Source organism: Ochotona princeps, chromosome 17 (genome assembly GCF_030435755.1).
Source record: "Ochotona princeps isolate mOchPri1 chromosome 17, mOchPri1.hap1, whole genome shotgun sequence".
Lineage (NCBI taxonomy): Eukaryota > Metazoa > Chordata > Mammalia > Lagomorpha > Ochotonidae > Ochotona > Ochotona princeps.
This window is the reverse complement of record NC_080848.1, coordinates 12,310,594-12,887,309: the sequence shown is the minus strand read 5'-3', so window position 1 is coordinate 12,887,309 and position 576,716 is coordinate 12,310,594. Positions and strand designations below refer to the sequence as shown.

At 44.1% G+C, this 576,716-nt stretch overlaps 8 protein-coding genes and 1 pseudogene across 20 annotated transcripts in view; 8 read left to right on the top strand and 1 right to left on the bottom strand.

Moving 5' to 3' along the window:
- LOC101520724 (myosin light chain 4) overlaps window positions 1–4,215 on the top strand; it is an 8,099-nt gene extending 3,884 nt beyond the window's left edge. For both annotated transcript variants that reach the window (XM_058675896.1, XM_058675897.1), the window contains exons 3-7: window positions 947–1,096; window positions 2,548–2,721; window positions 3,052–3,129; window positions 3,684–3,727; window positions 4,062–4,215. In XM_058675896.1, coding sequence (XP_058531879.1) covers window positions 947–1,096; window positions 2,548–2,721; window positions 3,052–3,129; window positions 3,684–3,712 — 431 coding nt within the window. In that variant the 3' untranslated portion in view covers window positions 3,713–3,727; window positions 4,062–4,215. The remainder of the gene's footprint in view (window positions 1–946; window positions 1,097–2,547; window positions 2,722–3,051; window positions 3,130–3,683; window positions 3,728–4,061) is intronic.
- Window positions 4,216–19,102: 14,887 nt separating this feature from the next.
- EFCAB13 (EF-hand calcium binding domain 13) lies at window positions 19,103–145,768 on the top strand. Its single transcript, XM_058675798.1, has 56 exons — window positions 19,103–19,208; window positions 21,365–21,415; window positions 22,067–22,197; window positions 22,893–22,975; window positions 25,774–25,917; window positions 31,680–31,751; window positions 36,058–36,201; window positions 37,336–37,407; window positions 38,724–39,185; window positions 39,825–39,962; window positions 46,120–46,263; window positions 49,463–49,537; window positions 53,853–53,996; window positions 61,129–61,272; window positions 64,753–64,824; window positions 66,164–66,307; window positions 69,004–69,075; window positions 71,758–71,901; window positions 72,806–72,877; window positions 76,371–76,475; window positions 77,336–77,431; window positions 78,353–78,406; window positions 79,002–79,106; window positions 80,371–80,475; window positions 82,892–82,945; window positions 83,530–83,634; window positions 84,172–84,225; window positions 85,340–85,444; window positions 87,786–87,839; window positions 89,076–89,180; window positions 93,521–93,670; window positions 94,119–94,172; window positions 96,211–96,315; window positions 101,400–101,453; window positions 102,330–102,434; window positions 104,666–104,704; window positions 105,311–105,415; window positions 106,833–106,925; window positions 112,320–112,424; window positions 116,496–116,600; window positions 117,401–117,454; window positions 119,781–119,885; window positions 121,459–121,512; window positions 122,387–122,491; window positions 126,680–126,733; window positions 127,393–127,497; window positions 131,464–131,517; window positions 132,488–132,592; window positions 133,056–133,109; window positions 135,469–135,573; window positions 136,126–136,179; window positions 136,777–136,881; window positions 137,357–137,410; window positions 144,223–144,327; window positions 145,164–145,217; window positions 145,743–145,768. The coding sequence occupies exons 3-56, from the start codon at window positions 22,103–22,105 to the stop codon at window positions 145,766–145,768; spliced, it is 5,271 nt and encodes a 1,756-aa protein (XP_058531781.1). The 5' UTR covers window positions 19,103–19,208; window positions 21,365–21,415; window positions 22,067–22,102.
- LOC131482335 (prostaglandin reductase 2-like) lies at window positions 133,571–134,629 on the top strand (annotated as a pseudogene).
- A 212-nt stretch (window positions 145,769–145,980) lies between the features above and the next one.
- LOC131482350 (uncharacterized) lies at window positions 145,981–231,583 on the top strand. The gene is made up of 54 exons (XM_058675797.1): window positions 145,981–146,172; window positions 146,690–146,743; window positions 147,482–147,586; window positions 150,677–150,730; window positions 151,346–151,441; window positions 153,866–153,919; window positions 154,819–154,923; window positions 157,569–157,670; window positions 158,060–158,113; window positions 158,742–158,846; window positions 159,830–159,883; window positions 160,679–160,780; window positions 162,147–162,200; window positions 165,545–165,649; window positions 166,487–166,537; window positions 167,738–167,842; window positions 169,471–169,524; window positions 170,412–170,516; window positions 170,992–171,045; window positions 173,814–173,918; window positions 177,327–177,380; window positions 179,712–179,816; window positions 180,646–180,699; window positions 181,078–181,182; window positions 184,102–184,155; window positions 185,288–185,397; window positions 187,138–187,186; window positions 188,882–188,986; window positions 189,756–189,809; window positions 195,764–195,817; window positions 196,487–196,591; window positions 197,093–197,146; window positions 197,687–197,791; window positions 198,233–198,286; window positions 198,907–199,011; window positions 199,597–199,650; window positions 200,778–200,882; window positions 201,560–201,613; window positions 202,483–202,587; window positions 203,351–203,404; window positions 204,099–204,203; window positions 206,473–206,526; window positions 208,130–208,234; window positions 212,583–212,636; window positions 213,677–213,781; window positions 215,622–215,675; window positions 217,073–217,177; window positions 218,480–218,533; window positions 220,524–220,628; window positions 222,296–222,349; window positions 224,414–224,518; window positions 226,026–226,079; window positions 227,643–227,747; window positions 231,522–231,583. Exons 1-54 carry the CDS (start codon window positions 146,112–146,114, stop codon window positions 231,581–231,583), a joined length of 4,239 nt encoding a protein of 1,412 aa, XP_058531780.1. The 5' UTR covers window positions 145,981–146,111.
- A 1,820-nt stretch (window positions 231,584–233,403) lies between these two features.
- On the top strand, window positions 233,404–277,335 carry EFCAB3 (EF-hand calcium binding domain 3). Of its 2 annotated transcripts, XM_058676405.1 has the most exons (19): window positions 233,404–233,504; window positions 235,182–235,235; window positions 235,696–235,800; window positions 236,509–236,562; window positions 237,096–237,200; window positions 237,276–237,329; window positions 238,003–238,107; window positions 240,051–240,104; window positions 242,723–242,827; window positions 245,802–245,855; window positions 254,394–254,484; window positions 260,048–260,121; window positions 262,579–262,722; window positions 265,372–265,443; window positions 266,875–266,995; window positions 270,038–270,231; window positions 270,566–270,750; window positions 273,290–273,412; window positions 276,868–277,335. In XM_058676405.1, exons 1-19 carry the CDS (start codon window positions 233,405–233,407, stop codon window positions 277,192–277,194), a joined length of 2,121 nt encoding a protein of 706 aa, XP_058532388.1. In that variant the 5' UTR covers window position 233,404; the 3' UTR covers window positions 277,195–277,335. The 2 variants fall into 2 exon arrangements, with proteins under 2 accessions (XP_058532388.1, XP_012785850.1); XM_012930396.2 differs by lacking the exons at window positions 233,404–233,504; window positions 235,182–235,235; window positions 235,696–235,800; ... (5 more) ...; window positions 242,723–242,827; window positions 245,802–245,855 and adding an exon at window positions 252,311–252,550.
- Window positions 277,336–282,233: 4,898 nt separating this feature from the next.
- METTL2A (methyltransferase 2A, tRNA N3-cytidine) lies at window positions 282,234–293,953 on the top strand. Of its 2 annotated transcripts, XM_004597363.2 has the most exons (9): window positions 282,234–282,365; window positions 282,489–282,580; window positions 283,478–283,809; window positions 285,717–285,766; window positions 288,091–288,151; window positions 289,605–289,744; window positions 291,051–291,157; window positions 292,807–292,872; window positions 293,636–293,950. In XM_004597363.2, the coding sequence occupies exons 1-9, from the start codon at window positions 282,256–282,258 to the stop codon at window positions 293,788–293,790; spliced, it is 1,113 nt and encodes a 370-aa protein (XP_004597420.2). In that variant the 5' UTR covers window positions 282,234–282,255; the 3' UTR covers window positions 293,791–293,950. The 2 variants fall into 2 exon arrangements, with proteins under 2 accessions (XP_004597420.2, XP_058532146.1); XM_058676163.1 differs by lacking the exon at window positions 292,807–292,872 and having other exon boundaries at window positions 293,636–293,953.
- A 24,206-nt stretch (window positions 293,954–318,159) lies between these two features.
- Window positions 318,160–434,406, top strand: TLK2 (tousled like kinase 2). Of its 5 annotated transcripts, none has more exons than XM_058676622.1 (22): window positions 318,160–318,673; window positions 321,177–321,259; window positions 359,925–359,996; window positions 360,688–360,757; window positions 361,728–361,771; window positions 362,457–362,552; window positions 369,521–369,688; window positions 384,693–384,788; window positions 386,065–386,157; window positions 390,846–390,956; window positions 392,791–392,927; window positions 402,354–402,506; window positions 404,549–404,615; window positions 405,519–405,616; window positions 407,413–407,494; window positions 414,625–414,716; window positions 418,552–418,641; window positions 421,387–421,556; window positions 422,586–422,724; window positions 427,496–427,607; window positions 429,158–429,265; window positions 433,310–434,406. In XM_058676622.1, exons 2-22 carry the CDS (start codon window positions 321,179–321,181, stop codon window positions 433,481–433,483), a joined length of 2,253 nt encoding a protein of 750 aa, XP_058532605.1. In that variant the 5' UTR covers window positions 318,160–318,673; window positions 321,177–321,178; the 3' UTR covers window positions 433,484–434,406. The 5 variants fall into 5 exon arrangements, with proteins under 5 accessions (XP_058532605.1, XP_058532608.1, XP_058532606.1 ...); XM_058676623.1 differs by lacking the exon at window positions 318,160–318,673 and adding an exon at window positions 318,842–318,992; XM_058676625.1 differs by lacking the exon at window positions 362,457–362,552 and having other exon boundaries at window positions 318,215–318,673.
- Window positions 434,407–442,757: 8,351 nt separating this feature from the next.
- On the top strand, window positions 442,758–486,824 carry MRC2 (mannose receptor C type 2). The gene is given in 32 exon segments (XM_058676202.1): window positions 442,758–442,953; window positions 467,563–467,802; window positions 467,805–467,878; window positions 467,880–467,964; window positions 468,374–468,547; window positions 468,677–468,841; window positions 468,976–469,089; window positions 469,532–469,675; window positions 472,242–472,430; window positions 472,529–472,683; window positions 474,035–474,142; window positions 475,203–475,318; window positions 475,671–475,819; window positions 476,155–476,372; window positions 477,850–477,992; window positions 478,944–479,046; window positions 479,129–479,267; window positions 479,374–479,409; window positions 479,572–479,732; window positions 479,822–479,889; window positions 480,326–480,426; window positions 480,712–480,854; window positions 483,492–483,606; window positions 483,701–483,864; window positions 483,975–484,083; window positions 484,556–484,794; window positions 484,905–485,073; window positions 485,162–485,311; window positions 485,452–485,565; window positions 485,748–485,927; window positions 486,369–486,395; window positions 486,534–486,824. Coding segments are annotated over 32 exon segments (4,428 nt in total). The 5' UTR covers window positions 442,758–442,841; the 3' UTR covers window positions 486,758–486,824.
- Window positions 486,825–490,855: 4,031 nt separating this feature from the next.
- Window positions 490,856–575,481, bottom strand: MARCHF10 (membrane associated ring-CH-type finger 10). 6 transcript variants are annotated; one of them, XM_058676251.1, is made up of 12 exons: window positions 575,154–575,481; window positions 569,980–570,085; window positions 560,025–560,144; window positions 552,733–552,870; window positions 532,828–532,999; window positions 520,476–520,628; window positions 513,808–515,188; window positions 509,424–509,590; window positions 506,905–507,014; window positions 499,606–499,719; window positions 494,061–494,103; window positions 490,856–491,243 (listed from the first exon to the last, which is right to left on the bottom strand). In XM_058676251.1, exons 2-12 carry the CDS (start codon window positions 570,067–570,069, stop codon window positions 491,188–491,190), a joined length of 2,544 nt encoding a protein of 847 aa, XP_058532234.1. In that variant the 5' UTR covers window positions 570,070–570,085; window positions 575,154–575,481; the 3' UTR covers window positions 490,856–491,187. The 6 variants fall into 6 exon arrangements, with proteins under 6 accessions (XP_058532234.1, XP_058532236.1, XP_058532235.1 ...); XM_058676253.1 differs by having other exon boundaries at window positions 520,476–520,625; window positions 575,154–575,480; XM_058676252.1 differs by lacking the exon at window positions 575,154–575,481 and adding an exon at window positions 573,301–573,456.
- Window positions 575,482–576,716: the final 1,235 nt, after the last annotated feature.

Here is a 576,716-nt window from a genome sequence, read left to right as displayed (position 1 = left end):
AGTAGTTCACACATTCTTCTTTGGCTTATGAGTTTAATCTGCTTAGCCAACCACTTTTTTGTGGGCAGCAGAAGGTAATTCCAATGCCGGTTCTGGTCCAGTGCTTCCTACTGGTGGGTTGGCTGCAAAACTCAGAGTGGTGTCTTCATTTGCCTTGCCCCTTGGATGCCCAGCCTGGTCTCCGTGGGGTCTGCCTTGCAGCTCTGAGCTGGCTGCGGATCCAGCAGGCATCTTACCAACTGCTGTTCATCAGTTTAATTGCCATGTGCTGGGTTCTGTGTTTGGCATGTCTGGTGATCCAGCCAGAGCCTGTCCTGGGGTTCATGTCCCCACCCAGAGCTGTTAACTCAAGGCAGAGCCAGGGTTCTATAGCTTGCCACAATGTCACCTTGTCTGGCTTGGGATTCTTCGGCAGCCTGTAACAGACAGCAGTGATAATGGTCTTGTCCCTGTCCCAAATGCCTCACATAACTGCCACCTCCTTTGAGGAACGAGGAGGAAGTAAAGTGGAGTTGTTACTTCCTTGGTGTGACAAGGAAACAGGCCTAGTCACCCCAGCCTCCTCTAGGCATTGGAGCCACGATGAGGGGCCAGGACTCCTCCCTCCCTTGCAGGTGCTGTGTTAGCCCCTCTGCCATTATCCACAGTCAGGAACCTCACCTACAGCAGGAAAGCAGGTGTGGGCAGGGAGGGTGGAGGCAGGGGAAATGGTTGAGTTATATGACAGCCAGCTTATGGGCGAGATTCCAGTGCAGTGCTGCGGTGGGCCGTGCAGGCACGAGGCTGCCTGTTCCATTGTCAGGTGATGGAGTGGAGAGCCCGGGAGAGTGGCTGCAATGCTTTGTACAAGCACAGTGACCTGCTGCTGAGCTGGGGTGGAGGATGATGGGCCCCAGCTCCTTCTCCACTCGGGGCCAGGAGCTGTAGCTGGGTCTTCTCTCTGCAGAGTTCAAAGAGGCCTTCTCTTTGTTTGACCGGACCCCAACTGGCGAGATGAAGATCACGTACGGACAGTGTGGGGACGTGCTGCGGGCCCTGGGCCAAAACCCCACCAACACAGAGGTGTTGCGTGTGCTGGGCAAGCCCAAGCCTGAAGGTCAGTGCAGGTGGCCTCAGCCCCGTGCTCCCCCGGCGTCCTTGTGTTTCATCCCCATCAGGCTTGCTGCTTCTCCCCTCATCCCTCCAGGACCAGGCTCCCCTCCCCAGGCATCTCAGTTCCATTGTGAGAGTTTTCCAGAAGCTCCAGCACTTAGTTGGCCCTTGAAGAGGGTGGTGTGGTCTGGGCTGTGCCATTTCTCTTGTGTGGCTGGGGGTGCCTGGGAGGGGGTGGGGGCAGGAGTGACCTTCTCTTGCTCCCTGTCTTCCTCTAGTCTCAACCAGGGTGCTGGGCACACCGGCACGGACTGGGGGACTGCCTGGGAAGCTGATAGCCAATGCCCATTCCCACTCCCAGTCCAGCAGCCCTGTGACCCTTGTGAGCTGTGTCACAAATCACTTGTTGCTGATGATGGACTGGGCCTCTATGTTGCGAAGTTATTCAGGGGTGTTACAGTAGATCCAAGGCTGGCTCTCTGGTGATGTCTGTACCACTCGTCTGAATTGAAACCCATGGGCTTTGTGGGAAATGCTTAGAAAGTGGTGCCCAGGTGTGTCCCATGGGTGATATATCTGTCTCATGTGGCAGTGAAGTTAATAGCTGCCCTAGGACACACAGCCCCTTGTTCTCAGGGTGTAAGCCCCAGGGGGGCCACCAAGCATACCTGCACTGGAAGCCTCCCAGCAGGGGCCAATTTGAGAGGTTTTTCATTGGTCTCTCTCCTGCCTTAGTTCTGGCCCCTTCTTTTCCTCCACTTGCTGCAGGAACCAGTAGAGGGGGACCAGTATAGGTAGGGGAGGGGACCAGTGCAGGTAGGGGAGGGGACCAGTGTAGGTAGGGGAGGGGACCAGTGCAGGTAGGGGAGGGCCTGGCAGCCAGGAGCATCCCGTCTTGCCCAAGTTGTCCGCACTTCTTGGAAGTCAGGAGATGACCTCGGCCACTTGCATGCTGGAGGGTTCCTGGGTGTCTGTGACAGGAAGAAATGCTGAGATTTGTAGTATCCGTGGGTGGCCTACCTGATGACATTATGGCTTTTGACAGACTATAGTGTGGGAGAAGGCCACTAGTCAGAAGAAATTGCAAACTGATAAAAATGGTTGTCTCAGAGTAACTCCAGGCAGCAGGGTGCAGAAATGGAACCTATGCTGACTTTTTAAAAATAATGTTGGGATTTGTAGTTTTCAAATTAGTTTAGCAAGCAGAGTATTTTCTGTATGCACAGGAAATTCAGCCAATTTCATTCACACACATTTCCCAGAAGCTGTTAATAAAGAAACACTAATATCTTAGAACAATACGTTTTGATACTACAGCAGCAGCTGAATTAAATACACCTGCTGCTGAATTAAATACACCTGTTGCTCCTATGACTGTGTCTGTCACATATATCAAGTCCCTCTGCTGCCTAGCGCCTGCTCACACTGCTGTCTCTGTCCCATGCTTGCCTCAAGACATGAATGCCAAGATGCTGGACTTCGAAACGTTCCTGCCCATCCTGCAGCACGTCTCACGTAACAAGGAGCAGGGCACCTTCGAGGACTTTGTGGAAGGGCTGCGGGTCTTTGACAAGGAGAGCAACGGCACGGTGATGGGCGCTGAGCTTCGCCATGTCCTGGCCACCCTGGGTAGGGCAGGGGAAGGGGGGAGGCTGCTGGAGCAGGGGTTACTGCTGAGAGGTGGGATTCAGGGCTCTGTCCTGTCTTTGCTTCAGTCACTGGAGTCCTGGTGGCCCTTGGGTAGAGGAAGTGGCTTCAGGGACCAGGCAGGGCCTCAAGATGCCTGACATAGCCCTCCAAAGCATTTGTGTGTGTGTGTGTGGGGGGGAAGTGTACTCAGTACACATCACTGTGTGGGTCCAGAGAGTCCTAGCCCTTCAGACTCGGGCTTTTGGGTGTTGCCTGACCCTCCTTTGTCAATTGTAATGAAGAGCCATTGCCTCCCAATCTCCATCCCAGGGGAGAAAATGACTGAGGCTGAAGTGGAGCAGGTGTTAGCTGGCCACGAGGATGCAAATGGCTGCATCAACTACGAAGGTATCGGACCCCACGGCTGGGCGGGCAGTCACAGATGGAGCTAAGTGGGTCCAGGAGCTGTGGACCCCACGGCTGGGCGGGCAGTCACAGTTGGAGCTAAGTGGGTCCAGGAGCTGTGGACCCCAAGGTTGGACGGACAGTAAAAGCTAGAGTTAAGTGTGTCCACGAGCTGCAGGATGCAGACCTGGGGGGCTTGCCAGATGCATTCTTACCAGCCTGAGAGGAAACATCCTAGCGTAACGGGGTAGTGTGGGAGAGCTCCTGAGATGCTGGCAGTGTGACGATTGCTCCCGCACCTTGGAGCCACTGGTTTCTCATCTGATTGGGGAATGGGTTTGGGGGTAAGAGGGTGGTGCTGCCAACTTCCTCCAGGATATAGGTGTGGGTGGGGAGACTGCAGGTCATTACCCCCAGGTCAAGGGTCAGCACAGAGAGAGGGCACAGCAGAGTTCAAGGCTCTTATGTCCAGACGGGGGTGGGCACTGCTTGTGGGTGGAAAGGGGGTAGCGAGCAGAGTAGCTGAGCCCTCCACTGCTGTCTTTTCCTCTTTCCAGCCTTTGTGAAGCACATCATGTCTGGCTGAAACAGCTTCCTCTGAGTGAGTTTAGCCTCTCCCTCCTGCCCCCTTCCAGGGCCTCCCAGAGGCCTAGGGGAAAGGAAAACATTGTCTGCCCTGGAGGGCTCCGGCCCAGCCCCACACCCCCAGCCTCTCCCCTCCTGTGTCCCACCCCCTTCCTGGCTCTTATCCCAGGGGCTCCTGTCCAAGCCTGTGTGGGTGAGGGAGCCTGAGGCCAGAGGGAACCTGGCCTGTACTCTGGGCCCCCACTCCTCACCCACCCCATCCTCACCCCATCCTCACCCCTTCTCTGGCCCCAGGCTTGGGCGGTCCACAAGGATATACGGAGTTGTGGTAAGGGAGCCCTGCCTTTCAGGTGCCCGGCCGGCCCCCTCAGCCACACCAGGGTGAGTTGGCGAGAGGCCCTGAGCGACTCTGCTGAGCCACAGGCCCCGACTCAGCCATGTCCGGCCCGAAGGACCTCACAGGCCCGCTGCCCTCTCTGTGAATAAACATCCCCACCAAGACTGGCCTGTTCTCTGAGTCTGACCAGGCTTGGAGTTGTCGTTCGTCCTGAAACTAATCAATGAATTGTGGTGTTCTCTGAGGTTGAGCGTGTGTGTGTGTGTGTGTGTGTGTGTGTGTGAGAGAGAGAGTGAGCGAGTGCAGGCATGTGTGTGAGAGGGCGCAAGTGGGTGAGTGCGCCCGAGTGAGTGGATCCATGTGGCTGAGTGGATGTATGTGTGTGAGGGGCACATGTAGGTGGATCAGCACACATATGTGAGTGGCCACCCTCATACAGTGGCTTAGGGGCAGGCACCGTGCTATGAGGAGTGAGGAAATTCTGGTCCTGCCTGCCTGGCTGCCTGCCTGTGAAACGGAGCAAGGAATCCTAAGTTCGGAGTTGCTCTTCTCAGAATTTAGTCTGTAAACTTTTGAGGAGAACTTCCAGTTTTTGGGAGTTTGCTGGTTCTCTCAGAAAAGCAGAGACCTGGGGCTGACATTGTAGTAGAGCAGGTTAAGCCACCCGCTATGATGCAGGCCTCTGTTATGTATGGGGCTCCATTCCCGGCTTACACCATCCTACTAATGCAGCATGGGATGGGATGGGGGGATGGTCCTTGCAGCCACATGGGAGACCCGGAAGAAGCTCCTGGCTGTGGTCTGGCTCAATGCTGGTCATCTTGGGCTGGGATGAACCAGTAAACGGAAGATCTCCCCCTCCCCCCACCTCTGGCTTTCGAAGAAATAGAGAAAAAAGAAAAGCAGAGAACTTTCCACAGCTGGGAGAGGAGGCATTGAGAAATTCCACAGCCATCTCAGCCTCCGCCCGCCTCGCACACAGAGTTTCCTGGGAGGTCAGTGCCTGCAGCTGAAGAGAACAGCCTGGCTCCGGCCGAGGAGTTGCCGGGCTGGGTTCCAGCTGCCCCAAGCCTGCAGTGGGCCTCCTTGGGGCCCCGTCAGAGGATTGCTGATGTGGCTAGATCTTCCAGTTGCAAGAGTAAGGAAACAGATCCTTGGTGGTGCAGTGACTCACCCAAAGGTCCCAGCTCATGGAGGCAGAACCCAGGTGCCCCGAAATGTGTCCCTTCTCAGAGGGGTGCCTGTGGAAATGACAGGCCTGAGTTATCTAGCAGGACAGGGAGACCAGAGAAGGGACTGGCACTGGACTGGCACCAGTCCTAGTGTGGGGCAGGCAGATGTGATAAGAACAGTGGGCATGGTGAATGTTCATTACGGTGAGAGCTCAGTCCCCTGTGGCTCAGAAAAGGACCTCCTGCCTGAAGGGTTCTAGGCCTGAGGATTCTCCTGAAGCCACTGATCTGAAACATTTGAGACGCTGATGAAATATAAGGACAGTTGACTTGGAAGGTTGTCCATCACACAAGTGCTGCACATCAGAGGGTTCCCAAATCCCTTGGGATTCATCCACAGACTCGAGGGGAAGAAACACTGGCCCTGGGTTCAGAGTGATGCATGTGCTGCAACTTGAACTAGACACGTGGGGTTGGGTGAAACCAACCCCAGCAGCACTAATGAAACTCAAAATCAGTCACCAGATCCACCCATTGGATGGCACAGGGCAGGAAACCTGACCCGGAAGCTGGGCTCATTGTGACCAGCAAGGACACTGCTCATAGTATACAGCATCCTCTGGCTTCCATTCAGCCAATGTCAGCCCGGGAGATGGTGATGTAGCCATGAGCACCCTGACTCGTGGCAGGATTTGGATATAAACTGTGACTACGGCATAGAGGGCACAGAACTCACATGTATTGGTTATGTATTGACTATAAGCAAGTTTCTGTGCTCAGTGGTTTACATCACATATTTTCACTTACTAATTTTCCAGATGAGGACTTTGAGGTTTTAGGCAGTTAAGTAACTTGTCAGGGCTGCTCAGCTAGTAAACAACAGAGCCAAGAGTCGTATCCTAGCCGCTTGACCATTGTAACATCAAACCTTACACTAGCTTGCAAATGAAGAGTGATTGAGAGGTCAAAAATTCATATTTGGAGCCCAGTTGCAAGTGGGGAGCAGAGGGCCACAGTGGGCAACCAGGAAGGTAGAGAGCTGCCAAACTGGAATTGAGGGCCAGAACCAAGCAGTAGTTTATTGACAGTACGAGGCATCTCCCTGGCTTGGAGGTTGGTGGGGACAGGATCTGGGTTGGTTTGAGCTAGGGCCTGGGCAGTCATGTGATGCCCTCTGTAGACATGTAGACATGCAGCAATTCTTACACGAAATCTAAGGGGACCTGCCTTTTCCGGGGCCTGGGGCCAGGAGCTCCTTGTGGCCTCACTCTGTCTGCTGGAGCCGTTACCTAACCCAGGGCTGCATTGAGGAGGCACACAGGTGGCTGTAAGTGAAATGAGCAAAGAGGCAGAGATATAACCAGGCTGTGTGACTTGGTTTTGCGCCAGGAAAATTGACCACAGTGTTGAAATGGCTTCTGGGCCACAGAGTCCCCTGCTATCCTCTGCAGGGCAGGTTCTTCGGCCGGTCCCTTGGGAGTTGCCAGAGGCGATGCTGCGCGCCTTGTGTGCCTCTGAATGTGTATCCCTGTGCTTGAGAAGCCTGAGAAAGAAGTGTCACCCATGCAGGGGGCAGGGCTGGAGGCTAGTTGGAAGGCAGGATGGGACAGAATGGAACGGAAGAAATGATGGCTAGCATGTGTGGAAAAATAAGTGGAATTGTCTCAATGGAAAAAGGAAGGGAGATTAGTCAAGCAAAATGGCAGGAAACATTTGAGAGTGACAAGTGGGTGGGAAACAGGATGGGAGAACTGTCTCTCAGTCCATGTCTGTCTTTCTCACTCCATGTCTGTCTCTCTGGTTTTTAAGTAAATAAAATAGATATACGACTTAAAAAGTGGCAGGAACACAAAATAAAGATTCATAGAAGGCAATGATTCTTGTGTTTATTCTTCCCATCTGTGCTGTTTACTAGGTTTTGGAGGCAAGTGCTGTTATTGCCTCTTCACTTAGTGCAATGCAGCTCCCAGACTCAGCCTGGTGGAGTCCCTTCCCTCACGCCTGTGTTGTGTGTTGGTGAGGAGCCGTTATCTTTCAACCCATTCCTCTGTGATGGCATGGCATATCTCAGCCACCCTGACTTAGCTAGGATTCCAGGAGGCCATGGAGGGGAAGAGAGATAGGTCCATACAGTCAGATTCACTCATGAAAGTTCAGGTGTTCCAGCTGGGCAGGGGAGGGTGATTAGAATGCAGTGGAGACTATGAGTGCTTTGAGGATTTGGGCCTCTGTCCTGGGGTGCTGGAGACTAGGTCCTCTGGGAGGTGTCTGTTTTTGCCCTTCCAAAAAGGAACCACCAAGACCCCATCACACTCTTCAAACCTGTGCCAGGGCAAAGAGGAGGCATGACAGATGGTTCCGGGGGACTCTGTGAACTGGGGCAGGAGGCAACAGTGTGAGCAGGGTGAGCTGGATCTGACTGTAGAACTTCCAAATAGGGAGAGCTCCTCCACAGTGCCCACCGCACTCAGGTTCCCCTCCCAGCCTCAAGCAGCCTCCTGCCCTTGCTGGCAGGAATAGCTGGGACCATGCCCACAGGAACCACAACCCAGGAATCAGAAGACAGACAGTGAACTTCCCAGATGACGGGGCAGCTTTGGGACTAGACCACTTGGCTTACCACCCTCAAAGCTCGCCCCCACCCCCTGCCATCACCCCTAGCCTTGCCTCCTGGTTCCCAGCCCTGGCCCTTCTGCCGCAGAAAGACGGCTGTGTCTGCGGGAGCTGGGGCCACTCGAGCAGGGGAGTGGGGATAAGATTGAGAGCAAGAGAGTGAGGTCAGTGAGGGAAGCTGCCCGTTACTCCCTTGTAAATTGCTGACCTTTATTGAAATGTGAGACTCTGCTGGGATTGGCAGGATGGCTCAACTGGCTAATCCTCTACCTGCAAGTGCAGCGTCCCATATGGGTGTCAGTTTGTGTCCAGGCTGCTCCACTTCCCATCCAGCTCCCTGCTTTTGGCCTGGGAAAGTGGTGGAGAACGGCCCAAAACCTAGCAGCCCTACACCCATGTGGGAGACCAGGAAGAAGCTCCTGGCTACTGGCTTTGGATCAGCCCAGCTTGGGTTCATGTGGAGAGTTAGCGTGCGCTGACCCAATTTCTCCAAACGCCCGAGAAAATTCAGACTCCTAGAACACAGCGTTTTGCTCAGCTGCATCTGATAAACAGGACTGGACCTGCCACCAAGTGTCTCTCAAGCCTGTGCTCTACACAGTAATAAACGGAGAACTCAGGATGGAATAACACTAGTGTGAACACAAGGATAGGTTGTCAAGAAAAGACACAGGACTTTCAAAACACTCTCCACTTGCCAAAGTATCTACACATTGACAAGCATCTTTTCTTGAGGAAGGATGAAACGTTTCCAGTGGGTGGGAGGAAGAGAAAGTTGAAGCGGGCGCAGGAGTGAAGCCAGCACTTGCAATGGTGGAGAAGTCCATGCCTAGGGCACCCCATGCCGCCCAAGTGAGGTCACAGACCCTCCTGAGGCGGGGCAGCCGGGCGCGGCCGCAGCGCCGTCCAGTGGCCACGGAGGCCGCAGCGCCTGTGGGCGGAGCGTCGGGCCAGGTCAGGTGACCGTGGGGGCGGGGCCACGCAGCACGGAGCTCCAGAAGGCGGCCTAGCGAGCCCTTCAGGCCTGAGGCGGGCAGGCCCCCGGGCACTGGTGAGCACTGAGGACCCACAGACCGCTCGAGGGATTCAGGAGACAAAAAGTGGGACCTTTAGGGGACAGCGGTGGGGAGGCGAGACCTGCTGAAGGGATGGCAAGGAAGAGTCTCTGGGCCAAGGGCGGAAAATGGAACGTGGTGTGAGAGAGTCCGTGAAGGAAGGTTCCAGAAAGGAACAAAGAGGTGACTTGGGGGGGACAGTAGAAGGGGCAGAGACTTGACTGGCACTGACCAGTGGCCTCTTAGAAACTGTGGTGATCGGACGCTTCGCAGCTCCCTCAACTAAAGCGTCTGTCACTCCGCGTATTTCCCTCTTGCGGGGTAGTTGCCTGGCTGTTTCCCTGTCCACCTACTTTGTTCCTTACGAAGTTGTTGGCTTCATCAAGGGGGACCTTGGGACTTCTCGCTTCGAGTTCCTTCTTAGAGAGGACGTTCTCTCTGTATTTTCTTTCTTTTTTTTTTAAAGGTTTATTTGTTTTTATTACAAAGTCAGATATACACAGAGGAGGAGAGACAGAGAGGAAGATCTTCCGTCCGATGGTTCACTCCCCAAGTGAGCCGCAACGGGCCGATGAGCGCCGATCCGAGGCCGGGAACCAGGAACCTCTTCCGGGTCTCCCACGTGGGTTCAGGGTCCCAAGGCTTTGGGCCGTCCTCGACTGCTTTCCCAGGCCACAAGCAGGGAGCTGGATGGGAAGCGTAACAGCTGGTATATGAACCAGCACTCATTTGGGACCCCTGTGCGTTCAAAATGAGGACCTTAACCATTATGCTATCGCGCAGGGCCCAGATCATTAAATTATGAAGATATGTTTTCCTGTCAAGATTTCTCCTGAGTCATGCCTAGTCTGCTTAATTATCTTGATGAGTTCAGAACTTTAGATAAGTAGTTTATCGTCTTCTCTCCCCCCTACAAACATTTCCTTTCTCTTTTCCTTTTTCCCTTCCATCATATGTGTATACCATTTTTACTTGATACTTTGGAAACAATTGTCAGAATGGTAAGTTATCAGTCTCAGAAATTTAGGCTATAGTTTATATAAGAGTGATACATGTAAAATTAAAATACAAGGGAAATGATTAATGTCGGTTGAAACACAATTTTAACGCAGGTGAAGACAATAGTGTGATGTCGCGAAGTTTAGCTGAAAGACTGACCTGGTTAGAGAAGGTTTAGAAAGGTTACAGAGTGGGTCGTGTGAGAGGCATATATAGATTTCCAAGGTCTCCTGAGACTTTGCTTTAATGTGATTTCTTTTTATTTTTAAGATGTTTTGAAATGCAGGAGTGCTGGGACTATATTCAAAGTGCTCATATTTCAGAACTAAGAACAAATAATTTTCAAGTATAACTACTTAATAAGCATATTACTATTGACAGTTGTACTTCACAGTATGAAAGATTGATAATTATGACATTGATCACTAGCCATGCAGTGTGGCATATATAACTAGTGATGCGATAAAATGTAAATGATTTTTAGGAATTTCTGAGAGTGATGGTTATCGTGTTTGCAGAATGTGAAAGTTTGGTTTAAATTAAGGTACAACATCTTTTGTTTGCAATTCTGTTTTTCTGAGAGGCAGTGTTGTAGGTAAATGTAAAGGTGGTGGGCTTTTAGAATTTGAATACCTGAATTCAAGGTCTGCCTGCTATTTGCTGTCTGTACCGATCTTGGAAGACTTGTTCTCTTTAAGTCTTTATTTTGCTCATCTAACAGAGACAGTGATGATTCCTTAAAGGCTTGTTACAAAGAATAAAAATAGCTCATGTCAGAGTATTGTGACGTTCAGCATGCAGTGAGCATTCAGTCACATGAGAATGACTTGTTCCAGCAGCTCTGCTTTTAGTGTTTATTTGAATAAATGTTTAATTTTTCCTTTTATATGATTTGAAATTGCATTTTTTCTGCTTCTTATACCACAAAAAGTAAAGTTAAGGGTCTGGATGATTTCCTGTGATTTATGATCTACTGTTTGTTTTTGCTTTAACCCAGTAGTTGTGTTGCTAAAGTTTATTAAAGTGTTACATTACAGAGAGAATGTCAGGTAAGTAAGTAAAATTACTTAACTCTTCTAAACATGGCCTGATTTTCCCTTTTTTTTTTTTTTGTGTGGTAGGAAATCGTGTCATCCTGTTGCTTATTCATGCTATTCATCAAGGTCTTTGATTCCTCAAAGGCCAAATTTGCCTCTAAACAGAAAGATGGAAGATAAACTGCACTTATTCTACCAGGTATTTATTAAAAAATAGGCTTTAAATACTCACTTTTTTTTATTATTTTGGATTATATCATACCTGTGAGAAGGGAGTCAGTTTGTAGAGTAATGCAGTCATAAGGAACCTGCCTAATAAGTGAGATGACTTCTGAACTCTTTTAGTGGCCAGGCGGTAGGCTGTTAGTCTAGAAACCCCTGAAATACTGCATAAAGAATTTTTTGTGATATATAATGAGAGTATTTTAGTGGGGAGTAGGTCCCTGGGTAAGTTTAGGAGACTAAAAGTTCAAATTTTATGAGAGGTACATTATGTTTTTCACAAACTCTTGAAGTACCATGATATAAATCTATATAGATTCAAAGATTGCTCTTTTTACCACTAGTATTTTTTCAGGTTTTTACTTAAACCAATTTTAAAGATGAATTACTATTTTTGATAAGGGCTTTTTTATTTAATTTGAAGAGCAGTTACACACACACACACACAGTCCACAGATGGCTGAAGCAGTTGCAGCAGGCCCTGGCTGAAGCTAGTAGCTAGGAACTTCATCAGTCTGTCATGCGGGTGTTTCCAAATCCTTGGACCATTTTGCAATGTTTTCCCAGATGTATTAGCAAGGAACTGGATTGGAAGTTGAGCAGCTGGGGCTTGCACTGGCACTCATATGGGATGCCTGTGTTGGAGGTGGCAGCTTAATCCACTATACCAAAACACTGGCAGCTGAAGATGAATTCTTAAAAACATTCATGTTAAAATTTCATACTAGTTAATTTTCCTTAGGTTACATGGTTTCTCTCTCACAGGTTTATTCCTCACCTTTAATCACAATGTCAGATATTTTCTTCTTTCTTTTCTTGGTTGTCTTCTTTGAATTATTTGGCTATCTCTGTTCACAATGCTTTTGATGACAGGTTTTTGTTTTAGTATTTGTTCAGTAGACATAAGTATAGAAATAGGCAGGTAGAACTCCCACCTGCTGAGTCACTCCCCAGATGTCTACAAGAATTGGGACTGAGATGGGCTGAGGTGAAGTCAGAGACAGGAACTCAATCCAGGTATCGCACATGGGTGGCAGAGACCCAATGACTTGAGCTATCCAAGGGCCTATGTTAGTAGGAAATGGGGGTAGAGAGCCACAGCCTGAAATTGAACCCAGGCACTCCAATATGAGATTGCAAGTGTTTTAGCAACTATCTCAACTGCTAAGCCAAATGCATGCCCTGGTACCAGATTTTTGTGCTCCTCTGTATTTTAAACCTCCCACTTGCCCTTTTTTTCTATTCCTAGTTTCTATTTGGTTATTTTCCCTGGCTCTTCATGTATCCTGTCTTCAGTTGTAATACACATCTCATCAAATCAGCAAATCAGGTTTTCTCCTCCTCCTCCTTTCTCTTTCTCTTTTTCCTGTGTTTCTTCCTCTTCTCCCCTTCCTCCTTCTTCTTTTTCTTCTTTGTCCTTCTGTCTGCAGGTTCACCCCCTGAAAGGGTACAGTGGCTGAAGCTGAGCCAATCTAATGCCAGGAGCTTCTTCAGGGTCTCCCAAGCAGATGCAGGGTTCCAAGAACTTGGACCATCCTCCACTGGTTTCTTAGGCACAGGCAGGGAGCTGAATGGGAAATGGAGCAGCCAGGACATGAACATGGCACCCATATGGGATGCTGGTGCTGTGAGGTGGAGGCTTAGCCCACTGCGCTGGGTCCCAGGTTATCTTTTTGAAACAGGTTGTTAAATGTGTGCCGAAGTTTTAAAAGAAATGTATGTGGATTCTGAAAGTCGCTGAAACACTCATAATTTTCATCTTTGGTGAAAATATTATTTCTAAAGTTTCTTGATAATCTACTTTATAAATTACCTATGTAATAGGGGGAATTGTTGAGTTCAAGGGCTCAAGGGTTAAAAATTAATATATTTTTGATCTAAATACTGTTCAATGGTGCTACACAATTAACTTCATAGCTCTTTTTCTAAACATTGTTACAATGCTGTAGCTCATTTTTGGGTATGTTGTGTGTATTTAGAAGCAGTACACTTCTTTTAGAAAAGATTTTCTAAATAGAAGCATTAATTCCCTAGCAATATTTAGTAGAATGTACAAAAGTTCCCATGAACTCCTTGCTCCCATGCGTGCACAGCCTCCCTCCCATCATTAGTATCCTGAACTAGTGTGAACATACGTTGTCACATTATTATGAATCAAAATGTGTTGTCTACATGAGAGTTCTCTTTTGGTGTTGTGCATTCTTTGAGTTTGTGTAAATGTATGGTATATATCTTACAGGATAGTTTTATTGCCCTAAAAACCCTTTCTTCTGTATTTTTCTCTTGTTTCCAGCAATCCCTGGAAATCACTGATCTTTTAGTTGTCTCTGTGGTTTTTTCTTTTCCAGAATGTTGTGTAGTTGGAATTATTCTTGCATTATATGTATAGCCTTTCAGGTTGACATTTTAATGTAGTGATAGGCCTTTTAAAGTCCTCTGCATTTATGGCTTAATAACTCACTCATTTTAACATGAATATTATTTCACTATCTAGACATACCACCGCTTATTTATTCACTTACCCACTGAAGACATCTTGGTGGCTTCCAAGCTTTTATTAAAGTAAAGGTTTTACACACATTTATGTGCAAAGTTTTGTGTGGACATAAGGTTGCTGAATTGTGTGATGAGAGTATGTTTAGCATTATCAGAAATGGCCTGACTCTCTTCCAGAGCGGCTACACCATCTTTCATTCCTGACAGCATGCTTTGTTCTCCATATGCTTGTCATCATTTGGGGTTGGTGCATTGGATTTTTGTTGTTTGTTTTTGTTGCAATCCATGAATAAAGGATATCTTTTCCATTTATTTGTCTTACTGATTTTTCATGACTGTTTTAGTGATATGTTTTAATTTGAGATTTCCTAATGCCTGATTTTGCTATCTGTGCTTCTTGGTAAGGTACCTGCTCAGATTTTTTTTTGTTTGTTTCAATGGGTCATTGCTTTTCTTATTGTTGTAAAAGCCCTCTGTATATTTTGGATAGCATTTTTTCAGATATGTAGTTTTGTTGTAGTGTGTAGTTTTTTCCTTTTATTATCTTGATGGCATTTTTCATAGGGCAGTTTCAAATTTTCATGGAGTCTAGCTTGTTAATTCATTCTTTCATGAATCATGCCTTTGGTTTGTATTTAAAATAGTTAATTTTTGAAAAACTAACATGTGATTTTATAAAAGAGTGTTACTTTTAAATGTGTATGGTAAACTTTTCAACATGATGTTTTGTGAACTAGATTCAGTAAGTGTTAGCTGTATTTATGAGTTCTGTATGCTTTATAATTGCGTAATAGACTATGGAAAACCAGAGATACAATATGTACTAATTTATCTGGTGTGGCACTATTCTAACTAGTAAAGTCCTTTCCAGTGAAATTCCCTTGATGTTTCAGAAAGAATATTGTTCTAAAAGGAATTATTTGACTCAGAATAAAATATGTTTAAAATGTATTTGTGAACAGAACATGACTGATTGTATCTCTTGATTTTTCTCCAGACAGAAGAAAATGTTGAATTATCTGATAATAATTCTCATTCTCCTGCAACCAACTTGCCATCAACAAGTATTGACAGAAAAAAATACATAACATTTTCTGAAACGGCAGAGAAGATTTTACCTGAAACTAGAGGTTGGAGCCCAGAACATGAAAAGCAGTAAGTTAAAAACTCTGAATCTTTTTTATTGCGTTATATTTCTGTAAGTTTAAGAGGCCAAAATGTAACCTATGTGTCTCATAATGTAATAAGATGTGTATAGGTATATGAGATCATGCCTGTTTATTGCCATTCTTTCAGAAGAATGGCTTTAACGCCTAAATAACCTTTCTTATTGTTTTCTCACTTTTCTTTTAGCCACATGGAAGCCTATGAGCTATATAGAATACTAGTTAGAGCAGAGTAATTGTCCATATTTTTGTCAGTTTGTTCAAGAGAGGTTTCAGAAAGGACACAAAAAGGTTCCCTTTGGACTTGGTCTTATACTTTCCGTTGCATTGAACTCTTTGTATCCTTGGTAGTTTGTGTGCCACCTTGAGCATTCCCTTTCGTTCGTTAAAGAAGCAGCACTAGCATTTCATACATACCTAGGAGAAATGCTTCATACTGTCAATATTGGTGTGTGTTTTTGGACCAGTTGTAAGTCGCTGGTTGAGATGCTTGCATCCCGTGTTAGAGTGCTGGAGTTTCTGTTCTATCCATGTTTCCAGATCCAGCTTCCTGCTAATGTGCAGCTTGGGAGGCAACAGGTGATGCTTCCAACAGGTGAATCCCTGTTACCTACATGGGAGAGCTGATTGGAGTCCCTGGCTCCTGGCTTCTGGCCTGGCCCTGCCCTGTGCATTGCTGGCATCTGAGGAGTGAATCAGTGTTCGGGTACTCTCTGTCTTTCTGTGACTATCTCTTTACTTCTCAAAGAAGTGAAAATTTAAAACCATATCTAGGGGCTGATGTTGTAGTATAGCAGGTAAAGGCATTGCTTGTGATATGAGTGTTGGTTCATGTGCCAGCTGCTGTGTTTTTATTTCAGCTTCTTGTTAATTACTTGGGGAAAACAGCAGAAGATGGCCTAAGTGCATGTGTCCCTGTCACCTACATGGGAGACCAGAAGACGCTCCTGGATCCTAGCTCTGGGCCTGCCTGGCCGTTGTGGCTGTCTGGAGATCTTTCACTTTGTCTCTCTGTCTTTCTCTGTAACTCTGACTTTCAAAAAAGAGAATAAATTAACTGACAGAGAAAGAAAAATATTTATCAGAAAGAAAGCCTTAGGACTCATCTCACTTTACTTTTTTTTTCCCCAGCTAAATGCTGGTTTTGTGAAATGGTGAGTGTGGGAATTACCTGCACACTGTGATTGGAGAGGCACTTAAACCAAAATCTCTACATGACATAAGTTTTTGTTTCTATTTTATTTAAACTAATGATCTCACCCCTATTCCTCTTTGCTAGATGACAAAAAGGCAGTTATTCCTAGAAAGACCACAATCAGCTTGTTACCTAGAAAGATGAAAACTGAAAACTAGAAAATCAGATAGTAGAAGGAAATCATGATTGTATCAGACAGAGAAAGATTAAGTTTAGTAGAGACTTACGGAGAGATAAAGTAGGGTCTTGATTCTTGCCTATTAATGACTCTTATAGTCAACGCAGGAGGTCACTGCTATTAAAGACTTTAGAGTGCTTTTCATATAACTTATATTTTTGCTTCTCTCACTGTGTTTTTATACTGACTTTTTTTTTTTTAAAAAAGGATTTATTTTGTTGGAAAGTCAGATTTACAGAGAGAAGGAGAGACAGAGACAAAGATGTTCTGTCTGCTGGTTCACTGCCCTCGTGGTCACATGGTCAGAGTGAGCCGATCTAAAGCCAGGATCCAGGTGCTTCTTCCAGGTCTCCCACATGGCTGCAGCATTTCAATGCTTTGGATCACCCTCTGCTGCTTTCTCAGGCCACAAGCAGGGAGCTGGATGGGAAATGGAACAGCTGGGACATGAACTGTGCCCATATAGGATCTCAGTGCTTGAAGGGGGAGGATTTACCAGTTGAGCCATGGTGCTGGGCCCTATACTGACTCTTACTAGAAAGCATTTTTTAGACCATGGATTGTAGTCGGAATAGTTGAGTCATTTTCTTTGTGCCTGGAAGACTGCAGAGGGCACTAATCATAAAATAACCTGGAAGGGACTATGAAAGAGGTAAGGAAGTCCCAGAGTAGGCTTTTGAGGCATTGAGTTTAAAGGGATGGGGTATCAAAAGGGTGAGGTATGTGTTATATAAATTTCCCTCACTCAATAGCTTTGCTTACATCTTAGTTTACCTAAAAGTGTTATAGGTGCTTATAATTGAGTTATTGTTCTGTGTATCACCCAAGCAGTCCTTAAATACCAGATTGCTTTAAAAGGGAGCACCTCTGCTACGGAAATTTAAGTTTTAGATACAAATTAGAAATTGCAAACACCGAATTATATCCCAGTTTGTATGAATTCAAGCCTATGGCATTTCCATAGTGATTCAGTTTTTCTGCACATTAAAATTATCTGAATATCTTCGTCTTCTGTTTGTTAGATGGCCATACCCACAATTAAATGTCAGTGTTTGGAGTGGGGAAAAGTATCAGTATGTTTTAGATTATCCTGATGATATCAATCTAAATGCAGGTTTAGAATCTAGCTCATCTCAGAATCATTCCTAGTCTCCAGGGTTCTAGGAGCACAAAAATCGTTTTAAGGTTTTTTCTTGAAGTTTAGGCCTATTTTAGATGATTTTAGGAAATGTGTGCAATTTACAATTCTTCAAATTCATTTCAGGCTATCTGGTGATCTCACAATTGTATAATCTATGGGATGTTTATATTATGGAATTCTTAGCTGCAATAAGAAAAAGGGAAAAAGACAGAGAAAACTAAACAGTAGGAATGCAGGATAATAATTAAGAACAGTTCAGTTTTTAGTGCCTTTTCAGAAATTTAAAGTTGAAGTGTACTTTAATCTTAAGAATATCATGTGCTGTTAAAAGTGTCTTTGTAGAAATTATGAATTTCAGATCTGGAAGAGGAATTGTGCAAGTGAGGTGGAACACCTTAGCTTTCAGGTACAGAGACTAATAAGACTGCCCCTGGGACTGCACATAAGTCCTCAGGGCCTCCTTGAAAGGCTCTCAGCCTCCTGTGAGAGATGAAGTGATTAGAGCACCGTTGAGAATATTAACTGCAGGGCATTAAACTGCAGCAAATATATGTAAATCTGTGTTTTCAAAATGATATCAAAATTGCCTTGTTACTGTTATGAGAAGTGATATATAAAGGAGCAAGCAGAATGGTTGCCTTGCTTTTCTTTAATACCACTAGGTAATCAAATCATGGATGAATAGAAGTTTCTCTTGCTTTAGAAATTTCTAGCACATTGCAGAAGAAGAAAAAAATAGACTTACAAGCTGTTTTTAGTCCCTATTGATTTATTGGATCTAATTGCTATATAAGGAGATACTAATCCAAGACTTGTACAAGTCAGGTATAATATGCTTTCTGATGGAAGTGTATCACCACCTATATATTGATTTTAGTTCTCACCTCCCCAGAAAAACAGGACATTAGTACCAACCAATCTTTAGAATCTATTTATGATAATATGGTTAGCAAAACCTAGACAAACATCTACAGGCCAGATGGCCTGGTATTAGCACTAGTGTTAAAAAGAAAAGACACAGAAGGACAACTTATTGATTACAATCTTTTTTTAAAGATTTATTTTTTATTTGAAAGATTTACAGAGATTAGGAAAGACAGAGAAAGATCTTTCATCTGCTGATTCACTCCCCAAGTGGCTAGAGTGGCAGGAGCTGAGGTGGTCTGAAAGCCAGGAGCCAGGAGCCTCTTGCAGGCCTTCCACATGGATGTAGCCTTGACTTGTCCAGGCCATAATCAGGGAGCTGGATTGGAAGTGGGACAGCCAGACACAAGCCAGCACCCATATGGGATGCTGGTACTTGCAGGTAGAAGATAAGCTTATTAAGTCACCACACTCACCCCATGAAAAGAGATTTAAAGGACATAACCAACTGTGATGTGAGGACCTGGTTGAGTCCTGATGATGTTAAAGATTTTACGGGCTTGATGAGACAAATGCAAAACAGCATTGTCCATTTGGTGATATTGATAAATATTTAGTTGTTAGTGGTATTTCTGAGTTAAAAAAAGAGACACTTCTCTGAGATTTGTATTTAAACCTTTTTGTATTAAAATGTGTAGGAATTTACTTCAAAACAGTAAAGGATGGATGTAGGGATATAGATACAGGTTGAATAGGACCCATTGCTATTGAAGCTGAGGAGTGAGACCATGTGAATATTGTTCTATCTACTTTTGTATGTGTCTGAAAGTTTCCATAATTAGAAGTTGAAAAGAAGAAAAATCAAGAAAAACAGTTCAAGAGTTATTTGAATTTCTGTACAATTTAGGAATGAAACATCAGTATACCTACATGAGGAAGAAAAATTCTCTGATTTTCTGGGAGAAAATAAAATCAGGAGAAAGAAAAGTTTACAAGTACAACTGCATAAAAAAAGAACTGAGGTAAATAAAACCTTGGGATCTTACCCTTCAGCTTTGCAAGTTGTCCTTAGCTTTCAGGCATTCCTATCTATTTTAGTTCAAATACTGGAAGATTACAATCTTAAATACTACTAATCATTCTTTTCCCCTCATTATCCTTCTCATCTTTTTTTTTTGTTAAAAAAAAGAGAACAAATAATATTCTCAGATTTTGAAAATTTATCCTTTTTTCATTAAATCAACACATGTACATTTTCCTTTCTGTTGTATTCTGTTGACATTTGTTTTTACTGTTTAATGGTGTCTGTGCTTCTGGGTTGTGGCAGTGTGACTCCAACTTTCGCCTCTGTTTTCCCATGGCTTCTGTGTCTTTATCTAAAATCTCCTTTTTCCTTTTTCTTATAAATAACCTATTATTGCTTAACTCAGCTAGGAATCTTTACCTTGATTACAGATTAGCTAAGCCATTATTAGGAAGTGGTCAATAAAGGAAGAAACAGAGCAGTTGTCCTGCCTGTCTTTATGAGCTGTCCTATGAGGTGATCAGATTGAACATGAGAAGGGGTTCCTCCAGCTAGTGAGAAAAGAGGTGGACCATTCTTATGTATTGTTTCCTAAGAGAGGGTATATTCATGGATTCCAGAGATCAGGATATGATCATACACTTTTGTGGAGCCAACCATTCAGGCTAGTACAGTCACTACAACACATTGACATGTATATTTCCTTTTGTTTCTGTGTATATATTTAAATGTTAACATATATAATGACATTGTACATATTGTTGTGGTACCATGTGGTGTTTTGTTACAGTGTGATATCTAATCAGAGTGTAAATATTTAAATTCTTTGAAGCATTTAATATTTTTATAGTGAAAATATGCAAAATTCAGTCTTCTAGTTTTTTAAAATAATTTCTAAAAATTTATTTTTTTATTGGAAAGTCAGAAATACAGAGAAAAGAGACAGAGAGGAAGATCCTCGATCCATTCACTCACTCCCCCATTGGCCGCAATAACCAGAGCTGTGCCGGTTCAAAGCCAGGAGCCCAGAGCCTCATTGGGGTCTCCCACGCGAGTGCAGAGTCCCCAGGCTTTGGGCCATCCTTGACTGCTTTCCCAGGCCACAAGCAGGGAGCTGGATGGGAAGTGGGACTGCCAGAATTAGAACCGGCACCCATATGGATTCCTAGTACCTGCAAAGCACGGACTTTAGCCACTAGGCTACCACGCCCCAAACCAAATTTTTTTTAAGTGAAATATGCAGTATATTATGTATAGTCAGCCTATTGCACAATAGAGCCCAGAATTTTTGTTTTTATAATTTAGTACACATCAGTGAAGTTTCTGCTCATCTTGCCTCCATAGTTCCTTTTGCAATTTCTGGTAACTGCTTGTATACTTTACATTTCTATAAGATCATCTAATTTTTAGGCTTAACAAATGAGTACGATCATGTGTTAATTATCTTTCCATGCTTGGCTTATTTCACTTAATCTGCAGCTTAGCCTGTGCATTGAGTTTTCAAAAATGTTTTAATTTTTATTGGAAAGTTAGATTTACAGAGGAAAGGAGAGATGGAAAGATCTTCCGTCCACTGGTTCACTTCCCAAGTGGCTTCAATAGCCGGACCTGAGCTGATCCAAAGCCAGAGGCCGAGGCCTCCACTGAGGTTTTAATTTTAGGGGTTATAGTTTTTACTTCTAGAAGATTTATTTGACACTTCTTAAAGACCACCGTATGGTATTTTATTTACTCATGTTCCATGGTTGTTTTAAGATTGATGTCTTATAAACCCTGTGTATGAAGTCTGTGGCAGTCAGCATGTGCTATTTGTTGTTCTGATTCTTATTCGTGTTTATTTGTTGTTTGGATATTTTATGTTTTGCTTACACTTTCTTTTATAATTGGTTGAAATTGAATGGACTCTCCTAGTTTGTGTATCATCTTTTGGAAGAATTTTCTGTTTAGGAGAATTTGCATTTGCTTTTGCTATGTTCCTGAAAAGCACTACAAATGTAAGAACACTTTAAAGGGTTTTGTTTTGTTTCTGTTTTTTTCTGAACCACATATTTATCACAGGTTTTAACTAAAAAATCTGATGCATTTGCATAGAGTTATAGTTATAACTAATCAAGAGAAGTAGTCTTTATTTTCTGCCACTCGCTCGCTCTTCAGCCTGGAACCAAGACACCAGAAGACTTTACTCTGCATGCTTCTTGTCTAGCGGTAAGTTGTACCTCCTTGCCCAGGTCACTTTGCTGAGAACACTGACTTTTGGAGATTTTCACTTTATGTGGACTCTCTGTACCAGTTTTCTCTTCATTTTCTGTTCATACTTAAAAACTTAAGATTACAAGTTTAGTGTAAAATGGAATAATTTGTAATTAGTGTCCTCATGTCTCAAGTGGTTCTTGACCCATTTGCCTCTCTTGCATAATGCGAATACATGCAGTGTTAAGTGAATAATTTATTCAGTCATAAGGATGATTCAAAGCAAAATTACCTATATAATTTAAATAATTGTTTTGTGCATATAATCAACATCTGCTTAAGTAGTGTAGAGCCTGGTGGTCCAGTCATCTTGTTTTCACCGTACCACAGGTTTTCCCTACTCTGTAAAATCTATTACCTTATATTGACAAAATAATAAGTAATTAATTATATACTTAGGAAAAGCAAGGCAATGCAAAAAATTATAGAATTTATTAAAATTTTGGTATATACAGTTACGTTAGTTATAAGAAATGATTTTACATCAGAACCATGGCTACCTAAGGAGCTGAACTACAATTAATTATACTTTAAGCAGTTCAATAGCTAAGAAACCTGGATTACCAATATGATCTCAGGCATCAACATTGTTGCATTTGGCCCTAGACTTCCTCTCCTTCTCTGAAGCTGTCAACAGAAAAGATGACTAGAAAAAAAACCTCTTTGTACAAATCGCCAGATCGACCCAGCGTTTGCAGGACGTCATTACCCAGTCATAGATCTTCCTCAATTTGGGGGTATTTAAATGATCATATTCTATTGCTTGAAGCTCATGCTTGGTTTTTTTTTTTCTTTTTGGAATCATACACCTCTCACATAAAAAATGCCAACTAGGTTGTGAAGACTAAGAATTGGTAAGGCTAGGGTAGTGGCAGGAGCACTCTCTGTGGACCTGGAGAACAGACGAGTCCTGATTGAGCTCCATGCTGGCTTAGGCACTTGCAAACTTCACTGTACATTTCTAAGCTTTGCTTTGCACGTCTTTATAAAAATCGTGTACTACATGGACTATTCAGATTTTTTCCAGCACTAATATTAAGTTATTTCAGTTGTCTGTGTGCTACAATATTAGATGAATCATCTTTTCCAAACAATTTTACCTAAAGGTGGTGGAATTTGGGATTCTGTGGCTGTTTAAATACAAACATGCTCTTGTGACATGGAAGAAGAGCAGGAAAAATTGGACCACAGCCACAGCATAATGGGTCAGAGGCATTATTTATGCCCTAGGTTAGACTGTATCAGAGAGAGATTGCTGGGCAGAACAAGGTGGGAAGGGCATGATGAGAATGGAAATACCTCTTGATTGTTTGGATACTTTTTCAAGAAAGTTGTATGTAAATATTGGGCTATTGGTAGATTTGTTAAAATTTTAAGTGGAGTTTTCTATACTTTGTTTGCTGCTTTTTTAATGTGGTTGTTTCTTTGACAGGGAGAAGGAAATTGTTTCTAATCTCTACCTGACATTGTATGATAATATGTCCCAAGTATACTTACACTCACAAGAAATAAATGGTAATAAGAGACTTTGTAATGTTTTAAATAACTTCCTGGTTATATGCTTTTTCAGAAACTGTTTCAGCAATTAGTACTACCTTTTATACTCCCTGTGGCTTATGGTGTTAGCCACTATTATGTAATATGACAAATGTTGCAGCCTATGAGGCAGTGAAAGTAGGAAGTTTAATTTATATTTATTTACTATATATTATATAAATTTATACTATATAATTTTATTATATGCAACACATTTATTATATCTTAATAATAATATATTATATAAAGCATAATATAAATATACATTTATATGCAGTACACAATATATTCAATATATTTTTTAGATATAATATCTTATTAGATAATTATAAATTACACAATAAATATATTATATACTTTTATATGATTTTATATAATATAAAATATATATTATTTAAATATGTGTCATATAATGCATTACAAATTTATATATGTTATATATATATTCTGCTTAATCAGTAAGATCAGGAATGTATATATGTATTCTTTTAGTTAAATGTAGTTTTTGAAAAAAATGACTAGGTGTTATATTCAGTGGACAAAGTCTTAATTATTGGTTTCACTAGAATTTCTCTTTTGTACCTAAATATGAAGGCTTTACTCATTGTGATTCCTAAATCTTAGATGTCTATTTATATTAATGGAGTAATTTGGCATATATTCCCGTTCTATGTTAGCTGCAGTAATCACATTACCTATCTTGTTGTTCAAGTGAATGATTAATATACTACTCTAACTTCACGCTTTTTAAAATCAGTTATTTTACTTTTGTTTTTCTAACCAACATTCATGGCCACCTATTGAACAATGCTATCATGTTGAAATCTCAAGCTTTGATATCTTGTTTTCTACTCACAGTCTTTTATATTCTCATTTCCTTTCGCTTCAATTGTTATTCCTTTGATCTCCCCCTTTGTTGCCACTGTCATCTTAAACCTCAGCTGCCCTTGGTTGGCATCCCACTAGGTTTGCACAGGTCTCTTTCATGTTTTCTTCAGTGCCCATTCCATTACTCTTCTTAAACCCTCAATCCTATCACGTATTCTTTTAAAATTTTTATTTAATAACTATTAGCTTTTCTGAAACAGATGAAAGTGAACATTTTCTCCTTCATTCAATAAGTTTCATTGTGGTAAGAATACTTAACATGTGATCATTCCTCTTGAAGCATTTTTAAGCATCTACTGTGGTATTATTATCTATAAGCACAATATTGCATAGCAGATTTTTAGAGCTCATTCATCTTGTGTAACTGAACATTTACGCCCATAGATCAGCAATCCCCTGCTCACTTTTCCTTGAAGCTCTTTCAGGCCACAATTCTATTCTTTTTTTGTAAGTTCTGACTGTTTCAAATACCTCAGGTAATTGGAATAATAGAGTGTCCTGTGATTGACTTATTCTACTTATTATAATGTCTTCCAGATTTATCCATGTTGCCTCATAATACAGGATTCTCTTCCATTTTAACAAATTATTTATTTGAAAGGTAGAAAAACAGAGGCAGAAGGAGATCTTGCATCTACACTTGCAGATGCTGCAAGAGCCAAGATGGGGCAGGCTAACGCCAGGAGCTAGGGACTCTTAGCTGAGCAGCAGGGGCCAAAATGCTCCTCTTACTCATTATCTGTTGCCTTCCCAGACACATTAGCCCGAGTCTGGATCAACAGTGGAGTAGCTGGGGTTTGAACTGGTACTCTGTGTGAGATGCAGCTGTCCCCAAAATGGCTTAATCTGCATTCACCCCAGCACTCACCCCAGAGTTATCTTATTTTAGAGGCTGAACAGTAATTCGACATTTGCATAAAGCATGCTTTAATAAGATCTTTGCATCTATTGTTGGACAGTCAGGTTGTATCCACAGTTTGAGTATTCTGAATTGTGCAGCAGTGAACATGGAAGTGCTAAGATCTTTTCAAAATCTTGCTTTATTGAGAATTAATAAAACTGTTGATCGGAATATTCCTGAACCGTGTGCTCTTCCTACCTACACACTTGACAGTGGATTCTTTTTTTTTTTTTGGTAAATCTACACATTCCCCTTTATCACATTGGAAAAGTTTTCTTTCCATGGGTAAATTCCTTCACTCTTTATTTGTTTTTGATTTTCTTTGGATATCATGGGATCTGAGGTTTGTTAGTTTTATACTATTTTTCAGGGAAGCTTCTTGAAAACGTTGTTTCCATTAATCTCCACTTTTTTTTTTCCTCTTTGCTTGTTGTTTTCATTGAAATCCAGATTCAACTTCTAAAATACTAGTACTGTTTTGTGGGGTTAATTGTGTATTTAGCAATGTCATCTATTGTCTGTTTTCTGAAAATATGGTATCCGTTACAGCACATTAAATTGAGCCCAACATTGTTTTGAGAATGTATTCTGAATAAGGCACTGGAAACTGAAGAATGAAAAATCTTGCCCCTTGGAGCAAACAGTTTAGTGAGGTACATTAGTGTGCAAGCACAATGGCAAGAACCTTGAGCTGCGGACTAAGTGCTTTCCCTGGGAAGATGGGCAAAGGCCTGTGTCTGTGATGCTTGCATGGCTTTCTGATAGTTTCTTGAGATCTCTTTAGGTAACTGATAGACTCAGAGGTCACTAGCTCCAGACAAACCTGAACAAGTTGTTGAAATTTAAAACAGAGAACCTCAAAAACAGCAACAAGAAAGCTTTTTTCCTTTGAAACGTATCACTCTGTAATGCTTTTTGTTTCTTTGAGTAAAAAAGGATAGGTCATACAACAGTTGCTTGTTTAATTAATCTTTTGTTTTATGTGCAGCACTTCATAAAGCCTGCAAAATTTTTAGTAAAATTCGAAGTGGCAAAATTTATGTGAATGATCTGCCAATAATCCTTGCCATCTTAAAGATTTCTATAAATGATTCAGAAATGCGACAGGCACTAAAAGCAACTGATATCGATGGTAAGTTTTGTGTTTTAAGTATAGAGTTGAAGGGTCTGAAAATATGAATATAAGTTATGCCTTCCAGACTAATCATAAGGCATTAGAAAACTAAGATTTGGGATATTATTAAAATATCATTTTATCATACTATGTATCCAAAACATTTTCTAAAGATTTATGTTATTTGAAAGTCATAATTGCTAAGACTCACACACATATGACAGAGAGAGAGGATCTTTCATCATTGGTTCACTCCCCACATGGCCGTGGTGGCTACAGCTGGGCTAATCTGAAACCAGGAGCCAGGACTCGCTTTTTATTAGGAAAGAAAATCTCTCCCAGAAGCTGCCTTGGAAGCGACCCTGCTAATCCCATTGGCCAGGGCTGCCACGTGGCTTTTCCGAAGCTTCAGATGACTCTCAAAGCAAGTATTGGGTAGAGATCTTAGAAGAAGCAGTGCCATTATCCTGACTGGTGCAAACTCACCAAGATTCGTTCTCCATTGCTGACCACATGCACATCCATCAACATCAGGGTGGTTTTAGCAAGGAGGAAGTAAATGCCGTTGAGCAGGCAGTCGGCAAGATCATCCTGGACAAGTCAATGTTCTCTGTGAACCTCTGCCTACTGTTCTGTAAAATGACAAGTCATACTTAAAGTAACAATGGCAGTTAAGGAGCCCCCACCTTCCACGGGTTGCCATGGCATAGTCATACAGGTTGGGGTTTGACTTTCTCTCCTGTCTGTAGTCACTACCTCATTTTCAGACCTTCTCTTTGGACCGAGTTTCTCAAGTGGACGTTGCACTCCTGTTACTTCCTGCTGACGCTTCTTATACGCTCACTGTTTTCCCTAGTGTTGAACAAAAACTGTATCTAGGTGGGTGTCAAAGATAAGATTAAATGACAATTTGACATCAGTTATACGTGATTAGATTGATTAGTTGCTAGATTGGGTCATGATATATTCTCCTCATTAGTGTAAAAATGGCCTGGTTTTACATAGTTACGTAATAGTATTTTAATAATTTAATAAATACTTGGCCTAACCACTCAAAATCAAAACTAGAACTTTGATGACAACTTAAATATAACCATAAACTTTGCTGAATAACTGAATTTTCTCTTCCTCTAACCATAGGAGAGCATTATTCTGAATACTGTATCATTCATTGATTTTGTTTTTAGATAATTTAATTGTTAAAAGTGTAATTTAAGATAGTTTTAGAAATTTTAGTTGTTTTAAAAACTAGTAAAGAGTTTGTTAGGATGCACATGCTCTTTTGAGACTTGTTCAGTAGATATTATATGGCTAAGATTTAGTTACATTATTGCAATGCTGCTTTTAGTTTGCTTACATCTTTGTGAAATAATATCTTTTGTGAAATAATATCTTTGTGAAATAATATCACTAAGAGTGAATGGATAAGCACTTGGATTCTTACCAGATTTCAGCCACTGTGAACATCGTTTACTGTGACATGTTTCGTGATGTGTGAGAGTCCTAGAGTTCCTCTTGGATATATAATTATAAATGAAGTTGCTATACTGTAGATATGAAAGCTTTGTAAAACATTCATGGAAAATATGTTGTGAAGAAACTATGCTTGTATTTAAATAATTTTGTATCAACATAAACTTATCTTTTAGTTCCATTTCCATGAACTTTTGGAAGAACCCCTGTACAAATTCATTTATTACGGTTTTCTTCTGTTTTCCAAGGAAGTGACAGGATGTTACATGTCAACCAGTAATATAATGTGTCTTACAGATTTTTCATTTCAAATATTTTTGTTTTATTTTTTCCTACATACCCGAGTATGGAATATGTCAGATAGGAAAATATTTTTAAATCAAGCAAGAAAGGTTGAATATAAAGGGAGAGGTTGATGTATTGAGCTATGTCTAAATTTAGAACTTTATCAGAAAACATCTTAGAGTGAAAAAATAAGTTAAAATGTTGAAAACATTTGAGGTTTACATAATTACTAGGGTATTAGTTTTAAGACTGACCAACTTACATGAACCAATAAATAATGGGGCTGCTGTGGTGCAGAGGGTTAAGCTGCTGCTTGCAATGCTGACATTCTGTATCAGAGTACAGGTTTGAGCTCTGGGTGATCTGTTTTGATCCAGCTCCCTGCCAGATCACCTGGGAAAGCAGCAGATGATGGCCAAGTTCTTGGGCTTCTGCACCCCCCAGCAGAATCAAAGGGAGTGCCTGGGTTTTGGCTTTGGCCTGGTTCTGCCTTAGCTGTTGGAAGCATTTGGGGATTGAATCAGCATATGCAAGCCATCTTTCTATCTCTCCCTTGCTCTCTGTCACTGTTCCTTTCAAATAAATTAAAAAAAAAAATAACTAAAACAAAACAAAGCCGACTCCTGGAATAGAAAAGTGGTTAAGATGCATGGACAGATAATTCTCAGAGCAAACCACCTCTATATCCAATTATCGTCTAAAAAGATATTCAGGGTGGAGCAAGTTGGTAGCTGAACAACATCCTCTAGTAATTATTTCCCCATAGAAACATTAATTTGAACAACTATTCATGCACACTTCTATATTCACATGGGCCTAGGACACCAGATAAGAGACCCAAGTAGCTAATTTTAGCATAATACTAATAAAGTTGTATTGAAGGTGGCATGAAGGAAAGAGATACCCATGTCACTCTTCCCCTAACTCCTAACAGCACTTCATGAAGAGATGTGCCTCCTTCATGTGGGAGTGTTCTGGAGTTAGAACTCAGTATTGGGCCCATGTGGTGAAATCTAGTACCAGGCTGAGTTCCATGTCTGCTATTTCTAGGTCAGAAAGAGCTCTTGGCCTGTTTATCCAATAGCCAAGGGACTGCCTCCATCACCCCTCTCTCCACCTTAGGTAGCTGGGCCTGAAAAAGACTCCATCTGCTGGGCATGTGGATAGGAAATAGGTAAAAGACTGTCTCAGACTCAGTGTTAGGTTAATGAAAGTCAACACTTCATCACTGCTTCTCTCAAATCTGTGCCCAAGGATGGATCCCCTGGACTCAATTAGGTGTTGTGCAAGGATGTGTGTCCCAATTCTGAATAACATCACCTGATTCTTTGCCTTCACTCTGACTGTGTGCTGAACCCATTGTCTGTGAGCTGAGGTTGTGGTCCAGTGTGGTAATGGCCATGACACTGCCCACCACCCCATCCTTTTATCAATCCCAGGCAGCACAACACAAAGTGATAAACTTTCAAGCTGTTGCAGAAGAGCCTAGGACTAGGCAACTCCATTGTGAGTTCTAGTGCCACACAGAATCCTATGGTGCCCACCATAGGCTGGTAACTATTAGGAGTCCAGACCTGCCTTAGGTCCACAGGGAGACTTGTGGGGGTGGACTTCCTTTCTAGGACACTTTAGGAAAAGTAATAAAGGCCAGTGCAAAATCAATAGAAGCTAAAACATATAAAAATAATAAAAATAGGAGTGAGTTTTTTCAGAAAGATAAGTGAGATCAACAAGTACCTGACTAAGTGGAAAAAGGTCAGATTCCAATAAAATAAATAAAAAATAAATAGCCAATAAGAAATGTTCAATGTTTGAGTATGTCCCCTTACTGGATATTATGCAATGTATACATAAACAGAAACATCACATGGTATCCCATTAATAGGAATAATTTTTTGAAGACTTACTTGAAAGGCAGTTAAACATGCACAGACATAAAGAGAAAGAGACAGAGAGAGGCAGTGAGAGAGAGACAAAGAGAGAGAGATCTTCTATCTACTCTATCTACTATTTTATTCCCCAAATGGCTGTAATTGCTGGGTAGATCTGGGCCACTGCAAAGCCAGGAGCCAAGAACTTCCTCCTGGTATCCCACATGGGTGCAGAGGCCCAAACACTTGGGCCATCTTCTGCTGCTTTCCTGGTCCATGAACAGGGAGCTGGATTGGAAGTAGAGGAAAGCAGACTCGAACCAGCACCTATATGGGATGCTAGCACTGCAGGTGACAGCTTTATCCACTATGCTACAGCACTGGGCCCAAGAATAATTATCATGAGACATTTTATGAGACATTAAGTTGACATCATAGAAATACAAAGGATCATTAGAGACCATTTTGAATACTATACACAAACTAATTTGTAAGTAGACAAAATGGACAAATTCCTAGATACATACTCCTCTTCAAGATTGAATCATGAAGAAATAGAAAAACTGAGTAGATCAGTAAGAAGTGTCGTGGTCAATACAGTAATAAGCCTCCTACTGGAGGAAAGCCCAGGCTCAGATGGCTGAATTCTACCAAATATTTAATGAGATAAAAGAAATTCTCCAACTGACATGTCCAGATGTAGAGACATGGTGTGGTATGCATGTCTGCATCCAGACCAAAGATGGACTCCTTCTGGTGAAACCGTTGACTATAGACTGACAACAGGCAACTGCACTCTTACAGTGTCCATGCCTACAATGTCAGGAAGCACTTCAGCAGCGGAAGATACTAGAGGGTAAGTCAGTAGGGGACAGAGGGGAGTAGGGGAAGGGAAGGCGAACCCCAGAGCGTATGCAACTGTATCATAAAATAATAATTATAGAAAAAAGAATTTCTTCTCAAATATTTTTGTAAAATAGAATAGAATACTTCCAAACCCATTCTGTTCTGTGTTCCATCACTTTATACTGATATCAGAACCAGACAAAGACACAGCCAAAATTTTTAGGGCAGTTCAAGTGATGAGCATAGATGCAAAAATCCTCAATAAAATGCTAACAAATGGAATCCAGCAGGATATAAGAGAGAATATTCCCCATGATCGAGTGAGATTGACCCCATCCCAGGGAGGCAAGAAACCACAGCTATGGTATACTTAATCAACAGACTGAAGGTCAAAAACCATATGACCATCACAATAAATGCAGAAAAAACATTTTGCAAATGTTAATATCCTTTCATTAGAAAATCTTTGAATAGATTAGGTAGAGAAAGAATGTGCCTCAATATAGCAAAGGCCGTAAATATAAAGGCTGTAGCTAACATACTGAAGGGTGAATTGTTGGAGGCTCTGTAAGATTTGTGACACAACAAGGATATTCGCTTTTAGCACTTCTGTTTGGCATAGTGTCTAAAGTCCTGGCCATAGCAATTAGGCAAGGAAATGAAACAAAAGGCATTACAATTAGAAAAGAGACTAATTGCCACTAATTACAGATGACGTGATCTTAAGTATTGAAAACCCAAACAATTCAACAAAAACTATTAGAACTAACAAAATAATCCAGCAAATGTGTTAGACACAAAGTCAACATACCAAAATCAGTGTAATTTCTGTGCACTGATTGCGAATATTTGAACAAAGGAAATTGAAGTAATCTCATTTATAACAGCTGCCCAAAATACCTTGGACTAAATTTAACAAAAGTTGTAAAAGATTTTTATAATGAAAACTGTGAAACAGTTGGACGAATCAATATTATTTAAATATCCATACTACACGAAGTAGTAGATGTATAGATTTTGTACAGTCTATCAAAATACAATGCAATTCTTCACAGAACTAGGAAAAGTCTAAAATTTGCATGGGATCCCCCAAATGCCTCAAGTAGTCAGAGAATCTGAAGCACAAAAAGAAGCAGGAAGTATTACATTACTGAACTTCAGAATAAAATACAGAGCTGTGGTAAACAAAACCTAGTATGGGCACCAGAGTATTGTAATATCATATCTTAATTCTATTTATATCTCTAGCTTCTATTTTTGTTTGCTGATGAGATTTTTCCTTCTGTTTCTGAACCATTTTAATAGTTAATGGAATGCTGGATTTTACAAATTTTCTTATGGCTGTGAATGAAGCTGCTTTGGTCTCTCAGGATCCAGGTAAAAGACGTATTCTTCAACAGTATAAAGAGAGGATATTGTTAGTAGATATCAGTGGAGCAGTTATATACATTTTTATTTGTTAAGAATCTCAAATTTACTTTTTTCTCTCTCAGGAATATAGATTTAAAAAAAGAAAAAAGTAGACATGAATTTTTTCCTTTCTTTTTTTTCATAAAAGCCATGAAGCAATCTAGATCATCGCTCACAATATTCTCTTCCTATCTTCAATTCCTGGTTTTCCATGCATGTAAAAGCAAATGTAGTTATGTTAAAATGATATTTTTATTTTTATTTTTAAAGATTTATTTTTATTTTCATTACAAAGTCAGATATACAGAGAGGAAGATCTTAAATCCGATGATTCACTCCCCAAGTGGCCACAGCGGCCGGTGCTGTGCCGATCTGAAGCCGGGAGCCAGGAGCTCCTGCAGGTCTCCCACACGGGTGCAGTGTCCCAATGCACTGGGCCTTCCTTGGCTGCTTTCCCAGGCCACAAGCAGGGAGCTGGATGGGAAGTGGAGCTGCCGGAACCAGAACCGGCACCCATATGGGATCCTGGCGCGTTCAAGGCAAGGACTTTAGCCGCTAGGCCACATTGCCGGGCCCTAAAATGATATTTTTATAATGTCATTCTGTTGCTCAAGAATGTAGATGTTCTTCCTATTATGAAATAAATCTAGTCCAAACGTCTATGTTCAGTTTCCTCACGTCTTCATGATTTTGCTTATTGCCCCTCCTCGTTCCCTCCACAGAATATTTAGCAGGGGGGAATCCTTTAGTCTAGTTAGTTAAAAAAAAAATTCTGCCAGTTTTATTCTTCCATTCCTTTATTCCTGTAGTGTTTCTTATTGAAATTACATCTTTTTCTTCTTTGACAGTAGAATCTTAACTTTGTTGGAAATCCACTTGCATTTTTCTATAAAAATGACGTATACATTTGTGTTTTTTCTAAAGGTGTTGTTTACATTATATCTAAATTGTAAGCAAAGATAATTGAAGGCAGTATTCATATTAATGATAGGAAGATGGGCCGGCATTGTGGCATAATGAGTCAAGTTGCTGCCTGCCATGATGGCCTCCCAGATGGGCACTGGATTTAGTTCTGTTTACTCCATTTCCAATCCAGCTCCCTGCTAATGTGCTTGGAAAAGCATCAAAAGATGGGCAGGTGCTTGGGCCCTGGTGCCTAAGTGGAAGCCCTGATAAAGTTCCTGGGTTTAGCCAGGGCCAGCCCTGGCTGTTGAAGCCACTTGGGGAAGAGCCAGCATATGCAGGATCTGTCTCTCCCTGTCTCTCTGTAAGTCTGTCTTTTAGATGAATTAACATATCTTTTAAAAAATAATGGAAGCAGTACTTCCAAATATTTGAGTTCTCTAGTATTCAGGCTCTCATTTAAAGCATTCCTCATTTCTCCATTAGCAAGATCAAGTTACTGGAATTATGTAGTTTTATAGTTAACCAAAGTATATTGATTTTCTTAGAATCAAGGATATGTGATTATACCACCTTCATTTTCCTAGATGAGCAAGCAGTAGGGCAGAAAAACCCTTTAATGTTTATTCATTTGTTTAATAAATGTTATTAATACCACATGCAACAAAGGTCAGTCTAAATATACTGCTTTGCATGCTTTCCTATTCATTTTCTACTTGGCATTTTAATTAGCTTCCATGGAATTAAGTTTTTCCTGGTTCCTTTTTGCCTACTTGGTTTATTTTTACATCTTTATTTATTCTTATTATACATGTCTTTTTATATATGCTTATATTCCTAAGTATTGCCTGCTTGTTTAATGACAAGTGAGAATCGCTTGTTTTCTTCCATAAGCTCATTTGTTTTTCAAGCCTAGTTTTTGCATTGAGCCTATTTTATGTTTATGGCCAAAGTGCTTTGAGGACAACCAAGAATAAGAAGTTTGCTTTTCTCCTCTAAACAATCCATATAATTATTAACTGTATTTTTTCATTTAAAATATCTAAGCAGTGTGTAAGTATATAGAAGCTATGGCTCTGTTTAACCATTCATAAGTAGAGATCCAAGTTTTAGAGATCCAAGATGGCTGAATAGCGGATCGCTACACTAACTTAGGATGCTGCTTTTGTATATGAAAAGAATGAAGGAAGAACTGCAGTTGTATAAGTCTAACTGACAAAAAGTTTTAGTGAAGAAACGAAAGAAAACAGTGGAGGGCCTGTGGGAGAAAAGGACAGATCTCAGGAATGCTGCTTACAGTCAACCGTGTAGCATAGCCAGTGTTCAGTGATAAGCTGACTCTCAAGTAAGAGACATCACACTGGGGATTGAGGAAGACAGCTGAGACTGAGTTGGGAGCAGATCACTGCAGCCAGAATCAATGGTGACGTTATCTGGCACAGCATCTCCTGGAGCACATGGACTTTGGGTTTGGACGGGAACCAGAATGTGGGGAATAATTCTGGCAGCTTTTCATCGGGGAAGAATACACTTTCTCTCATTCACTCACAAGGTGTCTGGATCAGTGGGAAGAAGCTGTTTCTAAGGTGGCCCAGGCCTGCTGGGGGTTACATTGCTGTGGTGGCTTCAATGCATGCCCGGCTCTGTATAGGCACATGTGATTAAGTGGCTGAGTCTATTGAAAGTATGAATCTATGTTCCCTCTGACTTTGAGTCAGGCCCAGAGGCCTGGCAGTTGGCAGTACAATTATCTGGGATTGTGAAACATGCAGACATTCCTGGCCTGCTACAAGCCCTGAAGGGACGCATGGCAACACAACCTGCTGAGGTGGAAATCTCAGAGGTGGTTAGTTCTGCCTCTGTTGTTTATGGGCAGGGTAGACTTGCAGGGATGAGGGGAGCTTCCACACCCTGTGCTAGTGGGAGTCTGGTTCACAAACTGGTTATTCTGTGACTGGCTGACAGTGTGTGGTGTGTAGCTGTGTTTCCAGGCACGTAAAACTGCCCTGATCATTTCTGTGGACATGGGTGGGGATTATAGCTACCATGGCATATCCTTGGGTTTTATCACCTTGAAAGAGAGGTGAGGCTGTGATTCCACTAACAGTCATGGTCATTGCCTCTCCTGTGCTGTCAGAAAAGGAGATTTGCCACGCCCAATTTGGATGTCACCCCAGACTCACCCACACTTGAGCACTGAGCAGAGTAAGCTGCCCACACCCAGCACATAGTCACTGTACAAGCAGTCACTCCACCAAACCACTGAGGTATAACTTAAAGATAAAAATCATCAGAGGAGAAAACCAACAAATACTTCCAGAATTGCCTAAAAGTAAATGGAGACATATAAGAAACAAGAACATATGACTCGTCAACAACAATACAATAAAATAAATTATTCGAAAAAAAAGAACATATGACTCCCCAAAAGGAACATTATAGTTCCTTGATATTAGAAAGTGAAGATGAAATTGATTAAATGCCTGAAAGTGAATGGAAAGAAATGATCACTGGATTATTTAAAACCACATAGAAACACACTGAGATAAAGAAATTAGTACGTAAGTTTTGACACGGTAGCCTAGTGGCTAAGGTCCTTGCCTTACATGCGCCTGGATCCTATATGGGCTCTGGTTTGTGTCCAAGAGGCTACACTTCCGTTCCAACTCCCTCCTTGTGGCCTGGAAAAGCAGTCGAGGACAGCTCAAAGCCTTGGGACCCTGCACCTGTGTGGGAGACCCAGAGGAAGCTTCTTGCTCCTGGCTTCAGATCAGCTCAGCACCTGCTGCACCTGGGGAGTCAAACAGTGGACGGAAGATCTTTCTCTCTGTCTCTCCTCTCTGAGTTTCCAATAAAAATAAATAAATCTTGGGCCCGGCAGCGTGGCCTAGCGGCTAAAGTCCTCGCCTTGAAAGCCCCGGGATCCCATATGGGCGCCGGTTCTAATCCCGGCAGCTCCACTTCCCATCCAGCTCCCTGCTTGTGGCCTGGGAAGGCAGTTGAGGATGGCCCAATGCATTGGGACACTGCACCTGCGTAGGAGACCTGGAAGAGGTTCCAGGTTCCTGGCATCGGATCGGCACAGCACTGGCCTGTTGCGGCTCACTTGGGGAGTGAATCATCGGACGGAAGATCTTCCTCTCTGTCTCTCCTCTGTGTATATCTGGCTGTAATAAAATGAATAAATCTTAAAAAAAAAATAAATCTTTTCTAAAAAATCAGTACATAGTATGGATGAAGAGTTTTGTGAAGACATTGAAGCTTTTAGAGAAATCAAATGGAAAAGTAAGTGAAAAATTCAAATGCCAAATAGAAAATGGAAAACCTTCTGTGATTTTCATGGTATAATAATTTGTTTATTTTTTGGTAGCATTTCAGAAAGCCTTGAATACGTTTAGTAGGATCAGAGATGGTCGAGTTGGCACTAATGAAGTGATGGATGTTTTGGATGGGATGGATATTTCTATAAACCTTGAAACTTTTCATGAAGTGTTAAAATATTCCTATGTTGACAGTAAGTGATTTGTCTTTATTATATGTTATAACATTACATATATGTATCTGTATCACATTAATATCAATATGGGGTGATTCATGGTTTGTTTCTTTTTCACTCTTAATGATTATTATTTGCAAATGACCTTGAATACTGACATCTATAGGAAGAGAGTGTGTGTAAAAAATAATGAGAAGTTAAAAAATCATTATATCCTGGTGTGTTTGGTAAAAATCTAAGAATAAAATTGGGTGTTAGAGACTTTTATCTGGAGAAGTAATTTCTTGCATCAATGATATTGGCTTCACAATGGAAGAAACCGAAATTTCTTTAATTCTCAATTTTATTAAGTAGCTTTCATTCAAAAATATTAATATTATGTTCAGTTACTGTCAGCACAATATAGATTGCCTTAAACATTAACAGTGTATGTAACAGGCATTTTTGTATTATATATTTATATTTGATCAGGAAATATCCTCTAACAGTAGATTGATCAATGAGTAATCAATGAGTGGTGCATTGATTGAATGAGTCAAATTGTCATTTAATATTTGCTGTTTCTAGAACCAAGCTAGGTTAATACAAGATGAATAAAACACCTTTATTGTTCCGAGAGAGTTCATATTCTTATGAGGAGAGAATCAAGTCAACTGAAAATTAAAATGCTATGAGGCAAATACTGTAACACATTGGACATAGGCTGGTAATACTTGCTCATACTGAAAGTATCAGGCATGAATTATCAGAGATAAAATGCCACCAAATTTTGAAGTATCAGAAAGATTAATTAGTTGAAGGTGGTGGTAAAAGCTGAGAAATGTAGTTAGGTTGTGGGAAAAGGAGCGGGAGAGGGAGACGATGAAGGGAAAGGAAATGAGAGATAAGAAAGGAAGAGAGAACGGGAGAGCAGGGAAGGGAAATGGAGATATGAGAGAATATTTCTATCTACTGGCTCACTGCACAAATGATTCCACAAAAACTGTAATCTTGGTCTTATGTTTCAATGTTTACTATTAATTCATGATTTTGAATGTTATTAAAAATCCATGCTATCTGGCCTTTTGTGATTTTTTTATATTAGAAAAGCATGGCAGTCATAAACATGTTCAAAAATTAATACAGTATTTCAACCTATTCTTTACCTTGTAGATAACCACATGGTGGATATTGGAGATGTTGTATTTACTTTGAACGAACTGCTGCAGCAGTATGAGGATGTTTGTAAGTGAGATTCTCTTGCTATAACAAGATTTGTTGATAAAAAATTGTTTTCAAATTAAATCTTAATTTGTCGTTTTAAAAGGTTTCTATCTGCTCTTTGCTGTAATTTCTAAATCAGGGAGAGAGAGATTTAATGCAATGCTCTAAATACTTTATAAATATCTATTAATTATGTGACTATCTCATACTGTTTATTTTTCCCTTAAACATTGCAGCATAAACTTTAAGCAAAAAAGTGATTATTTAAAAATATTGAAGAAGGTGATATTTAAATGATAATTTGTGCAATTCTCTGACATTCTGATATTTAAAAATTAGAATAAATTGAAGTTTATTTATTATTCAGTTTTTCTTCGTTAAGCACATTACTTTTGCCTTCTTGCTGTCACACACCATTCTACTCCTTGCACTTCCCTTCATTTGTCCAAATATCATTTGCCCAAGAACATAAACCAATGTAATGTAAAAAATTATAGTTTCTTGAAATATGTTACAAAAATTTTTTTACTTGATCATCCTTCAAGTTTTTCCATAGTTAAGCTTTTTAACTGATATTTATAACATGTTTATGTTGCTGCTTTTTTATTTCTAAAAATAAAATTTAATTTATTAGAAAAAAACGACAGAAAATGAGAGAGACAGTCAGATATAATGTAAAAGAAAACAAAGAATCCTCCCATTCACCGGTTCACTTCCCAAATGCCTGCAACAGGTGAGGCTGGACTAAGCTAGAACCTCCGTCTGGACCTCCTACATCTGTGGCAGGGTACCAAGTACTTGAGCCATCACCAGTTCCCTCCTAGGAAGCTAAGGTTGGGAATGGACCTGGAATTCAAGTTCAGGTATTCTGACATGTGATGTGGGCATCCCTAGAAATGTTTTAACTATTATGTCAAACACCTGCCCTGCTACTTAATTTTTAAAATTTTACTTCGACATAGTAAACTTCCTATTGTGAGAAATAAGGATTTAGTTCTGCTTCTTTTTGTGTGTTCCCAACATATATACCACTTTCTATACTTGTCCATGGTCTCAATATAGCTATATAATATTTTGGTAATTTCCTATGCCATGCTTATGTTAATTAAGCACTATTCCAGCTGAGGCATATAGTATTTTGTGGTTATATCTAGCCTGGTTAGTGGTTCAATCTTTTGATAATCAATTCTGTTTATTCAACTTGCTAAACTTTGCTTTATATGTTTAAGCAATTGGAAATTTCTTGAGTGGCTTTAGTAAAATCATTACCTGGGCTTTTTGAAATATATTACAAATGATAAAAATAAAATGAACTGATTGAATATGTTTCTATTTAGCAATTACAGATGCGTCAGCTTTGCATGAAACCACTTCAAAACAAAAGTTATTCGATATAACAGAACACAATCTACCGTACCATAGGAAGAGAAGTTTGCCTTCCAAGCCATCTGACTCTTCAGTACGCAGAAAGTATCATAGTAAAATAATGGAGGAAAAAGATGGCTCTGAATTTAAAAGACCAAAAAATGTTTGGCAAGAAAGAAAACTGCTGAGTGGAACTGATACCAGTAATGCAAGAATTCAGGAACCATATTCATTGGATGGTGGAAACTCAGAAAAGCCTTCAGAGCAGGCTGGAATTCTTGACTCAAAGTCTGAAAATATTGCAAGCCTCAGTAAGTCTCCGGATGAAAGTGGCATTTCTGGTATCCCCGAACTTCAGCAGTCAGCTTTCAGAAAGCATTCCAACCTCCTAAAACAAGTTTCACCTAAGGAAGAAGCTTCAGTTAATACTTGGGGTCAGTATCTTACATACGGGTCAGATTTTATTAGTTATTCAATGTGGGCATTTGACTTGTCAGTGCTCAGGGTAAATACCACTTCTGACACATAGCTATGTATGTGATACCAATGGCAGTTCCTTTCCGGATTTCCTTCCTTAAGAGCACCCACCTTTATCTGAGGAACTTCTTAGTGATTACTCATTCTAGTTTCCTAGAAAGTAGCAGACCTATTTTTTCAGAAAATGCTTATTCCATAATTTAAACAGGTAGGCAGGAATTCTGTCACCGTTCTAATTAACAGTTACATAATTTAAACACATTATTTATAGTACGTCAAGTATTATCTCAAGAGGAAATGATCAATTCCATGAATCTCAGCTCCGCAAGGCTTGTCAATGGTTTCCCAACCAATATTCTGCCTTTTTTGTGTTCCTTCCATAACAGACATGTAATGTTTGGAATCTACTTAAACATCCCTTCCTATTTTCTATGCTGAAGCTACTCAGCTATGTTGATTTTCTCATAAGAAGCTTATTTTCCCTTTAAAAGATGGGATTTACTGTTTAATGTAGTTTAAGTGAATACTTACTGAAAACTTTTGGGAAAAGTGTGAATTGTGTTGCTTAGTGACTCCTCTCCGCTTTGTGTATTTAGAAAATGTCTGTGAACCTAGGAGTGACTTCCAGGAGGGTTACGCTGCTGCCAGAGAACTTCAGCCTGTTTTGCCTTCAAAAGGAGTTCGTTTATTAGATGAAGAGTCCCAGGAGAACGCAGTAGATGCAACTAGAGATGGTGAGAGACTGATCATGTTGGCCTTTTGGATCAATTTAGATAGTTTTGCATCTTACTATCAATTTTAAGTAATTTTTCTCAATTTGGAACGTTCAGAAAATGGCCATTCTAGAGAATATTCTAGAGTATTGGCTTGGAAGGAGTACACCCTTCACAGTTAGGATTGGTACAGTTGGGCTCTTTATCATTACTTGTAGCTGTGTGTTTAGGGTGGGATGGATGGTTATAGGCGAAGTAGCAAATAGGTTCAGGTAATAACACCCTAATATCCAACAGAAGAGGTATTTGGTAAGCAGATATCCTCAGAATCCAAGAAAAAAAAATACTTGGTTCAAAATGTAGAGGAATTCGAGCTAGTGTAATCAAAGCAATCTGTTGGCATCAAGATGTTATAGCATTTTCTAGTCACCAGCCTAAATTCAAGGTAGAGTTTAAGTTGCTAGGAGCAGTTTTTGTATTGAAGATTTGTTTTATCAGTAACTAACATCTCTATAGAATTTCATCTGAAGTGAGGAAAGAAGTAACCTTTTGGGAAGCTAATGTCTTAGGAGTAACATTAGAAATGAACCCCCAAAATCTGGGAATAATTTTTAACTAAAAATAAATAAGAAAGGACATGTATTTGAATCAAAATACAAGACAACTTCAAAGTATGCATGGAAAACTGTAATTAAAAGATGAACTGATTTTGGTGCAAAAAATTTACAGTTCATGCATAGTTTTTTTCATAATGAGTGCATTATGTAAGCTTGTTGAAGAATAATTTGGAGGTATTATGGAAAAATTATGTATATATTTCACATTTTGAAATCTCTATATAAGTATCTCTTAGCTTGGTTTTATCACAAGCATTTTGAAATGCCCTTGTGTATTCATGGAGCAAGTGCTAACAAAGTTATTGAGCCCTTACAATGCCTGTCAGAATTAGCATGGTCACGTAAGGTTTAAAATGATGTTGAAAAGATTGCCTAACTTTCTCATGGTTCTTCTGTATGGACACCTTTACTTTTCCCTGTGTCAATTACGAACTTATTACCTAGTTCAGTTCTTTGCTGTAATAGATACAGAAAAATCAGAGACTGTGCTGCACTTAGTTTTGTATTTTTAATGCTTTGCATAATTCTTTCCACTCAAATATCCTCATTAATTGTTGAAATGAATGGATCTAAATTAAGAAGATTCAAAACACAGGATATAAAGGATAAATAATAGGATGAGTTACTGAAGGGTCAAATAATTTTATTCATAGTTGTGTTAAAATGTGAACTTAACCTTTTATGTAAGAATTACAGCAGGTATGTAGTCTGAACTTTATAGAAAAGGGATGGTGAGGTAGATGACTTTATGAGTACTGCCTCCAAGGAACAAGTATGCTTTAATATAATTGTAGGCAAGAAATTCAACTTAAGATGATTTGGAGGAAAGAACTGTTGCTTGGAGAAGAACTAGGCTCAGCAGAACTAGGCTTGCTTTTGAACTGATATTTAGAATCTCTGACTCTCAGGCAAGTCAATGGCCAGCTTTAAATTTTTGCTTTTTTGAGATAAGAATAGGTAACTTAATTGTCTCATAGAGTTGTCATCTTGTTTTTACAAACTGGAAAAAATGTTACCTGTACAGCAGCTTCACTATGGACAATAATACTAATGAAAATGAGGGGATCAAAAAGTAATGAACACTGTGATAGAATTTATGGGTGATTTGGAATTGTAATTTTTATAAGGGACTTGCTTGAATGAGGTGCCAGTTTGTCTTTGTTGTGTTAGAATATTTTTTAAACCATTGGGTACCTTGATGTTTTGGTGATACATGCTACACCTGCTTGAGACTGGTGGTAATATGTGCCACACTGGGTCCATTATGCCTGATGTTGGGCAAATCTAGAGGCTTAGTCTGTGATCACTGGCCTCGAGTGATGTAGGTAGAGCACTTGGGCTTCATCAGATGCTGGGTCTGAAGAAGGTGGACCCAAGTCAAGATCCTAATTCTGTGCTACTATGCAGTAGCTGCATTCTTGCTCTGTTATCTCCTGGCAGCTGTACGGGTGGTAAGGACCACCTGGTTGTGATATTCACAAACCTTCGATTTGTAGGTACCGGTCTCTGGCAGGAACTGGGGATTCAGTCTGACAATACCTTTGGAAAAAATACTCTTATATAAAGCATTCAATTTCAGAATAGTTTTAAATTTCCAAAGCAAAAGCAATAAAATGGAGTACAAAGAGTTCTCATAATATCCCACAGTCTATCCTATCCAATTTGTTGTTGATGTTGTTGTTGTTGTTATTGTGATCGATGTGGCTGTTATGAAATGATGTCAATCTGAAAAACAGTAATATTATCTCAACCCCAAACAGCCTGTATCTCATGCAATAAGATATTGTGAGGTAACCAATGATATGAGGCAGATTGCTTATGATCTACATCAAAGAATTGTAAAACCTAATGTACTTATAAGACCCTATGATACTTGGAAATGGGGAGGGAGAGCAGAGAAATCTTACATCACCCTAGAAGGTGTGAGGAAGACAGGAAATATAACCTATCAGGATCATAACTGGTAACTCATAGACAACAGACTTGAATTAGCATTAGACAATAGCAAAACTACAAAGGCAAATGGGGGAATCAGGAGTAACCTAACAACCTCTTAACAGGACGTCATGCGCATAGAGCAGGGAGGGGTCCCCAGAGTGGAGCAGGCGGACAGGAGGAGGCTTTTATCCCAAACCTGAAGACTCCTAGATCCTCGCCAAGGACTATCAGTATGAGTACCGAGGACTACATCTCTACTGCTAAGGAGACCACGGGGAAATGGAGTGCCTTCGGAGACCAAGAACTCTGAGGTCACCCACCCCCATATGGATCTACCACATGGGATGGAAGAAGCCCAAATCCTGCCTTGCAGGAGCCAAGGTCATTGGAACAACAGCCAGGATCCCTGAGCGGTCTGCAGAAACAGAAGAACAGTAAACTTCCTTCAGGACTAGGGAGTGGAGCTTTCTCTGGTCCTTGTCTGCTTCCAATTTTGGGTCCCCACCCCCTCTCGTAATAACCATCAGGAGCGCTCCAGAAACCCCTCAAAACAAACAAACAAACAAACAAACAAAACTAGAATAGATAGACAGAGAACAACAAGGAAAGCTTAGAAACAGACAGGAAACGGTCAGCGGGGATACACTTATAACTCACTGGGTGGGACACAAAGATTAGTTACTCCTCACTGGGGTATGGAAGATTTCTCTGCACACCCCTCCTAAACATGCTCACCTAAACTGTTGACATATATCCTGTTAGAATTATAGAGTTAGACCACCTGAAAAACAGCCAGGTTCAGCGAAAACGTGCTTCAATGCTATAAACTGCTAAGACTAAAATTAAAATAGGCATGAGACAGCTGAATAGCAATCTAAGCCATTTTAAGGTGTACAGAACACGGTTCAATACAAACCAAAATTGAAATGTCTATGAAGAAGTCACAGGTTGTGGTTGAGAACCTGCATTTTCCTATTAACATATTGGTTAATTAATACCATGTCAATTAATGCCACAATGTTGTAAATGGTTGGAAATATTATGTTGGGGCTTTTAATTGATTGGAATGATACTCTGCCGGCTCTACCTTCAGACCAGAGATGGTCTCACCAAGAAACCATTGAACTTACCAGGACATTAAAATGCTGGACTTTATGCTTGGTAAATACCTCCAATGAAGGAATGTCAACTGAATTTGAACTATGGAAAGGCAACAAGGTGGAGCAATCCGCCATGGGGGGAGGGTGTGGGGAGGGGCGGGGGGAATCCCAGTGCATAAATAATATATCACATAATGCAATGTAATTAATTTAAAAAAATGAAATGCAATAAAAATATGTTTTAAGAAAATCACATATTAGTTCATTTGTCACAGTTAACGAGCCACACTCAGCTTCTCCTATATTTTCCCCAAATAGTTTTAATCCTCCTACCACTCCCAGTCTCCAATTATCAGCATCCTGTGTTTAGAGTTTAAATAAATTTCTAGCATATGAGGGAGAATATGTGGTTGTCTTTCTGGTCTAGCTTATTCCACTCAACCTGATGTCTTCCAGTTCAGTCTATTTTGCTGCAAATGACATTTTATTATTATTTTTACAGCCAAATAGTATTTTACTATGTATGTATATTACATTTTCTTAATCCATATATCTTATAGAAGTCACCTTAGGTTACTTGAACAGTGCTGTGGTGCAAAAGAAGGAGCAGGTATCTGTTTGATACAGTGATTCTATATTTTTTGATTTTTTGATTACTGGGTAGTAGTGGGATTGGTGGATCACATGTGGCAGTTCTGTTTCTAGTTTTTTTCCCCCCAAAAATTTACAGATTTATTTGAAAGTCAAAGTTACAGAGAGAAAAAAGATACAGAAAGAGATATTTTCCACCTGCTAGTGCACTCCCCAAATGACCACAATGAATGAGGCTGTGTCGGGGTGAAGCAAGCTAACAAAGTCCCTTTCTTGCTTGTACTAGTGATAAAAGTAATGATCTTGACCAGACTGCACTGATGCTTAGAGAAGTTAGAGTACATCGTTCTCTCAATTTCATGCTTAGTCAAGAGAGCTTTCAGGGGTATTGTTCTTTAGGTGCACCTGGATCAAGTAAGAATTTTTTTTTTTGACCAGAATAAACTACCTTTTGATTCCATTTTCCATACACTATTTCAAGAGTGTATGTGAGTTTTCTCATTTCTTACTTACCTTCAAATTATTTTTTATTGTCATAATTTTAAAAATTTGATTACCACTTTGTAATTGTGCTTATTTATGGGGTCAGTGTGACATTTCAATACCTGTTTATAATGTGTAATGACAAGATTAGGGTAATTGGCATTCCTATCACTTTAGATATTTATTATTTTTTTTATTATTTTAGGAAGAGTCAAAATTCTACTAGCTGTTTTTACATTCTTTCAAATGATATAGTACCTCTGGTTTGAAAATTTGGAATTAAACTGGATGAATTCAAATTAATTTATCACCATCCCCTTTAATAATTTTGTATATTTATATATTTTTAACTGTACGTTTATTTGAAAGGCAGAGTTACACTGAGAGGGAAAGAGAGAGTGTCATTCACTCCCAAAATGACCCTAACAACTGGGACTAGGCCAGGCAGAAGCTGGGAATCTGGAATCTAGGTTCTCCCCTGTAGGTGCAGGAGCTCAAGGAGTTGGGCCATCTTCTGTTGCTTTCTGAGGGCCTTCACTGGAAGTAGAACAGCAAGGACTCCAAGCAGCACTCAAATAGGATGCTGGCATTGCGGGCAATGGATTAATTCACCGTGCCACAATACCACCACCTATAATTTCCTTTTAGTGTTTTCACTGTGGTAGAAATTTGTTTATACTTAAAGGAGAAAATACCGCCCACATTTGTAAAGTACAAATTTTAAAAAGTGTTACAAAAAGAAATTTAGTCATTTCTTTAAAAATGCTTGTTTATATAAAAGGAACAAATTTTATGTATTTTAAAATGTTTATATTTATGAAAAGGGAGTAATTTTTCCTGTGTTTCAGATATACACTTCTAAGAATATATTTACTACACTCTCCCACCTACTTCCCTTTCTTATTTTTTTAAAATTTAACAATTATATACTTTAAATTTACTTTATAATAGTAAACTTAAACTTCCACTAAAAAAAAGAATTCGACAAGTAAGTAAGTTGAAAAACCACTGCAGGAAAGTGATTTCTAAATAATACTATTTATATTCAGGGAAGATAAGATAAATTTACCAAGGACCAAACCACATATTGCCACAAAACTTTATCTCATAATTTGAGATTGAGATTTTTCTGCGTCTGTTTCTGCCACTGAGAAACAAATTACTAGAGAATTTTACCTTGTATTAAGTGGGGAAAAGGTTATAGTGTTTTGCTTTATATATTTTAAATTGTGATATTGTCTGCAGTTTATTTAGCGTTTTCTTAGATACAGAAATTTCTATAGAGTAAAATAGAACTATATATTTTGACTCTGATATTGAGCTTATTTCACTGATCATACTTTAGTCTAACATTTCTGATGTGATTTTTATTTTTAGCAACTTAATATTATAACTGAAATTCAATTTGTCACTTGTATTTATTTTAACTTATTAAATTACTGTTTTTAGTGTTGACTGATGTCATTAAAGCTGTTGATAAAATTAAAGATGGAACTGTTGATTATGCAGATCTAAATAATTGTCTTCAAAATTTTGGAGTTTACCTTTCTAAGCCAGAATTTGAGAAGATCCAGGAGTTGACTGAAGTTGATGGTAAGTGGCACATTTTTAGACAAAATGGAAGTTTGTAAATTTTTCTCAGCATGAATCTAAGTTTTTTGATTATAAAAAGTCTGTTAAGGCTAAGCCGATACAGGGGAAGAAAAAATGTAACAAAAAGTACATGAAAATGCTCAGAATTTCATTATCTAGAACCGTGTGCTTGACTATTGCTACTCTCTAGCTTTAACGCATGGCTGAACCAACGGCACCTGTTCAGTCAGCCTGTGAGCCTGCAAAACTCTGGGTGAAAAGAAACCTCCTTCCTTCGATAGGAGCTTTTCTTAAATATTTGGCATAACGATAAAGAGTTGGAAAACATATTTGAGAGATCACAGGTCACTGAAGAAACAAGAACCGCTTAATCAATGCTAGTGCAATAATCATTCAAACAGGAAAAAATGGAGTTGTATTCCTATTTTCTATTTTAATAATTTCTAGATGTTAATCTAAATCTGTAGATATAGAGGGGAAAATTGACTTACGGTTAAAAATGTCTTCTGAGACTGATGGAAAGTTCTTCCAGCTGTGAGCCTGTAAAATCCAAGTTACATACTTCCAAGACACGATGGTGGGATGATCAGCCTCAAGTATGTCCCATGCCCAGCAGGGCAGACATGAAATCCTAAAGCACCGTGTCCAGCATGCTGTTGGTCATGCTGCTCTCCTAGAGTCTCCACCTTGGCCTCACTCACAGTTTCATTACAGCTGATTTGACCACCAGGAATGTATGAAGAAGTATGAAGCAGATTAACAAATCAAGAAGTGTTTTTTTAAAGCAAGAATTTTATTGAAAATAGCAGAGAGATTGAAAGAGCAGATGGGAAACTTCTGGGAAAGCAGCCAGGAGGGTTTTCTTAAAAGGAAAAAAAAGTCATCAAAGAAAGTGATCTGGTGGTTTTATGCCCATTGGAAAGTTTGCACAGAGTCCTTAGTTAAAAGCATTTCTTGGGGCTGGTGTAAGTTGGCTCAGTAGGCTAACCTTCCATCTTCAACATGGTATCCTGTATGGGCTCTAGTTCATGCTCCAGCTATTCCACTTCCTACTTAGCTCCAAATGCTTATGGGCTGGGAAGGCAGTGCAGGATGACCCAAAGCCTTGGCACCCTGCAATATAGGAGACTCAGAGGATGCTGCTGGCTTCTGGCTTTGGCTCAGCTCAGCTCCAGCTGTTGCTGCATTTGGGGAGTGAACCAGTGGATGGAAGATATTTATGTATGCTCTCTCTGTAGATCTATCTTTCCAATAAAAGAAAAGTCGTAAAAAAAAAAAAAAAAGGCATTTCTTGTGTGGTGAGTACATCCTGCCCTCTTATCTCCCTTTTCTCCAACTTGGTTGTGACTATTACAGGACAGAGAATACATTCTAACTTGGAGCCTATTGGGGTAGCTGTTTGTCTTTACCATACTCCCACGACTGGGCACAGGCAGTTTTAGCTACCAGGCAGGCTTTCTGGGCAACCCTCGCAACAGATTTTTGCTTTTCTCTCGATTAATCTATGAAATTTTTTATCTCTTTCATTACACTTGCCTTTCTAAGCTCATGCTGATTTCCCAGAGAGACTAAGAAAACGTTCCACATTATAGGAAGAACCCTTTTGTTCCTGCTACATTGTACCAGTCCTGCTCTGACTTCCTTCGGTTTCACTATATGTCACTCCTTTAAGAGATCCATGCAGGGATTCCAACCATATAGCACATTGGTTGCTCTCCCAGGCCTTCCTCTGGAACTTTGGCGGAAGCCACCGTTGCCCCGGAAAAACCTATTAAAACCAGGATGGAAGGATCTGAGATCTGATGCAAGTAAAACCTGCATCTAGGCGTGCTTGGCGCATCAATGCACTCAGAGTGTGCTGTCCGTTCCCTCGCTGAACAGAGAATGAATCCTCAGGATAATCCCACAGTAAACGTGTGAAGGTGTGAAGCCCTCCAGGCCCCTGACCTGGGGTGGGAGAGGCAGTCTGGAAGATCTCTGACATGCTTGTAGGGTTTTTCTGTCAGTGTTTTCCTGGCTGAGCACAGGAATCCTGCTTACTCTTGTATTAATTAATCTCTTTGGCTAGCAGTTTTCCCAGTGCACTCTCCCTGCCCAATCACCCTTTTTCTCCTCTGGCTATGCAATGAATTTTCCAAATCTTTCTGCTGAGCTTCCCTGTTAATTATATATTCTTTCAATCATAGCATTTCTACCCAACCTTATGATGTGCAGTTAAAAGCAGTCAAAAAGAAACTTCAAAGCTCTGTTTAGATAAGTCATCTGTCAGAGATCCCAAATCCTGCCTCATGTGCCTTTTCATTTGTAGTCCCATTCTTGGTGTATGGCGTTAGAAAGTTTAGAATTTAAAACATTCTAATATTTGGACTATTACGAGAAATTATATATAATCAAGGAATGACATTTTCTAAAATACTTAATTATTTCTGTACTATACTGGAATAACAATGTTTTTGTGAATGATAGGCTGATGTGGAAGAGAGCAGGAACCAAGAGAACTTGCTTATAATCCTTGGTTTTCTATTTTTTCTGTGGCCTTAGGAAAAATCATATTTATTGTGTATTATCTTTATTTGAAAATTAAGACACCAATACTTCACTAACTCTTGTTGATTTGATGGAAAGCCAAGACAAGATAATCATATCAAAATTACAGTATTGCACACTTTTAGGGACTAGAAGGATTTTAATAAACTTTCTTAGTATTCATCAATTTTAAAAAAAGAGTTATTTATTCAAAAATAGTAGAGAGCAAGAGAAAGATCTTGCTTCCACCCTCTGGTCCACCCCCTAAATGCTGCAATAACTGGTTGTGTGCCATGCCAAAGCCAATAGACAGCATCTCCATTCCAGTCCTCCATGTAGTGGCAAGGACCCAAGTACTTGGACATCTTCTGTTGCCTTTTCAGGTGTGTTAATGGGAATTTGAATCAAAGTACAGCAGCCAGAATTTGAACTGACGTTTCAGTTGGATATATCTTACAAGAGGGCTACAGTGTGCCATGTCGACACTATGCCTTAATTTTTGCTTGTAAATTGAATTGTATTTTCCCATTATACCAATGTATAGTGGTAGTGATTAATATTACTGGATTGATTATAATTATAGTTCCCTGAATATATGACTGATTTTGTATAATTCAATATCATTAATAATTTATGCTTAAAGATACTGAGAAAATGTTTCTTTTCTTTTTAGATGCAAAAAGAGTGAATTTTAAAAAATTTGTTGATACTATGTTGAGCAACACAGAACGCTTCTCTGAAAAATTATGTAAGAATATTATGTATTTTTTTATGGATGAAACAGTTTGTTAAATTTTAGGAGACAATACAATATGGAAAGAATTAGTCATTGGACCAATTTTCAACCAAATGAATACCTAGCTTCCTGCTTCTATGTTTGTCTATAATCTTCTCTGTTGTTGATGTTACAGGACAGCTTCTACATGCAAGCAAATTGAAAAGCTGTCACAGTCTTTCTTGTCCTTGTGATGCAAAGCTAGAACTATGTTTGAGTCTGTAACATTCATTTTGGGAAAAAGATTTAAAATGTCTTCTCACTTTGGGAAAATGATGACATCTAGTGGTTGAGAACTAATCTGGAGAATTTCTCATTTCCACTATTTTTTCAGTATTTGTTTCCATCTTCCAAATTATTCAGTAGCATTTATGAGCCATTAATATGTACAGGCTTTGTGTTGAGTGGCAGAACACCAATGTGAAAAACAGTCTTTTCCATTAAGAAACTTATCCTAAGAAGAATATGATCCATGTATATTTTTAATAGAATAAAGTTAGCACTTTAAATTGGGACTAAAAGCAGCATTGTGTTATTTTTTCCTTGAATACTTTGTAATAATAGATTCTAAGCAATAGTTGCTTTTACATTATAATGTAAATCAGTCTAATTTGCCTCATATAAGAGCACACAATAAATAAGGATGAAGAAATTGTATTTTCAGTCATTTCATTTCTTCTAGGAATTTCAATTTCAGAAGATTAAATTTTTACATTATCTTATTCATATCTTAGCTATATAATTTTATCATTTTAAAATTGCATATTTATATTTACACTTTTTCTCTTTTCTTTGTCAGATTGGCTCAGTACATATTTCCGTTACTGGTTCTATGTATCTCATTGATACCTTCCACCATTTACTGCTTTTCCCTTATCTATCAGTCTCCTCTTATTTTTGCTTTTGGTCTTTATCCAATTCTTGATCTTATATACATACTATGGTAAATTCTTGCCTCTTGGTAATGTTGTTGCACCCATCTGGCTAAATCCTGTGTTATCCTGGAGAAAATCAAATGGCTGCATGGATTGTGCAGTGTCCCACTAGAACATTTTGGTTATCATTGCTTTCTGCTTGCTGGCCTTTAGTGCTATGTAGAAATTATACTTCCTATTTAAAAAACTTTTGATGCCCTTCTCATATTTAGCAAATAACTTTGAGTTATATACCAAGTAGAAGTCTATCTCATTTTTGGAGGACATTAAGATATTTCCCAGTATTTTCTTCTATCAACTTTAAAGAATTTTGTATTTGAGTCTTTATTTTTATCTGGAATTATAATTATGTACCAGAAAAAATTGGAATCCAACTCAATTTTTCCCTATAATAATAATTAACTGAGTCACTTTTATGTTTAGAATTTAGACACTTTAGAATTTAGACAAAGAGGGCCCAGCAGCGTGGCCTAGTGGCTAAAGTCCTCGCCTTGAATGCCCTGGGATCCCATATGGGCACTGGTTCTAAAACCCGGCAGCTCCACTTCCCATCCAGCTCCCTGCTTGTGGCCTGGGAAAGCAGTTGAGGACGGCCCAATGCATTGGGACACTGCACCCGCGTGGAAGACCTGGAAGAGGTTCCAGGTTCCTGGCTTCGGATCGGCGCGCAGCACCGGCCCGTTGCGGCTCACTTGGGGAGTGAATCATCAGATGGAAGATCTTCCTGTCTCTCCTCCTCTTTGTATATCTGACTGTAATAAAATAAATAAATCTTTAAAAAAAATTAGACAAAGAAAAATAGAGTGGGTGGGGGAGGAAGGGAGGGAGAGAGAGGAGAAATTGAGATCTACCATCTGCTGGTTCAGTTCCCATGGCTGCAGTGGCTGGAGCTAGGCCCCTCCATGCCATGTTTCAGCTCCAAACTGATTTGAAACCTGACATTCACACATGATGCTCTGAGATTTAGATTATAATGGGAGACTTGTTTTTCCCCGTCCAGACTTTAGGAATAGAGAACAAACTTTCTTCTTGAATTCCTAGAAAGGAAGCCAAAGTATTTTAGGCACAACTTTTGAGATGGGAAGACTTTCCAAGTCATATGTTATGTAGATACCTCAATTGTAATTTTAGGCTCATATGTATCACATAATAATAATAATTTTATTATTTGTTAATTTTATGTATCAGTGCTAATGTCACCAGTACTTTTTATGTAACTCAATGATTTCTCATATCAACTCCACTAATGTATATTTTATAGACAAAAAAACTGAGGTACAGAGATGAAAAAAAAAATCCCTCCCTAATGTCATACAGCTAGTAGGAGGCAGAATTAAAATTAGAGTTCAGATATATCTTGTCCTCTTAATTCCACGTTATACCATCTGACCACTGTGGTACCAGCTCAGGTACATACATGTTTAACATTTCTTCCTCATTTCTGGAGCTTGGTGATTGCCCTTTATTTTGAAATTAGCATCCATTAACATCCAGCTGTTTAGGCCCATAGTTAATAGTCATTTTAATCCTTCTGTTTCCCTTGTTGTGGTCCTAGTTCCATTGTGTCTACTCTCCCATTCAACCCATTCTTTTTCATCCATGAACAAACACTATTTTTAAAATCTGGTGTATTGGAATAATCTGGCTATTCTCAGTCTTCTATACTGCCAATTCTATTTTATTGAAACATGCACTTCACACTAATACTAGCTTTTTAAAGAGTCTCATTTTGCTAAATCCAATGATTAATTTTATGTCTTCATCTTTTCACCTCTGGCAGCTTTGGTTGTTTTATAATTTTATTTTTTAAAAATTATTTGACAGAAACACACAAACTCATACACACACACACACACACACACACACACACAGCCCCCATCTGCTAGGTCACACCCAGAGTGCTCACAATGGTCCAGGCTGGACCAGGCAGTCACCAGGAACCAGGAACTTAGTCAGTACTCCCATGTGAGTGGTGAAGACTCACTACTTGATCTGTCACTGTTGCTTCCCAGGGTGCTTATCAACAGGCAGTTAGGGTCAGATGTACAGCCAGGACAAAGCGCACACACACGCATACACACACACACACACACACACACACACACACACTGCATGGCATAGGGTGGCCCAAGCCCATCTTATTTAACTGAAAACTCAGACTCTTGCCCATCTATCAGGTCTTAATGAGTTTCATTTTGAAATTTTTTCTCCCCCGGTTTCTTACGATACAGTAATCTCCCAATTTCTTTCCCACTTTATTACTCATTCCATTTTGATCTTGTTTGCTGTTTCTTTTGCTTGGTTTGTAAATATTAGCATAAATCCACATTTTATTCTGAGTCCCATTTTCTAGCTAAGGCTCTTCCAGAATGATCTTACTACCTTAAATAACATGAAAGGCCCTCAGAAAGTTCACGTAACATGATTATTGTGATAAAAACATGCATGGATTAATTTTTTTTACACTCAAACATTTTAATTTCAGTTTCCACAGATGTTTTGAAAGCCTCCTGAAATATGTGCTTTTGATCAACTTTCTCACTATTTTCTTTTTGCTGGTCCTTGGCATCAATTTCTGCCTAGCTGCTCTGGTCTCCAACTTAGTTTTCGTGATCTCAATCTCTTCAGCCTCCTGTTCAATTCATCAGTGAAAACTTGCCTTCTTTCTCAAAATATATCCTCCATCACTGTCACTCTGTGTCTAAGCCACTGACAAAATTTTTTCCCTTCTGAACTTGTAGTTTCCTAATTGTCTAAACTTGAAGAGGGTTCTTTCTCTATCTAGTATCAAATGATATTTTACAAATTATTAACATGTAAATTCACTCTGCTGTGTGAAACCCTCCAAAGAATGAAGTTTATTTCCATTGTGTGATGTGATAAGTTGAAGAGGGAGCAGGAACCAGGGAAGAAGTTGGTGGGACAGGCGTTGGGGAGGGAAGGAGGAGCAGATACAGAACAGAAGTTATTTGATTCACTGCTTTATCAGATGGAAATATTTGTGAGTTCAGACTTTCGTAAATTTTAAGTTGAATGTGAAAAGTAAAAGTATTTTCATATTCAATACTTTAGAAAATTATTATAATTTTAAAAGTGAAGTGTTATTTTCATATTTAATAATTATTCAAGGGTATGAATATTATAAAATCTGGAAATATAATCCCCTGAGATATATTAAATTAGATAATAGTTACTATGTTATGATATTTGAAAATTGGCAATATTTTTTTTGACATAGTTGCCATTAAGAATAAAGATGTAAATTCCTGACTGTATTCCAAATGAATGCTTGCTGTAATAATTCCTTGGAGAGAAGAATGTTATAAAGTTTGTATTTTTCCTCAACCTTTCAGTGTTGCCCAATGCTGTTGAAAGCCTCCACAGTCTCAGCAAGGAGAAGATGAGTGTTTCTGGTCTGTGGAATACTCTGTCTAGTTTGAATAGCAGTTTAAATAAAGATGAGTTCCTGGCTGCACTCAATTTAGTAAAAGTTGATGGTGGGTATTCAGAATACTATGAAAGAATGCACAAAGATACGGCGTTACGTTTTGACAACTTTTGATCTAACAATTATGAGGTGCTATTTCATTGTGGCTTCAAGTTGCCTTTCATTCATGATAAGTGATGTTGAGCATTTTTTTTTTCTCTAGAAATCTGTTGGTTATTTTTCTTTTGAGAAAAGTATATTTGAAGTCCTTTTCCCATTTAAAAAATAGGGCATATTTATTTGTTGTTATTGAGTGGTTTGAATTTTACGTATGGTTTGGGTGCTAGTCCCTTATCTGGCATATGATTTGCAAATATTTCTCCCAGTATGTAAGCTATCTTTTCACTTTTATTATTTTTTTTCCTATCATTTTGCAGAGCCTTTTAGCTTCATGACACTTCGTGTCTACTTTTACTTTCATTAATTTTGTTTTGGGAGTCATATCTCAGATTCTGTCTTTAGATTAATGTCAGGGAACTTTTCTACGAACTTTTTTCTATTGGCTATATAGTATCAGATCTTAGAGGGTTCCAGTGTGCTTAATTGTCAATGTACTTGGAATATGAAGGAATTTCAGATTGTCCTATATTGATATCTAATTTTTTATTATCCAAATTGAACAAACATGCGTTCAGTATATTCAAGCAAAGTCATGTATATATGTATCTCTGTGTGTGTGTGTGTGTGTGTGTGTGTGTGTTTATTTAGTTAGCTAATACATTACCGGAAAGCAGCATATACAGGAGAACACAGAGAGAATGACTGGGAAGTGTTGAGCACTCTATTCAAGTTTTATTATTAATGCTACTTGAGATAAATGATAGATTCAAGTGTAGAGCCTTTGTAATAAGGGAAATGTAGGGCTGCCAAAATACAGAAGCAGGAAAAGTACTGCAATATAAATATCTGATTTCTCTGTAGAGTACAATTCCAAAAACTCAAGTGTTGGTTTAAAAGCCATGCTAGATAGAAGATAAGATGTCAATAACTAACTATATTAAAAATGAACAAATAAAAACCTCTATAAACAGGTTTTTATCTTGGATATTGGCTATAACCTTGCTGGTTATGCTTTATTCTAGTCTTTGATCTTATGCTACAATAATTCTGAATCCTTGAACTACCTTCCAATATCCTAATAAAATAGGAAATGAAAAGTAAAGCTGCTTTTTCTCCTGTATCTCTACTTTGAATGTGTAATTCAGCACTTGGGTATTCTTGTGTAAGAAATAGATATAAACTGTTGTTAGAAATTACAGTCACAGAAACATCAGGCACTAAAAGAAGTCCTTCAGTTTCTCTAGTAAAAAATTTTTGTTTTCAAATAATTGAAATACTAAGCTAAGACTGAGATCTAACTCTTAGGCTTGTCTAAGAATATATATTAGTCTCTTTTTTTTAGTTTTTCATTTTAATTATATGGATTATACAGTCTCTCTTTAATAATAGAAGTTGAGAACTCAGCTTGACTTTTGTAGTCTTAAAATTCACTAGTTCCACACAGTATTCAAAATACTTAAGGAAAATGTAATTCTTATGAACAATGAAGTTATTCACATTTTATTAAAATTTTTCATTGCTGCCTGAAGCTGATCTGTTAAAATGTTTTTCTTATAGAAGATGACCAAGTACAATTTGAAGAATTTGCAGAAGTAGTAAAGAGTATGAATGATGCCTCCAGGTTAGAAGGCAAGTGCTAAAATATTTGTTAAATTTACCTTTTAGTGTTACATTAATTTCTGGTTAGCATGTTGGCCTTGATCTGCTTGTAGGCAAGCAAGACTTTATTTTCTTCAGAAAAGGGTAGCTTCTATAATATAGGAAAAAACTTTTCCCCTAGAAAAGGGTTTATTGGAAGTTCTCCCTAATCATTTTTTTGTTTGTTTCTTGGGACTCACGGATTGTAATCTATTGGCTTCAAAATTTTTCCAGATATGACTATTTCCATATAATTCTTCAAAAATTTTCTGGGTGTTACTTTTAACATATAATTTTAAGCCTTAGACTTATTGTTCTAAATTATAGAATTTCTCATATTTTTGGTCACTTTCTCAAGTAGGTATTTCTCATGTCTTTAGTTTTTCTTAAATAGTGTAGTTAGGGTAGCATAAGTCTTCTGTTACTTGATTTTTATTTTTACTTAAAAATTAAAAACAGGACAAAAATCAGTAACGGCAATTTACATGGTTTTTGTCTGCTTTTTTATTTGGAGAATATGTTTGAAACAATATCACTGGTAATTTGAATAACTATTCAAACAGCTATCTGCTCAGTAAAAAACATCAAATCTAAACAGCAAAAATGTTTAGGGAGACAAATATAATCATTGCTGTATATAAGAAGTAGACAAGCACTTTCAGATTTTCAGTGCTTTACATGTGAAATTCCTTTTATTAGAATTTCCCCTTTATGTTAACAAAAATGTTTAATAATTGATTTCCAGTTAAAATGCGAAAAGATTATCTGGTCAGGCAACTGCCTTCAACATAAAATACTAGATTGCCTATTGTAGGAAGCTATGTGTAGAAGTAAAAATGAGCATGGGCTTTGGGGTAGACAGATGTGAATTTATGGTTCTGCCAATTAACATGAGCAATTTCTCTAGGCCATTTGGGTTTCCTCATCTTTAAAATGAAGAAGCTAATGTCATCCTGTTTCTGAGCTGTCAGGATCAAATGTGGCGACATTACTTAGAAAATGCTAGGTTTTTCGTTTGGTGCCCCCTCTGAGGTTGTAGTTATTATTATTTTGAATTAATTTTGAAATAAGAAGGTGGGGCTTAGAAAGGTTGTTCAGGGTGGGTATCTTTTTTTTTTTTTTTTAAGATTTATTTACTTGGAAAACAGAGGTATAAAGGGTGAGAAGAGAGAGAAAGAAAGACAAAAAAAATGAGAAAGAAAGATCATCAAAGAGAAATCTCCCAACTCTGGTTCATTGACCTGGTTGGTCTAGGCTGGGCCAGGTGGAGTAAGGAGCCTGGAGCACTGTATCTGGGTCTTCCACATGCAAGGCAGGGACCCAGGGATTTGGACCATAACTCACTGTTTTCCCAGGAGTATTACCAGGAAGTGGAATGGCAGGATTGCACATTGAGCTACTGGTCATAGAGTTATCTGAGGGATGAATTACTCTGAAATGTTGTTATTTCTCAATTCAGATATAATATTAAACCATAGGATGCCACTAACAGAAGTACACAGTGATTGTTTCTGTTGTTTTTAAATTAGAAATTGCTTGAATTACCAAATAACTTCTTTTTTCTACTTCCAGAGTCACAGGGGACTGTATCAGCTCTTGATTCAATTGGAGGTGACAGGATAGCTGAGAACTTGGAAGACCTTCTAAGAAGTGCTGAGATTAAATCCTCTCCAGAGGAGGTAGAGAGAAGTCTTCCATCAGGTTTGGTTTCTGGCAAGTATTTTAAGTGTTGCCTTTGGATTTTTTCTTTAATTTTCTTTTCTGAAGTTTCAAGAACACTTTTAAACAAGCAAGTCTAAATCTTGTGAGGAGTGGTCTTGTTGAAATTCTGTCTCCTCACATTCACTGTAATTCAGTGTGTTAAGAACAGGTTAAGTATTCTAGTTATGTGAGTAGAAATCTTAGTTTTTCCACCTTTGCCTGAGTGATGTTACTGGACATTTGTTGGTACTTTAATTCCATTATAGGTAGATCAGAAATAGTATGTCAATAACCTTGTCAGGGTATGGCAAGAAGATAATGAATGGGAATGAATTCAGAAGTACCTTGTGGGTAAAAGATTCAAGAAATATATAAAAGCTGAGTATTGCTTTAGATAGAAGACTTTTAAGATTACTGTATCTGGAATTTCTAATCTGTCACTTCTCTCTTTTCCTTCCAAAAGACAATATGGTGAATGTGAAAGATTGTGTATAGACCTCAAACACAAAGCTTTTACAATTTTACTGGTAAAAAGCTTTATAGTAAAAAGTGTTAAAAGACAGAACTCATTCAAAGGCCATATACTCAAACATTATACTTGGTACTTGAATTTTCTTTATAGAACTAATATTTGTTACAGTTTGAATATGGTTTGTCCTCTCTGAAACTTACATTGTGATTGAATCTTCATCGTGAGTTTCAATAGTGTAAACTTAATCTGACCCTAGTGGTTTTAGAGACAGATCCTTTGGGAAATGATAAGGACTAAATAAAGTCATTGGAGCGGAACCTACATGATTGAATGTCAATGACTTTATAAGAAACCAGAGGACATGCATACACTGGCTTCCTGTCTTCACCATGAGGTGCCTTGTGCCACCTTGGGACTCTGCCAGGCAAATCAGCAACAGGTATGGTTTCTTGGACTCAGAGCCATGAGCCAAAATAGACCTATTTTCTTGGTAATTTACCCAGACTGTGGTGTTGTAATATTAACATTAACAAAATTATCTGTGCTAAATGTTTATTTCATCTGTATTCACACTTCTGTTTATGGGGAATGTGCCACTACATCTTATTTTTAAGTTTAAGAATCATGCTTTTGTGATGGAAAAGTTTTGAAAAATCACTAGGTTATCATATTTTCCGATAGTTACAGTAAGACATCTTTATTATAGAGTAATAATATTTTAATGCAAAAACCCACTGAAATGTAACATCAGAAATGTAAGAAATACAAAAGGTAAGTCTCAATATTACCCTCCGGAAATATCCCGTTAATGTTTAATAAATATTCATTCAAATTTTTGTCTTTACACCTATTAATAGTTGTATATTCTTAAAGTTTAATTTAAAATTTGTATTATTTTGTTCGTAATATTTCATAATTTCAATTTTTATGTAGCAGTATACCTTGAATATTGTTTCATGTTCCATTATATTATACACACCTACACCCTTGCCTGTGCCAGTAGGTACTGTTGTCTGGCCCACTCAGCCTCCTCCCTGCCAGGGTTCCTGTGTCAGGTGGGTTCCTGTCTGGTGGGTTCTATTGTTCAGCCTGACTTGGCCAGTTTACCACCTCCAGCTCTCTAAACTGGAGGATGCTGTAGTCCTACAGAGGTGAATCAACTATCCCCTGTAGAATCTGCTCACATATATGGTTCTCTTGTGTTCTTGTGGGTACTGATGCCCAAGCTGATGTAGCTCATCCTCTACTCTGACACTTGAAGGTGGGTATTGCAGCCTTGAACAGCCAGGCATGTTGCCCAGTCCAGCTTTGCATGCATAGGTGGGCAGAAGGCAGTACTATTTAGCCAAGCAACAAGTCCCTGGGCTCGACCTAGACATGTCCTCTGGTTTCCCCCATATAAATCAGCCATCTCAATTCCCTTGCCTACCTGTGAGTGCAGTGGCACAATTCGTGAAAGACCCCAGAAGTCATTACTCCCCTGTTAAACATGACCTCAGACACTCCCACTCCAACATGTCCCCGGACCCTGCTCTTTGGGCCATCTGCAGTCCCCCTATCTGGGGAGCAGGGTGGTGTGTACTGATCCAGTATTCCCTGCCTCCCCACGTATGTTAAAAAGAAAATAAGCAACTATGCTGGCATACTGGTATAGTTAAAACAAATTTCGCATTAACCAGGCCCAGAATGCCCGCTGTACTGCTTTCCTCCCAGAAGTGTAATACTAGGTTGCAAGGTAACCTAGGCAGTTACCTACAGCTGTGGATTCCTCCCTTTAATTCTGCTTTTGGTTTTATTTATCCTAAAATTTCTTAGCTTGCTCAGTGTAATCTCATTTATGTATTTTTGGTTTAACTGTTTGGGCATCCAGGTTATTTTGTAAGAAATCGCTGCTTATGCTAATGTCTTACGAAGTTTTCCTAATATTTTTCTCTAGTAGTTTGACAATATTAGGTCTTTGATTTAGATCCTTTGATCCATTTTGAGTTAATATTTGTGTAAAATGTACAGCAGAGATGTTGTCTGCAGTTTCCCCAGCACCATTTGTTGAAGAGACTGTCTTCTTTCTAGGGACTTACTTTAGATTGCTTGTCAAAGATTGGTTGGTTGCATATGCATGGGTTGATTTCTGGGGTTTCTGTCCAGTTCCATTGGTCTGTGTTCATTTTTGTACCAGTACCAGGTGTTCTGATTATTGCCGTCCTATAGTATGTCCTAAAATTTGGTATTGTGGTTTGTGATGCCTCTGGGTTTTTTCTTTTTAATATTGTTTCCATGTGAATTTTAGCATAGTTTTCTCACGGTTTGAGAAGAATATTGTACTTTCCTCTTAACACTGCCTTGGTTGTATCCCATGTTTCAATATGTTGATGCTCTTCACTGATTTCAAGAAATTTTTAAATTTCCTTTTTGATTTCTTCTATAGCCCATTGTTCATTTAGCAGCATATGCTTCAGTCATTTTAGCCATGGATTGTTCATTGTTTTAGTCTTCGTTAGTCATTTTATTGAGACATTCTCCACATTTACCTTTGTTTTTGGTAGGTGCTATTCCTTTTCCCTGTCAATAGGACATCATTAAGTATCATTTATGTGGCAGGTATAGCAGAGGTGAAGTCTTTCAGCTTTTGCTTGCTGTGAAAGTATTTTTTTTTAATTTTCAAAGACAAAGGAAAGTTTTGCTGCATACTATTCTGGGATGGCATTTTTTTCCTCTTAGGATCTAAAATATATCACTCCATTCTCTTCTGGCCTGTGGAGATTCTTCTGAGGGGCCAGCTGTGAGTCTGATTGGAGTTTTTCTGTAAGTTAATTTTTCTCATGTGCATATTTAAGTATCTTTTCTTTATGTTCAACTGAAGAGAGCTTGATAATGGTGTATCGTGATGGTCTTTCAGACCATTAGCAGGGATTACTCCCCAAATGGCCGCAACAGCTGGAGTTGAGCCAATCTGAAGCCATGAGCCATGAGCTATTAGCCATGTGCCAAAAGCTTCTTCCAGGTCTCCCACATGGATGCAGATTTGTATTTTTCTTTTTTCTTTTTTTCAGATGCTTGGCTTCTGTGTATTTCTGATACCTGACTTTGTTCTAATGGTTATCACCTTATTGTTCACCTAAAAAGCTTTGTAGTTTAAAAAATTTAGGCATATTATAGAAAACCCTTGAGTGTAAATAGTTAATATATCTGTCTCGTTAAAGCTGGATGTTTAGTTTTAAAAAGGTCTTATCCAGTTCCATTATCTGTTTTGTATTCTCCCTTGTATTCACAGATTTACTTAAAGAGGTTACAGTTCTTAATAGTCTCAGAAATGACAAGATGCTTGTAAATGAACTGGGCTCCAAACTCTCGAGTGCTGGAATTGCATTGAGCAATGAGACATTCCAAGAGATCTTGAAACAAGCGTCTGTTGATGGTGAATCCTTTATGAAAGTAATCTATGTTAAAGTTGCTTAAGTACTAGCTTTACCATTTACTTGGGACATTTGTTTTACACATTTGTATTTTGTTTTTTAATTAGTGAGATGTTTATTTATTTACTTGAAAGTGTTGCAGAGAGAGAAAGAGAGAGACACACACACACAGAGCCTTTGATTCACTGGTACATTCCGTGAGTGACCATACTGTCTGCGGCTGGGTGGGCCAGTCTGAAGCCAGGAGCTACTTCCAGGTCTCCCATGTGTGGGCAGGGGCCCAAGTACTTGGGGCATCTTCCTCTGCTTTCCCAGGTGCCTTAGCAGGGAGTTGGATCAGAAGTGGAATCTCTGGGACTTGAACTAGCACTGTTAAGGGAAGCTGATTCATAGGAGGCTTAACTTTCCCAATATTGACCCTTTATTTTTTTTTAAATTGACCAGCAAAAAGTTGTATGTGTTTATTATTTTTAATGCTATGTTTTGATAGATACTTACACTGTAGAATATTAGATTTGCTACTTAATATATCCATAACCTTATGTTCTTGTATTTTTTGTGGTAACTTGAACTTTACTCCCTCAGTGATTTTCAAATGCTACTAATTATAGTCATCTTGCTACATAATCAATGTCCATAAATTCTTTGTTTTTCAGTTTATTTTATTATTTTTATTTTGTTTTTAACATTGTTTCTGTAATTGAGAGGGATGCATGTCCATGTGGATCTGTGATTAGGTTGGGGATGGAGGTAGATCAAGGGGTATGGAGGAAGGTGAGTAGAACAAATGCTTAATTTTTTTTCTCCTGAGTCCCCAGGGAAGGAAGGGGTGGTGGGACAATTCTTTGCGGTCACACTACATCATCTCCCAGGGATGGGGGTCAGTCATTTGATGGTGCCTTAGAGACCTTGATGTGGGAAAGAGTGTTCCCAGGGTGCTGCTTGAGTGCTTTTGATAGCTCTGAAACATTATTGGTTACAATGCACAAGGGTTGAGATAATCTTTCCAAGCTATATTGGTTAAGCAAGTTCTGCTTAGTGCATCCACAGGCTCAGATACTTGCTGCAAAGTTTGGCCAGGACAGCAGTCCAGTTTGTTCTGCTTTCCATCTTCTGACAAGGCACTCAACATCCTCTGCTGAACTGGATGAGCTGGCTGTGATATCCGCTATGTGAATCTGGGCAGGCTGACCTCTGTACAGGCATCCGTAACTGAGGAAGCCTAGTCCAGACATATGCATTCCACATATGTTGTGATTGTGGAACACATATCTTCTTGGTTTCTTTGTGGCCAGAGCTTGAGTTTAGCTTTTATTTGGCAACTCTCACAAGAAACCTTGCCTGGAGTGAGTTCAGAATTGACTATTCTATGCACCAGCCAGTACAGAGTCAGGTTCAGTCCATCACCTGTGCCAGTCAATGCATATACCAGTGGATGCAGCTACCTAGCCAGTTCTGCCCCCAACCCCAATCTCTGATGTGAACTGGTGGATGATGTGACCTATCCCAGCCCAGCCTTGCCACAGGTCCAGTCTTCATATACACCAACTGGTACTATGGCCTAGTCTGGGTATCCTCCAATAACTGCCACCAGGCCCACACCCAGCCCAGTTTTTGCATGTGTCAGCATGTACTGCAGCCTAGCCTCTGATCTGTCTCACATCCCATCTGGCTCGAGTGCTCACCTATTGGTCCTACAGCTTAACACAGCCTGACGCCACACAAATGCTGACGGGTGCTGCTCCCTCATCCAGTCCAGTCTATCACCATCCTTCATTCCTGTGCTAAATAGTAAGAGCTGCAGCTGGCAGAGGAGTGCCCACACCCCAGTTTCCCTACCAGGCTTACTCCTAGCACAGAATCTTATGCTTACTAGTGGGTACTGTGGTCTAGCCTGACATAATTTGCATCCAGTCCTGGCACTTGCCAATGGTGCTGGGGTCCAGCCCAGCCAACCCACACCTATTCTGGCTCTAGTGCAGGCCAGCGAGTGTGGCAGCCTAGCCCCCATTTCCAGCTCTCACACTCAGCAGTGGAAGCAGCTGCTCAGCAAGGGTGTCCTCAAGGTTCTCCTACCAGCCCTGACTCTTGCACATGCCAGTGGATGCTGTGGCCCAGTCTGAGATGGCCTGCCCCCATTTGGTTCATCATTGGTGGTAGACCCTTATGTTGATTCATTTTCTTGGCTGTTGCAAATAATGCTGACTACAGATATCTCTTTAATACACTGATTTCATTTTCAGTTTTCAATTCCACGGGAGTGAAATTGCTGAATCACATTTGTAGTGCTGTTTTAAATTGTTTTTGAGGAATTCCATGTTTTTCATAATGGCTGTACTAATTTATGCCCTCACCATCAGTGTGCAACCATTCTCTTTTCACTGCATTCTTGAAAATAATTGTTTTGTCTTTTTGATAATAAGTCATTCTTACAGGGGACAGATAAACTGGGTTTTAGAAACAAAATGAGAACAAAGATGTTGAAAGCTAATTAAATGCCTTATTCTATATCCTGGAAGTATTTTTAAGAGTCATTAAATTTATTATGCCTATTTGTAAACTGGTATTAAATCCAGCACATATATTTGTAAATATGAGGCAACCGTAAGATTCAGCATGATGACTTAATTGGCTAGCCCTCCCCTTGCAAATGCCTACACATCCCATATGGGTGACGATTTCTGTCCTGGCTGCTCCACTTCCCATCCAGCTCCTTGCTTGTCATCTAGGAAAGCAGTTGAGGATGGCCCCAAGCATTTGAACCCTGCACCAGCATGGGGGATCCAGAGAGGGCTTCTGGCTCCTGACTCCTGCCTTTGGATTGTCTTAGCTCCAGCCACTGTAGCCATTTGGGGAGCTAACCAGCAGATGGAAGATCTTTCCCTCTATTTCTCCTTCTCTCTGTAAATCTACTCTTCCAATAAAAATAAATGTTTAAAGAAATAACTATAGATTATATCCATCATATATTTATTTTGTATCTGCACCAATATTTAATAAATATATAGAAGTTTTAATTTATATACATATTTTTTTTATATATTTATTATTTAACTTCAGTAATTACATTGTATTATGTGACACAATTACATAGATACTTGGGTTCTCCCCACCCCTCCCCAAACCCTCCCACCATGGTGGATTCCTCCACCTTGTTGCATAACCACAGCTCAAGTTCAGTTGAGATTCCCCCATTGCAATTTTGAATGAATTTAATAATGAAGAGTATGAGTCTTAAAATATTTATGCCTACATGGGTTTATGTGTATGTGTAAATATGCATGCAATTATTTAAGCCAAATAAGTTAATATAGTTACAGTTTCTTTTGAAAGGACAGATTGTTAAAACTGATTGATTTCTATTCTGCTAATTTGAAGAAATTACACATTTTGCTTATATCCACCCTCTGTCATGATTATTTAATGATTCTTTGCATTTACTTTTTTTATTTCATGTCAAATTCTTTTGTTTTACTTTTTAGAAAATAATAAAGTAAGTCTCAAAGAAATTTTGGAGAACTTGAGTGCAAATAAGCCATCACCTGTATTTGAAGGTAGGTTGATCAATATTTCATTTTAGGTGTTTGACATAGCTTTAATTGCTTTTTCTTATGATTATTTTAAAGAACATTCTGAGGTGTGATACTTACTGTTTTATAAGTGTTGATATATGCACAACCCATGAAGCCATTATCACAACCAAGATAATCAGCCTATTCCTTACCTCCAAAATTTCCACATATCCCTTTGTAGTCTCATATTTTCCCCACCCTTCTTCCTCACATCCTTAAGCAACCACTTAGCTGCTTTCCATCACTATAGAGATGTGTACGCATTTTCCAGAATTTCAGATAAACATGAATTTTGTTTAGGTGACTTCTTTTACTCAGCAGTTATTTTGAGATGAATCCATGTGTATCATTCATCAGTAGCTCACTCTTTTTTATTGCTGAGTAGTATTTCATTTTATAGATATGCCAATTTACTTATTTGATGACATACATTAGAATGTTTACAGTTTTTGGTTTTTATAGCAAAGCAGTTGTGGACACTCATGTGATTGTATAGAACTATACCTACCAAGGAGGTATTAGCTGACACATGTTGTGGGGTAGTAGGTTTAACTGTTAAAGAAATTGCAAGACTGTTTCCCAAAGTTATTATAACATTTTACGTTCCCACCAGCAAGAGCGGTGTGTTTAAGTATACATAGTGCTTCAGCTTGAGACAGTGTCAGACATTTCAGTTTTCTCCACAGACATCTTAATGCTATTTCACGTAAGCTTCAGACACTTCAGTTTAAACTCCATGTATAAATTTCGTGGCAGTTGATTCTTGTGTTTAGGTGTCTTTTAGGTTAAAAAGTAAAGGCTAGGGTTTAACTTTTTAAGTTAAAAATTTATGCATAATACGTTCATAAAGACAACCCAGTTGTTGAGGAACTTTCAGAGAATGAAAGTCTGAGGAATGAGCATAAAATCAATGTTCAGCAAAACGTATGAGCAAAGGACAAGTTAGAACGGATATTTCCCTTACTTGAACTTGGAGCAATTTCCTGTGGACAGAGATCATCCTTGAATTATTTCCCACTGATAGTAAATTAGATATTTCCTCAGGTGATACAGTAGCAGCTCTATTTTCATTTCTTTAATAAAATGGTCATCATATTCAGTTAAATTTCTGAAAACCAATTTACATTGTTGATAATGAGATGTAAACAACTGATCTTAGGGAAAAAAATTTTGGCTAATTTTGTGAATCTAACAATCATAGAGATAAGTTACATGTATGTTTGTACTTCATTCTAAAATTTTGGATATATTGCTATTCAAAAACTTAGAAAGTAGAAAATTATTTCCAAACAGTACTGTTTTAAACTCCATTTGCTTTCAGATATAAACACTGCCCTCAAAAATGTCAATTTGATGAACTCTGATAGAATTCCAGTTAATGACCTGAGAGATGCTTTTAAAGACCTAGATGTCTCTTTAAAGCCTGAAGAACACCAGATGTTAGAGAAAACACTTGATGTTGATGGTATGTACAACTGCTGTATAAGCAAATTTTCCTAATAAAATGCCAATAATTTTTTTCCATTTGCCTTCCCTATTTTTCATTATCTTCCATTCATAAACCCCAGAAAATTTTCTCATTATTAATGTTAATGTAAAAAATAGTAGAGCTGTTCTCCTGAGATAGTTTATATTGACAAATAAATATTTTAGTAAGATTGTTAAGTTTTTGAACCAAATATCCTGTGCTGATTTTATCAGTATGTATTTGCTTCAGTCACCTACTATGTAAACCAACAAAGCTAAAGTAATTTTCTGAGACATTTGTTCTGAAGTGAACTAGTGTTAAATAAGAAAAGACTAAGGAAGGAATTTCTTTTCACTGCCTGTAATACTTATGACATTGTTGACTAAGTGTGACTTCTCAGAGCTTCCAAAGAAAACAATTTATAATTTTCAAATTTTGGTGGCTATTATGTGTGCTTTTTGACTGATTCCAAATAAAATTACTTTTTATAACTTTTTATGTTGCTACTTGGGTTTGGTATTCATCATTAGTCATACTAATTGGAATCACTGACGTGGCACAGCTAAAGGCATATGATGTCATCATCTTTGTGAACGAGCGGTGTTGCTGTTGCTGTCAGACTTTACCTGGTCTGCATGTCTGTAGAAGCCTTTATCTTGAGAAACAGGAAACAATAAGTCGAGTGTTATATAATATCTAATGAATTTAGAGAAACACATTGCATTTAGCAAATGAATTCAATATTATGTGGTAACTCTTGAATGATTGCTTGAGAAATAGTAAGGGAGCTATTTCATTTATTCAACAAAAATGTATTGAATACCTTTTGTTCTGTTAGCCTACATGTATAAAGACAAAACACTGCTTCTTAAGAGCTTATTTTTTTGAGGTAACAAACAATGAAGGAAATGACATTGAAATTCAGCTTTGAAATATGGGAAAAAGTTATCCAAGAGTGAGATATACAGGGCTGTGACTTGGAAGGACTTAGGAGTGAGTGCTAAGTATATGTAAAAAGGGTATAAGGAGGAAGCTATTGCAAAAGTCAAAGAAATACATGTAGTTCAGAATATGACCAAGGTGTGTTTGTGTTTCAGTACGTTTTACAGTTCATTTTTTTGGTTTAAAGATTTATTTATTTGAAAGGCAGATTTACACACACACATACACACACACATTGGGAGATAGATATATATTTTTACACATGCAGATTGACACACACAGAGATTGGTAGATACATATATATTTTACATCTGCAAGCTCACTCCTCAGATGACCAAAGGTCAGGGTTGGGCTGGTCTGGAGATAAAAACTTTTTTCAGGTCTCCCATATGAGTATATGGCAATCTCCATTGCTTTCCCAGGTCATTATCAGGGAGCTATACTGGAATAAGAGCAGTCAGACTCAAACTGGCATCCATATGGGATGCTGGCATTACCAGTTTAACTCATATGTTACCTTCTTGGCCCCATACAGCTCATTTTCATGTTTGATTAATACATGGCGTGGTAGGAGAGAAAGAAAAATGATGTAATGTAGTGAAAGAATTTTTGTTTCTGGATAAAGAATTTGAACTTCATTTTGAAGACTCTAAAGAATTACCGAGTAAATTATTTAAAGTATTTGGAATTGAAGAAGGACATGATTAATTTTGTACTTTGTAGTAGATATTATGCTAAAAAGTAAAGGAGAATAAATTTGGAAACAGGGAGACATTTTGGAAAACACATAGTAACCATGACTAAAAATTCTGTGTTGAACTGAGACTTTTGGCACTTGGCAAGAAAGTAACAGATATTGGATCGCAGAAGTCAGACTGCATCTTTGTTTGATTAAGTCAGCAAAGGAGAAGCTGAGGCTGAGTAAGAGGTTCTGATCTGAAGACTTCCTGTATGGTGTGATGCCTTTTAATAAGTTATTGAACCTAGGAAGTGAACCAGGTTTATGTCTTAGGAAGTTTGTTTTTCATATGGCTGTGGCAGTGGTTAAAATGTGTGGCAGACAGTGGTACAGGCTAGAAATAGAAGCTTGCAAGTCATGAGCACACAGTTTGGTTCAAGAAAATCCTGGAAGAATGTAAAGATTTTAATGAAAAGAGAACCAAGGTCAAAACCCCGAGACTTACTAATATTTAAGTGTTGATGTAAATGAGAGAGGTAAAAATAACTAAGATGAGGGCTGGTACCATGGCTTAGAAGTTAAACTTCTGTTTAAAGAGGCCACAGCATTTATGGTCACTAGTTTGTGTCCTGGCTGCTCTGTTTCTGATCCAGCTTCCTGCTAATGTGCCTTCATAAGTGGTGAAAGATAGCCCAATTGCTTGGGCCCATGCACAATGTCTGAGACCTGGAAAAAGCTCCAGTCTCCTGGCATCAGCGTGGACCAGCTGTAGTCCTTTTAGCCATTTAGGGAGTGAACCAGTGGAGGAATGATCTCTCTCTCTCTCTCTCTCTCTCTCTCTCTCTAACTCTACCTTTCAAATGAAAATGAATAAATTAAAAAAATATCCAGGATAACCAGAAAGAAATCAAGGGAAAGATGTGTCAATAAAATAAAAGGCAGAATTGGAAGAGAAAAATGTTAAATAAGACAAAAATTAAAAATAATTTAAATAATCATTAACTTGTGAATCTACTAAGTCAGTGCAGTTGATAACGTATTAATTTATCTTTGTACTATTTTTTCTTTATAGAAAATGGAGATATTTCCCTAAAAGCTGCGCTTTTAACATTGAAAAACAATAAGCGTTTAGAAGATTTCAAAGGTAAGGATAAAATTGAGAAGTTTCATACTTATTTATAGTATAGAATATGTTTGCTGTGCTGTTTTAAAGCAATGGGCCACTTGGGTGAAAATTTGCTCTTAATATGCCAAAATATGTTACTACTGTGCTATAATGCTGATTGAGTAGAACACAAATGGATTTTTTAAAAGCCCCGATGACAAACTGCTGCTTACAAGAAGTTTGCATCTAAGAACACCCACATACTAAAAGTAAATGGAGTAATAGACTATTCCATGCAAACAAAACCCTGATGAAAGCAAGAGTAGTCATACTTATATTATAGAAAATAGATTTTAGGTCAAAATCAGTAAAAAGAGACAAGAGATTATGATGAAATAAGAGAAAATTATATTGCAAATACATATGTGAAGTCAATATTGGAGCACCTGGATACACAAAGCAAAAATAAATAAACTCAAAGGAAGAAAGAAATTAAGCCACAGAATGGAACCTCACATACAGAAATGAACAGATCATTTGGACAGAAATCAACAAAAAGCATAGTTAAAGTAAACCCAGATCAACTGAACCTAATGGCATCCACAGAACATCCCATCCAACAGCTACAGAACACACGTTCTTAACAGCACAGAGAACCTTCTCTAGGATAAATCAAATCCTGTGTCATAAAATAAGCCTAAATAATTTTTAAAAGGATGTATTTATTTTTATTGGAAAGGCATATATACAGAGTGGAGAGGAAGAGAGGAAGATCTTCTATCCAATGGTTCACTCCCCAAGCGGCCACAATAGCTGGAGCTGAGCCTAACCGAAGCCAGGAGTCAGGAGCTTCTTCAGGGTCTCCCATGTGGATGCAGGGTCCTACGGCTTTAGGCCGTTCTTATCTGTTTTCCAAGGTCACAGGCAGAAAGCTGGATGGGAAGTGAGGCTGCTGGGATTAGAACCGGTGCCCATATGGGATCCTGGCGCATTCAAGGCGAGGACTTTAGCGGCTAAACCACAGCTTGTTTTCTAATTTTACTATAGCTCCTTATTTTTCTTTCTACTTGCAATCTTTCTTTGTGGCTGTAATTTTTCTGGAGTAGTGTGTTTTAGTTCCTTATTATTTGTTTGGTAAGTCTTACAGCTATAGCTTTTTGGTTAGTATTAGACTTAGCAAAACATTTCTGAGTATATAGAAACTGACCATTTATTATGAAGATAGGAGAAGCAAAGAGATAATATTAATAAAAACCTCCACACAATCATTGTAATCTTTACCATAGTTTGAATTTTTGATGTCCCATTTAACAATGGGTGATACTACCTATATCTTTATTTACTACCATGGTTATTATTTCCATTATTTTGTTTTTTTAAGTCTTCATATAAAAGAAATTAATGGTTTACACACTGGAGCACTCTGAATTTGTCTATACATTTGCCATTGGTATTTTCTTTTTACTTGTTAGCATCTTCTTCCAGCTTGAGGAACTTTTGGCATTTCTTGTAGGACAGATCTTACATTAGTAAATTCTATTTTTATGTAGATGGGTTTATTTCTCCCCATATCTAAAGGATAACTTTGGTGGGTACAGCACTATTAGCTGGCAGATCTTTTCCTCAGCACTGTGAAAACCTCATCCTGCTCTCTTGGCCTTTAATGTTTCTGCTGAGTATATAGTCAGGTGAACAGGGACCACTTTTTGCTCTGTTTTTTTTTTTTTTCCTGTTCTTGCTTTGTCAAATGACCATAGAAACTGTATAGCCTATCTTTGAGCTCATTGATTCTTTTGTTTATTTTGCTGTTAAAATCTTCTGTGACATTTTAAATTTTGCTCAGTGTACTTTAAGTTGAAGAGTTTCTGTTGATTTTAAAAATATATTTTCATGTTCCTGTCATATCTATATGACAGTGATTTCAGATATGGTAATTTGTGTCTTTTGAAGTTATTGAATTATTTTTAAAACTCTATTGTAATCTTCATCAAAATACTTGCAATGTCAGTTTCTATCTGGTTGATTTTTGACATCTTTCTTGGTTCCCTGAAAGCTCTTGATACTTATTGACATGTCATATCATGTGTGCATTGGAGGATTTGTTATTTGTATCCAGTTTTCACAATCTGGCCTCATTTGTTGCTGTCCTTCCAGAAATTCTAAGTAGTTGGCATATTTTCTGAATCCATGGACACTTCTGTTATTTTAACATTGAAGAATGCCCCTAAGTTGGCATTTACTATACTTCCAGTTGAACAAAATGCTTTAACCATTGCCTGCTGCCTCCCCCAGAGCACATTCACGGGAAGCTGAAACAGGGAGCAGAGCTTGAACTTGTGCCTTGGCCCCCTGACACGGGGTACGGGTGTTTTGGGCAGTGTCTTTATCACTACGCCAAATGTCTGTCTCTAATTGGATTATTTTGTTCCATATATACATATGTATGTGTGTGTGCATATTATATATTACAGTATATATGTACGCATTACATGTACATAATATGTGCATATTACAATTTGTATTATACAATATACATAATATGTGTATATTACATATGTATATTACAAGAGACTAGTCAGACATAAGTGTATCATTCCAGAGGACATAGAGAAAAAATGTACTGGGCATCAGTAATCAACTTACAGATATTTCCTTATTACAGTTTAACTATATTCTCTAGAATTTCATTATATCTAAAGTGAAAATATTTTTTCTTTATAGAGGTTAATGAACTTGCAAAGGCTTTAGGTAACTTCAACAACAAAAGAATTGATGTTGATGAAATAAAATCTACACTGAAAGGCCTAGGGATTTATTTTCCGGAGGAAGAATTACACGTGGTGCTCTCCTCCCTTTCTGTTGATAGTAAGTATTTCCTTTCCTGGGTTACTTATTACACTAAAGGTTTAAACTTTGAATCATAAGGCCACAGGGATTAAGTGTGAGTATTTTTAGTGTGCTGAAAGTGTCTGGAGACACAGATCATTATATAGATACAGGGATTAGGAATCAAATGTAAGCTCAACATCGGGTAAGCTTTTGAGTGAGAATTTATCTTAAATTATTCTCGTATTAAATATATTAGGGAAGTATAGTCTTAATGTCTTTACTCTCTGGGGTTTGAGTCACAGATTCGTATGGGTCAGAAGCTGTAACACGCGTCATCCCATAAATCAGAGATGCCATCTTTAGCGTGGTAATGCAGTTAACCAGTTTGACTTTCCCAGAATCCTCAGAGTGCTTTTGGATACAGCCAATGGAATGTTTAGTTTAACCATGGAGCCTGTGGTGTTGTTTTTCTTAAGTCCCAAGTATCTGATTGATAGATGGCAAAAGATTGCACGCTTTCTTTATTAATATATATTTACCCAGAAATTTAATCTTATTTAGATATTATAGTTGACCTTGGTTTTTGATACTTACCTTCATGTGAATAAATTGATAGTTTCTTTCATGAAAATATTGGCAGCTATAATAGGACTTTTAATGCTAAAAAATTAAGAGAATATAATATCAGAGAGGAAACATACCAAAATGAAGATTTTAATTGGCTAAGGTATATACAAAATCTCTAAAATCCTTATTGCCACTGCAACAGCAACACAAAACCAAAAGTCATCATAATTATGTCTTTTCGGAATTATTCTGGGTTATATATAGCAGAATCAAACTTAGAAAAATGAAAAACTTGAGGTTTGAAGGTTAAGTAGGCATGCATGTTTTGTATCTTTGATCTAAGGTTGTTCATTCTTTTATGTTTCATTTTCAGAAGAAGGGAAAGTGGACTTAAAAGATTTTCTGAATGGGTTGGTGCAAACACCATATTTTACCAAAGAGTCAAGTGAGTGACAATTTTTTAACAATAAAAATATTGACTATAGTTGTTTATTATACCTACTTGCATGTTTTCTACTGCTATAAGGCAAGCCAAACATGCAACAGATATATTTTGGGAGAAGAATAAATGTGGAATGTTAGTCTTGATTTTTTCCTTTTTTAAGATTTATTTTATTTGAGGGGCTAGCACCGTGTCTCAATAGACTAGTCCCCCCTCCTTTCGAGTGCCAGCATCCCTTTTCTTAGTGAAAAAGCCTCCGATCTTTCCCCATTCCACATGGGAGAACCAAAAGACCCAGTCAAGACACTAGTGGAACTCATAAGAGACTTTGGCAGGGTAGCAGGATACAAAATTTATGAACACAAATTGATGGCACTAGCATGTACAAATAATTCCATGGCTGAGAAAAAAAATTTTAAGTACAATCCCCTTTAAAATAGCAGAGAGGAATCTTAAATACATAGGAATTAAGCTAACTAAATATGGGGGAGACCTCTATGATGAAAAGTATAAAGAGGAAGACATTGAAAAATGGAGAAACTTACCATGTTCCTGGATTAATTAATAGTGTCCCTTAATTCTTGATTGCTTTTCTAGCTTGACTCTGTTCCTCTTCCAACTTTGTAATTTTCCCCCCATTGTTGAAGAAAATATCTTCTGTTTCTGAGGTTATTTCTTCTGCCTTTGTCATTCTGTTCTTGAGGTTTTCCACTGAATTTTTAAAATTTGCTCCATTGTCCTTCATTTCTAATAATGTGGCTTGATTGTTTCCATGTTACTATTTCCTATGTGACATATTTCTTAAATTCCGTGAAGTTCTGTATGTTCTTGTTGTCAAGTAGCTTTATAACAAGTTTTTAAAATTCTTTTTTCCTCATTTCTTCGATGTCTTCCACAGTTAACTCTGATATTGTCAAAGGCTTTTGTTCCTTTGTGGGGGAGGCTTCAGTAATATTCATTGTGCACCTGTCTTTTCTTTTGCTCTTGGTCATTGCTATTCTGGTTAGCAGATTTCTTTCCTTAGGGCCACTTTCTAAGTTATGTTGCCCACTGGTCTACAGGTTGATTTTACTGACTGTGTTTACTGTGCTGGGACCTGCTGACTATTAGGTCTGATAGCCACCTGGACCTGTTTTGGGTGGAACCCGTAGGATGCCAAGCTGGTACTATTTTGCCTGGGAGGCCGGTGCAATGTGTTGAGCTAGAAGTGAGTTCTCTTTTGACTCAGTGCCTGTGTAGCTCACTGTTTTTCTTTCAGCCCCTCAGCCTTTTCCTCAGTACATAAAATGGTGCCCAGTGTAGCAGTGGTGGAGGTCTGGGCCTGCTGTCCATCAGATCTGGATACCACCTGGACCTGTTTTGAGTGGAACCTGTAGGATGCCAAGTCAGTATTATTTCCCCCTGTGGAACCAGTGCAATATGTTAAACCAAACATGGGTTATCCCCCAGCCTACCACAGGTGGAACTCACTGTTTGTCCTCCAGCCTCCCCTCCCCCACAGCCCTTAGTACATAGAATGGCACTCAACGTGGCATTGGTGGTCTGAGCCATAAAATCCACCCTACTGCTACATCTGCCTGCTTGGGCTTTGGCACTCTGCTTTTGTTCTTGGTCAAATCAAGCAGAACAGGCAGTTCTATGCCTGGGTGCACCTCCCAAGTTCCTGGTGAACTCCCTTTTTGCCTGGCCACTATGGAGCTCTGATCACTCACCACAGCTTGGGTATCTGGTCACAACAACAACGCTCCGCCGTCTCTGCTGCTTCCACGTATCCACAGGTCTCTAGGTATTCTTCTGCCATTGGCCTGTCTTCTGCTGTACCTCAGGATCACAGCCTCTCTGCTTCACCCTGGCCAGTGATTCTATCTGTTTAAGTGTGTCCTTACCCTATTCTACCATCATATTTCTAGTGAGTCTTCAAATTTACAAAAATTAGTGTTATACCAAACAAGTGACTCTGAATCAATGCTATTACCCAATTTGTGGAATTTACCCATTTCCAGAATGTAGATTTGCTCATCATGGCTGTACAAAACTTAGAAACAAGTCCATAAAATTTGTGAAATTCTTGCATATTTACTAATTAGAGCCAATTCAAATTGATGACACATCACACAAAATGACTTATACTTCCTAAGTCAATTTAGTTTTCCTCCTTGGTTAAGTTTATTATTTGTTTGTTTATTATTAATTTCCGTATTTGAAAGGCAGAGTTAGAGGGAAAGGGAGAGCAAGATGGAGAGAGAAAGAAGGAAAAAGATTTTCCATTTACTGTTTCTCTCTCTAAATGACTGCAACAGCCAGAATTGAGCCAGGCTTAATCCAGGATCCAGGATCTCCATCCAGCCTCCTATGTAGGTGGGAGTGTCCCTAGAACTCAGATCATCTTAACTGCTTTCCTAGGTATATCGGCAAGCAGCTGGATTGCAATTAGAGCAGCTGGAACTTAAACTGGGGTTCAAATCAGATGCTGGCATTGCAGCCAGTGGCTTAATGTGCTGCATCACAGCACTGGCCTCTTGTTTGACTTTTTCCTTGACATTTTTGTTTTTCTTTTTAATGCAATTATGAATGAAAAAAATATATATCCCATATGTGTATTAGAGATAGACATTTCTGATTGCTTCTGGTGTGTACAAATGCAGTTGTGTTTGCTGGAAGAGGTTTTCTATTTTAAAGGCTTTTGACAATTGCCTTGTAATATACTTTTTCAAACTTTGATTTTCTTGAATTTGGCTTCCCAGTATTCTGACTTCATAAAGTTAATAGGATTTTCTTCTTCTCTATTCTCTGTTAGTGTTTTCATCCAGTTATAGCATTCAGAGGTAAAACACTGGGATTATAAATTTGTTTGTGGGGTACTTTAAGTTATAAATTCTGTTAACTTTATAGATATACAGGTATCAAGATTTTTTAGCTCAGCTTACATCACTCCTAGTTGTGTTTTTCTAGACTGTATTCCTTTCTTCTAAACATTTAAATCAATGGCATAATTTCTATATCATTCTCTTATTATTGCTTTAATGTCTGAAGTTATGGTTATATCTTGTTTGTCATTAGAGATTTTCATTGTGTTTTTCCTCTTTTGCCTTTTTTTTAAACACACCAGCAGATATTTGTAGGTATGCAACTTTTCATTTTTACTTACAATTTTAGCTTATTTCTAGTATCATAAGCTTTAATACATTTTATTAACATGTAACAATTGTATGTATTTACAGGGTAAATATTTAGATTTGCTTTTTGCTGCTATTTGTTTTTGGCATGCCAAAGAGGGCTGGGCCTCTTTCCCAGCCTTTTTTAGCACGCCAATACGGTAGGTATACTACTTTTAATATTGAATATGAAGGAATACCGTTTTAGTTCATTGATGGTACCATTATCATTTGATGCCTCTGGTTCTTTTTGTGTTGAAATTCACAACTTTGATACACAGGAATCAATATTTATTGTATTTGACTTTTGTTCAATTTCCTTGTGACTTTCTCTTTTCTAGGATTGCAAATTGGTGTTCATGACCTTGACAATATACTTGGAAATGTGGCACTCAGAGTTGCAACTGAAGAACTTAATGATCCAACACCAAATACATCAGTTACTGGTGGGTGTTTTAATACTCTTGTGCAGTCAGTAGAATTTTGATTTGAGTATCATGTTTTTGATATCATTCATTTGGATTAGATGATAATGTATTAGTCTCTTGACATATTTCTCTGGAGTTGGTATGTTTTTCATCATTCATTCATTCTACAAATTTTTATTAAGCTGTCTATATTGGGTGCTATGCTAACAATAGTGAGCAAATAGAGACATAATGCTCAGTCTCATGGTACTTAATGAACTAGTAGTAGCTGACAATGTTCCAGGATGTCAGTCAAGCCAGTTTTTACAGGAAGAATTGTAGGGGTTTCAGCCAAGAAGTATAGCATTTTCCATATGTATATGTAGGCATGGATTCTCATATTTTTAATGAATATAGGCCAATTAAAGACTTGTGGCAAGATTTCGCAAATGCATGTATGGAGGAGTGACAACAGCAAGATGATAACGCAGGAGTCTTGGCTTTAGTCCTCTGTACTGAAATACCAATTTTTCAACTATCTATACATAAGAATGCTTTTATAAAGATCCCAGAACTTGGATGGTAAAGCCAAAGTACTCCTTCAAACGTAGAAACTAAGATGAGTCACATTAGAGGGGTAAATCTACCTTACCTGTCTTATATGTTGGTACAGTGTCACATCAAGAGGACTGCCTCTAGACCTTTGATTTCCCCCAAATGAAAAGAGAACCCAAGGTGAACATTTAGCTTCCTCAGTATTCTGAGGTAATTTCAAGAAGATGGGTGCTACTAGAGAATTGGCTGGGCGTGTGTGTGTGTGTGTGTGTGTGCGCTTATCCTCTCCTAGTTCAGTTTCAGAACCCTTAACTATGTGCATCTTTGCCTGGTGCCTTTTCAAGGAGGAGAGATTGATGTGAAGAATGTTCTGGAAAACAGGAGAATAGAGCCAACACCTAAAGAAAGCCTGGAGTCTTTAAACGTTTTGCCAGTTGGTGGTAAGGTTTTCCAATACCAATGTAATATGGAAGGGAAGATAGTTTCTTACATTTTTGTGAGAATGATCCTGATTGCTTCATACCTAACTTTTGCTTGATAGTAAACTTAAAAAAGGAAAAGCTTTCCAAAAATATTTAAAATGAATTTTAATAGCGCCAATTTAAGGTGAAAATCTCACCATGTTTTGTAATAGTTTTGGAATAATCTTCATCAGTCACTAATCCCAATGTCAGGAAAATGAATCGCCTGTTCTTGCTTTGAAAACTAGTAGTAAGGCATCTATAAGATTAAACTGAGAAGTAGGAGAAGATGATCTCAATGTATGTAATAAGGGGGAAACAGAGAAATTAGTGATAGGCCTGATAAAATTAGTGTGTAGCCAAAAAGGAGATATAAAGACTCCATAAATAACTTTTGCCAGTCTATAATTTCATTGTTTAAGATGAAACTATAAATTCTTCAGGGCAAATAATGATGAGTGTCATTCTGAAATTGTAACTTTTGAAATAAGTTTATGAATCTCTACATCTGTTCTTCTGACCTGATTTGTATCTTTTTTTTTTTTTTTTTTTTTTTTAAAGATTTTATTATTATTGGAAAGCCGGATATACACAGAGGAGGAGAGACAGAGAGGAAGATCTTCCATCCGATGTTTCACTCCCCAAGTGAGCCGCAACGGGCCGGTACGCGCCAATCCGAAGCCGGGACCAGGAACCTCTTCCGGGTCTCCCACGCGGGTGCAGGGTCCCAAAGCCTTGGGCCGTCCTCTCCTGCTTTCCCAGGCCACAAGCAGGGAGCTGGATGGGAAGTGGAGCTGCCGGGATTAGAACCGGCGCCCATATGGGATCCCGGGGCTTTCAAGGCGAGGACTTTAGCCGCTAGGCCATGCCGCCGGGCCCGATTTGTATCTTTTTAAACAGCAAATGCAAAGCTCTATCAAAAGAAGTTAAAGGATGGTGTGAAATCCCTTAAAGGTGTGTGAAATGATAGGAAAAAGTAGATGAATATGAGAGCATCATGTTTTGAATTTATCCACTTTCTAATTACTAAATTGCAATTTCTGCTATCATTGCCTGTATTCTGATGTCATGTATATGCTCTTATATTTGAATGAGTTTTAGGAGTTGATCTTGTACATTTGATTGCAGATGATGGTCTTATTGGGATGATTTTTCTTTTTACTCTTAGCAGGGAAGGTAATAATCAAATACTGTATCGTTAAGAATAAATTGTAGAAATAAAAAGCTGATCAAAAAGTTTAGTAAGACTTGATATATGTTTTAGAGTTGGGAAAATGAAAGCAAATTCAATTTGTTAGAGATCTTAGATTTGTTTTCCTCTTGCTATAAACTGTTAGATAATTGTTCAACCTGCTGGCTAATAAATCCAGACCAGAGGAAGATGTTCTGGTTCTAGCTCTGCATGAATATTTTTGGTGCACTTGAATAGATTTCATTAACCTTAGTCCTTGCACATTGCAGTGATCGTAGTGCTCTGGTAGTAACAACCTTCAGCAATATTTGGAAGTAAGATTTTGATAATATATTCCACATCTTTCTTTTTCCAAAGGAGGGATTGTTGATGTTAGTAACCTGGACACTGTTTGGCAAAACGTGAAGAGGAAACTCAGAGAAGATAAAGTCAATGATTTTAAGAAGAGCATGCCAGTTGGTGGTAAGGAATGAAGATTGATTTAAATTGTTCTGAACCTCTGAGAATTGGGGCTGCTCTATAGGAATCTTTAAAGTACTTCCAGTACAACATTATTCAGTGGATGGTTTGTAGTAGGTAGGCCTTCCACAAATTTGACTTGTGGATTATATTTGCATTAAGGTTGCCTTATATCGGAGAACATGATATTTTTCCTTTTGGGGTTGGTGTATGTCACTGAGCATAATGGTTGCTAGATTGGGACAATTTTTTTTTTTTTTGCAAATGGTAGAATTTCATTCTTTTTACTGGCAAGGTAAACATGCATATACATATATTTAGAGGAACTGTATAACGGAGACAAGTATACCACAAAGTGAAGGTAGACTGCATGTACACCTCTACTTCTGAATAAAAGATGGACTCCCAATGAAACTGTTAAATATATCTCAACACTGAATGCTGGACCTTCTACCATTTTCCATACCTACAGTGTCAGAATACAATTAAATACACGATGATGGACTTGTGACTGTTGTTTAGGACTAAACTATTGTAAAATAAAGGGGAAATCAGTGGAGGGGGAGAGGAGATGGGGAGAATGGAAGGGGAAATTTCTGAGACTAAGGAATTTCTCTTTACTTGAAAATAAAAATTAGGGTCCAGTGGTGTGGCCTAGTGGCTAAAGTCTTCGCCTTGAATGCCCTGGGGTCCCATATGGGCGCCGGTTCTAATCCTGGCAGCTCCACTTCTCATCCAGCTCCCTGCTTGTGGCCTGGAAAAGCAGTAGAGGATGACCCAAAACCTTGGGACCCTGCACCTTAGGCTCGGTGCAGCACCGGTCGTTGCTTTTCCTTTTTTAAGTTTACTATCAAGTAAAAAAGAAAATAAAAATGACAGCACATTGTAGTCCAATGATAAACGGTAGCTGAAGTAAGTGAGGAAGAACTCCATGTTTCTTTTTTTTTTAAGATTTATTTATTTTATTACAAAGTCAGATATACAGAGAGGAGGAGAGACAGAGAGGAAGATCTTCCATCCGATGACTGACTCCCCAAGTGAGCCGCAATGGGCCGGTGCTGCACCAATCTGATGCCGGGAACCAGGAACCTCTTCCAGGTCTCCCACACGAGTGCAGAGTCCCAAGACTTTGGGCCGTCCTCAACTGCTTTCCCACACTTCACTGGACTTTAGTCTTCAAGTGAAACTTATCTGTAATGCACAGTAATTCATAGCTTGATGTCTTATCTTTATTCACTTTCATTTTTATTCCTCTCCTTTTCCTAAGGTGGAATCCTTGATGTCACTAAACAGGACACTGTTTCGCAAGACATGGGAATGCAACTTTCAGAAATGGAAAGTAAAGATTTAATGGAGAAACTGCCTGTTGATGGTGAGCATGTAAATCCATGAGCTACTCAAGATAACCTGAGAAAACGGGCATCTGTATAATCACCCCTGGAAAAGCATGATTGTCATTAAAGAATCATTCATAAAAACTGAAAGAACAAACTCAGAAAGGAAAAGAGGTGATAGCTTTCCTTGTCATTTTAATGAAGTATGTCAGTAACTGCCTTAATTTTAAAACCAAAAGAATGCTGACAGATAGGACTATTGTTAGGATCACTTAAAAGTGTGTGAAAATACACAAATTGGAGGAGAGATCTTTCTGGAAGGACGTGAACATGGTAAAATAAGAATGATAACAACAGGTTGAAGATGGGAGAGTTTTAGCATGAGAGATACATTTCATAGCAATATGTGATATTGCTCCTCATTTCTCAGAATTAAAGGTTGTGAAAATTCATGCCATATTGTGTGGAATCCTTCCTGATTAATAATATCCTACTTCCTGAATCAGATCCCTTGATCCAAGGGCTGTATTATCAGGTCTTGATCTGGCAATGATCTAGAAACAAATACTACACTACAGATAAAACTAACTTTATTGCTGAGCTGTAGTGGATTAAAAAAAACATTGTTCTAAATGAAAGAAGTCATTCACAAAATACCACATAATGCATGATTTCGTTTATGTGAAATGATCCAAAAACACAAGTATATTTTGCATACTAATGTTTTCATTTGAATTTTAGGAATTATATCTTCCTATGGTGAATTGACATTTCACAATTTCTGGCATTTTCCCTGACACAGGGAAATGGGCTAATGTGGGAGTTAGGGATTGAAGACTACTTGTGTTAGGTTTCTTTCTGGGGTAGTGAAAATAATCTGAAATTCGATTGTGGAAATGGTTACACTTACCAAAAACATTTGCCTGTGGGTGAAGTGTATCTCAATAAATTTGTAAAAAAAAAATTATGGAAACAAAAATTAGAAATTAGAAATTAGAAAATTAGAAACAAAATTTTCCCTTTTCACTCTTTGTTCTCTATAGATGCCTATTAAAAACCAGAAAATTATTAGTAAATTATTTTTCAGTAATCCGTATTCACCAAGATCATTATGTTTTTGAAAACTTTAGTTTTTGAAAGCCAGAGTATAAGGTGGGGCAGGGGTAGAAAGAGAGGGAGGAATAGATGGAGGAGAGAGAAAGGGGGGGAAGAGAGAGAGAGAGAGAGAGAGAGAGAGAGGAAAAGAGAGATTTTCAGCCTGCTAATTCAGTATCCAGATGGTTGTTATGGCCAGGGCCAGGCCAGGCCAGACTGAAGCCAGGAGGCAAGAACTTCACCTGAGTCTCCCGTGTAGGTGGCAGGGGTCCAAACACTGGGGCCATCTTCCACTGTCTTCTCAGACCATTGGCAGGAAGCTGGATGAGAAGTAGAGCAGCAAGGACATGAACTGGCACCCATGTGTCTTACAATAATCCTTTGATATCAGATATCTGTTTAAATATTTGTCATGAGAAATCAGGAACAGTCAAGAATATTTTCTGTACTTGAAATGTTGTAGCATTTTTCAAATAATAAAGTAAAAGAAAGTAAATATGGAATCCCAATTTTCTGAGTTGTTTATGTTCGTGTTCTTTAAAAGTTGAGTATATGTATATAATCTATACACAATCTTTTTCATTTTCTCAAGTTTGATCAGATTGATTTTTATCTCCTGATATAAAAGAAGAAAGAAATTTTGTCTCAATCTCAAAATGATGGCTCAATGGCTAAATCCTCAACATACAGATACCAGGATCCCATATAGGCCCTGGTTTGTGTATGGCTGCTCCACTTCCTATCCGGCTCCCTCCTGTTGGCTGGCCCAAAGCCTTGGATCCTTGCATCCATGTGGGAGACCTGGAAGAAGTTCCTGGCTCCTGGCTTTGGATCAGCTCAGCTCTGGCTATTGTGGCCATCTGGGGAGTGAACCAGCGGATGGAAATCTTTCTATCTCTCTTTCAGCCCATTGATTTGATCTGCCTTTCCAATAAAAATAAACTTTAAAAAGAAGACAATTTTTGATTCAGGGAAAACTCGGGAATTATTACTTAAAACTAATTACATCAGAAGGCAGTATCTAAAGCCATGTACAAATGTTAATATGCAGTACATATGAATTGCAAATACAACTTTGTGCTTAATATAATAAATAGTTTAGAGTTTTCAAAGGCATAAGATAATGAAATAGAACCCAAGGACAACATTGATTTAATTTTATATCTGAGTCTTGACTGTTGGAAGTTCATCTTAGTATAGTTTAATAAATCAAAATTTTGGAAGTCAATTTAAATTCTTTGGTTCAAGGTAGGGAGAGGTAAGTATGAGATACGTATGAACATTGCTTGATTTTTAAAATTCATCTTTTTAATGGATGCAGATATCATATCTGCATTTGATTTATATTTTCCTTAATAGTTAATGGGAAATATAAAATGACAAAGTTGATGAATGAAGTTAAAAATTTCACTGGTGAGTAGAAAGTTACTATATAATTGTTTTAATTTAAAAATACTTTCTCAACATTTTTCCATCCTAAATTTGCTTCTAAAATCCTGTGATATATTTACTTGAACATTTTAAATTTAATACATATAATTCAAGTCTGTATTTTGGTAAGAAATCTGACAGAATATTTAATAAATCAATAATATGATTTTACTTCACCAATATTCAAATATGCCTTGCCAGATATTTGCATATGCCTTGTCATCACAGGCATATGTGAAGGGAAAGTTGCTAATCACAATATTTCATATACAACTAAGTTACCAGTTAAGTTTCTGTTATTCTAATTTGTTTACACTAATTAAGTTTCCATTATTCTTGATGGCAAATTACTTGCTCACAAATTCACAACCAAAAGATTGTTCCTTTTATAAAGTCAAGGGATGAGATTTTGTGATTCCCTCATAATTCTGTGTAGTCATGTGTGTTTCTGCTTGTTCATTACTTCAAGGTGAAAGTAACACAGTACAGATGATACATTTTTCATTCTTTAGAATCATTAGAGATCCTCAAAGTGGTCAAGCACTAATGTTCCTATGTTTTGAAAGGCAAAGAAGTTGATGCCAATGATCTGCTACACGTTCTGGGAGACATGGGAATAGAGCTCACTGAGAGCGAATGTGCGAAGCTACAGCAAAACGTACCCACGAATGGTGAGCCAAACACATGCTGGTGGCCTTCCCAGGGAGCTCAACGCCATTGTGAGCATGTTTATAATGTGTCTTCAGCTACTTCTTCTAGGAGTGATGGAGTGACAAGGAAAGGGTCAGCTCGCTCTCATGCAGGGTTAATGTGGGAGTCACCAAACTCTAGCTGTGTCTCAGAGCTGATGCAGATGTAACCATGTTAGCCATCAGGTTACTGAGTCCTAACTGAGATGAAGGGAAGAGCAAGAGACCATTACAAGAAAGGGGAAGAAGGAAAAGAGACAGGCAGGAGTGGAGATAATTTGTGAATAAAGTCTTCCCCAGCACCTCCCTCGGATGTCAAACACGGTGTACATTTTTCTGCCTAGTCAAGGCAGCTTTTCTTTTAAAAGCTAATTGTTATCTGACGACTTTAATATAGGATTCCCAAAGAGTGGAATTTTACAAAACGTCTTACTGGAATTGCCCAGTTGTATCACAGCTGTGTGACCATCCACATTCCTTGTTTTTGTTTTCTCATATAAACCATGTCTTTTCTTACAGCTTCTGGGAAGGTGTATCAGAAGAGATTGTTGGAGGGTGTGAAGGCTATGAAAGGTATGCAAAAAGCATGATTGATAGAAAAACCTTCTGAATTAATACATGCGTTTTTCCACTATGTTTTAGTTGTATTTCCATTCCTGTACTATCATTTCTTATTTTGTTGCATTTGTTATATAATGCTTTCACAAAAGTTCTTGTTTTTTTGCCATTTCAAGGTGTTCTTTCATTACTGAATATTCTACATAGCAAAGTCAAAGAATCGTTTAAACTGTAATTATATAAAAAATATAATGCAGAGAACAGTAGTTATTTGTTCTCAAAATTTGCCTATTACACCAAGAATTTTAGAAGTAATCTTTAATATAATTGCATTTCAATAATCTAGAATCTTCTATTTTCTATAATATAATTTTTCCCAAAGTTAGTTAACAATCAAAAGTGTAGTAATTGAAAAGGATTGTGGTCAAACTTTGTCCTAGCCATATCACTCCTGATAATCAGAGAAGATAAGGACACAGAAAAGCAGAGAGGAATGGTTACAGGTTCCACTTCTTAGTTCATGGTGATGAAGTCTTTTGCAGGTAAGAATGGGACTTATTCCCCACCTTTGGAAGAATTAGAGTCAGCAATAATCCTTGAAGAAGTTTGTGGTGAATTGGCTGTCTTCTACTTTCTATTATTTCGATCAACACTTTTAGCGTTCTTTTTATATGTAGCGGTTAGGTAGAACATTAATCGTCAGAACTCCAGCCATGACTCTTTCCTTTGTACCTGAGTATTCATAGTATCTGGCTCCAGCACCATGCTGTAGTAGGTCAGCTTAGAGTCTCCCTGTGAATACTGTGGGGAAAATCCTACCATTGGTATGAAGATTTTTAAAATTTCACTTTTGACATATATTTATTAGTTAATGCTGTGAATACATTTATTAGTTAATGCTAAGAGAATACCACATCATTCTTGAACTTCAGAACATTTTTGTGTTGTTCTTACTATGAGGTAATATGCTGAGCTAGCCATATATGCCTACTCAATAATATAAATAGCTTGTATATGTATGTATATTTGTTTTTAATATTGTGAAATACATGTAAAAACTATTACTGAATATATCGATATTTTGATATTATTAATTCTGCTTCATGAGACTTTTTGTTTCTTTCCTAAGGTGGAATGGTTAAAATCAATAACCTAGACACTGTTCTGGAAAACCTGGGAATTCAACTCACAGAGAAGGAATGTGAAAATCTGATCGAAAATCTGCCAATTAGTGGTAAGAATTGTAGATAAGACTAAGTCTTAAGTGCAACTTGCAGTTATGGACTTCTGTAAGGAAATAAATCTTAATGAGTTAGTGATGCTTCATATGCTAAACAATGGCATCTTTCAAAGATAAAAGAAAAGCAAATCCTACAGAGCCTTTGTTAGTTTGGGTGCTAAAAGAAAAAACTATATAAAGCAGTTCAAACGGTTTGTTTGAAAATTAATGGATTCACAAATTCAGAATCACTCAGAACCAGAAAAGCAGAGATCATGAGTATCATACTTGTGTAGGCTGAATGCAGAAATAATTACTTTATTGGTTACAGACAGTAACTTAAGTTCAATTTCTTTCCTTGACTCTTAGCTCTAATTTCCTGCCAGTACAGATCTTGGTAGGCACTGGTGATGACTCCAATGGCTGGGTGCCTGCCACAGCTGTGGGAGAACTGAATGGTATTCTTGCATCATCCAGGAGCCAGGGCTGGCAGAGGAGTGGTGGAGGCAGTGCAAGCTTACTCTGCTAGTCCTAGCCTTGGAGACAGTGCCAGAGGCCTTGTCCAGAACTGGGTTTTCCCATGGTGGGTGTGGTACTGTTTCAGGCATAAGGTCTGGATTTATCTTCCTCTAATTCCCCCAGGTGAAGCATCTCTCTTTCCATGATGAGCTCTTTGGTGCTGAAGAGAGTTGACTCAGTCAACTGTTTCTTTCATGCCTTCTTCATTGTATATTTTGTTATTATACTAAAACCAGGCACTGAAATCTTATTCCTAGCTACTTCACTTCTGTGACGATGATTTTGTGTGTAAGTGGCTATTCCAGTTGGTGTCTCCTTGGGGAGACAGTTTCTGGAATATCTTAGCTACCATCCTGCTCAGTTCTGTGAGAATTTTGATTCTTGAAATCTTAATGAGCTACAAGTTAAACAAGTCTTAAATTTTCCAATGAGCAAACAGGCTCATATAGAAATAAAGATTTAGTCCTAAGCATATTTCCTCTTGTGTCTTTCAACTTCCCTGTCACCTCTATTCCAGACACATATCTTTCACATTCCAGTCATATATGTGTCTTAGATAATTATTCACTATGCTAGTGTAAGTTAGTATTATCTGTATTTTTAAAAGCTCATCTAGAAATACACTGAGCCCTGTGGAATAGACACTTTGGTTTATGAAATAATTCCTCGAGTCTTTAAAAAAAGATTTATTTATTTTAAGGGTGAAATGAAAGAAAGGGATAGAGAAAAAAAGAGAGAGAGAAGGAAGAGGAGGAAGTATGGTGAGAGACTGCTTTTCCATCGTCTGATTCACTCCGCAGGAACTCTGTGTGGGTCTTCCACGTGGGTAGCAGGAACCTCGGTGCTAGGGTCATCATCTATTGTCTTCCAGGCACATTATCAAAAGGCTGGACAAGAATTGTGAATGACTATCCTTTGATTATAACATAGGGGGAAATAGTAGGGGGAGGAGGAGAGTGGAAAGGAAAATGACTGAGTCTAAGGAACTATGTCACACACAAAAAAAAATGTAAAAAAGAAGCTGAGGAGCCAGAACTCCAATCTGCACTCTGATACAGGATGCAGGCATCTCACATGGTGATTTAACTCACGAAGCCACAATGCTGATCCCCTCTTAAGTCTCTTAATTAATGGATTCTCTGTTTAGCTTTTTGTTTAGCTTATGGATTTGACCTTATGGTTTATGACAAACTTCTTATGTGCAACTAAGTGAAGTTGAACAAAATCAGAAGAAAACTGATCTTAGGGGCTTAATGCTCTCTATTTGACATCGTGAAATTATTCACAAGTTTTTCTTTGAATTTGTGTTTCCTAAGTGAAGTGTGACAGAGCAATAGAAATAAATAAATATTAAGACTTAGGAAAGTAATTTTCTGGGCCAGTGTGGTGGTATAGTAGGTCACAACCTGCGACACTGGAATTCCTTATGGGTACTGGTTTGAATCACAGCTACTCTCTTCTAATTCAGCTCCTTGTTAGTGACCTGGGAGAGCAGTGATCGACGGCCCAAGTACTCCGTCTGCACCATTCATGTGGGCGAGCCGGATGAAGCTGCTGGCTCTTCATCCTTGCCCAGCACTGGGCCTTGTGGCCATCAAGTGGCTGAAAGAATTCCTCTTTTGTCTCTCTCCTCCTCCCCCCCTTCTCTCTCTCTTTTTCCCTATAACCTTTTCAAAAATTTTTTTTTCTTAGACAGGTTCCCACCTACCACAGAATGGATTCTTGTTATCATTGTATGAGTTTTTTGGTTAATTATATTAAATTGTGAGGGGATTCTATTTAATAGCTTGTCTATATTTTTACAATATTCTTTTCCTAATTATAATTTTTGTTACAGCTAGTGAAAAGGTTGATCTGAGTAAATTGCTGGAAGCAGTGGAGATTGTCACAGGTTAGTTAAAAGTTACAATACATTGAATATCTTCATTTTTATACTAAATTTTATTTTATATAGCACCAGTGTTTTCATTGCTTTTTATTCTTTACTTTAGAATATCTGTATGTTAATACTATTTCAGTGCTGTGTTCTGATGGAAAGTTTCTTTTGGGGACATTTGCCAATAATAGTAACAATTCTTGACTTTGATTACCAAAAGTTAAGGTAGCACAGTAAGTGATATGACCAACTCTCATAAGAGTAAATTTCTTGAGGTTTCTTTCTTTTAAAATTTAACTTTACAAAACAAAAGTTGTGAAGTGGTAACTATAGTAAGTTCATTTATACACCGCATCTAATTTCCCTTATTAGCATCTCATATTAGTGTATTTGTCACAGTTAATGACACACTGAGCTCCCAATATTGTTTTTATCCGAACTCCCTGCATCCCTGCTCGCCCTTGATATCAGCGTTCTGTGCTCAGATGTGGTTACTTATTGCTCTGCAGTATTTGTCTTACTGCGCTGGCTTCTTTCACTCAACATGATGTCCTCCAGTTGCATTCACTTTCCTGCAAATAATTGGAATTGATTGTCTGTTATAGCTGAATTTATTCCCTTTGAATGTGTTTTCTGAATTGTCTGTGTATGTCTGACCATTGACCGGAAACACTGCCCATTCTTCCCGGGGCCAGTTGTGGCCCTGGTCGGGGAAGGGCTCAACGCCGGAAGACCAGTCTGCAGATTTTAAGTTGGGCTCCTTTCTGCAGCCAGGGTGGCAGGAATGTCCTTCATGGCAGCGACCGAATGAAAGCGCTGAAAAAGAAATCAGCTTGTGTTTTAAACTCTAAGTCCTGCGCTCAGGACTGGGTGTATTTGTGAGCCGTGGACCGGGCAGCGGTCCTTGCAACGCTGCTGGATGAGTCCTGGGCACAGTTCTTCATTCCACAGCCGTGGAAGTCATTGGATTCACATTCTTTCCTAAAACCTATTAACAAATAAAGCCTTTGGGGCCCAGAAAAAAAGAGTAAATAAAAACAAGCGCATTTATTAGAAGATGAAACTATTTCTCCCACTTCTACCAGCCTCCTTTAATATTTATAGGTTTTAAATCTGTAAATATTAAAAAAGTTTTCTAATTAAACTTTAGCTGCTTGTGCCAAAGAGTTTAGAAACGACTACTAAAACTGGGAATCTTAACAAATAGAAACAAAACATCCAGTTTACTCATAATTCTCTTATTTTTCCAAGGAGAATCTATTAATGTTAATAACCTTGATTCAGTTGTGGAAAACATGGGATGGAAGCTTACAGAAGAAGAAATTAAGGATTTGAAATGCAGTCTGCCCACTAATCGTGAGTATCTAAAATATTTTTGTCTAAAAAGTACACAATTTCTATACAAACATCAATTCTAAGTGCTTTTTAGGCAGGCATTTTTTTAAGGCTTAGAATAATTCAGAGTACAACAAATAATTTTGTCATGATACAATTTATATAAGTTCATGATGTAATTGATGTCACTTTTAATTCTAAGCAAAGATTGGAGTTCACTCAAGTCTACTAATAAATTGGGAAAAGTTGAGGAAAAGAAGATGTAAGACAGAAGAGAGTGAAATATAATGAAATAAAATTGGAGAAAAAATATATAGAGGAGATCCAAAATGGCTGACTAGGGTATAGCCATACTAACCAGCTGCTCCAGGCTATGAAAGAACAAAGAGCTACTTTTTTAGAAGTCAATCTGGCAATAACCTTCCAGCCAAGAAGTGATAGAAAATAATGACGGCCCCATGGGGCAAGGAGCGTATGGTCCGAGATGTTACTTGTAGTCAGCCACATGGTACAGATGGCTGGTTGCCATCCCACCACCTCCTCGGTGTCAAAGTGCTGCCACACCCAGCTGCTCGCATGGTTAGCTGAGAGGGAATTCCATCTCTACTTACCCCGGAAGGCTGACAGGGTATGGAACAGGGAAGCTGCATTGCTCTCCTTGCCTCCTCCTTCCCTGTCCACAAAGATCCCCATATTCACCATCAGAAAGTCTTGCAGCATGCCTCTGTTCTGCTCCCACCACCAGGGCCAGGAGTGCAGCAAAGGGCAGATCCCCTGCATTCTGCAATTGTGAGAGTTTGGCAGCTTTAGCTGTGGAGCTACACTCATGCACTCCATGTGAGCAAGATAATTTACCTTATCTTCTGGAGACCTGGGAGGTGACCTCACTACACCATGTGGTGCCAGGACTATAACAATGTGTTCTGAATTTTTTTGTTCCTCTAGAATCTTCCCTTTGGCCATGGGGGGGTGCGGAGAACCCATGTGTAGTCCACTTCTCTAGGCTCATGTCCTACACAGTAAACTCTCTGGTGTACCTTATAGTCACACTGCAGGATTGAAATAGGGTTCATTTCCTATCCTCTAGTGCCAGAAGTTGAATTGTTGGCCTTATAGGCCACAGTACTAGTTGGACTCTAAAAGCGTGACCCGAGGAGGGGAGCATTCATATCGCATAGGCTCCAATATCACTCAGGCTTACCAGTGGTACAGGGGACAGTCATTCATGTTTCTTCAGCACAAACAACATTCAGCATGGAGGCTGACACGAAACTCTGTAGGCTGGGGATACACACCCAGTCTGGTCCTTGACCATCTCCGAGCCTCAGTTCTATCCCTAGGAACTGTGGCAGACTGGACCACTCTGCCACTTATGGACATAGATGACATTAAGACAAAAGAAACCATTTAGAGTTTATACTCCTGAGCTAATCTAGAATCAAAGCCAAAGCAATAAGCCAAGTGAGGCGCTTCATTCCAACTAAACCATTAACTCTTTTTTTTTAAAGATTTATTCATTTTATTACAGCCAGATATACACAGAGGAGGAGAGACAGAGAGGAAGATCTTCCGTCCGATGATTCACTCCCCAAGTGAGCTGCAACGGCCGGTGCGCGCCGATCTGATGCCGGGAACCAGGAACCTCTTCCGGGTCTCCCATGCAGGTGCAGTGTCCCAATGCATTGGGCCGTCCTCAACTGCCTTCCCAGGCCACAAGCAGGGAGCTGGATGGGAAGTGGAGCTGCCGGGATTAGAACCAGCGCCCATATGGGATCCCGGGGCATTCAAGGCAAGGACTTTAGCTGCTAGGCCATGCCGCCGGGCCTGCCATAAACTCTTTAAAATAAAAACTACCCCATAAAGAATAGGGGATGAGTGCACCAGATGGGCTGATGTCAATGTAGGGACACAGAACACATGAACAAGTAAGGTAGCATTATGTCTCCAATCAATCAATCAATCAATCAATCATAACCTTAGAGAATTACATCCTGAACTGAATGATTCAAAATAATGGTCATAAAAAAACTCCATAGATGCAAGGGAATATAGATGGACAGATTAAAGAAGCAAGAAAACTAATGAATGACATGAATGAAAATATTACTTGAAAGCACTACTTTATTTAGGGCTCTGCAGAATCAGTTTATCTTCATTTGTGCCTATTTGTATAGCTTTATGTTGATGTTGCATTAACTATGTAAATTTATTAAATTGTTAAAGTTCTACGCTTTTAAGAGCATTAAAACTATAACATCTAAAATATATTTAAAAAAAAAGAAAATATTACTAAGACAGAACTCAGTAAAAGGAGCCAAATAGAGGGGTCAGTGTGATGACCCAAATGAACTGGCTAATCTACCGCCCCAAGAGCCAGCATCCCATATGGCCACCAGTTCATTTCCTGGCTGCTCCGCTTCCTATCCAGCTCCCTGCTTGTGGCCTGGGAAAGCAGTGGGGGGTGGTCCAAAGCCTTCGGACGCTGCACCTGTGTAGGAAGTCTGGAAGAAGTTCCTTGTTCTTGGCAGTGGACCAGCTCAGCTCTGGGTGTAGCATCCATTTGTAGAATGAACCAGCAGATGGAAGATCTTTTTGTCTTTCCTTCTGTTTGTAAATTTGCCTTTCCAATAAAAATAAATAAATCTTTTAAAAATGAAAATAAAAACGGACAAAACCTTTTTCTGCACTGGCTGGTGCACATAAGCATCAGGTCCTCCCCAGGTGAGGTTTCTGGGCAGACTCCCCAACTAGATTGCTGGTCTCAGACCCTGGCCATGCAGAAAAATCACAGGATGTGTGTTCTGAGCTTGGAATGCCTGTTTTGGGATTTGGCCTTCTCGTTTGTTGATGCCTGTGCAGTGGACAGCATGCCCTGATGCACACAGGGTATGTGGCATCCAGCTCTTCTAGGCCAGCATAGGATGTGGAGTGCCATGTCAGAGTACGGAAAGCAGAACAGGTTGGGTAATTCTCCTGGCTAAGCCTTGCAGCATGTTCCTGGGTCTATGGATGCAGTAAGGTGGACTTTGTCAACCAACAGACCTTGGACAGATTTTCTCAACCTTGGAGCAATGAAACCAACCACTTCTCAGAACTGTCAAAACCATGAAGTAACACCCTCAGAAACACTCTCCCCCACATCGGCGTCTTTAGGGTGTCATCAAAGGACTGCCCCCATCCCTGGGTGCTGATGTAGTTTGACAGCAAGGAGCTGTCTCCTCCCCTGCAGAAGCAAGGAAAAAAAATGTCCCACCTACTTTCCTCCATACCTGACCCTCCACACTCTAATCAGTGGCCCACATGGGCATGCATGTAAAAAATACTATGCGTGTAAACTCAACTATGTAAACAATAGTAAAAAGAAATTTTTAAAAACTTTAAAAAAGAAACATTATTGAATAGTATATATCAAAATTAAATCATATTGTTGTAATTTGGTCCAAAATTTTTGAGAATCTTAGTGCTAAAAGTAGATCTTTGGATATATCTTTTGAATTTTATTCCTTGACTAGTTATGGTTGATTTTCTATGGAAGACTCAAATAACAATTTACATTGATGAAATTATTAAAATTTTTATATTGTATTTCTTTAATTCATTCCCAGGAAGAGGGTATAAGTAGAGAAAGTTATTGAAATAAATGTTTATAAAATCTTCTCCACATTAAACGTCCAAGTGTCACAATTTGTTTTCATGATTTACATTTTTTTCTTACAGTAGATGGGAAAGTTGAAATGAGAGAATTGTTTGATGCATTGAAACTTTTTACGGGTTAGGAGAAGATACTGTATTAACATAATGTTCAATTTCTATGTCATAGCATAATTTTAATTATTTAGCTTTTAACATTTTCTAGTAGAACACATTTTCTAGTAGAACACATCCTATAATTTTCTTCTACATGTAGCACTTAAATGTCTATAAGCTTCTAGCAACGCGAACTTTCTAGAGTTTTTATATAAGCATGTCATTCTCTGTAACATTATTAATACGTTCTCAAATCAGAATAGATCAAGTAACAATACTTTTTATTGTCAGTATGATAAAAAATAATATAATACATAAAAATAAAACTGTTTAATGTTCTCCAGTTTATTATTTATTCATGAATTGAATCTGATTTTTAACCAGTTAGTCACATAGAATTTATTCTCTTTGACTCATTTTCATATTAGGAAGTCATATTTTGCAACATTTTAAATGAACAAGTAAATTTGCTATGTCACTTCTGTTGCTTCTGTATAGATATCTATGTTTTATCTAAAACTACCTCAAGATAAGAAGAAATGTATTATTACATGATTGTTTGAAATAAGTAATATATAAATTTACTGAATAATAACATTTCATATTTTTCAAAGGAGAAAAGATTGATGTGCGAGATCTACCTGATGTTCTGAGCAATGTGGGCATTGAGCTAACAGACAAAGAACAAATGAAGCTGCTGAAGAATCTGCCAGTTGATGGTGAGCCTTCTGGAAACTTCTGTTTTATGGAGCTACAGGAAGAGGGTATTTTTGTGCTTTCTGCTCAGAGTCTTTAGAAATGTAAAACAATTAGAAAAAATAAATTTTTCTTTGTATAGATACTCTTTAATTTCTTTAACCCCACGCCATTGGTGACTAAGGCCAAGGTTTCAATGTCATATCCTCCAACCAATGGTAAAATTATACTAAAAAAGGAAATGAAGGGAAAATGATGAAGTCATTTTTAGAATTAGGTGGAAAGAATAAAAAAAACAAGCAAAGTAGCATCAGCATAACAGAATCTACTAGTAGTTGTCTTCGTTGTTCAAAACTGTGTACCTCCTCACTTGATGGTTCTCTTACTCATTTCTCAAATTAGAGGATAAGATGATACTAATAAATAATAAAATTGTTCCTTAAGTTATGAAATGTATATATCTTTTATGAGCATATGTAACATGTTCTGTTTGACATAGTATGTTTTGCATTTCAGCTTCTGGGGAGATCTACAGGAATAGATTGTTGAGTGGTGTGAAGTCTTTCAAGGGTGAGTAACAATTTAAGATTTAAAGCTTTAAGTAATATTATTAAATAATATACTCTCTATGAATTGATTTTACAATTTAGGTCTTTCGTTTTATGTTTACTTTCCTATGTGCTGTCCTAAAATCCTTATAAAAGGCCTCATAATCTGTTAAACTTTACAAAACTTATCCCTCAAAGTGTAACTTGAATTCTAAGTAATTAGAAAAAAACCTGAAGACATTGTTAGGTAGCTATTTTAGGAGTGAAAAAAGAGGCAAAGACAACTAAAAATACTTCCTGCCTGTTTTCAGAAAGGGTAGATATTGTTTTCTAATAGAATTAAATCCATTAAATAAGATTCATTGTTATTATTCCTTTTTTTTAAAGATTTATTTATTTTTATTACAAAGTCAGATATACAGAGAGGAGGAGAGACAGAGAGGAAGATCTTCTGTCCGATGATTCACTCCCCAAGTGAGTGCAACGGGCCGGTGCTGCGCCAATCCGAAGCCAGGAACCTGGAACCTCCTCTAGGTCTCCCACATGGGTGCAGTGTCCCAAAGGTTTGGTCCGTCCTTGATTGCTTTCCCAGGCCACAAGCAGGGAGCTGGATGGGAAGTGGAGCTGCCAGGATTAGAACCGGTACCCATATGGGATCCCGGGGCGTTCAAGGTGAGGATTTTAGCCGCTAGGCCACGCTGCCGGGCCCCATTATTATTATTCTTAAACAGAACATATTTTAGGTGAAGTCACCTTAAAATTTGCAATCCAAGGTATCCTTGTAGCTAAGGCATTTTCTTTCTTTCTTTTTTTCTTTATTCTGTCCCTTTTCCTAGTACTTGAGGGAGGAAAGAGGATAGAGGAGAGAGAGGACAGATGGGAGAGAGAGAAGAAAAGAAGGAAGAGGACAGGGGAGGGAAAAGAGGGGAAGAGAAGACAGGAAGGGGAGGGGAAGGGAGAGGGGAGGGCAGGAAAGAAGACAGGAAATAGGAGATGACAGAGATAGAGAAGAAAGAAGAGGACAGGGTGGGGAGGAAGGAGGGGGAAGGGAGGGGCGGGAAGGGGAGAGGAGGGGAGAGGAGAAGAGAGGAAGGGGGAAGGGGAAGGAGGGGGTAAAGTGAGGGGAAGAGAGGAGAGGGAAGTGAAGGGAAGGGGGGAGGAAAGGAGAGGAGAGGAAAAAGGGGAGGGAAGAGAAAGGGAGGGGGGACACCAGGAGAATGGAGTCAGGGTAATGAAGAAAAAGTTGACACGTGTCGAAAGAAGTTTTCTGCCACACAGGAAATGTCTCCTAGCGTTCACAGGCCTCTAAGACAGCAAAATTATTTTGTGGAGAAACTCATGTGGAAGTTGTGTTGAAGCTGCTCATGTTATTTCCCATTTTGTAATCGACTCTGTATTTTTGTCAACTAAATTAAATGTCATTTTTAAAAAATGGGGCTCTGATTGCAAGAAATGTGATTTTTCACTCCTCCTGTAGTTCCTTCCATCTATCCCAGGAGACACACCTACGGTCTTCAGTTCTGACTCCTGTTTTGTACCTTTTAAAGTGTATCTCTCTCTCCATGTACTCACAACTCAACTCTTACTTCATCTTCTCAGTGTTTATAGTTAAGTCATCTTTGATATCATAACAGCTAGTTAATAAACATATATTCATTGCCATTAAACACATAGTTTGCTAATGAAAAAATAATCTATACTTATAAACTTGTTTCACTCCATGGAAAAACCACATAGAGTAATTTCAGAATGTCAGTGGAAACAAATGTTAGTTTTCTAGCAATGAGAAATTTCTCAAAATCCTCTCTACTGAACATTTCATTAGTTTACAATTCTTTTTATGAACTATTTCTTGGGTATTGTTTCAGCAAGATAACTTCCTTAAAGTTTAAGGAAGCCGTTCATCCAAAGTTATTGTTATGATTAAAGGTAGGGATTACTAACACTGAAAGATTATATTTTTCTCTTAATCTTTTCCTAATTGTAAAACATATTAATACATTTCTAAAGCTTAACATATTTCTTACATCTTAATCATTTTCTCACTTTCTTTTTCTAAGGAGGGAAAGTTCAAAACAGTAAAAGGGGTAGTGTTCTAGAAAACTTGGGAATTAAACTCACAGAACAGGAGCTTGAAGATCTAGCAGAAAAGATACCAGTCAGTGGTGAGTACTATGGTTATTACGGTGCTTTTCAGTAGAATGTTTGCTTACAAACTTAAGTGTGAATGTTTTTGAAATCGGTATTACCAATGGTAAAAGGAGATTTCTGTTATTACCTCTGAATCAGTTTTCTGTCCTTTGGCATTCTCAAGTTTCTGATTAACCCCACTAACTCCGATATTTGCTTTTAATACTGTCCCCAAAATTTCTATAAACTTTCTTCATATTCTTTCCTTTTCTTCTCTGGTTATGTATTTTCAAATATTCTAGCTTTGAGTTAACTAGTTGCTTCCTCCTTTTAATCTGTTTTGTTTATTATGCCCAAGGATTTCTGTTTTTTTTTCTTTAATTGTCCTTTATTTCTGTTAAAGTTTGATTTATTTTTGTTGAAACTCACTGACTTTCCTTGAAACAGCCATTTTGAATTATTTGCCAGGGTTTGCAGATAATTTGCCAGAAGATCAATTTCTGTTACTTGATTTTGTCTGTTACGTGAAATCATGGTTCCTAAAGGTTTGATACTTGCTGGCATTCAGGATCTCCTGCACATTGAGATGCTAGGAGTCCTTCCAGTCTGCATAATCTGAATTTGGGTTTGCCGAGCCTTCCAGAAACTCTAAATATCATGCTTATTTTCTTTGAGCCTGTGGACACTTCTGCTAGTTCGGCACTAGATGACACCCTCCATCAAGATTCATCATAAATCTACTGTTGTTGTATTCTGCCTTTTTCAGTCATAGATAATAACCTAAGCCCATTTTTGTCTCAAATCTATAGTGATGTCTTAAGAATAAAACGAGGTTTAAAAATAAATGTAATCCCATCTTTTTCAACAAAATGGATGCAACTATATTTCATAAATAAGTCAGTCCCCCAAAAAACAAATATGTCTTTTATGTAGTAGTTAATATTAAGTAGTTTAAAAATCTATAAGAAAAAATGGACATCTTGTGGTCTGATTGCTGTTTTTAGCCTTTGTTTATACTCATGTGTAATTATGATCCATATACTTTTTATTTGTTGGTTAATGTTACATTAGGCTTGTGATTATAGAATTGACTGAAATTATGTTCTTATAAAAATTAAAAAACAAAAGGAAGGAAGGCGGGCGGGGGTTTTAAGAAAAGAGAGAGGAGGAGGAAAGTACCTGTTTAATATGTGAAATCTGGTTTTTGTTTTTTTTGCATTAGTACAATTTAAAAAAAATGAACCGAGGGGGTTTCTAAAATGGGGTACTGCATCCTGAAAAGCTTCTTCCTTTGAGTGGGCCCATATGACTGAGGAAGGCCCTTATACCTGGTTCCGTCGTCACCAGTGTCACAGATATAGGTCACATTTAGAGCCTGCAGTCTTCTGAGAACAAAGCCTACACTGCTATGGACTTTCCGTTGCTGGAGTAGATTCACAGGTGATGGTACTGGGATCTACAGCGGCTACAAGACTCCAGGTGCCATCAGGGCAAGTCCAGAGGCTGCATAAACAGCACTGGCCTGAAGAGGGGCACTGTTAGGATCTTCCAGATGGGTCTTGCCTGCCTGGCATGGAGTCCCAAGATACAGCCCCGTGGTTCCTTGCTGTTTGCCCAAGGTTGTGAAAGGAGTGATAAATTTAGTTCAGTCCTTGGACTCCTAGGCTGACACTAAGCCTGATCACTCCGGACTGTCACTGTTACCAGGCCCTAACCTATCTTGGGAGTACTTGCTGGGCTGATAGAAGGATGTGGTGACATCCACGGAAATGAGTCTGTGTGTGTCTGGTGCACAGCTCTCTCTCATGCCAGCAAAGTCGAGAGATTCTGTCTGTGAACAGACGGAAGGAGGCCTCAGGCCCTGTCAGGTGGTGTTGTCTCACAGCTAAAGTACTGGGTTTGAACTTTGTGGCACTCCTAAATTCACTTTCCTGCCCTGCCCCCTGTGGCAGGAATCTTGTTCTGCTGTCTCTTGGTTACCTGGCTAAAAAGTTTCCATAGACTCAGTCTTCCAGAATGGGAATGGGAGCAAGGATTGTAGAGCCCTGTCCATCTCTCTATTTTATAAATTTTTACTTAAATGAGAGGCAGGAAGGAGAGATGGAGGAACAGATGGAGGGAAGGAGAAAAGAGAAAGAGAGAAAATTGTTCTCCAAAAGCTTACGATAGCCAAGACTGAGATGATCTGAAGCTTGGAGTCAGATCGTCAATCTAGGTCTCCCACATAAATGCCAGGAATCTTCATTGCTACTTCCCAGGATCCACAATAGCAGAAAGTTGGAGTGGGAGCCAGAGGCAGAAATCAACCCCAGACACAAAGGGGGGAGAGAGAGATACAGAAAGACAAGCTGAGATGTTCTGTTCACTGATTCACTTCCCAGAAGCCCATAGCTACCAGGTCTCCATCAGGCCAAAGTCATGAGTCAAGGGCTCAATCCAAGTTTCTAATGTGGATGGCAGGGACCCAAGTACTTGGGCCATTATTTCTCACACTGCACATGATCAGGAAGCTGGATCCAAAGCGGAGTAGCTAGGGCTCAAGTCAGGCATTCTCAGTATGTGAAGCAAGTGTTCAAAGTGGTGACTTTAACCTCTGCCATTGCTGCCTGCACTTATTTTTTAAAATAGGTTTTTAATTGTTCAATATGACATGGAAAACCACACAAAAATTATTATAAAATGAACACTTTCAAAGCCAGCCCCTAAATTAAGAAATAGAACTATCCCAGCCATATCAGAAGCTCCTCCATATACCCTGCTATAATATACCCTCCCTTCTCCAGCAGTGCTTATTCTCCTCATTCTACTTTTAAAAACATTTCTTTCTTTATTTATTTCACTGACAGAGTTACAGAGAGAAGAGGAGAGAAACAGAGACACATGTGGGGTTGGGGGGAGGGAGAGGGAGAACGGAAGATGATCTTCCTGCACTGCAGTAACCCGGGCTCTGGGCCAGGCCAAAGCAGGAGGTCCAAGTTTCTTGTGGGTCTCTTACATGGCTGCAGAGGCTCAAGCACTTGGGCTGTCCTCCGCTGCCAGCTTCACGTTCCTGTTTCATACTGTGTGTGTGTGTGTGTTAAGATTGATTTACATTTATTGGGAAGTCAGATATACAGAGATGAGGAGAGACAGAGGAAGATCTTTTGTCCATTGATTCACTCCCCAAGCGGCTGCAGTGGCTGAGCTGAGCCCATCCGAAGCCAGGAGCCAGAAGCCCCTTCCAAGTCTCCCACGCAGGTGCAAGGTCCCAAGGTTTGGGCCGTCCGTGACTGCTTTCCCAGGCCACAAGCAGGGAGCTGGATGGGAAGTGGGGTTGCTGGGATTAGAACTGGTGGCCCAAATGGGACCCCAGCACGTGCAAAGCAAGGACCTTAGCCATTAGGCCACCAGCTGGGCACATGTTTGTTATTTAAAGTAAAGGGATATTTTGTCTTTAAAAGGAAGAAAGAGAGGAAGGGATGAGGGGAGGGAGGATGGGAGGAACGAAGGAAAGAAAGAAGGAAGGAAGGTAAGAAGGAAGAAAGGAAGGGGCAAAGGACAGTTCTTAAAACAAAAGCAAAAACTTCTCAAAAGATGAAATACAAATGGCCGACAAATATATGAAAAACTGCTCAACATTGCTACCTATGAAGAAAATGCAAACCACAGCAATGTATCACCTTACCTCTGGCAACGGCTGCGGTCCAAGACAGAATGCTGACCAGCGTGTGGAAAAATGTGAATGTAAAGAGTGTGGAAATGTAAATTAGTGCAGCCACTGTGAAAAACAGGGTGGAGATTTCGTAAATCTAGAAATAGACTTGTCATATGATCTCACAATTCTGCTACTGGGTGTCCCTGAAAGACATGAACTCATTGTGTCAGAGAGGTACCTGCACCAACGTGCTTACAGCATGGCTGTTTACAGTAGCCTAAATACAGAAAAAAACCAAGGTATCCATAATTAGATGAATGGATAAAGAAAATGTGATACACACACACAGAGGAAAAGTATTCAGGTATAAATAGAATGAAATTCTACCATCACCCTAAAAATTTGAGGCTATCAAATTTGAGGAATTTGAGGATGTCATGTTTAGTGAAGTAAACCAAACACAGACACATACTGCATGTTCTCTTATATGTGCAAGCGAAAATTGAAAGATAAAAAAAGCAGCAAAAGAAATAAATTCCCATATTATTAGTGAATAGTTTTGTCAAATCTTGGTTTATGTCTTAGTCAAACCAGTGACTAAGAATCCTATACTAGTATAGTTGTAATGATCTCTGATTATTTTAAAATTTATTATATATGAGTGAAATGGACATCTTTTCATATGATTGTTGTTTATAGCCCTTGCCTATATCCCTGTTGAGCTATCATATTTTTAATTTTAACTTGTTGCAATATCTATTTAATAATAAGTTTTTTGCTGTAATGTAAATTTAAAATACTATCCCAAAAGTTAATAAGGAAAGAGAGGGAGTGAGAGAAGGAGTGTTATCTATGAACTTCATGGAATCATTTTTGCATTATCATATTAACAATAATTTTGTGAGATATCTTGCATTTGCTGTAATTTTGAGAAGCTAAGGTATTAATAGGTATTAATTCCTTAAAGCAAAAATATAAAACTTTAAAATATATATCTTTAATGGATGTATAGGTGAAGAATGGATGAATGAAGAGATAAAGTATAAAAAATAATCCCAGGATAGTCATAAATTTAAATCCTCAGGAGACAATTTTCAAGAGTTAAATATGCTCAGAAGAGAATATTGGGAAGGGAGACAGGAAATTTAGTTACTTCTCAGTCCTTTAAATATCACTATCTGAACTTGATAGTGACAGAAGTTTGTATCAATAAACAATACTAGAGTTACTGTCTAACTATACTTAAAATATAGAGTATCATCTAAAGACTAGAAATCACTCCTTTCCTTAAACTACCCTCTTGTTTCAGGGGACAGATGGGCTTTCACTAAAATATTGTTTGTTCATCTCTCAAGTCTAGTAATTAAAGGATGACATAAAAATAGTGGGGAAAATTTACTTAGACAATGGTCTGTACATTTTATTTTGATTTTTGACCTGTGTCTTTGACATTTTCTGTTCCTTAATCATCATTGTTTCTTATAGATTCTGGGAATATTAATTTCAGTGAGCTGATGGATGAAGTGAAAATGTTGACAGGTGAGAAATGAATTGTTATAAATCCAAGACTCAAATTGTTAACAGACCCAGTTATTGACAGTTAATAATTATCTTGTTCTTGTCTTTATTTTCATTTGTATCTAATTGTCCAAATTTGCACATTGCTCTATTTTAACTTCCCTTTGTTAAAAGTAGGATTTTATTCTTGGTATTTTTGGAAAGTGTACTGTCAATACTCTAAGAAAGTCAAATTATAAATTAATACAGTAAAGTTTTGGTAGATACAGGTAATTTCATAATTTAGAGAATATTTAGGATATCTCATAATTACGTACTTATTTAGATATATTATCTAAATTTTCAAAATTAAATTAAATTCTGTTTATATTTTATTGGGTGCTGTATCGCCTTGTTATAAATAACAGTTTACTAGGATCAAGTGCAAAGGTTCTCTTTTTAAAATCCCATTAGGAGTAGCTAATTGACTAGACCATCTTATGCCTTTGTTTATCTAGCAGTAGAGATAATATTGAGTGTCAACAGATAATTTTTTGAAGATTTATTTTTATTTGAAAGGCAGAGTTACAGAATTAAGGCGAGAGAGAGCTCTTCCATCTGCTGATTCAACCCTCAAATGGGCACAAAGCACAAAGACCTAGAGCTGAACTGATCCAAAGCTGGGAGCCAAGAGTTTCCTGGTTGTTTCCTGCATGGGTGCAGGGATCCAAGGACTTGAGCCATACTCTGCTGCTCTCCTAGGCCATTAGTAGGGAGCTGGACCATAAATGGAGTACTAGTACTCGAACCAGTGCCCGTATGGGGTACCAAGTATTTGTACGTAATTAAAAATTTTTTTTCTAGTCATTAAGTAATACATAAATTCCACATTTGTTCTTATTTCTACCTGCATTGAAGGAGGTGAAGCAAATATCAGAGAAGTCAAGAGCATTCATGAAGCTATGGGCGTGGATCTCACAGAGAAGGAAGATTCAGAGTCCGTGAAAACATCACCTGCTGATGGTAGGCATGTCACACAGCAGCCTTCAGAGCTCTTAATTGTGAGGAAAACTCTCATTTTGATAGCTAAGGGAACATCAAGAATGAAGAGAATGTAGAGTTCCCTTCAAACATTCCTGCTCATTTAAATATTACAGGTGTTGTTATGCTGTAATAATTGACTAGTAATGACTAAAACCTTATGAGCTACAAGGCCTAAAATACTTACTTTTTGATACCTAACAGAGTTTACCTGTCGTTCTCTGAGGTTTACACTCAGATTCCTTGAAAGTGTATCGCCAGGCACTTAAAAAACAAAGATAAAGAACAACAACAACAATTGCATAAAACAACAACAGCGTAGTTTTTCCTCAAAATGTCTTTTGGGCTAATGGGTGCTGGGTCCTGTTTTTCACTACTTTAGTTTAAATTCCCAAGAGGAACGTCACTGAGAAATAAAAGTTTGTTGAAACCCACAGTTGGAGGTTATAGGATGAGGCAGCCCCATAGGCCGGAATATGATGGAAGCTGGTCATACTAATGCAGAGGCATGATCACATGGTGGGGCAGAAAACAGAACAGCTGGGAGAACTGGAACTCAAATAAGCAGACTTCTTGGGAGAAATACCCTCCAGTGGCATGCCCCAATGTCCCAAAGATCTGTTGGACCCACCTCTCAAACACCATTGCTAGATCAAGTCCACATCCTCAATCAGTCACTAACACTAAGACATTAGAATTTAAATATTTGCGTTAGTTTTGAGGAAACAATTTTATTGTTGTACCCATAACACAAAGTAGTAACATTTGGTTTTTCAAATGTTTGCTAATGGAGTATGGAATGTACTATTTTCAAATTTCATAAGCTTATAAAAAATTGTGTTTCCTATTTTTGTGTATTCTGTCTCTTGTCCAACTTCCTATTGGTTTGCTTCTATTTTTGTTAGCAATTTTAAGAATTTTTTATATTCTAGATAAAGATACAGACAAACCTTTTTGGGGAAAAAATGGGAAATGTTTTATGCTTACTGCCTCTTTGCAGCTACTCAACTCTATACATTTTGTAGTAGGTTGAAGTACCCCTAGTTAATATGTAAGTGGATAGACATAGCTATCTTGAGTAAAACTATAAGATGGAGGGTCAGTGGCTTCCTGCCCGTACTTTACTGATCTCTGTTGTGGGTTTTTTGGTTGTTGTTATTTAGCAACATGTGTTTTAAAATTTTCATTTGGCTTTACACTTTCATCATGGTGTACCATACTTTTTTTTTAAGATTTACTAATTTTTATTTGACAGTCCGGTATACAGAAAGGAGGTGAGACAGAGAGGAAGATCTTCTGTCCACTGATTCTCTCCCCAAGTGACCACAAAGGCTGGAGTTGTGCCAATCCGAAGCCAGGAGCCAGGATCCTCTGGGTCTCCCATAGGGGTACAGGGTCCCAAGGTCTTGGGCCATCCTCCACTGTCTTTCCAGGCCACAAGTATGGAGCTGGACAGGAAGCAGGCCGCCAGGATTAGAACTGGCAACCACATGGGATCCTGGTGCATGCAATGGGAGGACTTTGGCCACTAGGCTATTGTGCCGGGCCCATACTTCTTAAACTATATCCAAATTTCCTTACAGTTTGTACTATTGTGTGTTTCTTCTATATGGTCTTAAAGGTATCCTATATTTTCCTCTAAAATTTTTAAGGTATGTCTTTAGTCAACAGGAATATCAAATTTTTAATTTTTATTTTAATTTTTAATTAGTACTTAACAGATACAATGTGATTTATAGAAACAATTCTAAGAACACAATGACATTTTCCTCCCTTTCTTCTGCTCCCTCCTAACCTCCCTCTTTCTCCTTTTCTCTCTTTCTCTCTCTTTGAATTTGGAGGTAGCATACATTAGATTTACATCTGCCTCTTTGATCAAAAGTGGTGTTCTCAAAACGTAAAAACCCAATTTTACTCTTCAATTTTACTGAGAGATTTAATTCTGGAAAATAAAATTTTGAAAATTTTAAGAAGTGTCCTAAAGGAATTAAAGAGGCACACAAGGGAAATGCAAGTAGAAAAGAAGTATTGTTTAGCATATAAGTTGTTTAGCTAATAAGTTCATTGTCTTGAATAGCAAAGACTACATGTTTTATTCTTATTTTATAATAAATCAGAAATAATAAAATTCATCTCTCTGAAATTATTACTTCCGTGCAACTTTACTATGAATTTTTATATCTCTTTGACTTGAACTATTGCTTTTCTTACAGCTGATGATAGGATGATGAATGGTGTGAAAGCTCTTGAAGGTAAGTGAAAATCATTGGAACAGTGGATATTGACATGTTTTCTACCTATAATATTTTCTTGTAATTGGATTGTCAATTCTTCACATATATTTATATTTTCAAAATGTATATGATTTCGTACTTATGCCTCATCTATAGATTTTCTACTACATAGCAATAATTTAACATATTTCCACTGGATTAAAGTCTTGTTTTCTTCTACAATTTTTAGGTATAGCACAAAATAAAGTGTGAACAATTAATAGCAAAGCAGATAGCACTGTTGGTTGTCCGAAAATCTACTTAGGAGCTAAACAAATTAATCTGAAAGATTAGTTCAGCATAAAAATGACTTCTCTATGCTACTGTGTAAAGGGTCATTACATTAAGGACTTTACTGATGAATTCACTGAGGTTTATGCAAATCTTTAAAAAGTTTTTGTACTGCTGGATCCTCAAAATAGGTTAAACATAACTGCTTTTACTTTCACTTTATTAGTGACCATTTTTATACATTTAATTTACTGCAATGAGTTGTGATTCTTACATTGAAACTTCTATAATATCTGGAAAATAATCATATTTGTCACGTTCCATTGTTTTGTTAATGAACTTTTGTCCGCTAAGGAGGAAAGCTTGATCTCAACAAACTGGACACAGTATTAGGAAACATGGGGATGAAAATTTCAGAAAAGGAATTCAAAGATATTGCAAAGAACCTACCAGTGAATGGTAAGTACTTAAGACATAATAGAACCTCCTGTCCCCTACCTCCAGGACAGCTAGACTTAAATTTTTTGAAGAACTTAAAAAAAAATTTGTTTGGAAACAAGGAAACATTTAGAAAAACTTAAGCCTAAAATAAACTAACATAAAAGATACAATAATTTCACATAAACAGTATTTCTCACTTGGTATGCTAAAAATGGCTGAGTCTTACGTGAAACATCATACCAAAGATTAAAAGAACTGGAGTAGCCAAAATAGTGTATTCGAATTTCTCTTATTAACTGCATAGTTTTCAACATTCTTTTTTAAAGATTTTTTTTTATTGGAAAGGCAGATTCACAGAGAGAAGGAGAGACACAAAAAAAGATCTTCCATCTGCTGGTTCACTCTCCAAGTGGCCACAATGGCCAGAGCTGAGCTGATCCAAAGCCAGTAGCCTGGAGCTTCTTCAGGGTCTCTCACATGGGCACAGGATTCCAAGGCTTTGGGCTGTCCTCCACTGCTTTCCCAGGCTACAGGCAGGGAGCTGGAAGGGAAGTGGAGCAGCCAGGACACACACCAATGCCAATATAGGATCCCAGTGGTTTTTAAGGCAAGGATTTACCCAGTAGGCTATTGTGCCAGGCCCACTTTCAGTTTTCTTTATGCCATGACTATGCTCTTGACTCTAGTTAATAACTAGGTATGAACTCAGATCTTGAAATTAAGAGAATCATGAATAAATATCATCCATAATTGTCATTATTGGATGATATTTTAGAATAGATTATTGGATGAACTGAAGTCTCTCAAAGGTTGTTACAAAAACTCTTAACAAGACTTTCTTAAACGCTCAGTTTGTAATATTTGTCTTGTGGTTGTAAATTCTGTCTTTCTTTTAAATAATGTGTAATTTCTACTTTTTTAAAAGCATATTTATAATTTACCAGCTCATGTTTAATATATGCCTTTGCATTAGGCCAAATTTTTTGGAATTTCCCAAATTTTATTCCAAAAGAATTATTTTGGAGTTTGATATTGCAAAAGAAAAAAAGAAGCATTAAAATTTAAAGTATGACCAGAAGAAGCAGTAATAATTAATCTGAAAATTTAGGAAATGCAAATAGAACTTTCTTATTTTTGTTCAAAAGTATAAGCTTCAAAGTTGTTCATCTCTTAAGTATTTTTAAGTGTGAACTTGACCCAACAATAAAATTTAAGTTCACAGAGTCTGGTTTAATTCTCCTGTTGACATTATCTGTTCTCTCGGGAAAATTATGAATAGAAATAACACAAACATATTAACCATATTGAATTTTTATTTATCATTTTAATATTAGCACATAAGTACTGAATATTATAGTAGCATATAGTCATTAAAATAACATTTATGGTTTTGGAAGCATTCATATTTCTTTACTCCTGACTTGTGTCTCAAAAGGAGGGAAGGCTAATGTTAACGGCATAGACATCGCTCGGCAACACAAAGGGATCAAACCTTCAGAAGCAGAACCGGGAGATTTGGCAGTTGACGGTAAACATTACATGTTTTATTGTGTCTTTCCTAAGATTTCTAAATTGGTGTACACAGTTTCTGAAACTGTCAGCTTTAAAATCATTTTTATCAGATAGCCTTTTATAGAAAGCATTAAAAAAATCCTGAGTTCATTTTTAAAATCTGAAGACATCAACTTCTCAAAAAGATGAGACATGTCTCATAGCAAAACTAAGATCATTACTTGATCAAGACAGTGCTTAAGGTACTGAATAAAAGTTGAGGGAACAAGGGCTCGGTGGCGTGGCCTAGTGGCTAAGGTCCTCGCCTTGATCCCATATGGCTGCTGGTTCTAATCCCGGCAGCTCCACTTCCTCTCTGTCTCTCCTCCTCTCAGTATATCTGACTTTGTAATGAAAATGGAATAAATCTTCAAAAAAAAAAGTCGAGGGAACAAAAAGGGAGTGAAAAGAAATTGTGACCTCAGTAAATGATATTTCTCATCCAGTCCCTTTGACACTCATAGACTTCCACATCTCTATCTCTACTTTCGTTTCTATTTGTGGCTTCAACTTTATATATTTACATGTCAATTTGAACTAAGAACAGGAATGAACCTTTGATAATTAAGACCCAAGAATTCTGAATCTAAATGCATTTGCTTTCTTTCCAAACTTACTCTTGCTCCTACAATTTCTTCTCAATTGATGACCTTTACCACCTGCTTATTCAAGCCAAAGACTATTATATCATCCTTCTCAGTATCTTCTCCCTTTTTTGTCAACATTCTATTAAAGGGCTTTGGTGTATTTCTTTAATTTATTGCTAATTTATGTGCCTCTGCAACCACTGGCTATGTTTCAAGTCCCTGTATATCTCTCTCTTGTATCAATGTAACTAGTAGTCTATTTTCTCTTTCAATACAATGTCAGTAGAAAGATTGAGTAGTTTACCTAACATTCAACTGGTTTAAATTAACCATCACATTATTTTTAGTATCTTTTTCATCAGAGAAAGTGCATGTGTTTTTAAATGCCATTTTTGCCTGTCCAGGATCTAATTTACCTGGGTCATTTTTTGGCATATTTGTTGCCAAAAAAAGTCACATCCCTCAACACTCTTTATAGTTCTGTACATTTACAGCCACAATTCAGAATTCTCTTATTTTTGTTTTAATTAACACATAATAATTGTACAGATATTGGGGTATAATGTAATGAATGCATATATTATATAAAGAAGATAATTAGCATATGTATCACCTCCCAAATTTATCATTTCTTTGTTATTAGAGAATTCTAAAACCTCTCTTGTAGCTACTTTGGATTATAGGTACATTATGCTTCTTTATTGTTTTATGGTACAGTTTAATAGACACTGGGATTTCCCTTCCCCTCCCAAGTTTCATCCCCTCCCCTCTGTTTTTCCCTGCAGTCTTACAATGGGTGCCTTTTGAATTTTCAGAAGTCCATCGTGCTACCTCTGAGGTGTCTCACAACAATGTAGGAGATCATCAGCCTTTCATTTTGAGTCCATCCTTGTGGTGCATGCATGAGGATTTACTTCTCTCTGTTTCCACCTATGAACATATTAATTTCTGCCACATTTCCATAATGCATTCCCACCATAGGGAGAAATAAATAGTGAAACTTAATCCACATGAAGTTAACGAACATATAACAAAGGTATCACTGTGACAAACAGGTGGTGATAAAGATTGTCCAGCTTTTTCACGTAGGAATAAATGCCAGTGTGTGTCCCAAGGCACAAATGAAGACACGAGGAGGACGAGATCCTCGTTATTTATGGGCAATAGCAGTAACAGTGATAAAAGGGGCATTAACAATCTCAGATGATTACAAATAATCATTCTCTTATGGATGATTGATTAATGCGTGTTGGGAGCACTGCACGAGTGCCCTGCCCTAAGATGGCCCGAGGCCGTTCCTCCTCTTGGCAGTAAACAGGTTTCAGGAAGTTGCAGAGGATTGGTTCAAGGTCTCGTGAAGTCTGCGTGGTGCGCGCATGATCAGAGTTGTGGTTGGTGTGCTTACTGCATGCCTTGGTGACCTTTAAGTGGACTGGCTGGAAAAGAGTATATTCTGTGAGGATTTGGGGGAGGGAGGCTGCTTTCTGCCTTTAGCTTTCGCTTTGCTTAGCCTTGCTTTGCTGCTCAAGGACATTGTGCTATGGCTACTCCCTTTTTGCTTTGCACTTGGATTTTCTGTTCTTTTACTTTATCTATGCTGCTTAATTAATAAAGCTTTGTGAAGAGATCATGTCGTATCGGGGTCTTGCTCGTGGGACAAGGGACCCCGATAAATGTGTTACAACGCAAGGTCTTATTTTCAAGGGTACAAATAACTAGGAGGTGCAATAAGGTAGAATTCACAGGTAAAATCCTTAGATTTTACATCATATGATATCTGACCTTTTGGGATTGACTCATTTCTCTTAGCATAATGGTCTCTAGTTTGGCACATTTGGTCACAAAGTAATGAAATTACAAATGTTTAGGCCATTTCTGTTCAAGTTTGATCAACTCCTTTCTAATTTCTCTCTTTTTATTTGTTTTTCTTGCATAATGGCTTTGGCTAAAATTTCCAAAGCTATATTGAATAGTAATAATGATAGTAGGAATCCACATCTGGGTCCACATTTTAATGGAAAACACTTCTAGCTATTCAATACAATACTGACTGTGGATCTGTAATATTTTGCCATGATTGTATGGAAGAATGTTCTTTCTATAACCGATTTGCTTAAGGTTTTATTATGAAAGGGTGCTGCATTTCATCAAATGCTTTCTGTGTCTATTGTCATAATCATGTGGGCTGTTTCCTTCAGTTTGTTGATACGATGTATCACATTTATTGACTTGCGTATGTTGAGCCACTCCTACCTAACAGGAATAAATCCAGCTTGGTCTGAGTGAATGATCTTTTTCTTGTGTTGTTCACTTCAGTTAGAAGGTATTTGTTGAGGATTTTTTTACATCTATGTTCTCTTTCTTGTATTTTACTCGTCTTGAAATTAAGATGATGCTGACTTCATAGGCATTAGAGAGGATCTTGTCACTTTCATTTGTTTTGACTAGTTTGAGAAGAGTTGGAATAAGTTCTTCCTTTACAGTGTGGTGAAGGTCACCACTGAAGCCCTCTGGTACTGGGCCTTTCTTGTTAGGAAGATCTTTATTATTGATTCTGTCACTGTTTTTATTATTGGCCACTAGGTTTTCTGTATCTTGATCACTCAATTTTGATAGATTATATGTGTTCAGAAACATATATCTATATCTATATCTATATCTATATCTATATCTATATCTATATCTATCTTCCAGATAGCTATTTTTAGCAATTCCTGATGATTCTTTTTATTTCTGTGGTATCCATTGTGACATCTCCTTTTACATATTTGATGTTATGGAGTCTTCACCCTATTGGAGTGGGGGGTTAGTTGAGCCAATGGTTTATCAACTTTGCTTGTTTTTTTTTTTTTTTGTCAAGAAATCAACTCTAATTTCTAATTATTTTAAAAAATAATTTTTGTTTCAATTTTGCTTATTCTCTAATTTTTGTTATTCCTGTCCTCTTACTAATTTGGGATTTGATTTATTCTTGTTTTTCTAAATCCTTAGGTACTTTATTAGATCCATTATTCGATACCTTTTCAGTATCTTGATGTGGCCACTAAATGGTAGAAAATTCCCTCTCAATGCTGCTACTGCCGTTTCTATACATTTTGATATGTTGTGTTGTCATTTTTGTTCATTTCTAGTAATTTCTTGCATTTCTGAGAACGCAGTCACATTTCCCTCATCCCCTCCTTCCTTCAGCTCACCTAACTTGCTCCTTTTCTTTTTCACTCTCATTTTTGTAACTTTTGAAACAGCATATTTTATTTGTGCATCAGTAAAATGCTTAATATTTCACTGAATAATAACTTTAACAAGCAAAAAACAAAAAAGATCTTAGTTTAGTTGGAGTATAGATAATGGCTATAAACAATAATTGGGCAGAAAAATGACCAGTTATCATATATTTATATATTTCATATATTTCATGTTTTAAGAACATAAGCGTTAATAGTTAAGAACTTAGTTTTCTCATTCTTACCCAAGTCCCATAGGGTCTGTGGCAGCTATGGACCTTGAGCTGTAGGGCAGAGATGGCACTTTCCCAAGGCCCCCTGGACTAAGCATGCATGACTGAGGATACGTATTGTAACACTAACAGCCACAGTCTCATTGCATTAGGTTGCTGTAGAGATCTCACCCTGGGATGAGTGCAGCTAACACTGGGGTTTATAACCACTCCAGCTGCAGTCTTAAAGCTGCAGGAGGCAGAAGGAACTGTTTCAGTCCCACTGGGTGAGCACAGGCGGCACTAGGGCTTATAGCCTCAACAGCCACTGCCTTGAAGTTGTGGAGCTCATATGAGACTTGTGAAGGTGGATGAGACTGGCAGTGAGCCTGGAGCTGTGGAAGGCAGATGGGCCCTTCCCCAAGTTCCCTGGTGAGCACGGTTGATGCCAGGTCTTGTGCCTGGTCAGCCTTAGGCCCTGAGCCAAGGGAAATGGAAAGGACTTTCCCCACTTCCTGCAGGGTAAGCATGGAAACTCAAGTATTGGCTATGAAGAGCTCTTAGCTGAGTCACAAAGGAGGTGTTCTTGTCACTTAAGCTTCCAAATGACTTGGACAAATTTCCAGAACAATTCTTTGACCAGTATAGATGAATCTCAAATGATTTTTCACCTGGTCAGGAGTTTCATATTTAAACTATCACCTTTGAGAGATTTTAAACTATCCCAGATCCTACTCTGAACCACTTGACCAGCATCTAATAGAAAGGTAAATTCACATCAGAATGAAAATTGCAAGGACACGGACACACACACAAAAGACTTTCTTATTTTGTAATTCTAGAAACATTTTTCCTTAGACTCTAAAATGTCATTCTATGGAAAAATAAAAGTGAAAGTTGGAGTGGCAGATTTTTCAACTGACAAGTGTCTATGAAAGTTTATACCAATAAAGAATCAATCATAACTTGAGAATACAATGGGAAAATGAATACCTTTACAATCAATGGAGAAATTACATGAAGAAATTATGACTGTAAGTGAAAAGGAAGATCTGTTTAAAGACATATCGAATTGGTTACATAAATTGGCTGATAATTAGAACCATGCACATGCAAGGGCACGTGTGTGTTGGGTCCAGTTACTATGTGCCTTTATTATCGAATTATAGCTTGAACAAGTTCTCTTCATAACTTTGCTATAGACTTTCTCAATCATGACTATCATTTTTATCATTGTTATCAATGTCTTATAGAATAAAAATTATTGTATAAAATAAACAATGGGAGTAAGTTTTAATGTTTTAATGCCATTTAATTTGACTAATTTTGTTTTGTTCTCTTTTGTAAGAAGGGATGATTAATGTTAGTGACTTCAACAAAGTTCTTGAAAATATGGAAATTAAACGCACAGAAAAAGAATTTGAAGATCTGACAAAAAAACTTCCAGTCAATGGTGAGCGCAATATATAAAATTATGTGAAAGAATCCCTGGGCTTCAAAAAGTTACATTCATATATCTGCCAGGTATCTCTAGTTACATGTCTCCAGGGATTATAAAGTTCAATATAACCAGAAAGGAATTCATTGTATTTTTATTTCTACCTCATGTTCTGTGTGTCTCTGATAAATTTAAAGCCTCCTATTTACCCTCAATTCAATTCAGTTTAACATCCTAAAAATGTCTTCAATTCATCCCTAACTCTTGACAGTGGTCCTTGTCATCCATGGCTTTTGATCAATTCCAAAAGCTGTTAAAGTAGTATGTGTACTCCAAACTTCCTATTTCCTCAATATTTGGTGCTATCAGATATTTAAATATTTTTAACTTAGTTAATATTAAATGGCAACTTATGTTTTTACACTGTGTTTTTTCATAGTCAATGAAGTTATCATTTCATGTGTTTACTGATCTTTTAGCGTGCTGTATATTGCCTTTTCATATTTATTTTTCCATTTTCTATTAAACTTTTTAAACATTTGGTTTTTTTTTATTTTAAGGGCAGATCTACAGAGAGAAGGAGAGAGACAGAAAAAGATCTTCCATCCACTGGTTCACTCCCCAAAGCCAGGAACTAGAAGCTTCTTCAGGGTCTCCCATGTGGGTGCATGGTCCCAAAACCTTGAACTATCCTCCACTGCTTTCCTATGCCACAAGCAGGGAGGTGAATGGGACGTGGAGCAGCCAGGACACAAACGGGTGTTTTCTTGATTCTGTTTTTACATTTCATTTGTTGTAATTACTTACAAATAACGTTTACTGTTTCCTTCCTTCTACTACCTTTTGGTTAGCTGGACATTGTTAATGTTCTGGGTATTATAAAGCGCTCATTCTGACCTCAGGTATATAGCCTAGCCACATGAGAGAAGATTACCAAATTAGAATTATCTTGAGGCCAATGCTGTGGCATAGCAGACAAACCTGTGATTCCATATGGGCACAGCTTAGAGTCCCAGCTGCTCCATTTGTAGTTTTGCTCCCTGCTGGGATACCTGTCAGAGCAGTGGAGGATGATCCAGGTGCTTGGATCTCTGTACCCATGTGGGAGACCAGAAGAAGCTCCTGGCTCCTGGCTCCTGGTTTGTTACTGGCCTAACTCTAGCTGTTGTAGTCATTTGGAGAGTGAATTAGCACATAGAACATCTCTCTCTGTCTCTCCTTCAATTTCTGTATTTCTGCATTTCAAATAAACAATTATTCATTAATAAGAGTTATTAAAAATAGTTGTTTTGTCATACAAGAACAATGAGTAAACACAAGACAAACATAAATATTTGCCAATTACCACCAAATCCCATAACATAGACTAATTCATATTAACAACAAATTGCATATTTGCTAAATTAATAGACAAAAAATGTTATGGGATGTTTAAAGTCTTAATAATTACCTCAAATATATAAAGATCAAATATTTCCAGCAAGACATGATAACTGAAAATATAAAAAAAGAGCATTTTGACAAAAGATTGAATAAGCAAAGTGTAAACTATTTTCCATTTTAGATGACCTTATTGTAGCACTAGTCAAATATTGTACTGCTTGTAAAGCACTGTATCTCATGAATTAGGGAGATTATGTCATCCTGGAAATAGCTTGTTCTTAATTTTGATGGATGAATTACCCCCAAATCTATTAATTTTAAATTTAATACAGCTTTAGAAAATATCAGGATGGTAAATTTTGGTTTGGAACTATAAACAAGTATTTTATAATTTATTTCTGAACAGTAACGTATGCTATTTCTTTTCTACTAGCTAATGGAAAGATTGTTCTCAACAACCTAATAGGTGAAGTGAAAGATGCTACAGGCAAGTGAGAAAATACTCTGAACTTAAAAGCATAATTAATTACACTGAATTATTTTAATGATTTTTCATCATAATGATTATTATCTCACTAGGCACATTTCATTTTCATTACTGAATGGTGTATATCTAATTTTCCAGAGTGATCTCTAGTTTGGTAACTGTATATAAGTGTAAAATCTTGATAGTGAATCTATAGTTCTATGAACTATCTTTAATAAGATTTCATAACCTCTTAGTTTAAATGACCAAAGTATAGGTTAACACTACAAATAAAATAACTTTGGAGGAGGCAAGATGTGGCATAGAGTGCAGGCATGTTTGGGATGATGGAAAGTCATTAGGGTGAAGTACAGGGAGCAGATTACAGGAAAAGATAGAGGTCAGGCAGTTGGCAGCGGGGTACCTGGAGACTCCCTGGACACAGGGAAGCAGTAGCAATAGCTGAACAGGGTTGCAGTGAACAGAAAATGTCGGCAATGCCCACGTCACCGCATACCCCGAGCCCAGCGGAGGGACTAGAGTTACAAAAAAGACAACACAAGACAACACACAGTGGACCATGCTTGTAAGGAGAATGCCGAATGCGAATGATCTTTATTGAAACTCCAGGCTGCCTTTTATACTCTGCCTAGCTCCTCCCAGTGTTTATCCAATCCTCAAGTGGCCACCCTAAATCCCTCGAGCTCCTCCCAGTGTTTATCCAGTCCTCAAGTGGCCACCCTAAATCCCTTTGATTATTCAGTAGCGTGTTTTTTTAGACTCCATGGTGCTGTATTTTTTTTTCTTCTTCTTGTTTTAACTTCATACCTGTTGTTGACCTTTTTAGTGATGGAGTAACAGAGACTACTATACCCAGATGTGAAGATGCAATGTAATATGCATCTCTACTTCCAAATCAAACATGAAATCCCAATGAAGCTGTTGGACATATCTAGACAATGGGATGCTCGACTGTTTGACATTGTATGTAACAGCAATGTCAGGGCACACTTAAATAAGAGACTGATAGAATTGTGACTCCATGTGAAGGACTATACTATTGTAACAATATGGGGAAAATCAGTTGGGAGTGGTCATTTGGGGGGGTGAATTGCTAGATTCTATGGAATTGCACCGTATAAATCAAAATTCAAAAAATAAATAAATAAAATTAAAAATATTTTAGAAAGAATAAATGTAATTCCAATTAAAACCCTTGTAGGCTGTTTTAATAGAAATGGGAAAATAGAAAGGACCTAAAATGGTCCAAATCTTTGGGGAGAAGAAGAAAATTAGAGAGATCTGACATTGCCTGATTTCAATACACACATAGCTCTGGTAATCTAATGAATTAAGACTGTGTGGTTCTGATGTCAAAGAAGGCAAATATGTGTGGCTCAGTGGAACAAAAGAGCAGTCAAGAAATATTCCTATGCATAAGTGGACACTCATTTCTGACAAAGTTGCAAAGGCAATTAAAAAGAAGAGGATTGTTTTTTGCTTTACTTTTACAAAAGATGGTGGAAAACATGAATATCTTTATGCAAAAAGTTTAAATCTGTGTCTTGACTCATAACCAAAAATGAACTCAGGGAGCCAGTGGCATGTTGCAGCAAGTAAAGCCAACACCTGCAGCACCAGCATCCCATGGGGGCCTCCGTTAAAGGCCTGGCTGCTCCACTTCCAACCCAGCTCCTTGCTAATGTGTGTGGGAAGTCAACGAAAGATGGTTAAAGTGCTTGTTTCCTGTACCTGCATGGTAGACCCTGATAAATCTCCTGGCTCTCAACTTTGGCAAGACCCAGCCATAGCCCTTGTGGCCATTTGGGGAATGAAACAACAGATGCAAAATCTCTCCCTCTTTCTCTATTTTTCCATCTCTCTGTAATTCTGACTTTCAACATAAATAAATGTAAAAATTAGTTAATTAGTTTACAGTTAAATCAAACTTCAACAAAGATACAGATATTTGCATAGAGACTAACATGAATTCATCCACACATCCAATGACTAAATTGTAAACCAAACCATTTAAAACATTCCAATTTATAGTGATATTTTGCATATATCCATGTATGTCATTGTGTACTATATTTTTCTGCCCACATGAGATAATTTCTGCATAAAGCTTTGCTATTGATCCAGAAACTCTTGATAAATGCTATATAGGAAAATATTATTTATTTTTATATTTTAAATCTTTGAATTTTTTGAAATCTATTTTGTCATTATTGAAGGAGAAGACGTTGATATTGATGCCATAAAAGATGTTGTACAAAATTTGGGAATAGAACTTACAGATAAGGAATGCATGGAACTGGTGGAAAAATTATCAGCTTGTGGTAAGCATTTAATATGTTCAGGTCATGATTCTTTAGCTGGAGGCAGTGCTGCTGAGTAGAGATTTGTCAGTATCAGGGAACGTATTTCTGGTTGGAGAGCAGTAGGTACCATGGCATACAGTAGACAGAATTCATGTCCTAGTGACCATCCCAGAAGGAACACACAGATCCTCATAACCTCATAACCTCCCAACAAGGAATTCTTTTCAGATGTCAGAGTGCTGGTGTTGAAAAAGTCAGCAATATGGCCTCTAAGGACCTTGGGCATTTCTGCTGCTGTGGAACAATGTGTCACATTCCACTCTCAAGTGAAAAGTTTGTTATAGGAATGATAAATTTTTAACTGTAATTTTCTTCTTTATTTGGAAATCAAGAAAAAATATAAATCTGGGCTGAGAAATAAATGTCTGTCACCATTCTTAGTTCTACTAAGAATACTTAAGTATGAATATTTAAGTTTAGAAAGGAAACTTAAGGAAAAAGACCTTTGGCCATATATTAAAAATCAAAATAAGGAAAATAAAGAATAAAAAAACTGTGTTTTAACACAAAATTAAAATGTGATAGTGGCCTTATATGCCAAAGAGAAAAAAATAGCCAAAATATTAATGTTGTGTTTCATGTTTTAATGGAGATTCTTATTTCTGAAGTTATACAATATTATATATAATTATATAACAATGCTATGTACTAAAATATAATCAGTTACAAAATTGTAAGAAAGTAGACCCTTCGTTGTGAAATTATAACCATTTCCATAACTAAGTTCTCTTTAATTTGGATTGTGTATTTTCTTACAGCTGACAGAAAAATCCTGCAGAACAAATTGCTGGAAGGTATAAAGACTCTTAGAGGTAAGACAGAATCATAGTGAAAAACTAGATGAGTTTGAAATTCTGTTGATTTGCACTTATTTCCTAGAGATTTAAATTTGAATCTGTATATTTCTGTCTTTTTTTTTTTTTACAATTGGTTTTGCAGTTGGTCTACATTTATTCTGCAAAACATGTACAGTCCCTTTTAGGTAACAAAATCTAGTCATCATAAAGTAAAACATCGCACTAAAATCAGCCTTATAAATCATCAAAGCAATTTAAGAAGTCGTTCTGACTTTTGACAGAAAGCTAGTATATATTGTTTTGTGATAATATACTGAAAGTAACAATTCACTATGCAGCAGCCTCATAAAATCAGTAAAATCAAATGAAAAAACAAGGCACAACAAAAGCAAAAACTGATGAGAGTAACACAAAAGCCACACGAATAAATGTCTGTTAAATATGTCGGATGCGGTGGAAAAGCCTTGGCTGCCCGTGTCGGTCTCTGCAGCCTTCCCAGAGGGCCTGCTCGGCGTCCTTTGCTTCACCTGCTGTCACCTGCACAGGGAATTTGCACTTCGTTTGTGAAGCCTTTCTTATTGTTCATCTCTTCAGTATCTTCTTTCTCAAAGAGACTGTAAAGCCACTGGAGACAAATTCTGTGCCTTCCTTCTCGGTGATCTCAGATGTTTTTCATAATTTTATTTATACACAAGAAGGCACTAACCCATTTTTGTGCTACGTGAGAGAATGTAGATTGTGTTGTAGACGGTCCCATTGATTTGACTGCGGTGGTTAGTAAATGGTTAAGGCATGTATTTATATTCTAGTTTGTCTAGCTCCAGTTATTTTGGGAGTCAGACAAACCCAAATGTAAATCCTGTGTCGACTATCTGATCAGATGGTTTAACACAGAAAAACATATAAAATCATTAAGTACATTTTAACAGCCAAACACAATGAACACCTTATTGTCTCTCCTAGTTTTTCACCAAGATTAAAAGGAAAATTATTATTTATTATTATTCCCATGTTGCAGGAGTGTACTAAGACACAAGCTAAATTAACTCTCAAAAGTCATATAGTAATTAGCCAAGACACAACTCTAAGGGGTTCATCTGCTAACCTCATCTGTATACCTGATGTTGTCTTCATAATAATGATCAGTATTCATTAAACATGTGCTAGGCCAGATACCCATGTGTACTTCTGAAATTGTGTACAAAGCTTTACTCTATGTACATGTGTATTTTTCCCTGAGGTATACTTTTACTATATTCTTTTTTTTTTTTTAGATTTATTCATTTTTATTACAGCCAGATATACACAGAGGAGGAGAGACAGAGAGGAAGATCTTCCGTCCGATGATTCACTCCCCAAGTGAGCCGCAACGGGCCGATGTGCGCCGATCCAAAGCCGGGAACCTGGAACCTCTTCCGGGTCTCCCATGCGGGTGCAGGGTCCCAATGCATTGGGCCGTCCTCGACTGCTTTCCCAGGCCACAAGCAGGGAGCTGCCGGGATTAGAACCAGCGCCCATATGGGATCCCAGGGCTTTCAAGGCGAGGACTTTAGCTGCTAGGCCACGCCACCGGGCCCTCTTTGACTATATTCTTAAAGTCATTTGTAATATTCCTCAAGTCTAGAAGTACATGTATTACCATGGGTTGGGGAAGGTGAATAGGATAAAAAGTATTTTCTCTGAGATCTCTTGATTCACTTGAGAAGCCAAAATGGTCAAAGTAGTGATCCTAAGGTACAAGGCTTATTCACTTCTAAATAAATGGTTTAAAGAGGGATTCTAGCTGAAGCAATAAGGAAACACATCACAGTTCTATAGATTGCTGTGTAGTTCATCTTTTAAAATTAGATAAAAGATATATAATATGAAATTTACATTTAGCCAATGTTTAGGGTGCAATTCAGTAACATTCAGCATGTTCACATGTCTTGCAAACGTTCTGTTTGCAGAGCCAATCATTACACAAGCAGAAATGGTTGTGATTAAGGAGTAACTTCCTATTTCCTCCTCCCTCTCTAAGCCTGGTAACCTCTATTCTACTTCTTGTGAATGTACTTCTTCTAGGGACGTAAGTGGATACTATTGAACTTTATATGTTGAGTTTTAGGACAATGTCTCATAATTCTTTGGAATTGCCCAAATTTTGATAGAACTTGAAATAATCAAGATTGAAATATGTGCCATAAAAAAGAATAACGGCAAAAACTTCCACTTATCAATACCAAAATCAACCAGACTAAAACAAATGCCATGTTACTAATTGCTTCAAAAAATTAGACTGTTCTTTTTTTGAACATTTTGAAATTCTTGTATTTTTCTCTTTACCTTTTCTTTTGTTAAGGGGGGAAAATTGATGTCAATAAACTAGATACGCTTCTTGGAAACATGGGGGTGAGTCTCACAGGCACAGAACTTGAAGATCTGACACAGGGCCTACCAGTGAATGGTAAGCATCCAGGCTCCCATGAACCCAGAACAGTATAATATTTAAAAGCAGTAATTCTAAAGCCAGGTTACCTGGATTTCTGCTATGGGCCATATGCTTAACAGAGGAGTCACCTCAATGTTTCTGTACCTTGTTTTCCTCACCTCTGAAAAAGGTACCTAGAATTTATGATGATTAAATTATACCCAGAGCTGGCACATAGTAGTAAGTGTTCTATTAAGGCTCTTATTAACATTGTTATCATTGTTATAATCCTTGCTACTGTTACTAAGATCCCATGAATGTTAAGGCTAATAGGATTATATGTTTGTACCTCTACCTCGAAATCAAGCCATCTGGAAAACCCTCGAAAGAAATGCAATATTAAAGTAAGAAATCCTTTCTGTTAGCGTGTGCATTAGTGTTGGTAACTTCTTACACTGTGAGTGAACACACATTTCTGAGAATATTACCTAGGCTATTGAAATGCCAAAAAGCTAAAGAAAAAGAAAATGAGTGGGAGAATGACACAGAAAGCAGAGCTCCTACAGTAGTGGAAGCCCAGAGAGTTAGAAATAAAGTCAAAGTAAATGAAGGAGACACAGATTTATACCTCAGACATAATAGTTAAAATCTACCCACCAAGTGCTGAAGATGTGCAAGAATCATGTTTTCTAGGCTCAGTGTAAAATACATAGAGAGAAAGGCAAAAAGAGTCAGGGTTTCCTCTTACTGGTAAGATGTAAGTAATTCAGAAAATATAAGGCAACTGAATTCTTTTCTACAAGACCTGGAAGAAAAATTATATGGATATATGATGTTAGCATATAAACTCATTGTGGAAAAGATAAAGATCTGGTACTAGACTTCAGTTCGCTGGAAAAAAAGCTTTGACCTTTAAGAGATGGAGAATGTAGCATTGGAGAATGACAATTCACAAACAAGTACAAGATTTAGAAAATATTAACCTGAGAAGATTCCACTCAGATCAAGGAATGTTTCACCTGCAACATTTGCTGCTCATCCACTCCCAGTGGACAAGTGCGTCCCCCCGCCCTTTATCACACTCAAATAACATTTAGCAGAGCTTTGGCCATGTATTACTTTCTGTTTGTCAGAAACAAACTTTCATGAAAGACATTTTGTTAATTTGCTTTTATAATTTGCACATGTAACTCAAGGAATCGATGAAGTATTTTAATTTAATTGCAATAGTGAATAATCATTTGTGCCAACTTTACTTGAATGAAAATCTTTGAAACTTTAAACACTGAAATATGGTGTCTTCTTTTTAAATATTGTGTCAGCAATCTAGCTAGAATATAGAGAATCTTCTAAGATCAAAATGCTTAAAAGTAACTAAGATAAAGGTACCACCTTTATATATCGTTTTTATGGCTGCAAGACCTAATGTTTTAAAACAAAAGTCATTGTTCTTTTGTTAGTGTAATGGAACTATGAAATTGAAAGCTAAATCACACCAATAAAGGTAGAAAGTGGGACTAAATTCTGGAGCGAATACTTTACTAAATTATTTTTGCTTCGGTTTCTATTAAGTGTTTTAAATTGATGTATTTTACATGCTTTCTTACAGTTGATGGGAAAGTTGACTTGAAAAAAGTGATGAGTAGAGTTAAAGATTTCACAGGTTAGTGATAAATCACTAAATAAACAGACTGCAAAAACTTTACAGTAATTTATATTATTCTATTATGTTTTCTCAATATACTACCACTTGACCAATGAAAAGTTTAATCTTGATTTACAATTTTGCAACATGAAGAAAAGCAATACAAAAATACCTAAAGAACTAAATCTTAGAATGTCCAAATTCTGTTTCTTTTTTTAAAGATTTATTTATTTTTATTACAAAGTCAGATATACAGTGAGGAGGAGAGACAGAGAGGAAGATCTTCCGTCGAATGATTTACTCCCCAAGTGGCCACAGCAGCCGGTGCTACGCCGATCCGAAGCTGGGAACCAGGAACCTGTTCCAGGTCTCCCACACGGGTGCAGGGTCCCAATGCATTGGGCTGTCCTCAACTGCTTTCCCAGGCCACAAGCAGGGAGCTGGATGGGAAGTGGAGCTGCCGGGATTAGAACCGGCGCCCATATGGGATCCTGGTGCATTCAAGGAGAGGACTTAAGCCACTAGGCCACGGCGCCGGGCCCAATTTTTCATTCTATTAGTTCCCTCCATGAAATTCTTGTCAGGCCCAATAAATGGCATTATGAATTTTTGAAGAATTAACATTGTTATAAACCAATTCCAAAAGCACAAATATCATATGCTTTCTCTGATATAAGGCAGCTTTCATGCAAAATACAAGATAGATCATTATATAGGTAAACATGTATGTACATACATTCACCTAAAGAAAATATATAGTGGAGAATAGCATACTGCCACCTATATGTCATAGAACGTTTCCCCCTATAATATAAAGCCAGATTTTGAAGTACTAAAATCCCATTTTCTCCAAGATATTAATATGTATACATGTCACCATCCCTTTTTATAGGTGAAAAGATTAATGTCAATAACCTGGAAACAGTACTGGAAAACATGGGGGTCAAACTTTCTGAAGGGGAATACACAAAGCTGATGAAAACACTGCCAGTTAATGGTAAGCTTTAAAAATGCTGCTCAAACCTTCTGTAGAATTAGGTATAGTAAGCCAGGAAAGAAAATTCCAAAGCTTAGGAATTTAACTGTAAGTTTTTTTTAAATTTTCAATTCCGGATTATTTTTTAAAAGCCTCTTCACGTACTGAAGAATAGTCTACAAAATAAATGGCTTGTACTCTTGAAAAATGTAAGACTCAGGGACAGGCATTTGACACAATGATTAACATCCTGCTTAAGACACTTCCTATACTGGGATACCTGGCCATTACAGCTAGAATTGAGTCAACTGAACCCAGGAGCCAGGAGCCTCCTTCAAATCTTCCACATGGATGCAGAGACCCAAAGACTTGGGTCATTCTCCACTGCTCTCCCAGGCTATAAACAGAGTTTTGGACGGGAAGTGGAGAAGCTAGAACTTGAACTGGTGCCCATGTGGAATGCCAACTTTTGTAGGAAGAGGATTAGTTAGTTGAGCCATCAAGCCAGCCCCAAAAGAAGTCTTAAAAAAAGAAAAAGAAAAAAAAGAAGATTGTATACCTACAAAACTGTATCACTTGACAATTTACTTATTTGAAAGACAAAATTATAAAGGGATTGAGAGAGACAAAGAGAGAGAGAGAGAGAGAGAGAGAGAGAGAGAGATCTCCTTGTGGCTTCAATGGCCAGAACCTGAGCTAAACAGAAGCCAAGAGCCAGCAGTAGGTGCCCAAGTACTTGGGACATCTTCCACTGTTTTTCTCAAGCTGTTAAGAATTTGGATCAGAAGTGGAGCAGCAGAAACATAAACCAGTAGTAAATGGAATGCTGGTGTCACAAGTGGTGACTTTACCCACTAAATCACAATGCTGTTCTCTAAACATGTCTTTTTAAAATAAATGCCCAGCAACAAGAAAGTGGACATTGGAAATAAGGTATCAACATGCATGTGTAAACAATCATGAAGTGCCTGAAGTAACTGCCCCTTTTAAAAAATATATTGAAGCGTATTTCAGCATAAAAGGATCTACTCAACTTCTCTTTGACAGCACAATGAAATTCTGTATGTTTAAAGATTTCAGCATCCCTTAACTTTTTCTTACTTAAAAGCAAACTAGAATAAATCTTAGAGGATAGCTTATTTGTTTTTTTTTAATATAAGAAATAGAGTAGAGCTGAATCAGGTACCATTTTGTGTAGAGAGGCAAAGGCCATGGGACAGGACTGCACATGCACTAAGCTGTGAGCAAACTCATTTATAGCTCAATGAACTGCAGTAACGTGTCATCCTACAGGTTCTACCCAAAATAACTGTAGGTAGTACCCAGACCTAATGGCCAGCAGATCAAGAACTCCACCAGTGGCACATCAGGTACCATTTTGTACATTGTGGCAAAAGCTTTGAGACTGCAGGGGAAATAGTGAGCTGAACATGTACTGAGCTGGCAGTAAACTCACTGAGCTCAGTGCATTGCACTGATCCCACATTGAAAATAATACCAACTTTGGCATCATACGGGTCAAAATAGGTCCCTGAGACCCTCAGACCTAATGGTAGGTAGGTTCCGGCAAGATCGGCACAACCAACAAGCTAGCTAGCTAGGATACCTTGTGTCTCCCTAAAACTGGGAACTGCTCAAACCGGAAGCAGGAGAAAGGTTGTACAGACAATAGTACGTGCTCAGCACCGTATCACAGGAGGTGGAGAGTGATGAGACAGGAGCTGGGGCTACAAGGACCTTGGTGGAAGTCTAACATAAGAGCCCAGATCTAGAGGGAGTGGCAGAAGTGACTGCAAAAAAAGAGCCATGTGCCAACCACAATAAGTAAAATTGAGGTGTAGACCTGTGGATAACACAGCTTAGAAGTCTGCTCTAAAAAGAATCTGCTAACCAGGAGTACAATGACCAAGAACAAGAGACAGAAACACAATTAATATTATTGAAGACTCCCCTGCACAGAAGCAAAAGCTCTTGCCAACCTCAGAATTAACTGAGGAATACATCAAAACAGTGAGGGATGTAGAATTCAAAACACTTGTTATAAAGCTTCATATCAAAATGAGAAGCATGTAATACAAGAGTTCAAGGAATTTAAGGAATATGTCACACAGGAAATAGCAACACTGAAACAAAATCAGGCCAAGTTATTGGAAATGGTGGATGTAATAGAACAAATTAAAATTTCAGTAGAAAGTCTCAATAATAGAATGAATAAGGAAGAAGAAAGAATCTCAGAATTGATAGATATTTCTTATCACAATAGGAAAACAATCAAATAACTGGAAGTGGAACTGGGTCAAGCTAAAAAATGTATTCAAAAATTAAGAAACTCTATTAAAAGGCCAAATATAAGAGTTATGGAAGTTCCAGAGGTGCAAAAGAGAAGCTGATTTTATAAATGTATTTAATGAAATAATAAAGGAAAATTTCCCTCATCTGGAGAAAGAATTGGGAAAAACATCCAGGAGGGGCAAAGAACTTCCAACATGCTTGACCAAAAGTGATCTTCACCATGACACATGATAATCAAGCTCTCTTCAATTAAACATAAGGAAAAGATTCTTAAGTGTGCACGTGAAAAAAAGATCAGTTGACACATAGAGCAATGGCAATTAAATGTACAGCTGACTTCTTACAGGAAACTCTACAGGCCAAAAGAGAATGGAGCGACATATTCCAGTTTCTAAAAGCAGGACATTGTCAGCCCAGAATAACATACCCAGCAAAGCTTTCCTTTGTCTTTGAAAATAAAATAAAATTCTTCCACAGTAAAGAAAAGTTAAAAGAATATGCCTCTTTCAAACCTGCCCTACAAATGATACTTTAAGGTGTCTTCTTGATAGAGAAAAGGAATAGTGCCCACCAAAACCAAAGGCAAATGTGAAGAACAACCCAGTAAAAATAACAGAAGACTAAATCAGTGAACAACTCATTGCTAAATGACAAGATGAAATTACCACCTATTTGTATTAAACCTGAATGTAAATGGATTGAAGTCATCAATCAAACATCATAGATTAGTAAACTAGATTGAAAACACAAAAGCCATCTATTTGTTGCCTACAGGAGATACATCTCACCAACAAAGAGCAGCAGAAATTGCATGTCATGGATTTTGATGTGTTTGTTTTTAGTTTCGTTTCTTTTTTTTTTTTTCAAAGATTTTATTAATATTGGAAAGCCGGATATACAGAGAGGAGGAGAGACAGAGAGGAAGATCTTCCATCCGATGTTTCACTCCCCAAGTGAGCTGCAACGGGCTGGTGTGCACCGATCCGATGCCAGGAACCAGGAACCTCTTCCAGGTTTCCCACACGGGTGCAGGGTCCCAAGGCTTTGGGCTGTCCTCAACTGCTTTCGCAGGCCACAAGCAGGGAGCTGGATGGGAAGTGGAGCTGCCGGGATTAGAACCGGCGCCCATATGGGATCCCGGGGCTTTCAAAGCGAGGACTTTAGCCTCTAGGCCACGCCGCCGGGCCCAGTTTCGTTTCTTCAAAACACTTTTCTTCTCATTAAATTCTTCACTGATTCATAGATCATACAGAAAAATCATTTTCTTCATGAAGGTTCTTGATTTTCATTTTCATTTATTCAGCAACATATTAGTCATTCAATATCATGCTATTTAACTTCATGGGTTTGTAAATTTTTTCCTCCTGTTGCTGATTTTATTTTTTGGCTTTTCATTTAAGGGGATGTATAATAACTGTGTAATGAAGACTGTCATATCCACTGGCATGTTGTTTAACTTTGTGACATTGTAAATTTCTGTCTTTGTTCCTGTTGATTTTATTTTGTGGGGGGATATATAGTGACTGTGTAGTGGAGACTGACGTGTCCAGGTGTGAGGATATGGTGCAGTGTGCATCTCTACTTCCGGATCGAGGGTGGACTGCTAGTGAAACTGTTGGATGTGTCTTGACAATGGGATACTGGACTCTGCCATTGTTCATGCCTGCAGTGATGGACTTATGACTGTTTATGAGGAACTATGCTGTTGTAATGATATGGGGGAACTCAATGTAAGGGGTAGGTTGAGGAGGGGCTAGGGAAACCCCAGGGCCTATGGAACTGTGTCGTAAAATGATAATAACAATTAAAAATTTTAAAATTTAAAATTTTAAAATAAAAGAAATATCATCTGTCTTTATGAAATTCCTCACTGTTTCATGGTGTCATGAACTAACTATCACTCATTTTCACTAACAGATGATGGAACAGTGTACCAAAATAGATTACTGAAAGGCGTAAAATCTTTGAAAAGTGAGTAACGACTGTACTATACTGTGCTTCTGTCTGAAATACTGAGTTTGTGTAAGATTTTTAGTGTCATCTTTTATCTTGTGTAGTACACTTTATACAGATGTTATTTTTATTCTTTTAGCTTCATAATGTCATTCTTGGAATTTTCCAATTTCTTTCACAAGTAGTAACAGTAACCTAAATACAAGTATATATATATACATAAAAATATAGGACAATAAAATTGAAATGGAGGATTAGAGTCACTTCAGAATTTGTAGGATAGATGTTCAGCAACACACATAACCAATCCACAAGTATGGCTGATAAAATAAACTCTTTAAATAAGAAGTATTGAAGCTAATATGTGAGTGAACTCCAGTCCAATTACTCTTAAGCAATGCCACCATCAATCATTTACTTGCTGTGTAGGCTTGTCACCAGCATAGATTTTAAGGACATCCATTTCACTTCTGTTATTACTATTGACTTTCTCTTTATTTCTAGAAAAGTCAAATGGAAATTATGCCCTTATAATAAATATTAACAACATAAGGATATACATTTTTGTTGTTGCCTTTTTGTGGTAAAAGTTATATGTATTCATCATTCCAAATGCAAACATGTTTGTGTTTCAGATCATTCAATCACTCTCACATTTCTTTTCTGTTTTTCTTAAGGAGGAAAGGTTGACATAAACAACCTGAATCCTATCCTGGAAAATATGGATATCAAACTCACGGAACAAGAGCTTACACAACTGAGAGACAGCCTGCCTGTGCATGGTATGCTTAGTAAATACCTCTGGCCCTCCTCAGAGTAATTTTTTCTGTTCTTATCCTAAGAATCTCTAAAAACTTGACTGAACTGATATAAGTGTTTAAAATCTTAAAGAACTCTAACATGAAGATTAAGACATAGATACCAACTATAGCTTCTGTCACTGAACATTGCCTTTAAATTTCTGCATATGTCAATGTAATATTAGGAAAGAGGTACTGCTACCTGTAATTTCAGATTATATGAATCTATGCCTAGAAAACCCAGGGAAAAGTAAAAGAACAATAATAAAATTATTAGTAAAATTATTGAAGGGCGGTATTGTAGCTCCGTGGGTCAAGAGGTTGCTTCGGATTCTTATTTCCCATGTAAGAGAGCTGGCTTCAGTGCAGGTTACTTCACTTCCTATCCAGCTTCCCGCTAATTGCTAAATTGCTGAGTCCTTCCACCCATGTGGGAGATTGGGATGTGTTGCCTGGCTCCTGGCTTTAGCCTGACCCAGCCTGAGTGATTACAGGCATTTGGAGAGGGAATCAGTGAATAAAACATTTCTCTCTGTGTGTATCTCCCTTTTCTCTCCATCCCTCTACCTTCCAAATCAATCAATCAATAAAAACATTAAATCTTAGGCCACTTTGATTCAGGTTTCAATACATGATAAATATGCAAAACTCAATTACTTTTCCTAAGGTAGAAATGCCTAAGTAGAAATAGAAACAACAATATTTGATTTGCAATGTCCATGACGACTATCAAATATCTAGAAATAAATTCATCAAGAAGCAAGAACTATATAAGGAAAACTTTAAATCTAAAGGAGCATGAGTAATATTCTTGGATGGTAAATTAACACACAGAAAGAGATAAGAGAGGAAATAATGAAAAAGAAAGGATAAAAATATTTTATATATTAATAATGACTTTCCTGAAAAAAAATTTTTAAAACGTATTGTTGATAGGTACTGAAATTAAATACTTCACAATACATTTAACCAAAGAAATGAAAGATCTATATAATAAAATTATGAAACTAGCAAAAGAAATCACAAAATATTAGAAAGATAATCCTTGTTCATGCATTGAAAACGATCATATTACCTAAAACAGTCTACAGATTCAACACATAACCTATCAAAACACCAATGACATTCCTTGCAAAATTTAAAAAAAACTCTAAAATTTGGAATCACAAAAGATTCTATTTAACCCTGAGTTAACCCTATTTAACCTGAGTTAAATAAACAGGAGGTGTTGTGATACCTGATATCAAAGCTAATTACAAAGCTATAGAATTTGCGACTGCCATAGCCCCAGATGGCACCAAGTAAAAGAGCAAACCATACATTTGAAAGAGCTGGAAAAATAATAGCAAAGCAATCACTAGATTATCAGGAAACAAAGAAATAACCAAAATAAGGGAGGAAATAAACCAAATGGATATCAAAAGAGCAATACTTAAGATCAATGAATCAGAGCTTGTTGAAGAAAATTAGTAAAATAGGTTTCCCATTAGCTCAACTAATCAGAAAAAGAAGGGAGAAGATATGAATCAGTAGCATAGAGACAAGAAAAGGAAATATAACAATGGATATCTCAGACATAACATAGAATAACCAGGAACAATTGCAAGCAACAATATGTCAACAAATCAGAAGACTTTCAAAAAGTGGATAGATTTTTGAACACATATGATATTCCAAAATTGAATCATGAGGCAATTAATAATCAGTGGAGAGAGGGAGCTTGCCAAGGGGAAGGGGAAATCTCAGAGCCTTTGGAACTGTATCATAAAATAATCATTTAAAAATAAATGATAAAAATTAAAATATGATATATTAGATAATGGATATGTTAATTATTCTGGTTGGGTCATCCAACAATGGTTACATATATTGAAACACATCATTAAGGCTCATAAATATGTATACTTAATATTATCAAGAACAAGATTTTTAGAAAGAAAAGAAATATATCAAGATACTGAAATTTCCAGTTGTAGAGAAAAAGGGGAGAAAGTTTCTCCTCTCTGTAAATCTGACTTTATAATAAAAATAAATAAATCTTTTTTAAAAAGCTGAGAATATTTCTGAAAAAGTAAAGGACATAGATGTGCATAGAGGACCTACTTAGTGATTAGCATAAATGAGTAAACAGTGGTCCAAAGCGAAACTATTATAGTTTCAGAATTCGAATAATAAATAATAATGAATTATAGTTAAAATCAACCAAAAATGAAGCCGATATTATGGCGCAGGCGCTAAACTACTGCCTGCAAGGCTAGTATTCCAAATGAGCATGGAATTCAATCTCTTCTGCTCCACTTGCCGTTCAGTTCCCTGCTGGTGCACTTAGTAAAGTAGCATTAGATGGCCTGAATGCTTGGAACCCTGCCAGGCACATAGAAAACTTGGAGTTCAAAGCTCTTGGCTTTGGTCTGGCTCAGCCCTGGCTGTTGTGGCCATTCAAGATGGAACCAACAGATGGAAGATCTCTAATATTTCTCTCGCTAACTCTTTCATATTAAATAAATTTTTAAATAAATAAACCTAAAAGTTAAAGGTCCAAGTATGTTTTAAAGTTGTAAAAGTACTACATAGGAGTCCAGTGAATGATTCAATTGGCTGAACCAAACGCTGGGATCCCATACGGGTGCCAGTTCATGTCCCAACAGCTTAACTTTCCATTCAGCTCCCTGCTTGCGGCCTGAGAGAACATCAGAAGATGAGCCCAAGCCTTGGGATGCTGCACCCATATGGAAATCCCAGAAGAGGATCCTGGCTCCTGGCTAGGGATCAGCTAAGTTTCAGCCATTTTTGGATACTTGGGAAATGAACCAGTTGATAGAAGATCTTTCTCTATGTCTCTTTTTTTCTCTATAAATCTGCCTTACCAATAAAAATGAATAAATATTTTAAAATAAAGCACTATGTTAAAAAAAATCTCTCAAAACAGAAAAATGAACTGAAGGATAAAAGTGTTGGAAATTAGATCAATTTTAGCCTCTTATAACAAACAACAAATTAGACATATGTTCTTATTGATTATTCAATAAATACATAAATATGCATTTGATTTAGAGTTGTAAAATAAACAACCCAAATAGCTATAAGTAAATATAGCAAAAATATATAGTTTTTGTTGAGAAATAGCACCCAGAGTAAGAAATTGGAGGTGGAGTGGAAGGAAGAACTTTTGTCTGTAGTTTGTATTGATTTTTATCTTTCAATGTAAATGGAATTTTATAGTAATAAAATTATTTATAAAATTTTTAAAAGAAAATAATATTTATAAAAAATTTTATAAAAAGAAAAAATACTTGTAAAAAGAAAATAATCCATATAATTTGTTAATTTGTAAGCCCTCAGTGACTCCACATAATCTAATGATAAAAACTAAGCTCCTCTAAATATCATTGATGTCCCTCCTTCAGTGATGGACCCTGCTAGCTCGTTAGTATGAACTGTACTCTCCGTGATATGTACTTCATTCTTCTGCCATGTTGAGCTGTCTGTAGTTCTCCATACATTGCATATGTGTGCATTACATATATGTCACTTGGGTTTGTTTTCCTATTTATCAGTCTGTCTTCCATGTAGAAGACTGTATCCTCTCTTCCTCTCCTGTAGTTAAAATATTTTCACACCCTCAGGAGTCCGTGCTTCAGGTGACATTCACTTAACTCATGGTTTGCATCAGTGGATCCTGAGCTTGTTGGTTATACCTGAAGGTAAGGGTCGTCAGACAATTGACCAGTGCTAATAGCTCAAAAAGAACCAGAAAGAAGATATCTGCCAAGACATCTTGTTGCATGTATACTATGCTTAAAGTCTTGAAATCTGGAGATTTGTATGTATGCATGAAATTATATGAGTAGAATGTATATGGATTTTCTCACAATATACATCGTTCATGTATGTTTTTCTGAGCTCATGACGTTGATTATGTGACTCAGTTGGCCCTTTCCTTCATAGCTAATGGAAGAGTTGATCTGAATAAGGTGATGGATGGATTGAAAGCAGTCACAGGTGAGAAGTTAATGTAAACACACAATCCCAGTTTTTCTTTATATTGCTGTATTAATTCTATCATTGTGTTTGTTTAATTTTGATATGTAATAGTCCCAAATTGGAGTGTTGTCTGGTGTGGCTTTTTGGGGAGAGTAGGCAATATACTTGATTTTTTTTTTTTCATTTTAAGACAGTCAAAATCTACATTGAAAGCTTTAATGAATCTTCAAAAATTATCCTAGCAATCACTTAAAGGAGAGATTTTAGACTCTACATGTTAGTAGAGTTATTAAAATAAACCATTTGCAATCTATTAACTGAAGAGAGAGATTCATTAATACTGATTTTTAGTTTTTATGAGTGTGTTAACATAGCTCTTTGAAAAACAGATAAGACGGGTTCAACTGGGCAAGGACATTATTGGATGAAATTATGTGTGTAACAAAAATGGATATCTGTCAGGCTATTCTAATCCCAGATACAGAAGAAGAAAGAGTAGGAGGATAATGAGCAGGAGAAAAGAGATAGAGATAGAGATAGAGATAGAGATAGAGAGAGAGAGAGAGAGAGAGAGAGAGAGAGAGAGAGAGAGAGACTGACTGGATGTGAGCACCCTAGATAGTCATACAGTCTAAGGAAGGTCTGGAAAGGCTCTCCGCTCCAGGAATCCTAAGAACAGGTTCCTCTCCTAATGTCAATCAGGGGTCAATAGAAGTATATCAGTGTGACCTTACTGCAAATACAGGAATTGCAAAGCAATTATTGAAGTCCCTAATCAGCTAATGTTTTCTGTAGTTGGAGGTCCTACAAGCACACAGGCTACCATCAAGAGGGGCCTCTCTTATCTGTCTTTTGAAACCAAATTATTTTTGTATGAATGACATTATAGCTATGTTATTACCTCATCTTATTCTCATAAGTGTATTTACTTATACTACCACACTGTACTTAAATGGCATATTTGACATTATTTTAATATTTTATTAAGGAGGAGAGGTTGATGTCAATGATGTGAGAACTGTTCTGGAAAATATGGGGATAGAACTCAATGATGAGGAATTCTTGGAACTTATGAAAAACCTGCCATTTGATGGTAAGTATTTCAAATAACAACATAATAAAAAGCGAGGTTTAGTTTTCTTTGTCTAAAAACCTATCTCCACTTCCTAAACTTCAGAATAGAAGAAGTTTATTTAAAAAAAAAAAAGGAAAAAGGTCCAATTAACATTTATACCTGATGTGAATAACTATATATTTACACTTTTCTATTGGGAAACAATATCCCCCATTACAAGGAACCATTACATAAGTGTTTTAAAAAAAAGTTAATCTGGGATTTGTTGAAAGTGGAACAGGATTGATAGTTGATATTATGCAAATAAAAGCTGAACTTGGGCAGAATAAACACAGAACAGTGACTGATTTGCTAATTTACTCAGCTTTCTCAAGTTTTATTAAAAATTTCTCATAAAAATGTTTGGAAAGCCATTTTCTTGAGAGTATTGTAATGATGATCCATGTTTCTTTGTGATTTGAATCATGTTATTTTCTTACAGATGATGAAAAGATCTTCCAAAACAGATTGCTAGAAAGTGTGAAATCTCTTAAAGGTGAGTGAAAAGCAGATCATGCTGATGGATTCTGTTGCCAACGTGTTAAAACAGAAAATACTACCAGCGTTCCTACCTACTGAATACAAACTAAATATCACACTGAAGATCAGAACAATTGATCTTGTGCTCTCTTTGGTAGCACATATAGTGAAATTGGAACAAAACAATTGATCTTCTATTTTTATTATAAAAATAAAACTCTCCACTCCCTCAATAATTCCCAAATTTTTCAAAAAAGAAATGGAATTTTAAGTTTATATAATAAAAGTAATGGAAGATTGGTAGTAATTTAAGGAATTTGATCAGAAGATGATAAAAACCAAATTGAGAGCTTTGCCATCAAAATTCAAACCATGGCTACAAGACATGCGTGGCAGTCTGCTCGTGCAGAAGCACTGGAAGCCAGGAGTTATTTCATACAGAAACAATGTGAGGCCAAAGAATAAACAGGACTGATTGTAAGAGAGGTGTTGAATTCTCAAACTGGAAAAATGGTAATCCAGTGGCAGGGTATTTCCAACTGGAAGAAGTCAGTTTACCAGATAACATCAATGAAGGACAAGTAAAGGTTAGAATTCTTTATCTTTCTGTGGATCCTAACATGCACTGTAGAATGAATGAAGACATCAATACTGATTATCTTACACCTTGGCAGTTGTCTCAAGTGGTTGATGGTTGAGGTATCGAAATTATAAAAGAAAACAAGCACACACACACACACACTTTTATTCAAGGTGAATTTGTGACTTCTTTCTATGGACCCTGGCAAAAAGGACTATTCTGGATGGAAATAGTCGTAAGAAGGTGGTCCCACAACTTGTACATGGACACCTTTCCTATATTCTTAGAGCCATAGGAATGCCTGGCTTAACCCCCTTGGTTGGAATACAGGGAAAAGGTTATGTTACTCCTGGAGCTACCAGACTGTGGCTGTCATTACAGCTGTGGGGGCCTGTGGATCCCTCCCTGTTCCAGAGTGGTGGGAATTTGTGGAATAGAAGAGAAATGTCCCTTATAACCTCAGAACGGAGTTTTGATGCTGCAGCTAATTACAAAAAAAAAAAGGCAGTGTGTCAGAACAGCTCCATGAGCAGTGCCCCGCTGGAGTGCACATGTACTCTGACAGTGTTGGTGGGGACATCACTGACACAGGGATAAGTCAGATGAACCAGAACAGCCATGCCATTCTTTTCTTGTTATTTTTATTTTATGATACAGGTCCAAAGGCTCTGGGATTTCCCTTTCAATCTCCCCAAGTTCCCTCCCCACAATGATTTCCTCTATATTGCTGCAATAGTAGAGTCCTTCAAAAATACTCGTAAGTCCATCATTCTGCTATTTAAAAGTATCCTGACATTGTAGGTATGGACAATGGCAGAGAGTCCAGCATCCTATTGTCAAGATATATTTAACAGTTTCATTGAGAAACCATCTTTGATTTGGAAGTAGAGATGCATACTGCATTTTATCTTCACATCTCATTATGATCATCTCTATTACACAGGTCCTCTGTATGACTTTGTGTACATACATGTTTAGGTATTTACCGATTAATCTTTTATTTTGCATGAAGTTTGCCTTATATCAGAGAGTACATATGGTGTTTGTCCTTTTGGGATTGCTTGTTTCACTGAGCATAATGGTCTCTAGTTGGGACCATCTTGTTGCAAATGGTAGAATTTCATTCTTTTTAATGACTGAGTATATTCCATAGAATAGCTATATTACACGTTCTTTATCCATTCCTGTTTTGACAGGCATCTGGAATTTTCCATGATTTTGCTATTGTAAATTGTACCTACTGTAAATATAGGAGTACAGGTGACTATCTCATATACAGATTTCATTCCCTTTGTATATATTCCCAGAAGCTGAATAGCTGGATCATATGGCAGGTCAATTTTCTGTTCTCCTTGCACTCTCCATACTTGGTAGAATCTCAATTTTTAAAAGTTTGCAACAGCTTGTTTTATAGCCTATAATATGATCAATGCTTGAGACAGATCCACATACTGATAAAAAAAAAGCATATTCTCTGTCGGTAGAATGAAAGGTTCTGTAGATATTAGTTAAGTCCATAACTATTTACCATAGTCACCATATTGCACAGTAGCTCTCGAACTGTTTTTCTACTGTCTGAGATTTTATAACCTTTGACCAGTACTTCCCCAACCACCCTCTTTCTCTCTCTCGCTCTGCTCTCTCAGTCTTCCTCATTCTTTCTCCTTATCTTTCTATCTCTCTCTCTCACTCCCTCTAACTCATTCAAGAAAGTAAATAAATCATTTAAGTAGAAATTTACTGTAAAGATTTGTTTCCTGAGCTTTTGTAATTTTTTAATGGATTGTCTCCTTAGGTGGGAAGGTCAGTATCAACAATTTGAAGAATGTACTGGATAACATGGGCATCAAGCTAAAGAATAATGAACTTAAAGATCTGACTCACAATCTCCCTGTTGGTAGTAAGCAAATTTTAATATGTTATGGTTGTACCTGTGAGAACTTAGATATAAGAACCAATGGCAATAAAAAATCTTAGGAATGGTGGTCTAATTTGCCAAAATCAAGAAGCTATAAATGAGATCAAAGCATTAAGCAGCCATTAACAAAATGAACATTAAAACATTTCCTTTGTATGTATTTTTTATATTCCCTATCAATATTATGTTCAGTACTAAATAGTAAAAAAAATAGCTCTTAAGATAATAGTACTTCCAAATTTTTTTTCTGTCAGTAATATATTTTGGTTTCAGATATTATAGAACTCCAAGATGAGTTTACTTAATTGAAATGTTATTTTTATATATGCAAGTTTTTTCTCAGTCCCATTAAAATTTAGTAACAAAATTTAGTAATAGCATAGAAAATGTTTTTCAGCAAATATTTCTTAAGTAAGTATATAGAAGAATCTTAAGATAGTATGTGGTAGATTACGATCTATATTCCTATGCTCTACTTCACAATATTTTGTGAGTCTTTTTTTATCTCAGTGTGATTCTGACCTTCTCTTTCAGTTGATAAGAAGATTTCTCTACCAACATTGGTGGATAAATTGAAAATGTTTACAGGTGAGTGAAAATTGCTATAAAACTGGTATTTCAATCTTTGTTATTTCTTCCCCCTGCCCCACTCAGTGGTATGAAAGCTTATGTTTTATAGTGAATTATTTGCATCTAAGCACCCTCAAATTGATACAAAATTTTGAAATTTTTTACAATAAAACATAAGAAGATGTGTCAGAAAACCCCATGGCTCTGTTTTTTATGCCAATGATAGACTTTGTTTGACTGATGTTTGAATAAATGTTATCTAGGTGCAAATAGAGTATGCCATAATGTAGCTTAGAAATAATCAAGATATGTATTCACTGAAATCATCAAATATCTCTCACCAAAAAATTAAACATTTTTGAAGAATAATTTATACAGTAGTGAGAATTATCTTGATGTACTAGTCAGATTTTATTTTGGAAGTTGTTTTCCAAATCTATCAAAAACTCTCATTAGTTTACATTGACCCAATAAATATCACAGAACATAGCCAATACTTGTACAGTTTACTCTGCATTTTGAAAATTATGCTGTAATTAGCCTGCATAGAACCTCTTATAACTTGAGATATTACCATAGAATCTACAATTCATGTTATCTCTCCTGCTTTCAAAGGTGAGAAGATTGATTCTAATGACCTGAGCAGCGTCCTGGGGGACCTGGAGATTGAACTCACGAAGAGGGAGCAGGAGAGGCTGCTGGATACACTGCCAACCGACGGTAAGCCATCCCTTAGCTTAACTAGGATTCTATGGAAAAAGCTCCAACTTGTTAAAACGTGAAATTACATGGTAGGCTTGCCATCGTCACTTAGAGTTTGTGTTGTAAAATCATTTTTTTAGACAAAAAATTGACATTTAACAGAGAAATATGCTGTTATACCTAGGCCTTTAATTTACTTATGTTATAAAAATGGGAAAAAAGAAAAGTATGAAATTGGTGGTAAAAAAAAAAAAAAGTAAATATAGGAACCAAAAATAAAAGAACAAGAAGGAGCTATACTTGTGTTAGAACAAGTAGATTTAGGCACTAATAGCAATATTTGTAACAATCATAAAAGGGTCCATTGCTTAACTGTATCAAGTGAAAGATTAAAAAATAGAGACAGTTCTTCTAAAGATGTTCCTTCTGAAATTATTTATTTCATTTGTGTGATAAAATTTTACCATTAAATGAATTATGGTTTTTCTTACAGATGCTGGAAAAATATATCGCAATAGATTACTGAAGGCAATTAAGTCTCTCAAGGGTAAGTAAGTAACTCAATTAAATGACATATTGTTTGACTTCCACAGCTTTCACACCATTAAATTATGGGTCTGCACTTCAATATAATTTCTTATTTCTATCCTCAATCTGTCACACTTTAACTTGTAACATACATTTTATGTTACAAAAAGTCCTGTATACGTAAGCACCTTTTCAGCTTAATCCTGCACCCCATCTTGTCAGTATTATATATTTAATTCAACTTATTAATTGGCTTTGTATACTTGGAAGGTCTATTAAAAAGAGCAGCTACATAAAGATGTAAAATTTCCTTTGTTTTAGCTTGATAGAGTTTATAACTAATGCATAAGTGGTGCCTTTGTCATGAGAATTAGACTGTGCAATGTGAAAGCTAGTGAAGAAATCTCTTAAGGCTGAGGTCTGCTTCTAGTGATGGTCCTGCTGTTCTGAAATCATTGTTGTAGCATGCCCAGAAGACAAGAGAAATCTGAATAAACATGAAAGAATTGGAAAGAACAGCAACAAAACATAACTCATGGGGAAAATGAGAATTCATGTCTGTCATAGTCCCCCTACCCATCAGAGTACGAGTGAGCTGCGAAAGAAGCTGGTTCCCCTCTTCCTGCTGTTGTACTCCCACATGGCCCAGGACTAGCGATCCTACAGGAGCAGATGCCACCAGACCAGGAGGGCTTTTAGGCCTGTCTTCTTCCAAGTGAGCCAGTGTCATGAGCTGTAATGACACTTGCACCATCCGCGCTGACCTTGACCTTCAGAGAACAATAGTAGCTGCTTCATTTATGCCTTTCAACATCTGGTGAAAAAAAAAGTCCCTGAAGCCAGCCAGAACTGTACAGGAAGGCAATTTGTAGAGACAAATTCCAGTTTAGTTGATTTGATGCCATAAAATATCTACCATAATCACCCGCCATAGCAATTTAACACATTTACATCCTTTTTGAGCCTTTCTTATCTTTCAAGTGAGAACAAGAACAATTGTCTCATATAATCAAACTACACTAACCTTTTCCTTAGGAGATATTACAAAGTCTCAGTACCCCTTATCTATCTCTAACTTATGTTTAAATTCCTTCTATAATAGACACAATTAGATATAATACCAGCTACTCTTAGCAATGCAACAGTAGAAGGGGGTTAATTCATTGAAATATTTTTTAAAAGCTGTTGAGCTTGAAGTGATCCGTTTATCTACTTTCGCCTTTATTGGCTGTGCTTCGGGAGTGTTATCCAAGAAGCACCAGTGTCGTCAGATGTTTTCTCTGTTTTCCTCCAGTGATTTGAAGGATTCAGTTCTTCAGTTTAGCTCCCCAATCCAGTCTGAATTGATTTTTTATAGAATGTAAGGTAAGGGTTTGTTTTATACTTATGCACACAAAATCCATTTCTTAAAAATTTTGTGAGATAGTTCCATAGGCCTGTGGGATGCCCGCTCCCCCAGCTCTCTCTCCCCACTAACTTCCCTTCTGTTATTACAGTTCATAGTCCTTCGTGAGCGGTCATAACTCCATCATTTCACCATTTAATTGTATCCTCATATTGTAGTATGGGCAATGGCAGAATCCAGCATCCCATCGTCAAGATAGAATCCATCTTTGATCTGGAAGTAGAGATGCATATTGCACTGTACCCTCATATCTGATATGATAGTCTACTACAATTACTATACATCCTTTTAACTACAAAGCCATAAAACAAGGTCGACAACATGATGGAAGAAAATTTGCAACAGGAAGTTAAATAACATGCTACAGAATAATTAATGTGTTGCTGAAGAACTGAGTAAAAAAAAAAACTTCGTGACAAATTAATGCTATTGTATGACCTGTTTGTCACTGAAGAAATTAATAAGGTGAAAGTGGAGAAATCACATTTTTGAAGACATGATAATAAAAGCAAAAATATCAATGCCCATGAGATATATCAAAAACCGTATTGAGAGCCCGGCAGCGTGGCCTAGAGGCTAAAGTCCTCGCCTTGAAAGCCCCGGGATCCCATATGGGCGCCGGTTCTAATCCTGGCAGCTCCACTTCCCATCCAGCTCCCTGCTTGTGGCCTGGGAAAGCAGTCGAGGACGGCCCAAAGCTTTGGGACCCTGCACCCGTGTGGGAGACCCGGAAGAGGTTCCTGGTTCCCGGCATCGGATCGGCGCGCACCGGCCGTTGCGGCTCACTTGGGGAGTGAAACATCGCATGGAAGATCTTCCTCTCTGTCTCTCCTCCTCTCTGTATATCCGGCTTTCCAATAATAATAAAATCTTTAAGAAAAAAAACAGTATTGAAAGGGACATTTATAACATCAGGTGCTTACAAGCAATCAAAATGTCTCATACAAATTATCTGTTAATGCATCTCAAGGACTTACTAAAAAGTAAAAAATGAACAGGAAGCATGAAAAGTAAAATTCACAGCAAAAATAAATGGATTTGAAGCTGAAAGACTACATATTCAAACAAAAAAGAACCATTTTAAGATGATGAACAACAACAAAAAAGACCTTTTAGCCTTATTAGCAAAAAGTGGCACAAGGGAACAATCAGTTAAAATTAGAGATGAAAAGGAAATGACTTTTTCTGCTCTTTGTGTGCAGCATGACATTGTTGGTATAGGCAATGGTAGAAAGTCAAATTAAATGGATTAATTAAATTTTTTTCAGCTCTGTGAAAAATGTTCTTGGTATTGAATCTTGATCTTGGAATCACATTGAATCTGTATATTACTTTTAGTAATATGAACATTTTGATGATATTGACTCTGCCCATCCAGAAGCTTTTTAAAGTCTTCTGTTTCTTTTTTCATTGTTATGTACTTTTCCTCATAGAGATTTTCCACATCTTTAGTTAGGATTATTCCAAGGTATTTCAGTATTTTCTCTGTTATTTTGAAAGGTACCGTACTTTTTCAGCCTTAGAGTTCTTTGTATGTGCTAGGGCCATTGATTTTGCATTCATTTATTTTGTACCCTGTCAACTTACCAAACTTTCTGATAGTTCTACCAGTCTCTTTATTGAGTTTTTTGGTTCTACGTATAGTATCATGTCATCTGCAAACAGAAATAGTGTGACTTCCCCTTTTCCAATCTTAGTTCCTTAATTTTTTTTCTTTCCTAATAGCTCCTCACAAGGACTTCCAGCACTACGTTAAATAGCAGTGGCAATAGTAAACTTCCTTGTCTAGTTCCAGATCTTAGTGGGAAAGCTTCCAGTCATTCAGTATGATGCTGGCATTGGTTTCTCATAAATTTATTATGTTTTATAATGTTACTTTTTCTCTATCTTGCCTAGAGTTTTTAGCATGAAGTGGTGTTGGATTTTATCAAATTCCTTCTCTGCATCTATTGAAGTGATCAAAAAATTTTTGTTCTTCAATTTCTTAATGTGATATATTGTATTTATAGATTTGTAAACCATCCCTGCCTGGGAGGGATAAATCCCACCTGGTCCAGGTTAATGATCTATCAAGTTGGATTCTATTGACTAGTATTTTGCCGAAAATTTTAGCCTCTGTGTTCATCAGAGATATTAGTCTATAGTTTTCTTGCTCTTTTGTGTCTTTGTTTAGTTTTGGTATTAAGGTGCTGTTGGCCTCAAAGAATTTGGAAGGTTTGCCTCCAGTTCTATTGTTTGAAACAGTTTATGAAGTATTTGGGTCAGTTTTACTTGTAATGTTTTGTAGCATTCAACAGTGAAGCCATCTGGACCCAGGCTTTTCTTTGTTGGGAAGGCTTTAATTACTGAGTACACCTGTACCTCAGTTATAGTTGTATTAAAATTTTCTGTTGCCTCATGACTCAGTTTTGGTAGAAAGTATGAGTCCAGAAACCTATCCGTTTCTTGAAAGTCTTCTGGTTTTTTGGAGTATAGTTGCTTATGATAATTTCTGATTATTTTCTGTATGACTGTGGTATCTGTTGTTCGGTTTCCTTTTTCAACTTTGATACTATTAATTATTGGGTCTTTTCAAGTGCGTTTCCAGGCAGTTCCTGCCAGAGATGTGCGCAGTGATCAGGAGTGATGTCTTCTCTCTCCTCCGGTGCTTTGCTAGTGTTTTCTGTGGCATCTGGGATCAGGGAGGTTACTGTGCAGACAGCATTGCAGGGACACATGCTGTGCACCTGCTTGGGCAGAGTTCCTCTCTGGCTCACCCTGTCCCCAGCCCAGGAAGCTGTGAAGTGGAGTGGACCTGCACACTTGCTGAAGGCTTCTCAATTACAAGAGTTGTTGAGGTGTGCCTCCAGGTAGCCCCTGCTGTGGACATGCATGCCTCTGTAGGCCTTTACTCTCCTGTGTTTTCTTTCTCTAGTTATTCCAACTTTTTGGCTGGGTGATGCTGCAGCTCACACTGGGATTCATGCAGCTACTCCTAATTCAAACTCTGCTGCCCAGGCATCCAGCATATCCCTGTTGGGTGGTTCTGATACCTTTCAGGGGTCTAGGGCACAAATCCTATGGGTGTGGGCTAACTATGTACTGGATCTGACCTGTGAAGCCCTCCCTTAACTGGTTCGGTACCCAGTGGCTCCCTCCCCATTGACTCGCTCTCAAATGGCGAGATCAGGGTGAGTGATTGATTGGGGGCCCATGGGCTTTTGCAGTAGTGCCTCCCTTCACTAGTGTTTTGTCCTATGGCTTTTAAAATTTTTTTTTTTTTTGTCTCCCACTGTTTCTTTGGGAAGGCTCCCACCTTGAGTCTTCCTGCTCCCATTCCCTTTGTGCTGGCTCCAAATTTGCTAGGATTTTGTGTGTTGGCTGGGATGCCTTCTCATAGTTCCCCTGAGCTCACCTGCCTCTTGGGCTGCTGGCTGCACTTCAGGCATTTGCAGTAGTTTTCCTGTCTGAATGGCTCCAGATTCTCTCTGGTGGCCTCCAGGGAGATTCACTCATCCCACCTGGTGATTTTTCTCCTCCAGCTCTTTGTTCCACCTAGCTCTCTCTGTGCTCTCACACCTGCCTACCCTGATTGACCAGCTGGTCTTCTCCCCGAAATCCAAATTTTTTAAAGATTGGATAGTCATATTTGCAGATAGAAGGAAAAGAAGAGAGAAAGATCTTCCACCTGCTGGTTCACTCCCCAAGTGGCCACAAGGGCCAGAGCTGAGTCTATTTGAAGCCAGGAGCTTCTTCTGGGTCTCCCACATGGGTGCAGGGTCCCAAGGCTTTGGGCTTCCCTCTGCTGCTTTCCCAGGCCACAAGCAAAGAGCTAGAAGCAGCCAATATGGGAACCAGTGCCCATGTGGGATCCTGGCACATGCAGGACAAGCAGTTCAGCCACTAGGCTATTGCATTGGACCCTAAAATCTAATTTTTTAACAGCATTTGTTGAAGAGACTGTACTTTCTCCATGGAGTGATTCTAGTTCCATTGTCAAGATTAGTTGGTTGTAGACACATGGATTGATTTCTGAGGACTGCGTTTATTATGACCTGTGCAGCATGAACATGAAATGTTGGAGAGGTAGGCAGAGAATAATTAAGAAAACAAGAAATGAGACACACATGACAAAAATTGTAGAAGCGGTCAACCAGAAGAAAGCCCCCCTTCTCTAAGAATGGAAGGTCAACCCAGAAGACTCCCCACTGCAGCCTTTATTTGACTACCTGGAGAGCCTACTTCAGGAATTGATATGGCACACATTTTAATAACCATGCCCATATTCATGTTAACCAGCTAATGCTTGATGATCGGGAAACAGCAGCATGACTCATGTACAGAGTCAGTATCTGACTGTCTTCCAGCATATTCTTAAAGCGCATCATTCTAAGGCCTTTTATCATCACCTGTCTGCAGACCTCAGCCCACAGGCCTCAACTTTGGTCTCGGACTTTTGCCCTCCAGTATACCATTGCCAGAAAGTTTTGACCTTGGTCTCCAGTGTCAACAGTCTGTAAATCTGAGATTACAGACACAGTTCAACTTTTCTTTATCAAGTCATGTTGGTTTTTTTGAAAACTGCCTGCAAACACTGTTTCATTTGTCAACATGACTATTTTTATGCCAATCTCAAGCTGTTTTCATGTAACAGTCCTGTATTATGTGTTCAGAACTAAGTATGGCAATGTCTAGAGCTTTATTTTTATTTTTTAAGCTGCCTTTAGCTATTTGTGTCTGTTGTGATTTCATTTGAATTGTAGGGTCATTTTTTTTTTCAGGAAATAAATGTTTCTTTTAGGCTGATCATAAAAGGTTTCTATTAAGATCTATTATTCAGACCTTGACCTGGGAATTCAGACAATGGTAGAAAACTATTAAAAGTTGCTGCCGCTATAGGTGATGATGGGCCTGATGTCATTGGAGATCAGCAAGACCAGCAGCTGGGAGGAAAAACTTGGATCCGAAATGGATGAGAATAATGAAAAAATTTAATTCCCCAATGACAATCTGGAATACCTCTCTGTATCTCCTCATTTTCAACCCCTATGGCAGAGGTGACCCACAAAAGCAAATTACGTCTTTGTCATGAAGCTGTATGTGTGACCCAGGACTCAGAGAATACAAAGGAGGAGATCTGATAGAGCTGCTGTAAGTTTGTCTGCCCCCAAGCCAACTGAGATGAACCAGTAAACAGGAAATGACATCACGAGGCAGCTGTGAGGTACCTGGTATCCTGCACCAACTTTCAAGTGCAGCAATTGCTGTTTCACTTCTACTTTCAAAGCCTCATGACAAATTCTTCCACAAAACATTGCAGGAAAGGGGTTTTGCATTAACTGAGTTGATGCAGCTGAAATCACCATAGCAATGAATACTACTACTGCTAATATCACTTATATAACATTTTGCATGATGCAATATTTTCTATTCTTACTTTTTCTAAGGAGGGAAAATTCACGTACACAACCTAGACAGTACTCTAGAAAAATTGGGAATTGAGCTCACAGAAGAGGAACTTGCACAGCTGTCAGAAGGCCTCCAAGTTGATGGTAAGCTCTGTAACTATCTTCAGGCCATCTTTTTATTATCAGATAATGTTTCAAAGGCAGATTTAATTGGAGAAAGATATAAATGGTTGAAACAAATGGAGGAGAGTCCATAAATAAATCTAGGCTATTCATTATGATTAAACTACACTCAGCATCAAATTACTGAGTGTACTATCAGGACTGCAAAAAATATATATTGCTAAGAAAGTAAATTATTGGGTTATGAAAAACTATATAGAAACCAGCAGCCCCATTCTTCTGTACACACCTCTATCTATTGAAATCTTAACTCTGAAATAAATTCAATTTCTTATAATAGGGCATAAGACCCTCAGGTCCATCTGCCTCTTTAAAATAATGTATTTTTCTCCTTTTCTGCACTTTTACTCCTCACATCGTGTTTTTCTACTTGAAGTCCCACACATATAGCATTATGCTCTTAGACTTTTTCACCCTGTCCTCCTGTGAAATTTCTTTCATCCCTCTACATATCAGCTCCTACCAATCCACAACAAGAAGGCAACAAGAAGCCTTAACACACACCAGGCCAGGGCAATGGTCCTGGCCTCAGCTATGAGTAGTATCCCTGATCAACTCCAGTGATGTCTTCAACTATGGTTAATAATGATTTCAAAACCCTGTGGAGAATACATTTTTCCCAACTCAGATTCTAGTATCTGAGACCTCAGTATTAAAGAAGATAGCACTAATTTCTTAAGATCATGGAATTTAATAAATGCAGATAAGATTAAATTATAAGCATGTAACTTTTCCAAAAATATGTCTTAACTTTCTCTAATATTATGACATTATATTCACTGAGCTTTTTCTTATAGTTAATGGAAAGACAGATCTAAAAGAAGTAATGGATAGAGTTAAAGCTATTACAGGTAAGCCAGAAACTATAAATATAAGATGTTTAATATTTATATTTATCATTATATTCATTCTATATAGGATTTGCACCAATTAGTAGCATTTTACCTAATTTGTAGTGTGTTTTTCATTTATGCATTTTGTTCTTTTCTTTTTAAAACAGCCAAAATTACTAAAAATAATAGGTGAAGCTTTGGTAAAAACAAAAACAAAAACAAAAAGCAGTAACTTAAAAGGAGAAAATAAGATTAGAGGTTTGGCAGATCGGTTGCTTGGGATTTGAGTCCTGGCTGTTTCTGGCTCCAGCATCCTGCTAACCCTAGGAAGCAGCAAGTGATAACAAGAGGGTGTCCTTTCCACACACGGGGGAGACCCAGGTTGAGGCTTTGGCCTTGCTCAGCCCTTGCTGTTGCAGGCATTTGGGAAGTAAGATAACAGACGGGATCTTTTGCACTCCCTCTTCTTCCCTTCCCTTCCTCTGCCTCCTCCCTCCTCTGCTTCACTTGGCTTCTGTTTCTCTTTCTGCTTTTTCGAAACAGAGATGAGATTAACAGATCTACATTAAGTGATACAACTATTTAAATAAATTATTCACAGTGTTATAATTCAATAGAGACATGTCTGGATTTCATTGAATGCAGAATTGCCTTGCCGCTGTCATCATGAGTGTGTCTTCTTTTATTAGCACTTAGAGACCAAAATATTTTTCTTTAGCCGTCATAGTCATTACACTTGTAGAAATTTCATTTTCCTCTATTCTTCATGCATCACTTACGCGTACTACACAGCCCTAGATTGTTTTTCCAAATTTAGAAGCATTAGAAGCCTTACATTCATATGTGTAGTTATATAAATATTTTACGGGAGGGGAGATTGATGCCAAAAATGTGAAAACTATTCTGGAAAACATGGGAATAGAGTTTACTGATGAAGAACAATTGAAACTGGCAAAAAGTCTGCCCTTCAATGGTAAGCATTTCAAATGCTGATGTTCTTAATCTTCTAAACTATTTTTGAAAACTTCTAAAACTATCTTTAATTCTCTAATTCCACCTCTAAATATTTTCCATGTTTACTCCTGAAGGAATTTCCATAAATGCAGTTTAACATTTAATTTTGGAATAAGCATCTCCACCAGGTTGAATTATGTCATCAGAAGGAAAATATCTATAGGGTTAGTCAAATTGTGTGTGTGTGTGTGAGAGAGAGAGATTTGGAAAAGAGAAAGTGATGATATTAAAATAGAAAGACATTAAAAGTAAAAAGTATAATTAGACACAAATGTCTTGTGCATGTTGTGGGATGCTTTCTGTGCTAAATATTTTTAGTAGCTTCACTGGATTATAATATTTTCTTAGCTTTCACTCAGACTTTATCTTAATGGGAGAAAATGCCACAGAAAATAAAGAAAATATTTGTTTTTCTCAAACAATTTTAATATCCATGCCATTTATCTATAATCTGAATTTTACCTTTGTTTTCATAGATGATAACAAAGTCTTTAAGAACAGGTTTCTAGAGGTTGTCAAGTCTCTTAAACGTAAGTGAGAAACATGAAAATACAAATAGTGTTGAAACTTTCATATTATATTTGAATTTGTATTAACATTGAATTTATAGGTGGTTATATCTCATAAAGTATAAATTTATAATTATACATATATAACAAACTTACAGTTTTTGAAGAGCCTAATCTATACTTTATCTATATTCCTATGTTTTATATTAGAATAAAAGCCTCATACTCATGATTTTCTAAACTTTACAGAAAGAGGAACAAGAAACTTCAAGTTTTCATAGCAAAAAGTTAAAGAAATAATTAGCAGTGATTCAGAGAATTGAATCAGCAGTAGATAAAAATTGAGCATCAAGTTCAGTGATCAAGTTCAAACCTACATATTGTTCAGAAATAAACAGTGTTTGCCTCCAAAATTAGTTTCCTGAATGTATGTTGAATATCATTTAAAACTTTGTTTTGTGTGCAAGCCAATCCTTAAGACAGGTCTCAAGGAAAATGGGTTTAAGTCCAACTTCATAGCTGACTTTTTCTGGACTTAAAATATATATTTTTTATACTGTTGACAGTTAATTGGTCTTTTCACTCTAAAATATTCTGAACCTGAGGTTTGTAGAATTTGATAAATCCTTGAATAGGCATTGGCAGGTAATAACCTTCCTGAAATAGCATACAAATTATGTTTTTGCTTGACGAATTCATAATGGGTGCAGATATTAAAAACTTTTATAGTCATTTAGTATTATTTGTTATTTTCTGTAGGTGGGAAGATAAACGCCAAAAATGTTAACTCCATCCTGAACAATCTAGGAATTAAGCTGTCGGATAAGGAGATTAAAGATCTGACTCAAAGCATACAAGTTGGGGGTGAGCATTTTTCAGATCCATGCCTCCTCGTCCCCTTTGTGCTACTTTAAGAATTTCATAGGCTGAGTAATTTAGAAAGAATAGAATCCTGTACCAAAAAGACAAATACCATATGTTTGGCCTGATTTGTGATGGCGAATATATAGAATGCCAAAAAGGTAGTGTTTCTGAGCAAAACTGCCATTTGGAGATTTATTGTTTTAACCCTTGCCTATGCCCTTAGGAACAGCAGCTTTACTGCTTACTACCTGTCGACGTCTTTATTTGGTGGAGAGTTACGTTTGCATTTATAAACTTTATAACATTGTAAAAATTCAGAAAAAGTATGGAAGCCAGGAGGAGGATGGTTGGGAGTGAGGGAGGAAGGGAAGATAGGATGAAAAGTATCAATATGCTCTTTTTTTTTTAACATTTCACATTTTTAATAGAAAAACAGCCTTCATGACAGTTAAATATATAAGATGAATTTAATTCTTAACAAGAGATAGTAGGAATACCTGAATTCTAGTGATAAGTGCATTGAAATAATCTTATGACATACAGCAATTTTAGGGAAAATATTAATGCCAGACTGTTAAAGTGCATAAAAGCAAATCTATTTTTTAGAGTTTGTACCAGAAGAATATTTAAAATATAGTTACTACTTTGATACATCAAGGCAGAAAACAGCCTTAATTTTAATATAGTCTGCCTCTAAGTATGTATCTCATAGCTTGTCTCAAAAGTTTAAAGTTATAAGCAATTTTCTCTATTGATAGCTTTATGTGTAGTTTCAAACTGGCTAATTTTCTCAATATGCTCTTAAAATTGCATTATGAGATGCATCAGATTTGTTCCTCTATATACATAAAATATTTAAATGAATAAAGTGATTCAAATCTTGCAAGAGAAACAGATGTTTTCTCAAAATCATTTCTTCTTACTAGCATGAATAAGTTTGAGGTCTAATAGGCCAGAAATTTCATCATTGCCAATGTTTTCCTTTTTTCAAGATTTGTTTTTAATTGAGCAACAAATCAAATGTATTTATCATGCATAATATGTTATTTTGAAATGTGTGTGTGTGTGTGTGTGTGTGTGTGTTGTAGAATGAGTAAATACTCCCAGTAAACATCTTATGAATTCAGATGTTTTTAATGTTGAGAACAGTTAACATCTACTTTCTTGGCAAATTTTTGAGAATACGTTGTTATTTAGTCATGATATACAACAGATCTCTTCAACTATTTCCTGTCTAACTGAAATGTTATAGCCTATATCTTACTGCTTCTCAACCCTGCCTCCAACCTCTAGTAACTCATGTGTTGGGGGTCCCTCTAGTGGGGACCGGGATTCAAGGTGTGACCGTGCCGAGAAGAAATCTGGAACACAGGGGAGGCAAAGGCGAGATGAACCAGTGCACACTTTATTGAATTTTTCTGGGGCAACTTATACTAATTTTTTGCAAGGCAAACAGGTTGGCAAAAGTTACGAGTTAATCAAATAATAACATACAAGCTGCTTCTAATGATACATTACAAGAGATTAGGTGAACAATCACCTGGCTCAGAGTGGCCTTATGAGCAAATGTGAGTTAAAAGGAATCAACGCCACTAGACAAACAAATCTAACTAGAAAAGGAATCTAACAGAACTTTGCTTATACTCAGATAAGTTCAGGCCACAATCACTAAAGGAAGAAGTGGTAGTGAAGATGCCTCCCACCTCCCCAGACACACTTTGCCAGCAAGGTGACCCACAATCTCAGCAGGAAGTTTGCTTCCTGCAAAATTCTCAGTCTGCCAGGAAGACTTAAGATTCGGGTTCTTGGACATTTGGTGGTCTGGATTTTTAGGGGGCAGTCCTTCAAACACCCATTGTCCTCTCCACTTGTGTAAGTTAAACTTTTTTAACAGCGATTCATAAACTGCAGCATCAGCATTTCTGCACCAGGTTTATATCACAGCATAATACCCTCCAGCTTCACCCGCGTGTTGCAAATGATTCCCTTCCTTTGTGAGGTCAAATGATATGCAACTGTGTGCATGCATAACATCCTCTTTATTCATCTGTTGATGGAAACTTAGGTTGATTCCATGCCTTGACTATTGTGAATAATGCTGCAATAAGCATAGAAATGTATAGATCACTTCAACATGTTTCATTTCATTTCATTTGGAAATGCACAGTAGGGATAGCCAGGTAACACTGGATTCTTCTTTTGAATTTTTGAAGCACCTTCACACTGGTAGCCTTAATAGTTGTGAAATGAACCAGTACCCAAAAGACAAATACTAAGTTTCTGTTTCAGAGCTGATTCTAACAGAGCAGGTGAGGTGGCAAAGGCAGGGGTTCTCCCCGCATTCCTCCACAGCCAGCCTGCGATTCTGTGTCCACAGTGTTCCAACCATTCCCCTGCTATGCACCAACTCTCTCCCTGAGTGTACTTGTGTAATCATTGTTTTGGTGCTATGGGAGTAGAATGAGTGACAAGTCGCAGGCATGTGTAGTCAGTCATCTTACTGCTGTTACTCTAGAATTTTCTTCTTTTTCATACACCTTAAAATAGGAGAGACTGAGTAAAGTTAATAACCTGTTCTATGAATCAGCTCTTTTCTTCACCGTAAAACTGCTCAAAAGCTACTTAAATAGGGAGGGGTTTTTATTCAGCTCACAATTTGGAGGTTCACAGTTCATATCAAGTGGCTTCATTCATCCGGAATGTGATGAGGGTGTTTGATGGCAGAAACAGCAGGAAACAGAGGAGCATGCTCATTTTCAAACCACCTTAACTTCAGTATAGGAGGCTCCAATTTTAACAACCTAATCACTTCCTCAGACTCTACTTCAGACATCGAAATTGTATTAATTTCCATCCTTAATCCTCTAACAAGAATTAGAGGATAAAGTCTTTAATATGTGGATCCTTAGAGAGCACCTAAAATATCTGCAACTTAACGCCTAGAAAGTGTGTCCAACAAATGTCTGTCAAGTACATAATTATGATGATGCCTAGCATGTGGAATATATAGCTTTTAGCCATTCCTGTGATTTTCTAAAAAGTTTGAGAGTCTTTCTTACACTTCAATATGATCCTAATCTTCTCCTTTAGTTGATAAGAAAATTCCTCTAGAAACACTGATGGAAAAAATCAAAGATTTTACAGGTAAGTAAAAATTATAAAATTAGGATTCTAACTACCTACATTAACTTTTATTTTTCCTTTATATTTCCTTGAATTTATGTTCAGGTTATTTTTCCGTATTAACGAGTCAACTGTTCACCTCTAATATTCCATATATAATAAAATAAAATGATGTACATTTTGGAATGAAATTACAAGACTATTTCTTGCTTTCAAATCCTACAATATTGGTTTTATGCCAATAATGTAATTAACACTGATAGTATTTTAAAACTATAATATATAAAAACAGAAAATCAGGGTGAAAGTTAAAATGACTAAGGTAATATATTTATTGCAGTCTCATATCATTTTTATTTCAAAATTAAAAATGCTTTTTGAAGAAAAATTATGTAGATGCCTAATTTTTAATTGGCTCATCAGATTTTTACTCTGGAAATTATTTTTCAATAGGATTAGGAAAAACGTTTATATTATCAAATCATTTTGACCTAACATATTCATTGACTCTATTGCTGAAAACATTTTTATTTTTACTTCAATATGAAAACTGAGATGTGTCATTTATCATAATTTTTTAGACATAATTACTTTTATATGAAACAATGATGTGTGCCCAATCTCTTATTTTCTAAGGTGATTCTGGTGACATAAAAAGTTTTCTGGGAAACCTCAATATTGAGCTCACAGATAAAGAGCTAGAGAAACTTCAGGGAACATTGCCAGTTGATGGTGAGCCATACTAGTGTCTGGGGGTGTTACTGGAGAGTCTGAATGTCTGTGGATCAATGTGAAAATCTTAGTTTCTTCTAAACCATAGTAAATAATTTTTAAATGAAACATATGCTATAAATAAAAAAATCACCAATGTAATGTAGAGTTTATTTTACCAAAGTAACCTTTCAGGTTTAAGTTAACCATCTAGGTTGATATTTTACCATTACCGCTTAGAATATTAGTTGGCTAATATTATCCAAAAGAAGAAAAGAGAGACAGAAAAGAAATAATAGAAGAAATTGAAAATAATAGACATCAGAATTTTTTTAACAAAGAAACTGTTCTTCAGTATAGTAAGCTTAAAGGAAAGGATACATTTATCATGTTGCTTATGCTTTGTCTTAATGTGAAGGATTGTAAGTTTAGATATTTTAATACCTTTATTAGAATATGATTCATATTTCATAAAATTAACTCAATTGAAGTTTATAATTCAGTGGGTTTTGTTATATTGACAGAATTGTACATCCATCAAAACATTAATTTTAGAATACCTCTGCCAATCCAGGAAGAAACACAATCTGTGCTTACTTTGGCAGCACATATACTAAAAGAAACACGGTATCTTTTGGCAGTCAGCCCTCAATCCCTCCTTCTCATTCAGCCCTGATCAGCCAATTGATACTTTCTGTCTCCATCTATTTGCCTAGTTTTAATTGTTCCTATAAATAAAATCATATTTTGTTCTTTTTTAGTATCTCTTTGACATACCACAGTGTTTTAAATATTTATCTATGCCATATTTTGTATCAGAACTTCATTCTTGTATTGTTTGATAATCTTTTACTGTTTGTTTTGCTGTTGATAACTTTCTGAAGTTCTCTGTTATTCCTAGATATTAGTTCCCATCACCTATGTAGTGTGCAAAAGTATTCTCCATTCTCTCTGTTGCTCCTTCACTCTGTTTCTCATTTCCTTTGCTGTGTAGAAGCTCCTTAGTTTGGTGGAGTCCCATTTGTTCATTTTGGCTTTGCTACTGTGCTTCTGGTTACTCTTCTAAAGGTCTTCTCCATTGACCAGTGCCTATCTCTTATAGCATGCTTCCTATGTTTTCCTCTAATAGTTTGATGGATTCTGAGGGTAGATTTAGATCCTTGATCCATGTAGAGCTGATTTTTGTATCAGGTGGCAAGTGTGAGTCTTGCTTCTTACTTCTGTAGGCTGCTATCCAATTGTCCTCACAGCACTTATTGAAGAGACCGGGCTCTTTCCCTGGATTATTTTCTGTTCCCTTGTCCAAGATTAGATGGTTGTATATGTGTGGGCTCCTGTCTGGGGTTCTGATCCATTCCACTGATCTTCTGTTTCTGTCCTAACACCAGGCTGTTTTGATTACTACTATACTATACTATGTCTTCAGGTCTAGAATTGTGATTTCTCCTAAACTTTATTTTTATTCTTCATGATAGTTTTGGCTACTTGTGGTCTCTTGAGTTGCCAGATAAATTTTCCTGTCATCTTCTAGTTCTGAGAAGAATGCTGTTAGGTTTTTTATTTGGATCACATTGAATCTGTATATGATTTTCAGTAATATGGATATTTTGATGATGTTGATTCTGCTGATCCATGAATGTGGTAAATTTTTCCATCTTTTAATGACTTCTATTCCTTTATTTAATAGTTTGTAATTTTCATCACAGAGGTGTCCTACCTCTTTGTTAGATTTATTCCAAAGTGTTCAAGATTCTTCTCTGCCATTTTAAAGTGGACTATATTTACAAGGTCTTTCTCAGCCATGCAGTTATTTGTATATGCTAGGATCACAGATTTATATTAATTAATTTTAAATCATGCTACCCTGCAAAACTCTCCTATGAGTTCAAATAATCTCTTGGTTGAGTCCTTTGGTTCTCCTATGTATAGAATAATGTCATCTGCAAACAGTGATAATTCTAATTCCTCATTTCCAATGTGAATTCCTTTCATTTCTTTCCCCTGCCTATTAGCTCTAGTGAGGATTTCCAATGTATTTTAGCACTATTCAGTGAAAATACTAAATGATGTTAACACCCTTGTCAAAAAATGTGAGTCTCTGAGTTGATTTCTGGACTCTGATCCATGAACATAGAATGTGTCCTCATTTATTTAGGTCTTTTTAATTTCTCACTATAGTATTTTGCAATTTTTAATTTTTTAGTGTAAGTTTTTCATTTTTTGTTAAGCTTATTTTAAGCACTTTTTTCTTTTAGATGCTATTTTAAATGAAGTTGTTTTCTTAGTTGCAGTTCTATTTGTTAATTGCTTCTATATAACAGTAAGTTTATTTTTATCATTGGGAAGAATACTCTAAATGTTCTGAGTTTTTAATTACCAGTTCAAACTATTTTTTTGAGTTTCATAGTAATTTTATCATTATATGAATTTTGATTTTTCTTATAGATGCTGGACAGTTATATCTTAATAGGTTGCTGCAGAGTGTGAAGTCTCTGAATGGTAAGTAAGGAACAAATTATAAAGCGTATTGTCCAACTTGTCCAAATTATATATCACTCAATATTGCAGGTTGGCCTTTTATGATTCATTTAACATAAGTGTATTTTATCTGCTATTACAATATACTCTTTAAATTTTTAATTATTTATTTATATTTAAAAAGCAGAGAGACACCAAGGGGAAAGTGGACAGGGAGCAAAAAGAAAGGAATTCACTTCTCCTGATTCATTCTTGAAATGCCTGTGATGTCTGGATTCTGTCAGGTTGAAATCAGGAGCCATGAGCTCACTCTAGGTCTTCCACTTTGAATGGCAGAAATCCAACAGTTTGATTCTTCAGCTCTGTCCCCAAGAGTGTGTGTTAACAAGAAGCCAGAATTTGGAGAAAAAAAAAATCTGTATTTAAATCCATGCATTCCCAAATGGATGCATGTCTTATAACCACTATGCTAAATACCCACCCCACACTTTGCATGAAGAATAAAAAATCATGATCAAGAACAAAAAAAAAATGTGACTGTTATTAGTGAGCACTGATCAACTTTGCGGATAATGTATCAAGTTAGGAATTTTTGTTCAAAGGAATTAAGTTGGTATCTACAGTTCTACTTGTTCAAGCACCTTTAATATTTACTCATGTAGACTCATTAGTAGGACTTGTTTAAGAGAAACACATTCTAAATCTAACTCATATTGACTTTCTGTTTGAGCATTCAAATGGAAAACTATAATTGGAGTTTCAGTCTTATTGAAATTTGATTACATAAGGGTATATTTCATCTCTCATCAATTTTATTTTTAAAATGAATAGTATTTAAAGTTAATAGTAAATATATTATTTTCTTATGTTGCAATTATATGTCTACTTGTACAGTATTACTTTACTGTCTATTTCTTCAGAAGGGAAAATTAAGAAAAATAACCACCGTTCTAGTTTGGAAAACTTGGGAATCAAGCTCACAGAAGAGGAATTTATAGAACTGTCAGAAAATCTACATGCTGATGGTAAGCAGTTAAGATATGTTTAAACCCTTTTATCCTTATTTTCTGTATGAGATTGTTTTTAAAATCTCTGTCTTAAATCTGCATTTGAAAGCCTGGAAGACAGCCCAATATGAAAATTAGATAATTAATCTAAAATCAACATCATATTTTCCTATGAATCTAAGAATTATTAGAGGCTACCAGAATCACAAGTAATTAATACTAAATTAATAAGTAAGCAAAACAGGAAAAAATGTGCTTACATATTATTTTTTTCCCCTGTCCATTTCAAACGAGCTAGCACCAAGCTCGTTAAATGTTAGGGTTAGAGAAGAGAGAGAGAGAGAGAGGTTTAATTCAGGGAAAGGGTTTCATAAGTCAGGAAGAGAATCTAACAGATGGCCCAGGACCACTTCCACATGGTGGGATGACCACATGAGGGAAATGGTCACGCAGGGTGTACAGCACTGGTCTTTTTCACATCTTAGGCACGGGGGATGGGAGAAGGAAGCCGCTCCTCAGTTTGCACAGTAAGACAAGGTTAGGGGGATTTGGCATTCCAGACATTCCTGGTGGGAGTGTCAACTTGACTTTGGTGGAGTGGTAGAGTCAAGTCTGCTCTGACCAACCTAACATTAAATAATGATCTAATTGTCTGGACCACATCCAGGTCTACCAAATGGGTGGCAGGTACCTGAACACTTGGGCATCTTCTGCTGCTTTGCCAGGCATATTAGCAGAGAAATGAATCAGAAGTAGAACAGTCAGGATTCTATCCAGTGTTTATTAGGGATGTTGCTATTGCAGGGGAGTTTAACGCCGCAATGCCTGTCCCAATCCCCAGAATTACCAACACAATAGATATGAATAATAGAATTTGTACTTCTAAATAAGTTTTCAAGTGGTGTCAAAGTACTATAACTTGGGCCTGGCGGCATGGCCTAGCGGCTAGTCCTCGCCTTGAATGCCCCGGGATCCCACATGGGCACCAGTTCTAATCCCGGCTGCTCCGCTTCCCATCCAGCTCCCTGCTTGTGACCTGAGAAAGCAGTCAAGGATGGCCCAAAGCCTTGGGTTCCTGCACCCGCGTGGGAGACCTGGAAGAAGTTCCTGGCTCCTGGCTTTGGATCAGCACAACTCCGGCCGTTACGGTCACTTGGAAAAAGAATCATTGGACAGAAGATCTTCCTCTCTGTCTCTCCTCCTTTCTATATATCTGACTTTGCGATAAAAATAAATCTTAAAAAAAAGTGTCATCAGCTTGCACATAGACTTGCTGTAATTAACTTCTCTAACATAAGCTAAACGTTTTTTTGAGAGAAAATTGTCACAATTTTAGGAGGTATCATTATAATTCTGTCCTTTTCTACTATCTTTATGGAGTATCACAACATTTTCTTTGACCTGCACTGAAGCCTTTCTTAAAGCTGCCAGAAAGTTGACAAAAGATTTGGTGTTTTGTTGGCTATTTGCCCTGATGTGCTTAATCTCCAGGCTATTTGAGGGGACTTCAAACATTTGTGCAAAGCATGTGTGTTATGAAAAAATTACCCATATATTTCGAGAATGTTTTGTGCCAAAATGAACTTATCTTCTAATTCTATTTCAGTGATTTTTTTTTTTTGGCTTTTTGAAAAAAAAGACCTATTTATTTTATTTGAAAGCCAGAGTTAGAGAGAGAGAGAGAGAGAGAGAGAGAGAGAGAGAGAGATTTGATCTTATGATTCAATCCCAGATGACCCTAACAGGCAGTTCTGAGCCAGGCCAAAGCCAAGAACGCAGAGCTCCACCCAGATCCCCCAAGTGAGCACAGGGCCCCAAGCGCCTAGCTTGTCCTCCATTGCTTTCTGAGGCACATTAATAGGGAACTGGGTCAGAACTGAAACATCAGGCGCTCAAATAGTATGAGATGTCAGCATTGCAGGCAGTCCCTTAATACACTGTGCCACAACACTAACCCTCCATGAACTTTTATAAGAACCCTCGTATTAACTGACAAAAACAAAATGTAACCCCAGCTGTAGGAAACTGCCTAAGTTGCATTGTACCTAGGCAAGTGTTACATTGCTAGGGGAAAAAGCAGCTAATAGTTGGTACGGGAAAAAAAAAAAGTTGGTGGGGTATCCTGTGTCTGGTTAAATTTGTGTTAGCTATGCCAGTGTATCAGCATAGTTGTCTATTTTTTGTTCAAAGATATGTTGGGGGTGGATGCTGGCATGCCAGTAGACAGGTTTTGGAGACCCTCAAGCCAGTGTGCGTCAGGCCTGGGTAGGCACTGCCCCAGGCCGGCACAAAACACTGCCATAGGACCAGGCTTAGGGATCTGCATGCCCACAGGCATGGGGGGACTGTGGATTGCTCAGGGCTATGTGGGAGGAAAAATCACTGAGGAAGAATGGGACAGGTGAGCAGTGCCTTTTGGGGTTGGGACAGGCCAGACCAGGCCAAAACATCTGATGGCAGAGACCAAGAGCCGGGAGGGGTCAGAGCAACCACCAGCATGCACAGGATCCATGGCTGGGAGCGGGCATGTTCAGGGAGCGAAGGAGATGCCCCAGCATAGATTGTCCCAGATTCTCAAAAGTTGTGTGTGTTTCTAAAATACATATATAGTTACTTTTTTTAGCCACTAAATTTCCCTCACAGGCCTCTGTCTTTCTGATTAGGTAACGTTCACATCAAAAACCTGGAAACAGTTCTAGACAACATGGGGATGAAGCTCACTGAACAGGAAGTTGAAGATCTGACAAAACACCTGCCAGTCAGGGGTAAGTGTGCAAGCTACCATTGTATTTTATGTTGAGGGAACTTTTTATGAAGATGGCAAGGTGGATGAAGCAGTGACATTGGCAAAGAAGATGAGAATGGAATAATCCAGACACAGGGGGAATTGACAGTAGAAGAACCTTCCAATTGTGGGAATAAGAAGGCTGGCTGTAAGGACATAGCCACTTTTTAATTCCTTCTCATTATCAAGTACAAGAATTGCCGTGTTATGGGATAGAAAGTCAAATTCAGATTTTTGAAATAACTTTATTTTCAAAACTTGCCATTTCTTTTCCTCTGCTTCAGATTAGCATATTCTGAGTTAATATTCATGTAATGACTATTTTAAATGTTCTCAGCAAATAAGCTTCACATCCTGTTTTTGTTACAGGTGATAATAAAGTGGCTCTAAAAACTTTGCAGAATGAAGTGAAAGCTTTTACTGGTAAGAATTTGTTACAAATGATTTACAACAAATCATGGTTTACACTAAAATTTAGAATTGTATTTTTCTAAACTACTACTAATAAATTTTTTAAATTGACTTTGATTAAATATTTACATGTACTGAACATCAGATTAATCTAACATTTTCTAGATTTTACCTGTAAAACAAAAGGACTATTTCTTGATAACTAATCTTAAATTCTTTAATACCTTTTTTCAAAAAAATATTTCACTATTATTTATAGACTGAAAAACTAAATGAAAATGGTAAAAACTATGTTGAGTAATTAAAATAAAATAATAAATCTATATATAGATAATTTTATAATTTCACTAAATACAGGAAAATATATAATATTTTAAGTGTATTTTGTTGTACTAAGTATTCTTGTCTCTGATCAGATTTTCTTCTGTTCTGGTGTTAGTATTAGGAATTTATTTTATTTATAAATATTAAGGTATAAATTTATTTTCAAGTTATTATTTGATGATTTTATTGATAAACTTCATGTCATCTTTCTTCGACATTCTTGTATTAGAGAAAAGACTATAGCCACACAAGCATATTTTAGATAATTTGAAGTAAATAATTACTTAATATTTTACTCATTATTCTCTTTTTAAAGGAGAAAAGATAGATTCTGGTGACATACAAAATTTTCTAAAAAATATGGGGATCAAGCTTACAGATAAGGAGCAAAAGCAACTGCTGACATCTCTGCCCACGGATGGTAAGCCTCACACGCCTTCCAGGGAATTCGACATCATGAGTGTGCATGAGCAGTTCTCAGTCTTTTAGTTTCATCTTAACAATGTCATAAGTTAGTAAACATTTCTAGGTTTAAAATGAATTCCTTCATTACCTCTTGAAATACAGTTTGTTGGGTATCACTATGCTGCCATGTAGTTGTGCAGGTAATTAATAATACTCAGAATGTGCAAAGAAAGTGCAAAGAAAGAATTTAGAAAGAAAACCGAGTGACAATATGACAAAAACAAGACAGAAACTTCTAACTTATTTTGTAGTTTTGCAACATGGTAGCCTGTGAGGCAGCCACCTGTGACATCCGCATCCTGTACTGAAGCACTGCTCTACTTGTGAAGTGGGTGCCTGGGGAAGGGTGAGAGATGGCTCAAGCTCCGGGGACCCTGCCACCCACAGAGAAGACCTGAATACAGTTCCAGGCTCTTGGCTTTGGCCTGGCCCTAAACTGACCATTTCAGTCATTTGAGGAGTGAGCCAGCAAAGAAAATCTTTCTCTCTCTCTCTGGCACTCTACCTTTCAAATAAATAAAATAATTCTTTTTGAAAAAATACAAAAGAATTGATAGGTTCATCCCTATACAAAATGGGCTCCATTTTTAAATATCAACATTGTGAGGCTATAAAACAAGAGTAAATCATCACAATAAGATGCTGGACTCTATGTTTGGTATATGCTTGCAATGGGGGAATCTCAACTGAACTTGAACTGTGGTTATGCAACAAGGTGGAGGAATCCACCATGGTGGGAGGGTTTGGGGAGGGGTGGGGAGAACCCAAGTATCTATGTAACTGTGTCACATAATACAATGTAATTAATGAATTTAAAATAAAATTAAAAAAAAAAAGAGTAAATCATCAATATGTGCCTTTTTGTGATAATGTACTTTTTTATGTTATGGTGAATTTGTATCAGTTTCCCAGAGATCTGAGTTCTGACTTTGCTTACAGCTAATGGAAAGATATTTCGAAACAGGTTGCTGAAAGAAGTGAAGAATAACAAAAGTGAGTAAGAGACACAGTAAAAGACCAATGAGATGTTCTCAGGTGTCAAATACAATATCTTACTCCTTGTAGCACATCTGTGTTTTTCCTAGAAATACTGTTTATCTTCTAAGGATGTTCTCCACTGGTTTGTATTTTTCAAAGTTCATCTGAAAAAATTATATGAACAGAAATAAAAGACATAAAGACAAATAGAAAACATGAAAAGATACAGAGGAGGAAGGGAGGGAAAATATTTGGCATTTATTACAGAATTTGAGCAGGAAAACAATCTGAGAATACAGTTTAGGGCACAAATAAACAATCTCCACCTTCTTTGCAGAGGTAATTAGTTATCCCCAGCAAGTTACTTAACTTTACCCCTCCCCAGCCTTTCATGGGGAGATAGGTTTAAAATACAAAGAAACAAATGCTAATGCTACTTTCAACCTTCTAGAGAGTTGGAAAATAAATTAATTTTGCTTTTTTCCTCAAAAACATTAGTAATTAATACTAGATTTTGAAGTCATTCTCTTTTCTCAGTATATATTTGTTTCATAGTTAATTCCAGTCAGTTGGAGATAATATACGACTGAATGTATTTTTAATATTTTAAAGAGGGAACCTCAACTGAACTTGAACTGTGGTGATGCAACAAGGTGGAGGAACCCACCATGGGGGGAGGGTGTGGGGAGGGGTGGGGAGAATCCCAGTTCCTATGAAATTAGAACACAATGTAATTAATGAATAAATTTAATAATAAAAAAGATAAAAATATTTTATAATAATTCAGTCATTTTTTTGTATGTTCACAAGGAGGAAAGGTTTATGTAAATAATCTGGAGACTATTTTAGAACTCATGGATGTAAACCTTACAGAAGAAGAACTTGAAGAGATAAAGGATCTTCTAAGCGATGGTGAGCATTACAGAAAATATTATTAGGTATTGAACTTACAGGATTAAGAATGACTGATTTAAAATTTTAACTCATTCATTGCCAAAAAGACATTTGAGCAGCTTTTGGCATAAAACAAAGTAGGCTCTTCATTTTTGTTTCTTTAAAACCTATACTTGTTCTCTATATCTCTTGAAATAGGGGGCAACTGCTAGGGAGAAAAATATTGCCTGGTTTTACAAAAGATAGGACAAGTGACCTTTCTTTCTCACTGATATATTATCACTGACATTAACCCAGGGGGAATAACTTCATTTGTTCAGCTGTTCCTCATTCCTCTACTCATGGCTATAAAGATGCTTGCTTTACTCTTTTATGTCACTTTATGTAAAGGACAAATTACAGAACAATGCAGTGTTATTATTTTTTAAATAATATAGTATGCTTTTATAAACATAAGGTAAGTCTGGAAGGATAGATAAAAATTGCTAATAACGCTCGGGCCTGGGAATGAGAGGAGTAGAAGTAAAAGGGTTACTATTTGTGTGCATCTGAAAACTTGAATCTTTATTCTCTTTTAGGTAAGGTAGACACAAATAATGTGGTAAAATAATTGGACTTTGAGTTCTTACTCACTGTTTGATTCAGATAATTATTGAACTAACCACTGAAATAATCAGTTTCTACAAAACATTTTTCCCTGTTTAACACGGCATCAATATATGTCAGTGTAAGATGATGATATCTACAAGTAATAAAGCTTTTAAAAGTGAATGAAAGTAATATTGAAGGATTCTTTAAATCATACACAAAGCCACTAAAAATAGACTTCCAGATTTAGGGTACTTAATAATTGAAGCACAAAAATTCTACATGTGTAATGACTTGATATATCATTCAAATAGAGTGTGATTTAGACTTTAAAATGACTTCGATGAACCCTTAGTAAAAACTAACTTCTATATCATTTGTTTTAAAGTTCAAAAGAATTGCTGGTTCAATATCTGTATGCCTGAATTACTAGGGGAATGGACTGGGGATATGGCCATGATGCACTTGATTGGCATGTTTAACAACTGGGAGTTACTTACTTTTGTGCTTACTACATAATGTGATTTTGACTTTTCTCGCTTGTCAGAACTTCCATTTATTGTACAACTTTAGCCACAAGTTAAACACTGAAGTGGAAAGACTTGGTGCCTGGGCGGAGAGCAGGCTGCAACATGAAGGAGGGTCTGGTGGCCCGTCTAACAGTCTCACATGTATAACTGCCTGACTCGTTTATTTTCCTTGATATCTAGTTAACAATAAACATTGACAAGGAATTTCTGTACTCTCTTCTGAGACTGTTATGGTTTTCTCCAGTTGATCAAATATTGTCTTACAGCTGATGAAACAGTTGATCTGAAAAACCTGATGGATAAAGTGGAATCTGTTACAGGTGAGAAAGAAGTTACCACGTATGTATCTGGGCCATGTCAAAGGCAGGAACAAGGACTCAATTCAGATCATCCACATTTATTTGAGCAGTAAATGCTACCTCCAGGGGTCTGCATAATTATTAAGCTAGAGTAATCCCCTGTGGAAGATACTGAACCCAGGTACTCCAATATGGGCCCATGGTGACTCAAACAGCATCTTTACCATTAGCCCAAATGCCCACTCTGTGTTATTTCTTATATTTGATTTTACAGTTTTGTAAGTATAAGGCTTACCCCCTTTCCCTTCCTTTCCTTCCTCCCTCTACTCCTCCCCCATTATCCCCTGTATTTTATATCTGTCCAGGAATCTATCCATTTCTTTAAGGTATTCTGATTTGTTGGCATATAGTTGCTTATAGAAGTTCATGATTATTATACGTATGCCCAAGATATCCATTGTTATGTTTCCTTTTCCATCTCTGATTCTATTCATTTGTGTCCTCTTCCTCTTTTTTTTTTTTTGTATTAGTTTGGCTGGAGGGGTATCTAATTCAGTTTATTCACTCAAAGAACCAACTCTTTAATATTGTTCTTTTAGTGTCAATTTATTTTATTTCCTCCATTATTTTAATATTTCTTCTTTTCTGTTAATCTTGAGATCATTTTGCTGTTATTGTAACTCTTTCAGGTGTATGATTAGCTCGTTCACCTGGTGCCTCTCTTTTTTCAGACATAGACACTGCTTACAATATATTTGCCTCTCAGCACCGCCTTGGCAGTGTCCTACATGTTTTGATATGTTGTGTTGAAGCTTTAATTCATTTCAAGGAATTTGTTTATTTCTTCTTTGATTTTTTCTCTTATCCATTGTTCATTCAATTGCTTGTTGCTTAGCTTCCAAGAATTTCATTTTTAAAATATTTTTTAAAGATTTATTTTTATTGGAAAGGCAGGTATACAGAGAAAAGGAGATACAGAGAGAAAGATCTTCCATTTGTTGACTCACTCCCTAAGTGGCTGCAACGGCTGGAACCAAGCTGATCCAAAGCCAGGAGCCAAGAGCCTCCTGCAGGTTGCCCACATGAGTGCAGGGTCCTAAAGCCTCAGGCTGTCTTCTATTGCTTTCCCAAGCCAAAGGCAAGGAGCTGGATGGGAAACTGAGCAGCCAGGACACAAACTGGCACTCGCGTGGGATCCCAGCACATGCAAGATGAGGACTTTACCCACTAGGCTGCCTCACCATGCTTGAGAATTTTCATTTTTTTCTGGAGTACTATTTCAGTATCTGTATAACGTAAGGTTCTGTAGATATTAATTAGGCCCATTTGTTCTGTTGTCTGGGTGGGTGAACTCTGTTGTTACCTTGCTCAGTTTCTGTCTCATTGATCTGTCTATTGAGGTTAGTGGGTTTTGAGGTCCCACACTACTATAGTATTGGGCCTATGTCTCCCCTTTCAGTCTTTCAACTTTTGTTTCACATACTTAGATGATCTGAAATTTGGTGTGTATACATTTGGTTTGTATACCCAATAGATGGGTTCTGGTGTTTTATTCAGGCCTGTAATCTATGTCTTTTGGTTAATGGGTTTAAGCCATTTATATTCAGATTTAATATTGACAGGTAGCATTTTGATCCTGGCTTTTTGCATTAGGTTTGTCATTTTTTTTATTTCAGTTTTTTGTAATTTTATTCAGTAGCTCTTCAAGTTGGCTTAGCTCAAGCCATTGCAGCTGCTCTCAAGTGAATCAGCGGATGGAGAATCTGTGACTCTTTCTCTCTATGTATCTTCCTTTCTAATAAAAATAACTCAGTCTTTGAAAAAAAGATAGCAAAGGAATGTGCCCCTTTTATTTTGGGGGTGTAGGGAAATAGAGGGATTTCTTAGACGAAAAATCAGATGTCCCTTTGCTAGTTGCTACCTGGTGGCAGAGCCTCTTTCCGTGTGTCTGGGCACATTGTAGAGCTGCTGCGTTTGGTGCTGCAGATGTTGGGATAGGATTGAGGCTGTCACCAGAATGGTTGTGGAGTCACAAAGTTGCACACCTGATTATTTGTGCTATGCTCTGTTTTGCCCCACTCGTGTTCTGTGGCTCCTCAAAGCAATATGGAGGCCAGTGGCTTTGCTCATTCCCACCACTCCCACAGCTGTGCCAATCCTTTCATCAACCTGCCCACACTAGCTGGTCTCTGACCCCTTCCCATGGTGCCTGGATTGCTTACATACATGTCCAGGCTGCTCCCACCACTTGCACATGTGCTGCTTGCTTGCACTGCCAGTCTATCTACGGAGCCTTCACTGCCCCTTCGCGCCTTGTTTGTGCTCTGAGTCTGCCTACGACTGTATTTGGCCTTTAGCTTTGGTTTACTGCCAGGATCTGTGTAGCTGATCCTAATTCAGTCTCTGTCTCCCTAGGTTCCCAGTCTCTCCCTCTCAGATGGACTTGTTATCTCTCAGGGAGGTTAGGGTGTGGAAACGGGGTGTGGCATGGACTCTGCGTTTGTTTCCTGAGTTCCTCCCTCAGCTTGTTCACTCCCCAGTGGCATGGATGTGCTGATCTGGGGGCAATCGGCAGCCCATGGAATTCTCAGTTTTGGCTCCCTTCACAGGCATTGGGGGGTCAGTGATTTGACAGGCTTTTTGTCACATGCTCCCTCTATAGGGTACTGACATAGAGTCTGGCTATTCCAACTCCTTTTGTATTGGTTCCAAATCCAGAAGGCTGTTGTCCACAAGTTGGGGTTCTTTCCTAGGCTATGGGCTGAAACCTCAGGTGTTTTCAACACTTTGTCCTCATCCACAGCTCCACCCTCTTTCCACAGGCCTCCTGTGAGCTCTGCCCACCTGCTCAGCAGTTCTCCTTGTCCAGCTCTCCACAGCACCTGCTTGTCTCCCATCGCTCTCTCTCCACTCAGGGCCATCCTGAGTGGATTCTATCCTGACTGGCCATCTTTTTCTTTCCCTGTGTTGTTTCTTCAAAAAAATTGTGTTCCAGTTTCCTAGACCGTAACTTTGGCTTGACAGTATTTTAGCAACAAACATCACATTAGTTAACAAATCCAAAATTCTAATTTTTCCTTTAATCAGAAACATTTATTTAAAATATTGCTATTCATAATCTCTCACAATAAAAAATTTCAAAAATCTGTTACCATATACTGTTATGTTGTCTCCATTACTAAAACACCCATTTTTCTGCTATAGTAACAGTCAAGCAAGATGCTTGATGATTTGAGTAGTTATTTCATTGAACAATTACTTCATTGAGTATTGAAGCCAATAATTAAGCAGTAAAAGATTTAATTACTACCTAGAATAATTAAATAATTATTTGACATCTTGTAAGTTAACCTGTCTGTTTGTAGGAAAAGAAATTGATGTCAGTGATGTGGAAGCAGTGCTCACAAGCATGGGGATAGAGCTCCCTGAAACGCAGCTCTCTGTTCTGGTGAATAACCTTCCCGTGGATAGTGAGTATTTCAAAGAAAAATGTACTCTTTCAGAAATTCATGTTGTTAAACTATGTAAGCTTCTAAAATTATCTCTATCTGCTTACCAAAAATAATCTATGACTCATGTTACATAATTGTAAATGAACCCATTATATGTTGAATATCTATCACCTGAAAATCTGAAATACTCCAAAATCCGAAGTATTTCTAAGCATCAACATGACCATACAAGTGGAAAATTTCAAACCTGACCTCATATGATGAGTTACAGGTGCACTAAAAATGTTGCATGAAATTGCTTTTGGGGTGTTTCTGCGAGGTCTAAATGAAGCATAAGTGAATTTTGTGTTCAAACCTGGATCTTATGCCCTGAGACATACCATTATGCATATACAGATATTCTAAATCTGAAAAGTATGAAATCTGAAATAGTTCTGGTTCCCAGTACTTCAGATAATGGATATTGAATCTATGATCTTAAATATTTGTGCCACTTAATCTTAGTTTGAAAATCAGCAACTGTCATCATCATGGTTACCGTCACCTGAGTTCGGTTTTGTCCTTTATTAGTTTTGATTAAACTGAAAAATACAAGCCTTAAATAAAAGTAAATATGAAAAAGAAAGGAGAGTAGTCAAAGAGAGAACAAAGGAATATTGCAAAAGAAAAGGAAGCTATGTTTCAGCATAATAGTGTCAGTTTTAGTTATCTATGTCACTGCAGTTATAACTTCATACTCTACATAATTTCATCGTTTGTCAGTGAACTAGAAAAAGTATAAGGCAATTCACATGATTATTTTTTCTCAGTGTCTACATTGCCCTTGTATGGTCTGAATAATGCTTTTTCTTGTAGATGGGAAGGTCTATCAGAAAAGACTGCTGGATGGCGTAAAGCTTCTTAAAGGTGAGTGAGAAGCTTAGTTAAGTGCAGACGGATCTGAGATCATATTTGGCTTTTGTACTACTTCCTTGGGGTGAAATTATATATCTTATTATCTAACACATATTAAATATTTTTGTTTCATTTGTACATTAGCCTGTACTTGAGGAAATTACTTCTAATGGGGTAGCATGAAAAGAATCTCAGTGTTCCCTTGGGATTTTAAATTTTGATCTTGGAAGAAATTATCACAGCCGTGGTTGCACAGCAGTAAAAGGAAAAACAGCACATCTCCAGTTACTCTACTCAGCAGCAAAGAATTCTGCTCTGACGTTCAGTCCAAATAATAAACAAACAAACAAATAAAAAGGCTAAAAAGGTTCCAGGGAAGTAGAGGCACATTAACCCATGCGAAAGACTGGAGTAGGCGGGAAAAGAGTCATGTCCTTTCTGGACTCCCATTCTTCCATCATTAAATTCCACCATCACTTAACTTCAAAATCATACACTGCTGGTACTACTGTTAGCATTTGTATTAAGTTGCTGGCAGAAGCTCGTGTTGTGGCATAATAAATAAAGCTACACCTGATGATTCCTGCATCCCATAGTGGACTGGTTTGTTTCCTGGCTGCTCCACTTCCCATCCAGCTCCCTACTGATGTGGCTGGGAATGATGACTCAAGGCTTGGGTCTCTGCTACCCATGTGGGAGACTTGGAAGAAGCTCCTGGCTTCTGGCTCTGACCAGTCCTAGCACTGGCTGTTGCAGCCTTCTGGGTAGTGGTCCAGCAAGTGGAAGATCCCCCTCACTGCCTCTTCCTCTCCATGTATTCCCGACTTTCATTTAAATAAATAAATCTCTAAAATTGATTTATCCTTTAAGTTATATAAAGTACTTTTATGGAAAATGTTAACAGAAAACCAGCTTTCCCTTCCCATAACTATAAGCTAATTATAAAATAAATTCAGTGAAAGGAGACAAAATTAGCTGGAATTCTGTGAGAAGGTGCTCTTCACTTTTCAATTTTCAGGATGGGTACACCTACCATGAAGACTAACACACAATCTAACCATGACTCTGCTACTGAGTCTTTTTGTACTCTTGGAAAGCTCTCATTAAGCTTTGGTCTGTAAATGAAAAAATGGTCTGCAAATCTCAGGAAATAATTATACAGTTCCTCCCATATTTTACTTTAACTTTTTCTTATATATATATTTTTATAAGGAGGGAAGATTGATTCCAATAAAGTGAATACAGTTTTGGAAAACATGGGCATAAGTCTTGGTGAAATGGAGCTTAAAGACCTAACACAAAATCTGGAAATTGATGGTAAGAATTTTACTATTACTGGACGCTACAGAGACTAGCTTAATTATTCTCTCTCTCTCTCTCTCTCTCTCTCCCCTTCCCTCCTCGCTTTGTGTACTTTTCTACTCAACGTTTCCTTTTAAAAACATTTCATTTGTTTACTTGAAAGACAGAGAGAGAGAGGGGGAAATATCTTCCAAATGATTATACTTCAAGCTGAAACCAGGAGCCAGGAACTTCACCCTGGTCTCCCATGTGGGTACTGGGGGTCCAAGGACCTGGGCCATCTTCTGCTATTCTCCCAAGTGTATAGGTAGAGAGCTGGATCAATGATGGAGCACCTGGGTCTAGAACTCACACCCAGTGTTGCCAGAGACAGTTGAACCCACTACATCCCAATGACAGCCTCATCTTTTTCTTTCATTCCTTTTGAACCTATCTATGCCTATATATTTAAACAGAATACTCTGGTTATCTTTTAATTGAGTTTTTAATATATTTAATTACTGATATTAATCTATAACGAATGGCTGAGTTTTAACATATGCATGTATGTGTTAAGCATCTACCAACCATATACCAAGATATTGAACTTTACTGCTGGGCCCAATGTGATGGCTCAGTGGCTAAATCCTCGCTTTGCATGCCACGGAATCTAATATGAGTGCTGATTCATGTCCTGGCTACTCTGTGTCCCATCCAGCTCCCTACTTGTGGTCTGGGAAGGCAGTCAAGGGTGGCCCAAAGCCTTGGAACTCTGCAGACACGTGAGAGTCCTGGAAGAAGCTTCTGATTCCTGGCCTCAAATCTGCTCAGCTCTGGCCATTGCGGCCACTTAGGGAGTGCATCAGTGGATGGAAAATCTTGCTCTCTGTATCTCCTTCTCTCTGCAAATCTGCCTTTCTAGTAAAAATAATTCAAATAAAAATAGATTTCTCTTAAAAATTACATTAAAATAAAAAATAAATTACTGGAAGGATAAAAATAAAACTTATATAATCATAAAAACCAATTCACCTGAATCTTTACTATAGCAACCCATATACAAAGCCAAATCAAAAAATAGTAATCTCTTTCAAAGATCTGATCTTTTTTCATGATGGTTTTGGTTACCGTATAATAGTCCAAGAACCAGCATGCATGTTCTACTCTGACTTTACCTTGGTAATTGCCATTTGGTATTGTCAAATTGGTATTGTCATAAAATTTTTCAGTAGCCAAAAATGCTGTAACAGATGAGAATTGAGCATAAAAATTCTTCTCATCACAGAATTAGCAACATTATTGAAAACTGACATACTTCGCTGGCCATTCTCCTGGTAACTCTGTGACTACTCAACAAGAAAAGCTTGCTGAATTCATAAAATAAAGACATTGCTGTTCTCTTGTGATTCCTAGATTATAGCGAGATTTTCCTCATCAACAAATAGAAAGAAATGAAATGAAAGAAATTAGTTACTTTTCTTTGCTAAGAATATTTAATCAGGGTTTGATTATATTTTTATCACTTGAGCCTTCATCTTTCTACCTTTTCACAAAGGGTGTAGCAAAATGTTAAATTTTCTAGAGTAAATCAGTAATAAATTCTTCTACTTTGGCCATTTAGTCTCACTGTCATATTCGTATTTAATGTGCTCCTGATTTTACAGTTGATGGTAAAGTAGATCTGGGAAAGATGGTGAATGACATGAGATCTTTCACAGGTAAGTAAGACAATAACAAAATATTCAAAATATTCTGGATGGCATTTCCCCAGAAGTACAAAGTAAATTTAGAAGAGTTAATATTGTATACATCTTAATGAAATATTTGCATCCAGTTTTTCTTTGACTTTTGACTATGAATTCATTACAATTCAGTCATTAAAGTAAATGGTGATATTTGAATAATAAATTCTATTTTGTGGAAACTCAGACAGTCGAATGCTTATCTTAACTAACATTTTAGTTAAAGGTCACAGATTGACCACCTTTGAGGTGAATCTAAATTTTTGTCAAGTTTTTAAGGTCTGACAACATTATATCTACATTCTCAAACAATAATAGCTGGTATTTTTTCTCTCTGAACAAGACATGTGCTGTCCACTCAGCCTATTTAGCACATATCTTCTACTTCTAGGCTCTTAAGTGTTTCTAATTTAAACATTCAAAAATGTAGCTGCCTCAGTAGGCCCAGCAGATAGAAGGATAACTATTTTTAAAGGACTACTGTTTGTTAGGATTGCTTTGTATAATAATCACATGCTACTTTTTGTAAATAATACGTGATATTTTTCTCCAGAGGAAAATTAGCAAGATGACTCTCTTTTTCACTTCTATTTTATTTTTAATTTTATGGTACAATTCCATAGGCTAGATGACTCCTAAGTACTGGCTATTGATATAATCTTACTTTTGTTAGTGCTAGGATATCTTGACAAGAAGCTTAAAAGACAATTCTTTTTTTATACAAAAAAAAATTCTCTCACTTGTCTTTAAACACTATTAAAGTATACGGGGATGACATTATGAGACTTAGCTTTTTATTTATTCATATAATTATAATTTTATATAGTTTACGTGTGTCAGTAGCACTTTTTTTTCTTTCAAAGGAGACAAAGTTGATACAAATAAACTTAAAACTGTTTTAGAAAACTTGGGAATTGAGCTCACACCAGATGAACATCTGGATTTGCTAAAAACATTGCCAGTTGATGGTAAGTCTAATGGATGCTATCTGGGATTTCAGGTGAAAACTTTAAGACAATATTAAAAATGGATAAAAACTGTTAGAAGTTAATGTTAATATAAAGGAAACTTTGAGCATTTGTTTTTATTTTTAAATCATCAAACCTTTCAGTATTTACTTGCTATTATATTTAAAATTGATTACTCACACTGTCAGGTTACTAACCAGATAGATGTATAAAAAAGACTTAAAAACCAAACGAAGAAATAAGAAAGTAGAAAGTAAAGGAGGCAAAGAGCAGGAATTGCAAAAAAAAAAAAGAAGAATATAGCAATGTATTATGATTTGCATTTTACTCAAGTGCTACTGAGAGTAAACATTGTGCTCTATTAATTACCAGTTTGCATTTGAGGCATTCTTTAGCCAAAAATCTTAAAATTATTTCTCACAAATAAAAAAACGTATACTTAACCCTATGTTCAAAATATCCTATTTTTTAATAGCTGATGGGAAAGTGTATCAGAAAAGGCTTATGAAGGGAATAAAGTCTCTCAAACGTGAGTAGGAATAGTGGAGAAAAAAGGCTTGTTCATTTTTATTTTAATTATTGTAATTTAATTTTTAAATTTTAAGTTGTACATTTTTACTTTTATTGCTAATATATATATATTTCCTATGTAACTGAATCTCTATGTTTTTGCCATCAGTAGATCTATAGTTTACTAAGTAGATTCCTGTATTGTAATTTAGTAGAAAATATTAGACTTGCTGGATTCTCCTGTATTCCCAGAGAAACAAACAAGCAAATTTTAAAAACAAAAAATGAACAGTGAAAGCTGCATAGAATTTCAATCAAAAAAAACAAATGATTTTCCAGTACAGAGGACAGACCAGCTCTGGATCTGTAGAATATTGTCATTCAGTTTTAACTCTAGCTTTTCTTTCTTATATATATTTTAATTTGATGTATATATAGTGAACAAACTTAATGTATTTCACAGTGCAGATTTAGTGGCATGGTGATTCTGGGTACCCACAAGTTTCAGGTCACTTCACAATCACAGGCTTCACACTCAGTTAGGTAAAGAATACAACAGTTAGCAAGCAGAAAAACACCCTCTATTTCTCAAGGGTGTAGGCAAAGGTTGTAACCAATAATCGAGTATCAAAAATGTCAGTCTCCCTCATATAGATTACATGTTTGTACAATGTATGTTTGTTATCAGAGATTAGAGAAAACATATGATATTTATTTTTTGAAACTGTCTTATTTGCCTGTGCATAATTATCTTCAGTTGCATTCATTTTGTTGCAGAAACCCAGAATTGCACTTTTTATGGCTAAATAGTATTCCATAGTGTATATATATGCCAAAATTTCTTTATCCAGTCATCTGTTAATGGGCACCTGGATTGATTACATATCTTAGCTATTGTGAATTGAGGTATTATAAGCACAGGAGTATACAGAACCCTTTCATATGCTGATTCCATTACTTAAGTAAATTCCCCAGGGTGGGATAGCTAGGAGATATGATAGCTCTTTTTTCAGATCTCTGAGGAATCTCCCTGCTGTTGACATTCCCAGCAGTGGATTACAGTACCTTCCCCCCACACACAACCTCAAAAGCATTTATTGTTTCCTGATTTTCAGATGACGGGCATTCTAATTGGGCTGGGTTAAAAATTCACTGTTCTTCATGGGCATTTCCCTGATACTTAGTAATCCTGAGCATTTATTCATGTGTTTATGAACATTTGGATTTCATCTTTGAAAAAATGCCTGTTCATGTCCATTGGTTAACTGGAGTGGTTCTTGTTGAATTTCACGGGTTTTTCATGGATCCTGGATATTAATCATTTTTTCAGCTGCAAAGCTTGCAAATATTTTCTTCCATTCTGTTCATGACTTCTTCACTTTGTTGATGGTTTCCTTTGCAGTGCAGAAAATCTTAGCTTGACATTATCCCATTTGCTTTTTTTCCCCTTTAATTGGTTGTGTTTCTGTCATCTTTGCTTGCACTTATGTCTTGCAACGTTTCCCCATTGTTTTCATCTGATACTTTGATGGTATCAGGTCAGACGTCTAGATTCTTTACCCATTTTGAATCCATTTCTGATCAAGGTGTAAGACAGGGATCTTGTTTCATACTTTCACACACATACATTCAACTTTCCCAGTACCATTTGTGGAAGAGAACCTTTCTCCATGGATTGATTCAGGTTCATGTGTCAAATATTAGTTGGCTGTAGATGTGTGAGTTAATTTCTGGGATTTCTATTCTGCTCCACTGAACTACGTGTCTATTTTTGTGTCAGTCTCAGTCTCTTTTGATTACAACTGCAATGTAGTACATCTTAAAGCTTCGTATTGTTATGCCTCCTGACAGTGGTGCCAGTTGCACAGATATTTTTTTCTTTTCTTGCCAAAACCTGCTGGCATTTAGGTCTGGGGCCAACCAGGACCTATTTTGGATGGAATTCATGGGATTCCAAGTCAGTATTGTTCTCCTGGTGGGGTCAGTGCAATGTGTTGAGCTTTGTGCATGTGCACCTTGCTGGTGTCCCTCTCTATGCCCCCAAGTCTTAGAGACTTTGCCACAGTAGTCAAAATGGTGGACAATGTGGCACTACGGGGTGGGGGGTCTGGGCCATGAAATTCACCCTGTTCCCACACTCAACTACTTGAGCTCTGCTGCTCTGCTTCTGCTCATGTTCACATTAAGAAAAAATCAACAGAACACAAGGTTTTATGGCTGGGTTCACCTCCTGAGTTCCTGGTGAAACACCTTCCCACCTGATCACCTGTGGAGTTCTTCTTGCTGGTACCTGCTGGCAATTAAGTCTAGTTAGATGCAAATGGAACCTATTTGGATGGAACCCATGTGATGCCAAGTCAGTATGGTTTTTCTTGTGGGACTAGTAAAATGCATTGAGCCAGAAGTGAGTTCTTTCCTGACTTAGGACATGCGTAGCTCGCTGTTGTCCCACCCACAGCTTTTCATCCTCTGTTAAGAGTAGTTTCCCACTATATTTCGCAAACATATGTAATTGTTTTGTATTGATTAAAACAAAGGATATTTCGCTCTGTAGGCATGTTCCCAATGCAAGCTTTAAGAGAGTTGATTCGTTTTTGTTTTCCTGTTAACTTGACAAAACTGAAAGTTACGTGTTTGCCTTGAACTCTTAATAACATTAAAAATGATTTCAATGGTAATAAAATACATATTTAGTAAACAAGAAAAAATAGTAACAGCAATGTTGGTGCATCATCCATTTTTAGAATCACTCTGTTTCACCAGATTTTTTTTCTGTTCCTCCCTTAGAAGGCAATGTTGATGTTGATAAATTAGGCACTTTTTTAGAAAACATGGGGATCAAGACCACAGAAAAAGAGTTAATGGATCTTACAGAAAGACTGCCCCGTGATGGTGAGTACTGTAGTCACCTGGATATTCTTCAAGAAGTACTTATTCTTTTAAATTTCAAAAATAGAATTTCTCCTAGCAGCTTGTCAAGACATCAAGGATGTGTCAAAAGCTAACAGCTCAGTCTTAAAGTAAGAAAAATTCTTTCTCTTACTTGCATTGATTTAAAATCCTCCATAGATGCTAAGCATGACATAAAATAAAGCCACCCCTTTGTCTAGCCAGGAAGTGCTCAGGAAGTACTATTCAAACTGGAAGGGGAAGGTTTATAAGAGAGAGAATGATCACCTCCCATTTACTTCTCCCAAACTGTCTTGTTCCCACATTCTGCAGTGTATTTAAAGGTATTTTTACTTAATTAAGTGGAACATCCAAGTAGACAAATGCAATGGGTACCTCTCATTTTTTCCTTCACATTAATGTTGTCACTTTTAATGATGATTTTTTTTCTTTGAACTCTTTGTAATCCCTCTTACTGTGAATTCATACTCTTCAGAATTTTCTCTTCTCTACCTTCCCAAAGGTCACTTTTTATTTTGTTCTCTGCCAGGTCTTTCCAAAACATTTAAAATTAGTCAGATGAAAAATTCCCTTTCTTATAGTTCATAGTTTTTGCAATGATTAGGCTATCTTCAGTTTGATTAAAACAAAAAGAGGAAGAAGAAGATCTATTTAAAAGCAAGTCTCAAACTAAAACTCAACCCAAGAGAACACAAATTTACTGGATTACCAAAAAATATACCTTACAACAAGCTATAACAGTTTGCATACATCAAAAAGGCCATACTCTACTGCTTTCCCAGACCATCAGCAGGGAGCTTAATGGGAAGTGAAGCAGCTAGGACACAAACTGGTGCCTGTAGGAACCCAGTGATTGCAAGGTGAGGATTAGCCATTCAGTCATCATGCTAGGCCCAGAATGAATATTTTGAAAATTTAGGAATGGGGGCTGATGTTGTGGTATAGCTGGTAAAACTGCCTGCTGCTTCTATAGCATTCCATGTGGATGCCAGTTCAAGTCCTGGCAGCCCCACTTCCAATCCAGCTTCCTGGAAGTGCTCCTAGTGTTCCTAGGAAATCATTAGAGTATGGCTCTGGGTGCTTGGCCTCTGCATCTGCATGGGAAGATGCTCCTGACTTCTGGCTTTGGTCTGGCACCACCCTTGGCCTGGCACCAACCAATGTCATTGCAGCCATTTGGAAAGAGAACCAATGGATAGAAGATCTCTCTGTCCTCTTGGGTTACCACTCCCACAGGAGGGCACGAAAACTAGGACAGGGGCTGGGGTGGCTAGACAGAGAGGCACCCAACAACAACCGTTAGGGCTGAATGGTTGAGCTGGTCAGATGGAACTAAGCTTTAATACCCATTGACATGTACAAGAGCCAAATGGGATGTGGGACAGACTGGACTAGACTGCTACACATACTGGCAAACCAGGGTAGGGGGCGGGCCAAGTGGGGTTATTGTGGGTCGCTCCGGCTAGGCTGCAGCCCACATTGGTTTATGTGAGGGCCGAGTGTGTGCTGGGCAGAATCAGGTTGGACTGCAACACCCATTGGTTCCAGTGGAAGTCAGGGCTGAAAACAGAACCAACCCAGCAATTGCAACCGACAGCTGATCCAGGCAATGGACTGTGTCAGGCCCTGTACTTAGCTAGTACATACACAAATCTGGTCTGGGAACACCTCAGACAAAGTTTCTTTGGGGATTTCCCAATCGAACTGCCAGACTTAGAACCCTAACCATGAAAAGACAGAAGACAGAACAAGTCAATCAACCACCTCAGCTATATGTTGGCAGTGAAAAGCTGGGCAAACGCAGACTCTATGATGGACTATATCAATCAGTGGATTCTTCAACAACCTTATCGTGCTTAGAGTGGCGAGAATGGCAGCAATTTGTAACTGGTGAACTATCAAACCACTTGAGTAAGAATCTTGGAGCATGCCCCACATCTGGGACCTGGGGTGGGTGGGAAACTGGGTGAGGTTTTTCCCTGAATATCCCCCTTTACCTCAGATACATGAAGGAAACAATATGGAAATAATAGTCTTACCCACTTTCCTGTAGCCCTGGAATCTTTTTACCCTAATTAGCTATGTAAAGATTGTCAAAAATATAATTTAAAAAATGGAAAAAGTTAAAAAAAATTTTTCGCTCTCACTGTCTCTCTGTAACTTGCCTTTCAAATTAAAAAAAAGTGATTTAAAAGAGCTTAGGAATGAAAAATGATGTTGACGTTCAAATCATCGGATTAGTTAAATGGAAATCAATTAAACTGTCTCTTCTAAATCAACAAATTTCCCATCAGAGATTTTTCATAACAAATAAAATTCTTCATATAAACAATAAACTAATTCAATCCTGATTCCTGATTCTATTTTATTTTTGTGTTATTGATATCCAGTTACCTCTGTGAAAAACCACAAATTATCTTTGGCTAAACTCATGCTGCCTCATTTTTCACCCTTAAAAATATCTCAAATCTCACTCTATGTATCTTTACTATTGGACCTTTAATCCCGATCCTCATTATTCTTGGCTTAGATTACTGTAGGCACCTCATGGCTTTCTTAACAACCATGAACCAAGCAGGATGATTTAACTAAGATGAAAATCTGACCTTGTTCTTCCTCAGATAAAAATCCTTGATGACTTCTTATATCTGTATTACAAAGTTTGAGTCTTAAATATGACAGCCCCGTGCTAAGCATCTTATATATTGTCTCATTCAATTAATTTATAAATACATGGTGTCTGTTGATATACATTTCTGTTGAACACTTTACCTTACATCAGTCTCTGTTGCATCACAAGAATAAAGACATGAACAATAAAGTTGCAAATATTGTAGGGTCAGGATTTTTACTCTTATTTCACTATTGTATTCTCGGAATCAGGCATCCTAACGTCAAAGTAAAACTGTTAAACATTGCAAGTACTATTCTGACTTGAATCAGCCTCTTATGACTCATCTTCCCATTCCATATGTGGTGTTTATTTCCCAAGAAAGATTTATGAACCATACTATGTGCTCTGTATTCATCCTTTTAAGACCCAATGCCACTAGCAGGGTCTTAAATGTATACCAATTAGTGTTGTCAGTCATCCCAAATGAAACATGGGGTTAGAGTCAGAATGCCCTCAAAAAAACACTTGAGAAAACATTTCACCTAAGGTGAATTTTGTGACTGAAGCAATCTTTTTTAATTCCATGATGCAGTTCCATCTGAAGCAATCTTATTATGTATTGAAAATAATGGTGCTATCTATTAAAGTCTACTAAGAATTAAAACATTTTAAACAAGATATAATTAATAGCTTTCATCTGGTTTTACTTCTTGTATTTAATGCTTTCTACATTTTTTTCTAAATGACTTTATCACTGTGTGAACTCTGTCTTACAGATGAAGGAAAAATTAAACTTAGTAAGTTGAAGGAAGAATTGGGTGATGTTTTCGGTGAGAAATTATTTAACTTTTTACACCATTATGATTATTTTCTAAGAGTTAATCATTGTCATTAATTGCTTCTATTTTATTAATTAAATGATTGCACTACTTGTTTTGATTGTTTTCAAACATACTAGGTATTTGCATACAACTTGAAATATTTAAAAATGTAGGTAATTTTAAAAATTTAATTTTTATTCATGTACAGTAAACAAATTTCACGTATTTCATATGTTTAGATTTGGGAGCATAATAACACTTCCCAGCCAGTTTTCCCTCCTGGCTGTGCTCCTACCCTCACTGCTTCCTGTCTTATGTTTTCTTTTCGTTTTTACAATGACAGACTTTCAGTTTATTTTAAAACCACAAGCTCAACCCTCCATTAAGTAAAGAATGCAACATATACTAAGTAGAAAAAAAATTTCTCGAGATTATAGACAAAGCAATAAGCAAATCTCGAAATATCAATTTTGCTCATCTACATTTTTGTATATACATTTATGTATACAAAAATGTATTACAGTATTAGGGAAAACATGATATTTGTGCTTTGAAACTAATTTCACTAAGTATATTGATTTCCAACTGCATCTGTTTTGTTGGAAAAGATAGGTTTTCTCTTTTTATGGCTAGGCAGAACTCCATTGTTATGCATACTACATTTCCGTATCCAGTCATACATTGATAAACATCTGGGTTGATTCCATATCTTAGCTATTATGAACTGGGCTGCAAGAAGCATGGGGATACATGTAACTCTTCCAAATATTGATTTTATTTCTTTTAAGTAAATTCCCAGAATAGGGAATGTTAGGTAATGTAGCAAATATATTTTCAGATTTCTAAGGAATTTCTGTACTCTCTTCCATAATACTTGTAATAGTTCACATCACCACAAATGGCATATTATAGTGCCTTGCTACAACATCCTCACAAGAATCTATGGCTTTTTAATTTGGGAATAGTTGCCATTATAATTAGAGTAAGATTAAACCTCATTGTGGTTTTCATTTGCATTTCTCTAATACTGACCCTAAGCATTTTTTCATGTATTTGTGGCCATTTGAATTTTGTTCTTTGAAAAATGGTGTTCATGTCCTATTTCTTAACTAGATTATTTGCTTTGTTGTTGAGTTTCTTGAGCTTTATATGGATCCTGGATATTAATCTTTTATCAGTTGCATGATTTGTAAATAATTTCTCCCATTTTGAAAGCTATCACTCTATTTCATTGATAACTTCCCTTATAGAGCAGAAGCTCGATATAATCACATTTGTCAATTTTTGCTTTTATTGTCCAAGATAGTGGGGGTGTTCTAAGAACACAGATGTTGTCTATGCCAATGTCTGACAAGTTTTCTTCAATGTTTTCCTTTAGTAATCTTTTTTTCTTTATTTTACTTTATTTTATTGTTGATGGTGTTTACCTAGTTGAGAGGAACAGATGCCCATGTGGATCACTGATCAAGGTGGGAAACAAGGAATGGGGGAAGTGGTTGAGACAATTGTTTCCCTGAAAGTGCAGTGTCCTTCTTGGTGAAAGTCCCCGAGAGGTCATTCCTCACCTGTCACCTACTCCCTCAATTGTCCCTCCTGCCACACTCCTATATTCCCTTCCCTGATCAATCCACAGCCCTCAGCACGCATGAGCACATGGGTTCCCCAGCCCGGGCTTCTGCAGGAGTTCCCAGGCTGCCTAGGCAGCAGAGGAAGGCGTCAGGGTAGTACTTTTATGGTATCAAGTCATACATTTAAACACTTGATACCAAATTATATGGCTTCTGTACATTTTCACAACCTCTCTGTATATATTAACTTCCACATGTGAGAGAAAATAAGGAATTTGTCTATGTTTGGCTTATTCAACTTGGTATAATATTCTCCAATTCCATCTATTTTGTTGCAAATGTCAATATTTCAGTCATTTTATGGCTGAGTGATATTCCATCATAAATATACATATATGCACATATATGTGTGTGCATGTATATATACATGTATGTATATATGATAGCCTATATACCTGTATATACATGTGTCACATACATCATATGTACTAATGTGTATGTGTTTATGTGTGCATATGTGTATGCATGTACATATATACATACGTGTGTATAGTCCATCATATATATAATCAATCACATATATGTGTGTATATATATATACCATATTTTCATTATGCAATCATTAGTTAATTGACACCTAGGTTGATTCCAAATTTTTACTATCATTAAACTGTGTTAATGGTAAATGAATTAAAATACCAATAATTATCATTATTTATTCAATAATTTTGTGTTCTCAAATACCTTTTTGACATCATTTTCCTTTTTCTAGGAAACCAGATAGATGTCAGCGACCTAGAAAATGCTCTGAAAGACTTGATGGTAGAGGTGACAGACGAGGAATACTCGCATTTACTACACTCTGTACCACTTGATGGTAAGCACTCAGTATACATATGTCTACTTCAAAGGGCTTCAAGGTGCTTGACAGATTTCTCTTCTAAAATTGTGCTGAGTTTTTGAAGTTCTTACAAATTATTTTTTGTAAATTCTTCGAAGTACCTGGCTTTGCCGAATAAAATTAGTGTGTTTTTGTCGTGGTAAGCAATTTTATCTTTTTTGCTCATTCTTGTTAATAATGCATATGTGTTGTCCTGGTTTGCACTAATATACCTGAAAGTACAAGGAAGGATGAGAAAGAAAAGAGTAATGGTGTAAAAGAAAAAGAAATCAGGGACCTGGGCTATGGCTCAGCTGCTCCACTTCTGATCTGCTTCCTTGTAATGTGTCTGGGAAAGCAACAGAAGGTGACCCAAGTGCTTGGACCCTGAACCCATGGAGGAGACCTGGAGGACACTTCTGGTTCCTAGATTCAGACCAGTTCAGTTTCAGCCGTTGTGGCCGTTTGAGGAGTGAACCAGCAGATGGAAGACCTCTGTCTTTTCCTCTCTCTCCATATTGCTGCCTTTCAAATAAACTAATTAATCTTCAAAAGAGAAATTAAAAAGTAAATAAGATAAGTATGTTTCAATTTTACTGACTCGTAATCATTACCTCTTGTGCAAGTTAACAAATTTGCCTTATTAATGCCTTTCTCTAAACAAATCTCCATGCTGAGAGAAAAGTAGATAAATTGTACTTTTAGAATTTTAGAAAATAATGTCTATTTTTTGAAGTTAGAGAAAAAGCTGTAAAAGTGTATTATTCTTTGTTATTAGTCTCCTTTATTAGAGTTCTCTGATCTAAATTATGTCTTTTTTTTGCAGTTGAAGGAAAGGTGCATAAAAAAACTTTGCTGGGTAGTCTGAAGATTTTTGAAAGTGAGTGTAAAATATGATGAAAAAGCCAGAAAGTCTGAAACTTCTCCTCTATTCAGTAATATAAGTTCATATTACTTATTATTCAGTAATATGAGTTTTTATAAAATTGAAAATGGCAGATATGTATTTCTCAAATATTTATAGACACACTAAAATGAAAAAATACCAGCCTCCTTTTGAACATGTGATATGCTGTTATAAAAAGATATAATTGGAAGATGAGCCTCTATGTTTAGTTGTAATGTTGACTCTCCTTGTAGTTTTAAGAAAGTTCTACTACACCTGGTGTCTTGATGGTGAAAGTGATAGGCATAGAACATATGGATGAAATAAGAGAATTTTTTTCACCTTATAAATTGATGCTTTATTTCTCATAAGGAGGAAAAATTGATCAAAATAATGTGAACACATTCCTGGAAGATATGGGCATTAATCTGTCACAAAAAGAACTTGAAGATTTTTCAAAAGATCTACCAGTTGATGGTGAGCACTATAGATTAAAATGTATTCCTTTTAGGACCAGTTAGGTGTGGAAGCATCCATAGGTCAAAAGTAGTACTGATTGGATATCAGTTGGACTTTTTAAGGAAAAGATTCTCCATGTAGCAGCATGTGCCAATACTGAATTTCCTTTTATGTTTGCCCCATAGTCCATGGTATGCATACAACATGTTTTATTTATCCATTCTTCAGTTGATGGACATTTGATTTATTTTCAAGTTTTGGCTATTGCGGATAAAGCTTCTGTGAATATTTATGTACAAGTTGTACTGCGGACATACATTTTCAATTCCATTAGGGAAGAATTGTGGAACAGTACGGTAACTCAACATTTAAACTTTTAAAGAAATACCAGCCTGCTTTCCAACGCAGACACACAACTTTAGAACTAAGGAAAGAAGTCAAGCCAAAGAACCACACAGTATATGATACTATTGATTACAAAATATCCAAAATTTTCAAGTCCATAGAGACAGGAAGTATATCAACTGCTGCCTTGTTTAAGGGGGCAGAAAAGAATGGGGTGTAATTAACTGGAATGGAGTTATTTTTTGGTGTGATAAAATTGATTATGATGATAACCATATGACTGTGAATATATTAAAAATATACCTTAAGTGATTGTTATGCAAATTATGTCTCAATAAAGCTGTTATAAAAAATGAAAAAGAACATATGTTCATCTCAATAGATGCAGAACAAGCATTTTTTCATTATAAAAACTCTCAGCAAGGTACATATCGGGGCAGCCTGCCTCAATACCACCCAGGCCATTTATGACAAACACACAGCTAACATAATTTTGAATGGACACAATGGTACCCACTTTCAGCACTCTTACTCAATAGCCTACTAAGAGGTTTACCAGAGGGCTTAGGCAAGAGAAGAAAGGCACCAAGGTTTGAAAGAAGGAAGTCAAACTATCCCAGTTTACAGGTAATACAATTTAAAATATACTTACTCATTTATTTATTTGAAAAAGTTACTCATTCGGAGGAAGAAACCAAAATATCTTCCATCTGCTAGTTTGCTCCAAAATGTATACAATGTCCAGAGCTGAACCAAGCAGAAACCTGACGCCACCCTCCTTGTGGCAAGGGTGGCAGAAGCCCAAAGACTTTGGCCATTCTTCCACTGCCCTCCCAGATGCATTAGCAGAAATCTGGACTAAAAGTGGAGGAGCAAGGACTCCAGCAGGTGTCCCAGTGGAAGCCAGCCTTGCACCACTGCACCACAGTTCTGCTCCCTGACATGATCTTGGATATGGAAAAACCTAAACTCTCCACCACAAACATTTTCCCTCAACCCTCCCCCAAAAAACTGTTAGAACTAATAACCCATTCAGTTAAATCTTGAAAGATTAAAAAAAACATGCAAAATCAGCTGTCTTTCTATATACCATTGAAGAACTACTTCTAAAAATAAATCAAGAAAGTGATTTAATTTTTGGTAACTGCAAAGAAAATAAAATGCTTATGAGTTAACTTAAAGAACTGAATGAATTCTACAATGAAAATTACAAAACATTGATTAAACGAGTTTGAAGAGGAAACACAGGCACAAAAATGAATTGCATCCTATGTTCACGAAAAAAAATGTTAAAATGTCTGTGTTACCCAAAGCTATTTATGCATTCAATTTAATCCCTATCAAAATACCAATGCCATTTTTCACAGAAATAGGAAAATCATTCTTACAAGTTATAAGGAACTGGGACTGGTGTAATGACTCAATTGGCTAAATCCTCTTCTTCCAAGCGCCAGCATCCCATATGGGCACTTGTTCATGTCCCAGCTGCTCCACTTCTGATCCAGCTCCCTACTTGTGGCCTGGGAAAGCAGTCAAGGACGGCCCAAAGCCTTGGGACCCTGCACCTGCATGGGAGACCCAGAAGTGGCTCCTTGCTCCTGGCTTTGGAGTGCCTCAGTATCAACAATTGCAGATATTTGGGGAATGAATCAATGGATGGAAGATCTTTCTTTGTTTCTCCTCTCTGTAAATCTGTCTTTCCAAAAAAAAAATAAGTAATGTGTATGAATAGAATTTGTAAGCAACCACAAAAAAATTAAATAATAAAAATTGATCAAAAAGAATAAAATTGGGGGCAGACATTGATAGAGTGGTTAAAATACTGCTTGGGATGTCCATACCCAACAGTGTGGTGCCTGTATTAGAGTCCTGGCTCTGCTTCTGAGTCCAGTTTCCTGCTAATGCAAACCCTGGAGGGCAGGAGGTAATATCTGGATACATATTCCCCTCATAGGAGACCCAAATTAAGTTCTGGGCTTCTTCTGCCTGGTTCTGCCCAGGTCATTTATAGACTTTTAAAGGATTAACCAGTGGATGGAAACTCTGTGTGTGTGTGTGTGTGTGTGTGTGTGTGTGTGTGTGTGTGACTCTGTCTTCTAAAGATAGATAGATAGATAGATAGATAGATAGAATTGTAGATAGATAACAGATAATTAAAGACTGAACAAAAATTGAAAGAGTCTGATTCATACAAGCATCACTGGCTTCAGGGAGAAATGGAGAAGTATTACCTTCAAAGTACTGGAGAAAATAACTTTGAGCTCCTAACATTAAAGAATAAAAGCAAAATAGACATTTTCATACAGACATGAATACCAACATTTATTAGCTACATAGTTTGTCTAACCAGTTATAAGAAGGTGTACTCTAATAACAAGAAAGGCAAATTAAAAGTAAATATAGGGATATATGAAATAAGATGAAAGAACTTAAATAACTTATTCTTGAATCTGAGTATTTACTGTAAAGTGAAATAATATCTTACTAGAATTAAAATTCAAGGTGATGTTAACATTCTAGTTGAGTACAGAGTCATGGGTGGAGAAACTCAGTCTCGCTTTTGACTTGTAACTGCTCTCTGTGTCTTTACAGTTGATGGGAAGGTTGATATGAAAGACATGATACAGAGGATGAGAGATTTTACAGGTAACTTTTTATAACCCTGAAATGTATTTTTTATATAATAGATTAGATTGAGGTGTCATTTTCTCGATATGTTACTGTTATTAATTTACCAGTTGTATGCAATCCCTGTGAAATGCTTCTTCCTGGTAAATTTCATTTGATCGTTGGTTATTTTTGTTTTAAAAATACACCACAGAACATAATCTTTTTAAAGATTTGTTTGTTTGTTTCAAAGTCAGTTACAGAGAGGGAGGGAGACAGAGAGAATCCATCCGCGGATTCACTTCCCAGATGGTTGCAACAGCCAGGACTGCACTACCGCAAAGCCAGGAATCAGGAGCTTCTTTCAGGCTTCCACATGGGTAGCAGAGTCCCAAGCACTTGAGCCATCTTCCCCCAGTTTTCTCAGGCTGTTAGCAGAGAGATGGATCAGAAGTGCAGCAGTTAGTACTCAAACCACTGCCTACTGGGGGTGCTAACACCATGGGCAGCAACTTTATCTACTTTGCCACAATGCCAGCCTCAGAACATAGTCTTCATATAAATACAGTGTACTACCTTTCCATTATGAATGTTTCTCTGCCTGTACTATTTATAGATAAATTCCAGTTAAGTGCATTAGTAAGTTGGGTAAAGCTTTGGAAAGCTCAAGGTGATGTTATTGTGAATAATAACAGTATGTCAGTATAGTATCTCCCTACCAGAATTATTTCCATTGACAACTCACTTTCCAATATCTTAACAAGACTTCATTTTGCATATTGTCTCCATCCTTAAATGCCCCTGTCTTCTATCAACACTTTATGTTTGCATCTCCCATTTGCCTTTTCTCTTTAACCTCAGGTTGAGAATGGTGGTCTTTGACCCCAGTTTGAAAGCTAAACACAGAAAAGTGTATTTTGAATGTTCCTAACACAAAGAAATAATAAATGTTTGAGGTGATAGATATGCCAGTTACCCTGATGTGATCATTACACATAAGTTTGTATCATCACACTATACTTCATATGTACAATTACTGTGTATATATTTAAAAATTTTTTATTTAAACCCATAAATAAGCCATCATAGCTCATGTAGGCTAATAACATTTTCTTATGAACATCTTTGAAGTGTTGAGTCCTGAATTTCTGAAATTTCTGTCTTTCCAAAGGAGAAAAGATTGATGCCAAGGATCTGAAAACTGTTCTTAAAGACATGGGGGTAGAAGTCAGTGATAAGGAATGTGAGGGACTGCTTGAACTACTGCCAGTTGATGGTGAGCTGCCAGAATTACACCAACGTAATGGTGACTGTCATCTAAAAGCCTTCGTTTTATGACTGTATCTTTGCAATCTTTGCTTTAAAGTATCTTTAAATATTATCTGAACCCATCCTCAAACTGTTGTACCCATCTGAAAATTTTTCCCATTACTCTGTGAAAATTCAAATGCAGAGTTCAACTCCCCAACCAGTCCTCTTACACAAAACCGTTGTTGAGAAAGAAAGACATTACTGGCGAATGTGCAAGCAAGAGAAATAAAGTTATACACCCTGTATTTCCTAGTAAATTACCAAAAAAACTCCTGGAAAATTCCTATCCTTTCTGAAAGTCATTGGTTCTGTTTACTGAGGAGTCGCTTTAAATGAGCTTATCCCTCAGAGTTAACCCTGAATTCTTCCCTCTGTTCTTCTCATCTTTTAGAGGATTGCCAAATTTTGTTGCTTAGTAAATGTATCTATTATGAGCTTTTTTCCTTCTTTTTTTGAACACAGAAGCTCAACAACATCCTAAAATGAGTCTCAAAAAAAAAAAAAAAACAGTTTCTCCCATTAGCAAACAAATATGATGCTGTCAAATCAAGTTCTACATAATTTCATTGCTAGCATGTCTCCTTTGGCATTTATAAACTGTGGCCAAGAAAATTGGCTCTCAGAGTAAAAAACGCCAGCTGATTAAGGGTTCTCTTTTGTTTTAGTCACATGTATCTAGCATAAAACTCACATCTATGAGTCTGTGTAAGACTGGTCTGTCTCCACAATGCTATTGTTCTGACAACAAAACGCTGAAAAACTACTTAATACACAAGCATTTTAGTTATCTAAAATACAGCAGAAATTAAATGCCAATTTTTCAAAAGTGAAGTAATGGACAGCCTGATAAAATTCAAAATTTCAGTCTACGAAAGTTTATAACTGGAACCACTTTATACACAGGCAGAATATAACAAAAATGGATGTAGGTGGATACATTCAGCACAGGTCTCTATATAGTAAATACATCACTCTGTACCAGTCAGGAATCTCACTCTAATAAAGGAACATAAAGATTTCACAGATGGGTCAAAAATTTTTAAAAAGCATCTTTACAACCAAGACCTGTCTATTCCTACAAGTCATTTTTATGTCTGCTTTAAGTGAGAAAAGTCTTTCATACAATCATACCAGCTTGGAAGTTAGCAAAACCTTCAAGTCAGAGCTTTGCCATCAAGGACTAAAGAAACTTCTGATGCTACCGATTCAAGCACTGACATGTACAACTTTAGGAGTAGAAAGAATTAAAATAAATACATGGAAAATACATAAGCAATTGGGGGAGTTAAAAATAGAAAAGCAAAGAGTATGTAGTTTTCAGGTCTGTAGTATGTAAGCCAACAGTTATGTTGTGGATCAGAGTCAGTAAACTAGTAACATTGAACATTTACTCAGTCCTAGTGATGTGCAGGTACCATGTGCCATTCCCAAGGATGACTCATTATCCCCATCTTACAATGTAGAAGACAGAGGTATAAAAGGAGGAAGTATTTGTTTAAGGCCATAAAACTATTTAATAATAGAGCAAGAATTTGAGACCAGACCTCTTAACAGACTACCATTCCATTTTGTTTGTTGCATAATTTCATCATGATTTCAACATGAAGGGGAAAGAGTAATGATTTTTAAGGACAGTTAGGAATTAAATCTAAATTCTTCAATTTTCTTAGTCATTCTCTATCCTGAATTGTGCTTTTATTTCCAGGTGACAACAAAGTTTTTCAGAACAGATTACTAACAGGCTTGAAGTCTTTCAAAGGTGAGTGATCTGTGTTTTAAGAAGGTACACAAAATTGAAATCCTCCATCTTTGCTGTGTATTCTCCCTAGTTATTACATTATAATTCCTCTGCCATCCTTTTTATGTTTTAATTATATAGTGATGATGTGGTCTTATATGTGCATGCTGTGTGAACTTGACCCCAGAATCAGACTCAAAGAAACTAGTACTTACTACCTTGAAAGGCATCTTCCTGTGTTCTCTATGATACAGCTATTTAAGACATAGTGTGAAATTAATCATTATAATGATTATGAATTGTTGAGTTTTTATAAAAGATATTACATGCCCATTAAATAAAACACCCAAGTATTTTTTTTAAGATTTGCTTTATTTTTATTGGAAAGTCAGGTATACAGAGAGGAGCAGAAACAGAGAGGAAGATCTTCTGTCAGTTGATTCACTACCCAAGGGACTGCAACAGCCAGAGATGAGAGCTGATCCAAAGCCAGGAGCCAGGAGCTTCTAGGTCTCCCACGCGGGTGCAGGGTCCCAAGGCTTTGGCCATCCTCTACTGCTTTCCCAGGCCACAAGCAAAGAGCTGGATGGGGAAAGCGGGGCTGCTGGGATTAGCATGCATATGGTATCCCCCCCATAACCCGGCATGTTCAAACTGAGGACTTTAGCCACTAAGCTACTGTGCCAGGCCCATCCAAGTATTTTGAAAGAACTGTTCATAGACCCACTACCCAATCACAACTGCTCTTAATATTGTGAATTATATAATTAAAATGCTCAAAATTTCTCTGAAATCCCCTTGGAAGATTAAATTAAAAAACACCAGCATAGGGCCTGGCGGCGTGGCCTAGCGGCTAGAGTCCTCGCCTTGAAAGCCCCGGGATCCCATATGGGCGCCAGTTCTAATCCCGGCAGCTCCACTTCCCATCCAGCTCCCTGCTTGTGGCCTGGGAAAGCAGTTGAGGACGGCCCAATGCATTGGGACACTGTACCCGTGTGGGAGACCCGGAAGAGGTTCCAGGTTCCCGGCATCGGATCGGCGCGCATCGGCCCGTTGCGGCTCACTTGGGGAGTGAATCATCGGACGGAAGATCTTCCTCTCTGTCTCTCCTCTGTGTATATCTGGCTGTAATAAAATGAATAAATCTTTAAAAAAAAAAAAACAAAAAAACACCAGCATAATAGTTTTTCCAGTGACAGAATAGATGATTATGCCAATAGCTGAGTAATCAGAAGAAGCAGAATAAGAGCCATATTATACAATAACACATCTAACCCATGATGACATTGAGTTAGATGTCATGACATCCTCCAGATATTTAATCCAGATGTTGGAGTAATAAATTGATGTTGTCAATCTCAGGTTTACTCTAGTTACGTGTTTGCTGTCTATTGAATAGCCAGGGAAATTACTGGCATTACATTGTTTGTCTTATATCTGTTTTCACTGACATACTATTTTAATTCATATAAATTAATGATTATGTATTATAACCCTGTCGTATTAAACACATCTTTCAAAATCCCCCTTACTCTTCCATTGTAAGCTTCATCTGTAAGAAGTGGAATTAGTGCAATGGATTATGCACATTTGAAATAGTTAATTGCCAGCCACTTCCCAATAAGATAATTGTAGTTAGCTTTTGCTGGCACCCAACTGTATTAAAAGTTATTTTTTTCATTATATGATTATTTATCATATTCTATATTTTATAAGGAGGACGAATTGACATCAGTAACCTGGACAAAATTCTACAGAATATGGGAATCAAGCTTAACGATAAGGAACTTGAACATGTGATACAAAATCAGTCTGCTGATGGTAAGCTTAGCAGTAACTATTTTGCATTTGTGTGAGAGCTTGGAATTGTGGAATTATGATTAGAATTTCTAAAACTAAGTTAATGTAGGGAGTTAAGACATTTTTCAGAATATAGAGCAAAAACTTGTCGTAAAAGTAAGAAATCCTGTGTTCTGTTACTTTGTTCATCAGAAGTTATCCTGTTAAACTATAGCAACACTAAGAGGACATTCTTAACTGCTAGCAGGCCAGAGAATGGTAGGAAGAAACAAATATGGAAAGAGGAAGGAAATTAGTGAATTAGTAGCAGATAGCCCAAAATGATTAAGAAACAATACTCATATGAGGGAATAGTAAAACATCAGTAATTCTTTGTCAAATGTCTAACAACCACATGCTGCTACCTTTTGAGAAACACACAGGAATTGAAAATATTAGAGGAAAGCATATGTGGGATAAACAGACAATGGGAAGCTCCTAGATGAGTACATACATTAGATGTAAGGTTCAGCCCACCAAAAAATCTTTTATGCCCATGTTTTGCCATGCCTATCTGAAGGTCCAGGAACCAGAGATATTTATGATGGTCAAACCTGTGATTAAGGAATATGAGTCAAAATTCATGGTCTTTTTTTTTATAATAAGGAATCAAGCACTCAAGTGAAGAAATATAAATTTAAGGTGAACACAAATAATTTAATAAAATACATAGAATTTCATATGTCATTAGCTTTGTAATTTTTCAAAGTTCTATGTCAGTGTTCAACTTGTTTATGCTTTTGAATTACAGCTAATGGATATGTTTCTCTGAAAAAGTTGATGGATGATGTGGAAGCAGTTATAGGCAAGTTAACATTTATTATAGAAGTTTAAAATCCTAATGCTTTAATGATTGTTTCTCATCTTGTCTGTTCAGTTAATACATAAATTCATGAATATTTTACCAATACCCATGAATTAATCCATAATTTAACTAGAATAATCCCAGTGTCAGTGCATTAATCCATGATTCCTTTTCTGTCCCATCTCTAACTTCTTACTCTGAGACAATACTATCTTGAATTTTGTACTGTTTAGTCTCCTTTTTTAAAAAAAAAATATTATTTTATGAGGAGAAGTTACGATGAGAGAGTGGGAGAGAGAGATCTTCCACCCACTGACTCACTCCCCACATGGCCACATTAGCCAGGAACTGGATGGGAAATGGAGCAGCTGGGACTCCAGTCACCACCCATATGCAATGCTGCCATCACAGACAGTTACTATCTGCTATAGCACAAAGCTGACCCCATTGCCTTGTTAAATATAATAGACATATCACTGATGTGATAATAACACATTGTATATCTTGATTGGTTTGGCTTATAAAAATGTTGTCATAAATAAATGTTTAGTCTTCTGCAACTTGTTTTTTAAGATAGCTATCATTTTAACGTGACTGCATTGTAAACATACTGTATTTTCTTTACTCATTTATCTACTGGTGAACATGTGTATTGTTTCCATATTGTGAATAATGTAATGCCATAAAGAACATGGGAATTCAGATGCCTAATTTACATAGTTATTTCCAGTCCTTTGAACATATACCCCAAACTAGAGTTGTTGGATAATGTTGTAATTCCATTGTTAGCTGCTTTCTGTAACAACTATACTGATTTAAATTCCCACCAACAATATACTGAAGTTCTCATTTTTTTCTCATCATCCTTGCTAACATTTGTTACATTTCATCTTCCTGTTAACAGCTATTCTGGCAGGGATAAAATAGTATCTTACTGTTGTTTAAGGTTTCATTTCCCCGATAATTAGAGATTTTGAGGGTTTTTTAATACATATATATCCATTGACAATCTTCATATCTTTTTTTTTTATTAATTATTTTGCATTATGTTACAGTTTCATAGGCTCTGGGAATCCCCCCCACGCCCCTCCTCCCTGGTGGCTTCCTCCACCTTGATGCAATATTACAGTTCAAATTCAATCAAGATTCTTTCCTTGCAAACATATACCAAGTATAAAGTCTAGCTATTTATTGTCCAGATGGGTTGAACAGTCTCTTGGGGAGACCATTTCTGGTCCGTTGTTAGAGCTGGCAGAATATCATCCCATTCAACCAAGAGTCCCGACATAACATCAACAGCAATTTGCAACATTATGGAATTGACATGGTTGTGAGTAACCAGTGTGTTAAAAAAAAAAAAAAAAGCAAGTTCTTAACCACAACCTATGATTAGCCCATTGACATTTCAATTTTAGTTTTATATACAGAACCGACTGCTATACACCTTAAAGTGGCTATAAGGTACCATTCAGCTGTCTCGTGTGTATTTCGACAATCTTCATATCTTCTTGAGAGAAGTGTCTATTCTGGTCCTTTGCCTATTTTTTAATCAGGTTTTTCTCTTGCTATTCAATTGTTTGAGTTCATTATATATTACAGATATTAACTCATTATTGAGTTAGGTTTGTAAATATTTTCTCCCAATACATGAGTTGTCTCTGCACTCTGCTAATTGTTTTCTGTGTAAGAGGAATTGTTTTCTGTGTACGAGAATTGTTTTCTGTGTAAGTTCAATGTACATCTATTTTTTTACTTTATTTATTTTATTATTACTTTCTATTATACAGTTTTATAGGCATAGAGGTTCATCCCTCCTTCCTTTCTCTGCCCCCATTTTTAATTTCCACTACTGTCCCCATTTTATCACAATAGTATAGTCCCTTAGTGCAAGTTACAAGCTTAACTTTCTGATATTTAAGTTACCATGAGATGATAAGTATAGGGGAAGGTAGAAAACATAGCATTATAGTGGAAAGGTATGTTTATATGTTTCATTGGGAGTCCTACCTTTATTTGCGAGTGGAGACACGTACTGTTTTGTACCTTTCCTTCCCAGAATGCTAGTCTCCTTTGTACAGTTCATATATTTTCAATTTTCACATGTATTGCCTACAACTTTGAGATCCTATCATAATATCTTCCCCGTGTTTTCTTCTGGTAGTTTTTCAGTTTCCAATCATATATTTAAGTACTGACCCCATTTTGACTTGTTTTGATGGAGATTTTTAGGGGGGAAGTTTACTATTTTAAGACGGTTTGAATGAAGCTACTTATGTGAAAGCCTGTGATATGCAGGACAAAAGAAAAGTGGAGTGGAGTAAACTGTGGGAAGAAATGAGCTTACCCTCGTTGTTTATCTGGGGCGTTTAAGACATTGCTGTTCCTCTTTTAATTTCTTCATTAATACATGACTGTCTGCAAGTATGTTATTTAATTTCCACATATTTATGGGTTTTTCATGACTCTTGCTACTTATTTCCCATTTTGTATCGTTGTGGCAGAGTAGATCCTATGAAAGAATAAATACAAAGCAATTATCATAGAAATTTCATTCTGTTTCAGTAAAGACTAATGTATGCTTGGTAGCCTAATGATAATTTAGTAGCCCATAACATTTTTATAGCACACAAGTTAATATTGAGACAGGGAATAAGACAAAGTTTGATAAAAGAGGGAGCCACCGTAACCTAGTAGACTCATCTTCCACCTGTAATACCAACATCCCATATTGATGCTGGTTTGTGTCCTGGCTGTTCCACTCCCAGTCCAGCTCCCTGCTTATGGACTGGGGAAACAGGGTAAGATGGCTCAAGCTCTTGGGACCCTGAGCCCATGTAGCAGACCTGAAGGAAGCGCCTGGCTCCTGGCTTTGGATCAGCACAGCTCTGGCCATTGCAGTCATTTGGGGAGTGAATCATCATATGGAAAATGTCTGTCTCTCTTGTTCTATGTAACTCTGCCTTTCAAATAAAAATAAAATCTTTTTTAAGAAAGCTAAGTTTTTATAAAGGATGAATTGTTACTGTGATCCTTCTAAAAAGGTATTGGTTCATTTTAAAAGATCAACAATGACATTTTTACAATCAAAAGAATGGAAAAAATTTTTCCTTCTCCCCAAATTTATAAACAACTTTCTGTTATTTATATCTTAAATTGTCCAGATAAAACTAGCCAAATTTCTGAAAACAAAAGCTTGATTCATTTGATTCAGCACCAAATAAAGTCACAGTAAATATTTCACGGAAGATACAGCTACATTTTAACTCATCTGTCTTTTTCTCCCACTGTTTATCTTGTGCCACAATATGTAAATACACATTATTGTTTCCCTATCAAAGAATATAAAATTATTAAATTTTTCAAATTATTAATATTTAAAATGTCTATCAGGTAACACCTTAACTGAAGACAGAGTGGCAGAAAATACTAACAATTATCAATTTCCTTGATGAAGAATAAAAATTTCTTCAAGGAATCGATTATTTTCCAAGTCCTTTTAATGCTGTCTCATGCTTTTATCATTACTATACATGTTTCCAAATTTTGATTGCTTCTTACGGTAAGAAAACAGTTCCCATGCATGCCTAATCTGTTTCTAGACAAATTTCTCATGACAGCGTATTTTGTTTTATATTATACCAAAGATGTCCTGTTATTCATTACTTTTTTCTTTTTTAATATAATTTATTTACCAAGACATATTATACAGATGAATCAAAAAGAGAAATTGAAAAGTAAATTCTAAAACACATTTCTTAACCTGAGTAGCATCTTAAAACCTAAGACTTTAATCATAGTTTTCAAGGAGAATTCACTCAACTTTGGTTCTTGTCTAAGAACTTACAATGTTAACTTCTCTGATTCCTAATTGCACCAGCTAGGTCTTCCAATATTGTGTTAGGAAAATCTTTCAGCTTTTCATAGTTGAGTATGATTTAGCTTTGGGCTTGTCAAATATGGCCTCCGTCGTATTGAGGTACATTCCTCCTATACCTAATTTATTGGGAGGATTTTCTTTCGATCATGAGAGATGTAGAATGTTCTCAAATGCTTCTCCAAATTAACTAAGATAATCCTGTGGGGTTTTCCTTCATCTTACTCATATGATCTATCAGGTTGATTTGCATTTGACCATCCTCGCATCCCAGAGATAAACCCCACATGATCATAGTGAATAATCCTTTCAAATATGCTTTAGAATTCCTTTTTGATTTTCTGCCTTTGCAGTCTGTCCATTTTTGAAGGAGGACATTGAAGATTCCTACTATAACTGTACTGCAGTATATCTCTTCCTTCTAAAATATCATATACACTGCTAGTGAAAGTGTGAATTGTTACAACCACCATTTTAGGAAAACATTTGTCATTATCTACTAAAAATTGAACAATATATACCATAGATCCATGCAAGGTATATACACTTACAATACCAGGCACATAAATACAGTAGCTTTTTCCATAATAGCTAAAAGGTAAACACAAATACATATCCATAAGCTGATGCGTGGATAAACAAAATGTATTCTTAGGAGTTTGTTTGCGAAAGTGGCCTTACAAAACACCACAATCGAGGTAGCTTAAACAACAGAAATTTATTTTCTCACCATTGTGGAGGCTGGAAGTTCCAGTTGACACTGTCAGAACATTGTTTATTCTGAGGCCTCTTTCCTTGTCTTACAGTGCTCGCCTTCTCATTCTGTTCTCACGTGGTTGTCACGCTGTGTTGTCTGTTTCCTAATCTCTTCTGAAAAGGGACAGACCTTATTGGAGCAGAACCTTTCCATGTGATCTCATGTTACCTGGATTACTTCTTGAAAGACTCTATCTCCAAACAAGGGATATCACCATATAAATGGAGAAAAGGGGGAAATAATTCAGTCCATAGCACTATGAAATGGAACGTTACTCAGCCATCAAAAGGAATGAAACACTAATACATGCTACAGAATAAATCAACCACAGAACTATTATGGCAAATGAAATAAGGCAGATACAAAAGATCACGTTATGGAGCTAGTGTGTTGTGGTATGGTGTGTTAAGCCTCCATCTGCAAGGTGACATTCTCACATGGGTGTCATTTGAGTCACAGGTGCTCCTCTTCCACTCAGCTCCCTACTAATGTGCCTGAGAAAGCAATGGAGAATGGTTCAGTGCTTAGCTCCCTGCACCCACGTGGAAGGCCAAGATGAAGCTGTTGGCTCCTGGCCTGGCCCAGGCTGTTGCAGTCATATAAGGAGTAAACATGCAATGGAAGATCTGTCTCTGTTTCTTTTTCTGCAACTCTCTGCCTTTTGAATAAAAATAAAAATATATTTTAATAAGTCTTTTCAAAAAAAGAGAACAAGTCTGAGGAGGGAAAAATTTCATGGTGTGTGGAGGTTTAGATATTGAAAGAGGAAGTCAGAATAAATAATGAGGGGCCCAGCATGGTAGCCTAGTGGCTAACGTGCTTACCTTGCATACACCAGCATCCCATACGGGTACCAGTTCATATCCTGGCTGTTCCACCTCCCATTCAGCTCCCTAATTGTGACCTGACAAAGCAATAGAGGATGGCCCAAAGCCTTGGGACTCTGCACCCATGTGGAAGACCTAGAAGAAATGCCCGGCTCCTGGCTTCAGATGGGCTCAGCTCCAGCCATTAGAGCCACTTGGGGAGTGAACCAGAGAGGATGGAAGATCTTACTCTCTATCTCATCTTCTCTTTATAAATCTGACTTTCCAAGAAAAATAAACTTAAGAAAATAAATAATTAAAAATAAAGCTGCATACAACTTAAAAATGAATAAATAATGAAATAGGATAGAGAATAAATTTTCCTTTTTCATGATTATTCTCATCTGTGTGTGTCATTAAACTGTAACTCAGAACAAACCATGATAAAATTTCTTTGCTGTATTCTTTCTGAATTAGTAAATAATTGTGTATGTATGAATTGTGCCTTGTATTTTAGCTTCTGGTATTCCTGATCTGCATAAACTGTTAGAAGAAATAAAGGAATTCACAGGTGAGCAGACGCTTATGTAAACATGCAAAGTGAAAATGTGCATACTTCACGCTCACATATTTAAAGCTGTGTTTTTTTATTCTATCATTGACGTACTTCTGCGTTTTTAATTACTGATGTGCTATTTTAATGATATAGAGATTTCACTGGGTGATTTATGTTATAGCAGAAGTGTCATCGTGCTGTGTCTCTATACCATATATATTCTGTGTATACTCTGAATCCTCCATTTTGTTTGTCACTCATTTCACATGGCACACAAGCAGCACACCTGTACATTAATCAGAATATTTAATTTGAAATATACCTTAACATAGTAAACGACACTAACAGGAAGATAAAATGATGTGATCACGACTATAACCCATTTCGTAATTAAGGAAAAGCAAAGAATAATGCAGATCTTCCCTAATGGTAATTTAATATTGGTTAGGTGACAGCCTATGCATAATTAAGTCACTGGGACTCCTATGTGTTCCTTTCCTATGAGCTGGGTTAATAGCTCTTATGTCATTAAGAAAATTATAAATGCTTTATGTAGATTAAAGAAATAACTTCTATCTTGTACCCTTCATCTGAAAACTAAAGATGGCACTGCACATGATTGAATTTATTTTTGTTTAGAGTCAGTATATAATTCTTACTTTCACCATTCCTATCTTTTATAAGGAAGAGAAATTGAAACCAAAGACCTGAAAAAAGTACTGAAAACCATGGGGATAGAGCTCACAAATAAGGAGCTTTGGGAACTGCTGAAAATGTTGCCAATTACTGGTAAGTGTTCCATACACTACTGTGCATGTATCCCTGTGTGAGGTCAATGTGAAGATGCCATCAGAAGGATCCGTATTGCTTTGTATAGAAGTCTAGAAGAAAAAAATAAAACTCTTAGTTGTAAGTCAATAATGCCTTTCACATTCAGATTTATAGTTTTGAAAGGTTATGATATCTTGTACACAGAGATATTTTTTCAAAGTTTAAGGAGGGCTAAAAGGAAAGGAAAGCTGAATTAGCAAGCAACAGAGAGACGGGAAAGGGAAATTTAAAGTGGAAAAACAGGTCTGTCTATATCAACATATAAAAATGAACAAAGTGTCCACATTCAGAACATTTTCCTCATCGTTTCTGGAGTTATTTATGAAGAGATGTGTATAAATGGGAAATAAAGGAATATAAATTAAGTTTTTAAAGTCTGCATTTGAAAATTATGTACTTTTTGCTCTTTTTTTTACTGACTGTAGGGCTTTTTTGCTTTGCATGTGACTTATTTTACAGATGATGGAAAGATATATAAAAATATATTGCTCGATAATATAAAATCATTTCCAGGTAAGTGCAAATCCCAACAAGAAAGCAAATACAACTGAGATCTGTATGTTTTACCCTAACTTTAAAAAAAAAAAAAACTTCATCATTGCAAAATAATTATACTTTGTCTGATTCTCCCAATAGCCTGTAGGTTTTTTGGATCCAACTATAATGTGTTGATAGTTCTCTAACACATTTTCAAACCCTACTTGTTACCCAGAACTACAGTTATTATCTGCAACACTGTTTGCCTAAAAGATACATATGTAGTGTATAATATGTATAGTTAATATGTTTGTAAAACTACGTATAGCTTATGTTGTATGCAATTAAATTTCTTTTTAAACTCTGCCTTTTCAAAATGTATGCTAGGCATCTCCATGAAATGATATTGGTTGGATGTATCATGTTCCTGCTTCCTCCCTATGTCTCTTCGTAGTGCTGAATATTTTTATTAATTGTTGTTGTGCAGTAGACTCATCCCATCCAACTGTAGTTGCTACATAAATATAACCAGCATGCTTCTTAGCTCTCAGCTCCTGTTTGTTATCACTTTATAAGGTGGGAAGTGCTCTATCTCCAAAATGGATTCCATCCTGGAAGACATGGGATATGAGCTGGAGGAAGAGGAGGCTGAAGATCTGAGGAACCACCTGCCGATTACCGGTGAGCTGGTGCTTTTGCCTTTTATCTGACGTAGGTGTCCCAAACTTGGGTGTTGCAATCATTTTGAGAACAAAATTTTTGAAATACCCTTGTATATTGTCTTTAAATCCTTTGTAGTAAGATGGTCAAACATAAGACTAGTCCTGGATTCTACTGTGAAATAGGCCAAATGGAAAGCAGTCAAGTAATGTTTTTAAAACTTCCCAGTCCCATTGCATGTAGCATTTAGTATATTGCTCTGTAATTTGTTCTGTTTTATAATTATCATATTTAAATCTTCTTTCTTAAATCTCATGCTTATTGTGGATGAAAATGGATACATTTATTTTTTAAAAACTGAGTAAACTGGGTTTTTGTGCTGTCTTCCACAATACAGATTCTTTATAGCATGTTTTCTGAGTTATTATGGTGGCTGGGTCTCATTTGTCCCTTATCTTACAGATGAAAACACAGTTAAACTGAGTGACATTGTAGAAAATGCAAAGTTCTTTATAGGTGAGTGAAAAGGTTTAAGGGAAAATTATTATAAATAGCAAAATTCTAACACTTTCTGTTGTGCTTTTTAATTTTCTGATTCTCATTATGTTCGAATAGACATGTTAGGCTACTTGGTACATGAAGGAACTTCAAAAGATTTATAGAGAATTCACTTTATCTTTTAATTCCATTTTTCTATTACTTTTTAGACATACCCTTTTATTACTAATATATTGAATCCAGTGATCCAATATTGAATATTATGAATTTCTTATCACAATAATTGATTATTTTTAGAAGTAAATCACCTTATCACTAGGCAAATAAAAAGCAATAGGATGTTGTCTGTCTTTCCAGAGTAGTAGTCGGAGTAGTTGTCGGAGTAGTCAGTTGTGTAATGGTCACTCCAGACCCTCACCAAGCCCCACTTCAGCATGCTGGCTGATCCCGTTACTACTGGAGCATCAGTGGCTGGTCTTCTTTCTTGAATTAGGAAATTGAGTTCTCTCAGTCCTTCTGACAGCCTTTTGGAGTCTTGACTACTCAGCATTTTGACCATTTAAACCTACAATTAAAAAGTTTTAAATCGTTTTTTTTCTAAAATTTTTTCATTAGTCACCATTTCCCTCTTTTCAAAGGACCCAGGATCAATACTGACGAAGTAGATGATGTTTTGAAAAACATAGGGATAGAACTCACACCTCAGGAACGCTGGAATCTGCTGAAAACTCTACCATTTACTTGTGAGCGTTTTTTATGTAACTTTGGTCTACAATGGAACTTATTTATGTGTATGATTTGGTGAAAGTGGGAAATTTTTTAAACACTTACCCCACTTTTATTTGTATTTAACATGTTTATTGGGTACTTCTTAAATGGCAATGAAAAAACCTTGCCATTATGGAGAATGTAGTAGGGAGTGAGCTTATTCTATTGAGATTGAGTATAAGATTTTAATATATATTGGGAAAATATAAAATACATAAATAAATTAGTATTTATTGATTGAAATATTTTATTGATTAAAGATTTTTAATTCAGAATGTCAGCCTATACATATGCAACAGCTGCAGGATTGAAAAGGGCTGGAAAGGAGGTTATAAAAGTTTGGACATAGTAAAATGGATGAATTTAGAACTTTCTCTATTTCTTCACTTTAATCTTTAAGGGATGGAAAGCAATGGAGCAAAGGGAAGGAGGAGAGATGAATGTGTGGATGAGAAACTGGATAAATCCAGAAGACAAATAATTTGAAAGTATTGGCTTAGCAATGAGTTGCTGTATCATTTCCTCTATAGTAACATCAGTTATTTTGTTTCCTCTTACAGCTGATGGAAAAGTGTATCAAAATCGATTGTTAAAAGGTTTAAAGACTTTCTATGGTAAGTGATCAGCATAGCAAGAGTTCCAGTAAAACTGAGATCTGTGAGCTTTTTAATTCATTTTAAGAAAGTTGCTGCTATTACATAATCATAAAAATAGTTTATTATTTTTAAGTTTGTTTTTCAAGTTAGAGTTACAGAGGTGGGATGTGGAGAGAGCTCTCCCATTCACTCGAATTCATTCCCTCAAATGGTCACAGTGGCCAGGGCTGGGCAGGTGAAAGCCAGGAGCCAGGAGCTTCAACCACGTTTTCCATATGGGTGGCAAGGGCCCAAACAAGGGGCCACCCTCTACTGCTTTTCCAGGCCATAAGTAGGGAGCTGGATTATAAGTGAAGCAGCCAGGACACAAACTGGCATTTATATTGGATGCTGCTCTCACAGGCAACGTCTTTACTCACTATGCAACAATGCTGATCCCCCAAATAGCTCATTCCTCTTGAGTGCAGTATCAAACAACCTTCTAAAACTTTATTGATTTGTCTGGGTCTCATAGATACACTATAAAGTAAGCAGTTTCATTGTAACTATTTCACAATAGGAGATGTTGACTCACCTAATGTCATACAGTTTAAACTTGGGAATAGACAGAATTTGAACTCACATTCCTAACCAGTGTGCTATATTTAACAGTTAATTTATTAATCTGTTTATCCTCCATTATAACTTGTATTTCAAGCTCAGATAACCTTAAATTTGTAGAGATAATTTTCAAACTTGAAAGCAGTCACAATTATGTTTGTTGTTTCTGGCTTATTCCGTGCCGTGAATCATAAATGAAGAATAAATAATAGACCTGATGATTTTTCTTTACTTCAGATGTCTTTAAAAAATTTAGCAGTGTATCTTGTAAAGTATAAGAAGATATTCTTTTTTCCCAGAGCCTATGAAAATGTCACATAATGCATAATAATTAATAAAAAAAAAGTCAAAAAAAAAAAGAAGATATTCTTTTTTCTCAGACCTTTAAACCATCGCCTGACATTTTGATTATATGTTGACTTTGAATGCCCATATTACAAATTTTGTTTTACCTCTCACACTGAGGCTTAGGTGCATGGAAATAACTATAATTTTTTTAAATTTAGGAATAATTTCATATTTTTTATCTTGTATGTTTTTTAAAGGTGGGAAAGTCATTGAAAATAAATTAGGAACCATTCTGGAAAACCTGGAATACGAACTTGAAGAAAAAGAAATGAAAGATCTACGGAACCATTTGCAAATTGACGGTAAGTATCCCGTTTACCACTTACCACTTCCTTTCAGAAGAATCGTTGCAGTCTTCCTGTGAAAGGAACTTCTTAGAGTACTAGAGTTCTTCTCATTTAGAGAGTAAGAAGAACTCATAGAGCTATAATCGTCAACAATAAAAATGTGACTTCTGATTATTAAATTCAATATTGACAGAGGAACAATACAAGAATGGGTATGTTTATATCTAACAAGAAAAAGCAAAGAGAAACTTCAGAAGAAATTAGTGGAAGCTATGGAAATTGATGTTGGAAAGTGTCAGAGATTTACAAAGCCAAATGAGAAAGTAAAAAGAATTTGGGACCGTTTGACAAGTAAATACAAATAGAAGTGACCTTGTTTTCATTTATTACATAAAAGTGAATACAGGGGAAGAGTGGAAACAGGGAGTCAGTGCTTTCTGACTTGAAATAATTCTCCTGGCACCAAAGGAATGTCATTGTGATCAAAGTGATCATTTATGAAAAGAATCTGAGAACCAAGTTAGCGTACTTAAACATCTCTTCAGAATTCTCTAAGGTCATAGGATGCAAGAAAAGTTTAAAAATTGCCACTGTCCTCTGAAAATGAGAGCAATTTAGAGGTTATGGAAGAATATAATCCCGTTTTCAAGGCCATAATTATGTGTATGTCTGATTCATACTTTCAATTTCAGATAATGGAAAGATTTCACTGAATTCCTTAATGAATGCAGCCAGCTTATTTTCTGGTAAGAAGTCAAGATGAAAAGATAAAAATCAAGATCCATTATTGTATGTACACATACTTTAGTTCTATATCCTGTATTCTGCAAATAACATACCAAACGTATTTGAACAATGTACCAATGATATTTATTTTTAAGAATATAGATGGATTTTTAGATTATCTACTTTTGTAGGAGTATCAGGGAATTTGGGAATTTGTTAAAGAGTTTTTATTTTTTATTGGAAAGGCAGATATACAGAGAGATACGGAAAGATCTTCTGTCCACCTGCTCACATCCGATAGGGCCACAATGGATGGAGCTGAGCCAATCCAAAGCCAGGAGCCAGGAGCTTCTTCCAAGTCTCCCACAAGGGTGTAGGGTCCCAAGGCTTTGGGTCATCCTTGACTGCTCCCAGGCCACAAGCAAGGAACTGGATGGAAAGTGGAGAGATGGAGACATGAACCAGAGCCTATATGGGATCCTGGGCATGCAAGGCAAGGATTTAGCCACTAGACTATTGCACCAGGCGTGAAGTATCAGGGTTTTGTTTTTTGTTTTTAAGCAGTCTCTTGCATTATGGACTGAGTGGCTAGCTGTACTATTAAGAGCATTTTAATAAAAGCGTGCTTTGACCAGCCTTAAAGGTGACATGTTCTATTTTGAGCTCGCTCTTGTGATGCTCCGCAATTTGGGTCTTTTTAATTTTTGTTTTTCATGATACAGTTACATAAGTGTTATCAATGTTTGGTCACCTGCAATTAGCTCTCTTGTATTTAATAAATTGTTTTATTATTAGAATTATTATGTATGAAATGGAGCCTTCTCCTTAATAAATCTTAAAAAAAAAAAAACAAGAAATGGAGCCTTTCCAGTGTTTCATCTTTTTAAAGGCGAGAAGATTAACGCCAGTGACACACAACTTTATCTGAATGAGTTAGGCATTGAACTAACAAATGAGGAAAACCAGGAACTAGTGGACACACTGCCATTGGATGGTAAGCATTTCAGATGTTGCAGCCAATTTCAGAGAATTCTGGGCTTAGAGTTATGCAAATAAAATTTCAGAAGTATACATAACCTTCTACTAAAAATTAAGAAAAAAACAAGAATAGAAAAATCAAATTCTTATATGAGATTAATCTATCCTTCCTATCTTTAATTTTAATTTGGATGATAATATTCTCATTATTATCATTGGGGAACTGATATATATAAATCATTTTCAGCATTCACCCCAATATCTATAACAAGCCTAAAACTAAGACAAGAAAATATTGTAATCAGGAATGACATAGAAAGAAGGAAGATACACCTTAAAAAAGGGAAGGGGAAAAGATGGTCCCATGTCGGAGTTCTACTAATAGTAGTAATATGGGAAAGAGTAATAGTTAACCCTATGAATCTTAGTAGTTTCTGTGATGCCTTCTTTGGATTATACTTTTAAAAATTTATGAAAATTTGCAGGTAATTAGAATGTACTGTTTCTAGATTTATACTTTTTACATTTTTTTAGTTTTCAAAATCAGCAACGTTTTAACATTTTGCTATATTCACTTCAAATGTAGAGATTATATACATACACGTATCTGCTGTTTTTCTTAAAGACAAAGCTATTAATGTCATAAAGTGAGGTATTCATGACAATGTTCACAGTGTGTGGTAAGAAGGACATACAGTAATGTTTGTATGTGATGTGAATCAGTGAAGCAATGTTTAAGCAAATGAATTTTATTAAATAAATTGACCTTTATCTTATAGATAATCAAAGGGTGTATAAAAAAAGATTGATGGATGGAGTGAAGGCTTACAGAAGTGAGTAAAAAGCATTTTGAGAAAGATAAAACTGATACCTTCAAGCTTCTACCCTTACTTGTCCAAATTCTCTCTTTACCTGTTAGTGACTAGGTGTCTTACTGTTACACTGTTCTGTAAATTATGAGTTGGCACCCTTACTTGTTTTCTCAGTTACGTTTGGGCTGATAATCCACCCCATTTTTTTAATAATAAATTTCGATATTATAACTGCTTAAAATTTGTGAGCAGTGTTTGTCTTGTTGCTATAATTCATCAATCTTTCCTACTTGTGCCTGTCTGCTGGGTAAATTCAAGAAAGAAATTGCTGTTACAGTATTTCCTGGAACATTGATGAGGGGGTACTTTGCTATTCCTAATCTCCAACCAATTATTTTGTTCGAGAACTTTATTTATTCACTTATTTTCATGGGTTTTTAAAATTCTTATTTTCCATTTCACAATTTTGCAGTTCTAGGGCTTCCTCCCTTCCCACCTCTTCCTTCCTCCCCACTGCCCCCTGTGTTTTACAGTAATATAGTCCTTCGGGCGTAGTCTTGACTCCAACATTCCGCTCTACATGAGCCATGACATGGTAGTCATAAGCAATGTAGTGTATTTATTTTTTATTCCTATTTATGATGATTGATGTGAGCAGGAATTTTTTTCTCTTCAGTATAAATACAAATTTCTTTTATCCCCCCTTTTACTTAAGGAGGAAATGTTAATGTCAATAAAATTGTAGATGCCCTTGAAAACCTGGGATTCTCATTTGATGAAGAAGAAGTTGAGGAATTGTATCAACATCTGCCAATTAATGGTGAGCATTTCAAATACAGAATTCTCTATAAGAAAAACTTATTTCTCCAGGGAACACCTCAGATGTACTTGTTAATTTCAACCAGAAAGTCAAAAAAACATATAGATACCCATTACTAAAAAAAAATAAATATTTTCCCTTAATTGAAAACTTAGATCAAATATCTACATTTACTTATATTTCTGCTACCAGAGTTCCCATGCCAGCAAGTATCAAAATGGTCAGGCTAGGGTCAAGTAGATAAGTGTTTTTAAAATCAGTTTTTTAGGAAAGAAGAAGAACATGGTGAAATAATTCACTGAGCAATAAATAGAAAAAGAGAAAAAAAGAAAATGATGAAAATTGTTAACTGCTACTTGTATTATAATAAAATGCATGCATCTAACAATTACGCTTAATAAATTCCCAGGCCTCGAACTGTAGATTGCATAGAAGTCACCCACACATTCAAGGCTGTGGTCAAGTGGATCTGGAGTTGAGCTCATAAATCTTCATTTTATTTTTTTAATTGTTTAACCTATTCATTTATTCAGATTTTATTATTTATTTGAAAAGCAGAGTTACAGAGATAAAAAGTGATCTTCATCTAGTTCAGTCTCTGAATGGCTTCAACAGCCAGGTATGGGCCAGGCTGAAGGCAGGAGCCAGCAACTCCATCCTGGTGTATCCGTGGGTATCAGGGGCCAGGTGCATTGACAGACAGCTGGAGCTGGTCAGCACACTTTTTGAGTATCTATTATACATCTCAAGGTAATGTATCAGAGTAATAGCTGATAAGTATCCCAGAAACACTGATTTACCTAAGCTTATCTAACATAGTATGATCATGCTTGAATTCCTAACATTGGGCCTGGCGTGGCAACCTAGTTGCTAAAGTCCTCACCTTGCACATGCCCAAAGATCCCATATGGGCGCCAGTTCCCATCCAGCTCCCTGCTTGTGGCCTGGGAAAGCAGTTGAGGAAGGCCCAAAGCCTTGTGACCCTGCACCCACGTGGGAGACCTGGGAGACTCCGAGCTCCTGGCTTTGGATCAGCTCTCAGCTCCAGCCGTTATGGCAGCTTGGGGAGTGAATCAGTGGATAGGAGATCTTCCTCTGTCTTTCCTCCTCTCTGTATATCTGACTTTCCAGTAAAAATTAACTAAATCTTTTTTAAAAAAAAACTTAAAGAAATCCTGAGACTTTGTACTTGCCAGAAGAGTGGTGTCCTATTTCTTGCTCAGGCTCCAATCCTTTTTTACTGAACTTCGTGTAACACATAAGCCAAGCAACTTTGTAAGCCTCTTATTGGAATCACAATATGGTCCTACTTTAAATTACCTAGAAGGCAGGTCAGCTGAGCACCTAAAAGTAAATATACTGAAGTTTTGTGCCAAGAAGGTTTAAAAAAAAAAAGCTGAAGATCAAAAATGTAACGAACGAAGCAAAAGATACAGAAGTAAACCAACGGGATATAAAGAATAGCCAGAGAGATATTTAAAATACTTCAAGTAATTAGAGAAAAATTAAGTTCTGTGTTTCAATTACATGCTCCATTGTTGGGCCTAAAGCTTTTCATAACGTAGTAGTTGCTTTGACGTTAGACACAGCCTCAGACTTCCTCGTGTTTCTTGTTACTGTACTCCCAGCACTGAAAGGACCTGGCCTATCATAGACTCCCAACAGACACTGGAGAAGTTAAAAATGAAAATAACTTCCACATCAGTGAATGAGGAACAGTACTGGACTAAAGATGACGCACGTGTTTGTCATATTTAGTTTCCTTTTATTTTATCAACTTCATGCTTGTATTCAGAGAAAACAAAATATATAATTAGAAAAAATCTAGGCAATTGTTAAATCCATAACAATTTACTTCACTGTTTAAGAATTTTTATGTTAGTGGGCCTCTAGTGGGCTGCTGCAACAAAAAGCCACAGATTTAGTGGGTTAAACAACAAAAATTGTTTTCTCACAGTTTCTGGGATGTGGGCGCTTCAAAATGACGGGCCTGACCAGTTTGGTTTCTGGGAAGCCCCTCCTTTTGGCTGACCAACAGTGCTCTCCTTCTGATGTCCTCACAGGATGGGAAGGGAAGGACAAAGATCTTTCTCATCTTAGAAAACCGTAATTTTATGGCTTATCTCCTAGCTTCATTTACCTTTAACTGCCGTCTAAAGACACTACTCCAAACAGTCCCGAGGGGGGTTACGGCTTCAACGTACAGATTTGGGTGGGACGCAATGCAGTCCGTAACAAGGCCATATCTAAGCTGTATATTGTCTTACAGAGGAGAGGAGAGTTAAACTGGATTCACTTCTGAAAGAAGCAGATGAATTTTTAGGTAAGAAGAAATTATGAGAAGACATAATAAAAATGATCTCTTGCTGTTTAACAAGAGAATTTATTTTTGAAGTGTTTTCTGTTATCTTGCACATGACATATTAACCCACCTATTGTAATTTTTAATGTATAGATAATAAAGTTATTATTATAAATGATAATATAATACAGTTATGAATAATGCAATGTACAGTAATACAATTTCTTTTTTATTTTTACTCATTTTTCACTTTATATGAGAGGCAGGGAGAATGAGATGGAGACAGGGAGATCTTAACTTCATTGGTTCACTTCAGCTAAAACACCTAACAGGAGCTTCTTTTGAAAAAAAAAGGTGTTTTTCAGCTTCAGTTGAGATTACGGGATCAGGCAACCCCATAGTCCATCATCTGATAGAAGTTGGTTATGGAAGATGCAGTGGCAATAAAAACCTTGTTGTGAGGCAGGGAGCAGAAAAATGACACCTTGAAAGAAAATAAATCAAACCTATCAAGAGAACCACCCTCCGAGGGTACACCCCCAGTAACCCCCAGTGACCCAAAAACACCTCTCAGTTACCATCGTTAGATAAGTCTCCACCCTTAATTAATCACTAGCCTTACGACATCACAATTTGAGTTTCAGAGACAAATCCTTCTCTAACCATAACGTGCCTCGAATACCTATAGTTTCCGGGATTGAGCCAAGCCAAAGCCAAGAACCAGGAACTCCCACATGAGCAGGAGCACTAAAAGCACCCAAGCCATCATCTACTGCCTCACGGGATGTGCACTAGAAGGAAGCTGGAAGTGGAAGTGCAGTTAGGACTTACACAGTGGCACTCTAACACGGATGCAGGCCTCCAGGAGGTCTGTCCTGACAATGAAAGTTCCTGTTCTACTGGCTAAATAACATTAGAGCAAGGCAATCACCGCTGTAATATATATATATATTAAACTCATAATTGAAGTAAAAGTAAATCCCCCCAAATTCAAGCAAATAGTATCAAATTCAAGCTGGAAGTATCATTTATACAAGCTCATTTAATGGTCTTAAAAGAAACAATTTTCTACTATTTTCTACTATTATAACCAGTTGTGAAGAAGCAATGTAGTATGCATCTCTACTTCCAAACCAAAGAAACTGTGAAAATGTCTTTACAATAGGATGTTGGACTCTCTGCCATTGTCCATACCTACAGTGTCAGAATACACTTAAATAGCAGAATGATGGACATGTGACTGTTTGTGAAGGACTATAGTACTGCAATAATATGGGGGAAACCAGTGAGAGAGGGAGACTTGAGGAGAAGAAGAGGGGAAAGCCCAGAGCCTGTGGACCCACACTGTAAAATAATGATGATGATGATGATGATGATGAAGAATACAGGGAAAAAAGAAACTATTTTCTTTCTGCTATATTGTTTCCTGTTTCCAAAACTGAAGAGCTTCTTTTACCAGAAAGAAAGTGTGTTTCTGCATCCCCCTTCTAATCTCAGTAAGTGGACAACAGTCACCGTTTCTGTTGCCTTTTATGCTATGTATAAGGATGATACAACATGAACATAGATTTTTTTATTATTTAAATCTGGAATTTAGCTCTTCACTGCTATTTTCTTTATTAAGGGAAAGAAATAGACTTTGATGACCTTGAAAATGTTTTGGAAAACATAGGGTTAAGACTACATCTGAAAGAAAATCCTGTGATCATGAAAAGTTTGCCAATTGATGGTAAGCATTTAATTTGTCACTCATTTCATGAAAGTTTATTGGTTTCCATTAGTTCTAGACATACACTAGGTTCTAAGTCACAAATATGAGTAAGACAAAGCCCAGGTCCTAAGAGAACTAAATGTATAGATGGCAAGTGCTATATTGCTAATAAATACATACTGGTATGGAAGTACGAAGCAGAGATGTATTAACCTGTGCCTAGATACAGCAAGACTTCACACAACCAATGTTATTTCAGATAAGCCTTAAAAGGTTGATAGTAGGAGTTGGCTGAAGCAGAAAACATTAAAAAGGAACAAACCTAAAAATGGCAGTTTCAGGGCACCATGTATGATCCTACGTCAGTGCGGTATAGAAGAGGCAGTGATATTTTTTTGCATGCTCATGATTTTTTTCTTAGAAATTGGACTTTGTAGATAATATATTGTAGAGACTTTGAGTACTGGTCACCTTCCCCCTAAGGTTTGTTATCATGATTTATCTCTCTAATGACTGAGTTATTTTGATGAGGTTTTCCCTCTTCAAATATGTATGTTTAGCAATTGTTATTAAGTTCTAATTTTATTACATCATTCTCAGAGGATATATTCTTTATGATGCTTATCCTTGGGGAATGTTTCTTGGCATATTTTTATGACCTAAAATATGATTTTGGTTTTTTGTTTGTTATTTTTTTTTTTGATGATGATGTTTAGTTGATCAGGGTGGGAAGAGTCAAGGATCAGGGGGAAATGGATGAGACCAGTGTTTCAAATTTTCTTTTTCTTCTTTCTGAATCTGGGGGAAGTGGAGAGTAGAGGGGAGAAACTGCACCCAGCCCCCTAACTGCATCAGTACCCAGGGATGGGAAACAGCCATCTGATGTCATCCCAGGGTCCCCAGTGTACAGCATGCTCTGAGGGTTCTGCTTCAGTGGTTTTGATAGTTCTGGAATGCTGTTGATCTCACTGATTCAAAGGGTGAGGACATCCTTTCAAGGTCCATTGGCTGACATAGTCCACTTTAGAGTCTCCATTCGCCCAGAAATTTGCTGTCAACATTTGGTTGGGGTAGTTGTACAATTTCTTCTTCCCGCCTTCCTCTGTTATGGTACCAAATGTCCACTGCTGGCCCCAATGGACTGCCGTAGCCTCCATGTGCATCTTCTGGATATGCTGTCCACTGCTCTGTCTTAACCACTGAGGAGACCCAATTCTGACACATGCACACAGTCAGTCCATAGATCCTGCAATTCTCCCCATGGTTGGAGTTCTGAGTCCAGTAGTTCAGTTTGGTGGATCCCCCTAAAAACAAAACCTCACCAGAGGTGATCCCAGACCTGACTCGTGTGTGCTTGCCAATATGGGGTCTAGCTCAGTCCATCATCCACATCAGCCAATGCACACACTGCTAGTTGCAATTGCTAGATCCGTTCTGTCTCCAGCCCTATCTCTTACACAAACCAATGGACGCTGAGGCACAGCCCAACCCAGCCCACTACACACGCAGCTCTTATGTACACCAGCAGGAACTGTAGCCTAGCTGGAGCAACCCCCAATAACCCACACCAGACCCAGACCCAGCCCTGGTTTCTGCACATGCCAGCATGTGCAGTGAACTAGTCCGGTCTGTCCCACATCCCATTCATCTTTCGTACATGTGTCATACAGGTATTGAATCCTAGCTCAACCCAGCAAACCCCACTATCTAGCCCACACTCATACAGGCGGGTGCCATCACCTGTCAGGCCACACCCACTCCCAGCCCTGATTCTCATGCTCACCACAGGGAGTTGCAGCCCCTCAGAGGTACCCACAGTTTCCCTACAGGGCCCAACCCCAGTTTCAGATCTTGCACTCTCCAGGTGGTTCTGTAGTCTAGCTTGACAAGATTTGCCCCAAGTCCAAGCACTTGCCAGTCAAAGCTTCAACAAAGCCTAACCAGCCTGCACTTACTCTGGCCCATGCATGCACCAGTGGGTAGAGTCAGTTAGCCCAGCCTGCCTCTCTCTCTAACCCAGTTCCCATGTAGGCCAACAGGTGTTGTAGCCCTGCCCAGCATGATCTGTCCCAAGTCCCAGCTCTCGCACTCACCAGTGGTAGTAGTGGCCCAGCAGGGGAGCCCATGCTGCCCTCCTGCTGGGCTCACACTCCTCCCATTGGGTCTCACATGTGCCGGTGAGTGCTGCAACCCAGTCTGGCATAGCCTGCCTCACCTTGGCATTTGCCAGGCTCATGTTGATGGGTGCTGGAGCCTAGGCCAGCCTAGACTGCCCTCATTCCCATCCCTAATGTGAATTAGCTGCTGTTGTAACCCAAGCCTGCCTGTCCTGCACCCGGTCCTGGTTCTCAGATCTGCCAGTGAGTGTTATGAACTGGTCCAGCCTGGCCTGCCCCCAGACCTGACCCACACACATGCCAGCAGGTACCGTAACCTGACCTGGTCTGGGCTGCTCCCAACCTTGGTTCTTAAGCTCCAAGGTGGGCACTCATGGCAGTCAGCACACGCAATCATGATTTGTTTTTTGCAGTGTTCTATGAGTGCTTAAAAAAGAGAACACTTTGTGTTAATGTGTTTAATCATACTGTTCAGGATATATATATAATATTTCTTCTATTGATGCTTTATTTAAAGATTTATTGACTTCTCCGAAGGGGAGAGTGAAAAAGAGAAAGCAGTCTTCCATCTGCTAGTTCACTCCCCGATGGCAACAATAGCTGAGGCTGGTTCAAGCTAAAGCCAGGAGCCTTGAGCTGCATTTGAGTCTCCCATATGTGTGGTAGGGTCCCAAGAAGCGGGGCCGTCCTTCATTGCTTACCTGAGCACACTAAGCACAACAGCCAGGACTTGGACTGCACTCTGACGCAGGAGGGCAGCACTGTAGGCGGCAGCTTAGCTCACTGCAGCACTGGCCCATCAGCATTTTTTTTTTGCTTCCTTGATGTTTCTAAATGGAATATTTAAAAATCTCCAAATACAATTCTTAATATAAGAATTTCTCCTTGTAGTAGTCAGCTGATGTTTCATATACTAATTTTAAAGCCATATGTTAGATCAATACATATTTATGATGAAAATATTTTTTCAATTGGTCTTAAAGACACATACAGCCACCTTTGTCCCTGCATCAAATTCCAAGATCTTAGCTTCAACCTAACCCAGACCCCAAATGCTGTTGTAGGCATTTGAAGAGTGAACCAGAGGTTGGAAGGTCTGCTATCCATCTGACTATCTGCCGTTGAAAAAAAATGTAGATAGAGCCCTGCACGATGGTGGTGGCTAAAGTCCTCGCCTTGAATGCGCCGGGATCCCATAGGGTCTCCAGTTCTAATCCCAGTGGCCCAGCTTCCCATCCAGCTCCCTGCTTGTAGCCTGGGAAAGCAGTCAAGGATGGCCCAAAACCTTGGGACCTTGCATCCGCATGGGAGACCTGGATGAGGCTCCAGGCTCATGGCTTCAGATCAGCACAGCACCAGCCATTGCGGTCACTTGGGCAGTGAATCATCAGATGGAAGATCTTCCTCTTTGTCTCTCCTCCTATCTGTATATCCGCCTTTCCAATAAAAATAAATCTTTAAAAAAATGTAGATAGATAGACGAAAGATAGATAGATAGATAGATAGATAGATAGATAGATAGATAGATAGATAGTAGTTTATTAAGAAAAAGTTCCTCCATTAGTATGTTACTGCCATAATGATTACTCTTCCACTTTAGGCTGTAATCACACACACGCACACACTTAGAGCTTTCCAGCTCCCAGAAGTTTTGTTGTGGCTTTCTTCTTGGGTCCTAAAATCTGTTTATTCTCAGAATAGAAGAAGTTAAGTACTCCAGGTTTTCTTTTTGTATGTAAGAAACCAGAAACTAGCTTACTATGTGTAGGTGGAAATCACTTTTGAATTTCTATAAAATATGAAATCTGTGATAGAAAATATAATATATCACTAAGGGATCACCTTGTAGAAGAGTTTATTTCTAAGGGCTTATCATTGAAAATTTCTAAAATAACATCCATTTTATGTCATATGGAAATATTTAGAAATATCCCATGTTATCATTCAAAGAAACCCTGGCATGGTTACAAGGTTTTTTAGCTCAGTAATCTCCTCACTCATGAGTCCCACTATTTAATGGACATCCTTGGGAACACTGGTTTGTGTGCGATTACGCCAAGGGTTAGAAATGGAGAAGGCATCTAAAAATGAGGGGAGAAAAGCAGGCTGAATTACCTAGGATCATTGCTTTGACTGTCTTCAGAGCTTCTGAGTAAAATTACAAAAGTTATTTTTCCTGAAATTGGTGAGTTTATGAGTGTTTGAGCAGGTCTTCTTACCAATCACCATCCCCTGCCTTATCTTAACAGCTGCTGGAAGGTTGTATAAGCACAGGTTGTTGGATGGCTTAAGATCTCTCAAAGGTAAGTAAGAAATCAGATGAAAAAATAAGACAACTTGTATTTTGCACATACATGTTAAAGGTGAATACACGAAGAACATGAGGTTATACAGAACTGAATTTTTATTATTGTAGCAGGGCAGCCATCATCTTGCAGGATAACGCATCAAGACAAAGAAATGAGGGTTTTTATACTTTTACAAAGGCATGGAGCTTAATTGGGGGAAAAAACATAGGTGCACAGGGTAAGTTTGGCTAAGTGCAGGGTAATGATAAACGAGGCTCACATAGTGTCAAGCTGACCTATAGCGGTTCCAAGCATCAAGCAGATAATGAGCTCTTAGAATAGGAAGTAAGGGTCAGGCAGCATTCCAAGGGACGATAAAATGTCCAACTCTGGCATCTGGTCTTCCAGAACTTCAGACCTGTGCGAGTCTCTTGCACATACACGGGGTATCTTCTTTATGTGTCTCTGGAATGTCTGCCAGACATCCACATCAACACTTTTTTTAATTATTATTTTTTTAATAATGTTACTTAGTTGCATAGGGTACAAAGGGTCAAGGGCTACAGGAAAGTGGGTAATACTATTGTTTCTACACTAATATTTTTTTTTTCCTGTATCTGGGGTCAGGAGAGAAACAAAGGGAAAAGCCCAACCCGGCCTCCCACCCATCCCAGGTCCCCGATGCGAGGTGTGCTCCAAAGGTCCTGCTCAAGCAGTTTTGCACATCAACACTTTTTTTAAAAAATAGCATAGATTTTTGGTGATGACAAATATGTCTATTAACCTATTCACCTCCTTGAAAAGCACTGCATTTGAAGAAATGGTTTTTAACCCCACCTCTAACTACTTCCTTCCTTGTAAATGTCTCATGACAGCTATAGTCAAATCCTTGGGGAAAATTAGAGAATATGTTCTGCTCCTATATCAGCTCTTCTTATTTAAACAACTTTACTGTTCCTTTAATTGGTCACACTCAGATTAACATGTGGACGTGCCTAGCATGGTTAATTTTATCATTATTATTTGCTTCTCTTTTCCATCCTCATTTTCCTAAGGAGTAAAACTTGATGCTAATAAGCTAGAGCCCTTCTTAAAAACTATGGGCTTTGTGCTTGAAGAAGAGGAATATCAAGACCTGATCAAACACCTGCTCATTGATGGTGAGTTGCTCCTTCAGTGAAATTTTGGATTCATGTATGAAAATTTTCAAGAGTGTATTTGAAATTACAGAAATATTAAAAATTAGTAAAACACAGGGATCCAGTCATACAAATTCATTAATTCATATAGTAAACTTTGTTACTATTAAGAATATAAAGAGTTATAAGAGTTACACGTTAAGAGTAAGAACCAAGTTTTATTCATGTCAACACAATGCCACTTAGTTACACCTGTTCTAGCCAGAAGAAAGTAAATTTTCTGTAAGATATGTTTTCTTTATTAATGGAAATATACAATTTCCCAGTATTTTTATCTACCTATAAAAGGGTGTCAGTATTTTAATCCCATCTTCCAATATGTTGAAATTTTACTGGAGTTCCATGGTGATCTTGGTTTTGAAGTACCAGTCCTCCCTCTTGAGTACTGCTTTTCAAAACAATCATCCCACAGGAAACAGCATTAGACACCTGTTTCAGGCTATTCATAAGTCAGTAGAAGTAACTAAAAATACACATTAATTAGCTTTTCATTAATATCTAAAAAAACTAAATTAAAAAAAGCTGAGGCATGCTTTTCCCATATCATATCTCCATAGGAAATAGGTTTGTTTTAGGTCAGAGTTTTGGGGCTTCATAGTCCAAGGCCAGGTTTTCCTCACTGATTCTGAATTTGTTGATGTTAAGCTTGCTGGCAGGCGCAAGGTAGTACATAGTGATGGCAAGAGACAGGAGTCACATGTGTGTACCTGTGTGGTCTCTTACAAAACCACCAGTATTCACTTATGGGGACTCCACTCAGATGATTCAGTCCAATCCAATCATTCTCCAAAAGCCCCACCTTCAGGAGCCAGCAGTGTGATACAATAAACTAACCCAACATTTGCAATGCGGTCTTTCCATTTCAGAGTCCCAGTTTGAGTCACAACTGCTCCACTTCTGGTCCAGTTTCCCCCTAAAGCACTTTCATAAGCAACTGTTGATGATGAGCCAAGTATCTGGATCATTACCACTCAAGCAGGAGACCCAGTTAGAGTTCCTTGCTCCTGGATTGGGTTTGGGGAGTGAACCAGCAGAAAGTAGCTCACTCACGCTTGCTCTCTTTCTCTCTCTCATTCACTCACTCTGTCCCCTTTAAAAAAAAAAAACCCACACTCAAATGCCAATGCCATAGTGAAGTATATTTCTAATCCCTTAGTGCCATTTTAACACAAAACTTTGTGTTTAGAAACCAAATATTTCACACATGGGCCTCGGAGGGACATTCAAGACCCAAATTAATACTCAAATCGTAGGCACAAGAGAATAAAACATCTTCTGTGAGGTACTGTCCCTCTATCATGCTGTCTCTTTTCAGTAACCTATTTAAAAGAAAAATACAAAATAAATATTGAAGGTGTTTAAATGTTGTCAAAATTTCATTAGATTCATCAAAGTTCTTTTTATCTAAAAGAACAACAGTCTAAACCATTCTGTGGGTTCAAGACAGAAATATACATTGGCAATGTTCTATATCAAATATTTCCTGCTGGAGAATTTTTCTGGTCTAATTTTCTCTCCAGCATTAAAATCCACGAACTATACAGTTCTTCTGGACAGAGCAGAGAGGGCCATGCATGCAGGGTCAGCCCAGCATTCTAGTGGGCACAGTTCACTGTCTGGCTAGAATTATAAATGATATTAGCTATTTAAAATAAGAGGTCTTTGAATAATCAGGCTTATTTTTTCTCATTTTTTATTTGGAATCAAACGGCAAAATTCTAGAGAAAAATCAAAACACGTCTGCATGATGTTTATATCTTATTCCTTTCTATTAACATCTTCTTGTATATGATTCTAACAGATGCAGAGGAGGTAAACTTGGAGGTTGTAATGGATGAAGGGAATCTTTTTACAGGTGGGCTTGATTTTGACTAATTGATTATTAAAATCTGTGATTAAATTCTACAAAAAGCAAATTTCTAGTAATATTCTTCAGACAGGAAATAAATATATAAATGCAATAAATTATAGATACAATGCTGAAAGTCCTATGTAAAGTAAAATATGGGCAGAATGGTTGCTTGCACCTGAGGAAGAAAGTTTAAGAAATGCTTTAATAGAGTTGACACCAACCCCTGAGCTGATTCTTACGCAGTGTTCTCTGAATAGAAGAAAACAGAAACATCTATTGAAAGAAAGGGTACACTAGTGGAGTAAGAGACCTCAAGGTGAATATTGATAATTTTGCACAAGTTTGTTAAAGAATAGAAACTAGAGTTCATCAGAAACACATAGAGATATTGCTGAGAAATACCAAGAGACTAATCACAGTTGGGCATGATAACAATCTTTCACATAGGTATACAGTATTCTTTAATTGTACCAAATTAGGAGATTCTCAGTGTGCCAAAGAATGGAAGTGTAACGACTTTTAAAAAATGTAGGAAAGAGAATAGTTAGGTGGCTTAGTGTGGCTAGGGAAGAAATGAAGTTATGGTAGAAATTATGCTCTAGCTGAAGAGTCATTCTCTTGGCATTAGACCCCCTAGCAGCCCCAGGAAGCATCTTGGGAGAAACCACCCAGTGCACACTTCTTCCTGGATACTTGTACATTTAATGGGTTCATTTCTCAAATCTTCCCCACAGCAGAATTGCACAGTAGTTCCAGAGGATAAAAAGGAAGAATTTTTCCATGCTGTAATTGAAAATGAGTAGAGCATCCAAACTGTTGGCCTAAAATGCCTCTACCAGTTACAGAAAAGAGCCACGGTGAAGGAAGACTTCACATATCCACCCTGCAAGCTGACTGGAAGAGAGTTGCAAGGGACAAAGATAAACGACGGTTTTCAGTCTCATAACTCATTACCACACCTTGACCAGTGTGTCTTTACCCGTGCTTGTGATAACTGAGTCATCCTTGTTCCCTTGTGTCGTTTTATGTTAAAGTTCTTAGAATAACAACATCTCTACATGTTAGTTTTTCTGTGACACAAAAATGAGCAGCAACTTGAGAGGATTTAACTAACCTTCCCTTAGGGAAGGAAGCACGAAGTCAATGTAAAAAAAAGAAAGAGTGGATTAAGATTCTGACTGTATAAATATTATCGAAGGGAAGGAAGTGAAGGAGGGATGGGGCACGAGAGATGAGTGAGGGAGCAAGGGAATATGATTGTCCTCTCAGAATTATACCTGTGAAATGCATAAAATCTGTTCTACTCCTATTAATAAAAATCATGCCTCATTAAGACTATTTGGTAGTATAGAATCATTATTTTTATGATTTTCAAACATACTCACTTTTTTATTTTTAAGGTGAAAAGATTGATGTTAGTAACCTGGAAAATTTTCTTGAAGATACGGGGATACAGCTTACAAAAGAAGAAGTGATACAACTGTTAAATAATCTACCAACTGATGGTGAGTATTAAAAAATATCCTAGGGGTTGGTGTACAGCTAGTGGTTTAGGTATGTGTTAAGATCTCACCTCCCACATCAGAGTACCTTGGTTCAGTTCCTAGTCCCAGCTTCTAATTAAGGAGATCCTTAAGGGTCCATGCTGATGGCTCTCATAGTTGGGTTCCTGCTACCCACAAGAGAAACCTGGGTTGAGTTTCTGAATCCTAGCAAATACCTCAGCTGTTGTGGGCATTTGGGGAGTGGGTCAGCAAATGGGACCTCTGTGTGTATGCGTGTGTCTGTGTTACCACTCAATCAGTAAACATTACTATAATAATATTATATGAGTATATTAACATAGTAAATGTTAACATATATATCAAGGCAGGCGTTTGGTATAGAAAGTAGGATGTTGTTTGAGACACATCTCATGAGAGAATGCCTGAGGTGAAATTTCAGTCCCACACTGGACTTTAACTTCTGCTAATGTGCACCATGGGAGGCAGCAACTGGTGCCCCAAGTATCTGAGTCCCTGCTACTCACGTGGAGAATGTAGATTAAATTCTTTCCTGACTTCCCCTGGCCCAACCCCAGCAGCTGCAACCATTTGGGGAGCAAAATAATAGATGAGGTAGCTTTCTTTACTCTGCCTCTCAAACTATAAATAATTTTTAATGTACTATGGTAGACTGTGAAGGTTGAGCATACTCCGTGTGTAAAAAATGTTTCATGCCTGGCACTACCAAAATGCTTTCCTCAAGTTGAGGTTCACTTCCGTTCCCGAGTTTTATTCTTGGAAGCAAAAAAATATCAGTTCCCTGTCAGTTGAATAATGTACAAAGAATTTCTCCCATTGTTATTTTTTCTGTTCGTTGCTTCTTCACTTTGTTGATCAATTTTCTTTGCTGTACAGAAGCTTCTTAGTTTGATGTAGTCCCAATTGTTTATTTTGGTTTTGATTGCCTGTGCTTTTGGTGACTTTTCTAAGTCTTTACCAATGCTTATATCTTGTAGAGTGCTTCCTGTGTCTTCTTCTAATAGTTTGATGGTTTCTGGGTTGTTGAAGGGCTATACTATATTCTAGGGGTCAACATTGAGGGGGAGAGGGGTTGGGAAGAGCAGGAGAGGAAATCCCTGAGCCTAAGGAACTTTATCATGATTAATTAATTAATTTTAGAAACAGTAAAAGTAAACCAGGCAAAAAAGTGAAAACTATAAATTTTTAGAATGAAACATTTAAAGATTGGCTTTATAAATTATGCATGTTTTGTGCATTTTCCAATAACTGCGTTGTTGCCTGAGACTTTCCCCTATCTGACAGGCAAAGGAAAGGTATCTAAGAAGAGACTGATGAAAGAATTGAATAATGTTAAAGGTAAGTGAGACATGGTGAAAAGGCATGTGAATCTGATCTTTTTCTTTTGTTTTTTTAAAACATTCCAATTTTGCAATTTCCAATTATTAATCCTGATTTCCCAACCATTTATTAATGAATTAGTTTATTAATTCAGCATTTACTTTTATACATTTTGAGACATTATGGCCATCAAAATTGCTTAGCTATAGTAGAAAAAAATGTGGCTCCAAAATAAAGTTGTGGGCCCATTGTGGTAGCCCAACAGCTAAAGTCCTCGCCTTGCACAACCAGGATCCCATATGGGCACCAGTTCTAATCCCAACAGCCCCACTTCCCATGCAGCTGCCTGCCTGTTGGCCTGGAAAAGCAGTTGAGGACGGCCCAAAGCCTTGGGATGCTGCATCCGCATGGGAGATCCAGAAGAGTCTTCTGGCTCCTGGCTTCGAATCAGCTCTGCTCTGGTTGTTACAGCCACTTGGGGAATGAAACAGTGGACAGGAGGGCTTCCTCTCTGTCTTTCCTCCTCTCTGTATATCTGACTTTCCAATAAAAATAAATAAAATCTTTTTTTTTAAAAAATTAAGTTTTGGGCCCGGCTGCATGGCCTAGCGGCTAAAGTCCTCGCCTTGAATGCCCTGGGATCCTATATGGGCACCGGTTCTAATCCCGGCAGCTCCACTTCCCATCCAGCTCCCTGCTTGTGGCCTGGGAAAGCAGCCAAGGACGGCCCAATGCCTTGGGACCCTGCACCCATGTGGGAGACCTGGAAGAGGTTCCTGGTTCCTGGCATCGGATCGGCACGCACCGGCCGTTGTGGCTCACTTGGGGAGTGAAACATCGGACGGAAGATCTTCCTCTCTGTCTCTCCTCCTCTGTGTATATCTGACTTTGTAATAAAAATAAATCTTAGGGGCCCAGCGGCGTGGCCTAGCAGCTAAAGTCCTCACCTTGAAAGCCCCGGGATCCCATATGGGCGCTGGTTCTAATCCCGGCAGCTCCACTTCCCATCCAGCTCCCTGCTTGTGGCCTGGGAAAGCAGCCGAGGACGGCCCAATGCCTTGGGACCCTGCACCCGCATGGGAGACCTGGAAGAGGTTCTTGGTTCCCGGCTTCGGATCGGCGCGCACTGGCCCGTTGCGGCTCACTTGGGGAGTGAATCATTGGATGGAAGATCTTCCTCTCCGTCTCTCCTCCTCTCTGTATATCTGACTTTGTAATAAAATGAATAAATCTTTAAAAATAAACAAACAAATAAATAAAATGAATAAATCTTTAACAAAAAAAAATAAATCTTTAAAAAAATTAAGTTATGCATCAAAATAGTAGGAAAAGCCAGATTTCAGCTTTCAAATCACTAGGAGATTTTGTAGCCACATGATGTTGGAATAGCATGATGTAAAAAATAGGTGTTTTGGGGAACTGCCCACTCTCCGCTTGCAAATCAGCTTTCCTACTAATTTACATCCTGCGAGGCAGCAGGTGATTCCTTGAGTGTTAGACCGAGACCTGGCCCACCCCCCACTGTTACAGGCATTTGGGGAGTGAGTCAGTAGCTGGATATTATCTCTCTGTGTCTCCCTAACTTTTTCTTTTTCTCTGTGACTTTCAAGTGAAAATAATCTCTTTTTTTTAGAATTCCAGGACATCACCATAAGTTATTAATTATTAATTAATTCATTGATTTATTTTTCTCCACTGATTTAGCAAATTTCAAATCATGCTGTATAGACATATTTACAAAAGTTAATTTTGGTTTTGCCCTGGCTTGCCAGAAACTTGTAACTCCACATTGTCTTCTCTTAAAAATTCTCCTAAAAGTCATAACAGACTCCCACAGATCACAGGTCAGGGATTCACAATTTACATGCCAAAACCAGCTTTACTGAAATAGCCTAATTGTTCTTTGTTCTTCATTCTCTACATATTACTGATGCTTAGGCATGCTCTAGAAATACCCATCTGTTACATCATACAAATATTTGTCCTGTCTATTCCCTTCTTTCCTAAGGAACAAAGGTATCTTTGCATAAGGTGGAAACATTCCTGAAAAGTGCAGGAACTAACCTCAAAGAGAAAGACACCCAGATCCTTAAAGACCACCTACCAGTTGACGGTAAGACTTTTGAATATCAATATGCCCCTTAGTAAAACTTTGAACATGAACTTCCTATCAAGGTTGGGATGATTGAAGCTAGGACATATATGAAAAAATAGACAATCCCTTGATCACAGCAGGCAAACTTAGCTCAGGGCTTACCATGTAGCAGGCTTGCCAAGAAAGGGGCCGACACAAGTGGAACATGTTAATGCTGAATTGTAGCAGTAACAGGAATGCTTGGGATATTAACGTTTCAGTCCTTAATGCTAATGAGCATAAATAACAGGTATCGATACTCTAGAGTCCTGATGTATGCAAGGCGGTACTCTAAGCTCTTCACACCGATCAGATTGTTTAACCTTCCAAGCAATTCTACAAAGTATTTTCTGTGTTTTCCACATTTTGCATATGAGGATCCAAGGCACAAGGAAGTTACTAACTTGCACAAAATCAAGAGAGGGTGAAAAAAATTGGCTTTAGAAGCTTTCTGTTAGCCACAGTGCTTTACTACCATGAACTAGTAGAATTTACAAATTTAAGAGGATAAATAGTAATGCTGTGAATAAAATTAACTAAAGTTAACTCCTCTGTCAGGACACAGTTCCTTTCTCTCATAAATCTGCCTTACCAATAAAAAGTAAATATTTAATATATATATAATTTAAAACTGTAAAAGAATATCAATAAGAAATTTCCATAATTCGAAAGGTATAACCAAAAAGCAAGCAAGGATAAATCATGTAGGAACCTGGAATTTATGTATACTGTAAAGCCAATGCATTTTCTATATAATTGCATTTTGCTGTAACTGAATTTTATAAGCATTTATGGAGCATTATTCATGTGCAAACAACTAAACTAATGACTAGATAACGATAGGAATACAAAGTAATTCTTTGTATCTCACTCCAAAGGGAATTTACAGTCCCAGGAGCAGTACAGGTTGTATAACAGTGTGTTTCTGAGCAGTGAGGGGTTGGCATCCTTGGCCAAGTCCTAAGTAGGAAGTGAGGATGTCTGTCAGCATCTTGAAAGTTCCAAACTGAATCCCAACTATCAGAATGATAACATCTGCTAACTGTTACCCCAACAGCCCAATACGGTGTTTCTCAAATTTGTAATTTTGCAAACTGTTGACAACAAATCTATTGATTTTAGTGGCTTCAAACTCAGGATGAGAAATACTGATTAAAGAAACTAGGAACTCTGTCAATAAAAGGGAGTTTCAGTTGAGAAACAAAGTTGTCATGCTACATGGACTTTCAGTGACTACATCATGGATGAAAATGCTGGCAGTCAGAGCTTCCAGACATGCACAGTAACAGTCGGATCTCTTAGTGCCAAAGCCATTGTAAACTTGGATGTAAAACTGGTATGGACAAAATGGAAATACTATTTTTGGCAATTTTTTTAAAATTGTAAAACAAAAAAATCTCTGTTGCAGAATAACCTAATAAGTTGTCCTAAGAAGAGAGGAGTGCTTTGAACTTCACTCTTGCACTGTATTGTCTGGATCTGGACAGTTTGTAGGGTGAATAACAGTCAGTCATTAAGCTGATAAGTATCTGAAGGGATAAAATGATGAACTTCCAAGAAAATGTGTTTAAAAGCTTGAATTTTATGTTTCTATTTTATAATGAAGGGATTTTATAATATTTTCTATAAATATTTTTATCTTGAAGATCATGGGAAGACTGATTTGAACATGTTGATGAATGAAGTTAAAAAGATTACAGGTGAGTGAGATGTTACCATGGACGTTATACTGTATGATATTTATGTCCAGTAAGAAACTGTATTTCAATACAACGTTCCCTCCCTTTGGTCATTTAACAATGTGTTGGGCATTTCGAACATGCCAGGCATTGTTCTAGGCACTGGGGGTACATCAGTAAATAGAACAAACTTCATTCCCCTCCTGGAGCTTATATTCTAATAGGGGAAGCAAGCAACAAAACAGGAAATCTAATTGTGTACTAAGCCTGCACCTGATACACCAGAATCCCACATGGGTGTAGTTCAAGTGCTGACTGCTGCACTTCCTAACTAGCTCCCCGCTGACGTGACTGAGAAAGCAGCGGTAAATGGTCCAGGTGCTTGGGCTCCTGCGTCCATGTGGGAGACCTGGGGAAAACCCTGGGCTCCTGGCTGTGGCCTGTACCAGCCCCAGCTGTTGTGACCATTTGGAATCATCATGTGGAAGAGCTTCCTGTAACCTGCTTTTGAAATAAATAAATTTTACAAATAATTAAGTGATCAAACCTTTAAAAAATAAAATTAATATTTAAGTATATACTATGAATATAGCATGCTAGAAAGTGATGAATGCTAAAGAAAAATAAAAAGTAGAAAACAGCAAAGGACATTGGTGGAGCAGGATGTGTGGGAGAAGCCTTTACGTCTTTAAATAGATAGTCAGGACTCCTAGAGTAGGTAACGTTTGAGCACACGAAGAAGGTAAGGATTTTGGCTGTGTAGGGATTTAAAGATGGAGTGTGACAGGCAGAGGAAACAAAGACAAACAGCAGTGTTTCCAAAGTATTCAAAGACTAGCAAGAAGGTCAGTTAAGCTAACTAAAAAAAAAAAAAAAAAATGTATCGGATGTCATCCTGACACAGTAGATAAAACCACCTCCTGTGGTGCTGTCATCCCATATGGTCACTGGTTTGAGTCCCGGTTGTTCTACTTCCTGTCCAGGTCCATGATAATGCACCTGTGAAGGCTGAGGAGGATGGCCAAGGTGCATGGGTCACTGCACCCACGCAGTACACCTAAAGGAAAACTTCTGCCTTCAAGTTGGCTATTGTGTGGCCATTTGGAGTGAACCAGCAGATGGAAGCGCGCTCTCGCTCTCTCTCTCTCTCTCTCTCTCTCTCTCTCTCTCTTTCTCTCACCTGTTCACTGTCTCAGCCTCTCCCTCTCTCTGTGTGTAACTTTGCTATTGACATTAATAAGCCACATTTTAAAAAGAAAAAAGTAACAGAGGATGAGAAGAAAGGAAATGGATACTAAATCCACCAGGATTATAAAAGTTCCACAAGGACTTGGCCTTATTTTCTGAGATAAGGGAAAGCTGTTGTAAGGTTGAGAGCAGAGGTTTGATGGGAGTTCATGTTTTAATCAGATATTTCTGGGATGTATGGGACCTTTACAGTAACAAATGTTAGGGTTAATGGTGACATAAACCAGAGTGGAAAGCAAGGAAAATGACAAATAATGATAACAATTGGGTTCTGGATATACTTTTTGCCCAATTTAATTCTCTTAATGAAGAGAAAGGGAGTGGGAGAAGGAGGGAGGGAGAGAAAGAGAAAGACAAAAATTGATCTTCCACACACTAGTTCACTCCCTAGGTGGCTGCAATATCCAAGGCTGATCTAAACCAAAACCAGGTTTTGAACTACGTTGAAACTGGCCAGTTTGTAAGAACATGAGCATGAAAAAATAAAGTGCTTTGCTCCTCTACCTGCATCTGAAAAATGTTTTACATATATTTCAATACACATATATTATATAAGTGTGAGAAGGTCTTCAAGAAGTTCATGGGAATGTTCTTATGAAAAAATTTCATAAATTTCAGACTTTTTCTACCAAAATAAATTTTTTTCTATTTTCCATGAACTTTTTTCCTTACATTTTCAAAATTACTATTTTATATATTTTTTAAATATTGCTCCGTGAACATTGTAAGGATCCACATAGATATTGATACACAACATTAGCATTTTATCCATGTTGTTATATTACCATGATATAAAAATATCACATATCACTAACACTGTTTCCCTTTTTACTAAAGGAGAGAAGATTCATGTTAGAGATGTGAAAGATTTTCTGGGAAATATGGGAGTAAAGATGACAAATAAGGAGCACAAAAGATTGATGAAAAAACTACCAGTGTCTTGTAAGTATGTGAGCATATTCCACTTCACTCATGTCTAGAAACGTATTCCTTCAACAAAATTTATTCAGTCAACAAAACTCTGCCGTGTGCAGAGCTCTATCTTCCATCTTAGGAAAGCATGACCTAGGCTTCCTTAAATCTTTTCCCTCTAAAAGCTTCGGGGAAGCTTTGGTTGTAAAGTTTTGCATTAATAATTTTAACATCTGAAATAATGGATGTCACTTTAGAAAACCTTTTTAGGGGCAGACATGCGTCCTGATACTTAGGAGAATAGTTAGGATGCCACACCTGTCACAGAGTGGCTGAGTTTGATTCAGCAGCACTCTCTCTCCCAGCGTTCTGCTAGTGCAGACCCCGTGAGGCCCAAGCGGCAGCTCCCTCCCACATGGAGGATTCCAGCCACAGCTCCCTCCCACATGGAGGATTCCAGCGACAGCTCCCTCCCACATGGAGGATTCCAGCCACAGCTCCCTCCCACATGGAGGATTCCAGCCACAGCTCCCTCCCACATGGAGGATTCCAGCAGAGTTTCTGGCTTCCTGGTTTGCCAGACCTTTGTGGGCATTTGGGGAGTGGATGAGTGATGGACATTCTGTTGCTCTCACTCTCAGACTCTGTTGCTCTGCCTCTCAAATAAATAAAAATTAAGTGTATGCACACCTTTTTTAAATTTTGTACTGGAAATTTTAACATTTGAAAATTTTTATGTCAATTTTTTTAAATTTTTAAAGACTAAATCCTACCTAATATTTCTGAAAATATTGTTCTTATCTCTTAGATTTTGATTTAGAAACAGGGACCTCTTCAGTCAGAAGTTCTATCATAGGGCAAACAAGTTGTTTTTTTGTTTTTGTTTTTTTTTCTCTTGGGAGAAATATAAGGTTGAAAGCATAAGCTGAAAGAAGAAAGAACAGAAAGGTAAGAAAACTGAACAAGGGGCTGACATGGTGACTCAAAGCTAATCCTCCACCTTGCAGTGCCGGCATCGGGTGCTGGTTCACGTCCAGGCTCGTCCTCTTCCCATCCAATTCCCTGTTTATGACCTGGGAAAGCAGTGGACAGTGGTTACGTCCTTGAGCCCCTGTACCAACGTGGGAGCTGTAGAGGAGATTCCTGATCCTGGCTTTGTACCAGCTGAGCTCTGGCCATTGTGGCCACTTGGAAAGTGAGCCAGTGGATGGAAGAGCTTTCTCTGTATCTCCTTTTCTTCTGTATATCTGATTTTCAAACAAAAATAAGTAAGTCCTTAAGGAAAAAAAAAACGAAAGAAAATGAAGCTAAATTAGGGTAAAATGGAGGGAAAAACTATCAGTATTTTAACATTTTGGGGTACTTCCAACAATAGCTTTGTATTCTATCCAGTTAGTAGGCTCATTACATCATTGAGTTTTACAAATATATTTTCATTACAAAAAGAACAAAATGTGATAAATTTATGAATTTCCCTTTCTCTAAGTATACACATTGGTTTTTATGACTTCAAGAATATGATTGCTTTGTCCTACAGATGATAAAAATATTTTTAAGAAAGAATTATTAGATGCCGTGAAATCCTTCAAACGTGAGTGGAAAAAACTATATTTCCTAGTACATTTTTCTGACCAAAAATAAGTATAAAATGATGTGTTTTATTCAGCAACTATTCAATTGACTACTAGGTACTTAGCACTCAGAAGTAACTTGAAATATATAGTGTAGCACACAAAAAATGTAATTACTAATAACCAAGTAATATTACTTCTGTATTACCAGTTTTTCTATATACTGTATATATTGTGAATTTAACTCTTACTGGACATTATATGTATCTATCCCACACTTAACCCTAAAATTTTAGTCTAAGAATTTCACTGTGTCATTTAAAAAAAAAATCCTTTGTGAACATTGCTCTTAATGACGAGGTCATGTGTTTATATTAGAACGTCATCATTCTCCCAGTGTTCAACATCTAGGTAATCTCCAGGATTTTGTTTGTATGTGTGCAATCTTGGCACTTAAATGTTGATCCAATGTTAAAGTTATCTTCTTTGGACATATTCTTCCAACAGAGATTGAATGCAAACCATGGTGAAGCTTTGATGTAAGCCTCAATTTGCTTCCCCAAGAGCTGAATTAATTCGTGCCTTCATATTGTGAAAGTAACTATAACCACTATGTCCCACCCACAATGTTATTTTTATGTTATTTGATTCTCATTAATTTGATAGACAGATGAAAATTGGATCAAATTTGATCCAATGTAGTAGTTTTGATTTGTAGTTTTGATTCTTTTTTATCAGTGCAGCTGAAAATGTTGTTTTATGCCTACCAATCATTGAATTTTTAATTGATGCCATTTACACAGTATTCTATTGGACTTTGAGCATTTTTTCCTATTAATTTGAATGACCTCTTTATACATTAAAGATTAGCACATTGTAATAGCTATAGTAAATATTTTCTCAGTTAATTATTTGCATTTTATTTTGTTACATTTTGGTAACAACTTGATCAAGATGCAATTCACATACCATGTAATTCACCCAGTTAAAGTATACAGTTTGCTGGAGTTTAGTATCCTAACAATTGTGCAGTCTTCACTATCCTTAATTTTAGTACATTCCATCATCCAAGAAAGAAACTCTCCACCCATTAGAAGTCATTGTCATAAGCACCAACACCTAAAAATTTTGGTTCATTGTATTATATTTTTCACATGTGAACATTTTTCATTACTATTTAACTTTAGCAACTATTTCTTCTTTACTCTTTTCTTGTTTTCTGTTATTTCACTTTTTGCATTTCAACACCCAATGTTTTCAGGAATTCTTCATTTACTAGAGTTCTCTTTTATATGATATTTACATTTGGAGGTAATGTATTACTGTAGCAGTTTGAAATCTTCAATTTTGATCAGAATAACATGATTTGTTGTCATCTTTGCCTAGTTTGCAGAGTTGTCAACTTCTTTGAAACTTCTCCCATATAGAAACTGTATAAACCTAACAATGGAAGTATCATCTGTTCCTGACTTTCACATGATGTACTATGAACAAATTTTTGTCATTTTATTTCTGAATGAGGACTTATGGCTTGCATGTCTCATTTTATGGCATCTTTATTTATTTTTCTTGTCTTTCTTAAGGAAGAAAAGCTAGTGTTGGAAACATAAAGAGTGTTCCAGAAAGCAGTGGGTTCACACTTAAACAAAAAGACATCGAAGACCTACAGGTTCACCTACCAGTTACTGGTAAGCATTTACAACACTTTCATTCTGTAGCTAACGAGGAAAGAAATGCTGGGGAGGGAAAATCTGGGGACAGAGACACTGTTGGTTTTTTTGTTTTGTTTTGTTTTTTTTATTACAAAGTCAGATATACTGAGAGGAGGAGAGATAGAGAGGAAGTGGAGCTGCCGGGATTAGAACCAGCAGCCACATGGGATCAAGGCGAGGACCTTAGCCACTAGGCCACGCTGCCAAGCCCCAGAGACACTGTTTTAAAGGGATATGAATAAGACATGGATGAGCCTTACCTACGGAGCCACACTGATCATATATGAGGAAAACCAATTTTACGTGATGGAGAAAAATGGAGAAAGGTACTAAAAGTATGAGCCAGAGGAGCCAGCACAATGCACAACTTGCTAATCTTCCACCTTCAAGAGCAGCATCCCATATGGACACCAGTTTGTGTCCAGCTCCCTGCTTTGACCTGGAAAAAGCAGTGGAGGATGGCACAAAGCCTTAGGACCCTGCACCCATGTGGGAGACCCAGAAGAAGCTCCTGGCTTTGGATCAGCTCAGCTCCGGCCATTGTGGCCACTTGGGAAGTGAATCAATTGATCGAACATCTTTTTTTCTGTCTCTCCTTCTCTCTGTAAGTTTGCCTTTCCAATGAAAGTAAATAAATCTTTAATAAAAATGAAAAAGAGATCGGTGGGGAGACAGCAGAGGGAGAAGAATGAGGAGAAAAGAAGTATTTAGAACGTAGTTGCATTAAGGCCCTTACAGGACACTCGGTATCAGACTAAGTGAATGCATTTCCTGGGTTGATTTCAGATTTTGGGTCTTGTAAACAGTGCTGCTGTATTGGAGTCAGTTCCTCAGTAGTAAACTATCAGGTCCTAGACTTTCCCTGATGGAAGAATTTGATTACTGCTGGAGATTTTTTTTTTTATTTTTTAAAGATTTTTATTTTTATTACAAAGTCAGATATACACAGAGGAGGAGAGACAGAGAGGAAGATCTTCCGTCCGATGTTTCACTCCCCAAGTGAGCCGCAATGGGCCGGTACGCGCCAATCCGATGCCAGAACCAGGAACCTCTTCCAGGTCTCCCACGCGGGTGCAGTGTCCCAAAGCTTTGGGCCATCCTCGACTGCTTTCCCAGGCTACAAGCAGGGAGCTGGATGGGAAGTGGAGCTGCCGGGATTAGAATCAGCACCCATATGGGATCCCGGGGCTTTCAAGGCGAGGACTTTAGCCGCTAGGCCACGCCACCAGGCCCTGGAGATGATTTTGATTGCTGTTTTAATTTCATTGCTAGTTATCAGCCTGTTAGTTTATCAGTTATATGTATGTGGAAATTTATCCATTTTCTTAAAATTTTCCAGTTTGTCAGCATATAGTTTTTCATAGTAGTTTCTTACTATCCTTTACACCTTAGTGGTATTGTTTTCTTTTTCATCTCTAATTATATTTACTTGAATTATGTTTTTTTTCTTTTTCTGTTACTTCGGCTGTTATCTTATTCATTGTTTTCAATGAAAAAAAAACTTGTTGATTTGTTGATCTTTGTGTTGTTTCAATTTCATTTTCAATAAATAACTTTAAAAAAAAAATGCTGCTGTAAACATGGTGGCTCAGGTGTCTCTTGGGTTCATTGTGTTCAAGTTTGTGGGGAAAATACCCAGAAGTAGGATTGCTGGATTGTAAAGGTGTCCATCATCAGATGAATAGCTAAAGGAAATGTGGTATAGATGCACAATGGAATATTATTCAATTATAAAAAAGAATGAGATCCTCCCATTTACAGCAAGATGAGTTTAACTGGAGGCCATGATATTGAGTAAGATAAGCAGGATATAGAAAGACAAACCCCACACACTCTGCTTTATATGCGGAAGCTAAAACTTACACACACACACACACACACACAGTCTGTGTGTATCAGTATTGCTGCAAATATAGTTTTGTAAAACTTTGCCTTATACCTTTGACAAGCCAATGATTTAAAATGATAGCTACCATATGATATGTGATTACTTTAAAATTAACCATATAAGGGTGAAATAGTCACTTTTCCATTTAATTATTGTTTATAGTTACTGTCCATATTCCCACTAAAAAAAGAACACTCCCAGGAAGGGTGGACAGGTGGCTTAGGATCAGGAATTGGATTCCACACCTCCCCTGGCCTATGCAGTCCAGCTGCCTACCTGTCAAATGATCCCTTGCCAGGGCTGTACTCCCCCTTACCCAGGAAGTGGGTGTCATGTGACCAGTCTGCTTTCAAGCTCGTAGGAGCCAGGCAATGGAAAGCGGCATCTGTCTTCCCAGACACGAGGTGAAAGTACACACAGCTGTGTCACATTTTGGTCCTCCCTGCCCATTCTACCCTTAACTATGGCCCCTGTGTTTCTGTGATTTCCTCACCCTTTAAATCAACTTTACCCCCCAAAAATGTATTCCCTAATTATTAGTGTCACTGACATTTTTAAAGATTTGAAAGGTAGAGTGATAGGGTGGGGGTAGTGAGGCAGGAGACATATTTTCCATCTACTGTTTCACTCCTCAAATGAGTGCAACATCCAGGGAAAGGTCAGCCATGCCAGGAGCCAGGAACTCTGTTTAGTCTTCCATAGGAGTGGCAGGGATTCAAGGACTAGAGCCTTCATCTGCTGCTTCCCAGATGTGCTAACAGAAAGCTGAGTTCAGAATAGCAAGAACTGAGTCAGCGATCTTATACGGCATGCAGGTGACCCAGTGGCAGCTTAATCCACTGCTCCATTATGCCAAGCCCTGTGTTATTGGTGTTTTTAGAGGGGTCTCTTCAACCCCCAAGAAAGACTAGCAGAGTTCAAACAGTGCCTCACAGTGTCCCTACAGCTTCGGGGACACAAAAGAAGAAAAAAGATACAATGAAGAAACATCTGAGAGGTAAAGAGTAGAATTAAAGAGCAGGATATGGAAGGGAAAAATACCAGAAAGAGATGAGGGAAGAGTAAAAGAAAAGAAGTAGTCTGGGAAGAGCAGGTCTAGCGCAGCAGTTAACTCACCATTGAGATGCCTGCATCTCCATCAGAGCACCTGCGTGGAGTCCTGGCTCCCCCACACAGCTTCCTCCGCACACCCTGGGAGGCAGGTCTGACAGCCCAGACACTGGGCTCCTGGGCTCCTGGCTGGAGTTCCTGCTCCTGGCTTCGCCCTGCTCCAGCCCTGGCTGCCGCAGCCATTTGCAGAGTAAATTGGCAGATAGAGGCGAGCTCTCGCCTGCTCTCTCTGCAATTCTGCCTTTCAAATAAATAAGACAAATCTTTTAAAAAAACGATTTTTTAAAATCTAACACATTATGAAATAAAAAACAAATTATAGTAATTAAGTAAACACACACTTAAAGCTTACATTTTCTTTCCTCTGTTACATGTTCCTACAGATTTAAAAATAAAAACCATAGAACAAAAAATATTACTATAATTCCATACGTAATTTAAGAATCTTGGGGCCAGCACTGTGGTGTAGCAAGTTAAGCTGCCATCTGCAGAGCTGGCTTCCCATATGGACATCAGTTCTAGTCCTGGATGATCTACCTACATTCACACACATGCAAGGCCTGGGAGAAGCGCCTGGCTCCTGGCTTCGGACTGACCCAGCTCCACCTGCTGATCTCTATTTCTCCTTGTCTCTCTGTTACTAATTCTGCCTTTCAAATAAACAAACCTTTTATTCACAGAGTTCTATTTAACTTTTTTTTTAAAATCTCAGTATCTTCATCTCTGAGTTTAAATTTTGAATTTTCTTACAGAAGATGGAAAAGTCAGTTTTAATATGTTGATAGATTCAGCCAAAGCTTTCACAGGTGATTGAGTTTATGGAAGATACTAAAAAGTTGACATCATGATCTCTGTAGAGAATTATCTTTTCAAAGCAGTTTACCCTTCTCAGCAGCCATTGATAAATTCAACCTACTTTCTTATCTACTTGTTGATAATTTTGCCTTATTGATAAAAGTGAGATTATTAGAGATTTAGGAAATATATGGGCAATCTTAAAAAGTATTAACTGGCTCAGTATTTGGGCCAAAAATATGTTCTTTTGACAGTGTTTATAAACCAAAGTATAAGTGAACACTGTGGATCTCAAAGTCGTTGAACTTCAGTGGAAAATACAGTCACTTTGAACAGTCAGTCCCATAATTCAGGTCATGAAGTGCAACCAGAGAAATGATTTGCAGACCGAATTATGTAGACTCTAGACACCATCTGTCTTAGTCCACCTGTGCTGCTGCAACAAAATCCTACAGACTGGTTAACTTTTAAACAGCAAAACTTTATTTCTCATTAGCTGGAGTCTGGGAAGTCCACCATCAAGGAGCCAGCTGACTTGATGTCTGATGAGGGGTGCCTCAAATGCTTTTTGCTCCACCCCTTGGTGGAAGGCAGAAAGCAAAGAGAGCCAATCACTGTGAAGCCTGTTTTTTTTATTATTTATTATTTTTAATTCATTAATTACATTGTATTATATGACACAGTTTCATAGGTACTTGGGTTCTCCCCACCCCTCCCCAAACTCTCCCCCCATGGTGGATTCCTCCACCTTGTTGCATAACCACAGCTCAAGTTCAGTTGAGATTCCCCCATTGCAAGCATATACCAAACATAGAGTCCAGCATCTTATTGTCCAGTCAAGTTCAACGGCTTCTTAGGTATACCCTTTCTGGTCTGAAGACAGAGCCAGCAGAGTATCATCCCAGTCAATTAAAAGCTCCAACATGGGCCCGGCAGCATGGCTTAGCAGCTAAAGTCCTCGCCTTGAACGCCCCGGGATCCCATATGGGCGCCGGTTCTAATCCCGGCAGCTCCACTTCCCATCCAGCTCCCTGCTTGTGGCCTGGGAAAGCAGTTGAGGATGGCCCAAGGCATTGGGACACTGCACCCACGTGGGAGACCTGGAAGAGGTTCCTGGTTCTGGCTTCGGATCGGCGCGCACCGGCCCGTTGCGGCTCACTTGGGGAGTGAAACATCGGACGGAAGATCTTCCTCTCTGTCTCTCCTCCTCTCTGTATATCCGGCTTTCCAATAATAATAAAATCTTTAAAAAAAAAAAAAAAAAGCTCCAACATACCATCAGCAAAAATTTACATCATTATGGAATTAATTGACATAGTAATGAGTAACCAATATGTTAAAAGTAAATGCGAGTTCCTAGCCACCTTCTGTGACCACCTCATTGACATTTCAATTTTAGTTTATACTGTGAAGCCTGTTTTATGGGGCCTGAATCCTATTCATGACGAAGGAGCCCCATGACCTCATCAGCTCCTAAAGACCCCACTTCTTACTGCTGCTGCACAGGGGATTAAGTTTCAATAGGAATTTCGAGAAGGACTAGACATTCACACCCTAACACTACCATAGGTGTTTGAGAAAGTACACAGTCCATATGTCATTCCTTGCTATTACACTGGCCAGTTTCAGAATAAGTGTTAGTGTCTTATTTTGATTCAAGAACCTTTTCACATACTGAAATTCAAAATAACTATCTATGTAAGTGAAGTTGGCTCAGGCATTTCTACTTTGTTCTGCACTTATAAATAATGCATACTAGATTACGTTTTTTCATCATTTGGAGTAATGAAATATCTTAATATTCTCAACTGAAGCAATTTTTGTCTACTCAATAGGAGAAATGATTGAATCCAGTGATTTAAAAAATGTGCTGGCAAATTTGGGAATCAAGCTCAGTGAACAAGAACAGTCCATGCTGTCAAAAAGTCTGCCTGTCAGTGGTAAGTGTTTAGCATGCTGTCGCGGCATTCAGGAAAACGAGGTACTGTGGGATTGTAGGCAAGAGCTGTAAAATGCCCTAAGAAAAACATGCTTCTGGCACTTAAAAACTGTTCTTGTCATGTATGTTTTCTTCATTTTAAAACATTGTTAATTTTTATTTTATTTTTAGTAAATATTAAAAAAAGATTAGATATGGTACTAAGAACACAATGGCATGCCCCTCTTCCTCCCCTTCCCCCATCATTTATGTTTTAATTTGCAAGTGAGAATATTTTGCATTCAGCCAATGGGAGTTTGCTGAATAGGGTTCTTCTGCAGCCCCCAGTGCATCCCATCCTCAGGCTCTCCTATCTCACCACAATACAAAACCCAAAAAGGTAAGCAGCTGAGAGCAGGAGCCCTGGGGCCATGCACTGACACCATCTGTATCCATTCTGAGTGGACAGTGACACAGCCAGCTTGCCAGACACGTCCAGTCTCCTGAGGACTTGCACAGATGCATCCAGTAAGGCCCTGGAGGCCAACTTGCACTTTTCCTGTGCTTTCTGCCTCATCGTATAAACGTTCTCCCAACCCTCAGTAGCTCCTGTTCTTCCTGTCTCACACACCACCAGGGGTTGCAGCATCCCTAGAATTACAAATAGCACCATGGGAAGCGGGTGTTCAATTCCCATCTGAAGTTTCCCCACATACATCTAAGCTGGTGGCCACTGTCTGTGCCTAACCTGAGAAGGTTACTTTCTCAAGAGGCCAGTGTGGACGTTAAAGCCTCCTTAGCACTTGGACTAAGAGAAAATATGAAGGAGATTTGTACTAGAGACACATGTTTATTTACTTTTTACTTATTTAAAAGGCAGAGCAACAAAAAGGCGGCGATAGGGAAAATTCTACCTTCTGCTGATTCATTCTTCTAATACCTGCAACAGCTAGGCTGGGTCAGGCCAAAACCAGCAGCCTAGAAATTGATCCAGGTTTCCCACATGTGTAGAAGGGACCTAAGCACTAGAGCCACCACCTGCTCCCTTCCAAGGGGCACAGGAGCAGGAGGCTGGGACAGAAGTGAAGCCAGGACTCTGATGTGAGACATAGGTGTCCCACACGGCAGCTAAATGGCACACCTGCCGCACTAAGGGCGCTTTCAGCACTACGGTCACTCCTAGCCTGGGCTGGAGAGTGGGATACATAGGGCCTATGAGGGGGGATGAGTGAATAGCTGCTACCTGCTCTCTGTCCTAGCAGAATTTCACCTCTATCTGTGGAAAAAATTTGTTTAGAGGAAAAATAAACTTTTATCTAAATATTTGTTTTTTTCATTCATTGTCCCCTTATGAGGTCTACTCTTTTGAGCTAATCACATAGGAATGCGTCATAAGCCAGGGCACAGGCAGGAAAAACAGGGAAAGGCAAAGGATCAGAGTCAAATAAAAAAAAAAAGATAAGGGAAAGAAAGAAAGGTGTGTGTGTGTGTGAGTGTGTGTGTGCGCACGCGCAGGGCACGTCCCCCAATGCCAGCTGTTCCAACTGGGAACTGGACTGACCACATTGAGAGCAGTACTAATCTTTTATTATTATTTAAGGGCAGAACAGAATACATTTCTAGATGAATGAATGTGTTATAAAGTTGTACAGTTTCTTGTTCTTTTTTTTTCTGACTTGAATTTTACGATATCTTATAGCAGATGGAAAGATACATAAGAAAATACTGCTGGATAATATAAATGCTCTTCAAGGTAAGAATAATGAGAACAGATGCTAAAATGTATTTCATTTTTCATTTGCTTCTTAAAGTTTCTTACTTGTTAAGATCTTGCTATTCTATTTTTCCTCTGGTTTTCTGGTTCTAAATGTATGCCTCACAATCTGCCATTCTTTGGGAGTTTAATTGTATTTCAGAAAGCAACTGTTAACTATTCACTGTAACAAGTTTAAAATTTTGCTTTCATTTAGGTTTTTAAGTCGTTATTGTAACTTCTCAGATATGCCGAAAACTTCTTTTTCATCCATGATTATTTCTGTTGGATATTATAGTTCAATATGAAATGAGCTTCTCTCATCTCTTGACACCATTTGGGTCACTTCAATGGCCAATGCATTTCACTCACCACTCAGAATGATACATGTTCTCAAAGCTAGCATCTTCCATTTGTTAGAATTGCTTGCATTTTTGTTTCCAATCTCTTATTTCCGAAGGGAAAAAAACCCATGTCAGTAAGCTGGAAACTCTTATGGAGGACATGGAAATTGAACTTGAGAAAGAGGAATTTGAGGAACTATTGAGCCACCTGCCAGTTGATGGTAAGTAGTTCAGATACCATTGTACCAAGGAAGAATTTTAGGTCTTCTGAAAATGTTTTTCTGAAATTATTTTAAATCCCTTTGAAAAGTTTATGAATTATTTCAAAAACACATGAAAACAGAGACCCACATAACAAATCCTTGATTTAAAAAAAAAATTACAGAATTTTTTTCTCTGTTCCAACAGATGACCCTTTCTGTATTACTGGAGTTCATTTACCCATTTGGCTAGTACAAGCTCTACATACAGAACTCTGAGCACATTGGTCAATTTATATCTCTTAGTGAAAAGAAAACTAAGGCGTGGCCCATGCTGTCAAACAGCTTACTATCTGGAGGGGTAGGGGAAAAATGTAAGAAAATTTGAGAGAGAAAATGGCATGCTGTTAATATTCAAGAATCTGCTGCATACATAAATAAACTTCTGGGTTTTGAATTCATCAAATATACTCTTACGAGTTTGAAGGAAGAGGTCTAGTGAAGCAGTCATATTCGTGCTGAACCATTTAATACCTCACATTAAGTGGCAAGGAATTAAATGGAAATGGACCTTCAATTTGCATTTTGTTCTCTTTCTGGCCTATGTTTCTTATCTGAGTTAAAGGTTTCCAGAGCAAATCGTGAAAAACAGTTAAATCCCATCATTTTCTATTACAGCTTTAATTATTCATATCATTTTTGTAATACCTAAATTTTTTTTTCTTACAGAAAATGAAATGGTTGATTTAAATGTGGTGATGGATGAAGCAAAAACTTACTCAGGTGAAAAAGAAATTTTGGTAAAAAAAAAAAAAAGGAATAATCATTATTAACCAAGATCTTATTACAGAAAAAAACTAAGCTATTTAAACAATGACGTGCTAAATTGACACCATGCAAACTTCATAGCTGGATGTTTGTTGCACAATCTTCCTGTTTGATTTGGGATTTTTCATGAATATGTCCGTATTATGTTGAGTTTTTAACAGTGATATTTTTCACATACTATTATTTAGGCAATTGTGATGTTTAGGCAGAGTGATATTAGTCAATGTTACTCAAGATGAAATTTTTGTTGCATGGTAATGAAATATTGTTTCTTGGCCAAAGACCCCATAATCCAAGTAATATGATGGTATTTGAATTGCCCCTGACTTATGTAAGTTTTTCTTTCTCTTAAAGTGTAATTTCTCTTTCTTAGGGTGCTCATCTGCATGTCCGTTAAGTCTGTGCAGTATTAGTCTTCTAAGTAAGGACAGGAGCACATAGGCCATTCTTTCATAATCATGACTCCTGGTATTCCCATCTTTCCGAAGGAGACAAGGTTGATGTCCATAACCTGGACACTGTGCTGAGTGAGATGGGGCTGGTCCTCACTGCTGATGAGCACAGGCAGCTGCTGGAGTCTCTGCCCGTTCGCCGTGAGTATTCAGGGATGCCTTGACGAATCCTCCTGTGGTCTTAGCTCCTGTTCTGAGTTATGTCTTACCTTACAGCTGATGGCAAGATACGTAAGACTAGATTGCTAAAAGGTGTGAAGGCCCTCAAAGGTGAGTGAGAGAGCAAATAAATATATAATCCTACTGTTTAGTGTTTTAAACATTCCAACTGTTTTATGCCAATTTATTGCTTCATTATTACTACTTGTACTTTAGCATTCTTATTTCGAATGCAAATAGTCACATTACCGTAGTAAGTGTCTAACACTGTGTTTTTGACTAGGCTTGAATAGATTTATTGTTGTTTTAACCATGAATCATTAGACATGTCCGTATCCTCTCTATGAATTCCTCATGAAAACAAAACAATTCCTGGATCATTTTGGGCACACATTTCTATTTTTCGTGCTAACTCCATATAAATAATAATTATTTAAATTGTGGCTTAGAAAAAATTCTAAGAAACACAAAAATACTAGAGAGAATTATCCAACCATAACCACTTGAAAAATGCACACAGAGAAATCAGTCACCTGATCCATCCGCTAAAGTAAGTGCCGCTGCAATTCAGCTGTTGTCTTTCTCAACATGTTTCTACTTTTAACAGATATATGAACTTAGCTACACACACACACACAGAACAAGCTTCTAGAGAGACGTGTGTGTATGCATTTCTTTGTGTTCTTGGCCTTTATGCCTCAGCTGGGGTTTTTGATAGATGACTATGATAAATATTTTTCACTTTTAAACATTCATGTTCCTATTCATGTCCTTTGCTCCTAAGGCCCACGAGTCAAAACCAAAAAAATTGAATCACTCTTGGAAAGCATGGGAATTCAAATCACAAATGGAAAACTCCAGGAATTAATTACTCAACTCACAACTGGTGGTGAGTAATAAAGAGATTATTATGCTCTGAGCAACATGTTTTGTTTTGTTTTGTTTTGTTTTGTTTTGTTTGTTTTGTTTTGTGGTATTTTTAGTTTTATTGGAAAGTCAGATTTACACAGAAAATATTTTGCATCCACTGGTTCAAACCCCAAGTGGCTGCAGTGGTCAGAGTTGAGCTGATCTGAAGCCAGGAGCCAGGAGCCTCTTCTGGGTCTCCCATGCAGATGCAGGGTCCCAAGGCTTTGGGACTTTCCCAAGCCACAAGCAGGGAGCTGGATGGGAAGTGGGGCCACTGGGATATGAACCAGTGCCCGTATGGGATCCTGGCACATGCAAGACCAGGGCTTTAGCCACGAGGCTACTGTGCCAACAGGGCCCATGAGGCAACATTTAACCCTGCTATTAAAACTGCTCAAAGCTATTTTAGTTCATAGTGATGTAAAGATAAATAAAAAGACTTAATCCTGACTCATGAAGAAATCCCATCTTCAAAAACACTTTTGAAATTATGTGTCAGAGATTCCACTGGCAGGGCCTGCTGTGCCTGTGAATGCCATACACCTGAGGAGCTGGGGGAAAATGAACTGAAAGGGATTTAAGAGAAAAACTAAGAAACCAAAAGTAAAATGTGGCATTGAGAGTAGTTGTAAGAGAAAGGGCTAATAAACCTAAAGTAAAGAAAGTCTTTGTAAATTGACAAAACTACTAACAGTAGAAAAACAAGCAAATAAAGCATGATGTTGGGGCATAGTGAGCTAAGCCAATGCTTTTAATACCAGTATCCCTTATTGGAGACCTGGCTTGAGTCCTGACTTCCACTTCTGATCCAGCTCCTGCTGATGACCTGGGAAAGCAGTAGAGGATGTCCCCCAAGGCTGAAAAAACACCTGTCACATAGAAGCTCCATAAATATCAGGGCCCAGCGTGGTAGCCTAGCAGCTAAAGTGCTCACCTTGAACACGCCAAGATCCCATATGGGTGCCAGTTCTAATCCCGGTGGCTCCAGTCCTATCCAGCTCCCTGCTTGTGGCCTGGGAAAGCAGTCAAGGATGGCCCAAAGCCTTGGGACCCTGCATCCAAGTGGGAGACGCGGAAGAGGTTCCTGGTTCCCGGCTTCGGATTGGCGCGCACTGGCCATTGCGGCTCACTTGGGGAGTGAAACATCGGATGGAAGATCTTCCTCTCTGTCTCTCCTCCTCTCTGTATATCTGACTTTGGAATAAAAATAAAAGCATGTGGGATCAGGCTCATTTATCAGATCTCCCTGTACTTAGCTCTGTGAATCCTTCTTAATCTAGGCAGGCTCTTGGCATAGCAATTAATATGCTACTTGAGACACCCGTATTGTATATTTTGACCCCAGCTTCTTGCTGATGTGCCCCTTGGGGGTAATGAGGTCCCTAGCAGCCACATAAAAGATGTGGATTGAGTTCCCGGCTCTTTACTTGGCCAAGCTACGACTGTTGTAATAAGAGGTGGACCAGTGGATACAACTGACTCTCCTTCCCTACCTCTGACTCTCCTCCTTTCAAATAAATAATAAATTTTAAAATAAAGCAAAGGAAGTTAAAATGATTACTATTAACTGAAAGCTTTCTTTGTTTCTGATAGCATTCTTATCTTTGAAGTCCATAAAATTCTTTTTTTTTTTAAAGATTTATTTTATTTTTATTACAAAGTCAGATATACTGAGAGGAGGAGAGATAGAGAGGAAGTGGAGCTGCCGGGATTAGAACCAGCAGCCATATGGGATCAAGGCGAGGACCTTAGCCACTAGGCCATGCTGCCGAGCCCGAAGTCCATAAAATTCGAAGGAAAATTAGAAAAAGATTAATAAATTCTCATAGTATTCATAACTTCAGAACTTAATACAACACAAAATTTCAGTCTCAGTAGCATCAGTTTGTCTGGCTCTGATGTGTGACTTTTCTTGCCTCCCAGGTGATAAGACAGTTGACCTGCAAGAACTAATGGACGCTATCAGTTATATCAAGGGTAAGCTGGAAGTTACTGGAAAAATGTTGTAAACAGTATCTTAATACTTAGTAATGAATGTCAGAGAATAGTATCTCTCTTTAATTAGTGCTTAAATTCTATAATATAAAACATTATGCCTAGTGAAATAAACTAGACACACAAAGACAAATATCACATATTTTCTCTGATTGTGGTGGCTAATAGAGTATGAAAAGCATTTAATATGTATGAGGGAAATTGAAGCCTTTGGATTTGGTTTTTGTTAAAAGTCTTTGTCCATGACACTGATAAAGAGTGATCTGCTTTTACTTGTTGATTTCTTTATTTAGCAGAGCATTAGTCTGTGATTACAAAATAAATTTAAAATGTGTTATAAACATTTTAAAATTAAAAAAGGAAGGAGAATCAATATGGCGGAATAGGGTGAGGACACGTTTAGATGCAGAAACATTAGCCAGGGTGAAGTAGAGAGGGCACATTCCAGGAAATAGGAGAGGACAGACCAATGGTAGAAGAGCACCTGGGGACTGATGGACACAGGAAAGCAGCAGAGACAATGGTGTGATGTTGCACTGACCAGATGTCTAGTGACATTAAGTGAGCAGGAATCTGAACTGCACTGGCAGCTGGAATTCCACCAGCAACCAAGTGAAAAAGGAAGTTCACTGGGAACTCAGGAGGTGAACCTAGCGAAAGAACTGCCTGTCCTGCTGGTATGTTTGATTTGATCAGAAGAGACAGAGCAGCAGATCCCAAATAAGGTGGTGCGCGAACAGGATGGATTTCACAGCCCAAACCCCCAGTAGAGCCAAATTTGGCACCATCTTGTGCAGGGAAGCAAAGGCTATGGGACAGGACTGCCCGTGCACAAAGCTGAGAGCAGACTCATTTTGGGTTCAGTGAATTGCAACAATGTGGCATCCTACAGGTTCCACCCAAAATAGGTCCAGGTAGACACCAGACCTAACGGCAGGCAGATCAAGAACTCCACAAGTGGCACATCAGGTGCTATTTGTACAATGTGGCAAAGGCTTTGAGGTTGCAGGGACAGCAGTGAGCTGTGCATGTGCTGAGCTAGCAGCAAACTTGCTGAGCTTAGTGCATTCCACTGGGCCCACATTGAAAATAATACCGACTTTGGCATCTTACAACTCAAAAAGGTCCGTGTGGTCCCCATACCTAATGGCCAACAGGTTCCGGCAAGATTAGCACCACCAACAACCTAGCTATGTAAGACACCTGGTGTCTCCCTAATCCTGGGAACTGTGCAAACCGGAAGTGGGAGAAACATTGTACAGACAACAGTGAAATATGAATACAGGATCACAGCTGAGCTAGGAGCTAAGGCCATGGTAGAAGTCTAGCATAAGAGCCCAGATCTGAAACTCACTGGAGGGAGTGGCACAACTGACTGCAAACAAAGAACCATGTATCAGCCACAATAAGCAAAATCGAATTGCAGACCTGTGGGTGACAGAACTTAGAAACCTGCCCTAAGAAGACTCTGCTAACCAGAAGTACAATGACCAAGAGCAAAAGAAGAGACAAAGGCAAAATGAATATTACTGAAGACTCCCCTGCAAAAGTGCAAACACTATATCCCTATCATTGTACCTTTGAACTACATAAAATATGTTCTCTTTGTATTGATTTTTCAAAAGACTTAAAAATCTATAACTTGGGAAAACAATAAACTGCACTTAAAAAACAGTGCTCATTGCATTCTCTGAAACTGAACCACAGTAGAGTTCTTCAATGTAATAATAGATGTTAACAATCACAGACCTGTTCCTGCCTCCTTCCCCACTCTCTTCACTCCTAGCAACTTCTCCTGTGGAAATAACTTTATAGAGTTAAAAAAAAAGAAAAAAGAAAAAACCTGAAGACTTTCTTACCCATGACAGTAGAAATTTAAATACATTAAAAATATCTAGCCATATGGTAAGTGTTACATACACCATAATAGATCCATTTAATGGGATATCATGTGTTGAAATGTCAACTGTGAATGTTATAGAGCAACTGGAAAACATATTGATAGAAGAATTATTTTAGCTTGAAAAAGCAAAACAGAGTAAAAACATGTGTTAGAGTCCACAATGTAAAAGTAAAGTTGCACTGTCAAACACCAGACTTAAATACAAAAAAAATTATTTTTCTGTGGGGTGGTGGAATTATGTTTTATCCCTTTGACATTAATCATCAACATTATTACATTATTTTTGCAATGATTGATTTAAAATTTGTTCTGAGTATATTGTGATGAATAAAATTCTTGGTGTAAATAGAGGCGATACATTTTAAAATAAATTTTATGTTAAATGTTAAAAGTTAGTCTACATAAAAATTAGATTTTCAAGTGCAATAGGAGGAAGACAGAAAGTAAAAAATAAATCCGTATATGCAGTTTTATTTGCAATGGATTTTCCAATAGCCTACCAACTAATTTCTAACCTCTAATGTAGTGTCTTCTTTGTAGCCACTTTTTGAATCCTTGAACCAGAATTAAAGAAATTGACTTTTTTTGAATCACCTATTAATTCTGGATACACATGAGTGATGGTTTATATAAACACAAATAATATTCTTCATTCTTTGTAAATAATTCTGTAATAATTCTGCAATTCATTTTTAAGGAGAAGTGATTGACATCGAGAATTTAGACAACTTTCTAGCAAGTGAGGGGAATAAACTCACAGAAGAAGAAATGAAGGAATTGTTGCCTCATTTGACATTTAAAGGTAAAGGGGTTTTTTAAAGTAATTATGTTGTTTTCCTTGAAGTATGTTTTTGTTATCCTTCATGCAAAGTCCTCAAAAAATAGTTTCTAATACTCAAAGGAGGAAAAATACAAAATCCATACAACTGCTAATGGAGATCAAACAAAAACTTGTTATATGAGGCTGAATGAATTAATAGAGTTGTGAATTTCTGTGTCTTTTGTTTAAAAGATTGTTGGTTCTGCATTTGAATAGTTCATCTTGTAAGTACAGAGAAGTTTTTTTTTTCCCTGAGATTTCTGTGGTTTACATTATAATTTGTAAGCAAAGGTAAAAGGACTTGGCTCTCCATCCCCCTTAATTTCTCTCAAATTCAAAAACTTCCATGAAGGTGTTGTGGCAATGTGGTTGCATGAGTTCTAAAATGTTCCACTCATAACAGGATATAGTTGGAAACACTGGCATATCTGAAAATTAGGCACAGAATGCCTGACTTTGAGAGTTCCCGGGCTCACAGCAAGTGAATGAAGTGCTCATTCTTAGTAGGCCTTGAAATTTCAGATTAGACATAATAATTTTTTTTAAATCTAAATCTGCCTTGCATTGACTTTTTAATTTTAAGTGTTTTCTGAATTTGAGATTATTTTATGATAAAGCAGGTTTTGCAAATAGTCAACCAATAAATTCTAATATACCTGTTTTTAGATTGTATCTCTTCCTTGTTTTTAAGCGTGCTATCTTCTAAAGTGCTCTAAACCTAAGACTCTTAAATGATTAACCAACCTTTCCTGCTTTATTTGCATGCATAATATTAGATTATATCAGATTCTTCTATTAGATTTTAAGACTGTTCATTATTTTTTAAAAGAGGATCCTTTATTATTTTTATTTTATTGTATTTCTTAATATTGTCTACATAGTTGAGAGAGATGTTTGCCCATGTTGTCCTCAGATTAGGGTGGGGAAGGTCAAGGTATGGAGGAAGGTGAGTAGGATAAATGTTTCAATTGTTTTATTTGGAGAGAGTGCCACTCCTTGTGGTCATACTGTATCAGTACCCCGGGGATGGTGACTGTCTTTTGATGATGCCTTAAAGACCCCCATGTGGGAAAGCATGTTCCTATGGTGTTACTTGAGTGGATTTGATAGTTTTGAGATGTTGGTTTTGTTGCTCCAGAGTAGGGAAAATCTTTTCAAGGTCTCTTGGTTGACAGCATCCACCTTAGCACTTTCACAGGCTGGGAGAGCCATCTGTCTTACTCCACTTTCCATCCTCTGCTGGCCTAGATGAGCTGGCTGAAATGTCCTTTGTGCACATCTGTGTATGCTTTCCCACTGCGCTGGCTATCAGGAACTGAAGAGGCCCAGACCCAGTAAGTGTGTTCCAAGGTCATACCGCGTATCTTTGCATCACCTAGAATACCTCTTCACAAATTTGACTGTGTGCATGATTCACCAAACCAGCTTATTAAAATGCATATTTTGAGTCAAATCTAGGGTACAGCGTGAGATTCTGATTTTCTTTTTAAATTAATACATTCTTGCACTTTAAAATATTTATCTAATCTATTTATTTATTTGAAAGGCAGACTGGAACAAGAGAGGGATCTTCATTTTTGGTTCATCCACCAAGTTGCTGTAACAGTTGGAATTGTACACACTCCTTCTGGTCTTCCACATGGGTGACAAGTATTCAAATACTTGGGACATCCCCTGCTGCTTTCCCAGATGCATTAGCAGGGAGCTGGATCAGAAGTGGAGCCGCAGGGACTCCAGCCAGTGCTCAGATCAGACGCTCACAGTAGTTTAACCTACTGTGCCATACATAATGCCTACCCCACATTCTGCATTTCTAGTAAGCACCCAAGAGATGACAAGGATGCTGGCCCACAGACCACTATGTGCCTGTCAAGGACCTATAAGATTAAGAGATTGTGGCTGGATTTTCATTCTGTAAATCACAAGTACAACCAAACAACTAATTTGTATCTGAGGGCATTATCCCATCCCCCAAAAGAAGGAAAACATGATAATTGTTATAACTAGAAAATAGAGAAAGATACACAGAGGAGCAGGAAAAGTTTGCAATTGGTTGATTTCTTTCTTTCTTTATTGAGATTTTTATTTGTTTACTGAGTCTACTTATATGAATTACAAAGAAAGGAAGACCCATAGGGAGAGCTTTCATCCACTGGTGTACTTCTCAAATAAGTACAACTGGGATGTGAGGGCGATCTGGCTGCAACATCTGTCACCCCATTGATCGCCAGGATTGGTTCGGCTGATCTGGCTGGCTAGGCGGTGTCCCCTTCCTCCCTCACCGCTCCATGTGCGTCTCTCCCCAAGCTGCGCGCTTGGTTGAAGAGGACGACCATCCCTGCTAGAGGAGGACCAGTCTTCAGTCAAGGGTATACGAGTAGCTGCGCTCCCCTGCTAGAACCTCCAAACAAGCTCTCATCAAATAAGTACAACTGGATCTGACCCAGACCAAGGTCATGAATCAAAACTCTGCCAGAGTCTCCTACATGAGTGACAGGGATCCAAGTACCTGAGCCATCTTGCACTGCTTTCCCAGGCTCATTAGCAGGGAGCTGGATCAAAGTGGAAGAGGCAGGAAGTTGGAGCTCATGTGGGATGCTGGCATAGGAGGCAGTGGCTTAGGCCACGAAACCACAGCACCAGCCCCCAAGGAAGTGCATTTTAAAAACTACAGATATTTATCTCCCTGCAAAATTCATCTTTTTTTCTTCACATTCGCCTGAGATAAAAATTAGTCCAAATTCCAGAGTAAACCAATCTCACCAATTCTTTGAGCTCATGGAAGCAATTCAGCCTAGTAAATTATTTTAATGTGAAATTTTAATATTTAATTATATTTTAATATCTCTTGATACATATTTATATGTATAATATTTCAGTATGTATTAATGAAATAATTTGTATCCATTTTTGTAAGTTTCTAATGTCACTTCCTCTGAATCAAAATATTTTACAGGAAATAGAAAGGTTACTGTGCAGTCAATTTTGGATGGCCTGAAGAAGATTAAATGTGAGTGAAAAATATATGCTAATATGAAATTGGTAATGTGATAATATGTTTATTTTTATATGTGGCTTTTTGGTTATTGCAGAAAATTTATATGTTTAGAAAATAAGAATACAAGTTTTTTTTTTTTGCAATTTTTACATAGTTAATTATGGTAAAAAGGTTCAAGGGCTATAGGGAAGTGGGTAAGACTATTATTTCTATATTGTTTCCTTCATGTATCTGAGGTAAAGGGGGTTATTAAGGGAGAAGCCCCACCCAGTCACCCAGTCACCCACCCACCCCAAGTCCCGGATGTGGGGCATGCTCTGAGATACTTGCTCAAGTGGTTTTGATAGTTCACCAGTTATGAATCACTGCCAGTCTCGCCACTCCAAGCACGATGAGGTTGTTGAAGAATCCATTGATTGACATAGTCCCATCATAGAGTCTCCATTTGCCCAGAATACAAGTTTTAATAATTCTTGCTTCCATATCTCAATGACAGTCTGTAACTAAAGTTTTTTCTATGCATGTACACTTTAAAATTTTTAAATTGCTTTTACTTATTTATCTAGAGGTCAAAAGGCACAGAAAGACAGAAAGAGAGACAGAGCTAGACAGAGAAAGATCTTGCGTGTGTTGGTTAGCTCTCCAAATGCCTGGAGCAGCCAGGCTGGGCAAGGCCATCACTAAGAACCCAAGACTGCATCTAGGTGTCCCAGGCGAGCGGCAGGGTGCTTGAGCCATCCCCGGCTGCCTCCCGGGTTATGAATCAGCAGGATGCTAGAAGCAGAAGTGCAGCTGCGGCTCAAATCTAGGTCCTTTAATATGGTAAGAAACCAAAACAGTGTTTTACCCACCTACAAAAATGCCCATTCCATGTATTAGGATCTAAACTGCCAGTTTCAAAGCTGCTCATTTATATTTTCTTACATCAAATATTACCAAAATATAAATAGCTCTTATAATTTAAAATTATTTTTAGATACCTCTGAAATTAAACAATAATGGCAGTACTTTTTGTTTACAGTACTTTTTTTTTCTGTTAGTAGTAACTTTTATTCTAGGCAACTGCAAATCACCCAAGAGGGACACTCAGAAATGATCTACAGGCCGTTCTCAGCCCTCCCCAACAGTGGAGCAGGAAACGCTCCTCAGATAAGCATCTGTGCGGTCTCTCTCCATCACCTGACAGTCAATCCCTGACCAGATGTGGCAAATGTCATCTGAGTAAATTTAAGTAATGAGAACAAATACATTAAAACAAAACAAAACAAAAAACACTGATGCACGCTGAACAAACTTAAGCAACAAAGTAGTCTTCTACTGCAGGAGGCTGCAGAACCACAAGAGAACTGGGTTGGGACAGGAAGCACAGGAGAGAACCACAGGACTTGAAAACTTACCAGAACAAGACTGTTTCAGATTCAATTATTTCTGATATGTTTCCTAATTGCAAAATACTATGTTCTGTGATTACATACAGAAGAATAAATGGAAGAGCATAAGAACATGACTGAGAACATTGAGCTGTGAAACTGATCAGTAGAGACAAAGGTAAAATTGTCTGTCCCCAAAGCCACAGCCTCAGTCTTGTACTTCAACTGTAATTCTAATTTTAGATCTATATCCACATTTCCTAAGAAGTAGGAAGACTGGGATTGCTGTGTCAAAGGGGCAATGAATTTCCGCTTGTCTGAGTGCTCTCCACACTGACTTCAACAATAGTTGTACAAGTCTACAATCCCACCAGCCATGGAATAGGGTACCTTCTTCCTCACATCCCCGCCAACAGTTATTGTTAGAAGATAATTGTTTGTAGGCCATTCTCATTGGAGTTAGCAGAACCTCAGTGTGCTTTTTATTTGTATTTTTCTTATTGCTTAGGAGCCTGGACGTTTTCTCATGTGCCTATTAGTCATTTGAATTTGTTCTTTTGAAAAAATGTCTGTTCGTTTCCTTAACCCATTTCTTACATGGTTTGTTTTGCTGTTGTGTTTTTAGAGCTCTTTGTAAACCCTGGATATTAGTCCCTTACCTGTTGTATAGTGTGCAAACATTTCCTCACCTTCTTAACCAAATAGTGCCACTTGCAGTATCCATAAACAGCACATTTTTATTTCCCCCTTAGCAAACTAGTCTCTGAGAATACAGAAAGATGTAATGGGAGGACTCAGCTTGCTTTGAATGTGCCAGGATCCTGCGTGGGTATCCCAGTGGCCCCACTTCCCATCCAGCTCCCTGCTTGTGGCCTGAGAGGGCAATGAGGGATGGCCCAAAGCCTTGGGATGCTGCACCCACATGGGAAACCCAGAAGAGGCTCGTGGCTTCTGGCTTCAGATTGGCTCGCTGTGGCTGTTGTGGCCACTTAGGGAGTGAACCAAAGGATGAAGGATCTTTCTGTCTCTCCTTCTCTCTATAAGTTTGACTTTCCAATAAAAATAAACTTTTTTTTAAAGATTTATTTATTTTCATTACAAAGTCAGATATACACAGAGGAGAGACAGAGAGGAAGATATTCCATCTGATGATTGACTCCCCAAGTGAGCCGCAACGGCCGGTGCTACGCCGATCTGATGCCGGGAACCAGGAACCTCTTCCGGGTCTCCCACACGGGTGCAGGGTCCCAAAGCTTTGGGGCATCCTCGATTGCTTTCCCAGGCCACAAGCAGGGAGCTGTATGGGAAGTGGAGCTGCTGGGATTAGAACCGGCGCCCATATGGGATCCCGGCGTGTTCAAGGCGAGGACTTTAGCTGCTAGGCCATGCCGCCGGGCCCAATAAACTTTTTTTAAATCTCTTTTGACTTCAAAATGTCATAACCAGAATTTTGTGGCTGAAAGTACACTGTCAGAAAAATTTTAAAAAAAATACAGCTCACAGACTAGGAAAAAAATTTGTAAATGATACAGAGATGAGTAAATATATTGAAAATATATAAGAAACTGTTATAATGCAACAATAAAAAGGCACTCCAGTCCTGCAGTCAACTGTAGTCTTAAGATATCAAATAGAAGCTTTCAAAAATAGACAGCTCTTCATTGTAAATGTTTGCCATTCCAGAAGCATGATGCAATCCTGCACCGTCACATGCCATCCTGATCAGGACATGAATCATCCCTGTGCCTAGCATATCCAGGCTGTAGGCACTCAAATGTCATCTAGGTTGTCCGAACACAATGCTTGTTTTCCTTAATGAGGAACCCAAGGTACTAATTATTGTTTTGATTGATGCTGGCAATTCAGATATGCCAAAAGGAAGCCATAAAGTGCTTCCTTTAAGTGAAAGGATAAAAGTTCCCCAGTCGATACAGAAAGAAAAATTTGGTATTGTTGTTGATCTCTTACTGTACCTAATTGATAAATTTTATCATAGGTATATATGGATATGGAAAAAATGAGAAGTCTAAGGTGCAGTGATTCTGATTTGGGGCATCAGTTGAGGATCTTGGAATACAGTCCCTGTGGATCTGAGGGGCCTTCAGCAACTCCTCTTTTTGAATGAGCAAAGGATATTAGTAGACACTTCTTCAAAAAGCTATAAAAATTAGCAGTGAGCACATTGAAAATATATCATTAGTCATTAAAGAATTACAAATCCCTGTGCTAGTAGGGAATGCAACACCCGACCAGCACTCCTCCCACTGGTTTAGGTGAGGGACGAGAGTGTGATGGGCAGAGCCGGGGAGAGATGCGATACTCATTGGTTCCAATAGAGGTCGGGGCTCAGAAGAGAACCAACCCAGGGGTTAAAACCATCAGCTGATCGGAGTGATGGACGGTGGCGGGCACTGTGCTTACTAGTAGTACATGTAGGAGCCTGGACTGGGAATGCCTCAAAGTTTTTTTTAGGGGGATTCCCCTGAACAAAATGGAGGAATCAAAGCATTAATCAAAAAAAGATGGAAAATGGAGTAGATGAATCAACCACCTCAGCTTTATGCTTCCAGCGGAAAACTGGACAAGGGGAAACCCTAAGACGGACTATGTCAATCAGTGGACTCTGCACCAGCCTCATCATACCTGGACTGTTGCTGATGATATGTTGAAGCTTCTAATTGATCAAGGTGACGCTCTGCTGGCTCTGCCTACAAACCTGAGAGGGCCTCCCTAAGAGGCCGTTGAACTTGAACTGGACAAGTGGGATGCTGGACTCTGTATGGTGTAAACTTTTAATTAGGGAATCTCAACGGAACTTGAGCTGTGGTTATGCATCAAGGTGAAGGAATTCATGATGGGGGAAGGGTTTGGGGTGAAGGGGGGGGGAAATCCCAGTACCTATGAAATTGTGTCATGTAATGCAATGTAATTAATGAATAAATGAATATTAAAAAAAAAAGAATTACAAATCAAAATCGCATGAAATGCCATACCCTGTAAGGAATGCTTGCAGTACTTAAGAAAGAGTGAAGTTTTTGTGGCTCCAAAAAAGTAGAGCAAGGGCAGACTAGAAGAGAAAGCCACAGAGCCATCACATTCAGATTCCTAGGCTGCTCAGTGCACACCTCCACAGGTGTGCAGTCGGGCATTTTTGTGGCAGGGAGGGGACAGAGCAGATGTGGGGAGAAGCCTTGAAGTCCATTGTCAACTTCACACTGCAGTGGCGTAGGGCACCACTGAAGGACTTAGCAGACATGATATGATCTGGCTTAAATTTTTAAAAGATCATTCTGAGTCCCATGTGTAGAATAAACTTGGCGTAGATTGGCAAGGCAAGAGCAGGATCAGGAAGAGCAATGGTGGGTGGTCTTTGGGGTAATCCACAGGAGGAGGAAGGGATGGAGGTGGTGAACGTGGTCAGGTTTCATGCATATTTTGAAAATGGAGGCAACAAGATTTTCTAATATATTCCCTGAAGTCTTACAGAGCCTAAACCATAAAAGATACTAAAAACATGCATGTATTTACAAAATAAATGGATGAGATTAGATATAGAAAATAAGAAGAATAGAGTATATGAAGGTTTGGGCCTTAAACTGAGGATGGAACAGACTTTAGAAGATGGAATTGCCTGAACAATTGAGGAAAGAGGTGTTGCAGTATTTGTTGAATTAGTGAAAAAACAAATCAAATGCCACATAAAGTATTTACAAAAAGATGGATTGGATGATTATATTATCTCTTATATTGTAACTAGCTGTAAAGTTGATGCAAGGAACATTTTTTAACTTTTCAGACATTTTGAATTGACTTTCAAGAATGATAAATGGGAAAACTCTCGGGTATTCATAGCAGAATTAGTCATAGTAACCACAAAGTAAAAGCAGCCCATGTGTCTGTCTCAAGATGAATGTATAAACAAAATGAAGTATATACACACATACTTGCAATGGAATATTTAGTCCAATAAAGGAGAAAATTTCAACACATGATATAACGCACCACCTTGAGGATATAATGCAAAGTGCAATAACCAGTCATAAAACATGACCAATACTGTGTTATTCCACTTATGTTTGACAGTCAGAGTCACCAAACTGATAGAAACAGGAAGTATGATGACTGCTAGGGGCAAGAAGAAGGGGAAATGAAAGGCTAGTGTTCAGAAAGTAGACAGTTATAGTTTTGTAAGATGAAAGTTCCATTTACTGAGTCACAATAATGAGAAGATACATAGCAATAATGACCTGTACATTTAAAATAATATACTTTATGTCAAGTGTATTTTACCATGATTAAAGACTTAAACAAAACAAAATTTTTTTTGAGAATTTTCAGTCGTGCCATCCAGTAGGAACTGTCACTATCTCCATTTTAAATCCGGGTAGTTAGTATAATAATCCCTTAGTAAAAACTTATCGAACTAACTTGTAAATGAAATCCTCCTTTTCTTTCCTTTATATTTCTCTTTAGAACAGGAAGCAGCAGGCCTTGTCAGAGGAGAGCTAAGCTCCTAATGAACATACCCACAGAGAAGGAATAAGAAGCCTCTAGAATGAATGTCTCTAAGTGAAGCTTAAAGCACTGCTGAGGGCCTGCTATGTACCTAGCTTACCATGATAGGCTGAAGGCACTCCTGACTCCTAGGCTACAGAATTTACAGTAAAATGAGACATGTCAAATCATGAATACGCTGGGTTTTGCTTAAAAAATAAATTCTAATTTATTCTTCAAAATAATTTTCCTGCTAACACTAAAGAGTACAAACTTGAGAGAGCTTAATTTTTTTGTACCCTCTTAAAGCTTAATTAAGGAAATGGTTCTTAATCACCATTCAATCAAGAAATCTGGGTGAAGTGTTGTACTTGAATAACTTTTAACTCATTAATAAAAATATATTAATACAAAATCTGGATTAAAACATAACAGTATCAAAAATTTTTAATTCTATTACTCATGCCCTCATGCATTCAAAGGGTACTGGACTAGTCACATAGGAAACATGCTGTAAGGCTGGAAAGAGCTTGTGGGTCGTTCTCTCCCTGGGAATGAGCGTGTGCAGTGAATGAGGTCACAGTCATGTGATGGAACAAACCCTCTGTTGGATTCTGGATCTGATCGAAACCCAGAAGTGGTTAGTAGCACAGCTTAAAAGTAGCTAACTGTCAGGAATTTGTAGAAATCTTATTCTGAATCCTTTTTCCAAAAAAAAAATTATCATCTTTTATGAGAGATTGGAGGGTTTTAAGTACTGAGTATTTTCAGCCATGAGGATGATTTCACAGTACCTTTCCAGTGCCTAAACTCATGAACCTCTCAGGAGTTTCCAGCTCTGTGGTAGGTTTTCCAGATTTTGAGCATGAGTAATTGAATTGTTTAAGAACAACAGCTTTCCAGAATTCTAGGTGAACATCTGGGAAAATGGAATGAAGTAGAGATTTAACAGAATTTTCTGCCCATTATTCATGAATTAGCCATCCAGTTTTCCTGTCAGTGAGCCACTAGCAACCTCTACACTTGAAAAGATAATTGGAGAAAACCGAATAAGTGGGAGCCTGACCAACCTAGATACGCTGCTTTTCAAGCTACACAGAAGAGGAGAGGAAGCAGTAGGAGGAACCATAGCAGAGGTCTGGGGTAGCAAAACAGCGTGCACCCCACACCCAGTCCTGCTTCTGAGAGACACCAGGGGAGTCACTACAACCAACAGGGCAAGGATGGCTGTCCTGGAAGGAAACTGGGAAAATCTGCTCACTCTCAGGCAGATATCCAGCAGCTCAGCAAGTAGACAAATATTTTAGAATTTCTGTAATGTTCTAGTCTTTGTCTATTATGACATGCAATATCCTACTGATTTCATAAATAAATAATGGTTCAATATAGGATACCTGATTTGTATTGTGTGGCATATAGTTTGATATACATATATTGTAAAATGATCACTACTGTCAAGTTAGTGTACTCATCACCTCGTAGTTAGCATTTGAGGAAAGGAGATAATGGGAACACTTAGGATCTACTCCCTTAACAAATGTCAAGTACACAAGTAGTACAATACTGTTATATATAGTCATGATGCTAAATGTTACACCTGCAGAATTTACTGGTCTTGCAAAACTGAAACTTATTTCTTTTTTTAAGATTTATTTATTTTTATTACAAAGTCAGATATACACAGAGGAGGAGAGACAGAGAGGAAGATCTTCCGTCCGATGATTCACTCCCCAAGTGACCGCAATAGCCAGTGCTGCGCCAATCTGAAGCCGGGAACCAAGAACCTCTTCCAGGTCTCCCACGCGGGTGCAGGGTCCCAAAGCTTTGGGCCTTCCTCGATTGCTTTCCCAGGCCACAAGCAGGGAGCTGGATGGGAAGTGGAGCTGCCGGGATTAGAACTGGCACCCATATGGGATCCCAGGGCATTCAAGGCGAGGACTTAAGCCACTAGGCCACGCAGCCGGGCCCGAAACTTATTTCTTGACCAGAATCGCCCCCTATTGCCCTCCTCTCACCCCTAGCAACCACCATGCTACTCTCTGCTTCTGAGTTTGACTACATTTTTAAGCTTTATTGATTTATTTATTTGAAAGGCATAATAACAGAGAGTGAGAGATCTTCCAAATGCAAGTTCACTTCGTAAATGTTCCCAGCACATGGTGATGGGCCAGGCTGAAGCCAGGAGCCCAGAACATCCAGGTCTCCCATATGGGTGGCAGAGACCCAAGGACTTGGGCTGTTACTTGCTGCCTTCCCAGGCACATTATCAGGGCAACGAGGAGGAAATGGAGAAGTTAGGAGTTAAACACATACGCTGACAAGTGATGGAGGCACCCCAAATGGTGGTGTGTCCTCTGCAACAAACACACCTGATTCCAAGTTTAACTATTTTCAATTCCACATCCAAGTGAGAATGTATAGTGTCTGTCTTTATGTTACTGGCATTTCAGTTAGCATTTTCTATAAAAGGTGAGAATGACACTGTTTGAAAGGGAGCAGTGGCAAGAAATTTTTCTTAAACACCTGGGGACAGTAAAGGTATCCTTCCACTTGGTCTTCCAACTTTGCTCATAACTAAGTTGAATTTGCATACAATACCATTCCTCGAGATCCTAGACTTTCAAAGCTCAGGCCTTGAGCTGAAAAAAGTTGAAAAAGAACTTTAACATTTTCTTCTGAATTCCAGACAGAGACACTGACGCCATGCAAGTCTCAGAACTTAAATCAAAATTTAAGCTGAATCCTCTAACGAAAGTACCTCTCTCCCATAGTAAAAGGTAGGTAATAAATATATTAACACATTATGATAAAGAATTATCAACATGCTGAGCATATTAAATACCCATGAACGCCATGAATAGACAAGTCATGTTTTTCAAATGTCTTTTCTGAGTTGGATAGATTGTTGATGGAAAAGCGATAAACGTTTATTTTTTTTTTTCATTCATTCATTTATCAGAGAAAGAGATCTCCCATCTGCTGGTTTACTCTTCCTGTGTCTGTAATAGTCAAGACCAGGCCAAGACTAAAGCCAGGAGCTGGGGACTTGATTCAGGTTTTCCATGTGGGTGGCAGAAAGGCAATGACTTGAGCCATCACTATTGCCTCCCAGGATCTGCAATAGCAGGAAGCTGGAGCCAGGGGCTGGCACCAGGAACCAAGCCCAGCACTCCAATGTAGGACTCTGTTGTCATGTACTGTCAAAACCACAAGGCTAAATGCTTGCCCCAGGATTAGCCTGTTAACTGGAAAAACAGAAATCTTCCTGTTCTCCCAAATGAGAAGCTATTTTTGTGTTAGAGTGCAGAATATGCTACAAGTTATTAGTCATACATTGAAATTGTGAGGGCCAGTTGAAAGGAAATAAATTCAGAAGATCATAAAGAAATCCAAACCCCTAGTCAAGTCAAAACAGAAAGATTACTTGGTATGTTAAATATGACCAATAAGGTTAAATCTAATAAGTCAACCATGACTAACCAGAGGCTAAAATTGGGAAGGGGGGTTTACCTGTGTCATTAACAGTGGATTTTTCATCTTGGCTCCGGCTTGAAGGGCTTAGAGGGGTGGGCACATTCAGGACAACTCACCCCATCAACCACTTCTGGCTAGTCGAGGTGGAGGGACATGACCTAGTCTGGCTACTTCAGAGTAGCAGGGTCCGTCTTGGCTCACACCTGGAGGGCTTGGAGGGCTTGGAGGGCTGGGCATTCAAACAGGACCCCTGACCCCATCAGCCACTTCTGGCTGGTTGGGGAACGGAGAGTGTAACCTAGCCTGGCTGCTTCGGAGTGTCTAGGATCATCTTGTCTCAGTTGACCAGAGCAACAAATTGGTGCCATGCTCTGCCTGCTGGCTACCCGCTAATGAACTCTGGGGACTTGGGGGTGATGAATTACTGCTTAGGGTCATCCATGGATAAGGCCAATATACGACTAGGTGAAGAATTAATCCTGAAGGACACCCAAGAACACTGTACTCGCAGGTAAGCAAGGAGACTGAAACATAGTGGTTTGGAGGGGAGCCCATATGGGAGTCCTGAGATAGGCCTGTTAGCACAGAACATCACTGACCACCACATACCAGCCCACATGAAAGCTATGGCACTCACAGGTACTGGGGCCAATAGGCTGGGCAGGCCCAAGCTGCAACATCTGCATGTACATCCTAAAACAGGGTGTAGGGTGGCCTGGCCCGCAACATTCACCAGCCCATACAAAGGCCAAGATGGAGGGACAGGCTAAGCTGGGCAAGGGCCTGGCACCTGCTGGCCCATGTGAATGGAAGTGGGCGAGTGGGGAAACGTGGGAAACTCCCCTACTAGTCCATAGCTCCTACTAGTGAGCACATGTTCCAGACCTAGGGGTCAGGCAAGCTGGGCAAGGTAGCCCCACCTTTTGGCAAGTGTGTGGGTTGGTTTTGGAAGGGGGCAGACAGGGCAGGCCAAGCAGACCTTAGCCCACTGGCAAGTGCAGAAACCAGGCTGGAGTGCAGGTCATGCAGGGCTAGGTTATTGTACCTACTGTTTACACGAGCCAGGGATGGGAGCAGACTGAGCAGGGCCAGGTTGCAGCACCTGCCAGTGAGAGATGGAACTTGGGGCTGGCTAGTTCAGGCCAGGCTGCAGCATCCGAAGGCAAAGCATAAGACAGATGAGGGGTATGCTAGGCCAGGTCAGAGCAACCACTGTGCAACCACGTGCAAGATCTGTGGAGGGGAGCAGGTCTGGCTGGGGAGCAAAGGGGATGTCCTGGCCGGGTTGTGATTCCCATTGGCGAGCACGAGGGCTAGGGTGGGAGCTTCAGTCTGGTCTGGTTATGGCTGCAGGGTCCCTCAGCATGTGTGTGGGTTGGGTATGGGATGCACTAGGCTGGGCTAGACTCCAGCACCCACTGGTGCTCATGAGATCCAGGGTGGGTGTAGCACAGGCTAGGTTAGGTCTCTGCCCCTGCTGAGCCATGTGTGAGCTGTGTCTGGGTGTGGCAGAACAGGCCGGATAGGGCCACAACATCTGATGGCCTACATGTGAGCTGGATCAGTGAAAAGTCAGGCTGGGCTGACTGTACCTTCTCGTACATGCGTAAGCCAGGGTGGGTATGGATGGGTTGGGCTTTGCTGCAGCATCAACTGGCAGATGCTGGCATGGGGAACAAATTCTGTCAGGCACAGGCATGGCTAGACAGATGGTGGCACCCACTGGCACCAGTGTGGACTGGATAGTGGGGCTGGTTGGGATGAATTAGGCTTCAGTGCCCGTTGACATGTATGAGAGCTGAATGGGGTACAGAACAGATGGGACCAGTCAGCTCTACCTACTGGCAAGCACAGGAACCAGGATAAGGGGTGGGCCTGGTGGGGTTATTGCCAGTTGCTCTGACTGGGCTGCAGTTCCCACTGGTTTGCATGAATGCAGAGTATGTGGTGGGCAGGATTGGGCTAGACTCCAGCACCCATTGGTTTGTATAAAACATGGGGCTGGAGACAGAACTACCTAGCAATTGGCCTAGTCTACCCTATCTCATGCTCACCAGTAGGAGTAGTGGCCCAGTAGGGGTCCCCTACAGCCCCCCGGATTTCACATGTGCTGGTTGAGTGCTGTGGCCAGGTCTGGTACAGCCTGCCTAAACTCGGCATTTGCCAGCGGGTGCTATAGCTCAGCTGGACCTGGCTGTCCCCCAATTCCACCTCACACTGTTGGGGGCTATAGCCTAGCCCAACCCTGCCATCCCCCAGTCCTGGCCCTCATGTGGACTGCTGGTATTGTGTCCCAACCTGGCCTGACCCATACTCCATTCTGGCACTCGGATTTGCCTGTGTGTGCATGGGCTGATTTGGGTGATGGACTGTGCCAGACCCTATATTGGCAAACACAGACAGGAATCAGGTCTGGGATGGCCTCAGATGAGATTTCTTTGGCGATTCCTTACCAACTGAACCGCTGGACTCAAAACCACAACCATGGAGAGAATTGCGAGCTCCATTGTCTGACTGTGAGTGCATGTGCAGAGCTGGGCCTCCTCAGTGGCTCAGACAGAGTAGTGGACAGCATATCCAAATGCACATGGAGGATATAGCAGTACATTGGAGCCTCCAGAGGACACCTGGTACCAAGGCATGGGACAGAGGACAGAACAAATTGATCAACTACCCAAGCGAAGCGTTGGCAGTGAATATCTGGGCAGCTGGAGACTCTAAGGTGGACCATAGCAGCCAGGAGATTATGGAAAGATTTCATTGCAGTTGGAGTGGCAGGATCAACAGCAGGTCATTACTGTTGAACTATCAAAGCCTCTTGAGAACTTCATGGTGTGGTAAATTTCTATTTTTTTCTTCCTATTGTTGATTTCGTATTGTGGCTTTTCATTTAAGGGGATAAGGGGATGTATGGTAACTGTGTAATGGAAACTATCATATCTAGATGTGAGGATACAATGCATTATGCATCTCTACTTCCAGATCAAAGATGGACTACCAACGAAACTGTTAACTATATCTTAACAATAGGATGCTGGACTCTCGGCCATTATCCATGCCCACAATGATGGACATATGACTGTGTATTAAGAACTATACCATAGTAATAATATAGGGGAACTCAGTGGGGAGGGGAGACTTGGGGTGGAGGTAAGGGAAATCCCAAAACCTATGAAACTGTATTATAAAATGATAATAATAATATTTAAACATTATAAACTAAAAAAAATTGACTTCAAAGAAAAAAAAAGCAGTGGATTTTTCTCAGCCAGAAACAATATCTTTTGATAAACTGCTAATTGCTGAAGAGGAGCACCCACAAGTGTCTCTCCTCTGCAACTGCCTGTGTCCTTTCCTACTTTGGAAATACTTTTCCCAGGGTCCTTGGTTACACCACAGCTAAAGAAACGTGTCACCGACTTGGGCAAAACAATCTAAGAGCAACCAAACTTTGGATCTCACAGTGTCCTCCCTGTGGACTAGGGAATCAGTGCTGCCAAGAATATGTATAACATCATTCATTGGTCATACAAAATTATTAACTTAAACATTAGCATGCTATCAGTTTATTAAATTTCAAGTCCCTCCTGTGACTACCTTGGCATGGCCAGAACAAATGATTTCACAAATCTTTAATGGCCTGCAAGCCTGACATTTGCCACCCTTGTCAAGCTTGGTTTATAAGTAGTGAGTTCTTTGTTACTGAAAGCAGCCAAGCAAAAAAACACATATGTCATATCTATGGGAAATTCCTGCATTAAATGAGAGGCTGGTCTGGGTTCATTCTAAATCTAAGGTTTTTCAAGTCTTCGGAACATTATATAAAAAAGACTTTCTTAGTGTTCAATCTTAGACTTGAAATTGTACCCCGAAATATCACTTTTTGTGTGTAAATAATATAAATCTTTACACTGGTCTTCTACTTTCTTGCTTTTTGAGAATATATTTCCCCACCTACTGAATTTTTTTTACATTATGTAAAAGATACTGTGTTTATTTAGAAAGTAATATTATAAAATAACTTATCTAAGCAAAGACCTGAGTTTTCAGAAGTCCAAATAGTGATAAAGAGGAAACATCAGGTGTAGGCCTTTGATGTAGCAGTTAAGATGCTGTTGGGGCTCCTCCATTTCCCATTGCAGTGCTTGCAGGTTGGAGTCCCAACTCCACTTCTGATTCAGCTTCCAGATAATGTGCATCATGGAAAGCAGCAGGTGATGGCTGCATTACTTGAGTCCCTGTCACCCACATGGGTGATTTGAATGGGATTCCTGGCTCCAGGCTTCAGCCTAGCCCCCGCTATGGAGGACATTTGGGGAGTGAACCAATAGCTGTAAGATCATTCTCTTTCTCTCTCCCCCCTCTCCCTTTCTCTCTCTTTCCCTCACTCTATTGTTTTTCAAATAAATACAAATAATAAATTAAACTTTTTAAAACGTTAAATAACATTTTTTGACAACAGAAAGCTTAAAGCTTTTAGCTTTGGATTCAGACACCCTGAGTTTGAATCTCAGGTCTTCCACTTACTAGTTGTATGACCTGAGACAGATTATTTAATCCCTCCAAGCTCTGATTTCCTGTTTTTGCAAAATGCGAGAAATCAGACATTTTTAAGGAAACTCAGGATAATGGACAAATAGTGAGCAGAGGTGGACCTCAGTGACCAGCCTTTCCTCCCTGTCCATGTTGTGGCCATTGGCAAGGACAGGAATGATCCCTGAAATAACCTGACTGGGGATATTGCAATGTTCAGTCATTCTAGTCAATGAAAAATGATGAATGGGACTAATGCTTGCTGATTGCATGTGTGTGTGTGTGTGTATGTGTGTGTGTATGTGATCTGAATATTTTCATGTCTCTTATTAGGCATAAAGATTTTCCAAGATCTCTTCAATGCCAGTCACAATACAGAGAGAAGTTGAGCCCTTCACAACTAGAAGGTAATGAGAATCATGTCCAAACTAAAGCATAAACAATGCTGTTGCTGTTTGTGATCCTCTCTTCTCTAGGAGAGCTGGGATTTCAGGGGTTATCTGCACTGCTCTATCATGTAAGACAGTGGGGAAGAAAGGGGGAACAGGTTCTCCTAGGATGGGAGGATGCTTCCAAATGAGTATCTCTAGAATTTACAATATTTTATTCTAAAAAGAACTAGTGGGTTTGGGGGTGCGGGAAGGCAAGGTACCCTAAACAACAAATATTCAAAGGCAACAATGTCCTGTATGTGAGAAACACAGCAAGTCAGACATCATCTTGACAGGAACAAGAGAGAAGATGCTCAAACCAGGAATTTATTGAGTGAAATGTGACACAGGCTATGAGAGAAGAAATATAGAGTGTTACAGAAGCTTAGGATAACGTATCCTGCGCTGGCCTTCGGAGCAGAGGGGAGCCCCAGAGAAAGCTGAGTGAGACATAGGAGTCCTTCAGGCAAAGCTCAGAGGGGAATGTTCCAGGAAAAAGGCACAGAAACTACGAAGTCCAGAGGAAGGGAAAGCATTGTGTGCTAGAAAGACTGAATGAAGCCAAGCATGGTTGTGTCTGAGTTCTGAGAAAGCTAAAGCTTCTCACCTCCAAACTGCAAACCAACTGAACCATCAGCAGAGGGGAACAAATCAGGTTTTCTTTTATTCTGGAAAAGCTGACTAGAAAAACAGGAAGAATGGTTACAATCAGTTTTATGTTCCCAATTGTAAAACTAAGAGGAATGCCTTAGGAATAAGCTAATGGTTTTTAAAAAACATTTAAAGTTTCTAAAAATGCCTTAATACATGATGATGCTTATTGTAAGCAGTTTGTTTTTTAAGTCAAATGTGGTAAGGTGTGCAGACATGGAAGTGGCTCTCAGGAAGTGAAGTCGCTGGAGTGCAGACTCCTGAGTCAAGAGGAGCACACATGCACAGGGCCACATGAGGAGGCACCAGGCTCAGACATGGGGCTGGGGACAGAGGTGGAAAACAGCCTGTAACACAGCTTCCACAGAAAGGAATGTGCAAGGCAGAACAGACAGGTTTGGGATTAGCTGTCCTGCAGGATCTCAATAAGCCCTGGGTTATAGGAGCCTTCCATGATTGTGTGGTATCTTACCCTGGGGTCATTAGGGTAGGCGAATAGTAATCTAGAGTATAAGAGCCCAAACGAGCAAGAATGTGGGGACTCGGGCTCTGGAATGTTGAGTTTGCATAATACTCACAAGCCAGGGCTTTTTTCTTTTGTTCTTTCTGCCTCTAGGAACTAACTGGTCCTGGGAGAGAGACCCTGTAGGATAAACAAGACCTCAAATGTCAGAGACTCAAATACAGAAACTAGAATTACAGCTGCTCTTAGTATTTAATCCTCACAACTTGCTGATGAAAAGTTTATTTTTTCATTAATAACTAATAAGTCCCTCAAACTCCCCCAGCATCTCCCATACCCACTCCCAGTTGATGCTTGCTTCCTACCTCCCTGAAGACAACTGAAGCCATTAGAATGCCCACAGACTCCAACATCCTGTCTCTTTCTCCCAGCCAGCTTCTGAAGGCACAAATCTGCTTCTACCAGGTTTTTGAACAAGTTAAGCAAACAAACAAAAAAAAATAGAAAAAGGTGCAATATTGTGCCACAGTAGGTGAAGCCACTGCCTGGAACGTTTGCAGCGCAGTTCCAGTCTTAGCTACTCTTGATTTCCCAGCCTGCTCTGCTAATATGCCTAGGAAAGCACCTAGGGTCACCACCACCCATGTAGGAAAGCCAGATGGAATAAATGGCTCCTGACTTCAGCCTGGCCCAGCCAGAGCTGTTGCAGCCATTTGGGGGAGCAAACTATGAATGGAAGATTCTCCTCTCTGTTACACCTGCTCTCATTCTGTCTCTCTTTCACACTCTGCCTTTCAAATAAATGAATCTTTGAAAAGTAAATAATATAGATTTTAATTATAACCAAAGCATCAAACATCAGAAGCCCATATTGCTAAAAATAAATTATTAATGGAAAGAAAAGACAAGTGGCCAACGTAACATAGAAAAGCTGTTAGTGTGAGAAACAAAGGGATCCTTTCGTGGTAACCAATTTGAGTGGAGGAGTTGGCTCTAGTGTGACGTGTGACAGGAAGAAAGCAGAATATGTGGACACAGTTGTTGGCAGGGAGGCAGATATGAGGGTGAGAGTCTGTGGAAATTTTGAGTATTTGCCTCTTCCCAATCCCCCTACCCAGCGTGACTTCTTTGTTTTTTCGTAATACATACCACTTGTATAGGAGGGAAGATATATTTGCATATTAAGGAACTATTCATTTTTCTCTCTACATTTTTCCAGAACTTGCTCTCCACTGTTTTGTCTCTCCTATTCCCATTGATAATATGCATATATTTCCTCTTGAATAACTGTCCTTGATAACATAATTCCATTTCCACAGCCTTCCAACATGCCTACAACTTCTTCAACAAGGATAAAACTGGCAATATTGATTTACATGGACTGATGTGTACTCTAGCCAAGCTGGGAATGACTCTAACCAAGCGTGATTTGTACAATGAATTAAAATGCGCTGATTTTGATGGTGAGTATTTTCACTTCTTGCTGTTTTTCTCAGGAGTTTTTTGTGAATACATATTTCTATACACATATTTTTGAATACATATTTATACATATTTTAATACATATTTTTGTATATATATTTATGTTTTTTTATTTTATTTGAAGAAGCCAAAGCAGATCTTCCTTCTCTCCAGTGTTCCCCCATAACTGTATAAACATGAGAAACAAACTATTTACCTATCGAAAGAACATGTAGTAGTCCCCATTACCACACGTTTCAATTACCCATGATCAACTGTGATCTGAAAATATTAATATTTATCCCTTCTCTTTGAAGAGAGACCACATTCACATACCTTTCTCCCAGTATATTCTTACAATTGTCATATTTTATTATCAGTTTTTATTATTAATCTTTTCATGTACCTAATTTATGAACTGAAATTTGTCACACATATACATATTACAGAATTCATAAAAATCATAATAAATACAGGGCTCAGTACTTTTCAGATTTTGGGAACCCACTGTGATCTTGGAACATGCCTTCCAAAAATAAGAGGAGACTATGATATGTACATGTGTGTTTTCCCTTAAAGATATCAATGTATATATAAAAATAATAAATCAGATTAGGGTTATGAGTGTACTATTCTTGGAAAAATCCTGTGGGAAACTAAGAGTGACTATCTTAATGACAAATTCAGTTATCTGTCACATTGTACATTTTGGATGACATCTTTTTTATGATTTATTTTATTTCATTTATTGGAAAGTCAGATTTTATACAAAGAGGATGAGAGATGGAGAAGATCCTCCATCCGCTGGTTCACCCCCCAAACGGCCACAATGTCCAGAGCTGAGCCAATCCAAAGCCAGAAGCCTGGAGCCTCCTCTGGGTCTCGCATGTGGGTGCAGGGTTCCAAGGCTTTAGGCTGTCCTCGACTGCTTTCCCAGGCCATAAGTAGGGAACTGGAAGAGAATCGGGGCTGCTGGAATTAGAACCAGCGCCCATTTGGATCCCAGCACATGCAAGGCAAGGACTTTAGCCACTAGGCTATTGTACCGGGCCCATTGGAGGACATCTTGAAGTAGCAGATATAACAAAATTAGCAACTTCAAAAATAACAAATTTTCTCAGTATAAGAAAGCCCAAATTTTGTGTTTCTGTTGAATACCAAGAGTACAAATCTTCCTTTCAATGTTAGCCCCCACTAATATTGAATTTTAAATATCAGAAGACTTTTATTGATTTTTTCCTTTCTTTCTAATGTATTTTGAATTCTATTTTCTGTTTTTTTTTTAAATTATTGAAAATTTATTTTCATTCCATTTAAAGCAGAGAAGCAGAGATCTTCTATCCATTAGTTCACTCCCCAAATGCCTACAACCAGAGCCAGGTACCTGCAGGTCAACCCAGTTTCCAAACAGCTGAGTTATTTCCCTTCCTCCAGGTTATGCAGTAGCAGGAAGCTGCACAAGAGGATAATGCAGGGCTTACACAGGAGACTCCATTGTGAAATATGGGCAACCCATGACAACTGAACCACTGACTGCATTCCCACTCCTGCTAATGCTTTTGAAGCAGACAGATAACGTCGGCATTAAATATACTGACTTAGTACGTAGTTACCCAGGATGATGATACATGTGAAAAATGTATTCAGTATGTTATTTCCTCTCATCTCTGCCCACCTGACACTAGGTACCCTGTTCAATCAGTGTCAGTTCCATTTGTGAGTCAGTGTCACTTACCAGTTCGTTAAGGTGTTCGTTTCCACTAACTTTGCTAATCTTTCTCTTCCGTCACATAAACACATGCATACTCCTCCAGTATCACTCAGTACAATTCAGAGATGCTATAGCAGGACCGACAGGATGGATATGGAGTAGAAAAGCTAGGCAGATTCCTTGAAGAAATGACAGACCTCTGGGAAAAGAATGGGAGGACAGAGCATAGTGGTTGGGAACACGTGGCTGGAGGTTTACTCACCACCGTTGTTTCCCGGTTAAGGCTGACTGGTGTGAATGTGCCAAGACCACTTCCAAGAAGATGGGTGGGGCTCTGGCACGGGGTAACCGGCCGCTTGGAATGCCTGCATGGCATTTCAGAGTGCCTGGTGTAAGTTTTGGCCACTCCACTTCTGATCCAGTTTCCTGCTAATGCATATCCAAGAAGGCAACAGATGACAGATAGCTCAAGTCTTGAGTTCCTGCCAGCCATCTGGAAACCCTGGATGAAGTCCCAGGCTGCTGGCTTTGCCGGGCTGTGGTGATTATTTGAGAGTGAACTCATAGATAGAAGGTCTTGTTTTTTCTCTGTACCTTCCAAATAAAATAAACTTTTTTTTTTTAAGATTGATTTTTTATTTTCATTACAAAGTCAGATATACTGAGAGGAGGAGAGATAGAGAGGAAGTGGAGCTGCTGGGATTAGAACCAGCGGCCATATGGGATCAAGGCAAGGACCTTGGCCACTAGGCCACGCTGCCGAGCCCATAAAATAAACTTTTTAAAGAAGAAAGAAAAGCAGCACTAACCCAAGCATAACTACAGATCTACACTGATCTGATGTTCAGTGGTTTGAAGTGTTTTAAATGTTATGTGAATATATGTTCTGATCATTTAAACGCATCTTGTTCTAGTCCTGATTCTTAGCTTTGTGTTACAGGAGATGGGAAGGTGAGCTTCTCAGATTTCATAAAGGTGCTAACAGATAAGAACCGCTTCCTGAAAGCTGTGGGTAAGTGGAGATCTTGCTAATGGATGACAGGCAGTTACCTGGCTACATGGTAAAGAAACATCACTCACCAAGGAGCCGTCAGGAGACAAATCAGTAAGACATAGTTGGAGGTGCAGTTTGCTTTTTCAGTGCTCTCCAGAACAGTATTTACTAAACAAACGGGTAGTTTTAAAATTTTAATTAAAAAAAAAATACCAAGCAGACACCAGCGATATCGAAAAGGCTTCCTGGTGTTGTGGAGTGCAAGAGAGATCACACTTGACCCCACGTGCAGTGTTAGAAGTCTTTATTGTCCAAGCTTGGTGACAGCAGTCCACGTTACACGCCAGGAGCCACGGCGCCGAGCAGTGAAAAGGGGTTTTTAAGCTCTCATCCTCCAATCAGATTGAGAGCCATGCAGTACAGTTTCAGGCAGGAGGGGAGTTACCAGAGCCCAGGAGGGACCAGGTACGTGGAACCTCCAGAGCCGTTTCCGGCCAGTTGTGAATGACGCGGAAGGCGGGAGGGGCAGGGTGCACTTTTCGCGCCTTCAGTTAACTTGAATGGTGTGGTTTCCTTGCCTTGCCCGCAGTCAGTTAACCTGACAGGCTGTGTGCCTCAATGGCGGCGCCCCATGACAGTGGAGAAGACATTGCCCTCTGGTCTCCCTTGGTAATACTCAGGGGGAGAATGGTGTAGAAAAATCTGGTGTCCTAGCGTGCCTGGATTGCCTACCAAGCACATTCTCAACTTGCAGAGACATTCCTTTCACTGAAAACTTTGGGGAGAAGTAAAAACATACTTTCTCATATAAACGGAGAGTGTGGGTAGCTTCCTGCTGTGCCAGATGAGCTGGCCAATGGTTAGAGTCCTCGGGCACGGTTACAGGCAATATACAGGTGTGCCTGAAATATTGTTGCTCCTTCATGATTTGTCTGTGAGTTTCACAGGAAAATCTGTTATTCATATCATGTTTCTTAGGACAAATACATTATAAATTCCAAATATTCTTACTGCATACAGTTTTAAAATATACCTGTTCACAAGATACTACTGTTAGGATAAAGGGAAGCCACAGCTCGCAAGCCCTACACTAGTGATGGGCCACGGTGTAGCCAAGCCTCGGCTGTGCTCATCACCATGTCCGTTGTCTGGACTGAAGAGCAAGGCTACTGACCTAGCCTAGCAGTTCATTTTTTATGCTTAGAGCAAAAGTAGTTTACCTGGAAATATTTTTCAATTTACCCTAAGTATTCTGCCTACCAGGCAATCAGAGTGACCTTTCTACTGACTGTAACAAATTTTTAATGTTTTGCTGTATCATTCTGACTTGACATTATTATCAGGAAGAGAAAAAAAGACTATCAGTTTATTGCTTTTGTGACAAATTATTTGTTCAGAAGGCACTGTAAAATCTTCTTTCTTTCTTTCCTTTTTTTTCCCTACCTACAGTTCCAGAAAAGGGAGTCTGCTCAGATTTTGCTAACAACCCAGGAATACTATTGTTTGAAATCCTATCAAAGCTTGTAGAAACTTCAGCCTTACCCCGAAAGGCTATCATGGAAATAGTAAGGTGAGTGACAAGGAAAGAACCAAAAATGGCTTCCTCAAGAGGAATGATGGGAACTGTAACATAGCAGCAACTCCTCATTAGCATCCAACGCGCACGGTCTGGTCCGAAACAACAAAGGCATCTGGGCAAAACTCAAGGCCGCCTCTGCCCTGCCCAGCTCGGAATCGCAAGGCTGACTTCTGATCTTCTCAGCTTCCTGCTGAGGGCCCTTGGCGTTGCTTTTGCTCCAAAGAACCCCAGCAGAGTAAGATTTCTCCTGGATGGTTACATGGGGCTAAGATATCATCCACCATGGAGCTGTCCTTCCTGGGAGGAGGTACAGCAAATGGAGACCTCCGAGAGACCTTTGGGTTGAGCAGAGCAGAATAAAGGATGAGCAGGCCTTCTCACATCTGGTTCTGCTCAGTTACTCCAGCAGACAGCGCTAAATATGAAATTCCTTGGGCTATTTTTATCTTTTTTTTTTTTTTTAGAATTGATGTCAGGAAGGTTGATACGAAGAGTCTTATCATTTCCACATCTTTTTTATAATTTGTGAAGATTCATTTATTTTTATTGCAAAGTCAGATATATAGAGAGGAAGAGAGACAGAGAGGAAGCCCTCCTGTCCACTGATTCACTCCCCAAGCGGCCACAATGACTGGAGCTGTGCCAATCCAAAGCCAGAAGCCAGGAGTCTGTTCTGTGTCTCCCGCATGGGTGCAGGGTGCCAAGGCTTTGGACTGTCCTCAACTGCTTTCCAGGCCACAAGCAGGGAGCTGGATGGGAAGTGGAGATGCTAGGATTAGAAGCGGTGCCCATATGGGATCCCGGCGTGTGCAAGACAAGGACTTTAGACGCTAGGCTACCACGCCGGACCCTATTTTTATCATTCTTTTGCATAAAATTTTATCATCCTATTACATAAATCAGACAAATGTTATCAGTGTTATTCTTTTCAATTCATACTCCTTCAAAGCACTCTGGTATTCTGCTTAGACCTAAAATTATAGAATACCACCAGCAATATGAAAATATTATTCTTCACTCAGTAGAAAGGCTGTTTATCATATCCTATTTCTCTGTCAGATATGGAAGAGAGGTTATAGAAGCTACTTTTTATTCTACTTGGAATACAATTATTTAAATATTTGCTGTTAACACATTTAGCACACTGCTTACTTCTCAGCCTCAATTTCCTCATTGGAAAGGAATAACGACCACATTGAATAGCAGTTGTGGGAATGATATGTTGATGTCGGCGGGCGGGGAACACGTTTTTCTTCATGTATTATGTTACTGGCATAGAAATAGATGCAAAGGGGTTGGTGTAGTGGAGTTGCCAGCATCCCATGTGGGCACCAGTTCATGTCCCAGCAGCTCCACTTCTGATCCAGCTGTGGAGGATGGTCCAAATCATTGGGACTGTGCACCATGTGCGAGACCTTTATGAAGCTCCTGGCTTCTGGCTTCAGATGCACTGTGCTCTTGCCATAGTGTCCACTTGGAGAGTGAACCAGTGGGTGGAAGGTCTCTTTATGTCTCTCTTCTCTCTCTCTCTTCCTCTTTCTCTCTCTCTCTGTAATTCTGACTTCCAAGTAAAAATAAATAAATCATCTTTTGAAATGCAATCCTATTTATATAGGATTATATAAATAGTAGGAACACACAAAGCAATGAGTTGAGTATGAAATATACATGAAGCAATTACTGTAAATAATTGTCAGGCAAAGATCAGAAGTTCAGGAAAGGGCCCGGCGACGTGGCCTAGTGGCTAAAGTCCTCGCCTTGAACACTCCGGGATCCCATATGGGCGCCGGTTCTAATCCCGGCAGCTCCACTTCCCATCCAGCTCCCTGCTTGTGGCCTGGGAAAACAGTCGAGGATGGCCCAATGCCTTGGGACCCTGTACCTGTGTGGGAGACCTGGAAGAGGTTCCAGGTTCCCGGCTTCAGATCGGTGCAGCACCGGCCGTTGCGGCTCACTTGGGGAGTCGATCATTGGATGGAAGATCTTCCTTTCTGTCTCTCCTCCTCTCTGTATATCTGGCTTACCAATAAAAATGAATAAATCTTTAAAAAAAAAAAAAAAGAAGTTCAGGAAAAGGGAAGGCTTTGGGCTAGAGAAGTCCTCCAGCGGGAGCCTTTCTAAGATGTTAGGCTTCAACAATTCTGACTTAGCAGGTGGATAGGGAAGGCCAAGAATTTGCATTTCTAGGGGCTGGTGTAACACAGCAGGAAAAACATCCACCTGTGATGTTGGCCTCCCGTATGGTGCCGGTTCAAGTCCTGGCTGTTCCATTTCTAATTCTGCTCCTTGCTAATGATTCTGGGAAAGCAGCAGAGGATGGTGCAAGGACTTGGGCTGCTGCACCCCTGTGGGAGACCCACCAGAGGCTCCAGGCTCCTGGGCTGCTGCACCCCTGTGGGAGACCCAGCAGAGGCTCCAGGCTCCTGGCTTTGGCCTGACCCAGTCCCAATCATGTGCCATTTAGGGAGTAAAACAGCAGATGGAAAATTCTCTCTCCCTCTCTCTTTTTTTCTCTCTCTCTCTCTCTAGGTCCTGTCCTACCCCACTCTGTAACTTTGCCTTTCAAATAAAATAAGTCTTTTTAAAAAAGAACTGGTGCCCATAAGGGATCCTGGCATGTTCAATCTGAGGACTGTAGCCACTAGGCTACCACATCAAGCCTGAAAAATTTTTTTTAATTAAAAAAAGTTGCATTTTTAAGCCCATGCATGCTAATATAGTAGAAAAGCCATTATCAGCATGTGTGTTGAGCTGGTGCTACTTAAGGGTTTGTCAGAAATCCTAAGCTTTGTACAAATAACTGGCAGATTTGGGGGAAGGACACCAAAGACTGAGAGCTGCACATCTGAGCTAGTAAGTGGCCTGCAAACAAAGTATCACTACATAGTCCTCAAATGTCATAGGAACAGGCACTCAGGTATTGAATGTGTGTGCAAATTAAATTTAAAATAAACATATCCCACATGTATAATTTATTTGTCCCTTTCTTGTCCTTTAGTTCTATCTATTTTGAATTACTTTTTTCTTTTTTAGCTATTTTCGAAGAAAATTCCAAGATACTGGCACAGGAATCTGGTGGAATCCCTATACGATGGGTTATGGAAAAAGGAGATTCAGGCCAGACATCTGCACACCTCTGAGCTCAAGCACAGCAGCCTTTGCTAATGCCGCCCGGATGGCAATAATGAAAGAAAAGGATTTATTTAAATTTCTTGAAGAGCTCAAGAGTAAGACTCCTTGGTTTTCTAACCACTGTTATAAAGGCTTTATTTATATTTGAATGTAAGAAACAAACAGGCCAAGAGCAGAAGCTTCGTCTGTTCTAAGTGACGGGGTCCAGTTACAGCGGTATCAGTTAAAAGCAAACGTCCATCCTGCCTGAGACCACAGACACCTGCGTGAAGCTCCAAATCTGTGGGTGGGAGGGGAGTGGGTGCAAGAGAGTGGAGGAGAGGCTGTGGCCACTGAAGAAAGAACGGAGAGAAACACGGGCACCGTAGATTTGTCTTTTAAGTAAGTTTTCTTCTTACAGCACTTGTGATACTGTGTTTTGTTGTTTAGGATGCAACTTCCCTTCGGATAGCCCATATTCAAAAATACCCATCTTTCCACTGTTTCCCAACGTGGACGGGTTCGTGATGGGAAAGCCATTCAAAGACATACAGAAATTAGAAATGCTAAGGAGAAAAGAGCCTCTGAACTTCTTTGAGAACTATTTTTTTCATAAAAGAGACTGGAAAACACAGGTGAGATTTAGATTACATCACATTAGTTAATTGAAATATATAGCACAATACCATGTGTTTTGTAAGTATTTTCCATCCAGATCTATAGCCGTGAGCCTAAATTTAAACTCAGGTGTTTCTCATTAAACTTCAGCAAATAGTTTGGTTTACTAAAAAACACAAGATTGGTTTGGACTTGGAGATGGAAAACATAAGGATAATAACAAAAGAACATGTTCAATATGAACCTGAAAACGTGCTCCAACCCAAGCTAGAAGATAGCTGGGGAGTGCCTCAGGATGAAAGATTCCTCAGTTCTTTTACATTTGGACAGAAGCTTACGTCTGTTAAATCTGGGATTTTGTTAATTGTGTTAAAAGATATAAAAGGAAAGTTGAGACAGCTGTTGTGGTGAAGCAAGTTAAGCCTCCACTTTGGACAGTTCTAGTCCTGGCAGTTCCACTTTTGATCCAGCTCCCTGCTAACTAGGCTAGGAAATTAGCAGAAAATGGCCCAAGTGCCTGGGCACCTGCTGTCCGCATGAGAAGCCTAGATGGTGTTCTAGTCTCCTGGCACTGTCTTGGTCCAGCCCAAGCTGCTGCAGCTATTTGTTGAGCAAACCAGCGAGTGGTAGATATCTCTCTCTTTCTGTTTCTCCCTCTTGCTCTGTAACTCTTTCAAATAACTAAAATAAATCTTTAGGAAAAAAGATACAACCATCCAGAGCTATGTGTGCACCTAGAAAATTGATGGATAAGGCTATAATTAGAATTACAAAGATTAACTTTAGACTTTTTGAAGATATTATGTATATATTGTGTTATAAAATATAACTGCTAAATCAATGATCAGTTCCATAATCACAATGGAAGATTTTTATCATACACTTCAGAAATTGGTAAGCAGACAAAACTAAACAAATGAATAGATAAATCAACTCATCCTTTGAGAGATTTAACTGTTAAGAAAAGTAGGAAGTGGAAATAAAGCTTGATATAAAAGCAGGGTCTAGGAGTTGATGCTGTGACTCAGTAAAATAATCCTCCACCTTCAGGAGCCAGCATCCCTTATGCGCACCAGTTCATGACCCAGCTGCCCCACTTCCCATCCAGCTCCCTACTTATGACCTGGGGAAGCAGTAGAGGATGGGAAAATGCCTTGGGAACCTGCACCCATGTGGCAGACCCAGAGGAAACTACTGGCTCCTGGCTTTGGATCAGCTCAGCTCTAGGCATTGCAGCCATTTGAGGATGGAACCAGTGGATGGAAGATCTTTCTCTTTGTCTCTCCTTCTCTCTGTAAATCTGCCTTTGTGATAAAAATCAATGATTTTTTTTTAATTGGGGTCTAGAAAAAGTGGTTTCAGGACCTGAGATACTGGAGCCCATTTGCGGGCAGGAGAGAGGAGAGACTCTCAGCCTTGCAGCACAGCAATCACTGGGCTTCAGCCTTGGTGCTTGTTAAAGCTGCAGCATGCAGTCCAGGGAGAAAACCACTGGTCAGCAGAGAAACATTGACTGCACAAGCCAAAGGCACAAATGATTAATGTGCAAATGAAATCTAAGTTTCTTCTTTGAAAATAACCAAGAATTTCAAGACAACAACATCGGAACTTGGAACTAAATGCAAGGCTCTCCTAAACATAAGATGTGACTTTATAGTTCATGCACCTTTGAAGCTGGCCCTAGAGAGAGGAAATATCCAGGAATGAGTGAATAAAGAACAAAGAGGAAGACCTTAGCTTTGTAAATCAGAAAAACTATCCTCCTATGTAACAGCAAAGGAGAAAAAAATTCCTTGTATTACACAACAGGGTAGAAAGACCACAGTTCACAATAACCTAGTATATGTATGAATAAATAGAAGAAAGAAGCTGCAAGCTGCCAACATAAAGTACTGTCAGTAATAGAGAAATGTTGATTTTCCTGTTCTGACCAGGACACATCACACGCATGTACTAAAAGGTCACACAGTAGCTCATACATATGTAGAGTTATTGCTAACAAAAAGGAAGTCTTGAAAGAGAATTCATATTAGAAAGCTCTAAAGGGACAAGGCAGCTCAAAGGTTTGGTTTTTCAACAACAATTTGAGTGAGCGCTGTAATAGAATGAATAGTCAATGAAGGAACACCCAGCGCCTGGCTGAGGTTAGGTGATGCACATTTTCCAGGACAGCAACCAGCGTGTGTATGTGATTTCCATCTGCCTTGTTCCGTAGCCCAGAGACCGGGAAAAGAGGGAGCTGGGCCCCTTGAGAAGATGGACAGTAATGGAGGCTCTGTACATGGGCTGTGTGGAGGGCACATTCACTTTAGGTTAGGATGGACCTGGCTTCTCTCTGCCCTTCATGTTCATTCTATACATACACTGCGTGGTGACCACTGCTCCTGAGTGGGCCTCACCATTACTGAAAAGGATTGACTTGAGGCCCACTTAGACATGGAACCACTGGGAGCTCTCAAACCTTTTAAAATGAAGTATCCTTCTGTGGGTTATGTCTTTGTTTTATAAGTCAAACTAAATTATATTTCTAACCTTCTTTTGAAAATATACACAAAGGCAGCCAACATAAAGCCCATTGACCCTGCCTCGGGCTACCCAAGCGACATCCTCGACATTGATCAAATGTTCAAGAGAAAGCAGACGTGGAACGTGGCTGATGCCGCTGCTATTAAACAGCACGTGAGTGTTCACTCTTGAATGTCTTCCCAGAAAGCACTAACAACAGCATCTTTTACTGCAACACCACACTGTAAAGCCAAGAGAATTTTTATCTGCTTTATTTGTCTTTAAAAGAAGTTAACATAGTTTTGTATTTTAATCCATTGTGATGACATTTTGCTCTAAGTTATAATGGATTCCAAAGTTAAGTGTTATGATTAATCCTGTTAATCATGCATGCTGCTGTAATCAGCTTCATTTCTAGGATATTCATTTACTTCATGCTGGAAATAGCAAACTAATTAAGGCAGTAAATGTGCAGGTATAGTGAATGGTGTACTCGGGCAGTCCTTAGGAATGAAAAATCATTATTATAACAGCTAAGAAACTAATAACAGCTTAAGGGGAACAGCATTGGCATATTAATTAAACCTCCACTTGCACTGCCGGCATCCTGTATTGGGGCACCAGTTTAAGCCCCAGCTGCTCCACTTCCAATCCAGCTTCCTGCTGTTGGGCCTGGGAAGGCAGCGAATGATAGCCCAGTGCTTGTGTTGCCTGGATGAGTTACTGTCTTCAGCCTGGTCCTGGCCTTGATGCTGTGGCCATGTAGGGAGCAAACCAGCAAACAGAACTATCTCTCCTTCTTTTTTACTCTGATTTTCAAATAACTAAGTATTTTTTAAAGTAATAATATACTCTGATTTTCAAATTACTAAGTATTTTTTAAAGCAAGAATATTTGCAGGGTGCTTCCTGACTGCCAGGCAGTGTGCTTTACAGGTGGTGGTTCACTTAATGAGCATAGCCCGAGGGTAAGTGCTGTCCGTGCCTTGTCACTGTACAGATCGGTGCCAACACGTTCAGTGATTTATCCAAAGGCACAGAGCTGTAATACATCAAAAACCTTTTGGCAGTTTTTTCATAACAAAATCTTTTTTAATGTTCATTACAAAGGTGAGGGTGTATGGATTGCAAAAGATAGACGGAGTCAAAGAGGGAAGGAGGGGTGAGGCAGATGTGTCCCCTGCAGGGGTGGAGGATCAGGGACATGAAGCATGGATAGCTCGGCTCCAAAATGCTCACTTTTTACCGCAACTCTGTGCTGCCTAGGTACTTTTATACTTTGACTTCTTAGCAACTATCTTTTACATTTTATTTATTTGTTTTATTTGAAAGGCAAAGAGGGACAGAAAGACAAATTTCCCATCTGCTGCTTCACTACCCAAATGTCCACCGCAGCCAGAGCTGGGCCAAGCTGGGCCGAGCTGGGCCAGGAACTCAACCCAGGTCTCCAGGTTGTTTGATCTAAAGGTTCACACACTAGTTGGGGAGCCATACTATATAGTGTCTGGGTACATGTTCCAGCTCCAATTTTGATTCCAGCTCCTTACTAATATGCATCCTGGCAGGTATCAGGTAAGAGCTCAAGAACTCAGGTCCCTGCCCCCACCTGGGGCACCTAGAGTGGATTCTGAGCTTGGTCTAGCCCAGCTATTCCAAGTGTTTGTGGAGTAAACCAGCAGATGGAAAACCCTGTCTACACTTCAGTAAGTAAAAACAGATCTCCCCTGTGGGTGGCATTTACATTAGCGGGAAGCTGGATTCAGAAGCAGAGGCAGAACACTACCCGGGCACTCTGCCATGGACTGTGCCCTCCCAAGAGGCACCTTCACTATGCCAAATGCCAGCCCCTTAGCAACATTTGCATCCCACGGAGACCGAGGGGGGTGTGCTTTTGGCCACTTCACTTCTCCTTATCTGTTCCCTTGGCCTGTTCCCTTGCTTTGTTTGGCTTTCCTTGCAGCTCTATATCCTTTTCTCTCATCTTTCCTGAATGTATATCCCTTAAGTATTGATATTTCTGCCATTTTCTAGTCTTGTTCTACTACTGCTGTCATCATATGTGCTCCCCCGCCCGTTTGTCAGTAAATGTTTATCTGGATCTGTGATTAGGAAATACCATGGAGAAAACAATATACTTCCCGCCCTCATGGAGGGTAAGCACATGGAGTCAGGGTGGAAGGCATGTGAAGGAAGTTGGCAGTAGTAATACATGGTGGGCCAGGATGGGGCAGGGAAACAGAACTGCTGTGTACCTCAAGAACACAGGGGTGAATTCCAGGCCTGTCTTACCAAATAAGTGGAGGCTGCTGCTAGACAGAGCCTCAAGCCCGAGCTCCCAGCTTCTACACAGTTAAGAACATTTTTAAGAGTCAGTAGTTGATCATCCCTTTAACCCAGTGAGCTGCAACAGAATGTTGGGGATCTGCCGCACGTAGAGCAACAGCAAGTCAAGTATTCTGTGAGCCCTCTCTGTCCTCCTTCCTGGCTCAGCAACCACCATCACGGTGGTAACTCAGGCCTGCCTCTAGGCTGCGCTTCCTTCTATACTTCTGTCTTACCTCTAATAAACATCTCTACCTCTGTGCTGTGCTCATATCAAACTCAACATGATCAAAAACAAACTCAACATATTCTGGAGCAAACTGACTCTCCCAGGGGCATTCTGCATCCTGGTTATTGGTAGTATCTTCTACTCAGTCAGCTGAGGCTGCAAGGCCAGGAGCCATCCCTCACTTAGGGTTTTTCTTCATTCCTCAGTCCTCCAATCAACAGATACAGCCCCTCTCATTCCCCTAGAGGTGTCCCCTTCACTACATTTCTGTTACCACTGCCTTAGCATGAGCTCTTCTTTTGGCACTGCCTGCGCAACAACCTCCAATCTGGTGTTGCCATCACTGGAGGACTCCCTGCCGACCACTGGCAAGGAAGCCAAGCATCCCACTGTTCTGCTGGGACAGGAACACTCCCTTAAGGAAGGCAGGGGATTGCAACTGGATTTTTCTGCCCATACAACCGGGCATTCATCTGCTTCCATCATGAACAGTGACCACAGCAGCAGGATTCTCGTGGATGAAGGGCTCTGCATGAACTCACTGAGTTCCCTGACTTACCAGAACATGTCTAAGGGCCTGCCTTCCCTTCATCATTATCGCTTCTCTCCAGCTTTAACCTTGACATCCAAAACGAATCAAAGTGTGTCCAAGTCAAGGATGCTAACTGCCTTCAAGCCTTTGTTTATGCTGTCCCCTCTCCCTGGAATACCTTCCCATCACCAATCATTTCCTCAATTTGACCAAATCCTTGGTGATCTAATCAGCATCTCCTCCCAGATGATTCTCCCCATTGTGGGTTGAACTGGGTACCAATTCTATATCTAGATTCTGTCTCCATTGCACATTTCTCCGTTTTTCTCTGGGGTCCTTGTAATACTCTTACAAAAGTTCTTCTCATTATTCCCAACTAAACCTCTTGGTTGTCCACCAACTCCTAGTTTCCATGTCCTCCACAGGCACTGCCTAACGTATAGACCCAGCGACTATCAAGCAGCATGAGAATGTAACTCAGGTCACAATGGTTAACATAAATGAGAGACATGTTAAGGTAACTGAAACTTCTGCTCTCTCCCTGCAGGTGAAGAGAGCTACTGATAACTACAACTTAGGAATTGCCCTTGAGCACAGAAAGGAAATGTTAAACCTCTGGCGGAAGATCCGAGGGGATCTGGTTGGAATAGAGACTAATAATGAATCCTTTTATGACACCTTCTCTACTTACACATGGTCCTGGAATGTTTGCCAGGAGTTGCTTTCTCCTAAGGACCTACGGTTACATGATGCCTACGTCAACAGAACCTCCTTTCGCCACTCTGGCTCCTTCTCCTCGACAGATATCAGTGAACGTGACCCAGAGACAGGAAGAAAAAGAAAAAGGAAAAGTTTCAAGGGATTTCCACAATGAAATTTCTACATTTTCTAGACAGTTCATCGTAAACTACTTTTTCATAGTTATCAAAATTATGCTTTCTTGATTTTGTCTAGTGCATTCTTTGCAGCTGAGAATTTTGACATCATTTGGATTCTGATCAGTAAAAAAAAATAAGTCATAAAATGGTTTTCTTTTTTCTAAATCTGTGCTAGTACATAGGTGTTTCATTCTCAGTTCCTCGACAGCCAGCTGCCTTCTGCTGCCCCCAGCTGGCTTTAAACCACCTGAGCCTCAGGAGGAAGGAGACCGGTGCTGAGCTCAGGACACTGCAAGCCACAAGGCTTTAGTGACTGCAAAAGGGAGGAGGCTTATGACCATTAGAGAGGCCAGCGATGACTGATGAATAGGCCCTTTCATTTTCAGAAAACAGTATCACCAGCACCCTGGGAACCTTGACCAATGGGGTGCTCCAAGGCTCCTCGGTCCCACACCTCACTCCACCAATCGCTTGGATTACTCCTTAAAATAGCTGATCTCACCCACTACATTTGTTGCTGTACTTTAATGCATTTAGCACAGAGGCACACACAGATGGGGCCGGTGCTATGGCGCCATATGGATGCTGCTGATTCAAGACCAGCAGCTCTAATTCTGATCCAGTTCCATGCTAATGGTGGCATGGGAAAACTGTGGAGAATGGCTAAGGAGCTTGGGCTCCTGCACCCACAGGGCAGACCTGGTTGAAGCTGCTGCCTCGTGGCTGCAGCCTGGCCCAGTCCTGGGTGTTGCAGCCATTCGGGGAGTGAACTAGCAGATGGAAGATCCCTCTCTTCCTCTCTCTGTGCAACTCTGCCATTCAAATAAATAAATAAATCTGGAAAATCACACAACTATATCTTGAGTTGAGGTTTTTTTTTTTATTAGTTGTGGTAAGATATGAGGGTACTTCAAAAAGTCCATGAAAATAGGATTAAGAGAAACTTATTTGGGTAGAAAACACTTAAATCTTATGAGTAGTTTTTGGTTTTTTTTTTTTTTTTTAATATGCATGCTGCATGGGGCTGGCATGGCAACTTAACAGGCTAACCCTCCAGCTGCAGCATCTGCATCCCTATGGGTGCCGGGTTGAATCTTGGCTGCTTCATTTCCAATCCAGCTCCCTGCCTATGGCCTGGGAAAGCAGGGGAGAATGGCTGAAGACCTTGGGCCCCTGCACCCATGTGGGAGACCCAGAAGCAGCTTTTGGCTCCCAGCTTTGGACCAATCTGCACTAGCCATTGTAGTCATTTGGGGAGTTAGCCCAACTCTCTCTCATTCTCTGTAAATCTGCCTCTCAAAAATTTTAAAATATTTTACAATATGAGCCCTTTGAAGACCCCTTACATGCATGAACTTCAGAAATGGCTTGCACCGGCCCGGCGGCATGGCCTAGAGGCTAAAGTCCTCGCCTTGAAAGCCCCGGGATCCCATATGGGCGCTGGTTCTAATCCCGGCAGCTCCACTTCCCATCCAGCTCCCTGCTTGTGGCCTGGGAAAGCAGTCGAGGACGGCCCAAAGCTTTGGGACCCTGCACCCGTGTGGGAGACCTGGGAGAGGTTCCAGGTTCCCGGCTTCGGATCAGCGCGCATCGGCCAGTTGCGGCTCACTTGGGGAGTGAAACATCGGACGGAAGATCTTCCTCTCTGTATATCCGGCTTTCCAATAATAATAAAATCTTTAAAAAAAAAATGGCTTGCACCAAAATAAACTTATTTTTAATTATATTTTCCATGAACTTTTTGAAGAATCCTCATACATATTACATAGTTTCCTATTTTAATCATATTTAAGTATGTATCAGCCAAAACATTTTTTTTAAAGATTTATTTTATTTTAATTACAAAGTTAGATATACTGAGAGGAGGAGAGACAGAGACGAAGTGGAGCTGCCAGGATTAGAATCAGCAGCCATATGGGATCAAGGCGAGGACCTTAGCCACTAGGCCACGCTGCCGAGCCCCAGCCAAAACATTTTGATTCTTCCCAGCTCTACCCTTGATGTTCTTAGGGCATTTTTCTGTGGTTATGGTTGATCACAGAAAGGTCACTTTTAGGAAGTCCAAATCTAAGAAACTGAAATCCACATTAACCTATAGTCAGGATGGCACTGATCTAAAATGTCTGGGATAGGGGCCGATAAACGGCTCAATTGGCTAATACTCTGCCTACAAGCACTGGCATACCATATGGACACGGGTTTGTGTCCTAGCTGCTCCATTTCCTATCCAGCTCTCTGCTTGTGTCCTGGGAAAGCAATGGAGATGGCCCAAAGCCATTGGACCCTGAACCCACCTAGAAGACCCAGAAGAAGTTTCTGGCTCCTGGCTTCAGCTCAGCTCAGCTCAGCTCTGACTGTTGCAGCCATTTGGGGGGTGAAGCAACAGGTGGAAGATCTTTCTGTCTTCTTCTGTCTGTAAATCTGATCTTCCTTTCCAATGAAAATAAATAAATCTTTAAAAAATCAAAATAGTTGCCATTCTTTACAAAGTTATAGTGTTGCAGAAAAGAACCTTATAAGTGAGCAATCTTATTTTCTAATCTGAAATCAAAAATGTTTTAGGGTCCAGTGCAATGGCTTAATAACTATATCCTCACCTTGCACGAGCCAGGATCCCATGTGGGCATCAGTGTGTGTCCCAGCTATCCTACTTCCCATCCAGCTCCCTGCTTGTGGCCTGGGAAAGCAGCAGAGGGTGGCCCAAAGCCTTGGGACCCTGCATCCATGTGGGAGACCCACCACTTGGAGAATGAACCGGTGGATGGAAGATCTTTCTCTATCTTCTCTCTGTAAATATGCCTTTGCAATAAAAATAAATATAAAAAATAAAAAAATAATGGTTTGACAAGAGAGGGGATTTTTGGATAGCTATAGGTATAATAGGAATGTAAGTGTCATGATTTGGTGTCAAAATATTAGAATTCTTAAGACTATTGCTTGTATCAGTGGGACGACAAGTCAGAATGTTTTTAAATAGATCTGTCCTGGGAAATTAAAAGGCACAGCAAAACCGTCTTTCCTTTAAATTGTTACATGCCATCATTGACAGTTATCAACTGGTGTATCTCTGCTGAACTCAGTACAGCAGTAACTACTTGCTGGGTTACATGTTGTGTGCCAGACCCTGTTCTAGGACCTGAATATGTAACAGCTAATAGGTAGCATGTCATGGCATCACAGAGCCTAGTAACTGAGCTAATTATCACCATTGACTCAGCAATTCCACCTCCAGAAATTAATCCTTAAGAAGTAATCATAAATGTGGGCCTGCTGTGGTAGCCTAGTGGCTAAAGTCCTCGCCTTGAAAGCCCCGGGATCTCACATGAGCACCGAGTCGTTTCCCAGCTGCCCTGCCTCCCATCCAGCTCCCTGCTTGTGGCCTGGGAAAGCAGTTGAGGATGGTCCAAACTCTTGTGACCCTGCACCTGCGTGTGAGACCAGGAAGAAGCTCCAGGCTCCTGATTGGCACAGCTCTGGCCATTGCAGCCACTTGGGGAGTGAATCATGGTACAGAATATCTTTCTCTCTGTCTCTCCTCCTCTCTCTGTATATACCTGACTTTCCAATAAAAATTAATAAATCTTTTTAAAAAATCATAAATGTACAAAATGGTTTCATTATAAGGGTATGCATCATGTTAAATTTTTATTAGTGAGAAACTTAAAAGTAGCCTATATGTCCAACGAATCATTTGACAGCTATATAAAACAGTACCAGAGGTAATTAAAATGATATATAGATTTCAAACAAAGCAATAATACTGCCAAGCTATTAAAAAATAAACAACTGCTAAGATGCATGAGGGAACTTTCTGCGGTTGCTCTAGAACTTGGTTACAAATGCTTATAAGGTACACATTTTTAAAGAGAGAAGTAGAGACAGATCTTCCATCTGCTGATCATCTCCTCAAATGGCTACAATGGCCAGAACCAAGCGGATCCAAAGCCAAGAGCCAGTAGTTTCTTCTGGGTCTCCCAAGCAGGTACAGGGTCCCAAGGCTTTGGGCCGTCCTTGACTGCTTTCCTAGGCCCCAAGCGAGGGGCTGGATAGGAAGTGGTGCAGCCAAGACACAAACCGGCACCCACATGGGATACCAGCTCTTGAAGGTGAGGATTTAACCATTTAATTATCTTGCTGGAGCCTGTTGCTTTAAACACACACACACACCATTATCTTTATTATCTCATGTATCAACATCATCATTATTTGACTCTGTGAATGCAGAGTTCTTGGACTTTCTTCCCATGCCTTTGGGGCTAACCAGGCTTTCCTTGCACCCTTGAGTTTCACCTATAGAAAGAACCCAGCACACGATCCTGATGGGCTGGCACCGCAGCAATGAAACAATCCTACTTGCTCTGCCAAGTGCAAGTCTTCCCAACCAACCCGACATTGACAGTTTACGGCCTTCTAGAACCAATGTGTAGTCTATCATAGAAATTGAAAATGCAAGCTTGAATATGGATTACTCCATCAAAGTGTACTCCAACCTTGATTGCATAGACGCCCAGTAGGATGGTTCAAAATGACAGAAAGTTAAAAGGATTTTCCCAGACGTGTCCTTAAATGTTCAGTTTTAGTTGAACAGGCGGCCGCGTGTCCTAGGAATCCACTTCAGCCACCACTGCCACCCCCACAGAACGCAGCGGCACTTCCTAGGGACACTGTGGGCTCCCTCTGACCACCAGTCCCGCAGTGAGTCCAGGCCCACCCTCCACTGCCCAAGTCACCGCCACTGAAAGAGGAGAAGCCAAGGGTCCCCGCGTCGGGCAGTGTTTCCTGGATTCTTCCAGAATGCGCGTCCCTCGCGCGCCTCTCCGGGAACAAGCTCCAGCCAGCTGAGGCCCTTCGGGAGAGTCTCTTCCACTCGAGGCCGCTCACTCGGACGAGTCCGTCGGCCGCCCCGACCAGGGATAGCCCGGCCCGGGACACCCCGACACACACCACGATGCAGGCATCCCCCAAGCGGGCGTCGGACACCAGCGCCTTCTGTGAGGGGCGGGGCCCACCGGAAGTTCCCGCATCGCGACGTGCAAGACGCTTCCGGCTCCGGTGGCATGGCCGACTGCTCTTGTGGAGAGGCCGCTGCTGCCGAAGGCGGGAAGAGGCAGCAGTTCGGGAGCCGGTTCTTGAAGGATCCGGCGCGCGTCTTCCACCACAATGCCTGGTAACCGCTCCGCCCCTCGTCCAGCCTGCGGCCGGTCCCGCGGCCCCCGGCGCTGCCCTCCGCCGGCAGGTGCGCTCCGCCGGGCTGTCGGACCGCTGAGCTGCCCGCTTGATTCCCCCCCAGGGACAATGTGGAGTGGTCGGAAGAGCAGGCTGCGGCGGCCGAGAGGAAGGTCCAGGAGAACAGTGCCCAGCGGGTGTGCCAGGAGAAGCAAGGTGCAGCGGGGACCTCGGGGCTTCAGGAATGGAACGCGAGGGAGGGGACGGGCCAGGAGGGAGGGAGCAGCACCTCCAGACATCTTACGCGTGCAGGGTACTGAGACTGTGTGGGTCAGGGGTGCTTTTCCTGGTGGTTTGTCTGGGCGAGGGTAACTGGCCAGTGACTTTCCGGTGGTTGTGTTTGTAATTATGTTCATGAGACTCATTGATCCGACTGGCCTCTGGTGGCCGTGGGATCACGTGATCATCTTGGACGTTATCCTTTCTTATTTATTTACAAACGCAGAGTTACAGAGAGAAAGAGAAACAGGCCTTCCATCCAGGCACATGAGCACTGGCCAGGCGCCCATGCACGGTGCCAGCACTGCAGGTGGCAGCTGAGCACGCTAAGCCTCAGCGCGTGGCCCCCGGAGGCCGTTCTTACCAGCTGGTCTACACTGGAGAGACTGCTCTTGAAGCTGGAATCCAGTGGTCAGATTCTAAACCTTGTTGGGAGAGGGGGTTAGTGGCTGGTAATTGCGTGGCCTCCCTTATGGAAGATGAGTGAAGGAAGAATGGGTGAGTCTGGGCAAAGGTAAAGACAACCTCCCTAGCCCCAGGTGAGTGGTTTTCCTGTGGAATACACCTGGTCTGGAGCCGGCGTTATGGGAGAAGTGGTACAGCATCCCATGGGTGCCAGCTGAGGCCCTGTCTTTTCCACTTCCAGTCCAGCTCCCCTCCCCCACGGACGTCCTGGCAAGGGGCTAATGGGATGTGAGGACAGGGGGCAGGACCGAACTACCTCTGAGGGCCTTCAGCTGGAAGGCTGGTTCTGCAGGACAGATGACATTGGTGAATCAGGTAACTGGCACTCACTACTTCAGATCTGACTCATTGTTTTTTAAACATTTACAGAAGATTATGAGCTCAATGCCCACAAGTACTGGAACGACTTCTACAAAATCCATGAAAACGGGTTTTTCAAGGACAGACACTGGCTCTTCACTGAGTTCCCCGAGCTGGCACCTGACCAGAACACATGTCACCCAAGTGAGGCGCCTGAGTGTGCAGACAGCGAGGCCGCACCTGCTCTGACGGCAGCGGTACAGCACACGGGCTCTGTGGGCAGCTTTGGACCTGGAACAGAGCTGCCTCCTGGGGTGGACGAGGCGGCTCAGCAGCTCAGCCTCCTGCACATCGGTGCCCACGAGTTCCCTGGCTGCTCCGCCACCTACCGCATACTCGAGGTAATCCCAGCTGGTTGAGGTAGTGAGGCCGCCATGCTGGGCACCTGGGGTGCCACAGAAAGGCTCACCACAGACGCGGTTTCTAGCTGATGGTGCTGTCTGGATTGGCTTGTTCTTGCCTCTGTTTCTGAACTAATGAAATGCCCTACATACAAACCTAGGAATACCGTATCCCACGGGCAAGTGTTAGAGCCAGGCTGTGCGTGGCATACATTACTGTCATACAGGTGCTGTCGCTCTGGGGAAAGTCCTAGGAGACAACAAGACTTGGGACTTCCTTTTTAGTGCAATTAAGGTGAGCTGTGCTAGATCTTTCATCCACTGGTTCACCTCCCAGATGGCTGTAGCTGCCAGAGTTGGGCCAGTCTGAAGCCAGGAGCCAGGAGCTTCTTCTAGGTCTCCCACATGGGTGCAGGATCCCAAGGGCTTGGACCAGTCCCTACTGCTTTCCCACACCATGAGCGAGGTGGGAACTGTCGTGTAATGTATTGATGAGGACTGAATCCTCTACTAGAAGGTGATTCCGGAGCCCTGGGGGTGACTCCAGTGGTGAGCTGTTGAATGATTACTTCGCTGCCACCACCCCTAACAATGAGATAAGAGGACTGTGAAAATATAGAAACAGGAACAGTAACTGGCACACAGCAGCGGGTTCTTGAGGGGGTTCTGTTACTGTTTTATCAGACAACAGAGATAGACTCTAACTATGTCCTTCCTGCTGATTCACTCCCCAAATGCCCGCAGTGGCCAATGCTAGGCTGGGGCCAATGCTGGGAACCAGATTTCAATGCAGATCTCCTGATGGGTGGCAAGAACGAGTCGCTTGTCCATCACAGCCATCTCCTGGGGTGTGCCTCAGTAGGAATGCTAGAGTCCAAAGCCCAGGACTGGAATCAAGCCCAGGGTTCCCAGTGTGGGGCACAGGTATCTTAACTGTTGGACTGGACACTCTTTGATTTTAGATGGTTTTAAGAGAAGAGGGCCCAGTGCCATAGCCTGGTGGCTCAGGTCCTCACTTTGCATGCATCAGGATCCCATATGGACACCTGTTAGTGTCCCGGCTGCTCCGCTTCCCTTCCAACTTCCTGCTTGTGGTCTAGGAAAGCAGTCTAGGACAACCCAAAGCCTTGGGACCCTGCACCTGTGTGGGAGACCCTGAAGCTTCAGGCTCCTGGCTTTGGATTGGCTCGGCACTGGCTGTTTCAGCCATTTGGGGAGTGATGACAATCCTTCCCATCACTCCCAGCAGACGGAAGAGCTTTCTCTCTGCCTTTCCTCTTCTCTGTAAATTGGCTTTTCCAATAAAAATAAATAGATCTTTAAAAAGAGAGATTGAGAAATCTTTGATCTGCTGGTTCACTCCCAAATGTCTGCAGTGGCTGAATCTGGGTTAGACCAAAGCCAGGAGCTTGGGACTTCATCTGCGTCTCCCACATGGGTGCAGGAGCCCAAATACTTGAGCCGTCTTTTCGCTGGTTTCTTGGGCGCATTAGCAGAGAAGTGGTTTGGAAGTGGAGCAGCTGGGACTTGAATTGGCGCTCCTGTGCATGCCGGCGTCACAGGTGGCAGCTTGGTGTGCACCACAGCACCTGCCCCGTAGTTGCGACTTGGTTACGGTGGTCCGCTTGTCAGTTCAATCTATTGAAGGGTTTTTGTGGAGCTCAGTCAGGAAGTATTTTATCCAGAAGTCAGGGCACCTGAGCCAGTGACAGCCGGGGCTCCAGTTGTCTCCAGCTGTCCCTGTCAGGGGTCCCTGAGGTCAGGGGTGCTGCTGGATTCCAGGCACTGTACCCTCGCCGACAGCTGGGCAGGGCTGCTCACCGGTAGTTATTGCTTACTTATCTGGCTGCAGGATGTTTATTGAGCTTCAGAAAGTCCTGTGACTCATAGCTCATCTCTGTCTGCAGGTCGGTTGTGGTGTGGGAAACACAGTCTTTCCGATTTTGCAAACTAACAAGTAAGTATGTTGTCAAATTTAAGTGTTTGACAGCAAAGAAGAAAAAGAGCCGGATGTGTTATTTTAGAAGTTCTTACAGCATCACAGCGTCACCAATGGTTTCCCTGAAACATGGGTTGCCAGGGATTTTGATTTCTGCATTATCCATCCATGGGTGGTTTTCATTTTGGTGTCAGTTACCTTTGCAAGCAGGGGAATTTTGTGGGATTTAATCCAGGATCATGTCTTCTCCTGGTTGTTTCTCAGTTGCCCCAGGCTGCCATGTCCACTCCCTGAGGGGCAGCCCGTGGCTGAACTGGCCTGGCCACTGTGATAGAGTTGGGAAAGCCAGTCCCTCTGGTGAAAGCATGCTGATGTACCCCGCACAGACACCGCTGGCCCCGGATGTTGTGGAATCACCCCACCCCAACCGAACACCAACCAAATCTCCAGGACCAGCTGGCTCTCCTGCAGTTCCCGCTGACGCTGTACCTGGAGTGTGTCCGATCCCACAGCGCTGCCCGCTGCCCATCCAGGCCTCAGTGGTGTGTGCCTGTAGCTCAGGGTTCCCACACCTCCTGTGGTCTAGAATCCATCTCCCCGGAGAGAGAGATCCGGGGACTCGTCAGTAGGATGATTGGGCAAGGAGGTGAAACAAACCAGCGGAACCTGATGGGGCAGAGGAAGGGTAGAGAGGCCTGCGGAGTGTGCACCTTGACATGGCTCTCCGTGTGCCCTGCGTTCCGAGACAGCTGCTCAGACGTCACTGGAGGTGTGTCACTTCACATTAGAACAACCAGAGGTCTGCCGATGTGCGCAGGCTCCAGTTACAAGGCTGGCTGCAGCTGCTCCTGTCCGGCTTCATCAGGGACCTGGCAATATGGCCTAGGAGATTTTATTTTAACAAAAGCAACTATTACAGGATTCCAAGTTACTATGCAACAAGTGGGCAAAGAACTACCCCCGGCTGTCTATGCGGGGCAGCCACGGAGGCTTGCTGCTGAGAGCAGTGGGCAGGAGGCCCTTTGTTGTGCCAGCCTCAGTGCCTGGCTTTGGCCTCGGGCCAGCCCTGGCTGTCGGGGACCTTTTAAGTGTGGGCTAGGGAACAGGAGCTGCATGTCTCTGCCTCCAAGCACTTGTACATAAAGCCATGTGAAGCCAGCGACTGCCACATGAACACAGCAGCTCCCCTGGCCTTCTCTGTACCTCCCAGAGATTGTAGGGGACAGCGGAGCTGGGGCCCGGAGAAGTCCGAGGTCGACTTCGAGAATAAGCCTCACAGTGCAGAAGAGCCTTCCCCTGCCCCCTCCACCCCCACTTCTTACCCTCCCCTGCCCCCTCCACCCCCACTTCTTACCCTCCCCTGTCCCCCTACACCCCCACTTCTTACCCTCCCCTGCCCCCTCCAAACCCTACTTCTTACCCTCCCCTGTCCCCCTCCACCCCCACTTCTTACCCTCCTCTGCCCCCTCCACCCCCACTTCTTACCCTCCTCTGCCCCCTCCACCCCCACTTCTTACCCTCCCCTGCCCCCAACCCCCACTTCTTACTCTCCCCTGCCCCCTCCTTACTCTCCGCTGCCCCCCTCCTTACTCTCCCCTGCCCCTCCTTACTCTCCCCTGTTCCCCCTGCCTTACTCTCCCCTGCCCCCTTCCTTACTCTCCCCTGCCCCCCTCCTTACTCTCCCGACCGCCCCCACACCCTGGGTTGTTTGGCATTAGGATGTCTTCTGAATAAATATGCGGTGCATTTCCTGATGGAGTCCTTCCGGCAGCTGTAAATTCTGGTGTGATGATGTGCGTTCGGTAGTTTTGTGCTAAGGCTTGTTGGACATTGGAGATAAGAAGCACCAGCGTAGGACTTAGTGTCGTCTTCATCCTTGTCTCCCAGCACCAGGACATCTGCCACGTGGGGACCCTCGGGGGGATGTTTGGCGGGCGGATTAGGAACCAATATGATCTTGGTTGGCACGCCACTTGTTGCATGATGGAGGCAGGCAGGTGGGCACCGATGTGTTCCTGGCATGGAGAGAGGCCAGGGCAGCCCAGAGAGGTGATGCAGGAACTGTCCTGGTGCCAAGGCTTGACAAGAAGGAAGGTGGGCTTTCTGCAGGTGGGGAAAGAACTGTGGGCAATGTGTTGAAGCTCTCTGGTGTTTGATAAATGTCCTACTGGCTGTATCCACGGGACCAAAGGAAAGATTGACTCAACAAGGGTTTTTACTGAGTTGAAGTACAGTGTATCTGACAAGTATGGTTTCCTTGCATGAATGGGACCAGATGTTAGCTTTGCTGTATAGACAGCGGTCTGTGGGCTAACTTGTGCTGCCTTTCTCTGCCCGTTCAGTGACCCAGGGCTCTTTGTGTACTGCTGTGACTTTGCCTCCAGAGCTGTAGAGCTGGTCCAGGTAAGTATAGGCCCACAAATAAGGACTTCGAACCATGTTCCCTTTGGAAGGGGCTGTCCATCAGAATCCCCAGAGCAGCCTGGAGTCAGGGTCCAGGCCTGAATCTGCCACTTAACACCTGCAAACTTTGGGCAGGTTTCCTGACTCTCACAGCTTGAGTTGGAAGGATTGAGATGAGGTGACTCACTCAGGTTTCCCGAAGTTACGGTTGAGAGCAGTGTGCAGGGAGCTGTCACAGCACCTAGTGGATCAGCTGAAGGGCAGGCCCAGGAAAGAGTAGAACTTGGCTCGAAAGGGGTGTCAGGTGCGAGGCAAGCTGGCTCCGCACCCAGCCTTTGCAGGGGCCCCGGCACCCTGAGCAGTGTGTCTTTCCAGACAGAACATCCCTCTCTCAAGGCTTTTCCTGGCTTTTGCCTCCCCATGAGTGGGCCCTTCCTGAACCCATCCCACTCCCGGGGTCCCCGGAGCCTCAGCTGACTGTTCTCACCACAAAGGTTCTGGAAGTGTCCAGGGGACCCCGGCCAACATGTACATCTACTTACCCCCTTTGAGCTGCCCGTGGCCAGGAGGAAGGGGCTGCAGCTAGGGAGGGTGCCTGGTGCTACGCTGAGGGCTGGAGGGCACCTGCCCTTCCAAGAGCAGTCAGGTGACTGGCGAGGTATCACTGACTTCATCTTACAGCAAAGCAGGAGCTACATTTTTTCTTTTTCTTTTTTTCTTTTTTTTTTTTTTTTTGTTTGGTTTTTCTTTTTTTTCTCTTTTGATTTTAAGGATTATTTGTTTTTACTGGAAAGGCAGATTTACAGAGAGAAGGAGAGACAGATCTTCCTTCCACTTGGTTCACTCCCCAAGTAGCCGCAGTGGCTGGAACTGGGCCGATCCGAAGACAGGAGCCAGCGACTTCTTCCACATCTCCCACACAGGTGCAGGGTCGTTCTCCACTGCCTTCCCAGGCCACAAGCAGGAACTGGAAGGGAGATGGAGCAGCCGGGACACAAGCCGGCACTCTTATAGAATCCTGGCATGTGCAAGGCAAGGATTTAGCTGCTAGTCTACTGCACCAGGCCCTAAATGCTACATTTTCTGCCCATGGAAAAGGTTTTCCTGGAGAGTTTACTGTGACCAGTGTAATCTGATGATTCATAGTTGTTGTTACACATTCTGTCTCCCTCTAGGAGGTTGCTTTTTCCTCTCTTGGACACACCTTTTCCTGGCCATTTTCTGGGTATCCGCTTTGACGCCATGCTTGAGAAGCCCAGACATCGCATCTAAGGAATAGTGGGAGCTGGACTGTCCATCCCTTGCCTGGCGTGCCTCCTCACTCTCAGCCTGGAGTCCTCCCTGGGGAGCACGTGCTGTGATCACTGAGGCTGCCCCCTGAGAGTTGTGGTGGCGGTGACCCAGAGCAAGGGCCTGTGTTGGCGTCTTACCTGTGTGTGTTTCTGCCCCGCAGACACATCCAGAATACGATCCTTCTCGATGTTTTGCCTTCGTTCATGACCTGTGTGATGAAGGGCAGCATTACCCCGTGCCCGAGGCCAGTCTCGATGTCATTGTGCTCATATTTGTTCTCTCAGCGATTGTTCCAGACAAGTAAGTTTCACAGCTTTGGGGCCAGGCCTTGGTACTGCAGCTGGCCCAGATGCGCAGGGTTGTCCGTGTGTTCTGATGTGGGAAAACCGCCCCTGCTCGGTGATGGGAGCAGCCCTCCAATCACCCTCGATCTGTCTGCGGGCACACCTTCCGTGCCAGCCTCTCACTGCCGCTTACTGCCGCAGCTGGATCTTCGCCTGGTATGAAGGCATTCTGTAGTGAGCACGTAGGGCAGTACTACATGATGATGTCGGGGCTTGCTGCCTCCGAAGAACAAGTGTGTGCACAGGCCATACTGCCACCGAAGCTTAGTTGCAGTGTTCCCTGCTTAGTGTTGTCTGGCAAAGTGCAGAACACAATTCCGTGAACCAGATCTGTAGAAAAGCAAAGTCAGATGCTGTTCCCTGGAAGGTACTGTGAAAGTCTAGGCTTCAGGCAGTCTGCAACCCTGTGAACCCCAATCTAAAGGAGCCCAGATAATTGGAAAGATTCAGATACTGTCAGCCAGGACTGGGGCTTGCCATGTGCCAGGGGCCTGAGTAGACCCTGAAACCAAGGGATTCGTTTCAAGTCTCAGAGAACACAGGAGCCGATCATGGGAACATGAAACAAATTAGTGTTAGATCTCAAGGCCAGCAGGTGTAAGAGCCCGGTCACGTGACTGAAAACAGGACATGGACTTAGCAGCAGCTCCACAGCCTGGAGCCCCGAAGGTGCAGCCTTCTGCAACCCGCCTTTCCTCTGGAATGGCGCCGAGGCCTCACCCGGCAGGGTATGGAGAGGGTAAAGTAAAAGGACCGCCCATGGTGCTAAGCTTTCCTAACTGCGAACATTGAAATGCTGTGTGCTGGAAGAACTGACACAGACCAGAAGAAAACAGTCAGCATTCATTATTCAGAATTTCAGTTGGCAGTGAAGTACTTCTGTAAGTCCATAGCATATCCATTCTGAAGGTATGAAAGCGTGAACCTGGCCAAGACTTTGGAGAACCTGTGGGCGGGCAGCGCAGTGGGCAATGGAGTGCCCTGCTCCTGCAGGCCTTGTCACCTGTGCCAAGTGTCCGTTCTTGAGGACAAATCCTGTGGCAAACAGAAAGTCTAGTGGGTGGCAGGTGAGTCAACAGCTATCCCCACACTGAACGGGCAGGGCTGAGCTCAGCAGGCATGCGAGCCGGGACAGGGAGAGTGATCCCAGGAGGAGCAGGGGGCTTGGGTGGACCAGGCCCCGGACAGTCCTCGGCAGGAGGCAGAGGAGGCAGGAGCCCTGTCCGCCAGCAGGCTAATCTTCCTGCCTGCCACCCCCACAGGATGCAGCAAGCCGTCGGCCGCCTGGCCAGGCTCCTGAGGCCAGGTGGGATGATGCTTCTGCGGGACTACGGTCGCTACGACATGGCTCAGCTGCGCTTTAAGAAAGGTATTTCACCCCTGTGACCGAAGCAGTGGGGCTGCTGTCGCAGGAGGCCCCAGAACTCCACCCGCATGTGACAGGAACACATGGTTGAAGACGAGGCCTGATTAATCTAACTATTGGGCTCTTGTAGATGGAGACAGTTTCTATTATAAGAGCTGTTTATAGAAGCACATTTGATTATGTTCATAATGTTAAAATAGGAGATGATAAAACATAAGAAAGGTAAAATACCAAGGGTGAAATGGGAAGAGAGCTTTTTCAGTACATGTGATGAAGGGCTGGGTGTCTGCGACTCCCAGGGGCTGCCGGGAAAGTGATCAGGGGAAGATCCATGACCCCCAGAAACCAGGCAGCAAGCAGTCGGTTCACGGCGTGGAAGAGCACATCAGCACAGCTATTGAACAGAACTAGGAAATGAAAGTAGACTGTGGGGAACCCCAGAGCTGGCCAGTGCAGAGCAGAAGGCACCAGAGCCTTCTTCTGCATCCCTGGGGACAGGCATTGCTGTGGCCTGTGCCAGTCACCCCGCTGCTGAGCCCATCTGACAGCGTCAGGAACTGTCCAAGAACCAGTCCTTAGTAGACGTGTGAGTGTTTCTTATGACCAAGTCATAGTGCACGGATGGCATACACATATAAATGTGTGAGCGTACATATACCCATGTCCACAGTAAACGTGTGGGCAAAATCAGAAACCACGTGAGTGCCTGCAGGCGGCCTGTGCGCCTCACCTGAGGCCGAGCCTGCCGGAGCACCTGGCAGTTCCTCTTCTGTATTCTAGTGAGGAAAGCAGTGCGGAGGTGAGTCCAAGCACTTGATGCCATGTGTAGCTGCCGTGAGAGTACATGCATGTGCACGTGGAAGGGGGTTCATGTGGATACCGGGGACTCTGCAGCAGCGTGAGCGCTCTGTCCACGAGACAGTGTCCCAGCTGACCACGTTTGTGCATGCATGTGCAGCGATACGAAGAGGCGCGTGACAGGACCAGCACAAAAATAGCGATACGGCCTGTCCCAGGTGTCCTTACACAGCTCCCTTGCTGGGTTTCGGGTGTGGGTTTTGGGGGTTTTGCTTGTTTGGCAGCTCATACTGTTGATCTAATCAAAGGGGGTAGGAGAGAGAGTGAGCTGATTTATTTCTGTGAAAAAATGTTTTTGTTTTTTTGAATTTAAAAGACAATTTATAGAGAGGAGAAACAGAGATCCTCCATCCATGGTTCAGATCCCAAATGGCTCCTATGCCTGGGGTTGTGCTGGTGAAGCCAGGGTCCTGGAGCTTCCTCTAAGTCTCCCATGCAGGTGCAGGGTCCCAAGGACTTGAGCCATCTGGTTGCTTTCCCAGGCCGTAAGCAGGGAGCTGGATGGGAAGTGGAGCAGCTGGGGCATGAACCAGCACCCACATGGTACGCCAGCATTTGCAGCTGCCGTGCCGACCCCGGGAGTCTGTGACGTTGGCTTTTGATTATTCCCATTAAGCTGCTCTTCTCCAAAGCACTGTTCCAAGGAAAGAAATTTTCAGGTTCCTATGAAGGAGCAAGTGTGTCTAACAAAGGAATCTCTGCCTAACAATTTGATGTCTCGTGGCCTGTCTGCTTAGTGATAAAGGGGAAGAAATGTCTTAAAATGACTCCATGTCTTGCCATGTTGCTCTTAGGCCAGTGTCTGTCTGGGAACTTTTACGTGAGAGGTGACGGCACCCGCGTTTACTTCTTCACACAGGGTAAGGCGATGCTCCTCCTTAGCACCGTGGCTCCCTCCGGGCAGCCTTGTCCTGACGTGCCCACCCGCCCTGGCTGGTACGCACCTTCAGCATCTGCCTTCCGCTCTCTGTCGTTCTGTCCAGAACGGACATCTGCCCGTTTGCTAAGGCTCATCTCCAGTCCAGCCCGACTCGCCTGGATGCTGGGTGTGTTCAGGTGTGCCCTGGGCTGGCTGGGCCGTTTCCCCTGGCTTCCAGCTTTGCCCAGAGATGCCCACCTCAGCTCCTTGCCCTGTCCACAAACCTTGGAGACACTGGCTCCTCACAGACTGAGCCTCAGTCACAGCCACGACACCTGCCCCTCAGAGCTATCGCAGTGAGCTGTGGCTCAGCAGGTGGGTAGGCACGGAGGTTGAGTTGGTTGGTTTTGCATCTCATTTGTAGGCATTCCTAGAGCCCCAAAAGGCCCATAACGGTCTGAAGGGTCACAGTACCTCTGGCCTACAACTTGTACCTTCTTCCAGCTCTCTTACCATCAGCTGTCTCTTAGCTAAGTTCTGGGGTTCAAGGCCACCTTCCCAGAAGGGGCTCCCCATCCTGGAACCAGCCTGCTGTTAACATGTGGCCTCTGCGTGCACCGCTGGGTGGTACTGTAGAATCCAGTTGCCGCCCTGAGTGTGCGTGACAACAGCATCTCACAGGGCCGTGCTGCCACAGGAAGTGGTACGCAAGATGCCTGTCACCGGCGGGGCGTGGCTGATGCATCTTCTCTTCTCTAAACTAGACGAGCTGGACGCTCTTTTCACTGCTGCTGGGCTGGAGAAGGTTCAGAACTTGGTGGACCGTCGCCTGCAGGTGAATCGAGGGAAGCAGCTGATGATGTACCGGGTTTGGATTCAGTGCAAGTACCGCAAGCCTCTGCTGTCCCAACCCAGCTAAAGAGGCACCTGCAGGACTGGCATAGAGGCTCAACTGGCTGCTCCTTCACCATATGGGCGCAGCAGGTTCCTGTCCCAGGTGCTCCACTTCCCATCGAGCTCCCTGCTTGTGACCTGGGAAAGCATTCAAGGACGGCCCAAAGCCTTCGGACCCTGCACTCACATGAGAGACCTGGAAAAGCTCCTGGCTCCCAACTTTGGGAGCTCTGGCCATCACGGCCACTTGAGGAGTGAACCAACAGATGGAACATCTTTTTCTGTCTCTCCTATCTGTAAATCTGCCTTTCTAATAAAAATGAGTCTTAAAATAAAAGAAGGCACCTGCTCCTGACACATTGCAACCCTGGTGTGCTACAGGGCTTTCTGAAGGCCATGTGTGCCTCAAGTACTTGGGTGACTGCCACTCCTGTCACAGACCAAAGGCAGTGGTCCCTGTGTCTGGCCAGTCCCGGACACTGTGGGCACTGGAGCCAGAGAATGCAGCTCCTCTTGCCCAGCACATGCTCTGTCCCTCCCCTGCCTCCCTTCAGGATTCCTCCTTCCCTCCTCCCCTACCTCTGCCTTTTAAATAAATTTGGAAATTTTTACTGATGACATGTCCATCAACAAATCAGTTAGGGTTTTTAAAATATATTCTTGGAAATCATCACAGAGTAGGGTGGCAGTACAGGAAGGGGGAGCCCAGCACAGTGGCCTAGCAGCTGAAGTCCTTGCTTTAAACGTGCCGGGATCCGATATGGGCACTGGTTCTAATCCCAGCTACCCCACTTCCCATCCAGCTCCCTGCCTGTGGCCTGGGAAAGCAGTCGAGGAAGGCCCAAAGCCTTGCATGCATGTGGGAGACTCAGAAGAAGCTCCTGGCTCCTGGCTTCAGATTGGCGCAGCTCCAGCAGTTGCGGCCACTTGGGGAGTGAATCAACGGATGGAAGTCTTCTTCTCTGTCTCTCCTCCTCTCTGTATATCTGACTTTGGAATAAAAATAAAATAAATCTTAAAAAAAAAAAAAGACAAGAAGAGGGCTCTTCCATCCACTGGTGTACTCCCCAGATGGCCAAGGCTGGGAGCTTGCCCTGTAGGCCACATAGTTGGCCATGTGTCGCTCTCTCTCCACAGCCCTTGGCGGGGTGTTGGAGCCAATCTGGAACAGCAGGGACTCTGATGAGCACTGATGTTAGATGCTGGCATCACAGGTAGCGGCTTTATGCCCTGTGCTACAACACCAGCCCCTTCGTTGTTATCCTCCCAAGAGTTGAGCTCAGTATTTGTGAAACCCTTCAATATGCAATATTCTCTCAAGTTCTCTGTGTGAGATTTAAAGATTTTTCTTTTTTTTTTTTAAAGATTTATTTTTATTACAAAGTCAGATATACAGAGAGGAAGAGAGACAGGAAGATCTTCCATCCGATGATTCACTCCCCAAGTGAGCCGCAACGGCCGGTGCGCGCCAATCCGATGCCGGGAACCTGGAACCTCTTCCGGGTCTCCCACACAGGTGCAGGGTCCCAATGCATTGGGCCGTCCTCGACTGCTTTCCCAGGCCACAAGCAGGGAGCTGGATGGGAAGTGGAGCTGCCGGGATTAGAACTGGCACCCATGTGGGATCCCAGGACGTTCAAGGCGAGGACTTTAGCCGCTAGGCCACGCCGCCGGGCCCAAGATTTCAAGATTTTTCAATTTTATGATTCATAACTAAACTTTTCTTCTTGAGAGCTAATACTTTTTAAAACTGTTCCCCTTGAATCTGTGTTGAAAGAACTCGAGTCATCTCTTGGACCCTTAGATGAGTAAAGACAGGGTGGTTTTCAACCCATTGCTTCACTTTCTACATGGTTGAAACAGCGAGTGCTGCTCCCCGCCACAGCCAGAGCCGCGCCTGGGCGTCCACAGACACCCGGGCTACCCACTGCTTGCCTGGACCTTACAGTGGAGACGCTGGGACAGGAGCCAGCGTCGCAGGCTGTCACCGCCTAGGCCACAGCGCCAAGCCCATGGGTGCATTCGTCACTTTCCCGTGTTTCCCACTTGATGATCCCTGGTTACAGAACATTTCTAAACTGTAATAAATAAGGTATTTTCAATTGCTATCTCATTCCTACATTTTGAATGTTCACTCAGATATTTATATAGTTATTATTTTCTACTATACATGTGACAACGGGTAAGACAAGCAATTTTTCTCCTTAAAACGTAAGGATAAAATCCATAAAGAATAGAACCTTTTTTTTTTTTTTTGGAGATTTATTTTTATTGGAAAGGCAGCTCTGCAGAGAGAAGGAGGGTCAGAAAGATCTTCATCTGCTGGTTCACTCCCCAAGTGGCCGCAGGAGCTGGAGCTGAGCCGATCCAAAGCCAGGAGCTTCTTTGGGTCTCTCATCTGAGTGAGTGCAGGGTCCCAAGCTTTGGGCCATCCTTAACTGCTTTCCCAGGCTACACACAGAGCTGGAGGGCAAGTGGAACAGTCAGGAGACGAATCGGCGCCCATATGGGATCCAGGCACATGCAAGGTGAGAACTTCAGTCACTACACTATCACAGGGACCCAAAAAGTAGAACTTTTAAGATTCAAATGAATGCCTGCTGTTGCCTGAAAAAAAAATTTTTTCTTGCGCCCAGCTTAATAGCCTGTTGGCTAACTCTTTGCCTTGCAACTGCTGGGATCCGATATGGGCTTCAGTTTGTATCCCAACTGTTCCATTTCCCATAAACCTCCGTTTTGTGGCCTGAGAAAGCAGTCGTGGATGGCCCAAAGTCTTGGGACCCTGCACCCATGTGGGAGACCTGGAAGAGGCTCCAGGCTCCTGGCTTTAGATGGGCTTAGCTCCAGCTGTTGCGACTGCTTGCGAAGTGAATCGGCGGATGGAAGATCCTCTCCTCTGTCTCTCCTCCTCTCTGTATATCTGCCTTTCCAATAAAAATAAATCTTTAAAAGAAAATAGACTATGCTACTGTTGTGACATGGTTTATTAAACCTTCGCCTGTAGTGCCAGCATCCCATTTGGGCATTGGTTTGAGGTCCAACTGCTCTACTTACTTAACTTACTTTTATTTTCCCCCTTTTTAAGATTTATTTTTATTGGAAATGCAGATCAGATTTACAGAGAAGGAAAAACAGAGGAAGATCTTCTATCTGCTGGTTCACTCCCCAGGTAGCCATGACAGCCAGAGCTGAACCAAAGCCAGGAACCTTTTCCCAGTCCCCAATATTAGTGCAGGGTCCCCAAGGCTCTGGGCCATCTGCTGCTTTCCCAGGGACAAGCAGGGAGCTGGATGGGAAGTGGAGCAGCTGGGACACTGACACCCGTATGGGATCCTGGTGCTCGCAAGGGGAGGATTTAGTCATTGATCCATCATCGTGCTGGGCTCGGCAACCATACTGGCCTACTGGTATAGTTAACACAGATCCAGCAGGCCCAGGATGCCCACCAGCTACTGGCTGCTCTTCTCCCAGCAGTGTAACACCTGCCTAGGTACAAGGCAAGCCAGGCATTTGCCTGTAGCTGGGTTTGCTCGACTTTTGGTCCAGCTACCTGATGATGACCCAGGAAGGCAGTGGAGGATGGCTCAAGTCCTTGGGCCCCTGCACTCATGTGGGAGACCCGGAAGTGGCTCCTGGCTTTGCTCCAGCCTGGCTCTAGCTAATGTGGCCATATGGAGAGTGAAGCAGCAGATGGAAGATCTCTCTGTAAATCTGCCTTTCAAATAAAAAGATAAATAAAAATAAAAATGTCTTTTAGAGTATGTCTCAGACTCCAACTTGGAACAGTTGTGGTTTGCTTTTATCACCTTGACATTTGAAGATTCAGGCTGTTTTATAAACTAGCAAGCAAGGTTTCCTGACGGTTCTTCTTGTTTTGACCCAGGCTGGGGGTTTTAACAGGACTGTTGAGTGCTAGGTGAGGCGTGGTTTTGAATTCCCCCGTTAGTCGTGGTGGCACTTAGTTGGGGCATGTCAGCTGGGTCCCTCCACTGTCACATCCCAGTGACAGTATAGGGTAGTGGTCTTGGACCAGAAATGTGTCGTCCTCATCAAACTTTTACTCTCCACTATCAACACCCACCTACTCCTGCTTCTGGCTGAATTATACTATACTGGTTGCAAAATAGTGACTTTTTTTTTTAATTATTTATTATTTTTAATTCATTAATTACATTGTATTATGTGACACAGTTTCATAGGTACTTGGGTTCTCCCCCAAAATAGTGACTTTTTAAAGATATTTATTTATTTGGAAAAGAGAGAAACCCTTGGGTCAGTGAGGCACCTGGCTGCTGTGGCCTGGAATGTAGTGACTCCCTGGGCCAGTCCCAGTGCTACCAGCCTGCTGCCTGCACTGCCCTCCTCACGTCTCTTGGGCACTGATGCCCACATCAAGCCACTGTTAACATCGCTCCCTAACACGGCCTCTTCGCCCTGCCCTGGCTCCCTGCCTGGATGTCATCCAAAGCAGGGAAGCAGGAAGCTCCCCATGATCACAGTTATTTCAGGCTGGAACACGTCGCGTTTGCCGTCTGAAAGGCACAACAGGTGTATGTGCTGAAGTGATCCGCCGAAGACCATCCCCTGGCATCTTGCAAGCATCGCAGCGCCCGGGGCATAGTTTGTGTTCTGTCTTCTGGCACCTGGCCTGGGCTTTGGGCTTAGGAAAGATGAGCCTTTTCCTGCCCTGGCTCCATTTCATTCCCTGCCATCTGCTAAGCTCCCTGACATTTTATCTGCCAGGCAAAGAGTGGGCTGGGTAAGGGACTTCGCGTTATGTTTCAGCCTCCCAGGGACCATTGGCGAATGGAGGACACGACATGTGTTCACGGTGGGTCCACGTCGGGCCTCTCCACAAAGCATAGGCCATCCAGACCACAGTCCAGTCCTATCGGTGTCTCTGTGTCCTTAATGCAAGCACAGAGCCATGGTAGCTCCAAAGTCAGAAAGTGGTGTGACTTGAAAGAGAAATGTGTCTAAAACTGACTCAACTTCCCAAGTGTCAGAAGCCTGGTAGGGAAAAAAATTCCACTTTGCTTGAAAAATGAGTGATAATTTGGGCCCAGTGTGGTAGCCTAGTGGCTAAAGTCCTCACCTTTCACACACCGGGATCCCATGTGGGCACTGGTTCTAATCTCAGTGGCCCCGCTTCCCATCCATCTCCGTGCCTGTGGCCTGGGAAAGCAATCGAGGACGGCCCAAAGCCTTGGGACTGTGCACCTGCATGGGAGACCCAGATTGGCACAGCTCTGCTGTTTTAGCCACTTGGGGAGTGAATCATCAGATGGAAGATCTCTGTCTCTCCTCCTCTCTATATATCTGACTTTCCAGTAAAAATAAATCTTTTTAAAATAAGTGATAATTTGAGACAGGTGCAGTGGTGTGACTGGGATTCAGCTGTGACCCTGCAGGCCGTGCCCAGAGTCAAGGTGTAACCTGCTCGCTCTGAGACCATGGGTGTCATTCATCTGGGAATGTCATTCATCTATGTACGTCACCTGGAGTATGGCCTCTACCAAGGCCAACAACCCATGTTTTGCAGTGGGTCGGTCTGCCACCTGCCTGCGTGTGACCCCGTACTCCTAGCTTTGAGTTGGAAACAGTCAACTGCACCAAGGCGTCCTGCTCTCAGAGAACCCATTCCTGGCTTTCCTTAAAGGCCTTTCTTGAGAAGAGTAGGGCATTCTGTCTGGCTTAAAAGATGAGCTCCGGACAAGCAGCGTCTTTGACTCTACGCACAAAGGCCTGTTCTCTGCTCCGGGCCGCAGCTGCCGTTCCCAGAGCCCCAGGAGAGCCGGGGCCGTGGAGGCGGTGCAGACCTGGGGTGACTTCTGCAGCGGGGCTGCCGCCACGTTGGGGAAACCTCGGGCAGGAGAGGGGAGAAAGCCTGATGCTGGGTCTCCTAGTTAACCATTGGCCTGCTGTACCACGCTGTATCTAAGAGTCTCTTGTCCATGGCCTGACCAGAGGGAACCACTGTCAGTCTGTGCCGCTCTGGAGCCCTGGGACACACACGAGGCCTCTTGCCCCTGATGGGAGCACCCTCTTGCATGCATTCACTTACTCATTCCCCACCTTCCTTTCTCTGAATTTGAATTTCTCCTTAGAAGGGGACCTGCTCTAAATAGTAGTGAGCTCGGGCATGCTGGGGAGACTCCTGCTGCTGGCAGCTGGGGATGGCGACATCTGCGGTCCCACCACCGTGCACCTTACCACTCGTCTCCCGCAAGATGAGTTCGGTGAGTCCAGCACCTCTCAGACACTCACACAAGTATGGGGCTCTTGGGTAGGCTTTGCATTGCAAGCACTGAGCAGAGCAGCAAAGCACCCCAGCCATATCCATGCCGGCAGCTGAGAGCTGAGGACTCGGTCGCCTGTCCTGCCCTTTCTGTACCTCCAGCCACGGACCAACTGTGGAAGAATGTGCTGACCACACTCTGGCTGCAGAAGTAGCCATGGCTCTTGTGTCACCAAAAAACCCAACAGAGGGGACCTCATGGGCCCCAGGACAGAAGCCAGGCACCCCTATATGCAGCTACGGCATGACTCCTAGGGTTTGATACCCTTGTGAAAAGGGGGCACAGAGCATGCCTGGGGGCATTTTTCTTTTTACTCTATTTTTTTTTTAATAGTATGTATATTTTAAGAGGCAGAGAAAGAGCAAGTGTGTCCATCGGCTGGTTCATTCCCCAACTGCTTGCAACTCCCAGGAGCTCCATCGGGGTCTCCCCTGTGGGCAACAGGTGCCCTAGCACCTGCGCCATCACTGCTGCCTCACAGAGGCCACATGAGCAGGAAACGGCGGGAAGCAGAGGCAAGGCTCGAACCCGGGCACTCAAGTATGAGATGCAGGCAACCCAAGCAGTGGCTTAACACCCCGCCTCAACTGCCCATCCTTACTTCATCTTTTTCAAATGATATAATTTAGTTTCATTTTAAAGGAAAGTTAAATATTGTCATAAATAGAAGCATCTTTTAAATAAACACAATGAAAACAGGAACATCTGCATTCTCACTGCATCCCCTTGGTCAGCCAGACTAAAGTCAAGGCCTGGCAGCTCAGGGCTGAGCTGGTGCACGGGTCCAGCTTCCCAGGGCTGACATCTGGGTGGGGACATTCCAACAGTAAGCCCGCAGCGCGTGGGTCAGGTGGGCACGCGCCAAGAATGTTGTGTGTTGTACACTTAATACCCAAAGTCCTGTGGCGCTGGCATTTGGGAGGTGCCTGCATTGAGAGAGCTCTGAGCAAGCCTGGCTTCACTCAGTGTTGGGGCCTCGCGCTAATACGTGGGCAGGGCTCTATAACCACGTGGTGCCCTCTGCCCTGTCATCTCACAGAACAAAGGCTCTCATCCAATGTCAACCAGCCTCCAGGGCCCAGAGCTAAATAAAGTTCTACTACTACAAGGTAGTGATGTTCCCCTCGCCCCCATGGCAACAGGAAACAGCCTAAGGTGCCCTCTGAGCTGGGTCACGGGACAGGACACGGAAGGCCTTCTAGGGATGGTCACGTCCCTCATCACACAGCTTCAGGAAGAAGTAACAGCACGTGCCAAGGCCTCAGCACCCTGTGGACTTCATCTCGTGGCCAGGGGTGAGGGGAGCCAATGTCCTACATGGAAGCTGATGGCAGCCCTGGGCCTCGTCAGCAGCGCATCGGCCTTGGGTGCATGTGCGCAGCTGATAACTTCTGCTGTTGGGCCTCCCAGCCAAGGTCACCAGAAACTGTTCCGAGGAGGCCAGGCCAACCCGCACCGTCCAGTTTACACACGGGGGTTGGCGATTCTGGGAATCTCCTCAGGAGGGAAAGCTGTTTGAGAAACCAAATTCGGATCAAAAGTTCACTGTGAAGACCTCGCCTCCCTCGGGGAGGGGTTGGCAGGTAGAGCCACCTCCTGGATGCCAGTTCCTGGCCCAGCTGCTCTAACTCCCTCTAACGTGCCTGGCAGAGCAGCAGAGACTGGCCCAGTCCCAGTGGTGACCATTTGGGGAGTGAACCAGCAAATCCAAGCTCTTTCTTTGACTCTCCCTCTTCTCTGTAACTCTTTCAAAATAAATTCTTTGGGGGAGCCCCCCGGTGCCATGGCCTAGCAACTAAAGTCCTCACCTTAAATGCACCGGGATCCCATATGGGCACCAGTTCTAATCCTGGCTGCCCCACTTCCCATCCAGCTCCCTGCTTGTGGCCTAGGAAAGCAGTTGAGGACGGCCCAAAGCTTTGGGACCCTGCATCCGCGTGGGAGACCTGGAGGAAGTTCCTGGCTCCTGGCTTCAGATCGGCACAGCACTGGCTGTTGCGGCTCACTTGGGGAGTGAATCATCGGACGGAAGATTTTCCTCTCTGTCTCTCCTCCTCTCTGTATCTGACTCTGCAATAAAAATATTTTAAAAATTTTCTTTTCTTTAAGATTTAAAAAAATTGAACCATTGTGCCAGGCCCAATAAACAAATCTTTAAAAGCAAAACAGAACCACTAACACACAGGATCTCTGATGATAGTAGACAAGGCTCTGGCAGGCTGTGACTGCTAGGAACCCCTCCCCAGGAGCAGCTGGAGGCCATGTGAGCCACACCCACTACTTCGGCATCAGCCTTAAGACTCTTACAGCTTCTCACATATTTAACCCTCACAGCATCCCTGGGAAACAGATGGGATAATCTGGAGTTGAGGGAGGGTAAGCAGGCAGTCGGTGTTAGTCTGAAAGCAGTTAGGGTGGGGCAGTTGGGTGTAATCCACTTGTAACATGACAGACCAGTGTAGATGTCCATGGCCCCAGCCAGCTGTGGCAGCCACGTTAACTTGTTCAGAAGTAACCCCATGGCCAAGATTTCTTTCTTGAGCCTCCTTCTGGAGTGGTCCCTCCCTGCTCAGCTGGGTCTGAACTGGCTGCTGATTCCCAACTGCCCTGAGGGCTGCATTCGGCTCTCCCTGCCCTTTCTAAGCCTTGCCGGCCCTGGCTCCCAGCACAGGTCAGGCAGGTCTTCCAGAAACGCCTGGCCAAGACCCCTGTGTGAGTCCCCAGGCCTCCCACCCCCGCTCCTGCGGCACCCCATCCCATGGGTGCCCTCTCTGGTCTGCCTCCTGCCTTCCGGCTAGAGTAAGCACCTTGGGGCCAGGCAGGACTGTGCTCCGTACCTACAACAGTGTTTGCAGAAACAAGCGCCTGCTGGGTCGCCGAGGGACTGGGTCTGTGGAGAGCACAGGTCTCAAAGAGGAGAAAGTCAAGTTGGCCCCGAGAGGCTGGGTGTGGAAGCCAGAGCCTGCACCTGCAGCAGGAGTTGCCCAGAAGCCTGGCACACCTGAGGAAGGGGAGGAGCGCCGCCCAGGGAGAAGGGCAGGTCAGAATGGCTTACAGGTGCTGGAGGCAGGGAGCCACCAGCACGCGGGTAATTCCCACGTCTCTGCCTCGAGCTCCGATCTGGTTGTCAGCACTCACACACAGGCACCGAGACAGGCCCCACGAGCTTTGCAGAGCTCCGCCCCTTCCGCCTCACAGGGCTCAGAAGGGGAGGTAAGGCCTGGGGGTCCGGGAGCCCCTATCTCCTGGGGGCTCTGACAGGGACCCTGAAATTGCTTTAATTTAACTGAAAATGAGAAGGAAGAGAAATGCAATAATGATGGTCATTAGAAGAATGCATTCAAACTAGATTGTAAATTCGGTTTCCTACCAGCATAAATATAACACAGAGTCCTAATGGTTTGTTCATGGTGGCAGGGGCTGTGTCCTGGCCCTGGCTGAGGACAGAGCGGGAGCCTCTAGGCCTGGTGGTGGGTGTTACCCTTGACTTTGACGAGAATCATCAGGGTGTAATGACAGGTGCAAGGGTGAACGGCACGGTCACCAGGACTGGGCTCAGTCTGGGCCAGGGGCAGCTTTTTTTTTTTTTTTAAAGATTTATTTTCATTTTATCACAAAGTCAGATATACAGAGAGGAGGAGAGACAGAGAGGAAGATCTTCCGTCTGATGATTCACTCCCCAAGTGAGCCACAACAGCCAGTGCTGTACCAATCCGAAGCCAGGAGCCAGGAACTTCCTCCAGGTCTCCCACGTGGATGCAGGGTCCCAAGGCCTTGGGCCGTCCTTGACTGCTTTCCCAGGCTACAAGCAGGGAGCTGGATGGGAGGTGGAGCTGCCAGGATTAGAACCGGTGCCCATATGGGATCCCAGCACATTCAAGGCGAGGACTTTAGCTGCTAGGTCATGGCGCTGGGACCTAGGGGCAGCTTTTTAAAAACAGCCACAGCAGCGAGCGTGGGGTCTAGTCTGATCCAGGCAGATTCCTGTTAGTGTATACTCTGGGGAAGAGCAGGAGCTGGCTCAAGGGTTTGGGTTCCTGCTACCAACCCTGGAGACACTGGATTCCCGTCTCCCCACTTCCGCCTGGACCAGGCGCAGCTGTGCTGAGTATTTGAGACCCCTCTGTCTCCTTGCCACTCAACAGCAGCAACAAAAACAGTCATGAAGGACATTGTAGGGACATAAAAAGGAATTAGGATGTGGACTTTCTATAAGATGCTGTTGTGTTCAGCACTGTTTCCTGCGTGTGATAATGGCCTGTGGCAAAAGAGAATCCCTGTCCTTGAGAGACACTCACTCACACACACCTCACAGTGCTGACAGAACAGCAGGATGCCAGGAGCCTCCCAGTGGGCTGACACGAGGAACAAATCACCCCCTCCCACACACAGTCACACTCACACACCCAGCGCCCACGCAGAGGGAAACGGAGCAGCACAAATGTCACAGAGTGCAGAAAACTCTAGGTGGAGAGCATTTTAAGACTTATTAAAAAATATTTTAGGGCCAGTGTGGTAGCGCAGCTCTGTGGCACAGGCATTCCACGTGGACACTAGTTCTTGTCCCAGCTGCCCCACTTCCCATCCAGCTCCCTGCTTGTGGCCTGGGAAAGCAGTCGAGGATAGCCCAAAGCCTTGGGACTCTGCACACATGTGGGAGACCCACAACAGGCTTCTGGCTCCTGGCTTTAGACAGGTGCAGCTCTGGGTGTTGCGGCCACTTGCAGAGTGAATCATCGGATGAAATATCTTCCTCTCTCCTCCTGTCTGTATATCTGACTTTGCAATAAAAATAAATAAATCTTTAAAAAATGAGAAAGATAAATTAACAGAAGGGCCGTGAATGACAGTCATTTCTAGGGTTTGTGTTTTGGAAGGCTGCTGTGAGCGGGCAGCCGCCACAGTTTGGCCTGGTCCTGGCAGCAGACTCGCTCCTGTCTGCTGACTAAGCCTTTCATCACCGGGCAGGATCCCAGATGCTCAGCCAGCAGGAGCCAGCAGGGCCATGGAAGGCACGGCAGAGACCTGGTCCCAGGGGACAGGGTGAAATAATTGGGGTGCGTTGGTTACAGGTAAGAGCTAAAGGAGAAGTAGCCAACACGGGAGAGATTTCGGGAATCCTGACGCGTGTGGGACTCAGGCTCTAACAGGAGGTTAAACCTGGGAGTGCTGAAGGCCCTCAGGGTGCCCACGCCCCCACAGACTCACACCTCGGCCAGCTTGAGAAGCTAGGATGGGCAGGGACAGCTTCCTGCTCCCTCAGTCCAGCTGGAAGGCAAACTGCTGAGGCCGGTGTCGGGGAGGCCCTGAGAGATCTGACCTTCAGGAGAGTTCAGTACCAGGGCCCTCCAAGGGTACTCTCTGCTCTGTCCTGGTGTTCCCATCACACGGCAGGAACAGAAGAAATGCAACATGATTAACACTGAGTCAACCTCCCGTGTGAGGGCAAGTACAGCTTGAAGTGGCTTCAGGGACTTCAACGTCTGACGGTGAGCCAGGGGCTGCCCGGTCACCTCGTGTCCCCACGGTCCTCTTCTTGAACTCAGTGCGTGTGTCTGCCCTATCAGTTGAAGCTCCTTCCAGCTCCGCTTGGGGACTGTCACGGCCTCCCCATTTCGCAGATGAGAAAACAACCTTGTCACCAGCAGAGGGCAGGGGCCCAGTGTGAGTCATTAGGACTGCCCAGTGATTGGCGGAGAGCCAGGGGCGGGGGCGGCGTGCTGGCTGCTCACCGCTCTTGCACTAACTTAGTCTAGTGGATGGTCCCCGGGGGTTGGCCTTGTTAAGCCTAGGAGGAAACGCAGGGCAGAGAGGTTAAACAACTTACCAAAGTTCATAGCACGGAGTCAGGATCTGAGCTGAGCCCCGGCAGCCTGCCAGGGCCGGTTCCCCATGACGGCCCACGTGGTGGGTGGGAGTTCTTGCCTTCCTTTCAGGGCAGCTGTTAGCTCAGCGCTGAGCCCTGGTCCAGGGCATCGGTGAGCTGTCAGCCGTGGTCGACTGTCCCCGGGAGTGAATGAGTACAGACATGACTTCCTTTTTGGTGGGAGAGGGTCGTCCCCTCAAATGGAAGATTTCCCCATAGCCTTTAGATGGATGCTCAAACTCATTAAGGCCAAAAGGTGTCAGAGAATGGCCGGGCTTTTTCGTTATTAACTGTCAAGTCCCATCTTGGCTATTTACAGGCCAAGGTCAGAGATCAGCCTGTCTCTGCTGTCCTCCTGTTCATGTGGCAAAGCATGCAACATAAAGCTTATCGGTGCAAAACTGATTGGCAGGCAGGAGGAATGAGGAGGAGGGGACGGGGCGTGGGAAAGCAGGCAGAGCCACAGTCCATCCGTCCCTGCGCAACCACGGCGAGCACCTTCCTGCCCCTGGTGGCCAGGCCACACCTCTCTGAGGAGCAGCACTTGCCACCTGGCCCTGTGGCAGTTCTCACTGAGCCCAGGATGACAGGGAGGAGAGTTAATGACTGTGATTCTGGGAGAGGAAGTCATGGAAGGCCAGGCAGGGGTTCTAAACCTCTTGGAGCTCAGAAGTTCCTGGAGGGGCAGGCAATGGCGACGCCTGCCAATTGCCAGCAGTCTGACCCGGGACCAGCCAACTATCCCTGCTCAGTGCCTGCGCCGGCCTCCTTGCAGCCCCCAGCAGGCAGAGGTGGGCAAGGGTCTGGGCTACACCCTGGCTGTACTCGTACTGTCCTCTGGATGACAACCAGGAGCCAGGCAGTAAGATTTGGAAGAGAAAGGAGGGCCCCGGGGTTGCTATGGCATGGGCCACCCAAGAAGGGGAGAGAGAACAGTCATAGTGCCTGTTTCCAGGGCTAACCTGGATTCTGTCTGAGGAAGAAACATCCTGACTGCAGCCCATCAGAGATTTCTATTGATTGATTTTCATTTCACTTGGAAGGCAGACGGAGGTCCCCCGGCCACTGGTCCACACCCTCAGACGCCTGCAGCAGCCGGGGCCAGGTGTGCTTAAAGCCAGGGACTCTGTCCTCAGTCCCATCCTAACCTCTGTGCCAAACTCACAAAGATCTTAAATGCCTTGTGTGTTGCTGTAATTCTTAAGTTGTGTTTTTCCACAGCAGAAAACCATCCTTGAACTCATATAGCATAAAATAAGATAGTATATTTAAAGCAAAGAATAAAAAAAATCAAATCAGCCCTCCCAACTCGCCCTCCCTTTACGTTCTCAGCACACACTGCGGGCGCAGGGCACGGTGTGCCCAGGCAGTGCCTCCTCTCCTGGTATGCTTCTGTGCAGACAGAGGCACAAAGTCCCTGGGCCTCTTCTCCATGGCGGGGCTGGGCTCAGGTTGCTCCACGCTCCAGGAGGAATGTCCATTGAAGAGCAGGGCAGAATCCAGGGCAGGTAGGTATAGCGGAGCTCACTGGATGCCTGGGAGGAGGGAAGCTCGGCAGGCCTCCAGAACCACCCCACTCCTGCAGTTTTTTGACCTGCAGGAGTGCCTGTAGCTGGGAGGTCCGGGTGCCAGAGGTGCTGGACAAAGACCCTCAGGCCCACCTGGGGGCGCACCTTCACAGTTAGAGGGTCTTGAGGTACAGGGGGGTGATGGGATCGCACAGGTGGCAGTGAGAGATGACCTGTGGTTTTTATGCCCAGGTTAGGAATTACAGCTGAGGGACTTTCATTGATAAGTCCACGACATGTGTGTATATGTATGGGGCCGACACCAAAGTAGTTCAGAGGGGAGAACAAGATGGAGCGAGGGGGGTCTGATAGCAGAATCTGTGGGCAATGTGGGCTCACCCCTGTGGACCTGCAGTCTCTGCTGGCTTGCCCAAAACTGCAGGTGGCTTCAGGCCTTGCTGGGGAGCTAAGGGGGCGCCCCAACTGGGTTGGGGTTCCCACCCCTGAGAATGACAGTAGGATTGAGGGCAGCAGGCGTGGCCGTACATGGCTACAGACGGCACTGACCCTGGGTGTGCACGTCCTTTCAAATAAATAAATAAACAAATGAATCTTCAAGAAGACCGAAAGGACCCTGGAGATCCATTCTCCAGACACAGTCCAACCTGACAAAGGCCACAGGCACAGGCGGGTAGCGCATGCTCAGTGCGTGGAGCAGTGTCACTGCTTCTCAGTACAGTTTCCAGACCCTCTCAGCAGCAGCAGCAGCTGGGAAGCTGTCAAAAATTCAAGTGGGCCGGGCGTGGTGGCATAGCAGCTAAAGTCCTCTCCTTGAACGGGCCCGGATTCCATATGGGCACTGGTTCTAATCCCAATGTCTCCACTTCCCATCCAGCTCCCTGCTTGTAGCCTGGGAAAGCAGTCGAGGATGGCCCAAAGCCTTGGGACCCTGCACCCACATGGGAGACCTGGAGGAAGTTCCTGGCTCCTGGCTTCGGATCGGCACAGCACTGGCCATTGCGATCACTTGGGGAGTGAATAATTGGACAAAAGATCTTCCTCTCTGTCTCTCCTCCTCTTTGTATATCTGACTTTGCAATAAAAATACATAAATCTTTTTAAAAAAAAGTTCAAGTGGCAGAGGCCTGTGTGGTGGTACATCACGTTAATCCTCTGCCTACATGTCGGCATTCCACATGGGCGCTGGTTCAAGTCCCAGCTGCTCCACTTCCCATCCAGCTCCCTGCTTGTGGCCTGGGAAAGCAGTCGAGGACGGTTCAAGTGCTTGGGCTTCTGCACCCACATGGGAGCCCTGAAGGAACCTCCTGGCTTCTGGCTTCAGATCAGCCCAGCTCAGGCCGTTGGGACCATTTGGGGAATGAACCAGCAGATGTTCACAACCTCATTCTCTGTAAAATCTGATTTTCAAATAAAAATATTATCTTAAAATAAAAAGTTCAAGTGACAGACCTCACCACAGCCACCCCACTTGGGGCTGGGGGTACAGTTCAACATCCTCCTGAGTAAGCTGTCTAGGTCATGTGGTGTGAGTCAGAGCAGAGCTGGAGAATCCTGCAGAGGCTGGCACACGGCCCTGCAATGGGCAACCGGCTTTTACAAGTTCACTTTTATTGGTGCACAGCTATATTTGCCGTTTGACAAATTGTTACTTTCCTTCCAACTAACAGCATTGGCAGTTATAATGGAGATCATGCAGCCTGCCGAGCCTGGAACGTCGGCTCTCTGCTCCCTCACAGGAAGGTTCTGCTCCCTGCCCCCAGGTGGAGGGGGTGGGGCGAAGCTGGCCCCACTGCACCCCTCTGCTGTCACTGCAGAGGCAAGGCCTGCCTCCTAGCTAAAGTTGCCCTACGGACTAAACCAGTTAACATACTAGTTACTTTTCAACTAAATCTGGATTTATGAAAGAACCAGGGAGATAAGAGAGCATACTGTCCAAACAGTATGGAGAATCTTCTATTGAGATACTGAAGTTTTCCTTTTCATTTTTCAAGAAACAGAGTACATAAAATACAAGTTTACTTACAGTGTTTCTGTAATGGTGATTCTGTCCAAAGGGACCCAGGTTCCATTGCCAAGGGAGACCGTGCGCTGCGGGGCAGACAGCACAGTCTCAGGTCGGTCAAGGCAGGTGGCTGGCGCCCACTATAATGTTACTCTCTCTTCCATAGCAGCTGTTGTAGGGAGACTTGACTTTGAAGGAGTAATTTCATCTTGCACTCACATGAACCTCACAAGTACAGTTTTTCTTTCTTTTTTCCCTCTTTCTTTTTATGTATTAAAGACAGAATTTCAGAGAGAAGGAGAGACAGAAAGATCTTCCATCTGCTGCTTCATTCCTCAAATGGCCGCAACAATCAGAGCTACGCTGATCCAAAGCCAGGGACGAGGAGCCTCCTCTGGGTCTCCCACGCAGGTGCAGGGTCCCAAAGCTTTGTCCTTCCTCCACTGCTTTCCCAGGCCACCAGCAGGGAGCTGGATTGGAAGTGGAGCAGCTGGGACATGAGCTGGTACCCATGAGGGATGCTGGAGCTTGAAAGTGGAGGATTAGCCAATTGAGCCAACATGCCAACCCCAAATAAATAAACCTTAAAGAAAAAAAACAAAGATAAAGGAAGACAGCATCCTACTGTGAAGAGTTAGCTGTGGCAGCTGGATGTGGAGTTTCAGAGTGGGACCAGTAAGGAGTCCTTCCTTCTTGCTTGCTAAGGAACCTCTACCTGGAGCTCTCCAGTGAGGAGTGTCTGCTGGTCAAACATTTCTGTCTTTTGAGCAGATACACAGATTGGTATCTTCTTTTTTTTAAGATTATTTATTTATTTATTGCAAAGTCAGATATACAGAGAGGAGGATAGACAGAGAGCAAGATCTTCCGTCCGATGATTCACTCGCCAAGTGGCTACAACGGCCGGTGCTAGGCCGACCTGAAGCCGGGAACCAGGAACTTCCTCCAGGTCTTCCATGCAGGTGCAGGGTCCCGAGGCTTTGTGCCGTCCTCAACTGCTTTCCCAGGCCACAAGCAGGGAGCTGGATGGGAAGTGGAGCTGCCGGGATTAGAACCGGTGCCGATATGGGATCCCAACGCATGTAATGTAAGGACTTTAACTGCTAGGCCGTTGTGCTAGGCTCAGATTGGTATCTTGGATTGTTTGCCATTCTCTGTGCATTCTGATTGCCTTCTTTCCATGTCTGATGAACTCTGGGGCGGGGAGGAATCTGAGGAACAGCCAACTAGCCTCTAGACAATGGTGGATTTGACAAGAGGCCCACCTAAGGTGCTAACCATCTGCTTCTATCTAAGTCTTTGTAGGAAATGGGAAACCAAGTACCCAGCAGAACACAATGAATATGGGGTATTAAGTAAGAAATGAGGAGATGAGGGGATGTTAACCATCACTGGATCCAGCTACGGGAACAGATAGACAGATCCTCAGGGAGGCTGTAAGAACTGAAATCTACCCTTGGGTAAAGGAGAAAACAGCAGAACAGTGGGCAGTGCTGGAAAGCAGGTGAGCAGCCCATTGGGAAGACCTGTTAACTGTCAGCCTACCCAATGGGCGCAGAAGAGACTTAAACCGAGGCAAGCACATGGATCAAAGCACAGCACTCTCCAGGTCACAGCCCGCAAGGCAAACTAAAGTATCAGTACTGCCTTGGGAATTACAGAAGGGGGCAGAAGAAGGAAGAAGAAACGCCAGATGACACCGAGTATTCTCTACCGACCACCCCCTGCCCCAGGCAGAGCAACAGCAGGGCGTAGGAGCGGTGTGTGTGCTGGGGGGTGCGGTTCTCCTACCACTGCCCGCTGGGAATTTTGTGTCTTCTCTCCGCTTGATTTTTCTTTGTCTGCCTGGCGGGCCGCCCTCAAGGTTGTGAGGATTAATGTGATAATGAACGTTCTCTTATTCCGGTGCCTGCTTTATAAATGCTCAATAAATGCTTTCTGTTATAATCCTGATCCTTTGGGATTAGGCATTAAACACTGGCTCTAGACCTTGATGCAACAGCAAGAAATGCCTTGCGCCCTAATGTGTGGTGACACTGTGGAGTCCCTGTGTGCTCAGCGCTGCAGGGCAGCAGCTGTGTCCCACACAAACCCCCTGGGCCTACTGCGGGCCTGCGAGCGCTAGCCCTGGTGCTTTTCCACCCAGTGCAAGGACTCCTCCCTGAGACGCACTGGTCCCTCCAGGAAGTGCTGGGGGAAGGCTGGTGTGCAGCTGTGAACACTAGGGGTTTTGTCATGAAGTGAACTCAGCTGTCTCGGACCAGTTCTGGGATACGAGCACAAGGTCCTTGTGGGGTGGGCTTGAGTTTAGGGCAAGTGAAGAGTACAGGTCCCCACCGGAGTCTTGGGGCTGCAACCCCTTTCGCCTCTGGCAGCTGGCAGATCCATTTTCACATCCCTGCAGGCCGTCACATGCTGCCCGTGCAGCAGCATGAGATGCGGGAATTCCTTTGTGGTCGCTGTCATGGGTTAAACTGCACTTTTCCTTCCCCCACATTTCTCTGAGATGTGTCAATCTAGAGAGGATTCACTACAATTCTGCTACTGCAGTGGGCTTTCCGAGGCTCGTGCCTGTGTGGTCCGCAGGCAGCAGCTGTCACAACTGCAGGTTTCCGGGCTGCACCCCAGACCCCGTGAACCCAAACTTTCATTTCGGCAAGATGCCCAATTATGCATACTCTCCTGGAGATCCAAGAAGCCTTGAGAAAAAAGTTGATAAACTTTTTCTATAAAAGGACAATTAGTAAATGCTTCAGGCATTGGGGCTCGTCACAGTGCCCCAGCTCGGCACTGCAGTGCAGAGGAGTTACAGACGACACAGGAAGGAATGTGTGCTGCTTCCTAATGATGCCAAAACTTGGATGGGAAACTGTACATCATTTTCATGTCTCAGAGTACTGTTTTTTTCTTTTCTTTTTCTTCTTCTTTTTTTTATTGGAAAGTCTGATATACAGATAGGAAGATCTTCTGTCCGCTGATTCATTCTCCAAGAAGCCGCTATGGCTGAAGCTGAGCCAATCCAAAGCCAGGAGCCCAGAGCCTCTTCCTTCAGGTCTCCCATGCTGGTGCAGGGTCCCAAGGCTTTGGGCCATCCTCGGCTGCTTTCCAAGGTTACGGACAGGGAGCTGGATAGAAAGTGGGGCTGCTGGGACTAGAAAGAGTACCCATATGAGATCCTGAGGTGTGAAGGGCAAGGACTTTAGCTGCTAGGCTACTGCACTGGACCCTCTTTTTTTTTTTTTTTTTTTTTTTACTATGGGATAGGATTTACAGAGAGGAGAGACAGAAAAAGCTTCCATCCATTAGTGAATTCCCGAAATGGCCATCACAGCTAGAGCTGAACTGAAGCCACGAGTCGGGAGTTTCTCCCAGGTCTCCCACATGGACACAGGGTGACAAGGCTTTGGGCTGTTCTCTGCTGCTTTCCCAGGCCGGAAGTGGGGAGCTGGTTCAGGAGAGGAGCAGCTGGGACACGAACTGATGCTCATACGGATGCTGGCACTTGCAAGGTGGAGCCATGGGATTGGCCCCAGCGAATCATTTTTCCTTAAACCATTTAAAAATGTAGTCCTCCTTCCCCGTGGGCCAGATTTAAGTTGGGAGCCACCGTTTTCTGATTGCTGCCTTGGACTACAGCATCCAGACTCCAGCCTTTCAAAGTGTCCTTTTCATAAAATGAAGGAAGCAGATTATTCCAAAATGACCAGAGCTCCCACTCCTGGTAGAAGAGGTTTGATTCTGATGTTGTTTCTGTGTTAATGTGCACTCCCAAATGTCCCTGGCTGTCATGTTTTGGTTTCGATGGAATCCCCCTCAGCTGTGTGGTTTGGTGAGGGGCAGAGCTTGCTCTGTGGCAAGGTCCCAGTGCAGATGAATAGTAGTCACAAGTTAGCTTGTCTCTCTCTTTCTTTCTTTTTAAATTTATTTGAAGGGAAGAGAGAGAGAGAGAATCCTCCATCTGCTGGCTGGTCTCCGAAGCCTGCAACAGGCCAGGCTGAAGCTGGCAGCTGGGAACTGAATCCAGGTTCGTATGTCCTTGAGTCATCATCTGGTGTATCTTAGGCTGTAAACTAGCAGGAAAGCTGGAATCCAGTGGAGACACCCCAGAATGGGCATGGGCGTCCCCAAGGGAGGACTTAGCCGTTGTCCCCAAGCTTAGACCCAGGGCCCCAGTCTTTGCGCACCCCACCCACCCCCTTAACCACAGCAATTCCCTTCTTTCTACTCATGGGCCCAGGGTGCAGACCCCAACCCTCATGGCCGTTGTCAGTGGACACAGACCCTCATTGCTTGAGGGTGATGAAGGACCTGTTCAAGAGCTGAGATGTGTTGGCTTTCACCAACACAGTGCTTGCTGTTGTTGTCATCTTTGAGGTTTTCTTTCTGAGAGGGACCCATAGGGACCAAGAGGGAGCACGGGAACTAACGGGAAGAGGGGGTTTGTTCATCAGAGTGGACTACATTCTTTCGGCCCCCTTTTTACCTTTTAGCCCATAGACGAAGGAACGCAGAGCAAAGCAATTATTAAAAGTTTAGTAGTATTTGGGCAAGGAGTTGAAAGAGGAAATTAGAGAAGGGAGGTTTCTTTCCAGTAAAGTAAGATTGTTTCAGAATGAGCAAGCTGCAAGGCAGAATGCCTGGCTTGAACCAACTGTGTTGAGGAGGCTTGCTTGAGAAGGGCTTCTGAACCAAGCTGGGCAGCAGGAGGCTGCGGAAGCGGGCACAGACAGCAGCGTGCCTGGCAGACACTCACGCAGACCCAAGACCTGGGCATTTTTTTTTTTAAAGGTTTATTTTTATTACAAAATCAGATATACAGAGAGGAGGAGAGACAGAGAGGAAGATCTTCCGTCCAATGATTCACTCCCCAAGTGAGCCACAACGGCCGGTGCGCGCCGATCCGAAGCCGGGAACCAGGAACCTCTTCCAGGTCTCCCACGCGGGTGCAGGGTCCCAGTGCATTGGGCCGTCCTCGACTGCTTTCCCAGGCAGGGAGCTGGATGGGAAGTGGGGCTGCCGGGATTAGAACTGGCGCCCATGTGGGATCCTGGGGCGTTCAAGGCGAGGACTTTTAGCCGCTAGGCCATGCCGCCAGGCCCGACCTGGGCGTTTTAATCACCAGTGCACATTGCTGGCACCCAAACACACCTCCCTTCTGTTAGGATTGGGAAGGGGAGAGGAAGTAACATGAACTAAATGCTTCCTTTATGTCAGGCGTGGTTACACAGAATTTCCCATCACTATGTCAATGTTAATTACAAATATTCATGGAATTGGTTCTGCTGGCCAGTTTTCAGACGAAGGGCCGGAGGATGAGGAGACAAGATTAGAATCTAGACCACAATATGCTGTGTTCTACACTAGCCAGCCTGGATCACTTTATAACAGAAACATGGCTGCACCATTCCTTATTTCTTCTTAACATTAGAAACCCTAAATTGTGAGAGTGAGAGCAGAGAAACACAGATTAGATATCTTTTGCATTTTTCTCACCCAGCAAATATGATCTTTTGTTAAAAGGGCAGGAAACCATTTTTTTTTTAATATGAAGGCAACTGCATCACTAAAGGACTCAGTGTACTGGTGTCCTGGTTTCCTAAGTTAAACCGTGTGCAATCAACCTCAACCTCCATGGCACATGTACAAACTCTGGGCAAAGATGGCATGTATGCAGGGGTTTCTATGGGAGGCACACACTCTGCCTCATTTAACCCTCCGTCAGCCCTGGGAGGTGCTAGCTCCATTTGATGGATCACCAAACCTCCTGGCCATCATTGTCCAGGCTCCTGGAAGGAAAGGTGCTCTAGGCCCCTTGCACCTGTTCAGTACACATTTCCAGCTTTCTGAAGAAGATGGTGGTTATTATGAAACATTTAAAAAGGTGCTAGACGATCTTAAATGCGTGAGGGTAGACTGTCCCAGGCTCTTCCTCAGAATGCCTTTCTCGGGAGGTAACCTGAAATAACCAACCAATCAACAAGCCCCTCAGCCCCGTGGTGGTGGCTCCAAGATCAGAGGTCTAGAGGACAGCCACAGCGCCCAGACTCTCCTCCTGGAGACTGGCACATGCCTGTTGCCCACCACAGACACAGAGAAGTGCCACATGTAGGACCCCTCAGAGTCACCCAAAGGTCTTTGACTATTGAATTCCTATTCTCTAGGACCTGTGAGCCTATGGAAACCTGCACAGCCCACGCAGCGGGATGTGGAGAGGAGTGGGAGGCTGTGCAGCCAGCTCTGGGGTCCTCGGTGACCGTGAACATTCTTCTGGAGTATTTATCCTTCACGCCCCTGCAGGCAGGAAGGACAATACCTTCCAGCTCCGTCCACAGATGATGAAAGCTGGAGGGTGCATGTCACCACGCACGGTTCCACGACAGATTCCGTCTCAGAAAGTGGCCATACAATCAACCGCCTCAACAGCCCAAGGTTAAATCAGATTGTAAAGAGAAACAATTTGAAAATAGAAATCCCTTTGAAACTACTGCTCTGAAAAAACAAGGGTGACTCACTACATTCTCTGACTTTACTGTTGCTGTTTGGGATTTAAAAAAAAAAAAAGAGGTATTTGTTTATTTTCTATTTGAAAGGTGGATTTATAGAGGAGAGACTGGGCCTCCATCTGCTGGTTCATTCCCCAAATAGCTACAAGGGCCAGAGCTGGCCCAGTCCTAACCCTGAAGCCTAGAGCTTCCTCTGAATCTCTGGGGTCCAAGGACTTGGGCCATCTTTTGCTGTGTTCCCAGGCACATTAGCAGGGAGCTGGATTGGAAGTGGAGCAGCCAGGACTTAAAATGGTGGCCACGTGGGATGCTGGAATCACAGGGGGAGATGTAACCTACTATTCCATGCTATCATGCCATGGTGGGCGCTGGATTTGGCATTTTAATTTGCTGATTATCAATAGAAGCACCCAGTCTCTGTGGTAAGCAAATTCAGTATGTTCTGACATACGATGCCTATTGTGACAAGTGTTCAATCCACAGTAGGGCTGCGAATGTTGACCTGGATGGCTGTAGGTTGACTTGGAGAAAAAAAAAAAAAAAAAAAAAAAAGAACCAGGAAGACTAAAACTAAAAATCTCATCTCCCCCTGTGTTCCAATGATTATCTTAAATAATACCTTAAAAAATGGAATCCTAGCCTTTTACGCCTGGAAAGAATGGGCCTATTAAATCCTGTAGTCCTAATCTTTCCTCACAGAGATTGGCCAAGCTTGAAAAGATTGGGAAACGCCCTAGTAGCTAGTCCAAGGAAGGCTGGGCTGGAATGCTCTCCCACCTTGATCACTGGCTGTGCCTGCTTTTCCCTAGTGTTGGAGAGGAAGGTATACCCCCAGGGGCACCTCACTTCCCCCCACCTCATCCCTTTTCCCCCCTACCCAGGGCCCCCCCCTTCAAACACCATCATCTTTGGTAAGATGTGAGCCCAAGTCCCCAGGCAGTCTGGGAGCTGGAGGAAACAACTCCAGGTTTACTGGAGTTTTTCCACAGTGCTGGAGTTTGCCCAGCGTTTTGGGCGGCTGCAGGACTCCTGCCCCGCCGGCAGCTTCATGTTCTAGTACCGTCTGGAAGAATTCAGAACAAGGAAGATTCTGGAAAAAGTCCAAGGTTATAGCTCAGGGCTGACAATCTCGCCTGGGATCTGCTCCTGGTCCCTGTCCTTGGCTTTGGCGGAAAACAAACAGAAACATGGGTGGCTGGGTGGGGAGCCAGCGCCCCGTCTTTGGCGCAAGGTGACTGGGGGTGGGCGCCCTGGCCTCCGCGAAGCCCGCCTTGCGCCCGGCACCTCGCCCTTCCATTTTTCTCATTCCTCAGTAGACACGCGGAGCGGCAGGCCTGTTTTTATTTCCTCCCTAGCAGTCACCCTCAAGCGCTCCAGAGCACCCAGGAGGGCCGTGTTTTTAATCCGAGACAGAAATGGACCCTCCCCTTGGGTGCCTGGGGGGAGTCCCCTGGGGCAGCGACCCCCTTCCGGAAGGCGGCCTCCTGGTGGGGTGGGGGCTCCGCTTTGATCCCAGGGCCCCTTTTGTCCCAGGAGACGCCCAGCCAGCCAGGTACGTGAAGGGAAAGTGCAGCCGGTGCCCGGGGCCGCAGCATGGGGCTTCGGCAAGCGGCGAACCCGCGACCTCGGGTGGGCACGGCCAACTCACTAACTGGGCGTCTCCGGGAAGTTCCGCCGAGGCTCCCCGGGCTCCCCAGCCTCATCCTGTACCATCCATCCCTGGGCAGTGCAACCCGCACTTCTCACAGCAAACTCGTGGAGAAGTGGGATGAGGCGGAAGCCGGCAAGAGTCGGCGAGGCGGAGCGCCAAAGGCCCCACCCGACCCGGGCGGCGAGACCCCTTCCAGAGCCGGTTCCCGGGCCTGTCCCGCGGGGGCACGGCTTGCCAACACAAAAGGCGGTTCCCGAGCTCCGGGCCGCCGCCGGGGCGTCTTGAGGCTGCCCCAGCTCCCCTCGCGTGGCCGCCAGTCCGCGCGCGCCGCCGGCCGCCCGCCCCGGCAGCCGGGCCCGCCGCGGCCTCCTCAGCCGGCGCGGGGTCCCCTGGTTAACCCCTGCCCGCCAGCCCGCCTGCTGATTGGAGGAGGCGGGGCGCCGGGGCAACGGGGACCCCCCCACCTTCCTCGTCCCCTCCCCCTCCTCCCCCACCGCCGGCGCTGCCCCCACCCCCCCAGAACTCCCCCTTCGCCTCCCAGCCGTGCAAATCTCGCGAGGAAACACGCGGTTTCACTAGTGTGTTTACACCGATCACTACTAATCCGGACCGAACCGATCCGGATTAAGGGGCCGGAGGCGGGTCCTGGGCACCAGCGGTTCCGACCCCCCCCCACCTTCCGCGCCGCACCCGAGAAGCCCCCAGCCGAGCGGGCCCCCCACTTCCCAAGCCCGGCCTGGGCGCTCCTGCGCCTCCCTTGGCCTTTGTCCGGCGCCAGGAGGCCGGTCCCGCGCCCCCCGCGGCCGCCCGGGCCCGGGCCCGCGTCGGGCGCCTGGCTCTGTACGCGAGCCCGGGGATCTGCGGCCTCCACGGCCCCCCTCCCCCGCCCGCCCTCTCGTGGAGCCCGGCGCCGGCGGCGGCTGCCCGGGCGGGGGTTGCGGCGCTCAGGAGAGGCCCCGGCTCCGCCCCAGGCCTGCCCAGGGGGAGAGCAGAGCGGCCCGCAGCCGGGTCGGGTCGGGGCCCCTCCCGAGAGGAGCGTGGAGCGGCAGCGGCGGCAGGTGAGAGGCTGAGCCCCGGGCGGGGGAGGGCGCCGGGCCTGGGGCGCACTAACCGTCCCGGGGACCCCGCGGGCTGCCGAGGCTGCGACCCGGGCCCACCCCGTGACCGGCCTTGGGCCGGAGCTCCTCAGCCGTGAGGCGGGAGCGGCTCTCCCCGAGGGCTGCGGGTCGCCGAGGGGCCAGGCCGACGATGAAGGAGGCCCAGGCGGCTTCGGCCTAGGAGTGAGGCCGGCGGAGAGAGCGGGGCGCCCCGGCAGCTAGAGGCCCCGGCAGACTCCCGGGCGCCCGGGCGAGCTGGCTCTCCCTCCCTCCGTGACAGGTGGGCCCGGAGTTGGGAAAGTTTGGAGCCGGCGAGGGGCGCCGGGACCAGGCCCCATTGGTCCTGCTTGCCGGCAGTGAGCTTCAGGGAGTATTCCCCGTCCCAGGCCCCGTTGGAGCGAGATGCCCCGTTGGAGCATATTCCCTTCACATGAGTTGACATTAAATGGAATAAGCACCGGGGCGCCCTTTTCCGGGCCGGGCCTGCGAATGGAGATTCGGGAAAGGTTTCGAGACCTTGGGCTTGGGAGAGTCTGCAGCCTCTGCCATTCCGACCTCGGTCAGGGCAGGGCGAGACGCGAGCCAGGCCACTTAGGTCGGGAGATGCGCTGCCTCCTGCTTTTCGTTTTCTTTTTGGATAAGATGCCTTTCTGCCCTTCGGAGAATTTCTTAATTCTCTGTACCTGCATTTGGAGGTGTCGGTGAAACTTTAATCCGTCATCCTTTCATCCCCACCCCACCACCCCGCCTTGCCCCAGACTCTCGACCCAGGAAGAGGGTTGTTGTTGGGAATTGTGGAGTTGTTTGATTGTGGAGAATGTTTTCAGTGAACTTTAAAAACACCAGTCATCCCAGTAACTACTTCGTGTCTAGGGAGTGCGGTGCAGCGATGTCATGATGTATGCCCCTTTCCCACTGTTCCCATCACAGAGAAGTTTTCAGTGGATCATGCAAGAGTTGATCTTGCAAGGGATGGACATATTTGCTCCTAGTGGCCTGTGCATAGACTGGTCGTGGAAGGAGTTTAAAAATGGTGTCCTGCTGCCCCTCCCTGCTTGGCAGGAGTGCTGAAAGCCGACGTCCAGCGTGGAGAGGAGCCTGCTTCAGATAGTGATCAGAAGGTTTGCTAAAGGGAGAGTTAGGGAGCTGTATTAATTTCCTGAATAAATGCAGGTTGATGGTTTTGCCCTGGGTCCTCTATTAAATTAAAAATGATTAATTCCTTTTTTTAAATGAGCTACTGTGAACTTTGCAGAGAAAGGAGCTATGTAATAGGGTTAGTTGAAGTTATTTGTAGCATCTGATTCATGCCATATTTTGATATTATTTTTTTTATTATTATTATTTTTTTTAAGATTTATTCATTTTATTACAGCCAGATATATACAGAGGAGAGACAGAGAGGAAGATCTTCCGTCCGATGATTCACTCCCCAAGTGAGCCGCAACGGGCCGATGCGCGCCGATCCGATGCCGGGAACCTGGAACCTCTTCCGGGTCTCCCACGCGGGTGCAGTGTCCCAATGCATTGGGCCGTCCTCAACTGCTTTCCGAGGCCACAAGCAGGGAGCTGGATGGGAAGTGGAGCTGCCGGGATTAGAACCGGCGCCCATATGGGATCCCGGGGCTTTCAAGGCGAGGACTTTAGCCGCTAGGCCACGCCGCCAGGCCCATATTTTGATATTATTAATGATTCATATTTTAGTTTAAGAAGCAGTTCCTGTGTGTTTGGGAGAGAAAAACCTGGAAATAGCTTAGCTTCAGTCTCAGGTTGATAGAAGGGGTTTTCTTTTTTCTTTTTGCACGGGAATCTTCCATCCTCCCCCCCCCCCCTTTTTTTTTGCCTCTGCTCAACATTTAGAGAGATTAAATGAAGGATTTGAGATGTTTAGCTGTTAAAATCAAATCAGAATGGGCCCAGCGTGGTGTGGCCTAGTGGCTAAAGTCCTCTCCTTGAATGCACCAGGATACCATATGGGCGCCGGTTCTAATCCCGGCAGCCCAGCTTCCCATCCAGCTCCCTGCTTGTGGCCTGGGAAAGCAGTCAAGGATGCCTCAGAGCCTTGGGACCCTGCACCCGTGTGAGAGACCTGGAGGAAGTTCCTGGCTCCTGGCTTCAGATCAGCGCAGCGCTGCCCGTTGTGGTCACTTGGGGAGTGAATCATCAGATGGAAGATCGTCCTCTCTGTCTCTCCTCCTCTCTGTATATCTGACTTTGTGATAAAAATAAAATAAATCTTTTTAAAAAATCGCATCAGAACTAAGCAATGTAAGTTTCCCTCATAAAAGGACTTCTAAGCCACTTTGTAAAGTTAAACATGTTACTGTTTGATGGAGCAGGTTGTAGTTTATCTCTTGTATGCAACCCTTCATTGAAATAACTACTGGGAGTTTTGTTATAAATTAAATGCTTCCTACTTTTCTAGTTTTCATGGTCTCACAGCTTACTTTTTGTTTTTCACTAGAAATGATGGAAGAATTGCATAGCCTGGACCCACGACGGCAGGAATTATTAGAGGCCAGGTTTACTGGAGTTGGTGTTAGTAAGGTGAGTAAAACGATGCTGGTGAGCTCTGTGCTGAGTTTAAGCATGTTTTGAAAAGTGATTGCCAGAAGTTTTGGCTCCTAGTTCCCATGAACTTTTAAATACTCCCAGTCTTTCCAGTGGTCATTTAATGGTGTGTTTGAATGTGTTCTGTCTGGGGGTAGGTGCTGCTTTTTCCTGTCCAGTACAGGAGAGGTTTCTCATGGTCCCATTGCAAGGGTACTAATGGCCATATTTAGATTCTGTGACATATCTTGTGAAAACTACTATCCCTCAGAAAAAGGACCCTTGAGTGTAAGCGTCACGCAGCTCCATTACCTTTGGCTCTGGGGAGTTAGATGGCGAAGCGTTCAAAACTTGGCCTCTGTCGAGTTCCTTGCTTTTCCAGATTCCTCCCGATTGCGCTCCTCCTCTGCTTGCTACTGCCCTGGGTTTCCTTCATGCTCATCGTTTCAGTTTTGTGAGGATAAAATAAGGTCAAGCCCCCCACTCATGGGCAAGTTTGAAGTTAAGTTGACGTCATGGTGTCCTGTGTGTCTTATGCACCTGCTTTTCCACTCTACTGTTCCCATAGGGTGTTTAGTATGTATGTAAGATGTAAGAATTTAGTAAAGTTTGTGAAGTACATTTGCAGTGTTTTATTTAAAAGCTTCAGCAGAACAAGATTGTGATATCTGAATTGAAACATTTGAACCTGTGAATTTTTGGTCTTTAACCAATGTGATAATATTTCTTTCTGGCTTTTCAAGAAACCCTTATGTCTTTTTTTTTTTTTTTTTTTTTTTAAAGATTTATTCATTTTATTACAGCCAGATATACAGAGAGGAGGAGAGACAGAGAGGAAGATCTTCCGTCCGATGATTCACTCCCCAAGTGAGCCTCAACGGCCGGTGCGCACCGATCCGATGCCGGGAACCAGGAACCTCTTCCGGGTCTCCCACGCGGGTGCAGTGTCCCAATGCATTGGGCCGTCCTCAACTGCTTTCCCAGGCCACAAGCAGGGAGCTGGATGGGAAGCGGAGCTGCCAGGATTAGAACTGGCGCCCATATGGGATCCCGGTGCATTTAAGGCGAGGACTTTAGCCGCTAGGCCACGCCGCCGGGCCCGAAACCCTTATGTCTTAAAGTAACCCTGGTATTAGTCTTTTGGTTTGTTTAGTTTTTTCAAGAGTACATCAAGATTTAGCTAGAAGACTGGCTGCTTGGATGGGTCTCCCAGATTAACTGATCTCTGGTTCAGGCGATGACTTAGCTGTCCTTTCCCGGGGGCCTTTTTAACTTGGAGTTTGTTTAAGCTTCATGTCTGGATCTTCCTTTGGTTTTCTGCTGAGTAAATCAACAAGTTCATATACAAATTGTACAAAGTGGAACCCTTAGGTCGTTGCTCTGACTGTATTTTTCTTCCTGTTTGTTCTTAGTTCCGTAATGGCTGTATTTAAGCCTGTCAGTACCAGTGACAGAATGGGCATAAGTGAAAGGAATGAGTAGTGTTGTGAATTTTCTGCTTTACTCCCAACTTAAAATATGTGACTAAGGTGTCATACAACTTTAGTGTAGCTACCCTACTTGAAAGAAAGTTCTGTCACATAGAAAGTTCTCTATATGGAGAAGTTCCTGTGGTCCATCCAGTTTCTTTTATGCCATTCTTTAAGCTATTTTGATGTTTTCCATGATAATTATATTGACTACAATAAACATTCAAGGACTAGCAGGAGAATATTTGGTTTTCCATGGCAAAGAAATTTGTTTGAAAAAAATGTGAGTAAATTTTTCTTTATTCTCAGGACCAAAAGGAGAAAAGAGATTTTTCTATTTTATAGGAGTTCTTATCTGCAAGACACTGCGCCTCTCAACAGCATTGGTTGAAGATAGGGGTGGGGAACGGACAGTAGTACGGGGAGAGAAAAGTGCTTTGGAAAAATTCCTCTGCTTGGCGTTGGCTTCCTCAACCTGGGCCACAGTTTCCCAGTGGGAATGCCGCTGTGTTGCAGAGAGTTTTCTTTCTTTCTTTCTTTTTTTTTTTTTTTTTTTAAGATTTATTTATTTTTATTGGAAAGGCGGGTATACAGAGGAGGAGAGACAGAGAAGATCTTCCTTCCGATGGTTCACTCCCCAAGCGGCCGCGATGGCTGGAGCTGAGCCAATCCAAAGCCAGGAGCCAGGAGCTCTTCTGGGTCTCCCACTCGGGTGCAGGGTCCCAAGGCTTTGGATCACCCTCGACTACTTTCCCAGGCCACAAGCAGGAAGCTGGATGGGAAGTGGGGCGGCCAGGACACAAACTGGTGTCCATATGGATCCCAGCGCATGCAAGGCAAAGACTTTAGCCACTAGGTTACAACACTAGACCCAGTTTTTTTTTTTTTTAAGTTTTATTTTTATTGGAAGGCAGATCAGATTTGTGGAGAGAAGGAGAGTCAGGGAGCAAGTTCCTCCATCCACTCGTTTTATTCCCCAAATGACCACAATGATTAGAGCTGAGCCGATCTGAACTCAGGAGCTTCTTCCAGGTCTCCCATGCAGGTGGAGGATTTCAAGACTTTGGCTCACCTTCCACTGCTTCCAGACCATAAGCAGGGAGCTGGAGGGGAAGTGGAGCAGCCAGCACATGAACTGACGCCTATATGGGATCCTAGCTCTTGCAAGGGGAGGATTTAGCCATTGAGCCATCACACCAAGCCCTCAAATCCAGGATTTTACACTAACATACATAACACAAAACTTAGACTAAAACCAAAAAACCATGCCTTTAGGGTGTTACATTTAGGCTGCATTTTATATAAGTATTTTAAGTTTTTTGTTTACTTTCTTGCGTAGTACATTTATGTGTATTGAGTTACTTCATACTAACTGATTAATAATAATTTATTTGGAACTTTGGGATACACTCAGTTTTTGTTTAAAAGTATGATTTTTTGTGTGTAATTTTTGTGTTGCTGGCAGGAGTAGCCCAAAGTAGCAGTCCCTTTGAATTGAAAGTATCCTTAGCAGTTTTCAGGTGCTAAGATTAAATTGAATCATGAATGTTGGTTTCTTACCTCATATGAAAGCTATGCTACTTTTTTTTTTTAAGATTTATTTATTTTTTATTACAAAGTCAGATACACAGAGAGGAGGAGAGACAGAGAGGAAGATCTTTCGTCCAACGATTCACTCCCCAAGTGAGCGCAACGGCCGGTGCTGCGTTGTTGATCTGAAGACCCCGAGGCCGGGAACCAGGAACCTCCTCCAGGTCTCCCACACGGGTGCAGGGTCCCAAAGCTTTGGGCTGTCCTCGACTGCTTTCCCAGGCCACAAGCAGGGAGCTGGATGGGAAGTGGAGCTGCCAGGATTAGAACTGGCGCCCATATGGGATCCTGGTGCGTTCAAGGAGAGGACTTTAGCCACTAGGCCACACTGCCGGGCCCAGCTATGCTACTTCTTAAGATCTCCTCTTTTAAGCACTGAATAGTCTGCTCCCAGTAAAGTGAAACTAAGTGTACTGGAAATTCATGTTTTCATTGAGGACCTGTGGCAACTTACATTCCCTGCCCTGTGCCCTGTTGGAAATTTAAGTATAAGTGATCTGCAGTTCTAAAGATGATGTTAGGTGGGATTCTACCCTTGCATGCTCTGTTACCTGTAACAGAATATTGGTGTTAATGTAATCCCAAATACTTGGAGTATCGTCTATATGCCAGGTACTAGTCCAAGCACAACAGAAGCCATACGAAGCAAATTTAGATTTTTTTTTTAACAGGTATATGGATTGACAAACCTGTATTTAATCCATGTACTAGAAAGAGGGACTGACTGATGCCAACTGCATTGCTCCCATCACTTCAAGTGTGAATTTGCCAAGGATCACTTTATAACAATGTGTGCATTTATTGTAATAACATAATACAACATGGTATAAACCATTGAAGTATGATTATAAAATCAAAGTTGGTCCTATAAAATTAAGTTATTTGTTTTAATCGAAATTTTATTTTTATTCATTTGAAAGTCAGAATTACAGAGAGAGTTGGAAAGAGAGAGGTCTTCAATCCGTTGGCTTACTCCCCAGATGGCTGCAATGGCCAGAGCGGGGCCAGGCATGAACTTGAGTTCATACAGGATATAAGCAACCACAAGGGATATTGGTGGTACAGGCTTGACTTGCTATGTCAATGCCAGCCCCCATTTTAGTTATTTTAAAGGCACATGGACAGAGAGGAAAATATTTTTTGTCTGTGGATTCACTCCCAAGTGGTGGCAATAGCCGGAGGTGAGCTGATCCGAAGCCAGGATCCAGGAGCTTCTTCTGGATCGCCCATGAAAGTGCAAGGTCCCAAGGCTTTGGGCCGTCCTCGACTGCTTTCCCAGGCTGCAAACAGGGAGCTGGATGGGAAGTGGGGCTGCCGGGATTAGAACCAGTGCCCATATGGGATCTCGGGGCGTTCAGGGTGGGGATTTTAGCACCTAAGGTACCACGCCAGGCCGAAGATCATATATTTTTAAGTAGTACACTTTGAATATCTTCTCAAAGAAAAATAATACCTTTTGTACTTTCATATAAATTTATAAGCCTGAGAACGAAAATCACCTTAAATTAGCCAGATTTGACTTGTGAAGAGGTGCTTTAGTAACTAGTATTGTTCTCTCCTGTGGTAGTTAGTTGAATCAGTTAGGGTTCAGTTATGGCTATCTGGTGTCAGCTGTTGGAGATTCCAGTGCTGTTTGCTTCCTTGTAGTGCACTGTGGCCAGCTTGTCCTTGAGCGGAAGTGCTGCAAAACTGCCTGTGTTTGGACTGAAGCTTTTGAAGGAGCTGCCACTGAACTTGATACTATTGTCATGCTTGTCTTTGTGTTGTCCTCTCGTACTCACTTTAGTATTAATTTGGATCTTTCATCATTTTATGTGCAGTTATGTATCAGCTGAGGTCTTCTTTCTTGGGCATCAGTCAAATGTTCTGCCCTTTCTGCACTGCCCTGAAGCAGACCTTCCTCATTGATGGCACTTAGAGTTTCTCCTACCTTTTCTCTGAACTACTACCAGTTATATTTCTTTCTTTTTTTTTTTTTTTTCAATATTTATTTTTGTTTGAAAGGTGGATCTACAGAGAGGAGGAGAGACACACAGAGAACTTCCATCTGCTGTTTCACTCTCCAAATGGCCGCAATGGCCAGAGATAGGCAGGTCTGAAGCCAGGAGTCTGGGGCTGCTTCTGGGTCTCTCACGTGGTGCAGAAGTCCAAGGCCATGGGCCACCTCTCACTGCTTCCCCAGGCACGTTAGTAGGGAGCTATGTCGGGAAACGTGGAGCAGTTGCTCTCAAGCCAGAACCGTATGGGATGCCAGCATCACAGGTTGAAATCATGGTGCTAGCCCCCATAGCAGTTGTGTTTCTTTCTTTCTTCCCTTCTTCCTTTTTCTTTCCTTTTTTGTTTTTAAGATTGTTTATGTAGACTCTAAGTCTGAATTTTTTTTTTTGAAGACTTATTTACTTGAAAGTTAAGAGTTAAGGAGAGGGCCCGGCAGCGTGGCCTAGCGGCTAAAGTCCTCTCCTTGAACGCACCAGGATCCCATATGGGCGCCGGTTCTAATCCTGGCAGCTCCACTTCCCATCCAGCTCCCTGCTTGTGGCCTGGGAAAGCAGTCGAGGACGGCCCAATGCATTGGGACCCTGCACCTGTGTGAGAGACCCGGAAGAGGTTCCTGGTTCCCGGCATTGGATCGCCGTTGCAGCTCACTTGGGGAGTGAAACATCGGACGGAAGATCTTCCTCTCTGTCTCTCCTCCTCTCTGTATATCTGACTTTGTAATAAAAATAAATAAATCTTTAAAAAAAAAGAGTTAAGGAGAGAGGGCAGAGACATAGATCTTCTATCTGCAGGTGCATTTCTCATATGGCCACAACAGCCATTTTGTTGTGGTTTGAAGTTGTCTTGAGTTGGTCTGAAGTTGGGAGCTAGGAGTTTTTTCTGGGTGTCCCATGTGGTTTCAGGGGCTGAAAACCTTGGGCTGTCCTCCATTATTTCCACAGGCGATAAGCAGGAAGCTGGATGGGAAGTGGATCAGCCAGGACTAGAACTGGTACCCATTGGAATGCTGGCACTGCAGGTAGAGAATGAACTTGATAAGCCACATCAGCATTAGCTGGGTACTGGTTCCTAAGTGGAGTAGCTGGGACTTGAACCAGCATTTCGATATGGGATGTAGGTGTTGCAAGATGTACTTTAATCTAACTCTTCTAATTTGAAAGTTTTGTACTTTTTTTTTTTTTTTTTTTTTTTTAGTTTTAGTTTTTCTTTTAATGTTTATGTAATTGGCAGGAATACATGCCCATGTGAGCCTCTGATTAGGATGGGGAGGGGGAGGTATGGAGGAAAGTTGGTGGGCAAATGTTTTAATTTCTTTTCTCTTGTGTCTATGGGTTTGCTCCTTGCTGTCAAGTGGCAGGCTACATTAGCACTCAGGGATGGGAGATGACCATTTGATGACGCCTTAGAGATCCTGATGTGGTGAACAGTGTTTCGAGGGAGTTATTTGAGTGGTTTCGGTAGTTCTGAGATGTCATTGGCTTCATTACACCAGGGTTGAGAAAATCTTTCCAACAGTTATTTTATTTTATTTTTATTTTATTTTTTTAATTTTTTATTGGAAAGGTAGATATACAGAGAGGAGGAGAGACAGAGAGCAAGATCTTCCATCTGACGATTCACTCCCCAGGTGGTCATAATGGCCGGAGCTCAGCCCATCTGAGCCTAGGAGCCAGGAGCCTCTTCTGGGTCTCCCATGCAGGTGCAAGATCCTAAGGCTTTGGGCCATGCTTGACTACCTTCCCAGGCCACAAGCAGGGAGCTGGATGGGAAGTGGGGCTGCCGGGATTAGAACCTGTGCCCATATTGGGTCCTGAGATGTGCAAAACAAGGACTTTAACTGCTATGCTACCGCGTTGGGCCCAGACCTTTCCAACAGTTCTAATGCAGTGATCCAGTGAGAAGTCCCTCAAGAAAACTTGTTTGAGGTGACATCAAACTTGTCTCTTCTGTGCCCCAGTAGGGAAAAGCCCACAGTTCCCCTTCTGGGCACACTTCTACTCCTGGATCTTGGACCTGTGCAATTAGCAGCCCAGCAGGGAAGTCCTGGATGCTCCCCTGCTGGGCCTGCTCCTAGCCCTGAGTCGTACATGTGTCAGCGATTGCGTGTGCCAACCTGATCTGGCCTGCTCCCAGCCCTGGCTCTTGCGCTCACAGCAGAAGCGCCAGCCTAGCAGGGGAGTTCCCCCACCAGGCCTGCTGCCAGCAGTGGATCTTCTATGTGCTGGTGAGTGCCACTGTCTAGACTGACATGGCCAGCCCCCAGTCCTGGCATTCACCAGAATAGTCCTGTACCCATTCTGGCACTGACTGATGGGTGCTACAGTCTAGCCCAGCCTGGCTCACCCTCAGACTTGTCTCTCATGTGACCTGGCAGATGCCAAGGCCTAACCTGGCCTGGCCCACATGCATTGTAGTTCCTTTTTTTTTTTTTGTAAGATTTATATGTTTTATTGGAAAGCAAGATATACAAAGAGGTAGAGAGACGGAGAGGAAGATCTTCCATCTACTGGTTCACTCCCCAAATGGCTGCACTGGCCAGAGCTGAGCTGAACTGAAGCTAGGAGTCAGGGGCTTTTTCTGGGTTCCCTTGTACCATCCTTTACTGCTTTCCCAGGCCACAAGTAGAGAGCTGGATGGGAAGTGGAGCAGCTGGGATACGAACGAGCGCCCATATGGGATCCAGTGCATACAAGGCAAGGGCTTTAGCCACTAACCAGACCATCACGCCAACTCTACCGTTCTAATGACAGAATAGCATCTACTGCTACTTTATTTATTCATTTATGGGTGTATGTATTTATACATACATACTTATTAGAAAAGCAAAACATTAGGGACAGAAAGAGAGGTAAATCTTCCACTTGCTTTTTTGTTGATTTTTATTAACTTATTATTGATATTTCTTACATAGTATATAAGAATGTATGACTGAGGATCATTGATTAGAGAGTGGAGGGTTGAGGCATGGAGAAGTTGGGTGGGACAAATGCTTCCAATTTTCTTTTTCTTCCCTCTTCTGTATCTGGGAGTTGGGGAGGGGGCCACTCGCAGTACATCAGTACTGAGAGTTGGGGCATATTCACTTGATGACAATCTGAGAAGATGACAATCTTAGAAACCCCAGTATGGAGAAGGTTCTGAGAATCGCTTGAGTGATCTTGATGGTTCTGAGACACTGTTGATTTCATTGCTCCAAGGTTGAGAAAATCCTTCCAGGGTCCATTGGCTGACAGAGTCTACCCCAATCATCTGCTCACCCAGACGCTTGCTGCCAAAGCTCAGCTGGGAGAGTTGTCTGGCCCATTCCGTGCTCCATCTTCTGACATGGCACTTGACATTCTCTACAGGCCTAAATGAGTTGGCTGTGTGCACCTGGGCATGCTGTCCACTGCAGAGGTATCAGCAATTGAGGAGGCCCAGTTCCAGCACATGCTTGTGGTCCAAGGTTGGACCATATATCCTGTGATCTTCATTGTGGCCAGAGCCTTGAATCCAGTGATTTAGTTGGGGAGTTATGCAAGAAACCCCATCTGGGGTGATCCCAGAACCAGCTATTGCATGTGCCAGCCATTACAAGGTCTAGTTCAGTCTGTCACCTGCATCAGCCTATGCACAAATTGGTAATTGTAGTTGCCCGATCAATTCCATCCCCAGCCCCATGCCATAGGCAAACCATTGGATGCTGTGGCCCAGTTCAACCCAACTTGCCACAGACCTGGCTCTTGCACATGCAGGCAGGAATTGTATCCTAGTTGATGTGTACCCAGTAACTCCCACCAGGCCCACTCCCAGTGCTGGTTCCTGCACATGCCAGTATGTACTCAGACTAGCCCAGTCCATGCCACATCCCAGTTGGGATTGGGCTCTCATATACACTTGTGGGTATTGCAGCTTAGCTCAGCCCACCTACGCCACAACCCAATCCACATGTATGCTGGCAGGTGCTGCCGCCTTGTTTAGCCTGGTCCACCCCCAGCCCTGGCTCTCATGTACTCCATCAGAAGCCACGGTCCAGTAGAGGAGTACCTACAGTTTCCATTCTATGTCCACTTCCAGTCCTGGATCTAGCACTTATAGGGGGTATTGTGGTTCAGTCTGACATGACTTGCACCCTGTCCTGGCACCTGCTAGTGGATGCTGCAGCAAAGTCCTGCCAGTAAGCACTTATCCTGGCCCTTGCATGCTCCAGTGAATGCAGTGGCTTGGCCTAGCCTGGTCCTCTCCCAAACCCAGCTCGCATGCATGCTGATGGTTGTTGCAGCCTTGCCCAGCCCAGTCTACCCCCAATCCCAGCTCTCATGCTCACCGGAAGGAGCAGTGGTCCAGAAGGGGAGCCCTGCAGCCCCCCTCCAGTCTTACATGTGCTGGTGGGTGCTGCGGCCCATACTGGCATGGCCTGTCTCACCTCAGTATTCACCAGCAGGTGCTGCAGCCTGGTAGTGACTGGCCTGCCCCCAGTCCCAGCTCATGCTAGGATTTGCTGCATCTTACCCTATCCCTACCAGCCCCCAGTCCCGGCCCTAATGTGAACTGTCAGGTGTTGCTGACTGACCCAACTTAGGCCACCCCCATACCTGACTCACATATATGCTAATGGGCACTGTATCCCTGCCGGGCTTGATCTGTCCCCCAGGCTCAGTTATCACACTCAGCAACCAGGGCTGTGTCTTTTTTTTTTTTTTTTCAAAGATTTATTTTTATTACAAAGTCAGATATACAGAGAGGAGGAGAGACAGAGAGGAAGATCTTCTGTCCGATGATTCGCTCCCCAAGTGAGCTGCAACGGGCTGGTGCGCGCCGTTTCGATGCCGGGAACCTGGAACCTCTTCCAGGTCTCCCAAGTGGGTGCAGTGTCCCAATGCATTGGGCCGTCCTTGACTGCTTTCCCAGGCCACAAGCAGGGAGCTGGATGGGAAGTGGAGCTGCCGGGATTAGAACTGGCATCCATATGGGATCCCGGCGCGTTTGAGGCAAGGACTTTAGCCACTAGGCCACGGCGCTGGGCCCCTTTTTTATTTTTTTAAAGCAGTGTTAATGCTAGCCTAGGTACAATGCACCATAGGAAGTTTCCTGTAGCTGGGGACCACTTGCTGATTTTATGCCCCTCAATAGTTTGGGCTGGGCTAGACCAAAGATCAGGTGCCGACAAGTCCATGATAGTCTCCCATGTGAGTGGCATGGTAGGGAGCTCGACCTATTGTCGGCTTTCTCTGACGGTGTGTGTTAGTGGGAATCTGGAGTTGGAGCTAGAGCAAGGATTTAAACCCAGACACTTCCAATATGGGCTGTGGATGTCCCAAGAGAGCATTTTACTTTATTTCTTTTTATTTTTAAGGAGTTATTTTTATTGGAAAGGCAGATTTGCAGAGAGGAGAGGCAGAAAGATCCTCCACTTGCTGGTTCTCTCCCAAGGGGCCCTAATGGCTAGAGCTGAGTGACCCAAAGCCAGGAGGGTCTTCCAGTCTTCCACATGGGTTCAGGGTTCCAAGGACTTGTGTCATCCTGTTGCCTTCCTGGGCTGTAAGCAGAGTGCTTGATGGGAAGTGCAGGAGCCTGGACATGAACTGGTGCCTGTAGAGGATGTCGGTGCATGTAGGTGGAAATCAGCCATTTGAGCTGTTACATCGGCTCCCTATGCCCACCGAAAGGGACTTTTTTTTTTTAAGATTTTTAAAGATTTATTGGGCCTGGCATGGTAGCCAAGTAGCTAAAGTCCTTGTCTTACACGTCTGGGATTCCATATTTATTTATTTTTATTGGGAAGGCAGGTATACAGAGAGAAGGAGATACAGAAAGAGAAAGATCTTCTGTCTGCTGGTTCACTCCCCAAGTAGCTGCAACAGCCAGAGTTAAGCTGATCCAAAGCCAGGAGCCAGGAATGTTTTCTTTTCTTTTTTTTTTTAAATTAAATAAAACTTTTAATGCATACGCAACACAATTTATATCTTTTAGGATTTCTAAACTAAAAGTTAAACTATTATTTGCGTCAACATTACTATATTTTGCACAATAACTTATACTTAGGAGAAATTTCCCACAAAAATATATAATTATGACATTCACATTGATCATTTGAAAGACAATGCTTAAGGGAACATTCCATTTTGTAGCAACAACCACACCCCAAACAGCACCTACCAGTGCGCCACAGGCCTTGATATGTTCAAAGTCTTCACATAAATAAGAACCAAACCATTTAGCTTCTGAAGCTAAGTGATTCTTGCATTTACATCATTGCAACAACAGTGTACGGAAAAGAAGTCTAAAACGCAGTGCGATCTTGCTGGTGAAGCAACACCGTAACCGAGCGGACCCCTCTCCCCAGGGACGAGCGCCCACGGAGGCTGCTGCGACGGCAGGAGCTCTAGCACAGACACCGGGGGGCCGGCGCCAAAGGAAGGGACTGTGTGCAGGACAGAGGACCGCAGCCACTGCCGCTCCCCTCGCCACAGTGCCCAGGGCGGGCTGGGCATCAAGCCTCCAAGTCCGTGGAGGGAGGGCCTAGGTACGCCCTCCCAGCCAGGCCCCTGCGGCCCCTTCTAGCCTTGTGCAAAACGCAGACCGGCTCCTCCCGTGTCTGTGCTGGCCCTCCCTGGCCCAGCAGGCGGCTGCTAACAAGCCCAACCGACCTGGTACTAGTGTTACTCTGCTACCCTGTCACCAGGCAGGACCAGTGAGCTGGGGGCGGGGCTCCTGACGCTGCTCTCTGCAGCAGACACCTTGTACGAGAACAAGACGGCAAGAGACAGCAAAGTCCCACTGTCCGCCCCCACGAGTGACCTTTCTCGAAACTTCTGAAAAAGAATGCATAATTCCAAAAATCTAGGTTTCCAACTGATCCTCTTTCTAAAGAGAAAACCAGTGGACTTCTAAAACAAAGCGGAAAAAGCAAGGTGCGTGAAGTCGAAACAGCACATCTAATTGCATATTTTAAATTCTTCAGAATTCTGGTTATGCCTTCAAGCACCTGCAGGTTTTTTCTTTTTGGTATTGGAAGCAGAACAAAGTATTTAAGTGATGTAAGTACGAGCAACAAAAGCTACTTTAACACCTGTAGTGCAGCAAGCGGCGGCTGAGGGCGGCCTGGGGCTCACGGGCTCCACACACAGCGCTGGGCAGGCTCAGGCTGCGAGCGCACGGCGGGGACATCACACGTCACCCGGTGGAGTTCCGTGCCATCGGGCTGCCCTGAGACCAGCACAATGATCACTTCTGCGTCCTGTGCTCTAACACCGGCAGAGGAAAGGCCTGGTGTGGTCCCGTCAGTACATAAGGACACAGACACGCGGAGTGACACGAACAGGCCAGGCACAGCCAGGGCCAGGAATGTTTTCTAGGTCTCTCGTGTGGGTGCAGTGTCCCAAAGTGTTGGTTCCTCCTCGACTGCTTTCCCAGGCCACAAGCAGGGAGCTGGATGGGAAGTGGTGCAGCTGGGATATGAACTGGCGCCCATATGGAATTCCAGCACATTGAAAGGCAAGGACTTTAGCTGCTAGGCTACTGCACTAGGCCCTGGTGATTTTTTAAATGTTTATTTATTTAATGGCTTGAGTAATTTCATGGTTTTTTTTTTAAGATGAATTTATTTTTATTGCAAAGTCAGATATGCACAGAGGAGGAGAGACAGAGAGGAAGATCTTTTGTGCAATGGTTCACTCCCCAAGACACCACAATGGCCGGTGCTGCGCCAATCTGAAGCCAGGAGCCAGGAACTTCCTCCAGGTCTCCCACATGGGTGCAGGGTCCCAAGGCTTTGGGCCGTCCTCGACTGCTTTCCTAGGCCACAAGCAGGGAGCTGGATGGGAAGCGGGGGAGCTGCCAGGATTAGAACCTGTGCCCATATGAGATCCTGGTGCATGCAAGGCGAGGACTTTAGCCGTTAGGCCACCGTGCTGGACCTTCATGGGTGTTTTTAATGTGAACACGAAGATCAAATACTTCCTGATTTGGATGATTTTGTGGGGCTTTCTTGGTAAAGTGAATAGCAAACCATTTTCAAAATCTCCTCCAGCTGTTAGAATGACTTTGTTCTTTTTTCTTCCAATATTTATTTTATTTGAAAGTCAGAATGACAGAACGAAGGAAAAAGATCTTATATTCACTGGTTTCACTCCTCAAATAGCTGCAATGGTGGGGCCTAGGCCACGATCAAGTGTGGAGCCCAAAACCTCTTAGCTGGGTTTTCTATGTGGGTGACTGGCGCAGTCTTCGGCTGCTTGCCCATGCGTGTTAGCAGGGAGCTCCATAGGAAGCAGAGTACCTGAGTCGTGACTTGGCGCTCTGATATGGCAAGCTGGCAGTATATACAGCAGTTTAAGCTCCATAGTGCCGGCCCTCACTTTGTTAAGTCGTGTTTCTGCTAGATTTAAAGCTGTAGGCTAGGTATAATTTTCTTTCAGCATGTTATTCACTGTTGTCCAACTGACTTACATTGTATGGTTTTTCTTTTTTAGTTTAAATTTCATTCTTGTAAAGTTTGGCTTTTTTTTTCTGACTTACGTGTTTTTACTTGAAGGGCATATCAGATATACAGAGAGAGGGAGACAGAGAGATCTACGTCCACTGATTTACTCGCTAAGTGGCCACTGTGGCCAGAGCTGAGTGATCCAAAGCCAGGAGCCAGGAGCTTCTTCCGACTTTCCCACATGGGTGCAGGGTCCCAAGACTTAGGGCTGTACTCGACTGCTTTCCTGGGCCACAAGCAGGGAGCTGGATGGAAGTGGAGCAGCTGGGACACCAACTGGCGCCCATGTGGGATCCCAGTAGATGCAAGGCCAGGGTTTGATTGCTAGGTTATCGCACTGAGCCCTGTCTTTTTTTTTTTTTTTTTCTATTAGTATTCAAGGTTTTCTGCACTTTAATGTAGGGAGGAGAGATGTAGCCATATTGTGTTGTCTTTAGTGGGCTTGAGTGTCATTGGACTTCTTAAATATGTACATTATTATTTTTCTCAGCTCTGTAATATTCTAGGTGAGTTTCTTCTGTATTGCTTCAGCCTTACTCTTTGGCACTCCACTTAAACATATGTTAGACCTTCTCAGTGGATTTTCTCTGCTTTCTTTTTTATCTTTTTTTTTTTTTAATTTATTTATTTTTGTTGGAAAGGCGGAGATACAGAGAGGAGGAGAGACAGAGAGGAAGATCTTCCTTCGGATGGTTCACTCCCCAGGTGAGAACAAGAACTGGAGCTGAGCCAATCTGAAGCCGGGAACCAGGAGCTCTTCCGGGTCTCCCAAGCGGGTGCAGGGTCCCAAGGCTTTGGGCCATCCTCTACTGATTCCCCAGGCCACAGGCAGGGAGCTGGATGGGAAGCAGGGCTGCCAGGATTAGAACCGGCAACCATATGGTATTCTGGCGTGTGCAAGGTGAGGACTTTAACCACTATGCTATCGTGCCGGGCCCTTTTCTCTGCTTTCTAATGCGTTTTCTACATTGCTTATCGATAATTTCTTATAATGTTTAATTTTTTTTTTAAGATTTATTTATTTTTATTGGAAAGGCAGATACGCAGAGAGAAGCAGTTACCGAGAGAAAGATCTTCTGTCCACTGGTTCACTCCCCAAGTGGCTGCACTGGCTGGAGCTGAGCTGATCTGAAGCCAGGAGCCAGGGGCTTCTTCCAGGTCTCCCACACGGTGCATGGTCCCAGTCTACAAACAGGGAGTTGAATGGGAAGTGAAGCAACTAGGATTAGAACCGGCGCCCACATAGCATTCGCCCAGCATGTGCAAGGCGAGGACTTTAGCCACTGGGCTACTGCACTGGGCTCATAATCTTTCACTTTTTAAAATTTACCTTTGCCTAATCGTCTTAAGTCTATACATTGAATCTACACAATAGCTGGTTTATGACTGGGTAAAGCTATGCCTTTTTTATTTTTCAGTGTAGTAGGGATTTATTCTCAAGCATTTTTATTAATGGGGTGTGCTTTTTGCTCTTTCTTTCTCTCTTTGCTTTTTAAGGAATTATTTGAAAGGCAGAGTTAAAGAGAGAGAAAGGGAGAAACAGAGGTCTACCTACTCGTTTATTCCTCAAATGGCCACAGCTGCTGGAGTTGGGCTGGGCTGAAGCCAGGAGCCAAGGGCTTCTGGGTCTGCCTTGTGGGTGCAGAGAGCAAGCGTTTGGGCCATGCTCTGTGCTTCCCCAGACCATAAGCAGGGAGCTAAATCAAAACTGGAGCAGCCAGGGCTCCAGCTGGCACCTGTGTGGGATGATAGTGCTGTGTCACAAAGCCTGGCCTTGGGATGGCTTCTCCAGAGTCGTCTCTTTGCTGTTTTTCAATTATTTGAAAGGCAGAAAGAGAGATGCCTGTTTCCCTGGGGCTGGACCAGACTGAAACCAGGAGTTGGGAACTATTCCTGGGTCTCCTGTGTGCGTGGTTTGAGTCCCGCCCTCTGCTGTCTCCCAGAGCGTGTTAACAGGAAGCTGTACGACCAGCAGAGCCAGGACTTGAACCTGGCACTCTGATAGGGGTGAGAAACTCGCCGGTGGCGTTGCACTTGCCACTCTAAATGCCCTCCTCAGCTCCTTCTGTTTGAATGTGCCAGGCATTTGACCCTCTACCCCTCCCGTCACATCCGTGCCTCCTAAATTATACAACAGTTCATGGTCAACAAACTTTGACATAGAAAGAATTATTTTTGAGTTCTGGGCTTAGATTCTGATGGGTTCTTGTGTTACGGGTTTCGATGCAGTAATTTCTTGTGTTACTTTTATTCTCCCATTGACTCGAGGCCATCAGTGCTCATCAAGTGTACATGGACGTGTGTGACACGGCAGTTGGAGAAAACTTTTATTTATTTCCAGCTTCCTTTTACTTAAATAAAGATTAAACTGAAATATTTCTTAAAATGTTGTTTTGAAAACAAGGCCACAAGAAAGCAGAAGGCGTATTATTGGTGAAATGGTTCTTGTTCGGACCTGTCGGGTGATTTGGCGATCTTGTCCTCTGTGCCTTGGCCAGATTGGCAGGTCTGCTGGTGGCAGTGTTTGCTTGGTCCATGTGTGATGATCCGTGTGATGGCGATCTTGTCCTCTGTGCCTTGGCCAGATTGCCAGGTCAGCTGGTGGCAGTGCTTGCTTGGTCCACTGCTGATCCGTGTGATGGAATTGATTTAGAATCTGCTCATTAGTGTGTCATCCATGGCTGAACATGCTTTTAAATCTTATTTTTTAAAGGATATGCTTATTTTTATTGGAAAGGCCAATTTACAGAGAGAAGAGACAGAGAGAAAGATCTTCAATCTGCTGGCTTACTCGCTAAGTGGCCACAATGACCGGAGCGCTGAGCAATTCAAAGCCAGGAGCCAGGAGCTTCTTCTGGGATTCCCATGTGGCTGCAGGGTCCCAAGGCCTTGGGATGGTTTATTGACTGCAGATTCTCCAAGGCTTCTATGACTGAAGTTGGCTTTTTTCTTGTCCTGGGCAGTTGTAGCTTTGCCTTTTAAAAAAATTTATTAATTTTTTTTATATGAAAGTCATATATACAGAGAATAGGAGAGACAGAGAGGAAGATCTTTCATCTGACAATTCACTCCCCAAGTGACCGCAACGACCGGTGCTGCGCCAATCCAAAGCCAGGAGCCAGGAGCTTCTTCCAGGTCTCCCACACAGGTGCAGGGTCCCAAGGCTTTGGGCCGTCCTTGACTGCTTTCCCAGGACACAAGCAGGGAGCTGGATGGGAAGTGGAGCTGCTGGGATTAGAACCGGCGCCTATATGGGATCCTGGTGCGTGCAAGGAGAAGATTTTAGCCACTAGGCTACCACACTGGACCCTGTAACTTTGCATTTTGTAGTTTGAGTTACCTTTGCTTAACCATGGTCCAGAAATATTAAGTGAAAAACATCCAGAAGCAAGCAACTGTTTGTGAAGTTTTCAAGTTATATGCTGCTTGAGAAGCAAGCTCCGTCTTGCCCCGACTGTCCAGCGTGTCTGTGCCACAGCCCCTCCCCCCACCCTTATGTGATCGCTGTCTCTGTTATCACATCCACTGTCGTGGTATCACTGGACTTGTGGACAAGTGATCTTTGTTTACTTGAATAATGATCCCAAAGTGCAAGAATAGTCACACTGGCAATTCAGGAATGCCAAAGAGAAGACTTGCAAAATGCTTCCTGTAAGTGAAAAGGTGAAATTTCTTAACTTACTAAGGAAAGAAAAAGAGGTACATGGAGGTTGCTAAGGTCTATGGTAAGATCAGAAAGAGTTTTTTAAAAGATTTATTGACTTATTTATTTTATTAGAAAGTCAGATATATATAGAGGAGGAGAGACAGAGGAAGATCTTCCATCCTTTGATTCACTCCCCGAATGGCCGCACTGGCCAGAGCTGAGCTGATCTGAAGCCAGAAACCAGGAGCTACCTCTGGATCTCCTTCATGGGTGCAGGGTTCCAAGGCTTTGGGCCGTCCTCGACTGCTTTCCCAGGCCACAAGCAGGGAGCTGGATGGGAAGTGGGGTTGCTGGGATTATTAGAACTGGTGCGCATATGGGATCCTGTTGCATGCAAGGCAAGGACTTTAGCTGCTAAGCTATCATGCTGGGCCCAAGATAAAAAAATTTTAAAAAGATGTATTTACTTCAAAGGCAGAGTCACAGACAGATGGGATAGGGGAGAGGATTAAAAACAGAGATCTTTCATTCACTGGTTGGTTCAATCCCAGATGGGCACAGAGTTAAAGAGAGACATCTTTGAGAGATCTTTGATGCACTCCTTAAGTCTGTCTGCAGAACCCATCAATTGTTTCCACACCCTTGTCTGAAATATCTGTTTTGTATATCTAATCAGTTGTTGCCATTCAAATGATATCCAATCAATTGTCGTCCTACAGGATGCCAATATCCCTTGTTCAGACAACTTGCTGCATCACAGTGCGGCTATAAGATCAAATCTTCTTGTCCCGTCAAGGACAATAAGATACTGGACTCTATGTTTGGTATACGCTTGCAATGGGGAAATCTCAACTGAACTTGAGCTGTGGTTATGCAACAAGGTGGAGGAATCCACCATGGTGGGAGGGTTTGGGGAGGGGTGGGGAGAACCCAAGTATCTATGTAACCGTGTCACATAATACAATGTAATTACTGAAGTTAAATAATAAATAATTAAAAAAAAAAAAAAGATCAAATCTTCTAGCCATGAAATTATGAAGAAAGAAAAACAAATTTGTAGGCCCTGCAGAATATCCTAGTGGCTAAATACTCACCTTACACTCGCTGAGATCCTGTATGGATGCTGTTTCATGTCCCGGCCGCCCCGCTTCCCATCCAGTTCCCTGCCTGTGGCCTGGGAAAGCAGCTGAGGACGGCCCAATGCCTTGGGACCCTGCAGCTGTGTGAGAGACCTGGAGGAAGTTCCTGGCTCCTGACTTGGGGGCAGCTCGTCTCTGGCTGTTGCGGTCACTTGAGGGGTGAACCAGCAGAAGGAAATCTTTTTCTGTTTTTTCTTCTCTCTGTAAATCTGACTGTCCAATAAGAATAATAAATAAATCTTAAAAAAAAAAACTGGAAAGAAAAAGAAATCTGTAACTTTTGCTGTGGTAGTTTTGCACTTCAGGCCACAGTGAATTACAGGCACAGTGCTCAGTAAGTGCTTACTTTATTTGGAAGTGATATTAAATAAAGAAAAAAATAATTGTAGGGTAATTATAGGACTTTTTACTAATTTTAGCAAACCACTAGAGATCTTGGAACATATCCCTGGTGACTGTCCCTCATATGCATGGATTTCAAATTTTTTTTGTGCCAAAATAAACCTTAGTTTGAATCTTGTTTTCCTTGATGCTTTTTAAACAATTTTTTTGTTTTTAATTTTTTAAAATTTTATTTTTGAATTTTATTGTACAATTCTGTATAGTCTGGGATTCCCCTCCCCCAATTTCTACCCCCTGACTGATTTTCCCCATATTGTCACCACAGTACATTTCTTCATAAGGAGTTACAATTCCATCAGCCTGCTATATAAGTGTGCCCTGACATTGGTGGTACAGACAGTGTGAGGCAGGCCATCATGCCATTGTCTGGATATGTCCAACACTTTCACTGGGAGTCCATCTTTAATTTGGAAGTAGGGATGCATGCTGCGTTGTGTCTTCACACTGGATATGGTAGTGTCCATCACTCCCTCACTATGCATTTCAGTTTGCATGATGGCTTCCTTATGTTAGAGAGAACATGCGGTATTTGTCTTTTTGCGATTGACTTATTTCACTGAGCATATTGGTCTCTAGTTGGCACCATCTAGTTCCTTGATGATTTTGTTGTTGCTGTTTTTCTTTTTGAGGTATCCTGTGTCCTTTAAGAAGTTAATTGGTTGTATGGGTTTAAAATGAGTTCAGCTCTGTTTATTTCCCATTTTTAAATTTGTTTTAATGAACTATATAAAAAGAGCCAGATTTTTGATAGGGGAAACCAAACTCAAAGTATTTCATTTAGGTGTTAATATTGGTATTATTAAGTGAATAAAGCATTAAAATATAAATCTCGTGGTATGGAACTGTGGTGCTGTGGTTGAAGCTGTAGTCTGCAGTCAAGATCCCGTAGAGATTCTGGTTTGAGTCCTAGCTGCCGCACTTCCAATCCTGGTGTCCTTATGGGATGCTGGGGTCACAGGTGCTGTCTTAACGCACTGCACTATGACACAGCCCACCAAATTGCAGCTGTTTTTCGCAAATTGTAATATAGGCTAGTAAGTTGAAGAATGAAGCCATCATCATGTCACCTGGTGAATTACTTAGGAGAAACATATATTTCAATTGAAATGTTTTCATTTCAGAAAGATAACAGTAAATGGCTATCAGAATTTGCTGTTAGATCGCTTCTTGGGGTTTTGGCTAAGATCAAGTGTGGAATTTACTATTAGAATATATTTGAGGGCCTGGCACAGTAGCCTAGTGGCTAAAGTCCTTGCCTTGCACGCACTGGGTTCCCATATGGGTGCCACTTTGTATCCCAGCAGCTCCGCTTCCCTTCAGTTCCCTGCTTGTGGTTTGGAAAAGCAGTCGAGTACGGGACCTGGCACCCATGTGGGAGACCGGGAAGAGGCTCCTGGCTCCTGGCTTCAGATCGGTGCAGCTCTGGCTGTTGTGGCCACTTGGAGAATGAATCACCAGACGGAAGATCTTCCTCTCTGTGTCTCTTATTCTCTGTATATCTGATTTACCAATGAAAATGTAAAAGAAATCATTAAAAAATAGAATTATATTTGAAGATTGAATATTAGCCAAAATATTAAATCTGAGAGTCTGGCAATATTGCTCGCATACAGACAGTAGCATGCTGGTGTCTGTTTAACAGATGTGACCATGCTGTTGTGTAAAGAGTAAATATGTGACTTGATCGCAAACTGCTGCCAGAGTTGGTGTTCATTTAGTTTATCTTTCTTCTGTCTCCAGAGTACTGCTCAAGATTAATTTTGAAATTAAAATGTAATCTGAAGGACCAGCTGATCTCTGGAGATGATGCCTCAGTTCAGGATATCCCCTGTTATATTAATTAACGTTAGCAGGGAGACTTCATGTTGAAATTTCGCAGGAGCTGCAAGCATCAAGCTCACTTGTCAGCCTTGTATTAGCAGTCGAGAGCTACAACAAGCCATAATGTTCCATCAGCTTCCGAGAAGTCATTTGACCTCTTTTGTCTGGATAAGTTAGTTATATTGCAATCTTGGTGTGTGTATTTTTCAATAGATTTTAGATAGCTTTTGCTGAATCTGTAGTGTATTTAGATGTTATGAGGGATTAAAAATAATCAACTAGATGTACTGCCCATTCTTGAGGCACGTATAATAGCCAGATATGGGACTCAGATATTTTTGGCTCATAGACGAAGGTAGCTATGATGCTGTGAAAGTGTTGGGGCCCTAAAAGAAGGGAGCAGTGAATAGTTTGTTCAGGGGTCAGATTATGTGTTGATAAATGATCTAAGAGATTTCTGATGCAGGTGCGTGACATGACAGATTATTGAGCCCTGCGGAGGATGTCTAGTACCATGGCAGAGGATGGAGGGTAGAACCAACTGGACAACTCTCTGGCCAAGTGAAGACTCTGAGGTGGACCATGGTTGGAGTTCTGAGTGAGGCAGTCCAGTTGCGGGCCCCCAAAGAAACCTTGCTAGAGGTGACACCCCAGAACTGATTCCAGTGTGTGCCAGCCAGTGTGGGGTTGTACTCAGTCCATCACCCACATCAGCCAACACACACACTGGTGGTTGCTGTTGCCCAGTCAGTTCTGTCTCCAGCCACATCACATCTGCAAACCAACAGATGTTGTGGCCCAGCCTAATCCTACCCACCACATACCCGGCCTTCATGTAAACCAGCCGGAACTGCAACCCAGTAAGAATAACCTCCACTAACCCTCATCAGGCCCACTCTCAGCTCCAGTTCCTGTGCATATCAGTATGTGCAGCAAACTAGTCCAGGGCATCCCACATCCATTCTGCTTTTGTACACACGAATGAGTGCTGCAGCCAAGCTTAGCCCAACTGACCCCACTATCCAGCTCATGTTTATGTTGTCGGGTAATACCACCTGTCCACCCAGACCTGCCCCCAGCCCTGGTTTTCATGCTCACTGGTAGCTGCAGCCCATCAGAGGAGTGCCCACATTTTCCCTACTAGGCCCATTCCCAGCTGTGGATATTGCAGTTTCCAGGTGGTTCTGCAGTCTAGCCTGACAGGACTTGGCTCCAGTACTGGCACTTGTCAGCTGATGCTGTGGCAGAGTCCAACCAGCCTGCACGCACTTTGAGTCTTGTGTACACCAGTGGATATAGTTGCTTAGCCCAGCCTGGCTCTCGTTGCTAACCCAGCTCACATACAGCTCTGTCCATCTTGGTCTGCCCCAGATCCCAGCTTTTATGCTCACCAGTGGAAGCAGTGGCTCAATAAAGGAGCTTCCACAGCACTCCTATTGGACTCTTACCCTACTGAACGCTGTGGCCTGGTCTAGTATGGCTGCTTCACCTTGGCATCGGGTGCTCTATCTGGCTTGGTCCAACCTGCCCCCATTTCCAGTTCATGCTGGCAGGTGTGGCTGTCTAGCCTGGCCTGGACAGTTATCTTCCAGTCTTGGTCCTAATGTGAACTGGCTGGTGTTGTGGTCCAACCTGGCCTATCCTACATCCTGTCCTGGTTCTCACATCTGCCAGTTGGTGCTATGAACTGACCCAGCCTGGCCCACCCCCCGCAGACTGACCCACGTTTGCCTTTGGGTACTGTACCTGGTCTGATCTGGACTGTTGCCAGCCTCTGCTCTTGGGGTCACCAGCAGGGACTGTGTCCTGACAGAGTTCTCCAAGCTCCTCTGTCAGGTCCTATCTCCCAGTTACAGATCTCACACAGACTGATGGGTTCTTGGCCCAGTCTGGCTTGGCTGACCTCTTGTCCCTGCATTTAGTGAGGATACAGTGACCTTGCCCAACTAGCCCACATTCATTCTTGTTTTTACTGTTAGGTGCTACAGCCCAGCCCCACTTGGCCCAAGCCTAGACCCTGCTCTCACGTTGTTCAGTGAGTGCTGAGGCCTAGCCCAGCCAGTCCTACAACCACTCTGGCTCTCATGAGCTCCAGCTGGTACCCAGTCTGGCACACCCCAGCCCCATTCTACATCCATGATGAGGGATGCTGCAGACATGTCCTGCCCAGTTCACTGCCCCCTTTCTGGCTCTTGTGCTCACCAGTGGGAACTGCAGCCCAGCATGAGTATTCTCTTAACCTCCCCAACCAGGCTATCTCCTAGTCACAGCTATTGCATGTGCTGGTGGTTGCTCTCACCCAGCCTGGCATAACCCATCATCCAGCTTGACTTTTGCCATCAGATGCTGCAGCCTGACCTGACCTGGCCTGGCCTGCCCCCAGTTGTAACTCTGGCTCGAAGGTGCTGCAGCCTAGCCCCACATGGCCTGCATGTCTCTTATGCATGTCAGTTTTCTATGGTTTAGTCCAGCTCTGCCCAGTTTACTTTCCCCTACCCTGAGCCAACCCACACACCTGCCAAGTGGAACAGCCTTTCCCGACCTGACCAACACCCAGCCCTGAGTCGTGTGCTCACCAGCAGGAGCTGTAGTCCACCAGGGGAGTTCCTCAAGTTCCCCCACCAGGCCCACTGCCAAATTCAGATCTCATGCATGCCAACAGGTAACAGACCCTTACCTGGCATAGTCCTACTCCCCCTAACTCCCCAGTCTCAAGCTTTTGTGTGTGCTAGTGGATATTGTGCCAAGCCACTCCACATCCAATTCTTGGGTACATTTGTGGGTCCTGCAGCGTGGACCAACCTGGCCTGTTTCCATCCCCAGTTTCTATGAATGGCAGTGAGTTCTGTGGTTATTTCTAACTCTTCATGTCAGTACCCCAGCTCTTGAGCAAATCAGTGGGTAGGTATTATAGTCCTACAGGGGTGAGCCCACAAATCCCCCATAGAATATGCCCCGAGACCCAGTTCTCTTGCATGCTGGTTAGTGTCATGGCCCAGCCTAACAAGGCCCATCTCCTGTTCTGACACTCACTGCAGGTTCTGTGGTCTAGGCCTGCCAGGCCAGCCCCCAAGCCTTAGTTTTTGTGTGCACTGGTGAGTGGTGGTCGGCAGTGGTTGACACTAACTAATCCAGCTCAGGTCTCCCATGTTGGGAGTGGGGTACGCTTTGCCCTGACTCAGAAAGGTCTTCTGGTTTCCCTCCTCAAAACCACTCAGTGTCAGCCTCCTTGCTTATCTGCAAGTACAGTGGACTGGTTAGTGGAAGTCCCTCAGAAATTATTTCTCACCTGAGGCATACTCCCTCAGCAGTCCTCCTGCCTACACACCCCCATATCCACTTCCCTGAGCAATCCACAGTTCTCGCACCCGTGACGATGAGATGCTGCCCTGGATCCCTGCCCACATGTCCGGGCCTAGGCACATGCATGGGTCTCCATATCTAGTCCACTGGCATACCATGTCAACATGTAACCTGGAGCCCAACCCACCTGCCTGCCCGCCTGAGACCCAGGCATGTGTGCAATTCCCCAGGGCCCCTCTGCCAGCCATGCCACCCCAGTAAAGGCCTGGGAATGACTCTGCCACCTATGAGTATACTTTTTAAAAATCTTTTATTTATTATTATCATTTTATGATACAGTTACATAGGTCCCTGGGATTTCCCTTATCCCCTTCCCAATTTCCCCCACCCCCGAGTTTCCTATATCAGTACTAAAGTATAGTTCTTCACACACAGTCCTATGTCTTACTGTGAGCGTGGACAATGACAGAGAGTCCAGCATCCTATTGTCATACAGTAAACAGTTTCATTGGGAGTCCATCTTTAGACTGGAAGTAGAGATGCATACTGCATTGTATCCTCACATCTGGATATGTTAGTCTCCATTTCACAGCTACTGTACTTTCCCTTAAATGAAAAGCCACAATACAAAATCAACAATAAAAAAAAATAGAAATTTACAATACCATGAAGTTAAATAACATGTTACTAGATATGAGAGTCTCATTACACAGCTGCTATATATCCCCTTAAATGAAAAGCCACAAAACAAAACCAACAACAGGAAGAAAAAAGAAATTAGCAACACCATGAAGTTAAATAACATGCTACTGAATGACTAATGTGTTGCTGAAGAAATGTAAGAGAAAATCAAGAACCTTCTTGAAGAAAATGATGCTACTGTATGACCTATGAGTCAGTGAAGAATTTAATCAGAAGAAAGTGTTTTGAAGAGATGAAACTAATAACAAAAATCAATCCATGAGATAAGTTTTCGCTGATTTTTGTTGGTGAAATGTGTCTCCTGTAGGCAACAAATAGATGGCTTTTGTTTTTCAATCCTGTCTATTAATCTATGACATTTGATTGAGCTTAAGCCATTTACTTTCAGGATTAATATGTATGGGTGGTAATTTGGTTCTGTCATTTTAGCAATGGGTTGTTCATTGATTTAGTCTTCTGTTGTCATTTTACTGGGATGTTCTTCACATTTGCCTTTGGTTTTGGTGGGTGCTATTCCTATTTTCTGTCAAGAGAACATCTTTGGGCTGGGCGCCGTGGCCAGCTGCTATAAGTCCTCGCCTTGAACGCACCGGGATCCCATGTGGGCGCCGGTTCTAATCCTTGCAGCTCCACTTCCCATCCAGCTCCCTGCTTGTGGCCTGGGAAAGCAGTCGAGGACGGTCCAAAGACTTGGGACCCTGTACCCGTGTGGGAGACCTGGAAGAAGTTCCTGGCTCCTGGCTTTGGATTGGCGCAGCAGTGGTCATTATGGTCACTTGGAGAGTGAATCATCGGATGGAAGATCTTTCTCTCTGTCTCTCCTCCTCTCTGTATATCTGACTTTGTAATGAAAATAAAATAAATCTTTAAAAAAAAAAAGAGAGAACATCTTTATCCTTTGTAGGGCAGGTTTGGAAGAGGCAAATTCTTTTAACTTTTCTTTACTGTGGAAGAATTTTATTTCATTTTCAAAGACAAATGAAAGCTTTGCTGGATATGTTATCCTTACCGACAATTTTTTTCTTTTAGAATCTGCAATATGTTGTTCCATTCTCTTCTGGCCTGTAGAGTTTCCTTTGAGAGGTCACCTGTGAGTTTAATTGGCATTCCTTTATATGTCAATTGATTTTTTTCACATGCACATTTAAGGATCTTTTCCTTATGTTCGGTTGAAGAGATCTTGATTATCACATGTCATGGTGAAGATCGCTTTTGGTCAAGCCTGTTGGGAGTTCTGTGCCCCTCTTGGATGTTTTTTCCCAATCTTTTCCCCAGATTAGAAAAATTTTCTTTTATTATTTCATTGAATACACCTTTAATCCCAGTTTGTCTTTCTGCACCTTCTGGGAGCCCCATAACTCTTATATTTGGCCTCTTGATAGTGTCTTTCAATTCTTGAATACTTTTTTGGCCTGATCCAGCTCTGCTTCCAGCTTTTTGTTTGTTTCCACCTGGAGACAGGAAGTATCTTCTGAGATTCTTTCTTCTGCCTGCTTCATTCTATTTTGGAGACTCTCCATTGTACTTTTGATTTGCTCCACTATATTCTTCATTTCTAATGTGTCAGCTTTTTGATTCATTTCCTGTGTGACATGTTTCTTAAATTCCTTGAATGCCTGCTTTACGTGCTTCTCCTGCTTGATAAGAAGCTTTATAAGAAGCGTTTTGAATTCTGTATCTCCCATTTTCTAGATGTCTTCCTCAGTGAAATCTGAGGTTGGCAAAGGGTTTTGCTCCTTTGTAGGGGAGCCTTCAGTAATATTCATTGTGCCTTTGTCTCTTCTTTTGCTCTTGGTCATTGTAATTCTGGCTAGCAAAATCTTCTCCTTGGGGCAGGTTTCTAAGCTGTGTCACCCACAGGTCTACAGTTCAGTTTTACTTATTGCAGTTGGTTTACAGCTCTTTGTTTGCAGTCAGTTGTGCCACTCCCTCCAGCGAGATCCAGGTCTGGGTTATTATGTTAGATTTCTACCATGGTTTCCATAGCCCCAACTCCAGGCTCACCACTCTCCACATGCTGTGACACTGTGCTGAGGCTGCGCTGTTGTCTCTACAATCTTTCTCCCACTTCCGGTTGGAGCATGTCTCAGAATTAGGGAGACATCAGGGGTTCTATATAGCTAGGTTGTTGTTGGTGGTAATCTTGCAGGAACCTGTTGGCTGTTAGGTCGTAGGGCCACACAGACTTATACTGTGCCATAGTCTGTATTGCTTTCCTGTGGGAACTCAATGAGCTCATCACATATGCAGCTCACTGTCATCCCTGCAGTCCTAAAACTTTTGCCACACTGTACAAAATGGTGCCTGATGTGCCACTGCTAGAGTTCTTGATCTGCTGACCATCAGTTTTGAGGGCTACCTGGGCCTGTCTTGGGTGGAACCTGTAGGATGCCACATTGTTGCAGTTCGCTGAGTCAGAAATGAGTTCACTGCCAGCTCAGTGTATGCTTAGTTTGTTTCCCTTGCCTTTGCCTCCTTAAATGGCGCCCAGTTCAGTTCTATGGGGGGTGGACTGGGCTATGAAATCCACCCTGTTCCTGCACTGCCCATCTGGAATCTGCCACTCTGTCTCTGTCCCTGGTCAAATCAAACAGACCAGCAGGATGGGCAATTCTTTGTGCTCACCTCCAGAGCTCCCAGTGAAAGTCCCTTCCCACCTTGTTTCTGGTGGAGTTCCAGCTGAAGGTGGAGTTTAGATCACCGTTTGCTGAATGTTGCTGGGGTTCAGTCACTGCAACACCACACTGTTGTTTTCGCTGTTTTGCTGTGTCTGTCAGTCTCCAGGTGCCCCTCTGCTGTCATTCTGTCCTCTCCTATTTCATGGAATGTGCCCTCTGTGCTTCACACTGTTTAATGTTTCTCTGTCCATTTAAACGTGTCCCTACCCTATTCCGCCATCTTGATTCTCTATGACTATACTTATATCAATACCTACTACGTACTGTATACTGTGCGAGGAGTGTGATAGTGAGAAAATACATTGATCTCTGTTTTCATAGAATTTATTTGGAAATTGACTAGAGAACTAAATTTACGGTGCTGTTTCTTTCACTTAAGATTTCTGATGAATGTTTTAAGGCTTTGTATATTGTGACTTGTTGAATAACTTGGCCTTCCCTGTGTGACTAAGTTAATTTATTGTAGTGCAATCTTGACAGTTTATAGGGAGGTTAAAACTAGCTATCTTGGTGCATTAAGTTTCCTCTAGAAGGTAGCTCATGCAGCATCTCCCAAATAGGGGTGAGGAGGTAGGTAGCTAGGGCCCAGGTAGTCCCCTGCCACCCAAGTGGGGAACAAAGGTGGAGTTCCTGGCTAGTGACACAGCCCTAGCCATTGTGAGCATTTGCGTATAGTGAAATAGAGGAAGCGAAATTGTGTGCCTTTCACTCTTTGTCTGTCACTCTTCCTTTCAATAAATAAATCCTTATGTTTTATTTTCTGAAATATTCATTCATGTTTATTGGAAAGGCAGATCTACAGAAAGATCTCCATCTGCTGCTTCACTCCTCAGGTGGCCACAATGGCCAGAGCTGAGCCAATTCAAACCTAGGAGCCAGGTGTCTGCTCCAGGGTCTCCCATGCAGGTGCAGGGTCCCAAGGCTTTGGGCCGTCCTTCGCTGCTTTCCCAGGCCACAAGCAGGGAGCTGGATGGGAAGTGGAGAAGCCGGGATTAGAACTGGCACCCAAATGGGATCCAGCGCTTGCAAGGGAAGGACTTAGCCTTTGCGCCATTGTGCCATTCCTCTAATTTATATGTAATGTTTAAGTTCCACCTGTATTTCATTCTGTGTTACTCTTCTTCCCAATATATAGTATTGTTTGATCCTTGCAATAGTCCTAAGATAGGTGGAAGTTTTTCTTTATTTTCCTGTTTTTATATGATTTTTCAGTTTTTTATTTTGGAGTGAATGTGGTGGTTTAATACATTAATCCTCTGCTTCTGGTGTAGATAACTTCCTTTCAAATAAAAAAAAGATATCTGAAAGATATTTGAAAGGCAGATTTGTAGAGAGGAGAGACAGAAAGAGCTTCCATCCACTGGTTCACTGTCCAAATGGCCGCAATGACTGGAGTTGAGCTGATCCGAAGCCTGTAGCCTAAAGCTTCTTTCTGGGACTCCCGTGTGGGTGCAGGGGTCCAGGTACTTGAGGCATCCTCTGCTACTTTCCCAGGTCATAAATAGGATCATAGATCATAAGTGGAGGAGCAAGGCAGGAACCATTGCCTGTAGGGACGCTGGTGTTGCAGAGGATTAACCTGTTGTGCCACTATGCCAGTCCCAGTCTCTTTTATCACAAGTGTCAAAAACTAGAGCTTACCGAGCTTACATGTTTTGCCCAGTTCCATGCAGCACTTCAGTGATCCATTCCCTCTACTGTTAGTTGTCGGTACTGGCTATTCTCAATCATTTTTAAATTGGTCACATTTTTTTTCTCTCTCTCTCCTTTCTTCCTTTTAAGATTTTATTGATTTGAAAGGCAGATTTACACAGAAAGGAGGAGAGATCTTTCATCCACTAGTTTACTCCCTGAATGCCTTCCATTGTCGAAGGTGAGCCAGTCTGAAGCCAGGAGCCAGGAGCCTCTGGGTGACCTTGTGGGTGTGGGACCCAAGCGCTCGAGCCGCCCTCCACTGGTTTCCCATGCTGCATTAGCAGGGAACTGGATCAGAGGTGGAGCAGCTGAGACTATAACTAGCACCCATATGGGCTGACACCAATGCAAGCGGTGGCTTTACAAAGAGAGGAGGAGAAACAGAGGTCTTCCATCCATTGGTCCACTCCCCAAATGGCTGCACTGGCTGGAGCTGAGCCAATCCATAGCCAGGAGCTTCTTTCCACGTCTTCCACATGAGTGCCAGGGCCCAAGGAGTTGGGCCATTTTGTGCTGGTTTCTCAGGTGTGTTAGCAGGGAGCTGGATCAGAAGTGGAATAGCGGGATTCCACCGATGCCCATATGGGAGGCTGGCACCACAAGCTGAGGTTTAACCTACTGTGTCCCAGCACCAGTGCCAGTCACCAGTGGTTGATTGTTTGCAGCTGGACTCCTTTATATCTAATCATGGTTAACTTTTGCCCTCCTTCTCAGTCCTTGTTAAGCCTCCAATTTAGTCCAAGGAGGAAATACAGACTTTAAAACTCAACAAATACTGACGTTTAAGCTTTTACAAGAGTGAAAGATTAACCTTTAGCCCTTCTCCACAGTTTTGGTTTTTGTGGGAATGTTTCATGTGCTAAGGGACTGATGTCACAGCATTTGCATCTTAACCTCAGATTGTACAGGTATGTAATTTGACGAAATATTCTCTTGGAAAGAAATATGATTTTAAAAGACAGAGACAGAAAGAAAGGGATCTTCCTTCTGGTTTGTTCCTCAAGTGCCCACAAACAGCGAGGGCTGGACAAGGCTGAAGCCGGGAGCTGGGAACTCAGCCTGCGTCTGTCATGTGAGCCGTGGGACCCAAGTCCATCATCAGCTGTCCCCTCCCCTGTGTGCACCCAGGGGTCCTGAGCTAGAACCAGGCACCCAGGCAGTGTTTCAGTTGCTGCACTAAATCCTCATGCCAAAACATTTCCTCCAGGCTTGTAACTGGAGTGTTTTTAAGATCTGAAAGGATTCATTCTAAATATGTTGGAAATAAACCTCACTTTGCTTTTGTAAACTGTGCTTGTTTAAAAATAACAAATTTAACTCTTATGCATTTGATTTTTAACTTAATAAAATTGGAGAGGTGGAGAGAAAGCACAGTAAACAAATTCCTGTCAGCTGGTTCATTCTCCAGATGCGTTTAATAACTTAGCTTAGGTGACGCCAGGAACTGGGACATGAACCTAGGACTTTGACGTGGGTGCAGAGGCCCATCCAGTCGTCCATCACCTGCTGCTTCCTAAGATGTACATTAGCAGAAAGTTGGAATCCAGAACACAGAGGCAGGACTCAAACCCAGGCACTCTAAGGTGGATGCGAGCTCCTCGGGCAGCGGCTTAACCTCTGTAGTATACCAGCTGCTACTTTGGGAAAAGCTCCTTAGTAGCAAGAAATATGATAAATAACCAAAGTGATTGCATAAAAATGAAGTTTTTATGGAGGGTCTTAATGTAATTACAAACTTAAAAAAATATTTATTTATTTTTATTGAAAGGCGGATATACAGAGAGGAGGAGAGACAGAGAGGAAGATGTTCCATCCGATGATTCACTCCCCAAGTGACCGCAGAGGCTGGAGCTGAGCCAATCCGAAGCCAGGAGCTAGGAGCTCTTCCGGGTCTCCCAAGCGGGTGCAGGGTCCCAAGGCTTTGGGCTGTCCTCGACTGCTTTCCCAGGCCACAGGCAGGGAGCTGGATAGGAAGCAGGGCTGCCGGGATTAGAACTGGCGACCATATGGGGTCCCGGGGCGAGTGAAAGGCGAGGACTTTAACCACTACACTATTGCGCCAGGCCCAGTTACAAACTTTTTAAAAGCTTCTCTTTGAGCCTGCAGATGACTCTTCTGAGGGACAGTTTTTCTCTCCCTAGTGATGTGTAACAGAACACATTCTCTTACATAGCTGCTGTTGATCAGATATCAGCTCACAGACTGTTAGAAACAAGACAGATTATTATACAAACTTATGTAATGTAGAAACAAATGTACAAGAGTATGAATTTGCTACTCAGTTTCAGAGATTAAAAAAATGAAGATGGTATACTGGCAGGCCAGGGTGAGGGGTGGGCCTGGTGGCGGTTATTGTGGGTCGCCCCGACTGGGCTGCAGACCCCACTGGTTGATGAAAGAGTTGAGTGCGTGCTGGGCAGAACCAGACTGGACTGCAACACCCTTGGTTCCAGTGCAAGTCGGGACTGAGAACGGAGCCAGCCCAGTGATTGCAACCACCAACTGATTGTGGTGATGGACTGTGCCGGACCCTGTGCTTGCTGGAACATGCGGGAATCTGATCTGGGAATACCTCTAAGTCTCTTTGGTGATCTCCCCAATCGAACTGCTTGACTCAGAGCCCTGGCTAGGAGAGGACGGAGGACGGAACAGGTCAATCAACCACCTCAGCTAAACGTTGGGCAGCGAAATACTGGGCAAATGAAGACTCCATGATGGACTGTGACAATCAGTGGCTTCTTCAATGACCTAATCGAGCTGAGAGGGATGTGACTGGCAGCGATCCATAACTGGAAGACTTTTAAGACCACTTGAGCAAGTATCTCAGCATGCCCCACATCTGGGACCTTGGGCGGGTGGGAGACTGGGTGGGGATTCTCCCTCAATATCCCCCTTCACCTCAAATACATAAATAATAAAAATATATATATATAAAAAAAGTGTACATAAAAAAAATGAAGATATAAAAAAATAAACAAATATACTTGAAGACAAAAGAATGAGAGATAGCTTGGGGTAGGAATTCGACCTAGTGGTTGGGATACCATGTAAGGTGTGTGCAGCCCACATCACAGTGCTGGGCACAGATTGCAGCCTTGCGTTCTAGTCTGGCTTCTTGCTGGTATGTACCTTAGGAGACAGCAAGTTGATGGCTCAGGCAGTTGGCCTGTGTCACTCAAATGGGAGACAGAATTGAGTTTTCGGTTCCTGGCTTTGATCTGACCCACTGTCAACTGTTACGGACATTTGGAGATTCAGTCAGTGAGTATAAGCTCGCTCACTCTCTTAAATAAATAAAAGCATGAGTAAGTAAAAGTTTAAAAAGAAACAACTTAGAGTTGTTTTTAAAAAAAGATTATTTTTATTGGAAAGGCAGATTTACAGAGAGAAGGGAGAGACAAAGATCTTCCATCCATTGGTCCACTCCCCAAATGGCTGCAACAGCTAGAGCAGAGCCAATACAAAGCCAGGAGCTTCTCTTCTTCCTGGTCTTACTCGTAGGTGCAGGATCTCTACTGCTTTCCCAGGTCATAAGCAGGGAGCTGGATTGGAAGTGGAGTAGCCAGGACACAAACCAGTATCTACATAGAAAGCCATCACTTGTAAGCGAAGAATTAGTTGTTGAGCCACTGCACCAGCCCACCCCATCAAGCCACAGTTGAAAAATTAGAAAACAAAGGGAAATATGGAAGGGAGTAACTTGGATACAACAAAAGGTACTAGGCACCTACAGAGAACAAATATTGGATATTGGAAAGAATTTGTTATACCGTATGTTTTATGAAAATCTCAGGTTAGTTTCCTTAAAGATAATAGGAGCTTGACAGCAGACATAAAAATTGAATAGATTTCCTCTCTTCCTGCCCCTTTAAGAGGGTTAGAAACTTTCTATTTAATTATTGTTGATTTTTCCTCAACTTCTAAAAAGTACGTAAATTTCATGTTAAATGATTATGTAGAAGTAAAATAACTCTGAAAACAAAACCTGAAGAACTTGAAAACAGAGAGTTATAACTTTCGGGCTGACCTTGGGGGCAACCTGTTGGTATAGTGTTTCAGGCTAATCCTGCCAGCATCCCATATGGGTACCAGTTCTAGTTCTACTTGTTGCACTCTGATCCAGCTCTCTGCTTCTGGCCTATGACTCAATTTCTTGGGGGCCTGCACCTGTGTGCGAGACTTGGAGGAAGTTCTTGGCTCCTGGCTTTGGATCAGCTCAGCTCTGGCTGTTACAGCTGCTTGGGGATTGGACCAACAGATTGAAGACCTCTTTCTTTGCTTTTCCTTTTCTCTGTAAAATTTGCCTTTCAAATAAAAACAATTTTTACAATTAACCTAATCTCTTTTATGAATATATCAGATAGATGTTGTGAGTAAAAATACTAGCAACTGGCCAGAGCAGTTTATTCTATGAATACTAAAGAAGTTCAGTGTTTAAAAGCTCATTGCTGTTGTTTGAATGTGTCCCCTCCAGAATTTGAGCATGTCCTTCCAGAATATTAAGAGGTGAGGCCTTTGAAAGGTGACTTTGTCTAGAGAGCTCCTCGCGTGTGAATGCAATCAGGCTCCTTGTAAAATGTGCAACCTTTTTTGTTCTGCCCTGTGAATACAGTGTTGGTCTGCTCTTGCGTTCTGTCTTCTTTGTAAGAACACGGTATTCCTGTCTGCCTGAGCACAGAGCTTTCCCCTCCCTTCCTTCCTCTTTTCTTTTTCCTCTCTTTTATTTATTTATTTGAAAGACAGACCTTATAGAGAGGAGAGAGTGTTCTTCCAACTGCTGGTTTGGTCTGGCCCAGACCCAGCCATTTGGTCCATTTGAAGGGGGAATAGTGGGTAGAAAATCTTTCTCTCTGTTATCATTGTCACCTGTTATCATATCACTGATTGCTCTACCTTTCAAATAAATAAATCTTTAAAAAAGAAAAAAAATGACATTGTTACATGACACACAACTTTGTTTTTTGTGCTGTGCTTGCCTGGTCCAGATCCTGGCTTAGTTTCATAAAAACCATGTGATCTTAGGTACACTGGATCTTACATAGGTGGCGAGGGTTCCAGTCGCTTTTGTCATCGTCTGCAGGCTGTGCGTTAACAGGAACCTGGGGTGGAAGCAGAGTAACTGGGACATGGACAAGGTACCCTGAAGTAGGAGGCAAACAGCTGAAGTGGTGGATTCACTTGCTGAACAACCCACCATGTTTGCACTTGACTTAAGCCAAAAGGCCGAGAGGCGATACGTCCTCATCTTTTCAGGATTCCAGTTCAGTTGGATTGGGGCTCATCCTCAAGATCCTATTTCAGTTTCATTACCTCGTTACAGTTCCTGTGTCCAAGTGCATTCTGAGATACTGGGAATTAGGACTTCAGTATATGACATTTGGAAGAATAAAATTCAGCCCATGATAGGTTGTTACAAGGATTAAATGTGCTGATAAAGAATAACTGGTCCTTGGGCCCAGCCTTCCATGTGCTGGGATGCCATATGGGCACTAGCTTGTATCCTGGCTGCTCCACTTCCCATCCAGCTCCCTGCTTGTGGCCTGGGAAAGCGGTCGAGGACGGCCCAAAGCCTTGGGACCCTGCACCGGCATGGGAGACAGAAGCTCCTGGCTCCTGGCTTCCGACTGGCTGTGCTCTGGTCATTGTGGCAACTTGGTGGACTGAACCAGTGGATGGAAGATCTTTCTCTCTGTGTCTGCTTCTCTATGTATACCTACCTTTCCAATAAAAATAAATGTATCTAAAAAAAAAAGCAGCTGGCCCATTTGGCCATTTGGGAAGTGAACTAGTAGATGGAAGACCTCTCTTCGTAGCTGTCCTTTATGTAACTCAAACACAAGCAAAATAGATAATTGGCCCATGTGAAAAGTGATGCCTATTATTTGTTATTTATTATTACTTTATATTAGCACATAAATAATACATTAAAATTTTAAAACTTGAAGAATTAAACATTCACAAAAGTTGCGTGAAATATATAGGGAGGTTCCATCCATTTTTCAAAATGAATTACAGTACAACGTTGAAATCAAGAAATTGACATTGGTATAGTACAAAAAATTTATTCAGTTTTTAGGTCTTTTATGCATCCTTGTGGAACTTAAGAAATCCCCTCCTCCCACTTATTTCCACTGTATTATTATGATAATATAGTCCTTCAGAAACAATCCTAATCCATCATTCTGATGTTTAAGTGTATGCTGACACTGTAGGTATGGACATAGTGGGGATTTGTGGGGGAAAGAGCCTTTGGGACTGTACCCTAAAATAAATAAATAAATAAAATTTTATACTAAATAAAATGTGTCATTGAAGCAACACATTGATCATTCAGTAATATATTATTTAGCTTTTTGTTGTAAATTTTCTTTTCTTTTTTTGAAAGATTTATTTATTATTTTATTGGAAAGTCAGATATATAGAGAGGAGAAAAGATAGAGAGGAAAATCTTCTGTCTGCTGATTAACATCCCAAGTGGCTGCAATGGTCAGAGCTGAGCCGATCCAAAGCCAGCATCCAGGAGGTTTCCCAAGGCTTTGGGCCGTCCTTGACTGCCTTCCCAGGCCACAAGCAGGGAGCTGGGTGGGAAGCTGGGCTGCCGGGATTAGAACCGGTGTCCTTGTGGCATCCTGGTGGGTTCAAAGTGAGGACTTTAGCTGCTACACTATCACGCCGGGGCCCTCTTTTTCATAGTGCCTAGATTCAGCATATATTTTACTCTTGTTACATTATCCTTACATATTCTTTTTATTATTAATGTGCATGGAATTATTTTCTTATTTTCACTGTTAGAATATTTAATACAAGTGTGTAGGAGTAAAATTGACTTTTGTATAGCTTTTTTTAGGTTGAGAAAATTTGATTTCTGGTTGTGTGTGTATTTTGCCTGCATTTTGCTCAGCACAGGATTCTTGATTCACATTTTCTTCAAGCACTTTGAGGTCATTGTTGCACTGCTTCCCGCTTGCATTGTTTTTTCTGAGAATTCAGTTATTGATCTTCTTGAATTCTTTGTAAGTGGAGAGTTGTTTGTTTTTTTGTTCAAGATTTTTGCCTTTGAACATTCTTTCCTGTAATGCATCTTTGAGTATTTGAGGATGACTTTGTGTTTTTTCTGCTTGATGTTTATGGAGATTCCTGCATATATAGCTAGCTGATTGTTTTTCAGTAAATTGGATAGGTTTTCAACAGTTGTTTCTTAAATATTTTTTTTCCTCTTTGCTCACTCTCCTCTTTCTTTACTTTTGTTATTCATGTTTGTGCATAGAACAGTTTCCCACATCTGAGGCATACTTTTTTTCATTCTCCTTTCTGTTAATTGGCTTACACAGTCTATCAGTCTTATTTTTTTCTGCCAGTTTAGTTTAGTTCTTTTTCTTTTTAAAAGATTTATTTATTTTTATTATAAAGGCAGATCCAAGAGAGAAGGAGAGACACAGAGAAAAATCTTCATCTGTTGGTTCACTCCCCAAGTGGTCGCAACAGCCAGAGCTGAGCTGATCCAAAGCTAGGAGCCCACTCTGGGTCTCCCACATAGGCGTAGGTGCCTAAGGCTTTGGGTCGTCCTCCACTGCTTTTCTCAGACCAGATCAGGGAGGAGGAAGGGAAGTGAAGCAGCTGGGATACAAACTGGTACCCACATGGGATCCTGGTGCATGCAAAGTGAGAACTCCAGACAATAGGCTACCATGCTGGGCCTTCCAGTTCAGTTCTAATGTTGAGGCATTCCAGTAAATTTTTTTTTTAAAGATTTATTTATTTTTATTGGAAAGGGGAATATACAGAGAGGAGGAGAGACAGAGAGGAAGATCTTCCGTTCAATGGTTCCCTCCCCAAGCGGCTAATGGCTGGAGCTGAGCCAATCCGGAGCCAAGAGCTTCTTCCGGGTCTCCCACGCGGATGCAGGGTCCCAAGGCTTTGGGCTGTCCTCAACTGCTTTCCCAGGCCACAGACAGGGAGCTGGATGGGAAGCGGGGCAGCTGGGATTAGAACTGGCGCCCATATGGGATCCTGGGGCGTTCAAGGCAAGGACTTTAACTGCTACACTATCGCGTCAAGCCTAAGATGAAAAAAATTTTAAAGCAGTATTGTGTATTGAGTCTTCTCACCATACCTGGACTTGTGATGCTTATTTGTTTAGAGACCAACTGGGATGTTTCTGTGGAATAAGTTTACTCCACCTCCTCACTTCACCTTCTGATATTGTTCCACAGGGAGACAATTTTTTTTTTCTTTTTCAAGATTTGTTCATTTTTTGCAAGATTGACAGTGAGAAACACAGACACAACAGATCTTCCGTCTGCTGTTCGGTCCCCACCTATCTGTAATAGTCCTGGAAGAAGCTCCTTCTGGGCTTCAGACTGGCTCAGCTCCTGCCATTGCAGCTATCTGGGGAGTGAGCCAACGAATAAAAGATATGTATGTACCTCCTCTCCCTGCAACTAGGCCTTCCATTTAAAAAAGAAAAAGAAGTGTGGACAAGACTCGATTCTAGGAATTATGATGTAGGGTTAAGGAATCGCAAGCAGCAGCACCTACACTACCACTCCCACACACTAGCATTGCACCTGCGTACACTCTTAGCTATGCCTGCAGCCATCTTGGGTGACTAAAGACCAATACTGATAAGACTTTCTTCCTCATTTTCTCCTCATTGTCAGTTGTTAAATTCTGTTAATCAGTTCCATTTTTTTCTTTAAGATTTATTTTCTTTTTATTGGGAAGTCAGATATACAGAGAGGAGGCGAGACAAGAGAGCAAGATCTGTGGGTGCAGGGTCCCAAGGCATTGAACAGTCCTCAGCTACTTTCCCAGGCCACAGGCAGGGAGCTATATGGGGCTTCTGGGATTAGAACTGGCGCCCATATGGGATCCTCATGCATACAAGGCAAGGGCTTTAGCCACTAGGCTACAGCACCAGGCATAGCTCCATTGTTTTCAACAGTGCCCTGGAGTGCAAATTTTTCTATAACGAATCATTCAAAATTGTGACTCTTTGGAAGCAAGAATTTCTGAGATTTTAGATTTTTGTTCTGTTTGACCCTTGGGGTGGAGATTGAGGAGAGGAGACCCTTTGATTTTTATAATTCCTGATTTCCTCCTGCAAAATAACTGGCTTATGGACTGGGCGGTGTCTTCGTTAAATCCATGCCTCTTCTTCCTGTGTTTTTGTCATGTGCTCCACTATTACAAATCTCGTTAGTTAAACTTGTTCATATTCTATGAAAATCAAGTCAGCACCACGGTTCTGGAAGTGAAGTGTGTGTGTGTGTGTGTGTGTGTGTGTGTGTGTGTGTGTGTTGGGGGCACAGAGGTGGGCTCCTCTGTGAGCTGGAGGGAGCGTCAGCAGGCTGAGGGCCTCTTGGTGTCGGTCCTCAGTGTCGGTGGGGTGCTGGTGTCTACTGTCGAGCTTAAGGGAGCTCTCTCCCCGGTTGTGATGATGCTTGCCTGGGGTTGCGCCTTAGTAAAAAGCCTAGGGGAGAAGAAGGGCTTCCGAATGTGGAAGTACTGTAGGAGGGAACATGTGCATGTGAGTACAGAGTTTGTGCAGGAAGTGGAAGTAGTATTCACAGTTGCTGAAGAATTTTCACGTTTAACATGGAGGGTGTCGTACTGTAGTTCTTCCAGGCTGCCTTGACATGATGTAGTTAACGCTTGGCTTCTGTGGCTTTAGACATCAAAATCAACAAACTCCCTCCTCAGATTTCCTTTCACTTTAAATTAAAATTTCTTTTAATTTTTTTTTCTTCTCCCAGGGGCCACTGAATAGTGAGTCTTCCAACCAGAGCTTGTGCAGTGTTGGGTCCTTGAGTGATAAAGAAGTAGAGGTAAGGAGTCAACGGGAAGACTTTGCATATGTCCCTACCTTGTCTGGCTGAAGACACAGCACTGTGTAACTCCAGGGATGCTGTGGGAGTCCAGACGGACGCCTCTCCTGGAGCTGTGTGCTGCATGCATGCTGCCATGACAGGTGTTGTGGGTCATGTCTCTCTTGTTTTGGTTTTTTGGTTGTTTTGTTTTTGGTTTGGCTGGGCCTTTTTTTTTTTTTTTTTGGTTACCTTTATTAAAGAGTAGGAACTTACAGTTGTGACTGAATTAGCTTAGATGCCCTATGTTTTAGTGCTTTTTAGTACCTGAACAGAGTGGGACACTAACTTTAATAGTAGAATTTGAAGTTTTGTTGCTTTTCCTGATTAAATGAGAGATTAGGTTTTTGTTGTTGTTGTTTTAAGGGGCAGATAACCTAGGTGCATGGGTATGGATCTAAATCTAAGAATATCCTTTTTAAGCTTTGTAGCAATTTTAGTTTACAGATGAATAAATTAGTAGTGATATTTTAAGCTATCTGCCAAAAATTGCATAAAGGATTTGATTCCAGAGCTTTCATGTTTTTACTCCTCTGATTCAGGACTTGTTCATGTCAGTTATAGCTCTATCTATCTGCTATATTATATACATTCTGTTTCCTACTGTGAAAAAATTCCCAAAATGCTAATTGTTAATTATCTGATTTAACAGACTCCTGAGAAAAAACAGAATGACCAGCGCAATCGGAAAAGAAAAGCTGAACCATATGAAACTAGCCAAGGTAGTCATGATTTCACACCAGTGAAAGTATTAAATTCTTATATGTACAGAACCTACTCTAAATAATTGGTTGATGTATGGGGATTCCTAACAAAGGAAGCTTGTAAATCTTAAGGGACTATCAGGAGGCTGTTTATTATAAACTTGCCATTTGATATACACCTGACAAAACAGTGTCATTTCTTTGGGGACTCTTGTTTTCCATGTGTACGTAAATGATCTTCTCACGAAGGCTTTGCTTTGGACCAAGCATGCAGTGCGTGAGAAGAGGTTGAACTGCAGGTTTTACTATGTCTTGCATTAAGTCAGTGACTGGTTAATCCTAAGGAAGCAGAAGTGTGTCATGTACATCGCTGGCCTTTCCACCGTGGCATTTGGTTATATGCTGGAACCACAAGGAAGCGTTGGTGAATGCAATAGCTGTATTACCAAATATTAGTGTAACATGGAAGGAGTAAATGGTTTTGTTTTTTGTCCTTTGGTTCAAAGGAAGGAAAATCCCAGTCTTTTTATATTATACTTATTTTTTTTTTAAGCTACACATGTTTCATATATGTCTTTTGGGAAGAAATTTGATCTAAAGTGACAAAGCCGTATAAAATTTATAAGTGATAGAATCGATTCCTTAGTTATTATGGGATTATTTTCAATCTTTGTTATTTTCGATTGGAATGTACATTGTACATAAATCTTATTTCGATACATAATTATGGCATAAATTGTGAGTATATAGAAGAAAGATAATCTTACTGGAAAGTAAATATTAAAATTTTTTTCTTTTCACTGCTGGTTTAGTCTTATGTGGAGGAAATAATCTCATTCTTCTGGTATTGGTGTTTTGGCTCATTTGCTAATAGGAACACTGACACCAAATTTATGTCCATGTTTATAATTAGAGAGTACATGGTAAATTTAAGTGATGGCTATTTGTCTATATTGGAAAACTGTATTTACTTTGGTTTCATTTTCAGGGAAAGGCACTCCTAGGGGACATAAAATTAGTGATTACTTTGAGGTAAGTTACATTTTTTGCGAAAAATGTCTAATGATTTTTTACGACGTAACTCCTTGTGTTCATTTAGAAAGCAATATTGTCTTTACTCTGCTTCTACCGCTTTCCCCCCATCTTTAGCCTACTGATGCCTCATCTATCAATAAGAGGAAATTGCTGCTAACTTCCTAAATTGAATTTATTTTGTGTCTTGTCTGTGATGATATAAGAATTCACAAAAGAGCTGATTTTTCTCTTGGCCAGACGAGGTTTTGAGTCTTACAAAGATTGAGGTGGAATGACTTGAACTTTCTTTTCCCTTTGGCCTGGTGGAACATGTAGTGAGCTCACTGACCCTCATCAGGGATTGCTGAAGAAACACTGACATCCACTGCACCACTCTATTTCTGCTGAGTGTGTTTTGGGACCAAAAGGGAAAACATTCTTTTCATGTCCTTCTAAAACGGTGTGCTGCTAGCTCTTTAGCCAGGTTTCCTGTGTATCTTGGTATATTTCTGCTAGTTCCTTCTTAAAAATCTCATTGAAAAGAAAGCAGAATTTGATTTACATGGCATAGTCTCTCTGGAGTAAGATGTATTAACTTAAAGGGGCCATATATAATACCTGTTTGTGCGTTAATCTTTTACTCTCCTTATCTGAAGCATAGTACTGTTTGAATTATTCATATCCATTTTTCCCTGTTGGCCAGTTTGCTGGGGGAAGCGGGCCAGGAACCAGCCCTGGCAGAAGTGTTCCACCAGTTGCACGATCCTCACCGCAACATTCCTTATCCAATCCCTTACCGGTAAGCATTCACCTGGAGACACCTGACACCTGTTGTAGGAGACCAGTTCAGGGACACTCAAGCAAAGTTTATCTCTTCCTTTAATTACCCATGGGAAATGAGACCTTAGGGAGAGTGGTTCATAGTATTACCTATGAATCTCTTAGATTGAAGTAGGTATCAGCAAGTTAACTTACTATGTGTTTGGAGAGGAGAAACGCTTCATTCACCGTCTTGGAAGGAGGTAGAAGGATACTCAGATTTGCTTCCTGGATCAGGGGGATGGGCAGAGTTTTATGACTTAGATAAGAGAGAGCTGGTATACAATAAATTAATCTTTTATGAAAGCTAACTCTATTAGTATAGTAAATTGTCTCTAAGACCATGGTACAATGGGCTGTCAAGGAAATAATTCCAATCCAAATAGTGGGTTTTCTTCTTTGCCAAATGTAAATGTACTAGTAACTTTTTTCCTTTACAAAATTTGGTCAGCTGTCTTTGGGGATTGCTCAGTGATGTAGAAATGCTATATAGGTTTGTGGTAGTGTTTTTTTCAGCCAGTAAGTTAGATATGAAGGTCTTGATCCATTGTATTTAAGTTAGTGATTAGTCGAGAAGGTTTTGCTCTTCAGAGGACATTTTCAGATATATGTGGAGCCAATTTTGGTTGGCACAGCTAGGGTCGGTAGAATGAGACCATGAACATCTGCTGGATGCTGATAAGTATCCTGTAGTGTTTGAACAGCCCCTCAACAAAAGAGTTACCTGTTCCAAAATGTTAGTAATGCTGACACTGAGAATTTTTTAGCTGCTAAGGCCGACTTCTGTTAATTTGATTCGGGGCCTTTGGATAATTTGTTGATATCCAGCCCCCCCAAATGAAGAGGTTCTGGCCACTAATGCTTTAGGTGGAGTTTTGGAGAAAAGGTCTCTGAAATCAGGAGTTTTCATCCTAGAGCTTTGTTCAGGAGAGCTGTTTTCCTTTACCTCATTTGCCCTTTTTCCTAAGTGATTTAGTCTTTTGTAATTTTGGAATATTTTAAAATGCACCTCTCCTTTTCTCTCTCTTATAAAAACATGCATTTATTAGAATAATTATAAATTAGTAAAGCACTTAGGAAAATACAAGTTAAATCTATGAAAACCTGAATTTTTTGTGCGTTTTTGCCAACCAATAGCACGTTTTCAAATGTTAGACGTGTTTGATGCATACATTTATTTGAGCAGATCAAGTTTGCTAAATAATTATTTGGGCCTGTGTCACTTTCTGTTTAAGTTTTGAACTTTTTTTGTCAGTGAAATTGCAGAATATCTGCTTGGGACAAATATATTATGCAGAATTTTAGATGTTGTCCATCACTTTTTTCTTCCAGATTTTTTTTTTCATTATTTAATTTTTTTAATAGTGTGACCGCCCATCAGATGTGTGTTAGTTTAGGTTGAATCTTACATCATGGCAAAAAAGATGTATTTCTTTTGTGATCTGGAAATATTTCTGTCAATTATATGCATGTGTCTGGGCCTCATTAATATTATGTAAACAGTTATATACATATTACATCTTCAAATAGAAACTAAACTTTAGCTTGCCTTTTCCATTTACTGAGAAGCTCTTACCTTCCTACGTGGTTTCTTTTGTAATCACTGATCTGTATAGATCTTTCAGTCTCCTCTCTCCATTGTCGCCATTCTTGGTCTGAGAGAGTCTGGCCGCTTTCCTATTTCCTGCTTCTCTGCCTTCAGTGTCTGTGATTGTTTTGCCGTTGTCCCTCCTAATTTGAATGTAGTAGGCTGAGTGACTTTCATGAAGCGAAGGCTCATCCTGCCACTCCTCTGTTCCAGACTGCCCACTGACTCCCTCTCCTGAAGTCTTTACGTGGCCTCAGAGCCCCTGCTTGGTCCCTGCTCTCCTACTGGCCCCACATCTGAAGCTGTTCTCTTTTGGTCTTATGCAGCGGCAACTGTGCTTTTGTGTCCTTTTGAAGTTCCTTGAAAACTGGGAACCATTGCTGGATAGACCTTTGTCTTGTTATTCCCTCTTTGAACAACATTCTTGTCCAAATGTCAGCAGTTTCTTCATCAGGTTGTTGCTCAAAAATGACCTTGGAAAAGTGGTCTGCCTTTGCCAGCTTCCGTAAAATAGCAGTTCTTCATACATTGTCAGTCTGTCTGTAATTTGCCTTAATTTTAATTTTTGGTTGTCACCCCTTGACACACACACACAGATTTAAATGTTATTTTTTTAAAAAATATTTATTTATTTATTTATTTATTTGCAAGTTAGTGAGATCTTTTTCTATGTGCTTATTCACTCTCGAAGTAGGTTTTGTCAGGATCCAGGCCAAAGCCAGGAGCTAAGCATGTCATCTGGGTCTGCCATGTGAATAGCAGAGGCCCAAGTACCTGGACCAGCTTCCCATGCTTTCCCCAGGGCATTGGCAGGTGCTGCATGATGGGATGAGTTGGTACATTGTATAAAAGTAACCACGGGCCTGGCGGCATAGCCTAGCAGCTAAAGTCCTCGCCTTGCCTTGAAAGCCCCGGGATCCCATATGGGCGCCGGTTCTAATCCCGGCAGCTCCACTTCCCATCCAGCTCCCTGCTTGTGGCCTGGGAAAGCAGTCGAGGATGGCCCAAAGCTTTGGGACCCTGTACCCGTGTCGGAGACCTAGAAGAAGTTCCTGGTTCCCGGCTTCGGATCGGCACAACACCGGCCGTTGCAGCTCAGTTGGGGAGTGAATCATCGGATGGAAGATCTTCCTGTCTCTCCTCCTTTCTGTATATCTGACTTTGTAATAAACTGAATAAATCTTTAAAAAAAAAAAGTAACCATGTAGGGACTGGCTCTATGGCGTATAAGCCTTCCCATATTTTGCTAGAACTATGCAAAGATGCTTATCTAATCAAGTTTAGATTTATAAACAGATTTATATTCATACACGTATATTCCTATTCAAAACTAAATAAGACTAAATAAGAACAATGCTGATGGATCTATATGGACTGCTTGAGCTGGTGGCAGAGCTCAACAACTTATAACTTGTAAGCACAGGCACACATCTGGATGTGACTTTTGCATTTCTTTTTACATCGGTGAGAGCTAATGTCACTAAATGTTTTCTGCCTCTTAACAAAATAGCTATGACATAGTTATGTCTTTAAAAAATTTATCTTTTTGAATTGTTTACATAGTTGAGGGATGCATACCCTTGTAGGCCTCTGATTAGGGTGGGAAGAATCAGGTATGGGGGAAGGTGGGTAGAACAAATGTTTCAGGTGTTTGTTTTTTTTTTTGTTTGTTTCGTCTCTACACGGGTAGAGGGAAGACATTGTTATGTCTTCACTGTACTTGTAGAAAACATTTTATACATGAATTTTCTACCTTTACTAAGTGTATAATCTTTCTTTTAACATCCTATTTAGATTTAATATGATTAGCATTATATTGGGCTTAAATGCATCACTTTTTAATGCATTTTCTGTTTGTCCTGACTCTTCTGTGTTCCTTTTGCTCGTTTTTTTTTTTTAAGATTTATTTATTTGAAAGGAGAGTTACAAATAGAGGGACGGAGGGAGAGAGAGAGAGATAGAGAGAAAGAGATCTTGCATTCGATCGTTCACTCCCCAGATGAGCCAGGCCAATGCTAAGAGTCAGGACCTTCTTCCAGGTCTTCCAATGGGTGCAGGGGTCCAAGGCACATTACCAGGGAGCTGGAAGGGAAGTGTAACAGCCCAGACCTCAAACCGGAGCAGAGAGATACAGATCTTGTGACTCACTCCCCAGATGTTGACCACCATGGCCAAGGTTGGGCCAGGCAAGCTGGGAGCCAGGAACTTCGCCTGGGTTTCCCACAAGGGTATAGGAGACCAAGGACTTGTGGCACCTTCCTAGGCATGTTAACAGGGAGTTGGATTAAAAGTGAAGCTGTTGGGACTAGAACTGGCTGCCTGTAAGAGGTGCTGGAATTATATGTGAGCTTATACCACAGTATACTGACTCTTTTGTTTCTCTTAGAAATCACCACATGTGTCTTCACCAAAGTTTGGTGTCAACACTATCTCACTTTCCTCAGAATACATTCAGGCTTGCTGCTGACATGATGGTGCCAATGTCACAAACCATTATAATTGATTCATATTGTCTGTCCATTTAGCTTTATGTAATACTTTCTGTACCCAGGATTCTTCTATTCTAAGTATTCCTTTGTTTTTGTTTTTAGTGAATACCTGCTGGGGATTAACTCAGTTTTTCTTTGTTGGAATAGCTTTATTTTGCCCTTGTTTTTGAAAAGTTTTTTTTCCTGTTCTATGTATATAATTCAACTAGCAGTTTTGTCTTTACGTAATTTTGTATTGTGTGATTACTGTTTTTATTTGCCTCTTGTTTGTTCAAATGTATTTTCCCCCCGATTACTCTTAAATTATTAAAAAATATACATTATTTATTTTTATTGGAAAGACAGATTTATGGAGAGAAGGACAATCAGAGAAAAATGTCGCCCATCTGCTGGTTCACTCTCCAAATGGCCGCAATGGCCAGAGCTGAGCAGTGGCAGCCTGCAGGTTCCTCCAGGCCTCCCATGTGGGTGCAGGGCCCTAGGAAAATGCAACACAGGCCTATAGGTACTTACTCAGGCCATATGTGACTCTGGTGCATCTTACCTTAGGCATGTAGGGCATTTTTAAAGATTTATTTATTTTTATTGGAAAGGCAAATATACGGAGAGGAGGAGAGACAGAGAGGAAGATCTTCTGTCCGACGGTTCACTCCTCAAGCGGCTGCAACAGTTGGAGCTGAGCCAGTCTGCAGCCAGTAGCCAGGAGCTTCTTCCAGGTCTCCCATGCAGGTACAGGGTCTCAAGTTTTTGGGCCGTCCTCGCCTGCTTTCCTAGGTCACAAGCAGGGAACTGGAAGGGAGATGGGGCTGCCGGGATTAGAACTGGTGCCCATATGGGATCCCGGGGCATGTGCACGGTGAGGGCTTTAACCAATATGTTATTGCGTCGGGCCCTGTAGGACATTTTTAAAATATTTTGTTTTTATTGGGGTTCTTTTTTTTTTTTTAATTTATTTGTATGGGAAAGGCAGATTTATAGAGAGGAGAGACAGGGAAAGATCTTCTGTCCGCTGGTTCTTTTCCCAAGAGACCACAATGGCTAGAGCTGAGCTGGTCCAAAGCCTGGAGCGTCTTCCAGATCTCCCACATGGGTTCAGGGTCCCAAGGCTTTGGGCTATCCTTTACTGGTTTCCTAGGCCAAAGTAGGGAGCTGGGTGGAAAGTGGTGCAGCCGGAACCTGAACTGGTGCCTGTATGAGAGTCCCTGCCACTGAAGTGGGAGACCTGGATGGGGTTCCAGGCTCCTTGCTTTGACATGACCTAGCCCCAGCTGTTGCATCCATTTGGGGAGTAAGCTAACAGATGGAAGATCTTGATCTCTTCCTACATTTTTCTGTTTTTGTCTCTCCCCATTTCTCTGTAACTCTGCCAAGTAAATTAATAAATGTTAAGTGAAAATACTAAAGTTTTCCTGATAATGGAGCACGTGCTAATTATGAGGGTTTAGCAATTCCGACTGGTAAAATAGAAGGTCTCATCGAGGAGAGCTGTTACTGACGGGGATGGCACTAGGGTACAGAGGGCAAGGCTGCTGTGTGGATCGGGTATGGGCCAGGTTGGATCCAACTTCCTGCTAATGTGCCTGGAAACAGTGGAGGATGATCCAAGTGTTTGGGCCTCTCTGCCCACACAGACCTGGAGGAAACTTCTGGCTCCTATCTTCTGTTTGGTCCAGCACTGGCCATTGCAGGCATTTACAGAGTAAACCGATAAATAAGAGATACACACCTACCTCTTTCTCTCTCTCTAGATATCCACTTTACCTTACAGGGGAAAAATTAGAAACAAAATAAACAAAAAAATTAAACATTAGTTTGAAGAAAAATTTTTAAGTGTATGTTTGATTCTAGGAACATAGCACTGTTATTTTTATTCACCCGTGAAGCTGTATATTTTTTCTTGTTCTTGTAAATTTCTTAAGCTCTAAGTATTTTACAGATTTTTTCTTTTTTGTTATTGTGAATCTTTTTCTTCTGTCAACATGCTCTGATCACAACCAGTTGTTAGTAGATCAGGAAGCTGTTGATAGTTTTTTACTGGTTTCTGTTTGGCCGTGTTTGTGAAGCCTTGTATTTGTTATAGTACTTTTTCAATTGATTGCTGGTTTCCTTTGTGAATAGTTATATCATCAAAATGACAATTTCAATTTTTAATAGTTCCCTATGTTTATACCTCCTGTATTTTTTCCTTACCACATTGACTGAAACATGAATAGTAATGTTGTCTGTATTAATGCGTTACTCTTGTCTGATTCCTGACTTTAAGGAAAGGATCTCTAGGGTGGCACTGTTCATTATATTTTATATTGGTTTTAAAAATAATTTTTTTAATAGTAAAGATGGATACTTCAGTTGCCCAACAGTGTAAAAATCTATTTTGACTTCCAGAGGAAGAATTTTATATTCTGTTCCTGTCACCTCCTGACAAAAGCAATGTAATGAACTTAATATTTATTCTAGACTTTTGCATGTGAATATAAAGGAGACTAGAACTGAGAATGAAATAAGTTTTTCCTGTAAAGTCATGGGACAAGTGTTGTAATTTTCATTTACCTGCAGGAGAGAAGTATCATTTCTTGTCTAGGATTGAGGACATTTATGCAAAATCATATGTAAGTTCAGAGTTATATATATGTGTGTGTATATATATATATATTTATAGTTATTTATATGGAATTTTGTGAAATCTGTGATTAATTTAGGTTTATAGATATAATTCAGTGGTTATTTTGTTCTGGTCTACATAATTGGTTGCTGAGAGATTTTCTTTATTCACTTTATATATGATAACCATGGCTTTAACCTGCTGCATGTTCGGGTGGTTTTGGTTGGTCTTCCTCATATCATTTGTTTGTTTTCTTCATTGTTTTTCAGCGGCGAGTAGAGCAGCCCCTCTATGGCTTAGATGGCACTATGGCAAAGGAGGCAGCAGAGGAGCAGTCAGCTCTGCCAACCCTCATGTCCGTGATGTTAGCAAAGCCACGGCTTGACACAGAGCAGCTAGCACAAAGGGGAGCCGGTCTCTGCTTCACTTTTGTTTCCGTGAGTATGGAAGCCAAGTTCCTTCAGATCCTTGTCATTGCCCTGGAGCTCCCATGGGAGCTGGAGTCATTGTTTTAGCAGTTGTTTAGTTGATGTTTCCAGTGGTCTCTTACTTCTGATGGTAACATGCTTTTCCTCAGCCTCTCTTGGTTCAGGTTCCTGTACGGAGTCTGCACTGTCATAAGTTAGAGCGCACTGGGAGAAGGAAAGCATGATCTTGGTTTGACGAAATAGTAACGAAAATACAGATCAGATTCTCTTTCAACTAAAACACTCCTGTAGTTAAAAATAAAACCACCTCGATCCAGCCATCTATTAGTATAGATTAATATCCAAAGCAGAATAGTGTTTCTTTTTTTTTAAGACTTATTTGTTTTCATTGGAAAGGCTGATCAGATTTACAAAGCCATCCTCTCCTGCTTTCCCAGGCCCTAAGGAAGGAGCTGGATGGGAAGTGAAGCAGCCATTTGGGATCCTGGCACTTGCAAAGTGAGGATTTAGCCATTGAGTCATTGTGCCAGGCCCAATAGTTTTTTGGGCTTTGTTCTTTGTTTCTGTTTTAAAATTTTTTTGTAAAGATTTATTTATTTTTATTGAAAAGTCACATTTACAGAGAAAAGGAGAGACAGAAAGATCTTCCGTCTGCTGGTTCCCAGGTGATTGCAACGGCTGGAACTGAGCAAATCTGAAGCCAGGAGCTTCTTTCAGGTTTTCCATGCAGGTGCAGGGTCCCAAGGACTTGGGCCGTCCTCTACTGCTTTTCCAGGTCACAAGCAGGGAGCTGGATGGGAAATGGAACAGCCAAGACATGAACCAGTGTCCTTATGGGATCCTGGCGTATACAAGGCGAGAATTTAGCCACTAGGCTGTAGTCCTGGGCCCCTTTTATTTAATTTTTTACCTTATTCCTAATATGGTTCACATAGGTGAGAAGGATGCATGTCCTCTGGTTGGGACAGATCAAGCATGGAGAAAGGTGGGTGGGACAAATGTCTCAGTTCTCTTTTTTTCTCCTGTCTCCAGGAGAGGAGGCTACTGCTTTCTATAAAAGTACATCAGTCCCTGGGGATAGGGATTGGCCTTTTTTTTTTAAGATTTTTTTTTTTAAAGATTTTATTAATATTATTGGAAAGCCGGATATACACAGAGGAGGAGAGACAGAGAGGAAGATCTTCCATCTGATGTTTTCACTCCCCAAGTGAGCCGCAACTGGCCAGTGCGCGCCGATCCGATGCCAGGAGCCAGGAACCTCTTCCGGGTCTCCCACGCGGGTGCAGGGTCCCAAAGGTTTGGGCTGTCCTCAACTGCTTTCCCAGGCCACAAGCAGGGAGCTGGATGGGAAGTGGAGCTGCTGGGATTAGAACCGGCGCCCATATGGGATCCCGGGGCTTTCAAGGCGAGAACTTTAGCCGCTAGGCCATGTCGCCGGGCCCTTTTTTAAGATTTTTTTAATTAATTTATTTCTTTTATTGGACAGGCAGATTTACAGAGAAGACGGAGAGACAAAGATCTCCCATACTTTGATTCACTCCCCAAGTGATTGGAAGGGCCAGAGCTAGGTTATGATCGAGCCTGGTCTGTTCACATCCTGTCTTCCTCTTGTTTACACCCATGAGTGTTGCAGCGTATCAGCCTGACCCATCCCCAGACTCAGTCCACATGTGTGCTGGTGGCTGCTCCCATCCTGACAGGCGTGGGCTTCTCCCGGCACTGCTCTCGTGATCACCAGTAGGAACTGCAGCCCAGCAGTGGAGTCCCCACAGTTCCCTTATCAGGCCTGCTCCCAATCCCAGATCTTGTGCCTGCCAGAGGATACTGCAATTCAACTTAACATGAATTGTACCCAGTCCTGGCTCTTGCTGGGTGAAGCTGTGGCCTAGTCCAGCTCGCCCACAGCCATTCCAGCTCTCTTGTGCCACTGGGGGCAGTAGCCTGACCCAGCCTAGCCTGTCCCCAGAACCATTCAAATGCTAGCTGATGGGTGTTACAGCCCTTCCTGGATCTGCCCATCCCCAGTCCCAGCTCTTACATTCACCAGTGGAAGCAGTGGCCCAGCAGGGGTATCCTCTGAGGCTCCCCTACCAGGCTTACTCCTAACCCCCAGGTATCACATGTGTGAACGGGTGCTGTGGCCCATTTTGAGATGGCCCATCCCCAGTCTCAGCATTCACCAGCAGATAATAATATAGCCTGGCTCAGTGAGGCCTGTCCCCATGCCAGGTCTCGCCAGTGGGTGCAGCAGCCTAGCCCATCCTGGCTCCAGTCCTCATGTGAACTGGTGGATGTTGCAGTTTGACCTGACCTGTCCTGCTCCCTGTCCTGACTCTCACCTGTGTCAATGTGTGTTGTGCACTGGTCCAGCCTGGCCTGTCCCTAGCTCCCACTCTTGCTCTCCAGTGGTAGCTGTGACCTACTAGGGAGTTCTCCAAGTTCCCTTACCAGGTCTGATCCCAGCAGCTGATCGGGCATTTGCCAGTAGGTTTTGTGAGGGCAAAACAGTTTTAACAGGAAAATGTTCATCCTGCAGCAGACCCATAGGTTTCCTCTACCCACATGTTATTATTTTTTTTTTCCAATTTAAGATTTATTTTTATAGGAAAGGCAGATTTACAGAGAGAAGAGAGAAAGACCTTCCATCCATTTGCTCACTCACCAAATGACCACAATAGCCAGAGCTGAGCCAGTCGGAAAGCAGGAGTCAGGAACTTCTTTAAGGTCTCTCACACAGGTGCTGGGTCCCAAGGGATTGTGCCGTGTTCTGCTGCTTTCCCAGGCCATACGTAAGGAGTGAGCTGAATGGGAAGTAGAGCAATTAGCATAAGAACCGGTGTCCTTACGAGTTCTGGAGCTTGCAGTTGGAGAAATAGCTAGTTGGCCCAGTGTGCTGCAACCCGGCCTCCCCCTGTGCTTTTCCCGCCTGCGTCCTGACCTCACCGTCGGGAGTGCTGGTACCATCATATTTTCTGGGAATGTTTGTTAAGGTGTTGGCTCCTCTTATTCTCTCCGTCTCCCTCTTTGAAAATTGAGTATTCAAGTTTTATCAAAGTTTGACTCTGTTTTTATTTGCCAAATTATAATGTAGTTTGAATCAAAAGATATTCTTTTTCTTGGTTTCTGTTACCTATCTGTTTTTGCCAGCGATGGGACAAAGTACGGGAACACCCGTTGCTCTGTTCCTCCATTTTTAGAGTCATCTTCAGAGCTAAAGCTACCTCTGCTGCACATTTTTTCCTCTGACTTGTTCATTTTCCCTCTTTCTATTGTCTGGATTTATAGTCACCAGGCAAGTACATTCAAAAAGGCAGTAAAAATAGTGGTGGGCATTTTCGGAAAAGAAAATAAGTAATTGGCTAGATAGGAAACCATTGTGCTTTATTAGGAATACTTATAGTGATTCTAGCTTTGTCTCAAAATATAAAATGAATTTAATGATTTAATCATCAATGGATAAACCTCTTAAATAAAGCCAGTATGATTCTGTCCCTGGATGACAAAGAAAAGCCGTTATTTTGAAAGTGGGAGAAATTGGGAGGACATGTTGGCGCAACATGTTTAAACTATCAATTTACAATTGTACTGCCCACATCCTCTATCAGAATGCCTGGAACTGAATCCTGCCTCCCCTCTGCTGCTGCTTTTCTTCTTGTGTGTGTGTGTGTATGTTTTTGTTTTGTTTTGCTTTTAGTTTATTCATTTTTTACTGGAAAGACAGATTTACAGAGAAAAGGAGAGACGGAAAGATCTTCCATCTGCTGGTTCATTTGGGGAGTGAAATAGGTGGAAGACCTCTCTTTTTTCTGTTTAAATCTCTGTTTAGTCATTTTGCTTTTCCAATAAGTAAAAGTGGATAAATAAAGAGATGTAAATGGGACAACTGGCTAATATTGTAGGAGGGTCTGACCGTAGTATTGCATAGATTCTATGACTATGCAGCAGTTCTGTATTGTATCATCATAGAGTGTGTGTGTGTGTGTGTGTGTGTGTGTGTGTGTCATTGTGTACTTAATCACTGGTTCTTGTTAAATTATTGTCTTCCGCCAGATGTTCCCAGACAAAATCTTGCATAACTAAGAGAGTATTTGTCCTTTGGTTCATTTATTGCTTTTTAAAAACTACTTCTTGGGGTGGACCTTTTTCCTGGTGCTGAGCTGCTAGTTAGGACAGCTGCATCCTGGCTCAGGGTCATGGGTTTTAGTCATAGCTGCACTTGCAGTTGCAGCCTCTTGCTGATGCAGTTCCTGGTTGGTGGAAACTTAGATTCTAAGCTCATCACGCTGAGCTTTAACCCAACTCAGTCTCAATCATTGTGCACACTTGGAGAATGAATCAGTAGATGGAGGCTGTTTTTTCTGTCTGTGCATCTCAAAAACTTATAATAATAAGTTAATAGAACTATAGCCTTTTCACTTGGGGGATTTTCTTTGGATTATTCTACAAACAGCTACTAAATGCTCACATAGGGATGGACACATTAATACCCAGATTTTGATCAGCAAGAACTTAGTTCTCCTTGCAAACCTGTGCTGTCATTTATGGGCAAGTGTGGACAGTGAATGTGCGCTTACCCAGTTCCCACAGCTGGCACATTCAGGCAGTCGCCAGAGAACCTGTGGACGCCTTTGCTGCATTGATCTCACCCGACAGAGGAACGGGCTGGTCATGTTTGAAATGGGAACTTGGAGACAGTGTGCAAAGCGAAGGTTGCAGTGCAGTTCTGGTTTTCTTTGCCTCTTAGTTATTCTAGATAGATAGAATCTTGGTAGTATAAAAAAAGAAGTGAGTACGATATTAACAAAAAAATACATGTGAATTAGTAGACAAGACAGCAAGTTTCCTGGCAAAATAAGCAGTTGGTCTTTTAGGGGAAAATAGAATCAAACTGTACAAAACTCAATTTTGGTCATAATATAATGCAAATAAAACAAAAATACTTTTTGATCCATCAAGATTTTCAAGGATTAGTGAATTTAGTAGTTCTTACTATAGATGATAGTTTGGGGAACAGATAAAGTTTTATATTGGCTATAAATTGGTGCAGCCATTCGAACAAATAAGTAATATATCTCTGTTATGTGTTGACATATTCTTTGCTTCAGAAGTTCCATCCCCATAAAGCTATACAAAGATGTTTATTGAGACATTGCTTCTGATTGCAAACCTGAAAGCCGCTTTTCCAATGGATGTGATCTATGTTGTCAGTTAACTACAATGATCCGTTCTCAGAATGCATCTAATCCGCCAAAGCTGATCTCTCTACCCCTCAAGCAGCATTCTTCACTTGGCTTCCCATCTTTTGATTTTTCTTGCTTATGCCTATAGTCATATCAGTTGTTTTAAAAAGATTTCTTTATTTTAAAGGTAGAGTGACACATAAAGAAACAGAGGGTTTCTGTTACCCAGTTCACTCTTTAAATGGCCGTAACGAGAGGACTGAGCCAGGATGAAGTCAAGGAGCCGGAAGTTATATCTGGGTCTCCCACGTGGGTTACAGTTGACCACTTTAAGTACTTGGATCATCTTTCATTGCCTTTCTGGATGCACTAAGATGAAGCTAGATTGAAAGTGAAGCACCTGGGACTTGAACCAGCACTCCAACATGGGCTGCTTGTGCCACAAGTAGTGGCTTAACCAACTGTGTCATAACCCCTGACCTGTATAAAACCTAACAAACTGAACTCTCCAGTGTGTCCCCCACCGAAACAAACAAACAAACAAACAAACAAACAAACAAAATACTTTTTGTCTCAGAGCCTTCTAAATCTGAGTGATTGTCAGCTCTCTCCTTCTCATTTTTAGCTAAAAACCTTGGTGTAGTTCTTTCTCTGTTTTTATTCTAAATCCAGAACCATCAATAAACCTTCCTGATTTACCCTTAAAAGTTTAGTTTCTTATAATCTATTCTCAACAAAACAGTTCTGATATTAAAAGATAAATTTAGTCAGACCACCTCTCAGTTCCAAAGTCTTTAAAGTGGTCCTTGGGACCTGGCGTGGTGGCCTAGTGGCTAAAGTCCTTTACTGCTTTCTCAGGACATAAGCAGGGAGCTGGATGGGAAATGGAGAAGCTGGGATCCCGCTGCTTGCGAGGGCAGCATGCTGGGTCTTGAATTACTTTTTTATTTTATTTTTTTATTGGAAAGGCAGATATATATAGAGAAGGAGATACAGAAATAGAAAGATCTTAAATCCACTGTTTCACTCCTGAAGTGGTCCCAGTGGCCAAAGCTTAGCCAATCCAAAGCCAAGAGCCAGAAGCTTCTTCAGGTCTCCCATATGGGTAGAGTCCCAAGGCTTTGGGCCATATTCATTGTGGCTTTTCCAGGCCACAAGCAGGGAGCTGAATGGGAAGTGGAGTAGCCAGGTATGAGCTGGTGTCCATAGGGGATGCTGGTGCATGCAAGGCTAGGATTTAGCTGGTAGACCATTGGACTGGACCCCCTGAATGACTTCTGATTGAATGGAAGTTCTGGTTTTCAAGGTCTACTGTTATGTTTTTCTTAATATCATGACTGTTATTCCCTAAAAACTATTTCTTTTAACATTACACAGACATAAGTTTGAATTAAACAAAAGTAGTTTATTTTCTTTTTCTCAAGTTTTATACATTTATATATAATTTAAGTATACATAAGTAGGCACAGGCGCTGGAGTTGAGCAGGTTAAGCCACTGCTTGCAGCACCACATCCGATATGGGCACTTGTTTTGATTCCTGGCTGCTCTGCTTCCATTGCAGCTCCTTGCTGATGCACTTGAATAAGCAGCGGGAAGACAATGCAATAATTCACTTGGGAGTTCTGGAAGAAGCTCATAACTTGTAGCTCCCGAATTCAACCTGTTGTATGCCCAGCCATTGTAGCCATTTGGGGAATGAACCAGCAGATGGAAAATCTCTCTGTAATTCTGCCTTTCTAATAAACAAATAAATAATTCTTCAGGCAGGGTAGGAATCAGGGAAGAAAGGCAGAGTGTCAGGGAACACAGGGAAAGAACATTTTCTGTCTTGTGTAACCCCCAAATGTCCTTGTAAGTCTTGGCTACCTCGAAGACACAGGAGCAACAAACTGGGTCACAACAGTCGGTCATCATCACAAGGGGCAACTTTACCTTATCAAGCTACAACACCTTGACCCTAATTTGTTGTTTTCTTTCTTTTTGATTTTTATTTATTTTGTTATTGGAAAGTCAGATTTACAGAGACAAAGATCTTCCACTAGCTGGTTCACTCCCAAAGTGGCTACAACGGCCAGAGCTGAGTTGATCCGAAGCCAGGAACCAGGTGCTTATTGCAGGTCTCCCACGTGGGTGCAGGGTCCCAAGGCCCCCGATCATCCTCTACTGCTTTCCCAAATCACAAGCAGGGAGCTGCGTGGGAAGTAGAGTAGCTGGGACACGAACTGGTGCCCATATGAGATTATGAGATTCCGGTGCTTGCAAGGCGAGGACTTTAGCCACTAGGCTACCCTGCCAGGTGCTTTTTTTTTTTTTCCACTGCTGAATTTTCTGTAAAATTTTATTTTAACTTCTTTTTAAATTATCATCATCATTCTATGATACAGTTCCATAGGCCTCTGCCCACTCCCCAATTCCCCTCCCTCTGCATAAACAGTCACATGTACATCATTGTGGACATGGATAATGGCAGAGAGTCCAGCCTCCTATTGTCAAGATACAGCTAATAGTTTCATTAGTAATCCATCTTTGATTTGGATGTAGAGATGCACACTGCACTGCATCCTCACATCTGGACATGGGAGTCTCCATCACACAGTCACCACACATCCCTCTAAAATGAAAAGCCGCAATACAAGATCAATAACAGGAAAAAATAGAAATTTACAACACCATGAAGTTCTCAAGAGGTTTTGATGGTTCAACAGTCCTGAATTGCTGGCGATCCCGCCACTCCAATCACAATGAAATCTCTCATGAATCCACTGCCTGCTATAGTCCACCTTAGTGTCTCTGTCTGCCCAGATATTCACTGCTAATGATTGGCTGGGATAGTTGATCAGTTTGTTCTGTCCTCTGTCCTCTGTCATGGTACCAGGTGTTCTCTGGAGGATCAGATGTACTGCCATATCCTCCATGTACATTTGGATATGCCAGCCCTTCCCAGTCCACCTCTTGACCTAACAGGAATAGTGGCCATTCCTGATTGGCCCTCACTCATTCCGGTTCTTATTGGGCACTACAGCCCAGCCAAGTCTGGTCCATACTCAGACACAGCTCACACATGACTCAGCAGGGGCAGAGACATGGCCTAGCCTGTCTTATTCCTACCCTGGTTCTCATGAGCACCAATGGGTTTTGGATTCTAGCCCAGTCTGGCGCATCCCATACCCAGCTCACACACATACTGAGGGATTCTGCAGCTATATCCAGACCAGACCGCAGACCCCACCCTAACCTTCATACTCACCAGTGGGGTTCACAATCCAGCCAGGGTGTCCCCTTTTCTCCCCTACCAGACCTGCTCCCCTCCACAGATCTTGCACATGCCAGTGGTTGCTCTGAGCCGGCATGGCATAGCCCCTCATCTGACTTAGCCTTTGCCTCTGGATGTTGCAACCTGGCCTGACCTAGCCAGCTCCCAGTCCATCTCTCACTGGCAGGTGCTGCAACCTGGCCCTGCTCAGTCTGCTCCCATCCCCAGCTCTTGTGAACCAGTAGGTGTGATACCCTAGCCCTGCATGACCTGCACTCTAGCCTGGTTTCTGTACTTGCCAGTGGGCTAAGGTCTGCTTGGCCCTGCCCTGTCTGCCCCCTTCCAAAACCAACCCACACACTTGCCAAAAGGTGGGGCTACCTTGCCCAGCTTGCCTGACCCCTAGGAGTTTCCCACGTTCCTCCACTCCCACTCCCAGACCTAGATCTAGCATGCTCCAGCAGGTGCTAGTCCCTTGCCTGGCATAGCCTGCCCCTCCTTGTTGGCCTTTGTATGAGCTGGTGGATGTTGCGCGCCGGGCCCTATACCCTATTTTAGGATGCACATGCAGGTGCTGCATCTTGGACCTGCCCAGCCTATTCTCAGCCCCAGTACCCATAAGTGTTGGCAGGTTCTATGTTCACTCCTAGTTCAGCCAGTCACCACCCAACTCTTGAGCTAATCAGTGAGACTTGTGTTTCCATAGGGTTGGGCCCACTTATCCCCCACGGAATCTATTCCCAGACCTGGTTCTTTTGTGTGTTGGTTAGTGTCATTGCCCTGCCTAATGTTACTTGTCCCCTGTTCCAACACTCAATCAGGTACTGGGATCTAGCTCTGCTAGACAGGCCCTCAGCCATAGCTTTCGTGTGGTATGGAGTATGGTGGTCAGTGATGCTCTGAGTTAACAAGTCCATCTCAGGACACCCATGTGGGGTAGGGAATCAGTCTGACCCATACAGATCTTCCAGTCTCTCCCCCTCCATACCACCAGGTCTCAGTCCCCTCACTAGCCAGTACAGTGGCTCTGTTGTAAGGTGTCCCCAAGGATTCATTCCTCACTTACACATGCGGTGTCTGTATTCATAGATGTCCCTAGGCACTAATTTGTCATCAGAAATCCCCAGAGTTCATCGGCAGGTGGCCAGCGGGCAAAGCCTGGCACCCGGTGGGTGCGCTGGCTCCTAGGGAGCCAAGATGGTGCCGGCTGCTTAAAAAGCAACCGGGGGTGTGCTGTACCTTCCTTTCAGCAGCCAAGATAGGCCAGTGAAGCAGAGGCTCTACTTTGCATGCCTGACCTGCCACTGCTGAATTTTTTTTTCTGAATGTTTTTGAAAGATGATTTTTTATTTGAAGGTCAGAGTTACAGAATAAGAGGGAGGCATAGAGATATCTTCCAACTGCTGATTCATACTCTAGATGGCCACAATGGTCAAACCCAGGTGCCAGGAGTTTCTTCCAGGTCTCTCACATGCATGGCAGGGGCTCAAGTACTTGGACCATCTTTCCCTATTTTCCCAGGCCATTAACGAGTGGCAGAAATGGAGCAGGTAGGATGTGATTTGCTGCCTACATGGGATGCCAGTGTCAACATGCAGTGGCTTTACCTGCTATACCACAGTGCTAGCCCTGCTTTTTAAAATTTAGTGATTTATTTAGACTTTTAAAAAAATTGTTATTCATTTAAAGAGCAGAGTTATAAAGGTAGAGAGGGAGAAATCTTCATCCTCTGGTTCATTCCCCAAATGACTGAACTGGCTGGGACTGGGCTGCTCTAAAAGTAGGAGGCAGGAGCTTTGTCCAGGTCTCCAACTGATGGTAGGGATCCAAGGAGTTTGGCCTGCCCCCGCCTCTTTCCCAGGCACATCATCAGGAGCTGAATCAGAAGTGGCGCAGCCGGGACTCAAACTGGTGACTGTGTGAGATGCTGGTGCTGCATGCAGAGACTTGCCTGGAATCCACATTGCTAGCTCCAGAATTTTAATATTTGCTCAAATGGCAACTGATACCAATCATAGGCGGTGACCCCATGGATTTTCATGAATGTATATTAGTAATTGCAGTCATTTAGATACCACTTTTAGTTTCTTCACATCCTTGCAGTATTATTGTCAGCGTTTTTAAAATTGTAACCATCCTGATAATTGTAAAATGATACCTTATTTGATTTGCATTTCTATAATAATTAAAATAATATTGAGTCTTTCATTTTCAGCTTTTTTCCTTTAACTTAATTGACAATCTTTTCATCTGTTTTTTTTTTTTTTTTTTTTTTTTTTTTTAAATTTTACTTTAAGGTTGGCTGTGGGGCTTGGGTGGTGGGAGCTTCCAGCAGCATAGCTGCTGCTTAGGGTACCTGAGCCAGGTCAGACTTAATGCTTGGGACCCTGGCCACAGCCACCATTGCCACTCAGTGAGCGAGTCCTGGGCTTTCCTAGGCCCAAGAGGTTTCATCCCCCACGGTAAGTACGCTTTGAGGGGATCTCTCAGGCTTGGTCCCTCGCTCTGCCCTGCTGCCATTACCTTGTGGTCATGCTGCCACTGGGGAGTGAATCAACAGATGGAAGATCTTTCTCACTGTTTCTGCTTCTCTGTAAATCTGACTTTGTAATAAAAATAAGTCATTTTTAAAAGATTTATGTGTTTTTATTGGAAAGGTGGAGATAGAGAGAAGAGGAGAGACAGAGAGGAAGATCTTCTGTCTGATGGTTCGCTCCCCAAGCCCCTGCAACAGCTGGAGCTGAGCCAATCCGAAGCCAGGAGCTAGGAGCTCTTCTGGGTCTCCTACGCAGGTGCAGGAACCCAAGGCTTTGGGCCATCCTCGACTGCTTTCCCAGGCCACAGGCAGGGAGCTGGATGGGAGGCAGGGCCGCCGGGATTAGGACTGGTGACTTTATGGGATCCCGGCGCATGCAAGGTGAGGATTTTAACCACTATGCTATTGCGCCAGGCCCAAAATAAATAAATCTTAAAAAAAAATATTCCAGGGACAGCACTGTGGCTCAACATGCTAATCCTTCAACCTGCTACCACCAGCATCCCGTATGGTTGTAGGTTCATGTCCTGGCTATTCCATTTCCAATCCAGCTCCTGCCTAATGCACCTGGCCAAGCAGTGGGGGATGGCCTACGTGGAAGGATGCTCCCGTGGGGAGGACCCCGAAGCTCCAGGCTTCTGGCTTTGAACCAGCCTTGCTATTGCTGTCGCAGCCATTTGGGGCGTGAATCAGCAGATGGAAAATCTCTCTCTGACTTTCCTTCTCTTTGTAAATCTTTCAAATAAAAGTAAATTTTAAGAAAAGACAGACAAAACAAAACAAAACAAAAAAACCACATAGGGACCAGTGTTGTGCAGCCAGTTCAGCTGCTGCCTACAGACCAGCCTGTAGTATCACAGTTGGTTTGAGTCCTGGCTGCTCTACTTGTGATCCTGCTTTCTACTAATATATTTAGGAAAGCAGCAAAACATGATCGGGTACTCGGGCCCCGAACTCCCACATGGTGTGCCTCAGTGGAGTTTTGTGCTCTTGGCTTCAGCCTTGCCCAGCATTGCTGTTGCAACGATTTGGGGAGTTACCCAGCAGATGGGAAATCTCTTCCTCATCTCCCCTGGCAAATTTGCCTGGCAAATTCTTACGATACATATGAATTGTAAGTTTTCTTTTATTCTATTTGTTGACATTTTGCTTTCTTGATGGTGTATTTTGAAGTACACGACTTCTTGATTTTGAAAAGGTCCAATCTTTCTGCATTAATTGAAATCCACAGAGAGAGAAGAAATACAGTGAGACACCCCTTTCTCCCTGATGTGCACCATGTCCCCATGCTGTGGCTGAGGCCAGTTTTCAGGAAGCTGTGTGGGTGGCAGGTTCTCAGCTACTTGGGTTGTCGCATGCTACCTCCCAGGCTGTTTATTAGCAGAAACTGCAGGCAGGAACCAAATCAAACATCAGCAGGTTGTGGGCATGGTGTGAAAGTTTTGGACTGTTCTTCACTGCTTTCCCAGGTCACAAGCAGGGAGCTGGATGGGAAGTGGAGCTGCCGGGATTAGAACCGGCGCCCACAGGGGATGTTGACATACGCAAAGGGAAGATTAGCCAGTTGAGCCATTGCACTGGGTCCACTTTTTAATTTTTAAAGTATCTATATGTCTATTGTGTTTGTAAATTAGAGAGATCTGTTTTAATCCCTTATCATGAAGTCAAAAGTCACAGACTCCAGACACCTTAATTTGTAAGAGGAAGCTCAGTGGACCTGAACTTCTATTTGACAGTATATGTTTTTTCTGTAGTTTTTAAAAATTCTCATCATTATGATTTCATCTTGAAAAACTCTACATCTCATTAGAATCTTAGGAGATCCAGCTTGTTTGTTGTCTTGAATTACAAACTACTTTTACTTTTTTTTGTCTTTTTGAAGATTTATTTGTTTTAACTGAAGTCCAGGTGACAGTGAGAAAGGGACTGATAGGAAGATTTTCCGTCTGCGGGTTCACTCCCCAAATTGGCAGCAGTGGTCGGAGCTGAGCAGGTGTTAAGCTGGGAGCTGGGAGCTTCTCCTTGAGTCTCCCATGTGAGTGCAGGGGCCCAAGAGATTGGGCTATTTTTCGCTGCTTTCCCGGGTGCATTAGCAGGGAGCTGGTCAGGAAGTGGAGCAGCCAGGGCTAGAATCGGCATCTATGTAGGATGCCAGTGCCACAGACAGAGGATTAGCTTGCTGTGCCACCACACTGACACCAAGCTGGTTTTACTTTTATGAAACAGATAATCACTGTAGTTCTAAAGTTTTGTGAAACCTTTTTACCTTTTGAAAGCAAATACTTATGAATCTAGACATAAGGTATGCTCATTAAGTAGATAGTGAATTAGTACATGAAACTTGAGTTTAGAATCTGCCTACCATGTATCGTGAGCCTTCCATGGAATCCCATATGTGACGTGCTTAGTTTGCTCACAGCCTGCCGCGTCAGTCGGCTGTGGTCATTGACAGTGATCGGTGTGCTTGCAGGTAGCTCCAGTGCTGATCCCCTCACATGTTAGCTCTGGGACCTGGTTACTGTTCTTGCTTTGCATTTTCCTTATCTGTAAATGAACTAATAATAACAATAATGGCAGCTGCCTTAACTGGATTTTTAAAGATCACATGTTATGTCACAATGAAACCTTTTGCTTGCAGTAATAGTTCCGTAGATGGTGATAATACCAATATCAATATGGATTATGTAGAAACTACCAGAAAAAAGTTCACTTATATATAACAGTACAGTCTCTGTTGAGATAGCAGAACTGTATTTCTGTTATCCCATTACCCTCAAAATATCTAATATTTACTAGTTATTCTTAGTTACAACTGCAATTGTTTATAGTGTATTCAGTATGTAATTGTATCTTGCTTTTATAAAAGGATTGAGGGGCTCGGCGCGATTACCTCACTGCCAAAATCCTCACCTTGCACGCAGTGGGTTCTCATGTGGACACCGGTTTCAATCTTGGCAGCCCTGCTTCCCATCCAGCTCCCTGCTTGTGGCCTGGGAATGCAGTCAAGGACAGCCCAAAGCCTTGGGACCCTGCACCGTGTGGGAGACCCAGGAAGAAGCTCCTGGCTTCTGACTTCAGATTGGCTTAGCTCTGGCCTTTGTGGTCACTTGGGGAGTGAATCATCGGATGGAAGATCATCTTCTGTGTCTCTCCTCGTCTCTGCATATCTGCCTTTCCAATATAAATAAATCTTTTTAAAAAGCACTTTAAAAATAAATAAAAACGGATTGAGAATGTGAGGATTGTATATTCCGGAATAGTCACGTAAAAGCTAATAAATTTTGAAGATTTTATTGGCAAGGCAGATGTACAGAGAGAAGGCGAGATCTTCTATCCACTGGTTCACTTGCCAAATGGCCGTAATGGCCAGAGCCAAGTTGTTCTGAAGCCAGGGACCAGAAGCACCTTCCAGGTCACTCGTGTGGGTGCAGGGTTCCAAAGCTTTTATCCATCCCCTGCTGTTTTCCCAGGCCACTGCTAAGGAGCTGGGTGGAAAGTGGAGCAGCCCGGATATGAACCAGTGCCCACATGAGATCCCAGCGCTTGCAAGGGGAAAGTTAACCAATTGAACCATTGCGCTGGGCCCAAACCTAACGAATTTTAAAATGCCTTAGAATTGCCAGTTGGGTAGTGACAATATTGGAAATACACCTAGGTTTGGGGATTATTTGCAATAATGGCTTGCAGACTTTTGTGTTCCCTAGGCACTGGGAACTTCACTGGCCTTTTCTGACAAAAATGTACAGAAACATGAGTGGAGAAGGCAAGTTATTATAGGAATAGTTCTTCATTTTCTATAGCTTACATATTTAGAAATCTTTAAACATTTGATACTTTAAAAGCTGTTAACAGAAACACAGTCTCAACCACTGTTTCTGGCCCTTGAGTCTCATGTTTGACTTGCTGTATTTTCATTTTGACCGCATCGCCCTGACTTCTGTGAGCAGAAGGAGTGTGCTTTTTAGAGATAACCATTTGGATTCACATATTCGTGGAGAAAGATGCAAAACCTTCCTGTGACTAGCAGTGTACGTTTCTTATAGGCTCAGCAAAACAGTCCCTCTTCCACGGGATCTGGCACCACAGAGCACTCCTGCAGCTCCCAGAAGCAGATCTCCGTCCAGCACCGACAGACCCAGGTAGGTCCGTGGTCAGTAGGCGTTAGAGGAGACCTGCTTGGGAATGCATGCTGACCACTTGGCTCTTCCGCTTGTTTCCCTTGGTCGCTCTGACTCCACCTCATTCTTTGTGTGTATCTGTAAGTCACTGGTGAATATTTATGTTCTTTTGAAAGGTACTTTAACTTCCTGAGGCAGAAATGCTTTTATTGAGTTTGGTGATGAGGAAAAAAATACTTCTAGTCTGGGTACAAATCTTAGCTTTGCAGCTTACACTTTGTCTTCCTGTATATTAGCTTTCTTTAGTAGGTATTATCATCAAAGTTAGGTTGATTCTGATTATGTCAGATAATATGTACAAAATGCTTATTAAGGATAATGCTTACAGGAGGCATTTCATAAATCCTCTGCTTTATGAAAGTAATGAATTTATTCCTTGTATTTGTCTTTTTTGGCAAGAACTCACTAAATTTCTTTAAAAGTGGTATGACAACACAATTTCCTCTTAAACAGGCTTCAGAAACTTGAGTTTAAGAATCTGAAGACTGTATCTGAAAAACACAGTGGCTCTTTCTGCATTTTATAATGCTGAGCCTCTTCTAGTCTCTTTCAGCATTTGTCTTTTTTGTCTTTATGACAGGATACTTGGCAACCTAGAATTTCCTAAATCTTGCAAGTTTTATAACCTTCTGGTGCAGATTTTAGTTTTGTGTAATCATCGCCAGGGGTTAAAAGCACATGGGCTAACTTCGGCAGGTGCAGAGCTTCTTAGCCCTGATTGCTCTCTCTGTTTCCACTAGATGGCAGCACAGTTGTTCTTTTGAGGTTTAGGTTCTACTTTAAGTTCTTTTCAAAGTTACTTCATTTCTTTTTCTTTTTTTTAAAGATTCATTTTATTTTTATTACAAAGTCAGACATACTGAGAGGAGGAGAGACAGAGAGGAAGTGGAGCTGCCGGGACCAGAACCAGCGGCCACATGGGATCAAGGCGAGGACCTTAGCCACTAGGCCACGCTGCCAAGCCCAAAGTTACTTCATTTCTACAGTGATGCATTTCTGTGTTCAATACACAGTAGGTTGAGATTTCATGTATTTGGTTCCCAGATAAACATGTCTTTGAGTACAGGTCTAACTGGAATCTGAAGAGTGCGATGAGAAAAGCAAAATTGATTTTTTGAGCCATTTGATTCTAGGCTATTTGAGTTAGCAAGTGCATTTTTCAGAAAAGCAATGAGAAAGAAGTGATGAAATAGTATTTTGAGACTAATACTATCTTTGTTTTGATTTTTGTCTCTAGTCTGACCTCACAATAGAAAAGATATCTGCACTAGAAAACAGTAAGAATTCTGACTTAGAGAAGAAAGAGGGAAGAATAGATGATTTATTAAGAGTAAGTACCAAGATGTGGTAAGAGGTAACTACATAGCAGTAATAAACTTTTGTATATGTGCCTTTAATCTGAAGGAAGATATAGGGACCTGGGTCATACCTATGTTCCAAACAGTATATTTGGCTTGGGGCATTGTGGCAAGTTGGGTTGAGACGCTACTTAAGACACCACATCCCATATTGTACTGCTGGTTCAAGTCCTGGTGCTCTCTGCTCATGTGTCCTGAGAGGGAGCAGAGATTGGTCCTGGTGCTGGGAGTCCTGGGGCAGCCTTGGCCCCTGGCTTCTGCTTGGCCCAGCCCTCACTCACGCAAGCACTTGGGGAAGGAACCAGTGGATAAAAGGTCTCTCTTTTTCTCTCTGTGCCTTTCAAATAAATAATACCACCCTGTTCTGTGGTGTTGTAATAGTTAACTTAAAAAAATGTTTATTTGAAAGGCAGAGTTACAGCAAGAGAAAGAGAAACAAAGAGATTTTTTTTATCTGCACTGCCCCCCCCCAATATTTTAATTTATTCTAGAAAAAATAGATAGGTGTTGTATTTTATCTGAAACTGTTAGAATAAGCATAGCATGTTTTTCTATTCTTGCAAATTCACTGAGTTTTGGAAGCTGTTTTCAAGCATGCCTGTTATAACTTTAAGGTTTTTTTTTTTTTTTTTTTTTTTTAATCGATTGGATGTTAAGCTGCTTGGGATGCCTTCTTTCTGTCTCAGAGTGCCTGTGTAAGTCCTGGCTGCTGGTCTTGTCCAGCTGCTTGAGTCCTGCCGCCCGCATGATAGATCTCGATGGGGTTCTGGCTCCTGGCTCGCCTGGCCAACCCTGGCTGTTGCAGGAATTTGCAGAGTAAACCAGCAGATAGAAGAGCTCTCTGCCTTTCAAGTAAATGAAAATAAACAAACATTAAAGCATGTGAAAATGCTTTATATTTACAGAAGAAACTTAAAAATAGTCTGAAATGATAACTCTTAAATTTATATTATGTCATTTAAAAAATATATTTTGAACATGTAGTTCTGTATGACTCAGTCATTTTTTTCCAAAAGGTAAAATGAATGTATTGTTTCCTACTATTAAAGTTATACATACTTCTTGTAATAAAGTTAGAAATACAGAAAAATGTATCATCCATATCATCCATAATGCTCTATCTGGAATAAAGCATTTGGTATATTTGCTTTCAGCAATTGTTTGGACCATTTACAATATTATGTACATGCATATATAAGTGAATTTTATAGATAAGATTGGCTAGTATTTTTATTTTCCCCACTGATATAGAAGATAAAAGTTTGACTTTCCTTTTTATCCAAAAAGTAATTTCAGCTTGACCCTGTACTCTTCAGGGGTGTCAAGAAGCAGGGTGAGGGGTGGCAACCTTGCTGGCATCGCTTGTTCTTTTTTCTGTTTGTTTGTTTTTGTATTTCTTTTTTCTGTTTGTTTGTAATTGTTATTTTTCATTGGTTTTTCTTATTGTACTTATTGTGCTTGGACCGGCTCACACATGGATGCCAGCTCTGTAGGCAGAGGCTTAAGTTGCTGTGCCATACCATCAGCCCCATATAATGATGGCTTCTTCCCTTTCTAGTTTGGATCTCTGTTCTCTTTCTTACAATTATAATATTTTATGTCTCTTTTTAATGAGTCCTTCTTTTGAAATTGATTTATTTGGGCCTGGCGGCGTGGCCTAGCAGCTAAAGTCCTCGCCTTGAAAGCCCCGGGATCCCATATGGGCGCCAGTTCTAATCCCGGCAGCTCCACTTCCCATCCAGCTCCCTGCTTGTGGCCTGGGAAAGCAGTTGAGGACGGCCCAATGCATTGGGACCCTGCACCCATGTGGGAGACCTGGAAGAGGTTCCTGGTTCCCGGCTTTGGATAGGCGCACACCGGCCCATTGCGGCTCACTTGGGGAGTGAAACATCAGATGGAAGATCTTCCTCTCTCTCTCTCCTCCTCTCTGTATATCCGGCTTTCCAATAATAATAAAAATCTAAAAAAAAAAAAAAGAAATTGATTTATTTATTTGAGAGGCAGAGAGAGAGAAAGCAGACAACATAGAAATCTTTCCCATATGTTGGTTCATTCCTCAGATACTTGCCACAGCCATGGCTGAACTGAGCCTGAAACCTGGGAGCTAAGAACTTTCTCCAGGTCTGCCTCATGGGTGGCAGGAAGTCAGTTACCTGAACCATCTACCATTGCTGGCCATGTCTGTGTTAGGAAACTGGAATCGAGAGCCTGGAGGTGGGCATTGAACCCCGCACTCCATAGGGGGCTGTGAGCATCTCAACTACTAGGCCAAATGCCCACCCTGTGTTTCTAACTCTCATTAAACAATGCCTTCAGTACATTTTCTATTGTTTATTGCATGTCACGTGGTTTTTGATCAATTATTTTCATTTTTTAAATCTTTGAATAAGGAGAACTGTGTGTATGGCTCAGTAGCTGTTGCACAGCTTTTATTGTTAGCATGCATATGTATCAGAATAATGTATATGTTAGCAATATATATAATAAACACATGTAACTTGGAGTTGGTGTTACTTTTGCTTTTGTTCATATTGATTGCTGGTTGAATAATTACCAATGATTTTTTTTTTATTTTAAAGATTTACTTATGTGATCATTTCTCAGTCTTTTGGCTAAGATCAAGTGTAAAGATTTACTTATTTAAAAGTCTGAATTCCAGGGGGTTGGTTTTCCATCTGCTGGTTCACTCTCCAAATGGCACCAATGGCTGGAGCTAGGCCAGTCCAAAGCCAAGAACTGGGAGCTTCTTCTGGGTCTCCCAAGGGACTGTAAGCATGTAGGGCTTGGGTCATGCTCCTTTGTAAGTGGAGCAGCTGGAACTTGAACTGGTGCTCATGTGGGTGCTAGCATCACAGGGGGCAGCTGGGCCTGCCATATGACAATCCTGGCTGCAGTTTTCTGAGATTTATAATGAGGTAGCCTGTGCATATAAAATGCTCTCAGCCATATACCAGTATGTACCAAGTTTTTGTCTGAATTGGCTGTGCTGGGCTGAAAAAGATGACCTCTCATCTTTGTCTTTCATTGCCTGTCTTATGATTTCGAACACAAAGTATGTGAAAAACCTGAATTCAATCCATGCCTCTTACATGTGTGAAAGCAGCCAACTACCAGAGCCATTATTCATTGCTTCCCAAGGCACACACTGGCAGGATGTTGGAATTAGGAATGGAGCTGGGATTAAAACTCATTCTTTTCAGTGTGGGATGTGGCTGAACCAAGCAGCATCTTGGCTGCTAAGCCATATAAGTTTGCTTTTTGTATTTCAGTAAGTGTTTGTTTCCATTTGTCTTTACTTGGAAGACCCTGAAGGGCAGCTGCCATATTTTCAGGTTGATTAGAAGTGATTTTTCTGTTCTGGAGGAAACAAGATGAGAAACGGCCTCAGCTCTTTGTATCATCTTCCAGCAAACATGAGTCAGTCATTGGGCTTTTCCATTTTCATGAGATACTGGATATGCTGCCTTGAAAGCTTCTAGCTGGCTGCACTCACATAAATTCAGGATATTTTAACCATCAAGCAGTGTCCCAGAGTTTGATTGATTTCATACATGTGGTTACAAATTTCAGGAGAGTACCCACTTTCGAAAACTATACTGACTTTCCCATAAGCATATTTGGCTTATAAGTTTTTTGATATAATATTGGATTGTCTCATTACCCAAATGTTGTTACACTTTGTTCCTAATAATGTAATTGTTAGAATTCTGTAAGAAAAACCAATAAAAAATTTGTGCTGATGCACATAGCAGAAATATTTGATGATAGAAACTATTTTATACAGGCTACTTGAAAAATGAAAGTAGATGTCTCAGAATTTGAGTGCCTCATAATATTTTGCATTGTGCTTTGTAACTGTTAGAGAAGCAATTTCATTTCATTGGAAAGCAACAATTTTTTTAGAACCTAATTCAAGGTAATTTATCATGAAGTGGCATTATTTGCTGAGAGAATAAAAATCTTTTGCTTAACACAAGAATAATAAATTCAGAAGTTGCAAGTCAAGTTTGACCTTTGGTTAGTGATTCTTTCCTTCTGTGTTATTTTGGGAACCTTATATTTTTCAAAGTATTTAACCAATCCTGTAGGTTTTTGACCACAACTAAATTAACCATATGTTTACATTCTGGCATTTTTGAACCAGGGTCTTGTTTGTTAGTTTTGCCGTGTGTGGCATGGGTGTGTGCCTGCTTTCTCTGGGGAGGAACATTTATGTAAATTCATGTTTCTTTTTCTTTGGAAATGAGAATCATAAAACAAAATATAACATAAAGGATGTTGTGCTTTTAAAATTCTGTAGTTTTTTATAAGTGCTTTATTACTCTATCTTAAACTCTCATTGTATGTTTTTAAAGATTTTTTTAAATTTTGTGATAACTTGGGTATCTGTGATGTGCAGAATTATCTCTGATTATTGAGAACAAGTATGATGAATAGATAAACATGCTGACTTTGGTAGCAGATTTCATCATGAATGAATAGATGATCATTTAATAAAGTAAAGGGAATCTTTATTTACCTTTTATAAACCTAATTAGTCTTTGAATCTAAGTTTTGATTTAGATTTAACCATAACTAAAAATGTTTTCTGTGTCTCTAGATGACTGCTCTTGCAGGAATCTCTTTCTTGGAGCTAACTAAAAACTGTTTTTCATTGAAGGTCAACTGTGATTTGAGACGGCAGATTGATGAGCAGCAAAAGATGCTAGAGAAATACAAGGAACGATTAAATAGATGTGTAACAATGAGCAAGAAACTCCTTATAGAAAAGGTCAGTGACAATCGGTGGCTTCACCTCTGTCTCACCAAAGCTTAGTTTGTGGCGTTTTGTGACTCCTTAGCTTTTATTTCCTGAGATGGTGGTATGTAAAAGTAGAGCTTTTTGGAAATAGGTTCTGGTTTGACAGAAGTCTTCACGTTAACACGGGGTCACTCATCCAACGTGGGATGTACTTTCTAGCTGTGCATTGCTTAGAGGATGAAGGTGAAGATGTCCTAGCATTGTGTATTTGGGGTGTTATCTAACTTTTATTTATCCTGTCAATTGAAATGAGTATCCTATTGCAAACTTTTAGCATTAGTGAAGTGTTTCTATTTAAAGATAGTATTTGGAGTAACATGAATATAAGAATGTGATAATTAAATGCTTCGTGCTTTAAAAATCAAATTGTCATATATGATTACGTTTGTGTGGTTGATGTCTCCTCTCTTACAGTAACTGATCAAGTGCAGCTTTCCTTGAAAAGATTATCAACATCACTGTCACTTTCACCAGAGTGAGACAGTGTTACTTACCCTGGAGAATGACTAAGAGTAGAAAGACTAGGGATGCCACGTATTACTGAAAATGCATGGCAGGCTGATTTCTTACACTCGTGGGAACGTAGAGTGCTATAGCCACGTTAGAAAATTTTGAGGCCATCTCATTGGCTGAAATACACGCCCATCCTGTGATTCAGTTCTGTTCCTGGTATTTACCCAAGAGAAGTGAAAGAAAATGTCCACAAAAAGTCTTGTAGTAGAGTATTATTGGAATCTTATTTACAGAATTCCCAAACCAACAACTTCTCAGGTGGTTTGACCTATCCATCAGTAGTAAAGTAGAAATTGTGACATGTTCATGCCGTGAATTAATGAACTACTCAGCAATGAAAGGGGCCAGCCTCCTGGTCTTCATACGTAACAGCAGTGCATGGATCTAAGAAACTTTATTCACAGCTTCTGCTCTTCATGGGCTAACAGTCTTCATGACGTGGAAGGAGGAGGAGCCATGTTCACATGCCTGAGGAAGCTTGTGAAGCTGGAGTATGAGTCAGGAATATCAGGAAATGTGCACCGAAGGCAGGGAGCTGGGGAGAAAGCTTCCAGGAAGAAGGAAATTGTGTTCTAGGCAAGAAAATCTGCAGGTGTGAATAGCCTTCATGAGAGGAAAACTTTTAACATCTTCCCTAGGGTTTCCCATGGCACTATTTCTTGTAATAATGTGTTCTTTTCCCTCAAATTTGTTATTGAAGTTTGTATTTTAAATTATAATTATCAAGTAGACTAATAAATGTTTCTCTGCAAATTCCATAGCTTAACACTTTTACATTCCTGCCCCATAACTTTTTTTTAGAATATTTGCTGAATAATAAACAATGTTCTAGGAGTAGGGTAAGATGCCCTAGAGTGGCTATTCTGTGGGCAGGTGAGCATCATTTTCAGATCATGAAGTTCATTCTCATGTCAAGATTCAAAGTTTGACTGCAAAGAACCTTGGGAAATTTGGGGCATTCAATTGGAATAAAGGATAGTGATGTTTTGAGAAAATGCATCAACAGGAGGTCTTTAGGATAGATTGGAAGAAAACAGGGCGACAGTGTGAGATGCTGGCCTGCAAGATCTAAAACCCAGACATACAGAAATACCTTCCCAGGAAGAGTCCACTGCTCTGTTACCCTATCCTGTTCACTTTGTTTGAATAGGAATGATAGCTCATCTAAGCAGTTAGTACTGATTATTCTGATAATTTTCTCTGATGATCTTAAATTTTATACTTATAAGTAAATGTCTTTCTCCACTTTCATTGGTGTTTAATCCTTTTTTTAAAATCCTTTCCCTTTAAGTCCAAACAAGAGAAGATGGCATGTAGAGATAAGAGCATGCAAGACCGCTTGAGATTGGGCCATTTTACTACTGTCCGACATGGGGCCTCTTTTACTGAGCAGTGGACAGATGGTTATGCTTTCCAGAACCTTATCAAGTAAGTGATTATATAGAGAACTGACAAGTTGATTTGGATATTTAGTTTCCTGTAAATATTTAGTTTCCTAGAAATAGTCATCCTTTATTTTTTTAAGTCACCACATACATTGAAAAAATATAATTAAGTAAATTCCTGGAAAATATGAACCAGAAATCTTGAGAAATAAAAATTAAGTTTAGGGTCAGCATGAGGTGACTCAACAGACTAATCCTCCACCTATAAGCACCATCACTCACGCGGGTGCCAGTGTGTGTCCCAGCTGCCCCACTTCCAGTCCAGCTCCCTGCTTATGACGTGGGAAAGCAGTGGAGGCTGGCTCACATCCTTGGGCTGCTGTGGCCATGTGGGAGACCCCGAAACTCTTGGCTCCTGGCTTTCGATCGGCTCTGCTCTGTTTTGGCAGTTTGGGGGGCTAATGAACCAGGGAATGAAAGATCTTTCTGTCTTCTTTGTGGCTCTGCCTTTCAAAAAAAACAAATCTTAAAAAAGTTCTGCTTTAAAGATAAAGAAAACAATTCAAGGAAGGAAACATGACTTGAGCTCTTTTAAATTATGTGATATATTTTGTCAACGAGTTTGTTTAGTGTTTTATTCTAGATCCCTGGAAAAATGCAGTAGGCAAGGACCTAAGGAAGAATTTTCTGCATTAAGTATGAAACCATGGGACAACCTTTCAGGATACATCCTTAAACCTCTTTTTTTTGTTTGTTTGTTTGTTAATTTTGAGGTTATTTATTTTAGGGTCTGATTCCATGGCTCAGTGGTTAAACCTGCACCTTTTCCTCACTGAGATACCACATGGGCGCCAGTTTGTGTCCCAGGTACTCCACTTTCCATCCAGCTCCCTTCTTAGGACCTGGGAAAGCCGTAGAGGATGGGACCCTGTATCTCTGTGGGAGACCCAGAAGAAGCTTCTGACTTCTGGGTCCTGGCTTCACATCAGCTTAGCTCTGGTCATTTTGCCCGCTGCTTTACTCCTCAAATGACACAATAGCCAGAGCTGAGCTGATCTCGATCCAAGAGCCTCTTCAGTTCTCTCATGTGGGCGCAGGGTCCCAAAAGCTTTGCGCCATCCTCTGCTGCCTTTTTGGGCCACAAGCAGTTGAGCTGGAAGGGAAGTGGAGCAGGTGGTACCTGATCTGGCACCCATATGGGATGCCAGGGCTTGGCGGCAGAAGATTAGCCATTTGAGTCATCACGCTGGCCCCTGTAGTTATTTGTTGACTCATTTCTATCTGAGACTGTCATTTAGGACATTGTGTTTGTAATCATAGGCTCTCAGACTTTTCATTTCTAGATCTTGGTGAGATGCAGATTCCATAGACCACCTTTCCCATCTGTTTTTCCAAGTTAAAGTAGCTTGCTGAGTGTGACTTGATGGATGTAGGGCATACATAAAATGTATGCTTGAAAAGAACAGATATTGATGCTATTTATAATGTTGTTTAAATTAAGCTCTGGATCACACGTCTGCAGTCATTGTTTTGTATGTACAATTTGGCTTCCAACTTATTTGAAATCACAATTGTAATTCAGACTTGTGCATTTTGATGTAAGAGGAGGCTGTTTGGGCAACTGCTTGGCCCACCAGTTAAGATGTTGTTTGAATCACCCCCATTCCACATTGGAATGTCTAGGTTCCAGTCCTGGTTCTGTTCCCCATCACATTTCCTGCTGGCAAACATTGTGGGAGGCAGCAGTGGTGGGTCACATTTTTGGTTCACTGCTCACTTAGGAGAACCAGATGGAGTTGTTGGGTTCTGGATTTGGCTTGGCCCAGCCTTGGCTGCTGTAGGTATTTGGAGAGTAAACCAGCAGATAGATTTCTGTTTTTACATGTGTGTCTATGTCTCGCTGCCTTTCAAAATAAAAACGAAAAAGAAGAATGTTTTTAAAAGCAGCAGCATATGTTAAATCATAAAATACCCTAAAAGTAAAGCGCAGACTATTGAGTTAGGCCAGGGCCAGAGGCTCAGTGTCCGCTGAAAGCTCGGAGTGTAGGTGATTGGTGACAGCAGAAATGCAGCACACTCCAACCTGGACATGGAAATTACTCTAAAAATGACACACTGTCCAGATGTGTTAGGCTGGGGTCAGAAGGAGGTGAAGTTCTGGTTCTCATTGTGGTGAAGCAGTAGCCTACACTGACTGCACATGTGATGGTTCCTCCAGCTCTCGGCAAGCGCTTCATTCCATGGCAGTGTTTTCAGGTGGACTCAAAAAGATCACAACTTTTAGAGATGTAAAGTGTCCTTCTTCTTGGGAAGTGATTTTTTTTCTGAAAGGATCAGTATTTTGTAGTTTTACTCTATAAATAACTGATGTTCACATAGTTCTGGGATTCTTAACACGGGTATGGAATATGAAGTAAGAGCTGCTATAGAGCCATCATCAGAAAAATTTTGGCTGTGTTGATGAAACCCGAGTGTTGTTCCTTGTAGGGAGGTAGCACCTTTCTCATGGTTCAGTCACAGAGGTTGAAATGTCCATCTCTTCTCCTGGAAGGTCATTTCTGGCTGATGTCTGTTGTAGTTATTTTATTTCCTGACATTTTGGCTTTTAATCGATTCTGTTTCTTAGTTTGAATGCAGAAATGGAAATTCTTCAGTCCTGAAAGACTATATCTGATAATTTCGTACAGTTCTCCACATAAGGAACTCCACAACATGCCAAATGATTTTTTTTATTTTTACTTTTCTAAAGATTTATTCACTTTATTACAGTCAGATATACAGAGAGGAGGAGAGACAGAAAGGAAGATCTTCCGTCCGATGATTCACTCCCCAAGTGAGCCGCAACGGGCCGATGCGCGCCGATCCGATGCCGGGAACCAGGAACCTCTTCCAGGTCTCCCACGCAGGTGCAGTGTCCCAATGCATTGGGTCGTCCTCCACTGCTTTCCCAGGCCACAAGCAGGGAGCTGGATGGGTAGTGGATCTGCCGGGATTAGAACCGGCACCCATATGGGATCCCGGGGCTTTCAAGGCGAGGACTTTAGCTGCTAGGCCACGCCGCCAGGCCCCATGCCAAATGATTTGATGTGTATAGGTGGAACTGTGTCTTAGGGAGCAGACAAACCTCAAGACGTATCAATTGGAATTGGATAGCATGTGACTTTGTTTTCTGAATCCTTTTGAGTGATCTTTGATTCCTTAAAACTTAAATTTATTGTCTTGTGAAGAAAATTGTATCAGATTTGTAATATTTTGGGCCCGAATTAGTGAGTTTTACTTTCCATACTATGTTTGGACCTGTTGAAAAGGTAGCTTGCTTTATATCTCTGAAAAAGTAATGTTATGTGTGATTATATGCAGTTTTTTAATTTAAATAAGTCTCAGTGGCAAAACAATAAAATTTCTTTGCCAAAACTTCTTTCATATCTAGGCAAATGGCATTATTGAGATTTGACCCATGTTCAAAACAGTGATTGCTACTATGTGGATTATGAGAAAGGGTAAACTAAGCCTCAGAGGCTTGTAATACTAATCCAGGTATTTATTGTAATGCAGAAGGGGCACTGTACCCATTACAAAGCTATTTCTGGTGAACCCTTCGATATTGGTTATCTGATCCAATAAGGTAATCCATTTTACAGCTGCTAACAGAGTAAATCAACTTCTGGTGATCTTTAAGAAATTCTTTTCTTTCTTTTTTAAAATGGCTTATTTATTTATTTATTTACTTACTTAGATGTCAGAGAGACGGAGAGTGAAAGATAGGTCTTCCCTCTGCTGGTTCACTGTCAAATGACCACAGTGGCCAGAGCTGGGTTGGTCCTAAGCTGGGAGCTGGGAACTTCTTCCAAGTCTCCCAGATGGGTGCAAAGATTGAAGGACTTTAGAAATCCTCCACTGCTTTCTCAGGCCATCCACAGGGAGTTGGATCAAAAGTGGACCAGTCTAGACTAGAACCATGCCTGTATGGAACACTGGCGTTGCAGGTGGAGGACTAGCTGATTAAGCATGCTGAGCCCTTTGAGAATTTCTTACATGTAGTATATTCATGTGCCATTTGAACATCACGTAGCATTTTACTGCTGGTAATGTCTGACATTGTGTACATTATTTTTCTAATACATCTTCTAGCATGGTTGGAGTTTATAATACCATTTTACTGTTGAATGTATTTTCATTTCTAAGTTTGTTGTAGCAAAGTAACATGAATTACATGGTTTAAAGCAGCAGAGGTTTCTTCTGTCACAGTTCATGAGGCCAGATGTTCAAAATCAAGGCATGGTAGGACCATGTTTTCTGAAATTTCCAGGGAGAATCCTTCTTTGCCACTCCCAGGCTCCTGATGGATACATGGTTCCTTGGCTTCTGATAGCAGCACTCTAATCTTGGCTTCTGTCTTCACCTGGTGTCCTCACAGTGCGTGCCTCATTGCTTCAGAGTCACATTGGATTATGTCAATGACTCCATTTCCACATTAGATCCTATGCTCAGGTGGTAGGAATTAGGACTTCACCCTACCTTGGAGAAGACACAGTTCAACCTGCAGTAGCACTGATGATCTTTTCTCTCCTAGGGAATGGCTCCTTAAATGTAATTACTTATATTTGAGTGAAAACAGTTTATTGAGTCAGCAATACTTCAATAGAAAATTGAAGAAATAGTCTCTTTTCATGGGCAAGCACTCTGTAAAATTGATACTGCACAAGGAATGTTTAAGGATCAACTCTGCAACACACCATTGTATGTGCTGGTGTGTATGAAGGATATTAAGACATGCTCTCTAGTCTAGAAGTTAGTTTATTGCTATAATCGAGACTTTGTGCTCATAGAATAAACCTGAAAGTACCACTAGCAGACGAGCCCACCAGTATAAATAGGTAAGCAGCCTCAAGAACACCAAGCATTGATAGGGGAATCATAGTGAACATACACCACTGACCGTTGGTACATCAGCTCCCAGGTCCAAGCAAGTTCTGTTATCGGCATATACACTTGAGATGTCCCCACGTGTGTTTGGTAGCCTGTGTGTCTTGTCTTCACACTTTATGTATGTGATGGCTGTTTATATATATATCTATATATATATATGAATTACATGGGTCTCCTTTGTTAGTCTGAAGAGATGATATATATGAATTCTCCTTGAAAATAATGAAAGCGGTTGCTAAAGTCTCAGTCTCACAAAGTACGTGTAATTTTTTTAAAGATTTATTTTATTTTTATTTATTTATTTATTTTTAAGATTTTATTTAAATCTCATAAAATAATTTATTTAAAATTTATTTTGCATTTATTTTTTTAAATTATTTATTATTTAACTTCATTAATTACATTGTATTATGTGACACAGTTACATAGATACTTGGGTTCTCCCCACCCCTCCCCAAACCCTCCCACCATGGTGGATTCCTCCACCTTGTTGCATAACCACAGGTCAAGTTCAGTTGAGATTCCCCCATTGCAAGCGTATACAAAACATAGAGTCCAGCATCTTATTGTCCAGTCAAGTTCAACGGCTTCTTAGGAATACCCTCTCTGGTCTGAAGACAGAGCCAGCAGAGTATCATCCCAGTCAATTGAAAGCTCCAACATACCATCAGCAAAAATTTACATCATTATGGAATTAATTGACATAGTAATGAGTAACCAATATGTTAAAAGTAAATGCGAGTTCCCAGCCACCTTCTGTGACCACCTCACCTATACTTCAATTTTATTTTTTACTGGAAAGTCAGACATACACAGAAGAAGATCTTCTATCCAATGATTCACTCCCCATGTGGCCTCAATGGCCGGAGCTGAGCCAATCTGAGGCCAGGAGCCAGGAGCCTCTTCTGGGTCTTCCACGCAGGTGCCCAAGGCTTTGGGCCATCCTCGACTGCTTTTCCAGGCCATAAGCAGGAAGCTGGATGGGAAGCGGGGCTGCTGGGATTAGAACTGGCGCCCAAGTGGGATTCTGGCGCATGCAAAGCAAGGGTACTGCGCTGGGCCCAGTACATGTAATTTTCAAAGATAAAATATTGTGGTTTTGTGCTGAGCCCTCTAGTATATAGCTTAAATTATATGTTTGAATGATTATCTCCAGAGAATTCAGGTTGCCTTACTGTCATTGAATATCTGGAAGGAAGAATGTGTTTTTATGTATAGATTCTATGTGTGTTTTTTGTTGTTGTTTTGCTTTGTTTTTTAAGATTTATTTGGGCCCGGTATGATAGCCTGGTGGCTAAATCCTCACTTTGCATCTTCCAGGATCCCATCTGGGTGCTGGTTCATATCCTGATGGCTCCACTAACCCTTCCAGCTCCCTGCTTGTGGCCTGGGAAAGCAGTCGAGGACAGCCCAGAGCTTTGGGACCTTGCATATCCATGAGAGACCCAGCTTCAGATCTGCTCCTAGCTTCGTATCAGCTTAGCTCTGGCCTTTGCGGCCACTTGGGGAGTGAATCAGTGGATGGAAGATGTTTCTCTCTATCTTCCTTCTGTCTGTTAATCTGCCTTTCCAATTAAAAAAATGTGAAAAAAAAAGGATTTTTTTGGAATGACAGTTACAGAGAAGGAGAATTAGAAACAGAGATCTTCCATCTGCTGCTTCACTCTTCAAAAGCTATAATTGGGCCCGGCGGCCGTGGCCTAGCGGCTAAAGTCCTCGCCTTGAAAGCCCCGGGATCCCATATGGGCGCCGGTTCTAATCCCGGCAGCTCCACTACCCATCCAGCTCCCTGCTTGTGGCCTGGGAAAGCAGGAGAGGACGGCCCAATGCATTGGGACCCTGCACCAGCGTGGGAGACCCGGAAGAGGTTCCTGGTTCCCGGCATCGGATCGGCGCGCACCGGCCCGTTGCGGCTCACTTGGGGAGTGAATCATCGGACGGAAGATCTTCCTCTCTGTCTCTCCTCCTCTGTGTATATCTGGCTGTAATAAAACGAATAAATCTTTAAAAAAAAAAAAAAAAAAAAAAAAAAGCTATAATTGGGCTGGTCTAAAGCCAGGAGCCTGGAGCTTCCCCTGGTCTCCCACATGGTACATGTTCCAAGGCCTTGGCTGTCCTCTGCTGCTTTCCCAGGCACATTAGTAGGGTGCTGGATCAGAAGTATAGCAGCCAGGACTCGAACTGAGCTCCAATGTGGTGCCGGAACCTCAGTTAGAGGCTTATCCTGATATGCCATGATGCCAGCTCCAGGATTATGTCTTTCTATTTGTTTATTGCAAACTCAGATATACAGAAAGGAGAAGAGAAAGAGAGGAAGATCTATTCATTGATTCACTCCCCAGGTGGCCACAAAGGCCAGAGCTTAGCCAATTTGAAGCCAGGAGCCAGGAGCCAGGAGCCTGGAGCCTTTTCCAGGTCTCCCATACGGGTGCAGGGTCCCAAGGCTTTGGGCCATTCTCGACTGCTTTCCCAGGCCACAGGCAGGGAGCTGGATGGGAAGCGGGGCTGCCAGGGTTATCACTGGTGCCCATAGATGATCCCGGCATTTTGAATGCAAGGACTTTAGCTGCTAGACTACTGCTCCGGATCCACAATGTAAAACTTTTATAAGGTATAATTATGTATTTATTTGAGAGACAGGGAGAAAGTAAATGAAATAGTCCAAGCAGAGCTGGGTTACAGGGACCATGTATTTACTTGCACCGTTGTCTGCTGGCTTACAGGATAGGCACTAATAGGAAGCTGGAGTGAAAGCTAGTTGGGGACCCAAGCCCAGGCCTACTCGTGGGATGTGGTGTCCCAAGCAGCTTCCAGACCACTGTCAATCCCACCTCCCAAGCTTCTTTGAATGTTACATCAGTGCATCTTAGGGCTTAGAATGTAGCTTGTTGTAGATGTAAATGTCTAATGATGTAGATGTCTAGATTCCCAAAGTGATAATTTTTATTCATTCATTTTATGTACCATTTCCTAAGTAATTATTGCATGTAACCTCATCATCTTTTCTCTGAATGTATTTCTTTTTTTAAAAAATTACTTGCTTGAAAGGCAGAATGAAAGGAGAGACAGAGAGAGAAAGACATCTTCCAACTGATGATTCACTCCCCCGAAAGGCAAAACAACCAGGAGCCTAGAACTGATGAAATATAAGTCGATTCATTTTTATGCCCCTTTAAAAAACTTAAACACAGACTTTTATTTTTAATGGATTTATATTACACCATTGTTTTCTTAGCTGTTGAAAAAGAATCAGAAAATTGTTTCTGGAGCCAGCATTGTGACGCAGCAAGTTAAGTTGCCACCTGTAATGCTGGTATCCCATTTGATTCCCAGCTGCTCCGCTTCCAGTCTGGCTCCCTGTTAATGTGCCAGGGAAAGCCCTGGGAGAATGTCCAAGTACTTGGCTCCTGGCCCTGTGTGGGAGACCTGGTTGGAGTTGCCCACTCCCGGCTTTCCCTGGGCCTCACACTGGCCGTTGCAGCCGTCCAAGGAGTGAACCAATAATTGAAAGATCTGTCTCTCCCTGTCTGTGTGTAACTCTGCCTTTCAGTTAGGTAAGTGGTTTTTGTCGAATACTGGCGCAGTAGTGCCACAAGCTAACCTCCCTCACCTTTTGCTACCAACATCCCATATGTGTGACAGTCTGTATCCTGGCCCCTTCACTTCAGTTCCAGCTCCCTGCTTCGTGGCCTGGGAGGGCAGAGGAGAAAGGCCCAAGGCCAAGGGCTTCACACAGACTTGGGAGACCAGGGGAGGCTCTTGGCTTTGGATCATCTCAGCTTTGGCTGTTGCAGCCATTTGGGAAGTGAATCAGTGGGTGGAAGACATTTTTCTGTAAAATCTGCCTTTCAAATGAAAATGGGTAAATCTTAAAAAAAATAAGTTTTAAAAACATATTCCTCCAGAATAAGAAAATAAGGCTATAATAGAAATTTGTTGTTACTTCTCGCCTACTTTTCCACTAGTTATCACCATAATTAGTGTTTAAAAGCCTAGATCCCTTCCAGAAAACTCCATCATCAGTTCTTTGGCTATTCCAACTTGAAGTAAAATCAGATCTCTACTTGATTTAAAGACTCTCCCCCCTTAACGTTCAGAAAATATGTAAGTAGCAAGCTATTTCTTTTTTTTTTTTTTAAAGATTTATTCATTTTATTACAGCCAGATATACACAGAGGAGGAGAGACAGAGAGGAAGATCTTCCGTCCGATGATTCACTCCCCAAGTGAGCCGCAACGGGCCGATGTGCGCCGATCCGATGCCGGGAACCTGGAACCTCTTCCGGGTCTCCCACGCGGGTGCAGTGTCCCAATGCATTGGGCCGTCCTCGACTGCTTTCCCAGGCCACAAGCAGGGAGCTGGATGGGTAGTGGAGCTGCTGGGATTAGAACCGGCGCCCATATGGGATCCCGGGGCTTTCAAGGCGAGGACTTTAGCTGCTAGGCCACGCCGCCGGGCCCATAGCAAGCTATTTCTGTTTGTTCTGTTGTTCTTAAAATTCCTTTTGACATTTCTCTGTACAATACTTTCATGTTTCTAGGCAACAAGAAAGGATAAATTCACAGAGAGAAGAGATAGAAAGACAACGGAAAATGTTAGCAAAACGGAAACCTCCTGCTATGGGTCAGGCCCCTCCAGCAACCACTGAACAGAAACAGAGGAAAAGCAAGACCAACGGAGCTGAAAATGAAACGTATGTTCTTTGTTGATGTGAACAGAGACTGCACACCTTCCCCCAAAACTCACATGTTCTACTGAGTTCCCCTGGAGACCAAGATTACAGCAGTCCTAGAGTTTAAGCAGTCTTTCAGTTCAGTTGATGGATTTGTTCAACCTATGAGAGAGCCACTTTAACTGATTTTCTCAGTTCTCTACATTCAGGGTTTTTAAATAAGGAGAAATAATGTCACTTCATTTGACATTATGACTTTTAGTCATAACAAATTCAGATGTCAGTGTATTCAAATGATATTGCTTACATAAGGTACTTTGTAAAAATCAGGAAAAATTGAGTTAAGGCAAATATGTGTTCAAAACATATTTAAATCCTTGTAAACAAAGAATTTTTAAAAACCTCATGAAAAATCTGTTATAAAAAGATGTATTGGTTTCAAAATTTTTAGGACCAACATATCTTCTGCTTCCATTTTGCATGAATTTGTGAGGTACTCTGATATGTTATTCTAGGTTATGGAATATTGCTATCATTTCATGAAGTTTGGCTAACTCTTTGAAGGATGCTCTGTATTGGTCAAAGAACTAATTTTTAATACTAAAAAGCTTGAGAGAATAAGTCATGAGAAAGCACCTGATATTTTAGGAAAAGGATGCTTTTCCAATAAGCTGAATTTTCACCTCACCATAAATATTTTACCACTCTGGGACCCAAAGAAAACACTAGAATCAGAAATTGCAGCACAGTCTTTTTCTGGTAGTTAACAGTTGTTACAGAGCTACCATATGTAGGAGAGGTAGAAAATCCTAGGCACAAATCTCTGCCTTCTTCATTCCTTTCTTCTTTGAATAAAAATAAGTTACTGAGCAAAGGTAGCCACGAATAAAGACATGCTACATAAAACCTACTGACTGATACATTTTTTGTCTTTTATTGTTTTCATACATTAGTTCACAAAATATATGAACTCATAATCCACTTCAAATATTCAGATAGAATAGGACACCATGATTTGAAGTCCACAGCATCCCAGAAATGCACTTTTTCTGTGTTCAGTGATAATGAATGCTTACTACCAATTATTACCCCATACATTTTCAGCATCTAATTTTAGAGTGTTGTGAGTAAATCTTTTCAGGCACAGAATTCCTAGTTATGATTTTCTCCCTTTTTCCTCGTGTGAAATGTGATAATTGATAGTGTTTGTGCACTTCTGAAGAGTTCAGTGGCAACCCTAGAGGCTGTATCACGTATACTCTGTTTGCTTTGAGTAGGCCTTAAGCCTTATTTGATAACTCTTCTGGATCAATGTGATAGCTGCTTCATCTTTTCCCTAATACTTAGACTATAAACAGTGAGATCTGAAGCTTTGAAGTATACATGTGTGTTTCTGTAAGGTGGGGAGAGAGGGATAAAAAAAAAATCACTGTACATTCTGGAAATATAAAGATGCAGTGGAATAAGTAGAACAGGAAACGAATGATTACCAGTCCAGTCAGTGCTTTGAAAGTTGGTTTAAATGCCATTTTCACTATTCCTCTTGCATTCTCATTTAATAGTCTTTTATCACTTGCTCCTTTTCAGGAAATTGAGATAAGAGGTTGAAGTGATTTGCTTGGGACTGCCTGGCTGGCAACCCAGTTGTCCTGGGACTCCAAAGCATAGGCTGATTTTTCTACTGTATCTTTCTCCTTGATACTGTTGTATTGAAGTCTGAGGGTCATTCACAATAATCAAGTCCATTGGCTTATTGCCTGGCTCCTAAAAATATTTCTAGAAAAAAATTGGGGCTATTTTTCCCAATGGGTTTTTATCTGAGTACTATATGGGTCGAAAGTCATTTCATAAATAATGTAGGAATATGTCTGTTTTTATAGTTTACAAGTAAGATTTCTGGCTTTGGAGTATATTCTTCACATTGTATCTCATCAGAATTTTGCAAGACAGCATCTCTTTTACTCATTTTTAGCCATGGAATTATTATACTTGCACATTTCTTGTTAAATAGGCACATTATGAGTTCAGATAATGTTTCTGAAGTTTGCACCATTGTTTTCCAGATTAACATTAGCAGAATACCATGAACAAGAAGAAATATTCAAACTCAGATTAGGGCATCTTAAAAAGGTAAGTGAAATGTGATTTCTGGTTTATATTTGGTGAAAACTATTTGGTCTTTGGGGCAAATGTAGTAGTTTTACTTAAGCTACAGAAGCCTTGCATATGCTATTGTCATTGTAGCATCTTGTGATCTAATGGTAGCCCTGGACATTTCAGGCATCTGGGGAGAAAACCAGTGAATGGAGGATTTCTGTCTGTAATTCTTACACATAAACTTACAGAGGGAGAGACAGCTTTGCCCCTGAGGATCAAATAGTAGATAAATCTGTACACATCATAAAGCTTCTTGTTTGGTTATCTTTGCAGACAACAAGAGCACATGGTACTGAAGTTGATCCTAAGACTCTTGGGATGTTGTACATCTCATAGTATCTCCTATATCCTGCTTGGAACAAAGAAGAGGTCTTACACAACTATTATTACACAAGGCATTTAACACAGTTTGTTACTGATGATATACACTGAGATGTCTTAGGTACAGATTGCTCAACTCTTAAAATTCTTCGACCTGTACATTATTGGTAGATGGTGTTCATGTTGGTAGTGGCCAAACGCATATAATTAAACAGTAGGACTTCAAACACCAGTTATAATTCATAGTTAGAGAGAGAAGGGAGAACCTGAGTTTTGTGAGAGGTCTTTGCATGCCTCTATGTATATACACAGAACATTTTTGTACGTGTATGCAGACTTACCAGTGGTTACTTGTAGGCGATGGACATGAAAGAGGGAGGGGCAGGGCAGGTTTTCACTCCTCCCATTGCACTTTCTGTGGTTTGAAGTTACTATTTTCTAATGGCTTATTTCTGTGATAAAATGCTAGTTCTCAAAAAGTATCTCAGAGTGTTTTCCTTTCAAAACCACCTGTTGCTTTTGAAATGAGACTCTTTTTGTTGCTTTTCATTTTAGGAGGAAGCAGAGATCCAAGCAGAGCTGGAACGGCTAGAAAGGGTTAGAAATCTACATATCAGGGAATTAAAAAGGATACATAATGAAGATAATTCACAGTAAGCAACTTGGGGGTATGTCGGGTTGGAGATTGCTGAACAATTGCTGACATTTATTTGAAAGGTCTAGAATGATGGTTTTGCTCAGTAGAAGCTTGGTAAATGTTTCTGTATAATATTTATATAGTAAAATACAGTTTTGTGAATGAAGTTTTTATATTCTTTGCCTTAAATACTAAGTGCGTATATGTGTATATATCTATAATATATGTAAAATATACATATAATTACATATATATGTGTGATCTTTACAGGAGTAAGGTTCCTAAAGCAGTATAGTTTTTGCAGTCCTAAATGATTGAAATAACCATCTATTGAGACTTACCTACAAAGCCTTAAGGAAGGGGAGCATGGACCCACAGTGTGGTATTGTGGGAAAAATCTGACAGTAAGTTTCAGAATGGGTGTGAAGACTTCAAGTGAAACTATTAAATTCAGCACACTTATTTTACATGAACATTCAGTTCTGTTTTAAATCACTTAAGGCATTGAAAATAGGAAAAATAAGTTGTCAGTGGGGAAGAGCTTTGATCAGTAACCTGTTCTTTCCCACATTTTTCTGACTTACAGTTTTTCCAGTTAGTCACAGCTTGTTTTTTGCTGTGCCTTCGTGAGCCATGGACCATTCCTTTTGTAAAGGGGCAGGCAGCAGTAGGTTACCATTTCCTAAGAATTATGTGTATGGAGCATGGTACCAACTGTCCTTATGTCTTCTCCTTTAATCCTCATGATAGCTCAGTAAACAAGCGTAGAAATTCAGTTAACTTGACCAATATGGCCAAACTACCATGTGGTAATGGCATCTCTCCCCACAGGTATGTTGCTTTCTTAAAGTTATTTTGACATTATTTATGAGGCTTAAAATCCGTAACTAGGTAAAAATTTTTAAAAATTTGTATTTGTAAGGATCTATTAGAATCTTAAATGCAGGGTGCAGTTTTAACAGACTTTTAGCTTTAAAAAGAGCAAAGTGGGCCTGGCATAGTAGCTTAGTGACCAAGGTCTTCACCTTGCACGTGCCAGGATCCCATATGGACACTGGTTCTAATCCCGGCAGCCCCGCTTCCCATCCAGCTCCCTGCTTGTGGCCTGGGAAAGCAGTTGAGGACATCCCAAAGCCTTGGGACCTTGCACCTGCGTGGGAGACCCGGAAGAGGCTCCTGATTTTGGATCAGTTCGACTCTGGTCGTTGTGGCCAGTTGAGCAGTGAATCAATGGATAGGAGATCTTCCTTCCTCTCTGTCTCTCCTCCTTCTGTAAATCTGCCTTTCTAATAAAAATAAAATCTTAAAAGAGAGAGAGAAAGAGGAAAAAAAGTGAATGCACATAAGTCATGTGACTTGCTTTATAATCAAATGTTTTTAAAGGCATTATAAAGTATCTTAGAATTTTATTGTGTGTAGTTTTGAGATGGTGAGAGCATATGCCTCTTTAATTATTTGGAGCAGCCAAAAAGTAGTTTGAAAATGTTATATAATCAAATTCCCCCTGCTTTCCTCCATGCCATCACATCCTCGAAGGGCAGAATTGGAGCAGTCAGGCAGGGACATGGATTCAACAGGGCTGCTGCAGGCATCCTTGGCTTCTGACCTCAGCCTTGGCTGCTGCTTGGAGTCAGGCTGCCTGCTTTGGACTGTTCAGCTTTTATGCTTGGGATTCTCTATGTTGCTGTTGATTTTTAAACCAGCAGCAGCTATATTCATGTATAGAATCATGTTTTTAGTTCTTTGGATTATATCAGTATGGAAAACCATAGTCCTTGATCTCAGAATGTCACATATTCGCTATTTCCACAGATTTAAAGATCATCCAACGCTAAACGACAGATATTTGTTGTTACACCTTTTGGGGAGAGGAGGTTTCAGTGAAGTTTACAAGGTAAGGATGAAGAACTGGTTAAATTATTGCCTACGACCAACTCGGAGGACATAAGCATAGTGGAAGCTGAGTTGTTACCTGTTCGACATTTACATTTTTGAATAAGTCTCTGTCTCTGGGAATATGCTTCCAGTAAATTCAAGTGATGAGCTATCTGACTGGTAGAGTTAGGATAATTTCATTTTTTTTTTCTTTTCTTTTTTTTTTTTTTTAAACTCGGTGTGTGTATCTGTCTTACCTACATTTGATAATATCAAAATGATACCTATATTCTCATTTTTATATACATAAAGCAAATCAGGTCAAAGTTATTTCTTACAATAAGATGCTGGACTTTATGCTTGGTAAATACCTCCAATGAAAGAATGTCAACTGAATTTGAACTATGGAAATGCAACAAGGTGGAGCAATCCGCTGTGGGGGGAGGGTGTGGGGAGGGGCGGGGGGAATCCCAGTGTATAAAAAATGCAATAATTAAGTGCATAATGCAATGTAATTAATTTTTGAAAAACTGAAATGCAATAAAAATGTGACCTCAAAAAAAAAAAAAGAAAAAAAAGTTATTTCTTAGTTGAAAATATGCTTTTTTATTTTTAAAAGGGTCTCAGTTGTATGCCAGCACGGGCATTCTGAGAGGGTATCTTGGCTTAGAGGGCTTCAGGGTGGAACACCAGTGTATGGGCCATTCTGCTTCCAGATTAACTTGGACAGAATGAGGGATTTATTGAGCCAGTTTTAAAGACAGCTAAAGACCCATTCCAGGTACAACCACTACCTCCTTTAATTGCTCTGTGTGTTTCTAGTAGCTGGCTATAAAATGCAGAGTTGATGTAGTGTGGACTCTTCACTGTACATTAAGAATGTTTTGAGTCAAAGTAATGGATCTTGTTTAAGGTTAAAAAAAAAGTGCTACGGTTTTCTTGTAGCTTTCCTAATGTGATTGTGTGTGTAATTTATCTTTTTATTTATTTTTTTTAAGTTTACAGTTCAGTGGCATGGAGTCTACTCACAGTGTTGTAAAGTGGTTTTCACTCTCCATTTTCAGAAACACAGTATGATTTTTAGTGCACTGCTAGTTTTGATTTTCTGGCATTTTACCCATAGTTTAATCTGTGCTCATAAATGGGCCTGTTTGCAGTCCTCCTTCATGTGCAGGTAACCTTGTTGAGGAGCAGGGTTTTTTTTTTTTTAAGATTTATTTATTTTTATTGCAAAGTCAGATATACAGAGAGGAGGAGAGACAGAGAGGAAGATCTTCTGTCCAATGATTCACTCCCCAAGTGAGCCGCAACGGTCGGTGCGCGCCGATCCAAAGCCGGGAACCTGGAACCTCTTCCGGGTCTCCCATGCGGGTGCAGGGTCCCAAAGGTTTGGGCTGTCCTTGACTGCTTTCCCAGACCACAGGCAGGGAGCTGGATGGGAAGTGGAGCTGCCGGGATTAGAACTGGCGCCCGGGCCCGGCAGCGTGGCCTAGTGGCTAAAGTCCTCGCCTTGAATGCACTGGGATCCCATATGGGCGCCGGCTGTCCTGGCTGTTGCACCTGTCACCAGGTTCTGTGAATGGGCCCAGACCTCACCCACATGTATTACAACAGGTACTGTAGCCTGGCCTCGCCTGGGCTGCCCACCTCATCCAGCTTGGCTGTTGTGCTCTCCAGCTGCAGCCTAACAGAGGAGATCCCTAGGTTCCCCATCAGTCCCTCTGCTAGCCCCAGATCTCGTTTGCTGGTGATCCACCCTGATATGACCTGCCTCCAGTCTCAGCATTCACGAGCAGGTATTACAGCCCTGCCCAACCCTGGCCCACTCCCAGACCTGGCTCTCCTGTGAACCAGTGGGTGCTGCACCCTAGCCTAACCTATCCTGCAGACACTGGCTCTCACAAGTGTCAGCAAGTGCTGGGAGCTAGCTCTGTCTGGCCCACCCCCTGAACTAGCCCACACACATGGCAAGGCGTGTTGCATCCAGGTTCAGTCTGGTTTGCCTTCAGCTCTGGCTCTTGTGCTTACCAGTAGGAACCACAGCCTAGCAGAGGAGTCCCTTTAGTTCCCATACCAGGCCTGTTCCCAGCCCGGATCTTGTACGTTCTTGTGATGGTTCAACCCAGCCTGGCATGGCCTACCACCTATCTTGGCACTTGCCAGCAGATGCTGTGGCCTGATCTGACCTGACCCACCCCCAGGCCCAACTCTCACCACTGGGTACTGCAGTCTAGCCCTGCCTATTCTGCCCCCATCCTTGGCTCTCATGTGAACCCACAGGTGAAGTAGCTCAGCCCAACCTGACCTGCCCGGCAAGCCAGCTCACACACACTGAGTGGTGCAACCCTGCTTGGCCTGGCCTACCCTCAACCCCGGCTCTCATGCTCACCAGTAGGAACTATGAACTAATAGGGAAATTTCCCGAGTTTCCCTACCAGGCCACTCCCAGACCTGGATCTTGCTCATGCTAGTAGGTGCTAGGCTCCTACCCAACATAGTCTGCCTCCGGTCCTGGCTTTTGTATGTGCTGGTGGATGTTGTGGCCCAACCTGCCTTCGGACCTGCTTCTCAGTTGCTTCTCAGTACCCACAAGTACTGCAGCCTGCTTAAACCCCAGTTCCTTTGAGTGTTGGTAAGTCCTATTGTTGTGTCTAGCTTGGGCCATCACCACCCTCAGCCCTCACACAAGCCAGTGGGTACTTCAGACTCACAGGGGTGAGCCCACACATGGTTCTGTCATGTAAGGTTAGTGTCATGGCCCAGCCTTTTGTGCCCCACCCTTATACCAACACTTGCTGTCAGGTATTGTGCTAATCTTGCCAGGTAGGTCCCCCAGCCCTAGCCTTTGTGTGTACCAGCTATGGAGGATGCCCCCAAGGCCAGCCCTGGTCTCCCACGTGGGAAAGGTCATTTTGGTCTGATTGAGACATTCCCTCCAGTGTCCTCACTCTAAATCACCCAGTTTCAGCTCCCTCATTTACCTGCGAGTGCAATGACCTGGTTCATGGAAGGCCCCAGAAGTCACTCCACACCTGTAAAGTATTCGCTCGGTGGCCCCCACTGCCACACATCCCCAAATCCCCCCCTGCCCGGGCAGTTCACAGCGTGGACCCCTGGGGTCATCCTCTCCACATAACTTTTTTTTTTTTACTCTTAATAATTTTTTTGATGCTTTTTTACATAGTTAATTAGGGTAATACGGGCCAAGGCTACAGAAGGGTGGGTTAGACCATTATTTCCACATTCTCTTTCCTTCCTATATCTGGGGGTAGGGGCAGAAATAAAGGGAGAAGCTACACTCAACCTCCCAAGCGCCTCTGTACCCTGGGATAGAGGACAGATTTATTTTTATTAGAAAGATAATACAGAGGAAAGACAGAGAGGAAGATATTCCATTTGATGATTCACTCCCGAAATGGCCGGAACTATGCTGATCTGAAGGCAGGAGCCCAGAGCCTCTTCTGGGTCTCTCACATGAGTGCAGGGTCCCAAGGCTTTGGGTCATCCTTGACTGCTTTCCCAGACCACAAACGGAGCTGTATGGGAAGCAGGGTTGCTGGGATATGAACTGGTGCCCATTCCACATATCTTTAAAAGAAAATAAATAGAATAGGCAACTATGCTGGTATACTGGAATAGTTTACACAAATTTGGAATTAATCAGGCCAGAATGCCTATCAGCTGTTGGCTGCTTTTCTCCCAACAGCGTAATACTTGCCCTAAGTACAAGGCAACCTAGACAGTTGCCTAAAGGTGGGGATCTACTTTCTACTTCTATGAATTTTACCTAGTTTTAGATCTCTTGTAGAAGTGAATCATGATTATCGAATATTACTTAGGATAAGTTCTCAAGGGTCATCTGTGTTGTATCATGTGACAGAATTTTCCTTTTTCAGGTTGAAAATATTGTCATTGTAAATGTAGGAGTCCCTCAGAAAGTTTGTGAAGGAACAAACACTTGCCCTAGTGGTAAAACTGCCTGTTAAAACACATGCTTCCCATATAGGAGCGCTTGCGTTCAATTCCCAGTTCCCAATTCCTGCTTCTGAAAGTGTAGATCCTGAGAGGCAGCAGGTGACCGTCAAATAGTTGGGTCCCCGCTGCCCATGTAGGAGACCTGCACTGAGCTCCAGCCTCCTGTGGCAGCCCAGTATCATTCTCTTGTGTGTTTAAGGGATGAATCAGCAGATAAGAGCACTTTCTGCCTCTACCCTCCCCTGCCAAATGTGAAAATATATGTGTAGATACAGACACAGTTATGACACATAATCTGTATTTTTGTCTTTAAAAAAGAAAAGTTTGTGGAGAGGCCGTCTCTGCTTGTGGAGCCAGCATTCCATATAGGCACCAATTTGAGTCCTGGCTGCTCCATTTCTAGTCCAGCTCTCTGCTAACAGCTTGGAAAAGCAGCAGAAGGTGCCCAAGGTCTATTGGCCCCTGCACAATGTGAGAGACCTGGAAGAAGATCCAGGCTTCTGGCTTCAAACAGGCCCAATCCAGTTGTTGGTGGCCTTTTTGGAACATGAACCAAGGGATGAAAGATATCTCTTTCTGTCTTTCCTCTTTTTATTAACTCTGCCTTGCAAATCAAATTAAATAAATCTTTTTTTCTTCAAACAAAGGAAAAGAAAGGTTGTGGAAAATGGAGTTTAAAAATAAGATTATTTTGATGCAGAAATATTTTGAAATCTATACATGTGAGAAGTATGGATATAAAAAAGTATCCTTGAGTTTCAGGCCCAGTGTAGTGGCCTGGTAGCTAAATCCTCACCTTGCATAGGCCAGGATCCCTTATGGATGCTGGTTCGTGTCCTGGCTGCCTCACTTTCCATCCAACTCCTTGCTTGTTGCCTGGAAAAGCAGAGATGGATAGCCCAAAGCCTTGGGACCCTGTACCTGCATGGGAGACCTGGAGATGCCTCCTGGCTGCTGGCTTCGGATTGGCTCAGCTCTGGCCGATGCAGCCACTTGGGGAGTAAACCAGTGAACAGAAGACGTTTCTCTCTGGTTCTCCTCTCTGTGAATCTGTCTTTCCAATAAAAATAAATTAATCTTTTTTAAAAAGTGTACATGAGTTTCAAATTTTTCTGTACAAGTGACCATCGTGTGCATTAGGTTGAGCCACTACTTATGACTGCTTTCCTGCTCTGAGATCTAGCTCCCTGAGGATGTGCCTGGGACGGTAGCAGAGGATGACCCAAGTATTTGGGCTCTTGCCACACATGTGGGGGACCCAGATGGAATTCCTGGCTGTTAGAACCATTTGGAATTCTGTCTCTTTCCATTCTATCCTTTCATCCCCTCTGTTCTCAACCCCCTCCTCTCTTCCTCTCTCTGTCCTCCTCTTTCCCTTCTCCCTCCTTCCTTCCCCCCTGCCTCCTTCTCTCCCTCTCCCTCTATGCTAAGTCTTTGTTAAGTAAAAAATCAAATTTTATCTTTAGTGCATCACAGGGACTTGTCATGATTTTATCATCCTGCTTTTTCCTAACATTTTTCTTTCAGCATTGTAGTGTTGTTGAAGTCTAGGCACTGCTCAGAGTGATGTGTGCATTTAATGTAGTTACTCTTGTTGCTCTCCGCTCTCCGTAGCTCCTCTTCAGTCAACACTGCCTCACGGTGTCTTGTTGCTCTCCGCTCTCTGTAGCTCCTCTTCAGGCAACACTGCCTCACAGTGTCTTGTTGCTCTCCGCTCTCCGTAGCTCCTCTTCAGTCAACACTGCCTCACGGTGTCTTGTTGCTCTCCGCTCTCCGTAGCTCCTCTTCAGGCAACACTGCCTCACAGTGTCTTGTTGCTCTCCGCTCTCCGTAGCTCCTCTTCAGGCAACACTGCCTCACAGTGTCTTGCGCTCAGAAGCATAATATGGTAGTTGGAGAAAAAGACCATTTGCCATAGCATTAGCTCTCTAACAAATCATAAGGTGCTATTTAACCTAGTTTTTAATTGTTTGAAATGGTTTTCTGCAGTAAAACTGGTGGTTTACTTGCTTATGTTAGACTTTAGACTGTGTAAGAAAAAATGAGTTCTGAAATTTCTGTTTCTCTGAAATAAAATACTCTGTCTAAATTAAGTGGGTTTTGTGTTTTAAAACACTGGTTTCAAGTGAGTGTAAATGAAAGCTTTTCTGGTGTATAAACAGCCTTCCCTAAGATGCTGTGCTCTCCTGGAGAAACTTGGATTTGTGGAGTCTGTAGAACAGTGATCCTACTGGTTTCTGGGCAGTGTACTCTGTACTTCTCATTCTTATCTCTTTGTGCATACATGGAAACTGGCATTTGGGTGGGAACAGTGTTGAAATTTTACCTGTTTAGCTTTTCTGTTCTTGAAAAGCTAAGAAAAACTTCATCCTAAGGATTGGTCAATGAGACCATGTCCTACTCTATTACTTTATTGTATTGTAATTTATACTTCCTCAGAATCTCAAGGTTTTACCCTCATCACGGCAGGACTTGGCAGTGCCTGGCTGCTGTGGGATTCAGCAGCGGTGTTTCTGTCCATTGAGACAGTGCTGGTGAGGGCCCAGGAGGGACTGACTGCAGCCATGCTTGGCACTGAGGCTGCATTTCACTGGACCTCTGTTAGAGTGCAGCTCAAGATGGGTCTCATTGTTTTCCTTTTGTTTCTGTTTCTGTTTTGATTTTTAATAAACACTGCATACCAAATTACAATTCATTTTTCTAAACAGTTGTACTAAAGAGAAATATTCTGAGAGGTTATTTTCTCTAGTGAGCAGGCCCTGTATGTCACTAGGATCTCAAAAGTGTAAGAGTTTTGAAGTACCAGTATCAGCTAAAGGACAAGAGAACCCAAGGCAGAAAGGCCCCCCATGAGATAGATGGTGACCAGAAAGAATTGCTGGAAGTGGCTGTTAAGACATGGGCTGTCTTTCTGTTTGTGGTGTGTGTTTGGTTTTATGTTCTAAACCCGTTGGTGCCAGTGTGTCTGGAGACGTCTAAATGATCTAATCACAAGTTTCAAGAAGATGGTGCAACACTGAAACAAATATGTAATGTGCTGTCATTTGCTGCTGTTTTTATTTAACTTATGCTGTACATTGATTGTGTTGATCTGTTAAATCGAAGTTTTAAGTCAGTTGCCTATAATTCTTCTTATCGTTTACCCAGAATGTAATTTGTTTCTTTTCTTTGTAGGCATTTGATCTAACAGAGCAAAGATATGTAGCTGTGAAAATTCACCAGTTAAATAAAAACTGGAGAGATGAGAAAAAAGAGAATTATCACAAGTAAGTAAGATTATTTTCAAAATTTAATAATAGCTGATGTTTAAACATTATGATAATATGTTTATTTACATAATTGTCAGATTTTAATTTAATCTTGACTGGAGCTAAGAGCGTGAATATCTTCATTGTGTTTATTACTAATCAAGGAGATTCATATTTATAGAATTTGAGAAACGGGATGTGACAAAGCTTCTATTTAAACCCTGATCCCAGAGCCCATTCTCTTAACTTCTTCTTCCACTGTATCTAAAAAATAGGAACAAGACGTAAATAAGCAAAGACTCAGAAATTATCTTGCCTGTCTGTAGGTAGCAGGTGGCAGTCGCTTAGTGGTCTGGGGACCCCAGGGAGCTGTGGGTAAAGTTCTTTGCTATCCCAGTCCGTTCTTTATGCAGGTGACAGAGCACATTTTCCACCTCTCTGGTACCTGGATGACCAGTTGAGCCACTCAGTATTCCTCAAAGTCTCTCTATCTCAGATTCCCCACTTCAGGGTTCCACTTTCTGTACCCCTTCCTTCAGGGTGGTGCTGGTGGCAGCCCTCATCTCTCCAGGAGGTGAGGGGATTAGGAAAGTGGGATCCTTAGAATGAATGGTTAGAACATGTGCAGCTGTGAATGTCTGTGTCTCACTAATGTCAGGTGTTACCCATATTCCCTGAGCTCTTAGCACTGGGTTTCACTGCTCACTTGCTTTGAAAGCTTCACAGTTATTGGTCCCCACTGGGCTTAGTTTTGTTTCCTCTTTGTAGGTGCAAGCTTTGAATGAGACAGTTCCTGCCTCTCAAGGGAATAAGCCTCTTGGGATAGAAACAAGTTCCCCACTTTTTTTTTTAAGATTTATTTTACTTGAAAGAGTTACAGAGAGCTCTTCCATCACTGCCTTACTCCCTGGTCTGAAGCAGGGAGCCAGGAGCTTCTTTCAGGTCTTCCTCGTGCGTGCAGAGTCCCAAGGACTTAGGCCATCCTTCATTGCTTTCTTAGGCATAAGCAGGAAACTGAATCATAAGTGGGACAGCTGGAAGAGGAACTAGCGCCCATGTGGAATGCCAGCACCACAAACAGCATTCAGCTGTGCCAGCCCCAATTTCCACTTTTTATAAACGTAGTCTTGTTTTCTTGGTGGGTGAAAAAACAAAAGACTTTAACATAGCCTTTTTTTTAGACAATTTCTTTTTTTTTTTTTTTTTAAGATTTTTATTTATTTTTATTGGAAAGGCAGATATATGCAGAGGAGGAGAGACAGAGAGGAAGCTCTTCCTCCAGATGATTCACTCCCCAAGTGACCACAATGGCCGGTGTTGCACCGATCCAAAGCCAGGAGCTAGGAACTTCTTCCAGGTCTCCCACGTGGGTACAGGGTCCCAAGGCTTTGGGCCGTCCTCGACTGCTCTCCTGGGCCACAAGCAGGGAGCTGGATGGAAGTGGAGCTGCCAGGATTAGAAACAGCGCCCATATGGGATCCTGGCGTGTTCAAGGCGAGAACTTTAGCTGCTAGGCCATCGTGCTGGGCCTCAACATAGCCTTTTGAAAGCTTGTTAAATTCATTAATTTCAAAACATTTATTTTTTAAATATTTGTTACAAAGGTGAGGGGATTGCAGACGTGTGTGGGGCTCTGATCAGGATCGAGAGGATTGGGGTGGTGGACAGGTGGGGGAGGTAAGAGAAAGCGTTACACTCCCTGCTGTCATACCAACTCAGCGCTCAGGGATGGAGATGGTTGCTCAATGTCGCCTTTGAGGCCCCGAAGAGAAAATTCTTTCTATGGCCTGTTAGCTGTCCTTGTCTGACTTAATACACCCACAAATCTAGGTGCTTATTGTAGAGTGTGGCCTGGAGTGTTGACATAGCCTTTTAGCGGCCTCTAAGACTCCAGAGGGAAAAATCAAACATTTCTGTGTCATCAGCCAGTTCTTGAGACTGAGACCAAAGCTGTGTTTGCATTGTACGTGTTCTGGTGGACCCGAGAACTCTGGTGGACAGATGGGCCGTGACACGCGGTGCTGGGCAAGAGGTTGCATGGGGTCATTAGGAGAAGCAGGCAGAGTAGGAAAAGGGGTGCTGTGGTGCTGTGTGGTTTTGAGCCCCTCTCCCCCCATGTGTGTCAGGCACACAGCTGCAGTCCAGATGCTCCGTGGGGGCAGTGACATTATTGTAAGTACATTCCAGCTAGTGACATGCAGGGATGCGTGGCATGCAGAGGGGAACGCCAGGAGCACTTGAGACGGAAACCATATGCTGCTGTGACGAGTCACCAGAAAGAGTCATGTCCCTTCTCCATTCCCCAGGCCAGGGTCTGCGTCTCAGCTGTGCATTGAGCACACTGGGGATAGCTGTGCTTGAGAGGAGAATTCTTGTGCTGAGACTTTCTTGTGCCTTGCCTAGTTTCAGTATTTGGGTTAATAAACTGACCTTAAAGAGAATGTTAATGTTGAATACTGAGGTAACAGTTCCTGTCTCTCTGTGACACTCGTGGGAAACAGTTCAGTCCCCAGAGCTGTGAGTTGGGTGTCTGTCACGTTTCTCTCCCAGACACACAGAGCAAGCAGAAGGAAGAGCACTGTTTGAGCGCCTTGCTGCTCCAGCTGCAGGTTGCATCTTTCCCATCAGAGGTGGGCATTGCAGCCTCTGGGCAAGGGTCTCCCCAAGCGGGTGCAGGGTCCCAAAGCTCTGGGCCGTCCTCGACTGCTTTCCCAGGCCACAAGCAGGGAGCTGGATGGGAAGTGGAGCCACTGAAACATACATAAGTTTCTGTGTTCTCAGAATACTGGGGTTTCCATAATTATAAATTTTCTATCAACTTTGTTTTCTTGGAACAAAATAAGGCTAAATGCAACTCAAATCTTACTTTTAGAGAGGAATATTTAAAAAGAGAAATAGAAGCATTGCTAATTGACTTGCGTAATGGATAACATCTTGATACATGTAGTTTACAAGCTGAAGTGACCCCTTTGATGTGACCCCATTAATTTCACAAATATTTGCACATCTACTGTAGAGAAAAAAGGATAAAGAGTATCAGATGATGGGATCAGATTGTCTTGAATAGAATGAAGAGTTAGAAACGGGCTGGATGGGGCCCAGCGGCGTGGCCTAGTGGCGGCTAGTCCTCGCCTTGAAAGCCCCGGGATCCCATATGGGTGCCGGTTCTAATCACGGCAGCTCCACTTCACATCCAGCTCCCTGCTTGTGGCCTGGGAAAGCAGTTGAGGACGGCCCAAAGCTTTGGGACCCTGCACCCACATGGGAGACCCGGAAGAGGTTCCTGGTCCCGGCATTGGATCGGCGCGCATCGGCCCGTTGCGGCTCACTTGGGGAGTGAAACATCGGATGGAAGATCTTCTCTGTCTCTTCTCCTCTCTGTATATCCGGCTTTCCAATAACAATAAAATCTTTAAAAAAGAAAAAAAAAGAAAAAAAGAAACGGGCTGGATGAAATATTTAAAACTATCCTTGAGGGCCTGGAGCGATGGCTGAACGGCTGGGTCCTCACCTTATAAAATCCAACATCTCCTATGAATGCCAATTCATGTCCCAGCTGCTGCATTTCCCATCGAGCTCCCTGCTTGTGGCCTGGAAGGGCAGCAAAGGATGGCCCAAAGCCTTAGGATCCTGTGCATGTGTGGGAGACCTGGAGGGGGCTCCTGGCTTCTGCCTTTGGGAATAGAATCAGTGAATGGGGAATCTTTCTCTGTGTCTCCTTTTCTCCATGGATTTGCTCTGCCTTTCCAATAAAACTAGATAATAATTACAAAAAAAAAACTTAAAAAATATTTTTGATGAGTTCTTGGACAAAAGTGCAGATTATCTTATTGCTAATTTCTTTTGTTTACAGGCATGCATGTAGGGAATACCGGATTCACAAAGAACTGGATCACCCCAGAATAGTTAAGCTGTATGATTACTTTTCACTGGATACCGACTCGTAAGTGCTCTGCCCTTTTACTTAAGCATGGTGTTATTTTCTTTTTTTTTTTTTTTTTTTTTTTTTTTTTTTTTTTATAATCCATTTTATTGTATTGTTGTTGACAATCTTTACATAGTTAACTATAGTTGAAGGAAAATCAAGAAAGAGAAGAAAAAAAAAAAAAAAAAAGGTTCAGGGGGATAGGGAGGTGGGCAATGCTATTATGTCCATATTGTTTCCATCATGTGTCTGAGGTAAAAGGGGATATTGAGGGAGAAGCCCCACCCGGTTTCCCGCCCACCCCAAGTCCCAGATGTGGGGCATGCTCTGAGATATGTGCTCAAGTGGAGTTAATAGTTCTCCAGTTATGAGTCACTGCCAGTTTCGCTCGATGAGGTGGTCCACTGATTGATATGGTCCATCATGAAGTCTCCATTTGTCCCATATTTCGCTGCCAACATGTAGCTGAGATGAATGATTGTCCTATTCTGTCTTCTGTCTTTTCTTGGTTAGAATTCTGAGTCCAGCAGTTCAAGTGGGGAGATCTCCAAAGATACTTTGAGGTATTCCCAGACCAGATTCTTGTATGTTCTAGCAAGCCATGGTGTTATTTTCTTGCAATGTCAACTCTATGGAATAGAGCTTAAATCTGGGTTCAGGAGATATCTTCTGAGGGAAGTAAATATATTAATATCTGTGTAAATGATTACCCATAAATTGAGAATTGGGTTGGCCAAGACATCTCTAGGTGAGAAAATATACACACTTGTGTACTAGCAAATGTTTAACAACCAACTTGGAGAGGAGAAAAATATTTGCCAGTTTCCATCATATAAATATTTAGACCGTATCCAGTTTTGATCTACAAGCATTAAAAAAGAGAAAGCTTAGTTTAATTATAATTTATGATTCACCTACCATATGATATCCACATTTAGCATACACAATTCAGTGGTTTTTATAATCACAGATACACACAACTACCATTGAAGCTAAATTTCTAATGTTTACCACTTCAGAAAAGCCCTATACCTTGTACTGTCTGTTAGCCCTCTGTTTGAGCACCCTGTGCCCTTGCCCAGCCCTAAGCAGCAGCTGCATTCCATCTAGAATCCCTTTTCTGGATTTTCACAGAAGTGCCAGAATGTAGTTTGTGCACCTTTTGTGACTAGCATGTTTGATTTAGTGTATTTCCAAATTTCACCTGCGAGTCATGTATCAATACCTGATTTCTTTTTTGTGGCCAAATAATATACAAGGTATGGATTTACCACATTTTACTTATCCATTTGGGCCACAAATGGTTGAATAACCAGCTTAAAACTTTTGAGAACCGAACGATCAACTCCTTAGGATTTGCACAGATTGGTCCTAACGTGCTAGTGACATGCCCTAGAGAGGAGACTGTTCAAGAGTCTCTTCCCCACCTTTGAGACTGATGAACACCAGTGAACATTTCCAGAACATACCAGAATGTGACTTTACCCTGGAATGAATGTGGCACAAATAAAGGCAGTGCCCAGTGCTGCATACTGAAATGTAGGTTCATCAGATGTTAAAATTGGAATGAATCCAGCTTCTCTTCTCATAGGTGGATTTCAAGAAGCAGAGGTTCTCAAGGACTCGTCTGAGGTCTTTGAGGATTTAGGGCATTGTTCTGTATTGTTACCTGGCAGAAGGAAGCCCCAGAGCCTCTGGGTTTGTAGGAGTTGGGAAATACTTGGCATTTGGAAAATGGTTCTGCAAAGGAATTTGTCTTCTCAGCTCTTCCATCACTTGTGTAGTCAATTTTCTGAACTAAAGTCTCTTTGTTTAAAATACTCAAGTGGGTTTTATTTTCCAGCTAGACCCTGACTGCTAGTCTAACATTAGCATGGCCTAAAAGAGTTCAGAAGATATTCACCTCAGGAATATTCAAACAGTTTAGGAAACCTTCCCCAGGTTTATAGTGCCTTGGAAGATTGACACATGATCCATATAGTAGATGTTTTTAAATTTGGATCTATATGTTGTATTGCCAGAAGTGAAGGAAGAAGAACCCCTGCCAACTAATAACACATTGTTGCATCTTTACAAACTCTTTTATACCTGTGCGTTTGCTATTGAAGAGAAACTGGGGTTCAGTGTTGTGCCAGCCTTCCGGTAGACTTCCTGTACAGCCTGTTCTCGAGGCTGGATTCTTCCTCCCTGTTAGCACTCAGGATTATTAACAGTGCTCAGTGAAAACTGCAGACCTGTCACAGTGCAGTTGTTTAGAAATGGACGTATGGGGCCCGGCGGCGTGGCCTAGCGGCTAAAGTCCTCGCCTTGAAAGCCCCGGGATCCCATATGGGCGCCGGTTCTAATCCCGGCAGCTCCACTTCCCATCCAGCTCCCTGCTTGTGGCCTGGGAAAGCAGTCGAGGACGGCCCAATGCATTGGGACCCTGCACCCGCGTGGGAGACCCGGAAGAGGTTCCAGGTTCCCAGCTTCGGATCGGCGCGCATCGGCCCGTTGCGGCTCACTTGGGGAGTGAATCATCGGACGGAAGATCTTCCTCTCTGTCTCTCCTCCTCTGTGTATATCTGGCTGTAATAAAATGAATAAATCTTTAAAAAAAAAAAAAAAAAAAAGAAATGGACGTATGATGTCAGTTGGTAAGGGAAACGTTAAAAATGAAACTAGCTGGCATACATTATAGTTCAGTGTCCAAGTGTTTAGTTAGACAGTCTTAATTTGCTTGTTCTTATCCTATAGTGAACATGTTGTCCCATTTGTCTTTAGGTTTTGTACAGTATTAGAATACTGTGAGGGGAATGATCTGGACTTCTACCTGAAACAGCACAAATTAATGTCCGAGAAGGAGGCCCGGTCCATTATCATGCAGATTGTGAATGCTTTAAAATACTTAAATGAAATAAAACCTCCCATCATACACTATGACCTCAAACCAGGTAAGTGTTACCTTTTAAGACAGCATTGGTACTTTTTCTTTGACTTTATATGAAAGTGACTTAGGTGATTTGGCAGCATCCAAGAAACCCTAAACATCTGCCTTTAAGGTTTCCTGGTAAGTGTGGAAAAAGCCCTGTACTGGGCTAAGGAGGGTGGGTTGGATTTAACCCTGTGCGGAGACAGTGCCTTGAAGTGCAGCCAGCGCACTTAATGTCAGTTGTTCTGGCAAATGCAGCTTTGCTTTTCCCATTACTCACTGTGGGACACGTCCTCCATTCCCTGTCTCTGTGAGAAGTGTCCCTGAAATTAATCACTTAGCTTTTTGCATTCTTATTGTCTAACTTTGATAGTCACCATCAAGCAGTAGAGGACAGTCAGAGTTCTTCCTCAATTGTTGTTGCCCTCGGCGAATGTTTAGAAGTCTGTGTGCACTCTGGGTAAACTGCTCCAACCAGCTCAACATGGGCATCAGGATGGTTTCCTACTTTGCTGCTGGTGTGGCAAACAGTTCTTTGCTTTACCTCTGTGCTAGCTACACATTAATCCGGATGACTGAAAGCGCTTTAAAAAAAAAAAAAAAAAAGATGGCTGCTGTGTGATAAGATTTAAGAGCTGTAGGTGGCGCTGTGGTGGCAGGTTCTTTGAAATTTTTTTTTCCTTGACAAACTGCTGTTCTAAACAAACTTGGTTAGATATCTTCATGGAAAGTTTAGATGAAAACATCACATCATTTTTTTGACATGATTATCATTTTGTTGAAGTGATGATGATCATTTTGTTGAAGTGATATTTTAAATTCTGATGCTTATAATGGTGGTTTTGTCACGCTCACCAGGCAGTTCTGAAAGAACAGATATTTCTAGCAGACACAGAAGCTGCCCCTGAGCTTCTAGAGTTCAGATTACTCTATTCCAAAGATGTAGGGCTTTGCATGCAAAGGTTTGAGCTCAGTTGATCTCCTCTCTTACTTTGAGTTTTCTCTTAACCACAACGTTTCTGTTCATTCATGAAGCTTTTTATCTTTTTAGGTAACATTCTTTTAGTAAATGGTACAGCATGTGGAGAGATAAAAATAACAGATTTTGGTCTTTCCAAGATCATGGACGATGATAGCTACAATTCAGTGGATGGCATGGAGCTGACATCGCAGGGTGCTGGTACTTACTGGTATGTATCTGGGGTCTGCTCGGACAGTGGCCAGACGTGCGGCTTCCCTCTACTGGAGGCTTGCTGACTCGGTTGATTGCTGTGCTGTCTGTAGGGCAGAGATGCCTTCAGGTTTTCCTCCCTCACAACACTCATCCTTTCAGTTGTTTCTGTATTTACACTAGCTTATCCTGATTTTTCTGTTTCTTGAAAACCCATTAGAGAGAACCTGTGTACTGCCAGGTGTTTAAGGTCTGTATCTCCTCTACAGGGCTGTTCTGGGGAATGCATAGCAGGCAAAGCTGTCCGTGTTGTATGCATAAACAATGGCCAAAGATTCTTCTTAGGGCTAATGTGGGATGTTCTCGTCGTGGGTTATAGGAGTTGCCTGAGGATGGTGGGTTATCAGGAATCACGGAGCTGTCCAGTCCAGAATGGGAAGCAGCCACAGCATCACATGAAATATATACAGAAAAATGTCAACAGTAATTATCAGAAATTTATCCATATCTGTTATTCATGTTCTAAAAATCTCTGGGGCCAACATCATGGCACAATTGGTTAAGCTGTTGTCTGAGACACTGACATTCTTGTATGGGTGCTGTAGTTTGAATCTCAGCTTCTCAGCTACCAATATAGCTCCCTGCTGGTGCTCCTGGAAAAGCAGCAGAAGATGCTGCAAGTGTTTGGGCTGCTGTTCCCATGTGGAACAGCCAGGAAGAGTTCCTGCCTCCTAGTTCTGGCCTGTTCCAGCCCCTCAATGCAGTCGTTTGGGAGAGTGAACCATTAGATAGATTTCTTTCTCTATAACTGTATCTTTCAGATAAATAAAATGAATCTTTAAAAAATAAACAAATAAAAAGTCTTGGACACATCTCTTCCCATCCGTTGTCACCGTGTCTCCCCACAACCCTACCCTAGCTCTGTCTGCCAGTGCTATGACTTCTCCTGTCTCTCCTGTTACTTTTGATATGAGGACCATTAAAGATAACTTGCAGCTCAGGTATTTGTCATTGTACAAGCGTGTTGCTAGAGTTCCCTTTCTCTGCCATGCTGGTTACTCCAGGTCGCATGATATATGTGCTTTGGAACTTGCAGAAGGCTCTGTAGCACAAAGGTACCATGGCACATGCTGTCACATCCTGGAGTCACGTGGTCAGATCCCTTTGTTGGCGCATTAGAGAGAGGGTGACTGGGAGTGAGAGGATTACCCAGGAAGCAGAAAGGGGGAGGGGCGTGCCATTCACAACACAGCGCCAACTCTGTTCTAACCAGCTCACTTTCGGTGATAACACCCTATGCGCCACACTCTGCTTCCTGTCTCTCTGTGTTGTTGTGGAGATAACACCTGCAAGTAAAAAATCAGGCCCTAAATTTAAACTTTGAAATCCTAGGATTAAAATAGAAGCTGCATTTTACAGTGTTTATTTGCTGTAGTGGCTCTTGTGGGTTAGTGTTCCTTTCAGTAAATGGGGCAAAAAATAGCTGCTTTGGGGAACTCTAGTAACAGGCCTATAACTCGGCTATGTGAATTAACTGGGACTTGGATTTGAGCTTTGTGTTTTTGCTCCTTGTTCTTTTTTAGATACATTTTTGTTCTCATGCTTAAGATGGTTATCTCATTGCTATTTAGTGCTGTATTTGCTTAGCTATAAAATTGTGCAGCTGGAACGTAAATAAAAATTAAGTTGTTTTATGTTTGTTTGTTTCTTTCTTTCTTTCAAAATAATCTGTTGGGGAGGGTGGAGAGGAGTGTAAGGGTGGGGCCCAGCATGGTAGGCTAGTGGCTGAAGTCCTCACCCTGTATGCACCGTGATCCCATATGCGCCAGTTCATGTTCCGGCTGCTCCGCTTCCCTTCTAGCTCACTGCTGTGGCCTGGGAAAACCTTGGGACCCTGAACTCACTGACCTGGAAGAAGCTCCTGGCCCCTGGCTTGTGCTCAGTTCAGCTCTGGCCATTGTGGCCACTCGGGAAGTGAACCAGCAGATAGAACATCTTTTTCTCTGTCCCTCTCTCTGTAAATCTGCATCTTCTCTCTGTAAATCTGACTTTTAATAAAAATAATTTTTTTTTTTTTTTTTAAGAGTAAGAGTGTACCACAGTGATTGGATACAGGTTGATAGTTACTGACACTGGATGGTAGCTCCATGGAGTGTCGTTGACAATAGGTTCTACTTCAGATTAAGTTTGAAGTTTTTTTTTTTTAATATTTTTTTATTATCTTTGTTTTTTGTCTTTTGATTTAGAGATGGAGAAACTAAGACTTAGAAATGGATCTGCCTGATTTATACTATCAAGCTGACATCAGTGTGTTTCATATTCTAAAAATTGTGCTAAAGTATTATTTCTTTGCGTTTTGAGTACCTCCACAAAAATGCTATAAATGCATTAAAATTTTTATTTTAAAATAAATACGATCTGAGATCGTATTTAATCTACATAAATCTAGGGTGTCAAGAACTTGGCACAGTGGGTTAAGCTGCCACCTGCAACATTAGTGCCCCATATGAGTGCCGGTTCGAGACCTGGCTGCCCCTCTTCTGATTCAGGTACCTTCCCATGCAGCTGGGAAAGCAACAGAAGATGGGTTAAGTTCTTGGGCCTCTGCTACCCACATGTGAAATCTGAATGGAGTTCCAGGCTGTGGGCTTCCCCTTGGCCCAGCCCCAGCCCTACCATTGCAGCAATCTGGAGAATTTGCAGAACGTACGAGTCATGATGGGTGATCTACCCACTGCCCTCTCTGTGATTCTGCCTTTCAGACAAATAAATTTTTGTAAAAACATGTCAAGAACTGTAAAAACTAGGATAGTGATGCTTGAGAGAGTTGTTCTTTATAATTCTTTCCTGTTTTTCTATTTACTTCTATGTCTTTTTTTTCTTCTCAGTAAATTCTATATATTTTTCCGTGTGTGTTTGATTGAAACGGTTCACAATAAATTTTATTCAGTCAAAAGTCTTATCATTCAAAAATGGCTGTTAATAATAAGAGACAATAATGTGAAAGTTAATTTCTTTCTGAAATAAGAAAGCAACCATCCTTGTCATCTGAGACCAAGTTTGAGTGACATGGTAGATCAGAGAAGGGAACATTTCTGCTTCCCTTTTAGACTTAGTGTAGATTGTTCACCAGAAGCACAATGGGGTCCAAAATAAAATTTTCCATGGAATGGGTTTCATTAGCTTGAAATCTATTAGCTTGAAATTGATCTGTTATCATTAGAATTCTACCTTCCAGTTGTACCGTGGGTAAGACACCAGGCATGTTTGCCGGCACAGACACCTGGGGCACTTCATGATTGGCGTGAGAGGCAGTCTTGTTTCTAGGTAGCAGTGGTAGAGAGGGAAGGCCATGAGTGTTGAGCTGTGTTAATAGCTAGTTTGGCTTTGCTTGCATTATTTGTTAGTTTCCAGTAAGCCCTTGAAGTAGGAAATATATATTCTGATATTTTAGGTTTTAATGTCTCTCATTTATATATTGGAATTCTTTCTGGTTGATCTTTCCAAAAGAGATTCCACTAAGATAAAATAGCCTCTTCCTTTTTTTTCCCTTTCCTTCCTCTCTTCCTCCCTCCCTCCCATCCTTCCTTCCTTCTTGCATCTTCACCCATTTTTATTGGAAAGACAAGTCAGATTTATGGCGAGAAGGAGAAACAGACAAAGATTTTCCATCCACTGGTTCACTTCCCAAGAGGCGATGATGGCCGAAGCTGAGCCAATCTTGAACCAGGATTCTCCCCCAGGTTTCTTACCTGTGTGCAGGGTCCCGAGGCTTAGGGCCATCCTTGACTACTTTCCCAGACCGTAAGCAGGGAAGTGGAGCAGCTGAGACATGAACTAGCATCCCATATGGGATCCCAGTGCTTGCAAGGTAAGGATTTAGCCACTGAGTCATCACGCCAGGCCTTATAATAGCCTCTTTCTTCAGATCTCTGTGCTGGATCCTGAATTCATTTGGACTTTTTAAAGAATTGGTTAGTCAATTAGTTAAGTGTGTTCTGTAAGCAACATGAAAGAATCTAAGAAAAATCGTTTTCTGTGAGGTAGATAGACATATGTGTTTAAGTTGTTACTTTTTAAACACGTTCATATTTTAATGTGGTGATCAAGCTGTTGTGTTAGTGCCCTTAGCCTTACAAAAAATTTGGATAGTACATTTATTAGACACAACCCTGGTAAAGGAGGCTAAGGGTGAGTGAAGTGAGGCTAACTATAATATTTACCTCTCTTAGTATATTCAGACATGTATTTTTTTGGTAAGATTTACTTATTTTTATTGGAAAGGCAGAAATACAGAAAGAAGGAGAGACAGAGAAAGATCTTCATTCACTGTTTCACTCCCCAAGTAGCCATAATGGCCAGAGCTGAGCCAATCTGAAGCCAGGAGCCAGGAGCTTCCTTCAGGTCTCCCTGTGGGAGCAGGGTCCTAAGGCTTTGGGCCATCCTCTGTTGCTTTCCCAGGCCACAAGCAGGGAGGTGGATGGGAAGTGGAGCAGCCGGGACACCAACAGGTGTCCGTATTGTCCATATGGATCCCGGTGTATGCAGGGGGTGGATGTAGCTCCTGAGCCGCTGTGCTGGCCCTGGACATCTATTGATGACCTGTAAAGACACTGCCATCTGCCTACATGCAAATGTTTTTTCATTGACTCTCCACATTGGTTTTAAGTTGACTATTAAAATTCTAAGTATTTCTATTTTCTTTGCCTTTTTGTGTATGTCTTAACTTGGTATAATTGTTGTTTTTTTTTTTTTTTTTTTTAAGAAATCTGGTTTTCATTTTGCTACAGGTATTTACCACCAGAGTGTTTTGTGGTTGGGAAAGAACCACCAAAGATCTCAAATAAAGTCGACGTCTGGTCAGTAGGTGTCATCTTCTACCAGTGTCTCTATGGAAGGAAGGTGAGCAAAAAGCTTGCAGTGGTTGGGCTGCTGCTTGGGTGGCACGTGGCTTCACATGGAGACATTAACTCTTTGAGTTAATCATTGGATTATGCAAAACACAATCCTAAAGAATAGTGGTCTAAGGAACATACAGACTTAAGGATAAAGACTTTATGCATAAACAGAAATTTGCCTACCCTTGGTCTAGGGCCTAATGAATTCTACCTCTTTTGCAAACTGGCATTTTTACTTATTACAAACATGTTTGAGATCTAGGACATGTTTTAATTTTAATAATATGTATGGGGATTTACATGAAATAATTTATACAAGTGTATAAACTCTGTCTCTGCGTGCCATTCTGAAGGGTGCTGAGAACTGAGACTCTATCCAACCACCCCATTAGCCAGAGGTATTACTAATAAAAGCATGGAAAATACCCAAGGCAGTTAACTCTGCTCGAGGTGATTTATCATTTAAACATTGAACCCTGAAAGTAAACTCTACCTCATAGAGAGGTTTTTCTCCCCCTTTTGAGTGTGTCTTGTAAGTGTCTTTTTGTGTCTTGTAAGTATCTTATTTGGATCCAGCTATTGCTTTATATGCCCCTGTGTGCCTTTGGCATGTATGTAAATTGCATTGTTCCCATTAGGTTGTGGATATAACCCTGGAGAGTCCTCCAACTCCTAGCGCCTATCATCTTGGTTCTATTCCTCAGAGCAAGCCCTTATTTCAGATTGCAGCTTCCTCTTCAACCTCTTCTTGGTCTGTCTGACTTTATCCTACCTCTCCAAAAGAGGGAAACTATTCAGAGCTAGTGCTGCGTAATTATTGTTTATGCTGTCTGATGATGTTGAACTGCAGCTGAGAATAGTGGTAGAGGATACCTAGAAAGAATTGTTTGGGATCACTCAGTAGAAACACTGTTACAGATGACAGTAAGCTTGAGCTTGTTTTTTAAGAGTTTGTAAAGATACTTCAGAGGGTTTGCTGGGAAAATAAAATTAAAGATTGAATTTATTTTGATGCCAAAAGATTTGGAAATCCATGCATAGTTTCTAAATACTGTTCATGTTTCATGAACTTCTTGAAAGCCTTATGCATGCATGAATCTCAGAAACTTTTTGGCACCAAAGTAAATGTATCTCTTAATTGTATTGTTCTGTGAACTTTTTGAAATACCTCAGAATACAAAATGGCCACCTGGGACACAGATGAAGCCACTAAATAATGCCACCTTCTGCTTAAGCCTTCCCCCTTCAGCTTGCTTTTCCGTCTTTTTTTTTTTGTCTGAGTCTTGGGTGGCCAGTGCTTAGGCCTGCAGGTGTCACTGAGAGCCAGAGTGGTTGCAAGTTCCTACTTGGAATCCTGCTTTCCTTTGCTGTAAGCAAAGCTACTAGCAGATGTGCTAACAGAGGAGCTACTGCTTTGCTCCCATCTTTGCCTTGATCCTGAAGTGAATCCATGAGCAATTCCTCCCAATAGTTCTTACCAGGAGAGGTCTTTTTTTCCTTTCCCTATGGTATCAAATTACATTCTCTTCAATTTATTTTATTCTTGTATGACAGCCATTTGGCCATAACCAGTCCCAGCAAGACATTCTACAAGAGAATACTATTCTTAAAGCTACTGAAGTGCAGTTTCCGCCAAAGCCAGTAGTAACACCTGAGGCAAAGGTAAGTTTCCACCCAGTGGTTAGCAGAAATGACTGCTCTGTTTCCTATATTGCTTTGGGTAATAGATGGTTTATCAGCTATGAAATTGAGACGGAGTAAAAACATCAGATATAAATACTCTTTTTAAAAAAAATTTATTTGTTTGAAGAAGAGCAGGAGGGGTAGAGAGAAAGGTCTTCCATATGTCACTTCACTGTCCAAATGACTGCAATCGCTGAACTCACCCAGTCTGAATCTGGGACCTAGGAGCTTCTTCCAGGTCTCCCATGAAGGTGCAGGGGCCCAAGCAGTTAGGCCGTTGTCCACTGCTTTCCCAAGGACATCAGCAAAGAGCTCAGTCAGAAGTGGAACAGCTAGGACTTGAACTGGTGCTACATTGGCAGCTTAACCTTTTGCACTATAGCACCTGCCCTAAATGATTAGCAGATAGAAGAATATTGCTGACATGTTGCCTGTCTCATCTTCAATTCCAGTGAAGGGAATGTTGACAGGTTGGATGTTCAGTCTACAGAGAGAGGGCACAATCCAGTATGTAATACCAGGTGTTGTGCACAATCTGAAGGATATTGAAACTCACCCCTTCAGGGTTGTGAGCAGCTTGGATATCTGAACACAGTACATTTTATGGCATGTAGTGAAGCTGTTACTGAAATGCAAGAGTGCTTCAAAAAGTTCATAGAAAAGTGGAATTAAAAGGTGTATATTTTTGGTGCAAAATTTTGACATATATGCATATAGGTTTTTCATAATACATACTTTTTCATGAACTTTTGAAGGATTTGTGTGGATTTCAAAATTTGGGGACATCACAATTTATCTTTCAATTACCTTTTTCGTAAACTTGTTAAAATACCTTTGTATTCAGTGGGAGGCAGAGAAAGAAAGCTATAAACAATCTCTTCGGTCTTGGTTCACGCACAGAGCACGGTTCCAGTAACTTTTCTTAGTCTCTATTTTGTGGTGTTATTTGTCTCTCATGTATGAATTGTGCTCGGGTGCTGCCAGCCCATTGAAAGCCATGGCCAGCTGGCATTGTAGAGGGCAGAGTGAGCAGCTGGAGTGGGATCCATAGTAGCAGGGTCTGGCTTCTCCCATCTTCTCGCTGTGTGTCTACGTGCACTCGGCAGGAAAAGCCCTCTTCAAAGCGGGCTAGCTGACATGTGACATGCTGAGAATGAACTTGTAGTGATTTTTCATTGCTGACTGGTGACTTCCACACTGTTCAATAGTTAGAGTACTGTGTAGCCAAGACATTGCATCTGCACATGTAATAAAATCCTAAGGCAGTTGTAGGTTTCCTGACTCCTGGGAAAGAGCTGGAAACAGACTTTGAAACCTGACGGGCCTTACGTTGGTGTCAGCTCTTCCAGAAGTAGCAGTGTAGCTTTAGACGCCTTTACTCACATCTTCTGGCTTGCTTTTCCTTTTACATAAACAAAAACAAAAACATGTTTAAATGGTGGCTGTGAGGTTTGAGTGGACTGTGTCACCTGCCACTTGTAGATTCTGCAACTGGTTTTAATCCTGATGTCACAGTTGCCAATTAGAGTTGACACAAAAGGCTTGAGTAGATTGCCTGATAGATGTTTAATTCTCATGGGTGAGATCTATCAAGACTGTTGATTTACAATACTTTTGTAAAATTGTGTTGTTTGTTCAGTAACTAGTGAACAGGTGTTTCCAAAGGCTTGGATACTGAAAAATACAGAAACTTCTCCATATCTTTCTAGTAACTGTCTCCAGTTTCCCTCATCTTCCTCCTTCCAAGTATATTTTTCAATCAACACTGCCCTTTTCTCTCTCCCCTCCCAAAGCAAACCCTTATTAATCACCAGTCACTTTCCTGAGTTGTGGAACTGTAACTGAATTTGTAGCAATAAACTCCACAGACAAGGGCCCTGCCTTTAGGGAGATTATGTTCTACTAGGTGAAACAAACAATAAAGTAAAACAAGTAAATACATTTCAGATGATGATAAATGTTGTAGAGAAAAGAAATCGAGTCAGAGGGCTGGGAAGTGGAAACCCCTTTTCTGACAGGATGGTTAGGGGAGGCCCTGAGGAAGTGCCGTTCAAGCCGTGTCCTGAGTGGTGTGGAGAAGAGTTGGCCCAGGTCACACGTGAGAAGGGCTGAATGGCTGGACAGGACAAAGTGGTGGGGAAGGCAGCAGGGCAGCTTAGCATGGGATAGAAAGTTGAAGTTTTTTTTTTTTTTTAAAGATTTATTTACTGTTTTTTTTTTTTTTAATTGGAAAGTCAGATATAAAGAGAGGAGGAGAGAGGAAGATCTTCTGTCCGATAATTCACTCCCCAAGTGAGCACAATGGCCAGAGCTGAGCTGATCCGAAGCCAGGAGCCTCTTCCAGGTCTCCCACGTGGGTGCAGGGTCCCAAGGCTTTGGGCCGTCCTCGACTACTTTCCCAGGCCACAGGCAGGGAGCTGGATGGGAAGTGGGGCAGCTGGGATTAGAACTGGCGCCAATAGGCGAGAACTTTAGCTGCTAGGCTAGTACACTAGGCCTAGTAGTTGAAGGTTTTAATCAACACACAACCATAGAATCTGAATAATGACTCTTTTAAGATCCTGTCGTGACAGTTGTGTAGACAGATTTGATTTGACCAGTATTCAACACCAGAAAACCTATTTAGCTCCATTATTTCTGTGAATCTGTTTTTATCTTACAAATGGTTTATTAATCAAGCAAGTATCTATTAGGTATCTGATTTTGAAAAACAAGAATTGGAATTATACTTTTGTGTTTTGTGAACTAAATGCACAAAAAGAATATCAATAGCTTGTTTCATGTTTTAAATTGCTTTCTGGGTACTTTTAGATTCACGGCAAACTCTGAGTGGAAAATTGAAAGTTGTCGTATACCATCTGCCCTGGCCCCATGCATGGCAGCTGCTATGAGCATCTCACATCAGAGTGGCACATTTATTACACTCACCTGTACATTGGTACATCAGGGTCATCCTAATGTGAAATACGGGCTTTTAGTGATGGCAATGTTTTAGATTTCTTAACAGATCCATGTGTTTAAAATAATTGCATCAAGGGTGAGCACTGTGGCATCACAAGCTAAGCCTCTGCCTGTGGCACCAGCATCGCATAAGGGCACTGTTTCAAATCCCAGCTGCTCCACTTCAGTCCAGCTCTCTGTTGGTGGCTTGGGAAGGCAGTGGAGGAGGGCCCAAGGCCTTGGGACCCTGCACCCACATGAGAGACTCGGAGGACTGCTGGCTTTGGCCTGGCCCAGTTCTGGCTGTTTTGGCCATTTGGGAAGTTAACCAGTGGATGGGAGATCTCCTTTTCTTTCCGTAACTGCCTTTTAAATAAAAATAAATTTTAAAAAATCACATCCTAAAACAGATCTATCTAGTTTTAAAACAAGAAGACAAACAGGCAAAGGACACTGCTCCCCGTGAGGACCTTTAGCAAAGTGCTGTGGAAATGAAAACTTGGTTTCACATCCAGTGCAGAGGCACCTCGGGGGCAGTCCTGCATTCCGAGTGTCTGTCCAGCCCAGTCCCAGCGTGTCCCCAGGCTGCGTCACCCTTGAGGACAGAACTCAGGTTCACGTCTCCCTTTATTGCTTAGCTGTGTGCTTGAGCACTTGCTGACCGACCTTTAGGGAAGAATGAGGTCTGTGGAGAGAGCGTGTCACTGCATGTGGTGCTAATAACTTGTCCTTACACTTGCCACTTCCTTAAAAGTTAACGGGAGATTGTTACTTGAGGATGTCAGACTTCCCATCCACAGCAGCCATGACAAAGAGAATTTTCTGTTGAGCAGGACATTTTGGATGCAGGAATATTTCAAAGTCATGCCCTTTCAGGAACAGAGACAGGAGCCCTTGGCAGCACAGTGGAACTCCCATAGGTGCCGTGCAGGGCATCTGTCACCCTGCTGCTTCTCCTTCCTGGATCCTTGGGTCGGCCTGCTGGTTTATGGGGAAGACCTGAAGCACCTGATGATCCAGGGATTCCTTCTGCCTTACCAGGATTGTCTGCTCTCATCTTCTTAAAGAAACTTTGCTTTGCAGGCGTTTATCCGACGATGCTTGGCCTACCGGAAGGAGGACCGCATCGACGTCCAGCAGCTGGCCTGTGACCCCTACTTACTGCCTCACATCCGAAAGTCGGTCTCCACAAGTAGCCCTGCTGGCGCTGCTATTGCATCAACCTCTGGGGCATCCAGTAACAGCTCTTCAAATTGAGACTGACTCCAAGGCTGTAAACTGTTCAGCACACAAAGTGGACAAGTGGCATTGAGCAGCGGGTTTGGAACGTAGCGAATCCGAATGGATCTCATGAAACCTGTACCAGGTGCTTTTATTTTCTTGCTTTTTTTCCCATCCATAGAGCATGACAGCATTGATTCTCATTGAGAAGAATCCTGGGGCGCTCTGGCCAGGCCTCGTAGGAAAAGGTCCCGCCCAAGGTTCCGGCGTTAGCGGCCACAATGTGTGGCTGCTCTGAATGAGAAAAAATTAAAAGAAAAACTGGTTCCATGTACTGTGAACTTGAAAACAGGCGGACTCAGGGGATCCCTGATGCAATGCTTCAGATGAAGAATGTGGACTTGAAAATACAGACTGGGCTAGTCCAGTGTCTATATTTAAACTTGTTCTTTTCTTTAATAAAGTTTAGGTAACATCTCCTGAAAAGCTTGTAGCAAAAAGGCTCAGCTGGGGATGGTGTTTGACTTTGGAGGAAAAAAGTTGCTATTGCCCATTAAAGGCACTAGAGTTAGTGTTTTATCCCCTAAATAATTTCAATTTTTAAAAACATGCAGCTTCCTTCCCCTCCCCCTATTTTTATTTTTTGAAAGAATACATTTGGTCATAAAATGAAACCCGTATTAGCAAGTACATGGCAATGTTCATTCCAGTCAGATGCAGCTTTTCCTCCGTCTGGTCTCCCATTTGCAATTGCTTTCCTCCTCTCAGCAGGGAACAGATTGAGTGGGAGAACTGAGATGCGCGGGTTTTTGCCATTGGACAATGAATGAGGTCAGGCGACTGCAGCTTGAAGTCTCTGGGTTTTCAACTATTTCTTCACAATTTGAACACTTGACGGTTGTCCCTTTTAATTTATTTGAAGTGCTATTTTTTTAAATAAAGGTTCATCTGTCCATGCAGTCCTTCAGCTTGGAGTCTGTGAATGCAGTAACTGCACACTGGCTGGGCCGGGGAACAAGCTGCTCGCTGAAAGGGCCGTTTCCTGTCAACCACATTATTATAACTTGATTAGCATAGAAGCTTTCCTCTGCAGACTTTTGGTATGAAACTACCTTCCCCCGGCCTCTCAATTTTGTGCCTGTGTGCAAGACAGAGAGAGAGAGAGAGAGAGAGAGAGAGAGAGAGAGAGAGAGTGTGTGTGTGTGTGTGTGTGTGTGTGTGTGTGTGTTTGTGTACATTACTTTGTCTAACCCACTTTAATAGATTCATCTAGTGAAATTTTTAAAAAATGTCAAAGAAAATAGTTATTTCAGCTGTGGACATATTTTGAAATTAACTTTTTTTTAAAAAAAGAAGTCTTTGAGATGTATGAGCAACCAAGGATGGAGCTGAAATGGGAGATGTGTGGCCCCACTGTGCCCTTGCCACAGCAGAGCACTGAGGGGCGGAGGCCAGGGCTGAGCATGTGGTAGCCAGCTTGGAACGTTCCTGACATGTGTAGCAAGAGCACTCTGCCAGAAACATTTCAATATGCAGTGCTTGAGCCTACGAGGTCTTTGGCTGCAGGATGGAGTTAGGAAGGACAGAGCCCTCGATTCTTGGTTCCAGCATGAAAAATGTCGCAGCGGACAAGTTTTCTAGGAGCTCTGTTTTGAGGCTAGGTTAGGTTAGGGCAACTTGGAGTATTCCACAAAGGAGAGACGCTCATGGGTGTGTAGCACGGTATGGGTCTCTGAACAGAAGGAAGTGAGCCTCAGGCCTTAGCACCCAGCTTTCTCGCAGCGCTTTCGTTGAAACCTGCTTAAACATGCCCCGTGCGTGCACGGATCTGTGTGGGTGTGCTGCTTTCTTTGGTCTGCCTTCAGGAAGCTGAGCAGAGCACAGAAGGGGTTTGGGTCTCAGTGCCTGAAGCAGACACCATGTTTAAACTTACTCAAAAGAGTTACATTATACTCCTTTTTTCTTTATCTCCAATAATCTTGCAGTTGTTATTTTTAATATTTTAAATGTCGAAATGTTTAATGTTTTAATGTATCTGTAAGTCTGACCTTTAGCATCCTGCTTCCTTTTTTCCCCAGGGGAGGTGGGGGTGGGCAGGCAGGAGGACCTTGCGGTTTGTTGCCTTTCTGCTGTTCCTGCCTGTGTGCTGTTTGGCTCCAGGGCCTGTATGGAGCTGAGGGGGTGTGTGAGTCCAGGCAGGACCCCGTGTCACCTTGTGGACAAGCCCCAGAGGATGTAGGGAATGTTGCCCTTTTCCATTTTTTGAAAAAAACCAGTGAAATCACTGAATGGGGATTCTTTCAGGATCGATTTTGTTAATATGAGTTTCACTTTTTCCAAGGACAGTCCTTTATTACCACAATGTTGTTCTACTTTACACATTAACCAAAACAAAACAAAAAAAGAGAAAGTATTAATTTGTAATTAAACCCAGCCAGATTGTTTTGGCCTTTCCCAGAGGAGAGGGGGTGCGGAATGGTATTCAAATGAGTTTTAAGAAGTGAACTTACCCTTCTCTTGATTTTACTCTAATCCTCCCGCTTCCACTGGGGTGTGGGCATCTGCAGTGTAGCCAGGAGATCCCAGGAGGGCCAGGGAGAGCGCACTGATGCCAGCGGCAGGTCTTCCTAACTTCTCCTTGGTGGTTGCAGCAAGGAAGAGCGTAGGAAGGCTCCGCTGGCGGCTCACCGTCTGCAGGTGGAGTCTGGGAATAGTGCCCGGGTGCTTTGCGGTAACCAGGGCAGCGGTACAGAGACATCACCTGGCAGAGCTGAGTGCGCCTCCCACTGGCCGGCCCCTACCACAGCGTTCATTCAGAAGGGCTGCTCACCTGTTTTCCTGTGGTCTGCAAACATTTTCTTCCAGCTGAGAAGATAAGTAATGAAAGCATTCTTGGGTGTCTTACTTTAGAAAATAGCCCTCTTTTTAAACATAGCCAACTGGATACCTACCTTGGTGGTTTTGTTGTTTCTTTCTGAGCATCTTTCCTTGCCTCCCTGACTTTAATTGCCCAAGCCATCTGTTTCCTAAGGCAGAATCACACAGAGGTTAAGCTTGAGTTTTAAAATAATTAGGTCTGCATTCAGATCCTTCCTACAGACTTGAGGGATGTAAGTAAAGGTATAAAGGAACTGGCACACGAGAGGAAAATCAGAAAAGGGGACTGGAAAAAGATGACCAGGTCCATCCAGCAGATGGAAGACCTGCCCGAGCTCGCACATCACCCAGGCTCACTGGTGGGTGATGCCGACATTTCGAGAGGCTGCCCCTCTTGCTTGAGTTCAGTCCCCGCTTCTGCCTTGGGAACAGCACATCTCTTGGTGCACCGGTGGCACTGAGGCACTTGCATGGAATGCAGGGGCTGCTTGCAAGGCTCAGGTTGCCAAGCACAGCTGTAGGCTCGCTGCCTGGGCTGAGCACTGCGGGTGGCCGGCCCCACTGCCTTCCTGCAGCCCCTGCGGTTGAGTGGGGGTTTGGGGAGAGAATGGCTGCCAGGCCTCGTCAGTACTCACCCAGCTGAAATGACTCCTGCTTTATCCTGTGTTTAGAATGAAAATCTGGAGCCCTGGACTGACCTAAGACCGATGTTATACAGGTTCGACCTCTAGGTAGGACCCCATTAACATGGGGGTGCCTAACAGAACACTTCAAAATCATTCATTCGTTTGAGCAAAGCTACTGTCCCGTGGTCTTGGTGGTGGTGCCTTGTTTTGGATTAATTTTGCTCATTTTCCTGGTCCCTGATCAGTCCAGGCTGCAGGAAGAACTGGCTTGGCAACCTGGACTGAGGGTGTGGGAAGGTGGGGCAGGACTGCCACTGGCAGGGGGGAGGTGGGGAGAAGCTTCTGTTGAGCTCTGTGGGTGGGTTGGGAGAACCTGCCAGAAGCTGGGAAAACTGGCCAGCCTGGGAGCAGGTCTGGGACTTGGTGGGCGCAGAGAACACAGGAGCACCATTGTGCTGGGCAGCCGGCTGGAGTCATCCAGAGGGTGTGTGTGTGTGAAGGGCTGTTCCAAGAGCCACAGTGAGGGTCGGAGAGCAGCTGACTGGCTGACTGAACGCACCCAGGGTGTCCTTGCTATCTCAGAGAGCCAGCTGCCGTGCTCCCCTAGCGAAGCAGGCAGCTGGCTCTAGCACCTCTGCTTTGCCAAGAAGCTCATCTGCCGGATTCCTTCTCAGCCTAGACCTAGGTAAGGTAAACAGCTGTTTTTACAGATGGGGAAACCAAAGCCCAGAGACAGTTTAGCGACTGCCAGTGAGTGGCACAGTGACTGCAGGCTGAAAAAATGTGTGAGGTGGCTTCCCTGAGGCCCATCTGTGGTCAGAGGCTGCTCTGGATGAATGGAGTACCTGGGCTCCCAGGTCCCCGGTCCTGAGTCCTTCCCCTCCCTCATGGCTAGTAGCCTTCAGAAATCTCCTTGGAAGAGTGGGCTTTGAGACACAGCCAGTTAAGCCTATGCTTGGGACACTAACTGCAGAGTGCTGGTTAATCCACTTTGGATCCAGCTTTCACCTAATGCATCCTGGAGGGCGGCGGGAAATAGCCCAGTAACTGGGTTCCTGGCATCCACATAGGATCCCAGATGCAATTCTAGGCTTCTGGCCATGGCCTGCCCTGCCCTGTTTGTTGTGAGCTTTTGAGGAATGAACCAACAGATGAAAGAGCAACTGTCCTTGCACCTTTAAAGTAGCTGAAAACAAACATTTAAAAAGGAATAAATCTCCTTGGAGACCCAGCTAGACTGGGGAGCAGCCCTGACCAGCAGTGGCCACGGGTGGGTGATGGGGTGTGGCCTCACAACATTTGTGCTGCAGGTTCCCTCTGCCATTATCAGATTAGATCTGGATTAGGAGGCTGCCCTCCTGCCCTCCCCTCAGTGTCCCAACTAGATAAAGAGAGAATGGGACACTGGGCCTTGGCTTCCTGGAAGGGATGGATGAAAACAAGGTGTGACTAGGTGCCACTTCCTGTGACAGTGGGCCCTGGAAGACAGAGGACTTCAAAGGTCTCCTTGTGTGAACCCTTCGGCCTGGCTCCCTTGTCTGAAGAGTAAGGCATGCCGCTGGCAAGTGAACCAAAGGTCTGTGTAAGTGGCAGGAGCCATTGCCTTAGCACAAACCCTGAGCCTGTCCACCCTGGCCGGACAAAGCTGTGGCCTTGAATCATAGCACGAGAACATGGTGAGGTCCACCTTCAGGTCTCAGCTCTACAACTTGACCATGTGACGTCAGGCCAGGTGTACACAGCCACAGTGGCCCATCTGCAAGCTTCATGCAACCACTCAGAACCACTCGGAACAGAATGTGCTGGGATGGGCTCTGTGAGTGGCACAAAAGCATGCTCATTTGTCCCCTGCTTTAAGGAAACTTACAAGTGAGTGCCTGAATGCAAGTTCCATGAAAGTGAGGTGAGGTTCCTGGGGTTTTCTGAAAGGGTGCCTTGGAAGATGGGCAGGAATAAACAATGAAGAGACCTTTCCTGCCTACCTTCAGAGACACAGTCCCTCCAGCACCCTCAGGCCTTCCAGTGTCTTGGCCAAGAGACTGTCAGCTCAGGTGTCCTTTCTCCTGCCCTGACCTGTCATGTGGCACCTGTGTAGGGGAGGGACCAGACAGGAGGGAATCTCCCTGAGCTGAGGAGGAGGTTGGGATGTAGGGGGGAGCCTGGCAGTGTGACCCACTTAACCTCCGAATTCTGTACGGTGGAGCATGGCTCACTACAGACCCTGCAGGGATTACTGTCTTTGTAAAAGGCATGAAATAGCTGATTGACATCATGGTGTCTCCCACCTGCCTTTCACTGAGGGCTGCAGAGTCTGCGCAGCCTGTTGGGTCAGGGCTAGGCATGGGGGCCAGCTGGTCACAGCTCCCCAGCTCCCCTTTGGGAAGGACGGAGTGGCAGGGTCTGTGGCTGCAAAGCCACCTGGCCAACGCCTTTTCTCCTTCCTGGCCAGACTGGGAGCCACAGGCCGCTGTTGGACCAGACCCATCCTAGTGTGGGACCAGATAAACTGCTGAACTGGAGAGATGGCGCCCTGAAGGAGCAGGAGCTCCGCTCTGGGCACAGCCCTAGCACCTGGTTTGTCCCTTCACTGATGTTGTGTTGTAGGTCTGGTCTGCGGGGGCTGCTCCACTCCCCTAGGCACCCTGAAGTGGAGAGGCCGCTGAGCTCCAGAAGCAGGGAAGAGGAAGCCCGTGTGAGAGCACTACTGAGCGCCGTGAGTAGTGGCACTGCAAACCCCACACGTCCCGGGCACCTGAGATTCAGAGGGGAGGCACCCTAGGAAAGTGTGGCCCAGGAACAGCAGAACCAGATCCAGCTCACCTTGCAGCCCCACACTGCCCCGTGCTGGACAGGGTTTGCTTATGCATTTCTTAGCCAAGGGAGCATCAGGGGAGTTTGTTTCCCCCTTTGAGATACCAGTGAGTGAACACGTGGAGTTGTTCAGACGACAAGGGCAGGTTGTCATCTTGTCTGAGGCAGCCCTTATGAAACGGACCTGTGCAGGTCTCGGGGGCAGTTGGTGGGCGGAGGTGGAGGGAGACTCAGGAAGGGCGATACCTTGAGGGAGGGAACTACGTTTCCGATCAACACCTTCAACCTAGCCCCTGCTGTTGCAGATATTTGGGGAGTAAAGCAGCAGACGGGAAATTGAGATCTCTAGCTAGCTAGCTCTGCCTTCCGGATAAGAATTGTGTTTGAAGTAGAATTGTGAGCTCAGGGAGAGCTAAAGGCCACAGTGCTGGTTAGTGGAGGTGCCAGGATTCTAACCCAGGTCTTTGTCGCTCTAAGTCTGTGCTCCTTCCACTAGATTTTGATGAGATGACAGCCCGCGTGGCCACTGCAGGCTGACAGTTGGTGTCTGAAGGAGAACTATTTCACAGCATTGATATCACAGCAGCAAAAACCCTGTTGGGCACAGCCCCATGCCCAGCTCGGAGACCTCCTGGACTCCTAGGCACACAGCCTCATCCCTGGCACACAGTAGTTCTTCCTAAGTAGCTGAGCCACAGAGCTTTGAGCAGAGTGGTGAGCAGCCCCGGGCACAGTGCACGGGCACGAGGACGCTGGGCATTCAGAGTAGTACTGGGTTCCTGGAAAGCCCAGGCCTTCACAGTGCCCGGCTCCCCGGCTGACTGTGACTGCATTCTGTGGCTGGCTGAGCCTCCGCAGGATTGTCGGGCCCGGGGGGACTGGGCTGCTTTCTCCACGGGACAGTTGCCCAGATGAGGCCCTGCTTGTGCCCTTGCATTCTCAAGACGTAAGCCAGATGGTGGCTCAGGACAGGGCCCAGACAGACAATCTGTAGAGTATGCGGAGGAACCTCTGCCTGCAGCTGCAGGAAGTCTCATCCTGTGCAGGGGCTACAGTAGGGTCTCTGAGGTCAGCTGGCTGCTATAGGTTCCTGCTTGCCGGCCCTCCAACGGTCCTGTCTGCCTGCAACAATGTCCCTCTTCCCCATCTGTGCATGCCCAGCTGCTGACACAGGACTGGCAGTTGGGGCATGTTAAGTGTGCAAAGCTGCCCCGGACCCCTGCTCTCTCCTGCCAACACCTATTTCATCCAGCTTGCAGACAAAGGGCTGTATCCTGTGTTTTAGCTGTTACAGCAGGGAGAGCAGCCTGGCTGGAACTGGTGAGTCCCCAGGTCCCTTGGTGATAACAGGCCTTGGAGAGGGAGGCCCGGAGGAACCTTGTGAGGTGCCTTCACATGGCTGTTCCATGCTCAACACCAGGAGTGGCACTGAAGCTGCGGGCAGTTCCAGGCAAGGAGGAGCCTTTACTCTGCAACCCTGCCTTGGTCATGACAGTGACAGCCTGGCGGAGACAGGAGGAGCTGAGCGAGCAGAGATGGACAAAGATGTCCCCAAGAGGGGAGCAGCAAGAAAGACATTGGAACTTGGTTCCTGAAGTGTGCCCAGGGCAGACAGCACAAGAAACAATAAACTGTTAGTTTCAGTGTCTGACTTGATGCCTTGTGGTCCCCCCTCAAAGCCCAGAAACTTATTTTTTTTTTTAAAGATTTATTCATTTTATTACAGCCAGATATACACAGAGGAGGAGAGACAGAGAGGAAGATCTTCCGTCCGATGATTCACTCCCCAAGTGAGTCGCAACGGGCCGATGCGCGCCGATCCGAAGCTGGGAACCTGGAACCTCTTCCGGGTCTCCCACACGGGTGCAGTGTCCCAATGCATTGGGCTGTCATCGACTGCTTTCCCAGGCCACAAGCAGGGAGCTGGATGGGAAGTGGAGCTGCCAGGATTAGAACCGGCGCCCATATGGGATCCCGGGCTTTCAAGGCGAGGATTTTAGCCGCTAGGCCACGCCACTGGGCCCCAGAAACTGATTTTCAAGAACAGCTCAGGCAATTGAAGGCGACGGTGGGGCTCCTGGCTCCCAATCCAGTGCTCCACGCTGCCACGACCTGTTGCGTAACACTGAATAACTGGCTTGTCTTCCCTTTCATGAAATTTCCATTTGGTCCTTCGCTACTGCCCAGCAGGCCATTTAGTGGGAGTGTTGTTGGTCTTTTGGGACTTACCCAGGTTTCTGGATGAGGCCCCAAGTAGCATAAGTGGTGCACCCCTTTTGCTCTAGGGACACTGACCGTCATACAACCGCTAAAACAAGACGTGCGAGGACAAGGGCCTTGCTTCCCTCACCCACCCTGTGTCCTCGCCCCGGGTGGCCGAGCCCTCGGCTCCTCCCCTTCCCCACCAGATTGGAGGGGAGGGGTCCTCCTAGCTGCACAAGTAGCGGATGCTTGGAGGCCAGAAACGCTGGCAGAAAGGAGCGGGATGAAGGGAGGAGGGAGAGCTGGCGGCTTGGGTCTGACCGCCTGGGTTAGCCGCACGCCCCCGCCCCCCCCTCCCCCCCCCCCCCCCCCCCGCTGCTGGGCCTTGCAACCCCTGTCGGTGCAGTTTGCGGAAAGTTTTGCAGTTGCCTCTCGGCCTGTGCCAGACTGGGGAGTTGTGACGCAGCGTCTGAGGCTCCAGGTCGGGGGGCCGAGAGAAAAGTCGAGACGGGAGAGTAGGAGGCAGAGACTAAGGGCGTATATACGGGGGTCCTCATCTCCCGCCATCCCCTTCTCTCCCTCTCGGCGCGCACTCTCCGGCCCCAGGCCCTTGCTGCCCGCGCCTCCTCCCCTTCCCCTCCCACGCTGCCCGCTTCCCTTCCCCTCTGCCCCTCAAACCCTCCTCCCAGGTTCGGCGCTCCTCCCTCCGCCTTCCCTCTGCCTGGCCTGCCTCCTCCCTCCCCCTCCTCCTGGGGAGGCATCACTTCATCCCGAACTGGAGGAGGACTCGAGCCCCTCGCGGGCAGTCATCGCTGCTGCACCGGGGCTGCCACTGCGCACAGGACCCCGCTGCGCCTCCGCGTTCTCTGAACGTGGAGATGGGGCCCAGCCGGCCGACCCCCGTGCCCTGGCCTGGTCACCTGCTGCGTTGCGTCTTGCTCCTCGGGGGCCTGCACCTCGGCCGCCCGGGCACTGCCGCCGTCCCTCTGGGTAAGGCACTGCCAACTTGGCCAACTTCGGGGCCGGCGGGACAGCGTGCACGCGGGCCTCTCCACTTTTCCCTCCTCCCCCTCATCCCCAGAAGTGGTGTGCGTGTGTGTGACCGGGTTTTAAAAAATTGTCTTCACTTCTCCGCTAGCGGGGGAAGGGAAGGCGCGCCTGGGGTGGGGTGGGGGAGCAGGAGGACCTGAGTAGAACCAGATGTGGCGGCCAGCGGGGGAGGGGAACTGGAGCATGAGGCCTCGCTGACGGGGACCCCCACCCAGCCCTCACCGCCCACCCGCCTCCCGCCTTGCCCTCGGCCAGCAAGGGCTGGGCTCGTCTGGGGAAATCGGGAGCCCCGCACGGGAGTCGGCGGATGGTGCCCGTGTTTTCCTCCAGGATGAATGTGTTATTGCTGTTTGCATTTGTCTGTTCTGAGTTTCGCTTGCACTGCATCACAGGGTTGTTTATATTTCCTTTCCACGCTGGGTCTTCAAGGAGGGCTTGTGGCACGCGGCGGCCGCATCACTGGAACAGGGAGCTTTGTGGGCAATTTTGTGGAACTAGGACGCAGCGACACACACTGTGTCCTATGCGTGTGTGCTTTTTGTGTGCGCAGCTTTGACCCCCCTGGCGCCCGTGGAGTGGACAGAGCTTGAACGGCAAAGACTAGCGAAAGATGCAAAATTGCAGCCAGCCGGCCCTGAGACGGTGCCCTTCTAGGGTTGACAGTGCAGGTCGCGACAGACAGACCCCCTCACCAACAATCAGAGTTCCTGGAGATGGGGACTGCAAGAATAAAAGCTGGGGTAGCCCAGGAGGGCAGCAACTCCAGCGCCCCCGCTGGGCCCAGCATGGTCCTGCTTTGGGTGGGACTTAGGGATGGAGTGCGTGGAAGGCTACAGTCAGGCGCCTCCAGCCTGCGGATGTGTGGTCGTTGGCATCTGCCTGATGGGAGAGGCGGAGCCCAGAGCTCCACATCCCCACCCCCCCCCACCCCCCCCACCCCGCTGCCTCCATCCCCCCCCTCCCCCAGGCTGTCCCCTTCTGTGAAGGCCCTCAGGCAGGCAGGCTGGAAGGGCGGAGAGGCCCCTGCTGTAGGCCCAGAACACTTTTGAGAGCCAGGTCCTGGAGTCCTGGCCAAAGTGCTGACTCGGCCTTTCCCCTTCCGCCCTTTGGAGGAGGGAGCTGGAAAAGCCTGGAGCAGCCTGGGCAGGGAAGACAGGACGCCCCACTTGGTTCGCTGTGCTCCGCTGTGTATTCCTGGGCTCAGCAGCCTGCCCCTGCGCAGCCCCAGGGGCTCGTTCCCAGTGACGCTGGGCCCCTGCCCTCAGAGGAAGCTAGGGTCTGGGCCAGGAGGCTGCTGTGACACCATGCTATTCTCCACAGCAGCTCAGCGAGAGGAGGACGGAGGTGAACTTGGGGCTGAGTTCACCTGCTTATGAATTCCTGGTGACCCCAGGAAGCACAGGTCTGGGTGCTTTCGGGGAGACCCGAGCCCAGGGAGAGGCAGCAGGGGAGCCCCGTGTCCACAGGGGAGGGCACTGCGGCAAGCTGGGCAACTCCTCCTTGCTGCGTCCTAGTCTGTCTCCCTGCGCCTCACGCTGCACTCCCCCAGGGCCAGTCTGGGGGTGCCCTGGGTGGCTGCTGCACTGCTGCTGTTTTTGCCACACTCACTGCCCAGTACAGAGCTGAGGGACTGGGGAGGAGGGTGGAGCAGAGTGTGTGCCCCGAAGGGTGGGCTGTGTGTGTCGTATCCCTAACTCAGACCATGCTCCGGTGAGGTGGGTACTGTTGGACCCGTTTTGTGGGTGAGCTCGCCCAGGCGAGGTGGTGCCTGCTCGTATGTCACTCACAGTCCCATCACCCATCACAGAAGTGCTGGGGCTATGGAGGCTCACTGTTGGGACACTGGTGGCTGGGAAGCCTGCGGTAGGGGGGTGGCCGGGGCAAGGGGGTGGGCTAGGTGCTCCTGAGGATTATGTGGGAGTTGGCAGGGCTCTGTGGGGACATGTTGGGTGAACGAGGTGACTGGCCAGGTCCCTGTGACTCACATGCCAGCAGGGCTGCCCAGGAGTCTGAGTAGAGAAACGGAGTCACCCCCTACCCCCTTTTTGGAACTTAGGTGTGTTTATTCCTGTACGAATCATTGCAAAATTGGGGGCAGTCACCCAACCCCATCACCCCGGGGTGCTCAGAGTGAGCAGGTGGCACACCTGCCCACTGAGCTCCAACTTAAGTAAAGTGCCTGATCCAAGGCCAGAATCCAGGGCACACAGCGCCCAGCCCCTCCAACCATTCCAGCCCGGGGCCCAGGGAGACCCTTGGAAGCCACGAAGGAATTCCAGTTGACTGGGATCCCCCTTTCTCAGCTCCAACATCCTCTCCAACCAGTGGAAAACCTACCTGCCAGGTGGCAGAAAAACATGTGTGGCTCTGTAAAAGCCAGGCTTGTGGCAGCTGGGTTTAGGGTTTGCCCCTCCCAGTAGAGTCTCCCATGCCTGGGGAAGTTGACACAGAACCCCTTGAAAGTGTTCAAGAAGGAGATAGGAAGGGCCCCCCCAGACCTTCGCTGCCCACTACCACCAGGGAGGTCCGCAGTAACCAAGGGCTCCAGCATCAGAGAGCAAACCCAGAGGACCCTGTGGGGAGGAGGAGCTCAGGGACAGAGGGGGGCTAGTCTAAAACTGAACCACAAGCTGGATGCCAGCTGACCCTGGGACTTCCCCACAAACCCTTCCAGCTTTTACCTCTTCGGGCTCCTTTATGATGCTAAACAAAGAGCCCCCCAGGACAGGACCCTCAGAGGCCTAGCCACGGAGGAAGTGATCCAGGATCCATCTTGAGGGCGCTGAAACAAATCCTCCTGGAAAAGGCTATGTCCTTAGCCTTGGAGGGACTTGGAAGCAGCCCAGTAACGTGACTGTGCTGAGACCCAAACATCCCAAAGCCTGCAGGATGCAGGTGGTCAAGAGAGGAGGCCATGGGAGATGCCTCGGACGTGGAGGGAAGCTGCAGTTGCTGCTGCAGCCTCAGCCTCTGCCATGCACAGTTCCTGCACTTCTGGCCCAGCTCCTGGCAGGCCAACGAGTTGTCGAGTTTCTTACCCGTTCATGCCTGTTCCTCAACCCTCAGCCTTCCTTGCAGCCACCCACAGGCCCTCTTGAGCTGCCAGGCCTGACTGTAGGGCCTGCCAGGCAAGGCGAGGGTGCAGGGCAGGGATGGGGCGTCGCAGGTGGGGCCCCAGTGTATTGACCCCAAGGAAGCCTTAGCCTCCTGACGCCCATGTAGTCTGACCATTGAGGCAGAGGAGATGGGAGCGCCAGGGCCGCCTCTGGAGGCAGGAGGTGCTGACAGCAAAGGCATCGCTGTTGACATACTGCTGGGCGCCACGCCTGCCCCACCCGCTTCCTGCACAGGCAGTGTCGTGCCGGGCATGCAGGCCTCAGCAGACGGGCCATGCTGGGGGGTCTGTTCAAGACCTCACCCTCTGTGAGTGGTGAAAGTGAGTAACACCCAGGAGAGGGGCAGGGCAGATCCCTTGGACACCAAACCAAGGAAGTACTGCAGGGTGAAAGAAATTCTGCTCATGGGGACCCCAGAATGCCAAGCCTCTGGGGACGGTCTCTCTCATTTCCCCCCAGGAAGACCCTGACGAGGAAGCGGGAGTGTGCGGTGCTCTGCCATGTGTCCCTGGCTTCTTTATCCTCATCGATGGCCACTGGCTGGATACAGGGCTCTGTCTCATCACAGGGGGCCGAGCATGAGGGCGTGGCCTGAGCTGCTCAGTGTCCCCAGGTGTCTGAGGTGTCCCCCCTAAGGAAGCTCGGTAGGCAAGTACTGAGTGGCCAGAGGTTCCCAGGCCAGCCTCCCTGAGACAGGAGACGTGCTCGTTCCTTCCTTCATTTCTTCTGTTATTATTTCATTGCAAAGTCAAATTTACAAAGAGAAGGGGAGACAAAGATATTCCATCTGCTGATTCACTCCCCAGGTGGCCACATGGTTGGAGCTGAGCCAATCTGACACTAAGAGCCAGGAGCTTCTTATGGATCTCCCACATGAATGCAAGGTCCCAAGGCTTTGGGCCGTACTCTACTGCCATCTCAGGCCACAAGCAGGGAGCTGGATGGGAAGTAGAGCAGCCAGGACATAAACCAGCGCCCATATTGGATGACAGTGCATACAACGCGAGGATTTAGCCACTAGGCCATTGTGCCGGGCCCCTCCCTTCATTTCATCATTGCTCATTCCGTTGTTTACTGGGCCTGTGCAGTGCTGAGAGCAAAAGTGGAGGTGACATGGCCTGTTCATCCCCAGAGCCCACCTCCTCCTACAACACCTACTCCAGTGAGGGGAAAGAGGGGGATCCCTGCGCCTTGCTGACCGGGAGTCTGCCTTTCCATTAGGCCTTCAGGAGGTGGGGAGGAACTGTTTTCCTGTGCCTGGGTCCCATAAATCTGGGTGGGGCTCTGGGTAGTGACGCAGCTGTTGGAATTCACCCTGGGTGCTGCAAATGCTATTACTGCTTAGAGCAGCCTGCCCGGTCCGGGAAGCAGCAGGCTGCTGGGTGGATCACCGGCCAGGCCCTCTGGGAGGCCCATTGCCTAACCCCCTGCACTGGGTTGGGCCCAAGCTTTCTACCTGCCTCAGCCAGGCTGGCCCAAGCCCCCAGCTCCACTATGTTGCTGAATGGCATTCCTGGACCCCCTGGGGTCGTGGTGAGGAAGATGCAGTGGTGGGCTGGGCTGCCCAGACTGCAGGCTCTGTGTTGGAGGGTGCTGGAGAGAGCCCCTGCCCTGCGGCCAAAGCAGAAGTGTGGGTGTGGCCCGGAATGTTCCCGCCTCCTCTCTGACCTCTGGAAAAGGGCCGAGATCCTAGGACCAGGGTAGCCGTCACTCACAGGCCTTGTGGCCTATAAGGTTCTGCCTTGTAGGGGCGTGGGAGCATCCCATGCTGTGTGGTCTACATGCCTGGGACCCCATGGAACAAGCAGCGGCCAGCCCTCACTATTTTCGTTGTTAGCTGAGAAACCATGAATGTCAAGGGCTCCAAGATCTAAGCATAGGCCTCAGTTCAAAGTCTGAATGGCAGCCACCCTGTTTGTGACAGAAACAAGTGGAAACCCATTCCCTTTTGGGGTCATACTTTCTATAGGAGCAAATTTAAGTCCTGAAGAAAAACATCCTACTCTCCATTATCTGGCTCCCTCGAATCCTCAGTTTACAATCCCCTACTCTCACCCCACGTGATTTCTTAGCCTTCGCTTGGCATGGAGCTGGGGCTTCCTGGGATGCTGGGTTTGGCAGTGCGACACCCAGAGCTTCCCAGACCCACCAGGACGCTTGGGCACACTGCCTGCTCTTCCTGCGTGCAGATGCCTGCTGTTGTGGGGGGTTTGGCTGCATGATTACCGAGTGCAGTGACCATGATTGAGCCTCATTTTATAGTGTGACAGCCATCAGGAGCTTTGGCCATGAAGACTATGCTGAAGTCAGATGTCAAAGACACCACACACATACAGGGACCCAGTGCAGTGGCCTAGCGGCTAAAGTCCTTGCCTTGAACGCGCCATATGGGCGCCAGTTCTAATACCGGCAGCCCTGCTTCCCATCCAGCTCCCTACTTGTGGCCTGGGAAAGCAGTCAAGGACGGCCCAAAGCCTTGGGACCCTGCACCTGCGTGGGAGACCTGGAAGAGGCTCCTGGCTTCGATTGGGTCAGCTCCGATCATTGCAGCCACTTGGGGAGTGAATCATTGGATGAAGATCTTCCTCTCTGTCTCTCCTCTCTCTATATATCTGACTTTGAAATAAAAATAAATAAACTAAAGACACCACACACACACACACACCCCCCCCAGGGCCACACCTGAGCAGCAGCCCTCCCCCCCGCCCCATGGCTCATAGGGGTTAACCTCCCGCCTGCCCTGTGTGTGCATTGAACACCTGAAAATACACAAGTTACCCCATCGGGACCTTATTCCAAAATCATCGTGGGTTCCGACTCTTCTTAGCCCATTGTCGTTAGGCTGCAGAACTGCCTCATTCCTCCTAACACCGTTCAGTGTGGCATTGTGAGACCAGGCTGCGGGTCACACCCAAAGTCCACCTCCAGGCTTCGGTGCCCTTGGCCAGCTTTCTCTCACCCTGACCTTGGCGTTGCAGTTGCACAGGTCCAACGGAGCCAGTACTGAGTGCTCCAGGCTCATCTCGCCCTGCTGGGAGAGCTCACTTCCCACTCAGCTGTCACAGTGCTAGCTCACACTTGCAGGCCTTGCCTGGCTCAGGCTGGAAGGTTACCTGGCATGCACGTGCAAGCTTGCCTGGCTGCGCTGCCCTCAGCTGATAGGAACCCCACCTACGTTTGGTCTCTGCCATCTCCCCATGTGTGGGGAAGTTGGGGGCATTTACTCTCTCTCTAGATTAGAAGTGTCTCCCAGGAGGGCCTGCACGTGGGACCTCAGACACCATCATTCGGCTAATATTTACTGAAATGTGAAAAAAGCAGAAAGCAGCTAAGAATGGAAGGGTCACAAAGGGAATCAGCTTCCTGAGTGTTTGTGAAAAACGCGCAACGTGGAGCTAAACCGAAAAGGACCCACTGGACTGGGATATGCCGTAGAAGTGGACTTAAAGTGTTGTAAGAACTTAGTGTGGGACACACCAGAAATAACACCCTGCGAGGAGGGCAGCCCCTGCCCCTCAGTGTTGTAGGGATGACTGGATGACAGATAATTTTGGTTTATAGCTGCTCGCACGCGAGTCAGTTCGGGAGACAGATTGTCACATGGGAAGATCATCTTAAAGGAAAGAAACGGGCTGTCTCATTTGCATCCTTGATCAAACTAGTGAAAACGGAAAACCTGATCTTGGCCCGCCTGCGAGGATACCACTTTTCAGAATTCAGTCACACACCTGCACACAAAATATAAGAAACTGCATGTAGAAGATTCCATATGCTTTAACCTTGTCATTCCACTCTGGGGAACTGTGAGGCATTAAAGTCCTGAAGAGGAAAAAGAAGCACCAGCGCTAGACATGGTGGAGAAGCAGTCGGGAAACAACACAGGGATGGTTGTCAGAGCTTCAGGAGGCTGCTCTGTGGCTCACGCCAGTACCTAGAGATGCGTCAGCAAGGAAGTCATAGTGACCACAGGACAAAGTGCTGGCGTGCACACCTGACCAGCACGCACTCCCTAACTGTTGCCTTCATGGTGGTTTCTTTCCTGTGCGTTAACCACGTGCCAGGGCTGTGTGATGCTGTGGACCCCAGGAGAACAAGCTAGGCAGAGGTCTGCCTACAGAGCCAGCCCCCTGGCTGTCTGCTGTCCTATCTCAAGGAAACACAAGGAGTCTGGAGTCTCAGTTGCAGGTGCACAGCTGCCGGCGAGGAGGATGGCAGGAGTGGCCCCGCTACGTCGGCAGAACTCCTTGGTCTGCAGAGGAAGGAGTTCCTGGAGACACCCACAACGCCTCACCTTGTTTTGGATGGATCTGAGGACCTAAGAGCTTTGGTGGTTTAGGAGGAGCTTGGAAGAACCATTTACAACAGCAGGAACAAAACAAAGTAGGAGACATGCGGGTGGGAACCCTACAGAGACACCAGGAAAGCTGCAGCAGTAGGGTGGTGGACCTCAGAGACACGCAGCTGAAGGGGCAAGGACTAACCCTCCACTTGTGGTGCTGGCATCCCATAGGGGTGCCAGTTCTAGTCCCAGATGCTCCACTTCCCATCCAGCTCCCCACTTATGCCAAGGAAACCAGTGGAGGATGCCCCAAAGCCTTGGGACCCTGAACTCAATGGGAAACCCAGAAGAATCTCCTGGCTTTGGACTAGCCCAGCCCCAGCTATTGTGACCATCTGGGGAGTGAAGCAGTACAAGGAAGATTTTCTCTCTCTCTCTCTTTCTGTCTTTCCCTCTCTATCTGTAACTTTGACTTTCAAGTAAAATAAATAAATTTTCAAAGAATGAAGATTGATTGATTGGAAAGGCAGAGTTACAAAGAGAGGGAGAGGCAGTGATTTCCACCCACTGGCTCGCTGTCCAAACGGCCGTAAGAACAGAGCTGGGCCAAGCCAAAGTCAGGAGCCCAAGACTCTATCCGGGTCTCCCACGTGGGTGGCAGAGGCCATTTTCTGCCTTCCCAGGTGCACTGGCAGGGAGCTGAATCAGAGTGGAGCAGCTAGGACTCATGGGATTGGCCTAGTCTCTGTGCCATAATGCTATCCCACAACCGTTTTTTCTAACATTCAGTCCATGTTCGGATTTTTTCTCACTGTCCCAGTGATGTCTCTTGTGAGATTCAGAGAAGTGCCATGTCTCTTCCATCTCTTTTCATCTGAAACAATCGCTTGTCTTTTCCTAGCTTCACCTGTTGCAGTTTTGAGATTCCCCAGGCTAGCTGTTTGATTCAGTGTCCCACAACCTTAGTGTGTTTAATGGGTTACTCATTACTGACCTCATGGCGGGCAGTTTTGGCCTGAGGACTGCACAGGTGTATTACTTTGTGTGGCAGTGCCCTCATTCCTGATGCTAACCTGGCCGTCTTGTTCACTGGCATCTGCCGGGTCACTCCACTGCAGTCCTTGGCTCTACCAGCTGAACTACTGAAGGGTGCGTGGGTCACTCCACTGCAAAAGGCTTTTCCCACTGGTATCCGGTAGGTCAACTAAAGAATTTAAACTATTCCTTAAGAAGCAAAAACTGAAAGGTAACCAAGAGCTCATCAGTAATAGGATGGGTAAACTGTGGTATCTTCACACAATTGAATATCATACAGCGTGAGGAAAAAAAAGGCGTTCAGCCACCTGCAACGGAACGAACAGATTAGGCTCACAAACGGATACTGAGCCAGACACACGTGACCTGGTACCCATGACATCAAGGAACCGGCAAAAACACACCATGTCATTGCAGTGGGAGAAGTGGCCACACAGGATTCCAATTCAAATGCACAAAGGACAACAGACAGGGAAGAGAGATTTAGTGACTGTGGTAAGAAGCTCATATAGACCAATGACCAAAACTCTGGAACCTTCAACAGTTTTAAGGCACTTCAAGTCAGAACAGGTAAGATAATTAAGGAATGACCAGAGTCACAAACCAATAGAACGCCATTGTCTAATAAGCCTGTGGCAAATGTGTAACATCTCTAACAGAAAAAGCAGTATAGCGTTTCACCGCTCGGAATCGTGCCAACAGTAGCTGATGCAATGACAAGTTCTGTGCAGCTTTCTTTGTATTTAAGAAATGCTCGCCAAGTTCCAGTAACGACTAGGGAATAGTTATAAATGAACGACATCATGGAAGATCTATCGCTCCCTAACTCTGATTTCAAGTAAAATGAATACATCTTTAAAACAAAAGCATCTGTGAAAACCATTTTAATGGCTACACTATTCTGTGAAATGGCATACTGTTGCAGGAAATTATACTCAGCTTAAGTGTGTAAGGTGTATATGACACATATGTGAGTTTCATGTTGTAGACTTGGGTCCCATGAGGGGTATGCCAATATTCCAAAATCTGAAACCCCTTCTGGCCCCAGGCATCTCAGAAGAGGGCTGCTCAGCCTAGACTCGGGACATTCAGGCCTAAGCAGCAGCCAGGGCTCGTGTTTGGGAGACCATCATTCCCCTCTCCTTCCCCTCTCTCACTTCCCTCTGTGAAACTTGATGGGGATGTTTTCACATTGTTTTGTCACGTTCTTGTTCCATTTGGCGACATGTCATCTGTATGTTCCGCCCAGTACCACCGTTGACTACCCAGGACACTGCTGTCTGGATGTAGCATGCCTGGTCTGTTGCTGGACCTTTGGGTCTTTCCTTGTTTCACAGTTATCGCCCTCAATGTATATGTCTTGGTGCACTGGACCCCTCTGCTCAGACCTGAAGACGGATGGCATCCTCTTGCCAGTCAAGAAGAGGGCCCTGCTCCTTGGAACCAGGATGGACTGGGTGTTGACACCCACAGTGGGTTCTCCTGGGAGCACCTGTTCAGCTCACCTCTTCCTCTTTTCGCTGGGCTGTGGAATCCTGCATATATGGGCTGAAGTCACACAGGGGGAACTTTGAAACAAAACACTCACACAGATCTATTCTGTCTTCAATGACCAAGCACAAAGAGGAGGAAATGAAAGCCCACTATCATCGCACAAGTGAGCATTGGCACAGAATGATGGCAGGGCTGCAGGACTCCGGTGTGCCTCCCAGTCAGCCGGGGCTCTTGTAACCAGCTTGGCTGTCTCCTGCCCCACAGGGCCAGGTACCTGTGTGGTGTGCCAACTCTTCAGGGGGTTGTGACATCCACGTTTAAGAACAAGAATGCCAAATTGTCTTTTCAAGCATGACTTGACTAAAAAGAAAACATAAATAAGGTCATACTGTGTAGTATGTTTGAGAGAGAAAGAGAACCACAACTTCACTCTCCAAATGGTCACAACAGCCAGGGCGGAGCCAGGAGCCCAGAACTCCATCCAGATCTCCCAAATGGGTGGCAAGGACCCAAGCCCTTCTACCACCCTCTGCCGCCTTCCCAGGCGCATGAGCAGGAAGCTGGACTGCAAGCGGAGCAGCTCAGACTAGAATTGGCATTTGGGAATAGGATGCTAGTATCACAAGCGGTTGCATAGCTAACTATTCCACAATATCCACCCCAGCTTTTTAAAAGTCAACGCTAGGTTGTGAAGAGCTATACATGTATTAACATGTTGGAAGGGGTTGTCTGTCGTCTGTGGGGTTCTGTCTTGTGACTCTATCAGTTCACTCAGCGAGCATGTGTGGAACATCAGTCCATGCATCATTATGACACAGGATGACTGTTGCTCAGCCTTTGTGCAATATTTCCAGGTCAGTAACATTCCTAAGCATGTGATGTCTGGGATCCAAAGGCTCATGGCAGATGCTTGCAAGCCTCCTGCTACAAGCAGCTCACTCTGGGGCAGGCAGGTGAATGGTGCCAGCAAGTCTTGCCAACCCGTCCGTCGACAGCAGCAGAGACAGCCAGCACCTGCTAAGCACTGGGCGGTGATCAGGTGCCATGAACACTGATGCAAAGGGCTGGGAGCTGGGGGTTGGGGGGAGGCATGGGTTAAAAGACTTGGTCAAGGGCAGGAACTGTGGCATAACAAGCTAAACCTCTGCCTGCAATGCCAGCATCCCACATGGACACCAGTTTGTGTCCCTGATGCTCCCCTTTCCATCCAGCGCTCTGCCAATGTGCCTTGGAAAGCAGCAGCAGATGGCCCAAGTGTATGGGACCCTGCCCCCAAGTGAGAGACGCGGAAGAAGCTCCTGAATCCTGGCTTCTGATTGGCTCAGCTCTGGCCCTTGTGACCATTTGGGGAGTGAATTAGTGGATGGAAGATCTCTCTCTCCTTTTCTCTCTCTGTAACTCCAAGTTTTTTTTTTTCATCTCTAAATAGTAAAAGAACAGGAATGAGAGTGCACCTTTTGAATGCCAAGCCTGAGCTCTCTTCACCACTTCCTTTATTTTAAACTAACATTGAAAAGACAGAGGAACAGCGACAGCAGTGTGAGCAGAACCTTCCTTGGGAAGTCCCACAGATGTGGGAGGACTCAGGACAGGGAGGTGGAAGGCTTGGGACAGAGAAGCCACTAGGCAGGAGAAGCCATGCAGACTTCCTGGAGGCTGGTGTGTGTGTGTGTGTGTGTGTGTGTCCCTTTGTGGCTGGGTACCCAGTGGGTTCCAGGGAAAGATGTTGAGACTTAGTTCCTCAGGAGAGCTCCAGGTGCCCTGCGTCTCTGCTCTCCACACCCCAAATCCCCTCACCCCCACTTTATTTACTCCTAGAAGTGTTCCAATAATAGACGCGTCCTTGAAAGTCACAGCCGCTTGTCCCGGTCACTGTGCCCACGGGCAGCTGGCTTCCAGGGAAGGTTGGACCATGACACCCGGAGCGCAGGCCACCCTCCCCAGCCAGCGCAGTTCAGTACACCTTACTTGCCACCTCTTATTTGTGGGCACTAGTGCACTTTATCATTCAGTCTGCAGCCTTCACCCCACGGTCGGCTAGATCAGGAGAACAGGAAGCAGAATCCAGGACTCCTGGGTGAGGTCTGCCACGTGACTGGCCAGCTCCCTGCCATGCCCTGCCAGGCCAAAGGGGTGGGCTGCGAGGGGAGGATGCCCCTCCTTCCAGCTGTGCTGTGTATGACCTAAAGTTCCCTTTACCCTTGCAGAACCAGAAGGTAGTGGGTGGGTGGGGATCTGCCCTGACTCCCAGAAGCCCCCACCTTGCCCTGACACACCCTCCCTCTCTTTTCCTTGAGTCTTGGAAGGGTCTAGATGACTTCAAGGGTTCCGGGACCCATGGGAATTGGGCAAGGAGGCAAGGGACACAATCCACATCTGCACCGTGGGTTTATTTTTGTTTAATTCTTCTGGAGAGCAGCTTGCACACTCAAGGCCTTGGCCTTATTTCTTCTTTTCATTTCTTCTTCTCCGAATTCGCAGGCTGTCTGCTGGGAGGCAGCACCACCCCAAGCCAGGCACACCTCTTGCTTAAACAAAAGGCACTTCCCCAAATTTTCAGACAGACCCTGGGATTACATGGTAATGCAGGCAGCAGGGGATGGTATGCCCCCATCCCACGTCGCTATGTTAGGGCTCCAGTCCCAGTCCCTGGTCACGTCTGCCCTGGGAGGCAGCAGAGGTGGCTCAGGTGGCCCAGTCTCTGCTTCCGCCTGGCTCAGCGCACATTTAAGGAGTGAAGATGGAAGATATTCTGTTTCACTCATCGTCTTTCTTTCCACCTTTCAAATCCATTTTCTAATGACATAAAAAGATAATGTGCACTCCCAGAGCTCGGCTGGCTGCCGTGGGACTACCCTCACAGGGTCTAGGCAGGACCCCTTGACCTGGCGTTGAAGCTGGCAGGTATCGGGGAGATCCTAAAGTTTCTGAGCCAAAAAGATCCCGATTTCACTTGTCTTAGTTATTTTTTTCAAAAGTATTTATTTGAAAGGCAGGTGACTGAGCGAGAAGGAGAAACAGAGGTCTTCCATCTTCCATTTCACTCCCCAAATGTATTAGCAGGGATTGGATAGGAGTGGAGTAGCCAGGGCTCAAAGTAGGGCCCAGAAGACAGGATGCCAGCATTCCTGGTGGCAGCTTAACCCACTGTGCCCAACACCAGCCTCACATTGTGTGCTTTCTGCTGAGCATCTGTGATTGCATGCGCCCTTGTTTCCCAGCCTCAGTTACCCCCTTTCTTCATGAACTCAGTGAATTCATGTTATTGTTGGTGAGAATGCACAAGGGGGTGGCCAGTGCAGGAGACGCTTGGGCAGTTCCTTATTGAGCTACCTGCACCCTTCCAGCTAACCCAGGCATTGTGTCCTTGGCATTTTTGCCAGCGAGTTGAAAATGTAGGTGTACACCAGCAACTGTGCCCAAGCACAGCAGCCACACGTTGAAGCCACGAGGACAGCCTGCCGTGGGCAGACAGACGGAATCACTGAGGCACATCCAGGCATTACAAAGACACGGGCTGTGAAGCACAAGATGTGGAGAACCTTCTAAGTGTTTTTAAATGAAAGACCTATTTATTTGAAAAGCAAAGTTGCAGGGAGAGAGCTTCCATTTCAAATTCACTCCCTAAATAGCCACAAAAGCTGGGGCCATGCCAGGCTGAAGCCAGGAACTCTATCTGGGTCTCCCACATGGCTGCAGGGGCCAGGCACTTTGCTGCTTCCTCAGCAAGGAGGTGAATCAGAAGTGGAGCAGCCAGGACTCTTACGGGATGCTGGCATCACACGCGGAAGCTTAGCGCACTACACCACAACGTTGGCTCCTTTAAAGAATGCCACACTTTGCTGTGAGAACCAAACCAGTCCTCTTGAATATTACTGTCCAAAAATCAGGGGGGGATGGGCAGCTCAGGATGAACTGCCTGGTGACTGCGTAGGCCCACGTCTGGAAGGGCTGCAGCCTGCCTACACACATGGTGGTTTGCAGGGCAGCGAAACACAACTCCCCCCCCTCACTCCCGCCACCTCTCGCCCCAGCAATTGACATTTCTTTTATGAGGTTTGAAATAGGTATATCCCTTTGGCCATTCCTCATTTAATTTTTATTTATGATTTGTTTGAATAAGATTTATTTATTTGAAAGAGGGACATAAAGAGAGGGAGAGCTGGAGTCTTCCATCCACTGGGTTCACTTCCCACATGACTGTAGCGTGTGGACCAGGCTGATGCCAGGAACTCCATCTGCAGGGTCTCCCGCGGGGCTGCAGGGCCTCCCGCGGGGCTGCAGGGTCTCCCACGCGGCTGCAGGGCCTCCCACGTGGCTGCAGGGTCTCCCTTGCGGCTGCAGGGTCTCCCTTGCGGCTGCAGGGTCCAAGCACACAGGCCATGATCCACTGCTTGGAAGGCAGACGGAGACTTCTTCCACCTGCTTGTTCACTCTCCCGCCGCAGCCGGGGTTGAGACTAGACCAAAGCCAGGCACTGAAAACTCAGCCTGGGTCTGTCCTGTGAGTCAGAGACCCAAATACTTGAGCCATCACCCACTGCAGGGTGCTGCTGAGCTGGAAGCTGGAATGAGACAAAGCCAGGCTGTCAGATCCGGACGCTGACATCTCAGGCATGACACAAGTCCCAGACCGTAGCCATTGGTCATAGAGACCAGGGCACACAAGGACATTGAAACACCCAGCAAAGCAGCAGTGGGAGCGTGATAATACGCGTATGTGTCCCCCACACTCCAGGGGGTGTGTACTTGCAAGGGGGGAGGCTGTGGCAGGTTGCTGAGCCCACAGCCCTTTCAGGCCCAGGACTGGCACATCAGCTTCCCTCGGCTGCCAGAACGGCTGCAGATCCATGGTTTGGATCATATCTCACAGTTTCTTGAGTGTCAAATGTTGGTTCATTTTGGTTCTACACACGTGGACTTGAACATGGGCGTTCCTTTTTAACTCCCGTGCTCCCCTCATTCCTCATTACCGGGTCATCAAGGCACTGAAGCTCCGCGCTTTAACTTTGGTTTCCGGGCTGTCCAGCGGAGAGAACTCTATCTCCTGCTAGGGGCTGCTGCTTCCACGATCAGGAACGCTTTGGGGGTACTCAGTGCTTGTTCCCTAGCAGGTGCTGGGATGCAGTCACCAGGATGCTAACTGTGCTGGGCCAAGGACAGTGGGACCTGGCCTGCCCTCGACGAGCCAACGTACCCAGTGGTGGAAAGGCCTTCCTTCTTGCTTGTTCTTTAAAGATTATTCCAGGGCAACTGACTTGAATATATTGTAAACCTTCATTTCCCCAAACTACTACACTGATTCCCTACATATTTCTGTTTGTGTATATGGGTATTTTTCTTTTTTCTTATTTAGAAGACTATTACACTCTGTCAATGTGGAGAAAAAAAAAACCTGGAAATTCCAGAAAGCACACCCCCTCCAAACTTTATTGGCTTGTGTTGTCTGTAGCCAGCAGGGAGGGAGCTTGGAATATACTAGCATTATGCTACTCGTCCCCACCCCCACACACCTCCCCCACACACCCCCTCTGCAGCCGCAGGGTCCCCACCCCCCAACCCCCCTGGGCGGCTCCTAAGAACTGAGTGGTTCATCTTGTACCAGGCAGGTGCGGAGCACCCAGACTAGCAAGGCATGGCTAAGAGGCCATGGAGTCGCTGACGTGGTGCTGGCTACGAGGCGAGCCATGGCCGCCACTGGCCTGAACGTCCCCACCCACGCGCGCTCGCGGTCCCCGTCCCGAATTTGGCCCTGGCGCTCCGGTCAGCGAGGTTGGCTGGGTGCTGGTCTGAAAGCCACATCCTGCCACGACCGCCCCGACCCGAGGTTGTGAAAGTTGCCCCCAAGGGGAAGGAAACCGCTTTGGGGCGGTTTATTTTGGCCCTGAACGCGCAGACGGCGCCGGGGGCTGCGGCCACGTGGACCCGCTGTTGGCCGAGCGAGGCCTTGGCGGGGGGCGGCGGTGAAGAGGGGCGCCCGGTGCGGGATGGACAGGCCTAGAGGCAGAGGGAAAAGGCCCCGGGCGGAGGGCGGACGGCCATGGGGGCGTCACCGCAGAGGGGCCAAGGGCGGCCTCCGGGAGGGGCGCGCGGCGGGGCTGCGGTGAAGAGGTGGGAGAGGGGGGCTGGGCGCCCCTCACCCTGAGCGCGGGGTGACGGAGGCAGGGGCCGAGCTGTGCTCGCCTCTGGGATGCCCCGGCAAGGGAGCCGGCACAGGGGACCCCGCGGGGCTCGGATGGAGGGGGCGGCTCCCCCTCCATCGTGCCGGATGGAGCCTGGGAAAGGACGAGCTGGAGTGCTGTGGTGCTTTGGTGTGGGAGGACAAAAGCCAGCAGGGGAGGAGATCAAACGCCATTAAAGCGCCAGGGGGAAGCCGCGGCGGGCGGGCAGGATCTGTGTTCCCAGAGAACCCCGGGGCCAGCCCCCATCCAGCCCACTCCACCTGGCTGGGCGTGGGAAGAGGCGGGCCGTCCGGAATCCACTGGGATTCCCACCCCCATCCTCACCCCAGTCCTGCACACCCCCTCTGCCTGCATTTCGTAGGTAAGAGTGACGATCCCACCTCTCGCTCCATCCCCTGACAGAGTTTGCCTAACTTCTTGTCAGGTCACAGGACAACCGGTTGTGCAGCGCCTAGCGTTTAGGCCGACAAGAGGGCGTGTGGAGACGCTTGGGAGTCCGGTGCAGCAGCCACGTGGCGTGGGGCTGTGTGTTTGTGCGCCTTGGGCCCACGCACGGAACGGGATGCAGGCTGCTGGGAGAATAGAGGGGAGCCCCAGGACGGCAAGGATGCCCCCGCAGCGCCCTAGACCCAGACTGAGTGCGCACAGCAAGGGGGTGATGCAGGGCGGGGTCCCGCGTCCCCTCCAGCTAGCCCCCTCCGCAGGGCGGCCTGGCAGCTTCTGCTGACTCAGGGACATTTCCAGGCCTGGCCTCAGGGCCGACCGCCTCATTGAAAACAGCTGCTGCTCCTGGCGGGCGGCCCCGTGGGCGGCCCCTGGCTCTCGCCGGGATGACCCCTCGCCCTTGCCTGGGAGGGGGCCCTCAGCGGCTGGAGGCCACAGTGCCATGGGCGCAGGGTCCTGTGTTTTCAGCTGGCTCCCAGTACCCGGCTCCGCGGGAGCTACACCAGGTCCGTGCTGTCTGCCTTCCTCCTGCCCCCACCCCCACTCTGCCCTGCAGTTCCCCAGCGTGGTGCACCCTCTTGTCCTCTCCTCTGTTGGGGAATGGTCGGCCATGCCTCTCACTTAGCAAATAATTGCTGCTAGTCACTGAGTGCGAGGCCCCGGGCTGGAGCTAACTTCTCCCCTGCCCTTCCTCCAGCAGGGGTGTCTTCGCTTGTCATGGAGACAGCCATCCTCCCTGAGGTCAGACATCTGGCTGCTGCTTTGGCTGGGCCAGGTCAGGGGAAGCTGCGCAGACAGCTGAGGCTCAGTCTAGAGAGAAAGCTGCCATGAGGCCTCTGCGTGACCCCAGGGGCAGGCGGGAAGGGCAAGGAAGCCGTGGGGGAGGAAGAGCTGGGCAGCCAGGCAGGTCCAGCTGCTGTAAAGTTCCGTTACCTCTGTACACCGGTGTGGGCTTCCCAGGGACTGCCCTGGGTGTCCAAGGGCCAAGAAGTTAGGGCCAGACAGCACAAAGTCCTGCTGATTTGGGCGATGTTGGAGTCCCCACCTGCCAGCCATGAGGATGCGTTAGACCCAACTGCTAACTTCTTCCCTGGCGGTTCCTGGGGAACGGCACGCAGGCAGAGGCCATGTCTGCTTCATCATTCTGAATTTCCCTCTGGTCCTTAGAAGATGAGGCTGCGGATCTGTCATCAGCTTAGGGAGATAGCCTGAAGGATGATGATGGGGCACAGCCTCCCCACACCTGCTCTGAGGTGGCACAAGGGTGGGGCAGGGCAGGGCAGGGCAGGGCAGGTCTGGCAGGCCAGGGCATCCCCTCTCTGCCCCCCTCCAGCTTAGGAACCTCCTGAGCAGCAGGAAGGAGGTTGGGCTGTGGTTGGGGACTGTGACAAAGCCTCTGGTCCTAGATCCCAGGCTGTGTACTGAGCTTGGGTTCTTTTGGTTCCAAGGGACAGGAACCAAGGACAGCAAGCCCTGGGCCTGCCCCCGCTCCTGGCTCTCGGCCTGCGTCTAGTCACTGCCTTCTCAGTAGAGAAATGCAGCCAATGGCCAATGTGGAATTAGCCAGAGCCCAGCATAGCCTTGGCTTCTGAAGGCATTGAGGGCGAGTTATCTGTTCTTTGTGGAAAGAACCCACTAATCCACTCCCCAAATGCCCAGGCCTGGCCAGGGCCTAAAAAGCAGGGCACTCAATCTGGGTTACTCATGTGGGTGTCAGGTATCCACCACGAGAAGGACTATCACTGATTCGCAGAGGGCAGACACCAAAATCAGGGGCACAGCTGGGACTCAAATCCAGGCGCTGGACACAGGATGCACCTGCCTGAACCGCGAGGGCAAACACCCGCCCCCTGTAGAGATTGGTTGAATGAATGAATGAATGAGCCACTCCTAGCCAGGTCTCAGTGCACAGCTGTCTGCCCAGTGCCATTTGTTCATTTATTCACTCAGCTCCTGTGTATTGAGCCAGCCCTTGAATGTATGACCCTGCGAGGCACCGGATGGTTGTTGACTTAACACAGAAGGTTGCCCTTGTGCCTGGGAAGGATGATGCTAAGGTGCCATAGGGGATCCTGCACCCCCTCAGGCAGGTGCTTGTACTCCCTGCACCTACACACACGGGCCCAGGCATGTGGAGCAAGGCTTACAGATTGGGGGCGGTCCCACTCAGCTCAGGGTGTGAGATGCGCAGGTCTCTTGCAGAGCCCTCCTCCGCTGCCAGGTCCCTGTCTCTACCCTTGCGTCCTCTACAACCCCTGACCCCATCTTCTAGGGGATGTGGGGGGTTCCCTGGGCCTATTGGGTTTTCAGGGCTTGTTGGACCTCAGGTGGTGTCATGTGCCAACCCACTGTGCTCCGAGTGCAGGAAGCAACCTGGGTAGCCAAGGAGGCCGCTGGGACTTTCCCTGCGGCCCCATTGGCACTGCCTAGAACAAGCAGGTGCTTCAGGAAGACAGGTGGACTTGAACCCAACGCTTAGACTGCCCTATTTGGGGTTCCAGGGGAGGAACCATGGGCCACAGGGACATCCCTTGCTCTTGTCCCCTTTCTGGCTTCAGTTTCCTCCTGTGTCTGGTGTGAGCAGATGGACCTGACGCTGGGAGAGGCGCCTCAGCGGACCCCTGCCTCTCCTGAACGCTTGCGCCTCCTGTGGCGGGCGGCCTAAAGCTGGTTTAGCACATGCATGGTTTTTCTGGTTGGAGAGGAGGTGCCTCTGTCCTCCTGACCATGTAGCTTCGCCATGAGGTCTGGGAAAGCAGCTATGAAAACAAGCGCCATGCTCTCCCTTTTCACATCCCTGCCCCTTCCCTGCCCACTGCTGACACCCACCCATCTGTGCTGGTGTAAGAGTTCTGAGGGTCACAGACCCAGGGCTTAAAGGCAAGTCCTGGTGCCAGCTCCTGGCTTCTGGGGGAGGCCTGTCCAGGCTGCCGTAACAGATCCTGCAGACGGCACTTTTAAACAACACAGGCTATTTCTCATGGTTTGGGAGACTAGGGTGATCAGGATGGAGGTGCCAGTAGACTCCATGCCTGGTGAGGGCTCCTGCCCATCGTCTGTCCCCCTGGTGACCACCTGTCCTCCCTCTAGCCCCACCCCCCACCCTTAGATGGATGTTGGAGGAGAGAAAACACCAAGTGCATTGCAGGGAGGAAGAAGCAGGTTTTGGGCAGGGCAGGTGTAGGGGATGCCATCGTGGTGGCCCTAGTGGACCTGTTGCCCTGCCCAAGTATTGCCAGCAAAGGGAAGGACAGGGTCGTAGTAGCCCTCTCACCAAGATGTTCTGAACACTCGGTGTCAAGGCTGCAGACCCTGCAAGGTAAGAAAGTTGAGCCAGCAAATGAGACGGTGCAGAAAGCTAGGCTGGTTGGCGGTGCCCATTGTCTAGGCTCGAGCTTCATTCATTCATGTGGTATTTCTTCAGCGGCACCACGTGCTAGGCAGAGTTGTAGGTCCTGGGGTGACCAGGCATGCAGATCCAGGAGGTGTTGGAAGCTTGTGAACAAGATGGGAGACAGAGACAAGAAGAAACTGTGCGTGCCTGAGTTCTGCTCCGGACAGGGCAGGTGACTTGTGTGGATCCAACCCTGGCCCAGGTTGCCTGCAGAGTATGGGTGAAACACAAGCTCTGGTCGTCTAAGAACAATTCAAGCCAACAGGGTCACTTTGCTGCTTCGGGTGGTAGTTTTCCCAAGATTTTTGTGCTGGGAGCTTATTGTACCCTGTGATGTGACAGTGACACCTTTAAGAGGCAGGACCGAGTGGGCAGGGCGGTCCTTGGATCACTGGCCTCATGCCTGATCCTGGGCTTCCTCTCACCACTGCTGTCTGCCCCGGGGTGACACCACTGAAGGGAGCCTGTGCTGTGTTGTTTGGACTTGCAGCCTTCCAAACTGTGAGCTCAGGAAGACTGTTTTATTTGTAAAATTAGCCTGTCCTTATAGTTAGAAAAGCAAACAGACATGGAAGGGGGGGGGGAAAAAATCCTTGAAAGCAAAAGGAAAAACTAAGCGAGTGGCACATTGAACCAGTGTTTCTGCCCCAGTACAGCATCGGATCGGGTCCAGGAGCTGAAACAGGAAAGTGGCAGCTTTATGGGTCTAAGGAAGCAGAGCTCCAAGTTCAGGGTCACCCAAAAGAACCAAAATCAAGAGGGAACATCCTAGAAAGGAAGGAGCCATTACACTCCCTTCTGTAGATCCCCACAAATTCCTCGGCCACTCCTGTGCCTGTGTGAGGTGAGGCTGTGGACAGCCCAGCAGGCAGCAGCAGTTGGCTGTTGAGGAAGCAGATCTTGAAACTCCCACCCCACCCAAAGAGGCCTGGTCACCCATGGTTTTCTTTGGAAACCCCAGAAGGCCCTCACCTTATGATTAAATCCAGAGCCCAGTGCCATACCCCCAAACTAAAGGCTTGAGCAAGCCACACCCTAGCATGGCTTCAAGCCAAGCCTGAACCACCAGTAACTGGACCTCCCTGCCAGGAAGCTCAACATTCTTTATAGAAAGATAAAATATTCAGCTTCCTTTGGATGTCTCATTCACAGTGTCCAGCTTGCAAAAAGAAGGTCCACACTTCTTAGGGCATTGTGGACAATGTCCAGTATTTAATAAAAATTGCTAGATACTTGCAGATTTCCTATAGGCATCCGGAAACAAATCTCTTTTCTTTATAAAATTAACCTGCTTCAGGTGTTTCAGTATAGTAAAAAAAAAATAAGCTTATTATACAGGGAAAAAACTCACATTTCCATATTTCCTGTGGACAGCAGAGAAAAGCAGTCCTATTCAAGAGAAAAAATACTCCGTAGACACAGACTTATAAATAACCCAGATATCTTTTTAGAATTGGTTAACAAATGCTATGAAGAGAGTTATAAGCATGCAATAGGATAAGGAGGAACTTCTCCAGGGAGGCTATCCAAAGATGTGAATTTAATATGAAGTTACAGGAAATAATGAAGAAGTTCTGAGGCAGGAGGGGAAGAGCGGGGCGGGCAGAGTGGCTGGGGCAAGGATGAATGAATTCAGCCTGTTGACCGCACTAGGCCCTGCCCAACCATGGAGCTCACAGAGGACAGGTTGCATTACATTTGAAGGGTGGTGAGCCACTTTTGAAGGAATCTGAGCAGGATGGAGATGTAGCTGACTTCGTTGTTTATTTTCCTGACTTGGAGTGAAGCTGCTGCGCCGAGTGTTTCAGAGCCAGTTGCATTTCGTGAGTCTGGCTCTCTGAGCACATCTTTTTCTCACTTTCTATTGCATTTCTGACTATTGAGCACATCTTTTTCTCACTTTCTATTGCATTTCTGACTATTCATGTACATGCTGCAAACTCTGTTTACATTAGCAAAGTAGTTGTTTGCATCTGGTAAGCAGCAGATATGGGACATCTTCAAAGCGTTCATGAAGGGGGCCAACACATTGGTAAGCCTCCACCCTGTTGTGCCAGCATCCCGTATGGGCACCTGTTCGTGACCCTGCTGTTCCACTTTTCATCCAGCTCCCTGCTTGTGGCCTGGGAAAGCAGTCGAGGACGGCCCAAGACCTTGGGACCCTGCACCCACATGGAAGACCTGGAGGAACCTCCTGGCTCCTGGCTTTGGATCGACTCAGCTCTGGCCATTGGGGTCACTTGGAAAGTGAACCAGATGGACGATCTTTTTGTCTCTCCTCTCTCTCTATCTGACTCTCCAATAAAAACAAGTAAATCTTGAAAAAAAAAAAAAACCTAAAACCTAAAGCAGTTATGGGGGGAGGAGTGAGTGGTTGCCAATAGCGGCAGGGGTGATGTTTTGGGGAAATGTTCTAGAAAAAAAGAGAGTGAGGAACCAGTGAAGCTGAGAGATAAGGCTGAATGAGACAGCATTGTCTCCAGGCTGGAGAACAGTGGCTGGAAACTGTGCTACCTGCCAGACACTGGGAGTGAGACAGGCCTGGTGCGTGATGTGGGCACCCTCGCCGGTCCTGCAAAATTTCCAGGAAAGTACAGAGGATCCCCTAATCCTTGGGGTGGATGCCTTTCAAGACCCCCAGAAGATCCCTGAAACTATGAATAGAACCAAACCCCATATATACTTTTTTAAAAAAGATTTATTTATTTTTATTACAAAGTCAGATACACAGAGAGGAGGAGAGACAGAGGGGAAGATCTTCTGTCCGATGTTTCACTCCCCAAGTGAGGGCAACGGCCGGTGCTGTGCCATTCCGAAGCCAGGAAACAGGAACCTCTTCCGGGTCTCCCACACGGGTACAGGGACCCAAAGCATTGGGCTGTCCTCGACTGCTTTCCCAGGCCACAAGCAGGGAGCTGGATGGGAAGTGGATCTGCCGGGATTAGAACCGGCGCCCATATGGGATCCCGGCGCGTTCAAAGCGAGGACTTTAGCCGCTAAGCCACGCCGCTGGGCCCCATATATACTTTTTTTTCTCTAAACATATGTGTGTTACATAAGCATGTGTGTGTATCTGGGTGTATATATATAAACATATACATATATACATACAAGGGTATTTCAAAAAGTTTATGAGAAATGACAGTAACAGATAAGCTGTGGGGTGGGCATTGTGGCAGGTTCCGTGACACTGCTGCCCCTATTGGAGTACCTAGGATGTGGTCCTGGCTGCCCTCCCCATTTGGCTACCTGCTAATGAGCTTGGGAGCCGGCATATAGTGGTCCAAGAACTTGGTTTCCTGCCACTCGGGTGGGGGGCTTGGCCGGGGCTTCTGGCTGCTGGCTTTAGCCTGATTCAGCCCTGGATATTGCTGGTATTTGGATCAACAACCAGTTAATGGAAGATCTCTCTGTCTGCCTCTTTCTCTATCATTTTACCTTTCAAAGAAAAAGTTTATTTTGCTAGAAAAAATGTTTAAACTGTGTTTTTTGTTTATTTTTGGTTTTTTAAATAGATTCCATGTGATTTGTGGATACATTTTTTTTTAAAGTTTTTTATTGGAAAGGCAGATATACAGAGAGAAGGAGATACAGAAAGACCCATCCACTGGTTCACGCCCCAAGTGGCTACAACAGCTGGAGCTGAGCCAACCTGAAGCCAGGAGCCACCAGTTTCTTGTTGGTCTCCCACACAGGTGCAGGGTCCCAAGGCTTTGGGCTGTCCTCAACTGCTTTCCCAGGCCACAAGCAGGGAGCTGGATGGGAAATGGAGCAGCCGGGACACAAATCTGTATTCATATGGGATCCTGGCGAGTGCAAAGCAAGGACTTTGGCCACTAGGCTGCCACACCAGGGCCCTTGTGAACTTTCTAAAAGTTTGTCTTTATTTTCACTTGAGAGAGACAGAGAGACAATGTTTCAGTCTACTGGTTCACTCACCAAATGCCCGGAACAACTGAGCTAACACCAGGAGCCCGATGTGGATTTGTCTCCCATATGGGTGGCAGAAGCTCACCTACTGGGGTCACCTCCTGCTGCCTCCCAGGGTGCATGTGAACAGGGAGCCAGGATCGAGGGCAGAGCTGGGACTTGAACCTAAGCCCTGTGCTATGACTTGTAGCTGTCAGGCCATGTCTCCATTGTCACCTGTGAGGTTTGCGAAGACTTCTCGTTGACTGACAAAGTTCAGTTTATAAGTTACTTGCAGAGATGAGCAACAGGTGTGACAAGAGAGGCATTTTAGCGTCCGGAACTGTCACAGGGCTTACTTAAAACGCATGACTGGTTTATTCCTGAATTTTCCACCTAACCTTTGGAAACTGCAGATGAGCAAGGACTGCTGTATACGGCCCTCAGCTCCCCGTGCGGACAGTGGAGGTGGGATGGAGGGCCAAGTCCTGCCTCCAGAGGTCCGCCTGGGCTAGGGCAGAGGCCAGCCATGGCTTCCTCTGGGCCCTGGGTCCCTCATTCCCACCTCAGAGTCCATGGTGAACAGCCTGTGATTGAACGCACTGGGCATATGGTTGGGATCTGGAGGCCTCGCTGGTCACCTTGGGCCAGCCAGGGGAGCCCCTGGGGTGACTTTCTGTTCCACCTTCCCTTCCAGAACCAGACGTCTTCCTCATCTTCAGTCACGGCCTGCAGGGCTGCCTAGAGGCCCTGGGTGCGCAGGTCCAAATCACCCCAGCATGCAATGCCAGCCTTCCTGCCCAGCGCTGGAAGTGGGTCTCCCGAAACCGGCTCTTCAACCTGGGGACCACTCAGTGCCTGGGCACGGGCTGGCCAGGCACCAACACCACAGCCTCCCTGGGCATGTATGAGTGTGACCGGGAAGCCCTGAATCTCCGCTGGCACTGTCGAACGTTGGGCGACCAGCTGTCCCTGCTCCTAGGGGGCCGTCCCAGCAATGCGTCCAAGGCTGGTTCCCGTGAGCGTGGGGACCAGACGCGTAGTGGCCAGTGGCGCATCTATGACACGGACGAGGATCTCTGTGCCCGGCCCTACTACGGTGAGGGGCTGCTGACAGACTCGGAGAGGGCATCCCCAATGTCTAGCGGCAGCACCACCCCAGCTCCCTTCCCGGAAGTCACCTGAGTTCTGAGATGAAGATGTGGCTGGGGGTGGGAGCTTCTGGGCTCGGTGACAGCAGGGATTGGTGGCACTTGGCTTTCTCCTTCAGTTGGACTTTGGGCAGGCACTCGGCGGCGGCGGCGGGTGGGTGCTTTCTCAGCCCTGTAGGATGTACAGGGAAACTTGTCCCAACTTCCTGGGCTGACCTCACAGGGAGAGAGCCTGAAAGCCATTTTCTGCAGACCCCAGCTCATGCCACCTGTGCCTGCTAGAGGGGTTTTCCCAGGGTCCGAAGGGTGGGCGAGGCTTAGGGTCTGGACTATGAGGGCATGGCCCCTCCCTTGCAGAGGTCTACACCATCCAGGGGAACTCCCACGGGAAGCCATGCACCATCCCCTTCAAATACGACAGCCAGTGGTTCCATGGCTGCACCAGCACGGGCCGCGAGGACGGGCACCTGTGGTGTGCCACCACCCAGGACTACGGCAAGGACGAGCGCTGGGGCTTCTGCCCCATCAAGAGTGAGCACCGGGCTGGAGGGGGCGGCAGGCAGGTGGATGGCATGCCCCCCAGGGACACTACCTCCGTCCTGGTGTGGGCCCTGCAAAGACAGCTAGTGAAGAACAGGTATATGGTTGCCATGGTGACAGGTAACGACTGCGAGACCTTCTGGGACAAGGACCAGCTGACTGACAGCTGTTACCAGTTTAACTTCCAGTCCACGCTGTCGTGGCGGGAGGCCTGGGCCAGCTGTGAGCAGCAAGGGGCGGATCTGCTGAGCATCACGGAGATCCATGAGCAGACCTACATCAACGGTGAGCTGGGCTGCCGCTGAGGACCGGACCTGGGCAGGGTGGACTGAGAGGGCGGGGTGTCAGGTTGCTGGCGGTGGGGAGCTGGGAGGCAGAGGCTGGCAACCTCCCCCTTTCCTGCCCCCTGCTGCTGCCAGGGTTCCTGACTGGGTACAGCTCCACGCTGTGGATTGGCCTCAATGACCTGGACACCAGTGGCGGCTGGCAGTGGTCAGACAACTCACCCCTCAAGTACCTCAACTGGGAGAGCGGTGAGGCGCTGGTTTGGGGCTCAGAGGAGGTTAGGAGACCCCCACCCCCTCCTGCCACCAGGCATGTGGGCTCCTGTTGACTCCTGCACCCTGCTCTGGGAGAGCAGGTGGAAAAGCACAGCTTTCTACCCATCTTGGCCTGAGCACCCCAGCCCCGTCCCTGTAGTGCTTTGGGGTGAACTTGCAACCAATGTGTCTCTCCCAGGCTCAGGGCCTGAACCAGATTAAAACTGCTGCTGTCCGTGGGAGCGGTGCCCAACATACCTAGAGGCTGAGCCAGGGAACTGGGGGCTGGTACTGGGGGAGGACAGGGTCCCTGTGGGCCCAGGTCAGGAAGCAGTGAAATCTGGCAGCTGTGGAACAGAGTGAAGCAGAAGGCAGCAAGGGGGTCCAAGGAGAGGCTTCTAGGCTGTGGTGTAAACTTGTCTTCCCTGACCCATAGATCAGCCCGACAACCCCAGCGAGGAGAACTGTGGAGTGATCCGCACCGAGTCCTCCGGCGGCTGGCAGAACCGTGACTGCAGCATGGCACTGCCCTACGTGTGCAAGAAAAAGCCCAATGCCACATCCGAGCCCAACCTGCCAGGTGAGCTCTCCACAGGGCCACGTGCCTAACTGCCAGGTGATTCCCCTACTAGGTGCACAACCACCAGGTGATCCTCCCCTACTAGGTGCCCAACCTGCCAGGTGAGCCCCCTGCCTCCGCCAGGTGAGCTGGGGCCTGGGCTGCAGGGTGAGGGGCATCAGGGCCCTAGCCACAGCTGGTCCAACCTCTCTACTCGCTGCCAGCACAGCCCAGAATGAGTCTGCTCCTCCCTGTTATGTCATTGTTCAGCCAGAGTCTGAGCAAACCAGACTGTGTCACAGTGGAGGCCAGGGTCGGCAGGTTGTAGACTCCACAGCACCCCAAGTTCAGGCTGTGCTATATGGTCCACATGAGAGGCCTGGAGAAGCGGCCTACACTGTGAGCGTTAGTGAGGGTTTACAGAAACCATCACTTACGTTATACTTGCGTCATGAGTCAACTAGAGATGATTTAAACTCTGCAGGAGGATGTGTGTGGCTTAGGTGCAAGTACCGCACATTTGCCCTAAAGGCCTGGAGCATCAGTGTGTGGGCCATTGGTGCCCACAGTGGTTCCTGTAAGCAGTTGCCCTGGGGCCACCAAGCTGTTACAGTTCTCAGAATATAGTTGGGGAGCATTGTGGAGGAGTGTCAAACATCCTTGTCCTGCACTGGCTCCTGCCCGTGCAGACCCCGGGGTGGGCTTGCTTATGTCCTTACTGAATGGGTTCCTCCTGCCCAGGCCAGGGAGACCTGGATTGAATTCCCAGCTCCCGGCTTTGGCCTGGATTCCTAGCCTTGACTGAACTGGCAGATGGGAGCACCTTCTCCCTGGCTCTGATATGGTTAATAGGAAACATCGTACTGCCAGGCTCCACCCTGATGAGAGCTTGCACTGAAGAGGATTCCCGGATGATTCATGCCCAGGTCCCAGATGAGACACAGCAGCTTGCGAGCACAGCCCTGAGAGCTCAGAGGAGCAGGTTCCAGCCAGTCCCTCCGGGGTCTTGGCTGCTGCCCAGAGTTTGGGTGGGGCAGGTGAGGGCTGTGGGGAACCGCTGCAAACATGAGGGTTTAGGATTCCCCTGCAGGAGTCTGGGGCGAGGGGCAGGACCAGCCCTGGCTGCTGTGTGACCCTGGGCAGGCAGTGGAGTGTCTGAGATGCCACCTTTTAGCTGAGGGTGACCCCGTTGCCCATGCACGGTGAGTGTCAAACCAAGGAGCACCTGACAGGGGGTGACCAGGGCTGTGCATCATGGTAGGCTTGGGAGCGGGGCGGGGGGGGCGCAATAGCAGGAGTCCAGGTCACTGTAGGGATGAGAAAGAAGGGATTTTTTCCAAGGAAAATGTTGCAAACTCCAGCCAATAAAGAGCAGAACTTCTGCTCCTGACAAAGATGATCTTGCAAAATCTAAAATAAGAAAAGAAAGATGATCTGTGGCCACGGCTCTCTCCCCCTGGCTAAGGGGGTAGTGCAGTCCCTGTCTGGGACCTCCCCCACCTCCAGCTCAAGGGAGTTGGAGGCAAGCACCCGACCCCCAGTCTTCCCCAAGGTCAGGCTGGGTGCCTGGCCCATCTGTGGCCTCTCTTCAAGACCACTGGCCCCTCCCTAATGTCCCTGTGCAGCTGCCTTGCTCCACGCCCACATCTCTGCAGGAAGTGTCCTGGGCCACAAGCTCCCACGCATCAAGAGCCTGCCTGCTCCCTTCCCGAGTCCTTAGCACCTCAAATCCAGTCTGTCTGTTGGTCAACAAGTGATGATTGGCAGGTCCTAAACCAAGGACCGAACAGCCCATTCCCTTTGGCAGGCCTCTGGGAGGGGCTGCAGCTGGAGCCCAGAGCACAGCTGGAGAGGAGCGGATCCCAGAATCCCAGCGTGGGGAGAGGCTTGGAGCGGGCTCACGCTTGCCTGCTCAGCCAGGCAGAGTCCTGCCTGAGCCTGGCACTATGGCTGGTTTGGCCAAATCTTGTTTTCTCCTGCCAAGACCCAACTGAGGGCTTCAGCCCAAGGAAATGGGCACAAGGGAGGGCCGGGATTGGGTCAGTTTCTTAGCCCTGGGGTGGGCAGTGGAGCCAGATCAGGAATCCCAGGCCTTCTGCAGGGACTCGCCACCCTGCGGGGTTCCCACAGTGCCCCCCCCCCCAACCTCAGCCTTTGATCCCACTGGGCCCTGTGAATGGTTCAACGTGCTGGTTCCCCACTCCCTCATCTACCTCTGTCCAGACCAGCACAGAGTTGCCCGGCAATGCATGCTGCTTGGTGGAATAATGGTGGCTCCAGTTCCAATGCAAGGAGGCAGAGAGCTACACTTTGAATCTCTTAGCTGAAAGTCCCTTTCCAGAGGCAGAGGTTGAGACATACCCTGATGGCTGGTCCCAGTTCCCCACCCATTTCCTTCTGGGCGCAGCCACACTGATCAGCCTCCCTGAGCCTCCTGCTGCCCTGCAGAGTTTTAACCCTTTCAGTTGTCCCGGCAGGAGGACAGATCTGGGACGGGGTGGGGGTGCTGGTGACAGGCGACCCTGCGGGTGCTGACACCCAGACTGGGTGGCAGAGTCTCTGAGCGGCAGTGTGTGGGTCTCTGCAGACAGGTGGGCCAACGTGAAGGTGGAATGCGAACCGAGTTGGCAGCCCTTCCAGGGCCACTGCTATCGCCTGCAGGCCGAAAAGCGCAGCTGGCAGGAGTCCAAGAAGGCGTGTGTGCGGGCCGGCGGCGACCTGCTCAGCATCCACAGCATGGCCGAGCTGGAGTTTGTCACCAAGCAGATCAAGCAAGGCGAGGCACCGCCCTTCCTCACCTTGGGGGCTGCCCCTCCCCCTGCTCTGTGGGTGGCCCAGGCTGACACGTCGCCTTTCCTCCGGCTGCACCCCCAGAGGTGGAGGAGCTGTGGATCGGTCTCAATGACCTGAAGCTGCAGATGAATTTTGAGTGGTCCGACGGGAGCCTCGTGAGCTTCACCCACTGGCACCCCTTTGAGCCCAACAACTTCCGGGACAGCCTGGAGGACTGTGTCACCATCTGGGGGCCGGTGAGATCCCCTCTCCCTGTTGCTCCAGCTGAAGGAGACCCTGCCAGATGCACCCGCCTGTAACCGCTCCCAGCTCCCCCATCGTTTGCTTGGCCATCCCCCTCCTGCCCGCTGATCTCTTCCACGTGGGGTGACTGCCAAGGTTTGAATCCCACCTGCACCCCGCCCCCAACTAGCTGAGTCACCTTGGCAAGTTACCATGGCAGGAAGATTAAAGGAGGCTGCTTGCCTGGCCCTCCCCTGGCCACCTGCCAGCTGCTCTTGCCCACCGGCAGGTGGCATCTGAGCCCGCATCATGGGAGATGCTGCGGCAGCAGCCTCTGCCGGCCTGCCCGGTCCAGGCTCCTGTTCCCCCCACACAGCATGGGGCTGTGACTATTGGCTGCAGTTTCACTGCAGGTGCAGGGTAGGCAGGTGAAGGATTGGCTGCAGGGCTGCAAGTGGAGATAAGAGGGTCAAAGCCACAGGACAGGGGCAAGTGGGACAGGCTGCCGTCGGATGCTGTGAATCCCTCCAGGACTGTGGTGTTAGAGCTGTTTGCTTTATGAGATGCCACATTCGATTTTTTTTTTTAAAAAAAGAGTTCTTTATTTTTGTTGGAAAGGCAGATTTACAGAGAACGAGGGACAGAAAGATCTTCCATCCGCTCGTTTGCTCTCCAAATGGCCACAATGGCTGGAGCTTCTGGGTCTCCCATGTGAATGCAGGGTCCCAAGGCTTTGACCGTCCTCCACTGCTTTCCCAGGCCACAAGCAGGGAGCTGGATGGAAGTGCAGCAGCCGGGACATGAACCAGTACCCATATGAGATGGCAGTACTTGCAAGGGGAAGATTAGCCAATTGAGCTATTGTGCCAGGCCCACCATTTAAGAATTAAAAACCAATTCTTCACCAAGTGTCCGTCACATGGCTGGCATTTGAGGTGGACTTGAGGGGCAGGCCGTGCTACCTGGGCCAGGGTATTTCGGCAGGGACCTTTAGAGCTGAAATTTGGGACTTGGCACCCCAGTCTGCCCCAGCACGGCTCCATAGGTGCCCAATGGACAACCATGAAAACCCCAGCTGTAACAGTCATAGCAAGTTTGTTTATGAAATGATGTGTCAGTGATCTGAAAGAAGGAATTTCCTCCCGTAGACAGTGCCTGCTGGAGTACCAAGGTATTTGGTTGGTGCTCCAGGGACCATTAGAGAACCAATCCGCCCTCCCCACCCTGTAGCCTGTGACATGAGAAGCCAGGACTCCAGCATGTCAGCGTCAGGGCCAAGGGCAAGGCGGGCAGGTCTGGAAGCCAGGCTGAGAGCTAGGGCATGGGGGATGGAGGCTGAAACCCTCCCTGGCGCTGTGACCCCAGGAAGGCCGCTGGAATGACAGTCCCTGTAACCAGTCCTTGCCGTCCATCTGCAAGAAGGCAGGCCAGCTGAGCCAGGGCACCGCCGATGAGGACCACGGCTGCCGCAAGGTGAGGGCCCTGGCTGGGACCAGCTGGCCGGGCTTCCAGGGCGGGTGGTGGCTGGATCGTGCAGCAGGCCCTCCCAGCAAGCCCTGAACACTCCTCTTGATGGGCATCCATTTCCAGAGGCAGTGGAGAGACAGGGAGGTGGGTGGCCCATTGCTGTGGCCTGGGAGGCGTGGCTGTGGACCCCCCCCCCCCAAGCCTTGTCTCCCCCTGTGGCTTCGCTGGCCCTTACGAGGCTGAGGTGTGATGTGCGATGCTGTACAGTGCGGTGTGGTAAGGTGATGTACTCTGTGTGTATGTGTCTGTCTGTTTGCTCCCGCGGGACCACACCTTCCCCTCCTGCTCCTGGCCCCTTTGGGCTTCGTGATTGAGGGGGGCGGCACTTAAGGAATGAAAAGTGAATGAGCGAGTGAGGCAGTGAGGGTGGGAACATGGGTGGGCAACAGCCCATTTCCTGTGCCCTCCAGGCTGCCCCAGCCCGCAGCCCTCTAAGTGGTGTGGCTGCTCCTTAAAGGACACTTTGTGGCCTCCTGCCTCCTCCCATGAGCTCCACACTGCCGGCCTGGTTGCTCCCTGCCTTCCTTTGGCTCAAGCCCCAGATCACATCTTCCCCCACCCACAGCCCAGATCCCGGAGCAGGAAACCCCAACAGGCCTGAGGGAGGAGGCAGCTGCCCATGGCTAGGGCGGGGGCACAGTGGGGTCTCCATCCTGGCCTGCGGGAGGTGGAGGCGGGCGGTGGGCCCAGCTTTTCCCACCATCCTGGGGCGCACCTAGACTCCTCTGCACCTGGGCATCTCTGCATAGCTTTTCGGCACTGTGTTTCTGGCTCATGGGAAGGCTCCCATGGTGTCCTGAGCCACCTTCTAAGCCAGACCATGCACCCTGGTCTGACAGCTGTGGGTTGACAACAGAGGGGAGAGAGCATGTGCCAAGCATGGACAGTCCCCCATGTCCTGCACACACCCCTTCCCTAGGTATGGCACCTGTCACCCCCAGACTGGTGAGCGAGGTGAGGAGTCATCTCCCTCACACAAACCCTTCTATCCACTGTCTTGAGCCAGGGCTGGACCTGGCACAGCCCCTCCTGCTACTGGCTGGGAGAGGACCAGGTGACCTACAGCGAGGCCCGGCGCCTGTGTACTGAACACGGCTCCCAGCTGGTCACCATCACCAACAGGTACCGCCCTGAGTGTCCTTCGCCCCAGCCTGGCCTCTCAGGGTCGTGCCCTGTCATGACATCCCCAGTACGTCCCCTGGGGCCTCAACAGGCTTGCAGATCTGGTAAAGTCTCATCCCCAAACGACTTTTAACATCTTTAGCAACTGAAGGTTAGATGGCATGAAGGACAAGCCTTGGCAAGATGAGATTTTCTTTGGGCAGTAGGCAGAGGGAGCTGGGTTGCCCCAGGGCCAGCTACAGGACTGTTAGGGGTCTCCACTTTGCCCAGGCCCAGCTCCCAAGCTCTCACAGTACGGTGTTGGGGTGAGGGGTGAGCTCCCCACCTTGATCAGCCCATCTCTCTCTGGAAGGTTCGAGCAGGCCTTCATCAGCAGCCTCATCTACAGCTGGGAAGGCGAGTACTTCTGGACGGCTCTGCAGGACCTTAACAGCACCGGCTCCTTCTGCTGGCTCAGTGGGGATGAGGTCATGTATACTCACTGGAACCGGGACCAGCCTGGTGAGTCCCTCCTCGTGGCACCGGGGTGGCCCCTTGTCTCCACTGGCCTTGGTGCTGCCGGGCACCTGCAGTGCTCTGGCTCTACTGGAGGCCCAGGGTCTGACTGCCCAGCTCTGACCCTGAACCTCAGTCTCCTCATCTGTTAGATGGGCATAACTTGAACCTTCCCGTGGGACTGGTGTGAGGCTCCAGTGTATGTGTGATGCCACACGGTGTTGGCATTCCTGTTGGGAACGCGTCACGATCATTCTGTTTGAACCCTTTTTCAATAATCCCATGAGACCGTTCAGGGAGGTTAAGCCGCTTGGCCTGAGGTGTCCTGTCTGCTTCTTCAGGGTTCAGCCGTGGGGGCTGCGTGGCCCTGGCCACAGGCAGTGCCATGGGGCTATGGGAGGTGAAGAACTGCACTTCATTTCGTGCACGCTACATCTGCCGGCAGAGCCTCGGCACGCCGGTGACGCCAGAGCTGCCGGGGCCGGATCCCACGCCTAGCCTCACGGGCCCCTGTCCCAGGGGCTGGGGCTCGGGCCCTAAACTCCGGTTCTGCTATAAGGTAAGGCAGCCTGTTGGCTGACCAGCAGGGACCCCAGGGGATGGCACCCAGACTGCAGACGGGGTTGGTTTCCGGGGGAAGGCTCGCCAGGGGCTCCGAGGCAGGTGCGAGGTGGCTACTCAGCCAGCAGCTGGGGGATTGGTGGAAAACCCCTAGAGCTGCAGATATTGGGGTCAGCCTGGCTGGTTTGTATGTGTTTGTTTTTATTTGCTTATTTGAAAAGCAGAGTGACAGAGAGGAGAAGGGACAGACAGGACAGCAACACATTATCCATCTGTTGGTTCACTCCCCAAATGTCTGTCAGAGTGTGGGTTAGGCCAGGCGAAAAGCAGGAGCCTGGCAATCCATCCAGGTCTCCCCCATGGGTGGCAAGGGCGTGGGCCATCATATGCTACCTGCTAGCACATGACCAGGAGTCTGAATTGGAAACTTAGAGTAGCTGGGACTGAAACCGGACCCTCCCGTACCAGATGGAGTTGTTTCAGCCTGTGGGTTAAGCTGACGCCACCATGCCTGTCCTGGCTTTACCTGGCGTGGGTGCTGTGGCTAAGTCACCTCTTGGTACTTGGCACCCCATATCGAAATGCCTTTTTTTGGAATCCTGGCTGCTCTATTTCCAATCCAGCTTTCTGCTAATATGCCTAGGAAGGAAACCAAGATGACCCAAATACTTGGGACCCTGTCACCCATGGAAGGCCACAATAGAGTTTCTCGACCCAGGCTTCAGCCTGGCCCAGCCCTGGCTGTTGCAACCATTTGGGGGGAATGAACCAGCAGATAGAAGATTTCTCTTTTTCTGTATCACTCTGCCACTTAAATTAGTCATTTTAAAACAAAATCAGTAAGCATTAAAAAAAATAGCTAAAATAAACCTTTTTTAGATTACCACGTTAGAAACTTGAATCCTGCTAGGATTAGGAGTCCCCAGAGAGTTTAGGACTTACACAGAGGAGAGAGAGAGAGAGAGAGAGAGAGAGAGAGAGAGAGAGAGAGAGATCTATTTTCCTTTTGCTGGTTCATTCTCCAAATGGCCACAATGGCCAAAGCTGAGCCTGTCCAAAGCCAGGAGCCAGGAGCCAGGAGCTTCTCCCATGTGGACAGCAGGGACCCAAGTACTTGGCCTGTCCTCTGTTGCTTTCCTAGGAGCTTTAGCAGGGGTGGAGCAGCCAGGTCTCGAATTGACATCCATGTGGGATGCCAGCACTACAGGCCATGGTACTTGCTGCGCCACGGCACTGGCCGCTCAGAGTCATCCTTACATGCAGAGATAGAAAGCCCAGCAAGGGAAGGGATTTGTCTACAAACTGCTATGGCTCTTCTGCGATTATAGCCCAGGTCTCCCTCCTGGTCAGATGATGGGGTCTAGGGATCAGCTCTCTGCTGAGCAGGGCTGTCCATGGTCACGGAGCTCAATAGCAGGGCCCCTGGGAGGGTGGGCAGAGGGGACAGCTTGGACAGCCAGGCTGTGCTCCTGCAGGTGTTCAGCTCTGAGCGGCCGCAGAACAAGAAGAGCTGGGTCCAGGCGCAGAGTGCATGCCACGAGCTGGGAGCCCAGCTGCTGAGCCTGGGCAGCTATGAGGAGGAGCACTTCGTGGCCAACATGCTCAACAAGATCTTCGGGTACTGAGCCTGGGACAGGGCTGCCGCACACGAGGGGAGGAGCAGGCATGGCAGGGCCAGTGGACACTGGGTTCTGCTAGCTGGGGGCAGGAGGAGGGCAGCATGGAGGGGAACTTCAGTGAGGCCTATCCCAGGGTTAGAGTGGCCTGGTGCCAGCACGTGCCCGTGTCCTATCAGTAACCTTGGGGCCCCGGAGTCCCCGAGGAACACACTGGAATGACCCATGCAGCCATAAGGACTCGAGAGCCAGTAGTACCCCTCTGCCTCACTGTCCCTTAAAGTAGTGACTCTTCCTCCTCCTCCTCCATGGCAGAATCCCTGCCCACTGTGTCCAGGGCCACCGTTTCTCCCTCACCCACCCCGTCCCATAATAATCCACACTGCTACTGCATCTGACTGCACCAACGCTGTCCCTTGGGGCCCCTGTATTCTGATGTACAGCACCCGTAACCCCTTAGCTCCCACACACTCCAGGTGGCTCCAGGCTGCCTGACAGCCTAATGCTAGGGACATCTTCTCCCAGCAAGCTCAGGATCCCGTAGTTGGACCAAAGTTACAGCTGCTCAGGGCCCTCCCTTCTTCGAACACGCCAGCCTGGAGCTGCAGCTGGCCTTGTCCGCCCACATGGTCTAGTGAAGAAGGGACTATAGGCTGTTTGCAGGCTGACCCATGGAAGTTAGGTTATCTGTCCCAGGTCACAGAGCCCTGGTGGGGGCGGGGATACACCAGCATCGGACAGCCTGCTCCTCCACTTAAACACCCTGGGCCTGGCCTCACACCCAGAGGCAGCCAAGGGAAGCCATGGCCACTTCCCGCAGGTGCCTTGGGGCCCTTCTGAGTGAGCAGTGGAGAGGCCTGGTGCGGTCTTGGCTCAGAGGGGCAGGGTTCCTGTTTGGATCCCAGTCCCTCTCACGTCCCTGTCTTCTGTCCCCGCCCCCCTGGGTGGTGCAGCGAATCAGAGCCCGAGATCCATGAGCAGCACCTCTTCTGGATCGGTCTGAACCGTCGCGACCCGGCAGGTGGTCAGAGCTGGCGCTGGAGTGATGGCCTCGGGGTGAGAGCCGGGTCTGGTGGAGGGGCCAGGGACCTCACGGCCAGGCCTAGTGCCTCAGAACCCGCCCTCTGCCGCCCTACAGTTCTCATACCACAATTTCGACCGGAGCCGGCACGACGACGACGACATTCGGGGCTGCGCGGTGCTCGACTTGGCCTCCCTGCAGTGGGTGGCCATGCAGTGCGAGACGCAGCTGGACTGGGTCTGCAAGATCCCTCGAGGTCAAGCGGGGTGGGACGTGGTGGGCGCCGGGGCCAGGGTCCCTGGAGAGGCCCCTCCCCGCTGCAGTGGCTCTGCCTACCTTACTGTCCCTCTCCTCCTCCGCAGGCGTCGACATACGGGAGCCAGATGGCAGACCGCAAGGTAAGGCCCCCAGTGCACCTCCACTGCCACCGCGGCCCCGGGCCAGGAAAGGGAGACAGGGTGGGCTTGGGCCACCTGGGCACCCGCGCCTGGAGCAAGTGCACAACGTGGGTGCCCTGCTGGCCCTGTCCTCTGCCTCTCACGCGCCACGCTGCTCCCCAGGCCGGCGGGAGTGGCAGCGTTTCCAAGAGGCCGAGTACAGGTTCTTTGAGCACCACTCGACGTGGGTGCAGGCGCAGCGCGTCTGCACGTGGTTCCAGGCCGAGCTGGCCTCCGTACACAGCCAGGCCGAGCTCGACTTCCTGGGGCACAACCTGCAGAAGGTGAGCTGTGGAGGCGCAGGGGGCTCCAGGCAGGGAGAGGCCACGGAACCGCGCGCCCTCACCTTTCTTCCTTTCCCCTCCCTCTCCAGTTCGCCCTGGGCCAGGAACAGCACTGGTGGATCGGCCTGCACACCTCGGAGAGTGATGGGCGCTTCAGGTAGGAGCCCTGGCCGGCAGCAGGTACAGAGGAGAGAGTGTCTGGCCTAAGTAATGGCTGCGGCTCCTGCTGTGTGTCCATGGTTCTTCTCAGTCAGTTGGGTCAGCCTGGGGTGTGGGCCTGTGTGTGTGGTGTCCACCATGCATCTGAGTCTTGAGGCAGGAAGGCCCAGCAGCTTAGGGAAATCTGAATACATCTTTGCTCTCAGCTTTTCTTTTGTTTTGTTTTGGTTGGTTGGTTGGTTTTTCTTCCAGAGGAATGAGTGCCTGGGGCCAGGTGGGGCCTTGATGGACGACTCCAGATCTTTGGGGGTCCCCCTGTCTGTACTTGGCTTAGTAGCCCCTCTTCTTAGCCAGCAGCCCTTGGGTTTGGGTCCTCCCCTGGCCCTTGCATGCTGCACCGAGGTGGGATAGAACTCTGGGCTCTGCCACTGCAGGTGGACAGATGGTTCCATTATAAACTTCATCTCCTGGGCTCCTGGCAAACCACGGCCCATTGGCAAGGACAAGAAGTGCGTGTACATGACAGCCAGCCGAGGTGAGGGCCAGCTGGGGGCACAGTTGTCCCCAAGAGGGTGGATCTGGGCTGCAGTTAGGCAACCCTGGGCCAGGGCCAGCTGTCTCTTTTCACGGTCTGGTCCTCCTAACCCAAGAAGGGCTAGACCCAGAGAGGAGGGTGGGACCTGGCTTGCCCTAGGGTGGGGGTAGGGGGACAGTGTCTGCATTAGTGGGACACTGGATGCAGAGCTGGGGACAGGGGTGTTAAACTTTGTGGGAGGCCTCGCCAAGCCAGCCCCCAGCCCATCCCTTCTCCTTTTTGCAGAGGACTGGGGGGACCAGAGGTGCCTGACAGCCCTGCCCTACATCTGTAAGCGCAGTAACAGCACCCGGGATGCACGGCCCCCAGACCCGCCTCCTGCAGCCATAGGAGGCTGCCCCTCTGGTTGGAACCAGTTCCTCAACAAGGTAGGAGGCAGGGAGAAAATGTGAACTTGGGGGACAGGTGCTGGCCATTTGCTAGCGTCATACTGTAGGTTCGAGCCTATACCCACCAGCCTCTGGCCCCAGTGCCAGGGGCTGGGCTTTCTGGAAAATGACTCAGTGTCGCAGTCCTACTGACTGCCAGGAGGCAAAGTGGTCCATCACTGTGCGTTTTCTCCACTAGTGGTCGCCAAACATTTTGATAATGAATTCTGAGTAGTAGAACAGAATATTGAACATGCATACCTGAACAGTGAGTGTGTGTACATTTTATTCATATGTGTATGATAAGAGCAGTGTAACTGCTCATCCTCTGATATGTTTAAAGTCTTGGTCTGACGCTTTGTGGTATGCGAGACTCAGGTCTCAAATCAGATTCTTTCACACAATGTGGACTTGGTGTACACAGGAGCGACCTGTCACGTGAGCACGCGGACCAGAGCGGAGCAGGGTTGCTTGCCGCTGGCTGAGCGTCCTGAATCGCTCTGCCTGGTTCCTCACCCTCCTGTCACTCCAACAAAGCTTTTCTGGGGTTTAAAATGGACAGATTTCTATCATCCCATCTGCCTCATATATGCATGAGAAGACCTGATCAAGAGGCTTTGTGTTTTTAAGTCTTCCGAAGATTTTTTAGAAACTAACATTTAGCAAATTCTCTGCCCGAGTGTTTTTGAGTGTGCAGGTGGAACGTTGGGCGCAGTGAGCCCAATGAGAAGAGCGGTGCTTCTAAACTTGTTTCCAAGTGCTCCTTCCAGGGTGGGAGCTGCTTCTCCTTTTTTTTTGGGGGGGGTCTCCTTTTCACCCAGGTGTTCGTGTAGTGGACCCAATTAGACCCTCCTTGCTGTCACCCAGAAGTTGATAGAGAGTTTATAGCCAAGAGAGGTGACCATGTACTGGCGTAGCGGGAATGGACTCCAGCCAGGGCACACAGGGGCATGCAGTCTCAGGGCGGGCATTGGGCTAGGATCCCCGAGCTCAGGTGATCCCGGTGTCATGGGCCTCCCACCGGCACAGTATTCAGGAGAGTATTAATCATTTTTATACTAAGACAGGAAAAACAGGTGGAAGGTACTGAGCTATGTGCGTTACTCCAGCTCTAGTAACACAGACAGGAAGAACGCTAACATGCCAGGAACCCGCTCTCCGCCACACCAGATCCCACCGTCTGAGCATTTCCCACTCCCCTTACCGGCCTCATCCATGCACTCGGGATCATATTAAAAACTGCCACTTCATTGGGATCCTCTTTCTCAGCTTCCCGTCTGGAGGCTTCTGACCTTCTTTCCTTAACTATCAGGCAGGGTGTATGTCTCAGTGTGTTAAATTCTTGCCGAATTTGTGGGCAGGCTTCGTGGTCTCGACACCATGGCTCCCGCCCCCTGGAAACGACTCAGCACAGACTCCTCCCCCCCGCCCCCCAGCAGCTCGATTGCTTTCCATGGTTTCAGTTTTCTGCAGTTAGCCACAGTCTAAACTCCACAGAGGACTCAGAGATTTGACAAGCATGGTCATTACGAACTGTGAGTCGTGGGAGATGGCAAGCCTTCCTGCACCCTGACGGGACCCAGCCTTTGGTCCAGGTGTGGGTGCTGTTCACTTGTCACTCACGTGGTAACTGGGTTATCAGATGGACCTCTTTTCGAGTAATCCTGGTTTTTACTTGATAACCAGCCCACAGTGCAAGGCTGGTGATCATGACAGTTGTGTGGTAGTATACTGTTACACTTGTTCTGTTACTATTAGCTGTGGCTGATCTCTTATTATGTCTAAATTACAAATGAACCTTTACTACAGTTTTTTTTAAAGATTTATTTATTTGTATTGTAAAGTTAGATATGCAGAGAAGAGGAAAGACAGGAAGATCTTCTGTCCGTTAATTCACTCCCCCAGCGGCCGCAATGGCTGGAGCTGAACTGATCTGAAGCCAGGAGCCTGGAGCCTCTTCTGGGTCTCCCATGTGGGTACAGGGTCCCAAGGTTTTGGGCCGTTCTCAACTGCTTTCTCAGGCCACAAGCAGGGAGCTGAATGGGAAATGAGGTTGCTGGGATTAGAACCATATGGGACCCATTAACACCCATATGGGATCCCCGTGTGTGCAAGGTGTAGCGTTTTAGTCACTAGGCTACTGCGCCGGGCCCTACCACAGTTTTTTAAGTATAGGGAAAACCCACAAAGCATATACAGGGAATTTTGGAAATAATGCCCATGGGTAAGGGAGTACTTCTCTACTTGGGGCTACCTGCTCCTTACCTCCCAGGCCCCCCAACACCCTGCTCTTCAGTTCTGAAGAGAAAAGGATGCTAGAAGTGATGGTTGCAGGTCCAGGAAGCAGGATGGTAGCCTGGGAGCACTCTTGAGGCTGACCTCCTTCTCCTCTGCTTGGCTCATGTACTGTTGTTCTCGGTGATGGAACCTTGATGGCCCAAAGAACCCTCTCATGGACAGGTGTGTGTGAATCCTCAGTGTTGGGCTGGCAGGGGGACGGTGCCAGCAACTTGTCCTGGGAGATCCAAACACCCTGTTCTCAGCAGTGTTCCCGGAGCCCCTGTTGGACCTGCTGCTGAGGGTTCGTGGGACAGGGAGACACAGCTGCACCTCACACTGTCCCCTGCCCCCCTCCAGTGTTTCCGGATCCAGGGCCAGGACCCCCAGGACCGAGTGAAGTGGTCAGAAGCACGGTTCTCCTGCGAACAGCAAGAGGCACAGCTGGTCACCATTGCTAATGCCTTAGAGCAAGGTAGGGCCTGCCCATGGGAGGGCTAGGGGTCCCTAGATCAGGTGGCTGGAGCAGAGCCAGCCCTGGCACTCACCCATCTTCCTGGGGACCCCAGCATTCATCACAGCCAGCCTGCCCAATGTGACCTTTGACCTGTGGATTGGCCTCCATGCCTCGCAGAGGGATTTCCAGTGGGTGGAGCAGGAGCCACTGCTCTATTCCAATTGGGCACCTGGGGAACCCTCGGGCCCCAGCCCTGCCCCCAGTGGCAGCAAGCCGGTAAGGACCTCCCCTGACCCCCACATCTGGCTGCCTCAGCTCCTCTGGGTCTCCCCTCCTTCAGCTTACCCTGCAGCTGCTGGGGCTCCCTTCACACTCCTTCCCTGCAGACCAGCTGTGCCGTGGTCCTGCACAGCCCCTCTGCCCACTTCACCGGCCGCTGGGACGATCGGAGCTGCACGGAGGACACGCATGGTTTCATCTGCCAGAAGCGCACAGGTGCGTCACCCCTCCCCCAGCCCCAGCAGAGCTGAGCAGAGCTGGGAGGGTGGAAACACAGTTTCTGAGCTGAGGGTGGGAAGGGGTGGGGGAAAAGTCCCTTCAGGATGCTGGACCTGCTTGGAAGCAGGTGGGCAGAAAGGCCAGATGCTATGGGAGGGCTAGGCAGGAACACCCAGGGCTTCCTGGAGAGCTGGGTGCTGGACTCTGTGGAGGGCTAGCATTGCAGGGACCCTGAGGTTCCAAGTCTGAGATGTGTCTGTGGGATCCCCGAGCCCTGGGTTTGTCGGGAAGGGTAGACCAAGGCCAGCTTCCTGCACAAATGGCAATGGTGACTGACACCCCAGCCAAGGGGCGTTTCCCCTGTACCTGGGGCAGTCCTGGTCTTTCTTCATGTCTGGGGGTCCCCAGGCCTGGGAGCCAGTGAGAGGGGCAGAGCCCAGCCTGATCCCTGTTCCTCCTTCTCCCGCAGACCCCTCCCTGAGCCCATCACCAGCAGCCACACCCCCTGCCCCTGGCACCGACCTCTCCTACCTCAATGGCACCTTCCGGCTGCTGCAGAAGCCTCTGCGTTGGCATGATGCTCTCCTGCTGTGCGAGAGCCGCAATGCCAGTCTGGCTCGCGTGTTCGACCCCTACACCCAGGCGTTCCTCACGCAGGCCGCCCACGGGCTGCGCACACCGCTCTGGATCGGGCTGGCCAGCGAAGAGGTGGGCTCCCAAGGCCACCCAGGCGCCCTGGCCTCCCGCCATGGCCCACCGCACCACACACACCCTGAGTTTCCTCCTCTTCCTCCCACCCCATGCGCTCGTGCACCCAGGGTTCCCGGAGGTACTCCTGGGTCTCAGAGGAGCCGCTGAGCTTCGCAAACTGGCAGGACGGGGAACCGCAGCAGCCAGGTGGCTGTGCCTACGTGGACGTGGATGGGGCCTGGCGCACCGCCAGCTGTGACACCAAACTGCAGGGGGCCGTGTGTGGAGTGGGCGGCGGTAAGTGCCACCTGCCGGGTCCGAGGTGCGGGCGGGCGTGGCGCTGCGGAGGACGCCGGGCCATTCGCCCCCTTCCGCCCCCCGACAGGGCCCCCTCCTCTGCGAAGATTCAGCTACCAGGGCAGCTGTCCACAGGGGCTGGCCGACTCGGCCTGGATTCCGTTCCGCGAGCACTGCTACTTGTTCCACATGGAGCTGCTGCTGGGGCACAAGGAGGCGCAGCAGCGCTGCCAGACAGGTGGGCGAGCGCGGGCCGCGCCCCGGAGCGCGCTGGGGAGCGCGGGCCACGCCCCCTCCGCCGCAGAACCCTCACCCACGCTGGCACCCCCGGGAGTGGGACCCCGTGTATCCTGACGTTGGCCTCCCTTGTGCTTGTAGCGGGGGGCGCGGTGCTGTCCATTCTGGACGAGATGGAGAACGTATTCGTCTGGGAGCACCTGCAGAGCGCCGAGGGCCAGAATCGCGGCGCCTGGCTGGGCATGAACCCCAAAGGTGACGCCGCGGGGGTCGGGGGTGCGGGCGTAGGGACGAAGTACCCTTGCTCCGTGCTCTGAGCCTTGACCCAGGGTGGGTAAGGGAGGGCGGAGACAGTTCCGGCACAGGTCTGCTCCTGCTCCCCGCCCCACCCCGCTCTCCCCTTGCCCACGCCCCTCAAAGCATTCTCTCCCACCTAGGGGGCACACTGGTGTGGCAAGACAACACAGCCGTGAACTACTCCAACTGGGGACCCCCGGGCTTGGGCCCCAGCATGCTGAGCCACAACAGCTGCTACTGGATTCAGAGCAACAACGGGCTCTGGCGCCCCGGCGCCTGCGCCAACGTCACCATGGGCGTGGTGTGCAAGCTCCCGCGCGGTGAGCCAGCGCTGTCCCCAGTCCCCGCCACCTGCCGGCCTAAGGGGCTGGGCCAGTGGTCCCTCTGAACCTGCTGGGGATGCGGTGTGGGGATGGGAGGACGCCGACCACCACGCAGGGAGCAACTGGGGCACCCTGCCCTGTGGGAAGGAGTGGTCCTAGGACTTAGCTTCCTTAAGTCTGCGCACAAAGAAGGCTTTGAGGGTGGCGAGGGGACACCGCGGGGTTCAAGCCCTGGCCACATCTCTTGACTGCTCCCCCGATCCAGGACTTCAACTCTGGGGCGTCAGTTTCCTCCTATGTAAAATGGGAATAATACCCAGCTCATAGAGCGCTGGTGCGCATGGCATGAGATGGTGACGATGGTGACATTTGAGTCATCCTCCTCATCATCTTGGGGACCACATCCGTTCTGAACTCTCCCTTCTCTCTTGCCCACAGTGGAGGAGAGCAGCTTTTCTCCATCAGGTGAGTAGAGGTGCCCTCTCCGCGCCCACCCAGATGATCCCTGCTCTTCCCCCACGCTGGTGGTGGGACAGCCAGGGTAGGCAGCCGCGTCAGCTTTCTGTGTCTCTCCCCTCCCGATGGGACCCTCCCCCACCCCAGCGGCCTTGCCGGAGAACCCCACAGCCCTGGTGGTGGTGCTGATGGCCGTGCTGCTGCTCCTGGCCCTACTGACCGCCGCCCTCATCCTCTACCGCCGGCGCCAGAGCATGGAGCGTGGGGCCTTCGAGGGTGCCCGCTATAGCCGCAGCAGCACAGGCCCCGGCGAGGCCACGGAGAAGAACATCCTGGTGTCCGACATGGAAATGAATGAGCAGCAGGAGTAGAGCCAAGGGCATGGATGGGGCAGGGTGGGGGGTGGGTGCTGGAGGAGCTGGCAAGACATGATCCCCGCCCCCCTTCCCCCCCCCCCCCCCCGGTCTGGCTGGGCTGTCGAGGGGGCACTTGGGAGTCCCTGCTGGGAGCCAGGGCTGGGGGTTCTATCCTCCATGAGGGCGGAGTACAGGGGGGCGTTTCCCTGGGGGCCACGGTCACGTGGACTGTGCCCTCTGCCCCAGTAACCCCAGGCAGGATGCAGGAGCAGGCACCGCCCCTATCACCAGACCAGAGCCCCTAGCCCAGGCCCGTTGCCCCGCACAGCCCCTGGGTGGCTCTTCTGTTGCATTTCCCCTCCCACTTGGCACCCTCAGCTCTGCACCCCTAGCCCTGCGTCCTTGCCCCCTGCTCACCCAGTCCTTCCTTCGGAGCCTGAGGTTGGGGGAGCCCCCTTGCTGTTGCTGGAGGCCAGTTCAGGGAGCCAGGTGTCCTGTTCCTAGATCTGCTGTGGTGATCGGAGGGCCCTGGGAAGGTCAGGCCCGAGAACTAGGGCTCCAGTGTAGTGTCTGCTGGGCTGGAGGCAGGACTGGGGAGAGACACCCAACCTCCCAAGGAGGGTGGGTTGGGTGTCATCTCCTGCCGGTCAGGGGAGTGCTCTGTCCCTGAAAGAGTCCCCTGTGGGGACCAAGGTGAGTCCCCTTCTGTCTCCAGCTCCTGGCTCTGGTTTGGCACAAGGGATGGGATGAAGGAGATGCCAGCATTGTGGGGACCTGGGAGCAGCAGGTGCCAGGGGCTGGCTGCAGGTGTCACCCTCTGGTGAGGCCCAGGAGACTGCTCCAGGGGAGAAACTGACCCTGTGTGTCTCTGAGAGGCGGGGAACCTGGCTGGGAGGGTGGGGGAAATGTGTGCAGCCAGTCCTGGTGTGGGACAATGTGAACATGGACTCCAAGACATGGTCCCTTTTGTGTAGTTCTTGATTTTTTTTTTAAAAAATGTGTTATTATTTTGAAAAAAAAAAAGGCAAAAAGAAAAGCAAACAAATAAAACACCTGTAAGAGGCTTGAGAGAAGGGATTCTCACTCACTCCCGTGGGTCCCTGGGGACGCTCTCGCGTGGGGACCCTCTGAATTTGTTCTTCTTTGCCTCTGTCTTGGGGACTGGAAAGTGGGAGCCAGGCCACCTGCCAAGTGCGTGGGAGAGACCCACAGGCCCCCAGGGCGGGTGAAGGGTCCTTGGAGGTTAAGTGAGGTCATGGTCTGCGAGCAGGGTGCTTCGTAGCGGGGTGCCCGCTGACAGCTGCCGATGCTGGGATTTCCACCTTTGAGCTCCCAGGGGAGCATCTGCAGAGCTCGCCCTGGGCCTCCGTGGCACTGTCTTTCCAAGATGGCCACCATACCCACCTCTAACTGCTAGAACGTCACCTCTGCTCCCAGGGGACCACGTGGAGGCACGGGGGGGTGGCTGGCAGCACCTCAGCTTGTCTGCTAACTGTCCCCAATCCATGCTGAGTTCCCAGAGGAGGACTGACCCAGGGCACGGTGCACCTGTTCTGGTTTCAGCTCCGTGGTGACAGAGTGTCCCCTCACCGAGGCCAGGAGCAGGATGAAGGGGGGTGGGGTATGGAGGAGCAGGTTTGGGGCACTGGCCGAGTCCCCAGGGCCTGGGTGACTGGGCTGCATGTGGATATTGTACTTTATGTGCAGTGGGAAGAGCCATGTGGCTGACCTTTCCTGGAAGTCACTGTGGCAGGGATGTGGCAGGGGCCGAGGGCAGGATGCGGGAAGCTGTGCTTCCTGTTCCAACGGAGGGTGGATTTGTATCAGGTCAGCAGCAGCTCCTGGGTCGGGGAATTGCCCCACTCATGGTTTTTCTTCCTTGCTGAGCAGGCAGTGCATCATATGGCTCCAAGCCACAGACACATGAGGCGCGGCCTCACTGCCCCTCCCCCAATCCCTCTACAAGTGACCTGCCCCCTGCCAGTGCAGTTGGCTTAAGGACATGGCAGGGCCGGGGCTCGGCCAGTCACCAGACCCCAGAGTCGGGATGGTGGGTGCCGCAGTCTGCAACAGGAACACTGCTTGGGGGCAGGGCTTTCCAGCTGCTCTCCAGAGCCCAGGGCTGCAGCCCATCCTGGGGGGGTACCAGGACCCTGTGGAGGGGGCCTGGCCACTCAGGACAGGGAGCCCGATCTACAGGAGGTCTTTCATGATGAATCCACGTCATCCACTCGCCATGCCTGTAGCCACTGCTCCCAGGCATTAGCTGTGTGCGACTCAAGGACCACTTGACCCACGCCGGGGAGGAGAGTAAGAGGGGCTGCCGAGAGCGGCACTTGGGGTGTGAGAAGCAGCTGAGGGGAAGAGGACCCACATGCCCAGAGCCGCTCAGGACTGTAACACATTTATGTGTCCACTCTGCTCTCCCGGGGTAGCCATGTCTCCCAGAAGCTCCACCCTCCACCTGCAGGCAGCGCTGGCCCCGACACCTTATCTAGCCTCCCAGCTGGGGCCTCCGGCTGCCCAGTGGCAGCTCTGGGGATGCTCCTGCCAGGCTCTGAGGAGCAGGAAGGTGGTACTAGGCTATGCCAGCTTCTCTGGCTGCAGCTCACCTTTGCTCTGCTGCGGCACAGTTTTCTTCTTCTGTACTTCACTCGTTGAGCAGGAAGTGCCTGTTCTACGTGCCAGCTCTTTGCTGGACGCTGGGGGGCCTGGGCACAGAGCACTGTCTGCCAGGCACTGTGCCTAGCCTGCACTTGGCGGGCCTAGTCCAGCCCAGCGTCAGCCACCTGGCTGGGCAGTGTCAGCTCGTTGAGTCCATGAATGAGCAGGGCCGTGGGGCAGCCCCGGGATAGCACCATTCTACTCTCCTCTGGCCCTGCCAGAGATGGCTTCCTCCCAGGTGTCCTGGCAGAATTGGCCGGGTGTAGCGGGTAGCTACATGAAGCCGCAGGGGCCGGGAGCCAGCCAGCCATAGCACATGGCGTTCCTGGAGTCTGGCCAGCATGCCCCGGGCACCAGGCTGGAGTCTGGGCCGACTCAAGGCAGAGAGCCACATCTAGGGGTATGGACAAGGAGGGGTTGGGCAGGGCCAGCAAAGCCGGACATGTTCAGATGTCTGGCTGGGCCCTACTTTGTCCTAAGGGCTGGAGTTACCTTCCAGAGTCACTTCCATCCTTTGAGGGGGGCAGATTTCCTGATATCAGAGCTGCCTGATGGCCTCCCTCTGTGTCCCCCACAGTCTGCAGGGCCCTGGGGGGTTTGGAAGCGTGGCTATGGCTGACAGAGGGACAAACCTCCTGTACCTCCTGCAGGCCATCAGGAGAGTAAGAGCCACCGGCTGGGTTGATTGTAAGGATTCAAAAACAGGCCCAGCTTGTGTGCAGGCCCAGCTCGCCATCTGGGGAATGAACTAGTGGGTGGAAGATGTCTCTCCTTCTCTCTGTAAATTAGACTTTCCAATAAAAATAAAATATTAAGCTTTCTATTTAAAAAATAATAAAGGTTCATTTGCTTGGGGAACTGGGGACACCACTTGGGGATGGAAGAGCTTGGGACTCTGGGTATTTTGCTTATAGCAGGGAGGTATGTTCCTTTCCAATGGCTCCCCAAGGCTCTGCTGACACCAGAGAGGTCCTCCCTCAGACCCAGGCTTTCTGGTGGCTCCTGTGTGTCTGCCACTGTCGCCACCGTCGGGTCACTCTAGCTGGGACCTGGCTCCTTTGACATGGTGGAACGTTTGTCCATGTCTCATTGTTTGCCTCCTCCATCTCTTATTACTCTTGACCTGGTTCCCCCTCTCTTACACACACGCACACTCACACTCTTCTTTCACCCCAGGTCCTAACTTGATCTCTGCGCCCTAGGAGGCAGCCAGGAGCGGTGCAGAGTTCACGCACCCTAGATGGGTCCCGGTGGAGCAGCCAGTCCCGCCTGTGGAGCAGCTTGTCCCGCCCCAGAAACCCGGGGCACACCACTGCAGTGCTGCAGGAGTGGGAGCAGGGAGGCAGGGTGGAGGAACTGTGCTGCTATCTCCTCTCCACCCCCAAACCTGAGCCCCTCCATCTTTGTCCGAGGAAGGGGAAATGAACAGGAGGCGGGCGTGGGCGCGCATGGGAGAATAACATCATTTACTAAGTGCGTGGCTGATGTGCTGAGAGCAGACGTGGGGTGTACCATGGGCCACTGGGCCGAGGGACAGCAGCAGGCAGCCCTGGGAGGGGGGCTGGTAACCCCAGGCTGCGAGGTCTGGGTTATCTGTGAAAAGACTGGTTGCTGTTGCTGCGGGTGCATGCTCCAGGCAGACACCCGAGTGAGCGGCCCAGGCTGAAAGCGATCACTGAATACATTGGGTTTTGGTGGACAGAGGTGGAGGGAGGCAGGCATGGGGAGGCATGCGGGCGGCTCACAGGTCCCTGCAGCAGAGTCCATGGCTGGCTCCCCCACTAGACAGTGCGGCCTGGAGAAACACTGCCTTCGCTTTCTTCCTCCAACTCAGAATCTGGAAAGCGAGAAGACCACAGGCTAGAAATGGCCAGCACTGTTAGGTCCTGGCCCAGAGGGTCCAGCATCACTCACTGCCCTTCCTCTTCCTCACATCCCCACTCCTGGGACAAGCTGGTCGCATATGGTGTGGGCAGGTGACACCCTGCGAGTTCCCACGTAGACCAGGGTGGCTGGGCCTTAAGCCAAACTCCCCCTCCCCCCCAGCACACACACAGAGCTTCCACGTCATGGCAGCATCCTTGCCCAGAAAGGAAGAAGGTTTTTAAAGTTTGCAGAGGATGTAGTGTGCAAGGACTGTGTGCATGGATTTTTTTAAAGTGGACACCCAAATCAGCTTCTCTTTAGTTCCATTTGCCCCGTTCTTTCTGAGGACTGGGCTGCAGGTTGAAATGGGGGAGAGGAGTTCACAGGGACCCTGGGCTGTGTGCCTTGACAGGAGGGGGCAGAGTCTGGAGTTTCCCACCTGAGAATGGCTCATGGCGGTGGCTGCAGGGGAAGCCCAGTGTGGGGGCTCCGCATCAGTCCTGGGGGAAACTGTTTCTGTCCCCTTGGCTTGAGGTGTGTGCTTCCTGACAATTTGGCATTTCTGACTGCTGACCAGGAGTGCCTGACACTGCCTATGCCCACCCTGGCCCCCTCTGCCCTGCCTTTCATCCCCAGGAAGCCTCAGCTCCCCTCTCCCTTCCCATGCTTCCTCCAAAAGCTTGTCTTGGTAAGGGTGGTGGGGTAGCCGAGGGAGCAGGTGCGCCGGTCCAGCCGCTGACCTAATGCCAGGCTTCTGCCCCTACTTGTGTGGGTTCTGTTCCTCTGGTCCTGTTTGCGCTAACAGTCACCTGTGCCAGCCGGGAAGCAGCTGTCAGGGTGGCTGGGTCACAGAGCCAGGTGACAGGCTCTCGGGTTTGCGCCAGCACACCAGGGGCCCTCCAGCTGCCCTGACCTCAGAACAGGTGTGGGGCTGCAGTTCCCAGGTGCAGGGCAGCCACAGAGCCACAAGGAAGCTACAAGCTCCGGGGTCACCTGCCACGCCCTGAAGTTTTGTTAGCAGGTCATACGCGTGACTCAGCTTTGGCAGCCCCCCTCCCCCCCCCCCCCCGCAGTCGCCAGGTGCGGTCGGCCAGGTGAATCATGGCAGGCTGCCGGTATTGGTGTAAGAGGTGTTGGCAGGAATCCAGGCCGGGCCCCCAGCACCGCACAAAGCCCAGGCAGACGAAGAACACCTGGGCCCACCTTTCCCACCACTGGAACCGGGCCAGCAGGGGTGGGGTAGATCCTAGAGCTGGTTTCCTCTCTGAAGCAACCCTTGGAGCGATTCATTTTTAAACAGCACCTCTAATCTCCAGACACTCCAGTCTCCCCCCTGCGGCCCCAGTTTGGAGCCGCTTTCTGGGCCTCAAGTCCCTAGGCCTCAGGGTTCTGCGAAGAGTTGGAGGGGCTGGGGACATCCGGGCGGCAGCGGCGCGCACTGGGCACGAGGGGGCGCCCCTGCGCTGCGGAGCCCACCGGGGCGCGCCAGGCTGCCGCAGGTTCTGCCGAAGCCGGAGAGCCGCGGGCACCTCCGGGTGGGGCTGGGGAAGGGGCGCTGAGAGGGGCGCTCGGCTCCCGGAGCCGGGAGTGCCCGGTCCCCGTGGCTCCCTCCAGTCCGGAGCTGCAGGCCTGCAGGGGGATGGGGGGGGCAGGGCGTCCCTCGAAGCCGCGCGTGCCACGCACGCGGAGGCCTCCCCGCGCCTTGGCGGACGCGCGCACAGAACCCAGGACGCGCGAGTGCAGCCGCCGCCCGGGCCTAGCCGGGGAGCGAGGGGGCGGCGCCAGGCCCGCAGCAGTCTGGGGGTCGTGCCGGGCGCCCCGCGGACGCGCCCGGGGGGGCTGCTTTTGTGAGAGGAAGAGGCCTCCTTGGGTGTGGAAACACTCTCGCCGCTTCCCGGGCCTCCGTACCTACACTAGGGGCTTCTCCGGGAGTCGATGGCAGGCTTCATGCCCGGGCGCTCTTGGCGGGCCCAGCGTGGTGCCCGTGCAGGTCAGCCGGAGGACCACCTGGGTCCTAGTGGGCGGGAGGGCCCAGGACCCCGAGAGCGCAGTCGCCGGGAGGCACCCTGGCCGGGGCTGACTGCGCGCTCGGGGAGCCGGCCTGGTCCCTTGCCCCCTCGGTTGCTGCGACGACCCCTGGGTGCCGCCTGCCGCGCGGGAGCAGTCGGTGCCAGCCCTTGGGCTGTCGCGGAGCACAGGTACCCCGACCAGGTTTCCCATGGCGGAGGAAGCAGGGAGGAGGCGACTGACTTGGATCGTGTTTGCAGACAGGCCGGGGTCCTACCTTCGCCCGGGGACCCCTCCTGGCCTCGCGCAGCCCCTGACCCCAGGGACCCCTGGACTGGGGTGAGCACAGGGCAGCCCCAATAAAGCCACTTTAGGGGCTCCGAGATCAACGTGGTCCCTTGTCCGACACCTGCTTCTGGGCTTTGAGAAGGAAATCCTGGAGGATCCTGGCAGGGAAAAAACTGCAAAGCACCAGGGCCAGCGGCCAGCACATCACCGCGGGGCGGGGGTGGGAGCAGCCCGGACCTGCTGAGACCCGCTGCCCTGCTGCCCTGCTGCCCTGCGGGGTGAACCCACGTTTTTCTCTGCCCCCTGGTGCAGCCCACCGGGGCTTGCCTTCTGGGTTGTTTGTTGTGGCTGGAGTGGGCCGAACTCCAGGGGTTGGTGGCCGTGGCTCCCTTTCACAGGGTTGGACTCAACAGGCAAGAGTCAGGGCGCGTTTGGTAAGGGATAGGGGAAGCACCCCTGAGCAACCCAGCAGGACCCCCCCCCCCAGACCTACTTTCGTCTTCTTCCTGTCTGGGCTGCAGGTAATTTCTTGACAACTGAGAGGAAGAAGACAAGGAGAGGTGAATTGTTTTCCCCGCACAGATGTCTGCTTCCCCAGGGTTGCTAGGAGTCCCTTACACTGCCTTGGAGAGGCGCCCAGGCTAGGCTGGGACAGGGCGTGGTCTGGTCCCAAAGACAGCTGCCTACCGCAGCGATAACCCCAGGTCACCTTTGCCGTGGGGGCGGAGGGGGGGGGCTTCTAAATTTGGCGGTGAGGAACAGATCTGCTTCCTTTCACCGTTCAGCCATCGATCTGAATGGCAGAAGCCCATTCCAAGAGCCCAAGCCTTGCCCTTCCAGGCTCCAGGGGGAGGGGACGGGAAGGGGGTGCTTATGAACGGCCTGGCTAATTGGCCACTTGCCTGGGCGCTGGCTTTGAAACAATCAGCTGTATTCTCTGCCTAGCAGGAAGCGGCAGCACCCCCCACCCCCCCAGTCCAGGCCCCTGGCTCCCTCTCTTTGTTCTGACTTTATGGCATTTCGGGCCATAGGGAGGAGAAATGCTGTACCCTGTGGGAACAGTGGCATTGTGCCCAGCCTAGGGGCGTGGGCTCCCCCAGGAAGGAGAGAGGCCTTGTGACAGGTTAGGGGACAGAGGGGTCCAGGGCACTGTCCCTGAGGCAGCTGCGTGGCTGATAGGGAGGCTGTTGGTCCCCCCCCCCCCCGGGGCTGGGGAAAGGATGGAGTTGCATCAATGGTGGCAGGTGCTGGCTACCTGCTAAGTTATGCATCGGCACTGTGATAGCAGCGGTGCTGCCTCTAAACTGCCTGGTGTAACTAGGCCTCCACCACCAGGAACCACCATCTTGGGGAGGACAGGGCAGTTTCTAATGTCGCCACACCTGACTTCCTGAGGTAGAGAGGTTTCAGTTTTGCAGAAGTGGTGTGATTCGGGAGGGTCCCCCCACCTGAGTGGCCCAGCCAGCTGGAGGGGTTACTTCCGAGGTCAGCCGCTGACCCCTCTGCCTGGCCTGGGGTCTCCCCCATGATGGGCACCTGGGGCAAAGGGAGACGCACCCTCCAGGAAACTACTGGAATACTTGAAGAGAGACAAGACCCAGGAGGGAGCTCAGGAGAGGGGCAGAGCAGTAAAGGGCATCCAGCGTCACCTCCCCGGCCAGCCTGCTTCCCCTGCAGACCACCGAGCAGGCAAGGAGGGCACGTGGGAGGCTACGCTCCCAGCGTGTGCCCCTTGTCGGGAAGAGGGCCAGCTCCCTCCAGAACCTGTAAATAAAGGGCCACACTGCCATGCACCTGCCTGCCCTGCCCCACCTCCAGCTCATCCTCCACAGGGCACCCCAAGTCGCCAGTCTCCTGAGCTCTTGGTTCCTGGCTGAAGCCACTGCAGCGGGTGGCTTCCAGGGCTGTACATGCATCTTCATGCCCAGTGCACATGGAACACCTCTGACCTCCTTAGCTGCCCTTGGCAAGAGTCAATGTCAAGGTCACTGCTTGCGTCCATCTGTGGGCAGCAGCAAGCTTTACCCCCAGGTCCCTGAAGCAGTAGGTGGGGAGATGGGGTGCACTATTTGCCTGGGTTGTGTCCCCAAAGGGGCTGGCTGGACGAGAGCTGGGAGGTGGGCGTGCTCACAGTGGCCCCCATTTCCCCTAAGCCTGTTCTGTGCTCCTCAACATGGGGCCCCGTCTTCTGTCATGACTGGCACATTCCTGGGAGCCCTGGATTGCACCTGCTTTCTTTCTTTGAGACTCTTGAGCTCCTCACACAGGCAAGGAGTTCTTGAGTTTGTTATAATCTCATTTCTGGACCTAACTTAGAATCCAAAGAGGATCACTGAATACATTTGGGAGTGTTCTTTCACCTAGAGTACTCCTCTCTACAGATTCACAGCATCTCTCACACACACAGCCTCCTGAATAAATAAAACTAACTTTGAAAGCCTAGTGTTTTGGAGGAAGGAAGTTCTGATTTGTTAGTTCCTGTGCTTCACAAGTTATGGAGCCACAAAAAAGCAAAAAATGTGGCTGTGGGAGTGCAGTGTGCCTTGATGTGCCCATCTGTTGCACTCAGTTCCAGGCACGGAAACAGTGCCCTGTGCCCCATGCATGTGCTGCCTGTTGACTAGCACAAGGTTCAAACACTGCAGAGCAGCTTTTAGGTAAGAAGGCATTTTCTAGGGCCGGTCGTGATAGCGTAGTGGTTAAAGTCCTCGCCTTACTGCCGGACTCAGAACCCCAACCATGAAGAGAAGTACAGGTTCCGTGGTCTGCCATGGAGTGCAAATGCCACAGCCGAGCGTCCTAAGAGGCTCAGACGGAGCAGGGGCAGCACAATCAGGTGCGCATGGAGGATATGGCAGTCCATCGGAACCTGCAGAGGATACCTGTACCACAACAGAGGACAGAACAAATCAACCAACCACCCCAGCCATATGTTAGCAGTGAAAAACTGGGCAAATGGAGACTCTAAGGTGGACTGTGTCAGTCAGTGGATTCTGCAACGACTTCGTCGTGCTTGGAATGGCGAGATTGGCAGCAATTCATAACTGTTGAACTATCAAATCCACTTGAGCAGGACCCTTGGAGCACACCCCACATTGGGGACCTGGGATGGGTGGGAGGCTGGGTGGGGCTTCTCCCTTTATCTCCCCCTTTACCCCAGATACAGGAAAAAAAATGTGGAAATAATAGTGTTACCCACTTTCCTGTAGCCCTTGAACCTTTGTGCCCTAATTAACCATGTAAAGATTGTCAAAAATAAAGAAAAAAAAAAGTCCTTGCCTTGAATGCGCCGGGATCCCATATGGTTACCAGTTCACATCCCGGCAGCCCTGCTTCCCATCCAGCTCCCTGCTTGTGGCCTGGGAAAGCAGTGGAGGGCGGCCCAAAGCCTTGGGACCCTGCACCCCCGTGGGAGACCCAGAAGAAGCTCCTGGTTCCTGGCTTTGGATTGGCTCTGCTCCAGCCATTGTGGCTGCTTACGGAGTGAACCATCGGATGGAAGATCTTCCTCTCTGTCTCTCCTCCTTTCTGTATATCTGCCTTTCCAATAAAAATAAATAAATCTAGAAGAAGAAGAAGAAGAAGAAGAAGAAGAAGAAGAAGAAGGTGGTGGTGGCGGAGGCATTTCCTAGACACTGTGGGATACCAAAAAGATAAGGGTTCCACTCTCAGGTTACTAGTAATGAATGCCCTGCCCCCTGCCCTGTGTAGACCGTTTCCTTTCTTGGTGGTCATTTGATCCCTCTGTAGCCACTCGATGCCCTTGGCATCCATGGTGCTGAGGGCATCACAAGCAGTCAACAGTGACTCACAGAACATCAGCATCATCAGAGACAGGGGCGGGGGTTGGCAGGAAGCCCCTTTGCCTTGCCAGAGCCCACACCTCTCTGGGGGAGGAGCAAGCGTGTCCACGGGGTCACTCAAGATCTCAGGAAGACTTTGTGTTGTCAATTTCACGGAACCTGAAAGGTGCCCTGGGTCCTACAGTCCTGCTCAGGGGCTGCTTCCTAGGGTTCTCCGACTTTATGAGTGTGTCTTGTCTCCCAGTTTGATCATAAGCTCCTTCAAGTGAGGGCTGTTGTGTTGTCACTGGGTAGCCAGTGCACCTGCTCCCTGTTCTCCCGATGAGAGCCCACCAAGAGACCCAGCATGGATGAATTCTGATTCTTGAGAGTGAAAGCTGAAGGAAGAAGGGTTCTGTTCCAGCTTGGAATCTCTGTGAAACTCAATGCTACTGAGTATTTTCAGTCTGAAAGCCCCAGCAGGCCAATCCAGAAGAGTAGGAGTTTGAAAACAAGCCATCGAGCTCCTGTTTTCTGTTGAGTGCCCCTGTGCCTGCCAGTCGATGGGCGGGTCGTTCACCTGCCTGAGCTGTAGTTGAAGAATTCCCAAATTAGTGTGAACTGGTGCTAAGGGCGTACTGCCCTCCATCACTGCCTCTCTCCATCCTGGCTCCTGACTCAGTCCTGGCGTAACCCAGAAGCTCCCTGAAAATCGGTGCACTAGGACCTTGGCTTCCAGCCACTGGGCTTTGTTGTTTGTCATGATCTTGTGTGGCTTCACAGTGGCTGGTGGCTAAAGCCGCTCATGGTAGCTCCCTGATGTTGAGGACTCTGTGACCTGTGTCAATCCGAAGTTCAACATGCTATAAAAAGTTCATTTAAAAAATGTGGAATCAGGAAAATGAGGTTACAGAAATGTGAACACAGGAACATTTCCTGCTTCCTGTACTTTCTTTTTCTTTGTTTTCTTTTTTTTTTCCCCCAAAAATGTATGTCTCTTGGGGATTTATGTCACCATTAAAACCATAGAGGAGTTAAAGGAAAGACAGGCTTGGGTCATGATCTTCCCAGAGACCCAGCCTGCGCTCCTGATCAAAAGCTCAGGGTAGAGGAGGGAGTATCTAAGCCCCAAACATATGAGGGCAGAGGTGGAGACATCTTTAATTCTTATGACCAGTGGTTTGAGCCTATTAACCTTAGAACTGATTCTAACTACACCATAATAGCTGTGGTTGTGTGGGCTCTGGGAGAATGCAAGAAGCCTCATTACTGGGATCCAACCTCCAGGTGCTGGCAGGTGCTTCGAGTTGTACAAGAAGAAGGAGGAAGTAGAGGAGAGGCAGGCAGTGTCGCTGGAACTGCCTCGCGGCATCATCCTTGGCTTGTCCACTACCACAGCGACTCCCTCTCTAGTCGTCACCTTCTGATTGGAGTAGGGGTCACAAGGTGAGCCTCGAGGGGGCATTCTGGGGCTGCACACCATGGAAAATGCCATCTATCTCCGTGAGGACCAGGATGGTACAAGTCCCTGAGTCCACGCACTGCTCTGGCCTGGCCTGGCCGCAGGAGCTGTCTGATGAAAACTAAGACCCTTGGGGACCCAAGTGCTGCCTTGACAATGACCGTGCCTCCTGGGATGCCTCGGAGGTCTGCCCGTCCTTGTGGATGCTGAGGCCAAGCTGCAGTTCCTAGCAGAGCTCGGTGGAACCCTTCAGACCATGTGGCCCCTGGAGGGCCCAGGTCTCTAGCTGAAGGCAGGGCAGCTGTTGGGGAGGGGTCATTCGTGGTGAACACGTGGTCACCTGTCCAGTGACAGATGGTACTACCCTCAGCTTTTGCGCACACCTCAGCAGGTGCACACACGGGCTGGCATAACGTAGCCTGGGATCTACAGCACGCCAGGCAGGAGGCTCCCCTGTGGTTTGTTCACTATGTAAATACCTCTCCCATAGATGTTTGAGGCCCTTCTTTCCCTGGTCCTCCTTGCTCAGACAGTGGGCATGCCCACTTGAAACACTCCAGCCTTCTTGCTGGCCTCCATTTTGGGATGGGGTGGGGCAAATCTCCCTAGAGAATCACTTACATTACTTCATTACAGCTCACACCTGACAGCAGCCACGTGACTGTAACTGGAGAAGCTAGCTACCCACCCACAGTCCTGACAGCGACACAAGGAGGACCTCAGCACACCACCTGCCTGGCACTCCTGCTGCAGGGCTGAGGTGCACTGTGCCCAGCCCATGCGGGTTGCCTTACCCTCTCTCGTATGATCCAGTTGTAATTGAGTCTCATGATTTCTGCAAACCTCTGCTCATAGAAGTGTAGCAGCAGCACCAGGTACAGGCTTGAGTTGATCAGCTCGTTTTGGGCCTAAACATGGAAAAGGAAACTCTTAAGTCTGGCCATAGAAGAGCCTTGATTGGAATCACAACACAGGGAGGGCAACTGGCATAAGTGGTGACAGAAAATGGACAGCAGCCCAAGTTCCAACTCCAGGGCTGACCCTGGGCATCAGGGGACAGGGCAGGAGGAGGTCCAGGGTGAGGCCAAACCCACCACTTCCTGCAATTTGTTCTTGTTTTGTTTTGATTATTTGAGAGGCAGAGAGAGTGAGTGAGAGCTAACTTCCATCTGCTGGTTTACTACCCAGATGTCAGGCTGGGGGCTAAAGCTGGGATCTGGGATTTCAACCTAGGTCTCCCACATGGGTGCCTGGGACCTAGTTACTGAGTCATCAGAGCTGACTCTCAGGGCACCCAGGGGCAGGAAACTGGAGTCATGAGCCAGAGCTGGAGGTGGGAGCCAGGGGCTTGATTGTGAGACGCAGCCGTCTTGATTACCAGGCTGGATGCCTGCTGTCTCCCTGCTATCTTCTAGTGTCTGTAAAGGATGTGCTGGGAAAGGGCTGTTTGTTGGAGCCAGCACCACGGCACGGTAGGCTGAGTTTCAGCTTGCATTGCCAGCATCCCATAGGAATGCTGGTTCGAGTCCTAGCTGCCCTACTTTGGACCCAGTTCCCTGCTTATGGCCTGGGAAAGCAGTGGAGGATGACCCAAGTCCTGGGGATCCTGCACCCATGTGGGAGATCTGGAAGAAGCTCTTGGTTTCAGTCGGTCCCAGTTCTGGTTGTTGCAGCCATTTGGGAAGTGAACCAGTGGATGTGCAAGGCCCAGGGCCCGGGATGCCTGCTGCTGCTGGCCCCTCGGGACGCCAGATGGTGAGCAGGAAACAGGTGAAGGCACACCTCTGTGAAACATGTGGGACACAGTACTGTGGGGGTGCTTTGTTCTCCCAGATCCCCCTTTGCCCAGAGAAAGGGCTGTGACCTTCATTCTGGACATTTCTCCCACTAGCTGGACTTGCAAGTGGCCTCGCCTAAGGCTCCTGCTGTTGGTGGTCGCCATGTCACCTCCAGAGTGCCTGCCAGGCCTTTGCCGCTGCCCGGCCTCTGCGGTCTGCTGCCTGCAAGCATCTGTCTTGCGTGCTCTCCTGCCCCGTGCTCCCTGGCCTTACCACCAGGCTGTGTGTGTCTGTGACTTCTTCCTGGCTGTCACAAGTGACACCTCTTGTGGAAGCCTTCCAGTGGCCTGCCTTTGTCTTGGGCCTTCCTGTTCTGCTTGGAATCCCAGCATCTGTCTTTGTTTTGCACACCACGCCTCGCACCTGCTGATGTTCCCTGCCTTTGTCTTGGGCGTCGGCTGTTTTTTCTTCTTTGCTGCTGGGATGTGGGGGCGGGATAGGCCTCTGGCCATCTTAGTGGCCACAGTGCCTCTGTCCTCACTCTTAGGCTTCAATCAACTGGCCTTTCCTCTGGACAAATCCCTGTGGGTGGGTGGTACCTTGAGAATGGGCCAGGCTGTGCGCAGGAAGCCCCCAAGTCCAGGGGTGTTGGCTAAATGTTCAGCAGAGGGCAATGCCTTCCACCTCACCCCAGGGCCAGCTCAGCCTGTGACTGCCTGCCTAGGATGATGGCAGCTATTCTGTGCTGACCACGGCAGTTCCTCTTCCTTCCACTTCCTGCACAGGCCACCGCGGGCCTTCCGGGGCTCCCCTCTCTGTCCCCCAGCACGGGCAGGTGGCCTGGAAGAACCGCCCCTCCCAGGAAGGGCGAGGGACTGGTCAGGAGCAAAGGGTCATGTCAGTGGGCTTCCTCTAGGTCAGGGCCAACTCCGGATCCTGGCCCTCCAGACCCACCCCGTCCTTGGCGGTTCGCCTCCTGGTTTTAGCCTTCGGTTGTCTTCTTTCCTGTGTTCTGCCAGCCTCGGCCTAGAGCAGGCAGAGGGCAAGCTGCTTGTTCTTGCTTCTGTTTGAAGTGCCTCCTCCCTTCATAGCAGCCCAAGTCTGGGTGACTGCTGCCTCCTTAAGGGACTGTGCCTCCAGGCCCACTCAACCAAGCTACCTCCTCCGGGAAGCCCTCCTAACCGGCCTGTCTTCTGGCCGCCCCTTGTTCCTGCTCCAGCCGTTTCTCTGCCAACAGCCCTGGTCCGCATCATAGCAAATGACTCGGTTTTTGTCTGGGCATCGTGGGAAGTCATTCACTTTGGATGACTCCATAAGGCCGGAGGCATGCAGCAGGCAAACAGCCACTAATGTTTTCCGCAGATACTTTGAAAAGTCGCTTCTACCAGATTGTGTCTCTTTTCTGGTCTGTGGGAGGAAAGTGGTCAAGGCAGTGCTATAAATCTCCGTGCCCCTGGCCTTGGCTGAGCTCCAGACACGCCAGGCAGTGGCTGGAGTGGGCCCTTGCTTGGCCACTTGCAGCAGGGACTGACCAAGGGAGGGAGCGCCACAGATGTTGTCCAGCAAGGGTTGAATTTGGAACATTCCTTAGTTGGAGGGCCGGCTCCTGGTCCAATCACATCCCATTCTGAATCCCCTTTGTGCGTGAGAAGGGAGTGCGGGATACTTGGTGAGGAGGCCGCTGGTAAAGCTGTGAGTGACGTCTCCTGAGAGTCTTGCCCACTGGCCTGCCAACCATCTTCATCTCCTCCAACTTCCCACGTGTGTCTTGATATTCCTCTTAGCCCAGAGACTCGCTGCTGCTGGGAATTCTCAACATGGGGGAATGCACCTGAAGGAGCTGTCCGCCTGCATGAAGGCTCAGTGTGGGGATTTGTGGGAGTGTTGGAGAGCTGCTTCTGGGGCTCAGGTCGATCAGATGCTTCTGTAGCTGCAGATGGATCAGGGCCAGGCCAGTGCCTCTGGGAAGTGGTGGCCAGAGGCTGGCGGAGAACCTCCCAGGACGCCAGGGGCACTTTTCCAGCACTACCCCTAGGGGGCAGCACCCTGCATGCAGAGTGTTGGCGGGTGAGCTGGGGAGCCTGGTGCCAGCGCACACTGTGTACTTTGGGCTGCGATAGTGAACTACGCAGGCCCAGAGAGATTGCGTGTCAGCTGGGAGAAGTGGCCACTGCAGGTACCACTGTGCAGTGAGCTGCCTCGGGTGGGTGGGGAAATTTTACAAATCGAATGTGTTCTATGAAAGTTAAGGAAGGCAGGATCCAGGAGCTGCCTGCGTGGCCCACGTCTGCTTGCCTCTTGTACCACCAGTGCCTCGCCCACAGCCTGGTGTACAATTAACACACCCGGATGAAAAAAAAATAACAGAAAAAAATATGATTTTGCATCAGTTCAGCCATGCTTGTAAACATACATTTTTATTCATTGGAAAGATTTCATGAGAGTGAGCCAGCAAGAGCGCTCCATTTGCTGGTCCCAGTGGTTGCAACAGCCAGAGTCGGGTCAGGCTGAGCCCAAGCTGGGAGTGGGCAGTCTCCCCTCCTCCTGCACGTGAGAGATCACTATTTGCTGCCATCCCAGGTGCATTTGCAGGGAGCTCCATCGGAAAGGGAGCAGGGGACCCGTTACTCGGGCCATCTTCCACTGCTTTCCCAGGCCGTTCAGCAGGGAGCTGGGTTGGAAGTGGCACAGCTAGGACTGGAATCAGGACCTGTATGGGATGGGTCCACACTGCCAGTCTGTGGACATGTGCTGAAGAGCAGTGTGGGGAATGCAAGGCTCGCAGCCTGTATAAAGCCTGGGCCGTCATTTGGTCTGGCCCTACCCAGACGATTGCAGACTGGACTTGCAATTCGAGGAATCAGTAGGATAATTTTTACATTGATCATTACGGATGGCCTGTGAGTGATTATAAATATCCCAGTGGCCTTTGGCAGGGTAGCGGCTCCCGGCCCTGTGCTAGGAAACTGGACAGACTCCACATCTGCTGAAACATACTGCTTCTTGAAATGGACCTGCCTGCCCCTGGCTGGCACCGAGACCCTGTCAGGCTCTCACAGGCCTGCTTCTTTTCAAGATTCTGACTCCAAACTGCTCGGCATCCAAGAATGTGACCTGCTGCTCTGTTTCTTGTCTCACATCTGGCTGCCAGGGGCGATGACTGATGTGAGGCTGACTTTCCTTCTCAAGAAATCTCTGCCCCTCTTCTTTCCTTTCTCCAAGCTCCTGGTGCCCATGCTCTGTGATGTTGGCATGCTGTTACACCTGTTCTATCAGCTTTATTGATTGAGATCTTCAATTATCCTTCATTCTTCTCAATGTCGTCTTCTGCTGTCTAGCACCTTCGGGTCTTACATGTCTAAATTTAAATTATTTGCTTTATTTGTTTTATTTGACTGAGAGGCAGAGAGACAGAGAGCTTCCATCTGTTGCTGGTGCACTGCAGGGCTGAGCTAAGCCAAAACCAGGAGCCTGAAATCTCATCTGGGTCTCCTACGCGGGCGCCAGGGCCCTGGCTACCTGTGTGCCCCAGGTGGCAGTCTGCCTTGCTGTGCCTGCCTGATCTCCAAGGCACATTTCTATATGGTTTCTGCTGGTTTTTTGAAAAAAGATTTATTTATTTTTATTGAAAGCCAGATATACAGCGAGCAGGAGAGACAGGAAGATCTTCCATCTCTGGTTCACTCCGCAAGTAACTACAATGACCAGAGCTGAGCCGGTCTGAAGCCAGGAGCCAGAGCTTCTTCCAGGTCTCCCATGTGGATGTAGGATCCCAACTCTTTGGGCCGACCTCTACTGCTTTCCCAGGCCACAAGCAGGGAGCTGGATGGGAAGTGAACCAGAGTCCATGTGGGATCCCGACGCGTGCAACGCAAAGACTTTAGCCGCTAGAATACTGCGCTGGACCCACTGCCAGATTGTTTTCATCATCTTCATTTTTTTTCTCATTTTATTTTAAATACGATATGCCATGGTATAATTTTTTAAAATTTGTTTTTTGTTTGTTTTTCATTATTTGTTTTGCTTGCTGTTTTCTGAGCTTCTTGGGTTTATAATTTTATAGAAATTCGAAGCCAATGCTTTCAATCTATCTTCTGTATTTCCTCTTTATCTTTTTCCTCTAATATTCCCAGCACACTTGTTTTACCTTTTGGGTGGTTGTGCCACAGTTGCTGGATATTCTGCTTGCTTTCTTTTCTTTCTTTTCTCTTTCTTTCTCTTCCCCATTCCTTTTCCTACCTATTTGCTTTGTAGTTTTTGGCAGGTAAAATATTCTTACACTTACAGTTGCTTTCCTCAGTAGTGTTGATCTAATAAATAAAGCCCATCAAAACCATCCTTCATTTCCGGCCAGTGAAAGCCAGGGCTGAGCCTGGCTGAAGCCAGGGGCTAGGAACTCTATCCAGGTCTCCCAAGTGGAACTCAAGTACAAGAGCCATCATCCACCGTCTCCCAGGATGCCCATTAGTGGGAAACTGGCTGAGAGGCAGAGGCACAACTTGAACCCAGGCACTCCGATATGAGACGCCAGCATCCCAAGTCATGGCCTCACCCCACGGTCCAACCCCACCTGTCTGTTGTTGCATGCTCTCTACTCTAACTGCTGGGGTTCTTAGCATATTAATCGGATTTGGTTTACATTGCTGGCATGTTAATAACAACCTCTCTGCCAAATCTTGAGTCTGGTTCTCTGGTTCTGATTGATGCTTGCTGTGGTTTCTTGCCTTTTAGTATACTTTTTTTTTTTTTTTTTTTTAATGATGGCTGGACTTGAGATGTCCCTGGTACTGCTAGTCAGCCTCCAGTAATGTGGCGGTGAGGGTTGGAGTGGAGAAGCATCCTGTGGTCATCAGGCATAGTGACTTTGTGCCTTTGGACTTGACCTTCGTACTTGCTCCTGGTCCCCACGCTAGATGGCTGAGCGCGGGGGGGCTGAAGTCGGTATGTCCCTTCTCCCCACTCACAGATAAGCCTCAGCAAGTCGGAAGCTCCCCCAAGGCCCTCCTCTCGCCTCAAGTAGGAAGGGCTTGTTTGGAGCCCCCTCACCATAGGAACCTGGAGAGAAAACTCATTGAAGTATGCTGATGGCTTTGGGTTCTCATTCCTCCCCTAGGCTGCTTCTAGCCTCCCCAGGCACAGCGGGACCCCCTCGAACTGCCCCCTGCCTGTCACACTGTGAGTACATCAGCCAGGCCCCAGTGGCCAGTGGCCTTTTCGCGTTGTCCAGCTTTTTCCTGGTTGGTGGGGGGAGTGGCGACCTCCCATGTGGAACTGAAAAGTGTTTTGAATGTGTGAGACGCAGATGTATTTACATAGAATTATGGGAGAGCTTATACCTTTCAGAATATGAGCAGGGGACTAAGGCGATGAGACTCTGTGCTTTTCATACCCAGCATCCCTGAATTTAACCTTGCCGCCTGCTCATCAGTGCCTTGTGGACCACGGCTTCTACACTGGTAGTGTAATTCTAAAAGAAAGTTTTTGTTTGTTTGTTTGAGATTTGGGTGATTAACTCTTACGTCGGGCATCAGTCACATTTAAGAGGTCAGCTAATCCGCTCACAGCCCCGGTAGGTTCATTCTCTAGGTGGGAGCGAACACAGCATCTACTGCATGTTTACTCATATTACGGTCACTTGATGTTTCAACCGGGAACCTTTCCTTGCAAGATCCTGAGTTATTGTCTCCTGTTGCTGTTAAACTTCGGTTAACTCAGATTTGGCCATTTCTGCAACAAGTCACTGATGTTTTCTGCTTTTGTCCCTAACAACAGAGGTCTCAACCCAGGACAAGCAAGACTATCCGGGAATGGCACTGTGGCTCAACAGGCTAATCCTCTACCTGCAAGCGCCGACATTCACATGGGCACTGGTTCATGTCCCGGCTGTTCCATTTTCCATCCAGTTCTCTGTTTATGGCCTGAGAAAGCAGTAGAGGATGGCCCAAAGCCTTGGGACCCTGCACCCATATGGGGGACCCCAGAAGAAGCTCCTGGCTTCATATTGGCTCAGCTCCAGCCGTTGTGGCCACTTGGGAGCAAACCAACAGATGGAAGATCTTTCTCTGTCTCTTCTTCTCTGTCAGTAAATCTGCAAATCTGTTTTTCCAATGAATAAATCTTGAAAAAAAAATCTTTCCAGCTCTCTGAGCCCTTGAGGTTGGCGTCAGACCGTCTTGCGGGAGGTTAGCTGAGTGGACACTCGCAGGCCTTCCCATTGGCAGGTGTCCACATGCCTCAGACTGTAGAGAGCCTGTTTCTCCTGGCCATGCACTCAGCTTTGGCCTGTAGGGGCAGGGGGCTGTGAATGCATCTTACCCGGATTTGCTGGTGCTTCTGGTAGAACTCAGTCATGTTAAAGACAGCCAGGTCGACCAGCAGGTCCTGCTTACACATCTCACAGGTGTTCACAGCTTCTCGATTTGCTCCTTGAATCAAAGAAATACGGGTCGTAAGTGGAGCTTGAGTGTTCTCAGCATGCGCGTGCGCGTGCGCACACACACACACACACACACACACAATTATATGTTACGTATAGCCCAGTGTCTATTTGTGCTGGCACTTTGGGGAGGTGATATTTTGAGAGTGAACTTGTGCCATTCTGAACCTCAGTGACTTTCATGTAAGGCCAGTCATCTGCTGTTGGAAAAAGACCTTGAGTCTGAGATCTGAAAAACTTCCTTTGTAATTGTTATGCCAGCCCCCTAGCAGTGACATTCCCATGCCTTCGAAATAACAGGTCTTGCTTTCTATTTAAATATAAACATAACGGTTCATAAAGTTGGAATGTTACACAGTAGGCTTGGAGTTTGTCCCACAGGTGTTTGTGACAAACACTCTGTTAGTTTTCTCCACAGTTTTCCTCATAGTTCTAACAAAGGACCAGGTAGATAAATTTGTGAGGACTAGACAAATGGCAGATTCTGCCCTCTGTCAGTGGTTTAAAAATCTGCCCTCTTTCTGCTCAGCAGACATTCCCAGCTGACAGCAGTGAAGGAGAGGCGCCGGGGTGGAGTGGTTATGGTCAGCTGAGGCAGGGCTTCAGCCGGGCTTGGCCACATTGGGACAAACAAGCAGGAAAAGAAGCCTTCCTTGCTTTTGTTTTTCAAAGACATGCATCCTAGATCAGCATTTTCCTCTCTATTTATCTTAGTCCCCAATAGCAAAACTGTGGCTAGCATGCCTAAGCAAAACATGCCCCTCATTCCCCCTGCCGCAGTGGCTGCATCCTAACCGATGAGGTACTGATGGTTCTTTAGGAATAGAGGACTTGTTAGCTAATTTAGCAAGAGTTTTACTTTAGCTTCATTTCTCCACTGGGTGTATAAAGAAACAGTGAATGTGGGGCCGGCACAGTGATGTAGCAAGTTAAGCTTCCACCTGCAGCTTCCAGCATCCTATATGGGCATCAGTTCAAGTCCTGTCTGCTCCACTTCCCATTCAGCTCCCTATTGTGGCCTGGAAAAGCAGCGGAGGATGACTCAAAGTCTTGGGACCCTGCACCAGCATGGGAGACCCGGAAGGAGCTCCTGGCTTCAGATGGGCCTAGCTCCAGCAGTTACAGCCATTTGAGGAATGAGCCAGCAGATGAAAGATCTCTCTCTCTCTGTCTCCCCCACCACATCTCTCTGTAATTCTGACTTTCAAATAAAATAAATATATATATTTTTAAGTAACTAGTGAGTAATAGAGATGTTTGAAGGGCAAGGATGAACAGCAATTCCCAACTTGCATGTCTTGCCTGCTTCTCCTTTGTTAGATGCTTTCGGTTCCTGAATGCCCCATGTGTCTTCCAACCCAGTTCTATAGAGCATACCCAGACTGGCATTGGCATTTGCAAGCATCTGGCATCATTTCATGCCACATTTCTTGCTTAGTGTTTTCTGACCTTGATGCTTAACCAGTCCCACTGCCCAGCCAGCCAGAGAGCATCAGATATTAGAGTCATTAGTAACCCCAATGCCGCTTGTTTCCGTGCTGGAGCAAATGCTGCGCTGCTGGCTGTGTGGGCGTGCACTAAGCGCGCTGGGCAGTGGTCGGGGAGGTCTAGGGCAGAGCTACACAGGGCAGCAGAGCATCCTGGCCTTGCCCACCAGCCCGGGTGGTGCTTCATGCAGGCCTTGGTGCAGTGCAGAGGCTGCTGTGGAGGGTCAGGCGCCAGGGCTCCCAGCAGGAGAATGGGGGTGGAGAACAGATCCCTTTGCTCCAATGTCCACAAGGTTTTGCTGGAGTTGCTGTTGATGTGAAAGTTGGAATTTAAGGACACCTTGCATTTTCTGCCAAGAAGCCTGGAGTCCACCGAGGGGCGTGGCTGGGTTTGGACTATAGCCTCCCCAGGGAACTGAGGTGGGGGCTTTACCCTCCAGGTGCGGCCCCTCCAGGTGTGGGTCTGTAACAGAGCTCACTGGCACGATTGGGAACATGGAAAGCTTTGTGCCTAACAAAGTTTCTTGATCACCCATCACCCACCAAAAGGTGTGTGTCTGGGGTGATTTGGTGGGGTGCCCACCAGCTACTGAACTTCAGCTGCCCACCTGCTTTATGCACATCCTTCCTTCTGGAGGGGTAGGGCGGGGCATCTTTGTCTGTCTGCTCAGGCCGCAAGCAGGAGAGGGATTTGATAGCAAATGTTTCCAGAATTCTTCTGGAATCCACTTCCCATCCACAGCATAAGGACAGGGGCTGTGAGCTGGAGTTCTGAGCATGCCCCATGCTCCTTCCTTCCTCCCTGTCTCCTCTTCCCCCCACAAAGAGAGCAAGCCACAGATAAGGCTGTGGCCTGTCTTACCCCGTGGGGGTCTCAGACCAAAGACACTCCTCCCTCCAGCCCCACCTACCTGAGGTGATTTTCACTTTCAGCCACTTTTTCAGGCACTCCTGGTGAACAAATCGCAGGCTCCCCACACAGCCGCAGGGCTGCAGCAGCGGGTTGGTGGAGCAGCTCCCAGCCATTTGACAGATGCGACACAAGTCTCCCTCCTCCTCTGAGTCCTCCTCCAGGAGACTAAAGGGACAGAAGGCAAGTGTTTACGAGTAGGTGTCTCCCTGTGGGCAGTTGCCACAAACGCCACATCCCTAGTGGTTGGGGGGGTAGGAGGAAGAAGGGTAGTTCTACCACCCTGCCCGACTCAGGACTTCGGGACGCACCGTCATGCCCCTGGCCCTGCTGAGTGTCCCTTCAGATGTGGCTGACAATGATGAAGCTGACAGTCACAGACATGAGGATGTTTCAGAAAGCTTAGGGAAAGTGTAATTTAAAAAATAAGCTTGTTCAAGGCCAGTGTGCTGGTGCATAGTAATCCGCAGTCCTGTGGAGCCAGCATTCCATAACGGTGCTGGTTCATGTCCCGACTGCTCCACTTCCCATCCAGTTCTATGCTTGTGGCCTGAGAAGGCAGGAGAGACTGGCCCAGGTCCTTATGCCTCTGTATCCACGTGGGAGACCCAGAAGAAGGTTCTGGCTCCTGGCTTTGGATCAGCTCAGCTCCGAATGATGTGGCCATTTGGGGTGCGAACCAGGGATGGAGTCCTGGCTTTGGCCTGAATCTGCCATGGCTGTTGGGGCCATTTCGAGAGTGAATGGCAGATAGAGGATCTGTCCTTTTTCCTCTCTGTCACTCAACCTTTTAAATAAATAATTGTATTAATTAAAAGGCCTCATAGAAAATAGAATTAAAAAGATAGGTGTTTATTGGTATAAAAATATTAAAGAAAAAAAATGGGAGAGGGGAGAAAAGGGCCACATAGCACGTAAAACCTCTGCCTGCTGCGTTGGCATCACATTTGGGTGCCAGTTTGAATCCCGGCTGCTCCACTTCCATCCAGCTCCCTGTTTGTGGCCTGGGAAAGCAGTCAAGGACGGCCCAAGGCCTTGGGGCCCTGCACCCGCGTGGGAGACCCAGAAGAAGCCCTTGGTTCCTGGCTTCACTCCAGCTATTGCAGCCATTCAGGGAGTGAACCAGTGGATGAAAGATCTCTCTCTCTCTCTCTCTCCCCACCTCTCTGTAACTCTGCCTATCAAATAAAGTAAATAAATCCCTTCTTTTCTAACACAAGGAGCACAACCTTAGTGTCTTCCCTAAGACATGTTTGTGGGAAAGGGGCAGGGCTGTGGTGACCCATGATGCACACGGTGAATAACGGAAGAACATTTTCAGCACTAAGACTTCAGTCCCTTCCCATGCACTTTGCACACATTCATAAATAATCCAGAAGAACAGGTTGGCAGCAGAGGACACACCCCCTCGGATGCACACGACAGGCAGCGCTCTGCAGGTTGGCGCAACGGAGCAGGGAAATGGGACAGGCATCTGAATTTGGGCAAGTACATGGCAGCGCATTTGTAATCAAGTGAGTGGTTTCCAAATAAAAAATGACCATCAGGCTCACCTGTTGGAACTTGAAAAAAACAGATTTCTGGGCCCCACGTGCAGAGGTGCTGGTCTGATATCTGGGACTCCAGAATGTAAACAGCATGGTCAAGGACTCTGCGAGGATTATTTTCTTATGCTGTTTATAAATACCTGACTCCTAATTTGTGTCCCTCCACCTTTCCAAAGGCATTAGTGGGAATCCACAGGCTGCTGGAATTTTGAAAAACATTTTTTTTTTTTTGCAAATTAAAGAGAAATCTATATGCTACACAGTCACCTCCTGATTTCACACTACTGTTATTGCGCTATGAGGGGAGTTAGAACAAGGGAAACGTGCCTTTCTCCCACCCTTCCCATGTGCTCTCTGAAAGAACCAAGCGTGCTCTATAGACCAAACCTCTAATAGCACTGGAAGTGACCAGAAGTCCTGGGCCACTAGTGGTGCAGAGAGGACCACCTGGACAAGCGGAGGATGGGACAGGGTGTGGAACGGGTGAGGGCTGGCACAGGGCTGTCAGAAAGGTCACCGGCTCCAGTGACCAGTGACCCAGGTGCCAGCGGCCACTGCCATCCGGGACCCTGAGCCCCGACCAGTGCCTGCGTCTCTGCCCAGGTCAACATCCTGACTGCTGCATGCTAAAGAAAAGGAACTCTCCAGAAAGTCCCAAGTTTATAAACAAGTTCCCCGGTATCCCCCATTGACCTCAAATGTGCCAAGTTAGAGTAGGGAATGACAGAGATGACTGTCAGGGGCAACCACAGGGGCTGCGCAGCACCACTGAACCCCAGGCCATTCCTGTTTCGAACCACCGGCTCTGGCACAGCCTTAGCGGCCACTAACAGCAGGAACGGGAGGCGACGAGAAAAAGAAGTCAGCTTGCCCCCTAGTCCACGGGTACTGCCAAGTACAGACGACGAGATGCCACCTGCCAGCCCATACAGTATCCTAGGACAGTTTGTTGTGCGTCCCAGAGGCCTGTGGCAAGACTGTCCTTTCCTGCTTTTTGCAGAAGATAGACGATCAGACGGCCATCCTGCAGGAGGATGGCAGCATCGTGGCCTGTTCACAGCTTTTTTCAAGTAGTGAGAATGAACCAAGTCAAAGAGGTGGAAGATTTATTTCCCAGATGTCACAGAGGAGGGACAAAAAGTCATGGAGCAGAAATTCCTTCCCTATAGAGTCCAAACACAACACCAAGTTGGCTGCGAGGTTGAAAAACAGACACAACGTCTTGTTTGGAAATACATGCACGTGCAGTGAGAGTGTAAAGCAGGAAATGCCAACCCCCAAGGCAACCAGAAGCAGGAGGGGGATGAACAGGACGAACTCTCTGTAGGGATGGAGCGGGAGGGGCTGACGAGGGCTCTGAGTGGCAGAGGCTTGTCAGGGAGGCCTGGGAGTTTTCCCTACAGGGGTGTGTGTGTGTGGACAATGTTATAGATAATGTCTTACAACATCTTATAGACAATGTGAGCCAAGGCTTACTAAGAATCACCTTCATATGCAAAGATCAAAGATGACGAAGTAATTTTTCTCTTTCGGTCTACATTTTTAATCTTTCCTAAGATAAATATTTTTGAAGTAGGACAAGCTGAATGTTCATTAGATACGGGAAAGAGGACATTTGCTAAGCTAAATTGGCCGTTCTGTGCACCTCAAAGGGGGTGCAGTTTGGAAGATATTACTTTTAGCTTGCAGGTACCACTTTGGGATGGTAGAAGTTCACACTCCAATTAGGATGTCGGAAGCTGTCTTTTTGGGTGAAGATGGTTGGGTGTGAGATCTCTTAGCCCTTGACCATGGACTGGTGGCTGTTTAATATGGGAAAGAGAAAGCACTGCAAACTAGGAATTTGCCCCATTTTTTGAAGTTGGACGAACAACTCTACCTAGAATATGGATGGATTCTCTGTTTCCCTTTTCCCTGCCCATTCATGTTTCTAAGCCACTGCCATGGGACTACCGCCCCACCTCCAACTGGCGGAAGAACATTAATAGGATGGATGGGTAATGGTATGAGAGCCCTGGCAGCACACACCAAGAGGATACCTGGTCCAGAAATCATATTCCTAACCAGTAAGCCAAAATCAGGGCCTGGTAAATGCTGACCATAAAAGAAGTGGTAGAATCCTGACCTGACGTTGCGTGACAGCTTCAAAAACCCTCCGATTTCATAGCTGTGAAATATTCCAGTGTCATCTCATGACAGAAGAATGATCAAAACAAAGGGCAACTGAAACACAACCTCCTCCTTCTCCTCTCTCTCTCTCTTTCTCTCATGTAAGACGGAGGCAACAGCCCACCACGGCCCTTCAGATATCTGAGGTAACTATGGTAACTTGCAGCAGTCTTACAGTATGGGAGTTCGGGAGTTTCCGAGGGGTTGGTTAGATTGGCCATGTGTCTGGTGAGGGACAGCTGTGAACTTCAAGTGCTGAAGGATGCTCTCCGGGGAGACAGCAACCTTTTCCTAAAAACTCTGGATTCCTAATTGCTGGGGAAAAGAATTAGCTGTAGCTACTGAACAGAACCCATACACCTAGCAAACGTGCCCTTCCTGAAGTTGTGGTGGTCAAGGGAAAAAACACTAAGGAAATTGAATTGGCACATTCTAAACATATATAAAACAATACCTGTATTTAAAGAGAGAGAGAAAAGCCCCAGTTTTCTCAAAAGAAGCAATCATTAAAATGTCAAGGAAGAGTCTACTTTTGATTTAAAATTCTCCCATGACCCTCCAACGACATGCTTATTTCAGCTTTGGAAGGATGTAAAAAATGAATGTGTGTGTGTCTATACTTACACATATATCCACATGTGCATACACGTACTTACACAAACTCCTTACCTTTCTTGGAGTTTCTTGATTTTCTCGGGGTCCACTTGTACCTTAGGTGTCTCATTTGCTCCTGTGAGACCAGAGGCCGCCATGACAGGTCCGTTGCCATTGTGGTTCAGGAAATGAGACACAGCAGACAAAGTCAAATGGATGTTTCCTGGCACGGCCCCGGGCATCCGCACGTGGCCTTGAGAACTCATCCTTGATGAAGAGGAGCTGGGAGAATCCAGAGAGGACAAGCTGCCCCGAGGGCTTAGCAGGGCGTTTTCGGGGTACAGCGGCACCCCCCGAGCACCGCGGGTTTCCCTGCCACCAGGCTCACGTGTATTGCTGACTGAAAGGTCGCTGTGATCTTCTGCAGAGACGATCGGAATTCTGTTTCTAATGGGGGACAGTGGTTGGTGAATGGTCAACCTTGCGTTTCCCTCCAGATCCGAGTCGTGAGCTGCCGGAGGCGATGCGGACGAGCCTGCTGGCATGTCACCTCTCAGACGATGCCAGGCTGTTCCGGGCGTGTTGTAGGATGAGCTTGGTGATGACCACGGAGCTGTTGGTTCACCAGAGAGACAGCAGGCAGGAGAAGTTCTAGAACCATCTGGACAGCCTTGCCAGTCCCTTTCGTAGTCATGGGTATCAGGTTCATCTTGCGTGGAAATGAAACCGCTGGTTCCATTTTCAACCTTGAGACCGTCCTTGCGTCTGGGGTCGGACATGTTGCCTGGTGAGCTGGAGGCCCTTTTCTCGCCCTCACTGCCAGCACTGCCATTCTCCTCATCGGGCAGCCGGGCATCTCGCAGCATCCTCTGTCCAACAGCAGGCTGCTCTGTCTCTGGCTCCATCCCGCTGCTTACTCTTGGTGAGCCTGGACTGGGCTCAGGCGGTCTTGAAGAACTATCTTTGCAAGTTGCAGCATGTTTGAAGTGTTGATTTCTGGCCTGAGAGGCCGAGGTGCCGGAAAATCGACTCCTTTTACTATGTGCAGGAGAGCGAGGTGGGCGCACGCCTAGCAACAGGCGCTCTTCCTCCGCATGCGTTTCTTCCTCCGTGTCATAATGTTCTCTCGCGGTCAGCGATAAGGTGGAATAAAAGTTCTCGTCTCTGAACCTGAAAGGGGTCCTCCGTGGCCCGCCCATGGTCGTGGGGACCCATGAGGGCCCCAGGGACTCGCCCAGCCCCCGAGGACTGCTCGCTGCTTGGCGGGCCTGGGATAGGACAGGCTGTGGCGTGCTCTGAGGGAGAGCGCTCCCATCTCCCCTTCTGGATCTTTCTGGAAGGTTCTCGGCTGTGGTCACCAGCTGTGAGGCCGAGACCAGGCTTCCCCTCTCTGGAGCTGGCCGCCTCAGCTTTGTCTCAGCCGCCCACACATGGCTTTCTCGGTGTGCTGCCGGATCTGCACGGAGAGAGGACAATTGAATCATTTTCTCAGAAGTGCTCACGGGTGAAAGCTCTCCAGAGATACCAAGCATGCAAATCCATCAGAGACAGCAAGTCGGTCCCAGAAAAGAAAACACCCGTGGCCCGAGGGGCCGGCAGTCCCACAGTCTCCCAGCCCAGAGGCCCTTGGGTCCCCGCCTGCGATCCTGAGGGACAGGGGCTCTTTCTGCAGAAGCGCTGGGGAGCCTGGGCCAGGGCCAGCCCACCGGAGCTGGTGGTACATAGGTTTTCATTACGTCTTTATGGAAAAGGAAAACCAGCACTCCTAAAATGGCTTCTATAAAATCCACCAGTGAAATCAGTGTCCATTTATGACAACCCTGTTTCACACACAGTGTTATAAGAATGTACAAAAAAATACAAACTGGAGGTGGGGTGGGTGTGGGGGGTGGGATTGTGGCATAGTGCATTCAGCCACTGCCTGCAATGGCAGTAACTCATATGGGCGCCGGTTCATATCCCGGCTGCTCCACTTCCCATCTAGCTCCCTGCTAATGGAAGCAGAAGATAAGCCAAATATTCAGGCTGCCACTATTCATGTAGGAGACCCAGATAAAGCTTCTGACTTTGGCCTGCCCTAACACTGGTTCTGGCAGCCATCTGGGGAGTGACCCAGCTGATGGAAGATATCTCTCTTTCTCTCTCTTTCTCTCTCTCTCTCCCTCATCCTTTGTAACTCTTTCAGTATAAATAAATAAATAAATAATCTTTAAGCTGTCTTGGCAGATTGGGAGGAAAGCTCCAGAAGTTACTGCCTAGGTACACTGCAGCTTTTGGCCAGGCTAACTAGTTAGTATAAATAAAACTTGTGAAGTTGCTTAGGAAGTGCCTGCTCTGTCACTACCTTCAGTCTGTTTGTAAGCTGTGCCTGTCCCAACCTTCTCAACTTCGCTCCCCCCCGCTCCCCCCTGCCCCAAGTTGCACAGGCATTCTGTGGGTCAGATCACATATTCAAAATGTGCCTCATAAAAATAATGAATGGGCACTGCTTACTGCGGGCTGACGCCGAGCAGGCCAGAGCCACGCCAGCTGCACCACACGCGCAGCGGAGGCCCGTGAAATCCCTGCCACCCCTCCCCCCAGGCCACATTTTAATCAAAGGATCTGGGGCCTGGGGAGGTCACATAACTTGGCCCAGATCATATTTCCAGTAAGTGATGAACATTTGGACGTTAGGGTTTGTGTCCTTAACCACTGTCCTGGTTATCCCTTAGGAAATGGGTTGGATTGCCAGGTTCCTTGGGAAACCGGGGATCTCTGGTGTTTGTCGTGGGGGGTGTGTGTGTGTGTGTGCAGCTTTTCTTACCCCGATGGTGTGGGTGCAGAACAGAAGAACTTCTCTGATCCCACCCGCCTCCACACCTCCCTGACCACTACCTTCCCGTGTGGTCCCCTCCCTTCATCTCCAGGACTCCTCTGGGGAGCAAACCCTGGGGGCCTGGTGCCCAGCTCAGGTCAGCGGTGACAGGGAGGCGTGTCCAGCGGTGCACGCGTTGGAGCCTCCAACACTTTCCGTCTCTGTAAGTTTCGTGGATTGTTAACCACATGAGCAGCACGGCGTGGTGGGCCTTCACTCATCAACTCTCCTAGGACAGGCAAGCTCTCCACTCAGGCCCCTCATGGGTTTCCTAAGAGATGTGTCAGTAGCTCAGGGGTGCTCTGAGCATCCGGCTGTGTCTGTCCAGCAGGCAGATCCACGTGTGGGGAACAAATGGTTCCATGCAACCTCCTGATTTTGCCTGCTATGTTTGTGCGCTCACACATCCATGTATATATTTTTAAATTACAAAATGCAGTTTGAAGAAATGTCAGCTCTGGTAGATTGCTTTTCTCTTTGGTTGTGAGTGAGGGTCTCAGCAGCCAGCTAGCAGCAGGGCTGGGGGCTGCGTCTCAACACAGGCCACTCACTGCAGCCCAGGTAACTGCCCCCTTTGGCCCTGAATCCATTTAGCTTCAGCTGCAGACCAGGTAAGGCAAGGACACCTTTAGGGACTGAAAACCCAGCCAGGGTGGCTCTGAAAAATCACTGGAACTGAATGGGAGCCGTGAGCTCATCTCACAGAAGCCACTGAGCTGGTACAGGGTGACAGTGGCCTCAGGGACAGGAGAAGTCCCCTACTGTGTGTTGTTGTTTAGCCCCTGTGGATTTGCTGCCACACCAGGGAGTGAGCCTTCCTCTTTAAAATCCCAGCAGAGCTTGTCTGGGGTGTGTCTGTGTGTGTGTGTGTGTGTGTGGATGTATGCTTCCCTAAAGGTGGCCGGCTGTGCCTTTCTATATTTATGCTGCGTTCACCCTATTTCTGTGTGTGTCTGTCCAATAGGGAGCAGGCATGAGGAGCTCCAGGGCTGGGAAGCAGCACAGTGAGGATGCCACGGATGTGCTATTCATAGAGCCGTCCCCTTCTCCCCTTCAACCCTCCCTCCCTCCCCCCAGACACTGCGGTGCCTCTCCAGGGCCTGCCAGCCTTTGGCTCCAACTGCGGGCCCAGGCGCAGCCAGTCAGCCCACCCTACAGCCATGTCTCTGGTCTGGACTGCTGTGTGTGATTGGCCCATAGATTCCTACATTCCAGGAGTCATAGACTTTTAACTTGTCCTCCTGGTTAGCAGAGAGATGGTTGGGGATTGCTGGGAAACCATAGAAGAGACAAGACTCTGAGTCTCCAAATCTCCCCATAGCTGGGATGCCGGGTGAGCGCAGATCCCTGTCTCCCACTGACTCCTCTAGCCCCAGCGATGGGCCGCACCTGCCTTACCCACCTGCTCCCTCAAGGCATTTGAAATTCCAACTCAGGGCTCTCCCATCCAGAGACTTTAGAAACAAAGCAACAACTAGCGAATCCTCGCCTTACAAACGTTGGCATCCCTTATGTGTGCGTGCTTGTGTCCTGGCTGCTCCACTTCCCATCCAGCTCCCTGCTTGTGGCCTGGGAAAGCAGTCGAGGACGGCCCAAAGCCTTGGGCCCCAATGGGATATCTAGAGGAGGCTCCTGGCTTCTGATGGACTCAGCTTTGGCTGTTTTGCGGCCACTTGGAAGTGAAACAATGGATGGAACTTCTCTCTGTAAATCTGCCTTTCAAATAAAAACGAATAAATCTTAGAAAACAAAAACAAAGCAGAATTGGGCATCTCTGCGCGTACAACTTAGTGCCCTGCGTTCTTTCCCTAAACGTTCTGCTGAGAGCAGTGCCCGTGCTGTGATTGTCCATGAACAGACACGGAAAAGCCTGTGAAGATGATCAGAATGCGTTTAACTCTTCCTGGTTTGGTACCTCAGCTGCCTTGCGTTTCAGCCCGTGATAAACATCCTTGCTTTCCCATCACAGTTTTACCTCCTTGTCTTCTTAGTCACAGAGCAGAATTGCTAAGCCAAGAGGTATGGACTTCAAGGCTTTGGCCATCTCCTGCCATGCTCCGTTCCGATCTGCACCAAATCTCCAAGGCTGGCAGGCTACAGAAGTGACTGTCACATAAGGGTCTCACCAACGAGCTTTGTCAGTGGTGTCGGACACCGCAGTGCCCAGGAAATGCTTGCTGTTAACCTCACTCCCAGACTACAGCCCTCGCCAATTTGATAGGCCACACTTAACTGGGGTAAGTTTACATTATCACCCAAAGTGAACTTTTCTTAATAAATGTGTATGTGCCACCTGTACTCATATTCCTTTAAAGATTCATTTATTTTTATTGGAAAGTCAGATACACAGAGAGGAGGAGAGACAGAGAGGAAGGTCTTCCGTCTGATGATTCACTCCCCAAGTGGCTGCAACGGTTGGAGCTGCACCGATCCGAAACCAGGAGCCAGGAGCTTTCTCCAGGTCTCCCACGCGGGTGCAGGGTCCCAAGACTTTGGGCTGTCCTCAACTGCCTTCCCAGGCCACAAGCAGGGAGCTGCATGGGAAGCAGGGCCACTGGGACATGAACTGGTGGGTATATAGGATCCTGGCATGTGCAAGGTGAGGACTTTAGCTGCTAGGTTACTGTGCTGGGCCCTGTATTCACATTTCTTTTGTGAAATTGTCTATTGTGACCCTTGTCCATTTTTCTATTAGGTATTCAGATTTTGGTTATTGATTTGCAATAGCATTCTGAGTATAATCTCGGTTACATTTGTTTCAAATCCCTCACTGATGCTTTTTAACTCTCTGACTCCTACACTGTTTTATGCAAACCCCTTTAGAATGTGAGGCCAGAGAGGAAACACCTCGGGGGAGATCAGGAGCCTGCTCTCAGTGGTTAGCTGCGTTATGAAAGATTGATGCGACCCTTGCAACAGTGCACTGAGGTCGATTTCAGCATCCTCATTTTAGGATGTGAACTGTAGTCAAGAGTGGCTACTGGATCATCCAAGAGACCATGGTTGGGAGGGAGGGCTAGACCTGATGTTGGCAGGCGTTCTGTTAGGGGGCCCTGGTGTGCACACTGTGGCTTCAGGGTCACATGTGCCTTAGTCACCCCCGCTCCCCAGGCCATCCCGTGTCTGCCATGGCCTGCCGTGTGTGTATCTGTCTGCCATGGCACGTGTCGCACTTAGATGTGGAGGCTGCCATGCTCATCTGGCAGCACCTGGCAATGCTTGGACGCTTCTCTAGAGGAGCAGATCCAAGGCGAGGCTGGCTGGGCACGTCACTTTTCTTGACTCCTGGAGGGGTTAGTCAAGCCACCTGGCTTAAGCTGAAGGACAGATGCTCAGAGCTGAAACCCAGATGGGAAAGGTGTCTGCTGGGCCAGGGCTTCAGGGTAGGGTTTGTGTGTGCTATGATATTATTCCCGACACGTGCATATCTTACCAGTGTGATTGCCCTGAGTCCTCCCCACCCATGGACACCTGTCCTCCCCAGGCCCCTTCACCTGCAGGCACTCCTGGAGGAGGTGTGGCCAGAGCAGCAGGCTGCTTCTCTTCTCCCCAAGCCCATGACACACCGCCCCTAGAAAAGATGCTCTCTTTGGGAGCCACAAAGCTGGTGGTCCCCCAGCACTATGCCTGTCCTGCTCATGGGCTGGTGGGGGACAGAAATAAAAGGTGACCTCTCTCTCTCCATTCCCTTTAACTGTCAGTTTATCTGGGGGGAAAATAAAACCCTGCATCACATAACTGGTTTTTAAAACTGTGTGTTTCATGGCAAGAGGTAAACCCTTTCACATCAAAGCACAGGTGTCTAAAGCCCATAAGGAAACACGCCAGATAACGGCATCAGGGAGTCCTCTCTGAGGACCAGGGAGTGGAGGCTGCTGGTCCTTACCTGGTCCCAGGAGAAGAGGTGTCTTTCCTGGCAGCTGGGCCTTCTGTCTGCTTCTGTCCCCTGGTGCTCTTGGGCTGTGCAGTTCTGGACTGACTGCCAATCTCCCCAGGTTTGGCCTCCTCCTTCTTGGTAAAATCTTTGGTGTCTGTGCTGCTGGAATGTGCAAAATCTTTTCAATCCTTAATTTGGACAGGAAAGCATCTTCCGCGTTAAAGAATGCTCAGGGGGCCCAACAACAGGGCTGGGGAGGGGGCGCGGGAGGCAGCATGGGGTGGGGTGGGAAGTGCAGTTCAGGGGATGGACCCCGAAAGAGCTGGCTGTGAAACCAAGTTTCACTCCCTGCAGATTTGCCTGGGAGTTTGCCTGGGAGCTCAGGCAAACCACTTCACCCCAACAACCTCGGCTTCCCCAAGTGGCATGTGGAACTCGGCAGGCCCATGGCATGTGGCTGTCAGACCTGTCACTAAGCATCTGTAGCATCTGAAGTGTGGAGGTGTCTCCTCCTTCCAATTCTGGGGGATACACAATGACCCCACACCCCAAGCGCCCACTTGAGTTTGAATCACAGCCTCTTTACAGCCTCAAATCCTTTCTTAGCAGCAAACATAGTCTTATCCACAGCTTCAAAGCACATGGGGCAGCCAGCTTTATGCTCTGGTCCTATCCAAGTGCCTGGCGAGAGCGGGAGGCACTCCCAGCAAGGCAGTGGCTTGAATTCTAGTAAACATTTTGAGTTATGTGGCTAGTAGGCATGATCACACCAAGCCTCTTTTTCAGGCCTATTTAGCTTCGGGGCACGTGGAGTTGGGAGGAGCGGTGCTATTTTCCACGTCTGCGGGTCTCTGGGTTCACCAGACAGTAGTGTGACTCTTTCAATTCCCTAGGACAATCAGATCCACCTGGCCCATCCCCTTTATGACAGTTCAGAAGTTTCACAAGTCGATGTAGCTGGCAGGTAACCTCAATATAGAGCTGGAAAGAGCCTCTGGCCTGTGTGGGGGGCACAGCCATAGTCAGACAGGTGCACAAGGTGACTTAGGGCTCCAGTGTGAGCTGTGTTTTGTAAACAGTCTGTCCAGATGCCACAAAGAAAAGAGAAATTGTCCTTCGGAGTCTGTTTATGGCTGTGATTGGGTTTATTTCTCTTGGTAGTCCCTGGAAGGGAAGGCAGAGGGCTTGGGGATCCAAGACGGACAGGACCACGCTTTCTCTCTCAGGCGACTATCTAGATGAAGGATGTGTGTTGGGGCTGCTGGTGGTATCAGATCCTCTCAGGTCAAGTTGGCAAACCTCAGGGAGTTTGTGGGTGCTATGTGGAGGAAGGAAGAGGGTGGGAGAGCATGTGTGCGGATTCCAGCGAGTTGGAGGGGAGTGAGAGGAGGAGGGACCAGGGAAAGGGGAGGCAGGGCGGAGATGGCCAGCTGTTCACTTTCCCAGGGAGGGAGCTGCCCTGGCAGAGAGGCCTGGGAACATTTTCTCAGCATCCAAGTTACATTCAGTAATCTTCACATAGAGCCAGGGTGCTTCCCTGCTCCCCTCTCAGAAGTCAGCAATGTACCCAACCTCTGCCCTGACTGATCAAATAGAAGGAGGACCAAGGAAAGGGCAGTTTGGGACTTAACCCAAGTTCAGACAGTCAGGACCTGAGCCTGGGGCTTGGTTCCTAGCAGGATGGCCAGCAGGATGTTCAGGCCCCACCCACAACCCAGGTGGAAGTTCTCCGCCCCTCCATCCGCACTCTTGTTGGGGGTGACCATGGCTCCCAAAAGCCCACACCAGCCAGTAGGTCCTTTAAGGTCTACTCTGATTCTGCTTTGCCCAAAACTTTTTTTTCCCCCCAATGGTGTTTGGCACATAAATATCTTGTGGTGTAAAACTGCTTAAGGTGCCTGCTTAAGGTAGACCGTAACATGATGGCTCAATTGGCTGATCCTCTACCTTTAAGTGCCAGGGATCCCATATGGGTACCAGTTCCTATCCCAGCTGCTCCATTTCTCCCCATCCAGTTCCTTGTTTATGGCCTGGGAAAACAATGGAGAATGGCCCAAAGCCTTGGGCCCCTACACCCATGTGGGAGATGTGGAAGAAGCTCCTGGCTTCTGGCTTCAGATTGGCTCAGCACCAGCCATAGTGGCCATTTGGGAAGTGAACCAACAGATGGCAGATCTTTTTCGTCTCTCTTTTTCTCTGTAAGATTGATCTTCCTTTCCAATAAGAACAAAATAAATAAATCTGAATAAATAGGGAAAAAATATGATGCCCAGCTCTTAGCCAGGCTATATTACTACGTGTGTGCAATCCTGCAGGACAAACAACTACTCATTGTATTCAGGGAACTTCAAAACTAGAACCAATGCTTTCGTTTTGCAGAACACCCTAGATGACTTAAGATAAAAAGATTGTATTTTTTTCTCAGGCCAAAAATCACTTTCTTCAAAGCATCAGTTCTCTTAAACAATTTTGGAGACCATGATCACATCTCTCCTAACCAAGTTCTTAGCAGGGTGGTGAGGCTGAGCGGCTGGAGAGTGTTACACCTGGTGGGTTGTGGCTAAATCACCATTCGGGTAGACCCCTGATGGTTTGAACCTCATTTTCTGTGGCTGTGAGATAGGAAGAATCCTACTTTGTTGAGTTACTGTAAAGCGTAGCAATAATACATACAAATGGGCCAACTCGGTGACTGGTGCGTATCGGACACTAATAACCATAGCTTCTGCTTCTACCGTAAATAGTAATAATAGCAGTATTGCTACTCATGGGAAAGATGAAATCACTCCCACAGGAAAGCTGCATCTTGCCAGGAACTCGTTGTTGGGAAGGTTTTAAAGATGGAGCGCAGCTTTTCAGCAGCCTTCAGTTCCGTGTGATTCTTCCCGACCCTTCCTCTTGATTCTTTATTCAGAAAATCCAAGTAACAAGAGCAGCTCTCTTTTTTTTTTTTTAAAAAAAAGAAATCATAATTTGCTTAACAAATATCTGTGTCATTTTGCTATGCAATAATTTGAGGGTTTACCAAGATGGGTAAGACATGTTGGTCATGACCTTGAAGATGATTATCTGTTTTGGTTACACTGTGGATGACTTCCTTGTGACACCCTTTAGAGCCTTTGGAAAAAGGATGGACCATTTTATGGGAAAGATTCTTATCTGTCTGCAATCATGGTTACACTTGAGGTGAAGTAGACGGCAAAGCGTGTGTGTACATGGATTTAAGAGTTGTCAAGCTGCGCGCTGGGATATCCGTATCTCATATCAGGGTTTAAATCCTGACTCTGCCCTCCATCCCAGCTTCCTGCCAAGACAGCAGGTGATAATAATAACTCGGTGGTTGGGTCTCTCCACCTGAATGGAGTTCCTTGCTCCTGGCTTCAGCCTGGCCCTGGGCTGTGGCACGAACTGGAGAGTGAACCAATGAATGGAGCATTCCCCCTCCCCCACCCCGCCTTCCCAAATAAATGAAACAGACAGTAAAGTGATTCAAACACTCAGCATCCACAGCCAGTCAGCTCCTATTCACTTCATCTGCATGCAAGGTGAGCCAACTTTCGTATCTCTGGGGCCTTTCTGGGGTGGGCCCTCGCCATGGTGTGGTACATGAATACATCCACCTGCAGGGAGATGTAACTTCCTCTCCAGGTAGGGCAGGGAAGGGAAACGTTTTCCAAGAAAAGGGAAGCGTTTGTATCAGGGAGCTGTCACCCCGTGACTTGATGCCTTGTTTGTCAGTGAGTTGGGGGAAAAACTGTGGTTGGTTCTTGATGTCCTACAGCCCATTCCTTCTACTGTTTGAGCAAGATGGTGCCTGCAGCAGCAAGGAAACCACACAGAGTATTTGCGTCCAAGGCATCCGCCTGGGATCCCTAGAAATGCCAAGACTCCGTCAGTAATGAAATAGTTCTTAGTTTGACCAGGAGAGGAAAAACAGGTGAAAGCCTCATGTTTATACACGACTCTTACAATGGAACATCAAGTCCAGTCAACTGTCCATGTTGGTTCCTTGTTCAGTTCCACATGCCACTTGCACAATACAATCTTAACACAAAATCAAAAAAAGAGAAATAAGAAAATATAGTTATTCCCCCTCCCCCATAAACTGCCTGGGCTACAATCCATCAGAGAGGTGGTTCTTTAAAAAGATGGCTCCCCCGGTCAATGTGGTCAGTAGCCCAATCCTCCACCTGGTGGTGCCAACATCCTATATGGATGCTGGTTCAACTCCTGGAGGCTTTACTTCCAATCGAGCTCCCTGCTAGTGGCCTGGGAAAGCAGCAACAGATGGTTTAAGTCCTTGGACTCAGGAACCCACATGGAAGACCTAGAGGAAGCTGTTGGTTCCCAGCTTCAGACCAACTGAGCTCTGGCCATCGTGACATTTGGGGAGTGAACCAGCAAATGGAAGATCTCTCCTACTTTGTCTCCTTCTGCCTGTAAACTAAAATAAGCATTTTTTTAAAAAAAAAAAGAAAAGAAAAGATGGCTCTCTTGGGGCCATGAGGAGCATTCCAGCTCAGTGCCCAGGGCCTGCAACTGTTGCCTTGGTTGGGCTAACAGGTGGCTCTCTGTGAAATCACGAATGATAACCACTTCTGGTGGCCTTCCTGAGCGTGCCAAAAATGTGTGTTGTCTCCTGTACCGGGGCAGGTCTTAACGAAAGCTTCATTGTATTCCATAAATACATTTTATTTTGGAACTCAGGAAGTGGGATTTTTCAGGTTAGAAAATATAATGCCTGGTAAGTAGGCAGGAGAGAGAATTTAAGCATTGACTGAGTCCTGGGCCTCAGCCTGTCTCAGCCTGGCACTGAGTGGCTTCTGTCCCACTGCCTTCAGTACCACCTGATTTCTGATGCTGATGTTTCTGAGTGTGCCAGGCACAGGAGTTAAGAAAGTAAATTGAGTCTCCAGAGGCAATGGGATTTTATTGGTTGTTTTCTGTTTTCACGAGAAGGCTGAGCCTTGGGGAGGTGGCAGCACGGTCCCATCTTCCTGCTCCCCGCATACACCACTTCCTGGCACCATCCACGGCAGCATTGCCTTCTGCCCCTCTCCTGTCCACCTGCCTTCTGGAAGCCTGACATCTTCTCTCCCTGTCCCCAGTGTGCTGTGCCCTTGGCCAGGGCGACTTACCATACCAGGTAAATTTTACTGGGCCTCCTGGGGCCAGGTAGGCACAGCACCGGGGTTTCAGACGGGGCAGGGCAGGAGATGGGAAAGTAGCACAGGGTTGCTGGGGACTCGGGCACGGGGCCCTGGGAAGAGGAAGTGGGACTTGGAAAGCTGGGGAAGGTGACGGGAGGGAGGTAAGGGGAAGGGCCCTGGGCTGCGGAGGAGGCAGGTGGCACGAGTGGCAGAAGGAGGCAGCAGTAATTGGCATTGGGCTGCGAGGGGGGAGAGAAAGCAAAGACGGAGCAGTAAGGGGAGTACTCGACTCGGAACAGGGGATGGTCGCTGCTGCCACCTGCACAAAAGAGAAAGAGTGGTCAGGATGCAATATTCCCGGTGCGAAAGGACATGAGTGGGTGCGTGCACACACACACACACATATGCATACATGTACATACACACGTGCACAAAGCCTGTGAATGAAGCAACTCCAAAAGATGCCCTCCCAAGCTGGGAGCTGGGTCACAGGAGCAGCAGACCCAGCTGCTGCTGACAACTGAGTCATTGAGGAGTTGACCCAGAAGACGGTATCACCGTCACACCCCTTCCCAGTCAAGGGCCTCTGGTGTCCCTGATGAGGCTGGGAAGCCCTGCCCACAAGCGGCCCTGTATGCCAGTGTGCTGTTCCTTTCCTGTACCCCACCGTCAGCCCAGAAGTGGCACCACAGAAACAGATGGGGTCTCGCTTGGGGGAGGCGCCCACCCCCATCCTCTAGCTGCCCTCGGCAGAGGCTGTGGCTGTGCCCTAACCTGGCTGTGTGGAGGAAGTAGCTTAGGGAAAGAGAAAGAAACAGGAATTCTGGGTGGGAGCGGGGATGGGGTCGGGGGCTGGGGGGGAAAGGAGCCAAGGCGGGGAACAGGTGGACAGGAGAGGTGTCTGGAGAAGCTTGTAGGCTGTTGGTCACCCTCACTCACAGCCAGGCTGGCTTGGAGGACTCGTGGGTCAGAGCTACTCTGCCCTATCTGCCACCAACCAGTTGTTTGCCTTGACTAGGCTGCTTACCTGTCAGGAACCCACTTTCCCCTGTGCAAACTGGCCCAGGGGTGTTCTCGGGCCTTGTTCCTTCTCAGGATGCCCTTTCCACCAGCCATTTAGACATTTACGTGGGAATGTCTGGGACTTATGGGCTCTTGGTTCACTCAAGCTGACAGCATTAGATCCTGGAGTTGATCAAGACGGCCACTAGTGTCCCATGAGCACTGAGGTCTGAGCAGCCAGGTTCCGGGGAAGTGGGGGGAACCTCTGTGCTGAGAACCACCTGCAGGGCTGGCAGATCCCAGGGCTCCATGTCACAGACCTAGACTTGAATGGAGCCCCTTCCTGGAGATTCTCCCGCTCAGAGGAGTTTAGGAAATGCTGCAGCTGGAGCAGGTTCGAGCCTTCACGTGCTGGTCCGAAGTGCTGAGCTGACAGCAGCCGCCCTTTCCTTGTGAACTGGGCTTGCCGCATCCGGACTGTTCTTTGCCTGTGTGGCTGTCGCGCCCACTCTTCCTCTGTGTCCCAGAGATCCCCCTGCCGCTCATCATCCAAGTGCTTCCTTTCCCTCTCACGGGAATTTGCTACATCTGCCACCTAGGGCGCACTCGGGGCCCTTGGAGTCCTGCCAGCAGCAGGTGCCCAGGTCCCCCGGGCATTTCCTGCTGGCTGTGCAGGCTGGCAGCTCAAAGACAGAAACACACCATAGAAGCTTCTTGTCTTCCGGTCCGGCTGTGTGCTTCTCCCTACCTGCAGGTTGCCAAGTCCTTCCCTCTTCTCTCGGAGCCTGCTTCAGGTCAGTCCCTGGGTCCACAGCATGTACAGCCTTCTGCTTGTGTCTGGCAGCACTCTCCCTCCCAGCCGGCCTCTTCTGCATGCCATGGCTATGGCCGGCCGAAAACCTTCCGCTTCCCTGTGTAGACTCTTGGCAACGGATGCTCCATCACCTTCGGCTTAGCGTTCAAAGCCTGCTTCCTGCACGACCGCAACTCTGCACTCCTTTCCTAGCCTGTGGCCTCAACCCCGGGGTCTTTTTAATGCACATTCTGTGTCACGAAGTCTGGGTTGGGACCCGGGGTTCTACATTTGTTGTTTTTCTTTTTTTAAAGATTTATTTATTTTACTTGTTATGTAGAGAGAGAGAGAGAGAGACAGAGAGAGAGAGAGATCTTCCATCTGTTGGTTCACTCCCCCAGATGGCCATAACAGCCAAAGCTGGGTCAGATCAAAAGCTAGGAGCCAGGAGCTTCTTCCAGGCCTCCCAAGTGGGTGCAGGGTCCCAAGGCTTTGGCCCATCCTCCACTGCTTTCCCAGGCCACTATCAAGGAGATGGATCAGAAGTGGAACAGCTAGGACTGGAACTGGTGTACATATGGGCAGAGGATTAACCTGAAATGCCACTGCCACCAGTCTCCTGGAGCTGTGTATTTGTAACAAGCTCTCAGGTGATGCCTCTGCTACCAACAGTCTGGGGACTTGGAGGCACAGGGTCATAGGCTCTCTGTAGCTCCCCGATGTTTGCCAGTCTGTTTCAGTCCTCTGTACACTAACCACCCCCAGCCTGGCACACCCTCGTTGTCCTCCTCACCCCGCTTGTCCCTCCCCCACAAGCTCTTGAACTTACCTTGCTCAGAGCAAGCAGCACCCTACTTGCCTCCATTGGTGTCCCACCTGGCCACCGGCCTGCAAACCCCTGGACGGCAGGCCCTGTGTGCTTTATGTCTGTGTCCCTAGTCCCTGGCAGGTAAGGATGCAGTCATGTGTTGCCAGAGTGAGTGATGGGTGAGAAAACCAACTGGCCTTGGCATCAGATAGCCTGGGCTGGGTGTTGAGGGCGGCTGAATGTGTCTGCGCTATCTATGGATGCTGGAGAAGTGAATGACCTCAGTAGAGCCCAAGGCAGCTGCAGCCTGTCTGACATCTCTTTGGTCAAGGAGTTTCTGTGTGAGAGACACCAACCTTGAAGCCATGGGTGGTGCTGGGAGCAGCCTTTCTCAGCAGAGAGAAGGGGTGCGGATCCACCTGCTCCCGAGGCCTGGTCTGTACCCAGGCTTTTAAGCCTCCTGCCCACCTGCTGGGGTCACTCCATTTTACTGATGAGGAAGCCAAGGTCAGGGCAGGTGCCAGCTCTCGGTTCCAAGGTGGCAGAACTGGGACTCACAGTGAGTCCTGCAGTTCTGGGCCCAGGGATGCCTCCAAGCTCTGGGTCTCAGAGTGTCATACAGGATGGGCCACGAGTTAGAGCTCCGTGTGTTAAAATGGAATTGGTCGGCTACACGGACGTTGTCTTTTCTAATTAGGGCAGAGAGTTGGAAACTTTTTTTTTTTTAAATAATAGAATTTACTTCCAAGATAAATTATGAAGATTTAGGATTCACTCTCAAATTTCACTTCTGGGCTGCCTTCCATATAGTTTGCAATCCCAGAGATGCCACAGCTATTTTAGGTTTTCCTCTTTGAAGATCAGAATCCACTGACTTTCTTACATTTACAAGCGCATGAACCCACGACAAGCCACGCTAAGGCAGCACAGGCCTTGAGATTTTGACAAACCTGGATGTGGTAAAGACTAGCCTGGGACTCAGCAGATAGAGTGGGGATCATTCCAGAATACTTGGCTTCGTTTTAAAGGCCGAGCCTCTGGAAGCAGGCTCCCAGTTCTCCATCCACTTTCCTGGAACGTTACCGAGGGACGCTGCCCAATTCCAAGTGAGAGTAGGGACCTTGGATGCCTTCTTACGTTCTGGAAAGGAGAGGCAGCTCCTTCCCGCATGGGGCTTGGCAAGGCCTCGATCATCCCTCTCACCCTGGCCTTGCTGGGCCTGTTGACTGCTCTGCCTCACGGGGTCGTGGAGAATCCTGCAATCAGAAGACACAAACCTGCAAGACTTGCTCTCCCTGCCCTATGCCGGCGTTCAAGGTTGCCTTGGTCCTGACTCACTGCTAGAATTTTCCACGTGCTACCGGGGGTAATGGGCATCTCTACCTTGGTGAGCATTTTCTAACAATTTCTCTTTTTCCCACATTGATGTTTGGGTCGGGAAGCTCAGAGGGTAGGCAAAAAAGTCTGGACTGGCATTGGTGTGAGAGATTTTTAAAACAAAAGGCCTGATTTTGGGGAAAAGGATTTAAAAAAAAAGGGAATAGGCATGGGAGGACTACTTCAAGACAAATTGTCGTTGCATCCTCATAGCTGCCCCAGCAGGTGAGACCTGTTTGAGCCCCATTCTACAGGAGAAGGACCTGAGGTACATCTTTGGCCCAGAGGTAAGACAGCAAGTGGGCAGTGCGGCCCGATGCTAACCTGAGCATTTTGACCCAGCAGCCCTTGAACTGCAAAGTCCCATGCAAGGCAGAGAGAAAAGGCAAGGATGTCATGAGCCAGCCAGTTCCACACAATCCGTGAACTTGGCTGAAACACATGAGCTCCTTCTAGCAGTGGGAGGGGCGACGAAGACCAGTAGTCTCCGTGGTGGCAGTTCCGTCTGGAGAGGTGCGGACAGCCGTGTCACGGCACCAGTTCCAGGGGTCCTAGAGGCAGTCCACATGTACAGGGAAGGATCCTGGCTGGCACGTGGATGAGCAATTCCACAGATGTGCAGTGAAGCAGGTGGCACTGCCCAGCCGCAGCATTTTACTACAGAAAAACCACATGTGACCCCATGGGGCACAGGCTGGCCTGCTGGGCTCGTCGCCGAGGGCTCAGGTGTCCCCATGACCCAGTTCCGCCCAGAACCTCGGGTCTCACACGGGAAGATGTCCTGACTGGTTGGTGGCTTTGGAGCAGGCATGTTCTTAAACACAACGCTTCTCCCAGAAGCGCAGAAAAGTAGAATCAGCTCGGCCTGCCTGGATGACCTGACACTACGTCCTCTTGGGCGCCAACAGCAGGGGGCTTAACTGAATAGACTGCGTCGTCACCCCCATGGCCTGGTTCTGTCCACGTGTCCAGGTTCTCATGTCACGGTGTTAATTAGGGAGCGCTCAGGGCCAGTTCCCACGTGTGCAGCGTGTGCGTCTTGCCTCGCCCACGCTCCTCCCTGAGTCAACTTCTTTGTCAGCCCAGACTGACTCGCGACTGCTACCCGTCACCAGGCTGCTCTGTGGGCGAGCCTGGCGTGATATGGGGGTCCCAGCTGGGGCCAGCACGCAGTGAGAAATCTGTTGCACTGGAGAGCCCTTCCCTACAAGGAAGGTCCCCTCCTGCAGGGGAGCTGCCAGCGGCTCCAAACGGGCCTCTGGCCCACCCCTTGGTACTTTCGCTTTTCTGAACGATATTCTTCAAGTGTGATGCTCTAAAGCTCTGGTGGGGAATGTCTGGTTCCTGGGCCATGCAAGCCTTGGCAAATCATGGCAGCTGCTGGCAGGGTCCAACCCTCAGTACATCTAGAGCAAGCTGACCATTGTTGTGTAACCTTGTGAATGATGGCATCAACACCCAGGGGCCCTTTGCAGACAAAGGCTCTTATCCCCGTTTAAAGAATGGAAAGTGAATGAACACCCCATTTTTTGTCAGTGCTCTGAGTGCCACTTGGAGTTCAGTCAGCCTGACAAGTATCTGGCATCATTGGACATACTCAGGCGCCGGGGTGGATGGAGGGGCTGCACATTCCACTAAACAGCTCTCCCCCACACACGGCCAGGCCCCAGGCGTCAACAAGAAGCCCCAAGATTGTACTAAATACTATGGAGCTACACTGTTGTAAACTTGAATTCAAATCTTGTGCTATTAAAAACATCCTCAATTTGATCCACTACAATGTGTATTTGGAATGCATGCAGAATCATCTTGCCTGCTTCATTTCACCCTCACTCTTTTGGGGCCAGGGTTGTGATGTATCAGGTTAAGTCCCACCTGTAGCACCAGCATCCCCCATGGGGGTGGGTTCAAACCTCGGCCGCTCCACTTCTCATCTAGTTCCTTGCTAATGGCCTGAAGAAAGCAGCAGAGCAGGGCTGAAAAGTTTGGGCCCCTGCCACTTCTGTGTGGGAGACCCAAAGGAAACGCCTGGCTTTGGTCTGGTCTAGTTCTGGCCATTACAGCCTTTTGGGAGAGTGAACCAGCAGAAGGAAGCACTCCCTCTTTTTTCTTTCTTTGTAACTCTTTCAAATAAATAAACAACTCCTTAAAAACTAACAACTCTTTCCTGCTGAGGAACTCCTTAAAAAGAGAAATTAAACATGAGGATTCTTGTCCCTGATTCCGTAAGGAGCAAGAATTGGACCTTTGGCCCTGAAAGGATATCATTTCAGAAGTCACTCTGGATTGGACTTCAATAGGACCATCACTGGCGGTGGCTAATCGGATTCCAAGCTGCCAGTTTCTAAGCACACACTGAGATCTCACTGGACCAGCAGTGGCATAAGAGGAGCTAAGCCGGACAAGGAGGGAGTTTTCATAAATCAATCACTGCTGTTGATGAATTCTTGCTTTGGATCCTTGCTATCCGAGTGCCAAATGGCAGGCAGAAGTCCTGCCCCCCTGATTACCCCAGTGCTTCCCTGATCACCACCCAACGCCAGGGTGGCGGCTCCCAGATGAGGTGGAACTGGTCCCACGGGATGTTGGCTCCCAACGGGGTTGAGTCCAAAGGCTGGCTCTGGCCCCTTTCTGTGCCGGATGGGCTGGCTAGCCCCTGCCCCGAGCGGGAAGGCTAGTTTTGCTTCAAAGGCAGCCAAAGAGTGAATTATTTACCAAATTGCACAAAAGGAAGGATTTATCAAGCTCCCTTTCTTCCATAGAGGCCAAACCCAGAACCGGACGACTTTATTACTCTCGCTTGCTGGCTTTCTATAAATTGGGCCATTCAGATGTCTTTGAAAGCGTGTCCTCACGCTTTAGCCCGAGTCATAAAACTTGATACCTGGAGCCAAACGCCTTCATCCTCCCTTTCCCCGCCAAGAAGGGTGGAGAAGACGAAAAGGCAGCGATCCCGGGCAGCGCCACACAGAGCAGGTGACCCGGGGTGGGGATGAGGAGGGAAGTGCTGGAGACAGCTACTCGGCATCACTCGGGTCTCCTTGACCCTGGGTTTTACTCTGAAATTGTCTTTATGGCTTGAACAGGATCCTTCATCTTGGCACACCGGAGTCAGCCAGTTGGGAAAGGCTGGATTTAACCGCCACCACCAACCACCAGCTTGCTTGTTGCGTTACCTCTAACCCTGGGGTCTCCCAGCCTGGGAGTGCCTCCAGGCGAGGAACCACTCACCTGCAGGGGGTTTGCTGGGGCCGGTTTTCTCTGGCCTCCGTGGGGTCATGGTGCTCTTGTGTTTCTGCTTGACTGACGTCTGGTCGATGGCTGGCAGTTTGGAATCACACTTAGCCGTAGGTATCTTGGGGGACGACTTTGGTTCTGTTACAGGCTCCTCCTCACCAGAACTCTACCAAAAACCAAAGGAGTCTGAATGTCAGTGGCCAAGTAGGTCACCTCTGCGAGGCAGAGGGAGGACGAGAGACGGGAGGAAGAGAGACACAGAGGCAGTGACCCCATCCAGGAAGAATAACCCTGACGCACACGGCCATGCTGGGTCCCACTCCACCAGGGGAGATACGGAGGGGCCTGGCATATCAGCCAAAGTGGGACTGGCAGGTGGTGCAGCCAGGATGTGGCCACTTGGGACACCCACAGCCCATACTGCAGTGCCTGGTTGAGTCCCAGCTTCTCTACTTCCAATCTGGCTTCCTGACACGCACCCTCAGAGACAGCAGATGATGGCCTGAGTGACTGGCTCCTTGACACGCCCATGGGAGGCCTTGATTGAGCTCTCAGCTTCTGATTTTATGCTGTCCCAGCCCTGGCTTTTATGGGCATTTGGAAAGAGAACTATTGGATAGAAGACACTGCCTCCCACCCCCCCCCCCCAACACACACACTTTTATCTTTCAAGTAAAATAAAAATAAGTCAAAGTTTAAAAGAGCAATAACAGCAAAGTTAATGAGTGCACGGGCATTTTGTAGAACATTGTGAAAAGAATACATTTCTGACCTTTAGATAATGTGATGAGCAATAAATGGCTCATGCTACAAGATGCACCCGAAAGCAGTAGGGAGAAAAGCAATCAGTGTTTTAAAACTTCTTGCTATTTGAGCTATTTTGAAGATAGGGCAGGGAAAATGTTCCTTCTGTTAATTGTACACTTGACAGTGAGTGAAAGGGAAATTGAGATGGTTGCAGTAGAGACTGACTAAATCAGTCTCAATATTCTGAATTATTGGGTGTGACCCCAGACAGGCTCATCCTCTAGAAACTCCCTGCTTGTCAGTCTCCCATTGAGAAGTCGGTGTGAATCTATCCACGGACGGGTCCCGAGCCCCGAGGTGTCAGAATACCGCAGCACAGCCTGGCAGACGCGTCCCAAACCATTCAGGCATTTGACGCTTCATCCTTTGCCATGCTTGCAGCCACCACAGAAACGCTGGAAACAATTCGAGGGCAAATGGTGAGGAGAAACAGGATTTTTATTTTAAAGATTTATTTAGTCTTGTTGAAAAGTTAGATATACAGAGAGGAGGAGAGACAGAAAGGAAGATCTTCTGTCCGCCTATTCATTCCCCAAGTGGCCACAACTGCTAGAGCTGCGCTGATCTGAAGCCAGGAGCCAGGAGCTTCTTCTGGGTTTCACACGCAGGCTCAGGGTTCTAAGGTTTTGGGCCGTCCTACACTGCTTTCCCAGGCCACAAGCAGGGAGCTGGATGAGAAGTAGGTCAGCCAGAACTCACTGGCGCCCATATGGGATCCCGGTGTGTGCAAGGCGAGAACTTTAGCTTCTAGGCTACAATACTGAGCCTGAAACCTGATTTGAAAGCCTTATGGTGCTAGGTCCCAGGTATTAGCATCCCTCCCTGCCCCCATACCACATGGTGGTCCATGGTCAGGAAGTCCCAGGGCAAAGAGCCTGTCTGGACACGGATGCTGAAGGCTTGTGCCCTGGTACCCTTCCAGCTGTTGTGGTCGGTGTTGAGCTTCCTGATGCTTTGCTGAGACAGCGAGCTCATGTTGCAGATTCCTCCTCAGGAGGAGATGGAATAGGTCTGAATGGGTACAATGTCTGACAAACTGGATTCCCAGTCTTCCATAAAGAAATGAGCAGATGGACAGATCCTTCCCCTCGGATACCACACAGCAGTTTTCCCAGGTCGAGTCTGGCTAGAGCCGGGGAACACAGTGGCATTGTCATCCGGCTTTAGCCTGCCCTCATGGGAAGGGACAGGACAAGCCCTTCACAGGAGGAATGCCCTCTTCTGTCTTTTCCCTTGGATTCTGCAACCTAACAGTGGCTATGGAGACTTATTTAAAATGTCAGCAAGGAACCCTTAGGCCATCCTTGAACATGAACTAGATTTTCTGTTTTCAGAAAAGGAAATGACAATATGCAGCTTCAGCACAGTATCACAGGAGGTGGAGAGTGGTGAGCCAGGAGCTGGGGCTGTGGAGACCATGGTGTCTAACATAGTCTAACATAAGAACCCAGACCTGGAACTCACTGGAGGGAGTGGCACAACTGACTGCAAAGAACCATGTACCAACCACAATAAGTAAAATTGAATTGTAGACCTGTGGGTGACACAGCTTAGAAACCTGCCTCAAGGAGAAGAATCTGCTAACCAGAAGTACAATGACCAAGAGCAAAAGAAGAGGCAGAGGCACAATGAATATTACCGAAGAATCCCCTATAAAGGAGCAAAACCCTATGCCAACCTCAGAGTTCACTGAGGAAGACATTGAGAAAATGGGGGACACAGAATTCAAAACATTTATTATAAAGCTTCTTATCAACAATGAAAAGCACGTAAAACAAGCATTCAAGGAATTTAAGGAACATGTCACACAGGAAATGAATCAAATGAAAGCTGATATATCAGAAATGAAGAATACAGTGGAGCAAGTTCAAAGTACAGTGGAGAGTCTCCAAAATAGCATGAAGCAAGCAGAAGAAAGAATCTCAGAATTAGAAGATATTTCCTGTCACCAGGGGGAAACAAACAAAAAGCTGGAAGCAGAGCTGGATCAGGCCAAAAAAAGTATTCAAGAACTGAAAGACACTATCAAGAGGCCAAACACACACCAGAAGGTGCAGAAAGAGGAGCTGGGTTTAAAAATGTATTTAATGAAATAATAAGGGAAAATTTTCCTAATCTGGGGAAAGAATTGGGAAGCAACATCCAGGAAGGGCACAGAACTCCCAACAGAGTTGACCAAAAGCGATCATCATGACACATGATAATCAAGCTCTCTTCAATCAAATATAAGGAAAAAAATCCTTAAATGTGCACGTGAACAAAAATCAGTTGACATATAGAGGAATGGCAATTAAATTCCTGACCTCTCATAGGAAATTCTACAGTCAGAAGAGAATGGAGCGACATATTGCAGATTCTAAAAGCAAAAAATTGTCAGTCCAGGATAACGTACCCAGCAAAGCTTTCCTTTGTCTTTAAAAATGAAACAAAATTCGATAGTAAAGTTACGAGAATATGCCTCTTCTAAACCTGCCCTACAAATGATACTTAAAGATGTTCTCTTGACAGAGAAGAGGAATAGCACCCACCAAAATCAAAGGCAAATGTGAAGAACACCCCAGTAAAATAACAGAAGACTAAATCAATTAACTTCATTGCTAAAATGACAGGATCAAATTGCCATCCATTCATATTAAACCTGAATGTAAATGGATTAAACTCGTGAATCAAATGTCATAGATTAGTAAACTGGATTTAAAAAAGAAAACCCATCTATTTGTAGTCTACAGGAGACATAGCTCACCAACGAAGATTAGCAGAAACTATATCTCATGAATTTTGATTTTTTTTTAATTTCATCTCTTCAAAACATTTTCTCCTTCAATTCTTCTCCGACTTACATGTCATACAGTAGCATCATTTTTTTTTCAAGTAGGTTCTTGATTTCCTTTTTCATTTCTTCAATGTCACATTAGTAATTCAGTAGTATGTTATTTAACTTCATGGCATTAAAACTTTTTTTTCCTTCCTGTTGTTGATTTTGTTTTGCAGCTTTTTATTTAAGGGGATGTGTAGTAACTGTGTAATGGAGACTATTATTTCTAGTATCATGGTATTTAACTTCATGGCATTGTAAATTTCTGTTTTTCTTCCTGTTGTTGATTTTGTATTGTGGCTTTTCATTTAAGGGGATGTATATTAGCTGTGTAGTGGAGATTATCATGCCCAAATATGAGGATACAATGCAGTATGCATCTCTACTTCCAGATTGAAGATGGACTCCCAAAGAAACGTTAATTATATTTGACAATAGGATGCTGGACTCTCTACCATTGTCCATGCTGGCAATGATGGACATATGAGTGCTTATGAAGAACTATTCTATACATAGTAATAATATAGGGGAACTCAGTGTGGGGGAGAGGGGACTTGGGAAGAGGGTAAAGGAAATCTCAGGGCCTAGGGAGAGGGAGAGAGAGAGAGAGAGAGAGAGAGAGAGAGAGAGAGAGAAGGAAATAGTACTGGAAATGAGGGAAGGGACAAAACAAAAGTGTGGTGGCACAGCAAGTTAAGGCAGCACTTGCATTGTCTACATCCTATACCGGAGTGAGTCTCGGCTGCTCTGCTTCTGATTCAGCTCCCTACAGATGCTCCTGGGAAAGCAGCAGCAGACGGTCCAAGTGCTTGGGTTCCTACCACACACACAGGTGGAGTTCTGGGCTCCTGCCTTTGGTCTGGCGCAGCTCCAGTTCCTGCACCCACTGGGGGAATGGACCAGCAGATAGAAAATTGATCTCTCTCTCTTTCCTCCTCTCCCTGTGTGCCACTGTCTTTTAATTAAATCTCTTTTTGAAAAGAAAGAAAAGGAAATCTGAGCAAATAGCAATTATGATGCCTATTGCTGTCACTGGAATTGGCCTTGGATGTCACAGTCCTGCAATTGGGTCCCAAGAGCAGTAGGAGTGAACACGAACCAGAATTCTTCCTACAAACTTCTTAACTCAAGCATCTCACATCAGTGGGCGTAGTCTGCTCAAACAGGGCCTGCCCATCAGGAAAGGGGCTCCAGCCAAGAAAACCAAGGCCTGTGACCACAGCACCAGGAACAGGTGTCTGCTATTAGTGGGTTCTTTCCTGTCCCCCCACTCAGAGCTGGAAGTCACTGCTTGCCCAGGGAGTGGTGAACAGAGAGCAAGGAGAGTTTGGCTAGGTGGGCTGTTAAGCCCTGTTTATTTTCCTTCACCTGTTCATGATACCTCCAGCCTTTAGTGACCCCAAAGAGGTATAGGAAAGCCCAGCTAGTATCAGCTTCCCTCTTACGTATAGGCTTGTGCCCTTGCATTCCAGCTATGTCTTTCTCTGGTTCCCATCAACCTCATTTCTGGGTAGGAGTCATCCTTTGGAGTCCAGAAATTATACCAGAAGTAGAGGTTTGGTTGGTTGGATCTGAAACCTGAATGGCCAGATGCATATGAAGCACTTGTACCAAGGGAGCTGCTCCTGCTCCCCTCACCAAGTCATCTTAAGACTTCCCTATTTCTATTGGATTTACAGACAGGAGAGACAGAAAAATCTTCCGTCCGCTGGTTCACTCCCCAAGTGGCGGCAACAGTCAGAGCTGAGCCAATTTGATTCAAAGCCAGGAGCCAGAAGCTTCTTCTTGGTCTCTCATGTGGGAACAAGGGACCCAAGGGCTAGGGCCATTCTTCATTGCTCTCCCAGGCTATTAGCAGGGAACTGGATTGGAAGTGGAGCAGCCAGGACATGAACCAGTGCTAGTGCCTGCAGGTGGAAGGCTAGCCAGTTGAGCCACTGTACTGGCCCCTCACCAAGTCTTAAATGATGACTCTGCCATCTGTTCTGTATTCATATCCTGTCACCATGTTAGCCATTTTCTCATTTACCCTCACTCTTGAAGACTCATCCCGCAGTATGAGTCTGGTGGAAAGTAAGTGTGGCGTTGAAGATTCTGGAAGAAGATTCTCAAACAAGATTCTCAGAAGTGAATCCCAGCTCTCACTTAAAATAATGTTGTGTGACATTGGGTTCTTTCGTATCTTCACATCTCGAATATTCTCATCCATGAGCAACAGTATATATTCTGGTGGTTTTGTGAGATCTGAATGAACTAAGATATATACACAGCCCTTAAAAGAACACTATATCCATCTAACACTGTGAGTATCATGCGAGTGTTCTCTTACATAATTAGCCATACATGTCCAGTTGTTCTAATCATCTAACTTTTGTATGTTAACGGTTCAGTGTTGAAACCAAAGTCAAAGATCACAAGCCAAAGCCCTAATGAATTTCATCTATTTTAAAAAAGAGTATGAATGAGAGCTGGGTCAGGTCATAGCCAGGACTCTTAATAGTCACCAGAAAGGTATCCAGTCTTAAGAAAATACAGAGCAGTTTCTTTTGTCAATGAAACTCGATTGAGAAATAGTTAATACTTACAGATCAGTAAGCAATAACAATTAAATATATTGACTTTATTTTCATTTAAGAATTTTATCTTTTGCACTTGTAGTTTTGTGAATTGCAATGTTCACACATTCCTAAATTGGAAGTGTCACGTTAAGGTGCAACGTCACACAGCATTTCTTTAGATGGAGAAGCATCAGAAACAACAAGCCAGCATCCCAAGCTATGTGACATAAGATTGCATTTTAGGTTCTCAGGGAATTTGACTCAAGTTTGAATAAAGCCATGTTAACTAAAATATCAACAAAATTAGTAAGTATTTTCTGGAATGTTAATGTTTTTGTATGTAAGGTTTTGCTTGCTGTTTGTCACCCTATATAGGGGAGCTATCACTTGCCCCACGGCTAGGGACGCTCACACGCAAGACCACATCCCTACAATGCAAAGTGCAACCCAGACTCTCATCTGCTCCCCTTGGCGCAGCATGTTCAGGCCTGTCCTTTCGGATTAGCCATTAATTGAAAGGAATTCACTGAATGGAGGGAGTGGTACAGCTGGCCCTGCAAGGTTCTAATCACCACTCAAGAAATTTGCTTCCCTGTGCGATAAGAGCCCTGCTGGCCAGTACTATCCCAAGGGGCTTGTTTAGGGAAATTCCAAGTCTGGGGCAGAAAGTAACCAGGACCTGCAGGTAACGCCCCTCAGATGTCCTAAAGCCCACTTGACCACCATAAAAATTCCCTGAAAGCCACAGCATCCCTGACCAATCAAAGAAAGAACACAAGGCATCACTGACCAACCAGGAACTTGGACATGAGCCCAAAATGCCTTTCTCAGCCCCGATTTCAATCCGTCAAAACCTTCATCTCTAACTCCTTGGGGAGCCCAGAAATTAAGTGATAGCTCCTTCATCTGTGCTTCATAAGTAAATTCCTAACTTTTTCCACCAGCCCGACATCAGTGATGGGCTTTGTGAGCATTGGGCGGGCAGGTGCACGTTGGAGGTCCTACAGCAAAACCACACCACGGCAGCACAAGTTCAGGGAGAGACTCACAGTGGGGGAAGAGAAGGGACCTCAGGAAACAAAGCAGGTTCATGCTGTGCGCAGAGGGGATGGCTTAGGAACACTTCAAGGGTTCAGGTTAGAACTCCTGCAAGATGGAGACACAGGGCTGAGCTGTAGGATGCATTTCCCCAAGAATGCGTTTCCCTGAGAATGTGGGAAGGACTAGCTTTTTCAAAAAACTGGGACCTGACAACTCTGAGTCTGAAAAGAGAAAGTGACGATGCCTACAGAAGAGCAAGTGACTAAAGCCGTCAGCGACAGCGAGCTGTTTTCCAGCTCCTTGCCTGAGGCTTCCTTTGCAAGACCCGGGAACCAGGCCTTGCACTGGCACCGCCGCCTCCACCCCTCCCCAAGCTGGGAGGTGTGAGAAACCCACATTTGCCACACATCACACTGGGGGAAAGCCGAGCCAGGCGGATCCCTGACACGGGGTGGATTGGGACTTGACTCGCTGGGAGGAGGAAGGAACAAACCAAGGGCAGGGTCTGGACGAGGCTCCAGCACTTGTCCCTTTGCAAGGTGACACAAGAATGTGACGGAGGCAGTGAACCCTGACAGCCCAGCAGGAGCCGCGCGGCAAGGTTGGCTGGGGACAAGCGGGCCTCGCGGGAGTGCTGTGCCCTCGGCGTTGCACCTCCAGCGTAGACATTGCCTCCTGGACACGGGGGCAGCAGAAGGCACAGCACTTAGGGAAGGACCGTCCCTTTGCATATTCAGTAGGTTGGATGCCGATTGTTGCCACAGCGCAAAGCAGGCGACACTTTCTCTTGTCCAGAATAAAAAACTCTCAGAGAAGCAAAGTCCCTCGCATGTTTTGCTGACACCTTTGAGGGCACCAGAGCTGTCCCCTGGAACAACACTAAGGAGCAGGGCTCAACGGCCTTGTTTGGTTTCTGGGGATGCAGGTATCGCCCACCTAAGTCAAAGCTGCTGACCCCCATTTGTCTTCCCCCCTGCCACGTGGCTAGGCCACCAGGGAGCAGCACTGAAGCCTTTGTTCGTCATGCTGTCTGTCCCAAGACGCATTTTGGAGTCAGCCGGTTTGCCAGGTGCATCAGCATTGCCGGTCCCCGACTCTGTGAGAACACGGTTGCCCGCAGGCTCCAAGTTCTCCTGCTAGCACATGGGCATGGCCCAGGCAGAAGCTGTGACCTGAGGGCCACAGTGGCCTTGGCCATCAGGGTCTCCCTAACATGAGATACTGCTTGCCCTAACTGGGTCCACTCTTGTGGGATGTGGGACCTGCTTCAGGATTATTATCTGCCGCTGAGTGAACCATTGAGATGCAAGCTGCTAATGAACCAGCCTGGCACGTTCTCTGACACCTGTTAGGTGTTTCTTAGGAGGCAAAGTCACCCTCCTTAGCTCGCTGTAGCAATCGTCATCCAGTCAGCATGGGTGGGGTTGATCTTGGGGTCTCTTACAGCTGGGAACACCTGTTTGTAGTGTTCTCTGGCTGTGGTAGTGGTGGGATTCTGTGGGATGGGCAATGGGGAAGGAAGCAGGATGGGTGTAGCCAGAAAACATGGGCAACATTGAGATGTGGTGCTGAGTGGCGCTTAGGGACTGTCCCCAGCTGGGTAGTTTCCAGGTGTGGTTTTGCTGTCCTGTGTTTCCCCTTGGCTCTTGATTTGATTCCACATTCTTTCAGCTGGGCGGAGCCTCAGGCGCACACAGAGTGTGAAGGCTTGGTCACCTTCAGGTGCAGTTCCTCCCTGCAGAGGCCTCCTATTGGAGTAATCAATAGTTCATAATTAGCGGGCTCATCGTCTGCCCCCCACCAGGTTTTCAGCTCTCACTGGGCGGCGCCATGAGAAACGCACAGAGGCGTGCAGTGATACCCAGCGGATGAATGCCTTCCTTGCAGAATGCAAAATGACATCGAATCAAGTGACCGGTTAGGTCCGAGCCATTCTGAGGACCACAGAAACCCGTAAAAGAGGGGAAGTTGCGGGAAGGTGGTGCTGTGCTGGGACGCAACGACGTGAGTCTGGTTATGGAGGGAGCAAAGCCAGGAGGCAGGCTCCCGGGATGCCAGAGCAGGGACAGGGGACGGAGGGGTGATGGGGCCAGACTGCAGGAAGCACCACGATGCTGCTACAGGTGTGAGAGTCAATGGGTCCAGCTGAAGCTTTCCCAGATGGAAAAACGCTGAGCGTGGGATGGAAGATGTACTTGTACATGTCTGCCAAGGGCCCGATACAGAGCCAATCCTACAATTTGTCCATGAGATGATCTCTTTGTGGTTTCAAGGGGTTATTTTTGTAATGTGTAACTCTTCTCCTTATTACAAAGGAAACACATGCTCAAAATAGAAAAATAAAGATGTGCCTAAAAAACAGAAAATGTAAAACGCTCAAAACCCCATTAACCTTGAAATAAACGCTGCCAGCAGGCCAGTCTGTGTTCCTGTAGACCGTTTGCCTGAAGATGAAGGAAAGTTCCAGCTTGTTGCCCAGAACCTTTCGCAGCTGGGAGGGCGGGAACGCAGCTGCCGCCTGGCACAGAATCTGCAGCCTGCCTCCAGCCCAAGTGTGGCATCTGGGTGAGGTCTCCAAGGTGAGGGTGAACAGAAGGGACTGGGTGGCCCGTCCAAAGTCTCTGGCCCCACACCTCTGCTTGCTCACGTGTCAAGTCCAGCACACCCGACCTGAGTCCCTGAAAATGTGCCGAGAGATGAGCTGTTGCATGCAGCATGGTGTGCCGCTGGCTGGGCCGCCATGTGGGCGAGACCAGCTTTTTCTTTTAAGATTTATTTATTTTTATTACAAAGTCAGATATACAGAGAGGAGGAGAGACAGAGAGGAAGATCTTCTGTGTGATGATTCACTCCCCAAGTAAGTGCAACGGCTGGTGCTCTGCCAATCTGAAGCCAGGAGCCAGGAACTTCCTCTAGGTCTCCCATACGGGTGCAGGGTCCCAAAGCATTGGACCGTCCTCGATTGCTTTCCCAGGCCTCAAGAAGGGAGTTGGATGAGAAATGGAGCTGCTGGCACCTGGTACAACCCTAAGCAATCCAAGTACGCAGGTGCAGAAGTGCAGAGAGCTGTGCCACACTGCTGTGCCACACTGCTGTGCCACACTGCTGTGCCACTCGCCAGCACACTGTCGCCTTCCAAGGTTTTTAAAACCTGATTTTGAAATTTTCCAGTTCTACAGAGGTAGGGAAAAATAGTACAAATGATAGCCATTTACCCTGTCATTGCCAATTCTCTTTCTCACTGTGTGTTGTTCTTTTAAACAATTTCGAAGTGACCAGACTTGATGATCTTTTATTCCTAAATACTTCAATGTGCATTGCCTATCAAAACACTCTCTTATAAAACCACAATGCTAGTCTTAGCTAAGACAACTCAGCCGCCCCGTGATGCTACCTACAGCACCATGGTCCTCACGCGTCTGTTTAGCCACTTGCCTTCCCTGAACGTGCTTGTGTTGCAGGTGATTCTGGTGCCTCTTTAGATTTTTATTTTCGAACAGGTCTCTGTCTATTTCTGCTTAACTTTAAAAAAATGGTTTGGAAAGATCTCGCAGCTGTTACATAAAATATCTATGTTCTGGTTTTGAATTTTTTCTCACAATGAAGCTCACAAAGTCATTTCAGGTACAACTGTTTTACGTCTTCCTCTCAATGTCCGCTCGGCAGGTGCATGGTCCAGCCCGTCCCCTACTGGTGGGGCTGTGCTTTGCTCTCCAGGGCAAGGTGGTTCCCACGGGGACTTTTATGTAAAAGTCCTGCTTGGAGGGGGTTATTGTGGGTCGCCCCTACTAGGCTGCAGCTCCCACTGGTTGATGTAAGGGCCGAACCAGACTGGACTGCAACACCCATTGGTTCCAGTGCAACTCGGGACTGAAAACAGAACCAACCCAGCAATTGCAACCACCAGCTGATCGGGGTGATGGACTGTGCCGGGCCCTGTGCTTGCTAGAACATGCAAGAAACTAGTCTGGGAATACCTCAAAGTATCTTTGGAGATCTCCCCAATCGAACTGCTGGACTCAGAACTCTAACCAAGAAAAGACAGAAGACAGAACAGGACAATCATTCATCTCAGCTATATGTTGGCAGCAAATTATGGGGCAAACGGAGACTTTATGATGGACCATATCAATTGGTGGACGACCTCATCGAGCGAAACTGGCAGCGATTCATAACTGCAGAACTATTAACACCACTCGAGCACATATCTCAGAGCATGCCCCACATCCGGGACTTAGGGTGGGCGGGAAACCGGGTGGGGCTTCTCCCTCAATATCCCCCTTTACCTCAGATACGTGATGGAAACAATATGGATAATAATAGCATTACCCACTCTCCTATCCCCCTAAACCTTTTTTTTTTCCTTCTTTTTTCTTTAACTGTAATTAACTATGTAAAGATTGTCAACAACAATACAATAAAAAGAAAAAAAATTTAAAAAAAAAAAAAAAAAAAAAAGTCCTTCTTCTGCCGCCTCGTCAGTGGATGACGCCTTGACACAGGCTCAACAGCCTCTTCCAAAAGAGCATCTTGGCCTGGTGACGTTTGTAGCCTTCAACACACTTCGTCCAATACTCCATTTTTTTTTAAACTATTGCCTTTTCTAAAGGAGTGCCTTCCTCCCCCCTCCTTGTCTTCTTCTTTTTTTTATTTATTTATCATCTCTGGGAACTCAAGAACATGTTTTATTCCATGACTTCATCGAGTTTTGGATGCTCAGCTTGTACCAAACTTGGCGAGTGGGCGTCCGCTCACGCGGGCTTCTGACTAAGTCTTTAGATGCTGAGTTGCTTGCTGACAAATGAAATGTCATTACTTCGCTTTGTACGTTACCTGCCTTAAGGCTGGAACCAGCTATTTGCACTAAGAAACTCTTGTTCCTTGCAATTCAGAATGCTATTTGGAGCCATCGCCTGTGTGCAAGGGGTCCTCGTTGCTACCTGAGTGGACTGGCACTCAGCCTTTTCAATGGAATGCATTAGAAAGGTATTATTTTTAAAATCATGAGCTCAACAACAGTTTTGATTAAAAGTTACTACTATGGACTTTTTTATTCCTTTGCATTTTATCTCTTCTATCACTTAAAATATTTACTTTGTAATTATGTTAATATATGATTTTGTTTTACCCTGCAATACACATGAAATATTTTCAGGATTATAGCGTAAATATTAAAAATAAACTCACCAGCTATTATGTCTTTGAAGCTCTCTTTGTCTTTATAATGTATTCCCTATTGTATGAGTATCATAATTACTTTTGTTGGTCATGTTGTTGCTAAGAGTGCTATGATTTAATATCCTCGTATCTTTGTGTGTACCTGTAATTATTTTTTTAAGTTCTCCAAAGACAGAATTTACATGGACTAAAGCAGCTTGAAAATTTAAAATGTTTTATTTTAATACAGGGAAATGTCAGTTTTTCTCTAACTTTTCCAACAATTATCTTTCTTTTTAAAAGGCTTTATCATTTTGAGAGAAGATTAAATTGTATGTAATTCCAATTTAATGAACACATGTGTTGATTTCTTCCTTTCATTTGTGTAGAATGTTCTACGTCTTTCTAGAAGGGGTCTTAGATGCCTCAGAAAGTTGGCACAGCACTTTTAAGGAACTACTGGCAAAGCCCACGTCTCCTGTTAGAGTGCCCGCATTCGATTCCTGACTCTGCTTCCAATGTTAGCTGCCTGCGAATGCAGACCTGAGGGGGAGCAGGGTCCTTGCAGCCCACTTGGGGGACAAACATTGAGTTTCCAGAGCTCAAGTTCAGCCCGGCCCAGCCATAGCTGTTTGTTAGGGTAATTTAGGAAGTGAATCAGCAGATGGGGTGGGGGTTCTATCTGGTCTATGAGTCTCTCAAGCTAAACAAACAAATAAAATAAGAAAGTGGACTCCAAGAAAACAATCTTCATTGGAGTGCGGCTCCTGCTTTGGCCTAGTGGTTAGGACATCAGTTGGGAAGCCAGTGTCCCATACTGAGTGCCAGGGTTTGGTGCCCGACTCTGTTTCTGGCTACAGCTCTCTGAGAGGCAGTGGTGACATCTCAAGTAACCAATTACTGTCAGTCACACCTGTGCGAGACCTGGTCCGAAACCCTGTCCCAGCTTCAGCCCCACTCTGGGACAGAGTCAAGCATTTGTAGAGTGAGTCAATGGGTGGGAGCTTGTTCTCCCTCCCTCACTTCCTCTTTCTTTCTCTGCTTCTCAAATGAATTGATTGCTTGATTAAACAGCATTTGTTCCAATGAGGGTCTTTAAAGTTTATCTTTTATTTATTTGAAAGGCAGAGTTAGATAAAGAAAGATACAGAGAATCTTCCATTCATTGGTTCGTTCACTCCCCAAATGGCCGCAGTGGCGGGGGCTGGGCCAGGCCAAAGCCAGGTGCCCTGAGCTTCCTCCAGGTTTCCCATGTGAGTGAGGGGGCCCAAGCACTTGAGCCTTGTTTTGCTGCTTTCCAAGATGCATTAGCAGGAAGCTAGGTTGGAAGTGGAATAGTCAGGTTTTGAACTGGCGCCCATATGGGATTGTCAGCACCACAGGAAGTGGCTTGACCTGCTATATGTCACAAGGCCAGCCCCTACATCTTGGCTTTTAAGGACTGGAACTAGACAAGACAAAATCTCTGACAAAAACCACTGAGAACAGTGGTTACAGGGCCCGACACATTGGCTCAGTGGCTAAATCCTCACCTTGAGAGCACCGGGATCCTACATAGGTGCAGGTTCCTGTCCCAGCTACTCCACTTCCCACCTAGCTCCCTGCTTGTGGCCTGGGAAAGCAGTAAAAAACAGCCCAAAGCCTTGGGACCTGCACCCGTGTGGGAGACCTGGAAAAAGCTCCTGACTTTGGATCAATTCAGCTCTGGCCATTGCAGCCACTTGGGGGAGTGAATCAACGGATGGAAGATCTTTTTCTCTTATCTCCTTTTTTGTGTAAATCTGCCTTTCCAGTAAAAATAAATAAATAAATCTTAAAAAAAAAAAAAAAAAAAAAAAGGACAGTGGTTACCTCAGAGAGTCAGAAAAGGACAGAGGCCAGGAAAGCCTGGCAAGTAGCATGCAGAATGGGAACTGAGCATGTGTGTGCAGGGTTGGGTTATTACATGGGTGTAGGCCATTGTGAAAATTCATAGACTTGTACAATTCACTACAAGCAATTATTTTTATCTCTAAAACTAAAACTGGAAAAAACCCAGAAATGAACAATCAAAACCATAGAAACCATGAACAAATAATCAACTCTACCTGGTACAAGCTGAAGGATTTAGGAAGGCAGCCCCAATGCCTGCAACTGATTTTGAAATTCACACTGACATACAGGCTTGAGCAACCAATGGGTGGATCAAAAGATCAGCTATAGGCAAACCAAACATGCAAAATGTCGCTGATGGCAGAAAACAGCTGATAGACAAAGGGGTATCTTTTGGAGACTTTTATACCAAAAAGTGTGTTTTTGGGAGAGAAGGGGGGATGGAACAGAAGTAGGCTTTCAGACATTGTAGCTGTGGGACAAACTCAGTCCTCTGTTGGAACACTGCTTAGTTTTCTCTTGCCTGGCCAATAGTAAACATTTATTTCATTAGACAGAAAGTGTTCCCTTTGGAGTATTACCTAGCAATAGCAATTGATCAATGATCAATAGGACAAAGTCGATGTAAGATTTTGAAAGACAGGTCTTATCCCATACCAGGTGTAAAGCTTTACCGACAAGGGAGCGTCTTGGGTTAGGAGGAAGCTGCTGTATGCACTGGGGGGTAAGAGAGTGTGGGTAAAACAGGGGCCTGCAAGAGTCAGGTCACTGTCTAGGGCCGAGGTAGACCACTGGGGTTCCCAATCTGGTGGGGAGATTGGCCTTCGGGGTGAGGTTCTCTCTGGCTGAGATTGGAGGTGTGGTGTGGAGGGGGAGAGGAGTGCAGGAAGAGGGCTCCATGTGTGCCCAGGCTCTGATGCGGACGTGGCCTGGCACAGCAGCACTCCCAAGGCCCCTGTGGAAGCCGCCCCAAGGGGAAGAAGGCATGGACCCCGCAGCTCCTGCTGCTTCTGGGATGAAATATGCTTCTTGTGGGCCTGGCGTGATAGCGTAGTGGTTAAAGTTCTTGCCTTGAATACGCCGGGATCCCATAGGGTTGCCGGTTCTAATCCTGGCAGCCCTGCTTCCCATTCAGCTCCCTGCCTGTGGCCTGGGAAAGCAGTCAAGGATGGCTTAAACTCTTGGGACCCTGCACCCGCGTGGGAGACCTGGAGAAAGCTCCTGGCTCCTGGCTTTAGAATGGCTCAGCTCCAGCCATTGTGGCTGCTTAGGGAGTGAACCATCGGCCGGAAGATCTTCTTCTCTGTCTCTCCTCCTCTCTGTATATCTGACTTTGTAATAAAAATAAATAACTCTTTAAAAAATTTTGCTCTTTGTTCCAAAACAGCCACAGAACACCATGGAAGGGGTTGGCCTCAGCAAGGAGGTAAAGAGAGCTGGCTCCATTTGTCAACATTATCCTACCCATGCAAGGAAAGATCAGACTGTGGCAGGGGTGGGGCAGGAGTGCAAAGACTGATTAGGAGCCCATGGTGACTCAGCGAGGTGGTGGCAGAGAAGTCACTGCATTTGGATTAAAAAGATACTCAGTAGATGATACGGACAGGACTTGCCAATGAGCTGTGTACGGGGAGAGTGTGGAAAGAAAATGTCAGAGGGGCTGGTGCCACGGCATAGCAGGCTAAGCCTCGACTTGCAGCACCGGCATTCCATAGAGGTGCCAGTTCAAGTCCCAGCAGCTCTACTTCTGATCCAGCTCTCTGCTAATGCACTTGGGAAAACAACAGATTATGGTTCAGGTGCTTGGGCCCCCGAGCAGTTGACTTAGATGCTCCTGGCTTTGAACCAGTCCAGCCCTGGCCACTGCAGACATTTGGGGAGTGAACCATGGATGGAAGAGCTTGCTCTCTCTCTCTCTCCCTCCTTCTCTCTGTAACTTTGTATTTCAAATAAAAAAGAGAAAAAAGAACGCAATAGATTATAAGGATGCTATGCAGCGGGAAGGATGAAGGGCCGAGCTGGGGCCGTGAGCGCTGTGCCTCTTGGTCTCTGAGGTGTGCTTTAAAACATCTGAGTAGCGACAGAGAATAAACAACCAGTTGGATACTCAGATCTGTAGATGAAAAGCGAGATTTGGATTGGAAGTGTCGATTTAAGAATCGCGGGCTGCTGACAGCTTTACTTTAGCAGTTAACAAGTCTATGAGGTAACTTAAGGAGGATGTATACACTGGGGTTCCTGGGGGTAGGCCATGAACTTGGATGGGGAAAACATCACATCTTTTTGTTGTTGCTGTTGTTCATGAAGCTCTACCCAAAATCTAAGCATACTTTTCATCTTGGACTGCGAAACCATGTTAGTATTTACAGACCCGTGATTTTCGTCACCAATAGAAATCGCAGATATTTTTACATCTCACTGGACTTGGTTCGGCTGCCTCCAAGTACCATTTACACCCATTCCTTGCTTTTAACATGTTAACAAAGAAGCACACATGTAATTGACTCACAAATTTCTAAAAATATTCCGGGGTGACTATTCTAAGAAAAGTGGTTTCCTTTGAAATCTTGTGTTATTTTATACATTTGAAATTTTATTCTAAAAAAAAAAAAAAAAAAAAAGATCGAGAGAAGGTACCATGTGACCAAAGAGGTCTGTACCCCAAAGTGAGGTAAGACCCTCAGGTATACAGTAAGAAGAGAATGAAGACACAAGATGTTTCTGATTTGGAATCTAGGTAGAAAAGGATGAGAAGTGAGAAAAAGAAGAAGATAAAGCCTTCATGATCAGGCAGGACTTTGGCCTAAGGATTAGTATGCTGTCAAGCCACTTGGGCGCACCCGACACGACGCCGGCACGGGCTGCAGCTCCTGACTGCAGCTTCCTGCTGCTGTGAGTCATGGGAGGACCTGCTGCTGTGGGTCCTGGGAGGCTGCAGGGATGGCCCAGTGCCTGGTTCCTGCCACCTGCGTGGGGGACTTGGCCCCATTCTCAGTGCCTGGGTTTTGGCCCTAGTTAGAGACCATTTTGGACAGCTGAGGAGTGACCCAAATGATGTGTTTTCTCAGTCTCCTTCTCCCTCCCTTTATCAGTCAGCCTCTCAAATAAATAATAAATACATCATTTTTTAAAAATTTTAAAAGGAGAAGGAGACACGCTAGCATCGGATCATCGAACGTGATATGCCCGGGAAATGCGGAGGTGTCAGAAGCAACGCTGATACCTAGCGGGTAGAAAGGGCTGCATGGAACCCCCCGCGTTCGGATGCATGGACATTCCCCAGCAGAGAGCTGCTGCCCTGTGGATCGGCAGGTGCGCGAGCCAGACTGGAGTGGGCTAGGCAGGGAGGGGGAGGTGAGGAAGTGGAGTTGGGGTGAGCAAACAACTCTTCCCAGGACTCGCTGAAAGGGATGGGCGAGATTGGGGACGTGGGGAAAAGAAGGGCTGTGTCTCTCTTCTTCGTGGTGCTAGGAGCACTGCCACAGGCTCCTAGCACAGGGTGCTCAGAGGACAACCCAGGCCTGGGGGTGCGAGGCGGTGGGGGACTGAAGGGGCCAGAGAGGAAGCCAAAGAAGCTTCTGTCCGAGGACCACTACAGTGTGGGACTGCAGGAGAGGAGGGACTGAAGATGTGGAAAAGCAAGAGCTGATTGGAGAAGCTGTGTCACGTGGCGGACTTTCAGGAAGTCGGTGGCTGTGGGGACACAGTGGCGCCATCTTTCAAAGTTGGGTAATTTCTCTCCGGAGGGTAACTAGTGGTCTGGATGTGGACAGGTGGGAATTTACCAAGCCAGGGTGAACAAAGAACTGTAGGAGGAGGCGGAATAGCTGAGAAGGTCAAGCACGCATCTAGGCCCTCTAAGGCTGCTCAGCAGCGATGCGTCCAACACAGAGGGGCAGGCACAGGGCCCAGTGAGGCATCAACAGAGGGGAGGCTCCCAGAGGGGAGTGGTCACAGGGTAAGGACTGAGCCTAAGATGGAGTCCTCTTGGGTGCCATGGCAGTCCTGGGTCGCTGAGGGCAATGGATGAGGGCACTCAGTGGCACAGCAGGAGCTGAGCAGCCAGGGTGTGGCTAAGGTTGTCAAGGATGGTAGCTGAGATTAGGACCTGGTATGGATGGAAAGCCAGACACCTGCCAGAAGGGCTCCCCTGAAAGTGGGACGGCAGCAGGAGACAAGGAAGGACATAGAGGGTGCAAGGCATCACAGGGCTTGAGGACAGTGGCTTTCCAGACAGCCTGAGGAGCTGGAAGGATCTGGGCCCGAGGCAGGGGCCCTGGACTGTGCTCCCTGGAGGATAGGCTGGCAGAAGCATCTTAAGGGCAGAGCCAGGCTCCCTTAGGCAAGGAGGGGGAGGTGGGCTTGCTGGCCTGCACGGAAGCTCACACGTTGCAGAGGAGCCAGTCCCTCCCTCGCTGTGGCCCCCTCCTCGCCAGCAATGTCCTCATTCTTCCCACTCCCCATGACTGTAGGATCCCACTTATCATGTGCACTCTCTAGGAGGCTTTCCCAAGGTTCCCCTTGTCTTTAAAAATAATTTTCATTTTTCAAATTTGAAATGCAGAGAGAAAAAAGAGAGAAGTTCTTACAGAGAGAAACTTTCTATGCATTGGTTCATTCCCTGGGTGCCTGCAGCAGTCAGGGTTGGACCAAACCCAAGCCAGAAATGTGCATGTCATCCAGGTCTCCCTGTTGGGTGGCCGGGACCCAAGTGTGCCATCCTTTGCTGCCTCCTAGGGTGAGAATCGACAGGGAGCTGAATCAGGAGCAGAGGAGCCAGACCTCAAACCAGGCACTGCACTGTGGCATGTGGGTGTCCCAGGCGGTGACCCTCTCTGTCCACGTCACACTATATGCCCCTCCGATCCGCTTGTCTTTTTATCATCCATCTCCTCATCGGATCTTGCCTGAACTGGCAGATCTGTTCATTAGTTTACCAACATACACAAACTGCCCAGGGGGCAGGGCAGGACTTATCCGTGACTGTATCCCCACGGCTCCTACCATAGCATCGTGTGCAAAAAAGGTTTATAAGCTTTTGTTTCTACTGTACTTTCCCTTTAAAATTTAATCTTGATTTGACAAATCATTGTATTGTGATTTCTTAATGAAATAGAAGCAACATAAGAACACACTAACAGCTTCAGGATGGACTGCAAGCAGGCACCTAAATATTAGCTCGTCATTGGCAATATCTGAAATTTGGTAGCTGAATTTTAATTCGTTTTTAACAAGTTTTGGCTTCAGACATTAACGGGACTTTTTTTTTTTTTTTTTTTTTTTTTTTTTTTTGCAAGCAGGGAATTTTAAAAAAGTGTAGTCAAGGGACAGCCACAGCATTACATGGAAAGGAAAAAGGGAATTGTATTAATAATAATTTCCTCTTGGGCCACTTTTTGAGCTATTAAATCCAATCAGCACCAGGAGCTTTTGGGGTCAGGAGCCACCCATCCTCGGCCCGGCAGTTTCACTGAGCTGGGGTGAAAACTGGTATTTGTATGAACCTGGCCACGTGGCAGAAGCACGCTGGGGCAAAAGGAGGCTGGCTGGCTCATCTCCTGGGAAAGGCCCTGGGAACCTTCTGGGAAGCAGTTGCAATTGAAGCTGACAGCAACCCCACTTTCATGCCATGGCCTATTTTCAAGTTACCTGCTGGAACTCAGCACAGAAACGCAGGAGAAAGGACGCACTGCTGGCTTGGCCCAAGAGGTGGCCACGGCTAGCCTGTTCCAGGAATGCTGGCAGGGGCCCTTGCGCCCTGGTTTGCCCACTGGAGGGCCCGCGCACCTGCGTTACAATGAAGTGTCTTCCGATTATCAAAGCAGCCTCCTATTCCAGTGCTGGGCTGGCTGGCACGTCCGCCCACTGTGGCAACCTCGGTCGCACCGGAGGAGGGAGTTGACACTGGACTTGGGCTGTTTTGAGCCTCGTCCACCCACAGAGGGCTGCAGTCCCACCCTTCTCCCGTTTCTGGCTGGCTGGTTGACTGGTCACCACCAGTTCGGGGGTTCGCAATGTTCGGGACATCAGATAGCTTCATCCAACCCCTCTTCTCAACCATTCCACCAGAGGCAACCCTGTCTTCTCATCTCCCCAGAGCTGCAGGGTGGCCATGAGGTTATGGCTTTCCATAGGTGCACACTGTCTAGAACCACTCTAGTCATCTGTCAGCCAGTGATTGAACAAGCTGTGAGCACTTGTCATATGCAGGCCCTTGGAAACATGACCACCAACACAACCACCCGCTCTTCCCCGCCTGAGGAGCGAGGGAGGATGGGAGGAAGAGAGGCAGACCAGAAGCGGCCCCAGTGGTGAACGTGAGCCCGGAAGAGCTTCTGGGCATGCAGAGGAAGGACCTGGCTCCCAGGAGAGGCTGGTCAGCCATGCTTAGCTTGAGGCATCCTGACCCCAAAGTCAGTGGAAACTACCAAGGCATCTGCAAGGAAGGGGAGGGGCATGGCCCAGCTGGCATCTAGAAGGATCGCGCTTCAATCAGCAGCTTAGAAGGCTGCGTGAGATTAACAGCTACTACAAGATCTCAGACTGTCAGGGCCCTCAAAGAGGGTGCTGGGGGACAATAGTTGAGAGAGCGAAAGAGAGAGAGGCAGCTGGGCCCCAGGACCTTGAATCTGACACGCTGTTGGAATAGACCACGACAAGCAGAGCCAGGATGGGAATGGACAGAACAGTCCACGGGAGTTACCACAGAGCCACGCTTACCCACGTGATGCCCACCACGGCCCCGGATGCCAGGCGCACACAGGTGCACCTCGGGGGGATGGAATCTGCGTGGAGGCAGGAGGGTGGTGATGATGACAGAGACTGAGCCGGGTGCTGCAGGCGGCTCGCTGCCTTCCCCGGGGTGGGGTCCGTTGGCAGCAGGTGTGTGGGGTGTATGTGCATGGGAGACGTGCCGCACCTCGCCCAGGCCTGGGCAGGAAGGCCCCACCCCCACGGGAGCCAGCAACGGGCTGGCAGAAGTCAGAGGATTGCTGGTGGCAGGTCCTGAACCCTGAACCCTGAGCCGGGGCCTTCAGGGCATTGCTCAGGGTGTTGGCTGGGATAAAACTGAGGGGACACTGACGAATGAATGGACGGCAGATCCCCAGGAGCCGCTTGAAAGAGGAGAGGCCCACGTTCCACAGACGGGAGGGGATGAATACTTGCATAATGAAAGGAGTCATGCAGATCCACCCAGGTGAGAGAGGAACACACAACGGACGGGCTGAACTGAGTCATGGGACAGCGGCTGCTGGCAAACAGCCACCTTGGGCTGAGCCCTGGGTCATGGATGGTGCCCAGTCCATGTCTGAGAAGCAAAATCCCTTCAGACACAGGGGTGCCTGCCTCTGTCAGTATTTGCACTTGACTGTGATCATGAGCAGTAGTGGCCCTCAGAACACTTGGCTGTGATGGGAACGTTCTCTTATCTGATGACCCAGGATGGCAGTCATTGACCCCAGGCAGCTACTGGGCACGTGAAATGTGGCTAATGCCACAAGGAATCAGATTTTCAAACTAACTTTGATTCACATGAAGGTCAAGTTCAGCAGCCAAGTGTGGCGGGGAGTGGGGGGACACTCTGCCTTCAGGAGCCACGGCAGGTGACTTGAGGAGCTTCCATGTGTTTGCTGTACTCCCTCAAAAGTCGGTGTGGATTCTCACGGTGTGGATTCAAGACGATTGACGCTGTGATGCTGGGCCAGAGCTGGGCTCCCGAAGCTCCCGTTACTGGCCAGAGGTTCTGGCGACACCATTGTGAGCCTGGCCTGGGGCTTCGCCATGGCCTTCTTGGTTGTCAGGTGAACTGCCCACGCCTCCTCCTGTCAGGTTTATGACAGCCCAGGTGAGCCACAACCCAAACATGTAGCCTGCCAGTCCCATCCCTATTAGCAGAACCGCCACAGTTCTGGGAGAGTTGGGAGCTGTTGGCTCCTTCTCTCTCCACAAGGGAACACGATGTGATGCCCCTTCCGGCCAGGATCCCACACACAGTTGAAACCAGGGGCTGGGCACCTGGTTCCATGGAATCTTGCTGCCCCACAGCTTAAAAAGTTTGTTTTGGGTCCAGTGTGATGGCTCAATGACTAAATCCACCTCTTGCAAGCACTGGGATATCATATGGGTGCTGGTTCAAGTCCTGGATGCCCCACTTCCCATCTAGCTCCCTATTTGTGGCCTGGGAAAGCAGCAGAGAATCACCCAAAACCTTGGGATCCTGTGCCTGCGTGGGAGACCTGGAAGAAGCTCCTGGCTCCTGGCTTCGGATCAGCTTAGCTCTGGCCATTGTAGCCACTAGGGATATGAACCAGCAGATAGAAGATTTTTCTCTTTTCTCCGTAAGACTGACCTGCCTTTCCAATAAAAAATTTAAAAATAAATCTTAAATTTTTTTGTCATCTTCTCTGGGGGAACTCATGGTTCCTCTGTCTCTTCTATGGAACGTGTGAGGGGACAGACCATCCTGGTGTCCTGTGTACTCAGTGGGCTCCGTGAGGCCAGCAGCTGGCCCTGGGCGCCTGGGCAGGATGGACATGGCTTTCTCCTTCCATGGAGACACTGCTGAGCCTTCGGGTTGGCTCAGTCACTCAGCTTCCAGGAGATTCTGAGAAGCTGCTGCTTCCATGTGAAACACTGACCTGATGAAACAGGTCACAAGGTTGTCTATAACCCTGAAAGGGGGCTGAAATGAACTCGCTACACTGGACTGGCTCTTAGAAATGTGGCCCAGGAAGGGGCTGAGCAAAAGAATATATGCCCTAGGGGTCACGGCTGTAGCACAGTGGGGTAAGCTTCCACTTGCGCTCGCAACCTATATAGGTGTGTGTTTAAGTCCTGGCGGCTCCACTTCCAGTCCAGCTCCCTGCCAATGCTCCTGGGAAAGTAGCAGAGGATGGTACAAGTGCTTGGGCCCCTGCACCCATGTGGGAGAACCAGAGAAAGCTCTTGGTTCCTGCTTCTCTGCCCGTCCCGGCTCCAGCCGTTGCAGCCATTTGGGGGGTGAACCATTAGATAGAAGAGCTGTACTCTCCCTCCCTGTTTCTCTCTCCCTCCCTCTCTCTAACTCTGCCTTTCAAAAAGAAAAAGAAAAAGACATCTTTAAGAAAGAACATCTCCTAGAGGCTGGTGTTTGGCTCAGGGTTTAAGCCACCACTTGGCATACCTGCATTCCATAACAGAGTGCCTGGTTCAAGTTCTGGCAAGTTCCAGCTCCTTTGCTCATGACCCAGCCCCCTGCTAAGGCGTACTTGTGAGGCAGCACTGACGGCTCAAGTCCGTGGGCCCCAGGGGGCTCAAGTCCGTGGGCCCCAGGGCCAAAGGTCCTGGCTTCTGGCCTTGGCGTGAGCCCTGGGGAGTAAAACCCAGTGGGCTGGAGCTCCTGCCCGGCTCTCAAATAAACAAAATAATCAGCTGTTTGAAATGCAGTTCTAGAAACCTGATAACCCGGCTCTCTCCAGAGAAGCATCCTGCATGAGTGTAGCTGGATACCATCTAACCAGCACAGGCCTGCAGGCCCCTGCTTCTCGAGGGATGAGTGTGACAATGACATCTCCCTGAGGGGACATTGAAAAGTGCTTAGAAGCAAACGGTTCTAAAAGCCTGAGTTCATTCAACACTAACGGGCCATTCCAGATCTCAATCAATGTTTTCCATTATGTCAGGCCACAAATGTCCATGTTCCTGGGAGATACCACCTAGCAGAATGCCTGGGTACAGGCCCCTTAGGCAGCACTCCACCTTGGGTTTAGATTAAACACCTCATCTGCATGCCTGCGTTTGCAGCCCTGGGTCACAGCAAGGACACAGTGTGATAATGAAGTGGCCGTCAGGTTAAGTAACTGCACATTTGGGTTCCTACTCATGTTGTAGGAGTGTGGCAATGGGAGGGTGGCTGTCACACAGGAACCATTATTTGATGGTCAGTCCCTTGCTTGTCCAAGACTCATCAGAATGGTCTGAGTGAGGTCTAGGAACCAAATAAGGAACACTGCAGTATCAGTGTTACCCACCCCATGGTGACAGCAGGGAGTGGCAGGCTGTATTCTTCACCTCCTGCAGCGGCTCAGCCCCCGCCAGCCTGCTAGAAGTGTCCAGCCACAGAAACCTCTGGAAGGACATTTGCCCGGGGAGGAGGTCGCCGGGCAAGCTTACTCCCTCTCATAGCATTGATTCTCTCTCCTGCTCTTTCTGACGGACCCAGGGTCCTTAGCAGCTCCAGCACTCCGTGTGATGTTCAATGTGAGGAACTCTTGGAACCCACATCTGCCTGGCCTGGTTCTCCTCTGGGACCACTTTCAGATAGCTCTGCTCTGTGACCAGTCGTTGAGGGGCTGGCTCAGGCCCTCCCTGGCACTGGGGGCACCATGGCAGGAGACTTCAGAGTTTCACATGCACTCTGCATCTGAGATGTGGCAGAGCAGGCCCAGATTCTAGAGGCTGAAGCATGAGGTGATTTCAATAGAAATGTGGTTCCCAGGATGAAAGGACCTGGCTTCGTTCATACCAAGCAAAAGCCAGAGGGCTGAGCCGGGCGACATGAACACTGTGACCACCGTGAGCGCAGGGCCCAGCGAGCTCCTGAAGGCGTGGCATTCGGTGGCATCACCTCTTACCCTGCCCTTCCTCTGCTTTTGTGCCTAAAGGCATGTCTGCCAACATCCTCCCAAGCATATCTGTGCATGTGGGCAGCAAAGCAGAGCTGACTGTCTCTCTCCTTCTCGAGAGAGAAGACAGGGGGCCCTGAAGGTCTTGAGCAATCAAAGCCCTTGGGGTCACTATTTTCTTAAAAAAAAAAAAAGTGACATGAGGCACTGAGGCGTAGCACAAGGTGTCGGTTTGACACATTGGACTGCGTAGTTTTGTCTTTCTACCGTGTCAAGTCTACGTGAATAATAAGCTTACAAGTTGAAAAAATGAAATTCATGATCACCCAGGTCTGCAGAGCCTGTATCCCAGAGTTACTTTGATAGGCACAATCATGTCACTGGAAGGGATCTGAGTGGTTCTGCAATGATGCTCTTGAGAAAAGACTACCTGTTAGAGCAGGAAGGAGAAAGCTGTTGGCGTCAGCCCAGGGAGCCTGTCCCTGCTAACACCTCTGGTGCGTGAGGTCACCATTCAGAGCGGCCATGCCCACACCCTGTTTGAAGGCAGCAGAGCCCAGCTGCCAGTCGGTGTAGTCATTCCAACCTAGGAAGATTGCTATATGCCACTGCAGTTTCTATTTTATTATAGTGCTTTAGATCTGTCCTTGATTTTTGTTTCAAAGTGTTAACATAAAAAAGTAAGGATTTATCTTAATGCTGGAAGACATGTTGTTCTAGCCAAACTAGATTTAATTCTTGGATTAATCTTACTCCCTAAATTTAACCAGCGCAGGCATGCTGTCTAGTCCTTGCTGTCAATATTTGTGAAATGGTCTCTTTCACCTTCAGACTCTTGGTAGAATATTTTATCATGTGGTTTTATAACCCTTAATAGGGATCTATATCTCTCCCAGGGATACAGCTACATCCATAAACATCAATCATCAGTGTTTTAAAAGTGTCCTTTAAATATTGAATAACCACAGCGTGAACATCCCAGATTGAAGAAGAAATTCCATGCTCTCCAGAGAGAGAGAGAGAGAAAGAGAAAGAGAAAGAGAGAGAGAAAGAGAGAGAGAGAGAGAGAGAGAGAGAGAGAGAGAGAGAGAGAGAGATGCTCCTCTAGTGTCTATTCTGGGCATAAAATATTAAATAAGAATTCATAAAAGGCATATTACTCATCTCAAATCAATTTGCCATGCTCACAAACAGGGTTGGATACAGCTTGTGGTGTTTAGCTTTTACTTGGGATAAGTAAAATTCTTAGACAGATAAGATCTTAAACATGAAATACGATCGACTGGTTGGAGGGCGGAGTGCCTTCTCCCGGGTCAGACTGCTTGCAAAGGAATCCCCGGTTCTGCCACACACTGGCCATGACCTCCTGGGGGGAGTTGCCTGCTTTATGATCCAATTTTCTCATATGAAATAGGGTGTACACACATACACACATAGGGGGTACTTCATGAAGTTTCTGCACACCAGTAAGCCTTTGGCTATCATCTGAAAGAATTTTTTTTTTAAAGGAAAGAGAGGCAAAATCTATGGATAGTGGAATGAAACCAGAAATTAATTTTGGTGAAAGACGACTGAAATACATTTATACAAAGGGTCTTCAAGAAGTTCGTGAAAAATGCATATGACCAAAACGCCATGCATGGATTTCAAAACATTTTACACCAAAAGAAGCTCAGAATTCCACATGCTTTTTGGGTACCTGTATATATATTCACACACGTATGTGAACAGTTACCTGTGGACACACACGCAAGACTTAAATAAGCCAACATGCCTAAAGTGCTCTTTGCGGGGGCCTGGCTTGTAAGCACTTCAGTAACGGTAACCATGATGGCTGTTTTTGCCATCACGTGGCTCTGGGTGCACCACCACTGCTCTCACAGTTTGCTACCACCCTGGAGAGAGGTACCTAAATGGTCGCTGGTTATTAGGCGATGTGACTGTTGATGTATTTTACTCCTTTCCTTTCCTATCTGCAGGGGAAAGGACCATGAATCACACTAAGGCACCATGCTTGGGAAGACCCAGTGCCCTGACTCTGAAAACCACAGTTATAACATCTCCAATCAGGAATGGGTCACATGGACTTTCCTCATCAGACCCATCACCTACAGGAAAGCAGAGCAAGGCCTCATCCAGTGGGAAGCCAACCCCACACCCCCGAGCAGCAGGGGCAGAATCCCCCATGGGGGCTCCCGGTCCAACTTGCCCCTGCCTCTTGCTTTTGTAACATTTCCTTTTTGGGTTGGCGTTTTGCACACACACAAACACACTTGCGCACACACACACATGCACATATGGCAACAGGAGAGAATCTTTCAGAGTTCTCCCCCATACCTGTTTGGAAGATGACGTGCTTGAAAACCGGGATCTCTCAAAACTTGCCTCCTGCTCCCAATACTGATATTGCTTCTTGTCATTTGGGTCTCTTCGGAATTCCTGTCGTCTTAAACAGGCCTGCGGGACACGAAGCATTTATTCATCTTAGGGCTATGCGATCAGATTTGGTCATTCTCTGTTTAGGTCCAATCGTGAGAGGCGTGATAGGAATGGAGCCCGTCTCCAAGTGTTCTTTAGACACCTGTGACCGAGTACAGGAATCAGGTGAGATGCTGTCCCCCTTTACCCAAATGCCAGGCCACAACTATTAAGCACAACTTCAATAAATTCCAACAACAAATATACCAAAAGGCCTTTATTTTTCTTGGTCAAAACTTCACCCAATTCAGCGACACATTGGTCATTCAGTAGCATGTGTTTTAACTTCATGGCAATTGTAATTTTTTAAAACTATATTCCTGTTTTGTTTTATGGTTTTTCACCAAGGGAACATATAGTAACTGGTTTATAGAGACTATCAAATCTAGAAGTGAAGATACAACGTAGTATGCATCTCTACTTCCAAATCAAAGATATACTCCCCATGAGACTGTTAAATATATCTTGACAATAGGATGCTGGACTGTCTGCCATTGTCTCTACCTGCAATGTCAGAATACATTTAAATAGCAGATTGATGGACTTATGATTGCTTATGAAAAATATACTAGTGTAACAATACAGGGGAAATCAGTGGGTGGGGAGAGAGAATTTAGAGCGGGGTGAGGGAAATCCCAGGGCCTATGGAATTGAATTTTAAAACAACTAATAAAAAATAAAAATAAATACTTTACCCAAACAGTGCTTTTTCAAGGAAGGTGATACCTAAACATCTTACTAACGTCTCTTCTCTGGTCTCATCCCCTCTTCGCGGATCTGCCTCTTACCTCCCGGCTCTACCCCAGCCCTTGGGGTGAGGCTCTGACTGCAGGGTCAGGTTGCTCACGGTCGGAGCTCTAGCACATGCTGCTCCCTAGCCCTGCAATGCCCTCCTCTCAAGGCCTCACTCTGCCTTTCCCTTGCTGCATTTAGGCTCCATCAAACCCCAGGGAAGCAACATAGCACACAGTCCTTTCTCCTCAGCCATCTACGGTCACCCTTGGCCTGGACCATGGAAGGTTCCAGAAATCATTCAGAGGCATAAGCTTCAAGCTGTCCGGTTCTCTAGGGCACCATCCTGCTCTGAAAGTGCTGCCTGTGGAGTCCTCCCTGCTGGCAGCGTGGCCCTGTCATGTACCCCACGGGCACGTTAGTCTGGGTTAGCAATTGTAATCCCCGGCCTTGTGTTGATGTACTTAAGGGATGGCCCAGAGCACATGCACAGTGTTGTGGCCATTTTAGGACATGATAGATGCATCATTTTTCTATTTTAGTATTAGTTAATGATTGTTAACCCTTCACCATCTCTAACCTAGTCATATATGTCTTGTGTCTGGCACTATCTGAAGTTTCAGAAAACTTACGGGGTGAGGGGGACTGTACAGCTAGGGGTATTGCTTGTTAACTTAAGACACATGGTGTGGACTGCATCGTTTTCCTGCCGAAATTAGTGGGTTTTGTGTGTGAATATGTTTTCTTTGCTACTCAGGTGGAACCCTAAGAGCTGCTTCCCCATGGACCCTCCGCATCCAGCAATTCGTGTAAGTGAAACTACATTGCTACTTTGAAGAAATATATTAATCCCTAAATACAAAATAATTTAAAAAACAGTAAATGTTCCCTTTTTTCTTAACAAAAGTACAGGTACTGGCACATTCCTCCTCCGGACTAGGACCAAACCAGCCCAATGATACAGTGTGCCACAGGGATTTCAACTACTGTTTCCTATTTAAAAGCTTTATTTACTTTCATTGAATGTCAAACAGACACAGAAGGAGGTGCAGAGACAAAGAACTTCCATCCACCAATTCGCCCCTCAAATGCACACAAAGCCAGGCCAAGCCAGGCAGAAGCTTGGTTCCCACAACTCCATCCGGGTCTCCTGGGTGGGCAGTAGGGACCCAAGTACTTGAATCATCACCATTGCCCCCACGGTGCCCATAAGCAGGAAGCTGGAGTTGGAAGCAGAGCCAGGACTTGAACTCAGGCATTGACATGTGCTCATTACTTTTAAACACAGTCAAAACTAGGAGCACAAACTCCATCCAGGTTCCCCACACAGGTGGCTGGAACCCAGGTTCTTGGCCCTGCATCTGCTGCCTCCCACACACATGAGCAGGAGGCCGAATGGCAAGCACAAGGGAGCCGGGTCTGGGACCAGCCGCTCCTGACTGCAGGAGCACCACATTACCTACCCCTCAACAGAACATTTTAACTGTCAGAGTAAAGCCTCTTGGAATCTTTCCTCGCTTTAGAGAGCCACGACCCAATTCACCGCAGCCCCGCCAGGACCAAAAAGGATCCAGTGTCACAAAACAGTGCTGTTTCTTTCTAAAGCAGGCCTACCATCTCCCCCTTCCTCCCCGGGGGGCCATGTGGAATGAAGGAAAGCCCCCTTCCCCACTGAGTGTTCCCTGTTGGAAAAACACATCTTCTCCCACAAGGGAGTAGGACTCCACCTGAGTTCTGGCCTCAGGTTACACTGCTAGGGTAAGAATAGAAACAACCCGATACAAACACAACATTACAAGGCTGAGCTGCAGGTGAAGCCCTGGCCCTGGGGCCTGTCCACAGCAGCCAGCTGGCCACCTGCAGCAGGTGCGCCCGGCGTTTCCTTCACCTGCCTGCTTACACATGGAGAACACTCCCAAATGACTGTTCTGTATTCTTCCTTTCCCACAGTTAAGATTCAAAAAAAAAAAAAAAGGCACTCTGCCACACAGATAATAAGTCACTGTAATAAATACAGGGCGGTGTTTGTTTTAATAATTTATACAAGAAAACCCAAAGAATACTAGACAGTAACTGTAACCAATTAAACAAGGAAACAAAACAAAAATCCCCTACCAAATAATGAATAAACCTAAACAGGCCGCTGGAGAACTTGAAAGAGTTAAATTAGAGGCGAGGGCACTTCAATAAGTTTGTGCAAGTTGGTACAAAGGCATACTCTTTTCTTAATACCCAGCTTTCATGGATTTCTAGATGACCCCTTTTATGCATGGACTTCATTTCTTCTTTTCTTAATAAAATAAGCTTATCTTCGGAATCCATTTCCCACTGTTTGAAGGACCTCGGAATGCGCAGGCAGGCACGCAGGACCAAGGCGGACGACTTTGCCGGATGAACAGAATCGGCTGGTGAACATTATCTCCAGCCAAGTGCATGACTGCCAGCGAAAGGGAGAGGGGTTGTTTGGTTTGTAAGATTGAGAGAATGAACTGTGGTCTGGTCCCTCTTGCCCCGGCCCGCAGAGCGCACACTCCTCTTTTCCAGCTTTGCTGGACACGTGAGGCCACCGCCAGGCCTGGGCATGCAGGCCCAGAGTCAGTGAGAAGCCCGGTCTCACCCCGCAGAATCCTCCATGTTTGCAACCAGGACTGTGATGCTTCTACGTGTTCCTGCCCCGAACTCATGGCTCATCCCTGCCAGTAGCTCGCCACTCAGGACTTGGAAGATCCCTTTGGTCCAGGTCTGTGAGTCACAGAGCAGGTGGTCCGGTCAGGACCCTGGACAGCCGACCCTGCCCACTCTCCTGTGGGAGAGACTGGGTGCCTGGCCATCACTGGGGTTGTTGGACGGCTGCTGCGAGTGGTTGGTGTGGCTGGACTCTGCCATGGGTCAGGCTGTTGGCCTACAGGGGTTCTCATTTCTCTCTGGCTAAGGAAGAGAGAGACTCTCTCTGGCCAGGCCTGGGCTTCTGGTCCTGCCCACAGGCAGGGGAGCGTCCATCCTCCTGGCCCACTGCTCACAGGGGCGCAGCGTCGCGTGATCATCGGGGGTCACACTGTGCACTGGGCCTGCTCGTGCCCACAGTGGTACTGCCCTATCAGTCGGGCTTTGGTGGTTGGTAGCAAGCTGTGGTCCGCTGGGAGAGTTATAGAAGAAAGGTCTCAACTTCAGTTCAAGGTTCTGGTCCAAGGTCAAGGGGCTGCATCTGGTGGCGACTTCCGGCTTGGCAGAGTCCCTAGGCAACATGGAGGGGTGTGTGTGTGTGTGTGTCCTCTAGGTCCTCTGGCCTGCCTTCTTTGGTTACAAAAGGCAGCACCAAAAGTCAGTCTGGGGGCTCCACTCTGGTGACCTCAGGCCAATCATAACCACCACCACCCCTGCCTGGGGCCTCCACTGCTATGAACCAGTGAGGGGTCAGGTTTCCAACCTTGTTAACATGTCGGGATGGACACTTACTGCAAACACGTGAGAGACATCCTGTGAGACGCATCCAGCCGCTGGCAAAGCATGGCACCTTGGGGTCCCTGTTGTGTCTTGTGTGTTCTGTCTGCACCCTTGGCTCCTCTTCCTGGCTCCACATGAGCTCTCCCCACTGCCCCACCCGAGGCCTCAATCCACCAGGTGCTGTCAAGGTCACTGGATCTCTGATTCTGTCCACAATGGGAGAAATCTACATAGCCATTGCCTTCACTTGTTTTTTTTAGATATGTGTGTATGTGTGTGTCAATAGCTAGCATACATAGTTTTTTTTTTAAATTATGATACTTCTGTGTTTTTAATCTTTTATAACAGTTAAAGATAGTTTTACTAACATTTTTATTTAATTTCCTCAAAATAGAGAGAGAAAGGCAGTGAGAGAGCTCTGGTTCACTGGTTTACTCCCTAAATGGCCCCAAACAGCCAAGGCTGAGCCAGGTCAGACCCAGGAGACCAGAACAACGATCCAGGTCTCCCGGTGGGTGATGGGGGCCCATCTTCTCAAGCCATCACCCGTCACATCCCAAGGTACGCATGAGCAGAACAGAGAGCAGGCCTGGGGACTCAGATATGGGGTGTGGGTATCCCCAGGGCCGGCATGACCACTGTGTCAAATGTCCAGCTATGGTGTTTTAGTCATTGTTGGTGACATTGTTAAGGGTCATTAGCTCCAAGAGGTTAGGAAAACAAAGGCATAGAAAGAGCTTGGAACCATGCTGCCCTCAAGCTGATGGGTTGGCCCCAATCCTCCTTAGGGGTGAGCTGGGCAGAGAATCCCCTCCCGACCTGCGTGGGAAAGGAGGCTGAGTGGACGGCCCACCAAATCCCTTGCCACCTGGTATAAAGTCACCTGTCGTGTTCCCAGACAACTTTCTATCATCCTGTTTAGCTGTTTGATGTGCACTCAAAAGATTCAAGATGACTAAGTGACATGAAATCAGATCAATTGGAACACATTTGATAGATTATAGAAAATTGTTCTGAAGCGCCAAATACAAGCTTTCCTCCCAGCTTTCCAATGGGCATTAACGGTAAATTCTGCTTCCAGTGGGGTAAGCACATTTGACAAAAAAAAAAAAAAAAAAAAAAAAAAAAAAAAAAAAAAAAAGGCAGCATGAACACCCTTAAAACACTAGGGCCAAATGCTGAGATGCCATATAATTATATACTCATTACCAGACTCTGAAATAGCATGTAATATGCCAAATAGATGTTTATTTCTTCTTACCATCTCAGAAGGGTCCCACCCAGCTCCTGAAAGGAACAGTATCAAAATAACCCAGGGTAGGTTTCTCCTTTCTTGCTGTACAGACCTGTAAAGGCACTGCTAATCTGGTTGCATACCAATCCTGAGAATATTTTAGGATGTAGCAAGAATAGCTTGCCCAGGAGGTTCCAAAGGTCTTCAATTTGAGCCAGCTCATTAAAGGCAAGTCAAGCACAGGAAGGAATGTGTGGCAAGGACTTGCTTTTGACTGCAGAGTCCAAACTGGTTACCACTGCCTGAAATGGGGAGATTTCTAGTGACTCCAGCAGGTTAGTGCTGGGAGTGCAAACTGGAATTCCCAAGCCCATTGATGACCCAGGCTACCCTTATTGTTACCCAAGTATGTTAGTTAGTTACTGTAACGAAATAACGGAGGTTGAGCATTTTATAAAGTAAAGAGGTTTAGGCAGTTTAGGACATAGTACTCCATCAACTTGGCTCTTATAAGGACCCCATGGCAAATGGCATCACAGCAGGTGCATGTGTGAAAGGAAGGGTTCATGTGGCTAAGAAGGAAGTCAGAAAGCAGAGCCCCTGGTCACTTCAGAACTTCACAGTAGGTCTCACCTTGCAGGGTCCTCCCTCTTGACTTCGGGCCCAAGCTTCCAATGCACAAGTCTTTGTGGGTACTCATTCAAAACCCCAGCACAATCCAAAGTATTTAAATACACACAGACTCTGTGTGCCAAGTTACAGAGGGACCAGTAACACCAAGAAATAGATCCTTAAACCATTATTATGAACCATCTCTGGCACAAGAAAAGGAAGAGATTAAATAATAAAATAATAATAATTATTATTATTATTATTGACGCTTGCCTGCCACTGTGATGCTGGCATCTCCTATCAGACTGTCAGCCGGGGTCCTGGCTGCTCCACATCTAATCTGGCTCCCTGCTAATGTCGCTGGAAGCAGTGGCAGATGGCCCAAGTATCTGGTCCCTGCCATCCCAAGTGTGAGACCCAGATGAAGCTCCTGGCTCTTGCATGTCCCAGACCAAGCCTTTGGGGAGTGAAGCAGTGGATGGAAGCTCTCTCCTCTCTCTCTCTCCCCTCTCTCTCTCTCCTCTCTTTTTCTGTGTGTGTGTGTGTGTATACAATCTGCCTTCAAAACTAAGTAACTTTTTAGAAAAAATACTAAAACACCATCAGTGTTCCCCCTGAAGTAGTTACTGTGGGTCAAGTTAGGTCACATGGGTTTCATGAGTGACCAGCCCCTGCCCCATCAGGAGCTGTGACCTGAGAGGGCAGTCACACAGTCTACCTGCAGTGCAACTTCGTAAACTCTGAGCAAGAGGCCCAAGTGTAACCTGGTATCAGGGTGATGGAGCCATTCTAAAACTGGACAACGACAATGTCTACAAATTTGGGGAGCTTACTGAAACAAGCTGATCTTAGGAGGCGTAAATTATAACAATCACTTAAAAAAAAAATCTATGTGGGGGTCAGCCAGGGAAGGCCAAGGTTGAAGGAGGATGCGTGGAAGAAAACCGTAGACATGCTGGGTCTGAGATGCACATGTGACAGCCCCCTCCCCGGAACTGTTCACCGAACAGACACACGGATGATGCTGACATTTCAGGGAGACTCGGGATTGCAGTCACGGGGATTCAAACCACCAGTGTGTGGCGTGGGATCGAGCGTCACAGGGAACCCTGTGAACTAGAGAGAATCAGGCTGAAGCTGGGGTCCTGGGGAAATTAATGTGGGAGAGGCAGGGAGAGGAACAAGACGTGGAAAAGAAAACGCAGAAGAATGAGCAAGAAGGGGGAAAGGCGGGAGCGTGTGAGGTCAGAAAGTCGCAGGCATGATGCTTGCAGAAGTAGCAGGAATAGCGGCAGGTGGGAGGGGGAGCTCCAGAAACTGATGATTGAAGGGTGTTCCTGGAGCTTGCCTACACACCTTAGGGAGTACCCCTTCATGGGCGGAGCAGGGAGGGGACAGCCAGGCTCAGTGAGTTAAGAGGACGGGAGGGCAGGAAACGGAACTGACTCTGTGGGGGCATCTCGGATAAGACAGGAAGGAGCCAGGGCTGTGGCTAGCAAAGGCTCTAGGGTCCAAGGAAAGCTTTGATCTTTTGTTCTTGCTGTGAGAAGGATCTGGAGTTTCCAGACTCAGCAGCCACTAAGAAGTGAAGTGTCAAAAATACAGACAAGAGGCCTTGGTAGGAGGGGCTGAAGAGCCAAGGAACCTGGCCATGACCTCCACTGGGCACGGGCAGAAAGAGAGAGACTGGAGGGCAGTGGGGATGTGGTACGCAGCACGGGGGAGCAGTTTGAGAGGGTGTCCACCTGCTGACTTGGGGACCTTTGTTTTCTTTCATGTGTGCGTGTAACAAGCACTTTGCTGGAAGTACGGGTGGGAGTTGGAAGTTGCAAAAGCCTGGAAAGATTTAAAATAGTGATGGTAGCAGAGGGAGGTGATGGACAGGTAAGTGTGCTGGAGTGAGTCAGCCTTCACTCTTCTTTTTCCCTCACTCCCACTCCATCCATCACCTAGATGCCAGCTCCGTTTCTCTTTCCTGGGCTGGGCCACTTCTCGCCCCCACCACTCCTACCTCCCTGGTCCAAGGCACCATTCTCTTTCTGTTGCCTAGATGTCTATCAGTTTCCTTACTGCTTTCTGCTTTTTGTTCTTGGCCCTCCCAATCCCTTCCACACACAGCATCAAGAGTGATCCTGTAACAGTGAAGGGCAGGCAGTTAGCCTAGCAGACACCAAGCCAGTTAAGACACCTGAGTCTCCTTAGGGGAGTCCCTGGGCTTGATGTCCAGCTCAGGCTCCTGTCTCCTCCAGTGCTGGTTCAAATACTTGGACTCTGCTGCCGACATGGAAAACCTGGAAGGGGGTTTATGGCTCCCAACTTTGGCTCAACTCAGTCGGCCATTTCAGTCATTTGGAGGTAACTCTCCTTCTCAAAGCAATATGTAAATGTAAAATAGATCCTACTATTCCCCTGCTTATGAATTCTTGTTGTGCTAAGACTACAATCCCAAACACCCAGCTTTGTGCTGGGAGACCCAGCAGGATCGATCACACCCACCTCTCCTGCCTCCTCCAGCTCTGCCCTTGACCTTGGTGATTGTGACCCAGCCGCTCTGGCCTCCTCTGGAGGCCTCCAGTACTCTGGACTGGTTCACTTGCTCCTCTTCTGCTTGGGATGCTCTGGTGGACTTGCTGACTCACGTCCAAGGCCAAATGTTGCCTCTTCGAAGAAGCCTTCCCGAAGGCCGGTCTCAGGAAACATTAAGTCCACTGTCTTCCTCGCTGTAGCGGTCAGTAGCAGAAGCTCCCTCGGGCATTAGTTTATGTGGCTATGTTGTGTTTTTCTCCATCCTAAAAGATGAACTTTGGGAAGGCCCTTGCTCGGCACAAAGTGGGCATTCCGTAGGACTGGCCGAATGAAAAGGCTGTGTGGAGAGGCCGACTGAGAGATCACAAGTGATCAGGCCCTGAGGCTGCGTGACTTCCTTCAGCAGAAACCAGGAAGCAGGTGTGCACCTGTGCCATTCCACAAGGCGGCAGGATTCCTGGGGTGACTGGTGATGATGTTTATATTATTTGTCTTTACCAAAATTCTCCAATTCTAGAATTTCTTAGGAAGTGGTTGGCCACATGTGTGGGCCAACTACTGGCACCACGTCCAGTTTTCAGGATGTGCCAGACTGCATGGGTGAAGGCAGGTGAGGAAGCCAGGTCTGGTTTCCTTGGTGACCTGGAGGTTTCTGTTAGATGCGGAATTGCGAAGGAGGAGAAAAACTGGATCCTGCTTTCCTGGGGGAGGGAGTGCTATGCCATGCTTAGCCAATCTGACCTCAGCCAGCAGGATGAGCCCTGCTTTCTAACTGTTCCTAGAACCCTACAACCTAGCCTGGTAAGTTTGTCCCTCCACTGCCCCAACCCAGGGAATTGCATGACGCTGCTCCAAGTCTGTTCTGGTTTTGCCTGCAAACACTGTAGCTATGGAGAGCTAGGGTTGGCCTTCTGTGAGAAGTGCTAACCTTCTTCCTTCTAGCAAGCTGACAACATGAGGGCATGCCATTTTATGAACACCTGGGCTGTGCACTTAGCCCCTTTATATACATATATATTGCGTGGAAGTTGGGTTGCCATGTTTAGATCCCAGGGTCCCTTGCTGCCATGAGCTGAGCACCAGGCCCTTTGTACAGATGAGCAAACACAATCAGAAAGGGGAACTGGCTTTCCAGGGTCACCCAGCCCGCCAGTGGCGGGTTTGGGATCTTGGAAAAAGCCATGGCTGCTCATGGCACATGGGCACTGTGCTCTGTCGCCCACATGTGACAGGCGAAGGTGACAGAGTTCTTGCCCCCGCGGTTACCTGATATTCGGAGTCCACCTTGTGCTGCATGTCCCGTAGATACTGAACATCACTGACGAACTTCTTCCGGTCCCTTGCTTCATGCAACATGATTCTTAATCCTGACCTGCAGGCAGGAGAGAAGTACATGAGCTGGCGGTGTCACTCTGCTGCTTTGCCATAGTTGGATGTATCACCGGTAGGTGCTTACTAATCTACTCTCCACTATTGGAAAGGCACACACGTGCCTGGCAGGTGGAAGGGGCTTTGTGGTGGTGGTAGTGTCCTGTCAGGCATCTCGTTGCTGGGCCACCTTCACCCACTGGCTTCAAAGAAGCTGTCCCAGTTTCTCCCACGGTTACAGCCCCTGACTCTGGTGTAGTTCTATAGCACGGCAAGATGAGGAAATCTGAGAGCCTGACTGAGTTCTCCATGACCAAAGCTAGACGTTCACTGAAATTTGTTGGTGCAACAATTACTTCATCTCCCCCACTTGCCCGACCCCCAGTCCCACTCAGGCTCCATATAGGCACCTGCAGTGTGGGCACCCAGTCGGACATGTGTGATCTCTGCTTCGGTGCTATCTGGAATCCAGGGTGGAAAACTACCCTTGGACAAATGAATGCTAATTGCCAAGGGTGCTTTAAGACACCGTCAGGGAGGGTGTGGCCTGGGCTGGAGGGTCCCTGGGAGGTTTTCCCTAGGGCATGATATGGGATTTTGGTAAGGACTGAGCCAGGCAAGGGACATGAGGGCTGAGGCAGATGAGGAAGGGGACGCAGGGCAGCTGGAGTAGAGATGGGGACCAGTCCCAGCAGGGCGGCAGAGTGGACAGGGGCCAGCCGATGTGGCGCCTTGAACAATCATGAATGGAAGGGTCCTATGGAGTCATTGAAATGGGGGGTGAGTAATGATCCCATGTGGTTTCAGAAGGTCCTGCTAGGTTTAGTGGGCAAAAGGGCTGGTGGTAGGGGTAGGAGCGCGGGGAGAGAGGGAATTGTGGCAGTCATTAACCAAGCCCCTGAGAAGGCCACCTTTCTAAATATTTCCATGTATTAACTCATTCGGTTTTCCCAAGGCTAAGAGGCAAAGACTAGCTCTCATTTTGGCAGGAGAGGAAACTGAGGCACAACAAGTTCGGTGACTTGCCTAACGCTGCAGCGCTAGATTCTGGAAGCACTGGGATTTGATCCTGGAGCATCTTATACCAGTGCCCACACTTAAGCACGATTGGAAACTCACAGGGGAGAAAGCCCCCAGGACGTGGTAATTCCTGGATGGGGTCAGGGAGGGAAGCAAGGGGCTGCCTGAGAGTTTAGCTGTTGGGTCAGGGCAGGCTGTGGGCAGATTGCTGCGGGTGCGTGGGCGGGGGATGAGTTTAAAGTGTCTGGGGTCTGGAAACTGATCATCTAGCGGTTCTGGAGCCTGTCCAAGAAGGCGAAGGTGCGGGCCTTGCTGGCACCTTGATGACAAGTTGAAGGCAGAGTGAGTCCAGAGGAGAGAGAGGGTGCAGGGTGAAGCTACCAGGGTTTTTCAGAAAGTTTGTGGAGAAATGGAATCAAAAGGTAGGCTTATTATCATGCAAAAAAAAAATTGAAATCCACACGTCATTGTATTTCTTCACAAACATTTTTTTTTTCATGAATACTTCCAAGATCCCTTTCATGCACAATTTCCAACTTTTTTTGTCTTCCAGATAAGCTTCTTTTGCCTGTCCCTTTTCCGTGGACAAAGTGAAGCTCCCCAAAACTTCAGGACAGGCAACTCACAGGAGCCTGACCAGAAACCGGAAAGGTCAGAGGCAAATCAGGCAAGTGCAGGTTCACGGGGAGGCTTGAGGGAGAGGCGTGTTTCAGCATGGAGAGGCAAGGCTGCAGGCAGACTGGCAGGAGGGAGGCTTTGGAAACGGGAAATGAAGTGCCAGGCAACAGGCTCTGAGGCTTTAGCAGGCATGGCCCTGACAGGTGTGCCCTAATCCAATGATCAAAACACTAAAGCTCACACTGTTACAAGAGAGCTGCTGGGCCCCGTGGGGGTAGTTGTCAAAGCTCCCACCCTGACCCCCTGAGCTAGTCCTAGGAGACACCGCAGGGTTAGAGCAACCTAGGCTGCACTGCAGTTGCTAGCCTCCGGCACTTTCCCGTGCTCCATCCAGGTGTGTGGGTCAGGGACCATGAGTTTGCACCTGACTCTTGGTGACCCCATAACCAGCTAGGCAGTGCTGCCATCCCATGAGGTTCAATGCCCAGCTCTGAACGGCTGGAAACCCTGTGTTTGCAGGTCCCTCAGGTTTCTATACTGGAAAGCTGCCATTTGAGAGTCGGAGTGTGAGCCGACAACCCAAAATGTAGTTCCACAGTCACTATGCAAAACCCACAGTTTGTTTCTGAACCCCCTGAAGGCATCATTTCTGTGACTGTACTTTTACAGCTCACTTTTCATGTGAACTTTCACCTGCTTAGCAGGGATTATTAGAGTTACTTACTATATATTATTATTTACTAATAGAATTACTTTTTAGAAAATAGTGGTATTCACAAGTAGCCCCTGCTACTCCTTTAGGAGGAGAAGCAAGGCAAGTGGAGTCAGAATGAGAATATAGGGATGGTGGGAATTGTCCCGGAAGGGGTCCGTCCCCAGGTCTGCTTGGATGATACATTGTAGCTGATCTATCCTGCCTTTGGTACAGTGCTGCTTTAAGGTTGCTTCCAAAGTCAAGAGGCATGAAATGACTTCATCTAACTAGGTAGGCAACACCAACATTTGCATGGCTTGCCTGGCTTGCCTGGCTTGCCTGGCTGCCTCTGACTTCACAATCACCTACCAAATAACGGGCTTAAAAATTGCCTGCAGGTGATCTCTTTCCTCCCATAAACCTTCCCTGGTGCCGTATTTGACTACGAAATAAATGTTTAGGTGTGTCGTGGTCCACAGATCATTTCTTATTTAAGTACATCAAGACTTTGAAATGAAACAAATCCTGCAGACATCAAGGAAGCAGACTCTTCGCTTCAAACCAAGGAGATGGAAGGTTACCTAAGGCTAGCCAAATCTCCATGTTCATTTGACCTTCAAGTTTGAAGAGTTGGCCAGGATGGACAAGAAACAGAAAAAAGCATGTGGAAAACATATCCACCCGAGATAACCCTTACTTCCTGGATCTCAGCTTTGTGGGACTACTCCACCAGACAGCCAATGGGAACCAAGAGGTCTTTTTGTTTTGTTTTTTTTGTTTTTTTTCTATCAGTGCAGACTGGTGGGAAGACAAAGAATAGAGAAGAAAACATAAGCTAGCTGCATTATTTCCAGAGTAGAATTTAGAGGTCTTTCCCTATTACTCACCCTTGAATTGCTTCTCAATTTACAAGGCACTCCAGGTCATGCACATGCCTGTTTTAAGTCTCTGGTGAAGAGCTCTTGTGCCAAATTTGTGACTTAAAAGGGGTGGTAAGAAACCATATTAAGGAGGTAGGGGAGAGGGGAGGAGAGGCTCTGGGGGGGCTGGGAGTAGGGAGTCTGGTTGGCAGGAAGCGAGAGCAAATGATTCTTCTGGACCTCAAAATTCTACACATCTGTGAAATTTCAATGAGGAATATTCTAAGAACTCTGTGACATGCACATCCCTGTCTGGTGTAAATCTCCGGCAAATTCAAACTGATTGCCCTGAATAAGGAGAAAAGAATGTGACTGTAGAATCTATTTCTTTCAGTTCTCTTTAAGAAAGAAATCCTCCTGCAGCATGTTCCATTTGCAGCTCCTCCTTCACACTTGCCAGAGAACGGATCTGAAAGGAGCCCCTCAACAACAGCAGGTCCGCCGTGTTCTTACAACATCCTCGGATCAGAAGCACTAGGTCCACGTGGTGGAGTAGCCAGTGGACGCCAGCATCCCATGTGGGTGCTGCTTCGTGTCCCACCTGCTCTGTTTGCATCCAGCTCCCTTATGATGGACTGGGAAAGCAACAAAGGATGGCTCAAGTCCTCGGGACCCTGTACCTATGTGGGATACATGGAAGAAGCTCCTGGCTTCAGTTCAGCCCAGCTCTGGCTGTTGTGGCCATTTGGGGAATGAGCCATTGGGATGGAAGACATCTTTCTCCATCTCTCCATATCTCTGCTGCTGCAATAAAAATAAATAAGTCTTGGGTCCAGCATGGTAGCCTAGCAGCTAAAGTTCTCGCCTTACGCATACTGGGGTCCCATACGGGTGCTGATTCTAATCCAAGCGGCCTTGCTTTCCATCCAGCTCCCTGCTTGTGACCTGGGAAAGCAACCAAGGATGGTCCAAAGTCTTGGGACCCTGAACCCCATGTGGGAGATCTGGAAGACACTCCTGGCTCCTGGCTTCGGCCTTTGCGACCATTTGGGGAGTGAATTAGCGGACTGAAGATCTTCCTCTCCATCTCTCCTCCTCTCTGTATATCTGACTTTCCAATAAAAATAAATAAAATATTTATAATAAATAAATAAATCTTAAGAAATATTCATTAGAGTGAGTATCTTCATTCATGGCGTAAGAAGGGAAAAAGTGAATTTAGTCTCTTCTTTAAGCTCAAGATTCTCCCGGAACCAAATCTAAATGACTGAGTGTCCATTAGATTTATCAATCTTCCCCCTCCCCCACTCCTTCTCACAACTGGGTTCTAGGGAGAGGCTCTGGGCAATCTTGTTTTCAACCTTTTCCACAATTAATGAATGTGCAATGACAAGGAGGACGGGAACTGTTTCCATCTCAGCCTTAAAAATATCCAGTTGACATCTGGTTTTCCAGCACCCCTAGTACTGTGGACAGGTGAATGGATTGGGGGCGCGGACCAGAGTGAAAACCACCTTGGCTTCAGGAGGCGCAGATGTGGGAGGAGGACGGATTTGTTTTGGGCACCGACCTTCGAAACCCATTAGGGAGAAGAGGTTAGAGACTCAACGCGTTCATTCTTGGGGGGTGGGGGCACAGCCGCGTGTGCCTTTTCTGGACCTGCAGCGCCGAGGCTGCGCGAAGATCTGTAGTTGCGGGCGATGCGGGGGCGCCAAGGACCCCACACCCGCCCCGTTGAACGGCTGCGGTAGCCCGCAGGCAAGCAAAGAGGATCGATTTCCCTCCAGCATCTCGAAAGCCGAAAGGCAAGGCTGCCCCTCTCCCCACGCCCCCTACCTCTCGGGGACTCGGCAAGGAGGACCAGCGTAGCGGGCCGTTACCTGTTGGGTCCGCCCTTCTCCCCTGCCTGGGGCTAATGGTGTCGAGGGGTGGGGCGCGCCGGCTGGTCCAGAGCCGAGTTGCCCATCAATCGCCAGGGGGCCGTCCTTGCGTCCTCTTCCTCCTCTCGCTTCAACCCTCCCTCGACTGGCCCCTCTCCCTGCTCCTGCCCCTAAGCTGCTTCCCGCGGAGGCCGCCGGCCTTTCCAGGGGTGGAGGCGGGGGGAGGCGGCTGCCTGGCGTCCTCGTGTTTCCTTGGTAACCGGCCTCCTCAGGGCTCGTGCGGGGCTCCAGCCGCCCGCCACGCGCTCGGGGCTGGGGCTGGGGCGGGGCCCGAACGGTCCAGTGCCCAGGCTTGGGCTCCCCGCCCGTTGCCGTGGGAACTAGGAGGGATACGGTTGGAAGGCAGAGCAAGATGGTGGCGGGTAGAGTTGGGATGCGCTTTGGCTTTGTCTTGATTTCTAGGTCCAGATCCAGATACGGAAGTCCCCACTACCTTCCCAAATTCCTGGTGTGCTTTCTGCAGGATAGTTAGACAATGAGAAAAGAGCAGAAAAAGAACATTAAAGGTGGTGTGTGCAAAGACACTTGGATTGTGGAGGCTCAGTTGGGCAGGGGTCTAGGAAAGGCTTACTTAGTCCCACCTAAAAGAAGAGAAATCAGGTGGCCCCAGGTCGCTTCCCCATCTTCCCAAGGGAAGAGGAGCTTAGAGACTTGGGCCAGTGCCTATGGTTTGGGAAAGAAGGTGCCAACATTCTGCTTATAAAAGAGAAAGCATACATAGAAAAAGAGATCTTCCTGCCATCCCCGGATGACCTCAATAGTCGAGGGGCTGGTCTGGACAAAAACCTAGAGTCCAGAGCTCCACCCAGTCCTTCCATGTAGGTGGCAGGGCTCCAAGTCCTTGGGGCATCCTCCGTTGCTTTCTGCAGCACATTAGCAGCGAGCTGGACCAGAAGCGCAGTGGCCAGGACTTGAGCCAGTGCAGTGAGGTGGAAAGTTGGTGTTCTAGACAGCAGCTTAGTTTGTAGAACCACGGGGCTGACTTGAGCCATCTCTCTGCAGGGTTGATGTCTGTCCAGGTGAAGATGGCCCTTCCACTTACTATGCGTATTTAGACATCCTGTACCATAGCAACTTTATGTCAAGATGGGACATTTCTGATTGGGTAGGGAGAGGGAAAGTAGAGACTTGAAATTCTTGGTCCTTTCATCAGTGTCTGGTTTGGGTGTCGTCTCCCCTACATGCAGGCTGTGGCTTATACTACTGCAATAGTGTGTCCTTTTTTTTTTTTTCTAAGAAATTATTGATTTTAAAGGCCACATTATGGACAGGGAAATCTTTCCATCTGCTGGTTCACTCTCAGATGGTTGCAATGGCCAAGGTTGGATCAAGCCAAAACCAGGAGCCTGGAACTCTATCTGCGTTTCCCACGTGGGTGGCAGGGTCTGAGGCATTCAGTTTTTTGCTGCACACCATTTGCCGCTGCTTTCTTAGGCACATCAACGGGGGCTGGGTAGGGAATGCGGCAGCTGGAACTCGAGCTGGCACCCACATGGGTTTTTG

Excerpts from the sequence above, each read along its gene's own strand:
- LOC131482350 (XM_058675797.1), top strand. The coding sequence starts at position 146,112 with ATGGGAATAGAGTTTACTGATGAAGAACAATTGAAACTGGCAAAAAGT. Across the intron at positions 153,920-154,818 it reads GAGTGTGAAGTCTCTGAATG|AAGGGAAAATTAAGAAAAAT; the intron begins GTAAGTAAGGAA and ends CTATTTCTTCAG. Across the intron at positions 218,534-220,523 it reads AGAATTGAATAATGTTAAAG|GAACAAAGGTATCTTTGCAT; the intron begins GTAAGTGAGACA and ends TTCTTTCCTAAG.
- METTL2A (XM_004597363.2), top strand. The coding sequence starts at position 282,256 with ATGGCCGACTGCTCTTGTGGAGAGGCCGCTGCTGCCGAAGGCGGGAAG. Across the intron at positions 288,152-289,604 it reads GAGCTGTAGAGCTGGTCCAG|ACACATCCAGAATACGATCC; the intron begins GTAAGTATAGGC and ends TCTGCCCCGCAG. Across the intron at positions 289,745-291,050 it reads TCAGCGATTGTTCCAGACAA|GATGCAGCAAGCCGTCGGCC; the intron begins GTAAGTTTCACA and ends CCACCCCCACAG.
- TLK2 (XM_058676622.1), top strand. The coding sequence starts at position 321,179 with ATGATGGAAGAATTGCATAGCCTGGACCCACGACGGCAGGAATTATTA. Across the intron at positions 360,758-361,727 it reads ACCATATGAAACTAGCCAAG|GGAAAGGCACTCCTAGGGGA; the intron begins GTAGTCATGATT and ends TTTCATTTTCAG. Across the intron at positions 386,158-390,845 it reads GAATAGATGATTTATTAAGA|GTCAACTGTGATTTGAGACG; the intron begins GTAAGTACCAAG and ends TTTTCATTGAAG.
- MARCHF10 (XM_058676251.1), bottom strand. The coding sequence starts at position 570,069 with ATGTTGCATGAAGCAAGGGACCGGAAGAAGTTCGTCAGTGATGTTCAG. Across the intron at positions 520,629-532,827 it reads CCCCAGCAAACCCCCTGCAG|CAGCACAGACACCAAAGATT; the intron begins GTGAGTGGTTCC and ends TGCACATTCCAG. Across the intron at positions 499,720-506,904 it reads AGAAGCACCAGCAAATCCGG|GCCCAAAACGAGCTGATCAA; the intron begins GTAAGATGCATT and ends TTCCATGTTTAG.
- EFCAB13 (XM_058675798.1), top strand. The coding sequence starts at position 22,103 with ATGACTAGAAAAAAAACCTCTTTGTACAAATCGCCAGATCGACCCAGC. Across the intron at positions 66,308-69,003 it reads GAAAACACTTGATGTTGATG|AAAATGGAGATATTTCCCTA; the intron begins GTATGTACAACT and ends TTTTCTTTATAG. Across the intron at positions 127,498-131,463 it reads AGACAGCCTGCCTGTGCATG|CTAATGGAAGAGTTGATCTG; the intron begins GTATGCTTAGTA and ends TTTCCTTCATAG.
- EFCAB3 (XM_058676405.1), top strand. The coding sequence starts at position 233,405 with ATGATTGAATCCAGTGATTTAAAAAATGTGCTGGCAAATTTGGGAATC. Across the intron at positions 260,122-262,578 it reads GAGCCCTTCACAACTAGAAG|CCTTCCAACATGCCTACAAC; the intron begins GTAATGAGAATC and ends CCATTTCCACAG. Across the intron at positions 270,232-270,565 it reads ATTTCTTGAAGAGCTCAAGA|GATGCAACTTCCCTTCGGAT; the intron begins GTAAGACTCCTT and ends TTTGTTGTTTAG.